Source organism: Notechis scutatus, chromosome 4 (genome assembly GCF_049901735.1).
Source record: "Notechis scutatus isolate UNSWTSFEM ecotype Mainland chromosome 4, rNotScu1.2, whole genome shotgun sequence".
Taxonomy (NCBI): domain Eukaryota; kingdom Metazoa; phylum Chordata; class Lepidosauria; order Squamata; family Elapidae; genus Notechis; species Notechis scutatus.
Genome location: NC_142012.1, coordinates 123,786,330 through 124,255,627, shown reverse-complemented (window position 1 = coordinate 124,255,627; position 469,298 = coordinate 123,786,330). Strand labels below are relative to the sequence as shown.

General features: G+C 40.1%; 19 protein-coding genes and 2 long non-coding RNA genes across 60 annotated transcripts; 11 read left to right on the top strand and 10 right to left on the bottom strand.

The window, feature by feature from the left end:
- Positions 1-3,142: 3,142 nt before the first annotated feature.
- LOXL4 (lysyl oxidase like 4) lies at positions 3,143-14,817 on the top strand. Of its 2 annotated transcripts, none has more exons than XM_087964743.1 (15): positions 3,143-3,359; positions 4,223-4,525; positions 5,523-5,689; positions 5,924-6,129; positions 7,197-7,235; positions 7,780-7,996; positions 8,434-8,617; positions 8,990-9,144; positions 9,557-9,724; positions 9,954-10,116; positions 10,803-11,046; positions 11,591-11,706; positions 11,842-11,978; positions 12,194-12,305; positions 12,411-14,817. In XM_087964743.1, exons 1-15 carry the CDS (start codon positions 3,164-3,166, stop codon positions 12,479-12,481), a joined length of 2,478 nt encoding a protein of 825 aa, XP_087820869.1. In that variant the 5' UTR covers positions 3,143-3,163; the 3' UTR covers positions 12,482-14,817. The 2 variants fall into 2 exon arrangements, with proteins under 2 accessions (XP_087820869.1, XP_026523410.2); XM_026667625.2 differs by having other exon boundaries at positions 8,431-8,617.
- Positions 14,818-24,224: 9,407 nt separating this feature from the next.
- Positions 24,225-63,696, bottom strand: R3HCC1L (R3H domain and coiled-coil containing 1 like). 6 transcript variants are annotated; one of them, XM_087964738.1, is made up of 8 exons: positions 63,591-63,639; positions 42,751-42,896; positions 36,714-38,512; positions 29,293-29,468; positions 28,845-28,915; positions 28,617-28,712; positions 27,578-27,718; positions 24,225-24,757 (listed from the first exon to the last, which is right to left on the bottom strand). In XM_087964738.1, exons 2-8 carry the CDS (start codon positions 42,776-42,778, stop codon positions 24,702-24,704), a joined length of 2,367 nt encoding a protein of 788 aa, XP_087820864.1. In that variant the 5' UTR covers positions 42,779-42,896; positions 63,591-63,639; the 3' UTR covers positions 24,225-24,701. The 6 variants fall into 6 exon arrangements, with proteins under 6 accessions (XP_087820864.1, XP_026531835.2, XP_026531917.2 ...); XM_026676050.2 differs by lacking the exon at positions 42,751-42,896 and having other exon boundaries at positions 63,591-63,696; XM_026676132.2 differs by lacking the exon at positions 42,751-42,896 and having other exon boundaries at positions 63,359-63,621.
- A 66,159-nt stretch (positions 63,697-129,855) lies between these two features.
- CRTAC1 (cartilage acidic protein 1) lies at positions 129,856-161,572 on the top strand. 4 transcript variants are annotated; one of them, XM_026675932.2, is made up of 15 exons: positions 129,856-130,014; positions 136,367-136,569; positions 144,266-144,462; positions 146,237-146,367; positions 147,217-147,373; positions 148,180-148,314; positions 148,852-148,997; positions 149,457-149,593; positions 150,260-150,342; positions 151,125-151,225; positions 151,358-151,526; positions 153,330-153,478; positions 156,509-156,551; positions 156,756-156,899; positions 160,745-161,572. In XM_026675932.2, the coding sequence occupies exons 1-15, from the start codon at positions 129,961-129,963 to the stop codon at positions 160,750-160,752; spliced, it is 1,857 nt and encodes a 618-aa protein (XP_026531717.2). In that variant the 5' UTR covers positions 129,856-129,960; the 3' UTR covers positions 160,753-161,572. The 4 variants fall into 4 exon arrangements, with proteins under 4 accessions (XP_026531717.2, XP_087820862.1, XP_087820861.1 ...); XM_087964737.1 differs by lacking the exon at positions 160,745-161,572 and adding an exon at positions 157,429-157,674 and having other exon boundaries at positions 129,859-130,014; XM_087964736.1 differs by lacking the exon at positions 148,180-148,314.
- Positions 161,573-174,336: 12,764 nt separating this feature from the next.
- GOLGA7B (golgin A7 family member B) lies at positions 174,337-184,906 on the bottom strand. The gene is made up of 5 exons (XM_026667612.2): positions 184,434-184,906; positions 180,834-180,959; positions 179,736-179,888; positions 178,081-178,182; positions 174,337-176,897 (listed from the first exon to the last, which is right to left on the bottom strand). The coding sequence occupies exons 1-5, from the start codon at positions 184,443-184,445 to the stop codon at positions 176,793-176,795; spliced, it is 498 nt and encodes a 165-aa protein (XP_026523397.1). The 5' UTR covers positions 184,446-184,906; the 3' UTR covers positions 174,337-176,792.
- A 23,452-nt stretch (positions 184,907-208,358) lies between these two features.
- On the top strand, positions 208,359-214,554 carry SFRP5 (secreted frizzled related protein 5). Its single transcript, XM_026675815.2, has 3 exons — positions 208,359-209,112; positions 212,238-212,315; positions 214,178-214,554. Exons 1-3 carry the CDS (start codon positions 208,590-208,592, stop codon positions 214,519-214,521), a joined length of 945 nt encoding a protein of 314 aa, XP_026531600.2. The 5' UTR covers positions 208,359-208,589; the 3' UTR covers positions 214,522-214,554.
- A 234-nt stretch (positions 214,555-214,788) lies between these two features.
- ZFYVE27 (zinc finger FYVE-type containing 27) lies at positions 214,789-234,623 on the bottom strand. 11 transcript variants are annotated; one of them, XM_087964725.1, is made up of 13 exons: positions 234,201-234,555; positions 232,922-233,125; positions 232,209-232,279; positions 231,747-231,933; positions 228,321-228,416; positions 226,429-226,541; positions 224,188-224,330; positions 223,778-223,849; positions 223,091-223,111; positions 222,362-222,506; positions 221,101-221,147; positions 220,878-220,959; positions 214,789-220,251 (listed from the first exon to the last, which is right to left on the bottom strand). In XM_087964725.1, the coding sequence occupies exons 2-13, from the start codon at positions 233,122-233,124 to the stop codon at positions 220,187-220,189; spliced, it is 1,245 nt and encodes a 414-aa protein (XP_087820851.1). In that variant the 5' UTR covers position 233,125; positions 234,201-234,555; the 3' UTR covers positions 214,789-220,186. The 11 variants fall into 11 exon arrangements, with proteins under 11 accessions (XP_087820851.1, XP_087820852.1, XP_087820850.1 ...); XM_087964726.1 differs by having other exon boundaries at positions 234,375-234,555; XM_087964724.1 differs by having other exon boundaries at positions 234,393-234,555.
- Positions 234,624-234,798: 175 nt separating this feature from the next.
- Positions 234,799-236,698, top strand: LOC148130899 (uncharacterized). Its single transcript, XR_015749437.1, has 2 exons — positions 234,799-235,545; positions 235,590-236,698. It is a non-coding gene; the product is annotated as an uncharacterized LOC148130899 (long non-coding RNA).
- Positions 236,699-245,124: 8,426 nt separating this feature from the next.
- On the bottom strand, positions 245,125-245,930 carry MARVELD1 (MARVEL domain containing 1). The gene has a single exon (XM_026675415.2). The coding sequence runs from the start codon at positions 245,783-245,785 to the stop codon at positions 245,258-245,260; it is 528 nt and encodes a 175-aa protein (XP_026531200.1). The 5' UTR covers positions 245,786-245,930; the 3' UTR covers positions 245,125-245,257.
- Positions 245,931-248,104: 2,174 nt separating this feature from the next.
- Positions 248,105-251,959, top strand: AVPI1 (arginine vasopressin induced 1). Of its 3 annotated transcripts, none has more exons than XM_087964722.1 (3): positions 248,105-248,233; positions 249,878-250,238; positions 251,573-251,959. In XM_087964722.1, the coding sequence occupies exons 2-3, from the start codon at positions 249,916-249,918 to the stop codon at positions 251,793-251,795; spliced, it is 546 nt and encodes a 181-aa protein (XP_087820848.1). In that variant the 5' UTR covers positions 248,105-248,233; positions 249,878-249,915; the 3' UTR covers positions 251,796-251,959. The 3 variants fall into 3 exon arrangements, with proteins under 3 accessions (XP_087820848.1, XP_026531005.1, XP_026530925.1); XM_026675220.2 differs by having other exon boundaries at positions 248,116-248,301; XM_026675140.2 differs by having other exon boundaries at positions 248,118-248,387.
- Positions 251,960-253,460: 1,501 nt separating this feature from the next.
- PI4K2A (phosphatidylinositol 4-kinase type 2 alpha) lies at positions 253,461-265,919 on the bottom strand. Of its 2 annotated transcripts, none has more exons than XM_026674718.2 (9): positions 265,317-265,919; positions 260,302-260,502; positions 259,241-259,372; positions 259,000-259,153; positions 256,639-256,700; positions 255,748-255,847; positions 255,396-255,529; positions 255,227-255,286; positions 253,461-255,120 (listed from the first exon to the last, which is right to left on the bottom strand). In XM_026674718.2, the coding sequence occupies exons 1-9, from the start codon at positions 265,815-265,817 to the stop codon at positions 254,959-254,961; spliced, it is 1,506 nt and encodes a 501-aa protein (XP_026530503.2). In that variant the 5' UTR covers positions 265,818-265,919; the 3' UTR covers positions 253,461-254,958. The 2 variants fall into 2 exon arrangements, with proteins under 2 accessions (XP_026530503.2, XP_087820847.1); XM_087964721.1 differs by having other exon boundaries at positions 255,035-255,153; positions 265,317-265,901.
- Positions 265,920-266,237: 318 nt separating this feature from the next.
- Positions 266,238-282,576, top strand: MORN4 (MORN repeat containing 4). Of its 5 annotated transcripts, none has more exons than XM_026675024.2 (5): positions 266,288-266,368; positions 275,857-275,954; positions 278,846-278,960; positions 280,161-280,270; positions 280,489-282,576. In XM_026675024.2, exons 2-5 carry the CDS (start codon positions 275,888-275,890, stop codon positions 280,635-280,637), a joined length of 441 nt encoding a protein of 146 aa, XP_026530809.1. In that variant the 5' UTR covers positions 266,288-266,368; positions 275,857-275,887; the 3' UTR covers positions 280,638-282,576. The 5 variants fall into 5 exon arrangements, with proteins under 5 accessions (XP_087820844.1, XP_026530809.1, XP_087820843.1 ...); XM_087964717.1 differs by lacking the exon at positions 266,288-266,368 and adding an exon at positions 271,380-271,778; XM_087964716.1 differs by lacking the exon at positions 266,288-266,368 and adding an exon at positions 271,383-271,467.
- A 1,061-nt stretch (positions 282,577-283,637) lies between these two features.
- HOGA1 (4-hydroxy-2-oxoglutarate aldolase 1) lies at positions 283,638-293,632 on the bottom strand. The gene is made up of 7 exons (XM_026674836.2): positions 293,193-293,632; positions 290,514-290,642; positions 290,236-290,363; positions 288,811-288,945; positions 287,539-287,635; positions 286,887-287,020; positions 283,638-285,870 (listed from the first exon to the last, which is right to left on the bottom strand). The coding sequence occupies exons 1-7, from the start codon at positions 293,479-293,481 to the stop codon at positions 285,721-285,723; spliced, it is 1,062 nt and encodes a 353-aa protein (XP_026530621.2). The 5' UTR covers positions 293,482-293,632; the 3' UTR covers positions 283,638-285,720.
- On the top strand, positions 293,527-295,865 carry LOC148130898 (uncharacterized). Its single transcript, XR_015749436.1, has 3 exons — positions 293,527-293,652; positions 294,203-294,250; positions 295,808-295,865. It is a non-coding gene; the product is annotated as an uncharacterized LOC148130898 (long non-coding RNA).
- Positions 293,956-305,921, bottom strand: ANKRD2 (ankyrin repeat domain 2). Its single transcript, XM_026667599.2, has 9 exons — positions 305,378-305,921; positions 304,632-304,736; positions 302,227-302,367; positions 301,625-301,732; positions 299,796-299,894; positions 299,410-299,508; positions 297,029-297,127; positions 296,082-296,180; positions 293,956-295,864 (listed from the first exon to the last, which is right to left on the bottom strand). The coding sequence occupies exons 1-9, from the start codon at positions 305,453-305,455 to the stop codon at positions 295,766-295,768; spliced, it is 927 nt and encodes a 308-aa protein (XP_026523384.1). The 5' UTR covers positions 305,456-305,921; the 3' UTR covers positions 293,956-295,765.
- A 1,162-nt stretch (positions 305,922-307,083) lies between these two features.
- UBTD1 (ubiquitin domain containing 1) lies at positions 307,084-333,960 on the bottom strand. 5 transcript variants are annotated; one of them, XM_087964713.1, is made up of 4 exons: positions 333,849-333,960; positions 309,640-309,709; positions 308,734-308,961; positions 307,084-308,201 (listed from the first exon to the last, which is right to left on the bottom strand). In XM_087964713.1, exons 3-4 carry the CDS (start codon positions 308,906-308,908, stop codon positions 307,816-307,818), a joined length of 561 nt encoding a protein of 186 aa, XP_087820839.1. In that variant the 5' UTR covers positions 308,909-308,961; positions 309,640-309,709; positions 333,849-333,960; the 3' UTR covers positions 307,084-307,815. The 5 variants fall into 5 exon arrangements, with proteins under 5 accessions (XP_087820839.1, XP_087820838.1, XP_087820837.1 ...); XM_087964712.1 differs by lacking the exons at positions 309,640-309,709; positions 333,849-333,960 and adding exons at positions 319,928-320,010; positions 330,964-331,080; XM_087964711.1 differs by lacking the exon at positions 309,640-309,709 and having other exon boundaries at positions 333,849-333,871.
- Positions 333,961-334,027: 67 nt separating this feature from the next.
- Positions 334,028-361,872, top strand: MMS19 (MMS19 cytosolic iron-sulfur assembly component). 2 transcript variants are annotated; one of them, XM_087964704.1, is made up of 32 exons: positions 334,045-334,157; positions 334,450-334,549; positions 337,318-337,366; positions 340,058-340,158; positions 342,093-342,178; positions 342,552-342,626; positions 343,854-343,923; positions 344,008-344,136; positions 344,814-344,875; positions 345,039-345,125; positions 346,089-346,163; positions 346,295-346,372; positions 346,636-346,774; positions 347,039-347,193; positions 347,410-347,488; positions 350,022-350,147; positions 350,390-350,471; positions 353,259-353,356; positions 353,555-353,680; positions 354,724-354,879; positions 355,203-355,302; positions 355,467-355,569; positions 356,001-356,078; positions 356,323-356,449; positions 356,610-356,710; positions 356,793-356,849; positions 356,939-357,125; positions 357,446-357,528; positions 357,645-357,809; positions 357,900-357,959; positions 358,074-358,174; positions 358,404-361,872. In XM_087964704.1, the coding sequence occupies exons 2-32, from the start codon at positions 334,453-334,455 to the stop codon at positions 358,429-358,431; spliced, it is 3,060 nt and encodes a 1,019-aa protein (XP_087820830.1). In that variant the 5' UTR covers positions 334,045-334,157; positions 334,450-334,452; the 3' UTR covers positions 358,432-361,872. The 2 variants fall into 2 exon arrangements, with proteins under 2 accessions (XP_026529754.2, XP_087820830.1); XM_026673969.2 differs by lacking the exon at positions 334,450-334,549 and having other exon boundaries at positions 334,028-334,157.
- On the bottom strand, positions 360,415-369,951 carry ZDHHC16 (zDHHC palmitoyltransferase 16). 7 transcript variants are annotated; one of them, XM_087964705.1, is made up of 11 exons: positions 368,963-369,951; positions 367,077-367,332; positions 366,502-366,696; positions 365,850-365,941; positions 364,055-364,083; positions 363,614-363,747; positions 363,430-363,477; positions 362,921-363,006; positions 362,616-362,739; positions 361,615-361,685; positions 360,535-361,005 (listed from the first exon to the last, which is right to left on the bottom strand). In XM_087964705.1, exons 2-11 carry the CDS (start codon positions 367,314-367,316, stop codon positions 360,891-360,893), a joined length of 1,134 nt encoding a protein of 377 aa, XP_087820831.1. In that variant the 5' UTR covers positions 367,317-367,332; positions 368,963-369,951; the 3' UTR covers positions 360,535-360,890. The 7 variants fall into 7 exon arrangements, with proteins under 7 accessions (XP_087820836.1, XP_087820831.1, XP_026529948.1 ...); XM_026674163.2 differs by having other exon boundaries at positions 369,837-369,951; XM_087964706.1 differs by having other exon boundaries at positions 368,874-369,008.
- Positions 369,952-369,987: 36 nt separating this feature from the next.
- On the top strand, positions 369,988-377,685 carry EXOSC1 (exosome component 1). 2 transcript variants are annotated; one of them, XM_026673851.2, is made up of 8 exons: positions 369,988-370,229; positions 373,264-373,379; positions 373,955-374,029; positions 374,568-374,656; positions 375,123-375,153; positions 375,893-375,943; positions 376,023-376,107; positions 376,833-377,685. In XM_026673851.2, the coding sequence occupies exons 1-8, from the start codon at positions 370,202-370,204 to the stop codon at positions 376,937-376,939; spliced, it is 582 nt and encodes a 193-aa protein (XP_026529636.1). In that variant the 5' UTR covers positions 369,988-370,201; the 3' UTR covers positions 376,940-377,685. The 2 variants fall into 2 exon arrangements, with proteins under 2 accessions (XP_026529636.1, XP_026529556.1); XM_026673771.2 differs by having other exon boundaries at positions 375,120-375,153.
- A 332-nt stretch (positions 377,686-378,017) lies between these two features.
- PGAM1 (phosphoglycerate mutase 1) lies at positions 378,018-383,491 on the bottom strand. The gene is made up of 4 exons (XM_026673653.2): positions 383,139-383,491; positions 380,214-380,488; positions 379,021-379,201; positions 378,018-378,859 (listed from the first exon to the last, which is right to left on the bottom strand). Exons 1-4 carry the CDS (start codon positions 383,278-383,280, stop codon positions 378,690-378,692), a joined length of 768 nt encoding a protein of 255 aa, XP_026529438.1. The 5' UTR covers positions 383,281-383,491; the 3' UTR covers positions 378,018-378,689.
- A 1,810-nt stretch (positions 383,492-385,301) lies between these two features.
- Positions 385,302-411,741, top strand: RRP12 (ribosomal RNA processing 12 homolog). The gene is made up of 34 exons (XM_026673460.2): positions 385,302-385,755; positions 387,085-387,311; positions 388,196-388,279; positions 388,731-388,807; positions 389,425-389,530; positions 389,854-389,970; positions 390,111-390,249; positions 390,861-390,988; positions 391,244-391,342; positions 391,426-391,517; positions 391,607-391,718; positions 391,929-392,029; positions 392,144-392,258; positions 393,531-393,673; positions 395,099-395,220; positions 395,810-395,874; positions 396,017-396,179; positions 396,405-396,559; positions 396,731-396,798; positions 397,255-397,348; positions 400,765-400,923; positions 401,028-401,108; positions 402,296-402,401; positions 403,948-404,055; positions 404,902-405,059; positions 405,381-405,472; positions 406,953-407,111; positions 407,264-407,436; positions 407,582-407,683; positions 408,475-408,524; positions 408,996-409,074; positions 410,087-410,154; positions 410,970-411,052; positions 411,275-411,741. The coding sequence occupies exons 1-34, from the start codon at positions 385,617-385,619 to the stop codon at positions 411,375-411,377; spliced, it is 3,867 nt and encodes a 1,288-aa protein (XP_026529245.1). The 5' UTR covers positions 385,302-385,616; the 3' UTR covers positions 411,378-411,741.
- A 6,536-nt stretch (positions 411,742-418,277) lies between these two features.
- ARHGAP19 (Rho GTPase activating protein 19) lies at positions 418,278-445,298 on the top strand. Of its 2 annotated transcripts, none has more exons than XM_026673346.2 (12): positions 418,278-418,354; positions 423,681-423,946; positions 429,177-429,257; positions 430,012-430,221; positions 432,212-432,438; positions 432,601-432,687; positions 434,728-434,793; positions 435,767-435,958; positions 439,774-439,869; positions 440,526-440,636; positions 442,659-442,727; positions 443,021-445,298. In XM_026673346.2, the coding sequence occupies exons 1-12, from the start codon at positions 418,278-418,280 to the stop codon at positions 443,039-443,041; spliced, it is 1,503 nt and encodes a 500-aa protein (XP_026529131.2). In that variant the 3' UTR covers positions 443,042-445,298. The 2 variants fall into 2 exon arrangements, with proteins under 2 accessions (XP_026529131.2, XP_087820829.1); XM_087964703.1 differs by lacking the exon at positions 418,278-418,354 and adding an exon at positions 422,060-422,166.
- The last annotated feature ends 24,000 nt before the right edge of the window (positions 445,299-469,298 follow it).

The following is a 469,298-nucleotide window of genomic DNA, read 5'->3' as shown; positions in this document are numbered from 1 at the left end:
TTGGCCGTTGCTAAGTCCCCTGACATCATTTATTCATAGGCCATGTGCTGGGGAGAGAAGCAGAGAAAGCGCTCTGTGTGGCCAGGCAGGGTCTGGCTGGACAAGAGAAGCCCCTGAGACTTCACCAGGGAAGAAGCCAAGAAGTTCTCTGCGCTCATCCTGTGAGGCATCTTCTCTCAGCTGGGCCCTGTAGATGGGTGGGGCTAACTCCAGGAACTTATGGGAATTCAAATTGGAAGGCACAGTTTGGGACTGGTTAAAAATTATTCGTCCCAGATGGGTCTTTCCCAGAAAAAGAGAGAGAAAAGGACTTGCCAGAATGATGAGCTCAGGGCTATTTTGAGGCTTCCCTCCCTCTGTCCGGCTCTCCATGTCAGCAACCTACTCTTTAATTTCTAAGCAAACAGGCAATTGCCACTAGCACATTTTTGTCCTGGGATGCGGACTACAGCCAAGGCAACAAGCTTCCTGTTTACTGCTCGTTGCTCCCCTGGGCATTGGGGAGGGAGCAGCGACTGCCAGGATGAGGCCACAGAATGTGAGCCAGTAGCAGGTGTCCAAGAGGTGTTGCGAATGTGTTGCTACTTGGAGGAGTCAGCAGTCCAACAAATCGCAGCAAAGGTGGAATGGGGATTACAGGGACGAAATCAAGGTCAAGGAATGTGTGGAGCAAGACTGACTCATCTGGCAGGTGGCAGGTTGAGGGCTGCATAATGGCTACAGCCTGATCGTTTGCCTCATCCTAAAAAGAGAGAAACCGTGAGAGAATAGGCAGCAATGCCATTAAAGCAAAACGTCAGACCAGAGATTTAGGGCTTCACTCAGCAGGATAACTAGAAAATCCCTCCATGCAAAAAGAACTTGAACGTATCCATGTTTATAGGACACATTTACCCAGGGTTAACATTAACTGAGAATAGCTCTCTGAGAATCTGAGAAGAGATTTGAATATGCCTACAAATTATTATGGAAACCCAACCTGGAATATTCTGCACCCAAAGTTTACATGTTGCCACTGAACCACACATATTCTTAGCACTTTAAAAATACTTGTTGCACGCAATAATACTACCATCCCCAAGAAAGTGAAGATTGGAGGAAATTAACCATATTTTCCAGAGACATATTTGCTGTGGGTGGGATAGATATTTTTTAATATACCAATTAAGGATAATTCCAGTCATCATAGGCAAATCAGTTTATGTTAGCAAAGCATTAAAAAGCTCTGCTTAACGCTAGGATGCATTTGTGACATCTCAGTAACAGCATGGAAATATCCAATTATTGCCCATGATACTAACCCAAACACAACCAAAATATCCTGATGGTTGCTGATGACTTTTATCTCAGTAAGCCTGCCAACAAATTGTTGCTTGTTTTGCTTGGACATCAATTTTAGAGCTCTTTTCTGTTGGTGCCATTGGAAATGATGGTACCAGCAGTAGATGCACTAAAGGAATCATAAGCAAGCTAGTAGCCTCCAGATGTTTTGGACTGTAACTCATATAATTCCTTGAACTGACCTTTCTGGATAAAACTGAATGAACATGGGGGCTAAAATATTTGAAGGATAGCATGGTGGCCTCTTCTTATCCTAAACAGGTTCTATTTAAGGCAAAACAAGCTCTGGTTGGATTGGAGATAACAGAACTGTCTACATTTTCCTTTCTTAAATTTTTCTCAATGCATGTTAAAAGAAACAAGATTCATCCTGAACAAACACAGAACAGATGCCATGGATATGGATTACCTTTGCTGGTTTTGGTTGAGAAGTGCAAACCATGGTTCAAATGATAGCCACTCCTTTCAGCAGAATAATAATTCTTTTCCAGATGGATTGTAGTACAGATTGTGATTAATTTTTATTGTTGAAGATGAGTTGTTCATATTGATCAGCAGTTATAAGGAAGAAAGTTACTAGCAAGAACTAAACAGAGTAACAGTGTTCTCAGATTCTTTATATAGTGGCTCTTAGCTGTCTAGTGACCAATTTCCCCAGAAGTACAACTATCATTGTTATGCTACAGAGTGCACACATATGATGTTCAGGATCAACCAAAAACAAATCCATTCAAATACATCTATTGTGTGTTAGTTGTGAGACTTCCTCAGTTGTGGGGCAAGATATAATTTGAAAAGAAAAATCAGGGACAGATGACTGAAGAACTCTTTCTTTCTTTGTTAAGGAGAATAAGTATAGTTGTACTGAATAAATATAGTCGACATAAATTCGATGGCACTGAATTTATCCAGTGAGCAATAATGTAACAAACAGGCTGAATTTGCACAACATTTAGAAAAGCAGGTTGTGTTGGTGGGAATGAACAACTGCAGGTTATTACTACAAAGTAAGGACTATATCAATAGAGAAGACCAAAGAGGAACAAGACACCCCACAGTTTTTTAAAAACAATTTTCATCTTCAGTTGTTGGGTTGCAGTTGAAGATGGACGTGGAGCTGTTTCAGACCATAATGCAAAGCGCTGGACATTCTTTGGGTGCAGGGTGGTCATTTTGGGAAGCACTTCACACGGTCCACCAAATCAAAGATGTCAGGATCCAAATGACCACTAGGTGGCAGCAAAGAGAAACCATTACGGTAGTGCTTCCTGTCCTCTAGTTGTTATGTAGATTTCAGCAGTTCAGATCTGGTAGCTATACCTCGGAGGGCCGTCTCGTCTTCATCTTCTAACCTTGCAATAAATAGCCTTTCACAATCCATTCTGTATTTCTGATGCCTTGGTTAGTTCATGAGGTCCCCGATTTGAGGGCCACCCATCGGGGTACCTGCATCCTGCAAATCTTCCATCCTTGAAATGTGAACCTTCCCTCCTACCCAGCGTTGCTTCTACCCTTTCCTCTTGCAAAATGCCTCTTTGCCCTTCCTGCTGCTAACGTTTTAAAGTACTGCAGAAACCCAACAGGTGAAGCCTCCTGAATCCTCTTCCCCGGTAAAGAGATATAGGATCGCTTTATTGTTGAGGTTCTGCGGCTCCTTTGGGGCGTGATGGGGGTGGGGTGGGGGAAGCCTGCCCGGGAATACCCAAAAGCAGAGGGGCCGGGGGCACCTTTTTCACCCCTCTGGGGGAGGCGTCCTTTCGGGTACTGTGAGGCGCCCGCCCGCCCTGCCCAGATTCGTGCAGAAGCCAGAGCCGAAGGGCGGATGCCGCGGATAAAAAGGGTGGGACGGGACGGGCTGCGGGCAAAACTCGCGCTGCCCGCTTTCTTCGCCAGGGTCTCTTGCCAGCCAGAGGTTTTTGTAGCGGGCGACCAGCCTCCCCCTCCCCCTGAGATCCAGCTGCCGATAACAAGTTATCGGGCTGCGGTGAGCACCTCTTCCCCACGTTCATCGGCTGCACGTGAGTAACTGGCTGATGAGCCTACAAGACCGACTCTGGACGCTGCTGTCTGGGGATGCAGGGAAGTGGAGTTGGGGGGAGGTCTGCTTTCACATCATCCCTTTAACTTGGAAGCACCGAATCTCTCCCAAGGGGAAAAAAAACCAGGAAAAGGGGCTACTAAATGCTAAATACTGATAAAATACTCAGTACCTCTGACTTGCCCTGGTTAAGTGCCCCTGGAGCTCCTCTGGACCTGAACATAGGGGAAGGAGCCCAATTTGTCCTTTGGCGCAGTCCAAAGCAGCTGGAATGGATAAATCAAAGACCTCAGTGAAGTAGCTTAGATTGAGATCAATGGGCCCAGGGTGATGGTGATGGGCTTGCGCCTGCATGGCTGTCCCCTCTTCATAAGCTGGGCTTTGCATGGAAGGGCGTCCTGTGTTCAGACAGGAATTGGACATCCCTTGCAGCCTCTCTAAACCCTGGCCACACATATAGAAAAGCAACCAATCATTTCACTCTACTGATTGGCAGGATATTGGAGGAGATGGCACGGGCCCCATCCTGCTCTTGTGGGTGGTTGGGCTGCTGTGCTCTGACTTTGGCAGGCACCTCTATGCCTGCTTCCCCCTTTGTCATTCTCCTTCTGTCTTAAAACGAATCCACATTGCTAAGTGCTTAATGAATAATTTACAGTGCGTTATTGTTTGCTACTCCTGGTTTTGTTTAAAAAAACATTTCCTCCTGGTTATTTTTATATTGTTGCTATAAATTGTCTTGTCCATTTTAAAAAACAAAACAAAAGAGGAATCCTCTGCTAAGAAGTGCCACTGACCCCTTTCCTTTCCCTTGTTCCTTTATCAAATTTGCTTGCCTCCCAGGAGTCTCCACCAGCGCTGGACCAGAGATGCTCCCTCTGCAGGTGTATCCTCTTCCCTTCCTCCTCTTCCTCCTCCTATGTCTTCAAGCGCCTAGCTGGGCAAAGCATCCCAAAATTAAGCTGCGCTTGGTAGGACCTAGGAGCCAAGCAGGTGAAGGGCGGCTGGAGGTGCTGTACAAAGGACAGTGGGGCACAGTGTGTGATGATGACTTCAACATCCATGTGGCAAATGTGGCTTGCAGAGAGCTGGGCTACGACCAGGCCATAAACTGGGCTCACAGCGCCAAATACGGCTCAGGAGATGGTAAGGATGGGCAGGAATGGAGAACGTTGTTGGTCTCAAGTACTTTTTAATGCTTGCAGACCTGAGTCATGATACCCATTTTCAGTGCAAGAGCTGAAAACTCACTAATAAAGGTGGTATTTAATATAAAGGTATTCAGATGATTCAAGCTTTCAAGTAAGCGGGATATGTATCTTCCTGATATCATGTGAATCAGCAAATTTTTACTTTTCCTTGGCTCAAAACCACCCCTAATTGAAAGATGGGGGAGATTACATCCCCCACATTTCACAATAATTCTTCTCTTTCAGCAAGAGATAGCAAAACAGCTCTGCATAACAAGTGGGGTCTTACAATAATACGGTGGCTATGCTCACTTCAAATTCAGGTGAAAGCCTGGAAGTGCCAAAAGAAGATAGGGATAAAGTCTAATAAAAAGTAACACATTGGCCATCGTGTGCTCATCTTAAATCAATGTAAAACAATTTACATTAATAAAATAAATACAATTATTTGTATTTAGGATGAGAATTCCTGAAACCAAATTTTCCACATTTGTTGGGTTGTTGTTTTTTTGTCCACCAACCCAGCCTTCCTCAATGGATGCTCTTCAGATGCACTGGAATGCAAAGGTTATTGGCTGTTCTGATGGGGAATGATGGGGATTGTATTTCACCTGGAGGGTATTTAGTTGGGGAAGGCTACTCCAGTCTGATCTCTATCCAGATGTTTCCCATTTTCCTGCACTTCTCCTGTGCCTCACCAAATATATACTTCACAAGAGGTTCTTTTTGGTGCTACAGAAATAAAATTATTTGTTCTGATGTAACAATCTTTACTTGATTTCTCAAAATGATCCATGGAACTTACAAGTGACTGTTTGAATTGAAAGACTGGCAAAGTATAAACAGGAAATAGCCTGGCTTTTCCTAGGAAAGGCAGTGAGATCAGGCTGGGGAAAAGCAAACACCCGAAAAGAGCGACGGGGGCTTCTACTTCTGACCTTATGTATCTACAGGTCCCATCTGGCTGGACAATATGCGCTGCTCAGGTACTGAAAGCTCCCTGGCTGAATGTGCCTCCAATGGTTGGGGGGTGACTGATTGCAACCACAATGAAGATAGCGGCGTGGTGTGCACAGGGTCCCACCGACTCAATTCCGCTGCTTCACATATCCAGCTGCAGGTGAGGACTGGAGTTGTTTCCTTTCTATAATGATAATTTGGAGCAAATTATCTGTGCGCGCACACTTGGAAGCCCTGCTGAGATCAATGGCCGTAGAAATGTAATCTTGAAATGAAGATCAGCCGGTTTTGTCCCTCTGCAGTTACTGAGCATGTGCATTTGATGATTTCATTTTACTTTTCATTAACAGCAATCCCCAAACGGAGGCTAATATCCATTCTTTCCCTTGGGTAGGGTTCAAAGGTAGAAGAGGTACGGATCAAGGCGATACTGGCCCGGGCCAAATTAAGCTCCCCGGTCACAGAAGGTGCGGTAGAAGTAAAGCTCCAGGGGCGCTGGCGGCAGGTGTGCGATGCTGGCTGGACTCGAAACAATACTCGTGTACTGTGTGGGATGCTAGGATTCCCCTATGATGGACAGGTGGCCACAGGATTCTACAGGTACGAGTGAGAAGTACAAGGGCTACGTGTGCAATGTTACATTTGTGATGAAGAAAGAGATAAACATAAACTGGAGGGCCCACCTTTTTAATGGCAACCTAAGGCTCAGCATAAGCATCAGGTGGTTCTTCAGTAAAGAAAACAGGGATGTTTCTGTTTGTCTTGTCTAAAATTTCCTTCTGTTTCTCACGAGAGGCCAGTCCAATTCCTGTGATTTCGTGGGTTCTTTTTCTCCCCACATGGTCGTTCCATGTGCTTGTTTCCTTCTGTCCATCTTCTACACTCCACCCACTATTCTCTTGCTAAATACAGTCCTGCAATAAGCAGTTGTGGATGCCAAGGCCCTTTCACCATGGGGTCCAGCCAAACCGCAGAAAGGAAATTATATAGTGAAGGCTGAGCTTTTTGGGGATTGAGCAGGACCTGCACTTTCTGGCTCTAGTTTATGTCCGTTCTGTGGGACTATCACCCCAGGGCCAATGTCTAGACCATTCTAACTTGGTGTGCTGTCCTCCCAAAGAGTTAGATCACAAACACAGCCAGGTTTGATGGGGCAGTGACAGAGTGCTCAGGCTGAGGAAGATGAACACATTCTCTGAATGCCAACATAATCTGTGGACACTTTTTTTTCCCTTGACCACATAGGTAAAGATGTACTTAAAGATGTACTTAAAGCTCTGGTCTCCGGCATCTTCAAGTACTCTCTTTTTCCCCCTATGATGGTAGTCATAGCTCTTGCAGTTTATTTATGGGAACATCTGTGCAGATACTGATTCAGGAGTGGCAGAGGCTTTATGTAATTTAGTTGTCATGGATAGTGCTGTCACCTTTCCTAAAAGAACAAATGAGAATACAAAGGACCATACAAAGGACTTTGATGTGCTTGGTAATTCATGGAAATGAGAGTTCAGAATGAGTTCTTTAAAAAAAAAAAAATCTAAAAATTGTCAGCAAAAAAATTGTCAACACACAGTGAAGGATCTGAATTATGTATCTACTGTTTCTGCAATGGAATTTTTAATGCTGCTGCCAAAGTGCATTTATATTAGATCAATCTAATATTTCAGGAAAATCTGGAATCAGAAACTAAAGGATCCAAGGTCCAGGTAAGCAGTTGATTCATTTTTTTATTGCTTTGCAGTATTCAATATTTGGGAAAAGGAGATTCTGGGGTCTCTACAGTTTATTTGCATGATAACTACCTATGCTTTTAAGCAGTTAATTCACCAAATTTCAAAGCCTTTTCCCATTTGTGCCTAATGATAGTATTTATCCAGCCCTTTTCTGCTGTGTTCCAATAATGTTGCCATCCTTTCTTTACCAATCATGAATGAGACAAGTTGAAGTCATGTGTCAGTGTTAAAGCACTATTTTCCCCCTATACTGACACCACTGAAGGACCGACTCAAGCTTATAAATTCTGCTAGGTTTGTCACCTTGGAGCAAAGTCAGGTGACTCCAGTGACTTGAAACAAAGGCATAGAAACAGGATAGCAAGTGAGGACAGCAAATTTCACGCTAGTACAGTTTTCTGCAAACCCAAGGATGGGTGGATAGCACTTCAATTCAGCCATGGAAAAGGTCTTCTGGAGGATGGCCAGAGAGATTATTATCTGACAAAAGGCAATAATTACTTCCCTTGTTTTTCAGCTTAAAAAGCCTGAGCAAGAAGAATACCTTCTGGATCCATCAGATTAAATGCCTGGGCACTGAGGTTCACTTGGGTGAATGCAAACTACACGTGCTTCCAAAAGCTCAGAATCAAAGTGCCTGCCCACATGGTATGCATGCCTTGGTCAACTGTATAGCAGGTCCTGAATTCCAGCCCAAGAAAGCCAAGCTGACCAGCCATAGCAAGCCTAAGCAGGTAAAAAGAAGACCCATTTTCCAAAGAATATTAATAGAGGTTCATATATCTTGACAGTAAGCTCAAAATATTCACAGTGAAAAGCACTGACCATAGCAAAACCGTAGGATCGAGTAGGGCAAGGACCAGTCTAATTCTCTATCAGGATGATTCCAGACAAAGGGTTCATAGTGCTTCACTGAATAGATCCTATATAGTTGTTCCATCCTAGAATAGCAGTGGAAAGACCAAAGAGTTACAGGAAGACATCTGTGTGGCCTTAGAACTTTCATAAAATGTTAAGAATGAAAGAGGAGAACTACAAATTAAAAACCTTACATGGAAGCCCACCGGTTTCACTCTTTGCTGTTGACAGAAAGAAAAAGTCCATCTTTCATAAATACCACTAGCTCACCCTTCTGTTTGTTAGCCCCTAATCTCTGTCTCCATTCCAGCAGGAAGCCCAGGTGCGTCTCCGTGCAGGTGCACACATAGGTGAAGGGCGTGTGGAAGTGCTAATAGGTAACCAGTGGGGCACTGTGTGTGATGAAGGCTGGAATCTACCTGCTGCCAGTGTGGTGTGTCGACAGTTAGGTTACGGCACTGCACGAGAAGCTCTTTCAGGAGCACAGTTGGGTCAAGGTGAGTGGAAGGGGTGAGGGAAATCATAAAGTGGGTGTCGTAAGGCTCAAAGTAGGAAACTTGCATCCTTGACAAATATGGAAGGAGAAGGAAGACTCTGGATAAGTTACTCCTAAGAAACATTTCATGGAGTTTCTCAAGCAAAATCCAGAATACCAGAGATAAATTTCAGGAATAGGAAGAAAAGGATGAATTTGGGAGGACTGAATTGTGGGACCAAAGTAAAAGAATGGGGGCTAGGAAGGTCCATGTATCCCTAGTGAGAGAGAATCAGACTGATAACTGTGCATGTGGGGAAGAATTTGGAGTATAGTGTGTGTGACACGCAATGTGACGAGACTCCATCCCTATCAAGAATAATTCATGTTACAGGCCTGGGTCCTATCCATTTAACAAGAGTGCGGTGCAGAGGACATGAACGATCACTGCTGGACTGCAGGTCCCAAAGAGCAGCTCAGACAGGATGCCGCCATGACAATGATGTTGCTGTTCGCTGCAATGTGCCCCAAACAGATGTCCACCGTCAAGTAAGGTCCAGTTCTTTGGCTAAAAAAAAAATCAAAACCAAAACTGGGAGAGAAATGAATAATATAAGGAGATTGGCTGCTTTTGCTAAACACCTTAGAAGAGAAAGTGTACCTGACCTAAGAAAGAATAAACTGTGCTTGGGATGGATAAAGAGTTGCTGGGGCCATGTCTTACTTGAAAAAAAAAAAACCATAGGATAGCACAACTTGGCAGGCTGCAAAAAAAAAAAAAAAAGCCACTGCCACTTGAACAAATGGCCTTCACACAATCCATTATGCATTTCTAAGGAAACTTGTATCCAAATTCTCAAAAACTCTTAATGATGCCAACGTAGCTTTGGATTCACTTGTAACATGCATCTCATTACATCACAATTCTTCTGTCCTATTAAGCCAGTTTTCATCCATGCAGATCCGTCTGGCTGGTGGGCGCACTTCACAGGAAGGTGTTGTAGAAGTACTGATGCCCAGAGGAAGTGCCTTCCACTGGGGTGCTGTGTGTGGGGTACACTGGGGACTCAACGAGGCCATGGTTGTTTGTCGACAGATGGGGATGGGCTTTGCAAGCCATGCTCTCCAGGTAAGTGATTGCCTGCATCATTGACTGATAATGTTAAGTACTGAGTGCACCAGCACAATTCCGGCTTGCTTACTCCGTTACAAATATGATAACTGATGTTCCAAGAATTCAGGTTAATCACGATTAGGCAAGGGCTTAAAGGAAGTCAAAAGCTTATGTACCCCAATACAAGGATTTCAGAATCAGGGCCTGTATTTACTTGGTTCCTACTCCTTTGTTCCTTTTCCAGGAAACATGGTACTGGCAGGGCAATACAGATGCTTCTGAGGTGGTGTTGAGTGGCGTGCGCTGTAAAGGCACAGAACTATCTATCCTAGAGTGTCAGCACCATGGACCCGTGCACTGTCCAAATGGAGGAGGCCGTTTTGTTGCAGGAGTCACCTGCACCCAGAGTAAGTAGAAATAGGAATGGTCTGACCTGGCCTGAGGGTGTTTAAAGCTAAGACAGTGGGATCGCATACAGTACAGTAGAGCAGAGGTCTCCAACCGTGGCAACTTTAAGACTTGTGGACTTCAACTCCCAGAATTCTCCAGCCAGCAGAGCTGGCTGGAGAATTCTGGGAGTTGAAGTCCACAAGTCTTAAAGTTGCCAAGGTTGGAGACCTCTGCAGTAGAGCACCTATCTTAGGCATCATAGCTATTAGCAAGAGCCACCTTTTTGCCTCCGGCAAAGACATATATTTTTTTTTTTGTTATATTGAGGCTGAAGAAAGGAATGTCGAGAGAGTGCAAAATAGAGAGTATGGCGTCTATGGAGATTCGCAGTCATCCAGGTCATGGTTCTCCCAAAGGTGCTTTTCCAAGAGGCAACTAGACTTTCTGGTTTTTCTTTGAAGATGTTTTGCTTCTCATCCAAGAAGCTTCTTCTTCAGAGCTGAGGAGGCATCTTGGATGAGAAGTGAAACATCTTCAAAGAAAAACTATAAAGCCCAGTTGCCTCTTGAAAAAGCACCTTTGGGATGATGGACAAATCTGGAGGCTGTGGTGTAGTTGGACTGGGATATCAACTGCCTAACATTATGGGCCTAGAACTCACACTGTATGGATTTAAGACTTCATGCTCCACTTGTCTTTTTAGATGCTCCAGATTTAGTCATGAGTGCCCAGCTGGTAGAGGAGACAGCTTACCTTGAGGACCGCCCATTGAACATGCTGTATTGCGCCCATGAGGAAGGCTGCCTTTCTGCCTCTGCTGACCGTATGAACTGGCCAGAGGGATATCGACGCCTGCTGCGCTTCTCCTCTCAGATTCACAACCTGGGCCGGGCTGACTTCCTTCCCAGAATTGGCCGTCATGCATGGATATGGCACGAATGCCACAGGTAGTGGGCAGTTCTTACACACCATGGCCAGGAATATGTGCTTCCTTGTCATATGAAAGTGCTATTGCTATCTGATGCCTGTGTGCAATTTGAAACTGAAAGCTGTTGTTAATTCCTGTTGTTATTTTTGCTTATTCGTTTTTTTTTTTTAAAATAACACGTCCAGACTTTTCCTTTTCTAAACCTAGCCTTTTCATCTCCCTGTAAGTTAAAGCTCACGTGTCCCACTGAAAGATATCCACCCTAGCCAGCTCTTTTATGGTGGGAGCTCAGTTTGCTGCCTCTGGGAAAATAGCAATGCTTATACTCAAGCTGTCATTATGGTTGAGCATGGATGAAGGGCTATAATAGCAACTGAGCCAAAAGCCCCACTTAATTCGTCTACATTGCTTCGTTTCATGGCTCAGCAGATCTTTGCTCTTTGTTGCCGCAAGTAGCAGGAAGGAGTGTTTGGCTATTGTCTAGACAAGCCTGTTTCTTCCAAGCCGTAGTTTTATCCTGACCTATAGTAGCCTTCTGATCCTTCGTTTTCATCATCCCACAGACATTTCCACAGCATTGAGGTTTTCACACACTATGACTTACTGACACTCAATGGATCCAAAGTGGCTGAGGGACACAAGGCCAGTTTCTGTCTGGAGGACACCAACTGCCCAGAAGGTAAGAGAAAATTGATGAGACTCAAAAGGGAACAGTAACAAAGCTAGAACCAAATGCTGCAGATGGACATCAGAAGTCTATTCTGAGTGAGGCAAGGCCTACTCTCTCCCACTTAGCCTATTCTCTTCCATATAGGAATGCAGCGGCGTTTCGGCTGTGCTAATTTTGGAGAGCAGGGTGTCAGTGTAGGCTGCTGGGACACATACAGACATGATATTGACTGCCAGTGGATAGATATCACTGATGTGCCCCCTGGGAGTTACATATTCCAGGTAAGTCTGGGAAGAAATCTGACTTGGTCTGAGCATAGAGGTATTAGCAACTTCCTAGGCATAAATTTGGCAGCTGTTGTCAGTTGCTTTGTCGTGGATTTTTTTTTTTTTTTTACTAAAACTGGAAAGGGGCACAGAGAAGATGATGAGAAGAGAGCAAGCAACCTGAATTACAAGTCATTCTTCCCCCCTGCCCAACCCTCCTCTTTTGCCAGGTTATAGTGAATCCTAAGCAGGAGGTAGCAGAGTCTGACTTTTCCAACAATGCCCTTCACTGTCAGTGCCAGTATGAGGGACACCGTATCTGGTTGCATGGATGCCATACAGGTATAAACACAACTATGGTCGGAAGATAAACTGTGTATATCTCTTGCCCTTTGGCATTGCCAGCTGGGCTAATAGCTCTCCTTTCTTCTTCTGTCTTGTTCGCAGGTGATGAGTATGGTGCCAGGATAGAGTGGGACGAGGAAGCACAACGGAGACTGAGCAGCAACTTTGTCTAAGGCAAATATTCCAGAAGCAGCTGGAATTCCCAAAGGACCTGGATCTTCTCATGGCTCAAAGCAACCCAACAGGAGCTATGGTAGAATCCAAGCAGCTGCTGGCTAGCACAAGAAATAGACTCTGCAGACAGATTCTTTCAAGACCCTCTTCCCTCCCAGCTAGGATTTTCACACACAGCGGCACCACCTACAGACTTTATGGCCATACTGGGACTATCACTTCTTTGCCTTCCATTACACAGTCCAGCTTGTCTGGTCTGCTTTCTCTATTTATTCAGCTTGGCAACTATGGTCAAATGTGGGACTGAAATGACTTGATGAGGGACACTACACTCTTTCTCATGCCCAGCTAGGAGAATAATACAGAGGCAAAGAAGACCATGCTCTTGCCTTGCTGGCAGAAGGGGTGTGTGAGTAGCAAGCCCAGAAAAACTACCTCAACCAGCACTCTCAGCTGACAAGCTTTTATCTCAGGGGCTGGTTCATCTCAAGGCATTCCCAGCCACCTCAAGACATATCATTCTTTTCAGCCCTATATCTCCCCTTTGCCACAAAGGCATACAGCATGCAACATGCCAGTAGCCCCAAGCGTCCATACACCCCTTACCTCTGATGCAGAAGAGCTCCGTCCTGCCATGGATGCAAATACCTCCAGATCCAAGAATTCAAGTCAGATCCAAGGATGCAGAAAAGGCACCCAGAGCCCTCCTGTCAGAAGGCGCTAGTTGGGCCAGGCTATTAGTTTAAATATTAAGAGATTAAGGAAGTGGAACAGTATTACTAACTATGGAGTTAGTAATGAGCAATGAACTGTGATGGCTAATAAGGAGTGTAAAATACTATTTGGGGATCACTTACTCAGGGAAGAATCACAAGCCTCTCCCAAGAGAAACAAAAGGTGCAATTTTGTACCACATTTTATAGAGTTTTGACCCTGCCAATAAAAGGCTTTTTGAACCACATAATAATATTCATGGTTGAATGAGAGAAGTCACAGGCAGAGTTTCTTGTGACATCCACATTTTTTTTTTATGCGAATTCAAACGAGAAAGTCCAACTGAGAAAGCATGGAAACAGCTCGCAGCCAGTCTGCTTGTCTGCCGGCCTGTGTGGAGCAAGGAAGCATTGCTTCGGAAGCAGCAGCATTAGACTGGATCAGGATAGCAGGGGATAGTGCTAGCAGGTAGAGACGGGTGGAAGCAGCAACGCCTCACATCCAAAGGGAATGTCCACAGATCTCCCGGTAGGAGTGAGGCAAGCCAACGTGCCTATGAAGGAGAAGTCAGGCGGAAAGAGGTGATCACACCAAAGTGGCACCTGCCTCCCTCAGCAGCCCCACCGCAGTCTTCATCCAGGGAACAAAGAAAGCCTAGATATAGGCAGGAGCTTGCAATATATCAGGCACTGTGGAAGGGGGAGGGACACCTCTCAGGCTCATGTCAAGGAAGGAAGAGGAATGGATGAGAGTGATTTATGCCTGCCCCCCCTGGGAAAGCCAAGACTCAACGGCCCCATTGATCTCCAGCACCATGGTGGAGCTGTACTATAACTGTAATCTCCCCCTTCCCAAAGCAAGCTTACTTTTCTCTTACAACTGAGCTCAGCTGGAGTGCTCACCTGCATTGGTAATTCTATAATAATGGATTAACAAGCAGCCAGAAATATGCTAATCTGCCTGGCTGTCTTGGTGACGGAGCCCAGCTTATTTCATAATAAATTCAAGGAATTTATACAAGAGAAGCATTATCTCCTTCAAAAGTGGAAGAAGGATGTGGGGTGTAGTGTGAGATGGGAACAGCTTAGCACAGGCCAATCCCGTTTTCCTCTAATGCCCCATCAGAGGTTCCGCTCATTGGGAAAAGCACCCAGTCCCAAAAATGCTGATATACAACTCTTCCAAATTCACAACTAGCAAAAGTGTATTTTAGCTGAAACAGAGTCTTCACAACAGTGTGGCTCCTCCTCTGGAACAATTTCTTTAGAAATGTTACTGGGCTAGTGGTAATCTATTTTGGGTGAAGTAGGAAGGGTCAGGAGGTTTTTATTTCTCCGGGACCTGGGACCATTCAGGCAGTTGGGACACTGATTCTCATTATCTGAACTCTCAACCAGAGAGAGAAATGATTGGTTCATGGGGATTTTTGGGGTTCAAGACCAACAGAAGTGAAAAAAAATTTAAGGTTGGCTTCAATTTGGATGTGAAAATGGAGTGAAAAAATTATAATAATTGTATTAAATGTATTCAAAAAATAAAAGCTAATACAAATTAAAAAAATAAAGATGTAAAAAATAGAAATGTTTTTTAACCTTGACCAAATAAACCAACTTTATATTTATTCTCCTTATGTTTCACAATCTTGTTCTTTAACCTCTTCAAATATGTCCCAGAACTTATTTTCCTTTGTCTGATCTCATAAAATCCTTCAAAACTTCAAGAGTCTCTTTTGTAAATCTAATATAGGAAAGTTATACAAATCCCTCTTCTGTTTGTTATTTCTCATTATTAAGACATCAGCTGGTTTCATTTGTAACCAAAAATGTCATTTTTTTCCCCAGATCATTCTTGTAGTCTGCCATTTTAAAATCCATTTTGACATCAATACCAGTCTTATCTGGTAGAATCTGTTCCTCTTCCATAAAATCATTTTACACAGTTTATCTAGACATCTAGGCAGACGTTCTTTTGTTCACAAATATCCTTCAATGTGTCCAATGTTACAGTGTTTTGGTCCATTCTGTGTTAGTAAGCCAAGTTTAAGTGGACATCTCCTTTAATTGTAATTTTTAGTTCCCTCAGGTTCCCTTTAGTGTCCAACTTTCAAGGTCTCATCCTAACACTTTTTTCAGAATTCTAAACTCCAACCATTTCCCATAGGAAAGCTTCTTATAATTAATTCCAAAATCTTATTTCAATTCCATATACTGTAGACATTCAGTCCATTTACATTACAACATTCCAAAAACAATACTGTAATCAACATTTTGCCATTTATTCCCCCAAAAAAGAATTTTTCTAAATTCTTAATATTGTTCTTAAATATCTTTCATAAAAGGCTGAAGGAAACTCACCCAGTGAATGCCATAATTTTTGCTGTTCCAAAGTATCTTAATATTTGAAAAACAATAAACATGTAGGAACTGTTTTAAAAAGGCAATTGAACTTTGTTTTTCCTTGAAGACATTTCATTTCTCATCCAAGAAGCTTCTTCAGTTCTTCATAAACAGTAAAAAGGTAATCTCAAAAAAATATGAAATTAATCTTAATCAAGCTTTATGTCCATATAGGTTACATTATGACTGCAAGATTATTTCGCATCCCTCAACTCCAACTGCAAAAACCTGCAGCTCATTTGCAAGGAACAGCTATCCAGAATACATGTAGGTGGTCTCATAATCTCTCTTTTCTCCAGAGCGATTTCACCATGATTCACCCTCTGGCCACCAATCTCTGCCACAATGCCATTCCCATTCCAGGGAAGTTTAGCCATGTTCTCACTGGAAGTCCAAAATAGAATGAAAATTTTTGAAGTGCTCTGTCCAAAATGGTTCACATTCTGGATGTGAAATTCCATTTCATGAACAGAAGAGACAAGTGAAATTTGAAAAAAACTGCCTCCTTTTCTCTCTCTCAGCTGATATAGACAATTTTGATACTCTTTAGATTGACAATAACAGACTGCTCAACTTGAACTTCAAAAAACCCTTAGAGCGGGAAGGTGGGCTGAACAGGGTTACTTACGGTGAAGAAACTGCTTTGTCCCAGACTGGATACAGGTAGTCCTTGATTTACTACCATAACTGATCCCACAAGTAGGTTACTGTGTGATCAGACATCATAACTTCAAATCGAAGTTGCAAGTGGATTATGGGGTTTCTCTCATAACTTTGATGATTACTAAATGACTGATTGTAAATTAAGAACTACCTGTAATTGGTTATCAAGCTCAGGATCATCTGAATAGATAGGGGATCTGATTCTATTCCAGTATTGTATTTGTAGAAAGTAAATCTCATAATCCTCATGGTTAACTAATAAATGATATTCCAAAAGTCTTGGATGAATATATGATGTCTGCCACTGTCTGTAAGGACTGGCAATATTTCTCCAAGATAGTGAGTATAAGCATCTCCCAGTCTATCTTGGGAGAAAACAAAACTGATGATAAAATCTTTTGCAAACAAAACGTCTTAATGCTGTGCTATGGCCCTTCCGTTCCCAAATGAAAAAAAAAAAATCTAAAATTGAATTGGCTTTAAAATTTCAGTAACCAGACCTTTTTTTGATAAGAATCTGAAATGAAGGTCCTTTATGCTTCAAAGAATTTAAAGACATATATCCGATGCACCAAAATGTTCAGCATCAAGGAGTATGAAGACCAGTCTTCTGTTGGATAGAGGGAGAAATCCATTTCAGGAAGCCGTGGTAAGATGCTATCGAACAGAAGTGTACATATTCTGTTGTCTTTAGAAGCTGTAGAAGTTGCCATCACACTGAAAAAAATGTTTTGGTCTTTTATTCTTTAGAGCTTTGTTGGCTGAGGAACTCTGGGAGTTGAAGTCCACAAGCCTTAAAGTTGCCAAGGTTGGAGACCCCTGCTTTAGAGTATAGGCAAGAATTCTCTTAACTCTGAAGAAGATAGTAAAAAATGAGACCTAAGCTCTCTTCCTGGAAAACATGTATATCTTTCCTGGTTTTCTCATGGAGAAACTCCAGGAGTTTCTGGAAAGCAATTTGAACACTTTTGTACACATTATTTTACCTGTGAGTATAATATGTTCAATATTTATTTGTGCGACCAACAGTGATTACATTCTTAGTAAGCTTCTTCAGCAAATTTTCTCACCAGCTCGCAATTCATGGGGAGAGTCATTTTTCATGAAATATCTTGTATGTACAACTACAGACCTCCATCTTCCAGCTCAGAGCTATGCTAACTCTGCAATATGAGACTGATTCTATTTTCTTAGACTCCTCATCTCCTTTGATTTTTCTCCTCCTTGTCATCATTTGTATCAAGTAATTTATGTGATCTTCGCTCTGAAGATTAAATATCTCTGCTAGATGGACCAGACAGGCATAAGGGAGGCAGAAATAACTGAAACATGGGGAACAGGAAAAGCAAAAGAGGAATTGATTGCAATCTGCAGGATAGATTTAACAGAGTGGAAGCTGAAGAGAACCTTCATGGTTTAATGGAGTGTAGAGGCAAGGCGGCGACCATATTTGAGGCTTACATGGAACAGAAAGGACATGGAAGAACATAGAGTTCGTATTCATTCTATGACATAAAATCCTCATCTATTAATTTAATGCCATTTTTCATGTTGATGTGTAAAAAAAAGGCTAGCACCTCAAATCTTCACTTGCTCAATATGCTCCTTCCCTACATCTTCATCGGAGGTGGTATTCAGCAGGTTCTGACCAGTTCTGGAGAGCCGGTAGTGGAAATTTTGAGTAGTTCAGAGAACCGGCAAATACCATCGCTGACTGGAGATTTTACAGTATCCTTCCCCTGCCACGCCCACAGAACCGGTATTAAAAAAAAATTCAATCCCACCACTGATTTTCATATGCACCATCATCTCAATAAATTATCTCTCTGCTTCTTCAGTCATTTCTCCTTCACTTCCAAAGTTCTTGCACACCTTCTTCTTAGTTACATACAGACTCACATTTACCTTATCCATTTAATTCTCCATTTTAAGGCATTAGATAACAGATAATCAGAGTTGGGAGGGACCTTATGGGTCATCTAGTCCAACCCCCCGCCCAAGCGGGAGACCCTACACCATTTCTGACAAATAGCAGTCCAATCTCTTCTTGAAAGTCTCAACTGGTGGCGCTCCCACAACTTCTGAGGGCAAGCTGTTCCATTGGTTGATTGTTCTGTCAGAAAGTTTCTCCTTATTTCCAGATTAAATCTCTCCTTGTTCAGTTTCTATCCATTTTTTCCTTGTCTGGCCTACAGGTGCTTTAGAAAATAGCTTGAGCCCTCCTCTCTGTGGCAGCCCCTCAAATATTGGAAGCCTGCTTCCATGTCTCCTCTGGTCCTTCTCTTCACTAGATTAGCCAAGCCCAGTTCCTGTAACCGTTCTTCATATGCCTTAGTCTCCAGTCCCCTAATCATCCTGGTTGCTCTTCTCTGTACTTTTTCTAGAGTCTCAACATCTTTTTTATAATGTGATAACCAAAACTGGATGAAATACTCTAGGTGTGGTCTTAATAAGGCTTTATAGTGTGGTATTAGTACCTCACTTGATCTTGATTGTATCATCTGCAAATTTGGTAAGTTCCCCTTCTATTCCCTCATCTAAGTCGTTAATGAAGGTATTGAAGAGTACTGGGCCTAAGACAGAACCTTGTGGCACCCCACTGCTTATTTCCCTCCATGTAGACTTAGACCCACTAAGGACTACTCATTGAGTGCGGTTTGCCAGCCAGTTGCGAGTCTATCTACTGGTGGTGCTATCTATTCCACTTTTTTCTAGCTTACTAAGAAGTAGGTTGTGGTCTACTTTGTCGAATGCCTTGCTGAAATATAAATATATTATGTCCACAGTATTTTGCTGGTCTTCTACTAATTTAGTCACTATGTTGAAAAATGAAATAAGATTGGTTTGGCATGATCTGTTCTTAACAAACCCATGCTGACTGCTAGTTTCTAGATGTTGGCAGATCTCTTTTTTTTTATTATCTTTTCCAGTATCTTTCTGGGTATTGATGTTAGGCTGATTGGTCTATAGTTTCCTGGGTCTGTTTTTTTCCCTTTTTTGAAGATGGGAACCACATCAGCTCTTTTCCAGTCCTCTGGTAGTTCCCCGGTGCTCCAGGATTTTTGAAAGATATTGGTGCAATGGTTCTGAGATGACCTCAATATGTAAGATTTCTAGTATGAATTATTTGAGGTTGAAACACCCTATCTCAGACTCAAAATGGCTGTCCTAATGGCTCCTCCAAAAGTGTTTGATGATTGAAGCGTTCAAAATTCTTGTTTCAAAAGTACAGGTTTGTGAGGCTTTTGGTGTCATTAACTTTACACTATGTCACATCTATGCTGGTTCCAGACACTTCCCAACTTCCCAATCAAAAGATATCATACAGTTACTCCATCTTTATATATATTTTTGAGGGGGGAAAAGTCACAAGTAGTGGAAGACAAGATGTTATTGACTCATAAAATTTGGAGTGTGTGGCAGGCTGATCGGACAGAAAAGTCTCTTCTAGAAATTCCTATGTGCCTGGTACTTCTGCAAAGAACACTTAGACCAGTGTTTTTAACCTTGTCAGATAGAAAATATGAGGATTTCAACTCCCAGAATTCTGGAAGTTGAAGTCCACACATCTTCAAGTTGCCAAGGTTGAGAAACACTGACTTAGACTGTTCTTATGATGATGAGGCAACTTCCATCCAGCTTTCATGCCTCAAAAAGCAATTCCTACAACACTATATGTATATTTGGACAGGGAAGAATACTCAATTTTTCTCAGAAAGAAAGCACTACATTTTAAATAGTTGGAAAGTGCATATGTTTTCCCAAGAGAAATGCAACCACAAAAAGACAAGTGAGGATTATATAAAAACAGTTGAACAAGAAATGAGAATTTATCACGCAACAAACAGGGGGAACTGAAGTACACTGGAACGGATTACAACGATTCCTTAATAGAGGGCAAAGAGCCAAACTCTCATTCCAACTAAACTGAATTAAACTGAGGATTTAAGAAATGAAGAAAGAATCAAGCATATCACTCCAGAGGATACTTATTTCATAGCCATTTATGATACTGCTTCAATACTACTTTTGAGTATTAAATGTTTTCAAAATCCCAACAGGGCTGCATTTAGCTAAAACATTATTTGCTGGTAAAGAAGTACATGAGTCACAATAGGATCACTGCAGAGGCGAATGGGCATGATGCCCAAGGCAGAATTGGCCAGATCAGATTTTCCAAGTTTCTATCTTGAAATGTGCAGTAAACACATTCAATAACTGTATTCTGCAATCGACAATGGCCAGGTATGCCTTAGATTACTGCAGTTCTGCGGATATGAAAACACCTAGAAACATTCTGCCATTTTAAAGATTATTCTTGCTTTGAACCAAATTGCTGATTCTTGCGTTAACGCATTTCTACTCCTCCTCCTCTCTCCACTTCAGGAGGGCTGCAGTGAGGGAATATTCAGAATGTGAAATCTAAACAGTTACCAATGAACAATGCCCAGAAAGAATAAATCAGCTGCTGGCACAGTTTTAGGTTTGTGCCATCGAATCTTGCAAAGGATCCAGCAACCCGCAAGAATCAAAGTGGGCTTAAATTTGTGAGAACGAGAATGTAGTTAGAGGAAGGCCCTTGAGGGAGGTCGTATTAAACCATCGGGAGAGATGGAGAGTCACAACCCAGCAAGTCCCTCTAGTGCTTCCAAGAACATCCAACTGGCCAGCCCATAATTGATATCAGGGATCTCCAACCTCTTTGAGCCGGAGCCAGGCTTGAGTTTTGTGAGTGCATCACAGGCACTCGCACCACAGGTTGCTGTGAGGGGGAGAAGAGTGGGTGGACTTGACTTTTTCCCAAGTGGCTGTTACAGCAAGCACAAACAGCCCATTACCAGAAGGCAACTCTATAAAATTGCTGATTGTTAACTCCTCCAGCTCCCATGATACTCCTCCAGGTCCCAGAGTGTTGGAGATTAGAGTGATTTACAAATATTGCAAAATAAATAAGTAGCTTTTAGCTAGCCTTTTCTCTGGCCAGATAGGCAGCCTTTTAACAAAACACTGGGCTGCAGTAACCCACCACTTGTGTTTTCCAATAATGCCTATGAGGCCCAGAGGAATTATTGTAAATAAAGATGATGCTGGAGGCTGGTACTTTAGTGAGCTCAATGTCTCCTGTTTCTTTTTAGCCTGCCAATCCCCCCTCCCCCCAAGTTTGAATCGTTGCTTTGCGCATACAGACTGTTGCTCTAATAAGTGATATCTTTGAAGGACTTTTACATAATGGTGTATATCTGTACAATATTTATGTAACAGAGATGCTGATTAATAAAAATGTGAAGAACCTGATTTATCTACCATTGGTCAGTATAATGGTCACTGACATGTGTTTGAATGTACTGTTCAATTTTTGTGGCTGGCAAACGTTTTTGGAACACAAGATTTTATCAGTAGTAGAGAACAAAAAAAGACAACAACCAGATCCATTTTCTTTTTTTAAAATTTCCAATCCAATAGAAATATCGGAAATAAATTATATGGAGAGACCCAGGATTCTACTGCGTTTCCTCAGCACAGTAATTCTGAAAACTGAACAGATCAAGGCCAAATTTGGTGCTGGAAATAAAGCAAGCCAAGAAAAATTGAGTTCAAGAAAGACCCAGATCAATCCAGGGGCTACAGAAGAAAAAGAAATCCGGAAAAACCTCCCCCCCCCCCACCAAGAGGCAATTGAGTGTGGAGTGTGTTGTGATCTTCATTTAAAGTCTCACTTTCTGGCCAAATGTCCCAAAGGAGAACTATTTTAATGAGTTTAAAAGGGTCTAAGCATGTTCTGAATGTTTTCTCTGTCTTCTTCTAAAATTAAGAGGAACTAGAAAAAAATATTGAAAGGCAGATGAGGCAGGGAATCTGATAAGCCCTGATACAAGGGGATCATTCAAGAGGACATGAGCGCTTACAGATGCCTTTAATGCAGGGGTGTCCAACCTTGGCAACTTTAAGACTTGTGGACTTCAACTCCCAGAATTCCTCAGCCAGCAAAGCCACAAGTCCACAAGTCTTAAAGTTGCCAAGGTTGGACACCCCTGCTTTAATGCCTTCTGAGCTCAATTTACTCATGTTCTTTCTTGAGCATAGATATTATTATGGAAGACCAGAAAAGGGTCTTTCTCCTTTAAGGAACTGCTGATTGTGTGTGTGTGGTGTGTGTGTGTGTGTGTGTGTGTGTGTGTGTGTGTTAGATCTGAAGCCTCTTTGCATAATTCAGATCTGAACACTGCACACTTTTGGTGTTTAGGTTTTAAAGCAACATTGAGGAGACAAATCTTAAATCTGTTTCTGGAGATACTTAAATAGTTCTCAAATTCCATGGCATGTTTTGCAACTGTGTAATCCTAACAGAAATGACAAGAGTACAGGAAAAGAAGCCAACAATGGATCGAAGAGACAAATCCTGTCTGGAATAAGGTATGGGACCAGCTAAGCATCGGACCTGGGGTATGCCAATTTAAAGAATGACCTGCATGTTTGCCTTAAAGCCACATTTACAAGAGAATTAAATAAGGTCTTCAATAAGCTTCAATGCAACTATTCCTAAGTAAATATGAAATTACTTGGACGGCTAGTCTACTCTTGATGCAAATGCTGATGGCCTGAAAGGGAGGCCCTGCAAACTGCCAGAAACTATAAATGGGAATGAAACCTAATTTAGCCAGTCTGGTGTATCAGATTTGAGAGTATTTAGTTGGATCAAACAGACAGGGCTTGGTTCAGGTATCACTTGCTTGGCAGAGCAGGGAGTTAGACGAGTGGAATTGCCAGGAAAAGCAGTCACTACCCATCCGCTCCTATTCCAGAATACTGCCCACATCACAGGCAAGCACTCCACCCTGCTCAAAGGGAGACACAATCGGTTGCTGTTCCAGGTACAGAGGTGGCTGTAAGTCTGGCTGGCCAGCAACAGGCAGCTTGCCAGAACATTCCAGCTCTGAGAGCTGCCTTGGCCTGTGTGCGATTTGACCCCGAACAGTCTCAAGCGGAGTGTCCCATAGAGAGTATCTCCAGTCTCCATCTGACTAGGTCAATGGGGCATGCCAGGCACACACTCCTAGTGAATTCTGCTCTCCCTGCTCTCTCTCTCTCTCTCTCTCTCTCCCAAATCGCCACCTCCAACATGACCTCTGATGTGCTGTCTTGACCCACAACTTGGATTGGGGCAGATTATGTTGATCCATAGTTTGAGCAGCAATGGTGCCGACTGCTGCGCAGTAGCAAGGTCAGACTAATATGTCTGATCTTGATCTCTGCACCAACTAAGCCGAGCCAACCAAAATTCTTGGTCCAATCTTACAGGGCTTGACCCCAAGCGCAGCTGGGAGTGTCTGACCACAGGAATCTCCGGCCCAGCCTGGCAAAGGTGTGTTGTTGATGTACATTTACAGGAAGCAGCCAATCTGCCCGCTTTTTGGGTGGTGGTAATGCAGCTGTTCAGAACAGAAAGGGCCTTGTTTGCTGGGCGTTGAGAAACATTCCTGGGGAGTGGGCGGCGGAGGGAATGCCTGTAAAGTGAAACAGGCCAGAGCTGGCTGGCTTTTGGCTTGTGCCTGTTTTTACAGGGTGGAAGTGACACGCTGCAAGGACTGCTGCCAACATATTCCTGCCCCAAGGAGAGAAATCCCACAAGTGCACAGAGCCGCTTGGCAACGGTTCCTCTCGGAGGTCCAGAATCTGTTTGGGTCGCAGGATCTCCCAGCTGGAGCCTGATTTCCCTGTAGGGGAAGAGTTGCTTTCACCTCAGCTCTTCAGCTGAGAATTTACGAGGGTCCCATCAGGAATGGGCTTGTAAGAGATAAGCCCCTTTCTTCTTGGCATCTTATGGATCTGGAAGAGGGGAGTCTTGAGCCCAGTCCAACCACGGCAACAACTCACCGAGTTGCTGTCATTCCTCTGCTTACTTTCCAGCGCTGAAGATTCATCGAGTTACTTGGAGGCAGTAAAGCTGCCTGCATCACACGACACCATATAAAATCAAATCAACTTTAATAGCAAGCTCAGCATTGGGCACCTGGCCATCCTAGTGGGCCTGATCTAAAAGCTATCACAGTTCAGTCCCATCCCACTGAGCACAGCGTGACTCGGTGACCCAGAGCACAGAGAGGCCCCGCATCCAGGCTGCTTGAAACAAATGGGATGAGTGCATTGGGCGATGGCATTCAGAACAGCCCTGGCAGGACTGTTAACAGTACAGCAGCTCCTTCCTGCCAGACTCCAGTCCGACTCTTTTGCGGCCTTCCAGCCCAGTAGCTTGGGTTCACATGACTCACCCTGGCATGTCTGACGACTCCAGTGCACTCCCAACTCCCCATTATCTTATTGCTTCTCCCAAAGGGGATGGTAGAGTCCTCAATGCTGTAAGCATGAGCTGCCATTTGTCAGTTCCACTCCACGAGGTTTTCAATCAGACCTGATCAACTTCCCTCTTCTTGCACTGGCTGCCGACTCACTCACGACCTTCCCAGGCATCTTCCTTTTGCTTGGCTTCCAAAAGCTTCCGCTCTGCAAGAGAAAATGTGATTAGGGGAGTAATGGTCACGTGAAAGAGAGCAGCAACTTCCAGGGCTTTGGTGACCCTTACGTGCAACCTTGGTGTGAATGCATTCTCTCTGGATATCCCTCGTGACATAGAAGGCTGTTGTCTCTGCCTAGTTGGTGCAGAGATCAAGAGCCCCCTCAGCAAACAGTGGACATGCTCACATCATCATTGCACACTGGAAGTCTTCACTCAATTACCCTGCACAGCGCTCCTATCTCTTCCTACAGATCCATGCAACATATTATGGAGCTGCATTTCACCTGAGATCAGCCTGGAGAATTTGCTTGTAATCTACTTGAAAGCCTACTCAGCAAAGCGGAGCAGCAAATTACTGAGTTGGTAGCTACAATTAAAATAAATTAGCTATTCTTATGCATGTCTTACTCTCACTTTTTTGAAGCTCAGCCTGGCACAGGATTCTGTATTCTGGAGTGGTACTATTGTTCAGTACAGTAAACAGAACTGGAGCGCCACCTAGTGTCCTTAGCTGAACACTGAAGACCCGGCACAATTGCATTTCCCATATATCTTTTTCCTAGAGGGACTGGATATACCACAGCTTTCTTCCCTCAAGGCACTTAATTAGAGCTATAAACTGCTCTTGCTGCTGGGGGGGGGATCCTTGTTCTCTTCCAATGCCCTTAAAGAAAAAGGATAGGAAAATAAGAATTCCTAGTTCTTGCATGGATTCAAAGAGGCACTCCTTAGTAACCACAATGAAGGCTATATAAACCTGGACATCACATATTTAATGGTGATGCTTTCCCGCCCCCTAAAATGTCTTTTTGCACGGAGCTCATAGTACATCTGATCCCGATATTATTGCTGGAAAGATGACAGTGATTGTTGGATGTGTATCCTATTCAAAAAGCCAAACCAGTAGAGAAAAGCAATCTTTAACAGTTAATTACAATAAGAATGTCTAAGAAACTCAAATAATCAATACTTGTACTCCGGTTTCAAAAGAACAACTGAAGAAGGTCAACAGATACTCTACAAAAGAGCTGCTTAAGAATATGCCACAGAAAAATGGGGGGAGGGGAGGGGACTGTAGGGAAAGGAAAAGACAGAGGAGTTAAGTTTACCAGAATTATTAGAGAGAAGAGGCCATGGTAGAACATGGAACCACCCGGAGATTCATCATTTGAACTCACAAAAAGTTGTCAGCGTATTCCCAAAGTGCAAGGTGTGTTGTTAAAGAAAAAATAACACAGATAAAATATTTGCACTGTTAATGACCTGCATTTCTCATCTGATTTTCAATGCTGCCTGAATGATAATGTGAGCTTGAAATATAGCACTTCCATAAAAGATACGGTGCCAGTAAAACTAACTTCTACCCTTTCTCTTCCAAGAGGGAGTCCATAGCTTCTATATTTAATTTTTTCATTCTCATTTTTTATCATTTTTGGTCCATCCGGACAAGATTCAGTTCTGCTTTCCATATCCACCAGCTGTGGCAAAAAAAAAAAAAAAAAACACCTTCTCAACGGTTCAGTCTAGGACTGCAAAGATCTGGATGCAGGTCACTCAGTCAAATTTAATTCTCAGCCCTATCTATCTCACAGGATTTCTTAAAAAAAAAAAAAAGGAAAATATTTATCCGTGAAAGCTACTTTGAGCCACTATGGAAAAGCTGGGCAGAAATCTAACAGATAAATAAAATAAATAATATATTTCTTCCGAAAACTCAGAAACTCTGGTTAAATTGAAAACAGTGTACAGGTTTAATTTCTGTTTACGTGATTTTCTAGCCCATGATTATAAGATGGAACAGAGGTTGTTCAAAAGATTTATTGTTTCACAAGAGGAAATACACTCCTGATAGCTTTTATAACTAATAGATTTATTATGCTATATTTTCTACTCATTCAACATGATTTGTCCTTTACCTCCTTAGGGGCAAAAAGTTGCATTGTCGAACATGTGGGTTCAATTTCAATTTTGGGCCATCCAGGAAGGTGAGGACTTGGAGATAAGCTAGGTAGAATCCTTTGAAGACCATATGCGTCCAGGCACCCATCATAAATAGAAGACTGGCAGTACCATAGACAAGGGCATCAACTGAAGAATGAACTAACCCTTTACTCAAGAGATTACACTACTGCAGGACAGGGGAGTTCATTTCCAAATATCCACAAGATGTTCTACAGTAACTGACTGGTTCTCTGTCTTCATTCTACTTCTACCAGACAAGGGCAAGTAGGAATCTGCAAATACTTCGTTGAATTTATTATAGTTTACCAGATAGGATGGAAAACTCTCCATCCCCCAGCCAGGCCAATAGTTTTACCACTGCTCTCTAGTTGGAGGATAAGCAGAGTGTGAGGTGCTGTACCTTAGTAATGTTAAAGAAAGGGGACTGAAGTGCAGCCAATTCTTTCTTGTATATCCCTACATATTTCAGGAGAGCATAATAGATTTCTCTGCTGAACCCGAGACAGGGAAATCGCTGGCCACTCAGGAGTTCCCTAGGGCACTCAGGTCGATCTGGCAGGGTGGTAACAAGAACGGTTTGGCTCACTTACCATTCTGTACCACAGCAGACACTTGGACCAGACAGACTTCCTGAATATGGATAGTAAATGAGAGCAGTGTAGCTTGAAACCAAGACACAGAGAAATGATGTAATTTCTCTCATTGCTATCTGTGATACTGCAGACTGCATCTTTTCCACCTTAGACATTTGGTACTCCTAGAAGTAGAATAGACATTCCTATCTTTCCCAACTTCTTCCACAAACACACTCCAAGACTGCCGCGTCTCTGCTCCTTCAAGCTTACCTCGAGCTGCTTGTAACTGCTTACGTTCAGCTTCGCGTTCGGCCTTGCTCTGCTTGCTTCTCACACCAAGGGCACCTGTCACCAGCCTCCTGGCCAGAGCAGCTGAGGTCTCGGGACGCTCTTTGGCAGGTTGCAGGAATTCTAAGAGGAGGGGAAAGCAGATGTCTCAATATCTGGAGTTATTGTTTCCATTGATAGGATCGGAAGAGGAGCATATTTAAATATTAACAGAGGGCTCTCTTCCCCAGAAAATAGGCATTCCTTTCTACTTAAATATAACACGGCAGAGTGAAAGATTGGTAGCAACTTTAATAGACCTTCCCATGAAACTGGGGGGGCGGGGGGGGGGAAGAATAGTAAAGAGGACATGTCGCAATGAACTTAAGAAACCACTGGCCAAATATACAAGTCCTAGCCGGTTGCTATTTCTCCAGAACCATTAATTCTACCTCCATAATACTGTGTTGAAAGCAGATCAGGGGACACAGCAGTGTTAACATTGTGCTATTCACTTTTCAGTCTCATAAATGTTGGACAACACAGGACTGGAAAACTATTTTTTTTTAAAAAAACAACAAGCAGCAACACATCATATTTGCCTGAAGAGTGTCTTGGGAATTAGCTCAGCCAACAGCAACCCAAGAGGGGATGTCCCAGCATTTCATAGGATTGATCCTTGTTAATGTTGCAAAAAGCACTGTTCAATGCTAAGAGGACACACCATCAACAGATGTTAGTGTAGCTCTTTCACCGGAGAAGCGTGCACAGGATTCTAAGGGCTAAGTTTAAGAGGGAATGATGGATATTTCCAATGGAACAGTTTTCTTCATCAGGAGGCATTTTTATCAGCAGTGAGAACCAGAACTAATCAATCTATGACAACATGTGCAGAGCAAAGATGGATAGGACAGTTGAAGCCTGGTATAAAATCAGATGGCCTCAGTTAATACCTATAGGAAGACAATATATATTACAGGTATGACTCAGCAGCTAGAAAAAAGGTTAACCTGGGAGATTCTTTGAATCTTTCAGGACTTACCCGCATAAGCTCTGGCTTTGGTCCTTGCAGCTCGTGTAGCTTGTGACAGGGGACGGGTTTTCACCACCAGATGTTTGGTATTGAGAGCGTCCCGTGCTATGGTGAAGAAAGGCAACGTCAGATGAGAAATGAGAGTGGACAGGAGCCCCCCACTCAACCAATGCCGTCATCCAGCACCTTCCATTCAAGGACACACCAGCAGGTCTGGTTCTCGGAAGCAGGACATACCTGTGATGGGACTGGAGAAGATACCCAGAGCATGGGTGTCATCTATCCATTTAATGTCAAAACCTTTTTTCCTGATGAAAGAAAAAAACACAAAAGCAAGCTGGAAAATTGGCAGTGATCCAAAAAAACAGCAAAATCTATCAAATTACGTGCAGCTTCAAAGAAAATATACGGTTAGGAAATGGATGTGTGTTCACTTGAATTTCTCACTGCAGGACAGGAACAATCCTTAGAGGATGGGAAGAACACAGTATTTCCCTGATGGGTGGCAATAACATACCAATCCTGAGCATCATTAGAAAAAGCTGATGATAACAGCCCTGAGGCTTCGATAAAAGAAGCAAGCAGCCAGACAGTGACTCTTAAACAAGTTACATCCCGGCCCCTTCAGCTCGGAGGATAGACCACACTAGAAAACACAAGTGAGAAACAGAACCAAACTGCTTACTGGTAATGGCAGAAGACACACAGCAGATCCTCAGTGCGGAATTCTGGTGGGAAGTCATAGATTTCAATGACATGTGGCAGCTCAGAGTCACTCATGTCCTGATCAGCTGGAGAATAGTTGTAATAATCAAAATGCGGCTCCTGTAGCCTTGTGCCACGGAGAGTGCAGGTAGACAGCTGGAGGGAGGGCAGAGACTAATTATAAGCACGAAGAAGCGCAGGATACACAGCAAAACCGTCTTTTGTTTCGATCCTTTTTTTTTTTTTTGGAAAGCAGCATTGGCCACAAGTAGATTCCAGATGTCATTTCAGGGATCTACTCCATTGTCTAATTTCACATCCCAATCCTGAAACCAACAGCCTCGGTCTTGTCTCATTGGAAACCTCTATGTCAGCTTGGGTGTGGGTGCACTAGCTGATTGATGGGGCCATAGACTCGGCTCTGGAAAAGGATTGATCATCCATGGGAGATTGGGGGTTATTGATTGGGTGTCTCCTGCTGCTTGCCTGCTCTTTCCCCAGTTCTAGGCGGATTTCTCCCTCACTGTTTCCAGAGGAGGAAGCTGGAATGAACATCTGCTTCAGTAAGAATCCATCCGGTAGGAAGGCATTACTTACATCCAAACCAATACCTGAGATAGTTGCAAAACGCAGTTAGTAAAGCAACTATTGCAAGCAGCATGGTGACTGGATGTGGCCAGAATAGATGGGAGATAAAATGCTAAATGCAAGACTGTGGCACAAAGAGAAGATCTGAGTCCATGTATTCCTTAGAATGTGTCCTAGTAAACATCTTTAAATAGAGGTGTCCAAATAAATTAACACATTAATGCATAACAGTTAATGGCAATTACAGCCAGTAGTAATTAAATGTAACACGAGATGTTTATTTTGCAACTGGAATAGCTATTTCCCCAAAAAAATTCTTGGACCTACTTTTCTGAAAATATTGCCCTATTCTTGTTTAAACTCCATGGACTTCTGACTGTTTTGGTCTAATAGAAATTGCTGATTATTATCTTCAAAGTCTAAAATGATTTGAGACCAGAACACTTTGTTATCCTTGCACTTATTTGTCAAGTCCAGTTATTCTGCTGCCAAGAGAGGGCAAGTGGTAGAGATGCATTACAAGGTTTTATCAGTGGCAACACCTGGCTATGGAGCCTACGCCTAATGCAGACTCCTTTTCAAAAAGAGAGCTAAGTTGTCTTTCGTGTTTTTAAAATCTTGCCTCCTGCTGTATTTGATTGGCTTTGTTTTACTTTTTTATATGCACTCTAGTTTTGATTATAGCTGATTTTTGCCTGATCTTCTCAGGACTTAAACGCAATGCAAAACAATGTTTTGTACACAAACTCATAGAATGATTATATTTCACAAAGAAACCACAGGTCTGACATGGTTTTCAACCCTAAATCAGAAAGGCCACTGAAGCCTTACTTTTACTTCAGCAGGGAAGGGACCACAGGTTCTACAAACATACTTGAATTGGCAGGGTTCTTCTTAGGAAATCTTTGATATTGCCACCAAACCTGCCTCACAGTAACAGAACGGACATTAATCCTTGCACCAGATTGCTTTGTTCTGGCTATTCCATTTTGTTCCAAAGACAGGTCTCTTCCAATAAGGATGCCAAGTCATTCTGGCTGTGTTGTGATTGACAGATAGATGCAGATTACTATTGCTGCTGCTGATCTGTTGGCAGGAACTCTTGTCCTGGGTTTTTAATGGCATACATCAGCACATACCCTGTTGGCAAGGGAGACTATAACTCAAGCAGATTTCTGTGTTTTTTTTTCTTCAAGCATCCATACCAGGACAAGCCACAGTTCCACAGGGAGGCTCTATAAATTCACCTCTCAAGTCAATAAAAGACAATAATTCAGATAATTCTTCCTGGAAAGTGGATTTGCAGTAGGAGCAAATAAGAAAAAGATGGCAATCCAGAGAGGAAGAGGTGGGAATTGTCGCAATAGGAACACAAGGATGCATCTTGCTGGGTTTAATAAAACTAAGGCATGAACCTGAGCACCCAGAGTTCAAATGAACAACACTACAGCCCAGCAGGATCGGGCCTCAGACATGCTTGATGGAGCAGAGTGCTCATAATATCAAGTGGCATAGAAGATTATCTGAGATTGTGGAATGCATACTGCATGAGCACCCCTGCCCTTCACAAACCACTGGGTGCAAGGAGGATGACAAGTCAAAACAGGACAGTTCACAAAATGCAAAGATTAGAATTTGCCTTTAGGGACCACTGGAAAAAGAAGACATGGTTTCTTAAAACTTCCCACGTATATAAATTGCAATTTTAATTGTGAAATATGAGCCAGACAGACAGCTGCTCATGCATATGTGCATCAGGTAATGCGGTGTGTATATAGCTTTGTATTGTTACAAGTATGTTTAAAAAGGTTCATACATAATGAGAGTGTGAGCCCATTAGTGTTGGAACTTCCTATCATGAATTGCCTAAGGAACTGTGAACTTAACTGTGCATAAAATCAACCCAGCTTTTGTTTGAAAGTTTCCTTTCCAAAGAGTACTCATCCTGTGGTGGGAAAGGTTGTGTTTCTGGATGCCCAGGCACTGAGGGGAGGGAGGGAGGGAGGGAGGGAGGGAGGGAAGGAAGGAAGGAAGGAAGGAAGGAAGGAAGGAAGGAAGGAAGGAAGGAAGGAAAAGCAGGGTAAAAAACCAAGTAGTAGAGGCTGCAGAAACCTCACTCCCATTGGGAAATTAAAGATTTTCGTATCACTTGATATACCTTTCTTGAAAGAAAAATGATTTTCTGGTAGGGTTAGATTAGATAATCTTCAAATTTAGATTGCAGAATAATAATTTTAAAAATCCACTCAAAACTTTAGGGTTAAGAATCAAGTGGTGTAATATCAAAGCGAAATACTAACTTTCCTTGGTAAATGAAAATATTTACCCAAATGATTGAATCTTGTTGCTTTCACCAGACAGATAAGATCACCGCAGCCTTTAAAATCATACATGAGCTGTCCCCACTTTCAGCCCTTTCAATACAGCCACTAGTCATGCTGGCTTGAAATGTTGAGAACTGGGATCCAATACTATAGGAAAGGCTAAGGTTTGGGAAGTACAGGGCACAAATCCTAATTTCACATATATCACCTAAACCAGGGGTGTCCAACCTTGGCAACTTTAAGACTTGTGGACTTCAACTCCCAGAATTCCTCAGCCAGCAAAGCAAGTCTTAAAGTTGCCAAGGTTGGACACCCCTGATCTAAACATATACCTTTTCCCTCACACCAAAGAAAAACACACATATTTGTATTCCTTCCTTTCACTTCAATACTTACAAAGATGAAGAGTAAGCATGATGCTCCTATCTTCCTCACGTGTAAACGCTAAAGACATAACACACAACCTATAATCACATTAGAAGTATTTTCTCAGGAATATGCCAAAATTTCCTCGCTTTTCTCTTTTTCCCATGTATAACCCTCTCTCCCTATCCTGGCTCTTATATAACAAAATGAGTTAGATTGACCTTAGAAAACTCACTGGGGCAAATAATAGCACAGATCCTGCTTTATTTAGATATGAGTTGTTTGTGAAGGATTGTTTTTTTTCCCCCATCCTCTTTTTTATCTCACCTTAGTCTTTCTTCAGCACAAACAGAAAGATATGGATAAATGCACCTCTGCATTAACAAGGCTACAGCGGCTGCAGAAAAGCCAAATTCTACTTTTTACCCTTTTACAGGAAATTTCCATTGGGGATTAAATGAATAGCATTTTAAGAGATCTCATACAATAACATATGCAAACTCATTTAAAGTAGGGGCACATCTCACAGTGAATATAATACCAAGGTAGTGCTTACTAGTGTGAACTCTCCCTTTGTTCAATTAGGTTGCCCACTAAAATTTTTTGGAATGCTTGAATACTGATTTTTCCCACATGAACAAGGCATACAGCTCACACACAGCCCAAGATCTGTCACTGTGTGCATCTCAAGTCCTGTTTTATCCACATAAAATCTTGTACCTCATTAAAGTGATACTATGGGTAATTGGTCTCAACAGAAGTCTTACACGAGCTCATTTTTCTGGCTATTGTCCCATATTCACTCTTTTTATTAACACAACATTTTTCTTTCTTAAGGTAAATTTGTGGCATTGCACCCTTTCGTGAGGCCCTCTTAAAAGAATCTTTGTAAATCCACCTGTTTCATGATCCTGGAGCCCTGTTATTTCATAAGCCTGATGAAAGGTCCTTTCTGGCAAGCAGAGGGGGAGATAAATCAAATCTAATAACATGGATTGTGAAAGTGTCTTATTGATGCAATCACACACAGAGCTCCATGTTCATTAAAGACAACATGAGGATCCCAAACTGCACACGCACATGCACACACTTGTAAACTTATTGGTAAGCAAGCAATGGTGGTTGAGACACTCAAAAGAATGGGTCAGGCTCAGGGGATCTTACTGCCATATGTAATCTGACAAAAATCTTGGTCTGGATATGCTGCAAATCAAACTTCCAGCAATCAGATGTTTTGGGCTGCACTTCTCCTTCTGCCATTTTTGATGATTGGTCACAGGAAGCTGCAATTCAGAGTTTTGTGGGGAAGCTGCCCTAAATCAGTGACTTCATAGATTCCGCTATGAGACCCTCCTAACGAAGATCACTTGATTGTTTTCATTTGGATCCTGCCTTCAAGGTTAAAAGATTATGTGTTCCTGTGTTGGTTTGCTTTTCCTTGAAGTGTCTGTGGCACATGGAACTGCCGGGTTTTTTCAAAGTGCAATAGTACAGGGTCTCCAACCTTGGCCACTTTAAGCCTGGCGGACTTCAACTCCCAGAATCCCCCAGCCAGCAAAGCTTTGCTGGCTGGGAGATTCTGGGAGTTGAAGTCCGCCAGGCTTAAAGTGGCCAAGGTTGGAGACCCCTGCAATAGTACAATTACTAGAATTGAAGAAGTCTGTGAGCTGTAAGAGGTGCCTACTGAAAAAGGGTCAAGAGCCTGCTTCATTGACAGGCTGTATCGCCCAGCTTTTTAAAGAATCAAAGAATTAAAAAACATTTTACCTCCACTTTCCCAGCTAGGGAAGATGCACTTTCTGCCAAGCAAAAGGAAAGACGTAGGAGAAAAGAAACGATCCCTAACTTTAAGATTTAATGCACAAAGTGTACTGATATAATTTCCCTTATAAAAGCAGGCGCAGACTTAGTTCAACCAAGCACAAATATTCTACAATGCGGAATTCATGGTAATGCAAAGGGATCACTGGCTTTGCGGCTGGAGCAAGAGATACTGTACCTGGTTAAGCGTAGACACCCATTTCCTGACAATACCAACAGAGCAGACCAAGCCTATAAGGAAAGCAAAGGACACAACCCTAGGCGGGATAATCTACATGGGTTTTCCTTTCCAGATGCCTACTAGCATGCAATATAATTTTTGAACTGTAAACTGTCCAGAGTCATTGATGGGTGGCTATAGTGAATGAACGAACGAACGAACGAATGAATACAAATAATTCCCCTGCTCATTTTTCAGCCCAACGCACCAAGCAAGTTATCACAGCTGCAGAAAAAAATGTAAATGATAAGATGCTCCCTTGCACAAGGATTCGTTTGCGCTTGCTGGGCACAGGTGAAGGATGCCCGGTGCCTCTGAGGCCTGCCTATATTGTGAAACAGACATCCAGTGCCACTGATATGTACACCGCAATTGCATTCCTGCTTCTCTTCCTGGTCTGGGAAAGAAAGACTGCACTCGAGGTGCTCTCATGTCTGCTGAAAACACAGGAAGGTACGGAGCTCTTTTTGGCCATATATGCCACATGTGTGATCTGGGTTGGTAGATTATCTGCTTAGTAAGAGAGATTTAATTTCTAGACTGTAAACAAGCGGAATAAGCAGTAGTGAATCCACAGCCATTTCCTGTCAAAGTGGGCCCCGCAGAGTTTTAGCGGGTTCCATTATAGAGAATTTAGGAGGGCTTATGAGCTAAGCCTTGGTAATGAGCCTTCTTAGTTAATTTCAGTGGTTTGCAGGAGCTATTAAAGCAAGCCGAATCAACTCAGATCAACCCTGACTCCTGAGCAGACTGTATGTAGTTTGCAGCAATATTAGGGTACTTTGTTACTTTAGGTACCTTTGTGACACTCTGAAAGTACAAGGCCGTGATATTGATTTAAGCTTTAATAAGGGTCCTCAGCCATCCAGGCCAACACGGAGATTTCCTTGTAAACTGACGGCAAAGCAGCCCATTCCCTGGGCTGTGCTTCTCATTGCCACGCACTCAGCGCTACCCTTACAGGGCAATATGCTAACAAGCCAAAGCCAATTAAAAAACTGCCATTTTCATGAAGCTTCACAGTCCATCTTTCCATGCCTGGTGTTCATCATGCTGAAGCTGCTCGATGGCAACGCAGGCCCCGCGCGCAGCACTTCCGCCTGCTTGATTACATGCATTTTATATACTGTCAAGGGAGGGTATTTCTTTATTGCATTCCAGGGCCTGGCCTTGCTGAGCTTTTAGCCCACTGCAGGTGTTGGGATTTATCAATAATCGTTCATGTTGCTTGTCTTTGTTTTATGATTTCATCGCCAATGTTTGTGCTACAAGCTAGCCATGCAGGAGGCAGAATTTTCTTCCAGTTCTTACCACAGACCATGCATGTTCCCCCCTGCAATTTGTCAAAGAGAACAGGAAGCACGTAGCCCAAAAATATTATTTAATGCACATCCCTGATAAAGAGTTTTTCTGAGTGAACCACTAAACCTCACGGGTGGCGGATAGGGGAAAAAATAATACAAACCTCTACTAAATGTTCAAGAAATGGGTGTGTATTTTCACCAATAGAGTTGGAGCTTTTTATTATTTCTGGAATTTCCCTTTGGTTCTTGTAGGTACTGTAGTCGCCATGTTAGTATATTGAAGCAAACAATCAGGAGTCACCTTTTCCAACTAACATATTTTATTACGAGGCATGAGTCTACGCCTTTTAATAAAGTCTATCAGAAAAGGGATTATTGGACTCCAGTTTTTTACTTCCCAATTTTCCTACCCCTGTATACCATTTTCCAATGACATTGACTCTCCTTCACCTCCCAATAACATGCAGATAATGCAAAAATAAAAAAAGATTTAGAAACAATACTAGACTAAATTACAAAACCATGTAACAAAATATGTATTTTGAATGGTTTTCCAGTTTACTCTCAGCATCACGGTTTGAATTTTTCAGCAGATAATTCTATGTGTGATGATTATGGTTTGATCTTCCAGGAAAAAGCAGGAAGTGACCAGACTGAGCTAGCTTTGATATAAACGTATTCTAGAATCGAGCTGGCCATATCACATGCCTCTGACATGCAAGCAGTTCTCACCATTTTGCTTCAACTCTGGAAAAACAACAACACCCAGAATACTCACCTGCTCCAGGAACTGTGGATCCAAGCAATCCCCATCATCATTAAACAGGGCGTCCCAGCTCTCATCGGCCATGTTGTCAGCCTCGCTGTGACTTACAGGATCAGTGCTGGTGTCAGTGGTCTCTTCCGAACTAGATGGCACACAATTTGTGGGTTGTTCTCCTTTGTCTTCAGAGGGATACTGCAAGCTTGTACCCAGTTCCCCCAAAGCTGGCTTTTCCACTCCCAAGGGTGTCCCTGTTCCCTCCAATATGCTTCCTGGACCACAGGCCACATTCTCAGAGGCAGACTTCAGAGACCAGCTGGAAGTCTCCTTGGAAGGACAAATTGGCTCCACATTACTTCTGCTGTCAGGGCTCTGGTCAACCAAGTCCAAAATGCTTTCCGCTGTTGTCAGTGCAGCCTTAGCCTCAAATGTGTCAAATTGATACCGGCCTGTCTCATGACAGAGGCTTTTCTCCTTATCATGTTCACTATCACCTGCCTGTAACTTTTCATCACCTGCTACCTTAAAGACACAATTGGGCAGATCATCTATGTTCTCAGAAGTCCTGTCTGAACAACTAAAACCTATAGACACGTTTGAATTATCTGGAAGCTGCTCTGCATTCTCCAGGAGGTTATGTGTCTCCGCCTGAATTAAAACGTTCCCACTACTATCCGCAGTCACTCCAGCCTGATCAGAGATAAAGTTAACCGAACGATGGGAGACACAACTCTCATTCTTGTCGCCATGCTCACTTGCTTGCGGTGAAGCAGGAACACTCTCCTTTGTATCTTCAACTCGATTACATTCCTTTGGCTCTACCATAGCACATTCTAAGATGCTATTGTCACTCACTGCTGTTTGACTGGAGTTGCTTTGCTCTGTACATTTGCATGTATTATACTTGGTTATGTCCGTAGGAAACAGGCTGCTTTGATCAATGTGCTCCAGCAAATTACAGTTACTTATGCATGCCAAATCAGAATTTCCTTCCTCTGTGCAGATGGATGGACTACCCTTATATGTCCCTCTGTTATCTGGAATCCTCTCGTTTGCACTTCCAGATATACTGTTCTCTCTTATTCCAGTCAGTTCTGAACCACCTTTACTTAAAGGTTTTGTTCTGTTGTTCTTGCAAAGCAACTTGCTATCTTCGCTTAGCATTTTCTGTTCCAAGTAATTCTGCATCCCGCCTTCACCTGGTCCTACTTCTTCTGAGACCACTACTGTCCTCTTGGTCCTGCCGGTGTCCTGCCTTTCTGATGGGCATCCATGCTCGTTTTTCCATGAGATGTTGATATTACTAATCTCTGGCTGGAAATCTGCCATTCTTTCCCCCGAGACAGCAGGTTGTACAGTACAGCACTCATGTGCCTCTCTTTCACGCACTCCAGTGAGAGTTGGGTCTGGGAAGCTGGAGGAAGGGAACAAGGGATGGGATGTGGCCTTCTGAGGGAACTTTGGACTCTTCTCTCCCTGAGCCTTTCTGCCTAGGTTTCTTTGGCAGAATGCATCACTATGGCTTGAGTCCTGGGGAAAAGTTCTTCTCTCTTTCTGACGAGTCCTGGCATTTCCCGGATCATTCTGAGGCAGTCCTTTCCTAGTTTTAGCGTTTTGTCCTGCCTCGCATGCTTTAACACTCTCCTTCTCTGTGGTGGAGCTGTGACTCTCCCTCCCACATTGGGTGGCCACGGAAGGGCCACTTTTTGAGACTGCCATCTCACGTCTTGCTCTTGGGACATACAAAACCATGTCCGGTTTCCTAACTCGTACCCTGGTTTTGTCTGTATCTGGCTGCATGGTGTTATCAATATCTGTAAGAGAGTGAGGAAGACAATCAGTTCAGTGCAGCAGCAGTTATGAAAATTAGCACAACGTACTAATTAATATAGAATTCATCAGACCAGATTTGAGGTGGTAGTACTTAAAAACAATTGTTTTGAAATAAGGAAAAAATAGAGGCAGAACCCAAAGAGTAAAGCAGAGCTGGTTGTGTATGATATTGTACACAAAACAGCATCAGTAACTGACATTCCTCTGCAGAAAGCTCCATTGCTTAAATACTTCGGCATTTTTATTATTATTTTGATCAATGAATTACTTGAGCATTTCTTATAGGATTTTGAGGCCATAAGATCTCCTTTTTGGTTTCTTTCTCTACTGCTAAACATTTTCTGATGTTGCTCTCAAGAAAGAAGGATAATCATGCCTAAATAAACCACAGTAATTTTGCACTAGGCACAAAAAGTAAGAGAAAGATATAAATCATGCTCATACAATGGAACCTAGTATAGCTTGTTATTTTTAAAAGCTATAAGTAAGCTTCAACCTGCTGTCTTCCTGCATATTGGTACCCTAATCCCAGCTGCTTCATACTCTAATCAAACTCCTCTCAAGGTTTTTATCAGCTTTGCCACTATCCTGTAGGAAATCACAGTGGTGTTTGTCATAAGCTCAGCTATCCTTACAATACCTCAAACTCTATCCAAAACCAAAAGTTTGCATGTTGTACTTAAAATCCACATGAATACTTTTGTTCAAAAAGATTTTGAGAATAAGACAGTTACAGAATAAGTATGTTTAAGGATAGGTGAAGTAGCAAGTAAAATAGGTATGCAATGAGAATAAGACAGTTACAGAATAAGTATGTTTAAGGATAGGTGAAGTAGCAAGTAAAATAGGTATGCAATTTTATTCTATATTGTAATTCTAGTCTCTAGCCTCAAGGCTCAAGCTGCTGCACATATCATTCAGTGTCTCTGCTCTAGAGTGGGAGAAAAAAAATCTTTTAAAAAATACTCAGATTTATTAACCTACACTCTGCACAACTAGCTATTTGCTTTTCTCTTCATTTAAAGAATATGTGCAAATCTCTGGAATAAAAATCAGTCAAGACTCTCTTTTGTTAATTAACAAATTAATAATTTTTGACCATGTTTCTGTAAGACACCCAATTTCTATTTACCCTATCACATTTTAAATGTGTTGTATATTAACTGACTGGCCAGACTAGCAGATTTGAAGAAAATTGCTTTTATAAATGAATAAAAATTGTATAAATTTTGGAGCAATTAATGAAAGGAAGCAGAACTCTCTCTAGAGGGTGATCAGATAATGTTCTACTGAGTCAGTGAAGACTAGGGAAGTATTTACCAATTTCTGCATGACATAGAGCACCCACAAAGTTCAGGAACAGTAGAAAACCTGCCTTATTATACTTTTTGCTTATGTCCTTGCCTGAGAGACTAGGGGGCAGACCACAACTCAATGATAAGACTACATGTTTTGCATGCAGAAAGTGATAGAAAAGAGTTCTGCTCTTCTGGTCAAAAGAATCACTTCCGTTTCAGTGGACAATACTGGCTGGATATAGCATAAAATGGCGAGGTACAGATTAAACTTCCTGTTTTCCTACTTCTGAAAAGGAAGCAATGAAGGTTCCTTGACCAAAGTTTTTTTTTTTTTAATATTGAATCCATCATTCTTTGGGGAAAATAGGAAACAAACTATGCAAGCAGGATAATATTGTATAAAGAACTGAAGAGATATAAGTCTTTGAGTTGAAGAAGGAGTTTTCCGTGGCTCGCTTGCCTGTTTCATCTGAAGAACTAGGTCTAAGCGTTCAGTGGCTTTGTGGGTCTACAAAGAGCTCTAGTCTCTAACACATTCTATCCTTCCTGTCTCTATATGGAGATGAAATGGATACTTACTTAAATCTACTAAGCTTTATAAAGGCAAAAGGAATCACCCCCTCCTCCTATCTCCCTCCTTCCCCCTATCCCCCTCTTCCTCTTCCTCCTCCTCCTCTTCAAATGCCATGGAGGGGATTTTGCTATATGCCCTTTTCTCTTTTGCAATTGCATTCCCCTGGATATGTAAGAAGTACAGTATATATATTCTAAACTGACAGGTTCCTAAGGGACAGATCTAAGCCCCTTAAGCAAAAGATCGACAGACTATAAAATGTCACATGTTCCAAAAATATATAGCATATATGGTATTAAATGATGGTTTGCACATTAATAAGGCAAGAGCAGAGATACTGTATTGAACATACCACAGGCATATAAAGAGCTCAGTTTTATGCATTTATCTGTATCGCCTAACAACAGTTATTGAGCGAGACAGGATTTATGACAGGATGGCAGTATTTACACAATGTGCTTTTCTGGTTCAACAATGGGGTAAGTGTACTGTGAGAATATTACAGCTCAGAAAGTAGTAGGGCAGGAGAATATTCATTTTAATCTCCCAAACGCGGAGTTTATTCTAGTTTAAACAATTCAAGGTGTTGGATATAAATTGTTTGCCTATAAATCCCTATTTGGCATAGGGCTTGGTTATATGAACACCATAACCCAGTCAAAATGGGGAAGTTTCCTAATCCAACCCAGTCAGTCCTCCAAGAAAGAGTTGGAGCTTTTAGAGAATAGTGAAGAACTAATAAAATAAATGAAACCTTGCTTGATTAACTTCTTGGAAAGATCAATGGATATCAATATTAACTAAGATACAATTACCCTTGCACTTATTTTGTTGACAAAGTTCAGAGTAAACAGGTGGGGATAGTCTAAGCCTACCTTAATTCATCCTAGCCATACCAATGCAAAATGATATGATGTCAGATGCAAAAGACCAGGTCCACACGTGAAGTTCCAATTAAACTGATGTATTACTATTCACGCCTATGCACAAGAATCTACTCAACTAATGTTTAGCAATATTTTGGCAGTAGATAAGGGTCAATGGAATTCAAGAGGTTTCCAAGAGGGGTTGGACTTAGTCCATTTGTGGCTACATAGCAAGTCTAGGCTGATTCCTCTTTTGACTCCACCCTCAGGTTCCTTAATATAAACTCCCAGCTAGAAAATTTTCAACAAAGAATTGTTACAAAAAATGAACATTTAATTCAGAAAATGGAAGGTAAAACAGAAGAAATGCAAAAAAGATAGAAGAAATAAAAGAGGAAAACCCCCGGTTCTATCTACCATTCCTTCTCATGCATCTGAAGAGGTTCAAAACCATCCACAAATGTTAGAAATGCACTCATCATAAAGTGTATACCCATACAGAATCTTCTTCATTTGCCAGCTATCTATAAGAATACCAGTTGGCATTTCCTGCCTTGGATCAAACCCATTTTCAACCAAGAAAGAGAACAAAGAATTCTGGACATGCAGGGAATTTAATATAAATGCTTTGAGGATTCCCAAAGTATCCAAGAGATTCCAATCTCCTCTTAAAAACTTCCAGTGTTGGAGCACCCACCATCTCTAGAGCCAAGTCGTTCCACTGATTAATTGTTCTAGTGGTTAGGAAATTTCTCAATTCTAGGTTGGTTTTCTCCTTGATTAGTTTAACCATGGAGAAATAGCCCAATTTACACTTGCAGCAGATTACAACAGGCTAGCTTACCACTCTCGGCTACATTTTTAAGTTTGAAATTTTTTTCATGATTCAGAGCCAAGAAAAAAAAAAAGCAAGGTACAGTCTCCCTTCATTGTAAGTCCATATTCACTTCCAAGACTGAAACAGTTATATTTGCTTCCTCTTATTCAATTCCCCTCAACCTGAAACCTAACCACTACCCCACGGGCCCAGGTACTTGCAGCCCCCTTCTGCCAGGCGATATTTATTTTTCATAAGCTTTGACACAAACAGCCAAGGCTGCTGCTCTCTGCCAGGTCCCAGGCCCCTATAAATATGTATCAGGTCACGTATATAGAGACAGATGGCTTCAGGTACTGTCCTCTCTGGTAAAGGCGAAGAAAGAGTTGGAGAAGGGTGTGGCCACATGATTAATTACTGGCCATTTGGTTTAGGGATATTTATCATGGCCCGCTGTCAGGTAAATCACTGGAAAAAAACACCTCTCTAGCAATTAATGGGAAGTGACGGATGGACAGCCACTGGGTCCATTAATCTGGACTATCAGCAGCACACCAAGATTATGAATGTCAGGATGTATAAACTGTTTACCAATCAATAGCCCCAGAAATTCATCCAAGGTTCTCATTTCCGAAGCTCATCCGATACATGAGGCCATTTTTACCTTTTCCACCCAGCTCCTCTCTTTTCATTTCTCTCCATCCTTAATTTGCAATAAAATCACCACTCAATTCACCCAGGATAACCTAGAGGTCCGCAGCAAAAAGAATTAAGAAAAGCCATTCGGTGTCATTTAGGTACACAGATGACCTGAAAGGGAATAGAACAGGAATGTCAAACTCAAGTCCCGCTTGATCTGGCCTGCAGGGCCATCCTTGAAACAGCGAAGGACCGGCCCATGGTGCCTCTGCCAGTGAAAACAGCCTCCCAATCGCTGGTTTCGGCTGGGACGGCTTCCTGCAACCCTCTGCCGCACGACCCTCCCAAGCTCTGTTTTTGCTGGCAGAGGGTTGCAGGAGGCCATCCCAGCAGAAAACGGAGATTGGGAGCCCGTTTTGCTGGCAGAGCACTTGGGGAGCCTCACAAGACTGCCATCAAGCTGCACCCCACCAAGGTAAAACACAACTCTAATGCAGCCCTCAATGAAATTGATACCATTGGAATAGAAGAAAGGCTACTAGATCAACCATTATGCCTGCTGAAACTGCACTGCAATCTACCACAGACAGGTAAATGATTAAATATCTAAGGGGTTAAAAACATGAAGCTGGGCTGTGTTGTTGGGGAGGAGCCTTTTGTCAGAGTGCCATGGTTAGAAAAGAGCATAAACATAGGGCAAAGAGTTCTACCCATGTTCTCCTCTAGAATCCAGCCAATCTTTTGAACTAGAAAAGCATCCTCATAATAAAATGTTTTATTTGAAACTCTAAGAAACCATAGTATGTATGGCAAATGTTACAAACAGTCTGTTTCAAGACCATGATACAGATAGAATGACTGGATTTTAAAAAATTCTCCAATAAGCTACTTTAACCAACAGAATGGTCCCCCTTCATCATTATTGACTCGGTGAGAAGAAAAATTATCATCAAGACAGCTTCAGTCCAAAGGAATCATTTTTCAGCTCAAAGTATAATCTATTTCTTTCAGAATAGTCACACCCACTGTGAAGGAGGAATTGTGTTCCGTAAACCGGGTGCTCTGAAGGTATCTCATGGCAACAACACTAATGACAGCAAGCAAAAGCTCGGCTCATAATTACTTTTCAAATATCATATGTGTAACAAGTATAAAGTAGAGCAACACATCTCAAATGTTACAATAAAAAGAGGTTGTAAACTCATCATTATGGTAAACAGCAGTTTCCTGAGAAGCAATCAGAAAAATAAAGAAGTGAAATAGGGACTCCAAGGAGTACCACAAGAACAAATTGGCTCTCCCGGTGTATCTTTGATGACTCCACAAAAGAGTGTCCCCTAACCTGGCAGCCTACACTTTGATAAGTCAGGTTACCACCTCCATCATTCATAGTCAGCACAGCTATGACAGGTAAGGAAGGAGGAGTTATAGTCCAATGCATCTGGGAGATGCAAGGTTGGAGAAGACTGCAATAAGCAATTTACGAGAAAATTAGCAGGACTGTGAAGATAATTGGACTGATGTTGGGAAAGCTGAAAATATGCCCTTGCCAATGTGCCTGCAAAATGAATACATATGTGAGCCTTCCTAAATATCACATTGTTAATTAACTGAAAGTCTTAACATTTGTCATGGATACAGCCAGAGTTCTAATTCTTCCACTCTAAAGTTTGATCAGCTCTAGATCCCTGTATTTCCTTCATATATTTTCCAGGGTTATACAATAACCCTAAAGCCCACTGAGATTTTCTTCATCCTATTTTCCATAAGGAGTAGTCAGAGAATCAGAATAACCTAATACTTCAGGTATCAACCTCTTGCAATTAGCAATCCTTTGATAAGCTTACTATGCATGGAATATATTTAGCCTTCTCTTATACATCTCCAGAGAAGATTGTACATTCTACAACTTCCTTTTTCTACAAGAAGCTTCCTTAAAGCACTTCCCAATATGCAACTTGTTCTTAAACCTATAATTTGTGCCTCTTCTGCAGTTCCAATGAAACCACGTTTTTTTCTTTAGACAGAATAGGAATAGGCAACCTCCTGTTGTTTCAGACTATAATGCAGCTCAAACACAGCTAGTCAGGCTAATAGTAAGGAATTCTGGGTGGTATAATATAAAAACACATTGAGAAAACCAAGTTGCCTATCATTGCACACTTTGGATACTACAATTCTGAGTTAGCCCTCCTGAATTTATGGTTGCCTTCCAGACAAAAGTGTAAAAATTTCACCCATAAGTTGCCTTGATCCCTAAAAATGTACATTTGTCCTTAGAAATTAATAGCGGTTATATATTTAAATGATAATAAACCTTTAAATACCCTATTCACCCAGTTATACTTGTTCATGGGTGAAACAGCTAATAAGGCATTTGATGTTTGGTTATGCAAGCTTAGGATAACTGATATGGTCAAAAGAAACAGAACACAACCAGAATAACCAACGAGTTAGCCTGGTTCGTTGTATCTGCTCACAAGAATATGTCATCACATTCACTGCTCAGCCACCCTGCACTTAGTTTGATGTATAACTGGTTTTATGCAATTTGGCTTCTAAAAATATAATTGCAATTTTTAGAATTGGAAGTTTACTGAGCTTGATTTCAAGCCAATCAGAGTCCAAAAGCATGATGACAACAATAAATTTAGGGATATTTATTATTGTAAAGCTGCTGACCTTTGCAGATTTCAGTGCTTCCTTTCAACCACAGTTGCTGAAACAAAGAGGTTCTCAGATTCTGTTCAGTGCTTTTTAGCAGAGAGAGAGGGAAGGAGGGAGGGAGGGAAGGAGGGAGGGAGAGGGAGAGGGAGAGGGAGAGGGGAGAGGAGAGAGAGAGGGGGGGGGGGAGAGAGAGAGAGAGAGCGCAAACAAACTTAAATGAATCTGAATGCTCAAAAATGAACACCAGGGACCCTGGAAAAAAAACCCTCAAGTGAAGATAAACATAATACATATTCTAAATCTCTGGTTCTGTGTCAGGGTTTTAATTAACTTAGGGACAGTTTCTCTTGCCTAAATTGGAGTTAACCCACTGGCAGCCTGAACTGACCAAAAACAAACATTCATTTATTTATTAGATTTTAAATAGCCACCAATGTCACAAAATATTACTTCTAGGTGGCATATAAACATATTAACATTTAAAACAAAAAATATGAATATATATACACTGCTCAAAAAAATAAAGGGAACACAAAAAATAAGACATCCTAGATCTGAATGAATGAAATATTCTTATTAAATACTTTGTTCATTACATAGTTGAATGTGCTGACAACAAAATCACACAAAAATTATCAATGGAAATCAAATTTAGCAACCCATGGAGGTCTGGATTTGGAGTTACACTCAAAATTAAAGTGGAAAAAAACACTACAGGCTGATCCAACTTTGATGTAATGTCCTTAAAACAAGTCAAAATGAGGCTCAGTAGTGTGTGTGGCCTCCACGTGCCTGTATGACCTCCCTACAATGCCTGGGCATGCTCCTGATGAGGTGGCGGATGGTCTCCTGAGGGATCTCCTCCCACACCTGGACTAAAGCATCCCCCAACTCCTGGACAGTCTGTGGTGCAACATGGCGTTGGTGGATGGAGCGAGACATGATGTCCCAGATGTGCTCAATTGGATTCAGGTCTGGGGAACGGGAGGGCCAGTCCACAGCATCAATGCCTTCGTCTTACAGGAACTGCTGACACACTCCAGCCACATGAGGTCTAGCATTGTCATGCATTAGGAGGAACCCAGGGCCAACCGCACCAGCATATGGTCTCACAAGGGGTCTGAGGATCTCATCTCGGTACCTAATGGCAGTCAGGCTACCTCTGGCGAGCACATGGAGGGCTGTGTGGCCCCCTAAAGAAATGCCAACCCACACCATTACTGACCCACTGCCAAAACGGTCATGCTGGAGGATGTTGCAGGCAGCAGAACATTCTCCACGGCATCTCCAGACCCTGTCACGTCTGTCACATGTGCTCAGTGTGAACCTGCTTTCATCTGTGAAGAGCACAGGGCGCCAGTGGCGAATCTGCCAATCTTGGTGTTCTCTGGCAAATGCCAAACGTCCTGCACAGTGTTGGGCTGTCAGCACAACCCCTACCTGTGGACATCGGGCCCTCATACCACCCTCATGGAGTCTGTTTCTGACCGTTTGAGCAGCCACATGCACATTTGTGGCCCCCTGGAGGTCATTTTGCAGGGCTCTGGCAGTGCTCTTCCTGTCCCTCCTTGCACAAAGGCGGAGGTAGTGGTCCTGATGCTGGGTTGTTGCCCTCCTACGGCCTCCTCCACGTCTCCTGATGTACTGGCCTGTCTCCTGGTAGCACCTCCATGCTCTGGACACTACGCTGACAGACACAGCAAACCTTCTTGCCACAGCTCGCATTGATGTGCCATCCTGGATGAGCTGCACTACCTGAGCCACTTGTGTGGGTTGTAGACTCCGTCTCAAGCTACCACTAGAGTGAAAGCACCACCAGCATTCAAAAGTGACCGAACCATCAGCCAGAAAGAATAGGAACTGAGAAGTGGTCTGTGGTCACCACCTGCAGAACCACTCCTTTATTGGGGATGTCTTGCTAAGTGCCTCTGCTTTCCACCTGTTGTCTATTCCATTTGCACAACAGCATGTGAAATTGATTGTCAATCAGTGTTGCTACCTAAGTGGACAGTTTGATTTCACAGAAGTGTGATTGACCTGGAGTTACATTGTGTTGTTTAAGTGTTCCCTTTATTTTTTTGAGCAGTGTATATGTGTGTGTGTGTATTCATATTTTTACACACACACACACACCCCAAGAATGCAGGAGTATAACAATCATTCATCATCATACAACCATCTTGAAGCCTCACAATGGGATCCCCAAGGTTGATGGGAAAAAATCTAAGTTTTAAGGACCTTCTGGAAGGCAGAGATGAACTAGAATTTTTTGAGACCCCAGGAGCATCGCCAAAATGGTATGAATTTTGTAAAATGAAAATGTAAAAACTTTCAGATGTACTGGTTTCACTGCCAATTTGTCACTCTTAAAATTATTGCATCATCTGATGTTAAGTGTGGCATGTTTGTGAAGCCCTCTATACCAGATGTCGTTGATTTAATTCACTGTGCATGAAGAGGCCAAGAAGCCAAATGAGATAATCATTTAGAATAGACTCCCATTTGTGCAGAACTAGAGTCTCCAAAGTTCCCAGATAACATGACCAATCTTTACAGAAGATTATGGAAACTATATTCCAACTAGCTTTGTACGCATTATGTGAAGACTTAACTCCCTGGAACAGCCTAAGGCTGGAAAAGGTGGAAGGAAAGAGAACAAGATGACCAGCAACAAGGTGGAGGACTCAGTTATACAGCAATGGGTGCAGTGCTAGAAGATCTGAAAGACCAGGTTAGGGACAGATTGTCATGGAGAAAATCTGTACATGTCGTTAAGCGTCTTCACACTGACTTGATAGTACATAATCAATCATAATCAATTCCAACCTAAATGCAGGGCACTGGCTTGGAAAAGGTGAGCCCGGAAAATATATAGCCTTAAGGAAAAGAAGTTTCTAGACTCATGAAGCAACAAGTCCTGTGCTGAGCAAGACTGGATTTCAAAATTATAAGTCTTCCTGAGAACAATTTGTGTGTCCACTCCACCACCCTCCCCTGACAGCTATTCAGCCATCCTTCATCTGTGCTGAGACAACCTTTCCACAATTTGTCATCATGAAGCAGCACAACTTGCACTGTGCCACGGTCTGAAAAGCCACAGCCAGTCACACTTTCTATTAAACCTCTCTTGCTGTCAGAATTTGCAGCCGTTTCAACAACCTCTGATTCTCCTTGCCACCATTAAAAGATCCATACCTTCTACAGCAAATGCAGTTGTGGCTAGCGTGCTGGCGTTCCATGTAAGGTATGAGCATCACATATGTGTGAACATCATCTATCAGTGTGCGGATATCTAATTCAATCATGTTTTGAGACAAGTTCCCATGAATAACACAATATTGACATTTTAGATTATAGGTTTACTCTTAAGACTATACAGTATTTAAACAATATGAACCGAACTATAAAACATGCAGTATCTCTCATAGAAGGATTCAAAGGCAACCCAGTTCATAGATAGTATTGCAGGAGTGAACAGGAGCAGAACAAGGGAAAAAACAAAAACAACCCACTGATGAGACTTTTAATTTTGAAACAAAATGCTCAAGCAAGGAGCAATTAATGCTCAAATGCTCAATTAAAGAGTTTGAAAGTTACAGAGATGAGGAAAGAATATACTTATGTGATTATAATTAAATTAATTAGCTACAGATTCAGAACATACTGAAGTTATTTATATCATTTTATTCATAGAATTCACTGTTACAAGATGCAGCATTAGTTGAAAGACGCAGCTTTGAAAGACTAGAGCAGCCTTTCCCATATAACTTCAAGATGACTAAAGTTCTCATAATTCCCATAGTTGAACCAATGGCTATGGTGGCTAGAGATTATTTAACATATCTAAGTGACAGATCAAGAATACTGAGTCAAAAATATTGAAAAAGGCAATTTAGAAGGTACTGGTCAGTTTCTGTAAGTTATAAATAGTGGAAAACTAATGTGTCTCTGAGATTATGTCTTGGAACTGCAAACTACAGACAAGACAAGATGTGCCTTTAGTCTGATCCACTTCTGATATCCTTCAAAAGCTTTATTCTGTGATATTTTAAGTCTAACTAGACTCTTAACTACTGCATCAACCTCTGCAGAGATTTTGGATTTATTTTTTTTCAGAACAAGATGCAAAACAAAGAGAACAGGAGGAAGTACAGCTCACAAATTTTATTTCTCAAGATCTTGTATCTCCCTTGTATCCGCAGTCTATTACACACTCCGTCAGATACCTCCCCCCAGCCACGCCTCGGCACCAATCCATTTCATGCTTAGAGGATTGAATCAGTGTCCCTTGGCGTGTCTCCTTTTCACACTATGCTGAACAACACAACTTCTAAGTTGTTCTCTAACTTCTGTAGTGAGTCCCTTAATCTATACCACAAGACAAGGAAACTGAAAAACAACATAAGAAGGAATCATCTAACTTCAAAATTAGGCAGGATGTCAAGCCAAAACAAAAGTCTGGGACCAGAAATCAATAGCTAACAGCTTCTAGAGTAAGGACCTGATATTTAGCTTATTCTGAGGAACACTTGCAATGATTTAATAATGTCAAAATGCCACACAAAGGTTTGATTTCATGTTTAGCTAAGTTTTGTGTCCACTATCTATTGGTCCTTCTTCCTCTCTGCATCGGGCAGCAGGCTTTCTTCTTTCTCGGCATGTTTATATTTTGTAAACATCTGTTAACTTTTCTTCTTCTTTTTATGTTTCAAAGCATGTAGCTCTTTTTGCAGTTTCCCCTCATGGCCTCATTTTTTTCCCATCTCTCTCATACCATTTTCTCCACTTTTTCTACACCTGAAATAAAGTTCTAGTGCTCCATATTAATTTTCCCCAAGTATTCTCTGTCCCTTCCTTCATCATTCTTTCTTCTTCTTCTCATTCCTTGTATGAAAGATGCTTCAGTGGGTCCTTCTCTCCCTACCACCAACAAAAATATGTCTGCTCCCCTCACCCTTTGTATCTTTATTTCATTGATTTATTTTATTACAGTACCACTTTTCTAGCAATTTATACAAATTGAGAAGCTGGGTTTGTACAAGATGGTAAACTTTAAACCTGGCTCACCTGACAGCTGTATTTACATACTACGTATGCTATGCCATCTCCCAAATTAAACCATATTATGGCTTAATGTGATATCAAGTTCAATAATTTGTTAAGATATAACTAGGTTTGCACAAGACAAAGAACTGTAAGAAACTCAGCTCCAATTTAGTCTTGCCTAGCAAACCTAGTTAGTAACAATCTTCCACTTGTTGCTCAATCTACAAAAAAAAGCACAACTTAGATACTCTACATTTGCATCTCCATCTTAAAGCCTTGCTGTAGATGTATCTACATAAGGATGGGAAAGGACCTTAAGCAAATAAAATCTGATACCCCTCCGTTAGTCACAAAGGGCCAAAGAGAAGATTGCAATCAGTGCTCAGATCCAGATATTGCTCTGCCTGATTCAAGAAAAAAAAGTGCAATAGCCTACTGAGAAACAAGACCCAGAACTATAGTGGCGTGATGGTAAAAGGTGGGAGGGGAAAATATCCCCAAATTGTGCTAAAAGAACCAACCCATCCAAATGTAACTCGCCTTTTTTTTTTTTTTTTTTACTATAACTGCAATTGGTCTCTTCGTATAGACAACTTTAGAATATGTTCCTGTTGGAGCTCTAGTCTTGACAGCCATGTCAAATGAACTATGTTCACAGGGAAAAGCGTCAGCAATTAGTTATGTTAGTTAGTTATTAGCAATGAGCTCGAAGAGTTTGTGCCCTAAGAGCACCCTTCTCCAATAACTGCATAAACACAACTGCTAGTAGTAAAGGCTGTAGTGGCACCCATGAGCTTCTAGCAGCTGGCATTGCTTCCTGGCAGCAAACTGTATTTTTAGCTTTTGAGGTTTCCGATTCCACTCAATCCATAACTCCATCAATAGCATATTTACCTTAGAGTCCTGATCTTAGGAGAGAAATAACAAGCCGTTTGGCTTGACAAAAGCACTAGAAATCTTTGCCCTGCAGTTGTGTGTAGGTGGGGCATATGCCAACTTTATTCCTGGCCCTAGGGATTCAGCTTCCACCCTCCCTGGGGTTGGCAGTGACCAAAAGCCATCTCTCCTTCCACCTGCCTCCACTCATTTTGCACAAAGGGAACAGCTCTCAATTGGTGCTTAGGGAGCAGCAAAGTGGCCTTGCATGACAGCACCATGTGTCATTTAGCACTCATACATACGCAATGTCACTCTTTATGGCCTACTGTAGAACTGGAACTTCTTATAAAATAACAGTATTAGTAACAAGAGAGAGGTGCAAGGAGACTCCAAACAACTTGAATTAGAAACCCCTTTGGAATGGTTTTCTCATTTAGTCTCCAGGCACATGAACACAGTGCCTCTCCCTCTCTGCAGAGCATCAATGGAAGATTTTGCCAACAGAGATCCATCTGCACTTCCCCCCAAGACACTAAACTGGTACAATATGACTGGGACTGCATATATATACATATACATATACATACACACACACACACACACACACACACACACATATATATATACACATACATACATACATACATACATACATACATACATACATACATACATACATACATACATATGTATATTGTATGCCTAGATGTTTTAGGAGTGGGCAGCACCATGTTCAATTATTTGAGATGGGATCTGTGAGTTGTTAAGAGGGGGAAAAGGTATATTTTCACTCCTAAATCATCCCAAATGCTAAAATATGATCCAATTTAGGAGGCAGGGATATGGTTTTAACCTTGAGATGTAAAAAGAAGGCCAATTATATGCCATTGTAGCAGGACTTCGGTAGTTACATGCATGGACAAAACTCCTGGGGCTAAGAAAAAAGAAAAGAGATATATAAAGAAATGACTTTCTTCTTCATCATGACAAGTATAAACAATTTCAGTAACTTATCACTTTCTCTGATATTGCCATAAAAATTCTCTTCTTCCCATATCTCTTCTTGTCTATAAACAAATCTTTACAGCCTCATCATCCAGTCCTGGTCAATGAAAATCCAATAAGAGTTACCAGAAACAACAACATATATATTTTAATCTTGATCTAATAAACCGACTTTATATTCCTTTCCTTTTCTTTTAACAATCTTGATCTTTAATCTCTTGAAGCAATACCCCAGAATTTGATTTCTTTTCATTTTCTGTCTCTTCTCAGAAGCTGTTTCAAAACTTCAACACATCTCTTTTATAAATTCAAAAGAAGAAATTGCACCTTAGGCTTGCTTGTAACACTTGTTATAAGCCAGTAAACAGCTTTGAATCCAGCCAGCTGGATAGCAACAGATCCATATCCCACCCTTGCCCTAATCCTCCTTCATTTTTTAGAACCATAGAAATTCATATCTATTTGACCAATGACCTCTTCTCCAGTTCAATAACTACAGGATACTAATTCTACAGTCTCTTTCTGAAAATAAAAAACTCTTTCACCCAGCATTTTTCTCTCTTATGGAATACAAAGAGCGAGGAATCAACCACACTTCACAAGGAAATTCCAAACATGCAAAGATAACACTTAAAAAAAATATGAACACACAGATGAAACAGTTCATTTTTTCCCCCCATTTCAGTTTCTTTGGAATAAGCACAGCTACGAACACCAGTTCAATACTAGGAGGAAGCTTGGAGTCAATGATATTCATTTAAACTTGCATGAAAAAAGACAAGGCTACAAAGAAAAAAAGTGAATTAATGTCTGACCAAAGGACTAAGGGAATTAGGCAGGATTGTATAGATATATCAAGGGCAGAAGCCCTGCTACAAAGCACATCAATAAATAACAAAAGAGATGAAATTAACAAGGAGTCCAATAGGAATAAGATTATTTAAATCTGTCTTGAAAACCAGGGAAAAAAAGATGAGAAGAATGGCCTTGAGAATATATAGCCATATATGTACATGCTACTAAAACTAGCCACTTACAACCATAAGCATTCCAGAATAAACTAGGCAAATTTAACTAATTAATATATTGATTTTGAATAATTAATGAATGTTTAAAAGACATTGGTCAGGAAGACTTAACAAAGGGTAGATTTGGTTGCTTTTGTGGCAGCTTGTCCAAAAATATGGTCTGGTTTTCAGCATTTGTAGCTACGCAAGTTGGAAAGTTTCTCCTGCCAAATGTAGGATTGCTATAAAGAAAATGACAAGAAGCAATGGATGGAAACTAATCAAGGAGAAAAGCAACCTAGAACTAAGGGGAAATTTACTGACAGAACAATTAATCAGTGGAGCCTCAAGAAGTTGCCTCAAGAAGTTGTAAATGCTCCAACACTGGAAGAGATTGGATAACCATTTGTCAGAAGTGGAGTAGGATTTCCTGCCTAAAGGGGCGTTGGTCCTACCTGAATGCTTCTTCTCGGGGAGCCGAAGGGAGAATCCAGGATGGGTAGTCTCTAGTCCCCTAGCTCTGCAGACCGATTTGAAAAACTGAGGACACACCCCCGGTAACAGTCCCCAGTTCTGAACCACGTTGAAGCGAATTCAGCTGCTCCTCATCCTCAAACAGATAGTTCAGTTGATACTGCAAAAAAAAGGGACATTTCCTCCCCATTCTGACCTGACAGAATACAGGGTGGGACTGGATTCTCCCTTCGGCTCCCCGAGAAGCGTTCAGGTAGGACCAATGCCCCTTCTCCACTGAGCCGAAGGGAGAATCCAGCATGGGACATACCAAAGCTGGCTGATGGCTGTCCTACGGGTGGGACCTGGATTGGTCGGAGGTCCCCACCTCTACATGCACACCCTGCAGGACTCGTCTTCCAAAGGACGCCTCCGCTGAGGCAAAGGAGTCAATTTTGTAATGTCTTATGAATCTTATAAATTTGCACGAAGAACTGAGAGAACAAGAAAACAATTCAAAGAAACTGAGTGAAGTTAGAAATAAAACACAATTTAGGCAAGCAAGATATAGCTTCTGGAGACAGGAAATGTAGACACCGAACAGGGACAGAAACCTGGAAAGGATGAGAGCAAAGTAGAGATGAGCTGACAATGATGAAAGAGCTGCTACTATTTCAGTCTACAGAAATACCACGCCCCAAAGGAAGGGTGAATGGCAGATTGGATGCATCCATGATCGGGAAGATCAGTTGCCCAAAGCAGCCTGGTTGGAGCTGAGAAAGAATGACATGACATTGGAGTAAAATAAGTAGAAACAAAAAGCAGCAGCATGATCTCTCCTAAACAACTCTTCCTCTAGTCTAGGAAATAATCAACTCTCTGGTCACCATTCCTTTGTAGAAAGCTAGCACCCACTCCTCTCCTAGAAAAATGAAATATTCTAGGAAATATTAAAAAGGCAGAATATTATACTTCCCCGGAGGAGAAAAGGAGAAATATGCTCTTGGAAAGCAGCCCCCACTTTTGTTAATAGCCCCAGAAAGACTGAACCATCTTATCTACAACACAAAAGACCTTCAGGTCCAGGTGATGGGATTAGCTCTCACTCAGATCCAAGCCATTAAGCCATAATAGGAATTGCCCAAAGCCCCTTCATTACATCACCCAGCAAGATTCAACCAAGCTTGGGACTCAAGACAACCTACAAAAATTACCCCTACATAGCCCCATGGGAGTCTGACAACCAATCAGGATACATTTCTTGCCACAGGAACAGGAAGCAAATTCGAAGCCCAACAGAGGGTATATATTGATCTCCCTCTCTCACCCGGGTGCTCTTTTTGCCCAGGACCTCAATATGGTCCTGTTAAACCATTAAACCGTCTTTCCACACAGTCTCCATGTTTCCGGTGTCTTTCTTCCCACTTGGAACTGGACCCAGATGGACATTTCTTCCAACACCTTCAATTCAATCCAAAGTGGAATTCCACAATCTAGTAAAAAAACAAAGGAAAAATTTCCTACCAGTGAGAACATCCAACCAATGGAACAACTTGCCTTCAGAAGTTGTGGGCGCTCCATCACTGGAGGCTTTCAAAAAGAGACCAGACAACCATTTATCTGAAATTGAAGAGGGCCATCTGCTCAAGCAGGGGGTGCTTGAGGGGGTGCCCCTCCAACTCTGTTATTCTATGTTCAATCAAGGTGCTTCCTTGAGTGCACCAAGAAGAAACCTCCTTGTAAACAGGTCTCTATAGATTTCTCAAAACCACAAGCCTAAACTGCATCGCATTTGGCCTCAAACTCAGCAAACAATACAATCGGCAGAAGAGCTTGTGGGAAAAAGAGCAGGCTTTAGAATAAGAGGTAGAAGGACTGCATAGCCGTCCTCCCCTCAGTATTAACACTCATAAAAATAATATATATCCATAAAATGAAAAGAAAGTACTCTTTACTTTCGATATGTCAAATCCTGGTAGCACATCCTCTTTAAACTTTTCTCAATTATTGGCATTCAAATAATTCTCTTTACATGACTGTAGCAGAAAACTGAAAATACCGATTTCTTAACTTCTGCCACTTCACATTCTCCAAAAACTTCCAACTCTCATCTTTCTCTAATCATGTGATTTCCTCTACTAAAGACAGAATGGCTCTATTTGCATGACCAATGCAGGTGTATGCCTATGATGTGACCTATGATTACACAGCCCAGTCAAGTGGCAAGGACAGGATCCATTTTAATCCCAAACCAACTGTCCCTTAAGTAACCTTGTTGCCAATATGATGACAAAGCGGTGCCACAAAAAAGCCTTCTCTAGGAAAACTGGCTCTGTGTACTTTTCACATTTCAAATCTTCCCTCCATAATTCCATGCAGGATAGAAAACGGGAGGAAAGGGGAAGAACTAGACAAGCCCCCTTTCCAAGTGGTGCCTGCTGTGGTACTGTCACCAATCTGGATTTTGCAGATTATTTTTCCCTTCTTCAGAGAGGAAAAGTTAACAACTAGAAAATATTGTTCTCCATTTTCCTCTGCAACAGCTAGAATAGCTTCAAAAATGGTTACTACTTGGTCGATGGGTCAACTGGATCATATGTAGCAAGATGGATAGCAAATTTAATAAAATAATAAAATAAATATGCTGTTGGTGCAAAAGGAACAGAACAATTTTCAAGTATAGCTATCATTTTGCTCCTAATCCTATCTCAAATCTTCTACCCTTCTATATCCTAGGTCAAATGTTGTCCGAAGTGAACCACCACAGTATTGGTCACTAGCAGCAATATGCGCATAGGCAAGGAAACAAGAAACAACCATGATAAAGAATAGCAGTTATGGCATTTTTTGGCAGGAGAGAGTGAAAAACATTGCAGGGAGGCTGGAAATAGATATATGTTTACTGAGGCGTCAAGTGCCTGGGACTGCAAGTTTGCCAAGAGAGGAAGGAGATGCTGCACAGTACTAGCAAGGGACACCATATAACTTCCCCCCTGCATGGATTCTGATAAATAGAATCTCTTTGTAATTCAATAAAGTCCCAGCAGTTACTGTGGTTCGTCCATCCATCGTACCCAGAAGACTACAACTGCTGCTCACATAAATTTTTCAAGACCAATATGCACAAGTAAAAGACTTACTGGATGGTAGGCACTAGTGATGCTCCCCACAAATGCAGCATCAGCTCCCAGATTCTGAGGGCAGCAATAAAGCATTACCGGAATTCAAAGAAAGCCCTCTACATCCTGCCAAACAGTCACAATTTATTTTGTCCTACAAATAATGTTCTATTAGATAGGTTTTGCTTAGGTTTTTTTTTTTTAAATGGTCATCTTTACTGAGTGCATTTTGTTTTAATTGCTCTAGGCTAGGGGTCTCCAACCTTGGCAACTTTTAGACTTGTGGACTTCAACTCCCAGAGTTCCTCAGCCAGCTTTGCTGGCTGAGGAACTCTGGGAGTTGAAGTCCACAAGTCTTAAAGTTGCCAAGGTTGGAGACCTCTGCTCTAGGCCACACCACATGGTGGTCAAGGATGGAAATATAAATTATTTTTACTTAACCTGTGATAATAGTTTGATACTGTCCCAGACAAATCAGCATCCTAAACTAGGGCAGGGATTAACAACGACCATGTGACCCTCTCTTTTTTTTCAGTAACAAACCATTTGCACCAATTATTAAAAGGCACATTACAGCGTCTAGTTTGCTGGTATTAAGAACTATCAATTGGGCTTCAAGATATTCTTAATACTCTACAGACTTCACCTGTATATTTTTTGCCTGTAATCAATAATCAATTCTTTCACAAGCAGAGCCAGGACAATTTCACTGCCAGTGCCCATTGCGCAATCCCTTTCTGTTAAGGACTTTTAGCAGGAGGACTAAGAGAACATTCAGTGCTTCCTTTTTTATTGTTCCCTTTCTTAGGGTGGCTATATATGCCAAAGTAATTTCTTAATACAATTGCTTCTGAATATAGCACTATTTTATTCATTCGGTGCATACCACTTTTGAAGGATTAAATCCTAAAATGCAATTTATAAATAGATTAATTAATTCATGTAATCTTATACTAAATATTTTGTATCCCTTTCCTCTAACAGTCACAGAGATATGGCTTGCAACCAATGAGGCAGTTTTCCTCCCTGTAATGGAACAACAGTTCATATTTAGAACTGTTTTATAAATGTTATGAAGAAAGAAAGAAAAAGAAACTTTCCAAATTACTAGGTTGTCTCAACCTTTTTCTCATTAGATCATGTGAAAAGAATAATCTGTAAAATAGCACAAGGATTTTCAACACTAGTTCATTACATCTAATATATTACAAGAACTGGTCATAGATATTTCTCTTTTCACATTCCACAGAAAATGAAACACAAGGCTGTGGAAATAGCACACAAAGCAAAGACCAGTAAAATGTGAAGAGAGAATCTTATTTATCTTTCTTATAGAAAATGTATTTATCCAGTGAATCCAAAGGGTATATGTGTACTTAAATAGAATGGAAAAGTGATGGTTTCAACAAATACAATCAAATATCACTTGGCTAAAAGTAAAGAAAACTGAGTTTGGCTCATATAATGCAGTGGTCACCAACTGGTGGTCCATTGACCACTGGTGGTCCGCGAGAACATTTTGGTAGTCCGCAGAAAAATTATTTGCATTTTTTATATCGCACTAAATCAGGGGTCCTCAAACTACAGCCCCTGGACTATATACGTGCAATGAACATTTGTGTTGTTTCAGAGAGTCTCCCCCTTCGAGGTCTTTTCGTGCGGGTCGGAGGGGGGCAGAAATTCCGACTTGGGGTCTACTTCAGCCTCCTGGTGCGGGGCTTTGGCGAAGACTGGAGGGAAGTGCCACTGGTGGCAAAGAATTGGAGGGCCTTGTTCCAGTGGGACTGCATTATGGCCTGGAACTGGCTGATCATCTCAGCCCACTGAGCCTCGAGGTGCCGGTACCTGGCCTTGCATTCCCGCAGGTCTTCCCTGTGATTGGAAAGCCTATGCTCGTAGTCCTCGGTGAGGTGCTTCTGCTGAGCCTTCTTCTTGGTCAGATCCAATTTGAACTGAGCCAGCTGTTCTGCAAACTCTTTCTCATGTTGGCTGCTCTAACAACTGCTTCCTGTTGGGGCCCTAAGGAGCCCGGGCAGGTAGGTGAGGAATGACTGGGAGGGGAAGGGTGAGTAGAGGCTGGAGAGGTGCCCCTCAACGTGAGTGACATTGAGTTGGCCACACCCACCCAGTCACATGACTACCTAGCCATGCCCACCCAGCTGGTCATTAACTAGATTATATTAGTAGTCCGCGGGATTTAAAATTATGAACGTAGTGGTCCTTGAGATTCAAAAGGTTGGTGACCCCTGATAGAATGCATAGTACACGGTTTTATTCCTGAAAACTGTTTAGAAGATTCAAGTAAAACTGAATTAGGTAATATTATATGTTTACCATGTACAAATACTGTTCCAGACAGTTTTATGCTTATAAGGCCTTTAAAATTTGGGCCCAATCTGCACCTATCTATGCATTATTGCAAATTACCCAAGTTTCTTTAGTATCAATCCATTAAACAACACAACTAAAGAATGACCAGACACTTTTGATCCTTTCATCACAATTACAAAATGCCTTTTCACCGGGGACATTATTTCAATAGTATCAAACTAGTGGACTGCTAGATGAGAGAAAGGGATAATTTTACCTGTTAACAGAGTATAGTAGTTATGTTAAGAATATGTGCTATTTATATAAAAGAAAATAGAATAAGAGGGGATAATATTTAATACTAACAATAAATGCAAGCTGGTTGCAGTTCTTGAAGGAAATGCAAAGAATAGGACCAGCAAATTAAGGATTTATCAATTCAAAGGCTACAAAAGGAATTGACAGTGGAAACAAATCACCATGAAGATACAGCCAAACAGAAGTAACCTCAATGGATCAAAGCAATAGCAAGAGATGTAAAAGATATACTATTTGCTGGAACTCAGTAACCATTTTCAAACTCTTACAGCTGAAAGAAACACTGAAGAATGGAAGACAGGATGGTGGAACTTAAAAGGCAGAGTGGATTCAACTGTATCCTGTAAAAAGCCAAACAGAAGACTTAAGCACAATAAGTACCTGAAACATATGTATGTCAACTGGACTCATCAATTGCTGTGAATGAGAATCAGGAACTTCCAAGATCTACCAGGTCCAAAAATATTTTTTTTCCTGATAATACACGTGGGAACAAATAATACTGCAGAGAATGGCTTTGAAAATTTTGGAACAAAACTCAAGGTTCTGGGAGAGGAGGTGGTATTCTCATCTATTTTTCTAGTTCATAGAAAAAAGGTTAAAAAGAGAAAAAAAGGTACTGTAATTCAATAACTGACTACATAAATTGGGTCAATGAGAGATATTTGGTTTCCAGGATGATAGTCTCAGTAATCTAGGTGATGGACCACTGTCACAAGACAAGTTTTATATTTCCAAAGAGTGTTTGACCACAACATGGGAAGCTTGATTAGAAGGGTTTTAACTGAATCCTATGGCGGGCAGAAATAAATTGGAAAAATGCACTATAAAAGTAGGAATGCTGCTGCAATGGAGCCTCTTAAACCATTCAAATAAAAGTCAGCAAGATCACTGGTTCATAAAGTTCATGACCTTCATTGACTATACACTAATACTCAAAATATAATATATAAGCAAGATGAGTATGAACTCTTGATACAGAAAATATGCTTTATTAATTTTAATGGAGACCTGGTGGGGTGACTTCCAACTGAAAAAGAGCAGTAAAGAAATCAATTTATTCAAAAGGAACAGAAACTATAGAAAGGGGAGGAGTTCCATTATCTGTTAAAAATATCAACGCCTACTCAGAAATCTAAAAAAATCAACTTAACAATGCTGCAGAGAGCATCTAAGTTAAAATAACTAGTGAAAGAAATAAAAGCAATATTGTTGACGTCTGCCACGGGTCATCCAACCAATTAGGTGAGGATACCTTTCAAAAGCAAACTGAGGCTTTTTTGAAGCAGCAAGAATTCACAAAATCCAGCAAACTACAGACCAGCTACTCTGACATTGATACTAAGAATGTTCTAAAACAGATTATAAAGAGATTGCTTCCAAAGTTCTTACAGATCAATGCGATATTACAGAGCTTTCCAGACTAATTTTATCTCATTTTTGAGTGGGTAAGTTCCTTAACAAATTGTGGGTTATATTTCTGTGGACATAATGTATCTTGACATCTGAAGTGCATTTGATAAATACTGATTAACAAAGCACTTAAGTGTGAGCAGGATAGCATTACAATTAAATGGGAATGTAGCTGTTTCAAAAATTGTACTCAATAGGGTGTTCATCAAAATGAAGAGAGGTATCAAATGGGACGTCATACTTATCAATCCTGGGCTTTATACTCTTTAATATTTTTATTAATGACATGAAGATACAAGGAATATTTATTGAATTAAAAAAAATGGCTGAGATTGCTAATTCCCCAGAATGCAGAAATAAAATGAAATTGAGCTTAATAGGTTGGAGAAATTAGCTGAAATCAACTGAATAAAATTTAAGAGATAAGCAAAGTTTTTATTTAGAAATTTAAAAATTATATGGGGAAGTTAATGTCATATTTGTGGGGGGAAATGAAATAGTAATTGATTGCAAAGAACATATAAGTAAACAGTGTGATAAGAGTACAAAATGTTAAATGCAATTTTAGGCTGTATTATGAATAATATATTATCCAAGTTATTGAAAGTAACAGTGCTTTAACTTGTCAGATCCTACCTAGTTCTGAACAGTGATTTTTGACACAGAGAAAATCATAAAAACTGGATTAAGTTCACAGAATGTCAGTGAAGATGGTTAGGGTAATAGAAATTATCTTATATAAAAGGTATTGAATGAGTGGGATACATTTAGTTCTTGGAAAAACTTAAGGAAATATTGCAGCACTTTCGAAATACCTGGAAGGGTATTATATTGAATTTAAGGTGCAGGACCCAGAATAATGCATTTAAGTTGCAGGATCCTTAATAATGCATTAAGAAGGAAGTTTTTGACAATGTTAGAAAATACATCCTCAAAGTAAATGCAGTTTGATGTGGGAATCAGTTATCTGGCGAGGTGAAAGGTTTCTTGTCACTGAATGTATTCATACAGAGGGTGGATAACCATCTGTCTGAAAGTTTTTACCTTGAATATCAGCACTGAGTAGAGTTAGGTTCTATAATACTATTTTCTATTGCCAACATTGCAAAACAAACCCATTTTAATAAAATGTACACTATTACTTATTTGATCTATATTAAGAAAAAATGTAATATAATTTTCTTAAATCAGCATTTTAACATTACATGTTCTTTCACAGCTTTTGAACTTATTAATTTAAAACTCAATAGCACCTGAATACCTGTAATCAATGAAAAGAATTGAAGTTTTAAGCATAGTAGGCTTCTCATATTATTAGCGTTTTACTTGAGTTTGAACTGTATCTTTATTTTTATATATACATTAAAGTATGTCACCAAGCCTTCAAACCATGGAAAGTTAAAAGTTCATCAAATTTTAAAAGTTGAAGCTTTATCCTTGAACCATAAGAAAAATTACCCCGTTTCTCTCTAGTTCTTATATAGTTCTTGCGTATTTGCAAGCCTTTTTTGGCAACCAAAAGCACTAGTTATGTAGTATAGTATACTAATATTGTGCATCAGTACTCTGAAAGTTTCCTGGAGAGAAACCCTTACAAGTGGTATTAAATAATAAAAACAACAATAATTATAATTGTAACAGTGAAGAGTTAATTTGGGCCTTGAAGATAATAGCCTTGAAATGACATCAGAATATCAGGATTCATCCCTTAAAAATTGAAACACTAAAGAAGATATATTTAAGAGCCCTTTGTCTTTCAACATTTTCTTTTAAATATACTTTTTTTTTACTGCTTCATGCAGGCTGACATGCAACATTTGGAAAGCAGACTTCCTCACAAGTTCAAACCATAATACTTTTTCAGTTAACTTACATTTAATTATAATTTCAGTTTTACTGAAAGAGGGAACATAGGTATTAATTTGTTGACTGATTTAAAAAATGAATCAAAACACTGTAAATTTTATGCATAATGTGGTTCCACCAGGAATCCTTACTCCTATATTATCCTTCTTGAAGCTTCACGCCATAAAAATATATAACAAAAATATTTAAGACTACCCAGTAAAACAACATTAGCACCAGAAAAATGCACCCTACAGGGAAAGGATGAATGTTCTCAAGGTCACGGAAAATGGAATACCCTCTCAACAACACAATGTTAAGGATACCAAAAAAAAAATAAAAAAATTAATTGTACCTTTATTGCAGAGTAGGATGCATGTTTTCCCAAATACAACATATCCGCACCATGAATGTACTTTAGACCGAATTACAGAGCAGGGTCGTGCGGACTTCGAGAAAACTGAAGCAGATTTATGATATGATTATTCAGCGTCATCTGATAATGAACTTTAATTTTCTATATTAGAAAATTATATAGCGTCTTCCTTTTGAAAGATCAATTGCTGTCCACCTGTTGCTTGAATGCGAACTACCGCAGCGGTAGTATCGCCAGCCCAAGAGCGATCAGAATTGGTGGGGACCCCCAACTATCACTCTGTGGTTTTGGGGAACAAGCGAAAAGGAAAAGAACGGCATTAAGGACCCCGTACAACACCCAGAAAATGAGGGATCGAGGATGGAAAGCAAAGGAAGAGAGACATCTGCAAAGCCCAACACGAGAAGGGGAGAAAAGAAACAGTTACCGACTACAAACAGGACCACTCCACCGCAGCTGCTTCCGCCTTCACTACTTCCGTCCGAGCCTATTCTGTTTAATTCGTTCTCTCCGCAAGGGCCGCTGGGAAATGTAGTATCGTGAGTCACCCTCTTCATTTAGCATTCCTTCAAATATCCTTTTCCGATCTACGGTAGTTGACCTAAGAAAAGTCATAATTAAGCTACTTAAGAAATTTTTCTTTTGGATTTGCATAGTCCGTTACGTTCATCCGGTGAATATGGGACATAATCTATCTAACCTTGTTGAAGAATCGCGCCATGCTTTAAGTTTACGGGCTGTTTTCTCCTGAATTTTACACCGTTATGTACTTAGTGGTAGGAATAGAAGTTCTCTGCACATGCGCGACAATATTTTTCACTTACTGAATTGAAAGGAAAAGATCCATTTCATACTTAGCGATGATAAAGTGCCACATTCCAAAATCAGTAGACATATTTTAATTTTGAGAAAATTTGATAGCATGGATGCCATCATCACATTCCGAAGTAGCTCACCTTATCTCCCCATTCATTGTATGATCTGTGTGAAATAAAAAATGTATGGAAAAAACATAGGAAAAATTCTTTGCCTCTCATTCTGAAATGAGCATTACATGTTCTGTGCATTTTTATCTATCTCCTAATAGTTGAACCCAAACCAAAGGGTAGAATTTCAGAATCACAAGCTGAGGAACTCAACCAGGGGAAAAGGGGGGGGGGGGGGGGGGGGGGGGGGGGGGGGGGGGGGGGGGGGGGGGGGGGGGGGGGGGGGGGGGAGGGAAAGAGAGGGGGGGGGGGGGGGGGGGGGGGGGGGGGGGGGGGGGGGGGGGGGGGGGGGGGGGGGGTTGTTAACGGCGGGGGGGCGGCGGGGGGGGGCGGGGGCGGCCCCGGGGCCCCGCCCCGGACCGGGGGGCGGGGGGGGGGCCCGCCCCCCCCCCGGGGCCCGGCGGGGGGGGGGGGGGGGGGCGGGGGGGGCGCCGGACCCCCCCCCCCCAGGGGGGGCGGGGAGGGCGTTTTTTTTTTTTTTTTAAAAAAAAAGAAAAAAAAAAAAAAAAAAAAAAAAAAAAAAAAAAAAAAAAAAAAAAAAACTTAAGAGGGGGGGGGGGGGGGGGGGATTTATTAAAAATTATCAGTTGAAAGTTATCAATTGCTCCTACCCCCTTCTTATTCCCCTGTATTTTCTTTCTGTAAGAAACTCGCATTATCTTCAGGATCAGTAAGACCTAGAGCACAATTCTTTGGGAAGGCAGTGGGAGAATGTTGATCTATCCAAGCTTCAGTGACCTAACCAAGAAAGGCCAAATTACCAATGAATGAGAAGCACTGGACCCATCCTGCACACTCCTATAGATGTCCTATAGATGTCCCAAAATACACAAGTCCAATACGTACCTCTTCATCCAATTGTATCATTACCAAGGACCCCTGCCTACAATATCACAAAAGAATTAACAAAAAGGCTTGGGCACCTCACAAGAGAAAGCAAACATTCCATCCACTCCCCACTACAGTGCCTTCAAACAATCAGAGACATGATTAAGATGAGGACAAAACCATAGTCTCATTTGATGTCCTAGTCCTTTCCCTAGATCCAGAATTAGCCCAGAGTCTATGACAACATTGTTCCACAGCACACCTGACTTAACCAAATAAATACATGAAGATTGAAACATCCAGGATTATGGATTTTCATAAACCTCTGCCTAACCACATAGTTCTAATTTGACAGACAATTTAGAGACAAAGGGACACCTATGAGGTCCCTACTTTTAGGACTTACTTATTTATAAAAGTTATAGGCCACCCATCTTATTTCAAGATAACTTGTAGCAGAGGTGGTATTCAGCAGGTTCTAACCAGTTCTGGAGAACTGGTAGCGGAAATTTTGAGTAGTTCGGAGAACTGGCAAATACCACCTCTGCCTGGCCCAGCCCCCATCTATTCTCTGCTTCCCGGGTCCCAGCTGATCAGCTGGGTCTTCTTTTGTTGCCCTGCACAGGAGAAGGGAGCTGGAAAGCAGGTTAGTAGAGTGGGAAGAGAATGGGGATTTTACAGTATCCTTTCCCTGGAGTGGGGTGGGAATGGAGATTTTACAGTATTCCCCCCCCCGCCACGCCCACCAAGCCACACCCCACCAAGCCACACCCACAGAACCAGTAGTAAAAAAAAAATCGAATCCCACCACTGACTTATAGCTGAGGTCATTATGCAACATTTAGAAGTCATAGCACTTCCACAAATGTAATCCCAAATACAGGTCAGATATGTGGACAACACCTTCACCATAATAAAAAGGACCAATTAGAGAACATCTACAAAACCATCATCTCTGAAGGAATCCAGTTTATCAAAGAAGAAGAAAACAACTCGCACCCTTCTTGGACATCCTGATCAGCAGAGACCACAAACTAGAAACAGTTGTGTATAAACTCATTGCAGCAACCCTGAACAGCGAGAAAAAGCAAACAGGGCATCTATACAACAACTTCCAACAAAACGGATATCCACACAATTTTATCAAAAGTGCCTGAGTAGTGAGTACTCAACCCAATACAGCACAATCAACACAAGCTCTAAAAAGAATAACACTGCAATACATCAAGAATAGTTCAGACACTACCAACAGACTACTGCAACCACATGGAATCAGCATACATAGCCACTATAGGATAAACTGGCAGAAAACTGGCAGAATGCATCCATGAACAGAACACCAATTAGAAGTCAGAAGACAGGATAAAAACTCTAATTTCACAATATATGTACAGAGTTAACCATAGTTTCAGCTGGGATACTGTGACTATCATAAACCAAACAAAGTCAAAAAATGCTAGGGAATTTCTGGAAACCTGGCACCATGACAAATTAGCTATCAATAAACACATAAGTAATATCCATACAGTATGCAAAAATGATAATCAACAAGCCAAAAAGGGAACAAAGCACCCCCCACCAGCAATCAGTACCCAGATAAGCACACATTAACTCCAAGATTAACATCAAACCAATAATCAAATAAAAAGTACCCCAACCAAGGAACTGCCAAAGGCAACAGAAAGCAGACCAACCAAAAAAACCTCTAAGACCACCCTCGCCAACACTGATAGACCAAGCCACTACAGAAGAATATGCATTGAGAACAAACCTCATTTCTTACTAGCAGATTGTGTTATCTATTTTGGGTAATGAAACACCTGCAAGAAAACAGGCAAGTTCAAGGACCCCTCATTTCAACTCCGAGCTACAAATATTCTCCTTTATTGGTATCCAAGCTTCACCTCTATTCTTCCCAAAGATTACTAGATAATTTGGGTCATGGAATATAGATGAACTGCTAGATCTTTGCTAGATTTTAAAATGGAATAACAGCTGTGTTTTGTTGAAACAATCTATGCTAATAATCCCTCAATATACTTTTATATTGTCCAAATATAAGTATTGCCTCAATACTTTCAAATGAATGAAATGAATATGCTTTTGTGTGGTATATCTTTTGAGATGGCTCAAATTACTGAAGGACATTTGGTTAATCCACTCTACACTGAGATTGATGAATTCACATATGGCTCAACTTGATGATTTAGCGACATACCTGTGAATCCTCTTGTTCAACAAGCATCTGAAATTATTTTTAATGATATTGATAATTTTTATATTCCACCTTACACTCACAATATAAGTTTTTAGTCCTTTTAGTTTTGTTTCTTCCTTTTTAAAAAATAAAATAAAATTCTAAATAATATATAGAATAGAATTCTTTATTGGCTAAGTGTGAGTGGACACACAAGGAATTTGTCTTGATGCATATGCTCTCAGTGTACATAAAAGAAAAGATACATTTGTCAAGAGTCAAGAATCATAAGGTACAGCAGTTAATAATAATAGTCATAGGGTACAATAAGCAATCAAATCATTTTAAAATGTTAGAAAAACTTCACACTACAGAGCAAGTAACAGTGGAAGAAATTTTCCGCAGAAGGTATGAGCTTTTCTTGACTAGAAGTACTGAAGCACAAATTAGGCAGCCATCTGCTGATTTTTTAAAAATTTATACAATATGGACCCTCGTATTCATACATTCTCACTAAACTGAGTTGGACTCAGTGACCAAAGTAAACCATTTTGATTCTGTGATTCTACATGACGTATACCTAGCTGAAAAATTACACTCAGATATTAATCAATGAATGTTCAAACATGGTTCAGTCCCGCATCTCCTACTCTTCACCATTTTTAATGACTTGCTATTGAAGTTGTACAGTAGATGGATTGCTTATCATATTAGTGCTTGACCCTAATTGGGCAAGATGGCTACTACCCTGTAAAGTAGAAATAAAATTCAAATTATCTTGATAGGTTAGGCTAGACTTCAAACTTTCTGCAAGCCTTTACATTTTGTTAGCAAGCAGGATAATAATTATGGTTATATTTATGTATGGTTTCTCATTCACTGCATTTTAATGGCTTTTAAAAACTACATTTTATATCATTTTTAAAAATCCAGGATTAAGAATGTATTTCTCACTTGAATAATTTTATGTACACAATTGTGTATTAACAATTCTTGGAAAAATTTGCTGATCAAGAATATTCTTCAGTGGATATCTTTCAATAGTGAAGAGCTGGAAATTGGTTGGAAAGATATCCCACTAAAACTCCTTTTTTGGATATGATATTTCTTATTATCACTTCTCTTTTGGATATTTGTGTGAGATATCTGAATGAAAAACATCATTTGTTGTAGATTTGTTGATGAACTTGAATTGTTGAACATTTGCATAAAATAGGCAGCTTAAAGTTGGTTGCTGAACATGATAAAGTTAATATAACATGGAAGTAAAGCATGCATTAGATTACCTGGAATGCTTAGTGAATAGTTGAACACTGAGCAAATGGTAAGACAAGGTTATTTCCCTTTGGTTCTTTGATGTATTTAGGGATAAACATATAAGGAAAGTTTGTGTAATGTTAGAGGTATATTGTTGGGGACATGAACATATACATATTTTTGTATACAGATTATTTATTTATTTATTTATTTATTTATTTGATTTGCCAATTGTTTACAAGATAATAAGTATAAGTGTATACATAGTTGTGAATACATGAAATGGGTACATATAAGAAAAATAAAAGAATAAGAGAAACAATAGGACAGGGACGGTAGGCACGTTGGTGCGCTTATGCACGCCCCCTACAGACCTCTTAGGAAAGGGGTGAGGTCAATAGTAGACAGTCTAAGGTTAAAGTTTTTTGGGGTTTGGGGAAGAGACTACAGAGTCGGGTAGAGTATTCCAGACATTGACCACTCTATTGCTGAAGTCGTATTTCCTGCAATCAAGTTTGGTGCGGTTTACTTTGAGTTTGTATCTATTGTGTGCTCTTGTGTTGTTATGGTTGAAGCTGAAGTATTCATTGACAGGTAGGATATTGCAATGTATGATTTTATATACCATGCTTAAGTCAGACCGAAGACGGCGTAATTCAAGGTTTTCTAGTTCTAGAATTTCAAGTCTGGTGGCATAAGGTGTTCTACAACGAGTAGAAGAGTGGAGAACTCTTCTTGTGAAATATTTCTGGACTTTCTCAATTGTGCTAATATCAGATACGTAATGAGGGTTCCAGACTGATGAACTGTATTCAAGTATTGGTCTAGCAAATGTTTTGTATGCTCTGGTTAGTAGTGTGATATTACCAGAGAAAAAGCTACGTAGGATTAGGTTAACAACTCTTAATGCCTTTTTGGCTATGTAGTTGCAGTGGGCTCTAGCACTTAGATCATTAGAGGTGAGTATTCCAAGGTCCTTTACAGAGCTTGGGTCATCAACAAGATCTTGACTATTCAGCTTGTATTTTATTTTCTGATTTTTTTTGCCAATATGTAAGACAGAGCATTTATTTGTTGAGATTTGAAGTTGCAATTTGTTTGACCATTCTGATACATAGTCAAGATCTTTTTGTAGGGTAGCAGTATTGTCTGTGGTATTGAACAGCTTTACTTCATCAGCGAAGAGAACGCAATTGCTCTTAATATGATCACAGAGGTCGTTTATGTAGAGTATGAAGAGAGTTGGTCCTAGAACACTGCCCTGGGGGACACCACTATTGACAGGTACTGGATTTGATAGGACGCTCCCGATTTTGACCATTTGTTGTCTGTTTGACAGGAATGCTTCTATCCAGTTATTCAGTTGTCCAGAGATACCATAGGATTTTATTTTTAGGAGTAGTTTGTCGTGTACCACTGAATCAAAGGCTTTACAGAAGTCTATGTAGATTGCGTCTATTGCTTTGCCCTGGTCGAGTTGTGTCGTCCATATGTTTTTGCAGTGTAAGAGTTGCAGATTACAGGATAGTTTTTTTCTGAAACCAAATTGTTTATTGGAGAGTAGGTTGTTTGTCTCTAAGTGGAGGATGATGGATTGGTTAATAATTGATTCCATGACTTTACAGGTGACGCAGCATAAGGAGATTGGCCTGTAATTTTCAACTAGGCTTGGGTCTCCCTTTTTGAAGATGGGGATGACTGTGGCTTGTGACCATAGGTTAGGTAAGGAGCTGGTCCTGAAAGATTTTTCAAAGATTATGCTTAGAGGTTTGGCTATGGCAGTGGATAGCTTTCTTAAGAAGTAGGCACATATTCCATCCGGTCCAATAGATAGAGATGGTTTTAGATTGCGTAGTGATTTTTCAACATTGTCTTCTGTGAAATCGATATGTATTAGATCATTGTTGTTATCTGTGGTATGGCTAGGAAATACTGGGCATGATCCATTGCTGTTTACAAATACTGAGCCGAAGAATGTGTTAAAGATGTTGGCTTTAATGGTGTCGTCGTTGCAGTCTTTACCATCAGGTCCTATCAAGGGAGGGATGGACCTTGAGTCTTTTAGTTTGTTGTTTACAAAATTGTAAAAAGCACGGGTGGAATTGGTGCTTAGAAGGATTTCCTCTTGTTTAATGTGATAATTGGTGCATTTGGTCTTTATCTGGTGGCATAAATTTTTGTATCGGTTTTTGAAATTGGCAACGTGACCAGATTTGTTTTTCCGCCAGAGTGATCTCTTTTTGGATTGAAGTTTCCTTATTGATATGGGTAATCTGCTTTTTGTTTTGTTTTGGGAGTTGTTGTTGGAACATATAGTTTGATGACTCTTTTGACTTCAAGTAAAAATATGTTGTAATGGTCTTCAACGGTATTGCATCCAGTGAATAGAGATTGCCAATCAAGGGATGAAGATCGTTGTCTATAAGATCATAGTTGCCTTTTTTGAAGTTACAATAGGGATTACATCATTGTGGTGATTTTTGTGTGGACGTATGTTGAGACAAAAGTCAATCATATTGTGGTCACTACTGGAAAAGGGTTCTTTAGTTTGTATTCCGTAAATTAAATTCAAACTGTTGCAGAAGATGAGATCGAGGCAGTTGTTTAGTCTAGTGTTGTTGATTACTAGTTGTTCCAGTCCCAGATTTGTAATAGCATTGTAGAAGGTTGTGTGTATGATTTCAGTTGTACAATCATTTAGGGTCCAGTCAATATGAGGTAGATTGAAATCACCAAGAAGGATAAAAGGGTATGGGCAGGATGCAGCCCATGTTAGTAATGTATTTAGCTTGTTTACATGTTCGATGTCATAATCAGGTGCTCTGTAACATAGTAAGAATCGAATTGTGATATTTAAGGATAGTTCACAGATGATGGTTTCAGGAAGGGCAAGCTCCTGGGTAACTTGGATATTTTTTAGATGTAAGGATTTTTATAGAATATAGCAACACCACCTCCTCGACGATTTTCACGATCTGATCAGTAAACATGATAGTCTCTTACTGTGGTAATGGAGTCGGGGAGAGATGCATTGAGCCATGTTTCACAGACAAATATAATGTCGAAGTTAGCCATATTTAAGAGGATGAGAAATTCAGGTATTTTATTCACGAGGCTTCTTGCATTGAGTAGTTTGCATTTAAGGCCGGCAGTAGTTGGAATTGAGGTAGTTGGGGGCGTGCGTGCCTAGTCTTGGGTGATGGTGGATGGGTTGAGGTAGGGTTGTGGTTGAGGGTAAAAGCTGAGTATTGGGTTGCGTGGCTTACTTTTGATACAGTCAGCATGGTAGTCAATGTACAGGTCCTTCTCTCCATTGTCTAGACGGTTTTTGAGTTCGATGCGGAGTACAGGGAGCGGGCACGTTGCTGTATGGTTAGGTCAGGGCGGCAACGGAGGTTCTTATGGTTGGTGTTGGTTTTGGCGAGTGAGTTTATAGTATAAATGAATTTACGTTTGCTTGATTCATTTTTGCAAATGACCCTGCACAAGCGTGGGGCCACAGAGCCGTCTCTATTTTTGAACTCTCGGTCGATGCAGGAAATGTCAAGTATTTCATCAGCGGAGATGGTTGATGCTTGATAATCTCTGATGATGTTTCGGACAGTTGTGATGTCATCATTGACATTGATGTCTTCTAGACCAAATAAGATGGCGTTTGGACGTTTCCGTTCACACTCAACGGCTTCTCTGATGACGATTGGGATATCAATATTTGTCTGGGTTGTGTTTATTTGTGGATTGGGTTTTGGATTGGATTGTGGTTGTTTGGTAGAGATGTGGTTTGTAGCTATTGGATGTTCAGGTTTTTGCGTTGTGTCTTTTTTTTCAAGGTTGGATATTCTTTCTTTACGGCGTCCAGGGATGCTACTATGGTGTTGAGGGATGTTTTAATGGTTTCGATGGTAGGGGATGTTTCAATGGTTTCGATGGTATCAACTCTTTCAGACAGATCCAGTTTGGGTCTGCATGATTTGCAGAAATATGGAAACTCATTGGATGATTTTAGGTATTGAATCATCTGCTCAGGTAATCCCAAGCAGTCATGATGAGTGTATTTTTACACAGAGAACATTTGATGGAGTTTTCATTATCCTTTAGATTTTTGTAGCATTTAAGGCATGTGCAGGAGTCTTGTGGTTCATTGGTGGGGATCATCTTCTCTTTAGGTTGTGGTTTGACGTAGGATTTTCTTTTTGGCATGGTAGGATTGTTAAAATAGTACGTTGATTGAATTAATTAAAGGAACAATTTTGGGTAATCTATATAGCCAATATTACATCAAACAATCAATTGCAGTAATCTCTCAAGTCAGATAATATTCCTGAGCAACAATCAGCCTGATCAATTAATTACTCTAATCACTAATCAATTAATTACACTAATCATTAATCACACTGTTCATTTAAATTCACTAAATCAATGATTTTTCTATTCAATTAAATTACATGAATTTTGATCTTTTAAACTAGTCAGTAATCACACTATTTGCACTAAACACTCTAATCACACTAATCAATTAAAAACAATAAATCAATTAAACCATTAATAAAATATTTTATAGAAATTGATTATCTAATCGTTGATATAGGTGATGAGGTAGAAAAGTTGTAAGATTTGAGGTAATGTGGTAGTATTAAGAGTCTGCAAGGAACGGGTTAATTGTTTTACTAGCAGCTGAATGGGAGGAATTTATCGCTCTTTGAATAGCAGATCGCTATTACTCTGTAAACAGGAAGTTGTAACACAATGTTCCAAGGGTTTTTTATCCGAGTGAAGGAAAGATTGAACAGCTCACAGGAAACTATTTGTTTTTGTTTTCCCTTGATGAATGAGATTTCTGGGCCCCTCCTAGTTAACTGAATACACTTTCAAAGTTTGTTGCTTTTAAGAGAAAGAGGCACGTCTTGCACTGGTAAATTCAAACAGTTTATATTTTTACTGTGTAGACTCAGATTTGTATTGAGCATTCACTCCTGGCTTTAATATACCTCTGCTTCTATCACTCCTGGAGTCCGGATTAGCAATTTGGCGAGGAGAAAAGAGGGAAGAGGGAAATGGGGGTGGCAGGGTAGCAGCGGCAGCGGCAGTGGTGTCACCTCCGACTTTTTCCCTCCCTCGCTGCCCGTCGTCTCCCCAACCAACTTTGGGACAGAAAATCCTAACTCCTAAGACACCAAGTTCCTGGGATCTTGGATTCCCAGCGGATCCCTTGCAAGATCGAGCCCTGCTTTTCCGCGGATCCTCCGCTCGGATTCTTCTTTGCCTGCGAGGCTCATCCCGGTTAAAAAGGCGTCCCCCCTCCACTCCCGGCCCTCGCCCGCTTGCCTTTGCGCCTCCGGGCTGTCTGTTTGCGCTCTTTCGCGGGTCGTGAGAACGCTCGCTCCGTGCCCCGAACGAATCTTTGTATCTTTGTCTTCTCTTACTTTTCCCTTCTCTTGTGATGATCGAGGATGCTCTATCCGCCGCCCCGTTTATCTCTAATTACTTCTTAGTCCAGGCTTCTTCAGCTTTCACGTGGGCCGATATTGTTTTGAAAGGCCAGCAATCCGCCAAACGTTTACTCTAAACTAGTTCTATTCGGAGTCCAAGTCCCGAGAGCGCCAAGCAAGAGGCCCCGTCGGGCTATCTAGGCGAAGTTCGCCTGATGCCGCCGTTTCCCTCACCGTCTTCCTGCCCCCCCGATCACGGGCGCCGCCATCTTCGCCATTATGGGCGCCGCCATCTTCGCCATTATTTAATTATGTCATTAAAATGATGCTGTATAACAACCTAAATTATTTGTGCAAAAGTTGAATAGATTGTATAATGTAACAAAGAGTATGGATCTGAAAAATGCAATTGCAAGTTATATATGGATGGCAAAAAAAAAACCAATAAGTAGATTAATTTAGTAGAATGCTTACTAAGAATTAAAACGTGAAAATGCTGATAATTGATAGATAGATGATAGATAGATAGATAGATAGATAGATAGATAGATAGATAGATAGATAGATATGAGAGAGAGGGGGGGATAGAAAGAGAGAGAATTACACAGGCAGATAGTACTACAGAGTGTTGCAAGGAAATACGTTGTTGAAAGAAAAATGACTGGTATTAGAGTGTGCTTCTTCCCACTTATTATATGAAGATGACAGTTTGTATATCAGAAGAAATAAAATGTGAGATGGGTACACTGGGAATTGAGTGATGAAGAAGTGTGTCTGATAAAACAAGAAAATATAGAATCAGAAATGGGTGTTGAATCCATGTGGACTAAATACAAAGATAACTAACCAGCCAAAAGTATTTTGAGGTAATTTGGTCATGTAAGGAGATGGAATAACAAATGAATCTCAAGAGAAATATAGGAAAAAAGGAAATGGGTTAAGAAAAAGTGAAAGATCAAAAAAGTCATCATTGGAATGAGTTGATTAGATCCTCAAGAAATGTCAAGGTATAAGGTAATATATGGATATGGTGGAAGCCACATGATATGCAAGAATAGAAATGGAGAGGAATAGCACCATTATATTGGTGTAGTATAATAGCAATCTTCAAATAACTGGATGGATAGAATATAGAAGATGGAAATCTGTTCCACATTATTCCAGAATTCAGGATATGGAATAATGGAGAAGTTAAAGGAAAGATGGAATAATAAGGAAAAATAACTTCCTAATAATAAGAGCAATTTAGCAGTGAAACTATTTGCACAAAGAAATGCTGCTTCTCCTTCAAAAAAGTGTTCTTTTGTAATCAAGGCAACCATATGGCAGAAATACTTTAATTTGGATGCTGGAATTGAGTAGTTTGACTTTATATGTCAAAGACCGGTGGTTCTGTCTTTTACAGGCAATCAGTCTAGATAGTTTCATGATAGTGCATGCATGATGGAAACTAGGATATAAAAGATTGACCCAGCTGGGTTATTAAATCCCTAGATATTCATGTTCAGAAGAGGAGCTCTGTCTGGATTTCTTTTCTGTCTGAATGTGTATGTTTGATGCTGCTTATCTGATTGTGATGAGAGTATTCATGTGGTACTGAAGAATGGCAGTACCACATTGCAATGTCAGAAATACCAACCAGCAGGATCTCTTGAGAAATGCCAATGCTAGAAGGCTGGTACTGATAACAAGACACTGACCGAATTGAAAATGCACATATTTTGAGTAAAGCTAGAACTAATGGGGAGGACAGATAGAGAAATAACATCCAGTGAAAATTTGCTGTCAGAGTCTTATTGTAGTTAGGATTCTGGGTAGAAGACTTTTGTCATTAAGTCAGTAGAAAGTTGCCATATAATTTGCCCAGAAATTCTGGGAATTATAAATAATGTTAAGACTGTTAGTCTCATACTGTAATTTGCTTACCCAGTACATGTATAGACGAATGGCTATTCTAAAAATTATGTAATTATATCTGATCAAATGTTCATAGACAATTAATTGGTGAACACTTAATTTGGGAACACAAGTAGGAAAAACTTTTCCTGCAGAGTTTGGGATCGTCTACATGAGCTTTTTCCTTCATTGCTATAAGATGGCATGTATTTTGTATTCACACAGAGATAACTGTTGCATTTCTGCAATATCCAAATACCGTGTCATTCCTGGGTGTATCAGTATACTGCATGTTCCTCCCAGTTGATGAGAGGTGCACAATACAATATAACATTGTGTTTAGATTAAAGATGGTAGCTTGAACAGAATAATGTGAAATTACTTAGCATAAAACTGGACCTTAGCTGCATTTCTGCAATATTAGCCAAAATGTTCCATATCTGATTGGGTATTATGGTCTAGGCATGACAAAGCTGCAATTTTATTTACTTTTTACGTAACTTAATAAAAAGAGTTGTGTTAACATTTCAATTTTAAAAAGCCATGATTGGTGGTAGTAGCCAAGTTCTATGGGCTCATCTAGTGACAAGCATGATTGAAAAGTTATGACTTAGAATAGCAAATGATAAAAAGGGAAGGGAAGGGAATAGCTGTCTATGAAATCAAGAGGTCATTTTATAGAGGGTTATTGTTAAGTTTGGAGAATAATGGAGACCAGACATCTGACCAGTGACTTCAACTCTTTAATAACAGCAAATAGAATAGAACAGAGCAAGGCTATGGGCAGCAGTAGCCCCTTTTATAGGGTTGGCTGCTACCCTATTAACCAATACTAAGTGCATCAAGTTCAAACTAATAACCAATAAGAAGTGTCCTAAGCTTGGCCAATCAGGGGCTTGTTATGAACCAATCCTTGTTCGTTGTTTAAGGACCAATCAAATGTGCAGGCTTCCAAAACCTGCTTTGCATTTAGGCTTAGTAATTTTTATTCATTCACAACATCCCTCCCCCTTGGGTTCCATTTGAGGGGAGCTGTAACAAAATCTTCAAGGTAGACAGGCCGTTTGGTCTGTCTGGATGATTTCGTGGCTCCACCGGGTTTGTTCTCAAGTCCGGTTCGTGGAGCGTTTGGATGATCTTTTTATTGTTCCATTTCGCTGCACGGTGATTCCGTGCTGCTTCCGTTGTTGTTGTCTCCGCCAATCAGTGTTTCTTCGGGGTTCGCAGTTCGGTTTCCCCGTGTTCAAGTCCCATGGAAAAGTCAACTCCTCCCCGCTTCAATCCCCGGTACTTCGCTGGGCTGTAGGTTTTCCATTGGCCTGCTATCCGTCATATCGAAGTCAATTTCCTCGATATTTCCTCCCCCTCAGTTGGTGAACCCGGGAGCCATGGGCGCTGGGTAGTAATCTCGAACGGAGTTGGTCTATGTGGCGCTTTCCACACCCTCCCATCGCCTGTTAGCAGGCGGTAAGATTTAGGCCCAGTGAGGTGGGTAACGGCTGCGGGTATCCATAAAGGGTCGCCGGAGAAGTTTTTGGCAAAGATTAAATCGCCTACCTTAAATTCCCGGCATTTGCTGCTGGAGCCGAAAGGCTTTTTGGGTGCGTATGCGGGTGGAGCCGGTCGAGGTGCGATTGTAGTTTCCGCCCATAGGAAGTTCGGCGGGCGTGCTTTGTTGGTAACGCTGTGGGCGTGATGTGCTGCAACAATAAAATTGATTGATTTTCTCATCGATGTTTCAATTCCATTTTGTGGAGGGTCTTTTTACAACTGTACCATGCGCTCTGCACGCCCGTTCGCCGCAGGGTGCGCGGGCGAGGTTAGCGCATGGCGGATGCCCCGGTCAGCAAGATATTGTTCAAATGGTAATGCTGTGAACTGTGGGCGTTATCCGAGACGCAGGACGTCCGGAAAACCATGTGTGGCAAATAACCTGTTTAATTTGTTGATAACTGAGTCCATTGTAGTTGTGCTCATTCGATGGATCTCGAGCCAATTTGAATAGGCATCGACTGTAATAAGGAAAGTGTGCCCTTTTGTAGGCCCCGCAAAGTCAATATGGATACGGGACCATGGTCCTCTCGGAGTTTCCCATTCGGTTGGGCTTGCTTTAGGTGGGGCGTTGCTGACGCCTTGGCAACGTTGACAAGTAGCGACCCAGGCCTCGATTCTTTTGTCGATTCCCGGCTACCAGGCGTAGCTCCGTGCGAGTGCTTTCATCCGCACGATGCCCGGATGTCCGTCGTGCAATACCGCTAAAACAGTTCGTTGCAGTTTGCCCGGGATTACGACTCTATCGCCCCACAAGATGCAGCCCTTTTGAGAAAACAGTTCGGTTTGACGTGCTTTAAAAGGTGCCCATTCAGGTGATAGCTGTTCTGTTGGCCAACCACGCTCAACCCAGCATAGGATGTGTTGCAGGACCGGATCTTGTTTTGTCTCGAGGGCAATGTCTCTCGCCGTCAATGGCGGCGCGTGTAGAGTCTCAATTTGCAACGTTGTGATGGTTGGGGCTGGATCTTCAACCGATTCTGGAAGCGGTGTTCTGCTCAATGCATCAGCGTGGAGAATTGATTTCCCAGGCGGTGTTGCAAGGTGTAGTTGTACGCCACCAAGAATTCAGACCAGCGGGTCATTCTGGGGGACAATATATACGGGGTTGGTTTATTACCCGCAATAATCCCCAGTAGTGGTTTATGATCAGTAATTATTGTAAATGCACGCCCATACACATAGTCATGAAACCTTTTAACTGCCGCCACAATAGCTAAAGCTTCTTTATCCAGCTGACTATAATTTCTTTCAGCTTTAGCTAAAGTTCGTGAAAAAAATGCGACGGGAGCTTCTGCTCCGTTCGGTAATCGTGGGCCAGGATTGCTCCAACCCCAAAAGGTGAGGCGTCACAAGTAATAGTTAACGGCAGAGTCTCGTTGTACTGCATAAGTACAGAATCAGAAGTTAGCAATTTCTTTACTTGTTGGAAAGCGTTTTGTTCACGTTGTCCCCAAACCCACGTTGCTTTTTTGTCTAAAAGTCTATGTAATGGTTCAGCTACAGTTGCTTTATTGGGTAAAAAGACGTTATAAAAATTGATAAGTCCAAGGAACGCCTGTAGATCTGCCTTGTTCCTTGGAGTGGGGGCCTTCTTAATTGCCTTTAATTTGTCCTCAGTGGGATGGATTCCTTGACTGTCCAGGAGGTATCCCAAAAACTCCACCCTTTCGGTACATAACTGGCATTTATTTTTTTAACTTTGAGGCCTGCGTTTTGGAACCTTTGTAAAACTATGCGGAGTCGTTTTTGTAGAATGTCTCTGTTCGGGGCGGCGATGAGCACATCGTCGAAATACGGTACGACCCCTCTTATTCCTTGTAACAGCCTTTCCATTAAGCTCTGAAAATTCCTGGAGCGATGCTCACCCGAACTGGAGCCAGTTGCATTTAAATGCGCCCCTATGCGTGACGATAGTTTGCGCCTCCGCAGTGGCCGGATCTACAGGCAATTGTTGATATGCCTGTGCTAGGTCTAGTTTAGCGAAAACTTTCCCGCCGCCCAGGAATGGAGCAGGTGTTGCACTACCGGCACTGGATACGCACTTTGCTGAAGTGCGTGGTTTAGGTGGCCCGGTAGTCTCCATAAATTCTCAGTGACCCATCAGGCTTGATAGGCGTCACTATTGGGGTTTCCCATCGGGCGTGGTCAGTGGGTTCCAGCACGCCCTGTTCTATTAGCTTATCGAGTTGTTCATCGATTTTAGGTTTCAGGGCGAACGGCACCGACGCGGCTTAAGGCGGATGGGTGCTACCTCGGGGTTCAAGTTAAATGAGATCAGGGTCCCCTTGTACTTGCCTAGTCCGTTCACAAAACGTCTTGGAATTCTTGCACGAGGGCTTCCTTCCAATCGTTGCTCTCGGCATGGTGGACTCCGCTACAGTGATTCCGGCGGTCTGAACCATTGCAGGCCTAAAAGACTAGGCCGGTCACGGTCCACGACAGTCAGTGGCAGTAGCGACGGTGCGGTCCTTGAAAGAGACCTGGAATCGGCGGGACCCGACAATGGGAATTCGGTTACCCTGGTAGTCTTTGAGTATAACCCTTTGAGGGTTGAGGTCTTGGCGGCGAATTGTCGGAATGAGCTGTTGGAGCGTCTTCCAGGACACCATCGAGAGGGATGATCCTGAATCCACCTCCATTACACAAGGTTTGTTTTCGATAGCGACCTTCACTCTGATCTTCCCGGCATCAAAGGATGTAGCGTGGCCTATGGTAATTGTTTGGTGGGTCTCTTCCCGCCTGGTTCCTTCACGCCTGGTGGAAGTGGTGGACGGTTTGTTTCTGTAGGAGTGGCTTCCCCATTGGTGATTCAGTTTGTCTCGGGTGTGCCGAAGAATCCTGAAGACTGGTATTCGGCCTGTCGGGGTTTGGAGTTTTGTTTGCTTCTGCAAACCTTTGCGATGTGACCTCTTTTCCGCAAACGCGGCAGAGTGCGTCGAGGAATTTGCAGCTGGATCGTGGGTGATTCGCTCCACATCCTGCACATGGTCGAAGTGAGCGTTGTGTGGACTGGTCTTGTTCCGTTCGGAGTTGGTTGACCTCTTCCTCATCGCTATCTGACGGGGATTCTAGGTCTTCATGGTGAGTCGATACCGGGTGTCTCTCTGAGCGAGGCGAGATATCGTTGGCGAGTTGGCGTGGCGGTGCGCTAGTGCGCCGCATTCGGGCTGCCGACTTTTTGGTTGCCTCCGCTGCAGTGGCTTCTTTAAGGGCATCGGTGAGGCTGATGTCCCCCTTAGCCATGATTTTACTCTGGATCGAGCAGTCTTCTAGGCCCAGAACTAGGCGGTCACGGAGGGCTTCTTCTAAGTCAGAGAACCCTCAGAGGCCTCCAAGGTTGCGGAGGTCTGCGACGTAGTTGGCAAGGCTCTCGCCTTTCCGCTGGTTCCTCTGGTAATATTCATGTCTTCTGACTAAGGTTGGCACGGTGGGCGCGTAGTGGGCCCGTAGTAAAGGCTCGAGGACGTCCCAGTCCATCTCTTTTACTTCGGCTGGCTTGGCAAGTGATTTTGCCATTTTAAACACGGTAGGCCCGCAGTGAGTTAGAAATATAGCTCTTTTTTTGCCGGTTGTTGCATCTTTCAAATTGTTGGTCTCCAGAAACATCTGGAACCTATCCATGTACGACTCCGAGTCTTCGGTTTCTGGGTTGAATGGAGCGGGTGGTACAGCACCGCTGGTCATGTTGCCGTTGATGGTGCGTGTTCGACCACGTGCTCTGTTGGTTGCTCTGTAACTCAGTCAGCTCTTCGGTCTCCGGATCCCATCCTCATCGCCAGTGTTAAGTTTGGAGAATAATGGAGACCAGACATCTGACCAGTGACTTCAACTCTTTAATAACAGCAAATAGAATAGAACAGAGCAAGGCTATGGGCAGCAGTAGCCCCTTTTATAGGGTTGGCTGCTACCCTATTAACCAATACTAAGTGCATCAAGTTCAAACTAATAACCAATAAGAAGTGTCCTAAGCTTGGCCAATCAGGGGCTTGTTATGAACCAATCCTTGTTCGTTGTTTAAGGACCAATCAAATGTGCAGGCTTCCAAAACCTGCTTTGCATTTAGGCTTAGTAATTTTTATTCATTCACAACAGTTATGTTGTGTTGAAGCATTGAAATAATTGTCTGTATGTATCACCTTTCTGTACATTTGATAGCCATCTTTATCTTCTTCATTAGGAAATCCCACAATAAAATCCCATTATTTTCGAAGCATTGAAATAATTGTCTGTATGTATCACCTTTCTGTACATTTGATAGCCATCTTTATCTTCTTCATTAGAAAATCCCACAATAAAATCCCATTATTTTCAAATTCTATATGAATTTTATGAACTTGGTTTGTTCCTTTATGTGGTCTAGAAATTTCTTTAGCTCCCTTTTCTCATGTTGACAGACGATGAAAGTATAATCAATGTATCACAGTAAGCCAATAATATGGCAATATATGGTTACATTCCAAAGCCAACTGTTCAAAATCATCTATAAAGGCATTGGTAGTCTGGTGTGAAAAGAGCATTCCCACAACTGTTCTAGATTTTTGTTCATAACAGTTTTCACATCCATGGGAAATGTGTTATTTTACCAGTATGTGATATCTTTATTATGTATATGTTGTGGTCAGGGGTAGGATTCAAATTTTTTAACAACCGGTTCTGTGGGCGTGGCTTAGTTGGTGGGCATGGCTTGGTGGTCATGTGACTGGCTGAGTGTGGCCAACTCAACATCACTCACATTGAGGCACACATCTCGTCACCTGGCATCTCATGACTGTGGGGATGCTGCAACAGTCATAAGTGTGAAAAATGGTCATAAGTCACTTTTTTCAGTGCCATTGTAACTTTGAATGGTCACTCCACACAACAAAGTACCAGCAAAGGAGGGGAAAAAAACTCCAGAGATGTTCCTGAGACAGGAAGTCTAGTCCTGCCAAGAACGTAATAAGGGTTAACGGAGAAGCAGTTTCTGTAAGCAACACCAGAATGTTTCCTTCCTGCCTTTCTTACAGGATTAGGCCAGTAATTTCTTCTAACAACTGGTTCTCCAAACTGCTCAGAATGTTAACAACTGGTTCTAGCAAATAGGCGCAAACGTGTAGAATCCCAACCCTGGTTGTGGTTCGCTGGCAGCCTGTGTAGACGGGCAGTGGAATCAGATAGTGGGGAAGAACAGGGACCAGTCAGGGAGTCTGGAGAGGATTTGGATGAGGGTCCTGTGTCCAATGCAGAGATGGGGCCAGGACTATCTGGGAGTGGGTTGCTGATTCCAGAGCTTCCAGAGTCTGGCAGTAGCGAGGCCGAGCAACAAGGGGAGCCTGTTCCCAGTGTGCATGTGTGCAGAGCTGCTAGAAGGCAAGATCAGCTGAGACAAAAGGGGCGACTTGGGAGTAAGGCTTGGAGGTGATTGCTCTTCCCATAAGGTATAAAGGACAGGCAAAGGTGACGAAATCTTTGTAGGAAGCAAAGTTGTTCATTCTGTTTGGATTAATCCTTGAAGCTCTGTGTGGACTTTGTACTTTGGTTGGTTTTTTATATTTCATTTGGCACTCTAGTTGTTGGCAGAAATTCAAAGGAAAGAAAGGTGGTGCTTATCTCATAGGGACTGTTTGGGACTCATTACCGACTGGGAATGAAAATAATTCCCAGCGTTGAAATAAAACAAGAGTTGTTTTAACTAAGCGTATGCTTAATTACGGTCTCGGGAAGCTTTGGTCAGAACAGTATATATCTGGCGGATCAGGAATACTAAATCTGCTGATAAATAAGGATGTACACCACACCGGACTGTCATTCTCAGTTTTATAAAGACATCACTGAAGTGTTCTGTGGTTGTTTAGGTGTTTTTTTAACAGACAGTGCTATTTTCCAAGTAAATATTAGATATGTTTCTCAATATACAGTAATATCTATAGATGAGTGATTTGATGTTTCTGACAACGGGCACAATGCAAAAGGTAGATTTATGAATCTTAGGATTCATGTTGACTTGGGAGGTGAAGATAGAGGAGCTTACAGTACTGTTCATTTATTGGAAATATGTGAATGGTTGATAATATCACCTGCTTGTTCCTCAGTTTTTGCAGTGGGTTGTAGGAATGCTTTGGGGAGGATGGTGATTATGTCATGCTTTAGAAGTAAGAGTCCTGGTGGCTCAGTGGTTAGAATACAGTATCACAGGCTAAGTCTGCTCAAAGTTGGGAGTTCAAGGTAGACTCAGCCTTCCATTCTTCTGAGATTGGTAAAATGAGGACCTGGATTGTTGGGGCAATATGCTGATCTTGTAAACCAGGGGTCCCCAACCACCGGTCCGCGGACCGGTACTGGTACCGGGCCGCAGAACAACTCCTACCGGGCCGCGGCTTGCTGGGCGCCGCCATCTTTTTTTCATGAAAAAGTGCTTCCGGTGAGCTTTTCCGGTAGAAAGCTCACCGAAGCACGTTTCATCAAAAAGATGGCGCGCCAGCGCTTCCAGTGAGCTTTTCCAGGTAGAAAGCCATTTCTACCCGGAAAAGCTCACCGAAGCGCTGGCGCCGCCATCTTTTTGATGAAAACGTGCTTCGGTGAGGTCACCGAAGCACTTTTTCATCAAAAAGATGGCAGCGCCCAGCTGATGCCGGTACCGGCTGCGGCGCCAGCTGATGCCGGTACTGGGCCGCGGCGTCAAAAAGGTTGGGGATCACTGTTGTAAACCATTCATAGAGTGCTGTAAAGCAGGGGTCCCCAACCACCGGGCCCCGGACCGGTACCGGTCCGTGGAACATTTTCTACTGGGCCGCCGGTTTGCTGGATGCCGCCATCTTGTTTTGATGAGAAAGTGCTTTCGGTGAGCTTTTCCGGTTGGAAAGCGGCGTTTGGGTCCTGAAGGAATCCTCGCGCCTTAGTTTCATCGAAGGGGGGGGCTTCAACAAAACTAAGGCGCGAGGATTCTTTCAGCACCCAAGGCAAGGCGAGCCGAGCGACCGTCCCGGCCGTCCCGAAGCCCATCGATAAAGGTACAAAGGAAGAGTTGAAGGTGGCGGGGAGAAGCGGGGGACGGCTGGCTGGCCGGTCGCTCGGCTCGCCTTGCCATGCGTGCTGATGCCGGTACCAGGCCGCAGATCATTTTGTGATGCCGGTACCGGGCCATGGCACAAAAAAGGTTGGGGGCCACTGCTATAAAGGACTATGGAGCTTTGTATAAGTCTAAGTGCTAGTGCTATTGTTATTCTGAACGTTTTCATTATAGTTGGCTCTATATATTATGACTTGCATTTGAGAATAAGTGATGTAGCCATCAAACCAAAAGAAATTCAACACCTGTATAATGCCCTTATAAATAATGAATACACTTTAAAACATTATTACAGCAAGAAAAATATCAGAACAGCCAAAAAAGAAGTATGAACAGCATGCAGATCACTCACACATCTCGGATGTGTTTAACTTGATTAGAAATATTATACAAGAGTATAGCAATAGGATTTGGGTTGATGGGCAAGACATAACAACAGTTATCTCTAATAAGGATAAATTGTCATCTAAGAACTAAGAGAGTATATAAAATAAATTGGTCAGTATAGAAACACTTACATTGGACAAATGAGACTTAAAGAGTTAAAGAACATGAAAGGACATTTGACTTAATGAACAAGAGCCAAATCCAAAATAGATTTTGTGAATGTCAGCATCTTGGCACATTGTAACAAATCTGCATAATTATTAGAAAGGCAATAGAAATGCGTAAAGAGCCAAATAATTTAAATATGGAAAACAATTATCAACTATTATTTACATGGTGGTTAGCAAATGATTACTGATTGTGAGCCATATATAAGATTGCTAAGATCAGTTTCAGATCTGGTTTTAAAATAGTAGCAGCATGGCTAGTAAGATTTCAGCACATGTTTATTATCTCACATGGCTTTACCTGAAAGTAATTTCACCAATATGGTGGAAGGCAGGAATTGGTTTAAATATGCCTGAGAATGGTATGGGCCGCATTATTGAGCAAAGTTTGGGAAGTTCATTGTAGCTAAATTGCAAGCAGGGGTATAGACTAGTTTTTTGCTCTTCTGCTGCTCATTAAGAAACTTTTGAATATAAGAAAGACATTCCATTGTATATCCATTGCTGTGAAGAAAATGTACACTTAACTGAATATGGTTGAATTATGGAATATTTTTCATGAATATAGAGTTAAAGGTTGGTTGCAGAATTTGATAAGAATGCTATAGAATGGAAGTAAATCATGCAGAAAAATGAGTAGCATACATAGCAAATGGTTCATATGGAGCATTCCTGTTTGTTAAATGTATTTATGGATAAATGAATAAGAAATATTGAGATGACATTAGAAATGTGTTGAGTGGAGAGATGAACACACACACACACATTAACACAAATACTGTATGTGGCTGGATAACATAGTGGTTAGTGTGCTGCTTTTGACAAGGGGATGGGCTCAAATTCTAGCTGGCCTACCTTATCACTAGAGGTCCTTGAACAAAGATGACCTAATGCTTTACCTGCCAATCTCAAATATAAGAGTGACACAATTAGGAGAGTGATATTGACTTGAACATCACCTGAATTAACAAGGTCTGTATTAGATGTTGGGGAACTAGGATAATCTGATGATGGGCTCTACTTGAGTAGATCACACATAAACAAGACAAGAGAACCTGGAATTTATGGAATGCTACCACAACAGCAGACCTAACAAGTGGAGATATATGAAATGTATGAAGGAACTATGGATGGACAGAAGACCTGCATCCACTTTAAGTGAGGAACAGCTAGTTACCTCATGTGGTAGTGAAGAGGAAGCTGCTCTCACAACTTGAGATAGACTAACTATCAACTAACATTAGAACAAATAATCAGTAGAACAACTTGCCTCCAGAAGTTGTGAATGCTCCAACACTGGAAGTTTTTAAAAAGATGTTGGATAACCATTTTTCTGAAGCAGTGTAGGGTTTTGCTGGCTGAGGAATTCTGGGAATTGAAGTCCACAAGTCTTAAAGTTGCCAAGGTTGGAGGCCCCTGGTCTAGACTGACCAATCTGAGCACAGCCTGCATTGACTACAGGAAAGCCTACTACTCAATGCCATCCATATGGGTGTGTGAAAACTTGGCACTTCCTCAATAGCTCAGTGGGACTGTGGAAGCCAACACTGGAAGTCAACTCAACACAGCTCACACGAGGGGCCATCAAGTGTATCAAGGTGAATGTCTGACCCCACTGCTATTCTGTATAGCCTTGAACCCACTCAGCCAGATAATCATAAAGACTGGGTATGGATGCAAGTTCAAAAGTGGAACTATCGTTAATTACCTCCTCTATATGGATGATATTGAGTTATATGCTAAGAGTGAACCAGACATTGACTCACTGATCCATCTGACATAGATCTAAAGTGAGAACTAGAGAAATGTGGCCAGATGGTAGTCAAGAGAAGGAAAGCAGTTGTGACTGATGGGGTGGTACTACCAGTGTGCCATTTGGCAGACATACAGACCAGCTACAAGTACCTTGGTATTCCACAGACACAGATGAGTATGCAAGGAAGTCAGAAACATCCACGTATCATCAAAGGATAATATAGGTCCTGAAGGGCCAGCGCAATGGGAAAAATCCATGGCATCAACATGTATTCCCTGCCAATCACCAGATATTCTGCCAGTACAGTAAGCTTGCCAAAATAGGACAGGAAAGCTGCCAATGTGAAAACCTGAGATCTCTTCAGTGTGTATAAAGGTTTCTGCCCCTAGTCCAACATCCAGAAACTGCACATCAGCCAGAAAATGGGCAGGTAGGGTTTGGTGAGTGTCAACCACCACTCTCTTGGATGAAAGACAGAGCATCCAAGAATACATTAGTAATATGGCAAGATGAGCTTCTGGAGAATGCCTGAGGCAGCAGAAGACATGGGAAGAGGATCAAGTAGAACAGGGGTGTCAAACTCAAGGCCCGTGAGCCAAATCCGGCCCATGGGGCGCTTAAATCTGGCCCACAGGGCCACCCTGGAAACACCAAAGGACTGGCCCAAGGTGCCTCTACCAGCAAAAATGGAGCTTGGGAGAACCATGTGTAGCCATTCCAGGCTTTGTTTTCATCCACGATGGCCTCCTGCAGCCCTTGGCCAGTGAAAACAAAGTACCCCTGAGCTGTGTTTTTGCTGGCAGAGGGTGCAGGAGGCCATTGCAGCCAAAAACAGAGCCCAGGAGCCCGTTTAAACTGGCAGAGTGCTTGGGTCACCACAGGCACAACCCCAACACAAGTGACATCATGCTGGCTACACCATCTTCCCCTGCCCCCCAGGGCCCCCGAGGTCAAACGCAACCTTGATACAGCCCTCAATGAAACCAAGTTTGACACCCCTGAAGTAGAAGAAGTGCCACGGCAAGACAAAACCCTGCAGATAACTGAGATTGCAGATATTGGGAAATCCAGCAGTGCCTAGAAAGGACGGGAATAAAAAATAGCATGAGGCACTGATCACAGCAGCACAAGAACAGGCACTAAGCAACAGATTCATAAAAGCAAAGACTTACCACAGTAGCCAGGATCCAAGATGCAGAGGGACCTCAGAGGCAGTCCAACACATAGTGGTAGGATGTAAGATGCAAGCAGGAATAGCATATACATCAAATGGAACAACCAAGTAGCTGGCATTGTGTAGAGGAACATCTGCTCAGGATATGGGCTAACTAGACCATCCCAGTCCCGACAGGAGATTCCCTAAAGGTCTGTGGAGAATAAGAGGCCTGTGATCCTGTGGGAGTTCCAGATCCAGAAGGATTGGCAGGTATTGGCAAATTAGCAATATATCACGGTAGTAGACAAGGAGCAGAAACCGTGGTCATGATAGATATAGCAGTGCCAGGTGACAGCAAGATCAGGAAGTAGGAGCACTCGGGACTATGATTCCTAAGCTGGGAGAGTGATTCCAACAGAGCCCTGGAACCATATCGGAGGTTGCTATCCAGCAGAGTGCTAGGCTAGGAACAACTAAGCTATGGTACTGTCACCTGTCTCCCCATACTAGGGGTGAGCAAGAAATGTATTATTATCTGAGAACCTGAATGATTTGTAACAAATGTATGATAGCAATAGGAATAACACTTAGACTTATATACAACTTCACAGTACTTTACAGCGCTCTCTAAGCAGTTTACAGAGTCAGCCTATTGCTGCCAACAATCTGGGTCCTCATTTTACCAATGTTGGAAGGATGGAAGGCTAAGTCAACCTTGAGCCGGTGAGGATTGAACCCCTGGCAGTCAGCAATACAGCACTGCGCCACCATGGCTCTTGCAAGCAGAAGGATGAATCTGAACATTAATCTATCAAAGACCAAGGTAGCTTTGTTTTACTAGAAAATGCAAATAATAATTAAATGTTGTATAACAGCTCCAAACAGAACAAGAGCAAATTGCTGACATTGTGCACCAGGGTACGATATGGAATAAATATGGGAAAACTGACAAAGAAATTTTAAGATGTGCAAATAGTGGTGGAATGACAATTATAGAAGATCATCTGTTGCAAGGATTTAGTTCAAGGAAATAAGAATCAATGTCATTAGGAACATGCAGCCAATTGTACTGTATACCAATGGAATGACAACAAATCAAGGAATTTGATTAATTCAGCCCAGTATAAAGCAGAAACTATGTTGTACTTACTGCAAAAGAAGTGACAGCAGCTGGTTGGTCTTGCTTGGGCTTAGAAATTGGGGCTTGCTTGGTAGCAGTTGAAGAAGAAAGGCCAACATAATTCCAGGGCTGCAGGGGAATTTTTAAAAAAATCCAAATGAAGGAAATGGAAATCCATTTCTGTTTTGTTTGCAAGAAAACTGTCTTGTGTCCATGAGGTTGCTAGGAATTGAGTTCAATTTAAGAGCAATACCCCTTTTTTGTCTGTGAAAAGATTTAACAGCATAACAAGCACCAGTCTTGAATTGTTCTTGTTCACATGTATACATAATAACAATCCTGGTTCTCATCATGGTATAAGAATCTCTATAATTTGTGGCTAAAAGTGGTAATAAGTATGAAATCCTAAATTTGAAACTAATTGGCATTTCCACTTAATGGTTAAGGTGAAAAGCTAAACAAAAATATCTGTGTTAGAATGTTGGTGAGCATAAATCAACTTATGGGCAATATTGGTTTGCCATTAGACTGAACCCGATCTATCTGACTGTGTTTTGCGTTGTCACTTCCCATTTCTGCCTTATTGTCAGGGGCCAGTCCTGTCTTAGGCTCTATTCTTGAATCATTGTCAGGCTGTTTGTTTCTGAAGAGATTGACTCTCTGGCATGTTCATCAAAAATATCACAAAAAGAAGGCAATAAAACTGTCATTATATCATAATTCATTAACTTTCTGGCAGGCAGCATCCTGGCCTAATGCCTGCCTTAGTTGATGCCCTGATGGGATATTTCCTTTTCCAGAGACTCAGGTGCCTCTAGAAAGAAGCCAACATGCATTGGGATGTCTTTGGAAACCTAAGCTTTTTCTTACCCTGACCTTCCTCCATCACAACCACTTCTAAAAGTTTATGAATAGATATTAATTGTCCTATTGCCAGTCTCCCGAGGCATCATGCAATAGCAACAGATTTTTATAATTTGCAGTTCCCTTTATCATAATGAGCATCACAAAAGCATATGCCTTTTAATAAATTGTGTTAATCAGCAAAGATGTTAACAGGCTTGCTTCTAAAAAGAAAAAGGAAAGAATTTTGTTTGTGCTGTATTCATCCTTCCATTAGACAAAGTGAAACTATTGCTTCAGGCAGCAGATATTGGAGGACAACAATAAAATCCACCGAGATGATTCTTCTGTGGCTTCTCTGTGGTCTTAGGCCATTTTCATCTCTTGGATCGCCAAGTAGTATACGCCCCATGGTCTAGCCTTCATCCCCTAAAATAGCCTGCTGTCATTGTCAGATGTGGGGAATGATCCATTTCTTTTGTTAGACTTGAACTCTGATTGTGCTGCCAGTGTCTTCAGGAAATGGAATGGAATGGGACAGAATATCATCTTGCCTTTCCTCTGGCAGCCATGTCTTGGGTCAACCTTTGTTTGTGTCTCACAGAGTCTGGAGTCAGACGAATGAATACTAGAAGAAGGTCAGTAGTGACTTGTTTGTGCTAGTCAAGGGAGCAATGAGACTCACCTGAAGCTAAGAAACTTGAAGGCTGTACTATGGGTAACATTTACAAATCCAGGGGTGATATTTCAGTTGAAAACAAAAGCCCAGTTAAAAGCCCTGTATGCTTTCCAATGAGGGAACCGAAGTGCAGTCAAGTAGGCATCTACAGCATGAGAAATCCCGGCTTTCACTGTTTTCTCCATCAGCAGACCAGAAGATTTGCATACTTGTCCCATTCTGGATTTTTATTTCATTCTACATTGCAACTTAATGTTGGTTTTCCCCTATCCTATCCAATTACATTTTCTATCATCAGTAAACTAATTTTAAATTACCATAATTGGAAACAAGTGGTACATCATTTGAGGGTGAGTTGTAGATTTGGAATACAAATTATGTAGGGAAAGAAAAACTTGGCTCTCCAAAACAAAACAAAAACAATAAAACCCTTGCAGCTCGGATTGAAAGGGCTGGGAAACCTGTACCCTCCAACTATTGTTGATCTATGATTCCCAATAACCTCAGTGTTTAGGACCAATAATTGGAATTTTAGAGCTGGCTGGGGAATTCTGGGAATTGAAGTCCTCCAGGCTTAAAGTTGCCAAGGTTGCAGATCCCTGTTTTAGAGGATTCCTAGGTAGCCCACCTCTCAGCTACAGCAATTAATAAAAACATAATAATTTTAGGAACAGTGAGGATATATATGTAGAGCAATGGAGACTATTAAGGCAACACAATGAGTGGCAGATGCTACCATTCTACCCACCCTTTCTCCTCCTGCTGCTTCTGTTTCTTTTTCTCTTTCATTTTTTTCCTACCCAAAATATGTTGATATTTCAGTCAGAAGGATTGAAAGCCAATAAAGAGGGATTGAGTTCAGCTTTCCTTTACAATAAAATATCTAATTGTCATGATCTCCGTCTGAACTGGAGACCAAGACACATTACTATGCAACACAAATAACTTTATTGACAGCCCTGAAGGCAAATACAGGCTTAAAGAGAAGCGCAGCAATAGTCCTTCTTTACAAACTTATGTAAATTAGAATATACATGTGATATTGAGCAATAGAGCAATCTGGAATTTAATTGGGTAACACATATCATTTGAGGCTATTAGGGTATAACTATGACAATGCAGCTTTGAAAGAACACAGAGGTCGTATATCATGAACATAGTTTACTTCCGGGAAGTTACTTTCTTCTTCTCCCTTTCCAAGATCTTTTCCACTTTTATTAGCACAGTTTGGTCTTCTAAATGTTCTATAACTGAACTAAGTTTCAGTTTCCTCTAAGAAGTGTCTGTAGAGGGGGTAGTTACATAACTTTATTTATTTATTTATTTAATTTATTTATTTGATTTGTCAATCGCTTACAAGATAATAGGTATAAGTATATACATAGTTATGAATATATGAAATAGGTACATGTAAGAAAAATAAAAGAAATAATAGGACAGGGACGGTAGGCACGTTGGTGCACTTATGCACGCCCCCTACAGACCTCTTAGGAAAGATGTGAGGTCAATAGGAGACAGTCTAAGGTTAAAGTTTTTGGGGTTTGGGGAAGAAACCACAGAGTCAGGTAAAGTATTCCAGACATTGACCACTCAGTTGTATTTCCTGCAATCAAGTTTGATGCGGTTAACCTTGAGTTTGTATCTATTGTGTGCTCTTGTGTTGTTGTGGTTGAAGCTGAAGTATTAATTGACAGGTAAGTCATTGCAATGTATGATTTTATATACCATACTTAGATCAGACCGAAGGCGGCGTAATTCAAGGTTTTCTAGGTCTAGAATTTCAAGTCTGGTGGCATAAGGTATTCTACAACGAGTAGAGGAGTGGAGAACTCTTCTTGTGAAATATTTCTGGACTTTCTCAACTGTGCTAATATCAGATACGTAATGTGGGTTCCAGACTGATGAGCTGTATTCGAGTATTGGTCTAGCAAATGTTTTGTATGCTCTACTGCATAGCTGAGCTTGTGCTTTGTTTTCCCTGCCAAGGTGTATTTGAGCTAGGAGCTTTTAACCTGGCTCTATAAGATCTCATATACCTTTACAAGAAGAGCTTTCAGATAGATTCTCAGTATTCAGCAGCACATGCTAGCCAACCCCAGTGTGTGCCACTTTCATTAATTTGAAGGCAGTCTTTAGCTCAATATCTACAAAGAACCTGTGGTTGAAATTGGCAGAAAGAACTATAGAGTGCCTTTGATTAATTGTAATATTACATACTGTAAAGTAGTTTACATGCAGATAGAAGCACCACCTCTGGCGGATTTGGCAATACTGATTGGAAAAGGAGTTATTAAGGATGTTTTTTCAATTTTCCATCAATTCTATTCTTCAAGTTCTGCCTAAAACCAAGTTTCTCGATCTCTGACTCCTTTCTCTGGAACTTCATTTCTCTACCCTATTGGTTCTCACAAAGTCATTAAGGCCTGTTTTAGCAGACCTTCTGGGGCTCCAGGAAGGCCGCCTTTCTTGTTACTTGGCATGCAAGTTGTTATTTATTCTATTGTTAGGTTGTTTTGCTTATATTGCTAATTTTAATTGTAACCTTATTAACATTTTGGAAGACTGTAAGCTGTCCAGAAACAGTCATGGCAAGCTATAGTCAATCAATGTTGTAAGCCGCCTGGAGTCACCTATGTGGGAGTTGGGCAGCTATATGAATTTGTTAAATAAATAAATGATAAATTTCATCAGAAGTTAACAAATAAACCACTAATTATTCTTCTCTATGCTGATGATGCAGGCATCTTATCCTTGACACACAAGAGTCTCAGCCAGAGCTTGCAGCCTTGACAACAATTTGTAATGAAGAAAAATTGTCCACCCACTTTCAGAAGACATTTTATTCACTAAGAGGCAAGCTAACTGCTTTTACAAGTGCACATAATAACATCTGTAACAGAACAAGTCAAAGATGTGTCAAATATCTAGATACCTTCATCTAAACATCCTCAAATTTGAAGAAACCAAAACTGTGTAGGTACACAATAGTTCAAGCACCAAGATCTGGAATGCCATGACTCAGTTTGTTACCTCTAGTGGGTATCATTCTGAAATCAAAATGTTCAGATGTAAGCTGTTATAGTGAATTAGTGAGCCTTATGCTTGTGTAGTGTAGTCCTGCTTCTCTAATGATAATGACATGAGAGCCTTAGAGGTAATTCAATCCACAAGAACTATGTTATGTAACTCCCCATATGTGTTAAGTACTCTTTTGCACTTCCAATTTGGCTTTTCCTCTGCGGATACTTATAAAAGATCTTGCCAGTTAAAGTATGGAGTAAAGCTAACCTTTATAGAGGGATCTTTAGCCCAGCTAGTCCTATCTGATAAATGTGTTTCTTCTTAGAAGCAAAGCTTGACTATGGTATATAGCCTAGCCTAGCCCTTGATGATGCTAAAGTATGAGGGAGCTTGTTTAGAGACAAGAAGCAAGTTCTTGGCCTAGATTTACAGTGAAAGAGGAGGAAAGTTCTTGCAATTGTAATGGCAACCTATGGGGTAGATCTATCACATTGCTTGTTTACACTGATTACATAAATGGTTGGAGAGATACTTAGCTGACAAGGGAGATACCATGAACATGAAGGGGTTTTTTTCCCCCTCCAGTTGAGACTCATTCATTACAATGTGGGTGTGCTGACCCATGTAATTTCCCCAAATGTGGAAAAACTTGACTATATAATTTATAATGGAGGACTGTGTTCATGCCTACTCCTGAAAAAATAAAATAAACAAATGGTTTAGGGAGGGAGTTATATAACATTTTATCTCAAGTTTGCCTTTTTCCCCCTTTGCATTAAGGCAATTGATACCATATATGTTGTCCTCTGTATCAAGCCTAGTACTCTGAATTAATGAGCTCTGTGCTAATCAATCATTTAGTTGGTCAGAAAAAGCAAATCTTTCTTCTTGTTAGTGGAACCATCTTCAGAACCATGCAGGAGGGTTGTGAAGGCGCGTGTGATTGTACTAGCCATAAGAAGGTTCTGGGTTTTATACTGGAAATCATTAATTTATTCATTTTTTAAATTTTATTCATTTTACTAATTGTTTGGCTCTTATTCTATTAACTTTTTGTTTGGTGTTATACAGTTGCGATTTTATTAATTTTAACTGTAAATTAATCACAACTATAGAACAGTATTTAGACTCAGTGAAATGGTGCCAACAAGACCACGTTGAAACTAGTAAGAAAGGGATGGTGGCATGGTGGAGAAAAAGAAATTGCCTTGTCCTAAGCAAAACATAGGGCTGTTGCTATATGGTTATGTCTGTAGTGCCTGTAGTCTGTAGTGTCCAAGACACCACAAAGTCCTAATGCTCCTTGAAACCAGCATGAATCGGCTCCACCTATGCTTAATTACTGAACCTATTCCTGTGTTACAAGAATAATCTTGTATCATGTTGTTGATTCATCGACCAGAGGCAATTGCAAGACAGTAGCTAAGGTCAAAAATCATTAAATTGTAAAATGTTTCTCCCTGTTCCCCTTCCTCATCAGAGAGGATAAACAAGTACAACTCCACATCTTTGTTATTACAAGCCCTTTAGTATTTTAATGTCAGGTCCCAAAACTGTTCAGTCCAGTTACACAACAGTGTAAAAAAAATGAACTGGATCTCTGAAATCTAAGGATCTATTGATAAGAAGATGTGTGCATATTAGTCTTCCTGGAGGCAGTAAAGTTAATTAATCTGTCTCTCAGGTAATGAAAGAGTAATTATCACAGTCCTGAGCATGCCACATGTATCTAACACTGTTCAATACTTTTCTACAACTGTACTTCACCTCACTTTTCTATCAGGAATATTGCCAATTATTTATTCTGGATATGAATTAAAGTAAAACTGGAGATGGTGCAGCCTATTATATAATATTTTTAATTTCATATTCTAGTAAAATAGTGCTTAGGATCATTCAACGTAGATTAGAGGAGGAAATGGGAATAGAGATGCCAGATGTTCAAGTTGGCTTTAGAAAAGGCCAAGGAACACTTTATTGCTGATGCATTGGGATAATTTAGAAAGCCAAAGAATGCCAAAATGAAATCACTGTGGGTTCCATTAATCATAGAAAGGCCCTTGATTGTGCTGGTGACTTCAAGCTGTTGAATCCCAGAAAAATGGGACTCCCAGAAGATCTCAGTGTTCTTACGAGAAATGTATATATAAGTCAAGAAATTAAAATTCAGGGAAAACATGGTGAAACAGACTGGCTCCAGATTGGCAAAGAGGTGTGATAAGGCTACGTACTTGCCATTATTTATTCAATCTCTATAATGAATATATATTAAAGAAACCTGGATTGGAGAAGATGAGAGGAAAATTGGAGGAAGAAACATCAATAATCTGTGCTGTGTTGATGATACTGCCTTGACAGCCAAAAATTCAAAGGATTTGCAAGCTTTAGTAATAAAAATTAAGAAGCAAAGTGAAATAAATGGGACTTAAATTCAAAATAAAGAAGACCAAACTAATGATAAAAGGTAGAAATACTAGTGTCAGTATTTATAATGAAGATATCAATGTGGTGTATAGCCCAAAGTTGCTTTTTGTCAGGACTTTCCGCTCTGACTGGATGGTGTAGAAGAAGCTTCTTGGATGAGAAGCGAAACATCTTCAAAGAAAAACAAGGAGTCTAGTTGCCTCCTGAAAAAGCACTTTTGGAATAACCATGACCTGGATGACTGAGAATCACTACAGACATGTGGTGTATAGCTTCTGCCTTTTAAGACCAACCACCCAGGGGTGGGATTCAAAAAATCCCAACAACCGGTTCGCTGCCCAGTTGCTTGGTGGGCGTGGCCTACCAGAACTTCTGGGAAGGCCGTTTTTCGTCTCCCCCAGAGTCTGGAGCCTTTCCTCAGGCCTCTGGAGGGCGCAACAGCCTCCCCTGGCTCCAAGGCCCTCTGCAAGCTGGAAACAGGCACACTTCCGGACTTCTGGAACTTCCAGGAGGGCCACTTTTTGCCCTCCCAGAGCCTCTGTGCAGACCCTCACTTACCTGCATTCAAAACAGGCTGCGTGGAGACTCCTAGGAGACTCCTACTTGGTTGGTTCAACTACCAGTTCGGAGAACCAGATGTAAATTTAACATCCGGTTTGACCAAACCAGCTGAATCCCATCCCTGCAACCACAATAATAAAAGAACAAACAACCAAGAAATACACCACAGATTAGCACTTGGTAAAGCAGTCATGAAGGCCTTGGAAAAGATATTCAAATGTTGTGATATGTCTATACTTACAAAGGTCAGAACAGTGCAAATCACGGTGTTCCCTGAGACACTCTATAGAAATGAATAAAGAAGTAGGATAGGAACAATATTGACATTTTGAATTTTGGTTTTGGAGGAGACTCCTGAGAATACAGTTGGACAGTCAAGAAAACTAACAAATGAATCATCAAACAAGTCAACTCTGAGTTCTCACTTGAGGCACAAATGACCAGACTCAAATGATCTTACTTTACACACATTATACAAATACTTAGCTCTCTGGGGAAGGCTCTTATGCTGGGACCGGTGAAAGGAAAGAGAAGAGAATGACCAGCAGCAAGAATGGGTGGACCCAGTTACCAAGGTGTTAGGTACCTAACTGTTAGGAAAACCTAAAAGACCAGATTAGGGATAGACCATTACGAAGAAAGTCTATCTATATGGACGTTAAGAATTAAAAATGTCTTAATGGCACATAATCAATTTATCAAAGCTGGAGATATTCACTTGCCCTATTTTTTGATAGGGATAGGCAGAATGCCTCCAAGTTATGAGAATTTCACTTTAGTGAGACATACAAGTCTTAAGTAGGCATCTGGCTGAGACAACAAAGACGGTATCATTATGATAGATTCAATTATTTCTTTTGAATTGCCAATCTAATACTCCTTTATATTATTGGAGGATATACAAAATATGCACAATAGGAGAAAAAAGCTTCACATTGGGCACACAGCAGTAGGTACCAGGTGCTGTACCTTGTATTTTGGCAGGAGCCAGCACAGATGATACTAGCTGGTGCGTTGCTCTCCGCTGGGTTTAATTTACTAAGCAGGGAAGTTTTACTGATGCAGATGATAAGTGCCTATTCTTCTAGGCCAGGGAAGGTGTAATAACAGTAACAATTCCTGCTCTTCACTCCTAGAATGTGAATATACTTCCTACTCTTAGTAACTTTGCATTTTCAAATGCTTGTCAGGACACAAGGATACATGGATGCATTCCTACAAAGGGGAGAGGAGAACTAACGAAGGGAAAGAAAATATTCCAGTCACCCATGTTAATTTCAAACTCATTTTTTATCCTGGCTTCCATTGTGGTTAAATTCTGAACTAATTTGAATGAGTCTGAAACTGAACTGCTGAATATCTGATTTGGAGTTTCTGGTTCTCTAGGAAGAAATTGGCAAAAATTAATGACCCACTTTCAGTCTGCTAGTTGTTAAACGATAAACACCCTTAACCACAGCTCCCAAACAGCGCCAGTCAGATAGGCACCTTCTATGCTCCAAAACCAGGCTAAATTTATAAAGTAGGAGGTGGGATTCCTTCTTTAGCCAGGATTGCAGAATTACTATCTACCCTGCAATTGGAGCTTTGAACCTCCAAAAAGGCAGAAACACCTGTTAGTGCTACCCCCTCAAATATACAGTCCTGGGTATAATTTAAGATGGCATCCACCATTTAACAGGTGATGCTAAACAGGAAAAAAAGTTGTATCTAAAATAATTATAAATGGGTCCATGTTTATTTTGCTGTGTGCCTCATTGTTCACACTTTTGAAGGGGTGGTACTACATGAACATCCAGCTAGTCATGGCATACAAAACTTGGCACAGCATGAAATACACAGCACATGGCCCCTCTGGCTCCCTTGGCAGGCCCCAACAAACACTACTTGGGTCTTTGTTGCACTTCCTGCTGTTGCTGGGATTGATTTTCTCATTACCTTTTAATGTTGCATATTACAGGCATAGAGATTCACTCGGTTACTCTCCTGCTTTATTAGTTTCCGGCAGGGCCGAAGTGACATTGTTGCAACTTTCTAAGGTTCTGGACCTGGGGAAGAGTCCTCTGCTAAGTAATGAAAGAATCTATGCATGGCTGCACTCACGGGCACACAAACCGGGATGCTGGGACAAATAGATCGAGCGCTGGGGCCACAACTAGAAAAAAAAGTGGCAGCAGATGCTGTTGAATTTTCGCAAAGCAGGAAGAGGAGGATTCAAAGCACAACATGAGCAGGTGTGTATGCATGTAACCTCTCCACCCTCATAATCACATCTCTCTTTCTTTTCAATCTCCTTTTGAAATTATTTTAGCCATTAATGACTAAAAATAACTAGCTTCAGGAGAGAAAAAGCAATTTAAGGGAAAAGGCCCAGGTAGAGAGCTGCACGCATACCTGCCCACCCATTCCCTTCTTTAATTCTCTCCCTTCCCACTTGTCCTTTTGCATGACCCTGCAGAGGGCCAAATTAAATGTGATAAGGGTACTCATCTGCTTTAAAAGTTATATAACTACTCCATTTGTGTGTATTTCTATGTTTTTCTATCTGCAACAACTTTTGCTTCAATACGACATCAGAAGTGTGTGTGTGGGGGGGGGATGGGGACGGGATGAGATAGCCTGGAACAACTAAGGAAACATAGTGGTCGTATATATGCCTGACACTTTTATCCAATTAACCCAAGAAATAAAAGAGCAACATCTCTAAATCCAAACGTTAGTCAATGTGAATGGATCAATTAAGACAGGCTAAGGTGGAACAAACAGCAAAAAAAAAATAAAAAAAAATTGGGGGGTGGGAGAACAGTTAAAAGCAGCATTACAGTACTACACACTTACACCAGCGCTGCACCCACTTCCTAAGAGTAATCACATACGTAATGTGGATTGTATCTTCCAAGTCCACCAGAACACGTATTGGGGCACTTCCAGAATATGTTGGGACATTGCAGCTCCATAGAGAATATTTATTTGTGAATCCATAGGATCACAGAATGGATCATCTCCTGTTCATGAGGAGATGAAAGTTATAATATTATGGTTAGTACATAATTGCCTGTTGAACCCGCTACTGTTGGATACTGCAAAGAAAGTAGGAAAGTGTGTAAAAAAAAAACAAACCAGAAACAGTCAATGAAGTAACTGTCCATGGCTGCCATCTTCTAAGCACACTTTGTGTGGAAGTACACTATAATGAGATCAATAGAATATGCCACTTGGTGTGCATTCTCACTTTCTCAAGGATCTTAATCCAAGCTTCTTGAAGCATGTATCTCTTGTATCTTGCTTTGTGCTTGTCTTGTGCTCATGCATGTGTGTGCACAAAGGATAAATTCTGCTGAGGAATCAACTTTAGACCATATCTTTGCAGAAACTGTAAGCATGTGGTTGCCCTGTTGATTTATTATAAAGGTGCTGATGCTTTAAAGTTAGCAAAGACTCTGGAACAGGACAGGGGACTGGAAATTCCTCTGCTATGCACTACCCTATTAGCCAGCACTTTTTATGGAACAACCAATTCTCAATTACTATTAAAGGAGCATAGGGGCAGGGAATGTTTAAAATATGTGAGGTGAGTTTGTGCAGGGTTTTGTCCCATTGTCCATTGTTAGTACCAGGTCACATCACATGAGGATCTGAAGTACAATAATAACCAATGATGCTATGGGTTATGGGCAGAATTATCTTTCCATCAGGAATAAGAAGCCACACAGCCCTCAAACACGTGGAATTGTAGGGCAAAGTAGGTGCTTATTTCCAAACAGAAGGAGGCCCTGATAGCACTCATTTCACAAGCCTCAAATTCAAGCTAAAAAAATATATATCTGCAAAACGGTTTAAAGTGAAAAGCTTTCTGCAAGAATTTTAGACGTCCAGCAAAGGATAGAAAGGAAAACGGTAGTCATACTTACTTCGATCATGGCCTCGGCTACTCCTCTTTCTGGGCCCACAACTAATGCACAGCTCCCCATGGAAGGTTCTGTCGTGTCCGTCGAGAAAGGAAGCTCAGAGTCAGTGACTGAGTTTCAGCTCTTTATTGGCTCCGGGTACAGCTTAAGCTTGAAGGGGAAAACTGCGGCTTTTTATTTCCGAGCCGCGGCGGCCGCGTCAATGACACCGCTTGAATCTCCCGCGATTAGTTTCCACCAATCGCGGGGATTCGCAACGGGCCAATCAGTGCGGCTCGCTCGACCAATCCGGTCGCCACGCGCTTTAACCAATCGCGACGCGGGCTACGAGTATGTAAATTGACTTGTACAGAACACCCCTCCCCTCTTGGTTCGGTCCTACGTAACGTAGTCCCGTAGGTAGGCGGGCTTCGTACTTGTCTACTTGACTTGCGCAGCTTAGTTGTTGTTTGGCTCCCGGCCGGTTCGGTCGGGACTTCTGTTTCTCTTGGTCCTGTCGATGGAACCCCCTGGAAGGTGTCGCTGGGCCTCTTGTTGCAGCTCCTCCCGGTCTACCCGGGTCGGTCGAGCTGCGACTTTCGCCGCTCCTGCCTGGTCTTTCCGGGCTGGTTGAGCTGGCCTGGCTGTTCCTTCCTGGTGAGACTTCGGGCTGGCTGTTGACTGGTGAGTATTGCTGGTTATTTCCTATTTGATCCCCTGTATCTTCCCTCCCCTCTTGGTTTGTGTTATCGGGTCGTCTGTGTTTGGTTGCGTGTCGGTTGTGTTTTTTGTTCTTGATCTTATTTGATCGATGTGGCATTTCCATGTTTGTCCGTCGGTTGTCTGTAGCCGTAGGAGTGGGGTCCTGTCAGTTGGGTTATAGTTGCCGGTACCCATAGTGGGTCTCCGGTAAGGTTTCTTGCATAGACTGCGTCGCCTGGTGCAAAAACCCGGTGCTTGCTAGATGAGTCCGGGGTTTTTCCGGGTTATATGTGGGGTGTAGTCTGTCGAGTGGTGACCTTAGTTTTCTCCCCATCAGTAATTCTGCCGGGCTTTTGTTAGTCGTTGTGTTTGGGGTGATATGTTGTATTAGGAGCATTTTATTTATTTTTTCTTGTATGTCCCGTGTTCGATCTTTTGGAGGGTTCTTTTTGTAAATTGAACCATCCGTTCTGCCCTACCATTGGCCGCCGGATGCGCCATCGCTGTCAGTGCGTGTCGTATGCCTCGTTCTGCTAGGAATCTTCGAATTCCAGCGAGGTGAACTGGGGTCCGTTGTCTGACACGATGACATCCGGGAGACCGTGGGTTGCGAAAAGTTTGTTTAAGACCTTGGTTACCGCATCTGTTGTGGTGGTCTTCATGTTGCTTACCTCCAGCCAGTTGGAGTAAGCATCCACCGTGATGAGGAATGTGTTCCCTTTTGTGGGCCCGGCAAAATCTATATGGAGTCTCGACCATGGTCCCCTGGGCGTTTCCCATTCTAATATTGGTGCTGCGGGGGATTTGGTCTGGTTTCTTGGCAGCGCGAGCACTTGGCTACCCAGGCCTCGATCTCCTTGTCCATACCTGGCCACCAAGCATAGCTTCTGGCCAAAGCTTTAGTCCTCACAATCCCGGGTGCCCTTCGTGTAATAATTTTAATACCTTCCCTTGCAGTTTTTCCGGTATGACCACCCTGTCCCCCCATAGCAAACAACCTTTCTGTAGTGACAGTTCTGTTTGCCGGTTTCGAATGTCCTGAATGCTTCATCGTTGTCTTTCTCTGGCCATCCCTTTTCTACCCAATGTAATACCCGCGCCAGACGCTTGTCTTTATTAGTCTCTCGGGCAATGTCTGACGCGTTACGGTAGGTCCGGCAATGTCTCTATGCTGAGGGTGGCCGTCGGGGAGCTGGATCGTCGTCTAGGTCGGGAAGCGGCGAGCGGCTCAACGCGTCTGCATGGGAGATCGTCTTACCGGGTCTGTGTGTGAGCCGGTAGTCGTAGGCGGCGAGGAACTCAGACCACCTTGTCATCCTGGGGGATAGGATGTTCGGGTGGCCTTGTTCCCCGCCAGGATGCCCAGCAACGGCTTGTGGTCCGTGATGAGGGTGAATCGGCGGCCGTAGAGGTACTCGTGGAACTTCTTTACTGCTGCGACGATGGCCAGTGCCTCCTTATCTAATTGGCTGTAGTTTCTTTCGGTTTGCTGAGTGTTCTTGAAAAGAAAGCGATGGGTGCTTCTTTTCCGTCTGGGAGTGTATGGCTGAGGACGGCGCCGACGCCAAATGGTGAGGCGTCGCATGTGACGGCGATGGGTAGGGTCTCATTATACTGAATGAGAACGGCATCCGAGGTGAGCAGGTCTTTGGTATTCTTGAATGCGGTGTCCTCCCGTTTCCCCCAGGTCCATTTGGCCGTCCTGTCCAGGAGCCTATGCAAAGGCTCCGCCGCGATCGCCTTTTGGGGCAAGAACACATTGTAAAATTTAGCAGTCCCAGAAATGCCTGCAGCTCTGTTTTGTTCTTGGGTGTGGGGGCTTCCTTTATGGCTTTGACCTTGCTTCCGGTTGGGTGGATGCCATGTCGGTCTAGGAGGTACCCCAGAAACTCGACTTGCTCTGTGTATAGCTGGCATTTCTCTTTCTTCACCTTTAGCCCGGCCCCTTTGAATTTTTCTAGTACCTCCCTTAGGCGACCCTCTAGTTCCTCCTGGTTGGCTGCTGACACCAATACATCGTCAAAATAGGGAACCACCCCTTGATTCCTCGCAGCAGTCTCTCCATGAGGCTCTGGAAAATTCCTGGGGCTACGCTGACTCCAAACTGGAGTCGGTTACAACGAAACGCTCCCGGTGGGTGACTATTGTTTGCGCCTCGGCGGTTTCTTCATCGACCGGCAGTTGCTGATAGGCTTGCGCCAGGTCGAGCTTCGCAAAGACCTTGCCCCCCAACGAGTGTAATAGGTGTTGCACTACTGGGACGGGGTGGCGCTTTGTTGCAGGCGCAATTGAGGGTGGCCTTATAGTCCCCGCAGATCCTTACTGACCCATCTGGTTTGACTGGGGTGACTATAGGGGTCTCCCACCGGGCGTGGTCGATTGGCTGCAAAACCCCCTGTTTGACGAGCTTGTCAATCTGCTCGTCTATTTTCTTCCGGAGTGCAAAAGGCACCCGTCTGGGTTTTAGGCGTATGGGGGCGACATTTGGGTCTAGGCTAAAAGAGATAGGGGGCCCTTTGTACTTGCCTAGGGTGCCGTCGAATACTTCTTGGAAATCCCTCGCCAGCTGCTGCTCCCAGTCGGCCTCTGTGGTGTGGTTTACTCCCGTGACCTCGATCCCGAGTGGCGCGAACCATTGGAGTCCTAAAAGGCTGGGTCGGTTCCGGTCCACGATAGTCAGGGGAAGTTTCAGCGGTGCGGTTTTTGAAAGTCACCTCGAACTGTCCGGTCCCAATGACGGGGATGCGGTTCCCCTGATAGTCCTTGATGATCAGCTTCTGGTTCTCCAGTCCTCTTTTCTGGATGTTTGGCACCAGATGCTTGAGTTCTTTCCAGGCGACCATGGAGAGGTAGGATCCGGAGTCTACCTCCATCCGGCATGGCTCGCCCTCGATGCTCACCTCCACGTAGACCTTCCGGGCATCCGTGGTTTCGGCATGGCCGATGGTGACCGTCTGGTGGGTTTCTTCTCTCTGGCGGCCTTCCCGCTCCGTCGTCCTCGGTTGTCTCGGTTCCAGCGATAGTCGGCTTGGCGATCTCTGGTTCTCGGGGGTGTCGCCTCGTCCCGGTTGCTTGGTTCTCGCCGGCGCGGGGCTGTGTGTCTTTTGAGTCGGCAGACTCGGGCGATGTGGCCCTTCTTGTTGCAATGCCGGCAGATCGCGTCGATAAACGGCACTCTGATCGAAGGTGATTTCCCCGCACCGGCGCACTGGTTCCCGACTTACGACCCGTTGATCTCGCCGGTCCCGTCCTGTTTGTAGTCGGTGGACGTCTTCCTCCTCGTCCGTGGTATCGGAGGCGGAGTCCAGGTCCCGTGGTGTGTGGTGGTTTCTCGTCGGCTTGTCTCGGGGTTTCAGTGTGGTCTCCGTTGTCTGCCCTCCGAAGTCTGGCTGCTGACTTCCGGGTGGCTTCGGCTGCGGAAGCTTCGCCAGGCGTCCCGAGGTCGATGTTGCCTTTTGCCATCAGTCGACTCTTTAGCGCCTGATCCCTGAGGCCTAGGACCACGCGATCTCGGAGGACATCGTCCAGGTCCCTGAACTCGCACATCCCCCTAGGTCTCGCAAGGCGGCTATGAAGTCGCTAATGCTCTCGTCCTGCCGCTGGTTCCGCCGATAGAACTCATCCCGCCGGATGAGGATGGGCACAGCGGGGGCGTAGTGGTTCCGAAGGAGTGGCTCGAGATCGGCCCAGTCCATCGCCTTCACGTCCTCGGGCTTCGCGAGGGCTTTGGCCATCTTAAACACTGCGGGCCCGCAGTGTGTGGAAGAACGGCCCTTTTCTTCTGCCCGTTCGCATCCTTCAAATTGCTACTTTCGAGGAACATCAGGAATCTATCCGTGTACGATTCCCAGTCCTCGGTAGCGGGGTTGAAGGGTGCTGGTGGGGTCATGCTGGCCATCTCGTCGGTCTTTGTCTTCCTCGGGACACGTGCTCGGTGGTTATTCTCTGGATCCCACCTTCGTCGCCAGTGTCGTGTCCGTCGAGAAAGGAAGCTCGAGTCAGTGACTGAGTTTCAGCTCTTTATTGGCTCCGGGTACAGCTTAAGCTTGAAGGGGAAAACTGCGGCTTTTTATTTCCGAGCCGCGGCGGCGCGCAATGACACCGCTGAATCTCCCGCGATTAGTTTCCACCAATCGCGGGGATTCGCAACGGGCCAATCAGTGCGGCTCGCTCGACCAATCCGGTCGCCACGCGCTTTAACCAATCGCGACGCGGGCTACGAGTATGTAAATTGACTTGTACAGAACAGGTCCCTACCCCAATATAAATTTAGGGCAAAGGCATCTCTCATGACAAGTATTTACCAAAAGAAAGTGTCAGGAAAACCAGAAGTGCAAGATCTTTTCTTGCCACAGTTCTGTTGGACATCCACTTTTTTTTGTCTTCCTGGAGAATTTTGTGACCTTAAACAACACATGCCTAGAGAGCTGCAAGATCTGTCTCCTCTGTCTTCCCTATACATCTCTGCCAGCAGTCCTGCAAGATGAGCTGGAACAAGAGTCATGGGTAAGAGCCCCTCTGCACAGGTAATCAATAGAGGGAGCCCCAATCACTCCAAGAGGGGTTATTATTTTCTTATGCATGTGTGCATGGGAGATTTATCGCTGAGGCTGCTACAGCGAAATCAATTATTCATGTTATAAATTAGAAAATGATTTATGGAGGTTAAGGGAGTGTCTAGAAGCCTGGTCTTGTGCAAGATGCATGAAGTTTAGACACATTTGTGTTTCCATGCTCCTTCTGCCAGGAATTGTCCTCTGTCCTTTGTTTCATGCATGGCCTCTAACCTCTGGCCATTATGCCAGAAATAAACCCTTCCTGCCATTAAAAAGATGAAGTTGCAGTTCCTTTTCTCTGTGAGACCTCATAATAGATGTCAGAGATAGAAGAAATCTTATCTTAGTGGGACAGCATTCAAACAATATTTGTTTAAATAAGGTTGTATCACCTCTTCATGCAACGTTAGCATGTTGGGGATTCATGGTTTGGATAGTGTGTATGCAGGTTGCAAAACAAATGCAAAAACATAACTGTAAAAGACAGACCAGAAATAAAAGTTAAAATAAGCAAAAAAAATAGTAAGAGAACACCTTTCTGATCTTGATGAACACAAATCACCGAGGCCTGATGGATTACATCCCAGAGTTTTAAAGGAACTGGCAGAGGTCATCTCAGAACCACTGCACCATATCTTTTAAAAATCCTGGAGCACAAGGGGAACTACTAGAGGACTGGAAAAGAGATGATGTGGTTCCCATCTTCAAAAATGGGGAAAAAACAGACCCAGGAAACTATAGACCAATCAGCCTAACATCAATACCCGGGAAGATACTGGAAAAGATAATAAAAAAACAGATCTGCCAACATCTAGAAACAAGTAAAGTAATAACTAGCAGTCAGCACGGGTTTGTTAAGAACAAATCATGCCAAATCTATCTTATTTCATTCTTCAACATAGTGACTTAATTAGTAGACCAGGAAAATACTATGGACATAATATATTTAGATTTCAGCAAGGCATTCTACAAAGTAGACCACAACCTACATCTTAGTAAGCTAGAAAAAAGTGGAATAGATAGCACCACCAGTAGATGACTTGCAACTGGCTGACAAACTGTACTCAATGAGTAGTCCTTAATGGGTCTAAGTCTACATGGAGGGAAGTAAACAGTTGGGTCCCATAAGGTTCTATCTTAGGCCCAGTACTCTCCAATATCTTCATTAACAACTTAGATGAGGGAATAGAAGGGGAACTTACCAAATTTGCAGATAATACTAAGCTGGCAGGAATAGCTAACACCCAAGAAGATAGGCTCAAGATGGATCTTGACAGACTAGAACACTGGGCTGTATCTAACAAAATGAAATTCAATGGAGAGAAAAGTAAAGTCCTACACTTAGGCAAGAAAAACCAAAAGTGCACATATAGACTGGGTGAAACCAGGCTCAATAGCAGTAACTGTGAGAGAGATCTTGGAGTCTTAGTGGACAACCAGCTAAATATGAGCCAGCAGTGTGCAGCAGCAGCCAAAAAAGCTAATGCGATCCTAAATTGCATTAACAGAGGGATACAATTGAGATCAAGTGAGGTAGTAATACCACTCTATAAAGCCTTAGTGGAACTGGATGCAGTTTTGGTCATCACATTATAAAAAAGATGTTGAGACTCTAGAAAAAGTGCAGAGAAGAGCAACCAGGATGATTAGGGGACTGGAGACTAAGGCATATGAAGAACGGTTACAGGAACTGGGCTTGGCTAGTCTAGTAAAGAGAAGGACCAGGGGAGACATGATAGCGGTCTTCCAATATTTGAGGGGCTGCCACAGAGAGGAAGGGGTCAATCTATTTTCTAAAGCTCCTATAGGCCAGACAAGGAATAATGGATGGAAACTGAACAAGGAGAGATTTAACCTCTGGAAACAAGGAGAAACTTTCTGACAGTGAGAACAATCAACCAATGGAACAGCTTGCCCTCGGAAGTTGTGGGAGCGCCATCACTTGACACCTTCAAGAAGAGGTTGGACTGCCATTTGTCAGAAATGGTGTAGGGTCTCCTGCTTGGGTGGGGGGTTGGACTAGATGACCTATAAGGTCCCTTCCAACTCTGATTATCTGTTAAATCTGCCAGTTTATCAGAGAAGTGAAAGGGCTGATCTTAAATGGATCATTAGTTTAATAGGCTGCTGTATAAATATGCCCTTCAAAGATGCCTTCCCATCACATTTAAATCTGACTCGCCATGTTTGAAGGTAGAAACATCAAAGAACGTATCCAACGGGTGAGGCCAAAGAGGCTTTCTTCTAACATCAACATTGCCTCACATGTGAACAGAAATTATATTTCAGTAGCAGCTTCTGGTGGATTCTTTCATTTGGTCCTGTAAAGGAAACACCACTCGTTCAATCATACTACTTATCAAGATTGCCTGACTTCCTCTTCTATAATCACTTCTGGTCAGAAATGTTACTGTAGTTCTTACATTAGGAACATTGTGGAAGACTGCTGGGAAAAGAGTGAAACTTTTTGGGATTGATAGAGCCACACATTAACATTTTTGAAAACAAATACCCGATCAGGGCAGTAATGCAACAAAAGTAGATGTGAGTAGGCAATGATTGAGGTTTTTTTTCCTTCTCTCCTTACAGTTTTGGGAGGGGAAATTTGGGGATTTTAACAATGTTATTTCTAAAACATGTCTACAATATTTTATTTATTTATCTGTATCCCACCTTTATTATTTTTTACAAACAGCCCAGGATAGTTGATATATCAAACACATCTTCCTCCTCCTATTTTCCTCACCCCCACAACAACCCTGTGACGTGGATTGGATTGACAGAGAGTGATTGACCCAAAGTCACCCAGCTGGCTTTCATGACTAAGGCGGGACTTGAACCCATGTCTCCCACTTTCTAATCTGCTGCCTTAACCACTAGACCAAACTGCCTCCTTTAAGTCTTCTTTTAGGATTTGCTTTACATTTTTTCATGTACTTACAAAAACAAAATGGCAGGAAACCATGTTCTTGATTTTTAGCAATTGTCATTGGGAGTGTCTACAAAAGTACAAGGGGAAAAACATTTTTCAGCTGTAGGCCATCATTAACCCCTGCCCTAACATTATAGGGAATGAACTTGGTAAGTTGAAAGTAGGGAATATTAGGGTTTATTCTTAGCATCTCCCTATTGCTATGCAAGACAACCTGGTGGGTCGGAGAAAAGCTTGAATTAATATTTACCAGAGTTCTCAAAGCCCTCAACAGACCCGGGCAATTCAGCCTACACTGTGGGGTCTCCTGTCAGTCCAACTATGGACATTATTCTGATTTTAGCTGCTGTTTCCATAGCAGCAGTAGTAGAATAACTGTTTACTACAAAATTTCTAATGCAGATTCTCCCTTCTCCTCCCTCACATTTCTGAATACCACTGTAGCATCCTGAGTGCTAAACAGCTAGTGAGGGGGGCAATTATACTGCTATTCAATCCTTCTTCAATCTACACAAGCCATTGTCCTCTTTCCATGATCCATGCACACACACTGGAAACCTTTTGCTTCTAAAGAATATCCAGAAAACTTAAAAATTCATTGGCATCCAGGCACAAAGGAGGATGAGGAGCCTGAAGCATGAGAATTTTTTAAATAAAATGACCGCTTGGGCAAAAGATGATGCCGTAAATCTGACCACTTTTGGTACTTGATAGGAAAGGCCTATTAAGCGGAAGACACTGCAGAAGGGAGGGTTGATGCCAATTTCAACTCTTTTTCTATCCTCATGGATCCTGGAGAGAATTCTGCTTGGATTTATGTAGCTATTTCAGCCCAGCAACAGAATCTCCTGCGGCAAGTGAGGCCTTGAATGAGGAAGGGGGAATGATATTCCCCATTCTATCAGCAGAGTTGCCAAATCCATCCACTAAGAAGACACCTACCCTTTTAGGAGTTGCACAGAACTGAGAACTCAGTCTAATGTAGCTTCCCTATCGCTGAACTGTCATGATGTTTCAGAGAAAAGGGTTTTCTTTTTTTAGGCAAAAACTGATCCTAATATGTTTCTTCAGATTCAATTATTTCAAATGTATTTCTATAAAATAGCTGCTTCTCCCAGAATTCCCAGCTGGAATGCAGACAAGAACATCTGGAAAGCATCAGACTGGAAAAGTATGCTACAAAGCATATTTAAAATAATAGTTTAGGAGACCCCTTGGCTTCTGCCCCCGGAAATCTAGAGCTTATGCACTGGAGATAAATTCCTTGTATGTCCAATTACACTTGGCCAATTACAAATTCTATTCTATTCTATTTATTTCTATTCTATTCTATTGCTTATGCACTGGAGACAAATTTCTTGTGTGTCCAATTACATTTGGCCAATTACAAATTCTATTCTATTCTATTCTATTCTATTCTATTCTATTCTATTCTATTTATTTCTATTCTATTCTAATCTATTCTGTTCTATTCTATTGCTTATGCACTGGAGACAAATTTCTTGTGTGTTTAATTACACTTGGCTAATTACAAAATCTATTCTATTCTATTCATAATTATCCACATTCATTGGCCACAGTACCTAATTTCTTAAGTCCTGTCTGTGGTGGTAGAAATGTTCCACCTCAGTCACCACATGCCAGCTTTTTTGAGTGTCTCTTATAGAGCTTGTGCATTCTTCTCTAGTGTCCTCTTGATTCAGTTTTGATGACGTTTTTGGGTCTGCTGGCTGTTATCTCTCTCATTATCTGCTGATCTGTAACTGCAGTTAGAAAGGCCTCAGGGACCTGGTGACTGAAAGGATGAGCACTCATGAGGAAGGAGCTATCAGTCTTGCTATGCTGTTTGAGAAGGCCTTTTAGGGCTGTCAACCATTGTCCCACTATGCAACAGGAGCATTTGTTTTTTTTGGAAAAGGAGCAACCAGGTAGCCAAATCAAAACTGCTCTAAGTTGAAAACATCTACAGCATTGAACAGGGCAGTTTCAATGATGAGAAAGTGCCCTAAATTTTTTTAAAAAACTGTTTAAATATAATGTAACAATAATTTTGTATGGCATAAAAAGTATTTTTTTTTATTTGAAGGAGCTATAGGTAGTCCTCAACTTACAACCATTTGTTTAGTGACTGTTCAAAGTTACAATAGCACTGAAAAAAGTGACTTATGACTGCTTTCACATCTTAAGGCCGTTGCAGCATCCCTATGGTCACAGATCGTAATTTGGTTGCTTGGCAACTGGCTCATATTTATCATGGTTCCAATGTCCCAATGTCATGTGGTCACCTTTTCTGCCTTCTGACAAACAAAGTCAATGGGGAAGCCAGATTTACTTAACAACTATATTACTAACTTAACAACTGCAGTGATTCACTTAACAACTGTGGCAAGAAAAGTTGTAAAATGGGGCAAAACTCACTTAACCACTAGCTCATCTGCCAACAGAAATTTCGGGCTCAATTGTGGTCTTACGTTGAGGACTACCTATATCTGGCGAAATTAAGGTCATTCCTTAAAATAGGAAACATCTCATAATTTCCATGTTTAGACTCAGGACATGTTTATCCTTCCACTGGTCTGATTGCTCGAAGCCTTTCTTCTCATCAGCCTCCTGTCGAGTTCCCTTGGTCCTCAGAAGCAGCATCACAGAAAAGTGCAACTTTAAAGATTTTAGTCAGAATGCAGCACTGTCCATCATCTGCGGTACTGTACCTGATGAAGTGAGTGCAGACCCTGACCCAGTAAATCTAATATCATTAAGGAGCTGCAGAACTGACAGTTTTTGGATTTCAAAAATCATAGCATTTGTTTATCTATTTCAGAGAGAGAGAAAAGAAAGAGAGAGAGAAAGAGAGGAAGAAAAGAAAGAGAAAAGTGAAAGAAAGAAAAAGGGACAAAGAAAGAGGGGGGGATGGAAGGAAGGGACAGAAAGAAAAAGAAATAAAGAAGGAGGGAGGGAGGGAGGAGAAAGATAATGAGATATCTATTCTAGTCCAATCACCTGCTCCAGCAGGGTTAGAAGGGAGTGTGTGTGTGTGTGTGTGTTTTCCTTGTAATTTACCAGTACATTTTGGTTTTGCCTTCTTCAGAATTAGCACTGTAATACATTGGGGAAAAGTAATTTTTAGGGTGGAAATCTGGTCCAATGGATCCTGTTGAAAGCCTCAACAAAATGTGAGACTTTCCTGATAGTCTTGACCATGTTTCGTTCACAAAACCTTTAATAGAAGCCAAAGAGGTTTCAATGTGGAAAAGGGCCTCAGTCTAAACTAGGCCTCATTCAATCCGATGCATCAGGTCTCTCTCTTTCTCTTTCTCTTTCTCTTTCTCTCTCTCTCTCCCTCCCTCCTTCCTTCCTTCCCTCCCTCCCTCCCTCCCTCCTTCCCTCCCTCCCTCTCAGACTGGCTTTGCTCTACTTTCCCGATATGCACTTCGAACATGGATGGATGGAAGGAAGGATGGATAGAGAGAAAGAAAGAGAGAGAGAGAGAGAGAGGGGCAGGCAGGTAGGTAGGCAGGAAGACAGGCAGGCAAACAGACAGACCTTTTGGATGGATGGATGGATGGATGGATGGACAGACGGACAGATAGACAGAATGCGACAGCGGCGGCACTTTGGGAAAGCGGTGGCAGCAGTTTTTCCCAATGTGCTGCCGCATTCGAGGCACCGGTTCTGGAGCATTACTACAGTCAATGGGTGAACCTGCAGGGCCGGTGCCTCGAACGCCCCCCTGCCACCTCTTAGCGTCCCCAAGGGGGCCAGCAGAGGGGTGCTAAGAGGCAGCAGGGGGGTAGTGCATCGAACGCGGCCGTGGCGGCATGTAACGTGCCACTGCTTCCACATTGGAGGTGCCGGCTCTGGAGCGGTGCTACAGTCAATGAGTGAACCTGCAGGGCCGGCTCCTCGAACATCCCCCTGCTGCCTCTTAACGCCCCCCCCCCCGCCAGCCCCCTTGCCTCTTAGCACCCCCCTAAGGCATCCCACCCCCCCAGGGGGCAGTACCGTCCACTTTGGGAACCACTGGTCTAGACAATGGAGAAAAGGACCTATACATTGATTATAGAGCTGATTGCATCAAAAGAAAGTCATACAACCCACAACTCCGCATCCAACCCCACCCCATCCAATCCAACATCACTCAAAACTAGGCATGCACGCCCCTAACTACCTCTATTCCAACCACAACTGGCCTTAAATGCAAGCTACTCAATGCAAGAAGCCTTGTAAATAAAAACCTGAATTTCTCCTCTTACTAAATACGGCTAAATTCGACATTATATTTGTCTGTGAAACATGGCTCAATGAATCTCTCCCTGACTCCATTACCACAGTAAGAGACTATCATGTTTACCGATCAGATCATGAAATCTGTAGAGGAGGTGGTATTGCTATCTTCTATAAAAAGTCCCTACATCTAAAAAACATCCACGTTACCCAGGAGCTTGCTATTCCTGAGACCATCGTCTGTGAACTGTCCTTAAATATCACATTTTGGTTCTTACTATGTTACAAAGCCCCTGATTATGACATTGAACATGCAAACAAGCTAAATACACTACTAACATGGGCAGCATCCTACCCACACACTTTTATCTTTCTTGGTGACTTCAATCTACCTCATATTAACTGGACCCTTAACAAATGTACAACTGAACCCACACAAGCAACCTTCTACAATGCAGTAACAAATCTGGGACTAGAACAACTTGTAATCAACAACACTAGACTTAACAACTGCCTCGATCTCATCTTCTGCAATAGTTTGAATTCAATTTACGGAATACAAATTAAGGAACCCTTTTCCAACAGTGACTACAACATGATTGACTTTTGTCTCAACATACATCCACACAAAAATCATCACAATGACGGAATCCCCAATTATAACTTCAAAAAAGGCAACTATGATCTTATAAACAACGATCTCTCATCCCTTGATTGGCAATTTCTATTCACTGGATGCAATACTGTAGAAGACCATTGCAACATATTTTTATTTGAAGTCAAAAGAGTCATCAAACTATATGTACCATTAACAACTCCCAAAACCAGAAAAAAACAAATGACCCATAACAATAAGGAAGCTTCGATCCAAAAAGAGATCACTTTGGCGGAAAAACAAATCTGGTCACGTTGCCAACTTCAAAAGCCGATACAAACATTTATGCCACCAGATAAAGACTGAATGCACCAATTATCACATTAAACAAGAAGAAAACCTTCTACGCACCAATTCCACCCGCGCTTTCTACAATTTTGTAAACAGCAAACTAAAAGACTTAAGATCCATCCCACTCCTGAAAGGACCTAATGGTAAAGACTGCAACGACGACACTATTAAAGCCAACATCTTTAACACATTCTTTGGCTCAGTATTTGTAAACAGCAATGGATCATGCCCAGTATTTCCTAGTCGAACCACAGACAACTACAATGATCTAATACATATCAATTTTACAGAAGACAATGTTGAAAAAGCACTACACAATCTAAAACCATCTCTATCTATTGGACCGGACGGAATATGTGCCTACTTCTTAAAAAAGCTATCCACTGCCATAACCGAACCTCTAAGCATAATCTTTGAAAAATCTTTCAGGACCAGCTCCTTGCCAAAACTATGGTCACAAGCCACGGTCATCCCCATCTTCAAAAAGGGAGACCCCAGCCTAGTTGAAAATTACAGACCAATCTCTTTATGCTGCGTCACCTGTAAAGTCATAGAATCAATTATTAACCAATCCATCATCCTCCACTTAGAAACAGTCTACTCTCTAATAAACAATTTGGTTTCAGGAAAAAACTATCATGTAATCTGCAACTCTTACACTACAAAAACATATGGACTACACAACTTGATCAGGGCAAAGCAATAGACGCAATCTACATAGACTTCTGTAAAGCCTTTGATTCAGTGGTACACGACAAACTACTCCTAAAAATAAAATCCTATGGTATCTCTGGACAACTGAATAACTGGATAGAAGCATTCCTGTCGAACAGACAACAAATGGTCAAAATTGGGAGTGTCCTATCAAATTCTGTACCTGTCAACAGTGGTGTCCCCCAAGGCAGTGTTCTAGGACCAACTCTTTTCATACTCTACATAAATGACCTCTGTGATCATATCAAGAGCAACTACGTTCTCTTCGCTGATGATGTAAAGCTATTCAACACCACAGACAATACTGCTACCCTTCAAAAAGACCTTGACTATGTATCAGAATGGTCAAACAAATGGCAACTTCAAATTTCAACAAATAAAGTCTCTGTCTTACATATAGGCAAAAAAAAAATCAGAAAATAAAATACAGGCTGAATAGTCAAGACCTTGTTGATGATCCAAACTCTGTCAAGGATCTTGGAGTACTCATCTCTAATGACCTAAGTGCTAGAGCCCACTGTAACTACATAGCCAAAAAGGCGTTAAGAGTTGTTAACCTAATCTTACGTAGCTTTTTCTCTGGTAATATTACACTAATAACTAGAGCATACAAAACATTTGCTAGACCAATACTCAAATACAGCTCATCAGTCTGGAACCCACATTACGTATCTGATAGTAACACAGTTGAGAAAATCCAGAAATATTTCACAAGAAGAGTTCTCCTCTACTCGTTGCAGAATACCTTATGCCACCAGACTTGAAATTCTAGACCTAGAAAACCTAGAACTACGCCGCCTTCGGTGCAATCTAAGTATAGTATATAAAATCATACATTGCAATGTCCTACCTGTCAATGAATACTTCAGCTTCAACCATAACAACACAAGAGCACACAATAGATACAAACTCAAGGTTAACCGCACCAAACTTGATTGCAGGAAATACGACTTCAGCAACAGAGTGGACAATGTCTGGAATACTCTACCTGACTCTGTGGTTTCTTCCCCAAACCCCATAAAACTTTAACCTTAGACTGTCTACTATTGACCTCACGCCTTTCCTAAGAGGTCTGTAGGGGGTATGCATAAGCGCACCAACGTGCCTACCGTCCCTGTCCTCTTGTTTCTTTTATTTTTATTTTTTATTTTTCTTATACGTATCCATGTATTCATAACTATGTTTTTACTTATACCTATTATCTTGTAGCAATTAACAAAAATAAATAAATAAATAAATAAAAATAAAAAATCCCTCACTCGCTCTCCCACTCAGCAGCAGCCACTTATCTGCCTGCTGAGAAGGGAAAGGAAAGGAAAGGAAGGGGATATTTCCAATGCTCCCTGCCAGTTTCCCACAAGGAAGCTCAATGAAGAACCTGGCAGGAAGTCAGAAATTGCTCTTGCTTCCACTGCTTTTGACTGCCAGTAGTCATTCAGTTTCTCTGTTTCAGGTGAGGAAATGTCTTTGAAAGGATGGCCTAAAGAGGCGTGGTTATCTAATATTATTAAAGAAGGTTTTAGTCCCTGTGGTTATTTCAAGAGGACTTTAAAATATAATACAATGTCTGGGAAATCTTTGGAGTTCCTATTTCCTTTTGATAGTTTTCTACAAAATTATAATCCCTAGTTCATATATATACACCATGCTTTTTATCCATGATCCCTTTTACATTGTAAGGAGAAAACCAAATGCTAGGATTTAATAAAACAATGGGATACCTTGATCCAGAGTTTGGAAAGTAAAAGAAGGAGAGAGAGCAGGGGAGGGAGAGAGGGAGAGAGAGAGAGAGAGACTTTTTAAAGTTATATTTTAGTAGTAGTATACAAACATGCCTAGGACAAGCTGTGTAAAATTTACCTTTTACATCTCTTGAAATAAATCTGAATTTTCTTATTTCAAAGTACCTCAGATTAGGCAGCTGAATTCCACCCCTTGATTATGTAACATGATTGCACTCTTTTATTTTGTTTAAGCAATTGTTAATTTAAAAAAAAACCACATTTCATCTGGAGCTGACAAATTTAGACCACTTTCAACAAGGATAAAATAAAAGAACAACCAATTATGAGCAAGGTCTACAGGGATTAATCTGCCAAGATCTGTTGTAACACAAAGGCTTCCAATTATTGTTCATTGTTACATTGATGTTCTGATCATGGGTCTTGATAAAGCAATATAAAGAAAGACAGATCCTTGTCTAAGGATGGTTCCAATCTAACTTCCAAAGATAAAAGCAAAAGCGGAAGAGTAATTTCCCTAAGTAAATTGATAATAGATCTAGAATGAAAAAGCTGAACTTCCAGTTGCTAGGTATTGCCCTAGTCATGGTGATGTTGGTGACAAAAATGGTGCCCATTTCCCATCTCACATGAAGATATTGGTGAGTCTGGTACCAGCAAAGGAGTGAAATTCACAATTGTGCTTGAAACAGTGGGCTGGTTTAGAGGGCTCAGAGCAAGATGCATGGCACATATAACTGTGTTGTTCAACAAAGAAAACATCATAGAAACAGCCTGTCATGATTGTTCTTTAGCGCTTAATGGTCACCTCGTTTTGTTTAATAATAAGGCCTTGTATGTTTCTGGGTATATGGGAGGTGTCATGCCTTTAAACAGCACTATCACTTTATATTCCTTATAAAATACTTTTTTAAAAAAAATGTCATAGAATGTTCTCAGATATAGTTGTTGCTGTTATTCACCATGACTGTAAAGAGCCATTCATCCTTCTGTTACTACAAACCATGACACTTAGTTCCTATTTCTTCTTTAGCAAAGAGTTTCCCTTTTTGGACTCCTGGGGTAGGTACCAACTGGTGGAGCTTGAGCAGATTCTATGAGCAAGGCTAATTATCACTGTCTCCAAGTAACATCACGGCCAGTACATCCCTAGAGCATCTTGGTGGATACAGACGTGATGCTGTCAAGCAAATTCAAATTGTGTTTGTGACCTTGCTGCAGAAAGGGTTAACTCCCAAGCTCCTAGCACATGAGGAGATGAGAGCAGCAGCTGGGTAGAATGACACAAAAGGATGTATTTAGCCTCTCTGAATTCAGGTTTCAAGTCACAGAGCTGTTCTCATATGTGGCTGGGCTGGAGAAATAACAATAGGGTCTTAAAATACACAAATACACAAGTGACAAAGCAGCTCTATAGCAAGGACTACACAGACCACTAGCATGAGAAACGCAGAACTTATGGGCTTTCATTTAGGCAAGATCTAAAGATAGGACCAGTAAATATATATTTGCACTTGGAAACTGGGCTTTAGGAAATGTCGTCTCTACCTGGAAAAAAAAATGATGCAGTTACACAAATTCAGATTGTGCTTGTGACCTTGCTGCAGAAAGGGTTAACAAGTACGATTCGACTGGCAACCATTTCTGAGACCAGACGTTATTGATGTAGCCCACATCTTTGGACTCCACTTTTGGGAGGGGATGGGTTAGATTGTTACAATGCATTATGCCTAGTATTTGGCTGCACTCATTTCAGTCCAGATAGTGGTAAAAAGATGCTCCTTATCAGTGTGCACCGGCCCTGACTGGGAGGGACAGTTATGTCAGGTGGCATCCATTTGAAACCCAAAAATTATTGGTAGACAATAATTGGAAATGATTAATCAACCATGATCTGTCATCTACTAATCCATCTTTCATGAGGATCAATAAAGGAGTGAGTAGGTCTTCTCTGTCTTCCTTTCATGGTGGTAACTCATGTGTCTTCTAGCTATGCCATTTTCCAAAGATTTCTGTGAGCACATGCAATTCAAGTCCTGGATTTCTGTTTCATGGCACAAGCTATTCTGGTTTTTCCATGGATAAATAAATTATTACTGTTAGATGTGGACCTCAGAAGCAGTTGAAAAGACAACTTTAGCTTGCCTTTTTTATAGCTTCTTCCTAGAAGTTATAGTGAAAAGCAGATTTCAAGACACCAAACTTAAATCTGCAAAAGTCTATAATACCTTGATAAATATGACAAACACAGAGGCTCTTCTTACTCCCAAGATCACATTCCTTTAGCCATAGAGTACTAAGATACTTTATTGGATCTCATTTACTGAATGAAATGTCAAACATGAGAAGCGCTAGCCATGATTCAGCATCACAGCACACATAACATGTATTTTCGCAAAAATGTCCTGCAGTGGGCTTCAAATTCTCTGAAGCTTGATGGGATTATGAATGTTGATAAAATGCTGATTCTGAAGTTACAGCTTGCCACTATCTGCCCCTTATTCCTAGTGTCCTGGAATGAATTTGCTACCTCTGGCACCAACTCACCACACACACACACACACACACTCATAATTTCCTAATAAAAAGACTCTTGATGAAAGGGCAATCTTCATCTGTTTATTTTCATTGCCCTTTTGGAGAATCCCATTTTTAATTGCTTTAAGAACCATTTAATATAGTAGAGCTCTTTTATATTTTTGGCATAGGAATCTCTTTTATATTTTTGGCACAGGACATCTGGTAGTACAGAGATGTCAGTGGATATATAAATACAGATTAAAAAGAGCAACATGTTCAAAATCCATATAAACAGTATATTGGGGGGAATTCTTAAGGAGAAAATACACTCCTATTCCCAGAATACAAAAAATCAGGGTGGAATGAGGGCAAAAAAAAAGAATATTTATCTAACTGCAATATTACTTGACCTGAATATGACATAAAAGGAATCAGTATGTATTTAGATGTTACATTAATGTGTACATAACCCACATCTATTTGCTTGCTGCTTATACATGCCAGGTGATTCTCATTCCTCAGTACCTGTACATTCATTTATCATGCATTCAGTCCACATAACTACATGTTAACACTGCAGCAGAGATCAGGCTGAAGGAAACATTGAAGAAATGCTACAAAATGCTAATCACCAAACAACACACAGCAAATAGACAAATGGCACTTCTCAGGCAACAACTTAATATAAAAATACTTCATTTTTTATCAGTTTCTATTACTGTGTGTATCACAGATGGGACAATCTATGGCCCCAAATGGACTCCAAACCTCTTTTGTGCGCCTCTCTGGGCATAATTACTGAAACTCAGGGCATGGTTTCTAATAGTTTGAGGAAGGAAACAAAAGAAAACTTGTTAAAATGTTTTTAATATGGTTTATAAAACAAAGACCCTCTCCCAAACTCTATCAAAAGATATGAGAAACAAAAATCCTGGGCTCATTGTCTCAGCGAATGTGGCATTTAGTTCCTCTCCTCCTGCATATACTAACTTTCTAGCTGCAGGAATGGCAACGGAATGAGAAAGTGAATTAGGTCCCCGTATTTATTTGGACACTTCTTAAAAATTTAAGGCTTGGGCTTTTTAACATATGTGGTTCTTAAGACCATTTCCATGTACTTATGGATAGAATCTGCACAACGCTTGGTTCTCCCTGCTTTGAAAATACTATATAGATCATAACATATTTAAAGAGCAGCTGCACAGTGTTCCTCGGTTCTTCCTAACTTGTCTTATCTTGCTGCTTCTTCAGCAATGTTACTGATGTCATCAACAACCACCTTTTTTCAGTTATTATAACTGGCATTTAGCAATACCCAATTCCAACATGCTGCAGGATAGAGGGAGAGCAGGGCTGTTTCATGCCATCTTTCCTCCTCATTGCTACCAAGCAGCAGCTTTTCCTTCTGTTGGTTAACTGTCTATAACAGAGGTCTCCAAAGTTGGCAACTTTAAGACTTGTAGACTTCAACTCCCAGAATTGCGTAGAGATTGGGGAATGCAGGGGGAAACGCAGGGGGGGTGTCACACACGTATTGCATTATCACTTTCAGCACGCAACGACAAAAAGGTTAGCCATCACTGACCTATTCTATTTGTTTTTTTGTTGTCTAAGTGTAAAACCTTATTTTTTCACCACTAAATTGAATTTTTTGGGATAGGGCCCACTGCTCAAGTCTGTCAAGAACCTTCTGGATCTTGAGCCTAACTTTTAAAATGTTGACTATTCTCCCCAGCTTGATGTCATCTGCATATCTGATGACTTCCCTTTCTACCCCGCATCTAAATTGTTTATGAAGATGTTGAAGAGTACTGGGCCTAAGACAGAACCTTGGGACACCCCACTGCATGCTTCCCTTTATGTAAATGTAATTCTACTAAGTACAGTTGATTAGCTAGTTATGAATCCATCTATTGGTGATGCAGTCTATCCCATTTTTTTCTATCTTGCCAGGAAATACACCCTGGTCTATTTTGTCAAATGCCTTATTAAGTATACAGATGTCCACAGCATTTCACTGGTCCACTAATTTAGTCACTTTGTGAAAGAGTGCAATCATGTTTGTCTGGCATGATCTGTTTCTGACAAAGCCATGTTGGCAGTTGTATAGTAGTTCTATCCTTCATTAGATCAACAAAAATAAACACTTTGGAACTTTTGAGGAAAAATCCTCATGATGGCACCCACCCTAGAAAAGGCACTCCATTTAATGACCCATTCCTTCCTGAGAGATAAGAGTTTCTTGCTACTGTCTATGAAATTCCTGGGAAGTCAACAATCACCATGAAGCTAACTAGCCAAATGCACACCTTGGTGCCGGGCCAGATCCTCCCAGCCCCCTCCTCATAACTGTTAGCTGGTGAGGAGGTGACCACAGAAAAAAGGGACTGTATGACGGTAGCTCCGGTTACACAGCAATAGCAAATATTCAAGAAAAGCAAGACAGCAAAAAGGGCTTTTAGTGAGAATGAATAATTCACATTTTGAGCAATGTCCTGGTGAGTGGCGACAGGAAGATTTCAAATAGCTCCCCAGGGCATAGCCCACCAAAGGAACAGTGGGGAGACAAGTCATGAGGAATGGGCAGGGGATGGCGGGGAAAGCAGAAGATTAAGATGGAAGAGAAGCAAGCTGAGGTAGCATTAGTGGAGAGAGCAAGCCTATAAAAGTTGCTAAAAAGAGATACATTTAGTGAACAGGATTTCTCATTGTGCTGCAGAACTATCTATGAGGCACCTATTCTGGATGATATCCTTTTAGCTGATTGGGGAAAAAATCCTGTATTGTGATGGAGTTGGTTGCATAAAACCTGGTCAAAGTATGCCATGTCAACAGAACAAAAGCAGGAGAAGCAAAGTTCTGGATTCTCTGGAAGGAAAGTATCTTTGATAGCAATTTTGGGAAACTTCAGTAAAGTTCCTTTTTCCTCTTAATCATGAATGTTACTGGTATTAATGCAAACTATATGCATAACATCCCTCCATGAATTATATGTCTTTCTGAGTTGCTTTTCTTGTTCAAGAACATCTGTACAATACAGTAACTGAAAAACATTAAAAATAACCCATCCTGGGTAGAGAGGAGAAAACATGTTATGCAGTTTAATATTAATGTTCATTATGGGGGAAATAGCAGATGAGAAACTGAGTTCTATTTTGTCCGATGCCTCTTATGAATCTCTCACTATGAAGAACATCTGGACTATAGTCAATACAATGCAGAAGTATATCATCTTGTTTTAAAATATAAAGGGGGAGGCAGGTAATGTAGCACCCTCCAGATGTTTTGGATTACAGCTCTTATAGTCCCTTGCCATGGCCAATTGGCAGGGACTGGTGGGAGTTGGTTCAGCACATTTGGAGTAGCCTGCAGCTTGGATTTCTAATATGTCTTTTGAATCCTGGGGCAAAGAGATAAAATAACAAGCTAATCCAAAAAGGAAAGAGTTCCTTTTCTGTTCAAGCTGAGATTTCTCCTGACTTGGGTCACTCTCCAGTATCCAAACCTTCAGTTTATTCAGAATATGAAATGTAACATTTAGAACAAGTGATTTTTTTAAAAATAAAGAAACACCAACACAGAAATTATTATTAGGTCAGTTTATTTTAAAATCATAAGATAAATTGGTAAGGTAAAGTCATTTAAATTTTGGGACAAATAATCCTGTTTTGAACAAAATAATGCCTAAAGTATCACAAGCTTGGAATATTCATTGCACTAATTTGCACTTACAGAAAGAAAATAGCGGAGCAATTTACATTGACAAACTATCGCAAACTTAATATTTATACTTCGAAGACTCTTTCTCGCTGCCATAATGTGATGAAGTGAGAACGTGTTTAAGAGGAAACTGCAAGTCCCAGCTGCCATTCCACGGTGTTTTTATCTCTGAGTCACAATTAAATCATACAAAGCTCCTAACATCTCTACAGTTCTTACAATTTGTCAGTGTTGGTATATGCAGCCTTTCAATGCACTTGCCATATTTGGACTGACAGCAAGACACAAAACACAACCCTCCCCCTCCCCACCACTCACACCACCTTTCCAGCAGGCTCTACCAGGCCTTTCATATCTGCCTGCCAGCTCAACTCTAATATCCTGTTCATTGTTCCCAGCTCCCTGGCCCGCACCTCCATTGTCTCAATGCCTTCACAAAAGTCACGTGTTTCCATTCGCTGCCCTCTGACATTTGCTACACTTTCTATTGTCACCTCTCTCTCTCTTCTTGCTGTACTCTCTGCTGTTCTGTCACCTCCCAATTTAGTATAAACTGCCAATATCATTAGCACTGTTTATTCTTCTACCTTTGTGAATTTAGAACCCAAGCAAGAGGTTTTTCAGGGCATTCTTCACCAGATCCCAAACCCGGTATCCTTTGCTCAGCAATGCTCCTAATTCAGTAAAAATGTGTTTTTGAAAGGGCCTAGCTGAGGGCCAGGAACAATTTCTATGAAGTAAGATCTCTTTGGTGCAAGTAGCTTTAAAATAAATACCTGCATGAGAACAGTTTGCTAATTTCTGTATAGGGATGCTTGTAGCATTGGAAACATTCCTTGACCCATTCACAAGAAGATTAGGAATGTTAGATTATACCTGAATTGAAGACAACTTGAAGACAATGTTTTGATTCCCAAGAGCATGGATCTGTCATCCTTCTCCTTCTTTAAAAAGGTAGCTACTTTAGTGAAGTAGAGAAATGTTTTGCATGTGATCTTCCTCAATTCCAGCGAAACCTCTGTCAGGATTTCACATGACATTCTCATTTACAAGTTGTTCAATTGTGATTGGGATGACTCTACAGTTGGTTGACTAACCACACTCAAATGGATTACATCAGGTTGGACAGCACTATCCAGTGTGAACCTGCAAGGTTAGGTCCAGTATTATTCAATGTTTTTATTGACAACTCAGATAATAAAATTCATGGGCTGCTTATCAAATTTATGGATGACACACAATTGGGAAATCTGGCCAATATCCAGGATGACAGATCTAGATGGCAATCTCATTTGGACAAGCTGGAAGACTGAGATAAGAAGAATAAGATATCCTTCAACAGGGAGACATCTAAGCTATTACATTTAGGGAGGGCAAAATATAGATCACACATATAAGATGAAGATTCATGGCTTGAAAGCATTATTCTGAGAAGGATTTGGGTATGATTAAGGACAACAGACTAAGCATGAGTTGGAAGTGTGAGACAGCTGCTAGAAGGGCTAATATAGTTCTGGGTTGAATTAGAAGAGGATTTGTATCAAAGAAAGAGAAGCCCTAACTGTTTATGACTCTGGATACTACTATTCCAGAAGGATATTGATAATTAAAAAGTTCAGAGGAAGACAATTAAGATGATACAGGGATTTGATAACATGCCCCATGAGGGCAGACTGAAAGAACTTTCAGACAATCCAGAACTTCAGATAGAGTAGACAATCAGTAGAAAAAACGATTGAGAAGACACATGGTATCACTGTCCAACTACATTTTAAAGAGTCATGGGGAACAAGGACAGGAAATCAGACTAAGTCTGCTGGATTAGGGGCTATACTGGACTTTATGTGGCATGTTAAGGGCTGAACTCCAGCAATGCAAAGAGCCATTTCTAATTTAACTTTAGTTTTTACTTATTTTGGAAGTGCTTTAAAAAGTATGCCCCCACCTAAGTTGTAGTTTTGTTTTTCATCTGTAGACGGCAAAATAACATAAACTCCTTTTTTCAAGGTCATAGATCTCACTGCTGATAAATAAAAAGTGGCTTTTAAAACAGTTGATAGAAGAAACTAGCAGAAGAAACTATGTGTATTACACTGTACAACCGGGCTAAAATGTTCCCCCAGATTTGGGGCATGTTTTGAAGATTTAAATATTTACTCTTGTTGAAATAATGACCTGAAGTTGAGGGATTCGCCTAACTCCATGTCTACTAGCCAAAGTTGATGAAAGAAAAGACACCATCGTTTGGGAGTTCCTTTGATTTATTTGTTCTGTGATTTGAATAAACTGTGAGAAGAGTCATTCACTCCACAGAAGCTTGTGCACTTTCAGATTCCCGAAGAATTTGTGCTTGTGTCACATTTTTCTTTCTGCCCCATTCCATTATATTCAAGCCCTTCCTCATTCTCCTTAAGTGTTCCCAAAAGATAAGTTGCTTACATGATACAGTAGTGGCCAAAATTGTGGAAACCTTTTGGGAAAAGTGAATTTTTGAGGTTTGATGGCTAATAATACCACTTTTTTTGGAGTAGTAGCATAAAAGTATATATCAATGGAAAGATAATTTAATCAAGAATGTAATGCAACAAAGTTTGTTAAATTATCTGTATTCTATGAAAAGTTATAGCCAAATAACCAGAAAAAGGAAACACAACTTGCTTAGGCTGATATCAGGTTAGCTTTCCTTCATTTGATTGTAGCCAATGAGCATGAGTGTTTAGAGAGTGGGATTCAGTTATTGAATTTTATGGTACTACTCCCCGCAAAAAAGTGATGTTATTAGCCATCAAACCTCAAAAATACACTTTTCCCAAAAGGTTTCCACAATTTTGGCCACTACTGAATCCACTGACCACATCCTTTGATTGAAAAGTAACAACAGCCAATTGCAGCATACAAGAAATACCTCTACTTCAATACAGTCGAATGAAGTGGGGATGAAAATAGAAGAATATGAATACGAGGTTGATGAAAATCACCATCTGGAGGACTCTTCTGTACCCCAACTGCTTCTATTCCTCCATTCTCAGAAGATTTTCTATGAGTACCTTAAAACCTGTTGCCAACCTCAAAACATTCTATCTTCTCTTGCCATCAGTTTGATAGTATCACAAATGCTTCCCCTATCCAACTCCATATAAAGGAAAAAGAAAATAATCATTTCTATATTATCCCAATAATCCCCTTTCTTCATTTTTCAAACATTTATCTAGTTATATACACCTCTCCGCAACCAAACAGCTATCTTATAGCAATAGCACTTAGACGTATATACCACTTCACAGTGCTTTATCGCCCTCTGTAAGCAGTTTACAGAGTCAGCATATTGCCTCCAACAATCTGGATCCTCATTTTACCAACCTCGGAAGCATGGAAGGCTGAGTCAACCATGAGTCAATGAGAATCGAACTGCCAGCAGCCGGCAGCCAGCAAAAGCAGACTGAAGTACTGCATTCTAATCAGTACGTCACCACGACTCCTTATGAGAGGGCTTGAAAAGGCTCTAAGCCATTTTACTGTTGAAAGAGCTGATCTGGGAGGTGTCCTGAGTCAGGGAAATGGGCTATCAAGATATATAGATGGTGGTGATAATGGTGGCAGAGGTGGTGATGATAGTTTCAAATACACCATAACTGAGAGATAAATAATTCAGCTCAGCTCTTGAACACAGTTGACATTGATTAACAAAATCATGGAGTTGCCTTTGAACGTGTGTGTTATCCTTAACTTTTTGAATTAAAAAAAAACCTAGGGCGCAACATTTATTCCTGATATGCTAGTTTTCTTGTTCTTTTTTATTCCATTCAATCATGTCTGATTTTTGGAAGCTGCCTGAGTAAATCCATGCAATTTTCTGGGCAAGGTTTTTCACAAGTGGTTTGCCATGGCCTCCTTCCTAGGGCTGAGAGAAAAAGACTAACTTAACTCAAGGTCACCCAACTGGCTCTGTGCTTAATGTGGGATTAGAACTCATACTCTGCTGTTTTTTAGCCTGTTGCCTTAACTACTACACCAAGCTGACTTCCTAGTTGCATTTAAATATGGAGAATTGGGTGGTGGTGGAAATGATGTTCTGAACTCGTATAGTCAAGTCTTTCCCATCACTTAATTTTGTTGCATTCTCAGAGCTAACCATATCTCTATGCAAAATGATCAAACACAGATGAGTTCAATTATTCTTATAAGTTGCATATAGTGCCATCTGTGTGACATAAGGCTATTCTTTCAAGGCTTTAAACAATCACCTTTTCTGCTTTCAAAGCAAATAAGGTGCTATATGAACCACAACTTTTAACACACGCATTTTTCTACTTGGAAATAATTATTGCCGTAGATAGGAAATGGTGAACATGCATTGTGCAGTTCAGCACATTTGGCCAGTGTAAGCATGGTCTGTTCCCTTACATGAGATGTGTTTGCACATGTACATGTATCACATGTCTGATTATTACCTTATTTATCTCAAACTCCTCTACTTCTTTGGAAGAAATTCTACCTTCTATAAAACAGTCCAAAATTTCTCAAGAATCATCACTGTGTTTGTATTCTAGTTAGCTAAGAGGAAGGAGTTTATAAATTTGTCCCCTAAAATCAGCTGTTTGACATACTAGAGAAAAATTCCATTCTCTATTAGCTCTGCTAAAAGTCCATTATGTTTGCAGTTCAGCTTATAAGCACAGAAAACATGAGAAGCAAATGTTTCCATTTGGCCACCTATTAAATATCAACCATACTGTAGTTTTCTGGGTTTAGTTTCCACCAACCGTTGTATTAATGGTTATTTCTAATCCAACAAGATCATTAAAATCTTGCTGTAACTTTGAAGGAGTAAACATTCCAGACTTCCAGCTCTTAACTATCAACAAAATTCACGCAGATTTCAGGCATATTGATAACAAGAAACCTTCTAATATTTCCAGCACTAACATACTACAACATAAGGTTTCTCATAATGTCTACTTCGTTAGATACCTGTTATCAGAAATCTACCCTTAGTTATTATGTCTCTGCATGTAACAGCATGACATATCGTTTTATTTCTCTTGAGTCATGCATCTGATGAAGTGGACTGTAGTCAATTAAATAAAGCTAACACTACAATACTATTGTTTTTGCTACAGCAGATTAATGAGCTAGCCCCTTGGTAATCACATGTTTTTTTTCATAATATGTAAGAGTGGAATGTCTGATGGCTAGATTAGAAGTGGGGAAAGATCAGTGACTCTGCATATGGTTAAAACTGCAGGGATATCTTTGAAAGGGCATATTATTATCTGGTGCTTATGATTGTAAATTTACATCGCATACTTGTAAACAGAGAAGCAAATTTGGGTAAATAAGCATTGGCAGCTGACTGAATTACTTGCAAATGGAACTGTATTACAAAAGAGATAGTAGTTATATTTCACTCAAAGCTTCCAATATGATTGCTTCAGAAGTGAATGATCTGTTACTATTTCCATCGCATGTATTCAGCCACTGACATATTACACATCTGATCCATATATTTCTAATGTAAAAAGAAAAGAAAAAGAATTCTTATGCTGTACTTGAAACATCCTAAAGATGCCTTTTTTCTAAAAGGTATCATGTGATGTGGGAAATTATAACACATGAGGCATTATAATAGGGTGTCTGATGGTTTATGTGACTGAAAAAAGCAGTAATTAATTTTGCTATGCTATTGATATTACAGATGTGGGGTGCTATACTTACCCGCCATTAAACTCCATATTTGGTCAAGAAAATTAATGAGTTAGGTAGCAAAACAGCCTTCTAAGGATCAGGGATCTGTTCTGTTCTCGTGTTTTTATACCATGGCTATTTTCTTAGTTGATTTGTTTCTTCTGTGAAGTCCACTGGTCTTCAAAAGAGGCTTCACGTGGCACTGGTTGGACACATAATTCTGAAGAGGCATTCATTCTTCTCCCCAAAGTTCCTCTAGCAGCCGAGTTGTAGTACAGCCAATGCCCACATCGACTGGAACTGAAGGCAGCCATAATTCAACAGATCTAGTGATGCCAGGTTAGGAAAGGCTTTTCAATAGTAGCCACATATGTGGCCTCAAAGAATTCCTTCAAACACTCTTTTAACCCAATTGCGGTCTCCAGGAACGCTTGCTGTTTTTTGGCATCAGGAGACAATTTCAAAAACTCCAGATGAAAATGTTCCTATTCACCAGTTGCACTTTGGAAAGAGGGAACTGTGTCTCCAGTAGTGACCATTTCTACTTTGAGAACAGCAAACTATGGAGATCATAGAAAAACTGTGCTTCCAGCATCCTTAACCTAACTGTGTCACAGTATGATGCAGAGGCATTGAATAATATACCCTCCAACACAGAGAATCAAATCTAATGTACTTAGGCTGCCCAAAACAGAAAAGTCAAAAATAAAGGAACTGAAACATTTGCCTGGTTACTGGGCATGGTGGGCACAGTGCTGAGAATTTGGATATCAGGATTTGCCAAAGGAAGCAAGGACTCAGGAAGCAGACAGGCACCTTCCCTTCTGACCCTCAGGATGAAATTTATTCAGAGCCTGTTGCTTAAGGAAACCTCGGAGTAGCTGGGACAAAGGGAAGAGTGGAAACTTCAGCGAGCTCCACGGTCCTGCCTTCCACCTTTTCCTTTCTCTCTCGCTAACAGAGAAGAAGCCAAGTTTTCCCATCTTCAATCAACACGCGGCAACGGGTCATGGGTGGAGAAGATCATAGTGGGCAGAGGGGTGCTAGGACCAATAGGAAACGAGGCGGCGAGAGCGAATGTCCGGAGACTTTGGGCCCAGCGGAAGGGTATTGCCTGGGAGACGGGGCAGGGGAGTCGGGGGTTGTTACTGGAGGAGGCGCCGGCGCTGGGCCCCCAAGGCCCACCCCCTTCTTCCATCCTTGGGGTGCGAGGGTCCCCGGCGTTGTTCATTCTTGCACGCAACCTCTCCACTTTCCAGCCAGGGCACTTTTCCCCTGATCTTTTTCTTCACGTAAAAGAAACGGGATGGAAGCAGTCCGGTCAAAATTGGCTTCCAAAAAGGCGCAGGACAGGTGGTACCTGAGATACCCACGCCCCTCACTCAATATACGCTGCTCTTCTCTGTGGCCAAGGGTGCTGTCATCGGAGCAGTGTTGCTCCCTTGTAAAGGTTACACACCTGCTCTTGAAAGCTGCTTTCCCCCACCCCACCCCATGCGTGCACGGACACACACACACACACACACACACACACAAGCATACACAAGCCAGCTTCAGCGCCCGTCACAGTTTGGCTCCGTATTGATCGGCGCTGCCTGGCCGCGCTTCCCCTGCAATTCCAGGTAGTAAATCAGTGCCAGGCGACTCCACCTCCCGGCGTTGCCATTGGGCGCCTGCTGTGCTCGGGTCGCAGTGATTGGTCGCCTCGCGGGCACAAGCCTTTACATAAGAAGGCGCTCGCTCCGCTGACTTGATAGAGCCGGAGAGATACACATTCGCGCACGCCGGGACCGAAAAGAGCGGTGGCCGGAGAGCCACGACAAGCAGCCGCACGTGAAGAGGGCAGTCCGCCCGCTCCGGATGTTTCGCGGCCAGCTGGTAGGCATGGAGCTGCCCCGGCAATCCACCTGCCCGGTGAGTACAACTGTTTCCTGCCCTGCTGTGCCCAAGCCGACCGGAGCAAAGTTTTCCAAATTCCCGAAGAGATGGAGAAGAAAAGTTGCAGTGGGCGATTGATGCGGGGCGGGCGGCCTCGAGGCTATGTAAGCGTAGTCGAGTCTCACGGGAGACTGGCGGGTGGGATTTGGGGTTGAGGGGTGGGCTTCTGGGAGAAAGGGGGTGGGGAGGGGCCGTGTGAAGAAGCCCGGGCTTCGGAAACCAGGGAGTAAGGAGTGGAAATGAAGGCTCGCTAGATGGGATGGGGACGGGGAGGCACTTTTGTGCGCTGAAGGGGATGTGCTGAAGAGCCGCGGTGGAGACAGCTCCCGGCTGTCCAATGGCACGCTGGATCTTCTGAGCGGGGAGCCGTTTCTTGGAGTGCTCGCCTCCGGCAGCGAGCAAAAGCGGAGTGCCAAGGTGACTGCTGCTTTCCAGATTGCACTAGTGCTGCTGGTGGCGGCAGCTGCTAGGGGTGGCAATGCCAGGGTTGAGGTTGGCTCGATACCCTGCAGTTTGACATGGCCGAGGAAAGGCACGGTTCCAACTCTGAAGTGTAACTCTATGGGCCCCGGAGTTCTGGCTGCTTCCTGAAGATCTGATAGGTCTGGTTCCAAATTCTTTGATTTTATGGGGGAAAAGAATATCACTTGCCTGCGGTATTAATGCAGGATCTGGGTTAGGAATAGCAAACTCTGGAAAGACAGCAATGCAGACAAAGCCAGGAGCTTTTTTTTTCTTGTTAGTTGCTCCAGAAAAAACAAAACAAAAACAAAACAAAACAAAAAGCCAATTGGAACCAGAAGCAATACTTGGCCGTTACTGAAGCTCAAACCTGAATTTTATGATGTCAGTGCTTTTGATTGGTTGAACCCGTTTGCCCTCCTGCACTTTGGATAAGAATCTGGTGGGTTGGCATCTTGTGGCATTTCTTAACTAGGCTGATATCAGCACACGTCATTGGCTGAACAGACATGATGTCACCGAGGATACAGGAATGCGTTTGGACAACAACTCTGTGAACGAGTGATGTCACTAGTCTACAATGAGGCAGAAAACCCCTGTGTCACTGTGAGGCTTTTGGAGAAGCATCGATATTATATTGGTGATGTGGTTCTATAGGAGTTCAACTATCATTTAGAAAAATAGCAGAAAGTATGGAGCAGAAACTGCTTGCTAACGCGGAACAGCGGTCCACTTAAATCCTTGGTTCTGCTATGGCCGCTCATTTGAAAGTACAGGATTTGCCAGGAGAATGTGTCAACTGAGAAAATCACATGCAGTTTCTTCTCCCTTCCTCTGACCAATGGCAAGAAATCAAAGCATGCATTTATTAGGGGATTATTGCATAGTGTTAGAATGTTATGCAAATCCCAATTTCTTCCCGACAGAAGAAATCTGTTGTCATCAATCCTACTGGTTTCTGCATACATGGGTACAAATAGCAGTGTAATCAGCCACACCCTAAGAGATCATGAAAATCTTGGAAACATGCAGCTGCAGACATACCCTCTTGAAGCGCCTTCTCTCTAGTTTGACAATACATATCCCTGCTCCAAACACTATTTTTTAGAAGCTTTTCGTCCAGTCAGCATTTGGAAGCACATGACTAGAAAACTAGAAGACAACTACAAAAAGTGGGATTATTATCACAGTCTTTTGTTTTGGGGCAAATTTGCTGCAGCGCAGGTTCAGAATGGGCATTTTTGTCCACACGGCATTCTCTGTGTAAAGAGCAGACCCCTGGTATAATAAAAGATCATAAGGTATAGGGGCATGAAGTCAAGCAGATGATTTCCATCAATGTCCACAGCAAGAACAAAATGGCGTCCACTATTTTTTCCCCAGCTGCCAAGGACATCGAAAACCATATCCGTCCCTTGTAACATCTAAGACTGTTTTTGATCTTGGTTTGGTTCAAGAAGTAAGTGGATTCAATCTTGAATCCTCTTAACTTATCTGTATCTTCCACTTTCAGAGCCGACCCGAAGAGGCAAGGGAAGCGATCAAAAACAATATAGTAAGCAGCACATGAATGCCTTGCTTCAGTCCATTGCTTTTCTATACAGTCCTGTTTGAACATGAGGATGGAGAGGTGCTGCTTGCTTTTCCTTCATCATGTCATGCTGCTCTCTTGATACTTGAAGCCTTTCCATGGGCATCCGATAATGACTTCTGAAAGCATATCGGCAGTGATCACTGAATTGCCGCTTCCAACCTAGGAAGTAAAATCTTGAAACCCGAGAACAAAACAGGGGTAGGCAACCTTTGGAGTCCAGTAGACACGTTGGGAATTTTGAGTCATGTCATGAACAATATCACAAAATGGCCGCCATCGTCACAAAACTGTCAATTTTTAAAAAGACAAATGTGAAATTGATCCCCGCCACTCCTTTTGGCCTCAGCTTCCGATCCAAAATACTCTATTCCATGCCCAGCTTTACTTTTGGTTTGAGATTTTTTTGGGGTTCCAGGAGGTCCTTTTCTAAACAAAGCCCTGAGCTGCTATACCTGCCATTTTTGTTTTCTAAGTAAGTTAGAAAATCGTAGGTGACTTACAGGCACTCATAGAAATGATGCTGGAGGCTGATGTCTTGCTTTGCTATATGCCAACTTCTTGGTTCAATTTTTCACATGAAAAAGAAATAGTAATATCCACTGAGTAAGGGAACCCAGTAGCACTAAGGTTCACTAACTCACATTCATGAGTTTGTTGGTGTACAGGTAGTCCTCGCCTTACAACAGTTCATTTAGTGACTATTCAAAGTTACAATGCCATTGAAAAAAGTGTCTTATGACCATTTTTCACAACCGTTGCAGCATCCCCATGGTCATGTGATCAAAATTCAGATGCTTGACAACTGACTCATACTTATGACAGTTGCAGTGTCTCAGGATCATGTGATCACCTTTTACGACCTTCTGACAAGTAAAGTCAATGGGAGAGTCAGATTCACTTAACAGTCATGTTACCAACTTAACAACTGCAGTGATTCACTTAACAACTGTGTCAAAAAGATCATAAAATGTCTCACCTAGCAACAGAAATTTTGGTTTCAATTGAGGTCATAAGTCAAGGACTACCTGTACTTGGATGTTGTTTTGCTCAACCAGGACTAGAAACTTCAGCAGCCGACTTGGGGCTAGATCATGTATGGATTTAAGTGGAGATGATAACAATTACGCTAACTCACCCCTATCTGACACTCTTCAGATGTATTGGGGTCCAAATTCCAGTCATCCCGTCACATAGTGAGATGCGCTGGCTAAGGTTAATGAGAATTATGCTCCAATGTTTGGGAGCGGCTAAGCTACGCAAATGCCAGGCACAAAATTGAATAGATTTGTATTAGAATCTCTAGGAAAGTAGTGTATAAATTATAATGCAGAACCAATGCAAAAATGAAATTCGGGACTGGGGGTAAGATAAATTTTTAATCTGTGTGCCTTTTCCTGTGAAATACTTTATAGTGGCTATAACATATGATGAAATATAGGATCATGGTTCCTAATCAGCTTTCCTCAATAACTATTGGAAACTCTTCAAAATAGGCCTAAAAACAGAACTATTTCCCATATAAGGATTTTGTAATGTGTTCAGCAACTTTATCTGACAGGGCCAGGAGCATAAAAATCAGGTCTTCCAAGGTCCAAGGGGAAAGCTGAAGTCCCAGAAGAGGAAGAACAGAGGTTACAAGGATCAAGTACATTTTCTTCATTGCCTGCGCCCAGGTGCAAGCTCTGAGTGCATGTTTGTACGCGTTTAGGAAGGCAACTTAATTAATGGCCATTTCCCTAATGATCTATCTAGAAATGCACACTGATGTATGAGTTTAATTAGCTCAAGCCAAATGCTGGGAGTGCGACAGAAAAACACGTTGTCTTTGTCACCAGGCGCCTGTTACCATCCTATGTTTTTGGAAACTTATTTAATGAAGAGTTAATCTGTGCCTAAACTAGAGGATAGTATCAGCTACCGGCCTTGTATGATGGATTGTTCTTCTGTGGAAGAACACAAGAAAGATGCATTTGCTCTTGTACTTCCTACCTGGTCATTTGACCTATAGATACCTATGAATGGCTCCTTCATTGTTTCTAAAGCGAATAGGTAGAGTTTTTCTTGATGAGAGGACCGAACCTGATAGCTCCTATATTATTGCATCATAACTATTCATAGTAATCATTATTAATTGCAATTATATGCACCCAGGGCCTCCTCTCTTATATAATGGGAATAACCAAGTTTACTAAGGCTTTTCGGTTTTTATTTTGGGTAGGTTTCTTATATTTCAGGCCACATCATGAATTCTGCAGCCCTAAATTCTATTGCAAAGCATAATGAAATAGATAAATTTCATCCACTGCCTCTTCAGAGAATAATTTTGAGCATATGGTAATTCCAGTGAAGTTATGGAAAGTCTTGGAGGCTTGCTGATCTTCGAGCAGGAGGAGAAAAAGTGTAGGACCTGCCTAGTCGTAGTACCATCTGCCTATCAGTGTAGGTAGAGTGGATACCCACCTCTGGCTTTGGATTCAGCAGGAAGATTTGCAAGAGCTTACCTTGAGATATGTTTTGTATAAGTGTTAATACCACAGGGTACTGCTAAGAGGGGTTAGAAGAGTCCCAAAAGGCCAATAATAGAACTAATGAGTTATTATCTGTAGAAATGTTCACAAGACAGATTACCTATTCCATAGTGCATTTTGACAGCCTTCTTATTCCCACAATCAGGGTGGATAAAACATGATGAAACGATGGGCTTCTCCCCCTTCACACTTTCATTCCAAGGGACTTTAAAGGGACTATTGATTCTAACCTACAATACTGATTATAAGAATACTCCAAACTGACAGCCCTGGCCGGGGGAGGAAAGATAGTTATTAACATAAGATATAAGCGTTTTCATATGCGGATACTGACAGCATGAAGAAGTGCTTTTTTTCTTGCTAAGCTTTAACTACTCTTGTTGTGTTTCCAAATGAGGGGGAAAGAGGTTCATCTGTTTTAAGGATTAACGAATCTCACGGCAAAATGCCCTTTTCATGAAGTAAAGGAGGCTATCCTATCTCAGAGTCTACCTTGAACTGAAAGGTGATTTCTGGCACAAGATGCTTTATTTGCTGCCATCTTTTCTTTTCTTTTCTTTTCTTTTCACATGGACTACTCCATAGGAGAGATCAACAGACATTCTGTGGAAGTGTTTTAATATTGAGAAGATCCTGCCTCAAGAAGCAGACTAGATGGTCCTCAGGATTGTTTGATCTTCATCAGAGTTACTGGAAAGTTATAAAGCAGAGTGTGATCAACTTAAAACAGAAGCATGATGTTATTAAAATACTTGCTCACAATCACTGCATTTGGGTTTAATTCTACACTATGTGCCTGATATTTTTTATAGATTCTTTCCCTCCCATCTTCTAGCTCAGGCTAAGCGCAAAATCAGCTCCTACTCTTTGATGGAATCAAAGGAGAGAGAGGTAACATTCTTATTGAAGGAATGAATTAAGGTCCTTTCTCTTCCTTTTAATTCTGATGAATGAATGTGAGACCTAATGGTCTAACCTAGTGTATTTTTGTTTCTCTTCAGCAGGGATGTGGAACTCTGAAGCTAATATGGTTTCACATCCCAGAGTGAATTCTGAGACAGCTGAATTGACTTTCAGTCCTGAAACTAGATGTTTGGTACAAACTATAGTGTCAGCACATCCTGTTCTTCACAACAGCTGAAATTTTCCATAAATCTAGCATTCCAATGCTTCCTCCCTAAGCTTAGAAGGTTAAGAAGCAGAAGTTTCCTGCCCACACTAGAGTAAAAAAACAACATCTTTATTGGTACTTGAGCATTAGGCAATTGCTGACCAATCCAGCACCAAACCAAAGTCTTCAAAAGTGCTTGCCCAATTCTGCAAGGGGTGGCAGCAATGCTACCCCTAAGAATTTATCAGGATGGTTATATCAGATCCCTGCCAATGCTTATCTGCATGGGTAAGTAGCAGTGAAATGGGCAAAACAAGCTAGATTTTGAGTCATGTTCACATAATGGTTAGAATGCAGTACTGCAGGCAACTTTGAGCCTGGAGTTCAATACTGATTAGCTCAAGATTGATATAGCCTTCCATCCGGACCCAGATTGTTGGGGGCAATATGCTGACATTTGTAAACCAACCAGTGAGTGCTGTTAAGCAGTACGAAGCAGTATACAAGTCTTAAGTGCTATTACTATTGCTATTTTCTATAGTGTTATGATCTGTTACGGAATTCCTGCATTAAAAAAAAAAAATCCCAGTTACTGAGTGAATGGGTGATGTAGCCACATGCTTCTCTTTATAGGTGCCAAGGTTGCTGCTACTGCTGTTGTGGAGCCTGGTTCTGCCTTGGCCTGGTGAAGGATCCCAGCGCAGTAAACCCATGTTCACAGCAGTCACGGATCAAATCCTTCCCCCTGACTATGACAGCAACCCAATTCAACTCAACTATGGTGTGGCTGTGACTGATGCAGACCGGGATGGAGACTTCGAGATTATCGTGGCTGGGTGGGTACCAAGGAAAATGCTAAGTATCGCTAGATGCATGGGAAGTTGAGGAGGGAGATGCTGCCACCCCACAAGGAGACATATTTGAGGAGAAAGAATAGCCTAGAGTTAAGAGGATGCAAGGCAGATGATTACATCCCAAAAGCTGGTTTCATACAAAAGGCTAAAAACACAGTGTAGTCTATTATTATTATTATTATTATTAATATTATTATTATTACATTTATATATTGCCTTTCTCACAATCTCCAGCTTCTCTGGGCAGTTTGGCTAACTGCCATACGGTATGTGAATTCATCCAAAGTAAGAATCAAATATATAGATTTGTTTGTAAGCCATGCCCAACTATTATTTATTTTCATCATGGAATATTGAACAAGCTATAATGGTCCAAGTTACATATAAGAAAAGCCCTAAATCACCTTGTAATCACAATGGCTGGATGCGTATGTTATATTAATACAAAACTAAACAAATTACATTAAAATTTAATACAGTGAATTTAATACAGTGTGAATTCGGACCCTGTTTCTCAGAAGAACGTGGACACTGCTATGTTTGTGGGGTTGTACAAATGTCCTGGACTAAAACTAACATTCCCAGTTAGTGGGAATTGGTTTTGCTGGTTGGGGCCTATGAGAAATGTCTTTGGAAACCTCTGAAGGGCATTAAATTGGGGAAGGCTGTAAAAGGAAGAAAAAAGTATACATGTTCATACTCTACTTTGCTCTTAGAACATGTGAAGATTGATATGGATCCTCTGGAATAAGCCAAAAATAACATCTGTGCAATGATTCGATTCCAGATGTGTATGTGGGTTTTCAATGGAACTGTACAGTTACATCCTCAAAGCTTACAGCTTAAACTGTCTCCTGCATCACTTCCCTGATTAACTGCCTCTGCCAGTAGCCTTCTCAGCTCTCACCCAGCTTACCCAACCTGTCCAGGGTGCAATCATGACCTAGGAGGTAGGGGCCAGACGGGGCTGTCTCTTTATACCTGGCCACTGCTAGTATAACTTGGACTGTCATAAAACATGTCTCGAGCTGGAAAGAACCTATATCTATTGAAAAGCTCTTCTGTCTAGGATTTCCTGGAAAACAGAGAAATTGTTTCTGTAACCACATTCATTTCACCAAGCCTTCTCTATCTCTTCTTGGCCTTGATTTTTCCTAGCTCTTTCTAAGTTGTTTTCCATCTATTCATATCATCCCTATATAGCAGGAAGACAGGGTAGCAAGTCTGCTTTAAACACGTGGACTGCTAGGGCCATAGTTTTAGAGCCCCAAAATTTTCTGTTTCATCCCCACTGGGCTACTAGGGACCTCAGCTGCCTGAAGTTGAATTCTGTCTCAGTGATCTTCCAGGATCTTTCACTGACAGATTCATATCTGCATGGCTAGCAATTTTTCATTTGGATTCATCAGTATGGCACCTCTTCTAAGGTTGCTCATATCAGTAAAACATTTAACTGCTCCACAAACTGTAGTCCACTTGCTGCTACACTGGCTCTATGGAAGAGCAGTCTTCAGCCTTACTGAATGATCACAGAGAAGAAGCCACCCAGAATGGATGGGCAAGCTGTTCCTCAAACATTTATTTTCTTCATGTCCTGAGAGACATACAGTACCTGGAATAGAGGGTCCCAGTGTTTTTTAAAAAAAGACCTAAGCCATAAAGAATCAAGACTGGGCCTGGAAGCCAACTGGGAACCAAAACAGCCTTGTAAGATAACTGTTACTCTGCTGCACTGTACTCTGTTGTTTTCAATGGTCACCCATAGAGCATATTTCAATCTATCCAGATGACTAGGTCATCAATCACTATACAGGTAGCTGTTGATTTACAACACTTAATTTAGTGACCATTCAAAGTTACAATGGCTTTGAAAAACAACCGTAAGTCCCTTTTTTCAAAGCCATTTTCAAAGTTTGTTTTTTTTCAAAAAAAGGGACTTATGGCTGTTTTTCCACACATATGACCACAGCAGCATCTCCATGGTCACATGATCAAAATTCAGATGCTTGGCAATTGACTCATATTTATGTCCGTTGCTGTGTCTCAAGGTCATGTGAGCACTTTTGCAATCTTCTGACAAGCCATGTCAATGGAAAAATCAGATTTACTTAACAACTGTGTTACTAACTTAACAATTGCAGTGATTCACTTAACAACTGTGGCAAGAAAGATAATCAAATGGGGCAAAATTCACTCAAGTGTTTCACTTAACAAATGTTTCACTTAGCAGCAGAAATTTGGGGTTCAGTTGAGGTTGTAAGTCAAGGACTACCTGTAGTTGGAACCTATTTCTAGCCTCTAGGCACCAGGTCAAAGCTGTTACTATATCTCTTTCTTGGCTGAAGTGGAGCCATACAGTCATAGTCGTACTGATAACACCCCACTTCAGACTAAAGAATGACCTCTCTCCATAGTTTCATATATATGCTAAAAAGAATGCAAGACAAGACTTGACCTCTCTTCCCCCATCAACATTCATTTCTCCAATTTTGAACCCACCTTAATTAGCTAACCTTTCAGGTTGAGGAACTTTTTCCTCTCAATTCTTCATGCTGACTTTCCCCAACCTAATGGCCTCCAGTAGTGTTGTAATGACAGCTTCTAGAATTTTCCTGCCTGGAGATTCTGAGAATTGTAATCCCAATGTAACTGGAAAATTTGGTTGGGGAATGCTGCTTTATACAGAGGCTGTGATCCTTGGAACCCATATTATCAGAGGTGGGATTCTATCAGTTCGCACCTATTCGCTAGTTGTGGTCGTTAACATTCTAAGCAGTAGAATGTTCTAGTAGAATGGTTGTTAACATTCTAAGCAGTTCAGAGAACTGGTTGTTAGAAGAAATGACTGGCCTAATCCTGTAAGGAAGGCAGGAAGGAAACATTCTGGTGTTGCTTACAGAAACTGCCTCTCTGTTAACCCTTATTACATTCTTGGCAGGACTAGACTTCCTGTCTCAGAAACTTCTCTGGAGTTTTTTTTCCCCTCCTTTGCTGGTACTTTCCTTGTGTGGAGTGACCATTCAAAGTTACAATGGCACTGAAAAAAGTGACCTATGACCATTTTTCACACGTATGACTGTTGCAACATCCCCACAGTCGTGAGAGGCCAGGCAAGGAGATGCATGCCTCGATGTGAGTGATATTGAGTTGGCCACATCCAGCCAATAACATGACCACCAAGCCATGCCCACCACCTAAGCCCCAGAACCAGTTGTTAAAAATTTTGAATCCCACTCCTGCATATTATCTTATTAAGCTTAGAAAACTATGGAGAGACAGGTATTTCTCATAGGTGAGAAAAGTTTAGGCAAGTCAAGAGATGTGGAAGAGTGCCCTGGTTTGACCTGAAGAAAAACAAACTTTCTCTCGCTCTGAGGAGAGGCAACCTTCTCTCTCGCTCTTCTGACAGACCCGGTGTGCACCTTGACATTGTGTTAATTGGCTGAAGCAGAGTGAGAGAGGGCTTCATCGCATTATTGACAGTGTGCTTGGCTTGAGTTGGTGCACAGGAGTGAGCAGGCATTCAGCTGTGTGCTCCTTGCATCCCTAATCTGACAGTCCCTTGAAGAGGAAGGATAGAAGGAAATGGAAACCAGCCTGGCCAGCTGCTCAAAGAGAAACGGCATGTTTTGCCTTTAGGGTGATCATGGTGGACACGCCTTGACAAATGTGCATATGGAGAAGTGGAAGTTTCCCATGAATGAGCAATCAGGAATGTGTTCATACTTGCCAGGGCTACTTTAATGTATCATTAAGAAGAGGCATGTTATCACACAGGAAACAATACCTTATTCATTTATCACATTTTTAAACATCACACCTCCCTCACAAAGGGACCCTATGTTAGAACGGTATGAGTTCAGCTCTTAAAGGATCCTCATAATCTCTATCTAGGAATTCTATAATCCTTTTAAGAACAAATAAGTATCAGATAATGAACTGAGTATTCTGGCTAGGCTGTTGTCACAGCCTAGTCAGCTCACTGGCTTCCCGAACCTGCTGCCCCTCCAGCTGTTGGACTGTGGTGCCTCACTCTAGTAGTTAGGAATGATAAGGGCTCCAAATCGGGAGAAATCAATTCTAATTCTCAAATATTACTAAAAGAAATTAATAGTCCCTTCTGGATGATTGTAAGTGATGCATTAACACAAGGAGACTAAAAACTGGGCTGCACACCTCATATTTAACAATATTGCAATTACTTAAAATAATGATGATGGATAATCCTTGTAAATGATCTGAAAGTGTGGGAATCAGCATTTCTCCCAATTTTACTGACTACAAAGTTAGGTTTCCTAAGATTTGTAGGCTTCTTTACAGGATATCCATCCTGCAGTTTTCCTTAATTTTGCCCCCTCTAGATATTCCAAATAACAAATCCATAAGATCCATTCAATGTATGATTGGAAAATATGGGGAATATAGTTAAAAACATCTTGAGAGTGCCCAAATGGTTGTAGTTTCCCGCCCAAAAATGGTGTTTAAGTGCCTTGTGGTACAATCCTATAACTGCTAGCCAGAATGCCAATTCAACCAAATTCACTGGGAATGATAGAAGTGATCATCCACTTGGGGGGGGACTTTTTACAATAAGATATTCCTCTGGGTAAGAATTATATTCAACCTGTTGCTGATTAATCCCTGATTGCTTCAATTTCTGAGAGGGAACTATACCTGGCAAACTTATTAATCTATGTGTTCACCTGAATCCATCCATCCTTTTTTATTCCCGTCGTTCCTCTGACCTTCCTTCATGGATGTGCATTCCAGACGCGACATCTCCATCACTCTGTCCTAAACTGTCACCACATTGTTAGTATTCTTACTAAAGTAGAAACATCGTGCTAGTTCTTTAGTTATGGCCTTAACAGAGGCAAGCAGAGCAACTGGAGACTCTTTCTGAGCAATGATTTATTTGTAGCCTGAAAAGGACTTATTTCTGCTTTTGCTACACTCCCTCACAATTTTGCATTATAATTGCTCCCCCCAAACATGCACACATACATCTTTAGGTCACAATAGTGACTTCTTTGGTATTTAGGCTTAAAGCCCCTTGACAGAATTGGAATGGAATACAATAAAAACAAAAGAGAATGTTATCACATATTTAAAAGGCAATACATTAAAAAAAACAATAACACTAATAAATAAATCACCTAAATCCCTGACAGGGCAAAAAACAATTGTAATGTGGTAGTGAAGATACAACGTCACTTTTGTGGAAGGGGCATTTGATCAAAGCAGAGATCTTGGCAGGCTGGCACACAAGAGGCCATACAAGCTATAGAGGCCCTGGGTGCAGCATATTCCCATGCCAGGGCACTCAAAACCCATACCTTGGGTTTCCTAGTTTAAGAATGAGAACTATGTTAGAACTGCTGCCACCAGAAGATGGTCTATGCAAAGTTTGCAAGCATCATTTGCAGATCTCATATACCCAATATTTCTAAGTTCCTTTTGATATTGCTCTTAATAAAGGATAACAAAGCATCTCATTCAGCCATGGGCTGCAGCTGCCCATATTAATACAGCTTTATGTCACAGAGTGCAACCTTTTGCAGGATTTTTGCAGGAAAATTCCCCCCCTAGGATTGCCAATGCTATGCTTTCTAATATAGTACATTTAAAATCTTGCAATGGTTACATAATTTAGAATATCATTCTGAAAGAGATGCTAGAACAACCCAAAACAATATTAAGCCAGGCATGTGGCTTTTATTACATGTAAGTTTCTTTCCCACTTTCTATTTTCATATTCTTTCTAGAAGAAGAATATGGGAGATCTTGGAGTTATTCAAGTAGTTGAAGATTCCAAGAGGCAATTATATCATTATATATATAATAATTTCAGCCATAATATAAACTACAGTGTTTTCTGCATCTACTTTTATTAAAGGTTGAAGAACACACACACACACACACACACACACACACACACACACACATACACCTTAAAATAGAGGATTGTCATGTTTTCTGAAGGCAGTTTTTCCTACTTTCCTACCAAGTCCCCACTTCAAAACACACCTAGAACAGTAGCCAAAATGTGTTACTAAGGGCATTTCATAGATCCCCTGACACATAAAATTCAGCCTCTGATGCAGGCTTGGCCTTTTGCATTAATTGGTTTCTTGAAAGGCTCCCCTGTTGATCTCCTTTGAGGACAGATATTTTCCCCTGGGTTTTCAAATAGGGCCCTCAACGTTTTACCAAATTCTGTTTTTATTACTAGCTACCAGGACTCTCCTCCTTCCCTCGTCCCCTGTTGTATTTTTTCTCTGTGCTGTACATTTTCAGCCTTAGCAAACTCTATGCTAACCACATTAGAGTCACACATCATTAGCTGCCAGATGAAACCACTCAGGCGTTTCTGCAACTTTGCATTGTGTGATGTTAACATGGATGGATGTCTCAAAGAATTCAGAACTCTCCCTTAATCAAGCAAGCAAAATTCTACACAACTAGAGGAAGGGTATACTTTGGCCAAATCCATTAATAAGACAGATAAGTATTCTATAAAAGCAGTATTCTTGATCTGATACTGCAGTAATTTAGGTTTGTGTCAGTTCTGTATCAGAGATCTTCCCAGTATCTCTTCCTGACAAGGGCTTTAGGTCAAACCCATGTAATATGCCTTTTAACAAAACAGCCCAGATAAATCCTGATTCCTGAATAGGAGGAGAAACTTCTATTTGCATCTTGCATACATTAGTTGTCTGAAATAAGATAAGAAAGAAATTTCTTTTGGGCCTTTACCATTTGGTTTCCATTTTCCTGAGAAGCCCCAGTGGTGCCTGACTTAATCCCCAAATCCTTCAGCATGTCAGAAAAGATTTAGAAAAGGAACTTCATCTCTATAAATATAGGAAACACAAAATCCAGCCCTTCTTCTTTAACCTATTTTTCCCAATGAATCTCACTGATCTGAAGAAGGAAGAAGGGAACAGTATAAGCTATGTGGAAAAACAAAATGATTTCAACACACATAACTATAACATTTTTATGTGCATTTGTATTGCATTGGAGGAAAAAATAGACTTTCCTGATTTTTTTTAAAAATATAATCCTAAACTCCATAAGCATCATTCCTCCTGAACTTTGTACTTTGTCATATGAAGGGTTTTAATCAACTTTGGTGAATTATGTGTCTTGAAATCTTACCGGATTAATGTATTAACTCTGTACTTCAAAGCATTTTTATAAATGTGTGATGTTGTTCAGCAGACACGAGGAAAACAATGGCTCTATTCCTTTTTCTCTGTTGACTTTTTCTCACAAAATAGGACAGTTTTTTGGAAAGGTAGCTATGGCAGTTGCTGAGAGCCTTGTGACTCATTAAAATCTAACAAATCCATTATGGCAGAAAAGAGGCAGGGAGGTGATTAATCCAGTGTGCTAGAACTCAGCCTGAGTTACTGGCTTCTTAATAAGGCAGAGCGGTGCAAATGATAAGAAAATATGGAAAGCATATTGGTTCCCACCACTGTTCTCTTCATTAAAGTCCATTCCTTTCTCTTCTCCAAGAAGATATTGGGAATGCTTGGTTGCCTAATTGAGGAACTACATTACAGCAGTAGAAAAACTTCACTTTGATAGGGAAAAAAAAAGAGAAAAACTATTGAGAAGGGCTAATATCTGAAACCACTCTTGCTTCATTTCTTACTCTCTGTTCCTTTAGGTACAATGGACCCAACCTGGTGCTGAAGTACGACAAGGCACGGGGCCGGCTGTTAAATCTTGCAGTGGATGAACACAGTTCCCCCTACTATGCACTGAGGGATCGCCAGGGCAATGCAATTGGTGTGACAGCCTGTGACATTGATGGAGATGGATGGGAGGAAATTTACTTCCTAAACACCAATAATGCCTTTTCTGGTGTGTGTAGAAGTCATCCATCCCTGACGTTTAACTTACCACTGACAACCAAATTAACGCATCAAACCTCTTGAATGTTCTATGCATTTCCCTTCATCTTCTGATATCCATCCAACTGTGATATACAACATACTGTATGTCTGGAAATCCTCCCATTGTAGCAGCTTGACATTGTAGTGCTGACTGGTTCCAGGATCCATTTAAACTGCCCAAAAGAGGTGACAGAAGTGATTCTCAGAGGGGACACATAGTGATGTGGCTGAAGGCCAGGAGTCTGTTCAGCCATCTTTCTTTATTGTTTGTGGTGTCCTGTAGTCTTCCCTCTGCATAGCTTACTCTGGGACCTCACCTGCTAGCCTTGTACCAATTCCTGACCTTCACTGGCCACCAGGGTGGGATGTTTCAAGCCTGGAGTTAATTTCCCAGCTGAGTGATTTTGTCGATTCTCTGGCAGCAGTGGGGCTGGCAGACAGTGGGGGTTTGAGGGGGGTAGAGGGACTTGGCTGCTGACTCAGAGTTTTGCCAGATCTCTACTTGCCAGCAGCAACTGCAGCTCTGAGGGCTTAGAATTGCGTCTCTGGGACAACGTGCCTTGAGATGAATAAGACAGAGGAAAAATGGCAAACCTCTGAAGCATCTAGGCCTCGGTGGCTCCACTGTCATTATTGTTTTCCTTTGGGAGGATGAGTATCTAACTGCTAGGCTGCCACTGGGCTCCTTTACAATATGCTGTTGCCAAAGCCACATATGTAGCACTAGTCCACGTCTGTACCCTGCCAGCCTAATCTTTATGGCCTAGCCCTTGCTTAGTAGAAATTGCAGTTAGACCCCTTTTCTTTTCTGAGCGTCAGGTGGGCTTGTGGGGTTTTTCTGGGAAATGCTGCTTGACCATTGGCTTTTCTGTTAAGATTCCATGCTGGATTTTGGCTGCTTCCACATTCTTTCTGAATAGCTCGTGGCAACCCTGGGACAAGGATTGCTTTCCTGCCACTTGCTCGAAGCCCCTCTTTAGATCCCTCTCGCTCTTTCCCTAGGAAAAAAAAACACCATCCAGCCCCTGCTCCTTCCAGAGTTGGGCTGGATCCTTTACCTGCCTCATCGATCTACTCTTGGTTCTGCTTATCTGTCTTCCTGACACACCTAATTACAGCTTTGCAGCTACCAAAGACTCCCACTCTTTAAATCAGCCAATCACATTACTCCCAGCATCAGGGTCTGGCCATCGATTTTTTCTCTTTTCCCTTTATGATGTACATGGCTCTGTGCTGCTTTGGCACATTTTCCCTTAATGAATGTATTCTTCTCGACCTCCCTTACCAACACTTAAGCTTTGTTGGAGTTGCTGCATTCACGGCAGTGCCAGCCCTGCATACTAGCTAGCAGTTAGAGGCTCACTGAGTATTGGAGTGGAGAAGCTGTCAAGGCTGACGGTCAGGAACGAGGTGCTCAAAGCAGAGAAGAAAAAAGAAGGTTTCAGTTTGTAGTGATAAGGTGGGACAGGGATTTTTTGATGGTCGCATACACAATCTGCACGTACATACAAATTTCACATCTGCATGGTGCAACTGTGTTGTTTCGGGGTGGGTTTATGCCAAATCTTTCCACCTCTGATCACTGGAAACTTGGAGCCCTTTTCCCTAAGGACTCAGTTAAAAGGTCCTAGAGAAAGCACACCTCTGCCTGCTTCCCCCATCTTTGACAAGAGAAAGAGTGTACTGAGATGGAGTACAGCCTGAAGCCATAAGATGCTTGATGTCTTCTCTCTCTTTCCCAGGTGTAGCCACCTATACAGATAAACTCTTCAAGTTCCGCAATGGGCGCTGGGAGGACATCTTGAGTGATGAGGTGAACCGGGGTGTGGCGAGCCGGTTTGCTGGGCGCTCCGTGGCATGCGTAGACAGGCTGGTGAGTGCATGAGGCTGGCTCGCTGGGGCTATCCCTTCAGAATCAGTGGCCTCTGGCGTATATGCGGAAGAAAGACATTGGAACCAAAGAAGCATCATCAAAGCTGCATAAAGAGAGAAAAAAAATGTTTTGGGAGAGGCCTTGTTCTCTACCCAGCCTCCCTATGACCAGGCTCTGCCCCCTCCCTCACAGCTGTCAGGACTCCCATCAGGGGCTGCAGTGCCAGGCGAGTGCCGTGCTGCTGATAAACACCGCCTGTCTGGGTGATTTATGCCCCTGTCACCTGCATTTTCTTCTCTCTCTACCTTGCGTGGTTTGTTTTCCAATGATTATTGCTAAATCAGGGTGCCACGGGAGAACAAAAGGGGGCAGATGGTGGCCAACGAAGAAGCCTGGGGCAAACCTGGGCACGTGAAGACCTGACATGTTTCCTTTGGAAGCCCCCTAGCAAGGATAAGAAAGCAATCATGTCTCCTGAGTAGACTGTTTTAGCTTGTATGTTCAAGGGTCTGGCATGGCGTTTCCTTTACCAGACTTATCCTTATCACAACTGTGGAACTGCAACCCACTAGAGGCACCTAATATGAGGAACCATAGCTTGAATATTTTGTGGCTCATTGTGTTTTGGAAACTCAGTCATTTCATTATACGAACCAGATTATTGTGTTACACCATCACAGTTTACATTTGGGCATAATATAGGAACACAGGGATTGTATTTTGTTCCTCTGGTTTGGCGGGTTCACATGTTATGTGAATCTAGCTCTTCTATCCAACATGTGGGGAATGGATGGGAATGCTTCACTGGAGCTTCGGTTCTCAGCAGTTCTACTCCCTTCCTTCCTGCAGGGGTCTGGCCGCTATTCCATTTACATAGCTAACTATGCCAATGGAAGAGTTGGTCCTCATGCCCTCATTGAGATGGACACAGCTGCCAGTGACCTAGAGCATGGTATTGTGGCACTGAATGATGTGGCTGCAGAAGCTGGAGTCAATAAATTCACAGGTATGAGGGAAGCAGAAAGTTGCTATATTGCTATAGAAGACCTGAGGATATAAACTGGGGAGACCTTTGATCAGAATGAACTCCAGGTTTGAAGGAATGTCCTCCATGAGGTCTTCCTTTGTTGTGTTGCCTTAAGGTTCAGAGTAAATTTACCTTTTAGTGCCATAGAATGTAATTCATGGGTTTTTTTTTCCCCCATGTTAATATTTCCTCTGAACAGCAGCCTATTTTTGTTTTTCCTGAAATTTTCCATTCCATGATGCATTGTGGAGGGAAAATAAAATGGTTTTCAGCGAGAAAGAAATGGGGAGTTCTTTATGATGGAAACTATTTTGCTTCAGAATCTTCCACTGGTCCCTTCTTAAAATCCCACACTACCCAGGCATAACAGCACACCTGGAGCTTTAGGGCAACACAATTGTAGCCATCAACTGAGTTCTGGCTGCCAGAAACAGACCTCTGAGATGGAAGGAAAACTTGCCTGACACAATGCTGGGCCAGTCTCTGACTCTAGTCCCGTTCATCTTCCGAGGTCTTGGCTCAGCATTCAAAGGCCCTGGATTCTTACCAAATAATTTTGTGGGTATTAAAGAACTTCAGGGTAAAATAGGGATCCTCACGATGAATTTCAGTGTTTTATCAATGCATAGGATTCACTGTAGACAGAGATGGGAAATAGGAGAACGAATCCATTGTTGGGGTTTTGGTCTTATAGTCAGGCTAGGATTTATTTCCAGGGCAGTTACTGCTTCCCAGGGAGCAGGTGATTGGGAGTGCTCTGGAGCTTTCACTCCTCTTGTTCCCAGGGGGCCGGGGCATAGCGGTGGGTCCCATTCTCAGTGAAGCTGCCTCTGACATATTTTGTGATAATGAGAACGGAGCCAACTTCCTCTTTCAGAACCAGGGCGACGGTACCTTCATAGATGTAGCACCCAGCGCTGGTGAGTATGCAGCCTGGCCGAGGGTGTTGGGGGTGGCATCTCTTATAAGATTAAAATGATTTCTGTAGTTGCTGGACACTTGAAATTCTACTAGAGTTGAGATTTCCCGCCCCCCCATCCATCCCAGCCTCCCTATTTCTGGGGAAGGAGGGGGGTTATAAGTGCACCCAGGCTCAACCACCAGTTATTTAGTGTCTGGCTGATGATCACTGGAGTTTAACGAAATGTCAGGCTGGCATCCATCACCGCCGTGCTGCTGATGACACCTATTCTCTTTAGAAACATTCCTTCCATGTCATCAAGGGAATAGGAACACATTGGCGAGAAGGATCTGGGGGCGGGGTGGGGGGGAGAAGGTGAAAAGCAGATTGCCAGCCCCTCACGTGCCTACTCAACTAAAGTAGCTGCCAGAAAACCCTCTTCTGTCCACTGCCACCATGGAGCCTAAATTCCTTGAGGTCCAGAACAGCAAAAGATTCAGTTCAGTATAGTACATGGAAATGTTCATCCAGCTGACTTCCCGGTCATCCTCCGTAGGGTTGGATGATCCCTACCAACATGGTCGTGGAGTGGCCCTAGCTGACTTCAATCATGATGGCAAAGTTGACCTTATCTATGGTAACTGGAATGGACCACACCGGCTCTATCTGCAGGTTAATGCAGGTGGGCGTATCCGCTTCCGAGTAAGTACAACCTGGAAAAGGGAAGTCCAACAGCGGCATATGCCTGGAATGTCCTGGGCTCTGAGCAGGGAAAGGGGGTGAGGGGAATCTGGTAATAAAGTAACGTAAAAAAAGAATGGAGCACATAGATTAGGTCCAATCACCAAAGAGACTGATGTCTATACCCCAATTGGATGACCAGAAATTCCATTTTTTTAAGGATTATCTCCCAGCTCAAGAATGTTCCTTATTCTCGCTATGTAGATTTGGCAGCATTTTCCTCATCTTAGTTTCTATCCATCAGCAGAACACTCCCTCATGAAACTATATAGACTTTTAATATTGCCTGCCGCAATTAGCTTCCTACTTTTCAGCCCAGCAACAAAGTCTCCAGCCACCTAAATCTATTCCTAATCTTTACTTCCTCTTGGTCCTGCTCAAGCCCAAGCCCTGCCCCACTAATCCCCGTCCTTCCCCCAGGACATTGCCACGCCCAAACTGTCCATGCCATCACCTGTCCGCACCGTCATCGCTGCTGATTTTGACAATGACCAGGAATTGGAGGTCTTCTTCAACAACATCGCGTATCGTGGCTCGTCTGCCAACCGCCTCTTCCGGTGGGTGAGAGCCACATGGCCACCAGAGGCTAGGGCAGTGGGCTCCCTATCTTGCTTGGCCCTGGATACTGCAAGAAAGGTTTCCCAGCAGAGTCTGGTGGAAATCACCCTGTCTTTAAAAAGCTGTGCATGCAAACATGAGAGGAGACAGCTGGGAGGGATAATTCTTGATCCATTGTACAGTGGCATTTACTCTCCTGTGTCATAATCCACAGGAGTGAGATGGTTTCATCAGAACAGAAAGGGCCCCATTTAGTTGCAGCCACTCTTTATACAGTTGACAATGTTGTGACTATCTCACTACTGATACAGCAGTCTGTTCTGCCTAGACCAATCCCTGGAGATTCTGGCTTTCACTAATTAGCACTTATGCACAGTTCCCATTAATTGTAGGCAATCAATGGCTTGTTAAACAGAGTTGCTTACATTTCTCTGACTAATAAAATGATAGCAGCAGCATATGGCAAGTCTAGGGAGTCCGTGCCAAATTTATCATTTTGCAAATGTGCAAGGTCTCTTCCAGAGAAAAGAACAGTGGCAAAAGCAGATACAGCCTAGAGATCTAGCCTGTAGATACAGGGTGGTGATCACCAGAAATAGACTTTCAAAATTAAGGTCCTGTTCAGGGAGGACAACATTCATTACTGCAGTCCTTTTCTGCTGCAGGGTTATCCGCCGAGAACATGCCGACCCAGCTATTGAAGAACTGAACCCTGGCGATGCTGTGGAACCAGAGGGGCGTGGCACAGGTGAATCATTGTCATGTCTTTTGTGGGCAGGATTATCATGCATCACTGAGCAAGAATAAAACAGATATAAAAGAAACTGCTGTAACCTATTGGCAATGGTTGGGACAGACCTTCTGCCAGTGATGAATTGTGTACCAGTGACCCGCCTCTGTGCCAGGAAAATCTAGATATCTGGGTTGTTGGCAGTGGGCACAGTTAGGAAATGTGAGTCTAATGGTTCCAAATAACAGTGTATTTATGTGATAAGTTTGCATTAAATCTGTGTTTTATAAACACTCGATGAACATATGCAAATACTGCAGGTGTTTGAGGGAGAAAGGGAGAGACTGGCAAATCTTCACCTGGGTCCTGTGATGCATCATAACAAAAGCATAATCATTTGTATTCGGCTCAGAGACAAAACATCCATGCGGCCTGACCTCATGGCCTATAGGTTGGTCCCATGATTGGATGCCTCTTAAAGCATATCAAGGAAGAGAAGAATTACCTTTGTGTGTGATTCCTATCAACAGTCAGGAGACTTCACTCCTGAATATCAGGAGCAGAAAGGGAGTAGAGGATTAATAGGAAACTAGGAAAAAAATAGTATCTGTGGAGTAGAAAGACCCAGCAAATACCACTGCAGGGAAACGGAATGGAATTAAGCGCAGAGAAGAAGAAACTATATTCTGATTTTCTCATGTTGGGCATTATATCATTCAATATCGCTGTTAAGTAATGTGGCCCTTTCACAAAAGTGATGGCCAAACATGCATTTCCTTACTGAGATCATATCATTTTAGGAGGAGTGGTGGTAGATTTTGATGGTGATGGGAAGCTGGATTTAATCCTTTCACATGGTGAATCCATGGCACAACCCCTCTCCGTCTTCAAGGTCAATGAGGTAGGTTTAGAAAATTACCTTCACTCTTAAAGCGTTGAAAATCAAATCTGTATGTCAACAAGCATGGAAGTCCTTCCGCAGTTCCATGACCACTTCATCCCTTTGGCTGAGTCTGTCTGTCCATCTCCACAGGGTGCTGGCAACAACTGGCTGCGGGTGATTCCACGTACACGCTTTGGGGCATTTGCTCGTGGTGCTAAAGTGGTGCTGTTCACACGGCACAGTGGTGCCCATCTGCGCATCATTGATGGAGGGTCTGGGTACTTGTGTGAGATGGAGCCCGTTGCCCATTTCGGCTTGGGTGAGTGAGGAGGAGTAGAGGCAGGGCTTGAAATGCAAAGCAGTGTGTGACCCCAGTCTCTTTTGCCCCAGCCATCTGCCTACTAGTCCAATACAGGTAGTCCTTGACTTACAGCTATTTGTTTAGCGACCATTCAAAATTGCAATGGCATTGGGGGAAAAAAAGGATTTAAGACCATTGGTCACAGTGGCGACCTAGGATCATGTGATCACGTGATCAGACACTTGGCAAATGGCATGTGTTTATGATGGTTGCAGTGTCCTGGGATCAAGTGACCACCTTTTGTCTGACAAGCAAAGCCACTGGGAAAGCCAGGTTCACTTTAACAACCATGTTACTATCTTAACAACTGCAGTGATTCACTTAACAACTGGGGCAAGAAAGGTAGTAAAATGCGGCCTAACAACTGTTTCGTTTAGCAACAGAAATTTTGGACTCAATTGTGGTCGTAAGTTGAGGACTACCTGTAATATACAGTACTAGTTATTACTTATTTCTTCTTCCAAATCAAATTTGAGAGGGAGAAACCTGGTGCAACCTAACACCACCTCTGTATTTGATAGGGTCATATGCACACAGGCCATGTGACCCTGAAACTATTGCAAACATGGGCCAATTATTAACAAACTTCAATTCATATTTCCCCACTCTGTTCCACACAGCTTTTTTTATTTTCAAATTAGAGTTCTTGAAAACACAAAAAAGCTTGCATGCAATTTTCTAAAGCCTAACTTAAGAAAGGCATTGCCATACATGGACTTCACTTTTGTTTTCTTGTGACCAGTTTAGCTTCTTTAGTTGTTTTTTCTGGAGCTTCCTTGTCTCTCATCCTTCCTAATACTTCCTGATACTCACCAAACATCACTTCTTCTTCTTCCCCACTGTCCTGCCAGAGCTGAAGAAGCTTCTTGAATGAGAAGCGAAACATCTTCAAACAAAAAAATAAGAAACTCCAGTTGCCTCCTGAAAAAAACACCTTTGGGACTGCAAACTAGATAAAACATTAGGCCTGTCCTTTCACTAACTTATATCCTTATCTTTCTATTCCTTCAAAACGTTTTAGTTCAGGGTCTCATCCCTACATTCCTTCTAATTCTATTAAGGTCAAACAAGCATACCAAAGAATCAACAATACATTTCATACTTTTAAATGTTTTCCCAAGTCTGCCAATTCAGCAGCAAGTTTTTAAAGAGCTCTAACACCTCCCTACTTTATTGGGGATCCACGGATACTAAACTATTGCTGCAATAAAGCCTATTACCCAATCATAATCCTTTTCTTTGAAAATATTTAGCAAGTTAATGTTATTATCTTATGTATTAATGATAGCTAATTCACCCTCAAGAGAATAAAGGGTGTTCACAGTAATTTGCATTCCCAGAGAGTAGACTATTTGTATTACAGTGAAGCCCTGGGTTGCTCCTTCAGCTGTTTTTTTTTTTTCCAGAAGGCACTGCATTGCTTCACACCTCATTACTCTCCTGCATCCTTGAGGTAGCTTGGTTTAGTGGGGCATTGCCAGGTTAGATTGCACTGTAAGTGAAGCCAAGTAGCTCGGAAATTCAAGGAGCCCGTATGCCCAAATATTCCCTGCTGGTCTTGGCACAGAGTAGTTGATGGAACAATGCAACGCCATCACATCTCAAGTTCTTTCATCGCTGTTGGAAACAGCTATTAAAATTTGGGAGGAGGAAAACTAAACATAAATCTGAAAGAAGGGTGGTTTTTAACAACCATTCCTCTTTCTAGGTGGCTGCAATTTTCTCCATTATTCAACAATTACCTCTGCTTTTTCCTTGTAGGACAGGATGAACCCAGCAGCCTGGAAGTGACTTGGCCAGATGGCAAGTTTATCAGCAGAGCGGTAGTGAGCACTGAGATCAATTCTGTACTCGAGATTCTCTATCCCAAAGACACACCAGGATCACCCACCATTTTAGTTCCTCTTGAGGTAAGCTTCGCAATTAAGCCAATTAAAGTTGTGCTTCAGTGTAAGAAATGTTAAGTCATTTTCTCCGTAATGAAAGCAATGAAACTAAATGGGTCCCAAGAAACAAGATACCAATATCATGCTTGTTTAGTAAAAGTATTACAATAATTTTAAAATAAAATAAAAGGTAGTGATTTTCCACACAATTTTACCTTCCAAAAATATTTAAATAAGATATCCAGCAACTCAGGATTGCGAAATATTGGCTCCTAGTGGGAAAAGAAAAAGAGCCAGGAACATAAGGGCAGAAAAGGTGGGGGGTGTTGGTCTGTATGACTTTTTACAGGCCTAGATCTCAAGGGAAAGTGTGCCTAGTTGAACAGGAGCTGCTCCCAGCAAGAAGGAAAGATATTTGGGGAAAAGAAAGGCAGATTTGATCATACACTAAATAGGACTCTTCAAATATATGTAGCTACAATATCATTCTAGGAAGGTTGCACCACCTGAAAATGTGACGCTTCCACAAGGACTGCCAGGCTGATCTAATAAATTTCTGTTAGAGCCCCTTCTTTGATTTCCCTTGCCCCTTTCCATTACCTCCTTTTCCAAAGTTTTTGATATCTGTTCTCTTTCAGTGGCCCAGTTTCTCTAGTCTCATGGAAGAGAATATATTTGGCTTAGGGTTCTTGGTGTTTTCGGAGCTTGGTTGTTTGCTTGCAGACATTTCATTACCCAATTGTGTAACATCATCAGTGCAAATCTAAGACTCTTTGAATTGTGATAGCTGCATTAAACTAAAGTGGATGTAATAAAGGTGACACTGCTGCAAAATTTGCTGTTGTCAGCAAAGTGACTTCCAATGTTCAAAATCTACTAGCACGAGGTAAGGAACGGCCAAGTCGTCAGTGTAAGAAACTATGTGATAGTAAATGAAGCTGAATAATAAAGGACTGCTGAAATTTGGAAACAGAATTTGAATGTGCCATCTTTCTAAGAAAACAATTGGGTTGGAATCCACAGTATTAGACGACCGTCTTCAGGTAGTGTTGTTCCTCTCTTTCAGAGATATTGTTCATAAAACCAGAAAAGCTTAAATTGTTCAGGAGTCTTCACAGGAGGAACAGACTTTGGTTTGGTCCTCACAAGATTAAGTGGCCGTGGCTGTCTGGGCTCCCAAATAGGGAACATTTTCACTGTCTTGGAGGGGGCTGGATGGGGGTAATGCTTCCCCATTTTGAGGTTGGTCTGCAACTTGGAAGTCTTCCTGAATATGTAGCTACTGCTCAAAGAGGAGGTGCGGCCGGCAGGTTTTTGCAAAGGTTCATCTTGTGCATCAGTTGAGCTCTTTTCTTGTCCCAGGAGGCCTTCAGATACTCTCACTCAAGCTTTACTCATCTTGTGACTGTACATGGGGCTGCCCTTGAAGACCTTCTGGGAGCTATAGCCTTTTATAGTGTAAAAGGTAGAAATGCAAGCACTTCTTGTTATATTCATTTGCCAGCGTTGCTACACAAGCTGCAATGGCTACCAGTTGGCTTCCAGGTGCAATTTAAGGTATAAAGCCTTCATGCCACCAGGGTCTGGTTTATCTGCAGAACTGCCTTGTCGCCAATCATTTCTGCCTGCCTGGTATCTTCAGACAAAGTGGGCTCAATCCAAGTCTTTTCAATTAAATAGTCTTACATTGTGAACCCAAGGAACCGTGTCTTCTATGTTCCTGCACCGGATGTCTGGAGAAGGATTCCCTCTAAGGGCAGCACTTACCCTCTTAGGTTTAATATATTAGTGGAGTCTCTGTCGTGGTTTTTGTACTGTTACAGCTGTTTTGCCTGGAGTGTTATGTGTTTTGTTGTGATTGTTTTAAATTGCAGATTGGACGTTGCCTATAATGGGTTAATGGGGTTTACTTAAAAAGGACTGCTGAAATTTGGAAACAAAATTTGAACATGCCATCTCTATAATGAAAAGATTGGGCACGGATCTGTAAAGGCTTTACTTGGAGCAGCTTATATCCTGTGACAATACCTTTAATATTGTTGAATAAGCATCTGTTATCCCAGGCCTTTGGGAAGGACTCAAATGATGGACAAAAAGACCAAACTGAGTCTACATATCGGGCTGACTGTACAACCAACCATAATAACACAATAACACAACCTTTCCATTTGCAGATACTGGTTTGTGAGTTCTCAACTACATTCACAATAGATAGTGAAGAGATTCAAATTTGCACTGACTGATATTTACCCAGTGCAGATTTTTTTCTTGCTGCTCCTTCTTATCCAGAAAATCTACTGTGTGCCTTGATTTCCAAATGAAGTCTTTGCTGCAAAATAGGAGGCACTGACTTCTACATTTACTGTACAAGAGGATCAGAAGTGATATTATAACAAAAATACCCCTCAAGATTGGGAGCTGTATACAGGTAATCTTGGATATACGACCTCAATGGAGCCCAAAATTCCCATTGTTAATCAAAACAGTTAAGTGAGTTTTGCCTCATTTTACAATCTTTTGCTACAGTTGTTAAGCGAATCATTGCAGTTATTAAATGAACCATGCAGCTATTAAGTGAATCTAGCTTCCTACCTTGATTTTGCCTGTCAGAAGCTGGCTGGGAAGGTTATAAATGGTCTGGGTCAGTGCTGCGATGATCAACATTTGTAACTTTCCCAGCCAACTTCTGACAAGCAAAATCATTGCAGGAAGCTAGATTCACTTAATAGCTGCATGATCCACTTAACAACTGCAATGATTCGCTTAATAAATACATGCCAGTTGCCAAGGGCCTGAATTCTGAGCATGTGACCATGGAGATGCTTCAATAGTTGTGTGAAAACCGGTCATGAGCCCCTTTTTTCAGTGCTGTTGTAACTTTGAATGGTCACTAAATGAATGGTTGTAAGTCAAGGACTACCTGTATTAGGGTGTGATCTGAGGCAGAAACTGCAACTACACAAATTGAACAAATCCCTCAAAATATGTATGACAAAAATGAGGTTAAAGGTCAATGGTCTCCTGATGATCTGTTTTTCCTTTTCCCCCTCCTAGTGCGGCCAAGGATTCTCTCAGAACAGGAATGGACGTTGTGTTGGTGAGTCACCTGCCAAGAGAAAATCAGCAAATGCTCCTGGGATGACATTTCTTGGTTCCCACAGCTGGGTTTCCCTGAAGTAGAATGGCGCTCTTTGGTATCCAAACCCTCCAGTGTGGCTGATTTCTGAGGCTGCCTTTTATTATTTCCCATGCTTTCTCTCTCTCCTCCCCCCCCTCTCTCTCTCACTTCCTTTCTTCCCAGACATGGATGAGTGTGCAGAATTTCCTTTTGTGTGTCCGAGAGGCAGGCCCATCTGCATCAACACATATGGTGGGTACCGTTGCCGCAGCAACAAGCGCTGTAACCGGGGCTTTGAACCCAATGAGGACGGCACTGCTTGCGTTGGTGAGTGATGACACGGGCAGAAGGGAATACCCTTCCCGAAGTCAGCTAGGAAATTCATAACAAGCTGTCAGGCAGTGAACTCTGAACTTCTTAGTTAGATGGGAAGGAATCCTTGGAGCGGGAAGCAAATTAACTAACAAGCTCTTAAATTCATCTTGATTAATAACAAATTATTGCAAAGGGTAATACTTCCTGCTCTGTACCCTTGTTAAGCTGAAGAGAAGTATGGTAGATATTTTTCCCAGACTAGGAAAAATTGGTATCAAACATTCTGGAAACTACTAATCATTGCTGAGCAGTTACTCACCCATTGTAGCTTGCCAGAGGGAAATGGCAGGTGGAGACAAGGGTGCTTGCTTTCCTTCTACCTGTTGCTTGCCAGCTATGGCTGGAAGATAGTGGCTGGGATTTTTGGACTTCTCTGTGTAGCCCTGCATCCTTTCCCCTAAAGGCTGTCTCCTTGCTAAGTGCCACTAACAAGTGTTCTGTCCTTTCTGCTTCTTTTTCTCTTTTTCTCTTTTGTGTGTAGCTCAAGTGGCCTTTTTCGGTGGATATCCTTCTTCAGGGAGCTGGCTGGGCTCGACCTTGCCATCAGCCCCTCTCCTTTCACTTTGCCTTGGACTCTGCTTTTACTCCTATGCACTTTAAGCCTTGCCAATAAAGGACAGAAGCAGCCTTTATGGATGACTTAGCCTCCCCTCTCCTCCTTCCCTCCAGATCCTCTCATCCAGTTTTCTCATGGTGGTCACTGGAAACATAAACTGAGGTGGGAGCATCCATTATATAGCCCAGCTGATGACACTGGCACTACCAATATACCCTTTGCATGTTTTCTGGGAAAACAGAGAGGGCAGAGGCCCCACTAATGCTTGTCACCTGTGTATGGTGGCCATTTTCTTAGGAGTTTGCCTATAACCAAGAAGGTAGCTCTTGCTGGTAGTTGCTTGCTTGGTTAAATCAATAGAGTTACTCTGTGCCTGCTGGTCTGGCCTATGACACAATTGCTTCCCATCCTTCCTCGTGCTCCTCCTTTTCCTCCTCTCCAGCCCAACACAAACCTGGATCTTGGTTTGCCTGCAATTGAAATAAACAATCTTCCAGCTGGAGAATTGCTCTCCCTTAACAGCCCCACCCCAATAAACTCTACACTGTCGACAAGCATCTACTTGCAACTATGCTTGGGATGTGAGTGAAATTGGGAGCAATAGCTAATATTCAGAAGAAAGTAGGCCAGAAAATGAGATTAGTGTTAAGCTATGTGCCTATTTCCTTTATGGCAGACCTAGAGCAGTTGCATAGGCAGACATAAGTTGCTTGGTTTTACTTCATTTTCAAACATGTAGCATCCAGTCCTGCTGAATTCTGCTCTACAGAGCCCGGCACATCTGACCAGAAATCCGCTCCTGGTAGCATCTCTGACTGAAGGTGCTTCCATTTTACAACAACACCTTTCAACATTCCTACTATAGATGCCTCTTTTTTTTCTTACTTCTTTACCACATGCTTCCCAACCAAAGTCCCTTCCAGATGTATAAACGACAAACCCTAAGATTCTTAGCAAAGGTAAACCTGGCTTAGAAATCTGGAATTGAAACCCATGCATTTGGAAGATTCCCAAGATAGAAACTCTGCTTTACTAAATGCTAGCAGATCTGACCCAATCCTGCGTCAGTTTAATGATTAAGGAGTTGGACTAGGACCAGAGAGTCCCCGGGGGTCCATCCACTTTCGAACATGAAAGTTTGCTGGGTGACTTTAGTCCAGTCTCAGTTTCTCAACCCAGCCTACTTTAGGAGGTTGAGAGTAGGGGATAGATTTGGAGGAGGGATGCGATGCATGATGCTTTGAGCTCCTGGAGGAAAGGCAGGATAAAAATCTAATAAACAGATACAGGCAACTTATGGACCAGATGCAGCCTTTAATCCTTGTTCTGCAGCCAATAGAGCTCCGCTCACTTTGCTAGGCCATGTATGGGAATAATCATTAGCTGAATGGCAAGAAGTGTGTGTGTGTGTGTGTGTTCATGTGTGTGTGTATATGTGTGTGTGTGCGTGTGTGTGTGTGTAGGAATTGAAGTCTTGCCTCTGAGCAAGCTTGTTCCAGATAGTTTTTTTTAATCTGCCAATAGCAGCAAATTATAACAGGTTCGTGTTGGGAGAAGGGCTAAAAATTTCTCTGGTGAATGAAGTTCATCAGTTGGGAAGTGTATAACTGAACTGCTGTTGTGTACACATAAATTGTAATGAGACAGCAGGAGTGACTATGCTCTCTACACATGTGATATATCTCTGTGTATTGTGATTCTACCTTCAAATTTTGTCCACTTGTGCCACTTAAGACATGTGGGGGCCAAATCATTCTTCCTATCCATGATTTTAGAAGTTTGTTATATTGTTGCAAGCACAAACAGATGTGAACAAGACACTTTTTTTTTTTACTAAATATTGTGATTATGAGTAAAATGAGCCATGGTGGTGCATGTAGAATGCAGTATTGCAAGCTAAGTCCTGTCACTGACAGGAGTTTGATCCTGACCTGCTCAAGGTTGACTCAACCTTCCATCCTTCCAAGGTCAGTAAAATGAGGACCCAGATTGTTGGGGGCAATAGGCTGATGTTATAAACCACTGTAAAGCACTAGGGGTCTAAGCGCTAGCGCTAAAGGAGGAGATATTATCAGCATATATTCTATTTGTTGCACAGTAAACATCATCACTTTGTAGGGGACCTGTGTTGTGAGCAAACAAAGCACATGTGCCAATGGAGTTGCAATAGACCACGGATTGTGCTCTTTGTCTACAAGTGCATATTCCATTTAGCAATTTTGCTCCTGACTGAGATCCACTGAAACCTTGACTGCTATGTAAAAGGTGAGGCGAAGAAGGGCCATAGGGCACATGATTCAGGTCAGAAGAAAAAGAGCCGAGAGGTAACCATTCTACAGGTGTCAACCAATGTAAACAGATGCCTGGGAATTCCTTCCCAAATGCTGAAGTGATCAGTTGGTCCCGACTGAAAGAAAAGACTGTCATTTATTTTTATAGGATAAATTTATTATTAATTAGTGAAATCAATAGTGATCCAGACATTGTATAACTTCAAGTTGAAACACAGCTTGACTCTGGTACGTCATATTGTAATAAGACAAACATCATATCGTGCCAGTTTTTCTCTGGCTTAGAATAAGTGAGAAATCAGAGAGAATATGAATCCCTCCACCCCACTCCAATCTCTCTCACAGGCCTCTATATCAGTGTTTCTCAACCTTAGCAACTTTAAGCCAGTGGAGGATTCTAGGTCCATATCTTCCAACCTGCCATCTGACATTCCATCACAGCCTTTCTTTTCTACCTGCTGTGGATAAAGGATTGGTTATGGGTTCTGATCTTGTTACTGTTCCAAGTCTCAGTTGCAACTGGGAGAAAGTTTTAATAGTGGATTGGGAATATTTGATAGGGGGTGGGGGTGTTACTTCTGAATCTAACAGGAACACGTTTGTCTATCCTTAAATAAAAAGATACATTAAAAAGAGGAAGAGCTCAAAACTTCAAAGAAGGTGCCATTCCTTTCTGAGCAAATGTTGTGACATTCTGGAAAAACAAAAACCATTATTTAAATTTTATATACATGTATTTAGTATTCTCTTTTTACCAGCTTTCAATGCATCTGGAAGGAGTCATTTTGACTAATGTTACTGTTAACTCTCTTGCCTATAGTGGGGGTTTTCATTTAAATTTTCATTTCTTGGATTCACATAAATCTTCATTTTTCCTGTAGACTAAATAGGCTAGTGGGCAGCACAGATTAATTTGCTTTTTTATTCTTTTTGGAATTTTCTCTTCATAGCAATGTAAAATTGGATCAAAATATTTGAGTATCCTTGGTGCAACTCTAGAAGATTTTCTGTTAACCCATCTCTGCTTGCTGCCTTGAGTAGGTGACACATTATTTGCACACCTCACATCATCTTGTTGGAAAATCCAGTTTGTCTCACCCTGCTGTGCAAGCTACATCCTAAGAACTAAAGATGTTTACTTTCTGTATATGTTTCTGTTCACAAAATGTAAAGGATGCTTGTTAAAGGATAATGAAACAATGTTGAAGAAGCATATATTGCTACTACCAATTACACCAGCCTTTCCAGAGTTGCTGAGAATTCTGGAAGTTTGGTCACACAGTTGGAGTATACCAAGTTGTAAAAGACTGGATGGATCATTTCACTCTAATTTCTTATTCTTCAATATTCATATGACTGCCATGACTGAATATGTACAATGAAGTCTGCATGGCTAGAAAACTCTCACCTGAGGTCTGAGGAACCACTGCCATTCTGGGTAGACAATCTTGACAAAATGAGGTCCATTATATATTGAAGAGTCAGAAGCGACTAAATGACGAATAAAAATGCTGAATTGAAGGAACCTATCCACAACTTTAATATTAGGTAGCTTTCTAAGTTTCTGGATCTGTGGGATGAACTTGCATGAACAATAATAAAACAACCATTTGCAATTTTAAAGTATCCAGTTTTCTGGAATGCTAGCACTTTCATAGGTTCCCAGGTGAAAGTACAGGGAACTGTAATACTAAAAGTGCTTTTACAGCTGTTCTGTCACTTATAGTTGAATGACTTCATTCCTGCTATATGATTAAAAAGATCTGTTATTGCATAAACGATGAATCTGTCTTATCACACAGCTGACTCTTAATAACAGAAAAGACCGAAAACAGAGAGACACTATTCAAGAACTCAAGCTACACATGATTAAAAGGAACATTTTTAACGTTCTTCAAGAGAAGTGCAAATTGTAGTAGCTTAGAAAATCCCATACATATTTTGAGCATATAGAAATGGTAGCCTGGATATAACCTTCCAGCAATGCTTTAAAGGTTGGATGTTGTATGATGAGCTGGAAAATTAGTTGAGAACAGGCTTGGGCATTGGGCAACCAGTTTGTTCAAGATACTATTGGCAGCTGAGTCAAGGGCCACAAACTCTTGACAGTGACTAATAATATGACTGAAGGCTACTGAGATGGACTTTTCAGCCCGTCTCATTCTGGTCTGTTGAGATAGGAAGTTATGTAAAATGGATGCTTTAAATCTATCAGAGGCTAGTATTTAAATTTTATTTAGCAAGTAAATTTAGAAAAATTGTTGCCACTATAAGGAATTTTGTTGTTGATTTCAGGGAATGTTAGAGGTTACAAGGGCCTGGCAGCCACATATCCCCCAAAATTCCAGGTTGCCCACCTCTGATTTAGAGCCAGATGGCTGTCTAGCAGCCAGTCTCTCCCCTTGCTAAATGGAAAGGGGACTCATTCTAAATTCATAATTATCTCCCCTGGCATCTTAGGGATAGCCCACCATTCTCTCATTTTGGAGAGAAAAGGTCCCTGCTAGAGTAGAAACAATGCAACCCACTCCCCCATTTTTTTAAAGAGGTACTGGCTAAGTGGCAAGCATAGGGCTAAGTTGCTGTTTCAAACCTAGCTAATGAAAGTCTGGGCACAAAATGCTGCTTTTCAGCTGAACTCCCAGGGACAAGTTAGCAAAGCCATTCAAAGCCACAATGAAATAATCAAAGACTGTGCGAAAGCTTCAGCAGAGAATGTCAAGGTTTCTTCTGAGGTTGAAACAATTGGCCTTTAGATAATCCATTGGATGTCTGTGATTCTGTGCTTCTGCTCAAAATTTAGTACACGCTGGGAGGACTGTGCTGTTGTGCTTCATGGACAGAAAATAGCTGTAAGTAGTGATATTTAATGGCAAAGTATTGGAAATTCACCAAATCACGCTAGCTAAAACAAAAGCAAATACACACACGTCAAACATATTCATGGTAATACAGGTAGTCTTCAACTTACAACAGTTCCTTTAATGACCGTTTGAAGTTACAACAGCACTGAAAAGAGTGACTTATGACCATTTTTCACACTTAGCAACCATTACAGCATCCCCCTACTCACGTGATCAAATTTCAGATGCTTGGCAACTGACCCTCTGAGGGTCGTGGGCTTCTGAGAAGTAAAGTCAGTGGGGAAGCTGGATTCCCTTAATTTAACAGGTCCAGTGATTCACTTAACAACTGTGGCAAGGAAAGTTGTAAAATGGGACAAAACACACTTAACAAATGTCTCACTTAGCAACAGAAATTTTGGGCTCAATTGTGGTCGTAGGTTGAGGACTACCTGTACTAAAGGGAAAGAATTGTGGACAAATAATTAGAAATCGTAAGGAGTGCCGGGTGAAAGAGGGATGTGGCAAATCATAAGCAACCAACGAGTTGTTGGGGACGGCTTCCGTTTCCTCCCAGCCTGGTTGAGCAGTGGCTTTGAGATGCAGCTTCAGTTATTAGCGGCTGAATTCCTTGCCTGCCATATCATGTTGCTCATTTGTGTAAGATGCCTGGCATGTGATTTCATCCAACTTCCATGAAAGAAAAATAAAGAGACAGGTTACATGGCCCACTAAGTCCAGAAGCTTAGAAATCATTACTGAGCATTTCCCCCTCCCAATGCATAACATCATTAGTGAGTTGTAACAATAGTTATGAAGGTAGTGCCCTCTAGAGGACAGAAACAAAAATCATAATAACAAATGGGTTGAAGCTTCAGGCTGAAGAATGAGAAAAAAAGCTTTCAGAAGGAGTGGCCTTCCCAAGTGGCCTTCCCAAGTGTTAATTCATATCAGCCCAGCTAACAGCCCAGCTAACAGAGGTGATAAAATGTAGGAGACAACAAATTCTCCATCCTTTCACCACTACTCTAGATTTTTGAAAAGGGATCGGAGAAAAATAGATGAAATTCATTACAGTGTGATCCATTAGCCACCTCGAACTTCTTTGTAAACAACACATCAGTGGTGGGATTCAATTTTTTTTTTTACTACCGGTTCTGTGGGCGTAGCTTGTTGGGTGTGGCAGGGGATGGAGGATACTGTAAAATCTCCAGTCAGAGGTGGTATTTGCCCGTTCTCCGAAATACTCAAAATTTCCACTACCGGTTCTCCAGAACTGGTCAGAACCTGCTAAATACCACTTCTGAAGCCCATGCTAAGGCTGCCCTGAGGAAATGACAGGGATTCTGTATTCCTTGTTCAAACAATTTGGGTGTATGCTCAGCCTGCTTTCTACTAAACATTTTCCACATATTTGCATATAATTACAGTCCTGGCCGAGTTTCTACTAGCATACTTCAGAAAGAGATTGTGGGTCTTTTCAACACATGATTGTAAATACTGTAAAATACCTCTTGGTCCCTTTCCCTGCCCAGATATTAATGATTTGGGGTGAATAACTTTGGGCACATCTGTATCAAGACATAGGATGGGTACCCCTTTACTACTACCAGGTCAGAGGTGGTATTCAGCAGGTTCTGACCAGTTCTGGAGAACCGATAGTAGAAATTTTGAGTAATTTGGAGAACTGGCAAATACCACCTCTGACTCACCCCGCCCCCATCTATTCTCTGCCTCCCAAGTCCCAGCTAACCAACTGAGTCTTCTTTTCTTGCCCTGCACTGGAGAACGGAGCTGGAAAGCAGGTTAGTGGGGTGGGGAGAGAATGAAGATTTTACAGCATCCTTCCCCTGCCACGCCCACCAAGCCAGGCCCACAGAACCAGTAGTCAAAAAAATTTGAATCCCACCACTGTACCAGGTTGATGGCAAATGATGTTCATCAGGTATGTAAACACATTGGCTTAGCAAAGAAATAGCATTTAATGCTTTCAAACAAAAATTAGAGCTGTGGCACAGAATCTCCCATTTTAAATCATCACGAGATGTCTCTTAACACAAATGTATATAAAGGAGTGGTTTGAAAACAGTCCTTTACAGACTGGATTAGAACACTATTTTGTCCCAGAGAAGGAGGTGTGGAGGATCATTAAGAAGCTCATGATCTCTTCCACCATTAGATTGAGGAAGTTGCCTCAAACATTGGCGCAGATAATGCTTCATGAAGAACCTGCCCTACACCTCTCTGTTGAGTTTGTGCAATGGAAAAGACAACCTCATCACCAGTGTGAAAGAGAAATTCAATTATAAATCCAGTGGCGTATAAATAAGAGGGAGTACGATCTTGTATTCATTTCAGATAGCAAAACTCTTGAAGCAGCCCTAATTAGACGTCACTTTTAATTATGTATAATTTGTGTAGGCTTAAGACCAAGGAGATTATTTTCTTTGCCAAGGCACACAAATCTTACTGCTCACAGTAGGTGATATTCCCGTTGTTGTTGTCCAAATGGGGGTGAGAGAGATCACCCATGTATTCTTGAACCGCACTGATACGTTTCCTTGCCACTGCCTGCAAGATTTCTCCTTGGAAACAGATTCCAGTGTCTGCAGAACTGATCGGTGCAATAAGCTTCCTTGGTGAATACTGCCTTGTACTCTGCCTGAACTGCATAGCATGCATAGGCTCATGTAATTCTTTCATATGGCAGGTAAACTGTCCCCATTTTTAAATGGTACAGGCAATCATTTCTCTCTCCCAATTCAAGATAGTCTTTCCTCTTCCATCAGACGTACAGTTTAAATAAGTGAGATCAGGGGTGGGATTCAACCGGTGTTACTACCGGCTCGGTGACTACGTTTTGTACGCACATGTATGCTTTACGTGCACACACGTGTGTAAAAAACCTTAAGCTGTGCTGCCCGGACAGCTGAAAAGCACTGCGTGCAGGTGCACAGCGTTTGAAAAGCCACTTTTTTCCTGCTTTTTCAACCTCAGCTGTGCCACACAAAGCAGCTGAGGTTGAAAAAGCAGGAAATAAAGGACAGGTAGGAGCCCAGGCAGGCAGGTGGGCCAAACAGAAGCAAACACATAACCGGTTCCGTGTCTGCTGCTCTTCAGAGCTACCGGTTCTATAGAGCCAGGCAGAACAGGTAGCATCCCACCCCTGAGTGAGATATTCTCTTTTTACTTGAATCCAAAATAAATGCTTGCTTACCCACCCCATGACCTTCATTGGGAATGTGGTAGTTTGTACCCCTCGGGTGTTGCCTTCTTCTTCTTCTCTTTTTTCCTGGTGGTACAACAAAGGTGAAAAAAGTTCTGTTACCCCAAAGAAGTATTTTTCTAGGCATGAACACCAAGCAAGATGATATCAACTTACCACTTGAGCTTATGATTTCTCAGTTGACAAATGCCACACAGCATAGGATGGTATTGCAATATAAAACATTATGCAGGGAATCTAAGATCAATTATATTAACAGGAATCAACTCCATTGCTAATCTTGTGATTTTAATATACCACAACATCACTTTTAGGAACAGAATTTTCAAGCAGAAAGAGTGATCCACATTTTAGATATGTTTTTATTTTGATTGCTACTGTGATTTTATTCTGAATTACACAAAAGCTAATGGCTTTGCTCCAAACCAACTTAAAATTAATGTTTATTTTATAATCAAATAGGAAATTATTTTAGCAGCACATATTAACTACTGAAATTTATAGGGTAGGGAATGTCTTCTTATATTTGAGTTAAGCCCCACTTTCTAATAGAATCTACTTGCACATTTAAGTTAATATGGTTATATGGTAGGGCAAAGTAAAAAGTCAATGAACTAAGAAATGGATTATTTAAGAATAAGCTAAAGGAAGGAAAATATTCCTTTACAAAGAGCTATAGGAATATTTTATAGGCCACAAAAGGAAAGAAGAATCTACTTCTTGATTCTAAATTCTACCTGCAGCGGAATATGATTAAAACATTATTGTAGCACTCTTTGATGTAATCCTCACAAAGATTATCTCAGTAATCCTTCCTGTGTAATCATCCATGGGAACCTGCAGAGTATATTTTCCAGTTCCCTAAAATGGGACTGTTCAGAACTCCATCAGCGTGAACAGGAGCCTAGCAGATAGGCTGAATGGATAGTACTTTATCTAATAGCAACGGCTGAGGTTATTATCAAGGAGAGATTAAAACAGGGAGCTTCCTAGATCACTCTCACACTGAAAAGATTTAATTACTTCTAAAATTTAATTATCCATCTTTCTCAGCCTAGCTTCTGGTACTTATCATTACAGTACCAATTCCCCCGCCTACCGCCTGTTTCTTATTGGAGTGAGAAGAAAGCCTCTAAGGAGTTTCTACTGGGCAAAGAACATTAGGTATTTGGGAGGAAAAAGCAACCTGGCACTCTGTTGTTGCAAAATTGCATTTTAGGAGAAATGCGAAGTTATGTCAGCAGGTTTCAGAATGCCTATTTCTGGCTTGTACCAGTAGTGGTCCATGCTTCAGCAGAGATACGTATTCTGCTGTGAGGCTGACCCCATCTTTGCATTAGCCAATAGCCTGCCTTGATTAATTGTTGGCCTCTGGTCTCTGCAAATTTCCTGACATTTTGCTCAGCAGACTTCATTTCGTCCAGCCAGGCATTTCCATGTTCATCTGACCACTAGTTGCTAATTAGAAGACCATTACACAATCTCCTCCATCCTCTTCCTATAACATAAGTGCTAAAAACATAGGAGGGAAGCAGTTGAAAAGACTGGTCCATGGAAATTACCCTTCCCAGTTCCACATGGCCAGCATCACATTACTAAATGGAATTGGGTTGGCAGGGAAGGAAGAAAACTCTACATAAATCCGTGCTAAAACAAGCAAGGAAGAATATCCCTGTGTACTAACTTTCATTAACACAGGTCTCAACTATAAAATACTCAACATGTTTTTGAAACACTATAACTGGTTTTGAAAAATGAAGACACCAGTCTTTCATGCATGGTATCAAGTTGAAGAAACATGTCAAAAGTGTAATGGTTATCACACATATTTAAGGCAAAACAGTTGGATTTAATCTGGTGTCAGTCATCACATAAAATCAGTGTGGAGCTGATTTTGATCTAATCAGGGTAAGTGATCTAATTCTCAACTCAGATCAGATCAACGCAAGCTTATAGTGCTATTTTTTTTCAGTGATGTCACATAATCTTATAGCTTTAATTTAGTATCTTAGAGTTGGGAGCATTAAATATTGTACTGTGTTTACAAAAGGACAGGGTCATTTGTTATCTTATGATTGTCCAAGGTACCCATCTCATGTATTATATTTCATTCCATCAGTGTGAAATGTTGAAGAATGTATTGTATCACCAGAAAAGTTTTGACTATATATCAATTGCCTAAAAATTACATGCTGATGTTAGATGCGCTTCCTTTTCTTACAGTTTCAAAAACTATTCCACAATTCCCTGTGATCTTATCTGGAGGGCTTAATGAGGTCTGCTAGGTTATAGCTTTCTCTTATCCAACCAGCAGCAACCAAGGAATAGAGCAATAATTGAAAATCAGAAGAGATTACAATACACACCAGTTTAATATAAAACATTATGCAGGGATATTATGCAGATATTGTCATAAGATAAAAATAAAATGCCACCAAGCCCAGCTCAGCACTTACAAGTTGTAGAGATTGTTTCCAACACCAGCTTCTTTGAAATCTCAGAAGCTCTAATCATCCACCCATCTGATCAGCATCTATTCCTTCCAACATGAAAGTCCACTCAGTTGTAGCTCCTTTTGATTCTCTACCTAGTGATGCTTCCACTCTTGTAGCCCAGAGGTTCTTCAGAGACTTTCTGCTCAAAATCTGGAGCAACAGATCCTGTACTCATAGGGACAACTCGCATCTGCCTTATGTGCTGGGCCCAGGTTGCAGACTTTCATTAAGAAGTTTGAAATTGTCTCGTAATAGTGGCAGAGAGAAGTGACTAGTAGACTGCCTGGATAAACATGCAAGCTGAATCCAGTGAGTTTCAGAACTTGGCTAATTACTTGATTCAAAAGCAAATAGGAGCCATGGATTCAAAACAAAAGGATCAATTTAACAGTTCTCTGCAGGTGTAGCAAAACAGATCCAAAGCAAAAATGTTCCCTATATGTATACTTTATATACACCAAGCCCAGGTCAAAAAGATGCTTCTTTAGCTCCACCTGGTTGCTATGCAACTTGTAATGAATACGGTTCAATTAGGTCTTCACTCTGCATCATTCTTGCCATGATACAGAATCTAAATGCCTTTAAAAATAAACCCTGGCAACACCTTTGTTTCAGGTCTAATTTAAGAGGTAATTACATCATATTCAGCTGCACTGAGCCTCAGGAATGAGGCGGCCCTCTAAGGCCCAGGTGTCAAACTTGTGGCATCACATTGCAGTCATGTGATATTTTCCCCCTTCGCTGAGCTGGGGTGGGCGTGGCCTGCGCATGATGTATCCGGTCCGTGGGCCATCAGTTTGACACCCCTGCACAGTCTAAGGCTAAGCAATGTTGCTGATGAAGTGGGCTATGGAAAGGAATGGAACAATAATAGAGTGTTGCACAGATGCCTGCCTCTGTTACTCCAAACCTGAGAAAAAACCCCTTTCCATCGGTTTTGTGGGCCAGTCTCTCCTTTAGCTGATGCAGCTCCTTGTTAGGCAAGAGCTCAATCAGGCTAATGGGAATTGATGGCAGCATGGAGATAAAAACGAAAGAGGAGGAAATAAAGAGGTCTTCAGGAAGGAAGGATTTTCTTACAGAAAATCTAACTTTTAAAATACCAGCTTCCTATGTTAACAATCAGAGAAGTGCAATAAAATGAGCTTCACAAAATCGAAGAAATTTGAGTTAGCAAATGAGCTGGGGAAATAGTTAGCATGTAAACTGAGAAAAGAAAGTGAGAAGAAAATGATATTAAATTTATAAAATGAGAATGGTATGGTAGCAGATAGTGCAAATATGCCAAGAATATTCCACCAGTAAAGCTTTGTAAGGAAGAAAAAATCTCCCCAGCAAAATGGATACTTAAAATAATTATCAAAGATAACAGATAAATAAAAGCAAATGATGAATGGAATTACCACCACAAGGACCATCTGTGATGCTATAGCAAAAGGAGTAAGAGAGGAAAAACTCCTGGCCAAGTTAGACTGCCAGTCCCCTAATATAAATATTTTGAAGAAAAACTGTTACAACCTCTTCAAAAATGATTAATTTCATCCTGGATAATGAAGGATACCAGAAAGTTGGACAGATACAAATAAGCCGTTAATTCCTTAAGAAGGCCAAGATTTAACTTTGTCAAAAAATTACTGACCAATGCCAATGATGAAATTAAACCACGTTATAAAACATTTAGCTAAAAGGGTGGAAGAGTTCATATGTGTAGATCAAAGTGACTTTTTCCTCAAGACAATGGGGAAACGACACAGGTAGTCCTAGACGTACCACTTTAATGGAGCCCACCCATTATGGTTGCAAATAATGATGGTTGTTAAGCAAGGTACCCATGTGATTATCTTGCTTTAATGACTCCAATCCCTGGTCTCCTGTTGCAGTTGTTAAGTGACCGTGCAGAGCACGAGGTGCCTCAGAAATGAGAGAAAGAAGAATAGAAATAGCTTTTCTAACTATTCTTTTTTCTCTTTGTATTATTTTCTGCACCTTTTCTCTCTTTTTTTTCTTACATATTTTTAACTATAGAATGTAGAATTCTTTATTGGCCAAGTATGATTGGACACAAAAGGAATTTGTCTCCGATGCATAAGCTCTCGGTGAACATACAAGCAACAAGTGATAAATCATGACTACAATAACTTTTAATCAAGATTGTTTGAAAAAGAAATTGGTGGCAGCCAAGTTTTCCCAGGTTCAGCTAAGGTTTAGTCAATTTGAGGTCAGCAAGGTCACAAGCAAGATTTTTAAAAATCCAATAGGGTTCTACTAGGTACAACTTTAATTTTTAGTTCAATGTTCTGTGAGTGTTTCCTTTTGAAAATATAATTTTAACAATCCAATTGCAGTATTAATCTACAACTTGAAGATGGAGTACTATAAACCTGGTGTTGCATCTCCCAATCTCCATAACCAGAGTTACTGCTATGTCTGTGTAACATTGCCAGCATTTTATACCCAGCCAATGATGAGAAAGGCTTATGATGTAATAGCTAGATACATTGGTGTCAAAGCTAAATAACACCACTAAACTACAAGGTCAGATGCAAGAAGTACAAAATTTGATGTTCTCCTCCAGCCATTAAATTGGAAGTGAAACAGAAGAAACAAAGAGACACAGTGGCTCTTTCAGGCCGAAGAAGGCACATCACTTCCCTCCATCCCTGGTCACTCTTTCCCGCCCTTTTTCGGAAGCACTGGACACAGGATAAAGCAGGGAAAATACTACCTGCTGAATCTTAAAATGTGTATCAATGAACAGCCTGAAATGATATAACAAGTTGAAATAACATAAGACTGAAATGGTAGAGCTGACCCTTCCCTCCTGAACAGTACCCGGAAGAATCTGGAATTCAGTATTTGTAACCCACATAAAGAAAAGAAAGAAGGGAAAGGAAATCCCAAAGAAAAGTGCTCCTTGTGACTCTGCTCCTTTCATGACTCTGATTTGTTTTGGGTTTTAACTTTATTCAGCTTAGGTTATGGAAGTAAAGAATGAGGTGAAAGAGGAGGCACACAGGAAGAAGTTTAGAGGTGACCCACCCTGGAATGCTGTATTGCTATCAGCAGGTGACATTTATTTATTTATGTATTTATTTATTTAAGATATGTATATGGTTGTCCAACTAGCAAAGTACTCTGGGCAGAAAACAAATAAAAACAATCACAATTCATAACAGTAAAAAAAAGGCATAAAAATGAAATAGCAAGAGGCCATTAAAACACCTCATAAAATAAAGCAGAGAGATCTGCAACCACATCAAAGGTCCATTCACACTGTGATCCCAGACCCTGGAGGAATAGCCAAATCTTTACAGCACTGATGAAGATCAGCAGGTGTAGGACCATCTGTATCTCAATATGAAGCCTGTTCCACAACACAGGTGCCCTGACCGAGAAGACAAGCTTCTAAGGAGCAACCATGAGGAATTGCTTCACTAACAGGACTCAGACCAAACCTACTTTGCTTGATTTTCAGGGAGGTGGGCTGTGCGAGTAACTTAATCCAGAGGTGTTATTAAATGGTTCACACTGGTTTGGGAGAACCAGTAACGGTGATTTGCCATGGATTGCTGAACCGGTGGCAACCCCTGGCTGGCCACATCCCCAACCCGGTCTCCCGATCAACAGATCCTCACTTGCCACGACCAAAAGAGGCAGCTGAAGGAGGCTTCTTGCACTGAAAAAGAGGTGGCTGGAGGCGGGGTGGCAGTCCTCAAAACCTCCAAGGCTAACAGGAAGTTATTGATGATAAGGACTGTTGACAACACCCAAACTTTAATTCATGTTGCCACTATCCTGAGACAAAAACTAGATCTAATATGTGAATCATACCATCAGTGCGGGAGAAGCAGAGTAAAGTCAAAAGAGACAGCCAATTGCTTTACTTGTCATTTACATAATCAGAACTACAGCGTTCAGCATTGAATCAGAACAGAGACTATAAAGATGTAATGGAAATTCGAAATGGGGGCAGCAAATGTCAGGTTGACGGAGTTTTCTGTGATTTAGGGATGGGTGGATAGCACTTCAATACATTAGTGGGGAAAGGGTTAACTCTTAAATTCATGTTGGGTCTCCCGCCAGCATTCCAGCATTCCAGCAAGTGTGTGTGTGTGTGTGTGTGTGTGTGTGTGTGTATTAGATTTGTTTGCCATCCATCTTACTTTTGTGCCAGGTGTAATGAGTCTCAAACTCCAAGTCCCACCCAATCCTTCCTTTCTCTGCAAGGGATAATTGTGCAGACGTCTGTTTTCTTCTAAATGTGCCACGGCACTATTTAAATATCAAAATAACTTTCCTTACCAGATGGCACAAAATATTGAATCTGAAGACCGAACCAAAGATTCCTTTAGATGTTCGAACTAATTAGGAAGATTCTGCACTAGTCTCTGTCTGAAGTAAAGCCAGACTTCTGGAACACTACAGGCATCACTGATGAGGCTTCAAATCTGCTTGAAAAGCAAATTAAGCTCCCAAGGATGTTGCTGGGCAATTTCCATCATGAGAAGTCTGGGGTTCTTCCTGTTACAGTAGCAAGGCTGTGTGAAGATAGAAGTTCTCCTTCATTCCATGCTACTAACATTATTTAGATTTCTTCTTGGTTTCTGAGATTCTGAGAGGTAGATATTTTCCCAATGCAAATACGTGTGATTATGAAGGAACTCTATCCAATGCTCATTACAGAAATCCTGTATACTACCTACTGTAATTCTGGTTATCAGTTACAGTATATTGACCATCAGGAAATATCACCTGGCCAGATTTACCTTTTCTGGGATTCATCAGACATATAAAGCAAGTTGTTTATTCTATGGAATTCAAACTGTGTTCAAAAGTGACCTTCACACTTCAGATGACCATACGCAGTATAATGCAAATAGAGCTTTGGGCATCACATAATGTGACATGATATAACATTATGGCCTGAACTTCTTGAAATAGCATCTGGTTATATATGTTTGATGAATCCACAAAGGATGAAATTGGTGTCTCCTAGTAAATGTAATGTAATGCAAATGAAATCTCTACGCAGGATATATACATTGTGTAAAATTAGAGAAATGTATACACTCACACCAAGAGGGCAGGTTCTTTATATCTACTTTGGTATCATCTATGTCTCATTAGAAAAACGATCCTCATTTTTCATAGGTGTTATAGAGGCTGGAAGGTAGCATCTCCATATGCTACCAGGTTTACTACAATTCATTTCTTTGAGTTGGGGCGGAAAGGTAGCAGTTTAAATTCCTTCAGACATGTCCCCAAACAAGTAATTCATAATGCTCCTGCTTTGTGATATTAAATGAAATCTTCACAATCCATTCCATTAATTAAAGTACCTCTTTCATAACTTTCATGGCCCAACAAATTGTCACCAAATGTAAGAGGGGATGGAGACAGCAGAAGAACCCATCTTCACTTTTTTCTGGTTTACTCCACAGCTTCAAAAAAAGGAAGCTGAGAGGGTGAGAGTATAAAGCAGGAGTTGCAAATATTGGAGGACAAAATAGATTAGCAGATTTCCTCTACCCCCAAAGTTCTAATTGCCTTGGGGAAAAATGACCAAGAGTAATCTAAACTAATTTATAATTTTTAGATTAATCTGAAATGAGATTCAGATAGATACGAATTTGAGTTCCTGAGATAGGTTGCATCTTTTGTGCAAGTCACATTGTTGAGACAATTTCCATGTGGAAGATGATTTTCCTTCCTGGAATGATGACCTGGTTCACTACATTCCATCCCAGGCAATTTGTACTACAAGTTAAGAATATATTGGCTAATTAAGTTTTATGAAGCATTTTGTTCAAATGATTTATATAGCCCTGTATGTTAACTAAACTATTTAAGTAGTCACACATGCACATATTTGAAACTATGATTCGGGATGATTATGCATGAAACAACTAGCCATAGAGGTGGGAACTAATATACTGACTGTTTCTAATGGTGATGGATAAAAAGAACAACACATATAATTTCTCGCTTGCCATTTATTGTTCGAAATTGCCATGTAGAGACATATTGGGTTGAGTAATGACCAGATTCATGTGGCAAAAATGATACCCAACATATGGCATGAGGAGCAGCTGCTCAAGGCATCTGGGTACAGCTGGCCTAATGTCTGTGCATCTGCCATAGCCTCTGCAGTTCCAGTCGCACAGAACAAGGTTTGGTTAATCTCCAATTCTTTTCTCCCTTTCAGAAAAATCCAATTCTGAAATCAAGGTGGTCTCCTGTTGTTAGTGAACTCTTAACATGGTTGCTGCTGAAGAGACCCTGTTTCATCTGGGAATCCTGTAGCCACATCTTCTATAACTTCTATTATCACAATCTCTGTAAGGTGCCCCACTGCTGGTTATTATTGCCCCTTCCAATCCCTTATGTCTCCTTAGCTCTTAGCCTCATGAGTACTTACAATAAGTGTGAAAGTTAATGTGGCGTCTTTCTGTCCCACCCTGTAACATGTATTTTTTTTAAAAGTCTACATAAGCGACTCCCTCCTTATTTTGTTCTCTCCCCCAACTTTTAGAAGAGGCTATAGGCCTGGCCTTAATCATCATGCTACAGTATAGCCATAAGTGCCCTACCTAGAGAGGAATGGCCAACAGCAATGACAGCAAGCAGTCATAGGAAGGGTGAGAGTCACAAGGGGAGCAATGGATAGAAACAGTGGGAAAGCAGTTATTGATGCAGCGAGAACTATCCTATCCTATCCTACAGAAGCACCAGACAGGGGGCTGATGCCTGCTATGGCATGATTGGCAATGTATCTTTATTAGCACCAGGGCTTTCAGCAGATGCCCCACCATGCCCCTGAGTAATGACAATGAGTTGCAGCAAAGTTTCTCAGGCCAGGCATTCAGTGAATAATAATGCCCTAGTGTGCACTCAACTCAAGACTCCCCGCCCCTTAGACATGTGTACAATTTTATTCTTCGAGGCTTTCAGCATGCATATGCCTACCATACACAGAGACAGATGTGTAATATGTGAGAAATTGGAAGTATTTAAGGATCTATTGTTTGTTGAAGGTAGTGACAAACTTCATCCATGATTTGAATACTGATTCATTGGGCAACCTGACATCCTCTTATTTTGATCTATCTTGCTTCACAGAGTGGCAACAAGGAATTCAGAGAAGTGGCACTGAAGCACCAATACCTAGAGTTTCTTAAATATTTGTAGGACCCAAACAGCTATATACAGGATGAGAAAACATGCCACAAGGAACAACTTGTGCATGCAAGTGATAAGGTGATGTTGCCAAACACCAGTGTTGGGAAGTAAGTTAAAAGCTGTAGAGAAAAACACTTACTCTATTAGCCTTGGGGAAATAGTCTTTCTTGTGACTTTGTGTACCAACTCAGAGGCAGAGGCAGCATGAAGTCTAGATAGTTAGAGCTATAGTAGATATTTACATACATACTTAAAATATGCTTCTTCGGCTGGACTAAGTTAAGCAATAAATAAACAATTATCCCACCCTTCTACCCACAGTGCACCTTTAAAGCCTCAGAATATCTTTAGTGCTCTCCATGATCCCAGAATGGTACTGAAATATTTTGGAGTTGGCCAGAGTCAATGAGGTGCAGACTTCCAAATTTGGAAGAAGTTATAGTCTTCAGTAGTATTCATGCTACTCTCCCAGATTAAGGAGAGTTCCATTCTGTGGCTCTATATTCTTTTCTAGTGCCCTGAAAGAAATAGAGCATAAGGCATGTTCTATGGTTTCCAAGAATAGAAGACATCCTAGCATCTGTGAAAAGACATGTTTTGGAAGTACCAGCACTAGAGGTATAGGAGAGAACGCAGGCAACTGAAGTGGAAGCACTATGGACACTGAATATTCAAAGCATATAGCATGCCTGAAGTTCAGGACAGGAATATACATAGCACCCAAAAGACAGGAGCTAAGGTAGCCTGTTAAGGAACAAGGCAGGAACACTCAGTCATGGGATTATAACTTGTTTTTTTTTTAAAAAAAAAAAACATCCAGTTTCTTCAGCCTACCCCATCCCAGCTCACTATGCTGGGTTGCTATTTGCTGATCACTTGATTTCAGCTTGCAGTTGTAGCCAGTTCAGGTAATAAACCTATAGATTGAGAACAGAATTGGAGTAATAATCTATCTGGGAAAATCAGGTGCCATCATGCCTGCAGGAACTCACAGGAAGTGCCAATATTTCAAGATATAACGAACTCGGCCACAGAAATTGAGCTCCTTCAGGGGTAACAGCCACTCAAGTCAAGGTCAGGAATCCTCTGGGATCCAGGATTTCACTGTGACCACTGTAACTCTCAGGGGTGTCATGATGCTCCTTGCTGGCATCCCTGGAGGAGCTCAGAAACGGGTGCTCTGATAGCGCAGCCTGCGAATCTCAGAGACTCCATCGTCCCGGCAGTACAAATCCCTACCGGGACTTTGTGCCAGTCACCGCCCCCCTGCTCCCCCACCTCCCCCAGCACTGGTGCTGGAACTGCTGGTGCTGCCTGAGCTGGAACTGCTGCAATGATCTTCATAGATAGAAATCTCAATCTGAAAGCAAGAAGTTAAGGACACCAAACAAATGCATGGAAATCCTGCTCCACCCCACACTCAGCGAAGGAGACCCTCTCTCAAATATACTTTCTCTACTGGAACTCAGCAGGTCAAATTGTTTTTGGCTAAGCAGGTATGGAGACACACCTGGAGACATTATGTCATTCATGCAACTTTTTCCTCACTCACCCACCCCTTTTTTGTTTTTTGAGGGAGAGGGAGAGAAAGAAAAGCAGATCACCTTACCTCTTTCCTGTTACCAAGCCAAGCTACTGGTGGCCTGTGTGTTCTCATAAACATCACAGCCAAATCCCAAGTTGGCAAGCCAGTGCATAGTTAAGTCTTCAGTCAATGTGGAGTCCATCTTCTTTTGCCCAGTTCTTCTGTAAGGCAGCCAACCAGGAAGAACTACAGCACTACTGTAGTCTGTCCACCTCCTAAGAACTCAACTTCTGGATTAATATAACATACTTGGAACCTTAGCAGCTGCATACACAGAGCATGCTAACCTTAGCTTTAACTTAATTGCAAGCTCTGAAAATGGCTGAACTTCAACAATCAATCTAAATGCATTTTGCATGGGAGAGATGAGTCAATAGTGAACTCAAAAGATGTGCCTCTGAAAGATGCTGAATTTAATTAACACTTTATTTCCCTTCATGGTAAACTTAGGTAATAGCTACCCAGATCAACTGTGCATTGTGTAAAAATGTACAGTGTATGTTTTATCTGGCATCTATTGTTAAAGGTGGACTTGAACCGAGGACTCCCCGTTCCTAGACCATTACATCACACATTGTGTTGCACTCATGAAGTCATCAGTTGTATTCTATTGTGAACGTGAGACCCTTTGGGAATCTCTATCATTATCATTTACAAAAATTGAAAAATTAATAAATAATATCCACACGATTCCAAATCTCAATAGGGATAGGAAAATAATAACACAGGTTATAAAGAGTGTCTGCAGTACAAAGCAGAGCTAGCTACCTAGTTTTAGGCAGTAATGCAGGGTGTCCAACCTTGGCAACTTTAAGACTTGTGGACTTCAACTCCCAGAATTCCTGCTGGCTGAGGAATTCTGGGAGTTGAAGTCCACAAGTCTTAAAGTTGCCAAGGTTGGACACCCCTGCAGTAATGTATTCTATTTTCATCCCTGACATCAAGCCAAGAAGGATACAACTCTCATGCCCCGCTCCACTGGGTCAGTCAGCAGGAGCCCTCGTGGAGCATAGATTTTCTCATTCTGCTCCTGGATATACTTGGAGATCTTCTTCAGAACCTGAAGAAATAATTAGTGAACCGATCAGAACCAAATGAGTACCTGTTTCATGTTCCCGGATAATATATAGCACAGAGTTGAGAAGAAAGTTATTAAACAAATTCCAAGTACTCTTAGAAACTGTGCTCTATTATAAAAATGAACAAATAATAATAACCCTGGCTCACCATTAATTGCACTTATTTATCCATCATATTTTATGATCACATTCACTATTTTAGAGACTTTCCTTGGTTCACCCAACCATCCCTCCCTCCTTTCCTGCTTCACAGTGCAGTTCTTTCCATGCCTTGTCAGACAACAATCCTCCTCCTTCTGAACATGGGTTTTGTACTAGCCTAAAAATAATATTGTTTTGGAATCCTATTAAAATGTATTGAAAAGAGCACTAAAAACTGTATCAATATTATCCTCTGAAAATTGTAACTTTTGTCACACAGGATTTTTTTTACCCCCAAGGTTGACTTAAAGTGCTACCATCCAGACCTGTGCAAAACACAAAGCCAGAGTGAGTAGGATAGATCCACCATCTACTAAAACTTACTTCTCCCTCCAGCTACCTTGCAAAGGTAGAGTGGCAGCTGTTTCCCCGTTGTCTAGTAACATTAGTGGGGTGTAAATCAAAGCCCATAGAATTCCATATCTATTGTCCTTAACACACCCTGAAGATCATAGATAAGGATAACCTGGGGGGAGGGGAATGTGACAAAAGCTACAAGTTTCAGAGGATAATATTCATTTGAACTATTCTACCTAGTACATGGAATTTAACTCTGGACAATACAAATGGATTCTCTGTGCTCTTACTATGGCCAAAAGACTGGTCTTGCAGCATTGGAAAACTAAATGTATGGCTCCATTTATTCAATGAATTGAAGATCTGGTTGCACTTGCCACTTATAAGTGGATTGCCTATAGATGTAAACTTTGTATAGACAAGTATGATCACACTGTATAATGGGACTCATTTATACAGAATACAGTAAGTTAAAAAAACAACAACTGTATAAACGTATTAGAAATATATACATATTTGCAGGATCCAATCTGGATCAGTCACCAGGACCAGAGGTTTAGGGTTCCAAGCTTCGGACTCGTGCTGGAGCCCATCCTTAAGGAACATCTTTCTCATCAGAATGTATACATATTTCAATATTTATTTCAACATACATATTTCAATATTTGAATTAGACAAGTATATATTGTTCTAATGATGTGTCATTTTATTCATATTTCTTTCCCTTTTTAAGAGCACTTTTTATGTATGTTACTCCATTAATTTTATCCATGCGTTTGGCTTTTTTCCCCTCTTAATTAAAAACATAAATTTTAAAAACCCTTGAAAAAGAACCCTGCATTATATAATTAGAAAGAGATTGCATGGTATGTAGTGCAAACAAGGGCAAAATTTATGCACACTGCACATTATTTTAACAACCTGTAAAATTAAAATAGTTATCTTGATGTTGTTTCCCTATTTTGGGAGCCCTTGATACAGCATAATAAACACCTATGATATTAACAATTGTAAATGTTCTCTTATGTCTCCAAACCTTCTCGTAGTGGGTCTCCATGCAAAGGAAGATGAAGTAGGCTGTGGCACAGGCCAGACATCCCTCCAGATAAGAGCTGCCCCCAATTTTCTCAGCCTCCGCATAGAAGTTGTTCAGTGTCTTCACTGTTTCCTCAAAAAGTTGCCGCTCAATCTTTGGAAGGAGAAAAGAAAGGAAACGACATAATAGTGACATGCAGCATGTTATTTTAACGACTACTGGTGTTCTCCTTTATGCAAATGCCAAAAGGTGGAATAGAGACATTGCTAAATCAAAATAAGATATGTTGTAAGAAATATCCAGTTATGTGCGAACATTCTTCTTTTTTTTTTAAAGAAATCACTCTGCTACTGTGTAGTTAGTGTGTGATTGCTATAGTTAACAGATTAGGAAAAATCCTTCAAAATGTCAGATTTATTCACAACTCTTCAGATACTCAACCGCACCCTTCGCACTCTGTTGCTAACAAACAGCTGAACTTCAACACTCTATCTATGCAAAAGAACAACTATGACAAAATTCAGAAATCCAACCTTATATGAATGTGTGAGAGAATATGCCCAGGGATTAAATCCTAGGACTCTTTGGTGGCAACATACATTTTTAGTACTCTTTTTCTCAGACAGGAATGTGGAGGACACCTGCATCCTGTTTACACAACAGTCCTGTCTAGTCTGAAATTCTTTGGTTCCTGTTTTGCTACTTCAGCCTTTCCACACAAAAAGTACAGCTACAGTAAATTCAGTGGGCCTGGAGGGTGCCTTCGCTGGAGCTACTCCAGTCCTTTGCAACAGCTTCCCAACTGAAATTGGCGGAGGGGGAGTGGCACCCGAGTAGCCTTCCACAAGGCCATGAAGAGCTAGCTGCTGTTCTCCCAGGCGTTGGGGCAGGATGGAGTTGATTCAAGTGGTTAATTTTATATGAGGTAGGCAGCATGTCAGTTCTTTAAATAAATAAAGTAAGGAAGTTTCTGAAACATTCATAGAAAGTTAATGGAACATCATAGTTTAATCTGAGCTCCAGTATACTCATTGGTTTGATATAAAAGTTTGCTCTAGTGTGTGAGCCAGGAGAACCACATGAAATAACAGATTGTACCCGACTGTCCAGTTCAGGAGGGAATTTGGTCTGGAATTGACAGATGGTCCCATCACTGTAGTCTCGCTGTATAAAAACCTTGGTAGCCAAAGAAGCGCTCCTCCGCAGTTCTTGGAGATTGTGGACCTGAAGAAAATTGAAATCAGGAAGTTACAACATGGGAAAACCTTCCTGTACGGTAGTACTGGTGGGAGCTCACACTGTATTCTGACACTTGCAGATCAAAGGCATGGACTTTTTTCATTCCTGGATTGCTCTATGCTTCGCTTTGTACTTTTCTTCATTTTCATTCAGAGAAAACAACCCATAATTCTCCTTTAATCACATTGCATGCTAAAGTCCTCCCCAAGATAATGTATGCACTGATAGGTTGTTTTGTTTGCTGTCTTAGGGCAGAAATGTTAAAGAGTAAGTGTACAGGTATGCTGTTCTATAACATAGCAAGGGAGCAATGCAATGCACTCAGCATCACAAAAGAGTATGGGTGTTAAAGACATCTTAGACTTAGAGCATTTAATCTTATACATTTTAATGGTTTAATTAACCATTTAAGAATCACCAGATATTCTTGAAGCCACTGAAAAGCTACTTAATTATCAGGATTGTTTAAGAAAAAATATAAATGGCCTAACTAAGTAGGCTCAATGATTTCTGCTTCCATGGAAATTCACACTATCAGCACCACTCAGGCAGATGATCATTCAACTAGGTATGCACGTAGTTACTGATCATTGCATATACTGTAATAGGAACAATTGGAATTGGGACAATCTCTAATTAGCACTTACATCTGCATTAAAATGCACACTAATGGGATATGGATAGGATGCTGAAATTGTTTTTAGATAATGTTTCATGAGTCATTTTGGCACCATCTTCAAAGTGGTATTTCTTTTTGTATAAGCTTTTTGGGCAGTTATTTGCAGGTGCTTCTAAGTATACTGTATACTTCAGTTAAAAATTTGAATTTGCACATTTTAAATGAAAAATATTACTTTGTTACCTAATTATTTAGATAAATATCTTCTTAATTATTCAAAGTATAATGAAAATAGTCTAACAGATTAATTATACATTTCCATGCTATACCCTTCCCAAGCATTAAAGGCTGAAATACAGAAAAACCAATATCCCACTATTTCTTCATTGTAGTGTTTTCCCCATTCAAATAGCAGACACAGAATGGTCCAATTTCAGTTCTAATTGGGATCATCAGGACTTGGTTCTTATTACAATCATAGAGCATGTCAAGCTGAAAGAATATGTTTTCCTCAAGTCACCCAGTAAACATAATGGTTAAATTGCGATACAACTGGTTTTCAATCTCAGTTATTTATATTCTCCCAACACACTGAAATATGCATTAGCTATCTACACTTAGACTGATATATGGTTTTAAAGATGGTAGAGGGTTCTTTTGTTAACTAAGGTCACAAAACAGAAAATAATTTAAATTAGCAAGCTGAATGAAGATGTTCAAGCATGTTACCAAAGATGATACGTTATTGGATATTTCAAATAAAAAAATAAAAAAATAGTTTTGTCTACATATTTATATATATAATAGCCTTCAAGTAGTACAACTTGTTGAAATACAATCAGAATTAAACAGGACAAGCCTAAATTAACAAGGGTTACTTCCTTTTCCTGTCCATAGAGGGAAACCTCTGCATTGTAAGAGCTCACTTAATAACCATCTCCTTATAAGAATTTCTTAGCCTGTGGTTGCATTAAAAGCATTGAGTTGGCTACGGTTGTGGATGATATCAAACTTGGAGCAGATGCAATATGATTTGAAAATAGGATGCATTGAATTTTACATGAATTTTATGTAAAATTCATTAGCATTACCATGATACGATGGCTATTTAATAAATTCACGGTGGGCAGTTTAAGAAATATTAGTATTGAAGACTCAGTGCTGCTACCTTTAAGTTTATTTCTCACATTATATGTTGTTTAGCCCTAGGAGTTGAAGTGGTTCAAAATGAAATAACAGGTTATGAGATCATAATGTTAGACAAAAATGGGCCAGGAAAGTTATTTTTATGTTCTTAAAAGTCCAATAAGTTTTATTAGTTTAAATATGAGATCATCCAGTTCAATAAAACTGCCTAAGTATTTAGAAAGCTAACATTGAATTTGAAAGTAACCCTGAATTCCCTCAATAGAAATTGGACCTAATGTTGATCTTATTCTGTGCTTAAATGGAAATCTTCCAAGATCAGAAGTCCCAAAGATGCTTTTTCAAAAGGCAACTGGACTTTCTAGTGTCCAACTGGACTCTCTGGTGTCCAGTTGCCTCTTGAAAAAGCACATTTGCGACAACTATGACCTGGATGACTGAGAATCTCCATAGACATCCAAGATCAGAAACTGAAGGTTGAAATTAATTACTTTAGGAGTAGAAGAAAGTTGAAGTTAGATAACTATAAAAACAACTACCTATTATTTTGTAAATGTGTGTGAGAGATGGGGGAGAGAGAGAGTAAGAGAGAGAGAGAATTTATGTACTTATGTATTTTCTTTATTTCGTGGTCTAAGGATTGAGTCTTTAACAAGTCCTTTGTGCTTCCTGCCATCTGTCCTTCCATGCCCTTAGGAACGGCTGCCCTTCCCTTAGCAACAAGCAAGCTTTTAGCTATTTGTAATCTGACTCAGATTAATTCTCCTGTTCAGGGACACATCTTTCATTGACAAACATGATTTTACTAGAGGAAATGGGAACATGGGAAATATGGGACAAGAGCAATAATGATTGTGAAAAAATCACTGAAGGATGGGATTCTTGATAGCGGCTGACTTCAAAAGTGTTTTGAAACCAGAATATAGCACCATGAGAGAAAACACTTCATAATCTCTTTACCTTTTACTTCTACTGCATTTTTAACCTTATTTTAACCCAAAAGAAATTGTATCATGGACCTGCTTCTGAGTCCATAATTGATTAATCTGAATAATGGAGCTTCCATTTATTCTAGAAAATCATAGCTCTTGTATCTCTTTCTTCCCTGTTCACAAAAGGTATAGCTGAAACCAAATCCAAAGCATCAGACATAAGGCAGCCTTACTCAACCTTGTTCTCTCCAGATTCATAATAGCACAATAACTATCATCCTAAAGCATGGCTATTGACTGGGCTGCCAGCACAGTCCAACTGAGGAGTGCTCCCCTGGGCTTCTGAATTTCTGTCTATAGGTGTCTCCCATGTGTTCAGGGAAATCCATTGATTCACAGCTGAGCAAAGGGCCACCTGCTCTTCTTAACAATTGCCTGTCTTGGGGAGTGGGGGGGGGGTTGTTTGGAAATCAGGCAATTAACTTTGGAGTACTGGTATTCTTAGCCCTCAAAGACAATCAGTGTTTCAACTTCCTTTCTTTATTTAACCCATACAATTGCTGCAAAAAATCAGAAATTCAGGAAATGCAAGCGACCCTCAGCACAACAAACCAAGGAACATGAGGCTACAACAACCAATAACAGCTAACATTGGGGTTTGAAGCTTCCTGCAGCATCAGATAGAACAAGCACAACCCAGGAAAATCCGACTGCAGTTCCAATGATTCGGCATGTGTGTTCTACCTTGCCAGCGTTGCTCACCTCAGTTGCCATGTTTCACCAACAGTGGCTCAGTGCTGTTCTTCCACACAGGAGACTGAAGCTGTGACAATAGCAATTTGGTGAGGAAGAAGACTGCTTTCCCAGAAAAGGCGCTGTCCCTGGTGTTGTAGTCAGAGGAAACGCTCAAATCTCGAAGCTGCTGCCAGCGGGGGCGGAATTCAGTCTGCTGCGTTGAGGTGGCGCCTGCGGTAGGAAATAGACGCAGAGTGTGTGGTTGCTATCCCTGGTCCTGAAACTTGCTATTTGAAAAACAGGAACCAGAGGCCGGCATCTCATCTAGCGTTGCCGACCCATTTCCCAAGCTGATCCCTCAGTTGGCAGCTCAGCTTCGTTGCACAGGCTGGCTCAGTTAGTGGCATCATCAGGGGAGGGAATCAACAGCTTTAAGTGGGAGCTGCACCCCCCCCTCCCCTGCATCCCCATGTTGGAGGGACAAGATCCAGCTCGAACTCAGGGGAGGGACTGTGAGAGGCGGAGCTGCTGGAGCTAGGAAAAGAACTCAGCTGACGTTCATTTCCTGCTTGTCTTTTGCAGGAGCTTGCAAGCAAGCTGCTTGGCAGCACTTTTCACCCTTATATTTCTGAGGCTTTGGATTGCAGTGTTTCTCTGGAAAGTGCCGAGGCTGCTCCCACTTCCAGAATTCTTTTTTGATCTGGTGAAAGCCCAATACCAGCTGTTGCATAGCTGCCCTGAGGGCCAAAGAAGAACTGGTAAAAAAAAAAAAAAGCTAGACTGATTAATTTATTCTACTAATGTAAAACTAAGCTATGGTTTCTTAAGTTTACAGAGGAGCAGTAAAGAAACCCACATTCCATAGCATAAGGTGATTAATTCCACAGTCTATATTAATTAAACAAATTTAGTTATTTTAATGCCTTTGCTTAGTTTGCATAATTCTGCAGAGAGTGGACTGGAATAATAGTTGTGTATGATAGTGTACACTCTTTTCCTCAAACTTCATTCTATCTTCCATTTGGCTTTGGAATTCTCATCCTCTGTTGTTTCCTAGGTCTTATTTTCACATGAAAAGGAGTTTTTCCCCCTCTTTGAACATGAAAACTGAGGTTCCCAGGAAATCTGCATTCAACCACATACTTATCCCCCACAGTTGTTTAGTATCAGAAGCTTTTATATACTTGTTTCTGCCTATTTTCATTTTCTGTCTAGCTAAGCAATACGTTTTGTTCCCTCACAGTCACTGAACTGTTTAAATTATTGTGACCTCTGTTATGAAAAGAAAGGATGTTCTTGAAAGTTCTAAAATATCATAGTTGTTTGACTAATTATGGATGGGCATCACATTATTAATATATAAACTAGACATACATCTCATTGGGAGTTCTGCTTCCCTCTTGTCTAGCAAGTGAATGGTGCCAAATAAAGGCTTTAGAACTTTCTATGCCTAGAGGCTTCCTTCAACATTTGTGAGGAGGAGGAAGGGAGAACACCTGTAGGCAAGGCAGAGGGAAACTTTACTGCACATGTCAATAAGGCTGGGGTTTTCTGTTTTTCTCTAAACGAAAAAGCATTGCTTATTTTTAATCTGTTAAACTTAATTAAGAGGTATGCTATGTTTTTATGCATTTCCTGTTTCAAAACAGCAAAAAATAGAGGTTCTGATTTGTGGCAATTATAGTCAAGGAACTCAAAATAGGCTGCTTATGGCACACCGCATGTTGCTTACAGCGAGTTTTATGCATTGGTTATGTTATTTTTAACTTTCTTTTTATTTGCTGTGCTGAGAACTTTGCTCTAAAACTGATTTTCTATTTCTTTTGTTCTGTTGAGCCTATTTTATAAAAGACTATCAAATTATGGTAGACCCGTGGGCTAGTCTGGGAAGTAAAGGCAATGTTCCTTGCTGTTGCCAAGAAAACTGCAAAAGAAATAAGCCCAGACTTAAAAGATATATTCAGAGATCACAATTTGGAAACAAAGAGATAGAGTGGTTGGGACTCCCTGAACTAGGGAAGGTGCACAGTAGAAGCTACATTGGTGTCATGTGCAGTTTGTGATCACAGAACAATGACTTGAATAATGTAATTTATGTCAGTCATGTCATGGTGCAAAGTGTCAGATGTATTTTCTGCCAGTTGTATGATGACATTATGATGCACATTACATCCCTCACACTCCCTATCGCTGTGAATGCTCCTAGAAAAAAGCAGGTCTGGGAGCAGCGCAGGGAAAGGACGTGTATTTTAATTATGAAGCAATGATTAAATGCTTTGCTGCGATAGGCCCTGTGGACAGTGCACACTGAATGGGAATGCAGAATGAGAGAGGAAAATTCTTATATGAATTGTGATTTTTATATCATAAATCACTGTGTTATGGTTTGGTAAGAAGTACATCTTTCTGCTGCTCACACTTCAAAGCTCAATGCAGAAGACTTTTCTTTGGCTCCCACCATTTCCCTAAAGATGTGACTGTTTAAAAACAAGTTTCACTGTGCAACTTAGGCTGCCTTTGGGAAGGAAACATGCCTCACAAATCAGTGGCCCTCTGTGAAAAAGGAAATCTACCAGCAACAATGTCTTACAGCACAAAGTTATGCCTGCTTCCTAATGGGCTCAAACTACACTATTTAGTTTACAGATGTTACTACAAGATATATTTCATTGTAGGTACTCTCATAGAATGTAGAGAAGGAATCTTACATAGCTCAAGAATAACCAAGAATGCAGCCATCATTGGAACTCTAGTAAAGAAAAAAAAAAATAAGGGCAAGAAGCATTGCTACTTTGTACAAAGTGATTGGCTGGTATGTGCTTCCATGTGTTCTAGAAACTGAAATAATTGGATTACTTTGGATACCCTGGTTTAATCAGCATGTTCTGCCAATGCAGCCCCCAAAAGCTACTTGGTCCCTTCTTTCCTATTTCTGCAACTATCTCATAGACCAACTGAGAACATCTATTCCTATGGCCACATGTCTGTCATTCCATCCATATTGTTAACCACAAGTCTTTCCCATCTGGCAGAAAGGGATATGATGTGGTTTCTATAGCAACACTTCTGCCTTTGGATCCATGAATAAGACATTCCCATTAAGACAGTGGTCCCCACCTGGTACCGGGTACATCAGCTGGGCGCCGCCATCTTGTTTTGATGAAAAAGTGCTTCCGGTGGAAAAGCTCACGGAAGCACTTTTTCATCAAAACAAGATGGCGGCGCCCAGCAAACTAGCGGCCCGGTAGGGTTTGTTCCACGGACCGGTACCAGTCCGCGGACCGGTGGTTGGGGACCCCTGCATTAAGACATTCATCATGGTCTGCAACTCCCTTCTTGAAGCAGAAATTCGGTTCTGTCATTCTATTTCTGAGATTATTATTTTTTTTCATCCAGGAGGAGAAATAAATGACTTATACAAAACATTTATGTCCCAGGTATCTACTTCCTAACCCCTTCCTTGTTATAGTGAAACTTAACTACAGGAAGAAGAAAAACCTGTTTTGGTTAAGAGCTGCATAGTATTCAGGACTGTATTGCTACCTCAGTGCTCTTCTCCCCATTCAAACACGGCATTTGGCAATGTGCCAAATGAAACATCTCATCAGCAAGATGGAATTTCTATAGCTTATGGTCACTCGCCTTCAAACTTTTCATTTTCAGTCTGTTATGCTATAAAGTAACTCAGAAGACAAGTTGAACTCTAATCTTTTCTTTCAAGCAGATAATCCAAACTACACACCGGATCAGCACTATCATTCAGGATTAAATGTTGAACAAAGTATGTTTTACCAGCAACTGACCTGTTTTTTAAACTGGAGAAGCCACAATTATTGTAACCTTGACTTCCTCAATTAGGCTATAACCTGAAAGGAAATGAAGCTTGGTCATCAGTCTGCTTCTCTTTTTTTTTCATGGCCCAAGATGTATTTTCTTATTTATTTAGAAACTTATATATCTGTCCATTGCATACATGATTATTCTACGCAGCTCACAATAATAATCGTTAAAAACAGGAATAAAACCAACCAAATCATATTTCTCTATCACAGTGCTGCAAGATTCCATAAACCCTACACAGACTTATATTTGCTACATTCACTACTACCCTAGTTTCAATCCTGGACCAAAAACCAGGTCTTTACAGCCCTCTTGAAGGTTAAAAATTGTGACTTCTCTGGATCTCAAGAACAAGGCTATTCCAAAGGATAGGGACAACCATGTAAAAGGCATCTTTCTAATGTCACACCAAATGATAACATTTAAGGAAGGTGTAGTGTGCTCACTTCACCTAACCTGGTGGAATGAGCAGTCACCCTCAGAGGGAGGCTGTTCCATAAACAACCAGGCCCCAGGTGTGTGTGTGTGTGTGTGTTTATACACACATACACACACATAAGACTACAGTAATACAAAAGGATTCATTATTATTATTATTATTATTATTATTATTATTATTATTATTATTATTCTCAGTTCTTTGTTAATTCTATCTTTAACATTTAATAAAGTTGGTTTAACAAAACACAAACATTGTAAGTGGGATGCACTTAGCCCCAAGACCATCGAGAGGGACAGCAAAATTTTGGCAGCCAGTCCACCAGGGATGAGCTCTTGAGCTCAAGCAACCGATGCAATCCTGGGTAATCCTCTGCTAGAGGCTTCTGTGAAGAAACAGTTTTTCTGCAGGTAGCAAGCAGGACAGGCAGATGGTACAGTGTGTTTTCTCTCTCTTTCACCATCCAGTTGGGCCAAGTAGTGATCTCAGCCTCTACTGGGGAGAGAGGCTAGAATTGCATCTGAACAGATGAAGCTCACTGTGTCAAGTTCAGACTGCTGGGCTAATTAGGCTATATTAACTATTCAGAATCATAGATCTTCCTAGTTCTTTTGAAGGGGAATTCAAGAAATCTCTTCTTTAAAAAAATATTCTTATTGAACAATTTTCCTCATTTTATAACATGATTCTTCCAAATAAAAAACTCAAGAATGAGTATCTATGAGAGCAGTAACAGAATAATCACTGTTGCTTCCTAAAAGCTTCATCAGCAAACACCCCTGCCGCCGCTCCCACCCCCCCAAAAAACCCCGGAAGCTGGACTGGTGGGAATCTATTTAGCCACACTGAATAATTAGTTCTTGTCTAAAACAGAAGCAATCTATTGAGATAGGATACTTTCTCAAAGCTATGAAACTAATTATGCATTATACAGAATATTTATCCATGAATTCTCCTAAGCTAAAAGCTCTTCGGGGAACTTTTGCATCCTAATCAGAGTTATTGCTCATTTCATTATTCCATCCATCACTTATTATATATTAGCAACTACAAAGTAAGCATAAGTTAAACTATCTACAGGGCTAGAAAGGAAAGAGTTGTATAATTTTTGTGTATATGCGTGTACATATTTCACCATTGATTCCAGTACTACTCTGATTGTATAATCATTTTTCAAGTAGCAGAATTGGGTAGATTAATGTAAAAATAAATCATGCAGAGATGAACTCTGTAGACATAGCCAGGACATGAATGCCTTACAAGAATCATTTATCAGGAACACAAAGAAATTATGGTAAGATCTCGAACAGCAGATGGATTTAAAGCATTTCGAATAATTATTTTGTCCACATCCATCTGCTGTTGTCAGACAAATGTGAACCCCAATGCAAATACTGTTTTCATGTAATGTGCCTCTCACATCATGCTAATAATGCCCACCAACCTCCATCAGTTGAACCTGCCACAATATTCAGAAGAAATGAATGAATCAAATCCAAAGTATCACAAATAAGCCAGGTAGAGCTAGATCTTTTGGCCTTTCCTGACTTGCATTTCACCATGAACAAGCAAATCCTGTCAACCTTTTGTTACTGTTATATCGTCATCTCATCCCAAGCCCATAGTTGAGGCAGCTTAAAATGATCTATTCCAGAGACAATGTAGTGTTTTGTTAGAATTAGGGAAAATTCGACTGCTTCCACAATCTCAGTAGTCTACTGTCAAGAAAGTCATTACTCAAGGATAGATTATTCCAGTTCCTGCTGTGCAGCTGTTCCTTTCAGTGTCTAAATTGACAATTTAAACCCTATAGGTAACCCCTGAAACCTGTGCAACTCCAATATGTTTTTCTCACTCTGCCTCTAAATAACAGGAAAAAATAATCAGGAACTGTTGTTAGCACTGTAGAAATACTCTTCATCAAAATCAATTTCATTGGCTCCAATCGGAATGCCAATGGTTGAAGATAATGGAAATTTCACTCTTGACATAGAAATTGTAATTATTACCAGTAGTGCGCTAGGATTATATCAGTTTTTCAAAAGGATCAGTGGAGTCTTATTCTATTAATATTGGGTAATCTTGAGATTTATTTATCTGTTTAATTCCAATTCGAATAGGTGCAGCTGAATGGCATACATCAATACAGAATAACCAAAAATTAAATTACAATTAAAACTACAATTGCAAAAGTATATATTTTTTTAATCAGGGAAACCTGGTCTACCCAAATATGGGATGGAGCATACTGCTTCTGCTTCCCAGAAGGGTATGGCTAGCTGACGAGAGCTAAATAGCTTGAAATAGATCTATACTAGTCTCCCTTTATTTCTTTGTCAATAAATATAAATTCAATACAATTGGAAATGTTGATAACCAGTTTGGTGTAGTGGTTAAGGTACTGATCTAGGATCCAGGAAATTGTGAGTTCTAGTCCCCCTTAGACATGAAAAACCACTTGTGTGACTTTTGGCCAATCACTTTATCTCAGCCCAACCCACCACACAGAGATGTTGAGGGGAGAAATAAGAGGAGTAGGGAGTATTGGTATATTTGCTGCTTGACTTGAATATGAAAAAAATGGGATAAAATCTTTTTCAAAATAGAAAATTGGGAACCCTCAATATATAGGAGCCTCTGTGGTACAGTGGTTAGAGTGCAGTACTGCAGGCTACTTCTGCAGCCAGCTGCCTACAATTTTTGGCAGTTCAAATCCCACCAGGCTCAAGGTTGACTCAGCCTTCCATCCTTCCGAAGTGGGTAAAATGAGGACCCAAATTGTTGGGGGCAATATGCTGACTCTCTCAACCACTTAAAGAGGGCTATAAAGCACTATAAAGTGGTATATAAGTCTAAGTGCTATTGCTATATACACCTTGCAAGGTGGGACCTCCTAACATCCAGGCCCTAGCACCCGGGGGAAAAACCAAATTCTTCATGCCTTCCTAAAAGCTAACAGGGTTGGGATCAATCAGGGGAGTGAGGGCTATCATCCCAGGGGACAATCATTGCCAGGGAAGGGCTTACCTTTTGAATCCCATCAGACGATTTTGCTTTAAGGAACAATGGAAGGGTATGCTTACCCTATTAGAATGTGGAAAAGGCAGAAATAGTTGGAAAAAGGTATTCCTGTATGTGCAGTTTTATAGGAACAACCTTGAATTGAATCCAGAAGTCTATTGGGAGCTAGAGCAACTCACGAATTCTCATACTGAAATCATATATGTACATGTTTATATTTCACATAATTTGAGGGGAAAATACAGTGAGGGGGAAAAGCTTTAGATCTGTATATACTGTACTAAGTTGGGATTTACTTCAGTGAATTCAATGAGACTTCCCTCTGAATAATCAATTTTCACTCTTAAACCTCCACATTAAATGACATGCGCTGAAGGAATAATACTGATATTTATCATCTTTGTATTTTCAGAGGAGAAAATTAGAGAAATTACAACTTCAGATGTCTTAGAGGAACTAAACTATATGTGCTATATCACAAGTGAAGTGCTAGTTATGAACTCTCTCACATGCAAAAATTAATGACAGAGGTGATATATAAATGTCTAGCATACAGTTGGCATATGATGACTCATAACTGAAATGTGACTAGCTTTAGATGTTAGTATCATTTCTCATTCTACACAGCATTTTCTAGATGCTGCTGTCATACAAAGAACTGAAATGAGAGGGTTTGTTTAATTGTGTAGATTTCCAAGACAGGAGAAAAGGACTGGTGCCGCACAGGATAGGAAGCATTTTACTGATTGTAGACACATTTGAAGAGAAACATATATGAAGATTAAATCATCCATCAATATAGATCTATATATCAATATGATGGTATAAAGAGAGATATATTAGCCTGAGCTGAACAGGTGATGCTGTTGCAGTACTGAAGAGGCTGTCAAGATCTGGATGGGGAGGAATAATCTTAGGCTCACTCCCCAAAAGGTAGAGGTATACTCCAGGGTTATTCCATGTCTGGTTTTGGACAAAGTTGTGTTCCCTCAAACTGAACTAGATCATAACTTGAGGATCTTCCTAGACTCACAGCTTCCGGTCAAAGAACAAGTAGCACTGAGAAAGCCTTTGCACAGCTCATGCCAATTGTTCTTTCCTGGAGCAGCCTGTTTTTCTCACGGTATCTCCTGCTCCACTCTTCTTCGACTTGGACTATTATAATGTACTCTCCATGGGATTGCCCTTAAAGATATTCCAAAAAGCTGTGGCTGGTCCAAAATATATCAGCTCAAGTAAGTATGTATATGTTGCAACTCATCCATGTAAAACTGCACTAGTAACCAATTGGTATATGGAATTCATTTTGCTCAGGACGGAATCCAAAGCAAAGCTCGCCTAAAAGAAGGCATTTTAGCCTCTGTTTGAATACATCAGGTGAAAGGGAGTTCATCGTCTTGTTGGTTCCTCCATAACTGAAATTGAAACACCTTGAAACACCATTGTGGCTTCTCATCATCTCCTTTTAATCCTTCTGAAGCATTCAGACTTCAGGAGGGGGAAGAATCCCAAAAGAATTTCCCAAAATTCCCAAAATTCCCATGGGAATGTGGCAGTGATAATGCTGAAGGGAGTTTCAGGCAGCAAACCTTTTGGGATTACCTGTTGTAGGTTTTCCATTCATATTTCATATCTTCCTGCAAGCCAGCCATCCTGCTCTGCTAGAGAGGGAGCACATTATAAATGTAACAAAGCAGGAAAGACATAAAAACAGTTTATACCGCCAAGGCACGGCAAAGACCTCCTGCAGCTCAAGGCCCCTAGTCTGATCCAACATCTTCTAGGGGGAAAAAATTCAGGCCACGGAGGTGCGAAAACAGCAAGCATATCTTCAGCCCACCTACCAACCAGGTAGGACCTATTAGTAGCTGAACCTGCAGCACAAGACTGAGCAATCTCCAGCTGCAGTTTACTCCTTCACAGCCGAGGCCAAGTTCTAATTAAAAACATAATTAGGAGCTTCAGAGACAAGAGTTTGCATATGCATCAAAGAGATAAGGCAGATTAATAAGCCGAGTAATGTGATGCCAATAGGATTAGGATGTGGGCATCCCCAAAGGGTCCTGGGAAAAGCACCCCTTATATGTTATGTGCTTCACCAGGAGCCGGTGCTGCCAGGGATTGGTTGGAAGAGCCGATGATTCCTTTCTATGTAATTGCCCAAATCTGAAGGCCGCATTCAGAATCTAGAGAAGGCCATTTCCTATCATCACGCAATTTCTTCAGTTTCTCTTCCCCTGCCTTGCCAAAGTATTTCATCATTTCCTTTACAAACACCTTCAGACTTCTCCACTATTTCCTGTGATTTAAATACTCAGTTATAACTAACAACTTCCTACAGGAACAGGGAGCTGCTGGAGATACAAAGCAAATCAAAGCTGACCTGCAACTGGACCACAAATTCTTTGGACCTAGGACTGTTCATCTAAGCCAGTGATCTTCAAAGGGTGGTCTGAGGAACTCTGAGGTTCCCCAAAATCTTTCCTGCGGGGTGGGTGGGGTACATGAAATCAAATAAATAATATTTTAGCATTTCTAATTCAATACAAATAAACGTATATAGCTCCCACAAACCAAAAGTCTTGGAGGCTTTCGATCATTTTTAAGACTGTAAAAGGGTCCAGAGATCAAACTATTTGAGAACCACTGACTTAGGTGAACAGCCCACCAGTGGGCTGTTGCAGTGAACAGAACATCAATAAGAAGGATAAACCCTGCTCCATAACAGCTTTGGATCTGAAATCTTAGCCCTACAACAGAAAGGACTTACAGTGTGGCAATTAAGAATTTTGTTGTGGGCAGCCTACTAATCAGAACAAAATGTGATTACCATACCTGCAATGTTGCCTGGTCCTAGATGAGGGTATCAATGCATTTTCAAATAAGCTTTGAGCCTGTACAGATCTGCAGTAAACACAGGATTCTTCCTGTCTCCCACACTGCTCTGCTGAAAGGTTGGGCTAATCCCAGCATGTCACTGACAGGCACAGGTGCACCACAGGCCCCGTGAATTTGCAAAGCAGTTATTCAATCTCTGAACAACAGCTTCCTTTGCAAAGCTAGAGGAAGCTATAACTGGAAAGCAGTTGTAAAACAAAGAAAAACGGTAAAGTGGTTCTAATGCCTTGGTTCCTCACTTACAATTTGATCAAAGCTTTAGCCCTGCAAATCCATATCCATGGAAGAATTTTTTTTTACACACTTGAGGAACTGAAGGAATTGAAAAGTCATAAGACACTGAACACTTATGTTTTCTACATAAAAGACAAGGGGCATTATAGAATAATGGGGGGGGAGCAGAAATTAAATGTGCGGAGTATAAATTACCTGGGCATAAGAAAGCAGCCCGATCCAGTCAGTCAGAGTCATGTAGCAGGAATTCGCTGCATTAATCTTTCTTCTTTTCCAAAGATCAATAGCAATGAAGTCCTCCAAGCTAGAAGATCAGAGAGGTAGTAATGAGGGTGTCTTGACAGACAGGAGTATCTATCCAGCTGGCTTTAAGCCTATCCTGCACAGGCCTTTCATCAACCCCGAACATAAAGGTAATTCTGTGGCCTTTTAAGTTTATTTTTACTAGACTCTGTGTGCTGACATCTGAGAAAAGGCCATCTCAAGACATTTTGCTGTCTGAAGGAAGAGATGGCACCTGGATTGGCAACTTTAAGCACTAAGTTCAGGTAGTGGACTACTGCACACTAATTTAGGAGGCCTTAAACAAACTTAAACCAGAAATATCACTAGATGCCGAAATCATAAGACTACGTCTGATTTACATTAGCCATGTCATGTGTGCAAATTCATTGGAGAAGTCAGTGATGCTAGGACTGGTTAGTGAATCAAGAAGAAGGGGCAAGCAAAGAACTCTCTGGCTTGATACCACCATAGCTGATAGAAAGATGAACATCCTTCAGTTCAAAGAAGCTTGATAGGATAGCATGGAGAGCACCTGCCTATAAAGTCACCAAGAGTTGGACGCGACTGAATGGTTAAAACCAATTAAACTAACTAACTAAACAAACTGCATCACAGTTAAGCCTAATAGAGAATAAAAATTGGATGCTTGAAGAAAAATAGGGTACTATTCTAATTATAGCAGCTCTACCCTAAGTTGGTCAATCATTCCAATTTGCATAAAAGTAGGACCAACAGAACCATGAAATCATGGGAATATGAATCAGATGGTGGTAATACTTCGGGGCAGAATACAGTCTTCATATGACCATGATTTAAGGTCAATAATTCTGAGGTCAGGAATCTAAATAAGAAAAAAAAACACACGCACACTCTTTTGGCCTGACTATGTGTCAAGTCACTTAGGAAAAGCAGTACCTACCTCTACTTGCTGACACTGAGGAAAAGAGATTTTTGTACACATTATGCTGAGCTGAGCCTTCTCCTAATCCACAATCTTTGTAAAATTAAAGTTCAATAACAAAACCAGGCTGGAAACATAGCAAAGGGCAGTGAAACATCAAGACTTGTTTTGAACTCTGTGGCAGTGTTCACACAATACAACTGACACCGTCTGCTGCTACCTCAGAATAAACACTAATACCCAGGAGCCAGCAGCAGGCAACTCAGATGACTTCGTCAAAAAGAAGTGATGATCTTGACAGGAAAGCCAGCTACTCACTACAAAGAAAATTGAGTTAGTCTCCCTATCTGGGAAAAGAAAAAGAAAAAAAGATCCATAGCAGGGGTGGGATTCAAATTTTTAACAACTGGTTCTGTCGGCGTGGCTTAGGTGGTGGGTGTGGCTTGGTGGTCATGTGACTGGGTGGACATGGCTTGGTGGTCATGTTATTGGCTGGGCGTGGCCAACTCAATATCACTCAAATTGAGGCACGCATCTCCTCGCCTGGCCTCTCATGACTGTGGGGATGTTGCAACAGTCATAAGTGTGAAAAATGGTCATAAGTCACTTTTTTCAGTGCCACTGTAACTTTGAATGGTCACTCCACACAAGCAAAGTACCAGCAAAGGAGGGGAAAAAACTCCAGAGAAGTTCCTGAGACAGGAAGTCTAGTCCTGCCAAGAATGTAATAAGGGTTAACGGAGAGGCAGTTTCTGTAAGCAACACCAGAATGTTTCCTTCCTGCCTTCCTTACAGGATTAGGCCAGTATTTTCTTCTAACAACTGGTTCTCCGAACTACTTAGAATGTTAACAACTGGTTCTAGCGAATAGGTGCGAACTGGTAGAAACCCACCCCTGATCCATAGTGACTTTACTGCAATTAAAGCAATGTTATAGGAGACTTAGACAGTCCAATCCCTTTTCGGTGGGATTATTAAAATGATCCGACAATGGGAGTTTCTAGAGAAGGCCCCATTTTGTGGGGCTTCTTTGCAATTCATTTTTGTTCCAGCAGCAAAAAGAGAGGGTTAATTCTCTGTTAATCTTTTCTTGTGTTTACACAATGCAGCTGTTTAGGGGAAATTAGTTGATCCCAAAACAAATCTGGGATTGTAATTAGAAAAACTTAGTATCTTCTGTCATACTAGCTGTGCGATCTTTCACCAATACACAATCATTCTTACAAGAGGAAAATGATATTGGGGGATTTAATTTTAGGAACTTTTTTTTAAGTGGATTTTATTTTTATTTTTAAACCTGCTGAAGTCATCATAATTATTTCTCACACCCTCCAACCATTTCTTTATTGGAGCACCAAAGTTTGTAATCTGTACCTAAATACTGTAGAGAGTAAAATTCGACAAAAGGCAAAGTACTGTATACAGTAAAATTCAACCAGAGCCAACTCCATCAAGAGCCATAGAGAAAATTTGGAACATCTTTGTGTCATCCAGACATAATCCAGATTCTTTTACAGAAAAGCAAGTGAAAGCAGGAAATGCTTTGTTTTGGACCAGACTTTCTCAACTAGATGCCCTCCACATGCATAGGACTGCAGCTTCTGTGATCCTTGGCCAGCACAACAGTGGAATCTAAGGATTATGGGAATTGAAGTCCAACATCTGAAGCATGAAGTTGGGGAAGATAAAGGTTGTATTTAACATCTCAAAATTTAGGTAGAATGATCAGGAAAAATAAATACCTCTAGTCTTTATATATGCAGAAGGCAACACTGAATCACTTCAACATATAAATTGAGAGATGGCTACGATAAAACAAATCCTGGAGAAAGCAGTTAAATTGACTTATGCTGTTCACAGCCAATAATATTAATAAGTTGTGGCTGTCTGTGCTAAAGGCACAAATGGTGTGTGTAGTTTTCCAAGGAGACAGCTTTTGCAGAAACTCCAGGCATGGCTCAATTTTGATGGACAAGGGACAGATCATTACAGAAAGCAGCCGGCAGACTATGCTATAAAGGAGAAGAGAGAAAGCAATAAAGATACACTTAATGCCTGGACAAGCCTGCTCACATAATCAACATGGCAGACCAGGCAGCAAGGAGAGTTGTGATATTTTTATAATGAACCATAATGTGTTTTTCTGTAAACTGCATTCAACAGATGGTCCATTTTCCCCAACAGAAAGTATAGATGATCATCAGTACAGCTGGAAAAGGCAACAAAAGTCTGCCAAGAAAACAAAGAGCAACCTGGAAGCAAAACAGGCTAAAAGACCTCAAAACCAGCTGGTTTTCCCAAAGTGAAACTAGTACAGCTTTTCAGAAAAGACTTTCAAATGCTCTTCCAAAAATGTATTGGGCCACAAATTACTTTTAAAAGTCCAGTGGAGTGGTTAGCCCTTTGCTTTAATGCTAAATGGATCCCTTTCTGTGTGTCTATATTACACTATCCTGGTCCAATCAACCTCCAAGTTATCAGACAATGGTATCATGCTATCAGTATTCTCTTCTATTTGTTTAAGTTGCCTACTTCTTTTGTCTTTTTATGTCTCACATTCCAAACCAATCATCATCCCCACTCGCTTTCCACTGAACTGTTCCCAACCATCAATGTCCTTATGAAAAGGAAAGACCACAGACCCAAACTTGGAGCCTGAAGAATATACACTACTTTCAGTAGATGCATATTTTGTTATTTTGCTCCTGGTTCTCAAGGTTCAGTAAACTTTGCAGAAGATCCTGAAATCTGCTACTCAACAGAATTTTAGAAATATTTTTTAATTCTGTAATCCTGGAATAATTAGTCTCTGGGCTGATTTTACCAGCTAAGTTATTCTAAGCAGAATAACTCCACCATTTGAGCTGATTAGGTCCATGCTTATAAAAATGTAGTATCCAAAGGCATAATTAATTTGCCTTTACATCAAAATGTAAAAGAAAAAAGACATTTATACTCTTGAGTTCCTGAGAGAAAATAGATTGCATCTGTCACAGACCTTGGCAACATTATAACCACATAAACAGAGAATTGCTTAAGTTGTGTGTTACATGGTTATCTGTACCCTCAGATTTTTATTTTTATTATATATATATATATATATATATATATATATATATATATATATATATATATATATATATGTGTATGTATGTATGTATGTATGTATGTATGTATATGTATATGTATATGTATATGTATATGTATATGTATATGTATACACACACACACACACACACACACACACACACACACACACACACACACATATATATATATATATATATATATATATATATATATATATATATATATATATATTTCTTAAGTTTTCGGTACTTCTGTATGGCATTGGCTTTGTTGTATTTTCCCGTCATTGTAGTTGTTCTTTTAAGTTGGGTTCGTTTCAGCAGATCTCATCTGCCATCATCAGGCGAACACTGTCAGAAGCCTGATGATGGCGATTGTTGCTAAAAAGAACTACAGTGCGAGGTCCCACTCGCCATCTATATATATATATATATATATATATATATATATATATATATATTCAAATTTGGGAATAGGGAGAACATGAAAAGATCTCAATCCAGTTCCCCATGTGATTATAATTACTCTGCAAACAGCCATATTAGCTGGACAATGATGAAAGACCCAGGTGAGAGGAGGTGAAATCACACAGAAAATGCACATGGAGGTTTCTTTATCACATATTTCAGTAACTACGCAAAATGTCCATCTGGACATTCCATGGCTAATAACTTGTAGGAAGTTGTCAATTTACAATTCTACATGGTAAGCAAATCTACCTAGTAATCTACAATCAGTAGAGGCTGCCAGATCCTCCATCCTTATTATCAATACCTGGTATTCCCTCTGTTTTCCTTTCTACAGCAATACCTCAACTCTCTCTACTCATTTCCAGAGTGGCGTCATCCTGTCTCACCACAATGTCTCTCAGTGAAGAGAACAAACAAAGAGACCCCACAGGGAAATCGATTTGCCCCTCCCAACCGGCCTTTGAGCAAAGCTGCCTATCCCGCCAGCTAAAGGATGGATTTAACCCCTGCTTTCCCACTATCTATCCAACACTTTGATCATAATTAACCCCTTCCTTCCCTGATCTAGCCTTTTCTCTGGACACCAGTTGCCCATATATCTCAATCACTAGGTTACAGTAGTCAACAAATCTTCATTTTCAAATGAAGTGTCCCCATATATCTTGAGGTAAGCAGAACAGGAAATTATAAATAGGTTGTACATTCACTATTAAAAGCAGTTTAAAAGACTAAAAAGCCAATAATCTCTTCCCCAAACCCCAAAAACTTTAACCTTAGACTGTCTACTATTGACCTGTACCCATTTCATGTATTCACAACTATGTATACACTTATACTTATTATCTTGTAAACAATTGGCAAATCAAATAAATAAATAAAAAATAAAATAAATAATACCTTCTACACTTCCTTCATAAGAGAATGAAAAATCCTCTTAGTACCATAGATGACACATGCTTAAATAATATTAGACATACTGATTGGGTTCATACAACTCACTTAACATATATTAACAAAGCACAACTGCTATGTTCATACAAAATGATGCAGCAATAGAAATAAAACATTTTATGGCTTAATGAAATTACATTGTTTGCCCTACCTGCCAGAACAATGGCTGAATTCCTACAATAGGCAGAACCACAAGTTAACCTCATTTTAGGCTGAACTAGTCTCTTGTACAAACATAGCCACAAACTCTTACCTCAATCTTCAAGGTTGTTGCCTCCAAAAGAAATAAAGTTGCAGGAGAACAAACCAGAATTAAGTAAATCACCTTTTGGTTTGATTGGAGTTATTGTTAACCCCTATATTTCCAAACAGATCATTCCAAAATAGCCACCCCTTACATTTATGATATTAGGCTTTATATACTGATTTTAATATTTTTAAATGTGCTGTATACTGCCAATCCCTATATAGTATTATATCTCCTACCTTTTTTTTAACAACTTCAGGACTTTCATCTGGAAACCCATCTACCTTAAGTAGGGAACCCACAAGCACATATTCCTAATCAAGTCACTCTCAGCAGTTTTCCCCACAATATCCATCTCACCTGCTCTAGGCATTTATACATCACATCCATTTAGTGGTTGGATCCACAAAATATGTTAGTTTGATTTGAATTGTGAGAACCCAATATTAACAAGTGATTGGCCAATTAATGGATTAATGTACTATGTAAATTCAGGTAATCGGTTTTATGATTCAGTTAAGATTAACAATAAATCCCATTATCTTGGTGTAACACAATAATACATATGCTTTTTCTCTCTCTAGAACTCATCGTGATGGTGAATCCTCTAGTTTCAGTGATTGTATCTTGAGTATTCTATACATATTTAGAGCATTAAGAGCAGGAAATATAAGACATGGAACATCTGAAAGACATGAGGTCAAGGGTTCGATAGCCAGAAATCATTTGCTTGTTATTCTGTTTATAACAAAAAGCTGTGGAAACATTTGTCTTCAATTGAGTTGGATAACAATTCTCTCCCTCTATTGGCTGTGTCAGCAGTCAGGTAGTCAGGGTAGTCAGCCAAGGTTAATGCAAATGCATGTACAAGTGGGAAGGAGGCCTTAGCACACTTTAGCTCAGGGGTGTCAAACTCAAGGCTCGGGGGCAGGATCCAGCCCATGGGGTGCTTTGAGCCCTCCCAAGCTCCGTTTTTACTGACAGAGGATTGCAGGAGGCCGTTGAAGCCAAAAAATTGAGCTCGGGAGCCTGTTTTCACTGGCTGAACACTTGGGACACCAGAGGCACCCCCAACACGAGTGACGTCAAGCTGGCCACACACACCCTGCCCACACACACCCCAGCCCCTCTCCAAAATAAAACACAACCCTGATGCAGCCCTCAATAAAATAGAGTTTGACACCCCTGCTTTAGCTGGAGTTTAGTAAACTGTGTTTCAAGGACCTGACAAGACAGCTTGTTTCTGGATCTTTTATCCTCCCCATTCTTGACCCAGCCTTACGAGACTTCTTTCACAGTAGTCTCCCATTTGGGAATGATTATATCTAGAAAAAGAAACTGGACCATATGAAGGAAGATGCCTGAAGTGCTTCTGTATATTTGGGGCACTTTATGAACAAAAATGATCTTGAGAATTTGGCAGGCAGGGTTTTATTGCCATTCACAAAAAAAGACAAATAAGTGGCCCAGCCATCTTTTCTAAGTAGGTGTACAGCCTTTTCAGGCCAACAGTTCCTTCAAGCAAAAGATAAATAAAACCCACTCCTTCCTTAAAAATAACACAATGCATAAAAACAACCAGCAGTTAGCCCCAAATCACCCAAAATGGCTGATTCATACACAGTTTTGTTTTCACACTCCTATAAATTCCCACATACAGTCTCACCTTGTGATACTCACACCCCAAAGCCTGTCATTCTCCCCCTCCACATACTGTTCATTACCAACATCAAAACAAGCACATTCATCAGAAGCCAGAGATTTTCTGTCAGTGCCAGAGAACTTATCTTGTTCTTAGCTGGGATAACTGGGTCCCTGAAGCCATCCCCTTCACTCAAGTCGATGGGATGATAAAGCCATGTCTTTATCTTATCTGAACTCCAGTGGCAGCCACCAATTAATATGCTTGAGAGAGGATGACTCTCCAACTTAAAAAAAAAAAACCCAAAGCTGGATCCCACCTAGAATCTATGTCCCCCAAAAGTTATCTTTGCACTAAGTAGTATATGTGAAACTGGATGACAGCACCTGATGATGACCATAAAATACATACAAGCTACCAGAAATAGCAAGATTAGCAAAAAGGTTTTATTTGAAATGCATTTTAAAAATATTTATGTCATGTTAAAACATTTTCCAACTATAAAGATGTTAGTCTTTTAGTCATAAGCCTAGATCTATTTACCTGAACCCTATTTTGGGGGTATATATTTCAGTTGTGAAGGATAACAGGATGTTACCCACTGTCAGCCCTTAGAGGCGTGCAAGGTCAAGAAACAGGAGCAATGTGGGTTTCAAGTATAGCTATTGTTGTAAGATATAATAAAGCTTGAAAGCTTCTAGGACAGCAGTGTCAAATTCACAGCCTGCAGGCCAGATGTGTCATGTGCTGCCCCTGCCCATTAGCGAAGGGGGGAAAAGTCCTGATACATCATGTGACACTACTGTGACGACGCGAGTTTGACACCCCTACTCTAGGAGTTTCTCTCTACTACTTCATATGCCAAACAATGTCAAGATGAGATTCTGTTGAACTGAGTAATCTTTTTGAAACTCTTTCCTTAAGTTTGTTCATTCCTGCCGCATTCCCAGGGCCTAGTGGCTTCAAATTGTCAATGTACAACATGTGTACAATGAGATTGGATGAGCCACCCTTAGTACAGCCCCCCGCAAACACAGAATACATCTCAATAACTCATAAGTGAAAGAAAGAAAATCCTAACCCAGTGGATCGTACGAACAGACACACGATCCTATATACACAGGTGTGCATTATATTATATTGCACATTACATTATATTATATTGCACCAGTGTAGACATGTTGCACGTTGTGCTGGCCCTGCAAGTCTATCATACTAAATAGTTGTGGTGTTATGTTGTATTCAGAAGTCTGACAGCCCACGGATAGAAACTATTTTTCAGCCTGTTCATTCCACTGGCTATGCTTCTGTATCTCCTGCCTGATGGTAGGAGAGTAAAGAAGTGCTGACCAAGGTGTGAATCATCCCTGAGGATTTTCCTCGTCCTGCTAAGACATCGAGTCCTAGCAATTTCATCTAGTGAGGTCAGGGGACAGCCTATGATATTTTGTGTGAAATAAAAGCCCATTAGGGTTGTGTGCAACTCTTGATCCAGTGACATAGTGGCCATATATCACAGCTAGGCTCTCTTCATTGAGAATGGTTTCTGATAATATCAAAGAAGGGTCTTTGACATACTTTTATATAACCAGGTTATTGTTTAGACATTTTGTTACACACTTTACTAAATTGCTCATTTACAACATTTTGCTACAATTGGACAAAGGGATGCTTTTAATAGCTATTGAGCACAGATAATTTAATTAAAAGAAGTTCAAACAACTTATTAGATTCACTGATTAGATTCAGTGTTAGAGAAAGGTATCTTGGATGATTTTGTCTATTGAAAGCACAAGTTTTTCACATAAAATGAAAAGTTGATAAACCTAATAAATTGCTCATTTCAAACACTCTAAATTTGCTAAATGTACATCCATTCAATATTTGGAAGGAAATCTACATTGATGCTTACACATTTCATTGCAGTGATAGCATGTCAATTCTGTCAAATAATGTTTTATTTATTTATTTATTTATTTATTTTTGTCAACTGCTTACAAGATAATAGGTATAAGTAAAAACATAGTTATGAATACATATAAGAAAAATAAAAAAATAAAAGAAACAATAGGACAGGGACGGTAGGCACGTTGGTGCGCTTATGCATGCCCCCTCTAAGGAAAGGGGTGAGGTCAATAGTAGACAGTCTAAGGTTAAAGTTTTTGGGATTTGGGGAAGAAACTACAGAGTCAGGTAGAGTATTCCAGATATTGACCACTCTGTTGCTGAAGTCATATTTCCTGCAATCAAGTTTGGTGCGATTAACCTTGAGTTTGTATCTATTGTTTGCTCTTGTGTTGTTATGGTTGAAGCTGAAGTGTTCATTGACAGGTAGGACATTGCAATGTATGATTTTATATACTATACTTAGATCAGACCGAAGGCGGCGTAGTTCTAGATTTTCTAGGTCTAGAATTTCGAGTCTGGTGGCATAAGGTATTTGTTATTTGGTAGTTTTCTGGCTTCATTTTGTTTTTATTCTGATCTTTGAAGTAATTCTCTAGTAATGTTGGCTGCAACATAAATTCTCACAAGATTTATAAAACATTGTTATATTTAATAAGTAACTAGGTTTCCATCATTATAATGGGCTCCAGTATCTATCCCAACATTTTCAGGGAAGACTGTTTCTCATTAAAAGTAAAGAGAATATTTCTTTAACTTAGGGCTTACAGTATAAGATTTGGACTGCAAAAAGTCTAAATAATCACTAGATAGAAGCAAAGAGATGTTTGTGTATTAGCTAACATTTAGCAGTTATCCAGAACTTTGCAGTTCTTTTTCACAACCTTATTAATCACAAACATTGGTGACATTACTGTATACCTAATCCACACATTTAATGGAAATGGTCCTGTGAATTTATAGTATTTAACAACAATCAAATCATTCAGTAGCAATGGAGAAAACTACACTGGCCGAATTTCTGCTGATCTCAAAATTCTTGTTAGAACACAATGGCAATTTCAACACAACATAAAGTAGGTTTGCTTCCTCCTTTATTCTATTTACTGTATGTACAGTATATTTATATCTAGAGCAGGGGTGTCAAACTCACATCGTCACAGCAGCGTCACGTGACGTATCGGGACTTTTTCCTCCTTTGCTAAACCAGGCATGGCCAGCATGTGACACATCTGGCCCATGGGCTGGGAGTTTGACCTAGGGCTACCTAGGTTTGATCAAGGGCTACCAGATCTAGCTAGAAAAATATGGATAGCTAATAGATAGAGGAAAACAGCTACACCTCTGCCAACCTCCCCCTGCCACCTCCATCTGATTTTGTGCTATCATTTCAGAGTTGGCCCAAGTAATGGAGTCCAGGTGTGGTGGATATATTAGCAAGAACTCCAGGTAATAGCTAAGTTTAGTCTTTTCCAGATATGTTGGACTGCAACTCTCCTCATCCTCCAGCATATCTAAGGACTATGTTGGCTAGAGATGTTGTGCATTGTAATCCTACATATTTAAAGACAGTGCAAGCAGATCTAAGTTACAGAAATCCAAACTACCACTAAATGGCAATAAAGGAACACAGAAATGCTGTGTCTTTGCTGCCATCTAGTTTCAATAACACTTCCTAAAAAGCACGTTTAACACATCCCATCAAAATGAATACATGCCACGTTCAATAAGATTCAGTGCTGTCTTCCAGCCGCATTCACAGTCACCAAGGGCACAACCTTCTGGACCTTAGCTCAAATTTGGTTTAGTTTCAGTCTCAACAACAGGTTTCAAAGACATGAGGCTCTGCATCATCACTTACATCAGTAGCTAGAGAATTCTGGGAATTGAAGTCTACACATCTTAAAGTGGCCAAGTTTAAGAAACACTGATCTACACGGAACTTATAAGAAGAGCAGACAGACATTCAAGCCCATCTTTTTTCTCCCAAATATGTCCTAGCTGGAACACAGACTAGGTAAGGAACACGTCAGGGTTTATCACAAACCCTGTAGTGTGCTATCTTTATACATCACAGCTGTGAAATATTAGGTAAACTGTTAGAAAACTTAACAGACTTTATTCTAGCGATCTTGCCACAAAAGAATTGTGATTGGTTTTAGCTATGACATGTTTTAAGCACCGTTTTCTGAATCAGAATTGACCGAGTTATTCATTAAGCCAAGGGAGGAGGGGAGGAGGGTTATCAAAGCCTTTTCTCCAGAATTCTCCCTTCTCTGCTACAAGGCCATTAGTGTCAACAGCCCTGGGGAAGAAGTTTAGAAAATGTTTTTGTGTTTGTTTATTTAAAAATAATGTTTTATTTTTAATTCAGAATTATCCATGTTGCTTGAAAACTATTTGGATAGAATTGGAAATGGAGGATATAAATAGCAATAAATGAACACACAAATATTTGTGCTTTTATTTTATTTTATTTAGTTTTTATATTCTTTATTCTATAGTTTCCCTGATTCACACCAAATAAAGGGGTGTCAAACTTGTGGCGCTTGGGCCAGATGCACCACACACTGGCCATGCCACCCCCATTTTAGTGAAGCGGGGAAAAGTCATGTTACATCACATGACAACGTGAAGTTGCGAGTTTGACACTCCTGGATTAAAGGGTTGTAAAAAGAAAAAAATATTATTTATTCTCTATTTTACTGTACATTAAATACCACACCGTAGGTATTGTTTTAACTGTAACATTTTTTAAAGCTAAGCAGAAAGGTGGAATAAAGATTATCATCATCAACTATAGTGAATAAACCTAGTCAATGTGGTTAATTTAGAGTTTAACGTATTGTGCAATCTCCAGCAATCAGGGTAATTCATGGTTTTTTTTTTCAGTTTTCATGGTGTGAAAGCATGTGATGTTGGTGATTTATTTTAGCACCTGATCTTTATATGGGAGCAGCTGTATATCCCACAAATGACAGACTTAGCTGTCAGAGAGTCATTTGTTTGTCACCCAGAATGCTTTGGTGAATTGACAGTCTTATATTACATAGAATATATGAACATACATACCTTTTGCGAAGAGTTTACCAACCCAAAGAATAAGGTGCTTGGATCTGTAAGCAACTACTGGGTTTCTGTTCACTTTCTGTCTAGTGAATAACACTTTACACATCTATTCATCTGATAACAGCAATGGTTCTTTCAAAGTCTCCCATATGTTCCCCACCTTTATTTCTGTTGGCCTACATGGTCCAAGTTCTTGTTCTCCAGAAAGCATACATATACCATCTATTTACTTGACTGATGTAGGGAGGAGATGGAAGAGAATGCCTCTCTTCATTCTAAGTGATCATCCTTCCATCCTGATCAGACCCCCTCATTGTTAACTTTGCTAAAACTGACACAAACTTGTTCTCCTTTGCCTCTCTCAAAAAATATTCTAAAAGGGATGACTGTATTTCCTGCCACCCTCACCAAAATTTTTGCCTATAATCTCTACAGGAAAAGATCAGAATGTGATTGTTTTATTATTTAACAAGTAGGCTAAACATTTGTCTCAATACATTAGAGAGACTGCTAATCAAAATGGACGGGGCTTATCAGGACTAACATACTTTGCACCTGAAATAAGAGGGGAGAATAAAAGCCACTTTATACTAATCTGCTCATTTTTAATGCACTCCAGAAATGAAGCCTGGAGACAGAAAATCTGCTGCCTAACATTAGTTGCTTTGTAGCGTTTCAGGGCAATAGCAGCTGGAGCCTGATGCAATGTATCGTATGGAAAAGAGCAAGGCTGTTGTGAAAGGCATATGAACAACCCAGATGGTCCAGAGGAGGGAAGGAGGAGGAGGAGGAAAGAAGGAGGGTGGAGGAGCAGCCCAGAGTTAGAGGTGGGGACATCATCGTGGCTGGCACCCAAGTCAGACTTGGGAGGAGGGAAGCTTGCTAGTGAAGATTGGCTGCTGGCGACCCCCAAGAGGCTCCTTTGCAAACTTAGAAGGGGTGGTGCTAAATAGCCTGGAGCAGAGGCTTTGTGTGAATCCAGCTCCTTCCATCCCACTGGTAGTGACAAATATAAAGAGCCACTTGGAGAGAAGAGGTTTGCTTTCCTGGGCATAGGTACCTGGTTTCTATAGCAGGTACTGGCAGCTCAATTTGGCTGGGATTAGAACAGAGCAGTAAAGTTAGTTGCCAGTGGCACCTGCAGCAACTCACTTACCTCTTTTCCAGCAGAAACAGCGTAATCTCTGGACCATGATCTTTCTCTGTCGGTGGAATGTCCTGGATGGAGTGCTACTGGTTCTGGTGCAGGGCTGGGTGCAGTCCATGAGTCAGGAGTATGATTACTACAGCTGGCCTTCAGATAACTTTCAGCATGGACGCTTCTATACCAAGCAATCACAGTGTGTGGACATCCCAGCTGATCTGCAGCTCTGCCACAACGTGGGTTACAAACGCATGCGCTTACCTAATCTGCTGGAGCATGAATCTATGCCTGAGGTCAAGCAACAAGCCAGCAGCTGGGTACCTCTCCTAGCCAAGAGATGCCACTCAGACACACAAGTTTTCCTCTGCTCTCTATTTACACCTGTCTGCCTGGACCAGCCCATCTATCCATGCCGTTCTTTATGTGAAGTTGTGCGTGATTCATGTGCACCCGTCATGGAATCCTATGGCTTCCCCTGGCCTGATATGCTCAACTGCAACAAATTTCCCTTTGACAACGACCTCTGTATCACAGTGCAGTTTGGAAACAACCAAGTTACTCAGCCATCAGGTAATAGCATGGAGGGCATGGGAAGTGGAGGAGGGAAATTAATAAATCTATTTCTTATACAATTCCTGTAGAACCCCACTTTACAATACTCCTTGGACTTTGGTTACTAGAAACAAATCTTATGCATGCTTCTGTCTATATTAGTGTTTCCTGGGGTCAGTACTTCCAGATGGACTGGTTTTGACTTTTTTCAGTACTGTTCAACCATTAGAAATTCAACTCCCAGAATAGTTAAGATTGAGAAACACTATGTACTGTTCAGTAGTTCTAATGGTTGTTAAATGAATTGTTTTCAAGGACTACCTGTACTAGAATTCTCAGCAGTCACGATGCTGGCTTGAAAGTCAATACACTTAGAAGTTGTCTTAGATTGGAAAACACTAGTCTGGACTCCTACCCTCTTATCTTTTACAAGTTCTCCATATTAAGCACATTGTACAGACATTTGCCACACAACCCTGTATCCATATCAATGTTTTTTCCTCTGTATTATAAGAGCAGGACATTACCATCTGCTTCATTACAAAAGCAGTAGCATTCATATAGGATGAAACATCCAACATAATGTGACTTTTTCTCTAGTATGCTTCTTTCAGGAGTGCAAGCTTCTTCACATAATAAACCTGAAGAAGCTCATCCTCTCAAGCATGCGATCAGGGAGAGGTGGATACACAGAGATTTTAGAACTAAAACCAACAAATGTTTGCCCACACCCAGGCATGCACATCTGCTATCTACAAGCAGTTGTTTGCAAATTCTTTGGCACAGCAGCCAGCTGGAGGCACGGTTTGATCAAAAGAGAACCCAGGCTAATTTCAGAAGTATTCCGATCATAGAGCAAGCTGGAAAAAGAACAGAGACACTCTTTTTTTTCCTCACCTGGCCTTGGTGAGCACCAAAATCTGGACCTGGTAAGAACCAGTCTACATCTGGAATCTGGGAAGTATTATTTGCCACAAAAAGGCTTGTGAATGTAATCAACAGTACTTATGGAGCTGAGAGCTGAAGAAGCTTCTTGGATGAGAAGTGAAATGTGCTTTTTTAAAAAACGCAGAAAGTCCAGTTGCCTGTTGAAAAAGCACCTTTGGGACAACCATGACCTGGATGACTGAGAATCTTCATAGACAGATATGGAGGCAAAACATATAGACAAGTTATTTCCACAACCCCGGCCTTAGAGCCAACAAAGCCCAGCAAACTCCAGTATACAGTGTTTCTCAAACTTGACTATTCTGGGAGTTGAAGTCCACATCTCTTCAAGTTGCCAAGGCTGAAAAATACTTCCAGCACAGCTTTTAGCTCCAGGTCCTTTCATTTCAGAATTGCTCTGCTGTACAACCTGTGCCTGATCCCTAAGACAGCCAGAAATGATTCAGAGTGCTTCCATCAACAAACTTTTATTTTCCCTCTTTCATTTTTTTTAAATAGCAAGAGAAAAAAAAAACCCAGCAGGAAAATAGAGGGATATTAAAATGGATGGTTTTGAAACACCAGCACTAATCTGTCTGTCTCTCATGCACATACACCAGTCCTATGTAAATAACTAAACCTTGACACTGGGTACAAAAGCTACAGGGGTGTGTTCTTTGTCTAAGACAAGTCTGAAGCAGATTCTGCATGAGCTCCCCTCCCCCACTTACCCCAGTCCCCATCAGCTGTGTCCTGTAAACAAGATTGCAAAAAATATTTCTCTGGCTTGAATAGGAACAGACTCAAAATCATTGCCTGCAAAAATTAAGTTTCCCTAGATATACTGCCTGTCTTTTCACTTTTCTGTTTCTTATATCCACAAGATACCACAGCCATTCAGGAATGTTTGAGTAAACTCCTATCCCCCAATTCACTCTAAGGACACTAACCCCAATCAGTCAGGTAGAATTTTAATAATCATCCACAAAAGCAACTTCCCCCTTGCCTATTTTGTGGTGGCTGAAGGATGTCTCTATTTGAACAGACAGGAACTCATAGAGCACCAAGGATCCCACAAAGTCACTCTTCCCAGTTGGAATGAGGTATAAGTGCTGCCAGTAGAGGGGGGATTTGGCCCAAATCCAAAATTTCTCATGGAAACTTAATATGAAATTTATTTGGAGATAATATCCACTGACTCCCATCCCATTGGATACTTAGGAACAGCTAATAATGCCTTCTAATGGGGTTTCTCTCTGCATGCTTCAAAAGGGCAGTACAGATTTTATTCTGTCCTTTCTATCATTTTTGGTCAATTACTTGATTTAAGTATAATGTTTGGCAAAGAGCTCCTTGCTAGCAAAGTTCTTTACATGCCCATGTAGAAAGCAAGTCATGTTTGGTGTTTGATGCCAAGTCCAGAAAGTAACAAAAAGGCTAAAGAAATAATCATGCAATGTATTTTACATATCCAGGATATATCTTTAATTCAAACTCACAGTATGGGTCCAACTTTAATTATGTCTTTCTTTATCTGAATTAAAAAGAAAGATGTCACATTTCTTGTATTTTAATACTCATATAACAGTAAGAGCCTTAGCCTATCCAGTTTAATAAATTGGAAGAAAACTAGACCTACTTGTTTTTTTTGTGGGTAAAAAAACTTTGTCCTTTATTGCCTTTTTTTCTCACTTTCCTCTTTCCCTTCTTTAAATGCATACTAATGTAGTAATTGTGCAGATCTTCATGGATGTTGATAGAATTCAATCCCCATGTAGGATTCAGAGTAACAGCTAGAGAACAATGCTCTAATAATGCATCCCATTAAGACGTACGTTTATGAACATGTTTCCCTTTCCTGCTGTCTTGGTCTCACTTGACCATTGAGTAGAATGCTGGGGGCTGCAGTGGAAAGGTATGGGAGAGGCAGGTAAAAATTAAATTTGATTAAACTTATATTTTATATAAACATGATTATTCCACATCTATTTAATCATCTCCATTAACATGTTAAAAAAATATAGATCAGTAACTATACTGAAATGGTTTTTTATTTGTTCAAGATATTTCAGGATAATTAAAAAGTTCATAACAAGGCAAGGTAATTAGGAAATCACTTGAAATCAATTGCCTATGAAAACAGACAGGAATATATATGGCACAACGCTAAATATGCCCAATTTTCTAAGCTCACATTCATTTTTTCCATCTTACAGTTTCAAAGATTTGCACCCAGTGCGAGATGGAACACAAAGCGGATGGCATCATGGAGCAGATGTGTTCCAGTGACTTTGGTAAATCATACACACAAAACAACAGCAGAGATCTGGGATAAGCAGCTGTTGGGAATATATTGAATATTTATGATTCTTACTTCCCTTTCCCTGCTTGAACTCCATCTATTTTCAATCAGATCCTTCAGCAGCTTCCAGGTTGTTTCTGGGATCAAATCAATGTGATTTTTTTTTTGACTCACAGTAGCCCTAAATTATGACTCCAAGAAAAAATCTTTGTCACTCTGAACCCATCTCATCTCTTAATAAGATTAAATTAGGATATTTTCTCACATTTCTAAGCAGCCTTGTCATTTAGATCTGCCAGTTATATCTTTCCAAACCCTTGAATATTCTTACATTTTAAAAACAAAGTTTTAATAACAACCTGATCAGAATTCATTTTTTGAAGACAATCTCCATGCACTAATAATAATGAATAGTGTTATATTTCCCTATAATTATTAGAATTTCCAGTACTTTTTATTTTTTTCTTTTGTTAATTTTGTAGTGCTTCATTTAAAAGGGTGTACCATTTATTTGTTGCCTTGAATAGTCCTTGTAGAAGAGCCAAGGTATACATTTTAAAAATAATCATTATAAAATATTTATGTAGTTATAGTTCAGTTCTTCAAAGGATGAGATCAACCAGATACTTAGAGTAATCAGTGTAAGCAAACAGAAGACTGAAAATAGCCGTGGTTAAATATGGCAGATTTTCCTTGTCAAGGATCTACTGTATAGGTATAGGAGACAAGATGATACCAGCAGCAGACGAGTTTACTCTGATGCAGAATACAATACGTTTCACATTCATTTTCACATCCTCAGAGAAGCTAGATCTACCCAGACAAAGGCAGCTGCTTCATGAGGGCAATTGTGTGCCATAAAAGGAAAGCAAGTTACCACAGGCGAGGTTGGAGATAGAGATGGGCTTGCAGGGTATTCTACTTCAGGTGTCACATTTAAGGTTGTCAATCTTGAATTCTACTCCATTTGATTCGGAGATGAGCACCAGTTATGTTTCCCCCAAACTGAAATGGCTTTTTTTTTTTAATATTTCACTTCAAAAACACAATTTATAGCATTCCCTTATTTTTCCCCCCCAGGGTTTTCCCCAAAAGTTGTCATAAATCAATACCTAACCTTCCTTTATTTCCAGGCTGCACATAGTAACAAGCTCCTCTCAAGGTAGCACATTTCCCCCCACATAACTAAATTCAAATTTGCTCATTCATTTTGGATGATCCAGTTCTTGTGCCTTTTGGAATGTCCATTCATATGTGGTATTCTGTAAGAAACAACCTGTGCTAAGTCACCCAAAGAACTCCCTCACATGGGAACATCAAGATGGAATTGGTGGTATATCACTATAACTGCAGCAATTTGCCATAAATGCTATATCTGCATTTAATGCTGTTGTGCTCTATAAACTTCTTAACGATAAAAAAAAACACCCTGAATTCATACTATTTAAAAAAAATTGGATGATCTGTACCTTTTCCAGATACGCTCACTACTGAAACAATAAGGGACTTCAGGGATGACCAATGTGACATAGCTAAAAATCTGGTAGCTGGGCCTTGAAACAAATACACATCTGTCATGTGCAAAAAAGTAGCCAGTAGGATAATGTGGCAAGGGCTGAGTAAATCACTCCCATTTATTCTGCAGCTTCAGCTTACCCGCCATCTATCTTTGGTCTTCCTCTGCCAACATTTTAAAAGTCAATTCTGAACCTTAAAATCAAAGGGACTATACTCATCAACACCATAATTTGCATATTTACAATTCTATCTACTTCTCCACTTCTTCTTTCACTGACTTCCCTCCTTAATTTGTAATGTCTTAAGGCAATTTATGATCTATCCTCTCTTCCACAGTGGTGAAGATGCGCATCAAGGAGATCAAAAAGGAAAACGGGGAGAGGCGATTAGTGGCCACTCAAAAGAAAAAAAAACTGCTCAAAGTGGGGCCACTGAAACGCAAGGACACCAAAAAGCTGGTACTGTATATGAAGAATGCAGGCACATGTCCTTGCCCTCAGCTTGATGATCTCAGTGGCAGCTTTCTGGTCATGGGCCGAAAAGTGGGTGGGAGACTGTTAGTCTTGGCCATTTATCGCTGGGAGAAGAAGAACAAGGAAATGAAATTTGCCGTTAAGTTCATGTTCTCTTATCCATGTTCCTTGCATTATCCATTCTTTTATGGATCAGACCCCCACTGAATGCCCCCCCCCCCACATATAAATATCCTTTTTCTGTGGGCAGGCTGACATCAAGATACAAGCTGGTAGAGCCCATTTTTCTGAGGATTCTGTTTTCCATCGGATAATTGGGTTTGATTAAAAATATTCGGAGGAATCCTGCACGTTGTTGATACTCATATGACTTCAGAGATCTTACAGAAATACTTCCTTATCCTCGATATACCATCAGCTGCCAAATAAAAAAAAGTCTTTGTGGCTTTGAATAATATCATCACACCCAGTGTATCCTCTTTTCGTCTGAATTGTTCAGTATTTTAATGGAAACATATAATTAAACTTGGAACATTTGAAATTAATTCCTCCATTTTCATTTCATTCTAATAAAAAGTCTTAAAATACATAAAGATTAAGAGCAGGAAATCTATGTTTAATGAACCATTCATTTATACATTCTTTTAAACTTCTCTAAAGTGATTGATTACATCATTTCTTTAACAATAGTCCAGGAATCAGGTTCCAAGTATGGCAGATCACTGTATTCTCATGTGCTTGAAGAAATACATGTTGCTCAACCTAGGACTCCACTGGGCCTGACCAAATTTTGGGCTTTCTTATCTCCAACTCAAACAAATAGAATTTCAAGCAAAGATTGAGCAATTTTTTGAAATGGTGCTAAAAAGGCAGTCAATAGTTTTGAGCAAAAGGGATTCTTTACCCATAATTTCAGTTACATACATACATCCGTGCCATTAGCAGCTCTACCCTAAAACATGTGCGTATATGTTAAGGCCAAGTTGCTGGATATGTTTTGAAACTAATTCTAATATTATTCTGGAGGCTGGCAATGTATCAGAGTATAGTATTCCTGTGTTTGCCTTCAAGGGAGGATACCAAACCAATCAGGTCTTCCAGGTGGCTGTCCCCCATGCAGAATGCCAGACCTCCAAGAGAATGGACACCAGCCAGATGGCAAACAGGGTGTAGTTGCTTTCCTTGTATCCTCAAGCTGAGCACACAAATGCATATATAGCATTAGCATAGCTGGGAGATAGGAGAACTGCCTAAAACAAATGGAAAGGAATAATCCTGCTTGCACACAGATATATTTTTCATACGGACTTATTTCTAGCCAAAACTTTCAGGGGAAAAGAGTGGACAAGAAGAAGTATCTTTTCCAAACAGGTTAAAAGCTTTTTCAGATACTCTTAACAGTGTATCTCAACCTGGCAACTCTAAAATATGAGACTGCAAAATTACATATTTAATGTTATTTTTATCCCACCTTTATTATTTTGTAAATAACTCGAGGTGGCAAATATATGTAATACTCCTTTGTCCTATTTTCCCACAACAATCCTATGAGGTTGGGCCAGAGTGATTGGCTCAAAGTCACATGCCTAAGGCGGGACTAGAACTCTCACTCTCCTGGTTTCTAGCATTATGCCTTAACCACTAGAGCAAACAGTCTTACATGACACATACACTGTGGATATCAAGATTGCTTCTGCCAACATTGTTGCCATAACTCTTTAAAATATTTGTCTAAGGGAGGGGTGTCAAACTTTCATTATCACAGTGGCGTCACGTGACATATCGCAACTTCCCCCCTATTCGCTAAACCAGGTATGGGCGTGGCCAGCGCGTGACGCATCCAGCCCGTGGGCCATGAGTTTGACAGCCCTGGTCTAAGGTGAATTTTTATAGGTGAAAAAATGGACATTTCTGAAGTTTTAGAACAAAAATGGGTGGCAGAGGGAAGAAGAAAAAATGCTGATAGGTAGATGACTTGCACTATATAGAATTTGAAAAAGAAACATTTTCTATCCTCCACTGTATTCCAGACATTATGTAGTGCCAAAATCTGTGGGATTGCCACCAAAGATACAATATTTTGGATAAATGAGAACTTTTAGTTCCTAAATCTCCAGGTTAATTACTTCTAATGTAATCTGTACTTTTCCTTGCAAGAATATTATCTATTTGCTAATTGAATAAAATGAAAATAGATGGTTAAAAACTGACAAAACACACTTCTCCACTTAAGCTTCACAACTACTGCATTGTGTGCCCCTTACATAGAGCAAGTCTTTTCCTCATAAAATCATCTCAAACACACACAGAGAGTCTTGAAAGTTGGAAGCATAAATGTTTTGCTGACACGAAGGAATTGTCCAGCTCTGGGATTCCATTTGTTCAAGTTTCCCTATCAATGGCTACCTTTGTGTCATCCTTCTTCAAAACATCCTCTTAAATTACTTTTATAATAGAACTTTTGTCTATTCTTATAAAAAAAACCTCTTCGTTCTTCTCTCAAACTAATGCAACCCAAACTCATTTAAAAGGTTGGTGTTCTCCCTCTCCAAAGATAAGTTGTAGAAAAAACATCCTACATGTTTTTTTTCACACACCACCATTATCCTGAAGAACAAGTTTAAAGCTGACTCCCAGGAAACAGCCGGTGAAATTTGAGCACACCCATAAATTGTATCTTTTGATTTATAGTTCCTCTATATCACGGATGTCAAACTCACCACGTCACATTGCCGTCATGTGATGTTTCATTACGTTTTTCCCATTCGCGGAGCTGGGGTGGGCATGGCCTGTGCATGACGCATCCTGCCTGTGGGCCACCAGTTGGCACCCCTGCCCTACATCATTTTATATCTATTAAATCTGCCAATGTGAGACCCATCTTTGCTTAAATACTTCCGGGGGTCGGGGGTCGGTCCGGGGGGAATCATTTGCAGTTTATTTTTTCCTCAACTCTACAAATAATGAATATTTTCTAATTCAAGGGAGAAGAACTACAGGCTTCATCAAGCTAATTTACTTTCCAAATGATCCTTTAAGTTCTTAACTTGAAAGCCATACACAAAATGACACAATTTTTTAATGTAGAAAAGCTATTAAACCACACATAAAATGACCTGGGGCTGGCTGAGACCTCAGGCTCTCACTTTATAACAGTCCTGACCCGACCCCTGACTCATTCAGCACCTGGCATGACTAGTTTCTCTGCAAGTCTTCTTGCAGCAGCAGCAACTGTTTTCTTATATTTCCAATAAAATGGCAATAAATACAGTAATAAAAGCTTTACATTATCTTAGCAAGAGGATTTGGCAACAACTATCAGGATAGAGTAAATTGATCTACTCCAGTGCAATTGTGTATGTGCAGTTTGGGGGGAGGGGGGCAGGAATTCCTCACTTGGTCAAGTTAAAAAAAAAATCATACTTCACCAGTCATAAGAGAAATTATTAGAAATATTGTATGAGTGGTGTACAAAATCTGGAGTAATATATTATTACTACTGTACTGTTACTTACACAGACCTCCTTTCCACAGCAGCTGACTGGTTTTTAAATGCTTATTGGTAGGTGGAATGAAGAAACCTATTTATCTCTTCTATGAATTAACAACTCAGAAACCTACTTGAAGATGTTGGTGAGTATTATACAAAATGTGTTTTACAGACATAGAATGGACTTGGATCGGACATAACTGAATGGCTGCTGACGAGTTTTACAGACACCAAAGTCTCCATTGTTTTTGACATTTTAAAAAAAAGCAGGAAGTAAACAAGAAGTTTTATCTTTTATCTAATTTATAAGCCATGTTTCTCATGGGACCTCCCATCTTTGCACAGAGACTCCTCTCATAGAAGCTACTAGCCTCCTGGTTCCACCACACGTTACATATTAAAAAATAATGCATTACAACAATTGGAAACCTAGCATAAAGAAAAATGCCAATCTTCAGCATTATATATATATGATACTGTATTTCAAATCCACTTGGAGATAGCCACCTATCCAGAAAAGGACAAAGCTTAGTAGAAGTAGAAGTGAACTAGGGGTCCTTGGAGAAACAGGGGTGGTAGTTGGTGGTGGTAGTATTCTAAAAGTCTGGAGTAAAGAGCTATTCTGTCAGTGGTCTGGAGCCATTCTGTCAGTAGAAAATCCTTTCTCTGCCCCAACAGTCATTTTTGTGAGCATCCACAACACATTCTCAAATAATACAAGCAACTCAAAAATGTTGTGGGTGCCTGACATACTGTGAAGATTTTATAAAGTCATTTCACATCTTAAAGTAAGACTCCATTTAGTCCTGCAATATATTTTTAGCACTGGAAAACCAAATGCCTTTGATGACATGTACAACTCTCTACAGTGAAAAATGGGGAGATTGAGTTCATATATTAAGTCAAAAGCATAGTGTTCTGAATCTATTTCCAGCCAGGCTTTGTATTTATGTTTCTAATGTCCCCAAAGCAAAAGACGTTCTCAGTTATGTTCCCATTCAGGCCTACCCAATAGTTCACCATGGTTGAGTCTCAAAGGGTCTGTCCGAGATACTGTCAACTCCACACACACACACACACACACACACACACACACAAATTTCCTTTTGGCATTTCCTCCATCTCATATCCCACTAGCATCAGCGTGTTATAGACACAATATGTCTGTTTTGAAGAAACCCACCGTATCATGTATTGTCCTGCTCTCATTCTCTTAGTCCCTACCATGCTATATTCCATTGTTCTATCTACCTAATGATGCTCCTCTTCCAGAAATATTTATCCATAGCAGGGACCCTATAGTCATCACAGCAATAAAAATTACCTCAGATTCCAGAAATGTTGTCTTCACACCCAAGGATTTTGCTTATTGGTAGGATATATATATTACTCTGCAATAGTCCAACCATGTCCCACTTCTGTAGAAGTGATCTATCTCTTAAGGAAGCTCCCTGACTTTCACCTAGGCTTTGCTATTAGCAAAACCCCTAGTTAACTACAGCCTCTGCCTTCTAACAAGGCAGGGCTGAAAACCACACATTTTCCAGATCCTAGTCTGACCATGATAAAAGGGGCTTTAGATAAAAACCAACAAAATAAAGCCAGTGGCATGGAAATAGAAAAGAGAGGGAAACATTATCCTCACATGAAATAGGCAGAAAAAGTAGATCCAGCTACCTCGTCGGTTGGACAACTACAGTTGATCCTCTTGGCCCTGCAAAGCCTGCTCTCAGAGCCAACTATAACCATCATCTGAACAAAGACCCAGCCTTCATTTCAGAACACACAAACACACAGAAAGAGAGGGATGGCACCTCAGCAATAGTAAAACACTTTGAGAGGTTTGAGGAGTTCAAGTGCCAAGGGTAACCTTTCAAAAATAAGGACAGCCAACCTCCTGCCAGCCAAACTCCAGGGAAAAAAAAATGGGGCCACAGACTAGAAATATTTGCTCTTGGGAGAATTGGGAGAAGGGAAGGAAGCCTACAGTAGTTTAGTGCACGGGTCTCCAACCTTGGCAACTTTAAAACTTGTGGATTTCAACTCCCAGAATTCCTGAACGAGCAAAGCTGGCTGAGGTATTCTGGGAGTTAAAGTCCACAAGTCTTAAAGTTGCCAAGGTTGGAGACCCCTGGTTTAGTGCATGAAGAATCCTCCACACAACCAGGATTGCAGAGATCTCCTCAGTTGCTTTCAAGGAAGGGAGCAGGAGCACACAGAGCAGTCAGCAGGTTAGATGTGCTTGCCCTCCTTTTTTTTTTTTTACAAGTATAGGGAGGAAGAAAAGACGCCGTGCCATTGCTTGTCTCCCTTCAAGTAGCAGCTAGTGTAGTGTGAGATCCCCAGCAGATTCCTCTGAAGATTGGACTCCATATGGGCTCCTCACTTGGTGAGTGCTTGGTTACACTGCCCACATACAAAGACAGTCTCCCGCTGGGCCTCTGGGGCTGCAATTAGAAACACCAATCAAAATTTCAGGGCTACTCAAAGCTCATGCAGCTTCCCACTCACTACAGGTAGTCCTCGACTTACAGCAGTTCATTCAGTGACCATTCAAAGTTACAATGGCACGGGGGGAAAAGTGACGTACGACTGTTTTTCACACTCACGACTGCTGCAGCACCCCTATGGTCACACAATCAAAATTTAGATGTTTGGCAATTGACTCAAACTTATGACGGCTGCAGTGTCCCGGGGTCATGTGATCACCTTTTGCGGACTTCTGACAAGCAAAGTTGTTGGAGAAGCCACATTCACCTAACAACTGCCGTGATTCACTTAACACACTGTGGCAAGAAAATTTGTAAAATGAGGCAAAATTCACTTAACAATTGTCTCGCTTAACAACATAAATTTTAGGCTCACTGTTGTCGTAAGTCAAGGACTACCAGTATCCCTTTTTCCAGGCATGTCACATCTTCAGACCATCTATTATCTCCCACTATAGCAAATCACGATTTCCCCTGATCTCCAATGGGAAAGGAAAAGACTCACCCAGGGGACTATTACCTAAATGATTCTCCCCTCCATCCCGTCTTCTTTTTTGTTGCTGTTGTTGTTGTTATTCACTTACCTGTAGCCCCCATGTAGCTCTTGGGAATTTTGAAAGAACAGCACCTGGAGCAAAAACTGTTCCCACAGTTACTGCAGCTTCGCTAGAGAGGGAAAAGATGCAAGGAGAGGAGTGAGTGAGCAGGCTGCAGAGTTCAGTCTGAGATCCACAAGATGATGAAGCAGGGAAAGAAGAAAATGGAACAGGCCAGGCAGGGAGTTGGTGGGCTGGAGAAAAGACTCACCCTCTTCTTCAAGACAGAGAAAGTGGCGGAACAGCTTGCACAGTTTCCTGAAACAGAGCAGAAGGATACAAGTAACTATCACACCTAATAACTGCTTTTCTTCTTTCAGTAAGCAAAACCAAAAACCACAAGAAAGCCTTCCTTTCTTTTTCTAACCACTGAGTAAAGCCTTTGTTCATCCATAATTCCATCATGCCATTGGTGGCTGGATTCATACGTAACTCACAAAAATCAAGTCCGTTCACATTCAACCAGCCTCGTCTGGAGTCAGTTTGTACTAAGAAATTCAGAATGAGAATCCTATGCAAGAATCTGAATATGAGAAAATCTGGATTCCACCAAAACAAAACACTGAATAAATATGCCCCTTCTTTGGGGAGAAATCAATTCTTTGACCTGAAACCTTAAATCGGGTGCAGAAATGTAAGAATTCTATATACACATGGAAATTAGTATTGGGTGAAATACACCCCCTCCTCATGCCTTAAAACAAGAGGAACCAAATATGTAGTGGGCATCAGCTCTTAACAGCTGAAATAGAGGAAGATGGTAGAAAATGTCTCACCTTACTAGGTGATTCTGGTCAAATTGTTTTCCCATAACATGATTAAGTAAAAATGAATGAAATATAATGAATTACCATTAATTTTAAATTAATTTAAAATCAAATTGTGTTTGATTTTAAAAATCAATTTTACACCCTGATTCCCTTCATTATCTTACATCCACACATTTTTGGACCCAGCACCCAGCCTTTTGTGTACCCCAAGTTTCTAATACAGTGCTGGTGAAATTTAGTGGTACAACTTTTTTTTAAAGAAATAACTAGTAAAGCAGGTGAACTTAGAAAAGATGAAGTTGGATGTAGTGGAAATTGATAAAATAAAGAGAGTTAAAGTAGCCTTTTTGTTTTAAAACTTAACCACACACATACTTTAAATAAGGTAAAAGCTAAACATATTTTCTTGTGCCTGTTGGGAACCAATAAAACCAGGAAGAGGCAATAAAAGGTTGCCCACCTCTATACCAAACAACACTGAAGGTTATTTTTTCTTGGCCCTGATATTTTTGCATACCCATTTGGGGTCAGGATGGTATTTTTCTTCATGACCCCTGTAAAATTACTCAGTGCTAATTTCCTCTGCACTAGTTTTTGGATAGGCCTCCTCTTCTGTCTATACCCTTGAACAATCCTGCTTCATTCCCAACAATATGCACCTCTACTGATAACCCCCTACCACTGCCCCTTTCAGTCCTGTACCAAGGTTGTTGGTTGGATAACGTTTGCGCAGTCGTTCTGTCAACCGTGACACCCTGCTACGAATCACATCATTCCTGCTCATAAAGGGACTGTCAGGAAGGCCAAGCTCAAACTCTCCTGAACCCTGAGAGATGTCGTCTTCCTCCTAGACAAAAGAGAGGTTATGAGGAGTGCGGTATACATATTGTCTGGGAAAAACTCTAAGGCATAAAGACATCCTGGAAAATACAATCCAGATGAACAGTTTCAAACATTAGGAAAAGCTGGGCCAAGCCTGGAGAAGGGATGGAATGGCAGAAAAACTTTAAAAGTAATCCTCAAATGAATGACGGCAAATATATGTGTCCCAGGATAATATTGCAGGATCCAATCTGGATCGGTCACCAGGACCAGAGGTTTAGTCTTCCAAGCTTTTGGACTCATGCTGGAGCCTATTCTCAGGGAACTTCTCTCGCTCTCAGAACTTTCTCACACATCTTGTGAAAGAAAAGCACTCTGAGGAGGGGCTCCAGAACAAGTCCAAAAGCTCAGAAGGTTAAAGGTCTGGTCCGGTAAACAACCCAGACTGGATCCTGTAATCCTTCAACTTGGAAGAGTGGATAAGGAGATGGGATATGATGCAGACAAAAAGTATAGCATAGACTGATTCTTAAGATGTTAGGATTCACAAACAATGAAACTAAAAGGGAATACAAGCTCAGGGCAGAGCAGCCCAGTTCTTGCACTCACCATTACAAGCAGCTGAGTCTCCTGTTCTTGCAGCAAAGACAAAAGACAAGAGAAGATGGCCAAAACACAGAAAACAGTACAGCCCAATCCCAGTATCATGTCTTTAAATGCATTCCTTTCTATTTATAGGACAGCATATTATTTAGAGGTCCCTCTTATTACTTGCACATATATAGAAGTACTGTATTTACATCATAGATGAAGAACTTGATCTAACTTCTCACTAACCTTAGAACAAAAACGGTGAATTTATTTTAGCACTTATTATAGCCACTTATTTCTCTTCCTCAATTCTGAGCAACTATTGAGAAATTAAAATCAAAGCAACAAGGAATCCCAAATTAATTTGAAAAAGAAATTTCAACAACAATAAATTAATATGAGCCATGCATTCAAATGGATAATTCCATATTAATCAATGAGAAGCATCAACAAACCAACCAATAAAGCTCATCTAATACCCTGGTCCAAATGCCACATTTAATCCACTGGCTTATCAATATTTCCTTATTCCAGTTTTCCCCAACCTGGTGTTCTTCAGAGACATTGGATTATAATATCTACAAATTACATACAGCACAGCCAAGAACTTGGAGTTAAAGTCCAGCATCTCTGGAGAGCATTGGGCAGGTGTAAACTGATTTATTTGTCTCAGGACAGACCACTCTAGATTCTCAAACTACACACCTCAATTGCATCCTTGAATTCATCATCAGGTTCTGCTTCCTCTGCTTCCTCCACACTGCCAGGAGTTAGGTCCTGTAAAAAAAGTTTGAAGTTATTGTTCAGGAATGAACTTAGAAAATTGGTAAAGTAGCAGGACTAAGATGAAAAAGCATAGTAGAACAGAGAAATTAACAACTCACTGTCTTTAGATGTGAACCAGCATTGCTTCTGCCTAATAACTAGCTGGGACTTCAAAACTCCAAAAGGGAGAAGGAAAGAAAAAGATGGCAATTCTCTCAGAAGAATAATACTGCAGGCAATCCTTAGGTCACCAGATTTTTTATGCCAGAATAGATAAAATCTTACGAAGGGGATTTCAGAATGTACAGATTTAATTATTTCTCTGCTTTGCTCCTTCTACCAAGTCTTACCTCAGTCCCAGTCAGGGTAGGTGTCCAATCTGGCAAGACAGTAGCTTCCACTTCTCCAGGATCCAGCTCTTCAGGCTCTGGAGCCGCAGGGGTGGATTTGAAACCTAAGCGCTGCTCTACAGCTGACTTTAGGTCTAGCGTCACTGGAAAGAGACCATTTACTGACCATTACACTGCCTGCCACCACACAGAAAAATAATAATAAACCAGAAGAACCAAATATGGCTATGAATGCATTTTCCAGAATGCACTTCCAACACAAACCCTGAACACTGTAATGCCATTCAGTCAAGGTTTATTTTCCTCCATACTAATCTCCTGCTACCCACTAATAAGAGGTCTAAGTTAATTTCCCCAGATTTTTGATGGACAATTCACCTCAGGAAATTGGCCTAAGAACTCTGCCTGCTTTGTAAAGTGAGGAAACAAATATTTCTGGGAGGAGAGGGTTAGCTTCCCTAAATTTTATATTTGACAAAGTATGCAACAGGGCTTTCAGTCGATTACACACCAAAAATGGATCTCTGCAGTATGTTTTCTCCTGAAAATCTAATCTACTCTATCAAGGAAATGTAATTGGAATACTGAGACAGCATCACTTTCTCAATACAACCCTCACCACAGGGCTTTCTTTCTGAAGATGGATACATCCTTAGTGGCCTCATCACTGAAAAGGTACACAAGCCACACATTGCTGAAATTTGAGGAAATCTATCATAAGTCTCAATTTTAATTGTGTGAAGGATACAATAATTGCCCCCTTCCCAAGCAAATGTCAAAAAAAAAAAACAAAAACCAGGCTCCAAATCTGAGTCCAGTATTACTGTAGCAATCAGCAATGATTCTGAGAAGTGAAAAAACCAATAAGAGGACATGGCAAGCAATTAGAGGTGGGTTTCAATGAAATAGCTAAGTTCTGAAGAGGTTTTCCTCCATAAAATTAGCCAGGTGTATAGTGCATTTCATAGGTATATTAAATATCTGCAGATCATTGCACTTCCATTTTATTAAGATTCAAATGCTTATTTATCCTACTCCTTGTTCTCTGCCAGCGTGTTCCACAAGAAACTGCAAACTGAGCTCCTTCAAGTAGAAGGTCTTGCAATGATGAGGCTTCCAGCATTATCAGAGTTACATTGCAGGAAATGGTATTGCCACCTAGTTGATATGGATGTAACATGGGACTGAGGAAGCAAAAAAGGAAAATTATCCTTGCTCTCTCTCCACCTGTTCCCTGACCTAAAATGTTTTATTAGTCCCACTTATATTAAGAGTCAGCACAGAATATGATAAAATTGATTCCCTTCCTCACACAAGTGTCTAGCAAAAAAGGCCTCAACCTTGAAAACCATTTTCTCCAATTTTCTCTAACAAAGTCTCAATGCAATAGAGAAGTTCACAGGTGAAATGATTTGTTTACATTTTAATTATACAATCATTTACAGATAACCCATTTCCTAAAGGACTTGGTGCTATGTAATGAAAATACAATTAAAAAATCCTCAATAATAATCTGAGTAGAGAAGCTCGGGACCAGGTTGAATTTTAGGAAATAGCTTTGAGGGACTGGCGAAAGAACCACCATCAAGGCAACAATCAATTAATATTATGAGTCCAGAGCCATAAAAGTAACATGAGTAAACATCTCAGAAAGCTCCTCCCCCATCAGTTCTCTCATAAAAAAAAGGGAAGGGGGAGGGAAGACAGCAGATCCAGACTTGCAAAATTCTGTTGCTATAGCTTTATAATGAAGTAGCATTGAGCTACATGACACTGGCCACCTAATTTGGTCTACTATGAGGGGCTGACAGGGCCATTTCTTAGGGGGCAAAATATTCTAAAAGGCATGGGATGAGAATTCTTAGTATCCTTCTCTTAAACGAACCTGGGGGCTAAACCAGGTGGCTTTTCAAAGATAGCAGCCACTACTTGTACACCAACTGGTAGCCAGTCCGCGATCCAATACAGGTGTTATGCTGTTAAATCAACTGTGTCCAGTTAGCTGACAAACAGCTGCACTTTGGTCTAGATCAGGGGTATCAAACTGGTGGCCCTTGGGCCGGATGCGTCAAGCATCAAACTGGTGGCCACGCCCACCCCAGCTCTGCAAAGGGAAAAAACATTGTGAAACATCACGTGACCGCAACATGACGTTGCAAGTTTGACACCCGTGGTCTAGATGAAGCTTTCAAGTCAAAGGCTGCCTTATAGAAAGTGTGTTATAATTGTTTGATAACTTACCTTGATAAAATGCCACATTGCCCAAGAAAAGGGTACTATTAAGAAGAACAAAGATCCAGCAGAGGGGCAGCAGGTAAACGGCACAAACTGAACCCATCAGCATCCCATAAAACCTAGGAGTAGAGGACAAAAATGGAGCAGAAGACACATAACATACCTGCACAACAGGATGACACTGAGATACCAGTAACTGAGAAGTGGGGGACAGAGGGGGGAGGCAAGTTAAAAACTCCTTAACTCAAATACAACTTCCCAGGGAAAATGAAAACATTGGCTTCACTGTGTGGTGTCAAACTGGTTACTTCCTCCTTTACAAATACTTCTCTGCATTGCTTTCATCTGTTTTCCCTGATCTTGCTGCATCCAGGGGATATACTAGTTCCACAGACCTAACTTTCCCTTTCCTTTGAATTAGCATACTAATAAAACTTTTTAAAATCTAATTTGTTTTAACAATATTGCTCAAGTGTAAAATGATCATGCATTTTTGGAGTCACTTTCCCTCTCTTGTGTTGTTTTTTCTCACTCTTGATTTCAGAAATGTTGGTAAATTTATATATATTTTATGTTTAATGAAATAAACATAGGCAAAGGAAATTTGTATGTGGCTGAGTTGAGTGAAATGGCCAGATTTTTAACTATGGCTTTAAAAACAAGGTTAGACATATTTGTGTGTGTGTTTTATTTTTTTAATTGTGTGTTGACTTACCTCCACAATCGGGGCTAGAATTTTGGTCATAAACCATGAAATAGACAACCACATGAACAAATCTGATTTTGCAACCATTTTTATGATAGATGTTAAGCAAATCACAGGGTCATTAAGTCCAAATCCATTCCCCCAATAAGTATTTTTTTACAGGAAATTAGTAGAAAATGGTGGGAACTAGCAAAAAAACATTATAAATCACAGCTATGTGACTAAAGGATTTGCAGTTATAAATGTGAGCCAGTTGCCAAGCACATGAAATGCGATCATATGACCTTGAGGGGGGCAATTTGACATTTTATGACAACTGGAAGTACTTTATTAATTATAAACCAAGCTTTCATAACTCCAAATGCATTAAACAATGATAAGTCAAGGATTACCTTCATTAATATTAAATATTTTATTTGTTAAATTGTTTTATGTAATGTCAAATTTAGATCATATTTGTAACTTGCTTTTGAGCCTTTTTGCGTAAATGAACTTTATTTTTAAATTATTACCATCAACTGCCAATATAGGGAGTTGCTTATTAATTAGACAGCTGTATCACTTTTTAAAATGTTACTAATTTTATGTGCATGTACAAAGAATATAAAAAAAAACTAATTTCTGAGATGGAAGGGAATAGTTGAAGTTATATATTTGAGAATATTTTGAATGCCAGAGAGTGCCAAAAAGCTAGGAAAAGATTCTGGCTGGTAAGGAGAGCTCCAGAAAAGCAGAAGTAATTTTCCTGGAAGTAAGCTATGTTCTTGAAACACTGCCTCTTTTTCTTTATAGTCCTCGCCCATTGTCTCATAATTATACTTAACAGCCTTGCAGGCCTCAGCAGGCAAACAATGTGTTATATCCAATGAAATGAAAGGTTCTACCCAATTATATCTAATCATATGCATATTCTGATTTGCCTGAGTCTATATTCAACTTCTAAGAAAAGCAAGACCAGCAGTGACGTATCAATTTTCATGAAGAACTCCCAGCCTTTTCTTCCCCATAGCTTCAACCGCTAAACCACAATTTGGTGATGAACTTCAAGATGATGTATTTAGACTGAGGAAAAGAAGACTCAAGGAAAAACAGCTCAAAACAACTTATCTCAGGGAGGAAGCAAAAGCAAACAAATGTACAGCTTGTTCTGAGCTGAAAGGGTTGCCTACCATTGTCCTAAGCCAATACTTACTGGGAGGAGACAGTAGGGTTCTCCCAGAACAAGACACGGTAAGCTGCCTCACAGCCACCACACAGCCTGTTCAGGAGCGCTTCTAATCGGATCAGGCTGAAAAGACAAGACAAAAAATTTAAATATAACTGTGGTGTCTAGCTCACAGACAGACAGTGACTGTAGTCAGTGACTGCAACATAGAGACTTCAACAACCTAACCTCACAAATAAAACTTTCCCCAGACCTTTATTTATTCCAGGGTAATCCTAGAAATCAGTAACACTCAGAAAGCAAACCCCTTGTCCACACAGAGAAGAAGCTAGGATTAATGTTGCCACCAAAATTTAAATTTAGTCAGATCTAACAAATTTTTATTTTTTTTAAAGCACAAGTTCCAAGCATTCCAGAAAAAAACAATACTTTTGTAACTCAAATCAAGATGGGATAAGTTAATACATTCTTTTGCCACATGTGCATTTAGCATGCCTAGGTATCATATTTCTCCTACTTTTGTACATGCTTCAATGCCAGATGCTATGAAACAAGGCATGTGTTGTAACAGGATAGAAAAATGTGCTGTCACAAGACTCTATCTTGTGACCTGCTGGATGGGGATGAATATATTGCACATGCCAGTGAAAACCGGATGCAGAAATTTGCAGATTATTTATGCGTTCAGAACTTTTGTCCAAATTTGTAACACTGGATTAGTAATTGGGTGAGTAAAATATCAATTATGACATGCTAAGCTCACCCATCATGAGTTGGGGGAGACCTGCAGGAGCTTCTTAAGCCAGCTAGCCCTAGATTGGCAGGCAGAGATGGAGGCAAAAAGCAACTGTATCAGTTTCCCAGACTAGATGAGAGTCAGCATGATCCATTACAACATGTGATGTATTCCAAATATGGGAGACCCGGATTGCTGAATCCCTGCTGAACCATGACATTTTATTGGGCAATCCTGAACAAGCATCTGCCGTAAGCAGAAATTCTTTAGAGGTAACAGTGGCAAGCAACTTTGCAGAACCTCTTTGAAGCCAACAATTTCATTCTGCCCATGCCTACTCAAATGTAAATAATTCAGATACTTGTAAATAAGTGTATGCAGTATGACTAAAATGTACACTTAAAGCCGCTCTATTCAAAGAAAGACACAAAATTATCAAACATAAGTTTTATCATTATAGAAAGTAAAAGGGCAGTTGGTATTTAGAGAAGAAATGTGCATAAATAAAGTATACCATGCAAAGTACTTAAAGATGCATTTTTATTGATTTCACAGCACAAATTATGTATTTGGCAAGGTGATAATGCTGACACTTGGCCAAATTAGTTCCTTATCTAAGAAACGTCCTGACCTACTGCACCGGCAAAAGCATGTATCTTGCCAACCTCTACTAGCCATCATGGCTATGAATTACCTCTACTGCTCTCCTATCCTAATTGTGAATTTCTCCCCAATCATTGTGGGAACACAACATTGGGCATGGTCTTATTCTGATCTAGCACATGTCTTATACTATATACTGAGGGGGAGGGGGGAAGTGAAAATAAGGATCATTAAAAGATAGTATGAACAAGCTCAAGAAAGACAAGATAAAAGCTAAAATCTCTAATACAACTATGCAATCATATGAAAGTCAATCAATGTGCTAAAGCTATAGTAACTGCTGTATATTCTAAACATATCAAAAAGTTTATTAAATCAATGATTTAAAAATGTGTCTTCTTCTTTAGTAACTGAAATCAATCCACTATTCTAGACTATCATTTCATACTTTTGTGAAGTGGACAATGAAATCACTTATATTCCCGATAACTCTCCATCCTGTATAGAGTTACAAAGTCAAAGTAATGATATATGATATCCCCAGTGGGTGAAATGATGTAATGCTAATCTATGGGGGGAATCCTCAGAGCAGCAGTGCAAGTAAACATGTAATGATCGTCCAATGTTTCTTAAGAGAGAAATTCTCCACACATGCATCACTATTGGGTTACATTCAATATTGCACAACTCTTGTTTACATCATATCACAAACAGTGAAGTGTGGGATCAACGGCAAGTCATGTGGCATTTGTGATGTCATATTAGTTTTCTTCAAACACAAGCAGTCCCTTCCCAAACTCTTGGAACTTGGAAGCCTGCAATAGCATATAAACCAGCCAGCCAATCAGTCAGTAACCTCTCAAATGTAATGCAAATGCAACGGTTGGCCTCTAAATTGTGCCATTAAAAGAGTGAATTTATTGGAATAAGGGATAGATTGGGGGTGGAACACCAATGTGTCTTCTCCACCCTGCAATAAATACAAACATACACATATAGGGCGGTTCATAATGTGGTTAATTTTTCCTTGAGTGAGCAGGCTATTCCTCCACCTCTTCAGGAAGTGCTGGTTCACCCTCTCCTCAAAAAGCCATCACTGGATCCCACTAGTGTTTGTTGAATATCTAAGTTCCCCTTTTGAGGAAAAGTGGTAAAGAAGGCAGACATGAAGTCACTTTAGAGGGGCCTGGATGAAGGGATTATCCACATCCCTTTCAGTTAGGGTGCAGGCCTGAACATGGGATGGAGATGGCATTAGTCACACTTTTAGATCATCTCTGGTGAAATTGGGTTGTGCACCTGTCCTTGCTGTACTTGACCCATCAGTGACTTTCAATATATGGTATCCTTCTAGATACCCTCCAGGAATTGGGAATGGGCAACATTGTATTTTGGTGGTTCTCCTCCTTTCTTCAGGGTTGCTTCCAGTCATGTTGATTGGAAATGAGTGATCTCAACTTCCTCGTGTGATGCTGTGCGTTTCGGTACCCTATTTAACTTCTACATGAAGCTGTTGAGTGAAATCTCTGTTATCAAATGGTGAAGTATCTTCAGTATGTTGATGATGCCCCATTATACATCTCTGCCCATGATGATGAATTAAGTGATGTTGTTGATACCTTATCCTGTGGGGGCCTGGATGGGGAAGAACAGGCTCTGACTAAACCCTGGCAAGACTGAGTGGCTTTGGGGCCTTCTGATTCTACGATTTTGCCACATTAGGTACTAGATGAGGTTGCACTGCCACAAATAGGCCCAATGCACAACCTTCTAGATTCGCAACTCCTCAAAAAACATTTAAAAAATTAAAAAGTTACTATAGTGGACTCAGCCTATAGCAGGGGTGTCAAACTCACGTCATCACGGCAGAGTCATGTGACGTATCGGGACTTTTCCCCCCTTCGCTAAACCAGGCATGGGTGTGGCCAATGCATGACACATCCAGCACGTCAGCCACGAGTTTGACAGCCCCGGCCTATAGCATTTCCTAATAAGAAGCTCAAGCCAGTACAAAAACATTCCCCTCTCCAGCCTTATTAGCTCAACATATATCAAGCAACAACCCTTCAATTCCATGCTCAAACAATGCCCAACCCCATCTCTCCCAGACTTACAAGCCCTTAACTTCAGCCACAGCCTCATTTCGAGAAAGTTGAACTTTTCTCACATCTTCTCTCCGCACACTGTGATACCTACGGCGTGCCAGCTGCTCTTCAGTAAGACGGATGTGGCATGTTTCCTGTAGATAGCCGAGCATGGCAGGCACTGAGATGAGCAGGGCACACAGCCCATACCAAGCAGCTACAATGCAAGATGGAATAGATGCAGAGTTTATTAAGCCACCCACATCTTATCTAATCAGCAGTGGTTTTATTGTCCCCCTAACATACGGCCTTATCAAAGGAAGTTTCAGTACCAGCTGTCAGTGCAATTTTCCCACCTTACATGATGACAAGCTCCTGCTAGTCCTGAACAAAATCATATTCTACTCTCCTCCCATTAATTCAATCACGTCTCATGATTTATGGGAAAACAGGCCCTAGAATTGCCCAGCATATCCATCCAACACTTCTCACCTTCACTCAGAGTAAGCAGCAGAAAGTTGACACCCAAACAAGTAAGGAGAGAGCAGAAGGGCATCTGCCAGCTGTGGAGAAGCAATCAAACATTTACAATCTCAAAAGGATGCTATTTATTAGTTATTAATTAGGAAGGCCACTGAGGAAAAGTGAATAAAGGAGGCTGCATAAAGAATTAGAAAGGATCTAGTATCATTTTTTCCCTGGGATTTGAACCAATCCAAAATTCTTTTTTAAAGTACATGTGAAGCCTACATAACACCTTATGTTAAAAATCCATTCTATTTCCAACATCAGTAGGGCAGGAGTTGATGTTTCATCATAGCTTAAAAGCAATGTGAAAAGGATCCTAAGAGCTAAGAAAAGGAGTTGCATGCAATCACAGAATCACAGCAATTATGATCCTAAAGAAGTGTACTTGCATAGAAGTCTAGTGTGGGAAAGAATGCTAAGTTAGATAAGCCTTTCTATGGTCTAACAAAGCTTCTTTCTATGGTCTTAAAATGAAATGAACACCAGAACAATAGGACAAAATGACCATAATGACCATAAGAAGTTGTACATCCTTTGATTTAAACATTTAGACCAAAAAAGCTTTCTCTTTTTCCCACTAGAAAAGGCAAGTCTTATAAAAAGAATTTATTATGACAACAGGCAAAGATTCTGTTGAACTATGACCTGAAAAAGTAGCTATATATAAAAGCACTAACCTGAGGAGGAACCACACTCCTTCAGCAACATCCTGCAGTGGTTCCAGGTACAGCTCTAGTTGCTTATAGGATACCACCAGATTAAAGAGGTCCAAGGAAGGAGGCTTAGGGTGAGAGGGCGAAACTTGCTGGGCATCAGATGCTGTGGCAGCGTCTAATCCATTCCCTGTGGACACTCCACCATCACGTTCTGATACCTGCATGCTGTAAATATGCATTTGTGATTTAACTTAATTTTTTATTTATTTCCCTGAAGGGAAAATTAAGGGGAACAAAGTTAATCATTTCTGAAATAACACTGTTTTGAAACATAACATTTATTAAAACCTAAAATTCAAAGCTTGTTAAATAGTGGAAGTTGTAAATACAAAAATTAATAAGCAAACAACAAAATAAACTAGCAACACATTTCATTTCTGTGGCACTGAAGTGAAACATAAATTGCCATTTATCCATGGGCTGCATACCTCTAAGGCTACAGAAAATTATATTTCCGATTCAGACAATAATGAACAAATGGAGTTTGCATGAAGAAGTTGCATGAAAATCCAATGGAAAGTGCATTGCAAACAAAAATAAATGCATAAAATCATTATATTTACATTTATTAATTTACTCCAATTATCATTTCTTTATGAACAAAATCTCTCTTCATAAATTTTATTTTTCTTATATGTACCCATTTCATGTATTCACAACTATGTATACGCTTATACTTATTATCTTGTAAACAATTGGCAAATCAAATAAATAAATAAATAAATAAATATTGATTACACAGAGGGGAAAGCTGGAAGGAAAATAACCCGTGTATTCAACCAATATGCTGACAAGAGCTAACAATTCATTAACCTATACTCTTTATCGAAAGTGGAGAGGTGCATCTGTGGAAGAAAAAAAGACCAAATCACATTCTGCATTATAGTCTAACTGGGCAATTCTATTACCTGAACAAATTGCATCAAAACATACACACACAAAAACCTCATGACATCTTTCATTATCTCAATATACCTAACAAAAAGGACCCTAAATCCTTTTCCAGAAATGAAGAAAGTTTTCAATTTAGTCATAGATGAAGAGATCTGTGATTAATAACTACCAGATACAAAAAGATCCAGAGCCTGCAAGCCTTATCAACCGCATTTCCCCTTCACCGGCATGGGCATCTTTTCAGGAAGGAAACCACAAAACCCACAACTTCAATCGTATAGAGCTCTGAAAAACCAAGCACGCCGATCCGACGAAGCAAACGTTCCCACATTGCATATTTTCCCACCTGGCGCTGTCCAGATGCACTGAATTAAAACTGCCAGCACCGCATCCAACACGTCCTTGCCGCGCTGGCGAGAACTATAGGAATTCATGGCATCTAGAGGGTTCAAGGTTGGAGAAGTTTGCTTCATGGGGGAAGGAAGACACCGATTCCCTGGACCAGATCATGGAGACCTACCAGATACCAAAGCCTCACCTCGATCCTGCTCCGCTCCACACTCACCCCAATCTCAAATCAGGAGAAGGGGCGGAGCTTTCCCAGCGGCTCGGTTCAGCTCGACCCTCCTGTGGCCGCCCGCACTTCCTCGCAAGAGAGATCCGGCTGTGCCTAAGCTTCACTTCTCAGTATAAAGCTTCGGAAAAGCGGAGGCCGTATCCGCCTATCAAGCTCAGCAAGCCAATCAGAGGCAGCGACACAATCCGAAGGGCGTGAAGGGTCACACCAGCGGATGGGCTCCCCGGAAAGGCTCACCTCCTATTGGTTAAAAGCCTCTGGCCCTCAGCCTATAAGAGTTGGATTTCTTGCTCGCGGTACTGGCAAGCTGAGGCTAGAGTTCCTGGAATTGGCTGCGGCCTGAGCATGCTTCGGCTGTTTGCCTCTGCTAAAGTTAGCCGTTGGTTATGGCGTCTTAGCTGAAAAGCTCCAGTCACAGAAGAGTAACGTAAATGTAAGGTTGCGTACTGGAAACTACCAGAGCATTTCCAGTCAGGGTTCCTACAATCGTCAAGATTGATTTCATGATGAGGTTGTTGAAAACTTAAAACTTATTACGCGTTAAGCAAATTTGTTCAAATATTTTTCAAATTATCTCATACTAAGGGAAACACAAGCTTCTCCTGTTATGACTGAAGTCACAAACAATGTAGGTAAACCATAATGTGCTTTGCTTGTTTGGGACCAGCAACGTCCCGATTTTGGGAAAGACACAAAATTATCAACCGTAAGTTTTATCCTTATAGAAGGTAAAAGGGCAGTTGGTATTTTGGGAAAGGAATTTAGGCCCTTTCTGACAAACCAGAAAGCAGTCCCGATTCCCAAGAGCTTCTCCAGAAAGAATAACAAGAACAAAAGGGGGAGTAAGGTAGGAAACGACGGCGACGGTGGCTTTAGTTGCAGGAGAGGAACCCGCCTCCCACATTTCCTTGCTCGTTGAACTTGCGCAAGTATTTTGGGTCCAGTGGGCAGCGCAGGAAGCCACAAAAACGGTTTTAAGTAACCAGGCTGTCATCAAAGTGCCTGGGTTTTCTGTCACTTATGGGCAGGCTGTTGGACGCACCTCCTGATGGAATGAAAGAAAAGATTAAAAGAAAAGACATTTGGATTACTCCATTTATGCTCCCTGCGCCTTGTGTAAAGCTGCTTCTTTGAAAATAGGTATTTGCTATTAATAAGACAATGAATTAATGCGAGCTACAGTCATCTAGGCAAAACTGTTTTTAACAAGTCCTGTGGTCAAGGTTATTAGAATTCAATTAGAATTGAAATTAGAGTTGACAATGAAAATATCCAAGTAGTTCTGGCTTTTACTATCAACAGTAAAAGAACAAGCAGTCAAGAAATATGCTGCAGTCTAGCATTCAGCAGAGCAACTGTGAAGATCTTGGAAAAGACTTTCATACTGTGATGTGGACTGTTTTTTCCTTGAGGAAGATGTTTCACTTCTCATCCAAGAAGCTTCATTGGTTCTGGCAGGATGGTGGGATGATGGAAGGATTAGTTCTGACAGGATGGGGGCGGGGGGAGGGTTGAAAGGATCATATTTCTTTGCAGTAATCTGGTAGTTAGCACACTCAGAGTTCTTGAGGTCACTTGAGGGTTTATTGGAAAAGTATTAATCCATTTGAACATCAATATTGGAAAAGACTCCTAGAAAATATTATTGGCAGCCAAGAAGGAAAACCAGATCAGCCCAGAGTTCCCTCTCAAGACACAAATGACCAGCTCTATTTATCTTACTTCAGACATATTATGCAAAGACCCAGATTCTCTGGAAAAGACTCTACTGAAAGATGGAAAAAGGACAACCAGCAACAAGGACTTACTGTGGCAATGAATGTACCAGTGAGAGACTTGAAAAAACAAGGATAGATCATCATGGAAAAAATCTATGTGGTCACTAGGAGCTAAAAACAACTTTTGGCACATAAAGTCAAAAATACTCTGAACAGTATAGTGATACTTTTAAATTTGTTTTTCTTTGTACAAAAAACCTCTGCAATTCTGTTCATACAACTTGCTATAATAGAAATGCCTCCTAAATGCAATCGTTATTTTAGTGAACTGCAAAAAAAATAAAGAGCTGCACCTGTAGACACATTTTTTTATATTATAATGCACAACTACATTTGCATTGTTTGCCACAGATTTAAAGACCCATCATGGAAAAGGGATTATTTATTGATTACATATTGGTGTATTGTATTTGTGCTTCAATAGAAGTTAAGATAATGCTCATAGTAATCTTTAATTAGAAAATTGTAATAAAATTGTTGGCATGTTAAGTGAAATTTCTACAATGTTATAAGGAAAGGCTGTTGCCAAGTAACAAATGATTGGATGTTTGGATAATAACAGAAATAGTAACTTTTGTGGCATAAGACCAGGCTCTGAAAATATTAATTTCAACATAATGTGCAGGCTGAGGAATTCTGCGAGTTGAAGTCTTAAAATTGCCAAGTTTGGAGACCTCTGGTCTATTGTCTAGCTGCTAGCATGTTATATGAATTAAGCCATTGTGTTTGTAAACCATAAGGTAGGGCTTTGGCTGTTTTACTCTCAGGTTTTGTGGACCTGATCACTGGTGTCTGTTGACCTCGTGTCACAGTTTGGTTTTGTGTGCTGGCAGATAATAGGTACCCAACATGCTGTTTATACTGTAGTCAACAATAAAACTTAGCATTCACAAGAATGCCATCAGGTGGTGGTAGAAAACAGACTTTAAACCTTTCCACCAAGGATTGAAAAGATAGGAAGAACAGCTGTTTCCTCTCAGTAATTGTCTGTTTATTTAAAAAAAACATTTAAAATCCATAATGAAAAGTTTACTGGAAGAACCAAAATGTCAAAAAATATATACAAACATTTGCAATTATAAAAATAACTCTACAGCTCTGAGATAAGACCCACAGAAACCTCTTATACAGATAAACTGCCTCAAACCCTTTCTTTACTTATCCCAGATTGTCACATATACAATTTGAGTCAATTCATATGTATAAATGACACAAATAGAAATAGATTTTATAGATTTCAACATTTTAAATATTTCAGTACTTGGACCAGGCACTATTAATACCAATCATTATTAAAATTTATATCCTCCCAGCTCCCGAAACTCTGGGTGGCTGACATCCAGATGAAACTTATTACATTTACCATTGTAAATAACAATATAAAAATAAACATACGAGGGTTAAAAACCAATCCATGCAGATGCTTTTAATCCCCAAGTACTCATTCCAACAATAAGGATGTGAGTGACTGTCAATAAGACTATCTGCTCTAGCTAGAGATACAATTTACAGTCAAAGCTGGGCAAAGCCCCTACCCTCTAGCAAGTTCTGGCCTCTCGAGCTTACTTTTTCAGGAGACTACAACTACATCCAGAGTTGGCACAAGCTGCCAGAGAATCACTTAATGTCCAAACAAATGACCATTCTGATTTGGTATATTCCATTTCAGTCTGTTCTATCCCATCCAAATGTGTACAACTTCTAAGTTTAGAATGTACATAGTATTTTCTGCCCAGTTACAGTAGAGACACGTAGTTGAGTAATATCAGCATATATTAATTCCAAATCAGTAGATTTCCTTTCCCTGAGTTTCATATAAATGTTAAATAAAATAGAACAGAATACAAACCCTGTGGCACTCCATAGGAGAGCAGTGACATACTAAATTACTCTTCTGTTAATATAATTATTTTAGCCTGCTGTGGAAGGAACAAAATCACTGTAAAACAGTGCCTCCAGCTCCCCACCTTGCAGGTTACCAGAAACTATGGCAATGGTATTGCATATTGAGATATCAGAATCCGGAGAGCTGCACTACTTCTAGATCCCATGGAAGTCACCTAAGTAAAAGACTGTTAGGAACAGGTATGAGTTCAGTTTGTATAAGGACAGGCAGCCCACCCCAGGTGAGGCATTAGGAGAAGGAAACATTTCAAAAAGGCTAGGCCTGAATTTATTCTGACAAATTTCTGTTTTAGGTCCTGAGCTATTCAACATGCTAAAAAATGACTTGCACAGGGAATTAAGTATCAAATTTACAGAAGATACTAAGTATCAAATTTACAGAAGATACTAAGATAAGTGAGAAAGCAAATAGCTCAAAAGACTAATTCAGAATAATTCAGAATAATTTATGAACACTAACAATGGATAGAAAGCAGCCTCTAGACAATGAATGGCACATCTAATTTCAAGGGACAAATGCAAAATCCTACATATGGGATAAAAAAAATCGAAGACACAATTATAGAATAAAAGAAGCATATTAGGCAGCAGTACATCAGAAAGGTTTGGGATATTTTGGTGGATCACAAGATGAATATGAACCAGTAGTGTAGTAGAGCTGCAAAATAAATGCCAAATTTAATCTTAGCCTACATCAATATACTATAATGAAAGAAACCAAATGAAAAGATGCCATTGTTCCTCTTTTTGTATTAATCAGACCACCTGGAATAGAATATACAGTTCTGAGTATTGTATTTTCAGAAGAACATTGGTAAACTGTAGGGGGTCAAAAGGAAGAATTAACAGTATGAGTTTTTTAACAGACTGCTTTGGATGGTCACCTGTCCCTTGCTGGTAATCCATCTATCAAAAATGCTGTGAGGTCAATGTCTGTATTGTATTGACTCTTAAGGATTGGCCTAGCTCTAGGCCTTAGATGATCTTTATAGCCCCCTGAGCCCTAATTGCACAATTATTATTTTTTAGCTGTTACCAGTTATTTATCTGCAGTAAATTAGGCCACCTAAATTAGAAGCAAGCTAGGTGATTAGATTTAGGTCCTCAACTGGAAAGTTGATAAACATTTATCAACTCAGAGGGGGTCAGCATGATAGATTTTGATCAGTAATGTTCAATGCAGAGACCTTTATCCTATTGTGGATTAATTCAGAATTAGTCTCTTTTTCTGGCTATAGGATCTTAACATATTATGTCCTAATCATTTACATTTAGTAAGGCATTGTTATTTACTGTATATGAGCCTCTGGCGCAATGGTTGGAGTGCAGTACTGCAAGCTACTTCTGCAGCCAGCTGACTAGAGTTTGGCAGTTCAAATCTCACCAGGCTCAAGGTTGGCTCAGCTTTCCATCCTTCCGAGGTGGATAAAATGGGGACTCAGATTCTTGGGGGCAATATTGCTATATGAAAGGTAGCCTATGAATTTTCAAGTTTTGCTGTCCCCTACTTTACTATATAGTGTTATTGTTGCTGAGAGAACCCTGAAAAATAACCTGTGTGTCCTGCAATGAGTTTCAGCATTTCCTCATAATGGCTCAAGTACTTTCTTCCTGTCGTGTTCCCTTCCATGGTTTTAGTTAATTCCTTTTTTCCTTGCATGAAAGCTCTTGTGCAAAAAACCCCCAATTCTTTTAGCTTTGTCCAGGATGTCTTGATGGTCTTTCATGCATGGTTTTCCTGCTTGAATCCTTCACTCTGCCCATAGAAGTTCACTTCCCACTTCAGGAAGTGTTGCAGTCTGAGTCTCATTCCTCCCTTCACTGTCTGGGCTTGTCTACTGATCAAAAATAATGGTTTGGACAGGTTGTTGCAGGATAAAAATAATACTCTGAGGGAAGATCTGAAACTTGAATAATTATGGCTGCCTTACAATGACATGGTGATACATTTTGGAATGCTCTCATTACAGAATACTCCCATGAGGGTGTACACAAAGCATAAATCTCAATCATTTTGGTCATGGTGTCCCAAATGTGCTTTTCAAAGGGCAACTGGACTTTTAGTTTTTTTCTTGAAAACTTTTTGCTTCTCATCCAAGAAGCTCCTTTAGTTGGAGCCTGAAATGAATTGAAGAAGCTTCTTGGATGAGAAGCGAAATGTTTTCAAGAAAAAAACTAAGAAAGTTCAGTTGCCTTTTGAAAAGCACCTTTGGGACACACAGAGCAATAGTAAACACACTCTGATCAATAAGAGTGCAGTTGCCTGTTTCTGCATAAATTCATGTGGTAAAATATGAAGATTTAACAGTCAGCTAAAATGTATTATTTTAATTAGAAATGTAAAAAATCTCATGAGTCATGGTACACACAAAAACATTCTTCAGAAGGATGTATTCACCCTGCTTGAATATTTTCCTCATTCTGACTGCCCTGTGTTATCTACTCACAAACAATGATCACAATTGATCTTGTTATTACAACATAATCACTTTCATGAGTAAAATGTAACCCATCAATTACCCTAGTGCTCCTGAAAATGATCTCACTTCATTGCTCTGAAAAAGGCTTGAACAGTAAATTCCACTTTCTGTTATCATCTAGCCATGATCTACAGTACACCAGAAAGCTTGATCAAAGTGGGGCTACCAACATTTTATTCTGGCATTGTTACATGTTAACTAGTTCCTATCATAAATGAGGAGTAAAAGGTCATCAATATGCAATGCTGTAATTGATGATGCTTACATTCTGAGCAAGTATTGGTGGATTTGCTTCAAATTATTATGCTTTTGCTGCTTAAAGTATTCATCCAAATTATTCATCCAATTTAAAGTAGATCCTGTCCAATATCATAGTCCAACGTATTTATGATAGAAAATAACTTCCCATCTCTGCTTTTCCTCATTACTAATGTCTACAATCTTTACTGCAACTTAACTAATTTCTACAATTAGAACTGTTTTTAGCACCAAAACTTTTTCCTTTAAAAAAAGCACTGAATATCCTGAATGTTTAAAGTAATATATATTGAAATTCATCTCTATCTAACAATAATTTGTTTAATTTGTATCCCATCTTCATTATTTTTATAAACAATTCAATGTGCCCAAAATATCTAATATTCCTTCTGTTTCTCCACAACGACAATCCAGTTATCTGAATGCAGTCAGGTACATCTGTGACATGCGATGTTCTATTAAGTTAGTTTCTTGCTGACTTAAAATAAAGTAATGGCAGGAAAAACCAATGTCTGTAAGTAAATTAGTAACACGAAGATTGTGAAATCTGTTACGGCATTTGTCCAGTTTTGTCTGATGTTTCGAACAGCTTTGGGGCCAAAATCAATAAAAACTATAAATGTCAAGGATCTTTCTTTCCTGGTTATGATCAAGTGTGAGTCAAAAGCAATATATTAAATTCCATTCATATCAATTATTTACACATTTTTCTTTCTAAAAAACAACTGTTATGCATTGGCAGATGATCCATCTATTAGTAACATCCAATCATCTTTTATTTCAAAAATAAAGTACTATCTGTAAGACAGTATTATAGGTGTTAATACTTAATTGCAGGACTAACTTGTGCAAGGAGGACTTAAGAGTTTAAGATAACAGTTGATGACAATCATGCACGCACAAAGAAAAATTATCACATAATCATTAAGCTCATGAAAGAAAGATGTACATTGCTCATGTGGTCTCCAAATCAGATTTCTTCTTTTATATCTTACCAGTCGCTGGAACTACCCATCTTGCAGGAATAAGGCACAGGGCCAGTCCTAGCATTAAGTAAGTAAGGCAGAAATCTCAGGCAATATATGTGGAATTTAGCAAATTCTAAGTTATTTAATCTGTAATTGCTATTTTTTTACAGCCAAAGATGAATGATTTGCTTCTTACCTATTATTACCCATATTGCCCTCATCTCTCCATAAATTACATTTTCCTTGTTCTCATACTTATGTTTCTCCCCTTTGCTCTTTCCTCACTGCATTTGGAGAGGAAAATGCATATATACAGTACTTAAAACAGCATTTTAAACAGATTATGCTTATTATACATAATTTTATTCAGAATCCAAGATAATTACAGAATTAAGGAAATAATCTGGAATGTAATATTTATCAAGACAGAACATATCTAAAATTTGATGCAGAAATAGAAATCTGTCTAAAGACCAAAGTGGAACTTTTGGAAAGTAAGGGAAAATTATTCAAATACCCCTAAATATTTAATCAATTTTACACTGCTTGCTTTGCAACTCCCCCTACTGAGTAAGCCTTTGTCCAGGTTTTATGTTAAAGAATAATCTAGTGGCAGGAGATGCTCCAAACTTAATGTTATAGCCATTCCCAGATATATTACACATTGTTGAGCATGTTAACAGTAGCTAAAAGTAGCAACACTTCCCCTTGCTCTTCCTATCTCAAGTAGGTAGGATGGCACAGCTATCCTCCGCTGATGGGCTGCTCATAGCATAGTGCCAGCATGCCTGAAGATTTTTATTTCCTTATATTTATCTCCTCCTCCTAGAACAGTCAGGCTATCATGCCCTACCATAACTCTTAATTAAATTGTCTTGGCATGGGCATTTGGTTCTTTCCCAATAGCTAATCAATTTCACCTTGGGTGAAAACAGGTAGTGTCCCATTCTTCCTTTCTTCCCTTCCATTCTTGCATAACAGCAAAACTATTATATGAAACTAATAGACTGTCCAAAGTCAAGGATGCACCTAAACAGCTGGCTTTGGGTAGACTTTTTCTTCTACAAAAACAGTACAGGATAATGTTTAAAATATTGAACTTAGAATGAGGAGACCCAGGTTTAAGTTGATATGCAACCATATTAATTCATTAGATTACAGATAGTCCTTGTTTAGTGACTGTTCAAAGTTACACAGCACTGAAAATAGTGACTTATGACCAGTTTTCACGCCTACAACCGTTGCATCATCCCCATGGTCATGTGATCAAAATTAGATGAGGTTGGTGTGCTGAGGTTCAAGCAGATCTGTCATTGTGAAACCCCTAAAGCCAGTCTTAGGATATCATTGAGTAAAGGGGCTATTAAGCTGGCTTCTCATTTGCTACTGCTAGAACAAAATTCCTTTCTAATTAAGATTTTGTCAAGGGAGGGGCAGCTCCACCATTTGCACTACAGAAGCACAATAGTTGTAGAGATTTGCCAGAGGCAGTTTTGTAGCTGTTCAAGAAGTTTGACAAAAAGGCATAATCTGTGTCCAAGAAAATCTGTATTTCAGAAGTACTTTTCCTGAACTAGGACAGGCAGTGATCTTCCATGAGCATAGTGAAATATTATATGATGAAACTTGTTGGATTCTAGTTACAAGATTTGAATGATCATAGGTATCAGGCTATAATACCATCAGGGTTAATCACTTGATAAGATGTAATTGTCCAGCACCACCATTTCTCCATGAAATTCTGAATTAATCCATGCTGGATCTCAATATTATCAGGGGCTTTCTGAATTATGTAAGTTGCTGTTCAAGAATTCTTGTTGCTATGGAAATGATTTCCCACCCTCTTCCTTTTGTCCAATTCTGAAGTATTGATACTTAAACTACTATGGCTGGTTTCTATATTTATAATTAGACTTTTTCAGGTACTATAAAATTATACTTTCACTTGCCTCAAACTGAGTATAATGTTCTATGCAAAATAAATTGCAAATACTTCCAGATTTTTTTCCAGATACTACAGTTTATAGCCCTATCATCAAGGAGTTACACCACACTTATAACCTAGAAAATAGCTCTATCCCTTGCTAGTTAGATACCTTCTTTAATGAGATCCAAATTCTCAGTAGTTTTAGAAAGTCTGTATAAAACAGAGGCATCAGGGAGTAAATTTGGAAAGCTTTATTTCCAGATACCTGTTTTTGAAAAATATCCTGTATAAACTTAAGGCTTACTGTAGAAGGCATTAACTAGAGAAAATTTATAATTCACCCTAATTCCAAATGTACCTTTAGCTAATTATCAGAAAACCCTTTCCATTTCTAGGTGAAGCCTCCACTCAGCATCTTTTGTCCCATCACTGTGAACATTCCCTCCTATTTATAATGATTGCTTTGCTGTAAAAGGGATTCCAAATGTGGTACTCTTAAAAACATTGGACAAAATAATTCTCTTCAGATGGTAAATAGAATCCCAAACTTCTGAAGGAAACAATTTTAGAGAAGGCTACTTTAATGCAGGATATAGACTGAGATATGTCATCAAAGTGAAATAATACAGCAACATTTATGGGGCCAGATCACAGAAGGTTTTATTTGAGCAATTCTTTTGTGAATTGAAACCAATAAGATTGGAATTCATTCATGGAAGCAAAGCTTAGATCTAGGATATATTAAACAATACCGTACCCATAAAGAAAAATAATTTCTGAGCATATTCAACATGTACTACTTTTCTTAATTTAATTAGCATACATCTGAAATCAAAATCAGTTCTTTCAATTAGAGAGTGCAGTTTCAGATGGCAGGAGGCATTATCTCTCTGTTTTCTGAAAAACACGTTAAAATAATAATGCTACAAATACTATCGGGTAGATTCAAAAGTTTTAAAATTTACAGTAAATAATTATGTATAAATATCTGTTTAAAACAGAATATTCCTGTGTAAAACAAGCAAACAAAAACCCCTCAAGAAGCCCATAGGGTATAAAATCTGAACATTTCATTTCTAAGATCCAAAACAGGATAGCATGAATAATAAAACCAATATTGTATACCAGAAGATGATAATACCGAATCCTATAGCAATCAGATATATTGGAAGTACAGATCAGGTCAAAACTTCCCAGACCCATAAAAATCATCCTGCCAAAATGAAAGAAGAGAAAAGAGAGAGAGAAATTAATCCACAATCTGGTTCCCAGGTGTTCCTCCTAAGATGCACCATTTTTAGCTTCTGGGTCATGATGCTAAGAGTCCATCTGTGATCAGTCATCTGGAGGTAAGAGCATTCACAACTCTCAGAAAAAATAGGGACTGCATCAGGTTTTCTTCAGGAAGGTGACAGCATCTGGAGCAAGATATCTGTAGGCTAATTGTATGCTAGGCTTATCCATCTATTTGAATAAGATCTGTTTCTACTTCTTGAACTTCTTGCATCTCTCAGATGATATCATGGTGCCCCTGGAAACGCCGTACCAAGCAGTAGAGTCCAGAGAGCAAGTACAGGAAAGCAGTTTTACCAGCAAAGATAGCAGCAACTAAGTAGGCAGTGTAACTGCAGGGCTGGCTGTAACCTGGCAGAGTACAATAGCTGATGCTCCTCGCCTTGTAGCCTATGATGCTTGCAGCAGCTGTGAAGAAAATAACTCCAAGCAACAGGTCATGCAGAATGTTTGTTAGGAGCCAGTGGGTCCCCAGCACAGGAATCAGAGTCCATCGGCCCAATAAACTGAGCCCAAAAAGAACCAAGGTAAGAAGCCACACCAGGACTGCTGCAAAGACTGCAAAGTAGGTTGCTCCTTCATACTTGTGTGCCGCTAAAATTATCCAGCAGACAGCACCCAACAGCAGCTGTGCTATACGCAGCCATCCTAACAGGCTTCGTAGGAAGGGCCTATTCAGGCTCAGAGATTCTCTAGATGCTGGACATGGAGGTGGAGGTGAAGAAGGGGGTGGTGGAAGAGGCATGTTATACCACTAGATCCTCTGCAGCTTGTCTCCTCTAGTGCCTTCTTCAGCTGAGCAAATCTCCCCTCTTCTTTTCCCCTCACTTCTGTCTGCAGCTGCCAAACATCTGCAGCTTAGTAGTTGTTCCTGCACTAGGGCCTCTCCATTTCCTGTTTTAGCCCTCCCTTTCCCACCCTTGCCCCTCCTATTTTTGGAGCTCATTTCATTTCTCCTTCTTACTAACAACTCTCTCCCTCTCTCCATTGCCCCTGTAGCTTTAGCCAAGTACTTAAAATAATTTCTGAATGCTGCCTTCTTTAGAATTCCTTAGCTCTGTTGCTACTTGGGCCAACAAGGCTCTGCCAAACCAAAAAGATTGACTAAAGAAAACATGAATTCTGCAGATATCAAGTTCAGTTCCTCCCTTCTGCATGGAAAAGGGCCAAGTGATAGTCACTCATTAAATTCCCAAGAAGGAAAAACTTGAACATTAAAACTAAATGTATAGTTTCTTCATTTGCTGTTCTGGCATTTAAATTTTGTTCCATTCTGCTTTAGATTTCGGAAAGGCAACCTTTGATTTTGAATAAGCATAATCCCTAGAGGATCTTTTAAGCCTTCCCTTTTTGCTGCAAACAAAACTTTTTATCAACCTCAAACTGAAGCTGACCTAATCACATCTGTAAATCCATGAAAACCACACCCTTTATGTTAAATTAAGAAGCTGGAGCAGGAGTGTCTTGAAGCTGGCCACAAAGGGATACCGTAACTGCAAAGAGTGGAGTAAAGTTTCCAGTGTTTTTCTTCCCACCTGGAACTGAACCCAGATGGACCTTTCTTCCAACACTACTATGATGCATTTTAAGTTCTAGTTCATTTTTAGTTCATCTCCACAACTGAATCTTTCAGAATTGTTGTTCATTGACATAAAAAAAACTATTCTTTGTGTCATTGTAACTTAATTTTGGTTTTTAGATGCTCCTGTAAGCAAAGAACTTCTATGTGCTGAATGTGTTAAATATTATAGGTCATGACTAAATATGTACCATCAAATCTGATCTGAGTCTTAGTGACTAAATAGATTTTCTCCATGACTATCCCTAAGTGGAGCTTTCTGTTTTTACTGTTGAGAAAAGTCTTACTCTTGCTATTTTCCACATATGGGATACTAAAACATGTATAAAATCAATAGTCCAAAACCCCTAGGGAAGTCCTGGAAGCCTGTCGTTCAGACAAATCAACCATCAACAGGCACATAGAGATAACCAATGTAGATACCACTCAAAAGAGACAATCAAAAAGCCAAAACGGAAACAAAAATACCAACACATCCCAACCAGCAAACAACACCCACAAGAGCAGAGAACATCAAAATTAACACCAGACCAACAGTCAAAAAGTAAACAATACCCCAATGAAAGAATTACAAATGCAGACAAACAAGCTAATAGTAAACAGCTTAATCAAGGAACCAAAAAATTACTGCCACCAACACTAACAGGACAAGCCACAAGTACAGGGGTGTCAAACTCACGGCCTGCAGGCCGAATGCATTACATACAGGCCCCATCCCCGCCCAGTTTAGCAAAAGGGGGGAAAGTCCCGATATGTCATGTGACATGAGTTTGACACCCCTGCACTAGTATATAAAAATAAGAGCAAACCCCACTCCCTATTAACACTGATAACGTTACTTAATTGGGTAATGCAACGTCTGTAAGGAAATCACCAAACTAGGAGAGCACGAAGGACCCCACAGTTCAACCCTGAGCTACAAATATTCTCTTCAGTATGTCAGTATGGAAAGAATCAAACTATCATGGGACTAGGTTAGCCAGACTTCAGCACATACATTATTGCTTCTCTGTCAGACAGGCTGTCAGAGAAGCTAGTGGTGTTCTGCAAGGTAACCCTGTTGTGTGAAAATAGCCGAAGGGCTTTAACACACGCCAATGGACAGAAACCTCAAGGAAGCCGAGAAGAAAAATGGTAAAACTGTCCAAAGTTGCTTTCGATAGCCAGATGGACCGCATATAAATTCAATAAATGAAGGAATAAATAAAAATCGCCCATGGCTGTGACACTATGCAGCTAAGGCCCTCTGTTTATATTGGATGGCGGCCGGCATTTGAACCAAGGCAAGAGTGTCTGTGCAGGAGCTGAACACAAAAACACACGGCCCGCCGAAAGCCAACTTCTAAGCAACGACGTCCTCTCGCCCTGCAGGCTAAAACCTCCCTTCTTCCTGACGTCAATAATCCTGCCTGCCACGTGTTCGCAAAAGAGGCCTCAACGTCCCTCCCTCGTCCTGCATTGATTGGCTAGATCACAGCATTCTCTTTCGACATTTGGAGAAGAGGGCAGCGGAAGGGATTGGCTGAGATGTGTATTGTCGTTTCTCTTCATTGGCCAAACGTATCTTCTCAGGAGCCGAGTATGAATGGCCTGAGGTCGGTTTGAGGAGGGAAGGTGAGACCTCCCCGAGCTCGATAACCCTGGCGGATCTTCGAGAGCTTTGGAGGAGCCGGCGACGCCAGGTCCGTGAGTGCCTTGCAGAGCTTGAAGGTCCTGGCTTCAGCCTCGATCGCCGTTCTGGATGGCATGGAGAAGGGAGGGGAGAAAGGTGATTCCTTATGGCCGTTCAAAAGACGTTCGAAGATTTTCTAGCAATAATTCAGACAAATCCCCTTTTGTCTGCTGAGATGCGTGTTAGTTGGGAGGCATTCTGCTGCTGCGTATCTTCTTCAAAGAATCCAAAGTGATCGGGTGGGGTGGGGTTCTCTGGAACGAGGGACTTGCCCTATATTACTCAGTGGAAATGACTCGCAGGGAGTACTCCTTATATAATGTTAATGGTAGCTGACAATTGCGAATATCGGAGACAATTTAGCTGAGGCCCATTCGATTGAGAGGCTACCCGTTAGTGTGCATTTCAAACCTATGTCTCTGCAATTCAGGACCCTTCTATAAATACTGGCGTCCTCAAACTCCCATAGGGTAGAATAAATGACAGTGTTCGGTATTGTATTGTAAAAGGATGCGCTTTTACCATCGTGAGAACTGAGACATTAGTACCAATAAAGGAGAATATGGTAGCTCAGGGATGAAATGAGGGGTCCTTGGTGCTCTCTGAGCTTGTTTTCTTGCAGATGTTTCATTACCCTACCTAACCAGGTAACATCATCAGTGCTAGAAAGCCTCCTTACTCACACTGTTGATGTAGTTAGTAGTTAGGGTAATGACCTATCTGCAAGAAAACAAGCAAGCTCAGAAAGGACCCTCCTGAGATATTAGTGTTAGCCCTCTTGCTTCCTCCCTTTCAGTCAGATTGGCGGATTAATCGATGTGGCTTATTGACATTATCTGCCAGTTTAGCAAATATGACTCCAGTTCAAATTGCTGCTGGTCCATCATGTGTGTTGCTCACTTATGTACTTTTTTGGGCATCTGGATCGGTAGGGTTTTCCAAGGAAATTGTAGCTGTTGTTACGAGGCTTTGCCAAACACAGGGCATGTCAGAACCTGAAAGGGAAAAAAATGTCCTGTTGTTGAGAAAACTTCCCATCCCAAATAGATCCACCCTGGTACTCATACCAGTTTAGGTGGAATAACCTGGAGCTCATATTTCCTGCTAATTGAGTAAATGTGCAAGTCCTGACTTGACAATGCATAGTCTATCTTCTACTATATATGAATTACCATACAGTTTTCACCTTAAGCTGTGACATCTGAACAATGTCAGTGCCTTAAGTCAATGAAAAGCCCTGAGTTAACATTCTTGAAATATTGCATAACTGAATAACCACAATGGTAGAGAAAGGAGTCTGTAATGGATATTTTAATTTGCATTCTTGCACAGAGCAGAGAGTTAAGACTTAATGATTTAAATGATCTTCTCTGTTCTGAGGAATCATCTTCCTGGAGGAATTAGGATGAACTGTGTTACAAGGAAATTTAGTTCTAACCTGTGGTCCCAAAATGTTAGGTATTCAGATTAAGGCTATTAAACATCTATGCATGTTTCCACTTCGACCCAGGTTATGGTAGGAAAGAGGAACTGCTGTCAGGACCAGTTAACCAATCTGCTTTTTCCTGGTTTCATTTTTTCTACAGAACCACCATTAGCTACGATATGGAGAGATCCTAGCACCATGGGAACTCCAGCCTCTATTACCTGTGACTTGCCACAGAATCCAATCACCAAATCATGTACTAGAAAGAGAGCATCTGCCAATATTTTCCAGGGGGTGGGGTTACTTCAGTTACGTCGTCTCTTCCGTAGCAGTGGGGATGTGCAAGCAGAAGAACGAGCCCAGCTAATTTGGGAGCGTGCAGAAAGCCAATGCATTACTCGGGCCTTACAACAGCTCCACAGAAGGCAGAGGAGGCTGAGGCTGCAAGCCAATAGGAAGCCTCTATATGGAAAGGGCAGTAGTACCAGGCTGCTAGAGCTACAGCACTTTAGTCACTTAAGGTATGATTTTGAAATTTGTTTTTATACTGCTTTTTAATTTTACTTAGATTGCTGGTACTGGAAGCAGAATTTGTAGGCTCTATCCCCTCCCCCAGCAACTTCTTCTGTTGCTTTCAACTAAGAGTAGGAACATATTGTTATTCCGATTCACAATTGGTTAATGTACTGTATCTTTAGGAAGGAAGGTAAGGATTTATTTAGCTTGGGTTTTTTTCATTGAAATCTTCTTAATGGTTTTCTGGCATGTATTTAAAAAGTAAAACCCTTAGTTAGCTGCTGCACCATTTAGTTGTGAACTGTGAACTATTCAACTCTTAATATTTCTAATACAATTGGTATTGTGTTAAGTATTAAACAGTAATAAAATGATGTATTGGGAAGAGTTTCTTTAATAGGTGGTCCAATCTTGAAGCACCTTTTGTTGAATTCTATTCATGGATATTACAATAGTAACCAAATTGATCTGTAGAGATTCTCAGTCATCCAGGTCCTGCTTGTTGCAAATATGTTTTTTCAGAAGGCAACTGGACTTTCTTGTTTTTTCTTTTGAAGACGTTTTGCTTCTCATCCAAGAAGCTTCTTCAGCTCTGACAGGACAGTGGGGAATGGAACCATTCTGAAAACCTCCTGAAAAAGCACCTTTGGGATAACCAATTTGATGTAGAATAGATTATTTATAGGCCTTTCAGAAAGGGAAAACAGATTTTAGCTCATATAGCTGATTAGGTAGGTGAATGATTTACAATATTACAGATCAGAAGAAACAAAGTTATAGGAAACTGCAGTGGGGGAGAAGATGAAATGATAAAATGTGTCATGATATTTCAACATAATCTCTACCTTTTGGAAGTGATGTGCAATTATCTAAGGGGCAGAGCTTGAATCATAACATCACAAGAAACATTTCATTGTTTTTCTCATTTTGTTGCCATCTGGACCTGCTATAGGCAACCCTGAGCAAATTCTTTCTTCCCCCTTCCTATTGTTAGGGGTTGTTAAAGCACAAAATATATTCATCATAGCTAAACAAAATGCTGTAAATCAACAGTAAGCTGACATGGTGAGATTATTTGGATTTCATTTTCCATCAAATCTAGCCCCCATGACCCATGGCAAATTATGGATGTAGTCTAAAACATCTGGAGAATATAAGTATTATTCTGCTAACATAGCAAGAGGATATTGAGTTTAAGAGCAGCTATATATATATATATATGTTACATTAGCAAAGCAGCATCACAATGGTTTTCTCCCTATTCCTTATCTTGATCGTCTGCTTCTAAGAAAAAAGGAGTATAATGTTAATTCTTAATGAGACTTTTGTTGACCCACAGGATTGAAGACTGTAATACATCTGCTGCTGCTGTTGATGATGACAGTAGGAAGAAAGAGATAGAGGCAGCAGATGGAAGTGGCCACTACACTGCTTCCCAATATAGGAAGAAGGAAAAAGAGATGGGCATGGCTACATGCACAATGAAAAATGATTGTGATTTTATGCCGATGGTTGTGGCCCAGTGTAATCAGACTAGCCTGGAGAAGCCTCAAAGGGTCTGACAGATGATTGCAGGTAACAGTAGAAATAAATTGAAAAATTATTTTGCTCTCAAGCACTTTGGTTTGCTAATTTAGACTCGATCAGTTTATGTAAAAGCACAAACACTACGTATGTTGACTATTTATGGTTTATATTTAATAAAGCTTCCTGTCTAAAAACCTCTCTGAATGTAAGAGTCCAAATGTCTCTCTAGTCCAGAACTGCTTTCTCCTAACAGATCTTTGGGAAATTTCAAAATGCAGAAGAAATTATTTTCCTTATTATTCCATATGCAAACTTACCGCTATCCAGAGGTGATGTACATAAACACTCAGTTAATAACTGCTTCTATATTTATCTTCCATTCACCAAATCTACTTTTACAAATTGTTTGAGAGAAACCAAAAATGTAGAAAGCCACATTCCCTCACATGACCAGCTTCAACAGTTTTTGCCCAGCGGCGTGCCAGAGAAAGTGTTGCCCTACCAAAGGTCTGGATTCCTTTCTTGCAGATGCCATATGAAAATACACCAAGGGCTACATCGATTTTAGAACTGCAGGCTGCTTACCTTTGCCTTAAACAACATCGAATTGGCAAGGTTTATTTAAATAAAAGGTTTTAGTGAGTACAGCAAGTTCTGAACATGTTTGCTAATCCATTGAAGTTAGAACTAAATGTTTTCTCACTGCCACAAATGCATACAAATATTCTAAAGGCAAGTACCTTTTCCCCACAATTGCAGAAAAAGTCTGAGAAGTGCTGGCCTACAGCAGGGGTGTCAAACTCACGTCGTCACAGTGGTGTCATGTGATGTACTGGGACTTTTTTGCCCTTTGCTAAACCGGGCGCGGGTGCGGCCAGCATGTGACGTACCTTGCCCACAGGCCGCGAATTTGACAGCCCTGGCTTAGACATGTGAATCAGTTATAAGCAGCTGCAAGACAGCATGATACACATAGCTGCTTTTTCATTTCATGGATCTGATTGACAACCACCAAGAAACAATCATGTCATATTGCCATTCAAACACTGATAGGAAGGTCTGACTTTCAAAGGGCAAAAAGTTACATTACTACTTACTTTACCTCTACAACCCTTTCTGAACATTACTAAATAATCAACGTTTGAAAATGTGTCAAGGCCAAATTAAACAGCAGCATAGGAAGAAATAAGGCACAACAATTTCTAGGAGACAATACACAATTTTGTATCTCACTAAGCCTAAATGTAATGGTTTTCCCTACAATGCTGGAATATAATCCTGTAAATCCACTCCATATTTAATATTGAATTTGAAAAATTGATTTTCAGTCACTGCACACATGCAATGCTATCAGCACAGAACATGTAATACGGTAATTAGGTATCTGTTCTAATCAGGGGCAGCAATGATAAATTATTAAAATACAGGAATAGGAGGCAATTTATCCATGTTGTAGCAGCTCCAGCATAAACCAGGTCCTGCAAACATATTTTACAAATAAAACAAGAACAATAAGGAGGGACTTTTTGACAATGCAGGTATTGTAGACTACAATAATCTGTGGTAAATAAAAGTCAGTCATGTCAAGGCACAATTGCAGCTCTACTGCATGGTGTGAGGCTAGTGAAGGGGGAAGATCCAGTTCTTATTAACTCCAGAAGACATAAACACACACAAGAGACTGACTCTGTAACAGCAGATCTGTTATGAAGAGATTTGCATTGATTTAAATATATTACATACATTTCTATAGTGCATAAGAACAATACAATTCAGTTCGGACTGGCAAAAATTTAAAGTATTTCCAAGTGACAGCTTCTGCCTGCCACTTCTAACAAAATGCAAGAAACTGTCTCTTGAGCCAGCAACACCAGAGAAAAAGAGGTCCTACATTCAGCATATCAGGACTTTGTTTAAAAGAGACAGGAAGCTAAAATTAGTAAAAAGTCTCTTCTTGAAGGTCTGGGAAGCAGCCAAGTAGCCAACTGGGAAACTTATATAGAAAATTTCAAATAAGTTCTTGTTGCCAGTTTAGTACAGTAGCCTATGAGAAGCAACAATCATTGAATCATTCCACTGTACATAGAACATCATCTTGATATGGTAGAAATTCTACCTTCCTCTTACAATTCTCTACAGCCTGTAGAGGACATCTCCCCATGTCAGCATCCCACACAGAATTTCCCTCCCTACTTCCCTCCCCCCCCCCTACAGATTGTCAATGCTCAAACCAGCCCAATGGAATTCCCACTCTGTAGGACAATGCACACACCATTGCTTCTGGAATAACTTCTCTTCTCCTAAACCAGCCAGCATTTCTAGAGATGAGAGACAGCTATTGCTTACCCTTGGGAATACAATATATGTGTCTGAAATGCTAACCCCAAGATAATAGTGGTAGATATATAACTGTTATTCGATTGCTCTAGGATTATGTGGAGCATGAATTTATGAGCATGGGATGGATAATTTAAAACCAAATTAAAAATTAGTATCTGAGGTCTGTGGTCCTAGCCACAAGAGGAACGGGAAGCACACTAGTTAATTTTTGCTCTATGGTTGTCTTGCAGAATCCGTCTGCCCTATTATTTATCCTAAGTGGAATTGAAGCTCTTACATTTAGCTTTGGCCCAATCCTCAATAAATTACTTTGTATCAGATTAAGTTCTGATTATCACCACATTTCCTATTGAACAGCCCCAAGGCATACACGCTCGGAGCTCCTCCCTAGGACAAGAGAAACAGCAAATCCAGTGGGGCAGGAAAACCTGCTTTCAATAGGAATAACAAATGTGCAACAAGGAAGGAACAACAAGGCTGGCAGCGATACACAGTGAAGTGCTTCCATCCAATTTGGATTATCCCCTCACCACCAGCCCTTCCTTGTAGGAGACCTTGTGAGATGTCCATCCAAATGAACATTAGAAGGATATCTTGAAACAAAAGGGCATGCAGGCTCCTGCTAGGAAATGCTGTCATGCTTGGGCTGATGGATAGGACAATGTCCAGCCCAAAGAGAGGGCAGCAGCAATCAGACCAATGAACATCCCTTGTTTCTCACAGGGAATATACAGAGTTGAGACTGACCCTGCTTACATTTCCGTCCGTCTACAGCAGGCAACCTCAGTCTGGAGGGTTGATTGCTTGCTCTCAAATGATGCCCCCTCTAAAGTCCTTCACTGAGAATAGAGGCAACTGCTACCACCAGGTAAAGAAGGGCCTGCGGCTCTGGAAGCTTTGTGTGTATGATTCACTGGCAGAGCGCTGATGGGAACGAGCAGTCTCTACAATAACCGGAGGCATCTGGACCAAGTTAAGAGGGCTCTTCCCATCTTTCAGGGCCTGCATCAAGTTCAGGATCTAGGAATGGAAGAAAGAAAACTGAATACCAAACTAATGTATAAACGGTAAAAATTGCCCAATGCCCAACATAGGTTCCATCTCTCCAGTGGGACTAACTACATACCTGACCACGCATTACTGCAATCTGTTTATGAAATTGGCCTCGGTCAAAACCTGGATCTTTCTATAAAAGAAAGAAATAGCATCCCTTAATTAGGATGGGTGTGGCTGCTCCTTAGAGAAAAATGGGTGTCTCCCATAATATTATGATATTAAATTGCTCTTGTGGTTACCTTGAAGAGTTCATAGAGATCTTCTTCTAGATCCTTGATAAAATTAAGGTCTGAAATCTTTGGCAGGATAAGATCCTTGATCTCTTGAGAGAATGGCACTTTGGCCTGTGGCAGCCATGCCCAATAGAATGGATCTTGTGAAGGAAGAACAAATAGAAGGCAAATATTAGGCTCATAATGCCAGGCTAGCAATAAGGTTAGCACAGATTCAGATACAAAGGAAATACTTCAAGACTTAACAGCCTGGACTTATTAAAGGAACATCAAGAAATTAGCCCTTCACAAACATCCACACTGAAAAAAAAAATACATACAATGAACTCGTATGGCTTCTCTTATTTGGAATACTTACATGCTCTCCAAGAGTCTGGATGCTTAAGAGGGAAAGCCAAACCATTGTCAATGGCTGCCAGTTTAATTATAGGCTCCTTGACTACAACCCATTCTGAGTCCTACAAGGAAACGGAAAATGTTGCATCAGGAAATGATACAAATTCCAGCAATCATTGTCCATTAGTTGAAGAGATAATGTATAATTCCAGAAGACTCATTGCCCCAAAGCTACTATAATGGAATGCTTGCAATAGCAATAGCACTTAGACTTACCGCTTTGCAGTGCTTTACAGCCCTCTTTACAGAGTCAGCATATTGCTCCCAATAATCTGGGTCCACATTTTACTGACCTTAGAAAGATGGACAGCTCAGTCAACTTTGAGCTGGTGAAAATCGAACTGCCAAACTGCTGGCAGTCAACAGAAGTAGTCTGCAATACTACATTCTAACCACTGCACCACCACAGCTCTTAAACCATGTCAACATAGTTTAAGCTACCTCTGTTTTATATCCTTTCTGCAAAGGTGCAAAGAGAAACCAGGCACTGCTTGGACTACACGGTGTTACAGACATTATTAATGCACTTTCATATGTTGCCCACTATAAAACCAAGATGCCATAAAGTGCTATTGCTGAATTACCTAAGAAGGGTCTAGCAAATCCTAGGTCTCTACATCTATTCCATATACTTAAAGCTAACTCTAATATTTCTATACAGTTCACATGACATATATTAAGTATTTTTATCATATGTACACCTCTACTATAGAGGATTAATCTGGATCTCTAGTGTTTGAACTTCCCTAGATCTGTTCCATACAGGACATTATATGAAAGTTTCTGAGAGCTCCTTATCTTCTGTACCATAGATTCATATGGAGTTGTCAGAGCTCCACTGGGCCCTACTCACCTGCATACTGGTACTGTCCAGGGGGCAATCACACTTGATCAGCCAGTTGTCATTACCCCTATCTGCAAAGAAATAGAAATGCACAGATGGAAAATAGAGAAATATCTCACCACAGATAACAAACCTCACACCCCAATATTATGGGTGGAAAAATTACTGGAATATGGCATGACTGGAATATGAAATAGGAAGAAGATCCTATGCTTTCTAGCCCAGTGGTCGCTAACCGGTGGGCCGTGGCCCACTGGTGGTCCATGAGAAAATTTTGGTGGGCTGCAGTGCACCCGTGTCTGCAATGGGTGATACTGGCAGCAGATGGACTAATGCGCGCAGGGAGGTAGGGCAGTGCACGAGAGATCACGGCATCGGAGCCCTTCCCGGGTGGGGGGAAAGGAACCTCTGATCTGGTGCTGGGTGGTGGGAATCTGATGTCCGAAGGCTGGCGAGCTGCGTGCTGAAGACCAGATGGCTGGTGGGGAGGTGGGGCAATCCTGTGGTCTCCTTAGCAAACCCGTGTTGTGGCTGCTGCCTTCTGCCTCCGCGCATCGAGGAGGCTGAGCAGCAGCGGGAAGAGTGCAGACCTCCTGAGCTGCAGGAAGTGGCTGCTGGCAATGCCCTCAGATGAAGATGTAGCGAGGGGGAGGCTTGACCCCCTCTTCCTCCTCGCCAGAAGCGCTCACACGCCCAGCAGGAAGGAGGAGGCTTGGCGGGTGCCAGAGGGGCTGTGAGCGCTTTGTGTATGAGCACTTTTGGCAAGGAGGAAGAGAAGCTCCTAAGGGGAGGAGTCGAGCCTCCTCCTCACATCTTCACCTGAGGGCATCGCTGGCAGCTGCTCGACCTCCTTGATACACAGAAGCAGGAGGCAGGAGGTAACACCAGTCCAGAGGTTCCTTTCCCCCCCCCCCCCACCCCCTTGCAGGCCAGGGAACACCCGGGAAGGGCTTCGATGCCGCAATCTCCCGCGTGTATCAGTCCATCCGCTGCCAATATCACCCTTGTTGCCCCACCTCCCCATCAGCCATCTGGTCTTCAGCACGTGGCTCGTTGGCCTCTGGACATTAGATTCTCACCACCCAGCACCAGTTCCTTTCTCCCCACTCCACCCCACCCCCCGGGGACAGAGGGGGGGGAGAGAGAGAGAGAAAGAGAAAGAGGGAGAAAGAGGGAGGAGGGAAAGAGAGAGGGAGAAAGAGAAAGGGAGAAAGAGAAGGGGGAGGTAAAGAGAGAGAGAGAGAGAGAGAGGGAGAGAGAGAGAGAGAGAGAGAGAGAGAGAGATAGATAGATAGATAGATATAGATAGATAGATAGATAGATAGATAGATAGATCCAGGTGTTTTGTTTTCTGTGGAAAACGGGTCCAAATGACTCTGTGATGACTCAGAGTGTAACACAAATGTAACAAAATCCAAAACGTAAATAAATATCCTTTATTGCCTCCAACTTGGCCCCACTGTTCAATAATACTCAGTTGGAGATAAAACATACTCCAAAAATAGTCTTCAAAAGAAAGCAATACAGTCCAAATTTAATGAGCAGACAGAGGTGAAATAAAAAACCAAACAACTACAATGACGAAATGTCCACAATGGAACAGGAGAAGTATTTACCAAATTCAAGGAGATAACAAAGCACAGTCTGTTGGAAGGACGCCAACCAAGATAACTTCAGACCAAAATAAAACATGCTTGCTTCTGGCAACCTGTGTTCTAACCGTCTCTCTTATATACTATTCTCCCCAGCTGCCACCAATCATGGCCGCTTCCTCTCGTGTAAGCCAAGTTGTTTTCTTCTTCGTTCCTCCCTGCGTGTCCTAGGATGCAGAGGGATGGGCCTGGTTCTTCCTCTGACTGCCCAGTCAGCCTCTGCCCTTCCCCAGCCTCCTCCACAACCTTCGGAGCCACACCTCCACCCCCTGTCAGAATCTGACTCTACCAAGGGCATGACAGACTCTGAGTATTTAAGGTTGCAGAAACAGGCAGCCAAGCTCAGTGCCTGAAGGACCCCATCCCATTAGTCCAGGCGCTTCAGCGAGCAGCGTGCTGGATTCATTTAGTGGTCCACAGGATTTAAAATTATACATTTGGTGGTCCCTGAGGTCCAAACGGTTGGTGACCCCTGTTCTAGCCCAAAGAACCCAGTTCCAGTCCTTAAGACCTTCAGAAATGGCTGGAAAAGAATCTTGTTTGAAATTCTGGGAAGCTGTAACTAGTTCATTTCAGCAATATTGAGACATGTAGAACAATGCCTTGATTTGACAAAAAATTAAACAGACATAGTGGAGAATGTATTACACTGAACAAGCATTTTCAATATGAATAACCTCAATCAGCATTCCATGTCAAGAGCAAAGGCAGGACCTACCAGTATTGCGTATAATATAGTCCAGCACCACCAATCTCTCAAACTGTAGCAACAATTGATGGTTACTCTTTTCTGGAAGAGGCTCAGACTCAAAGCGCCGCAACCAGTAATCTGCATCCTTATAGCCTTCCACAAAAAGCTGGAAGGAACCCACCTGAGAATAAGAAACAAGTACCTTAACAAGAGCAACATACCAAAGAACAATATCCAAACGCCTTACTCTTTTATCAATATCCCCTACCTTTGGTGGTAGACCAATTCGATGAAACCTCTGCCCAACCTTTGGCACTTTTTCCAAGGCGAGACGCTTGCCTCGGGACTTCACTCTGTCAATGGCGCTGTAGTTAAATGTTTCACTGGCCAAGTACACCACCTTGAAGAAGTTATAAGCAGTTCACAATCAGTTTCTCTCTCATCTATACTAGCCAGTTTCGCATCTATACTAGCCATTCAGCCATCCCCAGGTACAGAACAAAGTCATAACTGCATAAATCTAAGCATATCCAGGCCTGTCTGTCTAGAACAATTTCTAATCATCTGGTTGAATGTAGAATTTAAATGGCTTGAAAAACAAATCATAACAATGGAGAATAATGAGAAATTAGAGATTAGCGTCAAGTGTACATACTATAACACATATGTGTAAGATAGACCAGATCAAGAAACCAATAGCATATGGGCCTAAATCTTAAAAGTCTGAATGTGCTTCTCCACCCCCTCACTTTATTTTGTGTGAATTAAGGAGTCACACCTGTTTGAGAAGTTTTCGCAAACTGATTTCAGGAAAGGACTCGAACCCCATTTTCTCAATTGTTACATGTGCTTAACTCTCAAAGTAATCAAAACTATTTTTCTTTTTATAAAAAAACTTAACTACAGTCATTCTCACATTACTATTATTTGCTGTCTCCAGTGTCTTTTTTCAGAAGAACAGGAACTTTTTCAAAAGTACCTGTTGTCTCTAACCAAATATAACTGAGATTCATAAATATTTGGACTAGGAATAAGTGACCGGAAATTTAAAGGGACAGTGAAGGGAAGAATGTCACTGAAGATGTGACATACTGGTGATCTCAAATACAGCCATGGGGAATCAACCTTTCAGGTATTTTCAAATTGCAACTTCCATAAGTCTGAATCACAGGGCCACTAAGGCAAGCAAGATAGGAATTGAAGTTGCATGTAATCCAAAAGCCCCTGGGGTTTTCTGTATCTGGCATATAGGGAAATATGGTCCTATTCCAACCTCATGATCCACAGTTTAATCCCATTTGATTATCTCTCTCCTATGAATGGGCTCACCATTGTGCGAGGTACAATGTTCAGTTCCAGCTTTTGGTCAACAAGACTTGCACCAGCTTCAGACAGGTATCCTTGGTTGAGAACTAGACAATCTCTTCCAAAACAGCAGGGACAACAAAGTTTTTGCAGCCATTTTGTCCACTTTGGATTCAGATGCCCATAGGGTTCTTCATTCTTCGGTTTGAACACACCAATGATTTTCTGAATGGGACAGAAGAATGGGCATTGCTAATATAGGCTGGATAAAGCAAAAGCAACACAGAAAATTAATCATCCCAGTTTGGTGATAACCCTGTAGCTCCAAGACTTGTGACTAGAGAATATAATTCCTCTCCCCCTCTTTCTTTGTAGGAGATACGGGTTTTTTTTTAAAAGAGGCAAAAGCTTTAAGTAGAATATGGAGGTTTAATAACATGTGATGTTGGGTATGGTTTAAGCATGAATAAAATCACAAGATTAAAGTACAGGCTGTTGGAAACCATGACTCTAATCAAAGACACAGTCACGATAATAAAAGGGGGGGAAATAACCCATAGGAAAATCCAGTAAATAATAATATAAGGCTCTGAGCACATCACAAGACAGTATTGATCTCAACTAATAAACAACTGTGACATAAAAAAATTGTCTGAAATGTTGAGAGGCTGTTTTAAAAGGGCAGTCTATTTCATTTTCTAGCAACGAGAGAGAAGTTTGGGTAATCTGATTTTGTTTGTGATCCAAGGAATGCAACTGCAAGTAGCAAGATTACAGATCTGAGATGTGAGAATACAGCATAAACTAAAACCACAACATCAGATATTTTTTTTAGAGAATATGGGGTGATACTACAAAAGAAGCAGGGCGTTAAAAACAACAAAGCAATCTTTTGTCAAGGGATTTCCACCTCCTCCTGCTCCTTAACTCTGTGAAGTAGTAGACCAGTAACTCCAGTAGATGAACACAGATCAGGATAAAACCAATTTAGACACCTGTCATCTCATGCCTTCCCAAATTTATGAAGTCTTCCAGAATGCTAATATAAAAAGAAACACTCTGAGTATGTTTGCCAGAGGAAGGGGGAACCTAGACTTAAATAGTAAGTGATTTTATTTTCATAAAAGACCTTCTGTTTTATAAAAAGCTCATTGGGTCTCATGATTTGTTGAACCCCTGAAAAATGTACAGATAATTTTGCTAAACCTTGGATATAGAGCATAGTCATTAAGGCTTCAACCCAGTAGTTCTACCTTCAGCCTTTTTATTCCCATTTCTGTGACCAAACAGTAGAAACAATTTACAAATAAAATGCAGAGTAGAAAATAAAGGATAAGCTGTCTGATTTACCTGACTTATATATACTAGTAATAATGAATGTTAGCACAACACATTTTGTCCATCAGATATAATCAATGCTTTTATCAAAACGAGAGCAAAACATTTAAGATGGGAACATCATTGCTATCATAAAACCTCTTTAAGGAATATTTTTATGTAGAAACTTAATTCAAATAGGTTCCCAAGAACCTTATACTGAAACATAAGACTTCAGCACTCAGGTGGAATATATTCTGAAAACTTTTACCAAAATTACCATGTTTCCTCAAAAATAAGACCTACCATTAGTCCTTTCCTTGCACTACCGGTATCTGATCTGGCTGTCTCTGAAATACAACTTCTTTACCCGCAGAAGCATTTCTGATAAAACTAGACTTTCCATATTGTCAATTCAGTGTTAGATACTAGCTAAATCACTTCTAATCAAGTAGAAAAGCATATTTCTAAACCAATCTTTCCCAATCTAGCAATGACCAGAGATATACTGAACTACTGTACAAGTCCCATTTCTTCCAGCCAACATAATTTACTGATCATTCTGTGGAGATTATGGTAGTTGTAGTTCAGCGTATTTGAGGGCATCAGATTTGGAAGTCTGCCCTCAGCTGGATGTAATCAAATAGGAGAACCAGTTTGGTGTAGAGGTTAAAGTTTTGGCCAGGAGACTTTGAGCTCTAGATCTAGATCTCCCTTAGGCATGAAAGCCAGCTGAATGACTTTAGGCCAGTCTCGCTTTCTCAGCACAATCCACCACACAGATTTTTTTGTTATGGGGAAATAGGAGGCAGGAGTATTAGGCATGTTCACTGCCTTGAGTAATATATATAAAAGGTGGGATAAAAATATAATAACAATAGTTTAGGATTAAAAACATTCAGACATAGAAACCTATAGGGAGTTGCCCCTTTGGGGCAATGATTAAGTCAATCCAACTAAGCACACAGACTTTTCATTGTGGAGATAAAAAAGGAAAAGAAAATAATATGTATGACATTCTAAAATTTGGGGGGAAAGATAGAACACACAACTAATAAATAAGTAAATAAATAATACAACAACATAGCTGTAGTCTCACACATGCAGCAAACATAACCAAATTCCACAGCAAACTCTTACAAGTTTTCACTGACCCAACTCTAATCTAACAAGCCTAACTGATAACCCTGATACCAAGTCCTAAACTCCAAGACTTAATTCCTTTATAGTGATATATAGTAAATCAACACAAAAGTTTGATTTATCTCAGCTGCATCTCACAAATCTAACAAGAAAAGAAATTAATTTAAATAGAAAATAAGAGCCTGGATTCCTAGAAATGAAAAGATTTGTAATGCTATATGATTTCATGCAGTTGGGTACGCAGAATAAAGGAGCCAAATTAATTTAGTTAGATATAATAGGCTACAAACACAGTCAGCTCTGTCCAAATATGGGAATGTACTGCTGCTGACTGAAAATTCATCATCCCATTCTCCATGTGATCAATTGTTCCTCTTATTTCAATATATTATGATACAGCATGTAAAACTGAACTATAGACTGAAATGCTCAGTTTCCTAAAGGTGGAGAAATAGTAATACAAACAGCAGCAGCAACCACCACCAAAGCCTCAAAGATGTTCTAAACTAAAAAAAACTTATGTGAGCTTCAACCTGAGAATTGGAGAGAATTCAGTTGCAAGTATATAAGCACAAATAGAGACAAATCTTGTCTTCATGTAACCTTTACGCAAATCGATTTTAAACATTGAGTGATGCCAATTCCAGTGACACCTTGGGGAATTATTCTCCTGCCAAGGACTCTTATAGCAGTAAAATAACAAACAATATGCTTATTGTCTTCTCTAAAGCTTTTGAAAGAATGTATGTATCATTGTCCATACACATGAAATTTTATAGAGCAGTAAGATGAGAAGCTCCTTGCCTCCAAACAAGCTTACACTCTAAAATAGCTACAAAAGGATCAACGTATTATTTTCATAGAATTTGAACCCCTTTTCTAAAAAGCTGGGTTTCAAAAGAAAAGAAAAAGATTGTAGTTTAATTGCCATCAATGACCAATGGGGAAAAATCAATATTGATTATTTTCAATACTGTATGTAGAATTAACCCAAATCAAATTTTGAAGATTTGATTTGCTTTGTTCAAAAGATCAGAAAATTTAAGAAAGAAGGAGTTGTTTTCCTCCAGAGCAATGTTTTGCTATAAGGCAGCCATTAAATTTATAAGAATCTAAAATAGTTCAAAGGAGTGTCCCCGGACTATATTCCTACTGACTGACTAACATTCAAATTGATCATCTTCATGTGTGACTTATAAAATAGAACCAAAAGCTAGCAGCAGTATTACTTGAATAAGACTGCATATAGTGCACTACAGGACAATTAGAAAGCTTCCACTCCCGATCCAACTTAAACACTTAAGTATAAGAAATTAAATAATACCACTTTATAATGCCTTGGTAAGACCACACTCTGAATACTGCATCCAGCTTTGATCGCCACAATATAAAACATTTGTTGATCCTCTAGAAAGAATGTAGAGAACAGCAACAAAGATGATTAGGAGATTGGAGGCTAAAACATATAAAAATGGTTGCTGGAATTGTCTAGTATGTCAAGTTTAATGAAAAGAAGGGTCACAGGATAGCAGTGTTCCAATATCTAAGGGGCTGACACAAAAAAGAAGGGTCAAGCTATTCTCCAAGGCACCTGAAGGCAGGACAAGAAGCAGCGGATGGAAATTAATCAAAGAGAGATCCAACCTAGAACTAAGGAGGAATTTCATGATAGAACAATTAATCCCTTTTCTCCAGAAGTTGTGAATGCTCCAACACTGGAAGTTTTTAAGAAGAGATTGGCCAACCATTTGTCTGAAATGGTTTTCCTACCTGAACAGGGGTTTGGACTAAAAGACCTCCAAGGTCCCTTCCAACCCTGTTATTCTGTTAATTGATCATGTCAACCAAAAATATGCATTAGCATTAAAATACCCTTTCCCCTAAATTAACTGTTTTATTACATTATAAAATGTGTATAATATATATTGAATAAAGATGATAGTGAACTACGGTGGTGTTTATGCAATAAAAACTAGAAATTGTCAACACTATGTAAACTAAACCTTTAAAGATGAGGGGAAATGTATATATCAATGTTAAAAATAATTTCTAAATTGTTAATCAACATAGGGCTCAAAACTGTTCAAAAGACATTTCACCCTGATAACCAAAAATGTACATCGCCAAACTTTTAATATTATTGATTGTAAATTCATTGGTACCTCAGCATAGTTCAGAGGGTTTCTGGGCCAAGCAGAAACGATGTCACTATGCAACAAAGTTATTTCACTGAACATCATTATTATTGTTCCTAAATATGGTCTTATTAATTCAATAAAATCTTCCATAATGACAAAGGCATATCGTGTGTCATTTTTTAATGCGTCAGAAGAAACAATTCCAGTACTATAACGCATTCGGAAGACCTAGCTTAGAAGGTAAAAGTGAGCAAAAGTCAATACAGAATTGGGGAGGGGGGCGCAAGGGACCGACAAAGGCAGCAACTGCAAATGTCCCGCAACTCTTGCATCCTCTCTCCCGCCCTTCCGATACTTTAAAAATGCATCCATCCACACGTCCCGTTCTTTTTTCCCCTTGTCCCGTGATCTGAATACTTTTCCCGAGCCCCGATCTCTCACCCCCTGCGGATCCTTGACGAAATAGCTGCCGCTAGAACCTTGGTAGATGCGCTCAGGGTAAATTCCGCGTTCGCTCGCCAGCTCTGCCAGTCGCACCACCTCGGCGAATTCTGGGTCATCGGGAAATTCATTGCGGTGCTCCCGTTCACCTCGACCCGCGGCGATCCCTACTCCGACCCCCACTTGAGCCTGAGTCTGGGTCGCCCCGGCTGTTGCTACAGTCCCCCGCGTGGCTCCACGCTCCGCACCACCCCCACGATCCAATAGTGGCTGGCGCTCCCGGTCGCGGCCACCTGCGGGAGATCCCGGTGGGGAGGGACAGGGACAGGGTCCAGCGGGAGTAGTCGGGGCAGCGGGGCAGGGCGGGGAGCGCACGGCACCCCCAGGCAGCCCATACCCCGGGGCCGGACCGCGCTCTGGAGATACCAGCGGGCTCGTTTCATCCATAGGCCGAGCCGGTCCGAGGCGCTGATCTAACCCCGGATGGGCGCTTGCACGCATAAACTACGGCCCCGCGGTCTCAGACTCAACGCCGCTCAGTTCGGATCACCTGACGCCGGCCCGCGGCCACTGCCGTTTCCGCCAGAGTAGCATCAGCGAATCACAGTGCGACCATGCCCCCCGTTTACAGAGTGCCCGGAAGCCACGCCTATTAGAGAGCCCATCGTCCATTCGCAAAGCTTGTCCCGCCCAGTGCACGCCCCCTCGTTATGTAGAGTTCCACCTCCCCTTTCCGAGCTAAGTCATGCCTTTTGAATGGAGCATAAATATAGATCCGTTCCATACTTTTCAATCCGTGCTTCTTCTTTTTTTTTTCACTCGGCCCCTATTGTCACAATTCCGTTTCTTGAGCAGAGCGCCGCACGCATTCTGTATTACATGTACATTGTACTGTATATCGTATCGCCTCCTGATTATGCTGAAGACATTTTATGTCATCTAGCGCTCTGTTGCTAAATCACACCTACGTATTCTGCGCTGATTGCAATGACCATTTGTCAATGTGCTACACACAATTCTTTTCGCGATGTCAACGTACAGTAATATATCACGTATGTATAACACCGCTGTGGAATGTCATAGGATCTTACTGTAAATCCTTTCATAAAAATTATATATCCTACTGTCCGAGTTGAAGAAAGGCTGTCATTGCAATTGTACTGGACTGACTACGTGGTTCTTAAAGGACTTAAAACTTGTAAAGGGAAATAACAAATTATCCCATAGCCTTTAATTGCAATAATCTGCCTCTAAAGACTCCTTCTTTTTTTTTAAGGAAATAGATGGGTACCCTCTGGATATTTATGATCTCGTTGGTTTCCAAGAATTTTCTACACGCTCCCATTCACTTTCATCATGGGAACCAGGCAACACTTACTGAATGATGGAGTCACTGGATCGTTTTCTTGATTTGTCTTCCTCCTACCCAAGAGTTAGTTTGGTGTAGTGCTGAAGGTGCTGGCATAGAAACCAGGCCACTGTGAATTCTAGTTCCGCATTAAAGCATGAAAGCACTAGGTGACTTTAGGCCAGTCACACTCTCTCAGCAGAACTCAGGGTTGTTGTTGTTGGGATAATAGGAGGAAGAAGGAGTATTATGTATGCTTACTACCCTGAATTACTCATAAAGTATAAAGGCAGGATAAAAATCTAGTAAATAAATCCTGTTAGAACTCATCTGTTTTAATTATCCGCTTCCCTGGTCGTTTGTTTCAGTTATTCTAATGTTGAGAAATTGACAGAATTTGTATTTCTGGCTGTTCTGAGATAAAAATGTTGGAGAACAATCGCAACTCCTACATTCCCAACTCCATTTCAACTCGTTTCAGCACGGCATGCGCACTTGGCAATCCTTGCCTTCCTCGCTCCACCGCCAACACTGTGTTGCAAAAGCTGTACTTTCCCTCTTCAAAGTGACAGTTCCTATTTAAAGAGGGGGAGGGGAGAATGTTTTGCTTAAGCTATTAAAAACTTGAAAAATGAACCCCTTTCCCACTTCCTTAACAGCCTGAGTGTGCTTCTCAGAAATCACCAGCTATTGGACATTAAATATTAAATAACAATAACAAACATTAAATAACAATAATATGTTGTTATTAATAACAATAATATGTTGTTATTAATAACAATAATATGTTGTTAACAATAATATGTTTTATTCTTTTTATTCAGAACTGCTTAGCACAAGGATTGCATAATATATTGAATATAATGAAACCTTCTTCTGGCAAACATTTTTATTTCTCAAGTGCTTGCATGTCACCAAAACTGTTAATATCAATGCAATTCACAGTAATATTTATTCCAATGCATGCTGTCTGAAATATTTATGGAATAATCATAGGGATATCATATATAGGTTCATTATCCACTGGAAAAAATATTGAACTGCTATTGTAGTATTCAAGTTTACATTTTTAAAACTAGATTCTTCCATTTACCTGTTCATTAGAATTTCTTGATTCAAGCAATACATAGGGAATCATTTAATTTATTTGGTTTTGCATTAGCATACTCTAGTTTTTAAACTATAGTTTATGGTTCAATGCATTGTATTGCAGTTAAATATGATTTATTTACTAAAGCATGGTTAAACAAATGATTACTATCCAATTAAATTTCACTTAGCTATCATAGAATAAAAATTTGAGTGATCTCATATAATACAAAAAAATAAAATTTTCACACTGGAGAAAAATATAAACTGCCAGATCAGTTTATATTACAAATTGTTTTAAACAACTCTTACTAAAATATCAGTTATGATACCTTATGTGGGACACATAACTAAGAAAGAGAAAAAGAAATATTGCAGTTATTGGTGTTTTTAATGAATGTGTAGCTTGACCTGCAGGAATCTTATAGTGATTCAGTACCTTTTTAATATATTCATGATTTATTTGGAATTAGGAATGAGAATTGACATGTCCATGTTTTCAGATGATTTTACATGATTTACATTAATCAAGAGTAATTTATTTCCAAAAGTTTTTAGGGAATAGGAAAATGGTGCCTTTGAGGCTAGATTATTATTTATTATTATAGACAATGTAATTTCTCTTATTTAAATTCTGTTTTTCTGTTATATGGTCAATCACGCTTTCTAGCTCCCATCAGTTGACAATATTTTAGAGGAAGAATTAGGAGCATGCCACACTATCTGACCTAACAGGATGAGCCATGGTGGCGCAGTGGTTGGAATGTAGTGTTGCAGACTACTTCTGCTGACTGCTAGCTGCCTGCAATTTGACGGTTTGAATCTCACCAGCCTCAAGGTTGACTCAGCCTTCCATCCTTCTGAGGCCGGTAAAATTAGGACCTAGATTATTGGGGGCAGTATGCTGACTCTGTAAACCACTTAGAGAGGGCTGTAAAGCACTGTGAAGCAGTCTAAGTGCTACTGCTATTGCTCTGAGTAAATGTTAGGAAAAAGCAGTCCCACAGATTACCTGGGTTAATTCTGATGACCACCACTTTGAGTTGCTCCTGCAAGGAAACTGAAACAGTGCAGTTCACACAATATGAGAAAACCTAGGGACCCCATTACTGTGCATGCTCTGCGTTCTCAACCAGTTGAAGTTTCCTGGTGGACTTTGAGGGCAGATTCATTTAAAGCACATTGTAATAATCCAAACAGGCAGTGACCAAGACATGAGTGACTGTGAGCAAGATCAGGAAAGGGAACAATTGGCAACTAGACAAATCTGTGCAAAGGATCCCATGCCAACTGCCACCTGCTCCTTGAGCAAAAATTGTGAGTTCAGAATGAACACCCCAACCCCAAATTGTGTACCAGCTCAGTTTTGGTGGAGTGCCACTCCATCCAGATTCAAAGATGAAGTATCATTTAGGCCTGGGGAGGTGGCAGAAACCCATAGCTACTCATCTTGCCAGGATTGAACTGAAGCCAGTACCTCCCCATCCAGAGATATATAATTATTATTAGCATACTAATGATACTAAATTCCACACCAACAAATGTCAGAAAACCTAGCAGCTTCATGCAGCTGTTAAAAGGGAGTGGTGAAAGGCTCCAGCACTGGAACTCCACATTGGAGGGGCTAGAGGAAGGGGTGGGTTTCTACTGGTTCTGTCCACCTCTGTAGAACCGGTAGCTCTGAAGAGCAGCAGACAGAACCGGTTCTATGTCTGCTGATGTTTTTGCCCACCCGCCCACCCAGGCTCTTACCTGATCTTTATTTCCTGATTTTTCAACTTCAGCAGCCGAATGAGCCACAGCTGCAGTTTAAAAAGCAGGAAAAGAGGGCTGTTTCAAAGGCTGCTTCTCTGCATGCAGCGTGCTGATGATGATTTACAGGCGTGCAGCTCGCAGCGTGCAGGAAGCACATCATAAATCACTGAACCTCATAAATCCCGAACCGGTAGTTAACCCTGTCGTATCCCACCCCTGGCTAGAGGGCTTAACTTTTCAACTACCCATATTACCAACAATAAATGGAACAGGCTATGGAAGAAGGAGAACCACCATAACCCAGTGCCTCTCATTCTTAAGCCTTAAAGCCAGTCCAGGAGACTGTGGTTAATGGTATTGAATGGCCAGAGAGGCCCAGGAAGGCCAGAATGTTCGCATCAGCTCCATCTCATGTTCTCCAAAGGTAAGGTAAAAACACATATCTAAGTCGGTAAAGCAGAAATCTTCTGATATTTGCCTAGGCTCTATGCTAAAATATCTTAGGTTTTCCTGTCATAATCTATATACTACGGATAGAAAAACTCTCATGTTTGTGTGTAACCCTTAACTGGGTGAAACAATGCCTCATTGGGCAACAATTTTTAAACTAAGGTACCTCAAACGGGCTAACTTACAGAACATGTCCAAAATCCAAAATCTGTGACACCCATGGAATTCTATAAATATTTTGTAACATCATCATAAAACATGACATAATATAAAATGTCATAAAACATTTCCTGCGGTCATCTATTTATGTTCGATTATGCTGTAGAGTTCAACTTGGCTATTTTCATGGCACATCTCGTTCCCTCTTCCAATTAAGGCAGTATATTAGAAGCTTGTTTATTGTTAAAGGCGTTGAGGATAAAGAAATATATCTGAAAAGATGACCAAATGAGTCACAGTTGTTTAGTATAACTTATCTAACATCATTTCATTTTGTTTTGTTCAAGTGACTGTTGTGACCAGCTGCCGTGTCATAAGTTAAAATAAGTCAGAACATCTTTTTGTTTTGTCTATTTTCAGTTAGTTTGAATGTTTCTGGCAGTAAAAAGGGTCATATTCAATGCATTTCTTATATCCTCCAGGTTCCTTGAAATTAGTAGCCTTTTTAAAATTGGTTTTGTCTAAATCTCTTAACACATGAAGGGATTTTGAAACTGCCCAGAGGCCTTAAGATTTAGGGCATTATACACAAGCTTAATAAATTGTAGCTATTATTATTAATGGAATTGCTTCAAACATCCGTGGAGTTGAAATGAAATATTCATTTCCTTGTTGTGGATTTGCTATCAATTTTTGGGAGGGGTGTAATATTTCAGCAAAACAGTTTAAAGACAACTTCAATGCATAAATATCATTCAACAAAAATCAGCCATCTGAAATTATCCAGTAGCCATAAAGAAACATTCATTCCATTCCTTACTGAACAAAACAAAAACAAAAGTCAGGCACTTGAAATTAAGTTTTATTGTTTCATAAACGCCCCTTTTTGATCTTCTTCTTCTTCAAGGGCACTGCCTAATTGCTTCAACATCTTTTCCCGAATTTTGTCTCTTGGGCGCTGCAGAAGGCATCTCTCCTAGCAGATGAAGGGAGCTCTGGAGAGCCTCAGCATGGCAGCCTCTCGCTTCTGTGGAGAAGAAAGCCTTGTCTTTGTGCCCCTCAGAAAAATGGCCGTTCCGTGAAAATTTCCTTGCCCTTCACAAAGAAGGCCACGAAGGGACGGGAAGGGAGAATTAGCCGGAAGGCTGGGCAATAGAGGGGCGCGTTACTACCGGTTGTCTAGGAAACCACCAACAGCGTGAGCGGACAATTCCTAGTGGGCGAGTGCCTTGAGAGATGGATGGGGGGAAGCCTGGCATAGAGGAGGGAGGGAGGCGGTGGCCCATGGGGGAGAGCAAAGGGGGGGGGCGTGCGGCTGGTGGCAGCTGCTGCTACAAAGCTTGCATCCAGGTGAGGGGCGCGGTCATTGTTGGTGCAATGAGTAGATAAAAGCACAGGGATGCCGCGGCCGGGAATGCTGCGTGGAATCCGGGCGGGTAGGAAGGCTTTGGGGGCAGGAAACTGCAACGTGAAGAAAGGCTGAGTGGAAAGCATCAGCAGCGACCGGTAAAGCGGGGTGCAGAGCCGTTGTAGTCTACTAGATGGGTGTGGTTCCGGGCTGCAGGGCATGACTTAAGGATGCTGGGCTCGGTCGCGGAGCTGTCAAAAGAGACTTTGCAGTGAGCAGTTTTGATTCCACTACTGAGGGATGCTGCCTAGGGGTAAGTGATGACTCAGGACTGTTAGCGTTGCCTGAAATGTTGCGGCGTAGGGAAAACTAAAGCAGAGGAGTACAGTAGGTCCTCTTTGATTTCTGGCTTTTTGTTCATTGAATCAGATTCTGCTGATGTGTATGGAGATGTCTTCAGAAATAGGGAAACTGCTACCCGCATGGTTTGCTGCTGAGCAACTGCAGTTGCTCTGCTCCGTAAAACAGCTGTAATTATTTCCAGGGAAGCAGCAGTCATTGTACTGTAAGATCCCTGAAAGGACAAGCAGGTCTCTGATTCTTTTTGTGTAGCCCTTTAACCAGCTTTAATCATTAATTACAAATTTTTCCCTTCAGAGGAAAGAAAATGTGTATTTTCACAGCAGCAACTTTTTAGAAAATGTGATTCTGGTTGGCATTTGAGAAAAGACTGGCACAATTTTGCTCCTTTATACTAGCCTTATCCAACCTATCAAATTCCAGATATATTGAATGTTCAATCTTACTTTCTTCAGCCAGGATAGACACACTGACTGGATGAATATGGAAGTTGTCATCCAAAACATGTGGAGAAAATCAAGTTGGGGAACATTCCTTTATACTTCCTCCTATGAGATGTATTGGTTTGTGTACAATATTGTGTGGCTTGAATCTGAGATTAGTTTTGAAATCTTGGTTCACTTCATAGTTATTATGCTACTAGTTTTCCCATTTAATGTAATATAATAAGTGAGCACTCCTATTTTTTATAATCTTAGCTTTATTAGCTATGGACAAAAAGGCTATTTTTTTTCTAAAGATCCCTAAAAATAAAAAAATAAAAATAAAATGAATTGGAGATGTTATCAAGAAAATAGAACATAACATCTTTTGTTTTTGCTTCATAGTATATGTGATTATTGTTCTGAAACCCCTTGGCTTTTACACTTGAAATTACTGTCTTTGTGTACTATACACTAGTATGAGAAATGATGTTCATGCTTAACAGCTTATCCAATGGTGTATGAGAATGATTCTAACAGAGGATTCATGATAAGTGTATAGCACTAGTATGCTGAATAGATAATCCACTAATAGGAGACGCCTGAGGAATATGGCCACAGCTGAGTCTGAGAAGTGAACATTTTCCCCATATACTATTACTGCTTACCAATCATTTGTGACTCATTCTTCCTCAAAGGATTACAAACAGAACTTATAGAGCAAAGCAACAGAAATGCAGGTAGAATATTAGTGCATTTTCCTGTACTGGATAGATGAATATCTGAAAAAACATAATTATCTTTGTAGCTGATGTATCTCCAAATGTTGCTCCTGAAGAACTAACAATAAAGACAAGTTGGGCATGCAGGATGAAAGAAAGCATAAGTAGTAATAGCTTTTTTAGATATGTAAAACTGACTATTGTGGCTTCAAAAAACATTAATGTTTTTTGTAATGTTTAATGTTTCAGCAGTCTTTGGTTTTTCTTTTTTCTCCACAAGCAATCACATAGCCATCCATTTCTTACAGGGGAAAGGATGGTTCTCACCATGCCAACCATAAGTACTGTTATTCATATAGCAGCAACAATTATCAATAAGGAATCAGTTTCGTTATGTAGCATTGCCCACTTTTTCTTTCCTAGTCTTCAGTGACTATCAAAAGCATTTAATACATTAGAATATAACAGATGCAACAATACCCAACTCAAGCTATTGAAGCTGTGATGGACAAAGCAACTCAGAACCACAGAAGCCTTGTGAAATCAGAGAAGCTGACAGAATCTCAGAAACATGAAACTGTTAGAATCTACTCCACAAATGATACAATTCAATATACCATGTAAATGTTCCAACTGTTTGAAAGAAAGGCAGTAACTCTACTACGCTTCACTGCTATTAGTATTCAATTCAAATTACTTCCATCTGATTACCTGCAGTGGAAGGGTGGTCTGCATCTTTGAGTTGATCCAGCTGCACTCTTTTTTGGATAGAGACCACCCAAGTTGTGTCCACAGTTATTCCAGATAAATTGCAGTCATGCATGTTTCATAAGTGGAGTCCTTTTGCTCAGGCTAGTTTAAGTCTAGTCTAGTGAAATAAAATTAATAAATTGTAGCAATCTAAGATGTAAGGCTTAAATTTCTTGTGTAAGGATTGGATATGCTTTCCAGTGAAAGTACGAAGTTGCTTTATATACAACTGGCATGGGGAAATACCTGTAGAATGAAAATCAGTCTGTGGTGTGAGAACTGAACTACTATATCAATACCATTTGAGGGAGGATCCCATAAGAGTAAAGCAAATAGCAACCTGTGTTTAAGAGGTTTATTCTTCTATGTTTAAGATATAGGGAATGGTTGAACTGGAAGTGATCTAGTTCAATATTGCACTGAAGTTCATATGAATAAAATTGCAGAATAGTAACAGAAACAGCAGTTTTCATTTATTATCTCTCAACTCTGAAATACAATGAATGACATTGTTCATTGATGTTCTTTTAATGTAAGGTATCATGGTATACTATACCATATCATGGTATTGCACATAAGCAATGCTTGAGCAGAGTCCGCAGGATTGTCTGGGATACTACACATTCTCTTCACAACCTGTTTTCCTTGTTGCTTTCTTGGAGGAGGCTTTGTGGTTTTCTGAAGCAGAACATCTAGATTCAGTTGATGCTGGACTTTTCTCTTTCTGCTACACATTCTATATAGTGAGATATGTATATCACTATACATTTTGAATATGTGTGTGTGTGTTTTGCGGGTATATATTTATGTATCTATATAGCATGTGTATATTAGTATTATGTATATGTTTGGGTAAATATACACCCAAACACCCACCAGGCAACAGAATTTTATTTTTAATGTGGGCCAGTGTGCTCTCAGTAAAAAAAAAAATGACAATAAAGTTATCTTATGTGTGCAGAAGAGGTGAGGTAGCTATGCTTTCTCTCTTGAAGGAAAGACGGGATCAAAATTTACTTTTATCACACTGAGGGTAACTGTCTGATTTGAGGCTACTCTCTGCAGTATGCTACTATTAGTATTTTAGAAGTGATTCTCACATAAATTGTTTTAGAAGATCTTAAGTGATATCAATATGGAAGTACAAAGTTTGTCTGGTATTTTGTTGATGTTTCAAAGAGAATTTCCATATGCCATTTTAAAGAATATAAGAATAAGTTGAACTGTAGGGTGATATCTAGCTCGCTGGAATCTGGACAGCAGCACTCTCCAGTTCTATATTTTATTTCAGCCCTAAATACATTATGTATTTCAGTAACCCGTTCTTATTTTGTCAGAAGACCATTTGAAAATAATGTGCCAGTCATCAAAATATTGTGCCTGTTATATGTATCCATGTAACATATGCGGTCAATTTGATCATTAAAATTCTTAGTCTTAAGTATCATAACAATATTAATATTAATGCACAGTTATTTCATAATTTAATGAGAAAATACATAGCCCTTTCTTGGTTTGGAATTAAATTACTTTCTATATTGTCCTTAGGCTATTAGACATTTCAAGCTATGAATGTACTAATTATGCAATTGCAATATTTTCTAAAATATATTGTGGTGTTTACTAATATCATGCATGAAATGAATACTATGATTTTGTGATATCTGTACGGCACCAGAAATGGTGTCTGGCTTACTATCAAGCTGAGACATGAAGTGCAGATCGTATTTTGTATGAGTGGAACAAAATCTAATAAAACATGGTTGATCTGATTTTAGTGATACAGTTAGATTACTTTGGACAATGGACTTACAGGAGGGCCTTTTACATGGTAATTATTTGCTTATTTCAAAATGGAGCAAGCTAAGTCTGCTGTAGTAATAAACAGTGTGCCATACCCTTTCTCTTGACAGTACCCAGTCTAACTTTCCCATTCATAGTGCCACAGTTTTGTAAACGTAAACTCCATTCCCTCCTAGCACTGATGATGTTATCTACCATACTTTGGTAATAAAACATCAACAAGAAAACTACAAAGCTCAGGGAGCACCAAGGACCCAACAGTTTTGTAAATGTTTCTTCTCCCTTTTCAAACTTGTCTCATGCTATTTTCATATTCCTAAAACTTCTGTTGCAGCTGCTATCCTGTCTTCCTGAAAGTTAGTATCATGACTTTGACTAAGGGCTCATTCACTTACTCCAGTGGAGAGGAATACTGTGGGGAATGGAAGGAAGGTAAGTAATTTTTCATAGGTGCAGTACCATCAGTTTCACTTGTAGGACCCTACTTGGGAAAGATTCAGGCTATTTTTATTACTATGGAGAATTAAGCCAGAGAATTTTTTCTATTGTCATTATGAAATAGAATAAATTGTTTTGAAATTGGTTAGATCAGGAACTCTATTAAGAGGAAGTTATGAAAATGACCATAGAACAAGTAAATACTTATAGTGTAAAAGAAGGGGAACACTCTCAATATTTGTCTCAACAAACAGAGAGAAATAAAAGAGCTTAATTATTTTAAACATGTATTAGATGCACAAGTATAAAGGAAAGATACTTCAAATCTGTATACATCTGTAAACAGAAAATTGGACTGAAAACAAAGCAATTGGAACCTACAATTGCAATGATAGTAATCATTAACAATAAATTGTATTTATACTATCTCTTTTCTCAGAAACAAGAAATATGTACCTTGTGTTCATACAGTATTTCTAAATTTGGAAAATTATGTTGTGCTTAAAAGCAATTGCTATCATAGATATAGCTGATAAAAGAAATCCATGCTCTTGCCAGGAGACCTCTCATAAAAGGAGCTTGCATATAATAAGGATCTACAGGTGACTGGAGGTGATTCATCTCATTTAGCAATGAAGATGCTTGCATAGCTTTTAGAGAAGGATGGCTACAAACTCTTAATTTCAACTTTGCAGTAGCTTCTACAAGAAGCTATCTTGACTATTGCAAAGAATTAGGATGGCAGCAAAGAACATAAGCTTCATCCTGGTGAGAGAAGAGCTTCTAAAACTAGTTCTGCAAATAGGTTTTCTTTGAAAAGATGTCGAAGAATAATCTGCTCTCTGCCCTCCTTACCAAGATATCTTTATCAGGAGATGGAGATGACCCCCTTCACGATCCCTATACAGTTTACTATTGGTTACTAATGATGGGCCAGAATACATCAATATACTTAGTGGGATCATGTGGGATTTGCAAGTCATACAATATATAAATCTAGGCAGCAATAAGATTATTGTTTGGAATTAAACTAATGTTCTCCAATCACCTGTGTTATCTGACAAGAAATAAGACAGTTAACAAAGATAAGCCTTTTCCTACTGTCAGCACAGAAACAAAATCCCAGAATTTCTCTTCAAAAGTAGAGCAACTTTAGGAATTATGTTTCAGTGTAACTTTTACCGTTACCTATGACTATATGAAGGGTAAAGCCTGGAAGGAAAAGGATTGGGGTAAATAAACCTACTCACTTAGTGTTGTCGACAGTGCTTATGACCAGCTATATATGTTGCATTTTCATTTTATGTATGCGATTATCTGTTCTTTGGTATGTCCAATGTATAGAGATACTGGCATACCTTTTCCCATCTAGCACTGATCACTGCTCTCAACACTTATTTTGGGACATCTGTCTCTGACAGGACTGGGGAAGGAACTAAATACTGAAACTTCTGGTACTTTAAGAGGTACAGTAGTTTATGGGCATTGGGGATTTCTTGCTATCTTTGATAAGTGGTGCTCTGAAGCACCCCTTCACTGATTCCTACATATTTGCATCTACAATTGACATACCAAAAATGTGAAAGACAAACAACAGCTGGTCACTAAACCTTTTCACCTCTTTCTCCATCAGTACATTGGTGATATGCTGGACTTTTTTTTGTTTTTTGCTTTTAAGTTTTCTGCAGAAGTGGTGAAAGCAATTGGGGAAGCTGTTTCTTTCATTTTTAAAAACTCAATAGTAATTCACAAGAGTTCTGCCAGTTTCTCTTTCTAGTCTGTCAGAGTATATTCATGAACTGGAATAGAGCTTAGTAACAAGATCAGCCAATGAGAGCTGAATTGAGGGCTGAAACTTAAAGAAAAAAAAATCTGAGCATGGTTTATCTCTGTTCTGTACTCAGCTCTAAAGTGAAAGAGAAAGTAACTTGCTTGCTTGCTTACTGAAAACTAGAGCTCTGCTCTGAACCTGTAACATATCTGCTTCTGTTTGAGTTTACTCCATGTTGGAGAAATCTACAACTGGTATTGTAAAATTTACTTCATGTACTTATGAAGAAGTTAGCCATCTCAGCCATCTATGTTTACTTTTCTGGCACTGAATTTACACTGCAATATTCTGAACATAGTCCAAATGACAGAAAGAAGGGTGTTATTTCCACCATCCACCCAGTGCACCATATGGAAAGATTTTCCTATTTATTAATCAAATTTCATTTTATTTTTAGCTTACCAGATTATAAGCAAGAGTTAACTGAGTGTTTTATGTGGCATACCAAAGATCTATCACTGAAAATTATATTCCCTCAAAGACCTAATTCAAGAAAAGAAAGCAATTAATGCTTGTTTTTATACCAGTCAGGACCATAGTAACCAGAACACCTGGCCAACATCATTATCAAAGCTGAAAAATGGATTGAAAACTGGACAGCAATTTCTTAAGTCCATTTCATTTCCATCCAGTTTCAAAATAGGGCCCAGCTGTGGAAAAATGTTCTTTACAGATATACATTTGAATCAGTGTGGTATATGAGAGTCTTTATAATAGTGGCTATTCAGTCAAATCTAGAAAACTAGTCCTGCTTCACATATCTTTTTTAAAAAAGTGCTGTGAACCTGTGCATGATATAATGCATGGAATAATGCAGCCCACGTGTTTTATAAATAATGATTGGTAAAAGGAACAAACAACAAGAGGTTCCTTCCATTCTTTATCTGCCTACCAGATTATCTGGCACTGATTCTGTTATTGTTTCATTTTCATTTTGAAACTAATATAAAGTAACATGTCATTACACTGATTGATAAGATATGGTTTACAAACAACAGTATCTACCTTTTTGGCCACTGATAGAAAAGTAATGCTTCTCATTTTCTTCCATTAGGACGTCGACATGGTATTGGACAATTGACTTTTGCTGATGGCAGCATTTACATAGGACATTTTGAAAATGGTCTCTTCAATGGATATGGAGTGCTCAATTTTGCAGATGGTTCCAGGTGAGTACCAGATTGTGAGTTCAGTAGCATTGTACTGGCTAGTTCAAAGAGAGGACCCACATGCATGATCTGAGTTGTTTTCAGAAAATAAGAATAAATATGTAGTACATATTGCTCATGGTATGATAAAGGATTTTGTAGAATGACTATAGATAATAGATTAACAGAGTTGGAAGGCACCTTGTAGTTCATCTAGTCCAATCCCCCGCCCAAGCAGGAGACCCTACACCATTTCTGAGAGATGGCAGTCCAGTCTCTTCTTGAAGGCTTCCAGTGATGAAGCTCCCACAACTTCCGAAGGCAAGCTGTTCCATTGGTTGATTGCTGTCACTGTCAGAAAATGTTTCCTTATTTCCAGGTTGAATCTCTCCTTGTTCAGTTTCCATCCATAATTCCTTGTCTGGGCTTCAGGTGCTTTGGAAAATAGCTTGAACCCCATCTTTCTGTGGTAGGCCCTCAAATATTGGAACACTGCTATCATGTCTCCCCTGATCCTTCTCTTCACTAGACTAGCCATGTCCAATTCCTGCAACCATTCTTCATATGTTTTAGCCTCTGGTCCCCTAATCATCTTGATTGCTCTTCTCTGCACTTTTTCTAGATTCTCAACATCTTTTTTTATAGTGTGGTGACCAAAACTGGATGCAGTGTTCTAGGTGTGGTCTTACTAAGACTTTATAAAGTGGTATTACTACCTCGCTTGATCTTGATTGTATCCCCGTTAATGCAACTTAGAATTGCATTGGGTTTTTTTCGCTGTTGCTGCACACTGTTAGCTCATATTTAATTGGTTGTTCACTAAGACTCCAAGATCCCCCTCACAGTTACTGCTATTAAGCCTGGTTTCCCAATCTATGTGTACTTTTAGTTTTTCTTGCCTAAGTGTAAGACTTTAGTTTGTTCTACATTAAATTTCATTTTATTATTTAACATTTTGACTGTGTGTTGTTACTTTTTGTATACATGAATTTTCTTTTAATACAAGTATGCAACAAAAATATCCCATATTTGTTGCCATATACTTTTTCAGTATAGATCATTGGCATGCTGTAGAATGGCCACTGAATGTTTTAAAATATTCCATTAATACTTCTAAGGCCCTTTTCCTTTTATTTAGTACTGATGTTTTAAGAACTTTTTTATAGTAATTGCAAATGAGATAGCAGTGTCCAATCAGACACACTCCTGTTATTCTTGCAGATATGAAGGGGAATTTGTGCAGGGAAAATTCAACGGTGTTGGAGTCTTCACACGCTATGACAACATGATCTTCGAGGGAGAATTCAAGGGTGGACGGGTTGATGGTTTTGGTGAGTGATAAGGATACATCCTGTGGGTGTAACTAAGCATCAAAGCTAATAATCTTGGATTAAATCTATTTTGGAAGTTTGCTGCAGCATGGAACAGGGCATATGTGAGAGTTTGTTTAAAAATACCATCCTCTGAGATACATGCAGACATATTTCATAGCACTGCATGCACAAATCAACTTTCCTACTGAACAATAATGTTCTGTTTTCTCCCACAGGACTTTTGACTTTTCCTGATGGCTCTCATGGGAAACCCCGTAATGAAGGCTTTTTTGAAAACAACAAACTCTTGCGACGGGAAAAGTGCCAGACAGTGGTCCAACGTGCACAGAGTGCTTCCAAGATGGCACATAGCTTGACAGCATAAAGAGTATAAATTCTACCATAACACAGGGCTTTCTTATGACTGGCAGCCTAACCCAGAGGTTGGTAAGAGTATGGAGTACAAGATTCACAGAAGGAAATACCATCTCTAGGATGCAAACTATTATAACTGAACCCTGCTTGCCTTTATCATTTCCTTAAGCAGCTTGGCCCCTATAATGTGAACTGGTGCCAAAACTAAGCTATGAAGCCTATGTGTCCTGTCAGTATCACATCCAAAATCATAGCAATTCCTTTGTTAGAAGCATTCTCCATTAGACAGATTGCTAATCCTATAACCCCACAACTGAGTTGGGCACAATGGGTATCCCAATTACTGGGGCTCGTTAATATACAATCCATCTTTCTTGCCACAAACCTAACACAGCTGTTGTTGTTATATGATCAGTTGAGTTGGTTTCCAGTGGTCAGAGAACTTGTAAAGAACTTGTATTCAGCTTAATTTTGTATCTTCTTATATGTCCCTAAACCTCTAGTTGATTCCCTACTGCTCAGTCTTCCTTTCTTTATAAAAATTAAATGAATACATATAAACAAATAAATACAAAAAGCAAAGAATTAACATATTGAGTGGCATTAAGAATTCTAGACTTTCTGAATGTGACTTTTAACAATTTTGTAGATCGGCATAATAAGAATGTCTGAGTTCTACTACATTTTATGCTTTAAGACTCCAGAACAGATTCAGGATCTCTTTCCACTCTTTATTCTAGCCTTGTGTTTTACACAATTTGCTAAGGCCGTTTTCACTGTGAGCTTCTTGTGTGACAGACAGCATTTCACAATTATCCCTTCCTTACATGGATGCAGATCACTTATTTAAGGGCCATAGTAGGAAGAGATTCACTATACTCCAGAGATGTTACATGGTTTTCATCTACCGTAGTGCCATGTACATACAGCTGTATCGTTTTACAAATGTTAAAAAGGGAATGTTGTTACTTTTTAAAACCTTGCCTCTGCTAGTCATAGGACAAGGCAAAGTTTTGCAAATTCCTTCCTACTTCAAAACTGGAATTTCTTTGCACACAAATACTCCTTGTCTCCACCCACACTTCCCTCTTTTGGCGTCTGAAACTTTACCACACATTCCATTAATGTTTCAAGCCTGACTTTTCTGCCTTAATGGCTAGACATTTGCTTTAAAATAAAATGAATCTCAGGATGCTGATCACTAGTCCAATATATTATAATATCACAGAATAATGGCATGTGTAGCCCTATATGTATCCAAAATAAGCAACAGCATCTTTTATACAATGCCGTAAAGCTAAAGAGACAGCTGTTCCCAGATAATGCCATACTGTATATCTCTATAGAACGGTGTTTCTTCTCTACCTTGGCAACTTTACAATGTATGGACTTCAACTCCCAGAAGTCATCAGGAAGTCCACACATCTTAAAGATGCTAAGATTGAGAGACACCATTGTAGAAAATGCATTAAATAAGACTGGAAGCTAGCAAACACCTTATAATAACTTATAAATGATGAGATTGCAGGGCATTCTTCATATATTGTACAAATAGATGGGCAATGATATGGAAGAGATAACTGGTTCCTTGCTAGAGAAGCAGGCTGAATGAAAATACCAGGCTGGAGGAATAGAAGTTAAATTTTCTAGAGATTATAGCAAATCCCTCCGTGGGGTAACAATTGAGTTAAAATGGGTCAATAAAGAATAACTCTGTATCTGTCAACCATTTTATGTTTCTGTGCACTAAAATTAAACATGGGATTGTTTAACGGGGCGGTATTCTTAGTCAAGCATTGACCCATGTAATGTGTGTTCCTAAGTGCCATGCTGGAGCCCTTGTAACCAGCCTATCTCTACACTGAATGTCTGTGTGTCAATGCTACCCTCGTGCCTTTGTGTCTTTGCCCATCTAAGGGCCTTGGCCAAATAAAGAGTTGCTGAAGCTCGACTTTGGTGTATTATTTTCTTCCGATACCAAGGCAGGTGGATTAGCCTTATTCAATTATGCAGATCCAGAATGGATCTTGTGTTTATTCTGGCCTAATATGCAGTAGTGCCAAGCATTTGATTTTTGATCACATGACTAGGGATGCTGCAATTGTCATAAGTGTGAAAAATGGTCGTAAGTCACATTTTTCAGTGCTGTTGTAACTTTGAACAGTCACTAAATGTACTGTTGTAAGTTGAGGACTACCTGTATGTACATTTCGATAATTTTCTTTAAATTGATGTATTTTATTACATACAGTAAAATATATTTTATTCATTTGTTTAATTGGGTTCTCTTTATCTCGTTTTAGGACTTGGGTGGCAAACTACAGTAGTCACATTTTAGATCATATAGAAAATGTAAAAGGGTTCACAAACTTTTGAGCACTACTGTACAGGCTCCACTCACTAGTTCCATCACTTACTCATTAAGTCCTTGAGAGATTCAATAGGAACTAATCTGAAAAGTTTCCACACCATTGCAATGAGAATATCTGGTTAGACTGAATATAAAAACAGGACAAATCATTATATATAACCAATGTTGGAATACAAGCTGCTGGTTTTTTAAAGACAATATTTTGCATATGTAGGTAATGATAGCCATTTATTTTATACTACTAAAACTCTTCTTTCTGATTGAGTGTAACCTTCAATTGGATGAAATGGTGCATTACAGGGCCACATTTTTTGAATCAAGATACCTCAGATGGGCTAATTTATAGAATGTGTACAAAATCTGGGACCCATGACTCCCATGGGATTGAAATTTGGGGAAGTTGTGGCAACTGCTGCAGTCATGATCATACTCCCTGCCAGCTTCCTACAAAAAAAGCCAATAAGGAAGCCCACAGGAAAATGGAAGTTGCTCCTGCTTCCACTGCTTTTTTCCTCTGTGGTCATTCAGTTGAGTTTAGTAAGGTAATATATCTGAAACGTTAACCCAATGGGTTATGGGTTGTCTAGTCATCTTAAAAGATGTTCTTCCAACACCTTTAATGGCCATCTTTGAATATTAGAATTAAAATTCTTTATTGGCCATGTGATTGGACACACGAGGAATTTGTCTTGGTGCAAATGATCTCAGTATACATAAAAGAAAAGATACATTCATCAAGAGTCAAAAATCACAAGGTACAACACTTAATAATAGTCATAGGGTATAAGAAGCAATCAAATCATACTAGGAAACAGTCAATATAGATCCTAAGGATACCAGCAACAAAGTTACAGTCATACAGTCACAAGTGGGAGGGGATGGTTGATAAGGAGTGATGAGAAGATTAATAATTATAGTAGTGCAGACTTTGTAAATAGTTGGACAGTGTTGAGGGAATTATTTGTTTAGCAGAGTGATGGCATTTGGGAAAAAACTGTTCTTGTGTCTAGTTCTGGTGTGAAGTGCTCTATAGGTTGGTTTGAGGGAAGGAGTTGAAACAGTTTATGTCCTGCATGTGAGGGATCTGTAAATATTTTCACAGCCCTCTTTTTGACTCGTATATGAATTTGCTTGAAATGGTAGATTCAAATAACACTTAGCCAAGATGCCATTTTGTTTACTTGTGGCTGAGCAAATGTATGAATTCAGCTGCTGTAATTTATCCAACAATTAAGATTAAATCATAGCATAGAAAGTGTTGAATCCAGCCAATGAGTTTTAGATAATTATAAGGTACTCCAATATTTTCTGATGTTATCCTTTCCATTTTTTCCCTTTGCTCCTTTGACCTACAACTGTCAAAACTGCCCCCTTGAGCAATCTTCACCTGATGCTGGTCTTTACATTTGCAACTGCCTACTATGCTGGCAAAATGTTTAGTCCTTTACATTTTTCATATCTATGTTTTTAAAGAAAAATTTGACACAATTAGTTAGCTTCCACTAACTGGTTCAACTAAACTTAAGTACTTGTAAGGATGCAATGCATTTTCTTATTTACAACTTCAATTTCCCCCCAACTTTTTCCACTTGAAGAGATTTTCCATAATAATTTTGTTTCTACTCATGCTGCTGGAATTGTATAAAATGTTTTATGAAACAGCTTGATTAAGTCTGATGCTCCAGTCTCACTGACCTTCAGCCATATAGTTTTTAAAGAAAACAGGGTTGGGGCTGTGACTGCATAGGTACAATTATCCACTTCTAGTCATTTTGGATCTGGATGTACTGCAAGAAGTTGTACCATCAATTAGCCTTAGTGTGTTTATGCTTTAGCTAAATATATAGTCAGCAGCAAAACTATTGAACGGTTCTCCATTCCTTTTTCCAAATATAATGCACCATTATTAGACAGCGGAAAAAGGACAATAACAGAACCATAATTATTTGGAAGAATGTATTTTTATGCCATACTATAACATTTCTGCCCTTGAGGGCTATGAGCAACACTCAGACCTATGCAGCGGTGTTTTATGAAATAATTAAAAAAACAACACTTAAATTGTACTGATCTAGCTTCAGTGAATTCCATAAATACATAGTGTAGGTAACAGGTTAGGGATAGGTTGTAATGGAGAAAATCTATGTAGTCACTAAAAGTCAAAAATGACTTGATGGCACATAATCATTCACTAATTGCACATTCTTATACCATTTCAAAAGTTTTCAATTTTTCAGTGGATCATACAACTATTAAACAAACTCATTTACTGTGCATGAGGTAGTAGTGCAAATGGTATTTTGACCTAGTAAATCATAAAAATGAATGAAATGTTATCTTTGACATAGGACATTAAGATTACACACATCTAATTTCTGAACCCAGAGAATTAGCCTTTCACCATTCTATGATTCCAGAACTAGTCAGGGTATAGGAAAATGCTGAAAAGAATAGAAGATATATAAGACATAGGTGTGCTATATAGAATTGAGAAATTTTAAGTGGCAAAGGAATGTTCGCAGATACAGCATTTTCACATCTAAAGCTCCATTCTGAAGATTTTACTTCATTGTTTTGTTGCTATAGTGATGCTCCAATAAGTACACTATGAGTTGAATGAGCTGCATGCATTTAAGTAAATTGCAAGACACATGAGCCTTTCCCGATTAGACAGTAATTGGCTGCAGCTAGATTCCAGGCATTGCTAGAACTCCTTTGTCCTTCAGAGCCAGCCATTGGAGGTGAAATCATGGCGTAATTCCATTAATTGTATCTCAGTTAATGGTAGCAAAGGGGCACGGCAAAAGCCTCCTTGATAGCCAAACCACTCCATCGCCTGCTTGAGACCTGGGACCCCAAATTTCCGGGTGACCTGTTGGAACACAAATAATATAAAATTCTAAAAGATACTATCAGACTAATCTTGTAGAATAACTGTTTACAAATTTCTTTTCATGCAAGCACCACTCTAATAACAGAAAGTGGCACAGATTGAAGGCTTGTACTATGTAAGAATTGGTAATGACAATTATTTCTCTGCAATTTTTCCTAAACCTAAGTAAGGAATTCATGTCTGCAATACTTCAGCATTTTGAGTCAATGTAGACTCCTTGAAACAATGTAGATTATTATTTTGGGGGGAAATTGTTATTTTTTTACTTAGATAACATAAGATCTGGAGTTAGTATAAATCTACTACTAATTTAGGCCAATGGTTTAATTTTACATTTTCCTCTACTTTAACTGACAGAGGCACGGTTTATCCCCAATGTTTCTGTCCAATATCTTTTAACAAGCACATTTTAGCACTGAACTATGAAAAGCAGAAAGACTAGGAAAATTAGTAAAGGTTAATTAATATTAAAAGAACCAGGATTTTTAATTAATTAAAAGACCTGACTATTTTTTTAAATATTAATTGTGCCTAAAATTAATCTGAAAGTATTTCAAAATTCATAATTGTAAAAAATTTGGGGGCGAGGAACACATTTTGGAAACACACCATGTGAATGAAACACAGGCTTTTCAAACACTGTGATTTTTTTCTCTAAGTGCGTGGTTTTTTGTTTTTTTTAAAAAAAAAAGCAAAATAGAAATTTTAAATGTGGAAAGTTCAAACTATTGGAATGAAAGCAGGAGAGCAGTAGACAATGATTTAGTAGAATTACTTTATCATTGTATTTGACATTATGGGACACACAGCCTCCAGTTCAAAGAAGATTATTATGACAAGTGCACAGGATTGGACTTCAGGCGGATTCCTGGCTGCGGGAATCCCACAAAAATAGTGGGTTTTTAAAATTATTCTAACCTTCTTTCCCAAAACTTGCCAACAAGGATAGTTTCACTTTAGAATGTTTAAGTTCCCCCACATTTAAGGGCTCTTACTGCAATGTTTGGCTCAATCAATCGATGCTGCAGTTCGCGAGCTTCATCCCAGTTTCCACCATGGGAAAGATCATCAAGCTGACAGACAGCACTGCCTAATACATTGGCAAGGGCACAGACTCCTCCTGTAGCACCTAAAGTAGAGCTCAGAGTCAACAGAAAATGTCTAGTTTATAAACAATTCATCTTCCCATATATACTTCATCCACCCCAACAGCTTTTCTTGCATTATTCCAGAGCAGGGCTTTCAAACTCGCAGCGTTATGTTGTCGTCACGTGAGGTATCGTGACTTTTTCCCCCTTTGCTAAAACGGGGGTGAGCGTGGCCAGCATGTGATGCATCTGGCCCGCGGGCTGCGAGTTTCACACCCTTGTTCCAGAGCATACTAACTTAATAATTTCTTCTTAGCAATCATGTACATTATAATACAACTATTGTATTTTTAAAAATATTACAATAGCTCAGGGGTGTCAAACTCTCATCATCAGGGCGGCATCACGTGACATATTGGAATTTTATTCCCCTTTGTTAAACCAGGCAACGCATCCAGCCTGCGGACCGTGAGTTTGGCACCACCACAATAGCTGCTTTCCTATTCCGAAAGTGGGATATTGCTTCCCCATATGCTGAAACATTTATCCTACAACCTACCTACAATATAGCTGGCTAGCAAAAAACCAGCTGATCCTGCCAGTACCTGGAAGTCTTCATTCTGTGTCTTGTGGACAAGCAGCCCCAGGCGTGTAATCTGGTAAAAGATAGATTGGTTTGATAGCAGGAGATAGCACTAATCACCAAAATGCTAAAAGGTGCCATTAGCAAAAACACAGGGGGCTCATGGTGATACTGCACTCATAATCACACATGCCAAGGAAGTAATAAATACAAGGCTCTTTAATGAACATTTTAATATTGTCCATGCCACTTGATTTTGCTAAATCAATCTTTTCCAATGTAGATTTCTCCAGATGTTTGGTCCTAAAAATCCCAGCAGTTCCAGCCTGCATATCCAAAATGGTAATGGGAATTAGAATCAAAACATCTGGAGAGGCCAGTCTAAAGTTTGTTAGCTTTTTGAAGTTTTCTCTTTTTTCACTTTGTTCTACAAAGGTCTTGTAATTTAAAAGGCAGCTAAGGATTACACGGTCTCCAGCTTCATGCATCTAGACAAGTCTGTTGGAAAAAAAATAATACAATTTTAGATTTCAGAAGTGTGTTAGCAAAATTTCCGCAGCCTCATGTTTGGAAAATGAAAATTTGAAGCTGTTTGAAATGCTCCTATACAGCTGTGCTTGAAGAGCAATAGTTGTTCTCATAAGGCAGACCAGCTACAGTAGAACAAATATAGTTGGGATTTCATCCTATATTGGTTCTTCAGAAATAACTACTGTATAATTACCACATAAATGTTATATTTTTTATCTTTCAAATTTATATTACACCTTATTCTTCAATCTACTCAGCCTGGGGATTGCTGTGTTTATTCTTACTCATAAGTAAAAGTAAACTTTGACTGTTATCATCCAGTGAGCTTTTTGATGAAACAGAGATTTGAACTTGAATCGTCACATTCTATGGTATGGCGCTCTCTATAAAACAGTAATGTGAACTTTAACAAAGTACCTACTTTGTTGTTCTACTGTTAGTTTAATGTTCAAGTGATAATTGTATGGGAAACTGCCACCTGGCTGTGCTAAAAATGTTTAAAAAGCATTTTTTTTTCAATACTGAAACATTAATTCTTCATAGGGGGAAAGAACAATTTGCAGATCTCCAGGTCTCTTAAGAGAAAATGTGTACAACAGCTTTCATTCTTTAACACCAAAATATGACCAACATGTAGATTCTTATATTGCCAAGAAGGAATAAGAATCCCTGAAGGGATCACATTAGTGCAGCATCTGGTTGTCATATTTCACTCACATTACCATCACTGTCCTTGATCCCCACTATGTTAGGATGTTGCGCGAGGTTGACCACTGCCTCATTGGGCAGTTCCAAGCCTGTGTTGGCTGGAACACTGTACAGTATCACAGGGATTGGAGATGCATCAGCCACCTGGGAACATAAAGTAGTAAAGGATGTGAGCACACAGGTTAACAATCTACTAGTGAACAACAAACTGCACTGAATTTAACTGATTAGACATAATTAAATTAACTAATTAATAGTATTTTTCTCAGCTGTCAAAATAAACACTATACTTTGTAGAAGAGAAGAGAAGAGAAGAGAAGAGAAGAGAAGAGAAGAGAAGAGAAGAGAAGAGAAGAGAATTCTTTATTGGCCAAGTGTGATTGGACACACAAGAAATTTGTCTTGGTACAAATGCTCTCAGTATACATAAAAGAAAAGATACATTCATCAAGAGTCAAGAATCATAAGGTACAACAAGAAGTGCCAACTTCTGGAGGATGTCTGAGGCTTTCAGAAAAACATACATTCTTGGGGTCCCAAATTATGTACCTCTGCTACATGGATATTGCAATTGTATCTCTCTTGAATTTTGCTTGGCTTATTATTGCACTTTAGTATTTAGAAACTGGACAACTGAATTATTACATGCATTTCCTGCTCAGCAGAATGTGGATCATTGAAATATAATATTTTGGTGAATTGGGATACATCCATTCTTTCACCATAGCAAATTTCAGAATAGTTGTCCTTCTATGGCAAATACCATGATTTCAATAATGGCTTGTGATCCATTAATTGATTTAACTCAGCCTGTCCTAAGCTGGCATCTTTCAAATATGTTGGTATTACAATTCCCAGTATTCCCAGCCAACATGGCTAAATCTTATATGCAGTAATTCCAACAAATGTGGAGGACACAGATATAGAAAGCCTTTTTCAACTGCTTATGAAATTCTCAGAATCTTGAGAATGAATAATGAGAAGTTAATCTCAACCCTATAATGAAAAAGAATGGAGGATACAAATTCTCGTTTTTTATTTTCTGTTCAACGCTCAGTATTCAAGTAAAAGAATTTAAGACAAAGTACTTCTATCTGTAAACAATCACTAAATTTAAGAAATTTCACTTGAATCAAGATTTTTTTTTTAAAAAAGCTGAATTTCTATTGTGTTTGAATTCTAACAACACCTTCAAGTTCAAATAATATGTAATAGATAAGGAATACATAACCTTTCCATCACTGTTCCCAGCATCATCTTACCACACCTTCAAAACTTTATTTAGTATCTATCATCTGATTTGGTTTATACATAATACTAAGCCATAATGTCAGCTTTACTTTTTTGGCTCAAGGTGTAATGTGATACCTTTGACACCACTTCAGTCATCTCTAATAAATATAAATCAGAGAATATCCTGACCCACTTCTTTACCTGGGTGTAATGATGGATCAAGGCAGCACTGGACATGCTTCCACGGAAGTAACAAGGAGTCACCACAAGAGCAGCATCAGCACCCTTGTCAGCCATTTGTTTTGTCTTCTCAATGGTGCAGTAAGTTGCTAAGAGAAGAAATATAAGTGACTTAAAGGACAGCTCTTGGTATATTAGGAGCTTCTTGAGGGTCAAATTAGATACCAGACATAGAATCTTTATATAAGGTTTGGTCAGCTAGAGGCCAACTCCTCTAGTCTACTTCTTTTATTGCTCACATTCACATCCTGACCCAACCAGCAGAAGCTTTTCTTTAGGCACAGCTTGGTGCACCCGCATCACGACTTCCAGGCATTCCTCCTGTGTCAAGTAGGGAGCTTCCCCATTGGAACCATGTACTACAAAACCTAAAGAAATAAGAAGATAACACTGAGGAGCTATTTATGTTTCCATCAAGCAGAAAATCCCACTGTTTTATTTTAAGTATGCATACAGGTAGTCCTCGACCTACAACCATTCATTTAGTGACCATTCGAAATTACAATGTCACTGAAAAAAGTGGATTTATAGCCATTTTTCACCTTTACAACTGTTGCAGCATCTCCACAGTTTTGTGATCAAAATTCAGATGCTTGGCCACTGGCATGTATTTGTCCTGGGGTCATATGATCACCTTTTGCGACCTTCCGACAAGAAAAATCAATGGAGAAGCTAGATTCACTTAACAACTGCAATCATTTGCTTAACAACTGTGGCAAGAAAGGTCAAAAAGTAGGGCAAAACTCATTTAACCATCTTGCTTAACAACAGAAATGTTGAGCTCAATTGTGGTTGTAAATCGAGGGTTACCTATGTTTTTAAACTAAAATTCTCCAAAGCAAAGCATCAATGAATCAAATAATTAACATTATGGAACTATAAGATGAACAAACAATAGAAAAAGCAGCAGGCATTAAGAAACTAGTAGTCTATACACAGCAGTAAACAAGCCAAATTAGTCCAGGTCTGGGGAATATGTCTTAATCTTGCAACCTTGGCTGCTTACAGTATAAAAGTCACAACTCACATTTTCATTTGTGTTTGGAATATATAGTAGCATACTTTAAAACAAGAAAGATACATGTTCCAGATGAGCATTGAGGTAAGAGGTGAAGAAGTAGTGTCCCTCTAGATCAGGGCTCTCCAACCTTGGTGACTTTAAGCTTGGCGGACTTCAACTCCCAAAATGGGAGTTGGCTGGGGAATTCTGGGAGTAGAAGTCCTCCAAGCTTAAAGTCGCCAAGGTTGGAGACCCCTGCTCTAGATACTGTTGAACTCCAACTGTTATTAATTCCAGCCATATGGGTTATGTGCCAGATTGATGGCAATTGTCACCTAATAATAAGATCTAGGGCACGGGTGTCAAACTCATGGCGTGATGTTGCCATCACAGGACGTCTTGTGACATTTTTCCCCTTTGCCAAGCTGGGTGGGCGTGGCTTACACGTGACACATCCAGCTCTCCGGCCACCAGTTTGACACCTCTGAGCTAGGGGAACAAATCTCCTGTATCATCCGCCCAGCTGCCATGTTTTGACTCAGCTTATGTTTTCCAGTAGATTCCAAAGGCAGTATAGCATTACAAAAGCCTGGCTTAACTTTTATTAACAAATGATAGTTACATCACATGCAGAAATTGAGTAAGTTAATTTACCGACACTATGATAGTGTAGTCTGGTGGTGAACTTGAATAGAGGAGATTCAGGTTAAACTCCCAACTGGAACATAGCTCAGTGGGGGACTTTCCAATGACATTTCAGTCCAAGTTACCTCACAACTCATTGTAGGGATAAAAGTAAAGATTTCCATTTATATCCTCTCAAAGGAAAGTTAAAAAACGCAATACACAGATAAATAAGATGCAATAATACATTGAATTTCTACTTGACATTTATATTATAGTTAGGCATATGATCATTTCCATGAAAAGACAATAGCTTTATCCTGAGCGCAGATGAACTAAAAGCTTTAGGAAAGAATACATTTCTTGGGAATTCAAGAAGTACACAAGTTGTTACTGATATAATATAGTTATCTGCTAGTTAATGTTAGTAGATCATTACTCAGGAATAGGAAAAATGTGCTATCCAGTACATGTTCCTCCATTTTCCATTTACAGTAGGCTAGGTCCAAAGTCTGGGTGGGCAACTATGCGTATCCTTGAAGACAAAATAATTTGGCTGTGCTTCGCCTTCCTATACTTTTGAAAGGACTTATTAGTGCTTTCAAAAGTACAGGAAGGAGAAGCACCCCCAAATTTTAATAAAATAAAATGGTTTCTTTTTTCCTAATCTTTCTTAAACTAACAACACTGGAAAAGGTGGGGCAAAAGGAGAAGGATGAGGATGAGATGGTTTGATAATGTCATTGATGAAATGAACATGAATTTGGACAAACTCCACGAGGCAGTGGAAAACAGTAGAACCCCAGTGAGCTATGGTGCATTGCAAAGAGTTGGACACAACTTAGCAACAAAAAAATCTGGATAATATTCAGCCATAACAGGTGTATGCCTTCCTGCTATCATTTATGGTGGCACTTTCTCCACAGTGAAGCATGTTGGTTTCTCCCCCAAAACTGAATATTTTCTATGCCAGAAATGTGCTTTTAACAGAAATCTGTCCAGATGGCCTGAGTTCACCATTTAGGAACAAGTTAATATATCATGCTTTACTTAAGTAGAATTTACTGAATAAACCATAACTAGTTGGGCTCAGAACCACAATGTCTCCAGTCACACAACCTGTTGATAGATAGATAGATAGATAGATAGATAGATAGATAGATGTGGTTGGTTGCTTTTAGACGGGCAAAAGGAAGCATACTGGAAACTGTACGATTCCCCCCACCTCTTTCCGCAGGGTTCAAAGGACACATTTACCCGTGTGTCCTTCTCCCCTCAAGAGTGAATACCCTACCTCGGAAAGGAATTTCGGCGTAGAGGCGCAGATTCTCCTGCAACCGGGCGTAATCTACACGGCCTTGAGACGTGAAAGGGGTGACGAGGGGCGGATAGATACCCCGCAGGTCTAGGCGGCGAGCAGGTGCCGCTGCAGCCAAGAACCTTCGGAGAACACCGCCCGCAGCCACACGCGTGGGGCTCGCGCAAGGGGTCCGCGGCCAAAATTGGCACAGAAAGCGCGGGGCTAGGGTCGCCCTGGCCATCCTGCTGTTGCTTGATGCGAATGCTGTGCCGCTCCGGGTCATCGGATCCCTTCAGGAAGGCGGAGGAAAAGTCCCTCGAGACCGCCCGCGGGGCGGGAAGTCAGACCACACCAGCTCAGATACGGCTGGCTGAACTCCCTTTAGGAGACCTGAAAGCAGAAAGCAGGCGCCGCTTCACCTCTTCCTTCCCTTCGTTTCTTTTGCAACTTTCAGGTTGGACCTGTTCCCAGACGGAAGTAGGCCAAACTCCCTCCGAGTCTAAGCTTTCCTTATCTATTTATGAGTTTATAAACCGCTTCACTCGGTGCTATTCTAAACACTATACAAAAGGAAGTCTTTTAAGAGTTGACTTTGCTAAAATCCACGAACAAGGTGGTTGTGGGGAAGAGGAAGGAGGGGGGAAAGCCAGAGGTTAGGGTGAAAAACAAAACAAGAAAGAGCCTTTCATGACGGGCCACACCAGCATGAAAGACCTTGGCAGGCAAAAAGACAGAGCAGAATGGCAATTGCGCTATCTAAGTCATAATATGGTTTATTTGATTTTGCTTAGCTAGATTGGCTTAGACAAATGTGGCTTATTCATTAATCCACAGTGAAGCAAAGAGGTTGATGAGAGAATGGGCTTATTTGCTTTGATATAAATGGTCTTTCTCACTACAAAGTAAAAACATCTGCTTTGAGCTTGTTTATGGAATAGCTGTTCAGTGTAATACTATATATAAATTCATTAATAAACAGCACTGGCATCTGTTGGCTGTTTCAGATCAATTAAGCCATTCAAATTCCTCACCAGCGACCTACTCTACTCCAGGTAAGCAGTGACAAATCCTAACAGATTTTATAAAATTTTGTTGTTGCTCTTAGGGATTACAGGTTTCCCCCCACTTTTCTCTTAACCATGACACAAATATGTCCTGACAACATATTTGGGGAGCATTTTATGACAGTGTCTTCAGCACGCCCTTAGCCCTTCAGAGTGACATGCTTAAGTCTCCCTTAGTTGCACCAGTACTTTCCCTCCTTATCATGACACCATCAAAGTTTAGGCAATGCAATTATCCACAGAAAAACTGCATCAGAGTGGTGGTGGTGACGAGAAAGGGAGAGTGGCAACATGGCAGTGTTTTCATTCTCTATTCAGTTTAATGTGTCTTGTTCACATCCTTATCTGCTGAAGGATGTTAGCACTTTTAATGGGCACAAAATATTAACAGTGTTATTTTGCATGCTGAACAACAGATCTGACCTCCATTTGTTAAGCCAATTTGGCATTGGCTGTCCTGCAACTTTGGAAAGGACATTTCTGCCAAAGAAACAAAGGTTATCCTATGTCTTCAAATGAATTGTTCTTAAGTGAATATGCAACTTGGAAAGTAAGGCCAGCAGAAAAGCACATGGCAGCCATCCAATTGATGCTTGGGTTCACACTCTAAAAAGAATATGATAGGTTCTCCAGCTTGTCAGACTTTGCAGTACTATAAAATATATGCATAGACACTCTCTGCACATGAATTAAACAAATTAATATTTAGGGTGTGCATTGCTATGATTGGTAGATAATTTTAACAGATGGCTAGATCCACGTTACATTTTTCTTTTGTACTCTGTTTTAAACGTTATGTTGTGGTTTTGTTCACCTTCTAGCCTATGTTTGTGTCTTTTCAACTTTAGTGTTCTGTGTATAAAAATTGACTATAGGATGGAATATTGTGTTTTTACATGATTTTTTAAAAATGTCCTTTATGCTTTTCCTGTAGCCATTGAATTGCTGGTTTTATATTTTTTCTGGAAGATTGAAAGCAGATTGCTCTGTACTCAGAAAGGCTGTTGCTTCTCAAGCTGTGAGTCTCTCCTACATTCACTACTTGGCCAGTTATAGAAGATGCACATGTCCTTAGTTATCTGCACCTGCAAGAAGTCCCAGAGCAATCACATTTGAAACTGTGTCATATCTGATTAGTTATCATACAGCTGTTTGAAACTTGTGGGAATTATCAATAGCTTACTGCAATTTGACTCAGTGGATATCAGAATTGCGGTTGTTTATCAGACCTTTAACAACTGTGTGACAAGCAGAAATTTCACAATGCCTGCTTGAGAAAAATGGAAGGTTCTCAGTTATTGAATTTAGTCTCGTCATCCAACTGCCAAAGATATAATAGCATTGTGATTGATTTAAAAAAAAACCATTAGAAATTGCATTTCCCCCCACTTTTTTTGGTTTTGTTTTGCTTTGATTGCATTTTTATTGGGGTTTTGTGACCTTAAATTTCAAACTATTCTTGCTTCAAATTGCAGGTGTCTGCTTTGTTCATCCAACTACGTCTCATGTTGGCATTTCTGTTGTGTTTGGCTCTTTCTTTTCCAGCACTTCCCGTGTATCTGCCTGCCATAACTGCACCAGATCTGCAGGAGTTTTGCCAGCCTGTGTAGGAGAAACAGAGAGAAGGAGGTTTTACAAACTCCAAACTGACATGAAACATTCCATTACTTCAAAACATGGATATGCGTTTGCTGATCTATTAAATGCTAGTGGACAGCATCTGAAAAAGAAACCACATTTCTTTTGCTGTTATTTTTGTTGCTATTGATTTATTTACAAATGTTATCCACTGTATAGGCCACAGTGGATAAAAACTTACCAGATTTTTGGCCAACATATCTGCCCCATGCAAAATCAACATCTTCATTATCTTGTAGCGATTGAGGCGTACAGCATCATGCAGGGCACTGTCTCCCTCCTGCAGTAGAGAGATGACAATAGCACACTGCCTAAATTCACATATAATGCTAATATTATAACCAGTTTGTTGAATAACTCTAATGACTTGTTCATAGATAATGCTAGTCAACTATAGGAAAATTCATAAATTACGTTGTCAAAACAAACAAACTTCACAATGACAGTATTATGTGAGAATTAGATCTATATGTAAGATTGGCAATCAAAAATAAGTTTGAGTATAGTACCAAAACAAGAGAAATAGCAGCAAATAAACAGCTAGATAAAAATAACATGCATTAAAAATTAGTCTGGATCCACTGAATATGGCTTTCTGAGTCAGCTATAACAAGAAATGGGCAAATACTATAGAGTTGAAAATCATGTCAGCCAAATAATTTCTGTCTGTCATAGATAAGATTGCAGGTTTGCCATTATGTGGAAAATATTAGCACTAGGAATCAGAAAGTAGAAACAGTGTTTCGTTTTGTGCTTTGTAGGCTGAAAATATCTAAGATGATATGGAACAGTTACAATAGAGAATTGCTTGACTACCTTGAAAAAGAAAAAGAAGCATATTAAGATTTGAAATTAAACTTCAAAAGGAAGATGTTTAAATCCTAAAACCATAGCACATCTTTCTCAAGCTTGGTTTTCTGTTCATTTTGTTTCCTTTGTGAGTTTGAGTGCTAATATTTGCATGAACTTCATATTACATTTATATTTCACCCGTACTACAAGGAAATCTGGATAGTATGATTCTTACAAAATCCTCTGCGTATATATAATTGTGGTCATTTACCTTAGTGGATTAAGATGCAAGTTACATGTTAGGTAGATAAGCAGTCAGAAAAAGGTATTTCTTACACGGTCACGGGAATTGACATCCACACCACTGTTTATCAGATGTTCCACAACCTCTGCTACACCAGTGCGAGTGGCCACATGTAAAGGAGTACTGAGAAGCTGAGTTCAAACAGACAATGAATAAATATAAAAAACAAAAGCAGAAAAGGATAAGTATATTCCTTGTTAGCTATTTTTTTTCTTGAAAGAAACGAAGGTAGTTAATTTAAGTGAGTTCATTTGGTCTCATAATGAAATGTTGAGACTAAAAACAAGGCGACTCAGGTTTTATTTTTTTCAACCATGGAAATCAGGTGGGCCATTCATTCTCTCAACCCAACCTACTGCAATGAGGGTGGGAGACGGCAGGCCTTATATTGAAGATGCTGGCTGTTGTGGTTTGCTGGCAGCCTGCGCAGATGGCAGCAGAATCGCACAGTGGGGAAGAAAGGGGATCTGTCTGGGAGTCTGGAGAGGACTTGGATGGGGGTCTTGTGTCCGATGGAGAGATGGGGCCAGGACCATCTTGGAGTGGGTTGCTGACTCCGGAACCTCCGGAGCCTGGCAGTAGCAAGGCCGAGGAACAAGGGGAGCCTGTTTCCAGTTGCACATGTGCTCAGAGCTGCTAGAAGGCGAGAGCAGCTGAAACAAAAGGGGCGACTTGGGAGTAAGGCTGGGAGGTGATTGCCCCTCCCATAAGGTATAAAGGACAGGCCAAAATGACAAAACCTTTGCAGGAAGCAAAGTCGTTCGTTCGGTTCAGACTCATTCTTGAAGCTCTTTGTATTTCGGTTGGTTTTTGTTCTACTTTATTTGACACTTCTGTTATTGGCAGCACTTCACAGGAAAGAAAGGGACTATTTGAGATTCATTACCGGCTGGGAATGAAAATAATCCCCAGTGTTGCAATAAAACAAGACTTGTTTTTAAAATAAGTGTGCGCGTAATTAGGGTCTCGGAAACCTTGGTCAGAACACTGGCTTAGAAACCAGGAAATTGTGAGCTCTGGGCCTCTTTTAAACATGAAATTCAGCTGGGTGACTTAGGGTCAGTTGCTCTCTTAGCCCAACTCACCTCAAAAGTTTGCTGTGGGGGAATGACAAGGAAGGAAGGATATTAACTATGTTCACCACTTTGAGTTATTTCTATATTTTAAAAAAGGCAGTATAAAAAGCTAATAAAAATAAAGTGCTCTGGGACGTTAGAATTCAAATAGACAAGCACCTGCCACACAACACCCCAGACTTAACAATTGTCAATAAGGAAGACAAAAAAAATCTGTAGGGTGAATGTGGCAGAACTTGTAGACAGCAGAATTAGAAGAGAAAGCTCTGGAGAAAATCATGAAATACAAGGACCTGCAAATAAAAGTAGAACAACTGTCGCAAAAAAAAGCAAAGATAGTATCAATAGTAATAGGCACCTTGGGTGTAATCCCAAACCATCTGGACATCACTTGAATTTCATTGGCGCTAACAGTATCCCCATCAGTCAAAATGCAACTTTACTTAGAACACCTTACATCCTCCAGCGGTTTTTTTTTGACGCCATCAGATAACAATATCTGTCTATCCCAGGTCCTTGGGAAGGACTCAATAGGTAGATAGAAATGCCAAATCCAACTTTAACATCTGGCTGAATGTATAACCAACAACAACAATAATAATAATAATAATAATAATAATAATAATAATAATAATAATAATAATAATAATAATAATAATAATAATAGTTTCTTCCCCAAACCCCCAAAACTTTAACCTTAGACTGTCTACTATTGACCTCACCCCTTTCCTAAGAGGTCTGTGGGGGCGTGCATAAGCGCACCAACGTACCTACCGTCCCTGTCCTATTGTTTCTTTTATTTTTCTTACATATACCCTTTTAATGTATTAATAACTATGTATATACTTATACCTATTATCTTGTAAGCGATTGACAAATCAAAAACTAACTAAATAAATAAATGAAAATAATACTAGAGGTTTAGATGTAAGTGCACCCCAAATACAACACTATTAGTACCTTCAGAAAACTTTATTTTTCAGTTTTAGAAAGCCCAGTTATATTCCTTAATCTTGAAAGTAGGGGGATGAAGGTTTGTATCTTCACTTGTGACTAATATACTTGGATTGGATTAATGTATTTGGAAAGTGGACATTTAGATAGAACTAATTTAATTTCATTAATTGCAGTCATGTATTTAATAAGTATCTTTTGTCACATGAAATATATTATTGGGTTTTGGAGACAATCTACTGGATCACCTAAGGCTTTGAGAAAAGTACAAGTTGTGTACTCTGCCTTAACATCTGAATCTTCCTATTTCCTTAAAGGTTTTTTTTTTTTTCAAATTTCCTGTGTGACGCTGATCTGTTTCCTTGAATCAGCTCTCAACTCACCTTGTCCTTCAACTTTAGATTAGCCCCTTTTTCCTGCAAGAGCTTCACAACAGCTAGGTGTCCACCACGGCAGGCCCAGTGCATAGCTGTGGAATCCAACTGTCAACAAAAACCATGACTTGTCAGGAGACCACTGTTCCGGTTTCCTTCCAAGGCTGTCTCCAGTATTCTTTGGGGTCCCCTTTCTGATTCCAAATAATTATAACTCTCAGCCTTCCCCCCCCCAAAAAAAACCACCAAATAGTTCTGAGCACAATATTGTACCCAGAATATTCCATATACTGTACATTTCCACTGTGCTTTAGAGGAATTTGGTGGCAATAATGCATATATAGCCCATGCAGAGGGAGGGTGGCAATCTCAGCAGACACGGAGAAGTATCTTACGCGATCTCTGAAGTCAATAGTGGCACCTTGGTCCAAAAGCTTCTCTACAATTTCTGTGTGCCCTTCCAGGGAGGCACGGTGCAAAGCTGTCCTGTGGAACTAAATGAGGGACAGAATTAGTCTTCTGTAAATGGTAGGCTAAAAAGAGGAAAGGCTATGTCCAAAGGTGATTTTCTGACATTCACGGGCCCTTTCCTTTTTAAAAATCCTTGCCAGCACCAGGTTTCCCGTAGTTGCTCATAACAAATCAATATGCGTGACTCCTCCGTATGCTGTTTTAAATCAAATTTCACCCCCCCTCATATTTTTGTAGGAATATATTGAAAAGAGCAGATGTGCTATTGGAATGACATTTCTATTAATAAAGGAGAATGTTTGTAGCTCAAGGTTGAAATGAGGAGTCCTCCTTGCTGCTCTTTGAGCTGGCTTGGTTTCTTGCAGACGTTTCGTTACCCAAACTAGGTAACATTGTCAGTGCTCTATTTCTATTTTCCACTTCAATTTTACAAATATTTGTACTCTTCTGGTGGACATGAGCAAGCATACAGGTAGTCCTCAACTTATAACAGTTCATTTAGTGACCATTTGAAGTTATAACAGCTGAAAAAAGTGATTTATGACCATTTTTCACACTTATGACCATTGCAGTATCCCCAAGGCCAGATAATCAAAATTTAGACACTTGGCAACTGATTCATACTTACGACAGTTGCAGTGTTTCAGAGTCATATGATCACCTTTTGCATTTTTCTGACAAGCAAAAGTCAATGGAGAAGCTAGATTCACTTAACACTTACGTTACTAACTTAACTGCAGTGATTCACTTAACAACTGTGGCAACAAAGTTTGCAAAATGGGGCAACATTCACTTAACAACTGTCTTGCTTAGCAACAGAAATTTTGTGTTCAATTGTGGTTGTATGTCGAGGACTAACTGTACTTGAAATCAGAGATGTTAAATCCAGGAGCAATCTACAAGCTATTAATCTGATCCTCTCTGGCTATCTTGGGATATGGCTTTTTTTTTTTTTCCCAAAAGAAAGAAAATAACAAATTTGGGGCAACTTATTCCAATGTTAACATTACTTTTATTAGTGAACAAGAGCCTTTTCTTCCCTTGGAGTTTGTATCAATTTAAAACAGATTGTGTCCAAAAAACAGAAACAGCAAAGAACACTCTATGCCAGGGCTGTCCAACCTTGGCAACTTTAAGACTTGTGGACTTCAACTCCCAGAATTCCTCAGCCAGCTTTGCCAAGGTTGGACAGCCCTGCTCTATGCCAAACGTTTTCCTGCTCAATCAACAAATATTTGAATATATTCAGGGGTGGGCTGCTGGGGTTTCGCAGGGGTTTAGGAGAGCCCCTAGGTAGGTAAGATTCTGTGCAGTTCAGAGAACTCCCAAATCCCACTCCTGGCTGGCCCCACCCACCCTGCCCTGCCCCTCCCAGGAGTCACGTGGCCCGTTTTGAATGCAGACAAGTGCAGGACGTGCGTAGATACTTGGGGAGAGCTAAAAACGGGCTTCCCAGAAGTTCAGGAAGGCCGGAAATAGGCCCGTTTCCGGCTTCCAGAGAGCCTCCGGAGCCCAGGGAGGCCATTTTCGCCCTCTTGGAGGCTCGAGGAAAGCCTCCGGATCCCAGGGAGGGCAAAAACGCCCCCTCTGCCATAGTGCTGGAAGCTGACTAGGCCATGCCTATCATGGCCACGCCCACCCAGCAACCAGGCAGAGAACCCTTTGCTAAAATTTTTGAAGCCCACCCCTACATATATATCTTTATGGAAAGTGAAAAATAGTCATGAGGAAAAAGATACTTTTGTGGCCTTACTTCATCGCAGGTGTTTGGGGAACCTCCATCTACCAGGAACTTCTCCACTACTTGTATCCTGCCCTGCACAGCAGCTTTCAAAAAATCCTCCACTGCCACAGGTCCCGTCTGTAAGCATTTTTTAAAACAGAAGGATGACAATATTTTAACCTCTATATGAAAAGTTGCATGAAAAATATTTTACAGGAAAAAGTAAATATGAACCCCATCAAGACAATGTGTACTGGATTTTAAAAAAAACCTCTCAGTCTCCTAGTTTCTAGCCTGATGCTTTAACCACTACCCCAAACTGGCTCTTGGAAGATACTAATGGACTTTTATTTTAAAATCCTCAACAGTAGTAATGTTGGCTCTGGAATTCTGGCCAATAAAAATTCATATCTATGTATCGCCTTGAACCCATGCAAATAAATTTGATAATGCTCTCCCTCCCTCTCTCTCTCTCTCTCTCTCTCTCTCTCTCTCTCTCTCTCTCTCTCTCTCAACAGCCAGTTTGTAGAAGATTGTTCTCTGCCATTTTGCTCTGCTTCTCAAGATCTGGTCAGAATAAATATTGATCTTTCTCCCTTTTTCTCCAGTGTTTTCTTTTTCTCTTCTCCTACAATTTCCTCTGGTTCAGGCTCTGGTTTCTCCTCTTCCTTCTTTTTTGCTTTTTTGTGTAGTTTGAAGAGGTATTCGGTGCCACCAACTTCAAGGATCTCCTTTCTTAGGTCGACAGAACTCTTCCGCACCTTTTCTTGTCCCTATAGGAAGAGAAGCATATACAAAAACTCTTATGGTTTTCAAAAATTGTCTAAGAACTATTAGTTGTCTGATTTTCTAAGTAATGTCATGGAACAGTCTTTGGCCTGTTACATCAGCCTTTCCTTCCCGGTAAGGCAGGGAAGGTATGTTGCGGACCTTGTCAACCAAAGAATTCCAAAAGGTACGGTCCAGAAAGAGAGTCTTCTTGCCATTACCCCCAACCTGTGTGTTCTGACCCAATCCTTGTTCCAAGGAAACAAACACGAAACAGAGGTAACAGCAAAACCTTTTAATGATTCTTTACGAATTCCGTTCCTTCACGGTTAAAAGGCTGTTTCAAACTAATTGTCTCTGATAAGAATGAACCTTGCCAAGGTTGTGCAAGGCTGCCAAGAATACTAGATAAAGTTACTGAGAAATATTTCAAACACAAAGAGTCTCCAAACACCAACCAAGATACTCCGAATGTCCACTAGGCTTGAGTACTAAAACTTCTTTGCTTCCGGTTTCACAGCTGGCTTTTATCTCTTAAGGGAGGGACCATTACCTTACAGCCTTACTCCCGAGTCACCCATGCTGCTGCAGCTGCTCTTTCCTACGAGCAGCCCTGTGTGCATGCGCACTGGGCACAGGCTCCTCAGGGACCTCTTCCTCACTGCTGCCAGCCTCCACAATCTCAGAAGGCAGCATTCCACTCCCTGATGGTCCTGGCCCCATCCCTTCATCACACGCAGGCCCCTCATCTGAGTCCTCACTTTCTGAGACCTCAGCCATCCTCACCTGCTGCCGCCAAACCACAAAAGTGAGGTGGGCCACCATTCTCGTGGCCTTCAGGAAAGGCATGAAAGCACAACTCTATCCCCTTGCTTGGGACGCACCAAAAAGCATGAAGACATGAGGCTGATTAATGCCCTGAAAACCTCCCCCTCCCTTTTAATTAAGTTTAACAATTGCCTCTTTTAAATATTATATAATGGTTGTATGCTTGTAATATTTTATTATTATTTTATTTTATGAGACTGCCCAGAGTCTCTTAGTGGGAGAGATGGGTCGTTCTTAAATATAACAAATAAAAGTAAATACATAAATATAGCAATGTTTAATTCTTTATTCCTCCACTTTCTTAGTATCTGCATAGCAAATGGATATTTTTATTAAAATGTCTATAGAAACTAACAATAGATTTTCCATTCTAAAAGATTTAACAAGTTATACTAGTAATTTAGGGGTTTCAGAAGTTGAAAATGCTGCTGATCCAACCTTGTTAACTAATGTTGTAACTATAAATATTGCGATTGAGTTACACTGGTACAGAATATTTGTCTCTTAACACAGAGTATGTTAAGTTAATCCAAAGTCAATGATCACTATTTCCATTCAATTTTTCCATATCATCATCCTTTTCCTAATTTTTAAAGTTGAGTTTCCCAATATAGCATGGGAAAAAGGATCAAATCATTTTTTATTAAACATTCTATTTCATTTTTAGCTGACTTAATTGTTTCCAGGTTTACTAGTTTTAGTATATTTAGCATATAAGTTGTCCAAATGAACAATTAACACCATCTATTGGCTTTCAGTACTTAGTATCTGATAATAAGCAAGCATTATAATATAACTCCAGATTCAGAAAACCAATTCCTTTCTTATTAATTGGTAATTGCATTTTCTATGAAAATATTCTTGGAATCTAACAACCTCACAGTAAGTTTCTAAAGAAAACAATATTTTCTGAAAGTATTTTCCAGAAATATGAACTGGAATTCCTCTCAGAATATAAATTAATTTGGGAATAATATTTTGAGAGCATTCACTTTTCTCCAAAGTATAAGGATTAATGAATCACTCCCGTCTATCAATATCTGAAGAAACCTGTATTGTATTTATATTACATGTTACAAATCAAGTTATATCCTTTATAACTTGATATTTAATGGACATACATACCCGGATACTTTATGGATTCAGCACAAATATAGAATTGATGCTCCTTAAATAAATGGGTAACCAAATGGAAGTATCCTGCTATTTTACTAAAGACATCCATTTGTGCGTCAATTGTGAAATAGTACCGTGTAGTTTAGAAATAAACGAAATATTTTCATTTGCAACCAATTTGTGTTCAACTGAGTTATGTTACCACCCTTGGAGTGGTAAAAAGCTAGTGACTAATACACAGAGAATGTTTTACCCAATAAAATATGCTCTGGGTGTGGGTTTTGTTGGTAGAATAGGTAAAATAGGATCTAAGAGTCCCACTCACCTTAAGATTTGCAACGTCCTTGTTAATAAGTCCATGTTTTTTCTTTTCCAGATGTGGAATATCCAACTGGACCACTTCTGGTGGCATTGCAGAGGAGTGTTTTTTCTGGGTTAAAAAAATGGAGAAAGTGTCCAAGCCTGAGGCATCTGCTCTCTGCTTTTTTGTTTCTTTCTTTCTAATTTATGGTGCATTCTATTTTTGAGGGTTTTATTAGATACATCCAAATTCTTTTTCTTCTAAATAAGTTTATTAATGTTTACAAATACAAAGCTAAAAAGAATTAAGAAAAATATAAAAAAGTAAAGAAATAATAATCTCTTGCTACTCCCAGGATAACCTGATAATTATCTTGAAACGTAATTTTTACGACTAAGATATCCAAATCCAATGCAAGAATGTGGTTGTCTCTCTTAATAACTAGAGTTTGGGATTATTTTGGTTTTTTTGGGGGTGACCTTGATATACTGTAATCTGATAAAGCAGCAACATATTTCATTCCCGCTTTTTAATCATAACATTAAAACTTGAGGTCAAAACATGGCTTCCCCTTTAAATCTGCTTCCTGAACCAATTGACAAAACTCTCTGATAAAACAGCTATGGCTGGCAAGAATATTTTGCTTAACTTATGCCAACATCTTTCATCCATAGTTTAGTATTCCAGTAAGCTTCTAGGCCCCATCTTTTACATCTACTTTCACTGCCTGAATCCCAAGTAACCAGCCTTCTTTGGCTTTAGATACTCACTTGTTGCTGTTCATCTTCCAGTTTCAGCTTCGCTTCAATCAGCTCCGTTGCCCATTTTATCTTGTCGTCCATATCCATCTTTGTTTGTCCTGGAAATGTGAATATTCTCCCCTACTCCTCAGATCCTAACTCAACTTCCCAATCTTTTATACTGTGTACTCTCTGACATCTCCTCTTGCAGTCACTGATATGTCCTGCCCCTGGGTGCCTTTGTCATGAGCTCAGTCTGTCAAACTCTCTTCCTTTTCACAAATCACGTATCTAGTGATCCTTTAATAGTTACACATCTCTGGCCAATCAGGAAGTGAACACAGAATTCCCTGAACTACAGAGGGATATGAGATTTTGGCAGAATTCCTTTAGTCCCATATAGGTGATTGGGCTTCCCTAGTTAGATTGTGGGTGGAGTTTATAGCTCCATGTCTGGGTAGAATTCTCTGTAACTATTTATGAATTATTATGATGCTTGGTAGAACAATCTAATATAGAATCATAGATATGATCCTAACTTGGTGCCCTCCAGATGTGTTGGGTTACATAGCCTGAGCATACTAGTTGACAACAGTAGATTTATAATCTGACACATCTGAAGAATACCAAATTAGGAAGTTCCCTATTTATTTTAAAATGCTACCTGCTATGGGAAAGTGCTACATATCAGCCCATGGGGTTTGCCAGAAAGATTTGCCAACCTGCCAGGCATCTAACTTAGTCACAAAGCCTGGAATAGTGAGCATGGAATACTATGATGAACCAGGGGCAGATGAGATGACATTAGGAAGAATTGAGATGAGAACTATTTATAGCGGACATAGTCTCTGTGTCCCTCTCCCCTTTAAATTATGATAGCAGTGTTGCTCAACTAATGGGATGTTCCTGCATGCACAAAATGTAAATCCTTTCCTTAATAATAATTCAGAATGTATTTGGGCAACTTTCTTTCCAACAACAGAAGTTTGCTTACATAGGAATGCAGGACAGAATGAGCGACTGGGAAGGGAACAGGCTGATTGACCAAACATATCTTGGGCCATTTTACAACAAGACTTGAATTTGCTTAGCATCCTTTTTCTACTATCCCCGTTTCCTGAGACAAAAGAATGGTTCCAACCACAATCAGGCTATATTTCCTAATTCCTGCCTGCATGATAAAAACAAGACCATATACTGCATATATATTTTTATAAGTGGATTAAATATGTGGTAACTCTTTCAGTTTCAGAGAATGAACTTATCATCCCTTAAATTCTTTATAACCAGGTATTCCTTAAAAATAGAAGTTTAAAGTGTTGAAAATGTAACTTTTAAAGTTAATATGAATCAGAGGCAAAGCAACTCTGCTACTAATTATGTTGTTGACAATTCATGGGCACAAGTTTTGCAAAAGTGCAAAATGTCTGTACAAGTTTTGACACATCCAAATATTAACAACTGATGTGAGCTTCTAGGGTCCTGCAGTTATGGGTCTATATAAAATTGCCATATTAAGAATGCTGGGTTGCATCATATAAGTTGGTACATGTTTGATTATCAATCAGCTAATTTGACTTATGAAAAATGAACAAATTGATTTGTAATTTAGAGCTCATTCTTTGTTATCCCCTTATTTGTACTTAGTAGTGTACTGTACAAAATGAGTCATTAACATATATTATTAATTTTGACATGAAAAAATGGAACTAAATCTTCACTGAAACAGGCACATGGATAGTTGGAAAAAGATTTTATTGATAAATTACACTGGGATCCATATACACAATCCAGTCTGCACGTACCACACCTTATCTGGATCAGCGGTTATCCATAGAACTAGGATGAGCTGACTTGTAGAACAGTCATCCTTGATACCAACCTCAGTATAAGCAACAGCCTAGATATGGAAGAATTAGCCCTGGCCATTGATTTATTTATTTGGGGCCTGAGGCAGTAGTCTCTCATGTGAGAGACACTTTGGTCTCATGCTTTCTCTAAAAGCTTTTCAGTACTCAAATGGGAGCTACACTGAGTCCCTGAAAAGAACGAGACTCACAATCCATCATTTCAGGCTTACAGTCCCAATGTGGGCAACTCCAACTGGACTAGAATTGAAGGGAAAGGAAGGAGACATTGTTTCGGTGCCAGCCGAACCTAGAAATGGGTGAGGTAACTAATTCTTTGGAGCTTGGGGAAGCTAAAAATCTAGCCCAGATAGTCATGAGAAGCAAACCACTGGGAGAAACAGAAACCACTTTGAATATTGCACATCCGTACTACTGCCTAGGTTGCTGACTGTGTCCTGCAGCGAGACAGCATGTGCAACCCTTCAAAGGCTTTGGACTCTGCCAGTGTGCTTTTAAATGCACTATCTGTTTCTCTAGATGCATAGAACAGACACCTGTTCACACAAGTTTCTGCTCAGTCTCTGGGTCAAACTGGGAGTCACAACAACTATCTCTAGCTCAGTTCCTTGGTACAGAGGGCTGATTGACAATTACTTGAATTACAAAGTCTTTCTGGATTTTAGTCTCTTGCAGGCGGGTCCTATCTGTCAGCAACTTGCCAGAAAAAAACCAACGTTGCCATGCAGGCTCCAGTCCTTCCTGGGCGTAGAGTTGCTTCTTAAGTTGTCCAATTGTGTCCGTCATGCTGGCATTCAGACGTAGATCCTTGCCAGATGAGAGGCGCACTTTCAGTGGGAATTCACGGCGAGTATTGGGTGCCGGCTCTGGAGGTTCTGCACCCTCCTCTTCACTCCACTCCATAATCAAGTTAATAGGTGGTGCCAGGCAGTATACAGGAAGTTGGTATCGGTTACCCAATTCATCATAGCACTCAGTAAGTGAGCCTGTAGAGGAATGAATACACCATTAGAGGGCGTCAGAAGCTTAAGGAAAAAGAAATCACAAAATTATTTTGAGATCATCTTAATTCTAAACTAAAACTTTCAAGCGTAATCTTTCTGTTTCTCTCCAGAACCTGGCTTCTTTTCTGATACCATGATGCTGCTCAAACCTAGTCACAGACTCCTGTGCCAGTCTTCCATTTCTATAGTATGCTCCAGTTTTATCACAAAGTGATCTCACCCAGTGGTTTCATGTAGATGTAGAGGCAGCACTGAACTCTATGACACTCTGCAAATCAGGGGCTGCAACCTGCCTCTCCCACTCCCTATATACAACCTATAGCAAGGAGAAAGGCAATCCTGCTTACTCCTATAACCACAGTTAAGAGCATGGATTTTCTTCATAGACATGTCATGTTATGTTAATGCATGCTTTTGTACTTTATTTTAGTAGAATGAAGTAGCTCTGAGGAGCAATATCCTTCAAGTTCTAATAAGTTAGCACATCATTTCTGTTCTGTACTGAGGGACATACCATGAGGCAAGGTAACTCCAGCACCATCAATAATGGCTTGTGCTAGACCATGATCATTTGCCTCCACAGCATAGGCAGCAGCCTTGAGTGCATCCCAAATCTCCTTGCGTCCCTCAAAGGCAGGGGCTGTGTCCCAAAATTCATCCCGCTTGCTTCTTAGTTGCCCATCCGTCATTGGGTAATCACTCTTCCATTTGGGGCGATCCTTTTTTAGAGGTTCATTCCGACCTGCAAAGAGATAGGGACATTTTAAAACAGGAAACTTCAAAACCTCTAACTACATCTTACAACCACTGCTTCATCTTTTTACATCAAATGCTGGCAAGTTGCATCATTCCTTGAGGCTGTGACAGCTTTTCCTAGTTAATTAATCACTACTTTATCAGAGATAGGATTAATTAAACCCTGACTAATATTTTTCATATATATGTGATCACAAACTCCTTATATGAACAAAGAAAGCCTTAATATTTTTAAGTCTTCCCATGTTTTAATCTGAGCATACCAATTTTTCCTCAACTCCCATCTCTATATAAATCCTACAAACTTCAGCTTACATTTTTAAAATTCTGCTAAAATAACTGTTTCTGCTTTTTTCTTTCTTAGCTGCGTCATCCAAAAACTGAACAGTTTAATAGAGGAACAACTAATAGAAAACAGAATGCTACACATTCTGAGAAAGATGAGATCATCACTGAACTGAGAAGCACTATGAGTGACAATATTTGCCTTTGTTGCTTAAAGCAATGAATGCAGCATACATCATTTTTCTAGCAATTATAGCATCTGACGTTACTAAAAACACTGCAAAGGAAAAATTAAACCAGCCTTCTCCTATCCTGTACTTTCCACGTCTGCTGGATTCCCCCCCTCCCTTTAATTCTCATCCAATATTATGGGGCTCACGGTAGTTAAAATCCAACACATGTGGGAGACATCAAGTTGGAGAAATCAGGACTAAATTTTCTGTACGATTCTGTTAAAAAGAAGAGCTGTGATAAGAACAAACTCAGTGACATTTAAATAGGACATGATATCCTCCAATCTAGATCATCCAAACAGATTGGGGTGGGGGAGGCAATCTGGATATTGTGATCCCAATCCATCTAAATTAAGACACCATTAATTTAAGTAAGACTACATGAAATACTTAGCTCAAGAAAGACTGAATAATGCGTACATGGATATGAACAAAATAGTTAAGACAGATGTGGACACACTTTAGAGTTATAACATCATTTTTTTCATTAAAAAACCCCCACCAGAACACTGAAATCTACTACTTACAGGCAGACAAAAACAAACAAACAAAAACACCAGGGGCTCATAGGTAGAATCAGTTATTTACTGCAGTTCAACCATGTTGTGTGTGTGTGTGTGTGTGAATTAATATTTTCAGGAATGGGAATTCTTTTAACATTACACAAAATCCTAGTCAAAAGTAATAAATAAATATCCTATTTCAGAGACTGAGATTGCGAGACTGAAGTAAAAAATAAATGCCAGGGTCAACAGGATTTAAAAGCAGAAGGCTATGTGTTCAAAAAAGAAGGTGCTACTCACATTCCTTGCTCAGTGAAAGAGAACTAGATGGTGAAAACTAACAGTTCAGATATGAAAAGTGCAATTACTGAGAAAAGGATAAAAAATTCACTGTTCTGTATAGAATACTGAAAGACAGCCTTAAAAAGCCAAATCATGTGACAGTATCACTCAGGACAAGTCATAAAGACGCTCCTTAAGTCAACCCTAGTCTGGAATTATTTTTTAAGTTTCTTTCAAAATTAAAATTAATTTAAAATTAAATCTTTACAAAAAAAAAATTTTTTTTTTGTCAGAATAGTTCCAAAGTGGCTCTTTTAGAACAATTCCACTTTAGCAGCAATTTCCTTTTAGGTGGTAATTGCCAAACCTTTAAAATTTCAGCTGGCAGAATTTCTAGCCAGTGGATGTTTCAAGGATGTTTTTTTTTTTTCCCCCCTGTTCAATCGTGCAATTTTCACAGGCTACCCGGACATGTCCCTGCAGTTTTCTAGGCAAGACTTTTCACAAGACCTTTGCCATTGCCTCCTCTCAGCAAGGTTGAGAGAAAATGACCGGCCCCGAAGTCACTCAGCTGACTTTGTGCCTAAGGCAGGATTAGAACTCACCACGGACTCCTGGTTTCTAGCCTGGATGGTTTAATCACTACACCAAAATTTCAAGTTTAGCCTAATATAGAGAGAGGGCATTAGACTGGAGAAGTCCGGTTTATGAGGGACCGGGTGAAAATGGGTAGAGAAGGGATTGCTGCAGAGGGCAACTCGGCTGTAATTTAAGGGCATCATGGACACGAGAGAGTTGCTACAGCAGGGACGGGTTCGGCCGCTGCCTTTGCTTGCATTCCCTCTTTCTACCCCCCCCACCCCCCCACCCGCCACCCTATCTCCTTGCTTGCTTCCACAGGCTGCTGTCTCTGTGATAAGAGAGAGGTTAACTGAATGGATTCAAGAATAGGGCATGTGATGCATGTCTTCCTTGACCTCTGTCTCCTCCTTGTCCTCTCACACAGGGCCCTTGTTCTTCCATGGCTGCTGTAGTGGGGGAGGGGCCCCCTGGTACAGCAATCGCTCTGAAGATTGCTAGCTACGGAGGCCAGGGATGCAATGACAGCCAGCTGCAAACAGAGGGAAAAACCAAAGGCTTCCTGTTGCCTGCAGTTTAGAACGCCTTTCCAAACAAACATACCTATTATCTCCAGAGGGAGATGAAAAAAAGAGGCACTGGGATCAAATGCCTAACACTCTATGGAGCCCAACTGATCAGAGATGCCCTAGCATATTCTTCAGAATTTTTCATTCTCAACTGGAAGCAGCCTGAGAACAGTCCTCAAGAAGCAAGTATTTTAGCGCTTGTTCTTTGATAGAATTTTTATTAAAATATTTTTTTAAATAAAGGATCTAAACTAATATAAAGTATAAAAATATAAAGAAAGATAAGGATACTTAAAAGAAAAATCAAGGAGAAAACTAAAAGGTTAAACATGACCTCTTCGTTCAGCTAATCAATCCCCTTTGCCAGCCAAGGAAGGCATAAAATCTCAGAATCCAATGAGAACCCTTTCTTTTAAGGCTAGGAACAGCAGGACAGGAACTATTTTCCCCAGGATTTATGCTGGAGCAGAAACAGTTAAGGTTCCTTGAAGGGTAGCTCCAATGAAAATTGGGCCTCGGCATGTTTGCTAATAGATTCACAAAAAAAGAAACAAACCTGATGAATTTCCAAGTCATGTGCTTATTTATCCATGTCATTTGGCTGGTAAGCCAGGAAGGGGAAGGCATGTAGAAAACATTAAGTTATGGGGGCAATGGCTTGGTTCACTCTAAGGCATCATCACCGATATCCCCAGCTGTCATCAACATATTCCTAGTTGCCAAGTACCTTACTATACTGTTTATCATCTTGCAATGCTCAACCTCTAAGACAGGATCAAACGTTAGAGAGATAGTGCAGGAAGACACTGATCTGATTAATTCTGATCTGATCAACCCCCAACTAACTGCAGTCAGTGGAAATTCTGCAAGGATATAAATAATTAGCAGTGTCTTCAGTTTCACGGAAGCCATGAGAGAACTATGTTCTCCCTCCCTTACAATATCCACAAATCCCAAACAGTCTATAGTTAAAAGCTTTGCTTACAAACATCGGGCCAGTAAAATCACATGATGTTGGGCGAATAATTGCACTTCATTGCTGCAAAACAGAGAGTCATCAAACTGACTCAGGGAATTAGGGGGTAGTGCTGACCACTAAGCTCCTGGGATTTGATATAAGGGCAGTTAGCTTTTCTGACCTGGGTGTGCATACACAAAGAAGCGCTTGGGGCAAGAATGCCAGAGACCAAATTTCAAAGACAGCAATTCTTGCACAGAACTCATTGGAACAGACACTAACTTGCACTTCCAATGGGATGGGCAGGATACCTCCTTACCCTGCCCATCCCATTACCCACTCACTTTATTTATTTTATTTATTTATTTTATTTTTATTTATTTATTTTTGTCAGTTGCTTACAAGATAATAGGTATAAGTAAATATATATATATGAATACATGGACACATATAAGAAAAAGAAAACAAAAAACAAAAAAACAATAGGACAGGGACGGTAGGCACGTTGGTGTGCTTATGCACACCCCCACAGACCTCTTAGGAAAGGGGTGAGGTCAATAGTAGACAGTCTAAGGTTAAAGTTTTATGGGGTTTGGGGAAGAAACCACAGAGTCAGGTAGAGTATTCCAGATATTGACCACTCTTGCTGAAGTCGTATTTCTTGCAATCAAGTTTGGTGCGATTAACTTTGAGTTTGTATCGTTTGCTCGTGTTGTTATGGTTGAAGCTGAAGTATTCATTGACAGGTAGGGCATTGCAATGTATGATTTTATATACTTTACTTAGATCGGACCGAAGGCGGCGTAGTTCTAGATTTTCTAGGTCTAGAATTTCGAGTCTGGTGGCGTAAGGTATTCTGCAACGAGTAGAGGAGTGGAGAACTCTTCTTGTGAAATATTTCTGGACTTTCTCAACTGGGTTAATATCAGATACGTAATGTGGGTTCCAGACTGATGAGCTGTATTCGAGTATTGGTCTAGCAAATGTTTTGTATGCTCTAGTTAGTAGTGTAATATTACCAGAGAAAAAGCTACGTAAGATTAGGTTAACAACTCTTAACGCCTTTTTGGCTATGTAGTTACAGTGGGCTCTAGCACTTAGGTCATTAGAGATGAGTACTCCAAGATCCTTGACAGAGTTTGCATCATCAACAAGGTCTTGACTATTCAGCCCTGTCTTGACTATTTTATTTTCTGATTTTTTTTTTTGCCAATATGTAGGACAGAGCATTTATTTGTTGAGATTTGAAGTTACCATTTGTTTGACCATTTTGATACATAGTCAAGGTCTTTTTGAAGGGTAGCAGTATTGTCTGTGGTGTTGAATAGCTTTACATCACCAGCGAAGAGAATGCAGTTGCTCTTGATATGATCACAGAGGTCATTTATGTAGAGTATGAAAAGAGTTGGTCCTAGAACACTGCCTTGGGGGACACCACTGTTGACAGGTACAGAATTTAATAGGACACTCCCAATTTTGACCATTTGTTGTCTGTTTGACAGGAATGCTTCTATTCAGTTATGCAGGTGTCCAGAGATACCATAAGATTTTAGTTTTAGGAGTAGTTTGTCATGTACCACTGAATCAAAGGCTTTACAGAAGTCTATGTAGATTGCGTCTATTGCTTTGCCCTGATCAAGTTGTGTAGTCCATATGTTTTTGCAGTATAAGAGTTGCAGATTACAGGATAGTTTTTTTTCCTGAAACCAAATTGTTTATTAGAGAATAGATTGTTTGTTTCTAAGTGGAGGATGATGGATTGGTTAATAATTGATTCCATGACTTTACAGGTGACGCAGCATAAGGAGATTGGTCTGTAATTTTCAACTAGGCTGGGGTCTCCCTTTTTGAAGATGGGGATGACTGTGGCTTGTGACCATAGTTTTAGCAAGGAGTTGGTCCTGAAAGATTTTTCAAAGATTATGCTTAGAGGTTCGGCTATGGCAGTGGATAGCTTTTTTAAGAAGTAGGCACATATTCCTTTCGGTCCAATATAGAGATGGTTTTAGATTGCGTAGTGCTTTTTCAACATTGTCTTCTGTAAAATCAATATGTATTAGATCATTGTAGTTGTCTGTGGTTCGGCTAGGAAATACTGGGCATGATCCATTGCTGTTTACAAATACTGAGCCAAAGAATGTGTTAAAGAGGTTGGCTTTAATAGTGTTGTCGTTGCAGTCTTTACCATTAGGTCCTTTCAGGAGTGGGATGGATCTTAAGTTTTTTTGTTTGTTGTTTACAAAATTGTAGAAAGCGCGGGTGGAATTGGTGCGTAGAAGGTTTTCTTCTTGTTTAATGTGATAATTGGTGCATTCAGTCTTTATCTGGTGGCATAAATTTTTGTATCGGCTTTTGAAGTTGGCAACGTGACCAGATTTGTTTTTCCGCCAAAGTGATCTCTTTTTGGATCGAAGCTTCCTTATTGTTATGGGTCATTTGTTTTTTTCTGGTTTTGGGAGTTGTTAATGGTACATATAGTTTGATGGCTCTTTTGACTTCAAGTAAAAATATATTGTAATGGTCTTCAACAGTATTGCATCCAGAGAATAGAAATTGCCAATCAAGGGATGAGAGATCATTGTTTATAAGATCATAGTTGCCTTTTTTGAAGTTATAATTGGGGATTCCATCGTTGTAATGATTTTTGTGTGGACGTATGTTGAGACAAAAGTCAATCTTTTAATTTGTATTCCGTAAATTGAATTCAAACTATTGTAGAAGATAACTTCCATAAAGGACATTACATAGCAGAATCAATCACCTTGTGCTCTGTTTATCAGGCTCTGCATTTGACAGGGGAGGTCCTCATGGGCTGTCAAGACACCATCTCCTTCAAAAGAGACTACATCCACTCAGTTGTATCAGAGAATAAACATTATTTGATAGCAATAATCTCTTTGGCACCCACACATAAAAAACATGAACGTGCATATTCTTGCACCAAGGTGATCCAAAGTCAGTGACACAAATAAATTAAGGAAATCATTCAAATTTTCCGTTCCCTGTTTTGAAAAAGGCTACAGTATTAACAATAGGTTTGAGGATTGGAAAGAAAGAACAGATGGACAGAACCTAAGACATGGTGTACATAAAGGATGGCCAGAAAGCTCTTCTTGCTTCATTAGATGGATTTCGTGCAATCTTCATTGGCCATGTATTTCAGCTTTTGTTCCAGCTATGGCAGCTAGAAAAACATTATTTTAAAATGAAAGCAGAGGATATGTGGATGCCAAATTCTGTGATTATTAAACTCCAGACAAAAAGATAAACCTATTCCTACTCCATCGTCATTCAGTCTTTTGCCCAGCAAGACTATCTCCTTCAAGACAGGGTGGGGTTTCCCCAGTGGAAAGGAGGCAAGACAGAGTCAGATTCCTTCAAGCGATCCTATCTAGACTGAGTTTCAAGTCAGCTGTGTAAGAAGCCTGTGTTGCAGATTAAGTCTAAATAGGATGGTAAATTGAGGGAAAGCTAAAAGTAAAACATATTCTCAAGACAGGACAAAGCTGTAATGGCAAATAAATAAATAAAAATATCTCAGGCTCAAGCTCAGTCTGCTTTTCTGCTAAGCCTCCAAAGTGATAATTTCATTATGGATGATGACTGTGTAGCTCTTGTGGGTTTTATGCCTGCCCTGGCAGGGAGAGAAGAAATACTGTCCTGAATAGGATATTATTTACTGCCTAGTATTAAAGCTGACCTATAAATAAAAAACAAATCCTGAACTAATGGTAAAAAACACCCAGGCCAGTTTCAAGTCAGTTAAGCAACAATGTTAGGTGAAACTTTTGAAACAAGAGATTGGAATGTCAGCAATCAACTAAAATTAATTAAATTCCAAATTTTAACTCCGTATTTGCTAAGCCTCAATGCCAAAGTGTGCCTGCCTAACAAAGAGGAATTATTCTCTCTACCATTTCAAGACCTTAGAGCAGAGGTCTCATTCTCGCGGCCCACGGGCCAATTGCGGCCCGCAGGACGATATCCTGTGGCCCCCACCGTGATATGAAAGTATAATATTAGTGTATAATATAAATATAAAGTATAATATAAAGTATAATATTATGCGGCCCAGCCTTACCCAGACTCTGCCTCCAGCGGCCCCCAGGTAAATTGTGTTTGAGACCCCTGCCTTAGAGAAAGAAATTATATGGACATGTTTTCTTGTCAAAGCTGCATACTCTAGCTAGCTCCCCAGCCTAGTGACTTCCAGATGTCCAGAATTACAACTTCCAAAATGTGCAGCCATTATCAGCTAAGTCGCTAGGCAGAATCGAGTACTATTTATTGGAAAGCTACCTCCCCCTTTCATGATAGATTCTCAGATCTGGGCCAGAACCAACTACAGGTAGTCCTCAACTTAACAACAGTTCATTTAGTGACCATTCCAAGTTACAATGGCAATGAAAAAAGTGACTTATGACCATTTTTCACATGACCACTGAGACATCCAATGGGCACGTGTTCAAAACTCAGGTGCTTGGCAAGTGACTTATATTTATGACAGCTGCAATGTCCTGGGGTCCCATGAGATCCCTTTTTGCGACCTTCTGGCAAGCAAAGCCAATGGGGAAGCCAGATTCACTTAACAACCGTGTTGCTAACTTAACCACTACAGAGATTCTCTTTACAACTGTGGCAAGAAAGGATGTACAATGAAACAAAATTCATCCGTCTCACCTAGCAACAGAAATTTTGGGTTCAACTGTAGTCGTAAATCAAGGATTACCTGTAAAAGCATTTATAATCCTTTTACTATATGACAAATTTCAACTTGTAAACTTATAAATAGGAAATAGAAAAAGGTGTTAACCAATTAATATATCATATAATAGTACACGATTTATCTTAAAAAAACAAGGTCTAGGCTACAATGTGCATTAATATTACTACTGAAGCTAGTCAGTTATGACAGTACTTCCAACCTTTTCGCTCTGCAGCTATCTATTCCTTATGCACTATACAATGTCTGCTCTCAAAATGCTACAATTAGCCAACTTAGGCCGCATGTTTTGACCTTCTGATTGAACCAAAGGTGATAAAAGGAGAACCAGCTTGACAAGCCTTCGGGAAAAAAATATAGGTAGTCATTGACTTAACAATCATTTGTTTAGTGACTATTGGAAGTTACAACAGCACTGGAAAAAAAAGATTTACAACCACTGCTCGTACTTACGACTGTCACAGCATCCCCACAATCATGTGATCAAAATTTGGATGCTTGGTCAATGGTAGATATTTACAGCTGCAACATGCCGGGGCCATGTGATTACCATTTGCAACCTTCCCAGTCAGCTTCTGAGAAGCAAAGTCAGGGGGGGAAGCCAGATTCATTTAAGAATTGCATAACAACTGTGGCAAAAACATTCATAAAATAGGGCACAAGTCAGTGAACAATCACCTTGTTTAGAATTGGAAATTCTGGCCCCAATTGTGGTGGTTAAGTCAAGAACTATCAGTATCTCACTTGTGAAGTGGATTATCTACAGAGAGAAAGAAATACATGCAGCTACCTCAAACCAAAAGTAAGTAAATATTGTGTATTTTAAGTATTATGAGCTTTCTAGGCTTTGGGACAGATGACCTTCCTACACTCAAGGGCTCTATAATCAAGCTACGGCCTAAGTCACAAAGGACAGGTATGATAGAAGTTATATGAATAAAGTGTTAATGAATCAACAATAGCTGGATATTTCACTGTAACGATCACTATCAATGCCAGTCACTCTCACATCATTAGAAGTTTAATAACACCCAGGAGATGCATTATCTCAACCATCCTTCAAAGCTAAATTACCTTTATAATTTTATTTAAAGATTATATATATCCAGTATTAAGTAAATTCATCAACTTAATCATGTGAAAATCCCAGCAAAAGGCTAGTTTACTTATATTGTAACTAATTAGTATTCTCATTAAAATTATTTAATGGGATGGAAACGTTCATCCTAAGGTTCAAAAGTGAGCTGCTAGCCTTCTCTATCTAGTCCTTTGAGATCTCTGAAAAGCCTAAAATCCCTGACTCCTCTGAAAAGGAAGGGAGATAAAGGAAAAACGGCTAATAACCAAAGCAAATTATTTTTCTATACTGAAGTAGAAAATATAAACTTGTGTCATGTTCACCCTATGTAGACAAGCCTGCTTCTTCGAGCCAAACTTCAGGAAGGTCTAAATATCATTTCTACATTTCTACGCCCTTCCAGAAAACAGAGTCATGCTTCCTCTTTTCTATTAACTTTAATGTTAATGTTAGTGTTTTTGTCTTTACTTTTCCGAAGCATAAATCTGGATTCCCACATTGTGTTAACTCAATAGCTAGAGCTAGAGCTGAGTTACAGTATACGTAGCATCAACATTTATAAATCACAATGACTAGATTCACACAACATGATAGATTCGATAGATGATAGATAGATAAATAGATAGATAGATAGATAGATAGATAGATAGATAGATAGATAGATAGATAGATAAATGCAAGTGTGACATAAGGGTATATAGCCACAGCATAATTGTTTGGATGCCATATATAAAATATTTAGAGCACTCAAAAGAATAGGCCAATATCCCGAGGCTGATATTTTTTAAAATGTGAAAGACAGCAACAGTACTTAGACTTATATACCACCCCATAGGGCAGTTTACTTAATAACTAAAATATTTTATTTCCATCAACATTTAGCTCAATCATCTCTGTGGCAAGCAAGATCTAAATTATAATTACAAGGAATAAAGGAAAAGATTGAGTATATGGTACATGTGATTATAGTGTCATATATACCGTAGTGCAAAAACAAATAATGGCATCTCTTACAGCGCTATCGTGTTAGCTATTGAGTTTGAAAAATGTAAAAACAAAAGCTGCAGCAAGGAAATAAAAGCTAACGTTTGTATACATTAAGAATCTCATAGAATTTAACAGAATAAATGTAAAATATATAAAATCATAGAATTTATAGAATAAAAATATTTTGAAAATAGGATAAATATCTACCAATAACATTAAATGTCTAATTTCCAATGAATAAGGAAACACAACATAACACAAGTAAACTACATAAGCAAAATTTTTGTGTGTGTGAGAAGAAGACAGGTTTCATTTCAAGTTGCTAGACTGGTTTAACATTACAAAAATACTTTAAATGCTTTTTTGGAACAAGAAGAATTACAGTAGCTCATTACTTGATAAGGTGCACTTTGTGAAGTTTTCAAAGAACTAACCAATTTGATTGTGTATTGTTAGAGCAGCCATTGAACTGGATTTTTGGAATTTCTTCATAAAGGTAACATGCAAGCAAAATAAAAGATACAATAAAGATTACTGGCATAAGAGATGCTTTTAAAACATTCCCTGGTGAAGGAAAACCAAACTAAAGAGTAATAAGAGAGAATTAACTGAGAAGAAATAAGTGCCTATGGTGTCTTGAACTGCTATAATTTCATGTAAGAATTATTTAAATGAATTTGTACCCATTGTCAACAATAGAATCTGCAGAAAAGAAAACACATAAGAGGACTACAATAATGACAACTATAGAGTACCTTTCCTGAGTCTATCCAATCTCCATTTCTTCACTTATAGGATAGATCAGAGCTCCCCCACCACTTTGGGTCCAGAGACATGTCTGGAAAGTTGAAAGGATGTTATGGTCTCTTCCACAAGATATTGTGATGTTAGCCAAGGCTAATTACAAAAACCTATTTCCCAGAATGCACTCTAAATGCTCAAAGGGCCTCTACCTTTTGTCTGGCAGGTGGGCATATTTTTTAACCTAAGCACTGGGATATTGTTCCCCATTCTTTTTATCTTATCTTCTAAAATGTTTTCAGTGAATACACAACATTAATAGCAATCAAGATTAAGGTTCAAGCTCACCCTTTACTCCGCATCATCCTACATCCTAATTTTAAAACATATAAAATGAGGTGGGGCATGAATCTAGGAAGTAGGTACAAAGGAGATAACCTTAAGCTCATGGACCTAAGTGGGGCATTAGAGAAAAAATATTTTAAATTATGTTGAAAACATTTTTATTCTTTGAACGACATAAACGGAATTTCACAAACAGAAAACCAGTTGATACTAGCTTACTACCTTAAAGTTCTACTTCTAGACTTCCTGTACGCATCATAGACTCAAAAACAAAATACAGGTAGTTCTCAGTTGAGGACCACAATTGAGGCCAAACGTTCTGTTCTTAAATGAGACATTTGTTAAGTGAGTTTTGCGACATTTGCCGCATTTAACAATTTTTCTTGCTACAGATATTAAGTGAATCACTGCAGGTGTTAAGTTAGTAACATGGGTGTTATGTGAATCTGGTTTCCCCATAGTCTTGGCTTGTCAGAAGTTCACAAGAGGAAATCACATGACCCCGGGACCCTGTAATCATCATAAATATGAGTCAATGGCCAAGTGTCTGAATTTTGACCGATGGGGATGCTGGAATAGTCATAAGTGTGAAAAATGGTCATAAGTCACTTTTTTCATCGCCATTGTCACTTTGAACAATCACTAAATGAACTGTTGTAAGTTGAGGTCTACTTGTACTACACCAGACAGGCTTTTTTTCCAATTAAAATATAGCTTTTACTATGTTCTTACAACACTGATCTGGTAAAAATTAATATGAAGTTAAATTTATAAAATGTGTATATATGTTGATTTACATATTTGGAGCTCATGAATACACCAGTCAAAGACAGTAGAAAGACAAACACAAAAGGTGAGAACGAAGAGCAATTCCTCCACCCAAAGAACAGGGAACGGGAGAAAACCTAAGGAAGGGGGGGCATGTCAATTCACAAACTGTCCATTGAACTTCCCTAAGCAGGTCTCCCTGCAAAATATGACCACAAAAAAGGCAGTTTAGGAGCTTGGTGAAACCACTTCTCTTGTGGTATAACCAACAGAAGGGTTATGTATTCAAAAGTTCCAAATCCCAAAGGTATTTTTGTTTTAAGATTGGCAAACCATAACAATTGCCCTTCATCAGGAAACCGATTACGTAAGTAGAGTAACAAATATTCATAAATATTAAAAAGGTAATTGTGTTACTATATACAGGGAGTCGACCTACAACAGTTCATCCAGTGACCATTCAAAGTTAAAACAGTGACTTATGACAGTTTTTCACACTTATGGCCATGGCCGCATCCCCAAGGTCATGTGATCAAAATTCAGATATTTGGCAACTGGTTCATATTTACAACAGTTGTGGTGTTCCGGCATCATGTTATCCCCTTTTGCAACCATCTGACAAACAAAGTCAATGGAGGAGACAGAGTCAGTTAATAACTATATTACTAATTTAGCAACTGTAGTGATTCACTTAACAACGGTGGCAAGAAAGGATGTAAAATGAAGCAAAACTCCCTTAACAAATGTCCCACTTAGCAACAGAAATGTTGCTCAATTGTGTTGGGCTCAATTGTGGTCGTAAAACAAGGATTACCTGTACAGAACTAAAGCGAAGTCATTGTGCTGTCCTATTCACTCACACACACATGTAACGGTGGGCTAGTAGTTTTATTAAAATTCCCCAGCAATTCCCTTTACTAAAAACCCAGAAGTGTCCCAATCAAGTTCACCCAAAAGCAGACCAAGGCTAGCCCACCAGTTACCAAACCAGACAAATCCACTAGGAAAAATTAAATTCACAATACAAAAGGGTGCATGAGCCAAGAAAAGTCCAGAATTCACAAGGCACGATCCAAGGCAAGACTGGAATCGCAATGATCGGCTAGGAAATGCACACATTATTCCCAGCATCATCTCCATCTGTCTGCTGTGTTTAAATAGCGCCACCTTCTGGTGCAGTTCATCAAGAGGGACAAAGCTGCCTTCTCATGAGTAATCAGGCTGACCTTCACTGCTCCTGCCTTTTCTCTGCCCTACCAGTTCTCAGATCAGTGCAGGAGGCAGTTCCTCCTCCTCATCACTTACCAGCTGCAGCTGCATGCTTTCTCCACCTTCAGCCAAATCACTCTGAGCTGGCTACTTGGAGCCACTGACCAACTCCTTTCCTGAAGTGCCCATGACTAGCTTATCCACCTCTGAACTAACATCTGGGCAAGCCTCTGGAGGAGTCATCAGTCATACTATAGTATAAATGCAACCTCTTTGGTATGGAAAGGGAGAATGCATACTGTATTCTACTTGTTTTGCTTGAAACAAGATGTTGTGTGTGCTATATAAGTTCTATTCCGTATCTTCTTGCCCAGACATGTCTTTTGCACACAGCTGTGCCCACTTTCTCCTTCCTCCTGCCCTGCATAAGTCCTTGGAAGACAAATTGCTTTGCATAAAAGAGACATTCTGCAAGAAAATAGACAGATCAGCTTTTTTTTTTGAAAGAGCACTTCTAGGAGCTGTAAATGATTGATGATTTAGCCAAGAACTACCCTGTCCATTAAATGATGGTAGCTATGTAGTGTTGGGAACTGTCAAGACTATACCTGCGTGACAATCTACGCAGTGCTGTACTATGTCACACAGAATATTTCTTCTCTTCAGCCCCAATTATCTTTTGGCTTAACTGAGTAAAACTGGAGCAGACCAAACACAACACTGCCAAACAGATTTAGCATTAAGCAGCAGAAGAATGAAAATGCTCTGCTGAAAAAAGCTTCATCAACCTAGGCCTTGCTTCTATGAAGCTTGGCTCTAACTCTGGAAAAAACCACATGGTTAATTCAGCACAGAAGAGATAGGAGCTAATGTCATCATATTTTGCCATCCACGATGGAACTCTCCTACCATTTCATACGGTAGGACAGAAAATTTTGATCAGTGCTATTTCTTAGCTCGGCTGAATGATAACATGATCAGCTGCAACTGAAGATGCATGACATCGAAGATGCATGACATTCATCTTAATTTGCTTCTGACAGTTTAGAGTGACAATTATAGGTAATTCTATTCTGCAAAATGACTTAGAATATAGCAAAATAAGAGCACCGCATTAAAGAGATCTTCACTGGACACCAGAATAAGATACGCTTAACCTGATCCTTTTAGTTGCTAAACTAAGGACATAAATTCTTCTCTATTGAATTTGTGAGCCATACCTTCAAGCAGTATAATCTAAATTTAGGATCCCAGGTGAGATTGCTACCTTGGATCCCATATGGGAAGACAGCTGGGTAATATTGGCTGAGCAAAACAAACAACAGGCCTGGGAGCTGGGGATTAAGTGATGACTGTTATAGGTGAGAAGAAGTAGATTCTTAGCACTACTAAGAAGTTGGCTTATGAAGAAGTAGATCCCTCCTAAACAGGTCTATATAGCATGCAAAAAGGAGACAAAGACCATTCTTACTATGCTATGAAACCTATTTCCACCCTAACTTCATAATAAAATCAGTTGTTTACAGGATCAGCAAAAGTATGCACAAAAAAGAGTATACATGTGCAGAAAAAGAAACCAGAGGAGGAAACTTCAGCAACATTACTGCAAGTGTTAAATATTTTAGAAATTGAATACAAATTACTTTCAAAAATTGACACGAATTTCTAATTGATATGCATATCCATATAATTTTATTACCAACACAGTAGACTCTAGTGCCCAGACCAGGGCTGTCAAACTCGATTTCATTAACATCATCAGGATGTTTGCATGTTTGACCTCGGGGAACCTGGGTGGGTGTGGCCAATATGACATCACTCATGTTGTGGAGGGAGGGTGCCTGTGGCGGCCCAAGCTCTCTGCCAGAGAAATCGGGCTCCCGTTTTCGGCTGTGACAGTCTTCTGCAACCCTCTGCCAGCAAAAACAGAGTTCAGGAGGGCCGCATGTGGCCCTCACAAGCTCCTTTTTTGCTGGCAGAGGTACCACAGACCGGTCCTTCATTGTTTCCAAGGCGGCAGCGCAGGCCAGATCTAAGCACCCTGCGGGCTGGATCTGGGCCCCAGGCCTCGAGTTCGACAACCCTGGCCTAGACTGAAATAATAAAAAGTAAAGGTGATACCGGTAGGAAAAGTAGAATTTTTCAGTTTGTCTTCCTTTTACAAATTTAATCCAGGCCCACTATTCCTATGATTTATTTTATTCAGAGTTCTTTGACTATTCTTGGTGTGTGCTCTTTAAACTGGAAGATATGGAATATTTAAAGATGACAATTTTCAAAACTAATGACATATTTTTCAGTTTATATGTGCCTTACATCAAAGGTTGTAACTATTTATTGCACATTTTTAAATATATTAACGGCCTTGTGAATGTTTCTTCACAAGATGGGGATCCAAGTGTGCTATTGAAAAGGTTCTAACCTCCTAACTCACTGGACCTATATAGCTGAGACAGAAGCAGTACACTAGGAGAGGGACTATTGGAGTTAGGAGGGAGAATGTAGGAGCCAGAAAACAGGGTAAAAGAAAGGATCTGAGAAGCTGAAGAAGAAACATCAGCGGTACATAAGGACATTTGTTGTACCTGTTGCAATTCAAATGTCTTTAGATTAAGGCCAATGAAAATTCATTTGGGCAAGACAGCATGAGTTTACACTCATGATAGGGCTAATAAAACCCAGTAAAGTTTATTTTACACAATTTAAGCAACAGTGCTGTAAGCTATAGGCATACAAGACTTATCCCAACTGGCACTTCTCGTATTGCCTGTATGCCTGCAAAAATAAATCTAATGCTGAAACTACAATTCTTGGACAGGAAGACCATATCAATAATGCATAGGTTTCCTGCCCCTAGAGATTAGGGCATCTTCTACCAGGAACTGAAGACATTTACTTTCAAATAAGCATTTGACTCTGTTGTTATTTAGGTTAATTATTGATTCTGGCTCAGTTGTTTTTATCGTTGTTGTTATTTTGGGCTTTTTGCAACTGTGTTTTAATGATTTGCTATTGTTTTTATGTTTTTATATTTGTAAATTGCTGCAGTGACTATTTTTTGGAAAGATAAAAGATCCATCTAAATTGAGCCTAACTCTATTAATGGTATTTTTAAACTACCCATTCAAGGCAAACCTCTCTGATATTCCCAGATAATCACCAGTCAAGTACCAACGAAGACAAATGTTCACTTAGCTTCCAAATTGGCTACCGTTGTTACATACTGCTTACTTTATGTTGCTGTCTGTGACTACTTTCTGGAAATCAAATACAGGGCATACATTTCTTAAATATTAAGTCATTAAACATTACCAAGATTGGAAGGATCTACTTAAATTGATGTTGCTGTTTTTATTTCTACTGGACGGAAACAATATTCTTGTAATGGGAATAAGAAATCTTAGTTAAGAAATGCCTCCTTCCCCACATACATTATATACAAGCATCTGATGAGAGATTGTCAGCCTCCTTCCCCACATACATTATATACAAGCATCTGATGAGAGATTGTCAGCCTCCTTTTGGGAAAAATATAGCTTACAAGGGTTTCTCTTAACCCACTTACTCATCCCTCCTACTTCCTGTTTCTCATTTTTTGCCTCCTACAAAATAGTAATTATTACTGGAAGCAAGAGACATGCAATTGCTATCAGTAGCTATATGAGCAAAGCAAAGGCATGAGTCAGTTCCACAGTCCTTTGGTGGGGCCAGTTTCTTGTTTTAACAGGGTGTATTCCAGAAGCACCCTGTTCAAAGAGAATAAACACATCAATCATACCATATAGCACCCAAACTAGATAACTACTTTTAGAGTGGGTATGTATGCTTTGCTTATAGAATTCTAGAACTTTATATGAGTTTATGGATCATGATATGTAAATTAGTAACAGATGCAGCTGACTCATCAACAGATCTATGGAATCTAGAATTCCCAGTCAGGGAATTTCACAAACCTATCAGTACATCAAATCCATATGTTAACCATTTGCACATTAGGTTTATCCATCTATGTAAACACAAGAATGTTTTTTTTGTTTATTCCAATTTATTATAGCCAATGGATTCTGAATTTGCAGGAGCATTGTCAAAATAGTTTGGGCCCAAATAATGCTTTTGGATGGAGACTGAATTATCATTCCACCCATAACACCAATGCAGTCATCTCTGGGGTGGAGCACATGATTTTTGAACAACAATGGACCCATAATTTAGGACCGGAAAGCAGAATAATAGCCTTTGACACCTGGATAATTAGAGAATAAAAATGCTTTAACTATAAATTCCATAGAACTTCAGTGTTCTTAAATAATTAGAATATTTTATTTCATACTTACTGGATAAAACGGGGAAAGAACTATCCTGCCACTCTCTGAAATTTCACTACAAACCATACTCTACAATATTTTAAATATCTTTTTCTTAGTCTAAAAATGCCATTTTACTAAGTAGTTTCTAGCTAATACTTTTTTAAAACATTACTAAGGATGTATTTATGCTGTGTGTTTGATATTCATCCAAGCTCATATTTGCAAAATGCCAGCAATACATACTTGGAGTGCCACCCTTTAAGAAGTCAAAGCTACTCAGCTTTTTATGACAGCCAGTGTATTACTTAACATCACAATCTTACACTTTTTACCAAATAATAAGACCCATCTCATTAGGATCAATAATACCAGTATTACAGCCTAACGCAAATAAATTGATATGCTGATAAAATTAATACATAGAAGGATTAATTCTTTAGTCCAATAATAATACATTTTCTTCTGGAAAAGTGTAACTTCTCACAATACTTCCATCTTGTATCAGAAAATCATTAGATACTGATAGTAAAAATCTTTAACACTGGAAGGAAATATATTAAGAAATACAGAATACCATAGTTTATTGGAAACATCTAAGTTCAATATGAACTATACAACAGCAACTTGTCAGACTTTGAATCTTGAAAAATCTGCATTAAAAATATCTTGGGACCTTGGACACTGAAAGCCTGCATCCATGACCAAGCTACAGGCTTTCCTATTTCTCACAATCTAGCTATTAGTAATAGATATTTCAGTGATCCCCATGAAGAAAATTAGATATTCTTTCCCAAGATTTGCAAACTATGCCAAGAAGTTTACTTTTCATTTTAAAGTACACACTCAGATTTTCAAAGAAAAAAAAAATTAAGAAGGAAATCCTAGTCTTCCACACAAGAATTTTAAAAGAAATACCATTGATACTACATTGCTTTTCTTTTTGAGAGTAAGCAATATTATGCCATGTACAATAATCAAGAGACAGTAGTAAACAAAAAAAAAATTATGGCATGGGGTAAATAGAAAAAAAAAGGAAAATATAGTGAAATCTAGTTTTATGCTATCATCATTCACTAGATTTCTCCACATCTTCCTATCCTTATATTTTTGCTTCTGACATTGCTTCATATATTATTGTGCCACCTGCTTTTTAAACATCTCACTTCTCTTTTTTGAGGATCACATCAACTTGATCCAACCATGAGTTGTTCAGTTTCCCTTTTCCCTTGGCCCGTTCATTCTTTTCTGATGTATTATGTTGCAATTTGATCTTCATTATTTCCAATATAATTGTTTCATACTGATCACCATTTTTGTATTCCTACACCCGTTCAGCACTCATTCATTCTTGATCCTCTCTTATGACACCACACACATTTCTTAAGTACCCCATTCCCAGGGCATTCAATTTATTTTTATGTTTCTTCCAGTATAGCTTAGTCTCATAAGCATATAACAAAGTGGATAGAAGCATATTCTTATACATAACAATTTTTCACTTCATTCAACAACATTCATTCTTTGTAACAGTTCACATAGTATCTAGTACTATTCTACCAGCATTTGCATGCCTTATAATATTTCTTCATCTATGTTTGTTTACTTACTATTCTACCAAGATACAACTTACTTGCTCTAGTTGTTGACTATTTGGGTATAACTTGCAATTGTTCATTCCATTTTCCTTGTCAAGAAAAGCTACTTTGGTCTTTGGTACATCAATTCTCAGTTCCATGCTCCTTTTTACATCAAACCATGTGAATCACTCAGGTTCTCATAACACTGTCTGCCTAAAAGTATACACCACTTCACACCCAATCCAGATATGTCTTCATGTTACCACAAGCATTCCTTAAACATCTACCCATCTTTACATTAAACAACCAAGGAAATATCACACACATTTGTAATATTTCCTGCTCAATGTTGAACACTATGCATTCCATTTATTATCACACATGCTTTACTTCCATCAGATATTATTCATATCATTTTCATCAATCCAACTTCCTATTCACCCACATTCATAATTCAGATTTACCAAAAATTTTCAACAAAAATTTTCTATATTGCACGTCAACAAACATGCAATATAGTTTATTTTTCACATTCATATACATCTCAATGACTTGTGGAACTACACATTCTGGTCTACATAGCTCTTGTCCATCATAAAACAAGTTTAGATTTTTGGCCATACCCTTTTAGTCAAAATTATGCTAAATATTTCCCCACAAAACTCTAGTTTTTTGCATTTAACTCATGCTATCTTTCCCTTTTTATATGGGAAAAATACATTCTTCTAATTGTCTGGCAGAGATGCAGTTTTCACACACAATTTACACAAGTCATGCAATCACTCAATATTTAAATCACATCTAGAAATTAATATTTCTGTTATACTATCTGCACTTACAGACTTATTTTTCAATGTTCCAATATGTTTTTTTCCTATTTTTTCTTAGATGCTACTGTTTATAGTATTTGTTTCAATTATGTTTGATATATCACAATCTTTCATACTCCTCAAAGCTTTTGGTCACTTTAGTTTCATCCCAAATTACCATATCTGATCTATTTTTAGGTCTATTCACTTTGCTTGAGGCTGTTTGTTCATTTCCTTTCTCCATTAAAACTGCTCTGCATTTTCTCTGCCTTTTTAAAGAATAACTACATCCTTTGCAATTATTTTTTTGCTCTACACGACTATACAATATTTTTACATTCTCATTTTTTAAACATTCTCTTATGTGTATTTTTCTTATCCACTATCTCTTTCATCATTTTTCATACTCCCTGTTAGCATAACTCCACATATGTTTGTGACAGTCTGTATCATTATTCTTTTCACTCTGTTCCAAGTAGCTACAAACCAGCCTTAGCCCTCCACAGACTGGTTCTTCTGTTTTACAAGATCAGTCTTGTTAAAAAAAGATGCAAAAATATCAAGCATCAGAGTACAGTACTGTGTGTAACCAATGGTATCAGTCTCCCCACAACTCTCAATGAAGTCTGAGGTCTTACTCTGTCTTGGAGGGGCATCTTAGGACAAGCTGTTTAATGAAAGCAGACCAGCTGTAAATCTCCTGGTCTGAAACCCAAAAATAATCCTCCTCACAATAGAGTTCCCTGAAGCAGAAAATAGCAAGGGTTCATTGATCATTCCTCCCTGCTTTTTATCTGCTGTTTAAAAGCATATGGGGACATTAATCTGCAACTTTAAAAACAAAATTTAATCTTGAACAGTGAAGCACGGAAACTAAATTTTCCATCCCTCTATGATTATTTAATTACTGAGGCTTCTTTTTTGCTGAAGTCAGGACTGCTCAATCCTCAAAAATCCTTTATCAGTATTTATGTACCACAACATTTGGAGTGTCAAATACTGCTGATGACATTGTTAGGTTAGAACAGTTTCTGCTATTGATCCAGCTAATGCATCTACAGCAGAGTGAGACAGTTCTTAGTCTAGAAAGGGAATAATAATGCTATTGACTGACATGGACTAAAGAATCAGGGCAGATCTTATGCACATGGGTTTACATCACAAAGGATCACATGCATGCATTCAAGCAGCACAGATTCTGTGTCCCAACTTGCAAAATTTACACAGGAACTTTGAACATGGAATCAGACAAGGATTTCTGATCCACATATTAGTGAAGGCCATACTCCTTTAGTGTAGCAAATACTGTAGTCCTCTAGGATGTGTTTTAAGGGTTCCTATATTCTGGGGTGCATAAAAATCAGACAGCAAAGCCAAATCTGTTTCCGGCAGGATGAAACCACAAATCATTCCAATTTCTCTCTTAGGAGTACATTTGGATGGAGCACGTGTGCTGAAACCCTGCTAGCCCCAAAGCAGTCCTTAAACCAGCTAGCATGTCTGCATTAGTGAGAAGAGGAGGCACAGCAGTTTCCACTTCAACCTGGTGAGACGGGCTGGACTGGCTCTTACATAAAGTGAGTAGGCAAGTTTCCAGATCACCCCAAATTCCTAGAGAAGGAATTCAAGGGACCTGGGATGGCTCTCAAAGCTTTGCACTCAGAATGGGAAATAATCCCCCACCCCACCCCAAACATCGAAACACACACAGAGAGAGACATTTCTGTAGAACCTACAGAACTCTATAACCCGGGAGGATAACTTCTCTATTTCCAGCAAGAACGGAGGTATATAGAGAGATATGCCCGCTTCACTGCACGCTCATCTGAGCCACACACCTGGGCAGGAAAAGAGCGCGGAGGCGCCCTTTCTCAGGCTTGGGACGGGTCGCGCTCGGTGCCCGCTTAGAGCAGGGATCGTGGTTCCCCCTTTAGGCCTTAAGGAGAAGCGCTGTACGGAGAGCGGCTCTCGGTATTTACAGAGTCTGAGCTACCCCCTTCCCGAGGGCCCCGGACGGTTTAGTTAGGGAGCTCACCGGCTCGCTTGCGCGGGTTTCCCGGGGTGATCGGCCCCTCTCTGCGCTGTCTTCCCACGCAGCTGCCCATGGCCGAAGTCCCACGGTGCAACTTCAAAGGACCTGCGTGCCTGAGCCCGGCTCAGGGCTGTCTCGCCCCGCATGAGGCAAGATCCCAGTTCGCCCTCCGGACGCCCAAACTTTGTGAGACGCGGTTGGGGGGCTTTCTCCTCCGCCCTTCAGATCCTCGGGTTTTCCTTGCAAAAGAAAAAAGGAAAAGGGGGAAGCCCGCAAGCAGGCTCCGTACTGCCGAAGCGAGGTCCGCACCGGGCAGGCCCAGGGATCGGTCGTTACAGCGCTACAACCGCCACCCCACAGAGCTCTGAGCCGGGATGAGTGCCGCGGCCCTGGAAGACACTTCTGGGCTCCTCCCTCTCCAGGTGAGCATGTGACTCGGCGGCCGGAGCTCAAGCCCCGCCCCGCCTCCTCTCCGCCAGGAAGCGGGTAGTCCGTGACCCTGGCCTCAATTCCAGCGGCGAGGGGACGGGCGAGACGGGGCTGCAACGGAGGAGGCGTAGGGCCAAAGCAGGGTGACACCCTTCCAAACTCCTCCTACAGGACTAGAATACAGGCGAGTTAAGGTGAAATAGGCATTTCCCTCCCAAATGCCAAAAGGCTCAGTGGAAAGGTGATTTCCCGAAGCTACAAGACGCACCGAATCATTTTAGCTTATATACAATAATGTTACACGCAGTCAGCCTATATGGTTACTCAACGTGTCGTGCAAATCAGTACCATTGCTTTGAATAAACAATTCAGTTCTCAGCAGGGGGCAGCAGCTGGCTGGTTCGTTTGAATTGGGAAGCTAAACCAAGCCCAATCTGGTTAGAGCTTGGCTAGGAGATTACCGGAGAATTCCAGGTTGGTAGGTCAACGTCCTGAGAGAAAACAGCAGCAACCCACTTCCATACAGTTGCTAAGAAAATAAACCACATCACTGTGCAAGCTCACTTATGGTTCAGCTAATAATGTATAAATACATAATTCACATAAAAAGCCATACATGACAGTGAAAGTGCTCCAACTGCTTCCTTGGTACCTGTTCCTTTTGTGCATGGTATTTGGTCTGGTAACTGTTTCCCAACATTTACAACTTTTAAAATGTTTGGATTTCCCATTGACTGAGGAATTCTAGAAGCTGAAGTTCCACACCTCTTAGTTGGGAACCAGTGATCTAATTGATGCCACATTTCTTTCATCTCTCAATTTTTTTTTCTTAAAAAGAAAAATGATTTATGAGATATTTAACTCTTTAGTTGGTTCCCTTCCTATGTTTACATGCTTATGAACAGCAAACACTGCCCATGGAAGCCTACGTCCACCTAATTCAATACTATTGGTTCAACCAATTTGCATTGTGCCTCCTGAATTTCAGAAAGAATTTTTGTCCATTGTTTTATGTTTCCAAAACAAACCATACCTATTCAATTTAAACAATTAACTAAGAAGTAAATTTTTAAAAATATTCTGGTAGAAGACACTCATCAGAGCCACTTTTGGGTATTGCACCCAAGACAACTGCATGAATATATTCATGAAATCACCAGGAATCAAGCACAGTTCAAAGGCAATGCTTTCTCTTTTTTTGCCCTTTTTAAATGTTCAGCGCTGCTATCCCCATCTAAATTTACTCTATAGTTAGGATTTCTCTTTCCTACCTGTGATCTCATTTCTATCTTATACACCCATTCAGAATTGATACCCAGGAAACACTGAATTAATACAGTTGCTTGCATTTGCACAGCTCATTGCTCAGATAAAACCCGGTCCTAAATTGTGGCTCAATATATCATAGGAACTAGCTCATATAGTTAGCTTATGGTTCTGTGGGTTTTGCAAGCTCGGTGAGATTTGATAAAATATTATTCAAGAACCATAGCTTAGAATAATGTAGAAACAAGAGTCACTGAACCATAAAGAAACAAATTCAGCTACTTTCTTAAAATACACTTAGCTAGATTGTGACTTGCTAACATGTCACGTCAGCACAGAGAAAAAAGTTCCTTGACTTCTGTGCAAAATTGATAGCTGCAATGCTTAACTCTCTGTTCCTGATAGAAATGAGAGACCTGATTGCAAAAAAAAAAAAAAAAAAAGACTCAAGACAAACTCCACTCCAGATCACTGCATAAAAATGACCTAGCATTATTTCTGGGAGTGGGAGGGTGGGGCGAGAGAGTGTATCATGCATAGATTTAATAATATGGAAGTAAATTGTTCTTTGGGGATATGTTTTCAACTTCCCTAATTAGCTTACATCCCCCAGATTTCATTGGGATTTCCCAAGAACAAGGTTATCCCTACTGAACTTCAGTGGCCAAAGTTGATCCAATGTTACCAGATGCTGATGAATCATGGCTTACTCAATCCACTTTTATTGGTTTGCATGATATACTGAAACCAATGGGCTGGGTACATGATACTAAAATGTGGTTGGCAAGTTCTTCAAGAATAGCCGAATGTTGAGCTGGTCAGTGATCCAAGTTTTGTGGGGCTATCAAAAGCAATTTTGTCCATTTCCTAGTTTTGATTAAAACACAAGCTTGCCTTTTGAGTATTAGACATAAAACGTTTTGAGCTATTCAACATAAAAAATATAGTCACTACTTCTTAGCCCTGTATAACCACTTCTAATAATAAAATCATATAAAGTACATTACTTGATGTTTATATTTTAGATTGGCAAGCCAATAAAGAGACTCGGGTCGTCTGGGTATTTTTGAAATGACTTCTGATTTTTATACACAGCTTCCCATCTTGTTCCAAAATTAGTATCTTGGGAAATAAAATATCTATGGTTTGCACATTATTTGCATGCTCTTTAAGCAAGAGGATAAGCTTCTTACCCTCCATAATTGAACCTTAATGCCTACTTTGCCCTTCGGCTCCGTTGGCACAACCTTGGCCGGCAGACCCGCCTAGAAACTCGCGCCGCTATTCTTGCCAATCGCTGGAGGGGATTCTTTAAACGTGACAGAAGTTTACCTCGGTACACGTGATTGGGAGACGCGCACGCGCGGTTGCTGCTTCTTGCCTCCCCCCTTTTTTTTCTCAGGTTATCATGGCGGCCGGAGGGGCTCACGTTGCCAAAGGGAAACCTGCCTCCCTGTTACAGGAGCGGGAATGGGAAAACGCGGCCAAGAAGGCGGCTGAAGGTATGGTCAGGTGTGAATAGAAATAGCATGGAAATGAGCAGGCGTGTTTCTGCAGTGCATGCAGAAAACGAGGTTTGTAGGGCAAGAAGGACTACTCAGGGCTTTGAAATACATGGTGAATAAAATGGAGAGGAAGGCAGGATGATCGAGATTAGAGAAGATGAAATGCTGAAGTTAGGTGTGTGGGGGTGAAGAGACTTCTTGGGAAATTATGCTCAGGAGTGTAATTCAATAGTACCCTTAATAAATTAATCCTGGGGTTTTTAGAGTGGTTTTTTTCTCCCATCTATAGTAAATGCGTTTATCCGCCTCTGTATCCAGCAATTATAATCGGTGGAAGTCGAGCACAAGCAAGCTGTTCGTTCATAAAGTGAAGCAGTTGGTATTGCAGGGTATGGCACGTGTTACTTTTGGTAAAGGAAAAAAAATGAATCAGTTCTTCGTTCAAAGAACCCTTCCCAGACTTGGTTGTCTTTGAAACTATAAGTGAATGGGGGAGACGAGGTTTGAAAAAAAGGATAACGAAGACTCATGTAAATAAATATTGTCGACATTATCATAAAGCTTTTAGGTAGGAAAAAATGGTTTCATTTTCATGTAGTGTAGCATTCTCTGAAATACATAACGGAAAGGAAAGTGCATGAAGGATTCTTTCTCACATTTGGCCAGGTGGACAGACACATTCCACTATGTATTTTTTTTGTTTTGTTTAGGTAAGACTGGAAGAATAGTTTTCCTAGCAGCACAGTCATTTATAGCAACCAGTCATTTTATGGGTATTGGTTACATCCTAGATCAAGTTATGTAGGTACCATGATATTCTAAACTGAACTTGGTTATTCTTTCATGTTGCAAGCAGTTATTTGATCCCATTTTTTATTTACAAAAGAGTGGGTTTTTTGGCTTTCGAATTCATGAAGAGTTTTCTTAATGTCAAGTGTGATTAGAAACTATGAAAAATACATGCTTATGTTTTGGTTTAATACCTTGGATTTTGAATTCCAATCTGAATTGGAACTTTTTGACAGTTTACTTGGGAAAAGGATTGTGGGATTTTATCATGGGTTTTGGTGCCCATTACAAATAAATAACAACAGGGCTAAACAGTAAAGGGTGTTGCTTCTAGCTGGGTAGGGGAGAAATACTGTAAATCCTTGATTTAGTGGATCTTGGTTTAGCAGGTTTCCAGCACAACAGAAAATATGTGTGTATTTTCTATGCCTGCATAAAATTCTGTTTACCATTTTATGCACATATTAAATGCATAAAGTACACATTTATAAAATCCTATTTGGATTTAACATTCTGTTTTGCTTTTCTCTGATTAGTTAAATCAAAGGTTGGTTGCATCTTGAAAGTGAATGAAATAACTCGTTTTCCTTAACTTTCAATCTAGATAATACTGGTAAGAATAATACAGTTCTCTATTTCCCACGGACTGTATTCTACAACAGGGATATACTGTAGGCAGTGCAGGCTGCATGGGTAAAATGCAAAAATTACAGGGAACTATTTAGCAGCGTATTAGCTATTTAATGAATTCAGTGCTGGGATAGATTTTGAAAAGATTCTATACAATATTTCTTTTTCTATTGTAATTAGACCAATTTTTGTTTATAAACTTGTTTACTTTTTTCTATGTGCAAATTTCCTCATTGCTAGTAAGATAAAGCAGTTGTTCAGTAAAGATTGTGGATACTGTGACCTTTTTGGTATAAATGTATATTTTTCTGATTTTACATTTGAAATTTCAGACCCTATGACTTGACTATATTGTAAATAAGTGCATGGCACAAAGATAACAAGCATATATTGAATGTAAAAATAATTGCAGGCCTAAATTCCAATGGCTTAACTCCGTATTTCATGAGGAGCTGAAATCCAAGCCTTTCTATTGTTACTAATATTGTAGAAGCACAATAATATACTTGGATGTATGCTCTTCTGGGAATGAAAGAGTTAAGAATATTTATTAGAGGGACTGTTTTGAACTTGGCTAATGTAATTATTTTCTTCAGTGTTCAGATGCCATTTTTCTACATACACAACAAAATATATTGTCATGAAAATGTCACATTTAAGAAAAATGATAGGCAATGCTTGCCTTAAAATATTCAATGTTATAATTATATAATACTTTTTATATTATAATACTTTTTAATTCTAGATGAAAAGCTGAAGAAATTTAGTGAACTTTGTCCACTATAAGAGTTGCTGATGTTTCTGTTCATTATCACTGTAGTTTCTATAACCCTTGTTTAATACGTTTTTAAAGAGGCAATATAAGTACCTAATTGATTTGTTCAAGTCTTAACAGGTGTGCATGGTTTCTCAGTATGCATGGTTTCTAAGATCGTACATGTAGGCTGAAAATGCCAACCTATATAGCTTATTCTTACAATCTGGTCACATTAAAGATAGGTGGGAATACATACAGTACTATTTACCAACATATCATTCATCTACTTGGTTCTTGTTAGTGTCAAATGATTTCTGCAAAGACAGGGGTTTTTTTGTGCTGCTGAACTGGCAATATGTTTAGCAATATACTATAGTTAATCTTGGTGGCTTGAAAGCATTTTGGAGATATCCCTGGATCCTTTCTAATGACAAATGATATAAAATACATTATAGTGATTGCTTTTACCTGAGCAATGCATTATGGCAAAAAAAAAAAAAAAAAGAATTAGTCTTGTGTTAAGCACTAGTGTAATCCTAGATAATTAGGAATTGTAAGGAGAAAGTAATATACCTGATACAGAGATAGGACATTCTTTGCCTCTTCTTTATGCTCAGCACAGAAAACAAGCTAAAAGCATAGGAAGGTGCCTCTGTTAGAAAATCCTACATGCTGAGCACACTAGATGTTCAACTTGTCATTGCGTAAGACTGTATTCCCATAGTAACCTGGCTCATTTTTGAATGTCAGTAACATACAACACAAGTAAGTCATTGATTCCCTAGTAGGTAACTTAAAGATATAAGACAATTTAGGTTAACTCGAGGCAAGATTGAGTTAGTTGAGACATAGTGTCTTAATTGTTAATTGAACAAACACTGAGTGACAAGTTACACTGGGATTTAAAGTATATATATTCCCATTTTTCCCTGTGTAAAAATGGAACTAGAAATTAACAATTTCAATTCCTTTTTCTCTTAGGAGTGAAGGCAGGAACATGTTCCATCTTAGATGTTGTGGAAATCTTGGGGTAAGTAGATAACTGCAATAATCTATGTTCTACATACGTAATATATATTCTGATGTCCAGCATGTCTACGTACTAATAGAGCAACATAAAGGATATCAAAATTGTACTAAAATTTTAAGAAATCAGTCTGATTGAATGAAGTTAGTGATTTTTTTTACCACTAATGTATACTATGCTATCCAAGTATGAAGGACACATAAATCTTCACAAGATTTCATGTAATATGCACAAGATTAAATATAATAATCTCTTTGTACATATACTAAACATTCTGTAATAAAGACTAGTTTTAGTAGAACCAAAAGGACTGTGATTTTGAGGTTGAATAAAGGACAAGTGGATGTGGGGTTGGGAAGGAAGATAGAGGGAAGATTAAATAGGCTTAGGTGGGTATTCTGCAGTTGAATTCAAGTGTGAGCATGATTCTAGGGAGGATAGTGATGGGAAGATTTTCCTGATGGATTGACACACATGTCATACTGAGTGTGCCTCTTAAGACCAATCTACATTTCTTGCAACCAAAAGCCAGATCACACTACATGACTTGATCATGACTTGCTGGAATGGTTTGGCCAAATCTCTCAGATACAGTGTGTTTAGTCTATGTAAAATACAATTTTTAATGTGAACTGCTAATGATAACTGTATTTCATAAGGATATTCTTATGGCTAGCTTCTGGATTTTAACATTTACTTTATGTCAGGAGTCCCCAACCTCTGGGCTGCTGCCCACCACTGGACCTTGAGTCTTTCAGAACCAGGCCATGGAAGTGGCATGTGAGCATACGCATTCTTATCATGGGAGTAGCAAGCAAGCGCATGTGCACTCCATTTGTGCAAGCGGCGGCATGTGTATCTGTCACTCGCGCAAATGTTGCGCACACTTACCCATGCATGTGGGTAGCCATCTCCTCTTCCCCTGCCCCTGATCCACAAAGCTAACAAGATTGAGGAACTCTGCTTTATGTGATACCCTGTTCTTTTCATTAATAGAAAAGGTTGTCTTTTCTGCATTATTTGGAAAAGGCAGGATCATGTAGATGTTTATGAATGAGACATAGAGGTGTATTTAGTGGCATATCCTTTACTTCTTTTTCATATTATCACCTGTGTTTGCTATTATGAGTCAAGTGGAAATTTTTGGAAATTATACAAAGTGTAGCTCATTACATATCAATCAGATAAAAAAGGGAATATATAGGAAAAAAGGTTATTTTGTTCTTTTTTTAATGGATACACATCTGAGACAGCATTTTCTTTAGGTTGTTTCTTTATTTTTATTCTGTGTAGTTTTAAGTCACAGGTAATTGTAGTTTTCTTAAATTATAATTTTTCTGTGTAAATTGTGAATTCTGCATAATTTCAGCCTTCAGCCTTAGCATGAAGATATTTGTGTGTATAATATTATGAATTGTAATAAATTGAACTCCCTGCAGAATTTATTTTTGAGATTCTAACAAATTCCTATTTTGTAGCAGATCAGCACCATCTTGCGATCTCCCTGAAAGTTTTATTTTGCATTGCCTTGTAGATTTTCAGTTCAGTTACAAGACAATTTTGTAAATCTTTTTCTACAACAATGAATGTATGCATTTTAAGGTGCAATGTAAAAATGCAATTTTATTTCTCTCCTTTTTTTAAAACAGTTTGAGAGAGAAAGACTTGACTCTTGCTATTCATTTACTTCTACGCTACATTGCTGGGAGGGATTGTTATTGAAATTATTTTCATTTAGACACTAGAAAAGCAATACTAGTTTTGAGAGTCCTCTTGTTCTTTCTGACTAAGTAAGGAGATGACAGCAACTGATTTGCCCCCCAAAGATGGGTGATGTCAAGAGAAATTACCAAGCTGCTACATCAAAGCAGAAGTGGAATCAGGGTGTAAAATCCAGAGGGCTTCTAGTAGGAGGAGTTTGAATGTTCCAACTTTCTAGCCTACAGGCTCAATTATTATAGTGTACCTTAGTAGCAAGAGACAGTAGCTGGCTATTAAGCCAACATAATATTTGTCAACAGCCAAATAAAAGGGAAGGAATTAGCAATTTAGTTAGGTGACCACTTTGGGATAAAGGTAAGAGTCCCTGCAAATGTTACTCTGCTAGTCATTGTCAATTATAGGGGCAATGTTTATCTCTGGTTCAAAGCCACTGAGCCAGCGCTGTTTGAAGACATTTCTGTGATCAGGTGGCCAGCATAATGTCATGGAGTGCTGTTACCTTCCCACCGAAGTGATACCTATTTATCAACTTGCATTTGCATGCTTTTGAACTGCTAGGTTGGCAGGAGCTGGGACGAGGATGGGAGCTCACCCCGTTGTGTGGCACTCGGGTTTCAAACCTGGGCTGCTGGCTTTCCAGCCGATAAGCCCAGCGTCTTAATCACTGAGCCACCACCCCATCCTACTTTTGGGTGGGCCCCAGAAATACTCTGAATTAGTCAAAGAATGTAATAAGGACATCTCAAAAAACATTTCTTGCCTGAAAAGAATAAAGAAAGAATGACAGTTGGAGGTTCAGAAAAATATATGCATATGTTAATGATAATTTATCAGAGCAATTTCTGATGCAATATAATTAAAATTGTGATTGATCAAGTAAGAGAAATCTCACTCCAACTCCTTCCTGCTAATACAATATTTTCCTCTTTACTTGCTTGATTCTAAACATTTCCTCTTTTTTTCCTAATGCAGAACTCCTCTGAAGAATGAGGATTCTCAAGTGCGGGCACAGGGCATTCAAGTGCTCTCTGAGGTCCTTCTACAGTGTTATTCCCTCCTCCAAGAGCAGGAAGGTGGGACAAAATATAATTCTCACAGTGAGCTAAATTTCCTCACCAGGCACAAAACTTCCCTCAGTTTTTATTCAGTGTTATTCAACGATCAGGAGCATATGTGTAGGCAAATATAATTCACTGACTTGGTAGCCTTTGACATGCGCATCCTTGTGGGGTAAAACTGAACTGTAGGATCACATATACAACTATTTTATATTTTGCGATACAGATAGTCCTCAACAGGGAATCCCAGTCTAGCCATTCTCATTGTCCTGCATTCTGCCATGCCAGCTGATTTTCAGTGTCTTCATCCTGGGTTTGCACAAAACTGTTTGCCACACCAGACCATCTTTGCAAGACCCTTCATGCCATTTTCCAAATAATGCACAGACTTGTCCAAATAGTACGTGTCCTCACAAGGATTTGGAAGGCTTCAAAGTCTTTCAAGAAAGCCACACACAATTTGGACAAGACTGCATGCATTCTCTGGCCAGCCGCTGCCTTGCAAAAAAGTCCAGGGCCGGCCTGCTTGGTCAGCAGCAGGCATAAGAAAATAGCAAAGGGCAGCAAAGGGTGCAGAACAAAGGGGCCAAAAGAACAAGGAGTAGAGATAGGCAGGTGGAGGGAGTTGAAACATCCCTCTGATCATAAATGCAGGCTGGCTGCTACATGACCATATTTTGATCACCTGGCTATGTAGGCACTGCAGTGCAGTGGCTATAACTTTGGTCATGGGTTGTAAGTCCAATTTTTTAAACACTATCGTAATTTTGAATGGTCACAGAACAAATAGTCATAAGTTGAGGACTACGAGACATTCACTCCCTCACTCCCTCTCCCTCCCTCTCCCTCTCTCTCTCTCTCTCTCTCTCTCTCTCTCTCTCTCTGTGTGTGTATGTGTAAAATTTAGAATGTTTTAATTTTATGTGGTTCTTCCTCATCCTTACAAACACTTAAACTGCAGTGTGATTTACTTTTTACTTTATCTTACCTTTGTGGCAGTTTTGAGTGCCCGAAGGCATTTATATGTACCATGCCACTATTAACTGGTGCATATGTGATAAACAATTATGTTTATTTGGAGAAGATAAGAAGCATCTTAATATTAAACAATATCTCATATGTTCAACCAAAGAGTAAGACTATGTAACTTTTTGGATTTGAAGGCAAAAAGAAACTTTGGAGTGAGAGCAGAGAGCACTATTGTGTGATAGTTACAATTGGCAGCTGGTCCCTGAAAAAATTGTATTGCTATAATAGTTTATGTACTTCCCTACTTCGGCACATCTTTTTGCCTGGAAATCTAAAGCACTGCATGCTCCTATTTAAAGGAGTGAGGTGAATAATTTGTAAGTTTAACAGGGAAGCGAACTGTAGTGACACAAAAAGAAGAGGGATTGATTGAATTGTTTGGCTGTTCCTGAATTGAGAATGCATTATGAATTTTGGCATTTTTGATTCTGTTTACAAACATATAATACTATCCATAAATGCACATCATCCCTGACAGTGTTCATCACTGGGTATTTTCTCAGGGCCTCCTTAACGTAGCTTACAGCTGTCTCAAGAGAACATTCCTTCTTGTGTTTGCCGTGCTAAGAACAAATGATTGGAACTGTGATTCTGCACTGAGAAGCGTGCTTTGTGATAAGTGGTTGGTTATGTGCAGTTTGTCTTCTGGAGTTTTTCTTTGTTATGGGAACTGTATTTATCATCACCAAATGTTTAAATGAATGTGGGAGTACCCAAAGGAAGATGAATCTCACATCATCAAGAAATCTGTGATACTTCTTTATTGCCCATTTTTGTCCTGTAGTTCCAAGTCTGACCAAGATGTCAGTTTGTTAGCTTTAATTCCTAATGTGTGATTTGAAAACTTGCTTACTAATATAGCACAGTGGCTAATAATGTTTTAATTGTTAATTATAGTAATATTAATGTTTTTATTCCAGTGACCCAACTTGTCTTGTTCTATGAGAACCGTCTAAAAGACAATCACCTTGTCATTCCTTCTGTGCTGCAGGGACTAAAAGCTCTGGTGAGAATTTACTATCAGTGATACATAGTTCATTATGTGAAATTTCCAGGATCTAAATGACAGTGGCTATCTTTGGTGTGTTTCGTGTGTTTCTGTATCTTTTTCCCCCTGTATTTTCTTTTTCTCTGGACTTTGATTCCCCCCACTATTTTTCTTAGTTTATATTAGTGTTTTTTTTTATCTTTGTAAAATTATTAGTAAAAATGTGTACACCTTTTCTATAAAAATAAGTAGCAGAATCTTCCTAACAGAGATGAATGACTTAACCACAATTTGAATTAAATCGACTTTGCTGAGATTCTGATTCTGAACTACTGCAGATAGCCATCTCTTAATGAAGTTGGACATTTATCATATTTTTTCCTCTTTTTAGAGCAAATGTGTAGTGTTAGCTCCAGGACTGGCAGTTTCTGTTCTCAAAGCTATCTTTCAGGAAGTTCACGTTCAGGTGAGGATGGAAATCCTTTACATTCTGTATATGTGATTCAACATTCTTTCCAACAGTCATTATTATTGCACTGCTTATACTGTATAGCATCTCATGCCTGCAGTGACTAAATATTAATATGTAGCTAGGGGCTTTCTCTTCGTTTTGGTGTCAGAGACTGAATATGTCAAATTCTGCTAAAGAATCTTTATAATCCTTTGCAAGTTGAAGTCACGTTCTGATCCACTGATATTATAATAGAAAGAATGGTCTCCGTGGTCTGTTCAATGACTCTGGCATATATAATGCAGATATGACTTATTAGATACATTAAATGTCAGTTCAAATCAGTTTTCTGTATAAACGTTCTTAATTGCTTCTGACATGTTCTTTCTTACATTCTATTTCTCAAATGATGTCCTTATGTAATAGCATAATTAAAACAGGGACAAAGTGAGGCTGGACAACTGACCCTTGAGATTAAATCTAAAACTATTAATATTATAGGTCTTACTGTTGTATATAGAGGTATGACCACAATTGAGCCCAACGTTTCTGTTGCTAAGAAAGACAATTGCTAAATGAATTTTGCTCCATTTTATGACCTTTCTTGCCACAATTGTTAAGTGAACCACTGCAGTTGTTAAGTTAGTAACATGATTGTTATGTGTATCTGGCTTCCCCATTGACTTTGCTTGTCAGAAAGACGCAAAAGGTTGTTGCATGACCCTGGGACACTGCAGCCATCATAAATATCCACTGTAATCAGTTGCCAAGCATCCAAATTTAAATTAGGTGCAACATGGGATGCTGCAATGGTTGTAAGTGTGAAGAATGTCACACATAGCTCTTTTAATGACATTGTAACTTTGAATGGTCGCTAAATGAATTGTAAGTTGAGAACTATCTGTAATGTGTGAATGGAAGTTCTTATGTGCATTACACTTATATTGGAACTAAAATATCTTGGGGTTCACAAGAAGCAGCAAAGTATATAGAGCTGCACTAAAAATGAGACAAAAAAAATGGAATGAAGAAAAGTTTTGACCATCTCTGCACTAATACAGATTGTAGGCATAAGCTTTGACTTGCATTTAATTAATCTGAATTGTCCTCTGTACCAGTAGATAAAGTACAAATAAATTTACCTTAGAAGAAATGGAAATAACAAAAGAGTCTAATAAAATATGATTTTAAGAATATGTGAATAATGATTATTTGAATAGCCATGCCTTTCTTTTCTTTTAGTCTATGCTACAGTTAAATCGTCATACTGTCTATAGTATCATCACTAATTTCATGAGCAACCGAGAGACAGGTGAGAAGAGTATTTTTGGAAGTAATTGAGTCACATGTCCAACTTGAAAACCGTGGAGTCTTATTTGCTGCTTTTTTTCCACAGAGCTAAAAGGTTTAGGTGCTGATTTCACCTTGGGCTTTATTCAAGTGATGGATGGAGAGAAAGACCCACGCAACCTGTTAATAGCCTTCCAGATTGTTCGAGACATCATTGTAAAGGGCTATGCACTAGGTAAATTCAGCTCAAAGTGAAGTTAATCATCCAAAGAAAAGCTTGTGTTACCATTATAACAAATGCAAAATGTATTGATTCAGGAACAAAGTGATTGGAGAACTCCATATTCAGTTCCTTTCCAGATCATCCCATTGGAGGTGAACAGGAAATTCTGTTCACTAGTTTCCAGAAGCATGTCCTTCGAACCAGAAGCTGTTTTGAAATGTTCAAAGCAAAATGAGGGTATTTCAACCAGTTTACCCCTCAAAATATCTTAAGCAACTTCCAGTTTGGATTATTTGTTTGTGAAAACAGTCAATCTACTCTCTGGAATGGCCGTGTCCAAATGGAAACAGAATGTTCTTGAACTATCTGACAAGAGCTATGTCCAGATTGGAAGATTTTAGAAACCCCTAGTTCTACCCTCTTAGTTATGAGAATTTATTCTAGTAAGGAGGGATATTAAACATGGAAAATAGCTAAAATACATTTAAAGTAAAAACCGTTGAATCAAAGTTATAGATTTTCTTGTGTTAAGCTCTAAGACAAATCTCCTGAGTTGTGGGTGTTCACAGTTATGTCACCAGGTGAACTTCAAATATAGATCCTGTCCAGAATTTGAGCCTCTATAATTTGCAATGACTTAATATGAAATTGTGACTCAAATGCCATACTGTTATGTTTATAATTTTCAGGGCCTTTTGCAGAAGAGCTGTTTGAGGTGACTTCCTGCTACTTCCCTATTGACTTTACTCCTGTGAGTGAATTGTTCAGATGACAAGTTTGTCTTATAACCAGTTCTCAAACTGAAATATGGGTGCTGAAACGTAACAATATATGCTATGAAGGATATTTTTTATAAAGAGGTTTATTCAACAAGATGACTTTCATAATATCTTCAATCTTTGATTTTGTTCTAGCCCTCCAATGATCCTCATGGAATCCAGAGAGAAGACCTGATTTTCAGTCTGCGGGCAGTGCTGACCTCTACCCCCGTTTTTGCTGAAGTATGACAGTTTTAATAGGCGCAGTTATTGGATAACGTGAAAAGGGACATGAATTTTCATGACACCATTTCTCACTTATAGTTAAACTTATTGTTACAATGCTTTTCAAGTAAATTGTAATTGTTGTCGCTCCCTGATTCATACAGGTGCTCTTTATTACAATTTTGATATGCTGACTCTAGTAGAGAGCTTTTTGTTTATTGGGCTTGTTTTTACAGTAGAGAGAAAGGAAGGAAGAAACAAAATTACTCTCTTCTGAGCCTTTTGGAATTCCAGCATATTAGTGAGGCTGTTTCCTTCTTAATATAGTAGCTTTGTTCACCAATTAGTTTTGTCCTGCAGATCTTTCTGAACCTGGTTAATCCTGCCAGGGGTTCAGCTTCAGATTCTTCCTCCAGCTTCTATGTGCTTGGATTGACACAATATAAATACAGCACCTTCAACCTCCAAGGGTTTCTACCATTGTCTAAGATATCTGCCCTTTTATACATTGCTCACCGGTGCCCAAATTAGGCAAGAAGCTTCTCAGTGTTTACATGTTACTTTACACACAGAAAAAGGCCCTCAGCCTTGGGACAAATCTATAATATGTAGATTATGTCATTCAGATCATCTCATCCTGCCATAAGAGGTTGAAAATAAATCCACCAACACTGATATTCGGGAAAGATTTCTGATTTGTTAATAGTAAGGAAAATTGTTCCTAGTACATTCACATTCAAGCCTAATTACTGTAATGTCCCTGGATGCATCTGTGTGGTTTTGTTGGCATGATACAAAAGTGGTTTAACATTGTGTTCTTCTAGAAGGATTGTATTCTTCTAGAAGGTTTTGTGTGTGTTTGCGTTTGTTTTGTGTGTGTGTGTGTGTGAGAGAGAGAGAGGGAGAGAGTAGATCCCCCCAATGTGCTTTTTAATACTTTTTTCTCCAAAATGTGCTTTTTGTTACTTATTCCTCCTATAGTTCCTACTTCCATTGCTCATTGAGAAAATAGACTCAGATGTACAAAGTGCCAAGCTGGATTCCCTGCAAACCCTGGTGAGAGCATTCAATAGTGATAATTAAATTTGCCTAAGCCATGGGAATTAGTTTTACTTTATGCCCAAATGGTACAATATATTGGCAATTAAGACCCACAGCTAATTATTTCTATGTGAATCTCCTTACAGATTGCTGCGTCCAAGATCTATGGGCATAAAGAATTGAAAGAATTCCTCCCTAGCCTTTGGTCATCCTTGCGCACAGAAGTAAGAGGAAGTAGTATATTTTGAGGGGGGTGGGAAATAGACTGAGCTTCCAGGGAACGGTGCATTGTAAACTTTTCCACTCTACTGCATGAGGGACTTTATACAGTTTTACAGTGAATAGTTGTGAGTCGTATAACATTTAAAGAAGCTATGGAGAGAAATGGAAGAAATAGATTAAGCTTGCTTTTTAAAGACGTCTGTAATACTAACTAAATATATCCATGGTGGCAAAAACAAGAAGATCTGACTCCACCTTTTTATAGGTGTTCCAGACAGCAAGTGAGAAGATAGAAACAGAATGCTTGTCTGCTTTGCGAGCTCTGTCAGCATGTCTGTCCCGTATGGTGCTTGGAGCTGATGATGAGGATCTTCTGGATTCCTTTCTTAGAGGAGTTCTGCAAGGTAAGCCTTTACATTGTTTTTTTGCTCCTATGATATGTATTCTGTTGTTCCTCCTTGACGTGCTGTTGAACACCTTAAAGAGAAAATAGTTCATGATTTGGGTCTCAGCACTCAAGGAGAAGGTATCAGAAAATCAGATGCAGAGAATTTTTTTTTAATTAAATTTTAATGCTGTTGGCAGTCATCACCCTGGTGGAATAAATACAATATTGGTACTGCTTCGTAAGGTATGCTATTACTCTTAAGCAATCTTGTTTATTTTAGATTGCAGACACCATCTGTGTGAGCCTGACATGAAACTGGTGTGGCCAAGCGCTAAGCTCTTGCAGGCAGCCGCAGGAGCTTCTTTGCGGGCTTATTACCAGATCACAAGCAGTGTACTTCCTTTGCTGTTGGAACAGTATGCCAAGCATGAGCAGGTGAGAAGAAATTGGGACAGAAAACTTTCTGTTGAAGAGCTGGGTTTAAAAGGTCGTGTAACTCCAGACCCAGTATATTTTGTTGGCAATTCTATCATGCCCTAGGCTTATAGTTCGGTTGAACTCCAATTTAGAACAAAAGTCTGCATATCTTGTCTTTTCCTCTATTTAGGGAAATTTCTCCAATCCATCCTGTGTCCTCTTGATCTCTTGTAGAGTAGTCAGCACAGGACAGTCTTGGAGGTGTTGCTTGGTTTCTTGGAGTTACGGCAAATGTGGGGTCCTGAGGAGGAAGGTGAGTTGCTGCTTAGTTACCTTCCAGGACATAATTTTCTTTTACTTAAGTATTCTGCTAACAAGACTGTTCTTAACAGCTTCTTTATATTATTGTGGGTTTTTTTGTTGCTCAGAGGTGTGTTCTGCAGAGATAAATGATTTTCATTCATAGAGACAGAGCAGTAATCTGAGAAGGAAAGAGGAGAGACATAGGGAAATTTTTATCCTTTGTAATAGGTGAGGTAAATTCTGGAAAACTCTTTTCCTTAAAAACCTCATTCTAAATTTCTAAGTCTGCCTTGCTGTGTGATTTATCATACATAAAGGAACCACTCCTGCTTGAATTTAGTCAAACTTTTCTTATAAATATATGTAATCAGTTTTGCCAGAGCTGCATATTCTCTAATTCTGTAGTAAAAGTGGTTTTTCATTCTTACGTTGTTGACAGGGTTTCATTTTTCCAGTGCTGTATCAAATTGGTTTTTGTCGATGTCAGCATTTATCTTAATAGACTGGGATATTTTTATTTATACTCTCTGGAATTATTAATAAAATACATATAGTCTCAGTTCAGTTTAAAATTTTATTTTAAACATTTTTTAATTTTTTCATACATTTTTTCCAATACTTTTTGTGGGGGAGGGGGGGCTTTTTACATTCCATGACCAGAATGTCCCTTTTTCATTGTAGCATTGCTACCATTAGTTACAGATAGTTCTCAATTTACAACCACAATTGGGACCAGAATTTCTGTTGCTTAGCAAGGCAGTTGTTAAGTGAACCACTGCAGTTCAGTGAATCATGGTTGTTAAGTGAATCCAGCTTCTCTCATTGACTTTGCTTCTCTGAAGTCATCTGGGAAGATTGCAAATGGAGATCGTTGTATTTTTCGGACTATAAGATGCACCGGACCATAAGACGCATTTCAGAGGAAAACAAGGAAAAATAGTTTTTTTCCTCCAGGCGTCCTGTTTTTACCCTCCCCAGTGTCCAGAAGCACACTGCAGGCCAAAAATGCACCCGTTTTTGGCCTTCCAAACCCTCTGCGGGTCCTGTTTTTGCCCTCCCCAGCATCCAGAAGCACTCCCGGAAATCTCTGTGGGTCCTGTTTTCAGCTTTCCCGATGGGTCCCCCAGAGGCCAAAAACGGGTATGTTTTGACCTGCAGAGTGCTTCTGGACGCCAGGGAGGACAAAAATGGAACGCGTGGAGGCTTTCGAAGGCCAAAAATAGGCCTGTATTCGCTGTATAAAATGCACAGACATTTCCACCCACTTTTTTGGGGGGAAAGGGTTGTCTTATACTCTGAAAAATACGGTATATGACCCCAGGACACTGCAACTATAGGTAGTCCTTGACTTATGACCATAATTGAGCCCAAAATTTATGTTGCTAAGTGAAACACTCGTTAAGTGAGTTTTGCCCCATTTTATGACCTTTCTTGACACAGTTGTGAGGCGAACTGCTGCAGCTGTTAATTTAGTAACAAGGTTGTTAAGTGAATCTGGTTTCCCCATTGACTTTACTCATCAAAAAGTTACAAAAGGGGATCATATGACCCTGGGACACAGTAAAGGTCATAAAGATGAACCAGTCGCCAAGCATCTGCATTTTGTTTACATGGCTACAGTGATGTTACAATGTTGTACATGTGAGAAACAGTCATCCGTCCCTTTTTCCAGCACCATTGTAATTTTGAACAGTCACTAAAAGAATTGTTGTAAGTCAAGGACTACCTGTATTATAAATTCATGCTGGTTGCCAAGTGACCAAATTTTGATAATTTGACCATGGGGACACTGCAAGTGTTGTAAGTGTGAGGACTGCTCTCTCATAACTTTTTCAGTGATGTAACTTTGAATGATCACTAAACAAATGGTCATAGGCTGAGGACCACCTTTATTGTATGGTTTATCCATCTCGTTAATCACTGACAGAGATATACTATATATCATCTGTAAAATTCTTGTACCAATTTTCCCTCAAATTGTAGCTTGGAATTAATTTTATAGCTATAACTCATTCCATTGATGCACTGTAATTATTTATTTGAAGTTTTGAATCCATTTTGTCTTACATTTTTAAAATTTATTATGTCACCATATTATATTTCATTGATTTATAAATGTGTCTCAGATGTTCTTGATTCTGCATACGTTTCAAATTCTTTTAACTTTCTCAAGATGCTTCCTCCTTTGTAGGTATGGTGGTATTGTATCACTAGAGCAGTGGTGTCAAACTCACATTCTCGCAGCGGTATCACATGATGGATCAGGACTTTCCCCCCTAACTTCCTCACTAAACTGTGTGGGTGTAGCCAGCGTGTGACACATCCGGCCCTTGGGCTGGGAGTTTGACAGCCCTGACCTAGAGCTTGATTTTCACTTCTTTAAAATTTAAAATTTAAATTTTTCTACAACCCTCACAGATTACTGGTTTGACACTGAAAGTTGTTATTATAGTACCAATGCTAGTAAAAACCTTGCTTCTAGTTTTGAATATACTCAAGATTGCTTCATTAAATGTAATTCTCTCTCTCTGTCTCCTTTACAGACAAAAGTCCACTGCTTTCTTGCAAAGACACTCTGTGTTCTCTGGTATTCTCTGCCTTAGCTGAGCCCAACGTTCAACTTCAATTGGTTGGGATCCAGATTCTGACATTTCTAGGATCTCGTCAAGGTATGTGTTATTCTTTGGTTTGAAATGGCATTTCTTGGAGGTAGAGGAAATATCATATGCTTTTTTTCTCTCAAATGCATTTTTAGATGCTAGTGAGTATACATGTGTCTGGTTTGCTGGTTAGCATGTTTCCTAGTCTTAACAGCTGAGCTTCCAGCAAATTGATCATTTGAATGGACTTGGTATATGTTGCGATTATTTCACAAGAACTAGAATAAAATATAGCATTTTCCCTGTTTTAGAGCTTCTGGATCTTGCAGATGTGGAAAAGCTTGCAGATCATTTTGCACAGTTCATCCTAAATGAAACGGATTCCCAGATCAGGTCAGAACAATCCTCCTGATCAAACAAACAAACTACTAAGAATTTTTGAAAAACCATTTTTCCTTTTTGTAATATTGGGTATCATTGCTAATTTGCTTACAAATAGTAAAAATAATTCCACCAGTTAATACCATTTGGGAAATTCTTCAATTTCAGATTTCCATATCTTGATCTAAGATTTTTGTACAAGTTAATTAACAGAAAAAGGGCATTTCTAAAAGTACTGTTGTAATCCCATTTGATTCCTCATATTTGGGTTTGTATGGCCATTCTTTGATATTAATTTGTGTCCGAATAATCTAAGCTGGGTTCACATAACAAGATATGCTCAAAGAAATAAGCTGTGTTGTGGCTCAGCATGGATTTCATATACTAAAATAGTTGGGTTTTTTTTTTTAAAAAAAGGTCTAACTATACACCTACTTTCACCTAGATTAGCATTTCCAGATTAATATTTTATGGAACTTGGCCAGTAGTGTTGATAATTTTTCCATAGAAGAACCAGTTAATTCAGTTAAGTTTTTAATTGCTCAAGCCATGGTTCAAAGCCTGTCAGATTATTTGATAATATGTCTAGTGAGAATTCCTATCCTCTACTGCCAGTTTTTAGCCTAACACTTCTGGATGGAATTTTGCAAAATCTAGGCATTTGGCATCACTCTGGTTCAGAGTGTTTATAAACTTAACAGTTATAAAACCTCACACATAGAATATAAGTAAAGGTTCCCCTCGCACATATGTGCTAATCTTTTCTGGCTCTAGGGGGCGGTGCTCATCTCTGTTCCAAAGCTGAAGAGCCAGCACTGTCCGAAGACATCTCCGTGGTCATGTGGCCGGCATGACTAAATGCCCAACACGCAAGAAATGCTGTTACCTTCCCACCAAAGTGGTCCCTATTTTTCTTCTTGCATTTTTACGTGCTTTCGAACTGTTAAGTTGACAGAAGCTGGGACAAGTAATGGGAGCTGACTCCGTTACGCGGTGCTAGGGATTCGAACTGGCGAACTACCAACCTTTATGATCGACAAGCTTAGCGTCTTAGCCTCTGAGCCACCGCGTCCCCTTCTATACCATACAGGTGAAACTCAAAAAATTAGAATATCATGCAAAAGTTCATTTATTTCAGTAATGCAACTTAAAAGGTGAAACTAATATATGAGATAGACTCATTACATGCAAAGCAAGATAGTTCAAGCCATGATGTGTCATAATTGTGATGATGATGGCTTACAGGTCATGAAAACCCCAAATCCACAATCTCAGAAATTTAGTATATTACATGCAATCAATAAAACAAGGATTGTACATAGACCAATATCGGACCTCTGAAAAGTATAAGCATGCATGTGTACTCAGTACTTGGTTTGGGCCCCTTTTGCAGCAATTACTGCCTCAATGCGGCATGGCATGGAAGCTATCAGCCTGTGGCACTGCTGAGGTGTTATGGAAGACCAGGATGCTTCAATAGCGGCCTTCAGCTCTTCTGCATTGTTCAGTCTCATGTCTCTCATCTTTCTCTTGGCAATGCCCCATAGATTCTTTATGGGGTTCAGGTCAGGTGAGTTTGCTGGCCAATCAAGCACAGTAACCCCACGGTCATTGAACCAGGTTTTGGTGCTTTTGGCAGTGTGGGCAGGTGCCAAGTCCTGCTGGAAAATGAAGTCAGCATCCCCATAAAGCTCGTCTGCAGAAAGAAGCATGAAGTGCTCCAAAATCTCCTGGTAGACGGCTCCATTGACCCTGGACTTAATGAAGCACAGTGGACCAACACCAGCAGATGCCATGGCTCCCCAAATCAACACAGACTGTGGAAACTTCACACTGGACTTCAAGCATCTTGCAGCGTGTGCCTCTCCATTCTTCCTCTAGACTCTGGGTCCTTGGTTTCCAAATGAGATGCAAAAGTTGCTCTCATCAGAAAAGAGGACTTTGGACCACTGAGCAACAGACCAGTTCTGTTTTTCTTTAGCCCAGGTAAGACACTTCTGACTTTGTTTGTTGTTCAGGAGCGGCTTGACAAGAGGAATACGACATTTGAAGCCCATGTCCAGATCCGGTGGCTCTTGATGCACTGACTCCAGCCTCAGTCTATTCCTTGTGAAAGTCCCCAACACTTTTGAATGGCCTTTTCCTGACAATCCTCTCCAGGCTGTGGTCATCCCTGCTGCTTGTGCACCTTTTTCTTCCACACTTTTCCCTTCCACATAACTTTCTATTAATGTGCTTTGATACAGCACTTTGGGAACATCCAACTTCTTTTGCAATTACCTTTTGAGGCTTTCCCTCCTTATGGAGGGTGTCAATGATGGTTTTCTGCACAACTGTCAGGTCAGCAGTCTTTCCCATGATTGTGCTTCCTACTGAACCAGACTGAGAGACCATTTAAAGGCTCAGGAACCCTTTGCAGGTGTTATGGTTTAATTAGCTGATTAGAGTGGGACACTTTGAGCCTAGAATATTGAACCTTTTCACAATATTCTAATTTTCTGAGATTGTGGATTTGGGGTTTTCATGAGCTGTAAGCCATAATAATCACAATTATGACACATCACAGCTTGAACTATCTTGCTGTGCATGTAATGAGTCTATCTCATATATAGTTTCATCCTTTACGTTGCATTACTGAAATAAATGAACTTTTGCACGATATTCTAATTTTTCGAGTTTCACCTGTATATTCTATACATAGAATATATGATATTACAGTTTCAAAAATTTGATCCTCACAGAAATGATCTGTGTGTTTCATTATGGCAGTTCATTCTTACTTTTTCTACATCTTCTTAGTTTGGCAGCTATGGATGCTGCTGGCACCCTTGCTCCTGTCTACCCAGAAATCCTCAGCAAGTGTTTGGTTCAGAAGCTTTCAAAAGTACTGGAACCAGGTAGAATCTTTCCAGTTGATGCCTTTCTTAATAGTTGCATGGAAGTGCTAATTCCCTGTCTGAATTTCTCAGTAGTTTTGATTGCATTGTAAATAGATTTCTTGTAAATAAACTTAACCTGCATATGGAAGATTCTGTTCTATCATGAGAAAGTCAAATATTTTTGACTAAACTAATTATATGATTCATATGTTTCAGAACTTCAGGACAATACTTTATCTCACGAGAAACATCTACAAGCTCTGGCAGCAGTGTCCTCCCATCCTAGTATTGTAAGGCAAACTGTTCCTATCCTCTTGCAACATCTCCAGCAGATTCAGAAAGGTAATGTTTTAAATGGCACTACTGGAATTTTGAGAAGGGGAACTCGTATCTGATGTTTGAGATTGTATTAGAAAGAGCCAGATTTCTGCAACAATTGTGCTCAAAAAGATGGAAAGACTTAGAATCTGTGTGTGCTTGTGTAGCCTCTTTCCATGGGAAGAGCTCTGAACTCTAAATTCTTAATGTCTTCTACTACAGGCAGTAAATCATTGTTCTATAATTATATATGACAGGACTTCAAAGTTTGGACTAATTCCAGACTTCCTATGATTTTATTATTTATTTGATTTGTATGGCCACCTATCTCATCTAACTAATCTGGGTGTCTCAGAACAGATAAAAATGTTAAAAATATGTTAAATAAATAAATAAATAAAAACAATAAATATTCCAATTTTCCACAATGCAGGCCAGCAACTATGAAAACATACCTTTTGTTCATCAACAAAGTATACCTGCAACCTGGGAAAATAAGAGATAACAAACTTTTCACACTAATAGAATTTTTTTATGAGAAACGGAGAAACGAAATCATATAGTGAAGGCGATGTGCTGTCAGAATGTTTATTGCAGTCTATTATTGTCATGGTGTAGTGTCTTTGAAGAAATTCCTAGTCATTTATTAAATCTTACATCTTGATTTATTAAGCTGAGAAATCATTTTTAAGACTGTGTGCACCATAGGCTTGACTTTGAAATATTCCAGTCTCCAAATAGTAGTATAACATTGGAAGTATGAAATAAATATGTTTTGAAAGTTTGGTTTTGAGGTCAGTACAAATTTAAAATCTGCCGTTTTAAGTAGATTCATTTTACAGAAATTATAGACTTTCTGGTTTGATTGCTCACTTGCAATGGAGAGGAGCAAAACGATGATATGCGGAACTGCTTTGCAAATGATGCACTTTTAATCATTATGCCACAGTGTGGTGGTAATTCGATTACAGACAATGTAGTGATCATTTTTCAAATATATGAATCATCAATAAATACAAGTTCTTTTTTAATACCATGAGGTTTTAAATTTGCTCTTGTTTTTGCAGGCAAAATGCCAGCAAGTAATAATTCAGTGGTATCTGTGTGCCACAGCTTACAACAGGTCGCCCTTCAGTGCCAGAAAAATGCTCAGACATATTGGTATTTCCATCAGGAAGTGGTATCCTGCTTGCTAGGCTTAGCAGTACAAGCTGCTTTGGAAGGTAGGATGGCAGAAATACTCACTGTTTTACACCCTCTCAACTAAAGCAGAACCTATAGTTAAGGTTGGACTGTTTCCCCCCCCAGTTCTAGATTGATTAATGATATTATTTGTCTTTGTAATTCCGAACAAGAAGAGAGATAACACACAAGTTTTGTGTGTTTAAATTCATATGTTGGACTGGCCTTTATTCCTCCCTCATCTGTTCAGAGCCGCTTCATGAGTTATAATTTCTTCTCTGTAAAACAGCTAGGCAATACATTGAAAGGACCCCTGAAAAGAACTAATAAGAACTAACATCTCAGTTTCTATTACCGCTTTCAGAAAATTCTCAAACAACCCCTGACGCAGTTCTGCTAACAGAAGAAGCCTTATCATCCATGGTGTTAGTCATCAGTGCGGCCTGCATGCACTTAAGCCCAGAGTGAGTAACAGGTCCCTTGTGGTTTCTGATGCTGTACAATTTAGAATTTCATTTGGATAAGACTGAGTTTCTGCTTGATGCAAGTCAAAGGTTATTAGGGGAGGTTTTGGTAGTCTCTTTCTCTTGACCTTTCTGTCCATTAATTTAGTGTCAATTGTTGGCAGATTGGCTGCCCAGAGTGTGTCCAAAGTGGTACCTCTCTTCCTGGATGGAGAACTTTCCTTCCTGCCCGAAAACAACTATCCCAGCCCTTTTCATCCCTTTCAGGTATTTGAGCCTAATCTGTGCCAGCTATTTATTTCATGCAATTCAAGGTGGTGTTCCTAAGGCTTCCTCCTTCTATTTTCCCCATATCACATTTCCTTGAAACGAGCTGACAGTGAGTGACAGTCCCAGAATCACCAGCCAGCTCCTGTGCCTAAGGCAGGGGTGTCCAACCTTGGCAACTTTAAGACTTGTGGACTTCAACTCCCAGAATTCCTCAACCAGCAAAGCTGGTTGAGGAATTCTGGGAGTTGAAGTCCACAAGTCTTAAAGTTGCCAAGGTTGGGACACCCCTGGCCTAAGGGAAGACTAGAACTCATGATTTCCTGGTTTCTGGTCCAGCACCTTAAGCACTACACCAAAATGGTGTTTGGAAAAGCATTCTTAGACATTTCTGGATAACACGCATAGTAAAAACAACGTCTTTTCTACAGGATGGGCCATGTCCAGCGGCAGCCCCAAGAAGACTGGTTGCTCTCCTTATGGCCTTCGTATGTTCACTGCCAAGAACAGTGAGTCCTGGGGAGAATTTTCAGTGGGGTTTTTAGAGAATGGGGTGGGATAACTTGCGGCCTTTCAAACATTCGCACATCAACTTCCACCATTCTAACCATTGCTGGTGGTGAGGACCGTGGACATCGTAGGTCAGGAACATTTGGAAATTTACTTGAGACTAGATCTGCACTATGCGATGCCAAGGTGAGGTGCCAGTGGAAAGTTTCCTGTCACCTTCTGCAATGTCTGCTTTCCTTGCAGGTGGCAATTCCTCAGCAGGATCGGTTGTTGCATCAGCTACTAGCTCTTAGCTGTTCCTGTGACTGCCCATTCACTGCTACTGCCGCTGCCAAATGCTTTGCAGGATTGATCAACAAATACCCAGAAGGTAATAAACGAAAGCCATAGAATTAGGGTGATACTCTCATGCTACTGAAACCCTAAAACTATTAAAACTAAAAAACCCAAACCCTGTTGTGCTACATATTACATAGTTTAACTGTTAGAAAACGTAACAAAGGTGTAACAGCTGTTTCTGCTGTTTTCAGGGACACACTTAGATCAGCTCTTGGAAACGGCCATAAAAACGCTGGAACGAGGCTTAAATGAAGGTCCCTATCAACACCAGGCCCTTACACTGCTGTTGTGGGTAGGTTTGCATAATGTTGTATGCATACTCATGCTTCCTCCATGCTAGTTTCAGAGTTGATTGTATCTTTTTGTCCTTGCAGGTGAGTAAAGCGTTGTTGCTACGCTATCACCCATTGATCACACAGCTGACCGACAAGGTGAGCTCTAGAGAAAAGCTGGGATTCTCATAAAGACCTAATACCTTGACCTCTTTTTTAAACATGTCCTGCTGTTGTTTGCTCTACAGCTACTCCAGCTTTTGGGGGACACCGTTCTTGGCCCTGCAGTGGGCGATGGCTTTGCCTTGCTCATGGCTGATTCTACTGATGTATTGGGCAAGAGCTGTCATGCTGAGGTGCGTCTCATGTTCCGCCAGCATTTCTTCACAGATTGTGTGCCACGGTTGGTGCAAAATTTCCACACATCCACTCCTGGTAAGAAATCTTGTGTTTTTCTTAAAAACATTTCCTAGGCAGTATACTCTCTCCATAGGAGAAAAGGAACTTTATGCTCTTTCCTGCTTTATTTCTTGCAAGGTTTGAGCTTTCTGTTATTGCTTGAGGGGCAGACAGGAGAATTTGCAGCCTTAATTGGCCAGCTCCATGAGAGAAAGAATTGAGAAATAGAAGAATGATGTGTTTTTTTACTGCCAACAAGTGGGCCTCTGTCTGTAGCTGTTGGAATCTGATGCAAATGAATGTTGCGATGATATTTTTGTAGAAAAATCTTAACTGGACTGCATTTTTCCTCCTAGATGTGAAAACAAATTACCTGAAAGGCCTGTCTCACATATTAAATCACTTGCCCAAGCCAGTGCTAGTGACAGAGCTGCCTACAGTGAGTGTAAAACGATGGCCAAGGTTCTCTTTACCTGTTGTGGGTTCCTTAAATCCAAGTGTATAATAGTAAAGGAAATGTGACCCTTTCCTTCTCTCCTTCACCCATTCTCACAGTTGCTGCCTCTGTTACTAGAGTCTCTGTCATGTTCTGACCATGTGGTGCAGCTTTCAACTTTGCATTGCATACAGCCATTGCTACTTGATGCACCTCATGTTATGCATCTCCACATCGACACACTTGTGGGCAAGTTTCTTAACCTAACAGACAATTCTGCCATGGTGAGTAGGGTAGTATTTCCTTCCTCAGTCTTCCTTTTCTATCTGGAAGAAGCTTCGAAACTTAATTGTATGCCTTTTTATGTGTTGCAGGCAATCCGTATTGCTGCCCTTCAGTGCCTCCATGCACTTGCCTCCTTACCTACCCCAGTGGTAAGTGGTGAAAGCATTTGTGGCTGGTAATTTGGCAGTTCATCTCCCTCGTTAGTTTATAAACGGGGCTTTAGTTGAGTCCTCATTAAAATGGGGCTTTCCAATTCTTGACAGGTGATCCCATTCAAGCCAAAAGTCATTCGAGCATTGGCCAAGCCTTTAGATGACAAGAAGCGCCTTGTACGTAAAGAAGCTGTCATAGCACGAGGAGAATGGTAAGGTTTACATTGTTCCTCGGTTCTGTTTCTTTCCTTTTTAATAGCAGCCCTGATCAACTAGACCTCTTTGATATCAGCTATTTAAAAAGCCTCTGTAATGAAACTAGTCGTACAATGCTAAAATAGCCCTGAATAATTTTGACTTTGATAATAAGCTTTGGGAAGCATGATTTGCAGTCTGTATCCTTTCCTCTTCTCATCGAAATCTGTGGTCTATACTTTACAGGTTTTTGCTTGGGACACCTGGCAGGTGAAACGTTACTCTCTGAATCCTGACTGACAAGCTTTTGTGCTGTTTGCCTTGGACCATTTTTCTTGCAGTTCAGCAAAGCTTTGGACAAAAATGGAGGCGTTTCCTTCCTTTTTAGGAGTGGATTGCCTTTTTTATAGGCTGCTGGAATCCTAACCACAGTGGATGCAACCCTCAAGCCTCACTTTTTACTGCAGTGCAGTATGGCATAGAGGTAGCAGAATCTCCTGTGTGCAATAGATGGGGTTAGAAGAATAAATAACCCATTTGTTGAAAGCTTCTGGAGAAGATGCCTCTTAAGAGAAAGACATTGAACTGAGCATAGTGACTTCAGTTCTGCTATTATTCATGTTGCTGGAGTACTACATTCTTATATTCCTCATTTAGTGGTATAAAAATTAACCACTATAAACCATAGCTAATTATCTATTAGAGGAATTCAAACAATTTTCATTTATAGTGATTTTGCACACATAAAACACATGTAGTCATAAACAAAATAAATTATTACAATTTGGGATAACTATAAAATTCAGAATTATTCTAAATACAAATGGCAAGAACTATGGAAAGGGTTACTTAGACAGTTGTTTATCTATCTTGGGTAGCTGTGTTTGAGCAAAATATAAACTGCTGAAAGCAGAGTTAAGGCTCATTTAGAGTTGCTTGAGAGTATGTTATATGGTTGACAACAGGAATGTGGTATTCTATAAAACACCAATTTGCCAACTATAGGTTGCCACTTGCTGTCCCTGCTTATCTTTGGGGGTGGGATGTAAGTTGGATACTTCAGGAAACAAAAGTGCTGGCCGGAAACTACTCATCATTTTTAAAAATACCTTTAGAGCTGAAAAATGATATTGGAAATAAAAATGGTGAAGGCTGGTTCTTTGCTGTAAGCTAGTCTCCCATTTATTTTAATAAAAATTTCCTGAAATAATTGAAATGAAGCAGAGAGGATGGTAAGGGAAGTGTTGAGTATAATATCCACCATGCTGATTTGAACAGTTCCAAGCTAGTTTAGGGGATGAAACTATTTAGATGTAAAATTGGCAACATCTCATCCCTTATATTCTTTATTAGTGCTGTTTATAAAGTATTCCACCTAGTATTCCACCTGCATATAGTATTCCACCTAGATTTTTATGAAGCATTTCCTATTCAGACTAATTTTGAAAAGCCTTAACACTGGGATACTGCCCTGCTTAAAAGACACTAAAGAAACAGGTTTCCTTGATTTAGTACTGTCGAAGGACATCTCATTAACAAATATAGCAGAATTGCAACAGAAAGTGGGTAAGAATAGATCACTGCACAGTGATCATGATATTGTATACTATTGTAAATATTAGGAAAAGGCTGCACTTCACAAGAGTCAAAGTTGCTGGAATATAAAGCTGGGAAGGACTGCTAAAAAATTCTGTTTAAAAGACGACACCATTTCAACTTTTTTTTTTTTTACATAAAATAATTTTTGGATGTTCTGTTCATTGAACATAGAACAATTAATAAACTGTGGGGCTCCAGTCTTAAATGCTCAACTATTTGGTTTTAATACTCTACATAACAGCTTTTCTGGTGCTTTATTGATAAATAGCTGGAGAAATGCAAGACCATTCTGGCTAACGGGGGTGTGTAATTGTTGCTACAAAAAGAGTTGGGATACTAGCCAATAGTGCCATGCTCTGATTATTGCTGTACTAAATTAGTGAGGGTTTAATCCGGTGAGACCCAGTGCAAATTTCTGCCTGTTGGGGAAAGGGATAACTCTAGACTCCTCCCTCTTAAAATAACCTTGTTACGCGTGTTATAGAAACATATCACACATGTTAGAGCTGCAGCTGAATTGTAGCTGTTGAAACATTAATTTGTCCCATTGACAGGAAAAACAACTTGTTGAATATAGCCTGGATAGATATTGATAATGGACATGTTCCTTAGTATCAATGTTGCTTGTTGGCTTGAAATAACCATTGAATCAGAAATCAGTATTGAAAGTAAAGAATTACTATTTTTTTTAAAAAAATAGTTACTCTTGTTAGTTATGAATCAACAGTTTTTGTATTTAAATCTTTCCACTGCTCCTTTCCCACTAAAGAGGAGATGATTGTTTATATATATTTATTTTTATGGTAAAAAAAATAAGTCCTTACAGGAAGAGCAACAAGACCTAATATGCCAGTTAACTTCCTCGAGTTAGGGAAAGAGCTACTTTGCCCCTTCTCAATAGTTTGCTCCAGCCCCACTGGACTATGTGCAAAACAAAATAGACACAGGCAGTAGATCCCAGACTGCAGCTGGAGGTTCTCCAGTCTCCTGTGGGATGAGCAGTTCACTGCAGATAATGCCATTGTGATGTTAGTCTGCCAGTTTAGGGACAGTGTCTTCTGTTATGCTTCCCAGTGAAAGAAGCCTGTGGTTTCAAGTCTTCCACCTGCTGGGACAATTAGTTCTTCATCCAATTCAAATTGTCAAAAGAGGCCTCTTCTGTTGAGCAACACAAGGAGGAGTTTCCCAACTCAAGCCAGATCCATAAGGGGGATGTGGGGAAGGTAGTAGAACTCGAGTGATCCAGTGTCTGGGAAAAAGAGCAGGGCTTCAGTAAGAAATGTGTACAAGTACTCCTCAATTTATGACCGGTCACTTAAATGACAGTTTGAGGTTACAATACATTCAAAAATTACAGTACTCATGATCTATTCTTGAAGTTATGGTTGCCATCCCACCCTTGTGGTCACATGATCACATTTTGGTTGCTTGGTGACCAGTTCACATTTACACTGGGTTGCAGCATCCCATATCATGTGATCGTGTTAGCAACTCTTCCCCCATTTTCTGGCAAAAAAACACCCAATACATAAAATGGGTTCACAATTAATGACCACATGGTTTACTTAAAGAATGTTGTGACTTGCTTGACCATCATAAAAATAGTTATAACATCGGTAATGTGGCACCTTGACTTTTGATCAAAATTTTGGTCCCAATTATGGTTGTAAATCAAGAACTACCTGTAGTGCAGGAAGACGTGGAAGTCTGCTTTAATATTGCTTCTGTTAGCATTTTCTAATTGCCAGGTACTTGGAATATGACTGTATTATGAGTCTAATTCCAGTTATGATAGTTAATTTCATCAATTGCAACATCCATCCTATTCTAATATATGTAGTACATTCACATCTATTACCTCCGTCTTTCGACACCCAGGAAAACCTTCCAGTTGCCCAGTGGACCAAAGCTGTATGGATTTCGAAATATCTAGAGCCAAGAGAAAAGGGGAATGAAACGCTATTCAATTATTTTGATTCTAACTCAAGTACTCTTCCTCTATAGAGGAGAAAAGATGTGTATGTATTTGTGATTGGCAAGGACTTCAGATATTTAACAACAACCAAACTCCATACAAGGCAATTTTAAAATGTACAATAAAGAAAGCTCATGGTAATTGGCATTGCACTTTTGTGCTAGAAGTGTCAACCATAGTAAAAGAAATGCTCTTGAAAGAACTTTTTGTCCTCAAAATTTCCTGTATCTTGATCTGAGCTTTACTTGATAAATTCTAAATTGCTAGTAAAGAAAGGCCTATAGTTTATCTGTGATACATAGACCTCTGTGATACAGAGACCATCAAAAACTACAGAAACAATCAACTGAGAAAAAAAAATTAGTTAAATAGAAGAGTGGGGGGGGGGGGGGGAGAAAAGGGGGGTTGGGGGGGGTTTTGTTGGGGGGGGGTTGTTGTTTTTTTTTGGGGGGGGGTTTTTTTTTTTTTAAAAAAAAAAAAAAAAAAAAGGGGGGGGGGGGGGGATATAAGGGGGGGGGGGGGGGGGGGGGGGGGGGGGGGGGGGGGGGGGGGGGGGGGGGGGGGGGGGGGGGGGGGGGGGGGGGGGGGGGGGGGGGGGGGGGGGGGGGGGGGGGGGGGGGGGGGGGGGGGAAACCTTTCGGCTTTACTAGATGATAGTGTGTATATAGAATTCTAAACACATTAAAATAACCCAAATAAAGTAGCATAAAATTTAAAACTATGATGAACTGCAGTGTAAAAAGTGCCTCGTGTTTCTAAAAGGCAGAAAAGTGAAACCAGCAAATCTAAAACATTTACAGGTTTTTTAGAGGCATGCTAGAAAGAACTTTTTGTTAGTAGCTGCGGGTCTGTCCCCCTTTTTCTTTCTCCCTTGTGGCTCTTACCTTGCCCTTTTTCTGTAGCCTCTTTTTTTCTTTGTGATTGATGTGTCTTTCGATGCTGGTCTCGCCACGGGTGATGAGGGCTGAGTGCCAGAGCATGAGGGCACCCAATGCCACGGCTACTGAACTGAGAGGAACAGTTTAAAGAACATGGATGTCAAACTCTGCTGAGAAGAATACTTGTAAAAATGAGTTGGTGGAGCACCATGCAAACTGGGATACTCCCAAGATTCACTTGGCAGCACCCTGAAAGTTTCCTGAAGTAGTTTCCCTCCCAACACTTTCCATCAAAGAACTGGATCAGTTACCTGCAGAGGACCCAGGCGTACACTATGCTCTTGTGGAAAGCTCGCTGGCGGAAGGAAAAGATGGGTGGTGGTGTCTGAGAGTAAGTCTGTAAGTAAGAGCAAATGTTGCCACAATTGCAAGTGAGAATGCAGGGAAGAAAAAGCAGTGGCCCAAACCAGAAGCTGCCAAGGGCTTTCTAGGACGAACAAATGAAATGGAAAGCACAGCAAGCAAGCCTGGTACATTTTTAAGACACAAAGACTATGGTCATGAGAGAGATGGGCAGAGCACTGGGACCCAGGACACATTTTCCTTACTCCCCATTAGCATTTATCTTTCAAAAGCAGACAAAACATCTGGTTTGGGAAATGTCTCCTTCATATATAGGGACAAAATGCCAGTTGAATGGTGTTCCATAGCTCCCTTGTGAGGAAGAATGGAAAGCGTCTGTGCCCAGGAAATTAAAAGTGAATTGTGACAATCACTTCCGACTGTCCTTGATTTGAACAGCTGATGAGCAGTACCCCACCTGATTGGCTGTCACGTGCAGTTTCTCCTTGTCAAGTAGTTTCATTTTCTATCGGATGGAAAAAAGGCCACCAGTTACCCTCATTCAATTCTTGGCCTATATGCACCCCTGCTGCATAGGGCAGCACCTCTGCAAGTTTCAAGGCCTTTTCCCCTGAAGAAAACAGGTTGCCTCCTGTGCTCACCTCAATGGCAGCATAAGCTTCCCAGAACATGTCCCAGCCACTGATACTGCTGTAGATGCAGCCCATGGTCATGAAAAGCATGAAGGAGAAGAAATAGCGATGATTGTAGTGTCCCACACAGTTGTTAAGCCATGCTGTCTCTTCAGGTTAAAGATCTTTAACTCCAGGGAGAAAGCCAACCTTTTCCCATGTACAACAGCCCAGCCTATAAACACCTAATTTCCACAGCATTCTTTTGGACTTTCAATGTGAACCACTTGTGTTAAAAAGAGGTGTCAAACTTTTTCCTGATGCATGTCATAAATCACTTGCTGTGGAGAATTGTTTTCAAGATATTCCATTCTGTTTATGTGAACAGAATCCCTTAAATTTCCTCAACAAACAATCCACCTGAACCTGATCCTTTATGCTTAGTCCTATTACAGACCTGCAAAAGGATACGGCAGTGATGGTCCATCTTCAACACACACCTGTGGGAGGGAATCAGCATTAATTTTAATTACAGAAGGGTTGTTGATATGCAGCATAACTATTTAACAAACGAATAGTTCAAGCATAGAGGTGAAAAACAAAATAAACCAGAGGCTGAGTTGCATATTACCCCTTTAGTAGAGATTTAATGGATCATGAACATTATTTCTCAGTCTTGGGAATAAAAATAATTAAGCTTTATGCTACCCTACTCTCAATAACTTTGATTGACTCGTAACAAGGAAATTACAGCAAAATCAAGAAAATGAAAGTAATAAAAAATGGCAAGTGTGATGGTGAGAGGTCTCACTCTGCTAGGGTAAAGAACCAAATATTCATGGCTCTTCTAAACGGCAGAATTGGGTCATCCAAATCTTGGGGGTGGGGGACCTCTTCCAGAATGCAGTTGCTGCTATGGAAAAGTCGTCCTTCTGCGGTTCTGAGAAACGATCTCAAAGAAACTAGGAACACACCAACTGCAGGACTGAACTAACCAGGCAGTGATAGAACACAGCCAGTTGTTCAAGTAACCCATCCCTATGCTATGCGGACTTTATAGATAACAACCAGCACCTTAAAATTGCATCCAGAAGCAAACTGGAAATCTGTGCAGCTGGCATGTTTAATAACAAAGAATGTATTGATTTTATTGAATACTTTATAATTATTAATATTCATATCACAAAAGCTAACATTAAGTTGGTGTGCCCAAAGATAAGCCTGTGTGTACTCTATAGATGCATAATCACAAATAAAATATACAGTGTTAGCTGTTTGAAAAGGCTAACTTTCATTTTTAAAAACTGAAAGCAAATGTTTGGTTGTTATTGCTTTAGGTGATGAAATTAAATATTTTTAATTGCTGAAGAGTGCAAAAAATTCAAATTCACCAAGAGGAAGAGAAATAGATTTAGATTTAAATCTAGAATCTATTTTTAATCCCAACAGTGACAGAATTTGTGCAAGATCCATATATAGGAATCTATCAGATTTGTGTAATCTTTTTCTCTTCTTACAAACAATCCTGCTTTATGTATCAGAACAAATTTCACTTTGGAAAAAAATTATCCAAAATTTATATAATGTAGCTGAAACAAAATATAGGGAACATTAGACTGCGCTGATGATGTTACCTAGTTGGATAATGAAACGTTTGCAAGAAAACACCCAAGCTCAGTGAGCACTCAGGACTCCACAATTCAACCCTGAGCTACAAATACTCTTCTAAAATTAGACTTGTACTCATGCATAACAGAACAAAAGCCCACAGCATAACCTAGTCAGTCCTACTGTTGAGGCAATTAAAAATGCCACCATAAACACTTCACTTCTCCCTCAGAGAAACTTTGCACCATATAAATACATGCATTGGTGCTCACATGTTATTCTAAGTCAACTAAATGAGCAGCTGGTTAAAATATAACAAGCAGGAATATACTAAAGGGAAGCTGGCAATCAGAATGAAGACTAACAGATACTTAAGAACTTCTGCTAGACAAGAGTTGTATGGCTAATATTTCATGTTCACAGATTTGCAGAAGCAAACCTAATCAATAATTTTCATAATTTGAGAGGAATCAGCAAGAAATGAAACTTGCAGAACCTCATATGGGGTCACCGTATGCCTTGTAGCAAAAGAGGGAAAGAGCTGAGCTTTTCCAAGGTTCTCAAATAACAAGGATGACTCAAAAAAAAGCAAAGGTGGCAGGGAAGAATGAAAGAAATGAAATACAGACACACTTCAATATACACAATGATGGCTCACCTGTTGCAGATGCTACAGTGGTGGGTTCGGGCAGGTTTGGGCGCAATACATTTCCTGCATATTGACACAGCAGCAAGATCATTCTTTGGGTGCTGTAGAAAAGGAAAAGCAGCTTTTTTGAGCATGGTGGAGCATTGCTTGTCAGACTTTTGAGCATGGTGGAGCATTGCTTGTCAGACTTTTGAGCATGGTGGAGCATTGCTTGTCAGACTTTTGGCTAAAATCAATTGTAAGTATTGTTGAGTAGCAAAGACATTGCCTTTTCATTCTTTTCATTCTTACCAAAGATAATGATCAGAAGCTCTTGGCATACTCTGGGGGGGGTGTTGTTCACAGCATGTGAACAACTCCAGCTGTTTTTGGTCCTTGACATTTCATAGTAAAATGCCTAGTGGTCGGGTTTCCACAACATATTTATCCATAGTGAACTGAGTTCTGGATTTACATAGCACACTGAATCATAAATTAACCATATGGTTTGCATAACACATAAAGCTGAAATATGGTTGGCTGGAAGATAGTTTAGTAAGTGTGAACCCAGATAGACAGAAAAAAGGCTGGAAACCATGCCGAGCAGCCCTGCCTATGAATCTAAAAGAAATATCAAATGCTAAAAGAAGTCCAAATATAAGTATTAAAGCCTCAGTCCTACCTGTGGTGGATAGCCAGGCTGAGTAGTGATAGCCATGTAGTAATGGAAAACAATCATGACAAGGTTCCAATGGCCATAGATAATATGCCAGAAGATCCAGGGAATGGAATAGGTCTGGAGAATCGTTGGAAGGAGGCAAATGTACACTATGGCCACCACAGAAGTGGTCAGTGTTATCACCAGAGCCACAAATACCTGTTGAAGGGATAAAGGAATTTGAGCTAGCAAGGTACTATATTTCAAGTCAGCCCTTTGGAAGAGAAAGGATATGTGGCAGATACATTCCCTTTATGCTCTTTCCTGCTTTATTTATTTCTTGCAAGGTTTGAGCTTTCTATTATTTCATCTTGTTTTCTGGGAAGCCGAAAGAGATAATAGTTAACAGATTCTATGAAGTCCTAATGGCACATCCTCCCACAGCTTCAGTTCTTTTTTTTAAATCTCCTGGCTTTACTTAAGCACTTTGAACTAGCTACTGTAAGTATGTAGCTTGAAAACTGGAGCTATAACTTTATTAATACAGAAAATATCTCTCCTTAAGCTCCCAATTTTGTTTTGTTTTTCTAAGTACTCACCACTCCAAACCAACGAGTGACATGATCTACCAGCCAGTATATAGGCTCAAAGAGGGCATCAAGAGCTGTGTCGCTATCAGCAAAAGAGTTGTAAAACAGAGAGCGCAAACAGAGATGCCCATATAGCCACAGTTGTTCCACTTGCTGGGTCAGCCAGAACCGGCGCCGCTGACCTATCCGCAAACACTTCAGGAAGAAACGCATGACAGCAGAATAATACATCTGGCGGCGACTCCTCATCTCTGCAGCTCAGAACCTGGGAAGAAAGGAGGAAATGTCAAATGTTTGACAGGGCTTGGTGAGGAAAACGTTGGCACCAGACACTCAGAGCAGTGCTCCATCATCATCTTGTTCGGTAATGCCCCATTGCAAGTAGGTGAAGAATCCTTGCAGTCATGGTTAGCATTGTGGCTGGGGAATCACTCACTTTGGATGTCTCCAGTGCAGCATTAATGGAAGAGCTATGCCCTCTTCCATAACACCAATAACAACACAGTAATAAAGGTTGTGACTTTGTTTCTGCTTCCTTTCCTAGGCTGAACAGCAAGATACCTTGTGTGACCACATGCATATTGTATTCAAAATGCAGAAGGTGCTCAGAACTTGCTCTACAATTCCCTGAAGAGCACATCTTTTATGATTATGTTTGGGTTTCTTTTCCCCCTGCATAATTACAGAGAACCATAATAAAGGGAGAAAAAGGACTAACTCAGAGGAAGCCAAAAATATATCAAATGGTGAGGATATTAGATGAAACTGGCATGGTCTGGAATTGTAATCCAGGATTAGGCACCTGAGATATTGGACATCAGTTCTCCATAATCTCTAGCCAACACAAACATCATTTAAACTGCTAAAGCATAACTAGAATTTAGTCCAATACTCTTGAATAGGATACACTATATAGAACGGTTATAGATTTAACACTATATATATATTTAAGGACAAGTAATGTAGCTTTAAATTTTTCTAAAAAAATCATTGCTTTTATTCCTCGTTCATTCTTTTATCTGTATCTTTTCTAAATACCAAAATATTCCATAATCACTAATCCCTCTCAAAACTAATCTCTTCCTTGGCATCTCTGCCTCACTTGAGCCAATCATCCCACTTAGACTAGTCTATGGCCACCAAGGAAGGCCAAATGTTTAAAATATTACTTTTACCTGTTTGTATAACTCCAGCATCAAGCAGCTACTAATCAAAAAACAAGAAGGAACTTGAGCTGGATCAGCTCTGGAGAAAACTGATCTTGGCCAATTAATATTAAGTGAGAATGACTCTGGGAAGTCCTCTGTGGGAGCCAAAAGCATCCTCGTAAGGTGATGCTATGGCAGATCAAATTAAATTTTAGCCAATGTAAAATTAGACCTACATGTTTCTGTCTAAAACTGCAGCAACTGTTACTGGTTTTATGCCAACAGATCTCTCTTAATCTCTCTCTCTTCTCCCAGTTCTTATTTCAAATAGTCAATAGAAGCATATTATTTATTCTTAAGTTTATCCCTGCACATGGAGTGGAATTCTTTCTTTGGTATTGAGAAACCTCATTCTGAAGTTTGATGATAATTCACCAAGTGCAGGAAGTGTGGCTTCCTGCCAAGTTCCAGAAGAAACCAAACAAATATGTGGAAAGCTTTGCAAAATCAACCTGAAAATTATAAACAATAAATATCTGCTATCCTGAAAAATCTAAATCTATCTGCTTGCATTCCATTATTGCCTCAAATTCTCTGGTTTTTCCACTACCGATTTTAAATACAATGCCCTCCTCCAAAGTATTAAAATGGTGCCCACCTTTTGTTCAAGAGACAATATGATTGCACAGATTAAGCAGGGATATCAGTTTCTCACACAAAAATATTTCATGGTGGGTCAAGAATTACCTGAATCCACTTCATTTGGCAGCTGTAATATTGTAGCACACTTCTTGTTGTCCAAAAAAATTATCCACTAAAAAGCAATGTTGTCAGATCGTTGTATAATCGCTGTATAATATTCACAAAGAATAGATCTCAATTACCGGTAGTTTTCTTGGGGTAGATATTTAGAGGGAAGATCAGAAGACCCTGATAATTCTTGCGGGACAAAATGCTTACATTAATTCGTTAAGCACGAGTAGGCTGCAGAAAAAAATAATGTAAGCATATACCAAATATTTACTAACACACTTGTCTTTTGCCAACCAAATTTCCACCAAGACACCCACGACATAACGGAACCCACGAAGAAGAGCCAATGGACCGCTTTCTAAAGGTTGTAATACTTCCTGACTCTTGGAAGTTGAACAAGGTGAGCTCGGGCTGTAACTCCGCCTCTATGCAAAGCTCAGCTACTTAGGCACACATATGACTCTGGCAATAAAAATCACAGATGGCGAAGGAGAAAGAAAAGAATTGTGGCATCTATTCATCGGAATCTTTGGAGAAGGCCAAGGCTTAAAAAAAATAGAAGCACGCCTGCTTCGGCCAATCAATCGTCCTTTTACAGACGCGAGAAAACAAAGCATCCTTGCCCGCGTGCATTTCAATGAGGCGGCTAGGCAATTCTTCGGCCAGCGAAGGAGACTTCATCCCAGCTTCGTTTCACAGCAACAAGCAACAGCAACGCCAAGAGCACGGGGACGATCAGAGATTTCAGCAAGAAGCACTGCAGGAACTTCTGGAGGCGCCAGCCGGTGGAACCCAAAGACGTGGGAAAGGGCCGTTTACCAATAGACATCATGTAAAATCAGTTTCCTTCCAACTCTTTCCCGCTTACCTGGAGCTGCCATTGTTGGGGCTCAATGAACCCCTCTCTATAGACCTCTCCTCAACAATTGCAGTCTTCCCGGCATCATTTCCCCCCCCATCCTTATCCTTATTCGCACATGCGCGGCTACACGTTGGCTAAGCTAAATGAAACTACACTTCCCGTCATTCAGTGCGCTTCCAGGGCTATTCTTTTCCGCCGGCCTCCTAGTTACAATCACTGTGCTGCAACATTCGAGGTTCGGTCGTGGGCTGCTATTCAGAAGAACGCGTGCTTGGAGGAAGTCATGTGAGCGTGGAATGGGCCAATGATAATTCCAGCCTCCCGCGGGGAAGAGGCGGCCTAGCGCGAAGTCCTTTCGGTGACGACCCGGCATGGTTCCTGCGCGCTACTGTGTTCCTGGTGGGTGACCGGGAGAGGGCGGGTGGGGAGCCGCTCTAAAAGGGACCGTTCCTGGGTTGAGCGCTAATTTCCTGGGCTCAGCTCCAGAGAGCCTTGTGCGTGAAATGTCTGGCATTCGGTTCAGTCTCAGAGCGATAAGAGGCTGAATTTGGGGCTCTGTGAGTTGGTTTGTACGACACGGATGGCCTTGATCATAGGATTTGTCGGGCGTCGGAATCGGTTTTAGTTCATAGAATATATCTACGAATGTAACTGGAAGGGATCTGATAGATCATCCAGAGGACCAACCCTCTATTCAGTGGAAGAATCCCCTACTTTCCCCAACAAATGGTCATTCGACCCTCTCTAGTAAAGGGACAACTTTCACGGTTCTGTATTATGCATTTTATCGGTCCTCACCATCTAATCTAGCAGCCTCTCCAGTGGTTTAGATAGATGCTTCGGGAAAGCTTTCAACCAGAGCATTATGTGCACTTGGATTTTCAGAAAACCTTTACAGTTCTTCAACTGCTTTTGATAAAGTTAGCAGCCATGGAATAAGAGGACCTATTCCTACAGGATTGTAAATTAATTTTAAAAATCAAAGCAGAAATTAGAAATAAATTGGCCTTTTTTTTTGCTGTGAAGGCAAGTAAGAAGTGAATTCTCCAAGATCCATGGGAGGACCAAGTCTTTCAAGTTTTAACTGTTAATAATCTTAAAGTATGGAGCTGCCCAAGTTTACAGATGATACTAAATTTTTTAGGATAATCGAAACCAAAAGTGATATGAAAACCTCTAGAAGAATCTGTTTAAAATGGGTGAATATCTAATCAAGTATGATTCAATTAAATTAATTTTAGGCAAAACGTAACTGTACATATAGATGAAAGTAATCCCAGTCGACACTGAAATCATAGTGGATAATTCAGTGACGATATTAACTCTTTGTATGGCAGCTGTGAAAATATAAACTTCATACTAGGGAATCATTAAGAAACAGATGAAAACAAAACTGGCACATTGTAATACCTATAGACAAGTCTTTGATATGCATTTATAGTGTACAGTTGTGTTTGATACATTTTGGAAAAAATGATACAAAAGAGATGGAAAAAGTGGAGAAAAGGGCTGTCAAAATAAGCAAAGTGATAAAACATTTTCCCAATGAATAGAAAAACTAGAACTTGTAGGATTCTTTACTTTGAAAGGTTACTTGAGTAGGAACATGATTAAGATGTACAAAATCATTCATGCCATGGAAAAAGTACAAAAACAAAAGTGTCTTTGTGCCTTAAAATGTTAGGATTAGGGCCATCCACTGAGACTGGTTGGAAAGATGTTTAGAACTGACAAAAGAAAGCTTTTTTCTACATAGTACAAAATTATTTTGGGGAATTAATTACAAGATATGTCAAAAATAATTTATTTGGAGGTTTTAATGGGGATTAGATAAATTCATGGATGACATCAATCATAGGCTTCCAGTCTTGAGATACATTGTCACCTCCAGATTAGGACTACATGTCTGTAGATATAATCAGGGGTGGGATTCTACCAGTTTGCACCTATTCTCTAGAACCAGTTGTTAACATTCTGAGCAGTTTGGAGAACCGGTTGTTAGAAGAAATTACTGTCCTAATCCTGTAAGGAAGGCAGGAAGGAAACATTCTGGTGTTGCTTACAGAAACTGCCTCTCCATTAACCAGACATGATATTTTTCCGATTAAAATCGAATTCCGATTTTTGGGAATCGCCCGGCGATGCGAGCGGCGGGCGGGCGGTATGAGCGGCGGGCGGTGCGGGCGGTGCGAGCGGCGGGCGGGTGGGCGGGCGAGCGGCGGGCGGGCGAGCGGCGGCAGGCATGATATTCTTCCAATTAAAATCGAATTCGATTTTTTGGGAATCCCCCCTTTCCCCCACCCCTTCTCCTCCTTCCCCTCCTCTCGGAGGCCCCGAGTCAGGAGTTGCTGGCGCGCTCCAGTCCCGCGTTGCCTCAGGAAGGAAAAGGCAAAAGGAAGAGCCGCGGCGGCGCTTGCAACGGGAGCAGCGGCTCCTGGTTTTGCCTTTCCTTCCCGAGGCAACGCGGGACTGGAGCCGCGTGAGCTGCGCCGGCGGTAGCAACTCCTGACAGCCCCAGCCGGATACCTGAACGGAGCCCGGGCGGTGCGAGCGGAGGCCGCTGAGCGGCAGGAAAAGGGAGCTGGTCCAGCCACAGACCAGCCTCCGTGCAACACGCCACCGCCCGGCCCTGGCGAGGAAAGCAGCGGGCGCTCCCGGGCGCGCGGCGGGGGTCTCTTTTGGCCGGCCCCGATTTTTTTTTAGAGCGGAATATCATGCCTGGGCGGGTGGGCGGGACAAGCGGCGGGCGGGCGGGCGGGCGGGCGATTTCTTGGCGCGCGGTGGGGGGTCTCTTTTGGACGGCCCCGATTTTTTTTTCAGAGGGGAATATCATGCCTGATTAACCCTTATTACATTCTTGGCAGGACTAGACTTCCTGTCTCAGGAACGTCTCTGGAGTTTTTTCCCCCTTCTTTGCTGGTACTTGCTCGTGTGGAGTGACCATTCAAAGTTACAATGGCACTGACTTATGACTTATGACCATTTTTCGCACTTACGACTGTTGCAGCATCCCCACAGTCATGAGAGGCCAGGCGAGGAGACGCATGCCTCAATGTGAGTGATATTGAGTTGGCCATGCCCAGCCAATAACATGACCACCAAGCCATGTCCACCAACTAAGCCATGCCCACAGAACTGGTTGTTAAAAAATTTGAATCCCACCCCTGGATATAATGCCATCTGCTTGAAAACACTTCAGTGATTTCTGCTTAGCCATGGTGAGAAACAAAGTGTTAGATTAACTCTTGGCCTGATCTGGTTGGTTTATTGTGTTCTTATTTTTTTTCTTTACTCATTTGTTCTGTCTATAGTATCTATTTGTGTTACACACAAACTCATGCGCATGTGTCACAGTGGAAATAATTTCTCGTCAGAGCAATCAGACATGAGGATTTAGAAAATAAGATGTTTTGGCTTGTGTTCTATTTCACAGGAGAGCGACTCTGCAGTTTAGAGGAAGGAACCCCTGGAAATGGTACCTACACACGCCATGGTTCTATCTTTGCCTCTTTGGCTGGTTGTTTCATGAAGAAAAGTGAGAATGGCATGGTGAGAATCAAGTATTTCTACATAGAAATACTTCTTAACTTCTCAATTGTGACTGGGATTTCAGTTGTACAGCAGTCATTTTTACAGGAGTCATTAAGCTAATCATGTAATTGTAAGTCCAAATCACATGTTTGTTAAATGAATCATGCGGTTTTAAGTCTGAATCCAGAAACAGCAAAAGATGCTGGAAACCAGTAAAAATAACATTGTAAATTGTGGCCACATGATTGCAGGACACTGCAACCAGTTGTAAATTTGAGCCTGTTGCCAAGTGCCCAAAATGCAATCATATGATGAAGAAGGGGGAGAATGCAACATTTTACAATGGCCAAAAGTGTTTTATGGGTTGTAATGCACCCTCTCCAAGACCATTATAATTTGTGAACCATCATTAAACAAGGACCGCATGTAGCAATGTGTGCTGTGGATGACAGTGGGAGGGATGATAAGGATTTCATGCCTTGAATGATGACATACTGGCAATTCAGAAGGGGCTGGACTTCAATTTATCTCTTGGTGGTAGTTCAATACTCAGTGAATGATTGAATCATGCTGGTTTTGCACCCTCCCTACAGCTCCCGGTAATCTCTGTGATGAGAGATGTAGAATCTCAGCTACTGCCTGATGTGGGAGCCACAGTGACCTGCAAGGTAGCCTCAGCAGATCTACCTAATAATTTCATTGTTATTTTTAATCCAACTATTAGTGTTAAGAAAATAAAAGGTAATACAAATAGATAGAATGCTATATTTATCCATAAGTGAAGAGTAGGGTTTTTTTTCCCCTTGCAGATCATTCATCTTTGGAAGCTCATGTTAGACGTGCTAACAATGTGATGAATGAAACAAATTAGGCTTTTGTCTAATCTCTCTCTGGTATTGCTTAAATATGGGCTCATTTTCCCTACAGTAAAATGAGTATGTGAAGCCTAGATCACAATTATAATCATAATATATTGCCAATGTTGCCATCTGTATTTGTTTTTATATGTTTTTAGTTATTTCGTCCCTGCATTCAATATTTAGCAGGGCCACTGAGATATTGCAGAAAGAGAAAAAGATTATATATCCCAGCTTGGAGATTAGCTTGGTTATTTCACTATGTGGAACTGCTATTATCAATTACAATCCTGAAGTTATAAGAGAGAACAGGTTGTTGCTAAAAGTTGCTTTCTCCCTTCCTCTTTAGGTTTGCAGTATTAATTCTCGTTTTGCCAAGGTGCATATTTTGTATGTTGGTTCTACACCATTAAAATCCCCATTCCGTGGAACAATACGGTATGAAGAAAACTTGATTGTGGGCATCTTTTGAAGATGGCATTAGAATAAGCCAACTACAGTATGTTAATACTCCATCTCATTTTCATTATTGATATTTGAGTGATAATGAGAATTGGAAATATTGTTGATTCTAAAGCTCTGCTTTAGAATCTATATAACCTTTTCATATAATTAACTAACTCTTCTTTCTAAATTATACAATTACACGATATACATGTTTATTTTATTAAATATTGATGCTCGCCTAACCACAAGAGTATCTCTGGGTGGTTTACAATATTAGAAGATAAAATCTTACAAAGCCTCTATGCAGTAGAGATGTAAATACTGTAAAAAATGGGAAGGGAGGGAGTAGGATGCACAGGGAGGGGAGATAAAGTCCCTTGTTCTGTAAGATTAGTTGAAGAGGAGAGAAAAGAAAAATGGCAAAATTATGATTTCTTCTTCACTTCCATTATAGCAGAGAAGACATCCGAGCTACAGAAAAAGACAAGGTCAGATGGCTTTATATTTGGTTATATCAGATGAAGAAAATATGACAGATTAGCAGATTTTTTAAATAATAATGTATAATGTATATGAACACACAGAAATGTTCAATCATTTCATTCCACAGGTATTGATATAGTTTTCAGGAGATGGCTAACACTTGTTAGGAACAAAAAAATAATGCAAGTTGTGTATTTGGAGTAGTAGTAATTTGATTCCTAGGGTAAGAGTACAGGTGGTTAACGACCACTCATTCAACAACCATCTGAACTTACAGAGGCACTGAACAAGCGATACTTTATGACATTCCTCAAAGTTCCATCCGTTGCAGAGGCTCCCTCCCTTTTACATAATCATGATCCGGTCACTTGGCAAATGGCCTGGATTTTGGACTGTTGATCGTGATTTGCAACCATCCCTGCTTGTTTCTCCCAAGCAAAGTCAATGGGGAAGCTGGATCACATGACATCCTGGCTTAACCACCCACAATAATTCACTTAATGGCAATAACCAGAGACTGCCATTGCTAAAGAGTGTGGTCACGTGACATTGTGCTTTACATTGCTTAGTCATGGAAATTCCAGTCTCAATTATTGTGGTTAAGTGAGGGCCACTTGTATCTTTCCACAGAATTTTTTTTAAAAAGTCATAATTATTTCAAGCCTTTCTTAATCCAAGCGTCATTGCTCTACTTGCCAGATAATGTGTCCATTGACATCTGCTTTCTCTTTCCTCCTACTTTAGATAGAGGTTTACAAGAGTTTCCGCCCAGGGGATATTGTTTTGGCCAAAGTTGTATCCTTTTTCTGTTATATTTATGTTTCTGATTTTCTGTGGAAATTTTCAGACATTTTCCCTTAACCTGTGGGACTAGATCTCTTTAGGGGATGCACAATCAAATTATTTGCTGACCACAGCAGAAAATGAGCTGGGGGTAGTGGTGGCTCATAGTGAAGCAGGTAAGAACAATTGTCATCTGAATAAACTGAAAAACAATAGCTTAAATGTACACTGGCACCTTTTAAAGTTTCAACTCTCTGCAGATGTGATTTAGTAGGAAATATCAGGTATGCCATGTCACTGTATCTAAATGGGAAAATCTAGAATAATATCCAGTCTACATAAATAGCTGTTTTTCAGTGTCAAGGTGAAAGCTATCCATCATGGGAGTTGTTTTGAACTGGAATTACATGTAGTCCTCAACTTACAATCATAATTGAGCCCAGGTTAAGTGACAAATTTCTTAAGTGAGTTTGCTCCATTTTATGACTGTTCTCACCACATTTGTTAAGTGAATCACTGCAGTTCTTAAATTAATAACACAGTTGTTTAAGGGAATCTGGTTTCCCCATTGACTTTGCTTGTCCGAAGGGCACAAAAGGGGATCACATGACTGGGATGCTGCAATCGTCATCGTCTGAGTCAAGCATCCGAATGTAAATCACGTGATCAGGGATGCTGGTCATGTGTGTGAAAAATAATCACAAGTCACTTCAGTGCCATTGTAACTTTGAACAGTCACTAAATTAACTGTTGTAAGTCAGGGACCACCTGTACTGAATTTAAAGATAGGCAAGTTGTGACAACATTAGAAATTAATTGCAGGGTAATTTTCAAAAGCAAATGACTTTTTTTCTCCCCAAGATGATACGTTTATATAAATATTGACTTTTTTTGATCTCAGGTTTACAGATGGTGCCAATCAGCTGGTGTGAAATGCAGTGTCCCAGTACACATGGGAAGGAGCTGCGCAAAGTAGCCCGAGTTCAGCCTCAATTTCTGCAGACATAGTGAAAGATGCATACACCAAAACATACGACTGGTAGCAGAAAAGATTAATCCCAGAAGAACCAGAGGAACTTGAAAGAAAAAAAAAAAACAGAAAGCAACTTCAAGAATGCAGAGCTTTTTAGTGAAGGACATCATGATTAGACCGGTTTAGTTTTAATTTTGTAACCTAATTTTATTGTTTTATAATTCAGAAAACTTTCTACTCTGATTTCTGCCTTCAATTGAAGCAGCTACACTCTGCTTTACAAAAGCAAAAGGACAAGAAAACAATTAATAAAGGCTGCCTGGCTGGATTTTCCCTTGTAAAGTACAAGTCATTGGCCTGTCCAGGACGTAAGCCTAAATCAATACCCATCAAATGTACTTTAATTGAAAGCCCTTTTGAATCTCAAGTTGTCTCAGTGTCACAAAGAAAGATGAGATAAAACTAGGAACTAATAGAAAAAATGTTAAAACTATATTTTGGCTTATGGAAACATTAGATTTACATAAAATTTATTATTTTGGGGAGTAGACTTTACTGTCAAACTACTGAGGCAGTCTATACAGTGGCACTCAAGTCAGTCTCTGGCATATAAAATTATGTAACTGCATCTTTTGACAGTATATATGATAGTGAAATATGCAAAATCCCAAATAATGCACATTTCAGCATTCATGTTCAAACTATGGAATTGTTTCCAGGGGTGAATACAAAACAGATATTGTTGACTATGGCTTTTTTCAATAAAATCCCATATCAAAAATGCTTTCTTCCACCTATCCATGTTCTTGTATTTCCTGTACATACCTTTTTAACATCACCTGGGATGTTTTTCAGTCAGTGCTGTGTATAGCCTTGGAGTAGCATTTGAGGCATACAAATGAATTTTCCCCCCATAATTTATTCTGGTCCTGTTTTGGGGGAGTGTGGCTTCTGACAGGTATGTATAGTCATGCATCTGTATTCCTGGCTTGAATATCTCACACAGGAGATTTGTTTCACCTAAAATTGGCAACTCAGGTTCTTCACTGGATTAGTTACAGATTTCTTATTATATTAATATACCACTTTTACAAGTAATACAGACACAGCAGCTATTGCACATAATTCCTTTATTTTACTGAGACTAGGGCAAATTCAGCCATTGTACAGTGAAATTAGCTCTAGTGTAAAGCTGCCATCCAGAAGGCAGAGACAACCACACAGACTATGGGGTAGAAAAGCAACATGATACACAGTATCAGGGTTTACTGGCACTACACAAAGTTATTGGACCACAGGTGGAAATTCCAGAGTGGGAGCTAGTCCTTTCTAGTCTCACCCTTCCTTCCTACATTCAGAAGGCAAAGAAATAAGAATTGGCTTTTCATCTAGCTTAAGTGGAATGGTGTGCTGCTTATGCAAAATTTAAGGGGAAAAAAAACTAATTAAAAAATGGTCCTTGCAACCATCCTGAATGGCAAAATCAAATGAAGCAATACTTGACTAACTGGAGTTCTCACATAACGACAGCAAAGGTTCCCTTGAGAAAACCTTGGTCTCTTCAGTTCAGTAGCACTGAATTTCATTGCTTTAGGATTTGTTTCTGTCAGTAACCCTGCTGATCCACACCTCTAAAATATCTAGCCAGATCCTGCTGGAGAAATGTGAATGTTGAAGGATAAGCCATGGCTCTCAGCTTCACCATCTCTGGCTCTTCAGCCCTGTCCCTTGAGGCATGTGCTAGGAAGGGGAAAGGGGTTATGCTACTGATTACTTTGCCTGCCCTCATTTCTTAACTTTGCCCTGAGCTGCCACAGCTTCCATAGCTTTGCGGACAGTCTCCTCATCTCCCAGGAATTGCATTGGCTTGATAGGCTTCAAATTTTTGTCCAGCTCATAGACTATTGGTATTCCAGTGGGCAGATTGAGTTCCATGATTGCTGCCTCAGACATTCCTGCAAAGAATAACATATATATGAAAATGTACGACAAGGTAAAAGCTTGATTACATTACTCCATTCAGGACCAATTACTAGAGAACTTTGGTTCAACTAACTTTTTAGACTGAGTCAGGTTTAATCAGTTTTTGTTCCTAAGTTACAAACAAAATACTCACCTTCTAGGTGTTTCACAATGCCTCGGAGACTGTTGCCATGGGCTGCAATGAGTACTCGCTTGCCTTCCTTGATCTGAGGAACAATTTCTTCATTCCAGAAGGGCAGTGCCCGGGCAATAGTATCTTTCAAACTCTCACATGTAGGTAACTGATCTTCAGTAAGATCAGCATAGCGGCGATCCTGAAGAAGGAAAGGCACCGGCAACTTAATAACAGTGATTGATTCGTGTTTTCTCAAGACTTGTTATTGAATGCGGTACTTCATTTCAAAATACACTTTAGAAAAATTGTGTCTGAAGCTACCTGCTCGCTTGACATATATGTTAGGCGCCTAAGTGTTTATGTATAGACTATTGTAATTTTTTTTGTAATCCCTGCTCAATGACATTTTAGATCTGCAATGACATTTTAGATCTATTAACTGTGACTTAATAATTATTGCCAGCCATATTTTAGGCAGTAAATAATTATAAGATGTCTAATGAAGTTGTATAACATTAAATAATGCCTTAATTTTTTACCATCTTCAACCACTGAAGAACTGCATTATCATTCACTCATTATTGGCTTCATATTTAAACCTATCTGGATTGGTTTCCTCTTTAGTAGCCCTATTCACAATTTAACTGTACTATGTAGCTTTCTGGTGAACTAGTCTTTAAATATTTGAAATAGTATCCTACATTAATTATATTACCATAGTACATGAATACCTATTACAGTTAAAAACAGCATGTGAGGCCAATGCTCTAGCTATTTCTTAATTCACTAACAAATATTGCATAGGTGGAACATTTCACCAGTTTAAGAACAGCCTTGACTGTTCCCATCCATAGAATACAAACATTCATGAAAGACCAATGTCAATGATTAATTGCATGGAAGCAATCTCTATCCTAAAATTTTGCTCAAAAAAACCCACAGCAATGTAATCATATCCCACAGAAAGCCATAACCTAAAGAAAGATATAGCTGGCCAAAACAGCGGGCCAGTGAGAATATTACATGAGTAGAGGTCAAACGAGATAAAAGTGAACTACAATGGAAGTATTGTTTGAGTCAGAAATCTACAAAGCGAAAGGCAAATGAACTGCACAGTAATTATATTCTAATCCCAGCATGACAATTATTTTAAAATAACCTCAAAGCAACAGCAATCTTCATCAGATTAATAGATTAGTACTTCATCTTACCTTGCTAATGGTGCTATAGAAAGGGTGATCAGGCTCCATTGGAGGTGGAGGGATGTCGAAGGAACGCCTCCATATCTTGACCTGGGCTTCACCATGTTTAGCAGCTGTCTCAGCTTTGTTAAGGCCTGTTAGACCACCATAATGCCTTTCATTGAGACGCCAGGTCCTCACCACTGGTAACCACATTTGGTCAAGAATATCCAACACAGTCCAGAGGGTCCGGATGGCCCTCTTCTGCACAGATGTGAAGCAGATGTCAAACTCATACTTAGCATCTGGAAGAACCCAGAAAGTATAATATTGTAATTTATCATTTATCTTTACAGCAATTATTGGTGACATAGTTAATCCATTTTGACTCATTTAATCAGCAGTTTTGGAACCCTTATATATCCTCATTTGTCTATTAATCATTGGCCATTATATGTAAAATGAGCACTGACAAAGTATTTCAATGCAGCAAATGAATGGGCCCAGGGATAGAGAATTAAAATATCCTCTTTCAGAAGCACTCTGTAGCCTCATACCCTGGTTCCTGCCACCAGCTCTCTTTGAAAGGACGTCCACCTGGCGTTCTCCAACCTAGTCCTAGTCTGTGATGGAAAGGATTCTCACAATCTGAACTGACCTTCCAGTAAAGAAAAAAGCGTGTTTGTGTGTGTGGGGAGTATAATTTATTAACATTAATAAAATAATCACTATAGTGGCCCTTCTGGTCATGTAACATCTTCATTTAGCACGAGACTAAGCTTTCCCTATATGAAAATTTAATCTTGCAAAAGATAAAATAAAATATTGTGGCTTTAACAGTATTTATCAGATCTTCATAATCACCTTGTGCTTCCTTGTTTCCTATTGCTTCTAAAGTGCACAAAAATTTGATTATGCAATAATGCAAACTAATGCCATGGTGGAGAAAGCAACAGTTGTGCAATATAGAAGAATGAATAAGGACACACAAGCATGAATAATACTTGCCACAATCTCCAAATGAAAGGCGGAATTTAAAAAAAACTTATACAGTACAACATGCACACCTGAATATTAGAACTGTTGAACGAACTTTTTATTCCTTGGATACCACAACACTGAATTCAAATAATCTTGCTTTAAATCAGAGGTCTCATTATTGCGGCCCGCGGGCCAATTGCGGCCCGCAGGACGATATCCTGTGGCTCCCACCGTGATATGAAAGTATAATATTAGTGTATAATATAAACTATAATATAAAGTATAATATTATGCGGCCCAGCCTCACCCAGACTCTGCCCCCAGCGGCCCCCAGGTAAATTGTGTTTGAGATCCCTGCTTTAAATAGTATTCCCAGGAAAAGGCCAAACTTACAAATAATATTCTATTCAGATGGGCTCTTAAGTCCATGAACGAATTATTTTAACATTCACATTTTTAATGCACTAACAAAAACTTTCTACAGATTTTGTAACTGGTTGGAGAGAAATTCAGATGAAACTTTGGAGATTCCACAGTTGTGGATAATACAGAAGGTTGTTTTCATCCTTTGAGGACTGGGGCTCTCTTTCAGGCTGTTGGGTAAGTAAAGGTAAGCGTGAAATTAGAGTGTGATTAGACTGCTTCGTGAATCTGCAGAGGTGCAGGTCTTAAATGTTTCCTGGCCCTCCCCCACTTCCTGCATTGGGCACAAGCTCTCCTTTCTCTGTTGCAGTACTGAATGACTCAGCTTCTACATTTCCTTTTTTTTTTTTAAATCACCCAATTGCCAATAAATTTAGACATCCCACTGCTGGATGCTTTCCTTGGAAATAAGTAAGATATCATTGTACCCTCACGGACATATGGAAAAATAACTAACTCAAGGAGACTGTCGAATATGCACAGCTTGGGAGGGAGAGGAACTCTGAAAAACAGCTGCCACCTACTCGAATTAAAACGTCCATTCCCCCCCTTTTAAAAAAAAATGCCGAATATATATATATATTTTTTAACAATCAGAACGGTTTGTTCTGTTATCCTGGAGCTGAATGTCAGCAAAAACCACAAAGGGGCTCGAAGGCACGCTTGGCAAAGGTCTTGCCGAAATCACTTCAGTCCGAAAGGGAAAAGGACCGGGATCCGGCTACTGCGAGACTCCTCCCTTTCGCCTCCGGCAGGAAGGCGCCGTCTCGCGTTTCTCCGCCCAGATGGACGAGGCTGATCGCACGTGCACAGGGCAAAAATCTGGGTCTTTTGTCCTCTAAGCCAGTGGTCTCCAACCTTGGCAACTTTAAGACCTGTGGACTTCAACTCCCAGAATTCCTCAGCCAGCTTTGCTGGCTGAGGAATTCTGGGAGTTGAAGTCCACAGGTCTTAAAGTTGCCAAGGTTGGAGACCTCTGCTCTAAGCAAGTTCCGGCGGTCGCAACAGAACCTGCGGGCGCCCCGGGACCATTTTCTCTAAAACGCCCACCCAGCCACCCCCGAGCTCTTTCGGTCTTCCATTGCACACTCCTAGCGTGGCATAAGAGAGCATCTTTGCCTTCGCGAGCCAATTTTACGCCAAAAAAAAAAAAAAAAAAAGCCCAATTTGCATCTAATTCAATGACACCGGGGACGCACGGATGGGAGTATGAATTGCCTTCCAAGGCAAAAGCTCGGCCCTAAACACCCGACCCCAGGGGAGAGGGATTTGATTTGATTTTTTTAAAATCCACATCAGGGGGTTGAAGTGAAAAATATTCTCCATCCCCCGTTAGTACAGGCTGCATTGATGACCTTTATATAAACAGTCCAAAATTATCCACTTACACCAACCACCCCACACATTTCAGAATAATCAGTCCCCACCCCCACCCCCCTCCCCGTCCCAATTTCCCCGGAGCGAAACAGGAGCAGAGGCGCCCCCGGCTGCCGAGCATCAATGTCCCCCGTCGCTCCCTCCATCCTGCCCCGCTTCCTCCCGCCTCTTCACCTCTCAGCGCTTCGCCGCCGCGCCGCGCTTCTTCCTGCCCGGCTGGGCTCAAATCCGCATCGTACCAGCCGCTGAACCGATTCTCCAGGTTCCAGGCGCTCTCCCCGTGCCGGACCAAGACGAGCCTGTACGCAGCCGCCATGCTCTGAATCGGAGAGACTGAACCGGAGCGCGACGCAAGCGAATCGAGGTTCCTCTCCCTCCCCCAACCAAGGAGACTCTTTACCGGCTAGTGCGCATGTGCCGAAAGGAGACTGCTAGGACGCAGGCGTTCCCGTAATCTTCCAATCTGGGTAGACTCTCAGCAGCTACCCAGATTGCGGGTTCATTTGGGGGACTCCCACTTTATAAGGGAGGGGAAGAAGTTATTTGGTTAAATTTACTCTCGATGCAATGCGTGTGGCTCATGTACAGAAAGAGCTATTTGCATCATTGTCGTTAAGACTATAAAATGCGTTTAGGAAGTAAGAGCATATCATCCGTCCCTCAGACTCCTGAAGCGCATGTAAAAAATGGCGTGGCGTCAGCTGGCAAGCCGTGATTGTCTCATTTTGCTCTGAAAACTTCCTAAACAGGGTCGGAATGTACCACACAGGCAGAAATAATACAAGATCAGAGCAACAGAGCATCCTCTAGTGTGGTGAATGTCAGCTACATAAAATCCATGTTGCAAAAAAAAAAGAAGCCACTAGCCATTAAAGGTTATCGGAGACAACAGATCTATTTTAACTTTGATCAAATAAACCAAGTTTATATTCCTTCCTTTTATGTCTAATAATTTTGATATGTAGTATCTTCAAATAATATGCTGGAACTGGATTTCTTTTACTTTTTAATCTGTCCCTCCTTGCATGATTCTTTAAAGCCTTATCAAGAAGCCTCTTTTGCAAATTCAAATAGGAAAATTATTCAAATCACATTCTGGATAATCAGATATATTCAGTGATTGGACTACTGTAGCATCCTCTACATGGGGATGCCCTGAAGACCATTCTGAGGCTCCAATTGGTGCAGAATGTAGTTGGCAAGTAGTATAGATACCCTTGACTTAAATTTGTTTAATGACCGTTTAAAGTTACAATGGCATTGAAAATGTGACTTATGACCATTTTTCACACTTTCATCTGTTGCAGCATACTCATGGTCATGTGATTAAAACTCAGACACTTGTCAACCGGCTCATATTTATGACCTTTGTATTGTTCAGGGTCATAATCCCTTTTTGTGACCTTCTGACCAGCAAAGTCAATGGAGAAGCCGGATTCACTTTATTATCACATTATTAACTTAACTGCAGTAATTCACTTACTAATTGTGCCAAGTAGAACTCACTTAACAACCGTGTCTTAGACACATATTTTGAGCCCAATTGTGGTTGTAAATTGAGGACTATCTATAAACAGTGCCAGACATATAGCACACATAACACCACTCCTGCATGAGCTGCACAAGTTAGCACTGTGTTCCTAGGTGCAATTCAAGGTGCTGGTAGTTACCTATAAATTTCTACATGGCTTGGAACTGGGGTACCTGAGGGTTGCCTTTTTTCAAGAGTCTCTACCTGTCCAACCAGGTCAAGCAGAATGGCATGCTGCAGATCTTGTCAGCCAAAGAATGTCTACTGGGGGGCTTAGGTGAGCTTTTCCTGCAGTGGCCCCTGCTCTATGGAACATTCTTAGGAGATCAGAATGGGCCCAACCCTGCTAACCTTTCATAAGGTTGTAAACCCTGGCTATTGTCCCAAGGCCGAGGGCCCGATATCTTGGCTAAATTGCTAACTGGCCAAATATCTTGATCTTGTGTATGCTGAATTGGATGCTTTTAATGTTTCTTTTTGCTGGTTATACTGCTTTTATTGTTTAAAATGTTGTTTAACATTTTAATTATAAGCAGCCCAGAGTCATTGACCTCAACCACCTTTCCAGACAATTATTACAAGCTTGAATCTCCCTCAACTTCATATCTGCATAACACCAATGCTGCCTTGGTTGTGCTCTTCAGACAAATTCTATTCGGAACAGCCAATGTAAATATAGAATCAATCAGAAAACTTCAAAGTTCTGCTGTGTTAAGATTTTTAAAAATTGAGACAAAATAAACTGCTTTCCTTGCCTCTTTTATTTACATCAGTGTGGACTTCATCTCCCAGAATTCCTCAGCAACAGTGCTTGCTAGAGAATTCTGGGAGTTGAAATCCACAATCTTAAAATTGCTAACTTTGAAAAACATTGATTTACAGGAAGGAACAGGCCACAGTTAGAAAGGTGTGCAGGGCCAGAAGGAATTGTAATCCAAGTCGGAAAAGAATAAGGAGGTCGGAGCCCACCTTCGGCTTTTTTTTAACTAGCTGGCAAAATGGAAGAGTCGGAAGTTGGTGCTCAACACGGAAGGAGATAACCGGAATTACTTAAAATAAAGTAGACGCGGCACGTGGTTTGGGTCTTTTTCTTTGGCGAGCCGTGGCGAGAACCGAGCGATATGGGTCGTTCGGGCAAGTTGCGCTCCGGTACAGCCGGTAAACTTAAGCGTTGGCGCAAAGGGCACAGCAGCGATAGCAATCCGGAGGGACGACGTTACCGCCTGGCCGCCCGTGGTCGTCTCCTCGCCCCCCGGTCAGGTAAGAGCAGTAGCCGCAAGAGCCACAGAGACGATCGTGGCTTTAATTCCGTTGCGGTAGCCTATTCTTTTCAGTTTAAATGCTGATCAGCGGCAGCTGCAGCTCTTTGAGCGTTAATGAGAAATAACTATTCCACTTACAAATGTTCTACGAATTTTGAGTAAAAATAGATCAGCCATGTCTGTTTGCGGATGAAATATCTACATCTTGAAGCTATAATAACTTCATCATAGAGATCATGTACACCAGTGGCCTGTTGACTCAAGGATCTTGTTTTGGACAAATGGCTGTCTCATCTGAAGATCTCCCATGAAGGGGAAATCTGTCCCACTATAGTTAAGAACTATTGATATTTAATTTTTTTTTCTTAAGATCTACCCTGACTCTTTTTTTTCAGTGTATCAATGTCCTTTTTAGACTGCAGGGCTCAGAACTGGACCCAGTCTTCCAAGTTGGGCCGAACCAAGGCAAAATAGATGGGATGGTTACAAATAGGTCCCCCAAAAGTGCATGTCTGTTTAGCAGTTATACTGCCATAACAAGCCATGTCCAGCTTGGATCTGCTTGGGCTTGTGAATACCCAAATTCTATCATAGATACTTAAGCCCTCATCCTATACTTTTGCCTTTTATTTTTTCCTCATAAGTGTGACTTTACATTTCTCCCTGTAAAAGTTTGTCCTGTTTTAGTCCACTGTCCAAGCTAGATCTTTTTGAATCTTGTCTTTATGTACAAATGTGATAAAAATGTATCGTCAAACCATTCATCCATGTAGTTAATAAAATTATGTGGCCATTTAGCCAGTTAGGAATCCATTTAATAGTTTTTTCATCTACCTTATATTTTAACATTTTCTTAATCAGAGTATCATAAAAGACCACACTCTTGATCTCAGCAGTTGATAAAACCTATATCAAAATCTTCAATAGATCACATCCTCCTCAATGTCATTTCCCCAATCTCTTCAGCTTTGTTAATAAAAGTGGAATATCATTTTGTGATATTTATTTTATTTTGCCTTTATTATTTTTATAAACAAGGCACTATACATCCCAGTACCCCATCCTCCTGATATTTCCCCACAACAACTCTGTGAGGTGAGTTGGGCTGAGGAAATGACAGGCCCAAAGTGCTGTTTCTTGCTAATTGCTGCATTCCTATTCAAATGCTTACAAATATGCTATTTAATCTTATATTAGGGCATGATTTTGTGTAAATTTCTATTTTGGATCCCTTTAGGCAGCTTGGCTTATTATTTATGAATTTCTTTGTGTAGATTATCTGATAGTGATGCTTCAAGAATTAGCTCAATGTTTGCCTTTCTCACAGAAAACAGTAACCTGACTGTAGATGCCCTGAAACTACATAATGAACTGCAGTCATCAGGACCTCTGCCTAGAGAGAATACAAAGTCTTTTGTGGTGGAAGATAACAGTGAATCTGCTAAGACTCACAAATCATCTGCAACTTTCCTGAGTGGCTTGACTGACTGTACTAATCTCACCTTCAGCAGAGTGCAGCGTCTTTGGGAATCCAATTCTGCTGCTCATAAGGAGGTATGCAGCTGCCAATTTTTATGAAAACCAACAAATGTGATTAACAAGATTTTCATTATTACTTTAAGAGAATAGACTATAGGGATAGTGAAGTGCAATAATACCACCCAAATAGACTGGAGCTGTTGAACCAGCAAGACTTAGTTGATAAAGTTGTTTTCTAATGGATTGGATCATTTGTTTTTGTTTTTTTGCTGTTCATTGGTTTTAATAACTGCTAAAAGTACTGTATATGGTTAATATTTCTTTCCAGAGATAGTATCTACCATTCATTAAGGAAATAGGTTATAGTAATAACTCTGCCACTTCAATTCAGTCAAGCCTGATAAGGAATGCAAGGGGAGGAAACCGGTATTGTTGGTAGCATCTTTCCTTCTTTGGAACAGTTTATCCCCAGAGCCCTAATAATTCTATTATTTTGGAAATGGTGAAAAACCTGCTTTACCATCAACCATTTGGGGTTTCAGTTTTCTGTGACTTTTAACCATGTTTGAACAAAATTTCATAGGCTGGGTTAATTTATTTTTGAACCTAATGTTTTTAGGTATATTTTAATGTGAGCTACCCAGAGTCAATATTAATATGGGTGGAATACAAATTACAGAAATAAAGATTCATTAAGTAATAGCTGGACATTTTCTACTATTCTTCTATTACCATGGAAGAAAGGAATAGGACAGAAGATACCCAAGGCTGGAATTTTCTTTGGTGTCTCATATTTGGTACACTGTCTGGGTGGGTAATAAATGCTGCTTTATTCACAGCAGTTGTAAGAGCTTGATGAAAGGATCAGCAAGATTTGTGTATAAATTGAGAAGTATTATACAAGGAATTTTAATTGGGTGAATAAGAGTTTTTGACTCTTTAATTTGGATTTCTTATAGATATGTGCAGTATTGGCTGCAGCCACAGAGGTAATCCGAACACAGGGTGGTACAGAAAGTGAGACAGAATATTTTGGTGTGTTGGTAAGTATCAAAAGAAATATATCCAAATGATAGCCTGGCAATTCCAGAACATTGAAATGTAAAAAGCAATATGTTTACTAAAAACAGAATGATGAGACTCTAAAAATATCTGAAAAGCCACAGATTCCCTCTTTATGCTACAAGTTTTCATTTTGCTCCCTTGTGCATTCTGTAGTCAGCTTATTTTTTAAAAAGTACCCTTCACCTTTTTACCTCAGAGATTTTCATTGAGCACTATAAATGTCAGTGATCTGATCACCAATCTGAAGCTGGAGAGCAAACATCTCCATGCTTTTGACTGCTGGATGGGGCAAGGTGTAAGGCATGGAGAACCAACAAGTATCAAAAAACAGTGTATAGATAGGCTAATGTAGAGATCAGTTTCTTTCAGGATAAAGTCCCACGGATCCACCTTTTCTCCGCGTTTCTGAGCTGTGTTATGTCTCCTTAGATGACTACTCTGGAAGCTGTGGAGTCTCCCGAATCCTTGGCTGCTGTTGCATATCTGTTAAGTTTAGTGCTGAAGCGGTGAGTTCTAGGAACACGACAAGCATTTTTATGAGTTTGGGGGTGCACTTTAGGATAATTCAGAGAAAAAGGGATCAAGAAGGACACTATAAAATTTTGTGCAACAAAGTTGGTGTCTTGGACAAAGATTCTACTACAAATTAGACTCGATCTTGCAAAGTCCGTGATATCCTTTTTTAAACTTATTTAAAGGAAATATTCTTAGGATTATATATTCTTATATAAGTTTCTTATATATTCTTTTTATGTAAAACATTTTGAAACCATTAGTCATTTCTTCTATTATGGTCCCTTGTCACTGTAACTGTGTCCAATTTGCTTCCTCCTTGAATTTGTTACTGCAGTAGGTGGATGAGGGATGATTAAAACTTCACAGTTTGCTGTCTCTTTGTGTCCTTATTTTATACTTAACGGGCATATTAATGATGCCTTACAAAAAGGTAGTCTGTGTCATCAGAGCCTGTGCATCTTATAAGTGGGATGGCAGGGATAGCAATGTGAAGTGCCACAAGTGAGTTTAGTTGCACAAGAATGGAATCACTGAATGCAAAAGGCAGTGGAATGCTTGTTACTAATTCCTCTTATTTGATGCCTGTCATATTCTGAATCTTCCCCAGGGTACCCAGCCCTGTGCTGATCAAAAAGTTCTCCGATGTTTCCAAGGCTTTTATGGAAATTCTAGGCTCACAAGCTTGTGGAGACTCTACTTTGGCTCTACGATGGGTAAGTGCATCAAAGAGGTCATCTATGTATTATCTAAATATTACATATGGGATGCTCTTGTTAATAATAGAATGTTTCCTGCAATGCTCTATATATTTTAAGAGAGAACAAATCTGTTAAAAGCCCCTTTGCTCAGCATTTTGAACTGTACTGTAACAAGTGAAGAAATGCTGGATTGAATTAAGCCTACTATTAGACTGCACATGATTTTGCTTGATACCTGTTTCAGGTATTTAAAACTGAACTGTTTTACAGACAGATGCTTCTGGGTATCTAGTGTTCATAGGACAATGCCTCATTGCTATCCTTTATCTCTTTATTAGGTCCTCTCCTGCCTTGCTACATTGCTACGAAGACAAAATCTGTTAACATGGAATTACCCTGTGACAATGCAAGTTTTCCATGGTATTCTCAGCTTCACTGTCCATGTCAAGCCCAAGGTGAGTTTGTATCTTTTATATGGTTCATGGTTCACAGTTGTTTAAATCTGATTGTTAAATGTCTGGTATAATATGGCTTGAAGTTGGGCAAATATTCTAGCTCAGCCTGCAGCCTCTCCCATCGTTCTTGTCTCCTTCAGGTCCGCAAGGCTGCTCAGCATGGTGTCTGCTCTATCCTCAGGGGTAGTGAGTTCCTATTTGGAGACGGAGCTCCTCCACATCACCCAGCTGCAATTTCTACTGCTAAGTTCTGCATTCAAGAAATTGAGAAATCTGGAGGTATCTAATTCATGTGATAAGAAGCTGTTCCATTTATCTTTCTTTGGCTCTAATTGTGATCCCTACATTGTTCCCCTGAATTCTATGTATTCTGGTTTCAAAAAAAAAAAAAAAAAAAACCAGCAACATTTTAGCAGAAGAGCTGTGGATATGATTCAAAAACTGGTTGAAAGGGCAAGAGGCAGGAGAATTGCAGGTATTCTGCAGTAGCACAACTCTGCAAACCATGCAGAACTCCTGGATAAATGATTTGAAACTAGTCAACTCCTTTTTTGATCTTCTAAAGCAAATTTGCTGAAAGGCCAACTTGTTTTTCCTAGAAATATTTTCCCATTTTAATTTATGTCTAATCATCCTTTTCCGAGGAAGGATCATTTTAATTTCAACTTTGCAAGTAAATATAATACTTTTTCCGGAAAAAAAAAACCTCTTACGTTGATTTTGTTTATTAAAGGATTTTAATATTATATATTTTTATTCCACAACTTTGCACAATACCAGGATGTTTGTAAAATCAGCTTGAAGAATGGAATGCAAACTTTGCAAGGAGCAATAGTAACTGTGTTGTGTGTTGAGAGAATAGTAGAACTAATATTTGTTTGGCTCCTCAGGTGCTAAGGAGGCCACAACAACTTTGCACATGCTGACTCTGCTGCGTGATTTATTGCCCTATTTTCCTGCTCCAGCTGTCAAATCTTGCTGTGAAACCTTGCTTCGAGTTATGACCCTCAGCCATGTAGTAAGTGTTCCTCCTCTTTTTAGGTTGACTTTGTGCTGCCTTGTCTTTTGAATGCAGTATAGTCACAACTGTGTAAGCCACTTGGAAGACCAGAGAGCTTCAGTGGGAGTGAACAACAAAGATGGATTACCTCTATCTACTCCCCTTGTCTTAGCCTAGTTGCAAACCCAAATGCCTCTTTTGACAGAAATGGAGAGGAAAAGCAAGAGCAGTGATTAATTGTTCTTCATTTTTCTTCTCCCCGTCACTGCCCAGCTAGTGACAGCATGTGCTATGAAAGCTTTTCATAGCCTCTTCGCTGCCCAGTCATCTCCAATGTGTTTGCCAGCTGAACTTAATGCCCAGATTATCATGGTAAGTAATGCAGTGATTGGGTGAAAGGTGCACAGCCAGCCTTGGATGTTCAAGTAACCCTTTCTGTTGTTCTGCACCGCCAGGCTCTTTATGACTATGTACCCAATGAGAATGACTTGCAGCCTCTGTTGGCCTGGCTGGCTGTCATGGAACGTGCACATGTTAACCTTGCAAAGTAAGGGTGAGATAATAATGGGGCAGATTTATGTGGGGATTGGAAAATGCTGTTCAGATAGTCAGAAATAACTTTTCTTTTGATTTTAGGCTGCAGTGGGATCTGTGCTTAGCTCATCTTCCCCGTCTCTTCAGCGTAGCTATGAACTGTTTCCTGTCTCCTCACAGCCAGGTGGTGGATGCTGCCGCCCAGACCCTAATGGTATTACATTGCCCTTACTTCTAGATGTAGAGTGCAAAGCTGGCAAGAACTATATTTCAGGGACTTTATTTCATTTAATGTAAGAACTGTGGGGCATTTCCATGTGCAGTTTTGTGATGAAGCACTTCCTGCATTGTCATTGTTGGCTGATGTGCTCTTGATCTGTACAGAGAACGTGGGCTGATGCAAATGTGAATTTGTGTGATTCAGGTTTTGCTCAATGAATGTGTGGCCCCTCTTGTGACAGAACTAGGACTTGTTTCATCTGCAACTCCCTCTGGATCCGCTGTTCACATTTGCAAGATGTTCAGGTACATGAAATAGCTTGGTTGGTTGCAGCAGTTTTACAACCTCCTATTCATGGTTTATTACAAATATAGAATGTTGAGATTCTTTTTTGATTTGCCAATGGTTGTTCTTTGCAGAGCGGTGGAAGAAGGTCTGACATACCAGTACCACGCAGCTTGGGCCTCGGTGTTGCAAGTGTTGAGGGTTTTCTTTAAGGCATGTGGGCAGCAGTGTCATCCTATAATGCAAAAGGTAAAGGAATGCTGTAGGTCATTAACATTAATGGCACATGAAACAAGCAGGGAATTCCCAAGTATCCAGATTAAGAATAAAAACATCTGTAGAAAGTAAAGCCTTTGGATTATTGATTGCTGTTACCTGGATTTAAGAACCTAGATAAGGAGACAAAATGTGAGTTTATACAATTAGTATTGGAAGGCTAGTGATTTGAACCAATACAGGGAGAGGTTTTTTTTAGAATAATTTCCCCCACTGGATATGAAGGCACTGCAGTTGGAATTTTTGTAGGCACCCAGTTAAAAGAATTAAGTGCCCTCCAGAACCAGGCACAATTCATGTTTTCAAGGGGAGAAGACTCCAATAAAGGAGACAATGCATGAATAAACAGGCTTTGGACTTCTCTTGTTAATCTTTTGTTCTTAATTTTGTTAAACATGTTCCAAATTTACCGTATATGCCGGCGTATAAGACGACCCGGCGTATAAGACGACCCCCAACATTTCCACTCAAAATATAGTTTGTTATATACTCGCCTCTTCCGCACGCCTTCCACTTTTGCACTTTTTTTTTTTTTTGAGGCACTTTTGTCTGTGAATGATCCGTGAAGCCGAAAGGAGCAGCCAGTTTTCTCCCAGCTCCCAGTGAAGCGAGGCCGCACGCCCGGGCTCCGCTGAGGTATCCGGCTGGGCTGTCAGGAGTTGTTACCGCTGGCTGCAGCACGCTTTGCTCCAGTCCCGCTTGCCTCGGGAAGGGAAAGGCAAAAAGGAAGAGCCGCGCTTTGCCTTCCCTTCCCGAGGCAACGCGGACTGGAGCCGCGCGGAGCCGCGCCAGCGGTAACAACTCCTGACAGCCCCAGCCGGATACCTCAGCGGAGCTCGGGCGGTGCGAGCCTCGCTTCCTTGGGAGCTGGGAGAAGGCTGGCTGCTCCTTTCGGCTTCACGGGATTCGCTTCCACGGTGCGCAAAGTGCCTCAGCCGCGGGCAGCCGCAGTGCTTCCCAATTACTATTTGCCGGCGTATAAGACGACCCGGCATATAAGACGACCCCCCAATTGGAGGCATCTTTTCAGGGCAAAAGTCATCTTATACGCCGGCAACACGGTACATTATTTTATTCTGCTTCTTTTTTCAAAAGAAAGAAAAAAAGATTTATCTTTGGGAGTTGTACTGCTGAAATTCAGCTAAGAGACTCCAAAACCCATTGATTGCCAGCTATGCTTAGAGGATATGAAAAATTGTGATGCTCTTTCCTATGTGATCCTTTCTAATTTCCCTTTTGCTGCAGTGTCTGCAGTCCCTAGCTGATCTGCGCAGTTCCTCGCACTTTCCCCACTCTGTGTTGCTTGATCAGACTCTGGGAGCCGCAGTGGCCACTATGGGCCCTGAGGTAGTGCTGGAGGCTGTTCCCCTAGATATTGATGGCACAGAGTAAGTAGAGTTTCCTTCTTCATATTTGTAAAGCCATTGCATGTGATGTTTCTGCATTGTTATCATTCTGTCTTCTGAACTAATTTCAATAGACATATGAAGCAGAGTCCAAAAATGTGTTTGAGGTAGGGAACATGTTTTAATCCAGCATGCATCAAGCTTTTAAATTATAGAGGAAGGAGCAATATGACTTGTAATTTCATTGATTTTGCAAAGATACTGAAAGCCACTTGGTTCTTCAAAGCAATGCCCCCATTTACCCTTATTCATTTACTATTATTCACAGGTTTTCTTTGCAGTTGCACAAGGCATTAAGAGAGAACCTGCTGATTAGTTTAGGCATACACCAGAGCCTGCCCATTATTTCATCAAAAATCAAAATTAATGAATTCAGCAAAGCAAAAAAAAATCTCATTTTAGTTGCCATTCTTATCTGGTTTGTAAGCTTTTGTTGTGCTTTTAGTTGTTTTTAAGGACTTTAGCAGTGAAAAAGAGAAATATGTATTGAAATAAGTTCATAGGTTGAAGGGACAAATAAAGACAAATAAGTGTATTTATAAATTATTGAATTTTTTAATAACAAATATATTTGTAAATATTTTTTAGTTTTATTTTGTATGGTTGTTTTGGTTTTCTTAACAACTGAGCTTTGCTTTTGTCTGTATATTCTGGGATTACTAATTTTTATAAGGAATATCAGAAGTTACCCTTTCCAGACTCAGATTTCTGAACCATCTTCTGGCATGGACTGGCAGCAATTTTCAAGAATTTCAGGGAGGAGTTTTTTCAGACCCACATGATAGAGCTTTTACATGCTAAACATGTCTTTCACACTGAGCTGTGACTATAAACTAGCTTATTCCTTGGTCAGTTGATTTTTATACAATTGCCTTGGTATTACTGGGCATCTAACTGGGACAAAAAATGTGACTTTCAGAATAAGCATCTGTTATGCTTTATGTGGAATTTTTGAAACCTTACATCAAATAAAGCAAAGATAGGCGGAATGGATCTGTTAGGCATGCAACCCTGACACTTACCATGTTTCATGCTCCACAACTTAATTTTTGTATTATTAATTTAAGCTTAATAGAAGAGGGTGCCAATCACTAGAGGTATTTGAGGGGTCATTGGATTGAGAAGGAGTCTTCTTGTGGTTTGAGTATATGACTGTGAATTTGAGTTCCCTGCTGACCCATGTCTGTTTGGATCTTAACAGTTAATGCATAGATTGAGGACTACCTGTATGTTCAAGAGAAATTAGGAAGCCATCTGACCCAGAGTGTTTGAATTCTATGGTTCTGTGACATTTTTGTGGCTAGAAACAGAAAGCATTGAGAAACGCATATAATCACCCAAATCAAACATACTCACTGCTGGCATTTCCCATCTCCTCTTAATTGCGTACCATTATATTATCTACAGGGAGACATTGGACTTTCCTCACAGTTGGCTCCTTCCTGTGCTCCGAGACCACATCCAAAGCGCACCACTTGCCTTTTTCTCCAGTCATTTCCTGCCACTTGCCACTTCTTTAAAAAACAGAGGTAATTAGACATCCAAGTAGGACAAGCCATATTACTTGCAAGTAGACCTAAGTTTTGGACATCAAAAACCATGTGACAAAATAAACCTGGAGAATTGATCACCTTTAAGTTGGAGGTTTCCAAAAACAAAACTTAGCTTCTTAAGGTGATTTTTTTTCTAGGAGTTTACAATTTGGACTACTTGGTATATATAATTTTATAAAAATCAAGATTTAAAATTATAGGTTAATTGCATTTTTTGTCTTTACCTCTACATTGTGAAAAGTTTTGGAAGGTAGTCAATAAGCAAATTATTGATTATCGATCAAATGTAGACAAATATGTGTCAAATATCTCATGATATTGCATTAGTATGTATATTTCTGATACTTTGCAGACCCAACGGTGTCAGTTATTTTTCCAGATTAACTGTCATGCAAGGAGGGAGGTGTGTTGTAGAATTAGCTTCCAGCAATGCAGCTATTATGGTCATGAACAATGAAGAAACTGGGAGAAACAGTTCAGTAGCATCTGGAGAGTCATCTGTTCTTCATTCCTATCCCTGTGCCTATTAAAATGCAATTACAAATAGATCTCTCTCTTTTTGCAGCCACCGAGCTTGCCCAGGCAGGTCAGGACCTAGAAGCTAAGATCTACAATACACTCCAGTGGCAAGTGAGGAATTTTGTTTTTGGGTTGGTTGGTTGGTTGGTTTCTTTCTTTTTTTTTGATAGCTGGTATAAAGCATATTATGATTTTGACATAGGAAATATCAGTGAAGGTAAAACATGTTGACCTTGCCTTTTTTGTCTTTCAGATCTGGACCTTGCTGCCAAGTTTCTGTAACCATGCTACAGATGTGGTTCTCTCATTCAAAGGACTGGCACGCACTCTAGGCACGGCCATTAATGACTGTTCTGAACTGCGGCAGATAGTGTGCCAAGCTTTGCGCAGGCTAATTAATAAGGGCTGCCAAACAGGTAAACGTGACTTGTTAATTGCCATATTGGCAACATCTTCACCTCATTTCTGTTTATTCCTAGACTCAGACAATAAAAGATTATGATGTAATCTTCAGAAGGTTTGTCTGGGATTGAAGCTTCTGTGGTGGAAAGGCCTGACAAAAGTCCTTGTTAAACTGCCTGAAAATCCTTTGATCTCAGAATAACACTTTCTTCATTCCATTTCTCTGCTTCCATTTGCAGAGGCTGAGCGTGCTGAGGTTGGACGCTTTGCAAAGAACTTTCTGCCCATCATGTTCAATGTATACAGCCAAGAGGGTGATGATAGTGAGAGCTTAGTGCACCGGCGCTCTTTGTTGGACACCATCCGGGCTTACTTGACAGTTACTGAAGCAGGGGTGAGTAGCAATCTTTGAAAAAAAAATATGGGTCTCAGAATTCACCATTTGCTAGAATACTAAAACAGGAAGATGCCTGAAGCTAAAGTGATTTTGGAATTTATGATGGTGTGCTGCTGGTACTGGAAAAACATCTCTATATGGAATTTTTTATTTTATCTTTCACTGCAGATGGTAAATTCCTTCCTGGAGAAAGCTTGTGAGAAATTGACCAGTTCTGATAGTTCAGAATTCACTAGGTAAAGTTTATTTATTTATTAGGTTTGTGTGTCACCCATCCTGTCCAGGTGTAAAGTTACCAGAGAGAGGCTTTATCTTGTGGTGTTTTCTTCTATGCTTCAAGTGGATATGCTCAGCATCTACCTTATATTTGCTCCAGAAGATAGGACATAAATCAGAGTTATCTATATCGATCTGTGAAACATTTCCAAACATCTTTTATTTTTGATCCTGTTATCTTCTGTAAAAATTTGGGGGGATTTTTGTCCCATTCATTAGATAAGGTGAGAAGGAAATGCGGGATGAAATAAATTTCAGGGTGAACTACGTAGTCTTTCCGTTGCTAATTCTAGACTAGATCTGGTAGCTTTATGCCATTATAAGAAGAAGAATTAGTTGTCTTCTATTCAGAAAGAGTTCAAATTCATAAAGATTATTAGGATTGTGTTCTTTTAACTGTGTCCTCCTTGCTGCAGGCTTTCCATTTTGGATTTAGTGGTGGCGATGGCTCCCTATGCTGATGAATCATCTCTGCATGCTCTGTATGGCAGCATCCACTCTTCCCTGCAAGTGAGTTACTGTTCAGCTGTTGGGTTCTATGTTATGACACTTCACATTGCAACCCTGTTGTTTTTGGTCAGTGAGGCTATCAAATTGAAGGAAGAGATCTAGGTAACACATTTCTTTTTTTGAAGAAGAAGCAGAAGCTTGCAAATAAACTTTGTTTGGCGAGTACAAAATAGTGGTGTGAATTTACCCACGTTAGTTGTCACAATCCTATTATCTAGAGTTTTGTTGATCTAATGAAATAATACTTAAATAAGATCCACTGCTGTCCTTTTCAGTTAAAAAACTAAGGGGCATAACTATATGTAATCCTTATTTCATGGGGCTGGTGAAAAAATGTTTTATTAACTGAGGGAGACATTTATTTTTAATTTTTTGTACTGATAGAAATTATTTGAATTCTGTTGATTTTGTGGGAAAGATCCATATAATGTGTTTAGATTTTTATTTAAACATCCTCTCAGCCACTTGAAATTGCTCATTTATAAGCTTTTTCCACATGGCTTAGACCAGGCCAAGACAGCGTAGCAATGGCCATTTATTTGATTGTTGGATTGTAGCTATTTCTTGAAGTTATTTGTTTTATGTGCTGCTAAATCCTTCAAGACTCCAGAGACCTTATAAGAATAGATAATATGCACTGACACCTCACTCACCCCAAACAGTAAAATACAAGCTAAATAAACTAAAAGCATTAAAATGCCCCAAATTCAGAGGCCCACCAAAATAAATATTGCATTATTTTTGGCAATTGGGCATCCCCTGGGCAATAGTGTTAAAACCAGCAAATCCTTTCAACCTAGAAGCTCCCTATAATTAACTCTATAAGTGCTTCTGACATGAAAACAGACAGACCACTTTTCAGAAGGCCTTTGCCAAAGAGGCCACTGTCCTTTCTACCGTGTTTTTCCAACAATACGGCCTCCACCAATAGGAAGCCCCAGCATGATTTATTGGCATAAAATCAAATTAAGCCCCTCCCCCAAATTAAGGCCCATATTAAACATGCGAAATGGGAGGGGGAATGGCGGGGGGATGGCGGGGGGCTTGCCGTTAGGAAGTACTTTGTTGCATGCCCGGATATGGTGCTGCCTGTCTTGGTGGAGCACTTCATATCGGGAGACCTTCCGCCACGGTTGCTTTCCCTTCTCCCTTGCTGCCGTGGCGTTACAGGAACGCCACGGCGTTTGGCGCAGCCATGTGCAGCCAGTCAGGGCTCCTCCCTGCAACCGGAGCCCTGAGGAGACACTTTTCCAGGCGCTCCTGTGGCGCCTTCCCTTTGCCTTCGAAGGTAAAGTGAATTATTTTAAAAACCTCCGCTCATCCCATCAGGGCGCGCGCCGGAGCCGTGCGAGCTGGGCAGAGCTGGGAAAGTGAGCCGGGGGTGTTTCCTGGTTCTGCCCAGCCCGTGCGGCTCTGCCGCCGGCCCTGGCGGGATGAGCGGAGGTTTTAAAATAATTCACTTTACCTTTGAAGGCAAGGAAGGCGCGCCACAAGCGCCTGAATCAAGCTATACCAACAACAAAAGGCAAATCCTCAAGGTGGGCTGGAGGGAGGTGGCTCGTGCCCCCGGGCTGCTTCAATGCAAGGTCCTGACTTGCAGCATCCTGCCGTTGCCGCCGCGTCCTTTTCGCCGCCGCCTCCCTCTCCGACTGCGAAACTCGTGTGCTTAGCCAAACGCTCCGAGCGGGCGAGCTCTTCCATACATAGAGAGAGGGGAAAGACGCCGGCGTGCTCCGAGAGGCTGGTTCTTTTCTCTGCCGAGGCTGATATCTGACTGAATCTCTATCCCGCTCCTTTATCCTCACGATGGGGTCGGCAGTGACGCTCTCTGGTGCAGCCACCTCAGCTTGCCAGCCTTGCCCCGCTATGAGGCGATACTGTGACAGCCGCTGCTGCCGCCTCCTTCTCTTTCCTCGCCTCCCTCCCTTCGCCGGCAGGAGTGTGTGCGCCTGCTGCCACTGCCGCCGCTCCTGAGGCCGTCTGGGGCGGGCAGGTGGGAAAGCAAGCAAGGTGGCTGCGCTGTCTTCTTTTCCCTCAGCGGCGCCGCCACCGCCACCTGCGATGGGCGAGGAGGCGGCAGAGGCACCGAAATGTCACCAAGGCAACGCAGTGCCTCCCGCCGGGCCCTCCGCTCATCCCGCCAGGGCCATGGCAGAGCCGTGCGGGCTGGGCAGAACCAGGAAACACCCACGGCTTGCTTTCCCGGCTCTGCCCAGCCTGCACAGCCTGCCACGGCCCTGGAGGCACTTCCTGTCAGCCTCGGCTAGAGAAAAGAGCGGCCCTGATAGGATGAGTGGAGGTTTTTAAAATAATTCACTTTACCTTCGAAGGCAAAGGGAAGGCGGCCACAGGAGCGCCTGAAGCCAAGTGTCTCCTCAGGGCTCCGGTTGCAGGGAGGAGCCCTGACTGGCTACACGTGGCTGCGCCAACGCTGCGGCGTTGCTGTAACGCTACGGCAGCAAGGGAGAAGGGAAAGCCAGGGTGATGGAAAGTCTCCCGAACATCCAAGCTGTCGCCGCCCGCCCACCCGAGGATGCAAGGGGGAAATTAAGTCACCTCCGAAAAGACGGCCTAGCCAGTTTTTCGGGGTCAAAAAAAAATAAGGCCCGGCCTTATTATGTGAGAAACACGGTACAAGGAGGGTAGAGGTAAGATAATTGAAGAGTTACATTTTGGGGGCTTAGCCAGTGGTGGGATTTAAAAGTTCCCACCACTGGTTCTGTGGGCATGGCTTGGTGGGTGTGGCTGCAAGGGAAGGATTGTGTGATCGTGCGTGCATGCGCGCCAAATTTGCGTGTGTGTTAAAACAGTAAAAACTAAGTTACTGCGCCTCTCTGCTGTTTAGCACAGCAATCTGCTCTGCCAAGCCAAACAGCTGAGAGGTTAAAAAGGACCTAGGAGCAGGGACAGGCAGGTGGCTCCAACTGCAGAGCATTGGAGAGGCTCGGAGCAAACCGGTTCTCTGCCAGCTGATTTTCGGCGCTACTGGTACGCCAGAACCAGGCCGAACCAGTAGAATACCACCACTGATCGTAGTCCCTCTTACCTCATGAAAACGAGGCACCACTTGCAGTTTTTCTTAGGTAGTTGAGTCTGGGTGGAGTCTTAGCATTAAGTCATGTAGGCCTTTATAAGCCAAAAGTAGCACCCAGAAACCTAGTGGCTACTCTGCAGCCTTACAAAATAGGTGTAATATTCTCAAAGTAACAAGCACCAGCCAATAAGCAGATCACTGATTGTGAATCAACTGCACTTTCCAAGTGGTCTTTAGAAGTAGTGCCCAAAATGAAACCGGGGAGGCCCATCAGGATATGGTGTCTTCCCTTTCAAGGTTATGAGAATTGAGTCCTTGTGTTTTTTATATATGCACATTATACTGTATATTTTGAATTATCTATTTGATCTGATTATCCTAGAACAAAGATCATAGAATACAGAAAAAGATTTATCGGGTGCTAGAGGAAGTGTGTGCCTCTGACCAACCTGCGTGTCGTAATTTTGTACAAAGTCATTTGGAGGAACTGAAGAGTGCTCTGTTGGACTCCCTAACCTGTGCAACGTCACCTGCTAAGAGAGTAAGGAAAACTTTTTACCACCCAAAGTAAATAAGATGTAAACTGTGATGGGTATCAAAGAATACTGTGTATATTTCCATATTGCTTTTTTTTTTTGTTCTTAGCCCCGGCTGAAGTGCCTCTTCCATGTTATCAAACAGCTGACAGTGGAACATGAAGATTTTGTCACAGCCCTGGTGCCAGAGGTGAGAGAGCATAGTAAAAGAGGGTTTAGCACAGCCCTGAAGAAACTGGAAATTTGAGTGTAGAATTATGTTGTCAGAAGATGGTGAAACATTAAGTGCATGGAATGAAATATTCATCATTTTATTCACTTATAAAATGTCAAATCTGCTTTTCATTATAAAACCATCCCTGATCTTTGGCCATGACATTTAAATAAGTTTAAAACAACCTCAGATTTGAAATGCAACAATTTCATAGTAAAAGATCTCTGAAAATATTGTTAAATATTGTTAACTATTTAAACCAAGCAGAATAGAATACTTTATTGGCCAAGTGTAATTAAACACACAAGGAATTTGTCTCCGGTGCAAAAGCAACAGGTAAAGCAACAGTGTAATAATCATCATAATGATACTAGTAAGAAGAGGTAGTAAAGAAGAGGGAAAGGATGATGATAATGTTGATGATGATATATAACAGGAGTAATATACTTAGACATAAGACATAAAACATCAGTAACAAATCAGAAGGTGCAATATAAACTTGGATGAATCCAGTTGACTATGAAGGCTCTTACCAACTTGTAAAAGAGAGAAAAGAGACCAGATCACCTTGCTTCTACATTGCTTTCTCTTTGTTGCAAACTTTAGGTCTTTCTCTGAGCAGGGTCATATTTCTCTTCAGCACTTTTGTAATGAAGTTAGCACCAGAGTATCTTGGAATGTGTTACTACTAGCATTTGCAGGGGTTATGCAAATTAAAGATAGCAACTTTCTCCGTTACAGGTGGAAGAGTAACTCCCTTCAGTGTTAAGTCTGGTTATTTTGCAATAAATGTTGCTGAGGAGTTAATGGATCTGTGTTTAAGTTTAAATGACACTTGGGCAATAATTAAAAATATATTCTCATTAATTAGTTGATATTAGTAAGAAATTATACATTCCTCAAAGTTAAGGAAATCACCTACATTACTGAAAACTTTAGTCATCTAGTTGAGTTTTTCTTGAAAAACTGTGGTAGGAAATTTGTAAATTAGCTTAGTTTTGTTACTATTACTGTAATTGTAAGCTTTAGAATAATGTTTGGAATTCTAGCCTTAGTTTTTCTCCCCTCTTTTTAAACGAATGGTAACTCGTGAAGATATTAAAATTACGGTGGAGGCAATAGGTAAGTGATCAGACTGTTGACCATATCTTTGTTCCCTCCAGGTGATCCTCTGCACCAAAGAAGTTTCCGTGGGTGCCCGCAAAAATGCTTATAATCTGCTGGTAGAAATTGGTCACACCTTTATACGCTTTGGAGTCACTCCAAATGGTGAGTCCCAGTTTGCTTATGTGGGGCTTTGCATGAAAAGAAGGTGTTTCTCTTTGTCTTTTGTTGCCAAGCTTGCTCTTCTCTGTCTCCTTTCTTGTTTATACAACATTGCATCCCTTTTCATCTTGAGTACTTCATTTTTTCCATGTTTACTACTGAACTTCATCCTAGTCTGTACAGGTAGTTCTCCACTTCCAACCATTTGTTTAGTGACCATTCAAAGTTACAACAGCATTGAAAAAAATGACACATCACTGTTTTTCACTCTTATGACAGTTGCAGCATCCCACAGTCAGATGATCAAAATTCGATGCTTGGCAGCTGGCATGTATTTGTAGCAATAGCAATAGACTTATATACCACTTTACAGTGCTTTACAGCCCTCTCTAAGTGGTTTACAAAGTCAGCAATAATCTGGGTCCTCATTTTACCCACCTCAGAAGGATGGAAAGCTTAATCAACCTTGAGCCGGTGAGATTCGAACTGCCAAACTGCAGCCAGCAGTCAGCAGAAGTAGCTTGCAGTACTGCACTCTTAAGTAGCTTGCAGTACTGCAGCTCATTTATGACGGTTGCAGTGTCCCAGGATCATGCAATCACCTTTTGTGACCTTCTGACAAGTCAGTGGGGATGCCAGATTCACTTAACAAACATGTTTCTAGCTTAACAATTGCAGTGATTCACTTAACTGTGGCCTGTCGTTAATTCATAAAATGGAGTAACTGTCTTGATTAACAGCGGAAATTTTGGCCTCAATTTGTGGTCGTAAGTCAAGGACTACCCATATAATGTATTCCTCAACAAACCACAATGCACGGTTTCTTTTAATTTTAGTGTCTTCTGCGTGTCCTGTTTTTGCCCTTCCCAGCATCGGAGAGGCTGAAAACGGGATGCACGGTGCTTCTGGATGCTGGGGAGGGCAAAAATGGGACCTGCGGAGGCCAAAAACGGGCCCACATTCGCTCTATTCTTTTGGGGTGGGGGCAAAGTGCATCCTGTAGTTCGAAAAATACAGCGTGTCATCCCTTTTTGGCAACTGGTCTCCATTGGCCTTATCTCTTTATTTCCTAGATTTTCCTCACTTCCTTAAAAGCATCAAATTCTGTGTCTGAGATTAGATAACCATGATTAAAACTGTACTTATCTTCTCAACCTCTGATATGCATTGTTTCCCATCATTTTCCCCTTGTTGCCTGTTGTTAATACCTTTGTTCTCATCTTAGAATGCTGTTCTTTCATTAGGCTAGATCATGATCCATCCACCTTAGTGGCTTCTCAGGGATTCATTTTGTATTTTTAAAATATGTCAAAGTTCAATTGAGCTATGACCATTATCCTTTAGAGGTGGGTAAATGCTGATTTCCCAAGATAACTTGCTTTGAGACTTGGGTTTTAACATTATCTCCATAGGCTATTTTTTTCTTGTACAAATTTCTGTTCAATTATTGGTCTTGGGAGGCTTTCCATTAGTCTTGTTATAAGTTGTGTTCTTGAGTACCTGATATATACTGTAATTACAATACAAATTCTTGCATGTTTCCTTTCAGAGGGAATACAGCGTTATCTCCTCCTGATCTATGCTGGCTTAACTGGCTCTGTCACTATGATCAGCTGCACTGTGCTTGCTCTTACCCGTCTACTCTATGAGTTCAAAGGTGAGAAAATAGAGGCTATCAATTGGTTTAAATAAGAGTTTACACCATCAACAGTTGAAAGCAGAATCTCTTTCTTATACTGGCAACTGCTTTAAGATAAAAAGACTAATGTTTGGGGCTGCTTTTAAACTGGGCTGGGTTGAACATTTGTACAGATATATCTAGGATGCTGTTTCTGGTATACTGAGTGTCTTAAACAAAGAAGTGTAAACCTGACGTTTCCCAGCACAGTACCTATTGTTGGCACTATGAGTCATAGTAGGTTACTACTTAGCTGCAGAATTATTTGTGTCTGGTAGCAACTCAAAGGATGCTGTTGTTTTCCTACGACTTGGAGAGAATCGGATGAATTGAAGTTTACACTTTTAATATAATTCATTTTATTCATCTTTCAACTCCTTCCCTCAAAACAACGCTATAGAGCACTGCACACCAGAACAACTAGACACAAGAACAGTTTTTCCCCCCAAAGCCATCATTCTGCTAAACAAATAATTCCCTCAACACTGTTCAACTATTTACAAAGTGTATACTGTTAATCTTCTCACCACTCCTTATCACCCATCCCCTCCCACTTGACTGTTTCCTAGTATGATTTGATTGTTGATTGTACCCTATGACTATCGTTAAGTATTGTACGTTGTGATTCTTGATTCTTAATGAATGTACCTTTTCTTTATGTATACTGAGAGTATTTACACCAAGACAAATTCCTTGTGTGTCCAGTCACACTTGGCCAATAAAGTATTCTATTCTATTCTATTCTATTCTATTCTATTCTATTCTATTCTATTCTATTCTATTCTATTCTATTCTATTCTATTCTATTCTATTCTATTGTTGCAGAAAATATTGGGTCAGATGCTCTGGAGCAGCTGGTGAAACATGTTTGCCTCATGGTAGGCTCGCGAACTCGGGATGTTGTCAAATCAGCTCTGGGATTCCTTAAGGTGACAGTGCTGCTCTTGGACACAACATTGCTGGGTCGGCACTTGGAGACTATGGTGAGAATGGGAAAGCATACTGAGCGATCAGTACTTTAGGAATGAAGATAGCCCTAGTTTACATAATTAAAAAAGAGGAATATGGAAATATATTTGAATCCTCAGAACCTGTCCTGCCATAAGTTACTCTTAAGTTTCTTATCTGTTGAAGTCCATTAGTTCATCTTTTGTCCAGCTCTTTGTGGTATTCTTTCCTTCCTATTGCAATTGGGAAGTAGCGAGGTACCAGTCCAAGGTGTTGGGGCAGATTGACAGGAATGGCTTATGGGTAAGTGAGGTGTAGAGAGTGGCCAAATTTTAAAACTTTGTGTTTTTCTACAGTTAGAAGCCATTGGAGGATTGACAGATGACATGAGGCGCCACTTCCGTATGAAGCTGCGAAATCTCCTTTCCAAATTGATCCGGAAATTTGGGTTAGTGCTGAATTTAAAGAAGGAAAGGGCTAATGATTAGAGAGAGAAAACAAATCCACCTCATTACGTTCTAGAAATATCTTGATTGGCTATCTTGCTTTCTTGATTGGCTGGACTTGAGACAGCCCATTTTAGATACAGGAGTATGTGCATGTATATAAACAAATGCACATACAAAAATAGAAGTTTGCAGGGGAAAACAAGGCACTGAGGTTTGCAGTTATTTCATGGGGATCTGCTCATTTCTGTCTAGCATTCTTCCTCCTTCTCCTGAAAGTACTTTTTAGTTTAATCCCAGATAAGATAATAACTCTCTTTGGTCCTTTCCATTCTCATCACTACATGCAGAGAGACAGGAAATGTTCAGAGGATGCTTTCCCACAAGTTTCTTTTTCTTTTTGCTCGTGAATTCCCTGATAAAATCTTACCCTGTGAGGCTGTATTTTTTCCTAGTTGTAGTCACCATTTTTCCATAGTATTAATGAAGGGAGCTAACAGATTATTTGAAAGGGGACCATCCCTGTGAACAAAGACTCTTTCTGCCTACTTTCTCTCTTTACCTTAATTTTCAGTTATGCCCATGGGTAACTTGATACTGGTAATATACTTCACTGCTAGGAATTTTTTTTACCGATAATGCACAGAAATAGGAATCATCAGGACAAAAAAAATTAAAATATTTAAAATTAGCTTTATATTGTTGTTGTTGTTGTTGTTGTTATTGTTATTGTTATTATTATTTGCTGAGAATAACACTTATAGTAGATGACCAGGCTGAGCTCGAGGGAGGGGTCAAACGTGTCATACGTCATGAGTCCCTACGTGCCAGCAAGAGATCCAAGTCCAGCCCATCTTGAATGCCTTCTTAATTTCCACTCATTTCCTTTGACTGTTAGTAGCTCAGATTTTTGTAGAGAGCTTAAGCTTCCAATAAATCTTTATACTCATTTGCACTGCCTGAATGAACTTTTATGAATAAATTCTTCGGTAAACATTTCCTAACGATGATTTATAAATCAAGCGAAAAGATAAGGTATTGTAAAATTTGATTATGCACATTCTTAGAATTTATGCCAGATGTGTTTACAAAAATCTAGTCCATGTGATTAATTTATTGCTTGTTTTATAACCCAGTTATGATATTCAGACAAATAGAACCACAAGTGTTCTTTCATCTCAGTCACTTTGTCTCCCTTCATGTTCAGAGAGTTAAGAAAAGAGTAGCAACCATGTTTGTGGAAAACTTGCTTTTAATTGGTATTTTTAAACTGTTTTTGTAGAAATCAGTTTACTTTCAATCTCTTTTTGACCTGTATTTGCACTGTTGAAAGATTATTGAATTTGGCTGAAAATTTAACAGTTCTTACAAGCTTAATGAAACTCTGCAAGTTTGGATATTTGACTAAATTCCATGATTGGGGAAAAAGTTTATGAAAGAAATTGATTTCCATGATTTTGGATTATTATTTTCACTTCCTAGGTTTGAACCCTTGCAGGCTCTGCTTCCTGAATCCTATCGCAAAGTACTGCTTAATATCCGTAAGGCAGAATCAAGGAACCGCAAGCGACAAGCTGTGAAAAGGGCTGCAGCCACTTCTGCAGAAGAAGAAAGAACTTTAGCACCACCTAAGGGAGACAGGTATGAATAAGGTGCCTGCTCAGAATCTTGATCTCATAGTAGGAGGGAGATTAAGAATATCGTTAAGGCTGATTCCAAGTGCCTTGGAATCTGAAATGATCTATGGACTCTCCATAAATGAACCTGTGTTGTTTCTGTGCCCTTGTCTGTAGCATTGAGGATATCTTGGCAGACTCAGATTCTGATCTAGAAGATGAGACAGAGAAACAAAAAGGAAGAGCAACCAGGAAAGTGCTAAGGCAACAAAATCAAGCTTGGCTTAAGGAGGGAGAAAGTGATGAGCCTCTCAACTTCTTGGATCCAAATGTGGCACACAGGGTTTTAGGTAAGATGAATTTTGAAGATGGTCTATTCTAAGTTCATAGTGTTTACTACTTCAGTTTGATGGGGAAGATGATAGATCAGTATGCTCAGAGTGGAAGGTCAGACATATTTTTTTCATAAGTCTTTTGTGCTGTTCTGTCATGTAGCTACCAGGCCAGGCACTGCCCAAACTGGAAAAGTTAAACATGATTTCAACTTATCAGCTGATGGTCGCTTAATCATATGCGAAGAGGAAGAACAACCTACAGGTATAAAATTCAGCAGTTGATTAAATGCACATCAAATAACTATCCAATGATCATTCCATAATTCTACTTTCTATTATCAATTGATTACAGAAACAACCAAAGCTATTTAAACAGAATGAGCTATACAAGAAAGCATTTTAGATTGATATATCTAGAATATCTTTAATGTGATATCTTGGAGCTTATGGGATATAGAACCCCTGCAGCTTCTCAATACAGAATTGAGATTATTTTTAATGCAGGCATTAAAAAGTACTGGAAAGTGTGCAGAGAAAAGCAACAAAGATGATAAAGGGCCTGAAGGCTAAATTGTATGACGAATGGTTGAGGCAGCAAAGTACAGGATGTCTACCCTGTCAAAGAGAAAGATTAGGGACACAAGATAGCTGCCTTCCAGTACTTGAGGGGCTGTTACAAAGAGGGGATTCAGTTATTTTCTAAGACACCAGAAGGCAAGACAAGAAGTAATTTGTGGAAGGTGGTTAAAAGAGAGATCCCACGTAGAAATAAGGAAAATATTTCTGACAGCGGAAGCAATTAATTAGTGGGTGCTTCTGGGTTGTGGGTGCTCCATCACTGGATGTTTTCAAAAATAGGCCAATCATTTGACTAGGATGATACAAGGCTTCTGCCTTGGAACAGGAGGTTGGGCTAGAAGACATCCAAGGTTGCTTCCAGCCTTCCTCCTACTCTTTCTCCTATCCCTAAGTTTTATGAGAAGGATTTGGCTTAAAATAATTAGGGTACATATTTTGTGCTGCATCTGATCTCTGTTATGCTGTCTACCACAGGGCTGAATGAGGAGTCAGCAGATTTAATGCAGGAAGTTGGAATCAAGAATGTAAGTGAAGAAGGGGAGGAACAAGAATTGTTGGCATTCTCTTTAAATATTAAGAAGTCTTTATACCAATACTGTGTAATTTGTTTTAAGAATTGAGGTTGAGTAGCATAATGGGGACCATCTGAACCAACTCAAAAGAATTAAATTTGATTCATTAAAATTAAATGACATTGAAATGATCATTGCAATCACATATTTTCCCTTATGTTACATTCCTTGTATAAGTTTGGCGACATCTTTGGTAGTTGTCAGGACTGAATACAACTGTGGGTTCGCAAGTTGTGTGTCTCTACTCTAACTTAGCGTTGTGATGGCTGTATTTGGGACATTGGGAGACAATTACATTTGACTTATCAGGATAGATTCCCTGTTGCCATTAAATAACGCAGGAAAGAAGAAGGCACAGAAATCTTTAAAGAAGATGGTTGATCTTACCAAGTGCTACTTCGATGCATGTCATCTCTTTTGCAGAAGAAAGCTCGGAAACGTCGCTTTCGGGAAGAGGCAGATGATGAAGGCCTTCCTGCTGATTCACAGCCACAATACAAAGGTTAGGATCTTCCTTTGGAGCTGTTATAGAGTGAGCCACCACTGCATGGATTCTGATGTACTTTGACATGAGTGGGCGAGTGAAATAGTTACTTAGAAATAAGGCATTGATTAAAATCAGTTATGTGTTGTACATCTGTATGATAATCAGTTGAAAGAACCTCACTGTGGCCTCCCTCTGCTTCCATTCTAATCTTGATGCATTGAGCCAATCGTGATAATGATACGAGTTATTATACATAATGTAGAAATTGTCTTTGGAGACTCATGTTAAGTAAGCTGCGTTTCATGAAAGCATATGCCTTTTAATAAAACGTTAGTTAGAAAAGGTCACCTACCCTCTACATGAAAATTTACAGATAGAATTTGACATGACAACAATTGAGATGAACAGTGTGATTATTAAGCAAGTTATCACATGACCATACCCAGTTTTATGAGTATTTTTACCACAGTCATTAAGTAGATCACTGCAGTCATTAAGCAGATACAGCTTCCCCAATTGACCTAGGAAGGTCGCAAATCGTGGTCACTTGCCTGAAAGACATTGTAGCTATTGTAAACGTGAACAGATTGGCAAACACCCAAATTGTGGTCATGTGATTATAGGGTGGTGAAACAGTCATAACTTCAAGGATAGGTCATAAGTTGCTTTATCCAAGGCCATTGCAGCTTCCAACTTTTTTTTTTTTTTTTACAAATAGTCATAAGTATTATCTGTACCTTAAGTAAAAAGTACTGGTTATTTTCTAGGATATTGATTTTTAACCAATTTTTAAATGTATAGTTTTATTTATTGTTTTAAGGTTTTATATCATGTTTCAATTATATGACTGTGAGCCACCTAGAGTCACCTCAATGAGAAGAATAGCATAGAAGTTTAATAATAAATAATTTCCAAGGAGTGAACAAGCTGCTTCTCCTTTTCAAGCCTGAAATTCTTTGTAAAAGTCATAAGCCAACTCATACTTGAGGGTCTAGTTATTCCCCTCCTGTTTGTTTACTCTTTATAGCGGGAGGCAAAGGAATTCATCGGCCTGTTAGCAAGAAGGCAGCACCTGGGGCAGAATACAAAGCAAAGGTAAGATCATAAGGTGATTGATTGGGTCCCAAATCTGACGTAGGTATAGGAAGTTACTTGCTTTCCTATTGTAGAATCATCTGTCATAATCTTGTCAATTGAAGCATGGGTTTATGATAACCTCACATGCTTTGTAACAGAAATGGAAAGTCTATATCTTTTTTGAGGGCATATTCTTTAGGCATAATTAAAAACAGGAGTAGGGAATTCCACCTTAAAAATTGAGGTCTGAGATGCTCATTTATTACTTTTCCTTCATATTCTTTCCCACCTTCTTCTCCATGTTGTTGAAGCAGCTTCCAGAGTTTTTTCTTCAACAATTCCTCAAAGCTGTCATATCTTTTTAGCAACCTTTACTAAGAGGAGGGTGGGGAAGAAAATAGGCACAAGCCCTATGAAGTGACAGTCCATACTTCTTGCACTCTTTTTAGGGAAGTCGAGAGGAGTAGATTACACAGAGAAAAGATCGTTCCCTCCCTCCCTCCTCTATATCTATCTATATCTGTCTGTCTGTCTGTCTGTCTGTCTGTCTATCTATCTATCTATCTATCTATCTATCTATCTATCTATCTATCTATCTATCTATCATCTATCCATCTATGTGTAAAAACAGGATTATATTGATAATCCATTATAACATTAAAGTTATATTCAAATCAAATTTAGTATCAAGATAGTTCTGAATAACTGACATATTAATAAATATCAAGTCTTTTGGAAAGCTAGCGGAGGAATGGATATGGGGACTTAGGGCTGCTACCATGTACTTTGCTAGATTGCCTATCACTGAGCATACATTTTATTGTTTCTTATAGAAAGGCAAAGGTGACATCAAGAAAAAGGGTGGGCTGGATCCTTATGCATACATCCCACTGAACCGAGCAAAACTAAACAGGAGGTAAGGATGGTAAAGAGTGAAAAAGGTTGCTAGAAACCCAGAAACCAGTGATAACCTCCAAGTACAGAAAATCCCAACTCAAAGAATATTGTTCACCATAATCCATATATTTTATCTCCAAATATATAAATTACTTTTTTACTCCGTTAAACATGTTATCTGGTCAAATGTAGGCAATATTGATTAGCCTCTGTACTGATTACCATCTATTCTCTCTGGTAGGAAAAAAGCCAAACTTCAAGGACAGTACACGAATTTGATGAAGGGGGCTCAGCGTGGTGCCCAAGCAGGCAAGAGACTCTTCAAAAAGCAGACCCATACCTGAAGGAGAAAAGGCCATGCAGAATTGATCTGGAAATCAGTTCTTTTAGGTCACTGGACTGTGGATCTGGTTGCTGCTATTCCACTCACTGAGTTATTTCTAAAAAAAATGGAATGTGGTCATTATTCCTGCATATTGGCAATACCTATTGTTTTCAGCAAAAAGAATAGTAAAAAATGCATACATCCTCCAATTTTTATTTATGGACCCTTGTAATAGGGGCTTTCTTACCAGTTATTCTAGTTTCTTTCACAGCTTATGAGCAGTGTGAGCAAATCTAGAACTTTGGGTTAGAGACTGATTATTGCTTCCTAATGAACACTTGAGCAATACATAATATAATAAATTATGTTTCTTTAGTATAATATAGGCACTGGTCTGTGAAACCTTTTTTCCTGTCTATTTTCTTTCAGTATTTGAAGCAACTTGCTATTTTTGTTTGGTAACTACTACAAATTCTCCAAGAAGTCTGGATTTATTTGGTAGTAGGTAAGAACAGAGGCAAAGTTAATTAAAAACAAAAGAATTATTTCCAAGGAGAACTTGAGAGTTGTGATCTTAGCTTCTGAATAAAATGTTGTCGCTTGGTACTTTTATTGCTACTATCAGACTAGGCTAATTGGAAAACTCTGGTCATAGCCCCAGATCTGAGAATAAGTACTGTCATGTGGAAAGCTAACTTCTACAACCAAATGTGTGATTTAGGTTTTGCACACATTTTCTGATTTGCTCTATACAAGAATTTTAAAAAACCCTGCCTCCCAAACATGAAAACAGTGATCAGTGGCAATAATTTTGTTCTGTTCTATTGAAAAAAAAGGGAATGTCAAATTCCATCATTGATTTTCCATTTTCATTTAAAGGCAATGATGATGATTCTGAAGCTGTTCAACTGGCAGATTTAAACACTTTTCAGCTATTTTGCTGATCTGAGATGCCTTCTTGTAGACACGATACCTAGAATAAAAAAGATATAGACCACAGCATATCTTGGTTGCACTATTGCAAGAGACAAAAACCAGAGCCTAGAAATTCTCCCAACCAAAGACTGCTACATTGCTTCTGAGAAAAGCATACCTTGGATATAGGATAGCGCTTTCAATATATGCTGGGGCAATGTTTTACCACCTCCTAGTGGCTATGCTTCACAGCTGAGGTATCAAGGAGAGGAATTTAACCCTTTTACCCACAATTTTTTACTAAAATCTCTGGTTAGTTTCAGATATAGATACGTTCACATGTAGTTGTTAGCCACAGAGAAAGAGATAGGCATCTGGGTTGAGCCTGTATATTTTTCCTCTGTGTTGAACTACAGAGGAACAATGGTTCTGGATCAAAACTATAACACTGCATAAAAAGGGCAGACTTAATGCCCTCTAGTTTGTGGGAACAATAAAGAGGTTAAAAAATACCTCCACACATAGGATTTCAGCTGTTGTTTGAAGGTGCTTGGAATTATTTGAACAGCTGCTTTTGATTCACTCTCTGCTTGCTATGGAAACCTTAGCTTCTTTGAAAGGATATTCTTTGATGGAGTACATCCCTTTGGTTAAAAGGCTTAATATAAAACTGAATAACAGCTTGCATGGCAGCTGTGCACTTGTTATTTTCAGATTGAGTTGGCGCTTATTTCACAGGGAGAAGGCCATTGAAAGGTAGAATAGCAAAGAAGTTGCCTGTTATCAGAGAAAATAAAGTAACAAGGACATAATGACTGGAAATTATTTTTTTATTCCTCTAATTCCTTGATACTAAGATGTATATATACAGAAGAAATGTCTTTCTACTGAGATCACAAAACATTGAAAATATTTTTAAGAGGTGGAACTAATTTAAAAAATGATAAAAATACAATATTTTGACAATCAGGAATTACAGATTTTTGGAGTGATACAGAATGAGTAATGGATTGCTGATGAGTATCACTGATGGTATTGATGCCACCATCCAAACAAGAATAGGAATGGAACTCTGCAGACCATCCACATCTTCTAAAATTTGCACTTGCCTCTTTAGACTTTTGACTAAATAATTATCCCCATTTACGGAACAAAGAAACTTCACAAAAGTTGATGAAACATTAAGGGCTGACTGAAATATAGAGTGTCTTGCTGTTCTGGGAAGTTACCATAATAAAGTGTTCAGTTCATGAAAATGCTATGTAGATTATCTTCTTTAGATCTTCCTCAATTGTTTTCAAGGAAACAAAAGTTAGAATGCATATATTTTGTAATTTTGAATTATCAGAAGTTTTGGGCCGCAGCACTTTGCTTCCCCCCATTAGAGTAAAATCTGCACGTTTATCCATCTGCTTGTGTTTTTCTTAATTAAGCTTGGAAGCAATTAGGCTTTTTATTTTGTTAATTGAATCTGACTCTACTCCAAACAGAAGTTTGTTTCCAATTTTGTTTAAAGCAAAAACTTGCTGGAATAGAGCCTAGAAGTTTCCATTTCCCTATAGAGGAAATTATTTGATAAATGTGAATCCTGCATATGAATAAAAATCTGTAATTAAAACTTGTAAGCATTCTCTATTCCGTCCCTCCTTAAGATATTTACTAGACCTCCTTATTTGCTTATAAAAACTAGACACTCCAAACTCGTACCATTCCTGTTCCTATCTGGACTTCTAAGCCATTTCTTTCCACTGTGACTAATTTTAGGGAAGTTTACAAGAAAGTTCAGAAGTAATAGGGTGACTAAGGAAGGGACCATTCTTTTCAGCTGATTTTTAAACTATGTTCTGTGAGGCTTTGCGAACTTTCTACTATCTGACCCTTTCTAATAAGATTTTGGTAAATGTATTGTACATTTCTCTTTCTCATCTTTCCAAAGAAATGTCTCTGCAGGACATCTAGTTTAATAAGTGGCACTTAACATATATTCTTTTTTGTATGTATTTCCAGTTGCTTGGGGGAAAAATGGGTAATTAGTAACCTCCACATATTGCTACTACAACTCTTAGGATTCCTCACTATTAGTCATACTTGTTAAGCTTGGTAGGCATTGTAATGCCACAGTTGAATAAATGAACACATAGCAGACCACAGGTTCTCCATTCTGTTTTGGAAATACATTTAATGTAGAAAGAGTTCTGTAGATAGAAGTCACCTTAATTTGCTGACAGGTATGTTAAAATACCCAGGTTCAAGTTTCTTTTAGTTACTGAACAATACTCCAGTTCATGCTTGCAATAGACAGCAGAACTCTCTGGACAGCCCCCTCCTACTTTACATTTTCCAATGTAGTTAGAGCCATACTGTTCCACCGTGTGTTTAGCTCAAACTGTTTGTTGTGGATGTTCCTCATGTACAGTAATGTAATCAGTGGTGGGATTCAGCCAGTTTGCACCAGTTCGGAAGAACTAACTTTCTGAGCAGTTTGATGAACTGGTTGTTGGAAGAAATCATTAGGGCAGAGAACTGGTTGTTAAATTATTTGAATCCCACCGTTGAATATCAATCATGTTTTGATTTTGGTACAATTATTCATATTTTGCTTTGTAATTCACAATCCAGAGTCTTAAGTGACCAGGGTGGCCTGCAATTATTTGCATAAACAAATAAAATCAAAACATTCAAAGAAACTAACATAACCCTTACTAAGTGCATATGGACCATTCTATTAAAATTAATCCAGTCCACTGTTTGGGGCAATTTTCTGTCTTTCTTTAGATTGTTGAGGGAAGGACATTAAAAGCTCTACAATATTACACTATATTATAAGGCAGTGGCCCCCAACCTTTTGGAAATCAAGGACTGGTTCCATGGAGAAAGGCTTTTTTATCGACTGGAGAGGGCGGTTTCATGTGCTGCATGGATGGGGCTTTGCTTGTTTGCGTGGCCCAGTTTCTGGCATACCATGCACTGCTGCCACTCCATAGACAGGGTTGGGGGCTGAGGACTCCGGCTATAAGGGATACTCTAAATATGTCTGGGGTTTGTACATCCAGTTTTCAATGGTTACATTTGCAGAGAGTCTATAACTATTTTCTGTTTTAGCATTGCCTTCACTTCGTCATTTCAATCCATAGGGGCATCTGATAAGCCAGCCAGAATCCACACCCCTGAAGCTTGAAAATGATCTACAAGGGGATTAGGTCTTATGGTCAGAAGCTTAAATTAAGCCAGTAATTAATTCTCAATCATGCTCTGGAGTCCAGCTTTATCATTCCTGTTTCTGAAAATCAAAGTGCTACATTATGGAAGCAATTTGACACCTGAAATATTTTACGGACTGTAGGATTGTATGGTCTTTATTGATTCTCAAAATATATATTAGGAAAATTAATTGAAGTATCAGTATAGTTGGGAGGAAGGTAGATAAGTAGAAGTTTATTTATTTATATTGGTTATCTAACTCCAGTGTTAATTTTGGCAGCAGAAAAAAATGTCTGAAATTTTTACAGGAATTTTAAAAAATCTATTCTGGCAAATTTAAGATACTCCTTCCCCCAAAAGCCAGACAGAAATGCTAGTCATTAATTAACATACCAAAAACTCAAAACAATTATCAGTATGAAATTACCATCTGCTAAGAAGGCAGACATGCCTGTGGAAGTTTGATTTCTCAAAATGACTTCTTGTACTGTCAGTTAAAAATGATTCTCAAACGGAATGTTCAATGTTCTTCAGCAGTTTTTAAAAAGATGCAAAGTGAAATAATGTAAACATGGTGCTAAATTGCTGCCTAGTTTACAATTTACTTCTTGTTGAGATTTACTTCTGGCCTCATCAAAGACATGGAAACATAACCCATATTTTTTCTTTAAATAATTTTATTTTTTCTCTGAAAAATTTAAAAATTATGAAAATTTCCTAATATATTATTTTTAAATAATGTAAAATGTTCAAGATGTGAAAAATGGTCTAGAAATAATTTTGTAAAAGGCAAATATGGTACTCAAACCAAGTTTTGGTTTACGGAGTCCCCGAAAATTATCAGAATCAAAATAGAAGTTGCTAATGACAAACTGGGCAAATCAATGCAAAACATGTCCAGCTTTATTCTGAAAAGTAGTGCTTGAGGTATTGGTGGAAAAATCTAAAATATACTGTATATTTTTCTTTGTTTTACTACAGAGTTGATGATTTTGTTTTGTTTTCCTCCCCATATTCTTCCAAAGCAGGTAAACATGAGATGTTACATCCTTGGGGTTCAACAGTTTGTAATTCCATTTTAAAAAATTAAAACATTTTATAAATTAATGCATTTGATAAAGAAAAAGTGTTAAACTGCACGTATTTAATTTTTCTACATTTCCATTTTCACCTTTCAATTTTTCCTTTTAAATTTCTAAAAAGGTTACATTGCTAATTATTCAAACACCATACTATTGTAAAGTTTTTTTGAGTGCAGCTCAGAATCTAATAAATACAATGAAACTCTGAACACGAGGCTACTGATAATCAGCTTTATTTTCTGATCAGAAAGCAAAAATTGGGCAACCTTTCAGTCTCCCACCTTAAACACAAGGCAGAGAGAGAAAAGTAGGTGTGCCCAAAAACTTTTTCTTGAACTTTTATAGATTACACAGCTAACAAAGACAGTCATTGCTATAGAAACATTTCATATCAAGCAAAGCTCATGAAATTTTCTCAGCACTTCTACAAACAAAGGAACCTTACTTAGATGGATTGGAAAGAAATACATTTTAGCCAAAGCTTCGTTTCTTACATTTTAAATTACTGGGAAGAACACATTCTAAGTTAGTTACAGCAAGCAGATAGATGCATTCTGCATTTCTCAAGTAGTTACTTTGTTAGGCTAAGGTTGGCAGTTAACCTAGAAATTTTTGTCTCTGCAGTTGGCTCATCTCCCAGCTCAGCACAAGTTAACAATGGAGCTCATCTCAGTTCAGCAAGGAAATCAAAGATTACACTGTATTACACTCTGTTTATGCTCCAATCCCTTCACTATAAACTCGTGTTTATTAAAAATCCCATACTTCTAATCTTCCATTTATTTACCCAGAATGTCATAATTTTTGTCACACTCTGCTCTTATCAAAATAATGTTCACTATGGCATATTAAAAAGTTACCTGATCTCGATAATTCTTCTGCCACATTTTTTGCATTGTTTTAAACTTTCAGCTGGATTTGCAGGTCTTTCATTCTATATGAAGTATGTTCTACAGATTGAAATATGATCTGTGCAGTGGTGGGATTCAATTTTTTTTTACTACCGGTTCTGTGGATGTGGCTTGGTGGGCATGACAGGGGAAGGATACTATAAAATCTCCAGTCAGAGGTGGTATTTGCTAGTTCTCCGAACTACTCAAAATTTCTGCTACCGGTTCTCCGGTATACAGTATACAGTAAAATATACAGTATTAGTATACAGTAAAATATACTAAGCAATAGACAAAATTATTCAAGTAAAATAACAAAAGCCCAACAAGTCAATTAAGTTTATTTATTAAGTCTTAAGTAACTTCTGAAATGTCAAAAGGAATGGGGCAATTCTTAATTTCAACTAGATATTGCTCCATAACATTTGTAATGGTTTGTGGGCAATACAAGTCCTATATCCTAACTTTGGGGATAGGGTGCTCCTATGTCCCAAATATTTCTAGTGACTTAAATTCAGCATATAAAACTTTAACGTGAGTCCTGTCATCGCAAATGTCCACCTCTCATTAAAAACCGCAACAGCTACCTATACCGATTCCAAGCTCGGTATTTTTTCTGATCACATAAACGTCGCCTCAAAACTACAAATCCCAGGAAACTTAGCGCAACACAGTTCCTTGCCTCTCCTTTCTTATCAGTTTTCCTATTAGTCCACGAGAAATCGTTAAGCGGGTGCCACGTTCGAACAGACCAATGGCTGCATGAAGAAAAGGTGGGAGCTAACAAGCTGCTCTGGAAATAGCCAATTGGCTTTTGCGACTGAACGGCCTATGGGAAAGCAAAGCGGCAGGTATGAAATGGCGACGGAATCGACTAGGAGGAAAGGTGCAGCTGGGCAAACGTATAGGTACGACAAGAGAGCGCCCATCGGAGATTAAGGCGGCGTCCGGGAAAGGGCTGGGGCCGCTGAAGATTGACTAGAAAGCGGTTTGGTAGCGTTTGATGTAGGAGCACGGAAGGGCAGATGGAAAGGATGTTGAGTCGGGTTTCGAATGGACGAATAAACGTGGCCTGCGCGGTTGTTTTAGTGGTGAATTAAAGCAGCAGTCCATTTTCTACTTGGTCCCTGCCATAAATCACTATACTTCAGTAACCCCAAAGGTGCCTTTTCAACCTTCTGGTTTTTCTTTGAAGACGTTTCGCTTCTCATCCAAGAAGCTACTTTTGCTCTGAAGAAGCATCTTGGATGAGAAGCGAAAGCTCTTCAAAGAAAAGTTCCGTTGCCTCTTGAAAAAGCACCTTTGGGACCATGGCCTGGATGACTGAGAATCTCCGTAGACATATCTTTCAGTCATAAACTAAGTGAGTTATGTATAAGAAGTGCTAGATGATCCCTGGGGTCTTCAGATAAGGTTAAAATATTCTTTAATCAGAGAACTGCTATTCAATGTCTGTGGTGGTACCAGTACAACTCTAAGCTAAAATGCATATGAGTAGTTTATGGTTTAGTGTATTGCATGAGCCCACCCAGTGTGATTTCTTTTATGATTCAGTATATTCAACAATTACACTCCTCTTTCATTAGAATACCATAAGGCTTTAATTCCACCCAATAAGCTGGACTGTAGCAGTGGCTGCACAATCCACTACAGTGCAAGCCACCCTATAATAGAGTATGAACTCAGGTGATGTGTTAGTTTGTCTTTACTTGTGTCACAGAAATTCAGAACATGGAGATAAATGGGTAAATCATAATCGGATTAACTATGGATTGATAAGATGTGAAATGTTAGTTATTTTTTCTCATGGAAACAGGATTAGATGATTTGCCAGTGCATTTTTTAAAATAAAACAACTTCCGGTGTGGCTGTTGAATTATTACTTATATAGTTTTGTTTTATAACTATGCTGCTTCCCTGAGACTAGGTCCATCATTTTTTGAGACACAAACTTGCTGTATCAAAGGGGGCAGGGAAGCAGGTGTAAGTATTCACCCTTTGCCAGCCAGTTACCCTCAAAATATGCTACATGATTTTTAACCTCAGCTAATGGGGTGCTTGAGTATAATAATCATATATGAATAGGACAGAAAAGGAGAAAACTATTTTTGTACCCAAAGAGGAAATAGCTAGGGACCATGGGTTCGAGATAATTTTGGGTGACCACTAGATTGGGGATTTGAAGAGAAAGTTGTGAGTGGTTCAACATAGCAATATCAATAGCACTTAGACTTATATACTACTTCACAGGGCTTTACAGCCCTTTCTAAGCGGTTTACAGAATCAACGTATTACCCCCAACAACCTGGATCCTCATTTTACCGACCTTGGAAGGATGGAAGGCTGAATCAGCCTTGAGCTAGTGAGAATCGAACTCTGGCAGTCAGCAGAATTAGCTTGCAATACTGCATTCTAACCACTGCGCCACCCGGGTGTTGGTGGGCTAGATCATTAGGATTATATTTCTTCTAGCAGAGCAACTACAAAATACTGGTATAAAGATGTTAATTGTTCTTAAAAAGTCAAAATAGTGGTATTTTAAGAAACATATTTAGATAAGTTTTATTTGTGTAGCTTGAGAGCCCCTCAATTAAAATGATAAAATGAAACATAAAAAAGGTATGAGTTGGTCTATATTTAGTTGTCTCATTAACCATAGCATAAAAACTTGCTTGTGCCATAGCCATTTTAAAAAGTCATATTCTTATGACTGTCTTGGTTGTATTATCACCTTATTGTTGTTCATTTATTCATATCAGAAGCATCACAGTTAAAATAAGGATACTATATGACGTAAAATTTAAAATATAAAATACAAGATTAAAATATATACAAATTAAACAGAAATGTTGCCCAGACACTAGCAACATTAATTCCCAGGTGTATTACTCTAGTGTAGGATTGCCCTTAAAGTGCATTTGGAAGCTGCAGCTGGTCCAAAATACAGCAGTTATAGACATTTTTGGATATTTTTGGATACATACATACAACATCTGTGAGCTGCACTGGCTCCCATTTTTGTGCACTTCAAGGTGCTGGCTGTCATCTATAAAGCCTTACATGGCATTGAGTCACAATATTTGCAGGACTATCTGTCACCTATCATTTCTGCTCAGCTTATCAGAACTGGCGGGGTTGGCATGTTCCAGGTCTATTAGGAAATGTCATCTTCTGGGACATGAGAATTGTGCCTTCTCTGTCAAAGTTTGCTCTATGGAACAGCATCCCACCAGAGTTCAGAATGGCCTCAACCCTTCGTAAGGCATTCAAACCTAGATATTCCCCCAGGCTCTGGGACCAGGCAGTTAAACCAGCCCTATGTAGTACATTTCAGATGTTTGTGGGCTACTTTTTTAAAAAAAAATTGCATTCTTTCAGAAGAATGCTGGATACATTTTAAACAGTTCTACAAAATAAAATTATATTTAGTTTCTATAAAATTATAAATTGTAAGGTAGTGGGAACGAGATGATGTCATCTGATACTTAGGCTCCCTTTGAATGCACCAATGGAAAATTCTTCATAAAACCAAAACAAAGTTTGCCGCCTCCTCAACATTGGTCTGTGTTAAGAAGAATGATTGGTTATAGCTTGCTCCATAAATTATTAAAAGACATCTAATTATGAAGCCAATCTAATCTGGCTTTTATTCATTTGTCCTTGGTTTCCTTTTTCTATCTAATAGGATCCGATATCCTTGAGGATTTTACTCAAGGGCCATCCTCTTCTTGATAACTTGAGCAAATCCTTAGCTTGTAATTCATTAATCAAACATTTCTATGAAAGCAGATATACAGTTGTCTACTTTCTTTGCATCATGTTTCTTTCTTTTTAGTATGCAAATGGCAATGCGCTGCTCACATTCTTCCTTACCTTTGGATAGTGTGTGACTGAATTGTTTGAAAGAGTTCTGACTTTCATTAATGTTAATAATAACCAAGCATATTTTTGTGCGAGGGACTGTTGCTGATAAAGTGACCTTTCAAAACTACAAAGCTTAGTAATGTTTAGCACAGAATTTGGTAGAGAGTTAAGGGCTACTCTTATTGTGAGATTGTGCACCATAAAACATGAATGGGGTTATAAAAGCAGACAGCAACGTGCCACAATGCAGCACATTATATATGATTGAAATTTTCCAACAACAAAACATACTCTGAAGATTAATTAGGCTGAAGACATATAAGAGGTAAAGGAAAGAGGTAAAAACGTATAGTTCAATTTTACACATCAAGAAAAATTAGAAATCAGAAGAAAACATTTTAAAGGAAAATGCCTTATAAGATTTGGCTTCATAAACTAGATATCAAATGAGGAAGTCATGAAAGAAGATTTTAAAAGAGAAGATAAAACCAGTGGAATACATAGTAAGTTTGGGTTAAGCATTAATAAATCTTTGAGAGTATAAAGTATAAAGCTTTGAGAGCTTAATACTAGATTCCCCCAATAAATTGGATAATTGAAATGGTAAGTTCTTCAAGGATGCGGTCTACGCTCTAGTATTCCATAAAGTTGGTTGATCTAAGTTCTGCTCTGACGCTAATGAAAGTTGATTATTTGTGAGAAGAAGGCCAACAAATGAGTCTTTGTCTTGTTTATTGTGTGTGGAATTTGCATAGGCTGCGTTGGAGCAGGCAGTTCTGCTTCTGAAAACAAGGAATTAGTTCTTCTCATTACATCTCTGCTTCCCAATGCCGCGCCAGAAACTTTCAGCACTTGTGTAAGAGATTTGTCTTTTCTATTATTTCAGAAACGGTTGCTTTAAGATTTCCTAGAAATTAAGAATTGAAAGTCCTCAAATAGGCAGGCATATACTAGCTATTAATTATGCCTTGAAAATTGGTTAGGGTTTCTTTAAATTCTAGAACATGGGGGATGAAAGTTTGAATAAATGACACAGATGTTATGCAGACTTAGCAGTTTTCTTGGGGCAAGACATTAACAGCATATTGGTCTTCCTTAGAAGGAGATGTTGGGTCTATGATTAGCTTACAAGTCATATTTATGTTGTCCTGCCTGGCTAGCACATATTAAAACAGTGCAATGGAGAACCTTGTTTTTTGTTTTTTTTTGGAGGGGGGGTTTGGATTGGATGACCTACAAGATCCCTTCCAACTCTTTAATCTAATCTAATCTAAAAGTATGAGGTCAATCAACATTCATCCCCAGCTGTTTGAACTGAAGGGCTCCATCTTGTTTTCAGCTTGTTAAACATATCAAACGGCAGGGTTTCTTATGAAGCTGTGCTAGAATTAGATTATTCTTGGCAGCTTACTCGCTCAGGGATGAAGAGAACTGTTCTTTTCTGTGGCTTACTGTGTTTGGGGTGATTTTGCCAACTTCACTGCTTGGATGATTTCAGATTTAATTAGCCACTTCAATCCCAGGCTGGGACTGCAAAAGGATATCTATTGCAATTTTCCACAATGGCAAATATTGTCTATCTAGGGTAGTTCTGAGTAATTTTGATAAAAATATTCCACTATGTTGGACTATTGGAATTCTAAAAAAAGCGGTAAATTCAATTGACAGTTTTTTCTTTATGCATTGTATATTTCAGAAATTATTTAATTTTTATACAGCATATAACCTAACAACACATAATTTTCCTCTAAGAAAAGAACTGTATTATATTTCTACTTCATGCTTCCATAATGTTCCACCCAGTAAGAGCAGAAAAAAGAAATCATTTGATATCCATAGGATGATATATTTACAGTGTATACCTTTGATGTAACTTCCAGGCTAACTGTTCTGAATAATTTCCAAACATTCTTACTGTTTTAGAACATTATTCTTGTTAAAAAAAATTTGCATGCTTATGTTATAAAAATAATTGTTAAAAGCTGAATGATTGCCTTTTTAAATAATATATTTTAAATGTAATGTTCTCTATATCAATTAACATGAACTATAATTGTCCAAAGCTGATCAATTATACAGTTTGTTTTTAGCTTGACAGGGGAATGTGTATTTCTTTGGGGTAGGTATAACATGCAAATCACTGTAGTATCTCTCTTATGCAGACAGCATGACAGTATTCTGGTATATTGCATATTGCAGAAATGGGTGGAATGGTATGGTATTCTTAAAAAACATGCAGATTATATTAAAACATTATTTCTATAATATAAACTGTGGGCCATTTTAGTTTGATTGCCTGCATGGCTAAAGATTATTGCTATATTGGAATTGCATGTCTCTCATGAAGTAATGCTTCACTCTCTTCCTCAGTGATGCCATTTGCAGTTTTGTTATCTGCAATGAGTCTTCCCTTCAGCGGCAACAAATCATCTTTAATCCAGACTTCTTTGTGGAGAAGCTGAGACATGAGAAGCCTGAAGCATTCACAGAACTTGTGGTCAGCAACATTACCCGATTGATTGACTTGCCTGGAGCAGAGCTTGCTCAACTGATGGGTGAGGAAGAGCCCCAGTTGCCTGGTGGGACTAGCATTTCCTCAGGTTTTTTCCGTTCCTTGATGTCTCTTAAACGCAAAGGTAAGTATGATGTGTTTGCTAGTGCTTTCTATTGGCTTTCAATGATAATTGACAGAGCCTCTGTGGCACAGTGGTTAGAGTGCAGTGGTTAGAGTGCAAGCTACTTCTGCAGCCAGCTGCCTACAGTTTGGCAGTTCAAATCCCACCAGGGTCAAGGTTGACTCAGCCTTCCCTCCTTCCAAGGTGGGTAAAATGAGGACCCAGATTGTTGGGGGCAATATGCTGACTCTAAACTGCTTAGAGAGGGCTGTAAAGCACTATAAAGTGGTATATAAGTCTAAGTGCTATTGCTATAATATGATATCATGGTCTCACTTCTTTATAATTGGCAGTGTTTTCAAAGAAATGGATACTATTATTAGAGTTGTATCAAGAGTGTTGAAGTGCTTCCAGATTGAAAGGATTGAACGATGACATCAAAGTTGTCTAAGGGATGCCCAGTTGGGGACTTCTTTCTTGTCCCTGTTAAATTACCCACCAATGTAGTACCCATTTATCTACCCGCGATCATCTGTTTTTAAGCTGTTGATTTGGCAGGTGTTGAAATACTCATCCCGTCCTGCAGCAGCAACTGGGTCTCGAACGCCAATCATCAACTCAGTGTCCTAACCTCTTGGGCCACCACAGTCAACAAAATTGATGAAATAATATCTCCCGAGATGTTCATATGGCTGCTGCTCTGACCTAAAGCTGGCTCTTCTGTTACAGCAAAACGCACAACTTTATTAATAAACTTCCAAATTAAAAATTAGGAAAGCAGTATTACAAAAGTATCTATTATGATTAATCCTTAGTTTTTACTATATTTCTTTTTAATATCAAATGGCACAACTAGAAAAAAATAGCAGTCAACACTGAAGGTGCTTCTAGGAGAAAAGCCATCCTGTTCCTTATATTCTTAGAAGAACTAAAGTTCAGTGACTTTAGAACTATTTTAAATATATAAAAGTTCAAAGAAGATAATATTAGGCTAGATGGACAAAATTACAACAATAGCTATCTAATAGGCATGTTCATTCTACCCACTATCCCATTAGGTTGCTTAAGAATCTGGGATGTTTCCTGGGTTACTACAGTAGGTTTGGAAAAATGTCCAGATTTCAGACTGAATTGTAAAACATTTTTGAATCTTGGACAAAGTAGCATTCTATATCTTTGGAGCTGACCACTAATTACTAACTTCTTGTACTGTTTCTTGTATCTTCTTTTTGGTATAGTATCTTAGAGAAATATTTCTGTCAATCTAGAAAACGAGTTCTGCATTCTTATCCTGTCTTATGATTTTCTATGTTTATGGAATCACATTGTAATCTAATTAGACTTCTTTCCAAACTGAATTCAAATATGCAACAATCTCTTCTTGCAGTGTAATTAGAAGTTCTATTCTGTTCTCTCATAATATAATGATAATGTCACATTTAAAAAATGACATTTTAATTTGCTTAAATGATTTTTGAGTAGTCACAATATGCCTACAAACACTAGAAAAATCTTAATTTAAAAATCTTAATCTTATATTGTAACAGTAATTTCTTGGACTAAAAACTACTTTACATGGAAATGCTATTGTAGAAAGTTAGCACCCACCTCTCTCCTAGAAGAATGAAATATAGGAAATATTAAAAAGGCAGAATATTATACCTTTCCAAACATGCTCTTGGAAAGCAGCCCACACCTTAGTTAATAGCCTCAAAAAGACTGAGCCATCTTACAACACAAAGGGTGTTGTAAGCTCCAGGGTGATAGGAATTGCCCAAAGCCCCTTCATTACAACACTCAGCAAGATTCAACCAGGCATGGGACTCAAGACAACCTACAAAGTTACCCCTGCATGGACCCATGGGAACCTAACAACCAATCAGGATACATTTCTTGCCACAGGAACAGCAAGCAAGTTCAAAGCCCAACAGAAGGTATAAATCTCTCTCCCTATCTCACCCAAGTGCTCTTTTTTTGCCCAGGACCTCAAATCATGTGGTCCTGTTCCACCATTAAAACCACCCTTCCAAGCAATCTCCATGTTTCCAGTGTCTTTCTTCCCACTTGGAACTGAACCCAGATGGACATTTCTTCCAACACTATTAAAGACCATCCTATAAGTGGTAGAAAATTGGTAATATTACCAGTATTATATTATGGCTGTGTTTCTTACTTATCTCTTGTTATTGACAGGTTTTCGGGTCTTATTCAGAGTACTGATTTTACAGACACCAAGTCATAAAGTGCTTTATTAGTACCTACAGGACTAGTTTCTACTATTTTTATCAGACTGTCGGTACATTCTGCCTTGGATAAGCTTTGATGATGCCTCACTTCCTTGAAGAAATGGGGAATGGAGGCCTGGAACTGCTGTTAGTTCATTGTTGTAGAATAGACTTCCCTGAGAATTAAGATTTGTTCCTTTCCTTCTAATGTTCCAGAAGTGATTGAAAGGGGAAGTTTTCTGATTGAAGAGCTTCTTATTGCTATGTTCTATTTTAAAAAAAAAAACATTTTTATCAGGAGTTGAACTCAACTGGAGTATGTGTGTATGTAGTTTCAGCAGGTGGCAGCGCCTGCTCAACGTTGTCTAGAATCCAAGCTAAGTAGTTCAAGCGGGGATAGATAATCAGAAGAAGGTGAACGCTGGATGTGAAGTTGAAAAACATCCCAGAAAAGTGCAGTGACAACCATTCCATATTGATGCTAAGGAAATTGCATATGTCTATGAAGCCATCAGAAGTTACTGTTGATTGGAAGATGGCAGTAGAAAATTGTTTTCATGATACAAAATGTAGGCTGCAATATCTCGCAGTAACAGGAATTGATGTTATTATTGTAACTACCATGGATACAAACTGAAGCATTTGGGGATAATGAAATGGCTTAGAGGGAGAAGTAAATGGAATATTCAGAGAAAGAGTGCTGAAAAGAAGAGAATATATATATATATGTAGCTGAGAGTTGGAATCTATAAAGTGCACAGTTGGATGGAAAATAGCTTAACAAAAAACCCAACACATCTACCAACAGGGCAAGTTACTGAATATAAATGGAGAACAAATCCATACCCTTCTAATACTGAAGATGTTGGCTAGTCTGGTAATGAAATGACTGCAAGCAAATAATCAAGCTCAAAGAGCACCAAGGGCCCCAAGGAGTGCTCATCTGAAATACATTTGTAACTATAAGTTATTGTGAATAGTAACATATAATAGAATCATGGCTACTATGTACCAAAGATAAAAAATAAGTGAGACCAGAAGTGAAAGTAAATTATGGCAAAGAAGAATTGAATGAGAAATCATTTGTCAAGCTAGCTCAAGTATTTATTGTACTTAGCAGCTTGACACATATTTCAACAATGTGATTCTCCCAGGATTTTTGAAGTATAACAATGATTATATTTTTATTATATAATTCAGTGTGCTAACTTTTGAAATAGTTTTTTAATCAAGGTAGATTCTATCATAGTTACACACAGACACACACACATATCTTGAAAGTTCGAAATGATTTCATAATTCACCTAACAATTGTAGGAGAGTCATATCATCTGCATGTACGTACTTGTTTCTATTTATTTACATAATCATTGTACATACGTACAAGAGCCAAGGTGGCACAGTGGTTAGAATGCAGTCCCAAAGATGCTTTTTTCAAGAGGCAACTGGACTTTCTACTTTTTCTTTGAAGATGTTTCGCTTCTCATCCAAGAAGCTGAAGCATCTTTGGGACAACCATGACTGGATGACTGAGAATCTACATAGACCGTTAGAATGCAGTATTGCAGGCTAGTTCTGCTGACTGCCAGGAGTTTAATTCTGACCAGCTCAAGGTTGACTCGGCCTTCCAGCTTTCCGAAGTTGGTACTCTGGACCCAGATTGTTGGGGGCAATATGCTGACTCTGTAAACAGCTTAGAGAAGGCTATAAAGCACTGTGAAGTGACATATAAGTCTAAGTGCTGGTGATATTGCTATACTTGTTTGTTAGCAATCTTTGCCAAAACACATCATTTTCTACGTTTTATAGAAAAAAAACATTAAACATTAAAAGCTTAAACATCATCATCATCTTTTTTTAACTGCTTTGCTTCCTGTAATTTCAGTACTTCACAATGCGGTCAAGAAATTGATTAGATTGTTTTGTTTAATAGCAGCAAAATATTCTTATAATATTCATTGGTTTAAGTAAGAAGTATATGAGTTTTATAATCAAAGCACTGTTGTGATAAATTAAATATAGTAGCAAAATACGGTATTATGACAAGTTGTTTTGCTTTTCTGTGGTATCAGCACATACCCTTATGTAGTGAATGTTGGTTTCTACAGATATTATTTTAAGATTGTTCTTGTTCAAAATAATAAGTTAGTTGGATGCAGGGAACTTATATGAGATTGCCAGACCATTTTATATTACTCTGTATATATCAGGATACTCTTCTTCATGAGTTTCAAAATATTACATGTGATCTAATCCTTAACATTTTGGCCTAATGGATAGGCGTAATCTTGGCTCTGTCTCTGAACATGCAGAAGCTGTTGGGGTAATAAACTTTGTGGACCATTTCAAATAATCTAGAGGAAGTATTAGGGTGGTGGGTGTGGTGAGAATGATACAGATTAAAATTCACATCTGGGTAACCAAAGTATTATTCCTAGCTATGATGCCTTTAGCAGATGACTACAATCAAGACCTGACCAAAAGTAAGCAAGACAGCATTTTTTTTCAAGTATACTACAATTCCAATTAGTTAAAGTACTGAAAGTTGACCTAGAACAGGAAAGCATCTCTTATATACAGATGCAGTGTTTCTATGAATCCCAGATGCTGTGAACTAATGTTCATTATATCAGTACCCAGAAATACCATTAGAAGTTGAATGTTAGATTAGATACTAGATGTTAATTAGAAAAAATATCTTGCTGATATTCCTTCATAAAGCACACAATGTGAATACTACAGTATAAACAAGACCCAGGCATAAATATAGATTAAAAGTATCTATTTTGTAACATAGCTTCCCTTATAGAAAAAAAACAATATTTCTTTTCTAACCTGATGCCTTTGGCACTAATAATAAGAGTAAAGTTTTATTTATTTTTTTGAAAATGGATATTGAATGGACATAAATTCTGGTCCAAGTTTTACTTCTGACATTTTGAGATAGCGAATAAACCAATCTGAGTTTATATAAAACAATTGATATTCTCTTTGATTATCTCCTTGTTGTTTTTTTGAATTTATAGAGAAAGGGGTGGTATTTGGAGCACCACTGACTGAAGAAGGCATTGCTCAAATATCTCAACTTGTTGAGTATTTGCATAAGAGTAAGTAATTTTGGAGGTCTTTCTATATTTCTTAAGTAAGCATTTGTGAAATAATCTGAGGCAAAAATTTGATTTATAAAAACTTTCTATGTATGCTTTTAGATCTGAACATTTTCTTCTCTCCTTCTGAAAATAGTTTCTATTTTATGTTTCTTTTGTTCTGGTAAACTAATAGTCATAACTAGAAAAGAACACAATCTGAAAATAAATTTAAATGACCATTCTGTGATATAACATGAGAATATATTGGCTCAGCCACAAAAATGTATATAAATGAGATATGACAAAAGTATATAAAAGGTAAATTAATAAAACTATGGTTCTATACTGGCTAATAACAAGTTAGAGTAAATATTTCAAAACAGCTTTTCATAATTTTCAGAACTGCTTCTTTCAAGTGCCATTGGAATAATAGGATTCAAGTGAACTCCACCCAAATGTTTGCACTCAAGAAAGATACTCTTGCTTTGTGAATCAAATCTTGAAGTAGATTTTTAAAAATTCCCTTTATTGAATTCAGTATTTCTATTTTATTTTGTACAATTCACTGACTCTTCTATTAGGGCTCTGAAAAGATTTAAAAAGAAGAATAAAGGTGTGAAAAGGGCCGTCATATCTTAGACTGCAAAAAATCCAGACAATCACTAGATCTAGATCAAGATATAGATTCAAAATGAGATCTAGATTCAAAATTAGGAATGGTAGCAGTTACTGTATCTGGCATATGTTTAATACCTCTCCTATCATGGTGCAGATTTGCGGACAGAAGGCTTGTTCCGAGTGCCTGGAAACAGTACCAGGCAACAGAACCTGAAAGAAGCTTTGAATAGTGGAACAGAAATTGACCTGGATTCAGGCGAGTTTCATTCCAATGATGTGGCCACTTTGTTGAAGATGTTCCTGGGAGAATTACCAGAGCCTTTGCTGACTCACAAACATTTCCATGCACACCTTAAAATTTCAGGTAATCAACATTAACTAGGCAATGTTATCAGTTATATATTCTTTCCTGCAGGCACTTTTGAATGAGATCCGTCTTTCAAAATATCCATCTTTCTTATTCATCTGGTCGTTGGAGGGGGCGATGGCTCAGTGGCTTAAAGATGCTGGAAATGGTTTCAGCTCTGGCGTTTCGAGTGCAAGCACTGTGTGGCAGGAGAGCTCCTCTCACTCACCTCAGCTTCTGTCCATCTCACAGTTCGAAAGCATGTTCTATGCAAGTAGATACTACTTTGGTAGTGAGACAGGCTGGTGCTCTATGCAGTCAGTCAGATTCCTGATAGCTCTCAAATTTCCTGTTTGCAGCACCCGTTTGTGGGGCAGCTCCAGGAAGGGAGAGGGCCTTGGTAACACTGCAGGAAGAGCCACTCGTTTTTCTTTCTGATGTGAAGCCTCCTGTGGCACACCTTGGGAAGTGCACAAGTGTATCCTATACAGCAGTGGTCCCCAACCTTTTTTGTGCCAGGGACCAGTTTCACTCAGAAACACTTTTTCAAGAACCGGGGGTGGTGGTGTCCGAGTTTGGTGGTTTGCTTGCAGACATTTCATTATCTGACTAGGTAACATCTGATGTTGTTACCTAGTCGGGTAATAAAACGTCTGCCAGCAAACCACCAAGTTCAGGGAACGCCAATGCCTCCTCATTGCAACCCTGAGCGACAGATAGTCCCTGCAGGACGGCTGAGAAGCCTCGCCTGTCGGCCCTGCCTTCATCAGCCCCATCCCTCAGTTGTCTCCTCCCTCCCTCAGCCTCATCCCTCAGGTGTCTGCCTCGTTCCTCTCTCAGTCGCTCTCTCACTCCTCCACCAGCCCAGGAAGAAACTGCTTCAAAGAAGCCGGAAGGGAGTAGCTTTTCCTGTCGGCGCAGCTTCCCAAAGCGCCCGTTCACCCCCACCCCGCCGCCCACGGTTCAATCCTCCGTTCTGCCTGCATGCCTTCGTTTCTGGTGGTTTCGAGCGCAGCTTCTCCGGCGCCCGTTCACCCCCGCCCTGCCCCGCCCGCCGCCCGCGGTTCAATCCAGTGCTCCGTTCTGCCTGCCTGCCTTCGTTTCTGGTGGTTTCGGATCCTCCGAGCGCCCGTTCACCCCGCCCCGCCCGCCCGCTGCCAGCGGTTCAATCCAGTGCTCCGTTCTGCCTGCCTGCCTGCCTGCCTGCCTGCCTGCCTTGGTTTCTGGTAGTTTCGGAGCAGCTTCGGCTGAGAAAAAGAGGCGAATAGTTATTATTCTCAGCCGAAGCTGCTCCGAAACTACCAGAAACGAAGGCAGGCAGGCAGGCAAACGGAGCACTGGATTGAACCTGGATTGATTGGCGGCGGGGTGGGGGTGAAACGGGCGCTTCGGAGGAGCTGCACCGACAGGAAAAGCCACCCCCCCACCCCCGCTTCTTTGAAGCAGTTTCTTCCTGGGCTGGTGGAGGAGCGAGAGAGCGACTGAGAGAGGAATGAGGTGGGAGGAAACCGAAGCCGCTGAGCCAGAGAGCAGGACAGGCTTCGGTTGCTTCCTCCCTCCCCTTCTCTCATTTGTGTCCTTGATCCCCGATCCCAGCAGCATTCACCGAAGGCGAAGAAAGCCGCCATTTTTTTATTTTTTTTCCTTTGGGCCCGGTACAGAGTGCTCCACGGACCGGGACCGGTCCGCGGCCCGGTGGTTGGGGACCCCTGCTATACAGGGCTGGTACTTTGCCAAGCCAAACTACTATTCTGCAATATCATTGTGGCTTCCTGGCTACTGTAACAACGCCATAGGCTCATAATAATCTGGTGGTTCAAAACGTGTGGAGATCCTGATATTTCCCTGTTCAAACTAATGGCAAGGATATTTAAATATGAAGTTTTGGGGATTCTTAAAAGAGTAATCAGAATTTGAAAATAAATAGTTTTAAGAATTGGATAGAATTCCTGAGATTTCTTTTAGCCAGCCATGCTTAACAGATATTTTCCTGATTCCTGCATTATAGACCTAATGCAGTTTGATGACAAGGGCAACAAGACCAACAATCCAGATAAAGAGCGTCAGATTGAAGCCCTGCAATTGCTCTTCTTGATCTTACCAGCTGCCAATCGCAATCTGCTCAAATTGCTGTTGGATCTGCTCTATCAAACAGCCAAGAAACAGGACAGGAACAAGATGTCAGCACATAACCTTGCTCTTATGTTTGCACCTCATATTTTGTGGCCCCGAAATGTAAGTATTCTGTTTCATATGATGGTGAAAAGGGAAACGTAGGGCAGGCTAGGAAGGATGGAATTGCTCAGTAGATGACTGCTGTAGTTCACCATTAAAACAAGCTTGCCTCTATGATTTTGCAACTCACTTAACCTGTTCTCATTCTGTATCTGTTGCTAGGTGACTGCCAGCGATCTGCAGGAAAACATTAACCAACTGAATAACGGGATGGCTTTCATGATCAAGCACTCACAAAAACTCTTCAAAGTAAGATCACATAGAGAGAGGAACTAATCTCCAACACTGTTGCCCTATTGTCTGAGGACATTACTCATTGGGGGAAAGTGTGTGCAAACTGTGAGATGCTCTGGCCTTTTTAGAGGTGCTGCTTTGGAGGTGTTACTTATTTCTGTTGCTGGGCTCTCTGGCATTTATCTATTTTTACAAAATGATCTTTCACACGTGGAAGTTTTTTAAAAACATTTTCTACATGTGAATGCAGGATATATAGTAGGTGATATTCATTGTTATTAAGTGGTTTTGATGAACCTAAACTCTGTATTTACTAAGCAGTTCTGTGACACCTTTTTCTTATTAGTTAGTGATTGGCAATTAGGCCTTTAAAGACTTTTCTGTTTTCTTTGGGATGATGTATGCGTAATGTATGATGTCTTTAGTTAGGCTAAAGTTTCTTAGGAAATGAACACTCTTTTGTTAAAGTCAGCACCTGACAGTATACAATATATATGAGAGTACAACACAGATCTGAATTTTTCAAGAAATGAACTTTCTAGCATTATATGCTCAAAAGTAGAAAAATTTGACATTACCCACAAGAGAGGAATAACGGGGAAGATAACTGAACTTGAGGTGATAGCTAAATTAAGCTATTTGATTAGAAAAAAAGGGACCATAAACTCTGGGCTTTGGCATGGACGTTTTGGCATGGCTTAAAGACTTTTTGCCCAAAATGAAAAATGGACTTATGTTTTGTGGTTTTGATGATTTAAAAAAACCGAATAGAAAATAGTGAACGTTTGCTGTAAAAAGGATTGCCACAAAAAAGGTTGGAAATCCTTTTCTATGTCTTTCTATTCTTTTTTTCCTGCATTTTTCTCTGTATTCTTTCTTTTTCTTTCTTTAGTACATTTACTCTTTATTACAGGTAGTCCTTGATTTACAACCATTTAAGACCATTTGAAGTTACAAGTGTTGAAAGGAACTTTCCACAAGTTCTTGTGCTTGCAACTGTTGCAGTGTCCCCACAGTCATGTGATCAAAATTCAGGTGCTTGGCAATCAGCAGATATTGCAATGGCTATGGCATCCTAGGGTCACATAATAGTCATTTATGATGTTCCCAGGAGACTTCTGACAAACAAAATTGATGGGAGAGTCTGATTCATTTAAGTGCATGATTCATCTAATGACTGTGGCAAAAAGGTCGTAAAATCAGGCATGACTCAGCTAATGATAGATTGCTAGCCATAAAAGTTCTGATCCCAATTGTGATCATACTGTACGTCGAGGACTACATGTAGTTTATGTTAATTTTAATGTTCTTTGTAAAACTTTCAATAGAAATTTAATAAAGAAAAAAATAGTTTTCTACCCATGAAGTAAGGATGGGCAACATTTTCCAGATTATTCTGTATTTATATTTTCTGCAAAGGGACTGGATGTTGGCATCCCTACTTTATGTGTAGAAAGTATTACTTTATGAATGGAAAATATAAATTGTCATAGGTATGTATATCATCTTTCATGTTAAATTGCCCATGTATTGTTTTTCCCTTCACTTTGGAGAAGTTTTATGTTGAGAAAAAAAACTATTTTTAAACCTAATGGCAGCAAGCAGGTAATGCAGTGTGAAGGATGAAGAAAATATTAATTGTAACTGCACTATTCCTTAAAATTGGTAACCTCACACAACATTTCTGCTTATAAAACATTAATTTCTGATTTGCAATTAGGAAGAAAGGCAACTTTTTTCTAAGTCAGGTTGCTATACTAGTGGAAATAAAGTGAAGGAGAGAAGGTTGCAGATGAGCTCCAAAGGCTCATGCATTGTGTGTGACCTATGGGTCAGATAATCCCGTTTTTGACCATATTGGACTTATGCCAAACCAAAACTGAACTTCTTGTGAAGAACTAATTGGAACTATCTCTGATATCTCTTTCAAGGAAAAGGTAACCAGAAGGATCTTTGGAAAATACTAATTAGTTCCTGTAAACCTATGGGTCTCTCTTGAGTATCAAGAGCATTTTGATTCATCTTTCTACTTTCCCCCCCTATTTTCACTGTAAGGCTCCAGTATATATCCGGGAATATGCCAGGATACATTATTTGGACTCCAGAACTCATGCCTCAAAGGTAAGAAGTTGTGCCATCTTTTACAGAAGGAAAGATAGAACTTAGACATAGTCAGGACAGCAAACTGCACTCTGAAACAGGCTATTTAATGATAAAGGGAAATAGTGAGAATGGAATCTTGTGGAGATCCATGTTTGGGGAAAAAAGGAATGGCAAAATTAAATTTTAGATTAAGCATTTAGCTTATTATATACTCTTATAAATTATGATATGATGGGTGACCTTTTTTTTTTTAACCCTTGCTGCATTTGGTGCTAGATTAAATATGAGAGATCCAATATACACATGACAGCCATCAATCATGTATGTATAACAATTTAGACAGTCTTTATAGGTTTGAGCCAATTTGGTGTAATGATTAAGGGGCTTCACTAAAAACCAGGATAACATTTATTATATTATCTAGTCATGGAGGCTGGCTGGCTGGGTGATTTTGGGCCGGTCATAAATCTTCTGCCCAACCAACCTCATAGAATAATTATGAGAAAATGGGATGAGGGATCATTATGTACAGTGTCTGGATTTATACAAAATAAAGGCCGGATATAAATCAAATAAATATATACATTTGGATTCCTCATTGGGATGTAATTAGACCTTGATGGCCTAAATAACCGATGGCAGCTCTATGATAGGCATACTGGAATTATGGAGTGAGCGAGGGGTGGCATCTGCTGAAAACCATTTTGGAGTTTTTGAAGTATTCTCCATCCATGGGCTGGGAAAAAAGTGGACTTTTTTTTATTCAACTGTCAACCAAATAAGTCCATTTTAGAGAATTTGGTTACAATACACAATATTTGAACAGAGGAGAAGGGAGCATCAGGCCCCAGACAGGACAGGCAGATATTATTCTATTAACGGATCAAATTGGAAATATTCTCATCGAAGACTTTCACTGGAATAATAACCAGCTTTATAGAAACAAACTAGTTAGAGCCAACAGCCTAATGATCTGTTTGAACTTCTAAAGGATGACCTGGATTTGCCAATGCCCCAGAATTTCAAAGACATTCAGCTTCTGAAATTCAAGAACCGAGGGCTCTTAGATCCTTCTGCCCACTTGGAAGACACACAGCACCATACAGAAGAAGCACTGAAAGAGCTTTTCTGCCATGTTCATAATATGCCAGATTCTGCCAAGAAAAAAAAGCTTATTCAGCAGGTATGATTACGTATTATTTTGATATTGATATTTAGACTGTGGCTCACCTCACAAAATAAAAATGATAAAGCACTGTATCATGAAAGAGCAAATGCAATAGAAAAGCTCTCAGGAAAGAGCGAGCAAGCCATATAAGCAGTTTTAAAATAATACAGGCTGTATAGTACAGTGGTTCCAAATAACAAAGATTACAGCTTTATTAAAAGATCTGAAAGCATCACCTAATATCAAATTGATCATATAGGATGAGCCCACCCCCCAAGAAAGGCATTTCACAGCAATTTTAAAATCATCCAATAAACCATTTGGCAGTTATTTATCTTGGTCCTCTTGGCAGCAGATTTCTTTTTTTTTAAAATAAATTTTATTAAATTTACAATTAAAAACATATCGACATTACATACACAAAAGGGAAAAAAAACAAAAAGAACACTCGGTCTTACAAACTGGAAAGAAAAGAGAAGAGGAGATGTAAAAGAAAGAAAGAAGCAAAGGAAGAGAAAGAGAAAAAAAAAAAAAAGATGCGTTTAAAAACAGACAATATCCTTTTTGACAGTCTGCAAGATCCAATTCTCCTACCTTAATTTGAATACACACATCTTATCGATATCTATGCTTAAATTACCTATTGTCCATTAAGCAGTTTATCTCTGGACTAACCAATTATACCAAGAGTTCCAATTATCGTAAAATGTTGAAGCCTCTTTGTTTTTAAGTGCTATAGTTAATTTATCCATTTCTGCACAATCACATATTTTCTGGATGACCATTTGTTCTGTAGGTGCATAGGGTGATTTCCAACACTGGGCAAACGCTAATCTGGCTGCAGTTAGGATATGAATTGTAACATATTTCATCTTTTTGGGTAAATGTTTATCAGAGATCCCTAGTAGGAAGAATTCTGGTTTGTATTCGATTTGTTCTTTGGTTATCTCCTCCAACCATTTTCTGATTTTTTGCCAATATTTCTGGGTTTCTTTGCAAGACCACCACATATGAAAGTAGGTTCCTTCTATGCTTTTACATTTCCAGCATTTTGGACTCGTGTTTGGGTTCATTTTCGCCAACCTCGAAGGGGGCAAGTGCCATCTATAAAACATTTTGTATGTATTTTCTTTATATGCTGCCGATTTTGTAATCTTAATATTTCTGTTCCAAATCTTTTCCCATTCTGATAATGTAATACTTCTTCCGACATTCCTGCTCCAGGCTATCATGTTCCCTTTAACTATCTCTTGTTCTAATTCTACTTCCAGTAAGTATTTATAGAATTTGGATATGTTCTTTTGTTTGATCCTAGTAAAATTTTATCTAAATACTGCAGTTTGTTATAAATTCCAAAGTCTTTTATATCTTGTTTGTATCTGCTATGGATTTGTATATATAACCACTGATCAATTTTAAATCCCTGTTCCTGTAGTTCTTGTCGAGTTTTTAATTTCCCTTGCGGATCTAATAAATCTTTATATTTAATCATTTTTGTTATGTCCAAATTATTGGGATGTACCATTGCCTCCATTGTTGATAGCCAGATCGGAATTTTTAGATAGTGTTTTTGCATATTTTTTCCAATTAATTAATAATGAGTCCCTAATGAGGTGTCTATGAAAGTAAGACTGCTTGGATTTCCCCACTTCCCATAAGAAGGCATGCCACCCTCTCTGGAGGTCATGCCCTTCTAATGCTAAAATTCTTTTGTTAAGTAAGTTCACCCAGTCTTTTATCCATAATAAGATAGCTGCCGAATAATATAATTCCCAATTTGGAAGGGCTAGACCCCTCTACTTTTCGCATCTTGTAAGGCCTTTACATTGATCCTGGGTTTTTCCCCTGCCAAATAAATTTAAGTGTGATCTTATTTAATTCTTCAAAAATATTTTTGACAACTTAATTGGGATTGTCTGGAATAAATAAAGAAATTTTGGTAATATATTCATTTTAATCGAGGCAATCCTGCCCAATAAGGAAAGCTGCAACTTATTCCAGGATTCTAAATCTTTCTTTGTTTGTTGAAGTAGTTTATCATAATTGTTCTCTTTGAGTGATTTACCTTGTGGTGTTAACCATATTCCTAAATATTTGACCCTTTTTGTTACCTGTATCCCCATCATTGTTTCTAATTCTTCCTTCTGGTTTTCTGTTAAATTTTTGGTCATTAATTTCGTCTTTTTTTCTATTAATTTTTAATCCTGCCACTGTGCCAAATTGTTCTAATTCTTTTATTAGATTATAACCTTTTTCCATGGGTTCCTCCAAAAAGAAAACCATATCGTCAGCAAACGCTTGTAGTTTATATTCTTCTGATTTGACCCTCACTCCTCTAATTTCAGGATTTTGTCTAACCCGTGTTAAGAGTGATTCTAGGGCAAAAATGAAAAGAAAGAGGTGAGAGAGGGCAGCCCTGTCTGACACCTTTTTCTATATTTATTGGATCTGTTTGTTCGCCATTGATTAGTATATTAGCCTGTTGTGTGTTGTAAATAGTTGTTATAATGTTTTCAAATTTGGTGCCAAGACTCATATTGTAAATTTTTTGAATTAAAAAGTGCCAATTTAAGTTATCAAATGCTTTCTCAGCATCTAAAAACATGAGTGCGGATTGTTTCTCCGGGTGGGCTTCATAATATTCTAGGACATCGATAACGGTTCTTAAATTGTTCTTTATTTGTCGGGACGGAAGAAATCCATTTTGATCTTCGTGTATATGTGGATTTAAAGCTTGTTTTACTCTATTAGCTATGATAGAAGTAAACAATTTATAATCGGCATTTAAAAGTGAAATCGGTCTATAGTTGTTGATGTATCTATGATCTGCATCCTCCTTCGGGATTAGCGAAATCAGCGCCCCCTCCACGAGTCCGGCATCTTGGCTGCCAGAAGTACCTCATTAAACACTTCCAGCATCAGTGGTCCTACTAGTTCCAATATTGCTTTATATAGTTCTGCCGGAATCCCATCTGGTCCTGGAGATTTGTTATTACTTTGATTCTCCATTGCTGACTTCAATTCAGACCATGTAATATCTTTATTCAATAACTCTATCCATTCCTCTCCAATTACCTTGTCATTCGTCTCCTCTAAATAAGTTCTTATTTTATCTTCATTAACTTCCTCCTTTTTATATAATCTTTGAAAATAGTTGTAAATGATATCTTTTTTCTTCTCTATCTCATGTTGTAAGACATCTTTCTCATCCATTAGTTGGTGTATCAATCTCTTTTCTTTCACTTTTTAAGTTTATGGGATAGCCATCTTCCTGGTTTATTTGCATGCTCAAAATAATTTTGTTTGGACCTTTTCAAGTTAATTTCTATTTTATCTTGTTCAAGTAAGTTCAATTTATGTTTAATTGTTATTAACTGATTTTGTGTTCTCTGGTTTTTAGGGGATTTTTGAAGTTGTATTTCTAATTCTTTAATTTGTTGTTGGAATTTATTTTGTTGGGCATGTATTCTTTTATTTCTCATGGCATTATAGGAGATTGTTGTTCCTCTTATAATTGCCTTCATTGTATCCCAAATATTTTGTTTCGTGGTTGCTTCATTATTATAATAATAAAAATAAAAAAGAAAATAAAAAAAAAAAAAAAGGCAGCAGATTTCAAAGGAATATTTCAGGCTCAAGTTAGATAGATAACCATGTGTGGGAGAAAGCAATCTTTACAGATCCTTGTCTCAATGAGGGAGATTAAAGCATGGGAATCTTTGTAAAAGTAGATGTTGAGGCAAAAGGCATGAAGGGAAAGTAGAATTGGGCTTTGGCATGGACACTGGATAACATCATGGAATGAGCTGTGCTATTAAGTTTTGTTCTAGTTTCAGAAGCACCCTGAAGCCCTTACTCCTCAGGCAGCTGTATCCACACAGATTCAGAAACGTGCCCGAACTCGTTCCTTCAGTGGCCTAATTAAGGTAAAATCCATTCTACTGTCACCAAAATTTTCTGATGTAAAGGAAGGCATTGCATGAGATGTGTCTTAGATATCTTAGATAATGGGTATTCCAATACTCTGGGGCTTGCTTGGGCCATACTGAGCGAAGAAGAGTTGCATTTGAACACATATAATATATAATATAGTTAATGTACATAAAGAACAAACTTCCTTTAAAATTTTATAATCTTGTGGGGTCATATTACAAGCTCTCCAAAGTTGCATGCACAGCTTGTGGGGCACAGCTTGGACACAGCTGCCTTAGATGCTGCTCCATTAAGGGCACTTATGAAAGTTGAAAATATTTTCTTCCATCTCATTTTATTATGTCTTTTCCCACGTCTTCTATATCTTCATCAGAAATAATAGGATTTCATTTTAATAAGTTTTCCGCGGTGTAAGAGAGGCAGTATAAGACTGTTCTTGCAGAAAGGAAATATATTGCTTAGTCAAATGTGGAATCCAGAATCAAAACATCTCTGCAGAAAAAATAGGGAAAATATAGGGAAAAACTCACCACTTTTCACCCAGAGAAACATACCTCTCATTATTCTGGAAATTTCCATGAATAAATATTGTTCCATTACTTTCCTGTTCTCTGTCACAGTTGAAAATAATTCTCTTTTCCAAATGCAGCGTAAAGTGTTGGGAAGTCAAGTGATTTTAGACAAAAAGAAAAATGATACTGTTCCAGAATCTGCATGCGCTAAGGATTCAAAGCATAGCAGCAAGGAGAATATCAGCATGGTAAGATTTGCTGGAAGAAGGGTCTCTCCTATGTTAACCAATGGAATCTATTTGGCAAGGGGAAATTTGTTTAAAAGAACTTCAGGAAATTCTCATTTAGTGACCACAATTAAGATTGGCAACAAGTCATTAAGCAAAACAGTCACTAAGCAAAACAGCAACTGTGCCCATGAGCTTATGTCAGTGTTTCTTGTTTTACAAACCTGTGAAAGTCATAAATGTGATAATTAGATACAAAGTTACTTTCTCATCACAGTTGCAATTGAATGGCTGCTGAATGAAGCAGTTCTAGATGAGGATTTCTGTATATGGCTTATGAGTTTTACTAACATTTCCTATGTGTATCTACATTATTCTGTTTCCCCAATTTGTCCTGAGAATAGAATTTAGAGTCTAGAATCAGTGCTATTTTTTTTTAGCAGTCTTATTGGCATAACAACTAATCTTGTACTTCAGTTATACTGGGGCTAGAAGTATACCCATGAAACAGCTTCCATATCCAGATTGTGCTCAGCTAATACTGGGGGAGGAAATGTAGTGGAAAGGAAAGAGTACCAGTAATCCTCATTTAACGACCATAAATGGGATTGGCAATTCCATTGCTAAATGGCACAATGTGATTTCACATGAGTGCAGCATACTTACGATCTCACTTCCACTACAATCTTTAAATAAATCTCTGCGATTATTAAGTGAGACCACATGAGCACATTTTGCAATTTTCCTGCCATTAACTCTACTTGTTGGAAGCTGTGAAAAACCCAAATCTTGCAATGGTTGTAGTCATAAAGTTACTTTTTCAGGGTTTTGTAACTTTGCTAAGCCAGATAGTTGTTAAGTGAGGATTACTTGCAAGCACGTTTCAAGAAGAAAGATATGTATAATATTGCAGTACTCCAAACATATAAGTCTAATAATAAAATCATCAATCACCTATGTTCTGATATTGTCCAAACAGCTCTGTTGAAATGTGCCTGAGACCTTGACTATCCTAGTCCGAGAATTCATTTAGTTTCTCCTTAGCAGCCCATGGGCTCATACAAAACAAAGCAACAGCATCTAACTCCTATTGTATGGTGAGAGGCTCACCAAAAAAAAACAGTAATGGAGCCCAGTTAATATCAACCTCTCTTGAAATATCTGATCCTAAAACTGGCTGAAACAGTTTTACACTGTGCAGCAGTGAGGAAAAACAGACCAATCCACTAAATTCCATCAAACAATAACAAAAAGTGGTGTAGTTTGTAGTTTTAAACTGAACAACATGAATTATGGTATAAGAGTTGCCAGGTTCTTTAGCTGACCACAGCAATTTTAAAGGAAATTTTGTGCATCAGATATGAATTGAAGGAGGATAATAATAATGACACCAACTATGGTGTCTCCAATAAACATTGTCCGATTGCTTTGTATTTGTGACATTCAGCAGCATCAGTCATTATAGTAATGTATCTGGTGTTTTACCAACACTATAGGTCTGTTCCTTAATTATATAGTTCATCATTTAATGGATGGACATTATATTCATTTGTCTTGTCCTCTGCTGCTCTGCCCTCTTGGATTCTTCCTTTTTCTCTTGTAGTTAAGAACTGTTTTCCCCATTCCTAAATTATTAGATTTTAAACTCCTGTATTGTTTTATTAATATATTTGGAATTAGATATTTTCTTCACTCCTAGATTTATTGGCAAACACAGAGGTTTTCAGTTTGGTTTAATGTACCTCAAGATGCAAGTTTGGGGGATGCTACCATAGAATAAACTTCATTGTGTTTCCCCAGAGGATTTAATTTCTCAAATTCTTGTTGGATTGATATGAACACAATTTATTGCGTAAAGCAGTACAACAGCTAAATTAATGTTAAAAGCTTAGAACTGCTTTTACAACTAAGGAAACTAATAAATTGATTAAATAAGTTAATTTAAATTAAGTCAGGATAATTGAGGAGACTCTAAAACTGTTTTAGTTTTGAAGGTCATAGTGAAGTTCAAAGAGTCTCAGTTTTCATCTTGTTTAATTGCAGACACCAGCTTCTTCTCCAGCAATTAATGTGATAAGAGCTAAGCTGAAATCTCTTGAACACAGGAAAGAGGTGAGAGCATTAATATATGTAAAAGAACTGTATGCACATTCACATTTATAACAAGTGTCCTGGATAGATTGATCTCTTGTAATTGCATGTTTTCTTCTTTGCCATGATGTCTGTGAACTTGTACCATACAACTAAGAGTTAAATGTATATGATTGCATTGGTGTGTCGTCCCCCCCTCGGTGTATTTACAATAGGAAGTAAAAGCTAACTCATCAGGGTGTTTTTATTATGTGTTCTCTGTGGTTTCTTGAACCATAGGACAAATCAGTTAATTTTTTTTTCTTCTGATTTAGGATGCCTCTAAAAATACTTGATTTCATGGAACTTCAAGAGTATTCCACTTGAGCTGATGGTATATATGTCTAACTTCACTTACTGGAGCCTACAGCTATGTGCCTTCCAGAATAACAAGACTTTCTCTTTCATAAGGACATTTCTATCTGCCCATATGTTGATGCACTGGATGATATTTGTAGTGTAGCCTCTTTGAAGAGGTTATTATTTAGTATTACTTTTATTCCCAACTGTTTATTATTTTGACAACTGTTTGAGACTTGGTTTGCATCCTCTGTCTATGTTCATCTTTACTGGTGAAGCTTTGTTTTTAGCAAGACTGTGTCTGTTTTTTTAACCTGGCAGTTCCCATTAGCATCCACCACAGTTAATTCTTGTTTGCAGCTACACTCCTTTTGTGATCTTTGGAAATGGCAGTTCTGTGATTATGACCAGGGTTGGAAGAGGAGTATTAGGTTTAACTATCTCCCACAGGTTGCTGGGGCCACTTTCACACCAATTTTTCAATCCCTGAGCTATCTTGACACATTTTTAGATCAAGAGCATGGAGAAATTGTACTGTGCACAATCTTCAGAAAGTGTCTCATTAACAAAATGTAACAGGCCTCTTTATTTGAATTCTACTCAATGTTCTGAATCAGTTACATTTTTCTCTTTTCACAGGACTAGTGATTTCCATTGCTAAATGTACTTGTCCTGAGAATGCCATTCTTATTTTCTCCTCAGTGCTGTGGAAACATTTTGGATGAAGCTCCCCAGCACCACCATTACATTTCCATTGTTTGCAATCCAGGCTCTGACTCACATTTTTCAGGCAGGGCCAAGGAACTGACAGTTTAATGACTAACAATCTACTGGACGAATACTAAAAGGCAGAAGAGCTTGTTAATGTGGAAGGCGGCTGACTTGCTCATTGGGAAGGTGGGAAGGCTGTAAAATAAATGTTTCCTTTTTCTTTTGTCAATAACAGACAAACACATGTGAGAGGAGGAGGATGCACTGATATAGCAGTGCTGCTGTTTGAGTAAAAAAAAAAAGACTACAGCAATATTGGCAGCTGCTTGAAACTACTAAGTTTCTCCCTGCTCTTGAAGAATCAGGAATCGGCACTGAGCTAGGTGAACATTTTTGCCATCTTCCCAGAAAACACATTGCTGTCCGAAAGATTTATAACATGAGTTTCATTACTCCCCAGAGAAAAGTCCATATGTTGTCTTTTGTTTCATGATGAGGTTTTATTTTGTTTTTAAATTTCAATAGGTTATTTTTTCCAAAAAAGTGAAGCAATATGGAACAAAGCCTGGTTTGATTTTTTAAGGATTGGGAGGCTATTTGGGTTCCTTAAATATAAGGACTGATATTTTCCTCCTCTTTTAAAGGAGTAGGATTCTAAATCTGATATATACAAGGTGTTCTCTAGCAGTTTACAAATACCCACAAATCTACTTGTCAATAATTTGAGCCAAACAATAAAACAGTTGCTAACATTGTGAAGTCATAGGTAAGGTTGAGAGTATGCAAAAACAACTGAAGTAGGGAAAACAGTAGAGAGAAACACTCTTGAAGTTCTCATTCTTACCTTCATTTGGTCATGTTTTACTACACTGAGAAGAATCTGACAGGAAGATGTCCAAAATTCCATTCAAATCTTGAAAGCGAAGCTTTCTTGTGCACCATAGACAAATCACTCTCATATTTTATGTAATACCAAGCCATTATTTGGTATTGTGTTCTTATACTTAACTATAACCCATTTTTGAACTGTTTGCATTTAAACTGGCAAAGTCTAGTTGGTATCTTCCCCTCCATATCAGAATTGCAAACTCTTTTGGAGGGAAAAATGCAAACTGTACCTAATTAGTTCAGATATAACTGCAAAGTGAAGTCCTGTACAAGCCATGACATAACTAAGCATGCTGTGCAGGAGGAGAAGTGAATGTGCAGTTTATTAGTTAGTGTGATATATGAACTGCTCTATCACTCACAAGGAATTCACTATTTGGGACTGCCCCAAAAAGCATTGCCTAAATGCTTAAAATATTAAGCCCATTAGTAATTCAGATCTTTGATCTTAGAATTGGCAATTCTAGAATAAATCTAGAATAATTGCCTTCAAGAACTGTTACATTTTATTTTAAACTTCATCTGTGCTATGGAGAACTTTCACTTACCAATGCAATGTAATACTGTAAATAATACTTTTTTTTTTTAATGTTGCCCTATCTGTTAATGTGAAATTTCTACATTAAATAATTCTTCGTGTTGGATCCTTGTTAACGAATTTCTCAATTTTCTTCAATTCTGGTTTGTAGTACCAAATGGGTGTCTGGGAGGTTTATAACATATTTACATGGAGTTTTAAAAAATTGTGTCTCTGGGACTGAATTCCAAACAAAATTTCTAAGTATTAAAAGCCATTGTTTTTCCAGTGTAAAGTATGTTCAAGTTTTAGGAAAGATATATTCCAATGGATGACAATATCTATAATTCAGGGTTGAACTATGGAATACTTGGTGCTCTGTGAGCTTGATTGTTTGTTTGCAGATATTTAATTACCTAACTAGGTAACATCAGTGCCACTTAGAGAACATCTGAGAGCAACTTTTGGATTTTCCTATCTGTGGTTAGGTGAGTCCAGATAGGATGAGTAATATCAGCTTATGCCATTTGGACTGAGTCTGCTCCAAAATTCAAGGTCCGCCCCTTGCTGTGGCCACTCCCCAGTTCTCTACTCAGTCTTAGCCAGGACAGATGTGTGTTGCAGGGCTCCACTCTAATTACACGTGGAGCCTGGTAGCAAAGGACAAAAAGTTTTAAAAGTGCTTCAGAGGCTTGAAAACAGCTAGTTCCAAGTGAGTGGGGTTTATTTGGCTCCCAGGGCTTGGGATTGAGCTAAGGGCTCCCGACCCAGCGCACGGAGCCAGGACCACATGGGGGTGGCTCCAGGCGATCGGCCCGATAAGGGCCAACAGCTGACTGGTGCGGCGGCGCAGCAGCAACACAAACCGCTTGCAGTTTCTCTTTCATTTTCCGGAGCAACGAGGGGATTGCCTTGGCTGCAAAATGCACAGCGCAGCAGCCTGCAGCAGCAGCTTGGAGAGCAGCCAGCTGAGGAGGGCTTTGCAGCAGTGCAAAGCAGCCGCTAGATGGGCATCGGCCCAGTCCCAGCTGTGGGAGACAGCAAAGGAGGAAAGATAGCCCTCCAGCTGAGGGCGCTATCGACCACAGTGCCAGTGCTCCGTTTCCAGCTCCAGCACTGAGGAAATCACGTGGGTGCCTCCTGACCTGCTTGCAGGTTCCAGATCTGGTTTGTGACCGGCAGGGTGTGGCTGCATCCCAGCAATAGCCTTTCTAGGCTTGCTTAGCCAGTTTGCCCGGTTAGGAGAACAATTCTTAAATTTGGATCAGGCCTTAATGTATTAATTGTTTGTGCTTGGATTAATAACTTCTCAGGTTCCATTCTTCCTCTGGCTCTTTCTTGTACCTTAGCTAATTCTCCAGGTGGGATGACAGATAAAGAGCAATAAAGGGAACCCAGCCCTTCCACTTCCAGTGGCAGATCCAGGGGCAGACAGAAGAGGAAGGCCCCTGAGCATAAAGCACCTTCCAGAGAAGAACCAGAGGCCTAGAAGGAACAAAAGGCATCTGGAAAAAGGGTGGAGAAATGCCACCATGTGGCTGGGGGGAAGGGCAGGAGTTCACCTCCCCCTGATGATTCAGGCCCGTCTGAACAACCCCCTGTTTTGCATCTGGAAGTAGTGCCTTCTACTTCCGCTGGTACTTCTCACCCTCTTATATGGTCTCCTGATAATTCCTCTGCTACTGGGGATCCAACTCCCTTGGGAGAACATGGAAGGGTGAAGGTGATTCCATAGTCATGGAGGAGTCTCTTCCTCCACCTCCTAAAAGGGCTAGAGCTGTAACTGAGGCATCCAACACAGAAGATGAGGCTGTACGAGCGCATCTGGAAGCCATCATTTCAAAAGCTATAAGAAGGAGAGTTGTAGAGGCTCTCCAAGCTACCAGGAGACCAGTCTCTGAGGCCTCAGACCATTCAGATCCAGAGAGGTCTTTTCATGATAGGGAAAACTGCTCCTTTAGGCAGGGGTGGGATCTGACCGGTGTAACTATCAGTTCGGTGATTTTACATTTTGCACGCATGTATATCATCGTCAGCTAGCTGCCTGTACAGCTGAGCAGCGCTGCGCGCAGGTGTGCAGCGGTTGAAAAAGCACTTTTTTCCTGTTCTTTCAACCGCAGCTGTGTCATGCAAAGCAGCTGCAGTTGAAAAAGCAGGAAATAAAGGTCAGGTAATAGCCCGGGCGGGCGGGCAGGCCAAAAGAGCAGCAGACATAGAACCGGTTCTATGTATGCTCTCTGTCTGCTGCTCTTCAGAGCAACTGGTTCTACAGAGATGGACAGAACCAGTAGAAGCCCAATCCTGCCTTTAGGGACAGGGACTCTCCTGTCCCTTCATTACCTAGCATTTCTTATGAGGAAGAGAAAAAGGAGTCTGATTTCTCAGAGGATGAAGATATGGTCCCAGAGAGGCCATCCTTTACTGGCATTTTGGATGCTGAGAAGTTTAGAGCATTATTATTTGAAGCCAAGAAAACAGCGAAGTTGGGACCTGGGGCTGATGTTGGAGAAGTAGAAGGGGATGGCACGGTTCCACCTGACCAACTTTTCGATGAACCTGCAGTTAGACCAGAAATGATTCCTGTCCCTAGATTATTCCTGAACGTTATCCATAAACAGATGGAAGCCCCAGGTACATCCACAATGTTATCTGCCAACGAGAGGCGCTTCTTCACTATGGGACCTGAGCTCACCAGTTCCTTACAAGTACCTACGGTAGATGCACCTGTAGCTGCTATGATTTCTGCCTCCTCCAATCCTGCAGACCCAGAGGAGGCACTAAAAGCTGAGGAGAAGAGGATTGAACAGTCCTTCCAACGCACTCACCTGGCAGCTGCATGGGCAGTTAAGGCAGCTTCTGCCACTTCCTTCTTCATGAGATCTTCTCTAAGGTGGCTTCGCCAATTACAGGACAGGGTTCCAGCCTATGATGTGAGAAGTCATCAAGATATTCATAAATTGGTCGCTGCTGCAGAATTCACCGCAGATGCAACTCTGAATAGCGCCAGGTTTGTCTCTAAGGCCATCGCCACGTCCATTGCTGCCCATCAAATGTTTTGATTCAAGAGTTGGCAAGCAGATGGGCGTCGAAAGTGAAAAGTGGCCTCTTCACCTATAAAAGGGGACAAGTTGTTGGGCGAAGTCCTGGAGCCCCACCTGATGGAAACCAGGGATAAGGAGAAGTATCTGCCTTCTCTAACAAGATGCTCCAGTTTCAGGGCTGCTCCTTATAACCGCAGGTCCTCTTACAGAGGAGAGGGCAGTTCCGGGACTCAAGGGTCTCAGAGACAGCCCTACAACCGGCAGGAACGTCCCCAGGACAGAGCTGCCCGAGATAGACCACAGTTCTCAGGCAAGTGGCCCTTTCGTGGGGGAGGAAGTTGCTTTTTCAGGCGCTCCCACTAAATGTAGCAGTAGTCCTCCCATTGGGGGCAGATTATCCCATTTTGCTGCCCAGTGGGAGACTACCACATCCGACGCTTGGGTGTTGAGGACAATTAGACAGGGCTTATTCCTCAAATTTCGATCTCTCCCCCGATCTTTTGTACCTTGTTCAGTCTCCAAAGTACCATCTCGTAGAAAATTGATGCAACAGGCAATACAACATCTTTTGGACATCAGGGACATCCAAACAGCCCCAGTTAATCAACAAGGCAAGGGATTCTATTCCCGTCTGTTTGTGGTACCTAAGTCCTCTGGGGGGTAGCGAGCCATCCTAGATTTAAAAAGGCTCAATAAATTTGTGTTGTACAAGCGTTTCCGGATGCATTCGCTACAGACTATCTTAGCCAGCGTCAGGGAGGGTGACTTCCTCACTTCTATAGATCTAACTGAAGCTTATCTTCATATCAGAATTTGCCAATCACACAGACAATATTTACGTTTCACTTACCAAGGTAAACATTTCCTATGCCCTTTGGACTGTCCTCTGCACCCAGGGTGTTCACCAAAATCTTAGCAACCCTGGCAGCCTGGTTGAGGACCATTCCCATTCGGGTTCAATGTTAGTTAGATGATATTTTGATCCAATCTTCCTCTAAGAACTGGGCCCTAAAGGATCTGCAGACAATTATTACTATGTTACAAGATCACAGTTTTTCTATTAATAAGAAGAAAAGCCATTTTTCGCCTACCACATTTGGGGGCTAGAATTTACACAATTTCTTTCAAGGTTTTTCTGTCACAACAGAGGATAGACAGTTTACACTTAATGACTTTGGAGGTAGTGAAGGCTCGCTCTTCCACCTTGGTTCTTTCCCAACTATTAGGAAAAATGATTTCTGCCATCTCCATTGTGCCTTGGGCTAGGCTTCATTCCAGGAAGCTTCAATGGTTCCTTTTGCCTCATCAAAGGGCGGGCAGAAGCCATTCAGCCATCAGGGTCTCAGTCCCTCTGTCAGTCAAACGATCATTGTCGTGGTGGTCTTCTCCTGCCCTACATGAAGGACAATTATGCAAGGAACCTTCCCACAGATGCCAGTCCCTCCGGCTGGGGAGCCCATCTAGACTCGCAATTGGCACAGGGCCTGTGGTCCTTAGAGAAAGGGAAGAGTATTAATTGGTTGGAATTAGGAGCAGTTCGGTGGGCTCTCAAACAATTTAGGTCCAGCATATATCATTCTCATGTTCTTATCTTAATAGACAATACCACCACCAAGGCACATATTAATAGACAAGAGGGTATCAGATCTCTAGCTCTAATGTTAGAGGCTAAGTGTCTGGGACTTTGGGCTGAAAAGAATCTCCTATCAATCAGGGCAGAATACATCTCCAGGGGGAATAATGTGCAAGCTGATTGGCTAAGCAGGGCAAAAATTGACCCCTCAGAGTGGAGTATTCCCCCTCTTTTGTTTCAGGAGCTGGTTCAAATATTCAGATTTCCAGTGGTGGACCAGTTCGCCTCTCTGTCCAATGCCCAACTTCCCAGGTTCTTCACCAGGTACACACACCAGGGAGCAGAGGGGACCAATGCCCTCTGGAACCATTGGCCTCAGGGCCTTCTGTATACCTTCCCTCCTCTTCCGTTGTTGCCAGCGGTAATCCAGAAAATTTTGGAGGAGGAGGCAGAGGTCTTACTGCTGGCTCCATACTGGCCCAGACACCCATGGTTCGCAGATCTGGTGAACCTCTCGTGCTCCCGCTTTTGGAGGATTCCCCCTCTCAAGGTCTCTCCAAGGAGAAATCTCACCCCTGGACCCTCAGTGGTTCCAGCTGACTGCATGGCGGTTGAGTGGAGTGTGCTGAGGAAGCAGAAGATTTCTGAGAAGGCCATCCGGATCATCTTAGTAGCCAGAAGACCTTCCACTAACAGGATCTATCAAGCCACTTGGAAGGCTTTCTGCCAGTGGTGTTTAAAAATCAAGACCTCTCCGGACTTCCGGTTTGCAAGGTTTCGGCAGTGGCAGGGATTCACGATACTGCGCGATCCCTGCTGCGTTCGCCACCAAGGTTCCCCCGATCCGTTTGGATCTGGGGGATATAGCTGCCCCGTAGAGGCAGCTGAAGACAGGGGGGATCCGGACAGGGTCTTGGGGGTGTCGCAGACCCCCTCCCCAGCCGGCAGAACCCCCTTTTCCCAAGGCGGAGGAGCGGCGGTCAGCAATGGCCGCCACGAAGAAATCTGCAGCCGGACAAGCAGGTGCAGGAGGGAGAAAGTTGGAAGAATTATGAAAGTTGCTTTCAACCGGGACAAGGCAAGAGAAAGTGCCCTGGAACTTTGAAGGCTGCTAAGGATACATTGTTTCCAGTGAGAGTTACAAGCTGCGAATATCCTAAAAGGGAAAGTTTTTTTTTTTTTCGTTTCACTCTCCTTCCTAACGTGACAGCGGATGGAATCATAAGAGAAATCCGAAAACCTGCATTGGAGGTAATTGAATGCTGAAGGGATAAGAATTTCTGAACATTTAAAGGGGGAAAAAAATATTTTTGGCTGTGAGTGGGAAGGGAGAGGAAAAAAAAAATTGGAGCAAAATTTGAAAATAAGGAGAAGATTGCCTAGAACTCTAAAGAGTTACTAAACATCAATAAGACTTCTAAAAGATATATCTTAAAGGGAACTTTGTGACTAAACTTTAACCCCAGAAAGAGAAAGTGAAGAAGGAGAAAGTATTTAAAAGAAACAGCTTGTTTGGATTGTTTGGTGATTTTGGAACTTCTGAGAATTATTTCTGATTAAAAGCACTTGGGTGGTTGTTTGGAAAAACTTTTTCTCTGTACAATGGCATCACTTGTGGATGGACTGAAACTTGTATACCAAAAATATGAAAAAGAAAAGCAAGAAGGGAAAGATGCCCTTGGCACTCTTTTTCAATTTTTAGAAATGGCGGTTTGTACTTATGTAAAGCTGAATGAGCAACAGGATGACTGGGACAAAGAAGAAGCCATCTTTGATGAACAAATAACTTTGGTTGGAGAAGGAAAAAAGAAAGAGAAAAAGGAAAAGAAGACTTTAAGACTTGGAAAAACAATCCAAAAAAGAGAAGAATAAGGTGAAAAGGGGATATTATGTTAGGAAACAACAGAAAGGGGGAAAACAGAATAAAAGAGAGGTGGAGAGACAAGGGGGTAAAGAGGACAAGGAGAAGAAGAAGCAAGGGAGAAAGGAAGGGATGAGAAGCCTTAATGGTGGGGAGCAAGATGTAAAGAAGCAAAAGTTTTTTAGAGATAATGGATAAATTTTATTGAAAAGGGGATTCTAGAAAGGTACATAAGATTGCATTTCTATATTTGTATTTAGAAATAACCATAGAAAATTGGAAATAATATGTAATTTAAAATGCGATAAAATATTTAGTATAATCTAGTGAAATTTTTGTTAAGAAAAGGGGAGTACTGTAATGAAACAATGATTTAAGACAGGGGTGGGCAAACTACGGCCCGCGGGCCACATCCGGCCCGTTGGTCTGTCCAATCCGGCCCGCCCCTGAAAAAAAAAAAAATCGCTGGGCGTGGCGTATTGCCCTGTGTCGCGTGGCCCCCAAAGCTGCAAAACAGTGCGGAGCGATCTAGGGGTAGGAAAGAAAAGAAATTTGCAAAGGCCTCGGCTGGGAGTTCGAAATCACCTTCGAGTGTGACCTCTCCGAAGGTGAGTCCCTGCCGATCCCCCTTTTTTCCCGGGCTTCCAGGCTTAAACTTTGCAAAGGCAAAGCTTGCAGGCTGGAACGCCTTCCCGCTGAGGAGCGGGAAGGGTTCCACCCAGCGGGCGGGCGGGCTGCTTGGAGCCACCTAAAGCTAGGCCGCTGCTGGTGGAGCCTTGCCCTGCCTTGGTGCCCAGCAACTTTCTGCTTCGTTTTAACTCACGGGCGCTTGCGCCTGGCCCCGAACCGCACGGCGGAGGGGAAGCCCGGCGGGCAGGTGGGCTGCTTGGAGGAGGCGACCCAGCGGTGCTCCGGGCTTCCCTCCGCCGTGCAGCTCAGGGCCGGCGCGAGCGCCCGCGAGTTAAAACGGTCAAAAGTTGCTGGGAAGTTGCTCGGTTTTCCGGGCTTCCAGGGCTTTCTTTGCAAAGGCAAAGTTTGCAGGCTGGAGCGTCTTCCCGCCGAGGAGCGGAAGGGTTTCGCCCGTGGGCAGGGCGGGCTGCTTGAGCGGGCTGCTGTGCGGCTCGGGGCAAGGCGCGAGCGCCCACGAGTTAAAACGCGAAAGTTGCTGGGAAGTTGCTCGGTTTTCCGGGCTTCCAGGGCTTTGCAAAGGCAAAGTTTGCAGGCTGGAGCGTCTTCCCGCCGAGGAGCGGAAGGCTCGCCCGGTGGGCGGGCGGGCTGCTTGGAGCGGGCTGCTGTGCGGCTCGGGCAAGGCGCGGCGCCCACGAGTTAAAACGAAGCCGAAAGTTGCTGGGAAGTTGCTCGGATTCCGGGCTTCCAGGCTTAAACTTTGCTCAGGCGGCACTTTAAAAGCCTGCTCCCAGCACCCGAGCAACTTCCCAGCAACTTTCGGCTTCCTTTTAACTCGCGGCGCCGCGCCTGGCCCCAAGCCGCGCGGTGGAGGGGAAGCCTGGCGGGCGGGCAGGCGGACTGCTTGGAGGAGGCTCCGGGCTTCCCTCCGCCAGGCACGAGCGCCTGCGAGTTAAAAGGAAGCCGAAAGTTGCTGGGAAGTTGCTTGGGTTTCCGGGCTTCCAGGCTTAAACTTTGCTCGGGCGGCACTTTAAAAGCCTGCTCCCAGCACCCGAGCAACTTCCCAGCAACTTTCGGCTTCCTTTTAACTCGCGGGCGCTGCGCTGGCCCAGCAGCCGCGCGGCAGAGGGGAAGCCTGGCGGGCGGGCAGGCAGACTGCTTGGAGGAGGCTCCGGGCTTCCCCTCCGCCAGGCACGGCGCCTGCGAGTTAAAAGGAAGCTGAAAGTTGCTGGGAAGTTGCTTGGGTTTCGGGGCTTCCAGGCTTAAACTTTGCAAAAGCAAAGTTTGCAGGCTGGAGCGTCTTCCCGCTGAGGAGCAGGAAGGATTCCGCCCGGCGGGCGGGCGGCTGCTTAAACTTTGCTCGGGCGGCACTTTAAAAGCCTGCTCCCAGCACCCGAGCAACTTCCCAGCAACTTTCGGCTTCCTTTAACTTGCGGCGCTCGCGCCTGGCCCCGAGCCACGCAGCAGAGGAAGCCCGGTGGGCGGGCAGGCTGCTTGAGGGCGACCCGGCGGTGCTCCGGCAGCAGCAACAGGCAGTTTCGCCCGGGCTCCGCTCAGGTGTCCGGCTGGGGCTGTCAGGAGTTGCTACCGCCGGCGCAGCTCCGTGCGGCTCCAGTCCCGTGTTGCCTTGGGAAGGAAAAGGCAAAACCAGGAGCCGCTGAGCCTGAGCCTCCAGTGCTGCTGCTCCCGTTGCAAAGCACCGCCACGGCTCTTCCTTTTTGCCTTTCCTTTCCGAGGCAACGCGGGACTGGAGCCACGCTGGAGCCACACCGGCGGTAGCAACTCCTGACTCAGGGGCCTCCGAGGGGAGGGGAAGGAGGAGAAGAGGGGGAGGTGGGGGCGATTCCCAAAAAATCTTGTGCTGACCCGCCCGTCTGTCAAATTTTAAAAGTCAATGCGGCCCTGAGCCAAAAAGTTTGCCCACCCCTGATTTAAGATATGTGATGGGGGGAATAATTTTGGAAAGCATAAGTGTTCCCACAAAGGCATGATATTTAACTGAAATGGGTAAAATGTTTAAGATATAAATGATTGTTAATATTAATGATTAGACTATGTTATCCTAGTGAAACTTTTTGTGAAATGAGAGATTTGAAGTAGGAGAAGGGGGAACATCGTAATGAAATAATGATCTATAATATGTGATGTGGGGGGGGGGGGAATAACTGGAAAATAGGTGCTCCCATAAAAGTATGTGAATTAACTGAAAAGTAATGTGCTAAATGTTTAGGATATAAATGAATATCAATATTAATGAATAGATTTGTATTGGTTTTGATAATACTGTATAATTTTAGAACGTACCAGACAGAATCCCAATGTAAGTTATGTGTTTTATATTAAGTATTATAAATATAGGGGAAAGAGATAAAGGCATCATACTCCATTTAGTGTACAGGAGAAGTTTTTTTCAAAGAAGAAAGATAAATGGATAGCTGGAAATAGAACAGACAAAGAATAATAAATATTATGATTCGAACTGAGAGGAGATAAATAAAATAAAATTGAGAAAATTTAAAAGAGAGGAGAAGTTATATAGAAAATTGAAAATGCTAACAAGATATGGAATGGTATATAAAATGAATATGAATTTGAATTTGTGTCTGTATCAAGAGTTTTAACCCGGGACTAAGCAACTTTCAGAAAAGAGATTTTTTTATGCTTTTATGTTTTGTGTTTCTGTGTATTTATGTTTTGTATGTCTTTAAAAATTAATAAAATTTGTTTAAAAAAAAAAATCAAGACCTCTCCCATTTCGGCCTCAGTGGCCAACATTCTGGATTTTTTAAGGGACTCTCTGCTAATACCTTGCGTAAGCAAGTAGCAGCTCTTTCTTCAGTTTTGTTTTTGCATCAAAAGGGTTCCCTGTCTCACAATCAGACCATTTGTAAGTTCTTAAAAGGAGCTCTAACATAAGGCCATTGGTAGTTCATAGATTTCCCACTTGGGATCTTCCTAAAGTCCTGAAGGCATTAATGTCTCAACCCTTTGAACCACTTACTTCAATAACCTTGCACCTCCTGTCTCTCAAAGTGGCATTCCTTGTAGCCATCACCTCGGCTAGGGGGATTTCTGAGTTAGTCGCTCTTTCTGTCAGGGATCATGACTTGTGTATCTTCCATACAGACAGAGTGGTGTTACGTTTAGATCCTTCCTTTATCCCTAAAGTTAACTCCAGATTTCATAGGGCTCAGGAACTTGTCCTTCCCAATTTTTGCCCTAATCCTTCCCACTCACTTGAGCGATCATGGCACACTCTAGATCAGGGGTCCCCAACCACCGGTCCGCGGACCGGTACCGGTCCGCAGAACAAGTCCTACCGGGCTGCTGGCTTGCTGGCGCCGCCATCTTTTTGATGAAAAAGTGCTTCCGGTGAGCTTTTCCGGGTAGAAAGCTCACCGGAAGCACATTTTCATCAAAAAGATGGCGGCATGCGCTCCGTGAGCTTTTCCAGGTAGCTCACCGGAAGCACGTTTTCATCAAAAAGATGGCGGCGCCAGCGCTTCCGGTGAGCTTTTCCGGGTAGAAAGCTCACCGGAGCACGTTTCATCAAAAAGATGGCGGCGCCAGCGCTTCCGGTGAGCTTTTCCGGGTAGAAAGCTCACCGGAAGCACATTTTCATCAAAAAAAGATGGCGGCGCCCAGCTGATGCTGGTATCGGGCCGCGGCGCCCAGCTGATGCTGGTACCGGGCCGCGGCGTAAAAAAGGTTGGGGATCACTGCTCTAGATGTACGAAGGGCTTTGAAAACTTACATCTGGAGGACTCGTCCGTTCTGCAAGTCGGAGGCTTTGTTCGTTTCATTCCAACCCAGTTCCTTAGGGTTAAAGGTGTCACCAACAACAGTGGGCAGGTGGATTCGGGCCTGCATCGCTAAGGCTTATCACATCTCGGCTCTTCCGGTTCCACAAGGAATGAGAGCACATTCCACTAGGAGCGCAGCCCACAACAGTGGCATGGGCTACCCAAGCCCCCATTGAGGAGATCTGCAGAGTGGCCACATGGTCTCCGCCGTCTCCCTTTATTCGCCATTATCGCATTGATGCCTTTGCTGCGGCTGATGCTGCTTTCGGCAGAAGGGTCCTGCAGAGTGTGCATGAACACGGATGTAAGTAAGACCAGACTCTTGCCCTCCCTGGGACTGGATGACTTTGGTATGTCCCATCCTATCTAGACTCACATAACCACAGATAGGAAAATGAACATTGGATTACCCGAATGTTCATTTTCTTCTATGGCAGGGGTGTCCAACCTTGGCAACTTTAAGCCTGGAGGACTTCAACTCCCAGAATTCCCCAGCCAGCAAAGCTGGCTGGGGAATTCTGGGAGTTGAAGTCCTCCAGGCTTAAAGTTGCCAAGGTTGGACACCCCTGTTCTATGGTGTAGTGAGTCCAGCCCCACCCTGGTTCATCTGGTCTGGGGTGGGCTTGTGCGAGGGTGCAATAATATGTGTCCTCTTTATTTGCAACTGTAGAATCACGTCCAGTCTGCCTTGGTGCTTCATCGAAAGCTGGGGAGTAGCCACAGCAAGGGGCAGAGCTTGAATTTTGGAGCAGACTCAGTCCAAATGGCATAAGCTGATATTACCCATCCTATCGGGACTTACTACACCACAGAAGAAAATGAACATTCGGGTAATCCAATGTTCGTTCTATATTACCTTATTTATGGATAGATGTGTATCAACTTGTGCTATAGATTGCATTCATGTTCTTCAGAGTGCCCTGTCTCAACTGAGTTTTAGAACTACGTTAAACAAATCTGATTTAATCAATTTTAGGTTAAAAAACTTAGATTGACTTTTCCTATTTGTTAATTGGCTCAGGAAATAAAGATGCAGTGCATATGCTTCAGAAATACATCTCTTCTAAAAAAAATTATTGTATTATCCTTTTTACAAATGGTGAAATGAGAGGAAGAGAATAACATAGACTCCATCAATGTCTAATTGCAATTAGAATGATCAGGATATCATTCCAGAAGAAAAAGATATTTTAAGAAGGAATTCATGAAGGATTTCTGGCTAGTTTATTTCACAAGAAGAGTTCTCCACTCTTCTACTCGTTGTAGAATACCTTATGCCACCAGACTTGAAATTCTAGAACTTGAAAACCTTGAATTACGCCGTCTTCGGTCTGACTTAAGCATGGTATATAAAATCATACATTGCAATGTCCTACCTGTCAATGAATACTTCAGCTTCAACCATAACAACACAAGAGCACACAATAGATACAAACTCAAAGTAAACCGCACCAAACTTGATTGCAGGAAATACGACTTCAGCAATAGAGTGGTCAATGTCTGGAATACTCTACCCGACTCTGTAGTTTCTTCCCCAAACCCCAAAAACTTTAACCTTAGACTGTCTACTATTGACCTCACCCCTTTCCTAAGAGGCCTGTAGGGGGCGTGCATAAGCGCACCAACGTGCCTACCGTCCCTGTCCTATTGTTTCTCTTATTCTTTTATTTTTCTTATATGTACCCATTTCATGTATTCACAACTATGTATACATTTATACTTATTATCTTGTAAACAATTGGCAAATCAAATAAATAAATAAATAAATAAATAAATAGTTTGACTTGCAAGAAGCTTTTAAAAGTGTCCTGAAATATCTGAAATGCCTTTTTTCAACTTTTGAGTAAATAAAGCATGAAAGAGAAGATGAGCCCTTTGAGGGTCATAAAATTCAAAGCAGTAGAGAAAGGTGTGCCAAAAATCATACACGTTTTCCGGGCAGAATGTTACTTGCAGTGCTTCGGATATGCTTTTGTTCACATGCATGTTTCTGATCTGGAACAGTATATATAGAATAACAGTTGGAAGGGAACTTGGAGATCTTCTAGTCCAACCCCCTGCTTAGGCAGGAAACCCTACACCACTTCAGACAAATGGTTATCCAACATCTTTTTAAAAACTTCCAGTGCTGGAGCATTCACAACTTCTGGAGGCAAGTTGTTCCACTGATTAATTGTTCTACTGTCAGGAAATTCCTCCTTAGTTCTAGGTTGCTTTTCTCCTTGGTTAGTTTCCACCCATTGCTTCTTGTCCTGCCCTCAGGTGCTTTGGAGAAGAGCTCGACTGCCTCTTCTTTGTGGCAGCCCCTGAAATATTGGAATACTGCTATCATGTCTCCCCTCGTCCTCCTTTTCATAGACTACCCAGTTCCTGCAACCGTTCTTCATATGCCTTAGCCTCCAGTCCCTAATCATCTCTGTTGCTCTATGTAAAAGCAAAGGGGTAATAATTTCCTTTCTTCATTATTCGTGTAAATCCCAACCTGAAATTTAACCATGGCAATGACAGTATAGGGTAGACATGAAGTAATAAGGCTGGCCGGCAACTCTGAAATAACTGCTTAATTTTAAGAGTTAAAATGTTTAAACAAAAATGCACATCTAATTGATTCACAAGTTTACTGCTCTTGGTTTGTTTTTTTAAATCAGAGTGTGGGTTCTGTGGAGAAATACTTTTGCTTATGTTTTAGAGAGAAATAATATATCCACAACTTTACTGTTAAAGAATATTTTATTACTAAATGAAGGGCCCATATTTTATCATTATTTGGTGATTTATTGAGGTGAAATAGTGTTTTATGATGGCATTTTAATGTACATTTTGCAAAGGTGAATGGAAGCAAAGCTTCCTTTAACAATTTGCAAAATAGAGGTATGCTGTCAACTGAAAAAAAGAAGAGTGAACAAAGGCAAAGAAGGGAAAGAAAATTAAAAAGCAAAACACTTGGGAGCTGGTATAAGGACATTAAGTCCAAAGAACTGAATGATTTATAGGATGAGATCAATGATAGGGAAGAGGAGATGACATACGTTTTAAGGGACTGAAAATAACCATTGGCTGTTAGTTAAGCAAATAAAGATTGTTGAAAAATGTGATTCCTTAGCTTAATCATAGCTTATAGGATTTTAAGGTATGGAAATATTTGATTTCTTTTGCAGAGCTGCCGCTTGTTTTTCTTAGGAAGATATATTCTTTTGGGGATAAGAAATGATTGTAGGTCAGATGTCTTCCTTTTCCTAGAAAAAAAAAAGATGACTTCTCCAAAACTACCTTTTGCAATCTGAATTCTGATTACTTTAGCATGCCTGCCACCATTCTGTATATTGTTTTATTTAATGTTTAGACTCTATAAAGCAGTTTGAATTACCCAAAATGGGCCATTTGTTGATTTCAAATATAAATCTATAATAAGATTATCCTTGGAACCACAAGAGGGAGTTAGTTGTCCATCCTTGTTTTAAACCATATGCCCAAGACTCCTGCTTTCATGCACTTGGCAAGCAAAGAGGAATTGTGAGAGGGGAAGTGACTACTGTGTTTTGAAAAATTACTGCAAGAAATATTAACCTATTCTGGTTTTGGTATGGCCCAATCTATCCCTTTACTGGAGAGTCCTGAAATTAAAGAACTTTACTGTCTTTAGTTATTCATTGTTATAAACTGAATGGGCCCAAATTCTTTACCTAAATAAAAACTATTCCACAAATCAACATTGTCATAGGCTATATACTGAAACTAGTAAGTGACAAATCAGGATCAGAACTCACTTCAATCTAAACATAAAAAGACAACTTCTTGGCACTTCCTTGAATTAAGAAAGATAGAGCTATTGTATCTCCATCATTTCTTTAGCTAAAAGAAGAATTTGTTGTGTCTATGTGAAAGAAAGTTAAATGGAATGAAGAATAGTAGTGAATAGTGCTTCCTAGTGCACATCTTTAGAAATCTTTTTGGCTATTCTAGAATCCAAAGCACTCAGAAGGAACCCTTGGGAATCTAAATACTCTTTAACTAGGATGTGTTTATTGTAGTAAAACTGCAGTGCTTGACACTGGAGAATTATGTGAGGAATACTTGGCAATAGCAATGGAAAGTTAGCCTAGTAAGCAGTAAATTATCCTAGCCTCTCAGCAAAGGTTAATGATTTTCACCAAATAAGGAGGATGAAAGAAAGAATTGTTAATATGATCAATGCTATAGAAAAGGATAACCAAATGTTCACAAATTTGTCAAATGTCTAGACGTTACCTGACCTATTTTTGTGCATACTGCGGCTAGTGTGCCTTAGGGGAAGGCTCAATAGACTGCGATCTTGCAGTCTGTGTAGGAACCATAGAACTTTAAACTATAATCTGAAGTTGGTACACCTGCGAACGAATATTTGTTTTCTACCGTATGGTAAAAATCATTTTTCTGATTCTAAAGAACAAACTGATATATTTAACTTTAAAAAGAAACGTTTCTCTGATACATTCTGAGAGCCGGCCTCAATTAATTATCAAAATAACCCATGAAAACCTCTGGTCAGATGACATAAAATATGCCAGAAGGCAAGCTATGACAAAAGTGGCCCTACGTTGTAGTAGATATGTTCTGTATTGTACATTTTAAAATCTGAAACTTATAGTTAGAGGAAGTATATTCATAACTTTAAATACACGAATAAGCTAAAAGTGGTGGGCATGTAAATACATAGCAAATAGAGCAAGTCAAGCCATTCTTGACTAATACTCTCAGACAATTCATTTCTGGTTCAATTATCACGATACTCTTTCTCTTTAAAAGGAATGTCTGAAACAATCTCAAGAGCATTTAGGACAGCTCTTCCAGCTTTGCAAACAAATAAACATAGCCCCTACTATACACAGAATTAACCGTCTTTTTCTTACAGAAGACAAAGAAATAGTTCATTGCTCACAAATTGCTCTGCAGTTTCCAAGCTTGTTCAATAAACATTGTTCTCATCCCTTCAGCTCATCCTCTAAAAAAAAATAAAGTAACAAGTTGGGCTATAATTATCAGTTGTTTCATCGTCAAAAAGAAATTGAGGAGAAATAAATCAAAATATAATTTTGACAAGAAAATTTGATCCAAGCATTTGAAGAGCTTAGGTATAATGTTAATAATATAGGAAATAAAGGATAAGTAAAATAATGTAAGTATAAATATAATATCTGTCTAAAATCTGGAGATGGGAAGAGATAATTGCTGATATTGAAATATGAGGTAAGGTACAGCAGAAGCTCTGATACATATACATCCATCACAAGCTGGGCATATACAAAAAATGATGGGGGAGTCTGCTCCTTGGGCTATGTGCTCTGCCATAGAATTCCAAGTAAAGACTAAGGCACATAAACATGAAAGTGCACTGTTGCATACCTGGAAATGCTCAGCTTTCCCCTCCTCCAATCACCAACTTCAAGGTATTCTTCAAAGTGAGAGCCCTGTAGTACCAAAGCATATTATATGAAGCACTCCCGTGGCCAGGAAGGCATTACCACAGTATTGCCTCAAGCAAGACTTTGTTGAGATACTCTTCAATGAACACAGTAATTGATCATTTGGTAAAACAGTGTGTTCTAAGAACCTGGAAACCATATGTATGGATAAGTACCTTGTCCACCATCCTACAGGTTGGAGAAGAAAGGCATGTTGGGTGCATTTCTTCACCAGGGATATGATCACATTTAGAAATCCTTTTGTCTGTCCTCCATCTGCACGCTCTGTTTGCATGCCAGAGACAAAAGACATACCAATATTATTGTTGAAATGGGGCTCAGAGAGGGATGTGCATGTTCATGTGTATGCAGCAGGGAAGGTGGAAATTACATTCTCCAGTTTGCGGGAATTGAGATGATTTCTTTGGAAAGTAGAATTTTGACAGTCCAAATAGCATAAATCAGAAATGCATATTCAGAAAGTGATATAATTTAAAGACTTTGATTCTGGAATTTTAGTAGGTGGTCCTAGGGGCCAAAGTAAAGACTTCCAGATGTAGCTTTGTTGTGATAATTATATGACTTAGTATCCAAATATTTTTTTCTCCTGGAGATTCACTGCAGTGTCAGTCATGAAAAGCCTAGGACATCCATTTTTCACCCACTTTTTCTTCCAAAGTCTGTTTCTTGTTTGTCTCTTAGGAATTGAGGAAAATTCATGCTAGTTGACCAAATGTGTATGAAGATAGACTGCCTTGGTTGCTCAGTTGAAATTACTATTACTGTACATCTCCATCCACTGATACTTTGAAATATTTCAATGAAAACAACAGTTTATCTTGATTATTTCTACAGTAAAATGTTATTTCTTTGACATAGCTTGTTCGGTATTATGAGAACTATACAAAATCTATATTTTGAACTTGCACTAATTAATTCAAATTAATTGACTGTGCATTAATCTGCAGATATATTTAAGAACAGAAGATACCACTTCATCACAAGCCTGTTGGTCTTAGCTCTTGCAGATAATTATATGTATGCAAACACATTCTAATATGCAAAAATGTAGATTTTTTTTAAAAAAAGGGAAGTCTTAAAAAGTAGAATAAAAATTCATTCTTTGACAAATTCATATCATTACATCAGTGAATGGATTATCTTGGGTAGCAATCATTGAGTCTTTTTACAGGTGAGAAAGTGAAAAAAATCTTTTAATTTTCCCATCTCCTACTCCTAAAATGTTCTTACAATGTTGTCAGGCCATAGTTCTTCTGAAGTCTGGCAATCAGTACCACATTTTTTCCAAAGGCAACTAGAAGTATTGTAGCTGAAGTTAAGTCTTCATGAACAAAACACAAATTGTTAACTAAGAACGGATTTTCTCCATGTACTACTTTTGTACAATTGCCATATAAATTTCTCCTTTATCCTTTCAATTCTGATTAAACTGCTAACTCATGTTTATATCTGTACACCAGATGATAATTGTTTTGTTCTCTCATGTGACTTTGTCCTTCTTAATGCCTATGGAAGTATCCAACTATATAACTCGTATCAAATCACCTTGATTGAGAAATGATGGGAATTGTAGCTTAAGGTGTCTGGAGTAGAATACTATAGAACTTCATTGTGGGCCTTGGGATTCATATCTCCTTGAAGATTCCAGAATTCAACAAAGTCATACTCTTTGCCACAGCAAATTTGAAACTTCAGAAAGGATCATAACAGTGCTCACCCCTGCCACGTATCCTTTCTTCCCCATATTTGGCAAATTGAACTGATTTCTGATTTAAGGTCCTTTGACCCAATTTATTGTCTTCAAAATGAGATGATTTTGTGATCCTAAGAAACCTCATCAACTTCCCCAGCAAGTCTGCAGGCTTCCAAGATCTATTCCATAAAAGCATCCAATCTTATTCCAATATGATTTAATAATCTGAAGCTTTCAAAACCCATGAGATATATTTAGCAACCAAGATGAAGACAGATTGGTGTCTACTGTTCCAGTTCAAATGCTGAATGGATGAGCAGCTCTATCAGTAGTACTTCAATATTAGTTACAGGATGGCATCCTCCTATATATAAGTTCTCTGGTACCCACAGTTCTCTGTTTCACTACCTTTTTGCCACTGCATATCATCCAGCATCTGCTATCTGAGGTAGCTGCTTGATTCCCTTAGTTATATAGCTAGTTATAGCACTAGAGTTTGAGCCAGCAATTGTGAAAATGTGCTTTTAATTCTTGAATATATATACAACTTTTCAGCATACAACACTGCAGAGTACTGTACAGTTTAAGCAATTATTTTAATTGGATGTGTGTTTATTTGTAGAAATCCATGATTAGAACATTGCAAATATACAGATGGAGCAACAGTGGTCTGAAGCCCACACAAGACTGATGGTGGCCTTCTGCCTCATCTGCAGTATTTTGTCTATTTGCTGATTATTACTGCTGATTCACATATCACCATCTCATTTTTATTTCCCTCCCCCATTAAAGGATCCTAAAAATATTGTCTCCATTTTGATGGAATCCTAAAATAGATGTTTGCAGTTGATTACCATTTTTAAAATTCAGGTTAGTGCCACCAAAGCTGTGCCCAGAAACTTGGCATTACTGAAGAAAACAGTAGAAAAATGGGTTTTGGTATCTTGCTTGTGTCTGAGATATAGCTGATTAATTTATGTTGGATTATGAGAATGCTCTGGCTTTCTGTCTCTTCTCCTGGGGGACAGGATATAAATACTGATGATATATTTCTGCAATGATAACTACCCAGCAAATCATGATCTGTCTACATGGGATTACAGCATGGATTTTGATTCTCAGGCTGTAGTTAGATTAAATAAAACAATCCGAATTTGTAGATGGGAAACAATAGAATAACTATTGTTGAATGGAAATACATTAGAAGATAGCTTTGACCAAAAAAAATCATGAGGTGATGTCTTAAATGCAGCATAGAACCTCTATTTAGTACCAATACATGAAGATTGGGCAAATATCTTTTTTTAAAGATGTGCTTTCTGGCAGCAAATCTATCAATATTTAATTATGGAATTTTTTTGCTCTAAATTCATTATCCTTTCAGAATACATATCCATACATTTCAGTATATTTTGCCCAATGTCTGGTATTTTACATGACCAGCAAAATGAACAGAGTTGATGAAAGAATCTGGAAAAAATAAATAAATGATAAGGCTTAGCAAAACCTATATTACATCTCTTTTTTCAGACTGTACAGCCTTGAGAGTAAAAATACATGCATTTTTGTCCAAAATAACTAATTTTAATACCATGGTAATCAGGTCATTCTAAAAAAGATGCAGAGGTTAAGCACTAAATTTAACAGATAATTTTTAATTTGACCTGAATGATAATATAATCAAAACAAATTAAGATAATGGTTAAAATGAACTAAAATGGAAGAGAAAAGGGAGCCATATAATATTAATATACAACTAAATCAATTCTTTAACATATTGGATCTAAACCATATGTATTTTGCAAACATTAGTTCCCATTTTTACAATATGTAAACATTTCAAAAATTGGTAAACCCGAAGTATATTGTACAGAATTTTTATTCACACTGACAGGTAGTTTTGCACTAGAATTTTTAAAAAGTATATACATAGGTCTGGAGAGAACATTAGATGTTACATACTATGTAGCCACTTCAACTAAATCCTTTTTTCTGCGACAATTCCAAGCCTATTGATATGATCAGGTGTTAGGACATTTCCAGAAGGACTTCAAGGGTTGGGGAGGTCAATCTCACCTCAGGTGGGATGATATTCCACATGGCAGGTGTCACAGCAGAAAAGCCTTCTCTTGGGTCCCACAGGATGTAGTTCCTTAGCAGATAGAGAGCATATATCTTTTGCCCGACCTGATGGCAGAAGACAGGTAGATGTAATCTGGTGATTCCCTCAAATATCCCGGCCCATACCATGAAAGACTTTAAAGATCAAAACTGGCACCTTGAATTGGTCCTGAAAGCAAACTAGCAACAAATGCATGTTGCAGAGGAGACATGCAGAGTGTGCTATTCTAGGAACAGACATAATTGCCTATGACTGACCATGACCAGAGCCTTCTCATCCAGAAATGGGTGCAATTGTTGCACAATTGGGTGGGTGAAAAGCTGTCCAAAAGCCCTCCTAGCCATTATTGCCACATACTTTTTGATCAGGAGTCCCAAGTCTAAGAGGAGCTCTAAGTTGCTTACACGGTTGTTTGGAGCAGTGCAACCTATTCAGTACCAGAGATAGTGCAGTTCTACAATCAGAAGCCCTCCAAACCCAGAGCCCCCCAGTATTAGAAGCTTCAACTGAGGCCTGTTGTTCCCCATCCAGATCCCAACAGCTTCTAAGCACCTGAACATCAACAGTGTGTTTAATTTGCTAGGAGCAGAGATTGTATAATTGGGTATCATGAGCATATTGATCATACCTCACCTGTAGTGACAAAAGTCACCAGTGGCTTCATGTTGATGTTTAAAAAGAATGGAAAAAGCAGTGAACCCTGAGTCACTCTCCCCCTCAATTGCCACCAACTGGTAATGACTCTGAAGACGGAGGAAACTCGTACAATTCCTGGAGCTGATCCAGAAGGGTACCATGGACTGGTATTGAAGGCCATTGAGAAGTCAAACAGAGCCAGTATGGATGCCTGACACCCAAAAACCAGCACCCCAAAAGTAGCCACCCAAGGTTACTTTATTCCTCTTTATTTTTCACAATAAAAAATCATTGTGTTCTTTATTCTCCACAATAAAATAATGTTTTGAAATTGGATCCACTTTGAGTTCGTCATTTAAATGTGAGGTTTTTAAAACTTCATCGTCTTCTCTATTTCTTTCTCCTCTTTTATGTTGCTGCTGTGTCTGCTGGAATTTCTCCCACAAGAAAGACTAGCACAGTTATTTTACTGATTAATAGCCTAACTTTTGACTAGTGGCTGCCAAAATTGCCTGCTGCATTTCTTCATACTGTCACTTCCTATGTTGCCTTAAGGATAAAAATGATTGCAACCTGCACCTACTGAACTTATGCAGTGTGGGTGACAACTGTGATTAACGTCTGAATCACAAGATTAGGGTGAAAAGCTGTGTACATCATCATCAATTTTATGGAAGAAAGATGGTGTGACAGTTTGGCCCCTTTGTTTCCTGAATCTGCAATAGTAACTATAAAATGACCCATGTGTCATGGAAATCCTGCCTGAAATAAATCCATTGGGATTGCAGGAGTGGAGTAGGGTATATGTCCATATAAATTGTTCTTTGTGAATTCACAACTTCCAGACTTGTGTAATCATAGCAAGGGTATAATACTTGTGTAGTTTTCAAACATTAAAAACATAGGCTTCATCTCTGTACAGAAACATGGATTCATTTTTACAAGAGGCTCAGTTTATACGCCTGACCTAATTGTTTTCATTGAAACCGGATGGGCATTATTCAAAACCAAACTTTTATCCTTTGTAATCATGCAATATCTTTAAGGGTTTTACCTTTCTTAACTTCTGGTTGCAACTGGACAGTTCTACTTCTCACACCCAAACCATATCATAATTGGGGAAAGGACTGACTCATCCAGGACTATATCAGCTACAGTGAGATGGATAATGAGGAAAGAAAGATCTTTGTACTTTCAGTTTTTATCTTTTTTGAGGTTTTTTTTAAGTGCTTGCTCCCAATGCAGGCATGATTTTGTACCGGCAGTCACTAAGTGAAATGGGGGCTATAGGAAAGTGATGAATGAATGAATGAATAAAATAATTCATTGCACTTATTTACTTTGTTTACTTTTAGGTTTTGGACAAGGAAACATGGGGTTTTGATTCTTTCAGATCCTGAACCCCTCTCTTTTTGCACACCCTTTGGGAATTTTTGAGGTTGACATTTCTGAACCCTGGAAAGAAAGTAATGGTTGTAGGGGGGTAATTGAGGGTATTTTTCTTCTTAGGATCTCTCTCCTATATTGGAGAGAGCAAAAATCTAATAATTTTACATTCTTGGATGTGGTCTTAAGCACAGAACGTATCTCTGTTACCCAAATCTACTTATTTAATCATAATTAGCATTCTCCAATGAAAATACTACACGACTCCGTGTTACAAGAAAATGCATTAATTCTAACTTCAGCTTGAAGACCTGGATATTAATCTTTTCTAAAATAGCATATAACTTAATATTGCATGAACCTATAGTGCAAATGCAACAATTTTAAATAAAGTGTTTGTTAAAATGAATTACTTTGGTATGAAACAAGCAGGAATGTATTGCAGTGCAGTCACTTGGGCTGATCCATTTTTTCTGCTTGAACCATGTTCAAATTTTACAGGTACTCTTGCCCATAATTTAAGAAATAAAAATTTAAACAGGTCTATTTGATTTTGTTTATTAAATGTTATTTAATACCAAATAATTGGAATTGTTCCAGTCAAACAATGTGTCTGATATAAAGGCATCAAGATAAAAGCAAGTTATACGTCGGATACAAAGACACAAAAATTGAGTAAGACAAACCATCATATAGTACTTCCAAATGACTCCTCCTTCCTAGCGTATTCCTGCAAGTGCTTTTTGGATCATTGAACGCCAATTTGCACGATTAGCTGCTTCTCCAGGGCACAGGCCCAAGGCTTGCATATCAGTGGTGGGATTCAAATGTTTTTTACTACCAGTTCTGTGGGTGTGGCTTGGTGGGCATGGCAGGGGAAGGATACTGTAAAATCTTCAGTCAGAGGTGGTATTTGCCGGTTCTCTGAACTACTCAAATTTTCTGCTACCGGTTCTCCACAACTGGTTAGAACCTGCTGAATACTACCCCCGTTGCATATCTTTGTTGATGGTGTCTTGCCATCTCTGTTTTGGATGCCTATGAAGTTGCCAGCCAATGACTTCTAGTTAGTAGGCAGTCCTGGGAACAGTGGAAGGCGCTACTCTCAGGATATGTCCATACCAGAAGAGTCAGCCTTACAAGTAACTACTTGTTCTTAATAGTTTGGAGCTATAGCCATGTTTAGTTTGAATAATTAGGTTCATTATGAAATCACCTTTGATTGACTGACAACAAGGTAATGTTAATTCTTAGTGGCCACATTGATAGGATGATATCTAGGATGATCTGTCCACTTCAGATCTACCAATGGTGAATCTATTTGCTTCTGAAATCAAATAGCTAGCCCTCAACTTATGACCACAACTGAGTCCAAAATTTATGTTGCTAAGTGAGAAATTTGTTAAGAGAGCTTTGCCCCATTTTATGACTTTTCTTGCCACATTTGTTAAGTGAGTCACTGCATTTGTTAAATTAGTAGCACAGTTGTGAAGTGAATCTGGTTTTCCCATTGACTTTGCTTGTCAAAAGTTTGCAAAAAGTGAACCGATGATCCTAGGATGCTGCAACCATCATAATGTGAGTCAGTTGTCAAGCATCCGAATGGAAATCACATAACCATGGAGATGCTGCAATGATAAGGGTGAAAAACAGTCATAAATCACGTTTTCAGTGCCGTTGCAACTACAAACAGTCATTAAGTGAACTGTTGTTAAGTCGAGGACTACCTGTACATTCACCTTGATGCTGGTTGTCTGTGCACCATCTCTACATCTTTTCTTACCTTCTACCTCTCCAAGCATTATAGATTTCACAAAGGAGGCGAACTTTTGCATAATCTAAACTTGGTCATTTGTGCCTGCATGAGAGATCAACTCGACTGATTTGATTCATACTCTATTTGTTTGATTGTTTTAGGGCTATCCATGGTATT

Bases quoted from the DNA above. Each gene is read 5' to 3' on its own strand.
- AVPI1 (XM_026675140.2), top strand. From the start codon at position 248,366: ATGGAGAAGGGAGGGGAGAAAG. The intron at 248,388-249,877 runs GTGATTCCTTAT...TTTTTTCTACAG, and splicing joins GGAGAAGGGAGGGGAGAAAG to AACCACCATTAGCTACGATA. The intron at 250,239-251,572 runs GTATGATTTTGA...GTTGACCCACAG, and splicing joins CAGCACTTTAGTCACTTAAG to GATTGAAGACTGTAATACAT.
- PGAM1 (XM_026673653.2), bottom strand. From the start codon at position 383,280: ATGGCGGCTGCGTACAGGCTCGTCTTGGTCCGGCACGGGGAGAGCGCC. The intron at 380,489-383,138 runs GTGAAGAGGCGG...GGGTTCTTCCAG, and splicing joins CGGCGGCGAAGCGCTGAGAG to ATGCTAAGTATGAGTTTGAC. The intron at 378,860-379,020 runs GTGAGTATTTTG...TATTCTTTGCAG, and splicing joins CATTGTGAAACACCTAGAAG to GAATGTCTGAGGCAGCAATC.
- SFRP5 (XM_026675815.2), top strand. From the start codon at position 208,590: ATGATCTTTCTCTGTCGGTGGAATGTCCTGGATGGAGTGCTACTGGTT. The intron at 209,113-212,237 runs GTAATAGCATGG...TCCATCTTACAG, and splicing joins CCAAGTTACTCAGCCATCAG to TTTCAAAGATTTGCACCCAG. The intron at 212,316-214,177 runs GTAAATCATACA...TCTCTTCCACAG, and splicing joins GATGTGTTCCAGTGACTTTG to TGGTGAAGATGCGCATCAAG.
- PI4K2A (XM_026674718.2), bottom strand. From the start codon at position 265,817: ATGCGTGCAAGCGCCCATCCGGGGTTAGATCAGCGCCTCGGACCGGCT. The intron at 260,503-265,316 runs GTGAGAGATCGG...TGTCCCATTCAG, and splicing joins TCGTCAAGGATCCGCAGGGG to AAAATCATTGGTGTGTTCAA. The intron at 259,373-260,301 runs GTGAGCCCATTC...AACTTCTTCAAG, and splicing joins ACATTGTACCTCGCACAATG to GTGGTGTACTTGGCCAGTGA.
- MMS19 (XM_087964704.1), top strand. From the start codon at position 334,453: ATGCGTTTATCCGCCTCTGTATCCAGCAATTATAATCGGTGGAAGTCG. The intron at 356,850-356,938 runs GTGAGCTCTAGA...TTTGCTCTACAG, and splicing joins TCACACAGCTGACCGACAAG to CTACTCCAGCTTTTGGGGGA. The intron at 357,810-357,899 runs GTGAGTAGGGTA...TATGTGTTGCAG, and splicing joins TAACAGACAATTCTGCCATG to GCAATCCGTATTGCTGCCCT.
- HOGA1 (XM_026674836.2), bottom strand. From the start codon at position 293,481: ATGACCCGGAGCGGCACAGCATTCGCATCAAGCAACAGCAGGATGGCC. The intron at 290,643-293,192 runs GTAGGGTATTCA...TTATTTCTTTAG, and splicing joins CGCCGAAATTCCTTTCCGAG to GTTTTGTAGTACATGGTTCC. The intron at 285,871-286,886 runs GTAAGAGCCCTT...GTGTTCCAACAG, and splicing joins TGATTGAGCCAAACATTGCA to GTCACCCGGAAATTTGGGGT.
- MORN4 (XM_026675024.2), top strand. From the start codon at position 275,888: ATGACTTTGACTAAGGGCTCATTCACTTACTCCAGTGGAGAGGAATAC. The intron at 275,955-278,845 runs GTAAGTAATTTT...TTCTTCCATTAG, and splicing joins CTGTGGGGAATGGAAGGAAG to GACGTCGACATGGTATTGGA. The intron at 278,961-280,160 runs GTGAGTACCAGA...TTATTCTTGCAG, and splicing joins AATTTTGCAGATGGTTCCAG to ATATGAAGGGGAATTTGTGC.
- ANKRD2 (XM_026667599.2), bottom strand. From the start codon at position 305,455: ATGGATATGGACGACAAGATAAAATGGGCAACGGAGCTGATTGAAGCG. The intron at 299,895-301,624 runs GTAAGGCCACAA...TCCCTCATTTAG, and splicing joins CCCCAAACACCTGCGATGAA to TTCCACAGGACAGCTTTGCA. The intron at 296,181-297,028 runs GTAAGAAATACC...TCTCTACTGCAG, and splicing joins ATGTCAATTCCCGTGACCGT to GAGGGAGACAGTGCCCTGCA.
- MARVELD1 (XM_026675415.2), bottom strand. From the start codon at position 245,785: ATGCCTCTTCCACCACCCCCTTCTTCACCTCCACCTCCATGTCCAGCA.
- LOXL4 (XM_026667625.2), top strand. From the start codon at position 3,164: ATGCCGCGGATAAAAAGGGTGGGACGGGACGGGCTGCGGGCAAAACTC. The intron at 9,145-9,556 runs GTAAGGTCCAGT...TCATCCATGCAG, and splicing joins AAACAGATGTCCACCGTCAA to ATCCGTCTGGCTGGTGGGCG. The intron at 11,047-11,590 runs GTAGTGGGCAGT...ATCATCCCACAG, and splicing joins ATATGGCACGAATGCCACAG to ACATTTCCACAGCATTGAGG.
- EXOSC1 (XM_026673771.2), top strand. From the start codon at position 370,202: ATGGTTCCTGCGCGCTACTGTGTTCCTG. The intron at 370,230-373,263 runs GTGGGTGACCGG...TCTATTTCACAG, and splicing joins TGCGCGCTACTGTGTTCCTG to GAGAGCGACTCTGCAGTTTA. The intron at 374,030-374,567 runs GTAGCCTCAGCA...CTTCCTCTTTAG, and splicing joins GAGCCACAGTGACCTGCAAG to GTTTGCAGTATTAATTCTCG.
- CRTAC1 (XM_087964737.1), top strand. From the start codon at position 129,961: ATGTTTCGCGGCCAGCTGGTAGGCATGGAGCTGCCCCGGCAATCCACC. The intron at 130,015-136,366 runs GTGAGTACAACT...TTCTCTTTATAG, and splicing joins CCCGGCAATCCACCTGCCCG to GTGCCAAGGTTGCTGCTACT. The intron at 144,463-146,236 runs GTGTGTGTAGAA...TCTCTTTCCCAG, and splicing joins CACCAATAATGCCTTTTCTG to GTGTAGCCACCTATACAGAT.
- UBTD1 (XM_026674610.2), bottom strand. From the start codon at position 331,033: ATGGGCAGCTGCGTGGGAAGACAGCGCAGAGAGGGGCCGATCACCCCG. The intron at 308,962-330,963 runs GTGAGCTCCCTA...ATCTCTTTGCAG, and splicing joins AAACCCGCGCAAGCGAGCCG to GTCGGAATGAACCTCTAAAA. The intron at 308,202-308,733 runs GTATGTCCCTCA...ATTCCTCTACAG, and splicing joins TGGAGTTACCTTGCCTCATG to GCTCACTTACTGAGTGCTAT.
- GOLGA7B (XM_026667612.2), bottom strand. The intron at 179,889-180,833 runs GTACAATCTGTT...CTCCTTCCAAAG, and splicing joins CTCCTGAACTGGACAGTCGG to ATTGAGCGGCAACTTTTTGA. The intron at 176,898-178,080 runs GTATCCTTCTTG...TCTTGCTTTCAG, and splicing joins TGGAGCGGGGCATGAGAGTT to ATTGAGATTTCTATCTATGA.
- RRP12 (XM_026673460.2), top strand. From the start codon at position 385,617: ATGGGTCGTTCGGGCAAGTTGCGCTCCGGTACAGCCGGTAAACTTAAG. The intron at 408,525-408,995 runs GTAAGTGAAGAA...TCTCTTTTGCAG, and splicing joins AGGAAGTTGGAATCAAGAAT to AAGAAAGCTCGGAAACGTCG. The intron at 410,155-410,969 runs GTAAGATCATAA...TGTTTCTTATAG, and splicing joins GGGCAGAATACAAAGCAAAG to AAAGGCAAAGGTGACATCAA.
- R3HCC1L (XM_087964738.1), bottom strand. From the start codon at position 42,778: ATGAAAAGAGAGGAGCTGGGTGGAAAAG. The intron at 28,713-28,844 runs GTATGTCCTGCT...TCTTCACCATAG, and splicing joins CTTCTCCAGTCCCATCACAG to CACGGGACGCTCTCAATACC. The intron at 27,719-28,616 runs GTAAGTCCTGAA...CCCTCCTCTTAG, and splicing joins CAAAGCCAGAGCTTATGCGG to AATTCCTGCAACCTGCCAAA.
- ARHGAP19 (XM_026673346.2), top strand. From the start codon at position 418,278: ATGGGAAAGCAAAGCGGCAGGTATGAAATGGCGACGGAATCGACTAGG. The intron at 429,258-430,011 runs GTAAGTAATTTT...ATCATGGTGCAG, and splicing joins TGTTGAGTATTTGCATAAGA to ATTTGCGGACAGAAGGCTTG. The intron at 432,439-432,600 runs GTAAGTATTCTG...ATCTGTTGCTAG, and splicing joins ATATTTTGTGGCCCCGAAAT to GTGACTGCCAGCGATCTGCA.
- ZDHHC16 (XM_087964705.1), bottom strand. From the start codon at position 367,316: ATGAGGAGTCGCCGCCAGATGTATTATTCTGCTGTCATGCGTTTCTTC. The intron at 363,748-364,054 runs GTATCCTTTTGC...CTGAAGAGACAG, and splicing joins GAAGATGGACCATCACTGCC to CATGGCTTAACAACTGTGTG. The intron at 361,006-361,614 runs GTAATAGATGTG...TCTTTTTCCCAG, and splicing joins CTGGGTGTCGAAAGACGGAG to ACACTGGATCACTCGAGTTC.
- ZFYVE27 (XM_087964725.1), bottom strand. From the start codon at position 233,124: ATGCAGGTATCAGAACGTGATGGTGGAGTGTCCACAGGGAATGGATTA. The intron at 223,850-224,187 runs GTAAGACTTGGT...CTTTTTTTACAG, and splicing joins CTACCCTGACTGGGACTGAG to GACCTAACTCCTGGCAGTGT. The intron at 222,507-223,090 runs GTGAGTGCAAGA...TCTTTTGTCTAG, and splicing joins AGACTCAGCTGCTTGTAATG to GAGGAAGACGACATCTCTCA.